Raw genomic sequence first — 576,716 nt, 5'->3', positions numbered from 1 at the left:
TATTCTTGAAGTATTTGGCCAGTTCTGTGGCTTTGTGAGAAGCTAGGTCGTCCGGGATGATGGTTTGGTGAGAGCTGAGACGTAAGAAAACAGAGCTTTGACGTAATAAAACAGAGCTTTGGAATCAAACATGAAATGATGGATTTTTTTTTAGAAAAAATCTTTCTTTATTCTGTGGATGGTGTTCCTATAGGTATTTAGGAGGGATTTGTAGGCCAATAGAGTCAAAGTGGAAGGGTTTTTTCACCATCTATGTTTCTTACTTCTTAGGTCTTGCTTGAGGGACTTCAGTTCAGGTGTGAACCAAGGTTTCCTGTTGTCCAGTGAAGGATGTAGTACTTTGGTGATTATAGGGCAGGTTTGTTCTGCAACTTTGTTGGTGATGCTGATCCAGGAAGAGGTCGCTGCGGTTGCATCTGAGAGGTCGAGTTGGGCTAATTTCTTAGAAAGCTGAGTGCTGAGGTGGTATGTGGAGCAGGGTTTCCTGAATTGGACTGTAGTTTTGGGAAGTGAATGGGGTGGGTGTTCTTTAATCTCCAGAACAGTGGATATGATTTGATGGTCTGACCAAGGAACTGGTGAGCATGTAGGGTCGGTGGATAGAGAGATGCCTTCATTTATGAAGATAAGGTCCAATGTGTGGCCCGCTTTGTGAGTCGGGCTGTTGACAATTTGTCTAAAACCCATGTGGCTGAGTGAGGAGAGTAAAATTTCGCAGTTGTGGGATTGTGGTGAGACGTCCACATGCAGGTTAAAGTCTCCCATCATTATGGCTGGCTTGTCGGCGTTGAAGTGTTTAGCGATGAATTCAATGATGGGTGAAGGGTCAGATTCTAATCTTTCTGGAGGAACGTAGATTAATCCGATTTGAAGATAATCTGAATTGAAGAAAGCTAATTCAAGGTTGGAAGTAGAATTTGATAGTTTCAGAGTTAGTCCTAGACTTTTCTTTGCAGCTAAAAGAAGCCCTCCTCCTCTTTTTTTTGAGTCTGGGAATAGAGAGGAAGTCATATAATTGAGTGGGGAGCTGGTTAATTAGTACAGTATCTGTGGGTTTCAGCCAGGTTTCAGTGATTGCACATATGTTTGGCATAACGTCTACCAGATAGTCATTAAGGATGTGCATTTTTTTGGAGAGAGATTGGGCATTAAAGAGAGTTAATGAGAATAGTGAAAGGCTGAGTATTTGAGTGATCGGTGAAATCATGATTGGAATTAGCCTCTGTTGTCGGAGAAAGGGGAGAGTAGAGGGTTTAGGCCGACTTGCGAAATGTGTGTGGATTGTGGGAATAGCAAAGGTGCGCATCGTGAGGTATTGAGATGTAAGGGAGAGTTGAGAAAGGGGTAGAAAAATTGAGGTGTTGGAAGGAGTGAGTTGCCAATGGGGGCCTATGGGTTAGAGCCGGAAGTTGACAGAGAAACCATACTATAATTGAAAGGCAGGAGTTCTGGGTAGCACTAAGGGGCAGCACGAAGGGGCGCACAAAGGGGCAGGTTCCTTTGTCGCGCGCCAAAGGCGCACGACACCCGAGGACAGCGATGGATTTAAATCCCCTGTTGGTCACGGGCCTGCTGAGGTCACCGGCGCGACTAGCTGGTGATTGGGTGAGGTCGCGTGTTGGTGGCTATCGGGCGGGCCGGGATGCAATCGGCGAGGCCTCGTGGTCGGCGGGGGGGGGCCTCGATGGTAGGGGTGAGAAATTTAGGGGGCCTTACCCCGATGGGCTCCTGCGCTGGCCGCACGGCCCTTTTCTCCCAGCTCCTACTTGGACGACGATGAAGGGGGACGACCGTCGATTTCGGCGAATCCCGCTTGAAGAGGGCGCCTGAGGACAGCGATGGATTTAAATCCCCTGTTGGTCGTGGGCCTGCTGAGGTCACTGGTGCGACTAGCTGGTGATTGGGTGAGGTCGCATGTTGATGGCTATCGGGCGGGCCGGGATGCGATCGGTGAGGCCTCGCGGTCGGCCCTTGTTGGTAGGAGCGAGAAATGGCGCCGATCGCCTTTCCCCTCACTATGACGGCGATCGCCGCCATTTTGAGTATTGCGATCGGACGGACGGCGTGAAAGGAGGTCGCTCCCGCACCCCCGCTGGACTTTTGGTAAGTCTTGTGGGGGTCAGGGGGCCCCCCCAAGCTGGCCAAAAGTTCCGGTTGGGTCCAACGAGGGTCCCGGAGCGACCTCCTGCCACATGACCTACCTGTCACGTGGTAGGAGCACAAGATGGCACCGGTGACCATGTGACAGGGGCTGACCAATGGCACCGGCAGCCCCTGTGACACAGGCTATCGGCGCCGTGAGGAAACCGCAAACGAGTGCAGGGATGGCTTCCTGACTCCCCGCTGGACCACCAGGGAGTTTTGGTAAGTCTTGGGGGGGTCAGGAGGGTGGGGGGTTTAAATGTTTATTTAGGAGGCCGAAAACAACGGATATCTGTTGAATACGTGGGGAGTCACGATGCGTTTCACCTCCCCACGTATTTTTCAGATTGCAAAAAATAAGTTGCGGATTACAAATACGTGGAAAACGGATGCACACCCCTACCGAAGACTGACAAACTTAACACCTGCAATTTCCCTGCCAATGGCATCCTCTCCTAAGCCTTCAGGCAGCCAAGGGGTGGAGCCCATGCAGTTGGGCGAGGTCCCCTTTCCCAGGAGGAAAGAAGACGCTGATGTTCTCTAGGCCTCTGTTTATATTTGCGGCAACAAGGGGCACTTCTTGGCTCAATGTGGGGAACAGCCAGGAAACGCCAGGTCCTAGGTCTCATCGGGGAGCTGACCCTAGGAAATGCGAATATCACTCCCCAATGCACTGTACCGGTGACTTTAGAATATCCTGGCGGTTCCTTCGCTACATTTATTTTTATTTATTTTTATTTAACAGCTTTTCTATACCGACATTAAAATACACATCATATCGGTTTACATAATAACAATAGGTAGAAAATACAAATAACAGGGGGAGGGGAGGGGGAGAACTAAGAACAGGGGGTCGGATTCCATACATTGGCATTTGTTGACTCCGGAGCCGGAGGGAACTTTATTCTCTATGACCTTGTCCAGCAATTACAGCTTGCCGTGCAGCCTCTTCACCCTCCGCTCAGAGTTTCTTATTTATTTATTTTATTTATTTATTTCAGATTTTTATATACCGGCATTCGAGACAGCAGTCACATCGTGCTGGTTCACATAAAACAGGGGTGCATAGTAAACATAACTATAACAATGGTGTTGAAAAGGCAGTTACATATAACAGGGTGATAAGAACTTGGCTGAGAAGGAAGAGAAAGGAAAAGTTATTAAATTCACACAGGTACAACGATAGAAGATAAGGATCTTCTTCTATCCAGGGAACCCCCCTCCCGGGGAGTATTGCTACCACCACTAAGCCCTTAACCCTCCACACCGGCCTCCTGCACACCGAAGAAATATCATTTCTTATATTGGAGAGGGCCATTCATCCGATAGTCTTGGGCCTACCCTGGCTCCAGAAGCATTCCCCAGTTATCCACTGGGATACTCTTCAATCGCATCTTGGAGTTCCTCCTGTTTTGACTCCTGCCTGGCTACAGTCTCACAGCCCTGTGTTCCGCTCTTGACCGCCTCGGTGTCTATACCCCAAGCCTACCGGGACTACATGGACGTTTTCTCTAAAGAAAAAGCCGAACTCCTCCCAGAGCACTGGCCCTTCGATTGTGCCATAGACTTGTTGCCAGGTACCTCCCAGAGGGTGCATATACTCTTTATCACTTCCGGAAACCCGGGCTATGTCTAGCTATATTCAAGAAAACTTAGATCATGGCTTCATCCTACCCTCCAAATCTCCGGCCAGAGCCGGATTCTTTTTTGTGGCGAAGAAGGATGGATCCCTTAGGCCCTGTATCGACTATCGCGGTCTCAACGCCATTACGAGACGAGACGAGACAGGTACCTCTTGCCGCTGATTCCGGAACTCCTAGACCGACTGCAAGGAGCCCAGATTTTCTCCAAATTGGACCTTCGGGGCGTGTACAACCTAGTAAGGATACGACCAGGTGATGAGTGGAAAACCACCTTCAACACGAGACACGGCCATTACGAGTATCTGGTCATGCCGCTTGGCTTATGTAATGCCCCAGCAGTTTTTCAAAACCTAATGAATGAGGTGTTAAGGGATATGTTGCACACTTCCGTTATAGTATATCTAGATGATGTACTGATTTATTCTAAGGATCTGGCCACTCACCGCTTGCACGTTCGACAAGTGCACAAAACTTCGAGACAACCGTCTTTTTGCCAAATTGGAGAAGTGCCAGTTCGAACACGAATCCCTGCCATTTCTTGGATACATTGTATCCTCCACGGGCTTCCACATGGATCCAGATAAAGTAGCAGCTATTAAGGATTGGCTTCGCCCAATGGGGGTTAAGGCTCTTCAACGCTTCCTTGGGTTTGCTAACTTTTACAGCCAGTTTATACCGCATTACTCCCAGATTGTGGCTCCGCTCACTGCCCTTACCAAAAAAGGAGCAGATAACAGAAATTGGTCTCAGGCGGCGCAAGATGCCTTTCAGGAGCTGAAGAGAGCCTTTCTTTGGGACATATGTCTCCATCACCCAGACCCACAAAGTTAGTTTGTTGTGGAGGTGGACGCATCCGACCATGCAGTAGAAGCGGTCCTAAGCCAAATATCCAGTAGAGGTAAATCGTTACCATGCTCCTATTTCTCTCGGAAGTTCTCACTCACTGAAAAGAATTACGGTATCGGGGACAAGGAGCTGTTTGCCATTAAGCTGGCATTTGAAGAATGGTGTCAGTGGTTGGAAGGGTCCCAACATCCTGTTCTTGTTTATACTGGCCACAAGAAACTAGAGTTTCTGTGTCGGGCTCAATGCCTCAACCCACGGCAAGCTCGTTGGTCCCTGTTTTTCAGCTGGTTCAAACTTCTCCTCCGCTACAGATCAGCATTTAAGAATGTTCGGGCCGATGCCCTCTCCCGCACTGCAGAGACTGAAGATACCTCCAATCCGCCCCCAATACATCTTAGACCCTGCCAAGGTCCTCCTTGCAGCTTCAGAGGTAGCCCCCATAGGCAAGATGGTAGTGCCTGCTCACCTGTGCAAGAAAGTATTGTCGTGGGCCCACAACTCTCTCACTCACCGCTGGACATTCTGGAGTCACCTGGACCTTGGAACTATTGACTGAATACTATTGGTGGCCTCAAGTAAAGAAAGACGTGCATCTATATGTCAATTCCTGTCCTACTTGTGCTCAGGAAAAACCCCTGCCCGGTCATCCCTGGGGGCTCCTCCAGCCATTACCCATCCCAACAGAGCCATGGACTCATCTCTCCACGGATTTCATAGTGGACTTGCCGCCGTCAGAAGAGAAAACCGTGATATGGGTCACAGTTGACAGATTTTCGAAAATGGCTCACTTTGTGCCTCTTATCAAATTGCCGACCGCGCCTGAACTTGTGCAACTCGTGAAGAGTTGCACAAGTTCAGGCGCGGTCGGCACATCTTTCATCTACACGGACTCCCCTTCCATGTCACCTCGGTCAGAGGTTCGCAGTTCATGGTCAAATACTGGAGAGCACTCTGCAAGAAGTTTGGGGTCCAACTAGACTTCACCAAGGCCTTTCACCCACAAGGCAATGGCCAAGCAGAACGCATGAACTGAACCTTGAAAGCATTCCTTCGAGCCTTTGTAGGGGACCAACAAAACGACTGGGTGGCTTTACTGCCGTGGGCAGAATTTTCCTATAACCACCATCGACACTCTGCCACCAATAGGTCCCTTTTCCAGTTGGTCTATGGGAAACAACTCAGACCTCCCTTGCCCTTGCCTCTGATTGTTCCATCTCCTGCCGCGCAACTCACAGCCCAACAGTTACGTGAGCTTTGGAAGTCCACTCAGGAGAAATTACGGCAGACTGCTGCTACCTCAAAGAAACATGTGGACAGACTGCGACGTCCTGCTCCTGTATTTCACCCTGGAGATAAGGTGTGGCTGAGCACCATGAACATTCGACTATGGACCCCCTCCATGCGCTTGGTTCCTAGGTGTATCGGCCCATTTGCCGTAGCGGAGCGAGTGGGCGCTGTCTCCTACCGTCTACACCTCCCATCCACACTAAAGATTCACAATGTCTTCCATGTGTCTTTACTCAAGCCTTTGATCCTATCAGTCTTCCACGACAAACCCCCGGACCCTGCCAAACCGGCAGCTGAACAAGACATCATCTATCAAGTGAAGGAAGTCTTGGATGTCCAGTTCCTTCATAGAAGATGGGAGTATGTTCTCTCCTGGGAGGGGTATGGCCCCAAGGAGAATACTTGGGAGCCAGCCTCCAACATCCTGGATAGAACCCTTCTTTGCCAGTTCCACTTAGACCATCCTGCAAAACCAAGGCCCCCAGGAAGGGGGCGTAAGAGGGGGGTACTGTTATGATTCCCAGCCGCGGGACTCCACGGCTGGGTTCTTACCTCCCTCCAGTCCAGCTCCGGGGTGTTCCCCGACGGCCCTCCGCTCGTTACAGGCCTCAATCAGGCCTCTCCGCGGCGGCGTCTCCACAAGGGAGACACCACCGAGCTCCTGCACGTCTTCCTTGCTCCTAGCCCTTCCCACTAGATGCGCGTGCACGCTGGGGCTGATCTTTTTAAGGGGACCAGCGCAGGAAAACCCATCTCACTGATGTGATTTTATTTTATTTATTTTATTTAAAAGTTTTTTATATACCGCACATGGGATCACTTACATGTCCGTCTAAGTGGTTTACAAATTTACATACACAATAAAACAAGGTTTACATACTTGATATACTCAAAATTTACATACATGATAGAGCAGAGTAATACCTAATAATAGCGGAAACCGGGATATGAGAGAGTTTAAAGGGTTGATTTAGGTGCTGGTACTGTAATTGTATGCATTGTATGCATCGTCAGATACCTCCCAGGTATTTAAACCCTGCTTAAACTCCCTTTCCTTGCCTTGCAACGAGGTTCCCTCTCTGAGGTTGGCTAGTTGCTGTCTTCATCTTGTTCCTGTGTCTTCCTGGCTCCTGACACCGGCTTGTCTTCTGGCTTTGACTTCGAATTGTCTTCCTGGTTCCTGATCCCGGCTTGTCTTCCGGCTTTGACTTCGGATCTTCCTCCTGGCTCCTGACCCCTGCTTGTCTTCTGACTTTGACTTCGGATTGTCTTCCTGGTTCCTGACCCCGGCTTGTCTTCTGGCTTTGACTTTGGATCGTCTTCCTGGTTCCTGACCCCAGCTTGTCTTCTGGCTTTGACTTCAGATTGTCTTCCTGGCTCCTGACCCCTGCTTGTCTTCTGGCTTTGACTTCGGATCATCTTCTTGGTTCCTGACTTTGGCTCTTCCTTGGCTTCCGCTGTCCGCCGCCTGCCCTGACCCTTGGCTTGATTCTACTTCTGGCATCTCTGCAGCCCGCCCTGATCTGGAGTTCTTCTTGACCTTCGTCCTCTGGAGACCGCTGCTAAGTCCAAGCGGCTCGGGTCCTCATGGGTTCCTCCCAGGGGGACCGCGGGCTTCCAGTGGTGAAGACTCTCTCAGATATCAGCTTCAAGTCCGCCTCCCGGCTATGACTCCGCTGTGGGGATTCCTCCAGGGTTGCATCACCACCCTCTAGCCGGCCCAAGTGTCCACGAACGTTACAACATTGATATTTGTGTTATTATGTGATTGGATCTGATGTTTCTCATAGGGCTTCTGCCAAGGAGGGAAGGGTCAGGTCAGCCATCATAGTTGGTGATTCATTTATTAGGAATGTAGATAGCAGGGTGGCTGGTGGTCATGAGGATCACTTGGTAACATGCCTACCTGGTGCAAAGGTGGAGGCCCTCATGCGTCACCTAGATACAATTTTAGACAGTGCTGGGGAGGAGCCGGCTGAGTGGTACAAGTGGGCACCAGCGATATAGGAAAATGTGAGAGGGAGGTTCTGGAAGCCAAATTTAGGCTTTTAGGTAGAAAGCTTAAATCCAGAACCTCCAGAGTAGCATTCTCTGAAATGCTTCCTGTTCCATGCGCAGGTCCCCAGAGACAGGCAGAGCTCCGGAGTCTCAATGTGTGGATGAGACAATGGTGCAAGGAAGAGGATTTCAGTTTTGTAAGGAACTGGGGAACCTTTTTCGGGAAGGGGGAGTCTCTTCCGAAGGGATGGGCACCACCTTAACCAGGGTGGAACCAGGCTGCTGTCGCTAACCTTTAAAAAGGAGATAGAGCAGCTTTTAAACTAGAACAAAGGGGAAAGCTGACAGTTGCTCAGCAGCGCATGGTTCGGAGAGAGGTATCTCCAAAGGATAGTAATGAAGCATTAGAGTTAGGGCATCCCAACAGTGAGGTTCCAATAATAACAAAAGTAGTCCAAGTGCCTGTAATTAAAAATTCACCTGAGCTAAAAGGTTCCAATTTATCCCTATCAATTAAAAAGCAGAATGAAAATAAAAACAAAAAACACACTTTGAAATGTTTGTATGCTAATGCCAGAAGTCTAAGAAGTAAGATGAGAGAATTAGAGTGTACAGCAGTGAATGATGACATAGACTTAATTGGCATATCAGAGGCATGGTGGAAGGAGGATTTCTAATGGGACAGTGCTATACCGGGGTATAAATTATATCGCAATGACAGAGAGGAGCACCCGGGAGGCGGTGTAGCACTTTATGTCTGGGATGGCATAGAGACCAACAGGATTGTGTATGAGTCTAAATGCACAATCAAATCTTTATGGGTAGAAATCCCTTGTGTGTTGGGGAAGAGAATAGTATACTACTACCCACCTTACCAAAATGGTGAGATGGACAGTGAAATGCTAAGAGAAATTAGGGAAGCTAACCAAACTGGTAGTGCAGTAATAATAGGAGATTTCAATTACCCCAATGTTGACTGGGTAAGTGAAACATCAGGGAGATGGAATAAAAGAAAGTTTTATGGAGCAATTGGTTCAGGAACCGAAGAGAGAGGGAGCAATTTTAGATCTAATTCTCAGAGGAGCACAGGATTTGGTGAGAGTGGTAATGGTGGTGGGGCTGCTTGGCAATAGTGGCCATAATATGATCAAATTTGAATTAATGACTAGGAGGACAGTATGTAAATCCACGGCTCTAGCGCTAAACTTTCAAAACGAAAACTTTGAGAAAATGAGAAAAATAGAAAAAAACTGAAAGGTGTAGCTACTAAAGTAAAAAGTATGCAACAGGTGTGGACACATCCAAAAGCACAGACCAGATGTATTCTATGCATTAAGAAAGGTGGAAGGAAGGCAAAATGATTACCGGCACGGTTAAAAGGTGAGGTGGAAGAAGGATCCTTCAGAAGAAAATAAGATAAAGCATAAGCATCGACAAGTTAAATGTAAGACATTTATAAGACAGGCTAAGAGAAAATTTGAGAAGAGTTTGGCCTTAGAGGCAAAAACTCACAATAAAACTTTTAAAAATATATCCGAAGCAGATAGCCTGCAAGGGAGTTGGCTGGACTGTTGGATTATCAAGGGGTTAAAGGGACACAAAGAGAAGATAAAGCCATCGCAGAAAGATTAAACAATTTCTTTGCTTCAGTGTTTACTGAAGAGGATGTTGGAGAGATATCCATTCCGGAGAAGGTTTTCATGGGTGATGATTCTGATCAACAGAACCAAATTACAGTAAACCTGGAAGATGTGGTAGGCTTGATTGACAAACTGAAGAGTAGTAAATCACCTGGACCGGTTGGGCTCCTATGGGCTCCTCCCGGGGGAGTACCAGCTTCCAGGGTGAAGAGCACCTCTACGTCCTGCCTGAACATCTGCCTCCCGGCCTGCCACATACTAGAGACATTGACCACCTTTCCCAGTTTCCTGCAGGTCGGCCCAAGGGTCCACTAAACTGAGACTCCATAACAATACATATAAAATAAATTAATACAGATCGATAAGCTATTTTTAATTCTGGTAAGTGCTTGAAACAATTGAATTAAAATATTTTAAAGTGTCACTCATGATGCATATTGGCTGTTACAGTCATAAGAACATAAGAAAATGCCATACTGGGTCAGACCAAGGGTCCATCAAGCACAGCATCCTGTTTCCAACAGTGGCCAATCCAGGCCATAAGAACCTGGCAAGTACCCAAAAGCTAAGTCTATTCCATGTTACCATTGCTAATGGCAGTGGCTATTCTCTAAGTGACCTTAATAGCAGGTAATGGACTTCTCCTCCAAGAACTTATCCAATCCTTTTTTAAACACAGCTGTACTAACTGCACTAACCACATCCTCTGGCAACAAATTCCAGAGTTTAATTGTGCGTTGAGTTAAAAAAACTTTCTCCGATTAGTTTTAAATGTGCCCCATGCTAACTTCATGGAGTGCCCCCTAGTCTTTCTATTATCCGAAAGAGTAAATAACCGATTCACATCTACCCATTTTAGACCTCCCATAATTTTAAACATCTCTATCATATCCCCCCTCAGCCGTCTCTTCTCCAAGCTGAAAAGTCCTAACCTGTTTAGTCTTTCCTCATAGGGGAGCTGTTCCATTCCCCTTATCATTTTGGTAGCCCTTCTCTTTACCGTCTCCATCGCAATTATATCTTTTTTGAGATGCGGCGACCAGAATTGTACACATTATTCAAGGTGTGGTCTCACCATGGAGCGATACAGAGGCATTATGACATTTTCGGTTTTATTCATCATTCCCTTTCTAATAATTCCCAACATTCTGTTTGCTTTTTCGACTGCCGCAGCACACTGAACCGACGATTTCAATGTGTTATCCACTATGACGCCTAGATCTCCTTCTTGGGTTGTAGCACCTAATATGGAACCCAACATTGTGTAATTATAGCATGGGTTATTTTTCCCTATATGCATCACCTTGCATTTATCCACATTAAATTTCATCTGCCATTTGGATGCCCAATTTTCCAGTCTCACAAGGTCTTCCTGCAATTTATCACAATCTGCTTGTGATTTAACTTCTCTGAACAATTTTGTGTCATCTGCAAATTTGATTATCTCACTCGTCGTATTTCTTTCCAGATCATTTATAAATATATTGAAAAGTAAGGGTCCCAATACAGATCCCTGAGTCACTCCACTGCCAACTCCCTTCCACTGAGAAAATTGTCCATTTAATCCTACTCTCTGTTTCCTGTCTTTTTACCAGTTTGCAATCCACGAAAGGACATCACCACCTATCCCATGACTTTTTACTTTTCCTAGAAGCCTCTCATGAGGAACTTTGTCAAACGCCTTCTGAAAATCCAAGTATACTACATCTACCGGTTCACCTTTATCCACATGTTTATTAACTCCTTCAAAAAAGTGAAGCAGATTTGTGAGGCAAGACTTGCCTTGGGTAAAGCCATGCTGACTTTGTTCCATTAAACCATGTCTTTCTATATGTTCTGTGATTTTGATGTTTAGAACACTTTCCACTATTTTCCCTGGCACTGAAGTCAGGCTAACCGGTCTGTAGTTTCCTGGATCGCCCCTGGAGCCCTTGGAGTCTTCTTAGAAATTCATTGTCAGGTGCATTATTTATCAATAAGAGTACAACTAGTAAGGCTCAAACCTATATGACGTCTGCCCACCCATGTTAACCTTGGGCTCCCCTAAAAATTCAGTTCTGCTTACACCTCCCTACACTTGAAGGTCCCGTGGTGGGAAACACATCTGCTGGTGCCCAGTGATGATGTCATGCAGCTGGGTATTTAAATCCCGGCTGAGCTACAAGCTTTGCCTCAGCAACAGGTCCTCCTGCTCTTGCAATGTGTGTTGCTTGCTGTCTCCATCCATTGCCTTGTCTTGCCTCCTGTAGCTTTCCTCATTTTGCCTTGTTGTTGCCTTGACTTGCTGTTTCCTTGCCTAACCTCTTCGTGCCTTGCTCTTCCCTGCTTGTTCCTGTCGTGTCTTGGTCCCCAGTGCCTTGCCCCTTGTCTCATCTGTCCATCTCTGTATGACTTTTGGTTCTGAGCCTGGTTCCAGACTGACTACTCTTCTGGACTGCCTCCTCCCTGATCTCAGCTTGGACTTTGGCACTGACTGATCTCTGCTTGCCCTGACCTTGGCCTGGACCTTGACACCACTTGCTCGCTGCCTGCCTTGACCTCAGGTTACTACTTGACTTTGTCTGACTGCTCCTTACAGGACCCTCACCTAAGCTCTGCCGGCCCCTGAGGAGCAAGTCTAGAGATCTCAGGTTTTAGGGCTTTCAGCATAGCGTGAAGGTTCGGGGTCAAGTGGGAGGCTTAAAGGATGAAGAAATAGAGGGATCTTGAAGACCTCAATTTCAACTGGACAAACTGGTGGACTAATTTGAAAAACTGGTTTAGCGCTCACGCAAGCATGTTTCAAAATCCGCCTGCATACGCGCATAGAAACCGCTAAAGTCCTAGCGGAAATACGCTCAGGACATTTACTTGAGCAGCCTCTTAAGATTTCACCGATATGCGTGTTCCTTTTAAAACTAGCCAGTCAGTGAGTGCCCTCCACCTCAGCATTGCCACATCATTATATAAAGCTCTTGCTTGCTGCCAGCCCTTCCCCAGCATGCAACAGACCCTGCCATTCCCCAATCCCATTCTCCAGGAGACTCATAGGTTCCATATCCATCTGCCCCTCTCAGAGTTCAGTCCAGTCACTTCAGACAAAAGCCTCACTAACACTGCACAAGCACTTCCTCCTGGCTCACTCCCTACCTTTCTGCGACTCTAGCTTGCCTCAACTTCTCCAGCCACTCTAGCACATTCCCATTGACTGTGTGTTAAACAGAGTCTGCTGCTTTTATGGTTCTCCAGCTCTGCTCTTCCTATCTATTGTAGGGGAGGGGGGTACAAGAAGTGATCTATGCTATCAGTTTTCTCTGGGGCCAGATTGACAAACTAAAGAGTGGCAAATCACCTTGACTGGATGGTATGCATCCTAGGGTACTGAAGGAACTAAAAAATGAAATTTCAGACCTGTTAGTAAAAATTTGTAACCTATCATTAAAATCATCCATTGTACCTGAAGACTGGAGTGTGGCCAATGTAACCCCAATATTTAGAAAAGGCACCAGGGGCAATCCGGGTAACTATAGACCACCAGTGAGCCTGACCTCAGTGCCGGGAAAAATAGTGGAAACTATTCTCAAGATCAAAATCGTAGAACGTATAGAAAGACATGGTTTAATGGAACACAGTCAACATGGATTTACCCAAGGGAAGTCTTGCCTAACAAATCTGCTTCATTTTTTTGAAGGGGTTAATAAACATGTGGATAAAGGTGAACTGGTAGATGTAGTGTATTTGGATTTTCAGAAGGCGTTTGACAATGTCCCTCATGAGAGGCTTCTAAGAAAACTAAAAAGTCATGGGATAGGAGGCGATGTCCTTTTGTGGATTACAAACTGGTTAAAAGACAGGAAACAGAGAGTAGGATTAAATGGTCAATTTTTTCAGTGAAAAAGGGTAAACAGTGGAGTGCCTCAGGGATCTGTACTTGGATCGGTGATTTTAAATATATATATAAATGATCTGGAAAGGAATACGACGAGTGAGGTTATCAAATTTGCAGATGATACAAAATTATTCAGAGTAGTTAAATCACAAGCGGATTGTGATGCATTACAAGGAGGACCTTGTAAGCCTGGAAGATTGGGCATCCAAATGGCAGATGAAATTTAATGTGGACAAGTGCAAGGTATTGCATAAGGGAAAAATAACCCTTGCTGTAGTTACAAGATGTTAGGTTCCATATTAGGAACTACCACCCAGGAAAAAGATCTAGGCATCATAGTGGATAATACTTTAAAATCATCGGCTCAGTGTGCTGCAGCAGTCAAAAAAGCAAACAGAATGTTAGGAATTATTAGGAAGGGAATGGTTAATAAAACGGAAAATGTCATAATGTCTCTATATCGCTCCATGGTGAGACCGCACCTTGAATACTGTGTACAATTCTGGTCGCCGCATCTCAAAAAAGATATAGTTGAGATGGAGAAGGTACAGAGAAGGGCAACCAAAATGATAAAGTGGATGGAACAGCTTCCCTATGAGGAAAGGCTGAAGAGGTTAGGGCTGTTCAGCTTGGAGAAGAGATGGCTGAGGGGGGATATGATAGAAGTCTTTAAGATCATGAGAGGTCTTGAACAAGTAGATGTGACTCGGTTATTTACACTTTCGAATAATAGAAGGACTAGGGGGCATTCCATGAAATTATCAAGTAACACATTTAAGACTAATCGGAGAAAATTCTTTTTCACTCAACGCACAATAAAGTTCTGGAATTTGTTGCCAGAGCATGTGGTTAGTGCAGTTAGTGTAGCTGGGTTCAAAAAAGGTTTGGATAAGTTCTTGGAGGAGAAGTCCATTAACATCCATTAATCAAGTTTACTTAGGGAATAGCCACTGCTATTAATTGCATCAGTAGCATGGGATCTTCTTAGTGTTTGGGTAATTGCCAGGTTCTTGTGGCCTGGTTTGGCCTCTGTTGGAAACAGGATGCTGGGCTTGATGGACCCTTGGTCTGACCCAGCATGGCAATTTCTTATGTTCTTATGTTTAAAAAAAGAAAAGATTAAGCCCTTGTTGAGATTGCAAGTATAACCGCTAGGCAGGGATGGCTCCAATAGACTGAACCCAGGGGCATACAGAAAGAGAGATGGACCCTATCTGCTCTCATTTTCTCCATGGATAGCATTACACATCGGAGTTCCAGGGCTCTCTGTGAGGGGAAGCGTAGCTTCAAAGCCCTTTTACATTGATCCCACTACAAGCCCCTTTTTCTTCTCTGTAAACAGCACTGATAATAACCATAGTCTTTTGCATCCAAAAATTACACTGAGGAGCAATGTGATTTCCAACTTCTTTTCTGATAGTTGATTAGATGACTGAAGGATATTTACAGCACTCAGATCAGGTTTCAAATAAAGTCAAGGAACAAACAGGCTGAAGAAAGTTTAATAAATTTGTGACCTCACTTCTATAGTAAAATCTCTAATTCTCTCTGGAAGCAAATCTCCTTAACACTCAATGTCCTCCTATTTCCCTCATTGAAGATAGTTCAAGCCTCCTTCCACTCCCAAATGTATTACACATACGCTGCTCTCCTTCCACCCACATTGAGTGAGGATGTGCTGTTCATGGAAAATGATAGGGGAATAATATATATTTTTTCTATGTTGTTTCCATTCAAAATAACACAAAAACAATGAATCCTAGTTTAATTTTGCTTCTCGCATTTTAGCATGCACTAAATCATGCTAAATTGAATTAGAGTGTACAAAAAAATACAGAAAAAGGAAAAAAGAAAATAGAAAAGAAAGCAACAAAAAAAAAGATTTTTCTATGCAAACTCATACTCTGGAGCCCTCCTTTCTCTCAAATATCTCTATTTTCCCCTGAGAATTACAGGCTCAGACTGCCCAGACTCCCAGTGGCAGTCTTCTCCAAATGGGACTATTTTGCTCATACCTTGACAGGAATGAACCCCATTCATAAGCCTGTCGGGGATGATCCCAGTCTCTCAAATTTACTGCTAATGCCCTTTTTAGTACTTGCAGTGTACACCCTCCAGATGACAGGCAGAATATGGCTCACACTCACTCTTTCTTGTCACCTACCACCAAGAAGTAATATTTCTGCAGTGGAGAATTTCCAGCAAGTTAATGCATGCAGGGACTGGGGGTAGGGAGAGAAGAACCCTAGCAGCATCAACAGCCCCTCTCATCCTGCCTGCAACTGAGAAAATCTTTGGGCTGGATTAAAACATTGGGCACCCTTAGGGAAAAATAATTTTGAAATAGTGTAGCGTTTGCCCAGGGCTTTAATTTCCAACAATTCTGCAACAAAGAACAAGGCAATGTGTGAACATTTCATGTCTCATTTCCTACTTTGGTAGAAAAATCTGCACATGGCTATGACAACGTTCATTATATGAATTCCTCTGTAATAAGTCCTTCATTAAATATTAGAGATGTTTGTACCCTTTAAGAATTTAATCAAGAAATGGAGCCAGCTGGTGACCACAGGCATTAACCAAAAAGCAAGGCAGTTTTAAAAATACTTGATGGCATCACAATATTCTCTGCCTTCCCTGAGAAATACTAAACATACAGGGTTATGCATTTAGGTTACAAAAGCTGCTTTGAGTTTTGGAAAGGCAGTGTATTAAGTCTGATTGAACTTAAATTTAAGGGAGCAGTACAGTATAAGGGGTGAAGTTATTCTGTGCACAAAGCAAGAGCAGGATCTGGTGATGATAATATCCAATGGTCTGGCAAAATCCAGAAGGATGCTTGGGTGTACAGTAGGAAAAAGTAGCCATAAAAGCCTCTGGTGAGACCTCATTTAGAGTATTGTGTACACCTCCAAAAGGATATAAACTGAATAGAGTCAGTCCAGATGGCAGTTACTAAAATGGTCAACCGTCTTCAGCATAAAGCATATGGGGACAGATTAAGATCCAAATATGTGTACCCTAGAAGAAAGGGGAGCTATGATAGAGACATTTAAATAACTCCATGAAATAAATGCACAGGTGAAGAATCTTTTTCAACAAAACAGAGGCTCTGGAATAAGAGGTCATGGGATGAGGAGTATTGGGTAGGAAAGGACTATAAGGCTGAAGAGGAAATGTGATGAGCTGTATGGTCTTTATCTGCTGTAAATGTTCTATGTTTAACTGTGATCACTTCAAGATTGATTATTGCAACTCACTATACACAAGCCTACAAAGATGACAAATGTCTCAGCGATAGGTTGTCCAAAACACAGCAGCATGCATACTGATAGGATTGAAACTGTCTGATCATGTTAGCTGGCCTTAGATACCCCCAGATAAATCTCTCTGATCATCCCATCTATAACTCAGGCTAAACTGTCCAAAACTAACAACAGGGCCTTCTGCCTGGGTCCAAAACTGTAGACTGCCATCTCATAGCACATAAGCGCCATCACAGACTACCTAGATTTCAGGAAATATTGCAAGGCCTGACTATTTAGATCTGCCTTTCCAGACACCTTCTTATAAACCAGCAGTCTCCCCTATCATGCTGACCTCTGCCTCCACACTGATCCCACCTCAAAAGTGGGATCAGTGTCTCAAGCAGTAACTCTATGTTGATTTATATTGTATACCGACTCATACTACACCTACTTATTTATACTGTATTGTTCTATTTTGTATACCTATAGCATTTCATGTACCTTGTAAACTGCAGTGAACCCCAGTTTGATGTGGCAGTATATAAAAACAATTAATAAATAAACAAGGATCAAGACAGAGGGGCCTGCTAGATGTTCCCTCTGTCAAATTTGCCCATTTGATTGAGACAAGGGAAAGAGCCTTCTCGGTGGCAGCACCCATCCATTGCAACTCCCTTCCAATGGAGATGCAAAGACTTTTAACTCACTTTTTAAACCATTCTTATTCAGACAAACATATTCCTAATATTCTTGTTGCCCTTCTGAGTTACCTTTTGAGATCGCTATATCATGTACTACGTTTTATATTTTATATCTGATTTTTATGTCTGTTATTTATTACAGATATTTTAATGCTTATTGTAATTTATCATGAATGTTTTTACGTCCACCACCTGGGGCCTTTGGTACAGGTGATATCTAAGCACTTTAAATAAATCAATCAATGATACAGCTGTGGAGCAGTGAAATCTGATGCAGGATGGGAGAGGTGCTAGAGCATTATTGTTTGTAGGGAAAGGAAGCAGAGTGGAAGGGCAGATGCCTAGATGGGGGTATACAGGACTAGACCCTGGGTAAAGACCAGCAGCCTATGGAGCACTGGAGGTGGTGGTAGTGGGAAATGGAAAAACAAGAGGACTGTGCCCTATCCATATGATTTTTAAAACTGACCCTTACCTCTTACTTTGTCCACCAGTGCCTCATATATACACCTTCGCACACCCAGGACAGACTTGGGTTTGGTTCTCACATAGCAGCAGATGCTGCTGTAGTTGCCACTGCCCCTTCTCCTTGAGGAAAAGGTCTCTCTCAGGTAGTATCCAAGCTTCTGTTGGGCCTGCTCTTCCTCTTCTTTTGGAGCCTTCTCCTCACAGTATACAATGCCCACCACGACTGGGGCAGCCTCCTTTGACCTTAGCTGCACATCCTTGAGGATCTCCCTGATTGATGCCTTGTTTCTCACCTCATTTACAAACCAGATATTGAAAACCAAGAGGATGGCTGAGAAAGACAAAGCTCGGGAGCTTGGAGCTGGCTGATATGCCACATGTGATGCCTCCTCCATGGATGGGTACCCATTAGGCTCTGGAACAGGTGTTCTAACCACATGTAATGTCCCTTCTGTGACTGGGAAGGATCCAGACTCTGGAACAGATGAACAAGTCACAACTGATTCCTCCTCTGTGGTTGGGAAGGGTCCCAGCTCTGAAAAACATGTGTGAGTCAAATGTGATAGGTTTGCTGTGGCTGGGAAGGGTCCAGATTCTTGAAGAGATGAATGAGCTATGTGTGATTTTTCATCCATGGCTGGGAAGACTGCAGACTCTGGAATAAGGGAATGATCCATAGGTAATACCCCCACCTTGCTAGTAGTTGCGTCTTCCTCCTCTAAGTTCCTCTCATTCTTTGAAGTAGGCTCAGACCTTCCTGCAGAATATCCTTCTGCATCCCCAAACAGCCTGTTGGAGAGCTCAGAGAAACATTCTGCCTGGGACCTCTGAGCCATGGCCTCTCCGATGAAGAGGAATCTCTCTCTCCCTCCGATGTTCGCCACCCACTCATGGAATTCCTTTTCCAAGCTGCCCGTGGTGCTTTCCGTCTCCCCTCCCACCTCTCTCTCATTCTCTTCCATGCCTATGGGCCATGCACCTCTCAGCACTACCCGGGATTCTGCAGAGACCGCTTTTAGTGAGTGACTTTTATGCAGGAGGTTAACCTGGGACTCTCTTCTCCAGGAGAAATTCAGTGGCAGCCAATCGGTCAGACCCATGGCTAAGGGCCTGTCGTACGCTTTCTAAATGATTTCTCTGTCTTTTTCCCTCGCCATCTTTTCCTCTTTACCTCCTCTCTCCTTTTTTTTTTCCTACTCTGTGTGTGTTTCCTTCCCCTCTGTCTCCCCCAGCTCTCTCTCTCCAGTTCCCTCACTTTCTGCTGCCTCAGGCTGGGGAGAAATCCCTTCTTTTTCTCAAGCCTTGCCTCAAGACATTCTGCTCCTGCTAATGAGGAAAGACATTATGCAAATTGCTGTTTTACCTTTTGTTCTTTCCCCTGGTGCTGCTAGAGTGTGAGACTGACCACCCTGGTATTTATTAACAGGGTGAAGTAATCTTGCTGGAGCTCCAGCCCCTGGTAAACTTACTTAGCACAAACACAGCTGCTGATAGCCTTCTCTTATCAGCAGATGTTGCTCTGTAACTAGAGTTTAGTGCTGGAGGAGCATTGATGCTTGGACCTGTGCAGTACTGAACAAGCATTCAAAACCTGGGCTCCACAGTAGGAGTCAACATCCAGGATAAAGATCTTAGTCATTATGGACAATAGATTGAAATCCTCAGCTCAATGTATGGCAACTAGAATGTTAGCAATTATTCAGTCTTTTTATTAAGGTTTTAATGATTTTAATGATTCCCATTGAAGGTTTTAATGATTCCCATTGAGACACTTCTATGTCTTATTCTCTGCTTTTAATGTTCTTAAGATCCATTTCATTTTATTTTGAAATTATACTCATTTCACTAACTACTGTTCTTCCTCGCTTTTAGGCTCTCAAGTATAATCTTATTGTATTTTATATTTATTGTACTGATATTAAGTTATGTTATTTTATCTTAATAATTTTAATTTTAATATTTTATTTTATTTTGTATAAATGGGATTTGAGTTATTTCATTGTAATTTTATTGCTGTTGTAAACCGTTGTGATGGCTGCACCAAATGACGGTATATAAAATCAGTAAATAAATAAAGGAGTGACAGGAGAATAAAATGGAAAATGTCATAGTGCCCCTGTATAGAACTATGATGTGACCACACCTTGAGTACTGTGTGCAGTTCTTGTGCCACATCTCATGAAAGATATAGTGTAATTAGAACAGGTACAGGAAAGGGCAACAAAAATGATAAAGGGGATGGAATAGCTCCCTGATTTAAAAAAGGCTAAATAGGTTAGGGCTCTTCAGCTTAAAGAGAAGAATGAGAGGGGATATAATAGAGCTTTATAAAATCTTGATGCAGTACTGGGAATGGTTATTTATCCTTTCAAATAGTACTAGCACTAGGCAATACTCCATGAAACTAACAGTCAATGCACAATCAAGCTGTGGAGTTTGTTTCTTTTATTTATATTCCACTTTTTCATATTTTGGCTGGAGGATAAGGTTGAACATAATAGCATAGTTGGGTTTAAAAAAGATTTGGACAAGTTTCTGGAGATTAGGTCCATTAATACTTATTAATGGAACCCACGAGAGAAGGAGCTATACTCGACTTAGTGCTCAGCTCACTAACAGAGATAATGTCTCTGATGTCCAGGTGGGTGCCCACCTCAGCAGCAGTGATCATCAAACGGTATGGTTTAATATCACAAAAAGGATACGGAAAAGAAGCACAAAGACCCAAGTTTTGCAGTTCAAAAACACGGACTTTGATGAAATGGGGAAGTACCTGGAGGAAGAACTAAAAGGCTGGGAGAACGAGAGAGATGTGGATCAACAGTGGACCAAACTAAAAGGAGCAATTATCAAGGCAACTAATCTATATGTTAGAAAAGTAAAGAAAAGCAAAAGAAAAATGAAACCTATCTGGTTCCCAAAGGAGGTGGCTGACAAAATAAAGGCTAAAAGAACAGCGTTCAAGAAATATAAAAGATCCCAAAGGGAGGAGCACAAGGAAGAATATCTGGTAGAACTGAGGGAGACAAAGAAAGTAATCAAGACGGCAAATAGTCAAGCGGAAGAAAGGATTGCCAAAGAGGTAAAGAGGTGACAAAACATTTTTCAGATACATCAGTGAAAGGAGATAAGTCCAAAGAGAGAGACGAAGAAATGGCAGAAATATTAAACAAATACTTCAGTTCGGTGTTCACTAAAGAGAACCCTGGAGAAGGACCGTCGCTAGTTAACAAAAAACTGGAGGGGAATGGAGTAGATGTAACTTCATTTACAGTAGAGAATGTATGGGAAGAGCTGGGGAAACTGAAAGTGGACAAAACCATGGGGCCTGATGAGGTTCATCCCAGGATACTGAGGTTCAGAGATGTGCTGGCGGGTCCGCTGTGTGACCTGTTCAATAGATCCCTAGAAAAGGGAGTGATGCCGAGTGATTGGAGAAGAGCGGTGGTGATCCCGCTTCACAAGAGTGGGAACAGAGAGGAGGCTGGTAACTACAGACCGGTTAGCCTCACCTCGGTGGTGGGAAAAGTAATGGAATCACTGTTGAAAGAAAGAAAAGTGGTGGGGGGTGCTCTAACCCATCGATGCTGACGGACGCATAGCTGCAGAGCTCCGCTCTCCCCGAGCCTAAAACAGCAGCGATTTCGCTCAGAAACCCTGTTCTTTCTTCTGCAAATAGCCTGCAAGAGCAAGGGAAGCGTTTCCTCCGCCGTGAAAATGGCATCGAAGCGCAAACCGACTGATCTCCGTCAGTTCTCCTACGGGAAGGGAACGGAGGAAGCAGGACAAGATGGTGCCGACCGCGAGGGCCCGGCACAGGAGGTAATCGCGGCTGCAGTGGAAGGCGAAGGAGCAGTTTGCCTCACAGAAAAGGGGACAGCTGCAGCGCTTCTAACAAGAGACAAGGCGAGGCAGTGGTTCCTGGAGATACGTGCTGACATGAGGCAGAATAAGATGGACATTATGGCGTCAGTAGCAGACCTCAGGGAGGATCTGGCAGCGCTTGGGAACCGGGTAGATGAGATGGAAACCCGCACAAATAGCCATGGGGACGCCATTAACCGCTTACATACTGCACACGCAGCTACAACTTCGGAGTTGCAGGCATTACAAGACAAAATGGAGGATCTTGAAAATCGGAGCCGGAGGAACAATCTACGGATAAGGGGGGTACCGGACACCCCAGATTACGAGAATGCCAGGGAGGTGGCATTACAAATATGTCAGCACTTGCTTTCACAGGACACAGCACACTCAGCGGATCCAGTGCCAGAGACTGCGTTGCCGGAGATCAGCTTTGAAAGGGCACACAGAGCTCTAGGGCCCCGAAGGGAACAGAGGCCCAGAGATATCGTTCTGTGCTTTACTAGCTTCCCCGTGAAAGAAAAGATATACAATATAGCGAGGCGCCTGAAAGATATTAAATGGAATAATATTACACTGTCCATTTATCAGGATTTATCTCCGGCTACTCTCAAAAAGCGTTATGAACTCCGCGACGTCACGGCGGGCCTGCGAGCTAATGAACTTAGATACCAATGGACTTTTCCTTTTGGAATTGTTTTTCAACATCAAGGCATATCCTATAAAATTACCACGCTGGAAGAGGCGGCGGAGGCATTTACGAAGGCACAACTTAAAATTCCACTACCAGTATCCAAAATGGCGGCGGCTCAACCACCGATAGATTCAGCTCCTCGATGGCAACGGGCAGAAAAAGGCGGCAAGAGGCTTCGTAGACAACCTGACTCCAGGCGTTCCCTACTTGCTGATCAGGGCTGATCAGGGACGGCCTGAGTCTTAAACTTTGGGTTTTCCCTTGGTTCACCAGAGGGGCACTAAGCTGTGGCAGGGGAGTCCGCTCCCTAACTATAGGGAAGCTGATGTGCCAGGTTTCATATGTTTATAATGCAAACAGGTTACATGGGGGTTCATTTTTTCAATTGCTAGTTGCAATGCTGGTTTACAGTTACTGAACGGTTTTTGTTTATTCTTTAGAGGCTCGGTGGGGTGGATGTGATGGGAGTGGTCCGTTATGTGTAGAGGGCTACTACCCCTCCAGAGGCTGGTATCCTGTCAGATGGAAAGGGGATACCCTAGGACCAAAGGGGAACACTCCGGATATAATGGGTATAGTCTCACTATAAGGTCAAGACTGGGAAGGCGGGAAAGTAGCTTGCTTTCACACGGCAGTGCTCTGGGCAGATCTGTGCACGCTTTATACTGCTCCCCGCCTGGGCGGGGGTTCCGGTCACAAAATACTACTGCCATTTCATATCAGATGAATGGCGATTAAAGTTAGCTCACTTAATGTAAAAGGCCTTAACACGCCCAGAAAACGCATACTCCTCAGAAGGGAACTCCAAAGGCAAAATGCGGAAATTGTGTTTGTTCAAGAAACACATGTTCGCAAACACCATCAACGTTTATTAGTATTTCCACAATACCCTACAACACACTGGGCAGCTAGTACAAAATGTCAAAAATATGCAGGGGTAGGCATTCTTCTTTCTTCGACTCTAGTGGCGGATGAGCCACTAGAGTCGAATTGACCCTCAGGGTAGATATGTCCTGCTTAAACTTAAAATGGGTAAACAGGTGTTCACGCTCCTCAATGTGTACTTTCCGAATACTAGGCAACAGTCTTTCATACAGGAGCTAGATGATGTACTGCAGAAGCATGCTGAGGGGGTACTCATTATTGGGGGAGATTTTAATTTTGTAATTAATCCAGCTATGGATTCCTCCTCGGGCAAACAGACCATCACAGCTGTTGGGCAAAAGTGGGAAACCTTTATGGCTAAATGGAGTGTAGTAGACATTTGGCGAAGTCGATACCCACACTCCCGTTCCTATACTTTCTACTCCAACCCGCACTGTACATATTCCAGAATTGATTATTTCTTTATCTCGACACATTTCCAGAATCGGGTTAAGCGGGTGGACATTGACAATATTACATGGTCCGACCATGCACCGATTTGGGTGGAGTGTCTCTTCCAAGATATTGATCAGGGATTTCGTCCCTGGAGACTTAATGATGCTCTTCTTAAAGATCCGTCTTTTGTATCTAGGCTTGAGGACTCCATTGCCACATATTTTAGAGAAAATCAGACTGATGACTTATCGCCTTTAACAGTTTGGGAATGTTCCAAAGCAGTTATACGTGGCCAATGTATAGCCCGTGCAGCCCATTGCAACAAGCAGAGGGAGGCGCAGCGGGTACTGTTGCTCAGGGAGCTGACACAATTGACACAACGCCACAGCATTAGCAATTCGCCTGCGCTCTACCAGAAAATCTTGAGGGTTAAGGACAGGTTGAGGGCCATAGAAGATACGGCTATAAGCCACCATCTCATGCTTTTAAAACAACAATATTTTGAGGGGGGCAATAAAGCTGGAAAATATTTGGCAAACCAGTTGCGTTCTGCGCGGGCGCATACTATAGTGGCCAAATTATTGTCCAGCTCAGGTCAGATCGTAACCACCTCCGCCGAAATACGGCAAACCTTTACAGATTTTTATGCCCAACTATACTCGCCTGATGCTGCAATACAGCCTGGTAGCATCGCCTCTTATCTGCAATCGGTGTCCTTGCCATCACTTACAGAAGCCCAACAGGCATTCCTAGATAAACCCATTGAGATTACGGAAGTCCTCGCAGCTATTAAAACGCTGAAACCTGGCAAGGCACCAGGATTGGATGGATATTCGGGTACTTACTATCGTAAATTTGCTAAATTGTTAGCAGACCCCTTAACTGAAGCTTTTAACTCGCTTCTAGAGGGAGCTTCCTTCACAAAGGATGCCAACACAGCTGGTATTACGGTGTTAGCTAAGCCAGGCAGAGATCCAATCAAGTGTAGCTCTTATAGACCAATCTCCCTAATTAATATCGACCTCAAAATCCTGGCCAAAGTATTGGCTGCAAGGCTTAATGGGGTACTCCCGGGATTGGTCCATAACGATCAAGTAGGATTTGTGCCAGGACGATTAGCAGCAGACAATGTACGTAGAATAGTGGACATTATAGATCTTGTTCATCATGATCATACTCCGGTGATTCTGCTTGCACTGGATGCCGAAAAGGCTTTTGATCTTGTCCATTGGCAGTTTTTATTTCAAACCTTAAGAACCATGGCATTTGGTTCTTCTTTTCTCACATGGTTGCTTAAGCTATATGAACACCCTTTGGCACGGGTCAAGGCCAATGGAAGCTATGGACAGCCCTTTGACATTCAACGGGGAACCAGGCAGGGATGACCGCTGTCCCCCTTGCTGTTTGCTCTCGTCCTTGAACCTTTTACCACCAGAATAAGGGGGGCGGCGGACATTCAAGGGATATACAAGAATGGGTATCATTTTAAGATATCTCTTTTTGCGGATGACGTAAGGCTCACACTCACTGACCCAGAGCGTTCGCTTCAGGGGGTGATGACTGAACTGCAAAAATTCACAGCAGTCTCGGGTATGAAAGTGAACTATGAAAAATCTGAAATCTTGAATTTAACCTTGCCCCCACAGGTTGTGCAATCACTTAGAACAAGGTTTCCTTTTGTATGGGCTGAAACTTCGCTTAAGTATTTAGGAGTCCACATAGGCCAACACACTAAACAGCTATACACCTTGAATTACACACCACTTCTTACCTCAGTCACCAAAAATCTATCATCATGGCTACAACACACTCACTCATGGTTAGGAAGGATGGCCATCATTAAGATGAATATCCTACCTCGATTTTTGTATTTTTTTACAACCATTCCAATCCTTATACCAGCTGTGGTATTGAAAAAATGGCAACAAATTCTATGTGGGTTTATTTGGCGCAAACGTCCACCTCGAGTGGCTAGAACTATCTTATATCAGCCCAAGGTCCGGGGAGGCCTGCAGGTTTCCAATATCCTGTGGTACTATGGTGCAGCACAATTAAGGGCTCTAGCACAGCACAATTAAGGGCTCTAGCACAGCACTTCTGACATCCCACAGTGGGTAAAATTGGAACAGGTTATGCTGGGGACCTTTCCGATATGTGCTTTGCCTTGGCAACCACCCTTGACGTGGGGATCTATTTCTTATATGCCGTTTGCCTTAAATACTACACTGATGGTGTGGCGCCGGTGGAAGACTATTCTGACTGGACCGGAGTCATATTCTCCTATGACATACCTGTTCACCAACACGGTGACACCCATCTCGGCCTATTATCTTACCCAACATAGATGGGCCCAGTCAGGAATTACAAGAGTAGAGCATGTACATCGTCAGGGGGAATTGTTAACTAGAGTACAGTTGGATGACCTCTTCCCTGCAGCTAGGGGGGATTTCTTACTATATGCGAAGGTCTACCACTTTATACACAAAAGTCTGCGGAATGGGTCGTTGAGAGTGATAGGCACTCTTTTTGAAAATTTTTGCAAACACGCCTCTTCTATGCGGGGAATAATCTCCAAAATATATGATCTTCTAAATAGTAAACTTGTTAAGGAACACATATATCGATCACGTTGGGAAGTTGACTTCCAGCAGCCCCTTGCTGATAAGGATTGGGATATTATCTATGTGAATGCTTATAAATGCTCTATGTCGGCTGGGCTTCAGGAGAATTGTTATAAATTATTATATCGCTGGCACTATACTCCAATGTCATTACATAGAATTAATTCTTCAATTTCCGAGCAGTGTTGGAGGGGATGTGGGGAGGCTGGAACATACTACCATATCTGGTGGAAGTGCCCCAAAGTAATTGCAAATTGGGATACGGTGAAGCGCTGGATATCCCAAGTTTTGAACACTGAAATAGACATACAAGCATGGCACGCATTGCTGGGATTACCAGTTCTCGGACACAATCAAGAGACACAACGTTTTATGCTGCAGATCTTTATTGCGGCAAGGGCAGAAGTAGCAAAGCAATGGAAACATATACATACTCCCAGATTGGTTAACATACAACATAGATTACATGATTATTATCAATTAGGCAGACTAACAGCAGTACATCACGATCGTTTAGTTCCTTTTACTAAAATTTGGGCACCCTATTGTAAATGGTTACAGGCACAATTGACAGAGGAGTCAACAGATCAGACATAGTGTGAAGTCCTACGCAGGTTAATTCCTAACAACCTTCCTTACTTGTCCTTTCAGTACTTTAATAGTCTATATAAGTGATCTTTTTATCCTAATTTGTTTCACCATTGTGTATCCGGTGAGGGTGGGGGAAGGGGAGGTATACATTGCTCGAATAGAGCTTTCTGAAACAATGCTTTATTGGTATTGTTAGGTAATTTAATAATTATCGTACTTTCCGCATCATAGTGTTAACGTGTTCAAGTTCCAATGTATCTATTTCGTATTTCTAATATGATTACGGATGTGAATGTTATTTTTGAAAGTGACAATAAAAAAAAAAAGGTTAAAAACAAAAAAAAAAGAAAGAAAGAAAAGTGAACTATCTACAGTCGCGAGAATTTCTGGACCAGAGGCAGCATGGATTCACCAGGGGAAGATCCTGTCAGACAAATCTGATTGACTTTTTTGACTGGGTAACTAAGGAATTGGATCAAGGAAGAGCGCTCGATGTCATCTACTTAGATTTCAGCAAGGCTTTTGATACAGTCCCGCACAGGAGACTGGTGAATAAAATAAGAAGCTTAGGAGTGAGTGCCGAGGTGGTGACCTGGATTGCAAACTGGTTGACGGACAGAAAACAATGTGTGATGGTAAATGGAACTTACTCTGAAGAGAGAGTGCCGCAGGGATCGGCGTTGGGACCGGTCCTGTTCAATATCTTTGTGAGCGACATTGCGGACGGGATAGAAGGTAAGGTTTGTCTTTTTGCGGATGACACTAAGATCTGCAACAGAGTGGACACGCCGGAAGGAGTGGAGAGAATGAGACGGGATTTAAGGAAGCTGGAAGAATGGTCGAAGATATGGCAACTGAGATTCAATGCCAAGAAGTGCAGAGTCATGCACATGGGGAGTGGAAATCCGAAAGAACTGTATTCGATGGGGGGAGTAGGGCTGATATGTACGGAGCAGGAGAGAGCAGGAGAGAGACCTTGGGGTGATAGTCTCTAATGATCTGAAGTCGGCAAAACAATGTGACAAGGCGATAGCTAAAGCCAGAAGAATGCTGGGCTGCATAGAGAGAGGAATATCGAGTAAGAAAAGGGAAGTGATAATACCCTTGTTCAGGTCCTTGGTGAGGCCTCACCTGGAGTACTCTGTTCAGTTCTGGAGACCGTATCTCCGAAGGGACAGAGACAGGATGGAGGCGGTCCAGAGAAGGGTGACCAAAAAGGTGGAAGGTCTTCATAGAATGACTTATGAGGAGAGATTGAAGAATCTAAATATGTACACCCTGGAGGAAAGGAGGAGCAGGAGTGATATGATTCAAACTTTCAGATACTTGAAAGGTTTTAATGATCCAAAGACAATGACAAACCTTTTCCGTTGCAAAAAAATCAGCAGAACCAGGGGTCATGATTTAAAACTCCAGGGAGGAAGACTCAGAACCAATGTCAGGAAGTATTTCTTCACGGAGAGGGTGGTGGATGTGAAGGATTTCAAAGGGGCGTGGGATAAACATTGTGGATCCATAAAGTCTAGAGGATGTGAATGAAGAGAAGAGGCAAGGGGTGGCTTGCTTGCGGGAATGACGGCTACTACCTGAAGATTAATATCCTTATTTAATAAACATACACACATTTAATGCGACTCCAATATTGTTCTATGCTTCAACGGCAAGAGGAAATGTGGAAAAAAGGATTTGCATCTACAAAAAAGCAGGGGAGTAGCTTGCTTGTTACGGCAGTTACTACCCCAAATCAAATAAGCCTGATACTTCACTTTCAATGCACATCCAGCATAGCTCTCTCCTTCAACGGCAGGGAAAATGAAGAAAAGATTATTTATATTCAGCATTAACCAACAAGGAATGAATTACATAGTCTGGGTAAAGAAATAAGCATGGGTGTAGCCTGCTTGTTATGGTGGCTACTACCCCGAATCAATTAAGCATGATACTTGACTTGGAATAAGTATCCAGCGCAGCTCACTGCTTCAGCAACAGAGGGAATTAAATATAGATGATTTTTATTCAGACAACCAACAATGGCTGAATTGCACATGCAGGGTAAACAAACGGGAGTAGCTTGCTTATTACGGCGGTTACTACCCCAAACCAATTAGCTAGATGCTTCACTTAGATGCAGCTCCAGCACTGCTGTCTGCATCGATGGTGGGGGTGGAAGGGAACTGGAACCAAAAAGTTACCAATAAGGGCCCTGACCTCAGCGGTCAGAGTAATAGATTATGAAAACAAATAGGTGTGAAAGCTTGCTGGGCAGACTGGATGGGCCGTTTGGTCTTCTTCTGCCATCACTTCTATGTTTCTATGTTAGCTAGACAAGCACAAGGATTTCTACTTCTTACTTTTGGGAAGGGATTTTTCGGGTACTTCCAAGAGGCTCAGATTGACCTATGTCAGAGACAGGATGCAGATCTCGATCAACCAGTGATATAACCCAGCATGGCAATTCTTTACCAGCTTTGGGCCAGCAAAGGGCCTTGGGCTTGAACCTTTGTTACAGTGGCTTGGGCCTACAATTTTTTTTATTTTTTTGCAAGAGGTTTAATCCTCCTGCTCTGTACTGGTCATTACATTATGTCCCCTAATGAATCTTAATGGCAGGTCATCAACCATACCTGGGAACTTTTCAGTTGAGGTCATCCTGAGATTATATGTGGATTGTTGTGGACAGGGGAGGGTATGCAGTTCTGGTCGCTGTATCTCAAAAAAAAAAAAATTGCACTGGAGAAAGTACAGAGAAGGGCGACCAAAATGATAAAGGGGATGGAACGACTCCCCTATGAGGAAAGGCTAAAGAGGTTAGGACTGTTCAGCTTGGAGAAGAGACGGCTGAGGGGGGATATGATAGAGTTCTACAAAATCATGAAAGGATTTGAACAGTTAAATATGAATCGGTTATTTACGCTTTCAGATAATACAAGGATTAGGAGGCACTCCATGAAGTTAGCAATTAGCTCATTTAAAACAAATCGGAGAAAAATATTTTTCTCTCAGGCTATGGAATTCATTGCCAGAGATGTGGTTATGGCAGTCAGTGTAACTGGGTTTAAAAAAGGTTTGGATAAATTCCTAGAGCAGAAGTTCATAAACTGTTATTAATCGATAAGGATTAGTTGATTGAGATCTATTCATTTAATGTTTGGGTACTTGCCAGGTACTTATGACTTGGATTGGCCTCTGTTGGAGACAGGATACTGGGCTAGATGGACCCTTGGTCTGACCCAGTATGGTAAGTTCTTATGTTCTTATATACTTTCCCTCTTCCATTTCCCTCCCCCTATGTTGCGCTGGAGGTGGACTCTTGGGCTGAGGTGGGGTTCACGCAACCCGTAGGTGAGAACCTGCAGGTCCCCACCGTCAGCAGGTGGAGTGGGCTAAGCTAGAGGCCACTGGAGCTTCACCTATACCATCCCACGTTCCCCTTGGGTTGAGCCTTTGGGTGCCAGGGCCAGCAGGTCTTAGGCAGGCCTCGAGGTTAACTAATGGTAGAAAGCAGTTTAGCCCAGAGACAGCAGCCAGTAGATGGCGTAGTTCTATCCCAGATGGGATTCAGTACGGAAACTCAGGCACCAAGGAATGAGGAGAGACTGAAGGTGCCCAAGCAAGGTAAGGCCAGGGCCTTAGTTGTCCACGTCCAGAGGATAAGGACAGAGGCGTCACTGTCAGGCTAGAATCAAGGCTGGCAGCTGGTAGAAGTTGTAGTAAGCAACGAAGAACTCTGGACTCAGGAAAGTCTATAGCATAGTCATTCGTAGCAATGGTCAGGGCACGGAGAAGGCAGGCATGGTCAGGCATAGCAGTGGTCAGGCTTGGAGAAGACAGGCAAGGTCAGGCATAACAGTAGTCAGGCTTGGAGAAGGCCGGCAAGGTCAGGCATAGCAGTGGTCAGGCTTGGAGAAGGCAGGCGAAGTCAGGCGTAGCAGTGGTCAAAAACAGGAAGTCAATCCAACATACAGACGAGACAAACGAAGGACGCAGGAACCAGGAATCAGACAGGAATAGGTAATCCACGGAGGCAACGAGTACTCAGATTACGAGGAGACCTGTTGCAAAGGCAACACTATAGAGCAAGGCCTAAGCTTTTATACACTGAAGGTTCTGACGTCAGCATCCAGGTCCGCGGCCAGGTTCCCACTGCGGGCCCTTTAAAAGAATTACTGATGCACACGCGCGCCTAGGGAGGAGCGTGGCGCTGGTAGCAGCATCTCTCCACGGACCGTGTGGAGAGGCCCGATGAACGGAGATATCCTGGCTGGAGGTCCCAGGCAAGGCGGCAGGGCCAGAGGTGATGGTGGGAACCCGAGGTCGGGGCTGGCGGCCCACCGCCACCAGCAACGGGGAGCTAGAGGCAGGGCTGCTGCGGGCGGTGCGTGTAACAATACCCCGCCTTTATGCCCCCCTCCTGAAGGTCAGGGTTTGCCCAGATGGGCACGATGGAAGTTGAAGAGGAGGGTCTTGTCCAGGATGTTACGAGCAGGCTCCCATGAATTTTGCTCGGGTCCGTAACCCTCCCAAAAAAGGAGGTACTCTCATTGGTGGCCCCTACGTCGGACATCTAGGACTTCATGGACTTTGTGCATTGTGTTGGTTTCTGCCACCAATGGAGGTGGCTCAGGAACCTTCACAGTAGTCCAAGATAATACTACAAGCTTTATTAATGATACATGGAATGTATTATGTATGCCCAAAGAAGGAGGCAGCTGAAGCTGGTATGTAACAGGTCCGATGCGTCAGGTGATCAGGAATGGTCCAATAAACCTTGGAACAAATCTCTGTGAAGGAATTCAGAGTCTAATATACTTGGTACTTAACCAGACTTTCTGGCCAGAAAGGAATTCAGGGGCTGAGCGGCTCTGACTGTCAGCAGTTTTCTTGGCCCGGGAAGTGGTCTGGCGCAAGTGAAGATTTGTCTGTTCCCATAGTGTCTTAAGGGTGTTCACAGTAGCCTGTGCCGCAGAAGACGGCATGGAGAGAGGTATGGGTAATAGTGGTCGAGGTTGTTTCTCATAGACAATGGAGAATGGAGATGTTCCAGTAGCTGTGGTGATGTGAGAGTTGTGGGAAAGAGGACCGACCAGTTATCTTGTCGGTCATTGATGTAAGCACGCAGGAATGCCTTCAAGGAGCAGTTCATCTGTTCAGCTTGCCCGTTGGCTTGGGGATGATAGGTGGTCGTAAGGCTGATTTTAATTTTGAATTTTCGGCAGAGAGAGTGCCAATACCTGGTGACGAATTGAGGACCTTGATCTGAAACAGTATCCACGGGTAAGCTATACAGTCTAAACACATGATGAAAAAATAGTCGTGCTAGCTCTGGTGTAGACGGTAGGCCCGGAAGAGTTACAAAATGGGCCATTTTTGAAAAACGGTCTATGGTGATTTTTAAATATATTCAAAGCAAGAAACCTGTGAGGGAGTCGGTTGGACCATTAGATGACCGAGGGGTTAAAGGGGCTCTTATGGAAGATAAGGCCATTGCAGAAAGACTAAATGAATTCTTTGCCTCCGTGTTTACTAATGAGGATGTTGGGGAGATACCAGTTACGGAGATGGTTTTCAGGGGTGATGAGTTCAGATGAACTGAACGAAATCACTGTGAACCTGGAAGATGTAGTAGGCCAGATTGACAAACTAAAGAGTAGCAAATCACCTGGACCAGATGGTTTGCATCCTAGGGTACTGAAGGAACTAAAAAATGAAATTTCTGATCTATTAGTTAAAATTTGTAAGCTATATATTTGCTGATGATGTCCAGATACTTCTCCCAATCAAAGATTTGTTAAATAATACATTGAAATTGTGGGATATTTATTCCAGTTCCATTAAACAACTACTCACTCACATGTCACTTTCCCTCAATGACACAAAAACAGAGATTCTATATATTTGTAATAAGGTTACTGAAAAAATTTCATTAGAAATTAGCTAAAATCCATCTTCTTTAAATATTAGACATGAAGTCAAGAGTCTTGGTGCTATATTAGATAGCGAACTTCACCTAAAGGCATTTATAAAGACCATAATTAAAGACAGCTTTCATAAATTACAAATCTTAAGGAAATTAAAAGCTTTGTTAAATTATAATGATTTTCGAACAGTGCTCCAAGCTCTGTTATTATCAAAGTTGGATTATTGTAATGCCCTTTTTTGGGGCTTACCGCTAATATCTATTCGCCCTTTGCAACTCTTGCAGAATGCTGCCGCGCGTCTGTTAACCAATTCCAAAAAATGTGATCATATCACCCCAATCTTGATGAGCCTTCACTGGCTCCCTATCCATTCTCGAATCGAATACAAATGTTTGACCCTTATTCATAAAACCATCTATGGCAATAATAACGAATGGCTAAATGCAACTCTTCACATCCTCGTAATTTGAGGTCCCTAGGTAAAGCACTTCTCCCAGTTCCATCTCCCAAATCAGCACATCTTAATGCAGTCAGAGGAAGGGTCCTCTCTATAGCTGGCCCAAAACTGTGGAACTCTCTTCCACTGGATATACATTTAGAGGCGAGCATACAACCTTTTAAGAAACAGCTAAAAACATGGTTGTTCGCACAGGCGTTCAACAAAGTAGTATGACTTCTCTTGAGACTCCCCCTGTGAATCTAGACTATTACAAAGAATGTCTATTATAAACCCTATTTTACAACCAATTTGATATTGAATGAATTTTATGTATTTTATTATTTTGTAAAAATTAAATTTAGAAGAATTTTAGATGTTTTTACTATTTATAGGGTTATTTATTTGTTTTAATGCTTTTTAGGACACGTCATTAAAGACGGTCCACAGATACAATGTAAACCGACATGAAGTGTACACAATATGTTTCGGTATATAAAAATGCCTAAATAAATAAAATAAATAAATAAATGTCATTAAAATCATCCATTGTACCTGAAGACTGGAGGGTGGCCAATGTAACCCCAATATTTAAAAAAGGCTCCAGGGCGATTCAGGTAACTATAGACCAGTGAGCCTGACATCAGTGCCGGGAAAAATAGTGGAAACTATTCTCAAGACCAAAATCGTAGAGCATGATTTAATGGAACACAGTCAACATGGATTTACCCAAGGTAAGACTTGCCTAACAAATCTGCTTCATTTTTTTGAAGGGGTTAATAAACATGTGGATAAAGGTGAACCGGTAGATGTAGTGTATTTGGATTTTCAGAAGGCATTTGACAAAGTCCCTCATGAGAGGCTTCTACGAAAACTAAAAAGTCATGGGATAGGAGGCGATGTTCTTTCGTGGATTACAAACTGGTTAAAAGACAGGAAACAGAGAGTAGGATTAAATGGTCAATTTTCTCAGTGGAAAAGGGTAAACAGTGGAGTGCTTCAGGGATCTGTACTTGGACCAGTGCTTTTCAATATATATATATATATATATATATATATATATATATATATATATATATATATAAATGATCTGGAAAGGAATATGACGAGTGAGGTTATCAAATTTGCGGATGATACAAAATTATTCAGAGTAGTTAAATCACAAGCAGACTGTGATACATTACAGGAGAACCTTGCAAGACTGGAAGATTGGGCAGCCAAATGGCAGATGAAATTTAATGAGGACAAGTGCAAGGTGTTGCATATAGGGAAAAATAACCCTTGCTGTAGTTACACGATGGTAGATTCCGTATTAGGAGGTACCACCCAGGAAAAAGATCTAGGCATCATAGTGGATAATACTTTAAAATCGTTGGCTCAGTGTGCTGCAGCAGTCAAAAAAGCAAACAGAATGTTAGGAATTATTAGGAAGGGAATGGTTAATAAAACGGAAAATGTCATAATGCCTCTATATCGCTCCTTGGTGAGACCGCACCTTGAATACTGTGTACAATTCTGGTCGCCGCATCTCAAAAAAGATATAGTTGTGATGGAGAAGGTACAGAGAAGGGCAACCAAAATGATAAAGGGGATGGAACAGCTCCCCTATGAGGAAAGGCTGAAGAGGTTAGGGCTGTTCAGCTTGGAGAAGAGACGGCTGAGGGGGGATATGATAGAGGTCTTTAAGATCATGAGAGGTCTTGAACGAGTAGATGTAACTCGATTATTTACACTTTTGAATAATAGAAGGACTAGGGGTCATTCCATGAAGTTAGCAAGTAGCACATTGAAGACTAATCGGAGAAAATTCTTTTTCACTCAACGCACAATAAAGCTCTGGAATTTGTTGCTAGAGGATGTGGTTAGTGCAGTTAGTGTAGCTGGGTTCAAAAAAGGTTTGGATAAGTTCTTGGAGGAGAAGTCCATTAACGGCTATTAATCAAGTTTACTTAGGGAATAGCCTCTGCTATTAATTGCGTCAGTAGCATGGGATCTTCTTAGTGTTTGGGTAATTGCCAGGTTCTTGTGGCCTGGTTTGGCCTCTGTTGGAAACAGGGTGCTGGGCTTGATGGACCCTTGGTCTGACCCAGCATGGCAATTTCTTATGTTCTTATGTTCTTATATTACGGTATTACCCTTAGAGGGAGGCAGATCCATGATGAAATCCATAGACAAATGAGTCCACGGTTCTTCGGGTGCTGGAAGCAGTTGTAGAAGCCCCCAAGTTTGCCCGTCAGGGGGTTTTTGCTGTGCATAAACATAGGATTCGACATACGTCTTTGTGTTGGAGACTAAAGTAGGCCATCAGAAGAACCACTGAAGCAGTGCCACGGTTCACACTTGTCCTGGATGACTGGCAAACTTGGAATTGGGTGCCCAACGGAAACTCTTTCTTGGAGTCGTCGGAGCACTACTGTTTTCCCAGTAGGAACTGGATGAGTGGCAGACAAAGAGATACAAGCTGGGTTGATGATATGAGAAGGCTCTTCAGAAATGCTTCAGGTTCAAAAGACAGGGATATGGCGTCTGCCTGTAGATTCTTTTCAGCAGGGTGATATCGGAGCTCAAAATCAAATCTTGAGAAAAATAAGGCCCATCAGGCTTGACGGGCGTTGAGATGCTGTGCTTGGCTTAGATGTTCCAAGTTTTTATGATCAGTGAACACCGTAAATTTATGTTTGCACCCTCAAGCCACGGACGCCACTCTTCGAGAGCCAGCTTTATGGTGAGCAGCTCGCGGCTCTCGATACTGTAGTTTTGCTCTGCCGATGAAAATTTTCGGGAATAAAAGGAACACGGAACTGTGGTACCAGAAGTGGTGTGTTGACTTAGGACAGCCCCAGCCCCAGTGGCGGAGGCGTCCACCTTGACTAGGAACGGACGAGTTGGATTGGGATGACGTAAACAGGATCCCCTGTTTCAAACAGTGGAAGGCGGCTATGGCCTCGGGCAACCAGTTCCATGTGTTTTGGCCTTTCTGGGTTAAGGCCGTCAGAGGAGCAGCCAGTGTTGAGTAATATGGGATGAAGTGGCGATAGTAATTGAGAAATCCCAGAGAGCACTGGAGTGCTTTAAGGCCCACTGGCTGCGGCCAATCCTGGATTGCCCTCAGTTTATCAGGGTCCATAGAGAAGCCTTGTGGAGAGATTATGTAGCCAAGGAATGGCAGACTGGACTTCTCGAATAGACACTTGTCCAATTTTGCAAACAAATGATGTTCACGGAGGCTTTGTAGTACCATTCGTACATCGGCACGATGGGTGCCAAGATCTTTTGAAAAAATAAGAATATCATCTAAATAAATCATGACTTTGGTGTACAATAAATCCCTAAAGATTTTCTTCATCATTCGCTGGAATTCAGCAGGTGTGTTAGAAAGGCCAAAAGGCATCACCAAGTATTCGTAGTGACTGTCTCTAGTAGTAAAGGCGGTTTTCCAAATGTCCTCGGGGCGAATTCTCACCAAGTTATATGCCCTGCATAGATCCAGCTTCGTGAAGATGGAGGCAACTTGGAGATGGTCGAACAATTCAGAAATCAGTGGTAAGGGATATTTATCCGTAAGGGTGATGGCATTTAGACTGCGGTAGACAATACATGGCCTAAGTGTCAAGTCTTTCTTGGTCACGAAAAAAGAATCCCGCTCCAGTGGGTGATGTAGATGGATGAATAAATCCTTTTGCTAAATTCTCCCAAATGTATTCAGTCATAGCCTTTGTCTCAGGCAATGACAAAGGATAGGTGCATCTGCGAGGAAGTGTGGTTCCAGGAAGGAGATCAATTGGATAGGTGGGAGAAGATCAGCCTTCTGTTTAGAAAATACATCCTCCTAGGCGGCGTATAGAGCAGGTATGCCAGAGGAGGTGATAGAGTCATTTTCTGGAGACAGGACTGATGACAGGCTGGACTCCACTCTACCAATTGTAGTGAGGCCAAGCTGAATTGAGGAGAATGCTTCTGTAGCCAGGGAAGACCAAGCACTATGGGATGGATAGACTTATCCAATACTAGTAATTCAAGTTCCTCAAGATGTAAGGCCCCTGTACATAACTGGACAGGTTCCATGGTCAAAGAGATACGGCTGGGAAGCAGCTCTCCGTATATAGAAGCGATACACAAGGAAGGGTCAAGCGAATGGGTTTTTATACCCAAGAGTTGCACAAGATCTTTAAGAATGAAATTACCTCCTGCTCTGGAAGCCACCAGAGCAAGAACCGGGAAGGCCCGGGAATCCCAAATTAGTGTGACTGGAACTGAAAGTTGAGGGGCCGGAGAAGTTGCACCCAAGTTCAGGACCCCTACTGAACTCGGGCCCAGGAGTTTCCCCAGGCAGATGGGACAATTTTGTTGATGGTGGCCTGGTGCTCCGCAATACAGACACAAGCCGATTTGTCTTAACTGGAGGCGCTCTTCCGGTGTCAGTCACCCTCAACCCAACTGTATAGGGTGGTGAGGGTGGTGAGTGAGAGCGAACCCACGAGGGTCTCTTGGGTATCCCATTCTCCCAGTGACGCTCTTGAAGACAGTGGTCAATTCGGCCTGTCAAATCTATAAGGTCCTCCAAAGAGGAAGGGAGCTCCCGTGCTGCCAGCTCATCTTTTAATTGTGAGAAGAGACCATCCAGGTAGATAGCTCGAAGGCAACCTTCTTGCCAAGCAAGCTCAGTAGCCAAAGTCTGAAACTCAATAGTGTAATCAAAGAGGCTTTGTTGTCCTTGACGAAGGTGGAGTAAATTGGTGCTTGCTACAGCATGCCGCCCTGGGTCATCAAAAGTCCATCTGAAGACAGCCACAAATTGAGCCAGTTCCTTTAACAAGGAGTCTGAGCGTTCCCAGAGGGGGGAAGCCCAGGCCAGGGCTTTCCCTTCAAGACGAGATAGGATAAATGTGACTTTCGTTAAGTCATCTTGGAAGAAAGAGGGCTGCAGAGCAAATTGCATTTAGCATTGGTTTATAAACCCTCTGCAGAGCTTCCAACACTTCCAACAGGGCTGTTGGAAGTGCCAACAGCCCTGTTGGCACTTCCAATAGGGCTGTTGGCACTTCCACGAGCCCTGTTGGAAGTGCCAACAGGGCTCGTGGCGATGATGTCGGTGGCTATGAAGAAGGAGGTGCCAAGTCATTGAAGAAAGCATCGACCCGGGCATGAAGACGGTCCATGGAGGAGGCCTGTTCCTCAAGGAACTGCTGCTGTTCTTGCACCTTGTTTGCCAGGCCTGGGATGGCCTGGAGGGCAGGTGAGAACCTGTGGATCCCCACCATCAGCAGGTGGAGTTGGCTGAAGCTAGAGGCCACTGGAACTTCACCTATACTAGCCCACGTTCCCCTCGGGGTGAGCCTTTTGGTGCTGGGGCTGGCAGGACTTAGGCTTGCTTTCTAATGGTAGAAAGCAGTTCAGCCCAGAGACAGCAGCTGGAAGATGGCATAGTTCTATCCCGGATGGGATTCGGTATGGAAACTCAGGCATCAAGGAATGAGGAGAGACTGAAGGTGCCCAGGCAAGGAAAGGCCAGGGTCTTAGTAGTCCACGTCCAGAGGATAGGGACAGAGGTGTCACTGTCAGGCTAGAATCAAGGCTGGCGGCTGGTAGGAGTTGTAGTAAGCAGGGAGAGCTTTCAAAATAGCGTCCTGAACAGACGCGTTTGCGAGAAGCTCCCAATTTTTTCTCTCTAACTATTTCCAGTATGCCACATACCAAATGGAAAGCCCGGGACCGGTGTGGAGAAAGTTCCTCCACACCAATGGAAGCATCTTAACCTCGGATAGGTAGCTTCTTCGCAACGCTTCCCCCACTAACACCGGGAGATCGGGTCGCAGAGGGGTTAGCCGAGGAGCGAGGGCTCTCCCCTCAGACCGAAATATCTTTGAGCCCCGGATCACCAAGGAGACCGACACCGCCAGGCCGTGGCGAAGGACAGAGGCAGCAGGACTTTGTTAGCCCCTTGGGGGATTTCCGAGGTGAGGCAGAAGCGGCGGTGCAAATGAAAATACCTTGTGGACTTACCATCTCGGAGCAAGCGAATACAGACCCCAGTGGAGGAAATGAAGGAGCAGGGCTGGAGTTTGCTGTAATGCTTGGGTTGTCAGGAGCTGGCAATGGCATCGGTGAAGCAGCAAGTGGGGGAAGGGAGGCTGAGAACCAAGAAATTTGCAAGCAAGTCTCTTTGCTCCCTAAAGAGGAAATAACCCTTTCTACAATTTGGTTAGCCCTTCAATCCCTTGAGAAGGCTATACTGGGGTTAACAAGAGAGGTGTGAGATGTTAAAAGCCAAGTGAAATAAAATGCAACTGAACTGGTTCTCCAAAAAGCTAAATTGGGAAAAATAGAAGATCGGATTACTGAAGTGGAAAAAATTCAGTCAAATTTGGTTCAGAGTGAATGCGAGACGACTAAGAGACTGGAAAAGATAGAAAATAGCCTAAGGGCACACAATTTAAGATTTATAAATTTTCCAGTGCTTAGAAATATTCCACTTGTGGATTTGTTTAAGTTGTATATCTCTCAGGTTTTAAAGATACCTGAAGAAATTAAGCCTGTTATTACAAAGGTGTACTATCTGTACCCCAGTGAAGCAAATCAAGAAAACATGGAAGATCAGGTATTGCCAGATTTAACCACCTTACTTCAGTCCTCTCAGGAGATGGTAGTCTCCCAACGGAGACCGCTATTAGTCTGGTTTGCCTTCTTAATGGACAAGAACAATGTCTTTAAGCAATATTTCCGAAATAACCAAGTTTTATTTTTCGGTCAGAAAATATGGTGTTACCTGGACTTAGTAAAACAAACACAATGAGAAGAAAATAATTTCTAAATATGAGGGAGGAAGTCCTTCAAAAAGGAGCAATTTTTTAATTACAATTTTCTTTTAAATGTTGTGTCTCTCTTGGGGAGCAGAGATATGTGTTTTTTGATCCATTACAATTAAGATCATTTTTGGATACTCACTCCAACCCCAGTTAATCTTGCTGCTCCGGTGTGTATGTAGAAATATAAGGTGGGGGATAAATTCAGGACGTTTTAAAGAAATCCGTAAATATTTCTGACAAGATTTATCGCTCCTTATTTCCATAGCTCTCCCATTTTTCTTTTATTGTTATTAAGTACAGATTATTTTATAGTTATATAGAAATGCTAATGTATAAGTATATTATTCTTTACTGTACTTAAGAGATTTCTTAAACAAGTGGATGCTTGTATTATGTTTAAAAACAAAAAATTAAAAAAAAAAAGGAGTTGTAGTAAGCAACGAACAACTCTGGACTCAGGAAAGTCTATAGCGTAGTAATTCGTAGCAATGGTCAGGGCACGGAGAAGGCAGGCGTGGTCAGATGAAGCAATGGTCAAGGCACAGGGAAGGCAGGCTTGGACCGGTGAAACAATGGTCAAGGCACGGAGAAGACAGGCGAGGTCCGGTGTAGCAGTGGTCAGGCTTGGAGAAGGTAGGCGAGGTCAGGCGAAGCAGTGGTCAAAACCAGGAAGTCAGTCCAAGATACAGACGAGACAAATGAAGGACGCAGGAACCAGGAATCAGACAGGAACTCAGGACTAGGTAATCCACGGAGGCAACAAGTACCCAGAGTACAAGGAGACCTGTTGCAAAGGCAACGCTATAGAGGGAGGCCTAAGCTCTTATACGCTGAAGGATTTGACGTCAGCATCCGGGTCTGAGGCCAGGTTCCCGCCGTGGGACCTTTAAAAGAATTACTGATGTGGGTGTGTCTAGGGAGGAGCGTGGCACTGGTGGCGGCGTCTCTCTGCGGACCGTGTGGAGAGGCCCGACGAATGGAGGTATCCTGGCTGGAGGTCCCAGGCAAGGCGGCAGGGCCAGAGGCGCTGGCGGGAGCCCGAGGTCGGGGCTGGCGGCCCACCACTGCCAGCGACGGGAAGCTAGAGGCTGGAATCAGTTTAGAAAGATGATAGAGCTACACCGCAGGGCTGCCGCGGGCAGCGCGCGTAACATCCGACACACATTTTCTTTTCTTATATCTCTTTCTCTAAGTAGGGAATCCTAGGATTCCTAACCAGAAGGAGTGAACCAAAATCATGGGCAGGTACACAGAGATTAGGCGGTAGGGGTTGGAGTTTGGGCTTCCCCACTCTTCCTTTCTCTCATTTGGTTTCCCTTTTGAGTAAGATGTTTTTGTCTGTGTTTACAGACTAAGAACCTTAGGGCCTAGGGACTCGGATTTTTGGATATTCAGAGAAAGAGGTGTCTTTCACCTAGAAAGGACCTGAGGAGAAGCCGTGTCATCGCAGAGGAATGGATTCGCAACCATTAAGAGAAGGAGTTAAGAAGGTATCATTTAAGAGTATTTTTACTGCTGACCCAAGTGTCTACACTTGGGAAGAGCGTGCCAGTTTGGTACTGCAGAAGGCAATTTTGCTCTTTGCCACATGGGTCATGCCAGCTTTTAGAAGAAATTGTAATGCAAGGGAGATGGGAGGAGGTGCAGAGAAGAAAAGCAAGATACAGTGTGCACAACACGCCATCCTCACGCATCTTCCTCCCCAACTTACAGGAGGTTAGAAGGGTAAACCACTACCACCATCAGAATTTTAAAAATACACATAATATAATAAAACACTTTCCAAAGTCACATAATCGGCTATTTCAATTGAAATATTGAAACATTTTTACCTTTTTTTCTCCACTTTGTAGTGTTCTCTGCTTTAATCTTCTGGCTTCTCCTGAAAACTTGCCATTCTTCTTTTCACTACTTTTCTTTCTACTTTCCATATCACTTCTCCCTATCTCTTCCATCCCTCACCACTTCACACTTCTCATTCTTTTGCATCTCCTCTATTTTTTACCTCTCACTCCTTACCCCATCTTCTTCATCCATCATGCCATGCCAACTTTCCACTTCTGGCATCTCACTCCCACGTCCATCTCCAATGACCCCTCTGGCTCTCTCCCTTCCCTCCTCATCCCTCATCCCTCTCCTTTCTACTCAATTTTTCATTCCCAATCCCACTTCCATACTTGTGAAATAATTCTCAGTCTTTCTCCCCGTCTGTCTTGCTCCCTTTTCTCCCCGTGCCCCCTCCCTTTCTTTGCCCTCCTTCCCTTGTAGCCATTTTCTGCCCCTTTCTTCCCTCCCCTGTATTTCCTTACCTTTTCCTATGGCTCCCCTCTGACCCTCCATGACTCCAAGCCCTCCTCTGTGCCCTCTCTCAGCAGCAACAAGCAATGTAGTTGTTTTACAAGGCCACTGTAATAAAAACCAGAAGGAGAAGGACTCTCTTAAATGCACCAAATCTCTTGTTGAGAAGCCTCTCAAGGTGTTGCAGTTAGGAAGTGTTGTAAAATATACGGTTACTAGCCGTTAAGCCCGTAACAATGGGCTACATTTAAAAAAAAATTTTCGGTCCATTTCCTTCCCACTTCCTCCCCCCTCTAGTCTCCCTCCCCCCCTCCACCTCACTCTCTCCTCCCCCCACTCTCTCCTCCCTCCCCCACCTCACTCTCACCTCCCTCCCTCTCCTCACCTCACTCTCACCCCCTCCCCCACTCTCTCCTCCCTCCTCTCAGCTCACTCTCTCCTTCCTCCCCTCCTCCCCCCACTCTCTCCTCCCTCCCACCTCACTCTCACCTCCCTCCCTCCCCCCACCTCACTCTCATCTCCCTCCCTGTCCTCACCTCACTCTCACCCCCCTCCCCCACTCTCTCCTCCCTCCTCTCAGCTCACTCTCTCCTTCCTCCCCTCACTCACTCCCCCTCTCTCAATCCCCTCCCCTTTCAGTCATCCACACCCAGCAGACAGGGGGGTGTCCCTCCCTCGCGTGCGCGCCGCCGCCGCTACTGCTCCTCCCTCCCTCGCATGCATCGCCGCCGCCGCTCCTCCCGCTCCTGCTTGTTGTCGTCGTCATTGTCGTCGTCATTGTCGCCGTGGCTACTGCTCCTCCCGCTCCTGCTCGTCGCCACCGCTCCTGCTCCTAAGGAGCAGGCGCCTTTTTTTTTTCGGGCACGCTCCGCTCTGGCCGACGTGCTGCCCGCGCATGCGCGGTAGAGTTGCTCTCTACTGCGCATTTGCGGCACGTCAGTCAGGGCTCCCTTATCTTATTTATTTATTTATTTATTTATAGATTCTTATATACCGCGGTACATATAATCATACATCGGTTCACAGTGAAACAATAAATTAGCAACAGGCTTTACATATAACAGGTTAAACAGTAGAACATAAAACGGCTACAGGCTTTACAAATATAACGGGTTTCCAGTGTAACATGCTAACTTCGTTGAGTATAATAACCATAATATATTAATATTCAAAAATTACGCAGGCGCATTTAACTGTCAAAGAAAATCCAAAGTCCCATTATAGTCAATAAGCGGCAATTAAATAATCTAGGGGGTAGTGATACACAGAAGGAGAAAAAACATATGGGGAGAAGCGACACATGGAGAACAAAATGTAGACACATGGATAACATATGGGAAGAAGAGACACATGGAGCAGATAAGTAATAATAATAATACAGGATGGTTAAAATTTATAATAAGTAATGGAGCAGATAAGTAATATTAATAATACAGGATGGTTGAATTTCAGTTAAGATGTTGATCATTGTGAGAAGGCTTGTTCAAACAACCATGTTTTGAGGTTTTGTTTGAAAGTTTTGTGGCAGGATTCCAGACGCAGGTCCAAAGGCATATTGTTCCAGATATTGATACCAGCTATGGAGAATGATCTGTCTCTAGTGGATACGTGTTTAATGTGTTTTAGAGGATGAGCGGCTAATTTAGCTTGGTGAATATTTCTAGGAGTTAGGAGCAGGAAGAATGACTTTACCATGTCTATTTGCACTTTCCACAGCCCCTAGCATATAACTCACCAAGGAGATAAATTTTTGAATTGTACTTCCATATTACCATTTTTTTTAGGATACTTGATATAATCATATATACATATTTTCATGTTGACAAACATATTACCAGGCTATTTATTAACTCGCATGTTTATGAGCTGCTTAGTAAGATACTCTAATTTGTCACTTTCGTTTAACCTCTCAATGTAAATCGCTATATGAAGCGATAGTTTTCTGTTTTCATGTTTAAGTATTTGTTACTTCGTTTTTAACATGTTCAATGTAAACCGCTAAATGAAGCGATAGTTACCGTTCCTTGTAAACCGGGGTGATATGTATATTATACAGGAACCTCCGGTATATAAAACCTTTAAATAAATAAATAAATAAATAAATAAATAAATAAATAAATAATTGGTCTGTTGGATGTGCAAAATATAAACTGATCAGAAAACCATTGCATCTCTTGGTTGTGGATTGATTTGTGGATGAGTGAGAGTACTTTAAAAGTTATTCTGTGGGATACAGGAAGCCAATGAAGGAACATGAGCGCTGGTGTGATGTGTTCATGTCGTCGAGTGTTAGTAATTAATCGAGCAGCCGCATTCTGCAACATCTGTAATGGTTGAATTTTGTTTTTTTGGGAGACCCAGGAGTAGTGCGTTACAGTAATCAATTTTTGGTAGAATTGTGGCTTGTAACACAGTCCGGAAGTCCTGTGAATGTAATAGCGGTTTAATTCTTTTCAGTGTTTGTAACTTAAAGAAGCCACTCTTAATTGTAGTCGAGATGAAGTTTTTCAAGGAAAAGTGATTGTCGATCATGACCCCAAGGCTGCGGACAAGCCGGACATGCTTCAAATTAGAATGGTCTGATGTTGAGTTAGATGAAGGTGAATTGTTAGAGGTGGTGTTCTTGTTTGGCGTTATGATGAGGAGTTCAGTCTTGTTTGTGTTGATTGCAAGAAAGTTTTCCATGAGTAGATTTTTTATTTCAGCAAGTGCTGAATCCCAGGTTTTCCTGGCATTAGAAAGTGAATCATTGATGGGGATGATGATCTGTACGTCATCGGCATATAGATATGGGCACTACATTTCTCATAATAAATGAAACACCCTATCTGTCCTGCTTGTCAGTCTTGAATAGATTATAAACTCTATTGAGAAGGGACTGCCTCATGTGAATTTGTACAGAGCTGCATACATTTATTTATTTATTTATCAAGTTGTATGTACCGTCATTCGGTTTTGCCATCATAACGGTTTACATCTAGTAGTGCTTTAGCCAAGCAGTTCTCAACCGATGTGTCACGACACACCACTGTATCGCCAAGCACATGCAGATGTGTCGCTGCACTTCCCAGTCCCCTGCTGAGCCAGCTGCTCCCCTGCCCCTGAGAAATAGGAACTCATCCTTCACCTGGGCTTAAAATGCTGATAGCCGGGCGGAACATGGCAGGAGAGCTGGAATCACCGGCACCAGCACGGTCTCTTCTTCCTGCTCTCAGCGGCATGGAAGAGAAAGTGGTGTGCAGCGACCGCGAGTGCGGAAAGAAGAGACCATGCTAGTGTATGCAGCATTGGCCCAAAGAAGAGAGGTGTGGTCTGAAGAAGAGCAGCGCAGCGCAGAGCAAAAGAGGAGGAGGTTTCGCCCCCTTGGCAGATGGGAGTCCTTTCTCGAGGCCGTGAGGGCTGGAAGTGAGGAGGCTGCTCCTGTCACTAGTTTGCAGGGGGAGAGAGTGAGTGAGTGAGCAAGCATATGTATTTGAGATCCTGTGTGTGTGTGTGTGTGTGTGTGAGACCGCAAGCATGTAAGTGGGTGACTGAGAGCCTGTATGTGTAAGTATGTGATTGAAAACCTGCTTGTGTGAAAGAGAGTATGTGTGGTGTGATTGAGAGTGTGTGAATGTGTGTGAATATGTGTGAATGAGAGTCTATGTGTGTGAGAGAGACAGCATGTATGTAAGTGTGTGATTGAAAGCTTCTGTGTGTGTAAGTAGTGTGAAAAGACAGACAGCATGTGTGTAAATATGTGATTAAGAGCCTATATAAGAGAGAGTGAAAAAGCATGTATATATGTTTGTGATTGAAAGCCTATGTAAGTGAGAGAGCATGTGTATATGTGTGTGATTGACAGAGAGAGGAGAAAGTTCCAAGCAAACCATCCCTCCTCCTGCCAATTCAAAACAATCTCAGGGCACCTGGAATGTTCCCTGGTCTGCAGAGCAAAGCATTTTTTTATCATTATTTTTCATTATTGGGTCTTTGTATCTGCTATTTTGAAATATTTTATTGGTATCTAGAAATTTTTGATATGAGTTTTTAATTATTGGATATTCCATTCATCAGCTGTTTTGAACAGTTCTTTTTGTTAGTATGGTTTTACTATTGATTTTATATTTCTTGATTTATATTTCTCTCCACTCCTAACTCTAGTTACCCCATTGCAATGTAAATTGTTATAAATTACAAAATACCTCCTTACGATGTAAGTCCGTATTTATATTAATACATTATAAATGTTACTTTGAATTGCTATTACTTTAATATCTTATAAATGTTAAAATATATACTCATCTCTTTAGTTCCTAGACAAGTTAACATGTTACAATGTAAAATAAGAATGGATCCACAAATATCAGGAAATAAATGACATCAACAATTTATAAATGATTCCTGAAATAGAAGAGCGGTGGGAAGCTCATGGAGACCTCATATATTAAATGCCCAAAAGTTAGGCTAATGAGAGCTTATAATGGCGTAAGCTTGTCTTTATTTATAATCATCGGTCTCGATGAGCACATTTGAGAGGGCGCCATATAAAGTATAGCTGCCCCAATTATGCACTTAGAGTCAATTGTACTATGATATTGTACTTAACTTGCGAATTTTAATCTCCGGCATCGAGGTCCAAATGCTACTGAAGTTGATGGTAAAAGTGGAAGAAACCGACTTTAATCCGACACGCCGTGTTTCGGAGGAAACCTCCTTCCTCAGGGGGTCGGGTGCCACTGTTACCTGCTTTTGTCACAGACCGGAGATGCTTGCCACTGTTAAGAATAAAATAGATACAAGAGAACAAGTGCATGATGAAAAACCCACCGCAAGGAGAAGATGGCAGTGACAATGGAAAGAACACTTACTATATGTGAAGCGTTGACTCAGTTTGTCGCGCCCGAAGGCGTCTCTATATGATTTTGCAGGTAAAACAATGCATAATCAAGTACTGAAACCTTACGTTAGGTGTTTTGAACCGGGAAACCTTGCACATATATATATTACCTCGTCGCGATGCTGGAGTCGCTCGCTGGACCGTGTGTATACTATCGGCAGCGAGAGACGTCTGAACGCTAACCTTTAAAGACAAAAAAGGCGCCAAAGGTATGGGTGTGTCCAAATAAGGGCACATACGTCACAGTCGAGGCCATTTTGGAACAAGGGCTGTCCATAAAAGGGAAGTGACGATATCGGCAGCCATTTTGAAAAAATTTAAATTAAGGGATTCCCCCTAACGCGACTATCCATGAAAGGGAATTGACGTAAAAAGAGGCCATCTTGAAAACAGTTGACCGAAAATATACCCCAACCTATCCTTGTATGGATGATGAAAGGGATTTGACGACATCGGCAGCCATATTAAAAGAATTTTTAAATGGGGGAATCCCCATAGCGCGACTGTCCATAAAAGGGAAATGACGTAGGAGGGAGCCATCTTGGAAACAGTTTGCCGGGGATATACCCAAACCTATCCTTATATGGATAATGTCGTCACTGTCCGCCATTTCTAAAGGGGGAGGGGGGGGGGAACACAAAGAAAGGCAATCAATATAGGCAAAGGCTAAATAAGAGTGTACCACTCTATTTTCTCGTTGAGGCCCTGCGGTTCCACAGATTGTAAACGATAGATCCATTGGTGTTCCTTCAAATTCAACGTGGAGAGTCTGTCTCCCCCCCTCCATGATTGTGTGATTTGTTCAATAATCAGCCACTGGAATTGTTCAAATTTATGTTGATGGGTGACACAATGTTGTACCATGGGGGCCTTGACGTCTAAGTTCTTGATGCGGCTACGGTGTTCAATTAGCCGGACTTTAATTTTACGTGTAGTTCTACCCACATAAATTTTTTGGCAAGGGCAAATGAGTCCATATACCACAAAATCAGAGTTGCAGTGGACGGCTTGTCGCCGTGTAATTCGAATCTGGGTATTAGGGTCTTGCCATTCAACACCAGTGATGGCTAGGGTACAAAAACTGCAATTTCCGCACTGTGTCTGACCCGGGGGGCCGGGAGTGATATCCAAATGTTGGGTGGCGCGTACCACTTGTTGTTTAATATTAACCCCTCTGCTGTAAGCAAACATGGGTGGAGAACGGAAGATGTGATGTGGACTCAGGACATGCCAATTACGCTGAATGGACTGCCGAATTTGTTGTGTAAGATCCGTATGTTCTAATACACATACTGTTTGTGACATCTGTTTACGACTCCTATATTGTAATAGGGAATCTCGAGGAGAAAACTTGGCTCTTTTGAAAGCCCTTTTGATTGTAGCTGTTGGGTATCCCCTCTCCATGAACCTATCACTAAGGATTGCACTTTGATATAGGAAATCTTGCTGATCGGAACAAATCCTGCGGATGCGGAAAAATTGACCCACGGGTAGGCCTTCCTTAAATCTCCGTATGTGCCCTTATTTGGACACACCCATACCTTTGGCGCCTTTTTTGTCTTTAAAGGTTAGCGTTCAGACGTCTTTCGCTGCCGATAGTATACACACGGTCCAGCGAGCGACTCCAGCATCGCGACGAGGTAATATATATATGTGCAAGGTTTCCCGGTTCAAAACACCTAACGTAAGGTTTCAGTACTTGATTATGCATTGTTTTACCTGCAGAATCATATAGAGACGCCTTCGGGCGTGACAAACTGAGTCAACGCTTCACATATAGTAAGTGTTCTTTCCATTGTCACTGCCATCTTCTCCTTGCGGTGGGTTTTTCATCATGCACTTGTTCTCTTGTATCTATTTTATTCTTAACAGTGGCAAGCATCTCCGGTCTGTGACAAAAGCAGGTAACAGTGGCACCCGACCCCCTGAGGAAGGAGGTTTCCTCCGAAACACGGCGTGTCGGATTAAAGTCGGTTTCTTCCACTTTTACCATCAACTTCAGTAGCATTTGGACCTCGATGCCGGAGATTAAAATTCGCAAGTTAAGTACAATATCATAGTACAATTGACTCTAAGTGCATAATTGGGGCAGCTATACTTTATATGGCGCCCTCTCAAATGTGCTCATCGAGACCGATGATTATAAATAAAGACAAGCTTACGCCATTATAAGCTCTCATTAGCCTAACTTTTGGGCATTTAATATATGAGGTCTCCATGAGCTTCCCACCGCTCTTCTATTTCAGGAATCATTTATAAATTGTTGATTGACAATGTAAAATAAGGCAGAACCTGCCCTATTCACTCAGTTATATGTAAACCAATGTGATATCTCGATCGAATGTCGGTATATAAAAGCAAATAAATAAATTAAATAAATAAATTTGTTTTGAGGACTGATGAAGTTTCTCTTTTTCCTTTGTTACACCGCATAAGTATCTCTGGCTAATTTTGGTTTCCAGTTCAGTTTTTGTCTGCATGTTTCTAGTTATGCTTTATGGTCTCTTAATTCTTTGTTAGGTGAGGGTCAGCACATGTGATTCAGGTGAGTTTTCTGCTGGCGTGTAGTTTCTGTGTAGGGCTCTATAGCAGCCTGACTTGGTCCGTTTTCCTAATAGGAGGTGTATTGGTGTCTAAAGGCCTGGTGTAATATTTTCAGTGTTGCCTTTTCTTAGGTAAGGTGGTTACTGTTAAGTGCTGGAAATTGGTGCTGTTTTGGTGTGGGATGTTTACTATTTATGCAATTTCTGTTCAGACAGAATATGTATCTTTTCCTTGTGTCATTCTTAACAATAAAAATAATTACCGGACCTTTATTTTTTATTTCCGTGAATTGTAATGAGCAGTATGTCACACATGTGAGCGTGGTCTGTCAGTGTGTCATTGAAGGGGTCTGAACGCTTCAACCTGACAAAGGACTTCATGTACCAGAATTCCCTGCTTCATGACGGGTTTACTTACAGTCTGCAATACAGCTGTAATTAGGACATTGAGAAACTCTCTGTCAGCACATTGCACATTTTCATTTTTTGGCTTCGCTGTTCTTATTCTCTGATAAGCTTTCACTGCTGTAACCTAGATTAGAACAATGGATGTATTATGTGATGGGCTGTATTACTGCAGACTCGCGAATTCCTTTCCAGAACTGCAAGTCCCAGCAGCCTCTCCTGCAGAACATGGGAGAAGTTTCACGAAAGTTCCAGGGTGTCTAGGGAGGGGGTCAGTAGCTCCTTCAGCCGGAATATGCTTGCTCAGCAATGCTTAGAACGCATGTGTAAAAGATAAGAACTGTAAAGTGCATAAGAGTCTGCTCCTGGAGGGGAGGGGCATGCAGTTGTACTGAGCCTTTGTCTTAGCTGCATCTTGCTGGCAATAAAAGTCTATCTTTACGGATCAGTTGTCTGGACCTCCTTACTGACTAAAAAGAGACGGTTACATTTGGCGAGCCTCAGCCAGGAGGTACCGGGGACGCTATTTTAGCCCCCCAGTTGGTCCAGGGGATTTTGTGGCGGAGTGATCCCCCAGACTTGCCTGGTGAGTGGCCACCGCTGAGTTCAGTGATCAGGTATCTGAGGGGGTCATTCCACGGAGATCCTCTGAGACCTTTGGGCTGGTGATCCGGGAAGAAGGCTTTCATGACGTTCGGAAGAACCCTGCAGGCGAGTATTATGGGAATGATGGGAAAAGTGAAGAATAGCTAAAAGAGTAGCAAATAACCGGTCCATCCGTGAGGGGACCGAGGGGGCTTTGATCACACCCCAAGCGGTGGTTTGGTAGGAATTGCATTCCGAAAGCCACGCGCATAAAAAGAGGAAAAAGAAGTAACGCATACGATAGTGGGAATAGGTTTCTTGTTGTGTGAAAGAGAGTGAATGGCCTCGCAGTTCTAGGCCGGGCTGACCGCGTCCTAGTCGGGGCGATTGTGACCCTTTTGTGTCTGACGGGTACGGACCCCTTACCTATCCGTCTTCCCTTCCCTCCTTTGTCTGTGATTCTATCCTAATGGGAGGGGGCTATTCAACTCCGCTAAAAGCCATGACGGAACACTATAGGGAAGTGTTCGATAGACATAAATGTACTAAACCCGGAATGATTCAACGATGCACCCATAGGTGGCCCAGTTTGTGTGTAAATTGGCCTCCGGTAGGAACTTTCGATTTCCAAACGGCCACGAGGGTCCAGAAAATAGTTAGTGAAGAAGGGAATCCGGGTTGCCCTGAGGATATACCGTACATAACTGCTTGGATTGCAGTTATTGAAAATCCTCCGTCGTGGGCAAAGAAGTTAGTGGAGGGAGCCGCCCTCGTAATGGTGGCTCAGGCGCACAAAATGGGGAACTGGAAGTCCCCATTATTAATTAAGGATTGTAATGTATGTAACTGCTATCTGTGAATTGCAAGCACATGTACCAGGGATTTTTTTAATTGTTTTAATTGTTTTAAACCCTAATAAGAAGAGATTTTGGTTTACAGATGCTGCACAAGACTACTATACAACAAATTAATGTACAGTGTTAAGTTAAAATACTGATTTGATTACTGGAGAATGCATTTACTGGTGTTGAAGTTTAGAACTTGATGGCAGTTAAGGGTTAACGGCAGAGATAATTACAGGAGAGAGGAGGGAATCGAGCCAGAGGAAAAAAAAAAAAAAAAAAAGACGTTGAGCCAGTGCGTAGTGCATTCAATATGGCTGTGCGTTTCAATGCTGACGTTAATCAGAAGCTTTCAGTTTTCTCATATCTTCTATCCCAGTGTCCTCCCTATGCTTATCTTTCTATTCTCTAATACCATGTTAATTATTGTTCTTACTTGTCTCCTATATATTATCTGTTATTTAAAAGTTACATTGGAACGCATGATAAAGTATGAACTCCCTTTTGCTGACACAGTTTATTTTGAAGCTGTCTCTGGGAAATTTAGAGAAATGATTAAGAATGGGTTCTTTGTTAAAGTTTTTCTTGTTGCTTCTTTGGCTAGCAGTAGTTAAATATGCAGAGCTACTCCCTGTTTTAAGGAACTGGCAAGATAAGACAGCCAAGCATGTGCAGCGCTGACTGTGAGAATTACAGGATGCCGTTTGTAAAAAAAAAAAAAAAAAAACCCGGAGAAAACAAAGAATATTAAAAATTTTGATTCAGTGGCAGGCGCAAGATAAGGATTATTGGAAGTTGTGGGCAAGAGAAGGGGCCACTATGCAAGATTAGGAACAAGAGCAAATATGAGTCGGCCCAAATGATAAAGTAGTGGCCCACACACACACACACACATATATATATATATATATATTGCAATTATGTTCTTTGACCACTGGTGGGGGCTGGGCTCTGGCTATTACCATATGTTCTTAGTGTTTGCAATGTAATTGATACAAGGCTTCCAAGGGTTTGATCATCACTCCTGCACACCTAAAGCGCCCCCCCCTGGATCCTTGCCTGCAGATCCAGGTTGACTTTATTGAATTAACCCAATGCCAAACTTACAAGTATGAAGGAAGCAATGTTTTGCAGCTTCTGGCCCTGCCACTTGGGCTGAAGATGGTTCTTATGGATATAGAACTCCAATCTATATGTTAAATCGTATTATCCGACTACAAGCAGTGTTGGAACTTCTCACTAATGACTCATCGTATTTTGAGATGTATGGGAACAGGGATCAGGAAGAGAAGAAAAGGGCCCGTCCCTGCAACCAGGAACTTAATAATAGAGACCCGACATCCGAAAGAAGCTGCAGAAGGCCGAAGGCTTTGAGGGCATGAGCCTCAGCCAGTTAAAAGCTATAGCAGACCAGGTATGTGGAAATAGAGAAGTGGAAGAGAAAAGAGAGAAGCAAGTAGAGACATGAAGGAGAAAGTGACTGTTAGCCGCCGCTCTCAAGGACACGCGGACGGGAAGGAGCCAAGACAATGGCAGACCGCGAAGAGGAGGGGGAACAAGACCCCCTTTGGGAAAGAATCAGTGTGCGTACTGCAAAAATGAAGGCCATTGGAAGAGAGACTGTGAAGAATGGCAAAAGAAATACGGGAGCCCTGCAGTGAATACTAACGACAAAAATGGACCTGCACCGACACAAAGGGGCCGAGGAGGAAGGAGATCGGACAACCCCCACTGGCAGATGGCGGGGGAGGCGACAAGGAGCATACAGCCTGAAGAGACCGGGAGGGAAGAATCCCCACTGACCCTCTGGTGGAGATCCACGAGGTAACACAACAAAAATCAGGGGCCTGTTGGACTCAGAGGCCAACGATCTGTCATGACTGCACCAATCGGCCCCCCTGACGAAAGAGACTGTTTCTATAGTGGGTGCCTCAGGTCAGGTACTCACTGCCCCTCTGCAGAAAGAATGAACTATACAAGTAGGCGGGACCATGGTATCCCTTATCGGATGGAACCTGCTGTGTAAGCCTCAGACCACATTGAGATTTCAACCAAGAGGGGAAGTTAAAGCCTCCTTCGGGGACCATCCAGTGATACTCATCTGTCCCCTCCAAGAAGAATGGAGACTACATCTTCCCATAGTCGAACGAACCATCGAACATCGATATGAAAACAACACCCCCCTCAACAAAAATGAAGACAACTGATGGATAGCGTGCCTAAAGTATGGTCCGAGCAGAATCCAGGGGGAATAGCCATCGATGCTACCCCTGTTTGGATCAAAATGAAACAGAATGCACAGGTGATCAATCAACCTCAATACCCCATTCCATATATGGCCAGACAAGGAATTGAGATACATCTGCAGAGACTGTACGACTTGGGCATTCTCCAACGAATCCGATCTGCTTGGAACACTCCTTTGTTGCCCGTAAAGAAACCTGGTTCTAATGACTATCGACCAGTACAAGACTTAAGAAAAGTGAATAGTCAAGTAGCAGATCTAGTAGCCCTCGTCCCAAATCCGTATTCAATCTTGGCTCAAGTTTCCCCTGCATCAAAGTGGTACAGTGTCATTGATCTCAAAGATGCCTTCTTCTCCGTCCCGGTGGCGGAGGAATGTCAAAAGATTTTTGCTTTCACATGGGAAAATGCAGATACTGGAGTAAAGCAGCAGTACACATGGACTCGGTTGCCTCAAGGGTTTAGGCACTCACCTACGCTGTTCGGTGAGCAACTGGCAAAAGACTTAAAGATGTATCAAGTAAAGTATGGGCCAGTCATACAATACGTGGATGACCTTCTGTTGTTTCGAGAGACGTACCTCGAATGTGCGGTATCCACTCTTCAGCTGCTAAAGACGTTGTACTCAAAAGGGTATCGTGCAAGTAAAAAGAAAGCGCAAATCTGTGAATTGGAAGTAGAGTATTTAGGCTTCCAAATACGTGGAGGAACCCGTTGTCTGGGAGTTTCTCGCACCAGTTCTATAAGAGATCAACCTGTACCCACTTGCAAGAAAGAGCTCCGAGCGTTCCTTGGAGCTGCAGGATACTGTAGGCTGTGGATTGCTAACTATGCAGTTATTGCCCAACCCCTGTACGACAAGCTGCGGGGTAAAGAGGCAGAATCTCAACCCTTCCAATGGGAAGGAAACGAACTGGCAAGCTTACGTCAACTAAAAGAAGCCTTAATTGAACCACCTGCCTTAGGATTGCCAGATGTGATGAAACCATTCCATCTATTCGTCGACGAGAAAAAAGGCATGGCCATAGGGGTATTGACTCAAACCTTAGGCTCATGGGAACGACCTGTTGCATATCTGTCAAAAGGAATGGACAATGTTGCAAAAGGATGGCCTGGTTGCCTTCAAAGCATTGCTGCTGCATGTCTACTGATACCCGAAGCTGTTAAGCTAACTTTTGGTCAAACTCTGAACGTAACAACTCCCCACACCATTCAAGGACTGCTAGAGACCCATGGACCAAAATGGATGACTAATTCACGTCTCGTCAAGTATTAAGCCTTACTGTGTGAAACACCTGAAATTCAAATACAAGACAGCAAAAACTTGAACCCGGCCACTCTTATGCCGGCACCTGAACCAGTTGCCCATGATTGTGAAGAAGTCATGACTACAATACATTCCAGTAGACCAGACCTGAGGGATCAACCCTGGCAAGGAGCTTGGACTTTATTCACTGATGGGAGCAGCCAAATCATTCATGAGATACGTTCTGCTGGATATGCTGTTGTATCCGAAGATGAAATCGTTGAGGCTCAACCTCTTCCCCCAGGAACGTCTGCACAAAAAGCTGAACTAATTGCCCTTACTCGAGCTCTGCAGTTGGCAGAAGGACAAACTGTAAATATCTATACAGACTCTAAATAAGCCTTCCTTACAATTCAAGTGCATGGAGCATTATAGAGGGAAAACAATTGAACAATGCATCAGAAGTACGTGAATTACTAGACGCAGTTTGGCTACCTCGCAAGGTGGCTGTAATGCATTGCAAAGCACACACCAGGAAATCAAACCCTATTGTCAAGGAAATCAGAGAGCAGATGAAGCAGCAAAAAGGGGCAACTCGGGAACCCTTCCAAGCAGTATTAATTGCATCGAATCATCAGGCTTCAGGCAGTCCTGGAGCTCATCACCAACGACTGCTTTCGCTCTTAAACTCTGGGCAAAACAAAATACCAAAATTATGACTGCAGTGTACCAGAATAGATTGGTTTTAGATTATCCTCTGGCCCAGGAAGGAGGGTTTGTGGAACATTTAACCTCTCCAATTGTTGTTTACAGGTAGATGACCAAAACAAGGTTATCCAAGACATCACTGATCGCATGGTCAAGATGGCACACGTCCCTGTCCAGCAGTGGAATAGTGCTTGGGACTGGACCAATGGATTCCGTGGTTGGTTTTCCATGATCGGTGGATTTAAGAGCTTGTTTGTTATCCCAGCCAGTTTAATTCTGTTTTGTCTTTTAGGACCCTGAATTATTCCTTTCTTGCTCAAACCGCCTTCGTCAGGTGATGAAGGACATTGCTGAACGCAAAACAGCCACGCAGCTTCTGTCACTGTACATGTATTCCTCTGAGCCTATAGAACCTGTTTAACCATCCTCATGTTTTATCCTGGGCCATCTTCCCATACATGACAAGTTCGGGCTACAAAGGGGGGTGGAGCCAATAGGGCCCATCCGTCTCAAACCCGTGAAGAAACCATCGGACTGTTTGGGAAATTAGGGCCCCCTGAGAACTCAAATTGCTAATTTTTCTTGTTTCTGTTTCTTTCAGCTCCACAGTTGCGTTGTAATGGTGTGATACTTTTCATAAAGAATGATAAGTATCAAAGGGGGGAATGAAGGGGTCTGAACGCTTCAACCTGACAAAGGACTTCATGTACCAGAATTCCCTGCTTCATGACGGGTTTACTTACAGTCTGCAATACAGCTGTAATTAGGACATTGAGAAACTCTCTGTCAGCACATTTTCATTTTTTGGCTTCGCTGTTCTTATTCTCTGATAAGCTTTCACTGCTGTAACCTAGATTAGAACAATGGATGTATTATGTGATGGGCTGTATTACTGCAGACTCGCGAATTCCTTTCCAGAACTGCAAGTCCCAGCAGCCTCTCCTGCAGAACATGGGAGAAGTTTCACGAAAGTTCCAGGGTGTCTAGGGAGGGGGTCAGTAGCCCCTTCAGCCGGAATATGCTTGCTCAGCAATGCTTAGAACGCATGTGTAAAAGATAAGAACTGTAAAGTGCATAAGAGTCTGCTCCTGGAGGGGAGGGGCATGCAGTTGTACTGAGCCTTTGTCTTAGCTGCATCTTGCTGGCAATAAAAGTCTATCTTTACGGATCAGTTGTCTGGACCTCCTTACTGACTAAAAAGAGACGGTTACATCATGATGGGAAAAAGGTTGAGCACCACTGCTTTAGACATAAGTACTGGTAATACCATTAAAGTAGAAAGGAGAAGCTTCATAAGACAAACACTACAGTTTATTAAACATTTTCATTTCCAGCGACTATGGCTGGCAGAGGGAAGAGGAGAAAAAGAGTCCATGAATTCGCAGTTGTAACTTTTCTTCACTCTCCAGCTCCCAGGAAAACCCTAACCTTCCCCCCCGCCATAGTTCAGAACTGAGTGACTAATGCAGGGTCCTGTCACAGTCATAATTTCACAGCGAGTCAAACACCTTCAAAAAATCAAAAGCCTATAAATACAAAAATAAAGTACAATTTCTTACAAAATTCCTCTTCCTCTGCCTTCTTTCCACCCGAGGGGTGCCTCTGTTTTAGCATTGTTTTGCGCCATTTTGTGTCTTAACAGAGGCCATGCTAGGGACTGCGCATACTTTAGATTTGTACAGGGCAGGGGCATCAGAGGGGCAACAATTAAAGAGGAGCTCATAGCAAACAACACAGTGTCAGTGCTTTCAATAACTTTGTTTCACATCTATCTGTGCACAATTTTACAGCCATACTATTTCCTACAACTATCAATGCTGTGTCCTTCTTAAACAAAAACAGGGCATGTGCTTTCAGGCCGATACAATAAAGATGCGCGGAAAATGAGCGCTCAGTGTTAAATGCCCGTTCAGCCCACGATACAATATTTAAATGAGGGGCATTTCCTACCTATACCCACTGAGGAGGGGTGGGGGCGGGGGGAGAGAGCCTCTGGGAGTGGCACCATAGCAAGCAGCTATTTATGCTACTGTAGGAGGCCCACTTAGTAACTTGAGGTGAGGTTTAGGTAGTAATGTAGGGGTTAGGGGCCACTTTGACATTCAAAGTGAGACGTACGAACAGAATAGTGCACTCTTGTGAAGATTTGATGTCCTTCAGAGTGAGGAAACTCACACAAAGATGAAATTTGTGTCAGTTAAGCTAGGTTGTTCTCACAACCTAGCTTAATGTATGCGAAAACATCATAACACAAGTTGGAAAATAACTCCCTAAGATATTACAAAGAGGGACACAAATGGTGTAAGGCATCATCATTCCCCTATTCCTGCTTCCCTCACACTCATCCTTCCTTATGCTCTTTCTCCCCCACCCTTGTGTTTTTTTACAGATTCTTCTCCCCTTATTACAGTGGCAAGGTAAGGAGGATTTTATTTTATCAGGTTATTATCACAGTGGATCCCTTTATCACAGTGTTGCGTCAGGAGGATTTTATTTTATGATTATTATTTTCCATTGATTACTCCACTTCTCTATTACTCCAAATACAATTAAAAGTTTATTCCACAGGAGGGTAGAAAGATTGGAGCAAGGTAAATTCTTAATATGAACATTACAGGTAAAGAAAATCCATTTCCTTGATCTCAAATTTGTTTTCCTGCTACACATTTTACAGCTTTTATGGTCTATAAGGATAATTTTTTAAGAATTGTATTTGTTCCTTTTTCTTTTTCGGTTTTCTTGTTAATTCCATTTAAGCAAATTGGAAGGATGGGCAGGATGGAGTGCCTGGCTGCCCAAAATAATGTTGGTACTAGGCTCGTCCTCAGGTGACTCAGGGACGGAGGGGGCCATTGGAGGGGATGTCTTGTCAGCACAGACTGACAAGACAGGTTAGAGAAATGGCGGGAAAATAAAAAATAAGCAAGGCAGTCTGAACAGGCTGATTGAGAGCTAAGAATCAAGGAAAAAAGGGAGGAGTTTGGGGGCAAGTGAGGCAGGAGGTGAAAAAAGGCCACTTGCCTGTTTTAATTCCTGCGGCGAGCTGCATCTGGGATCACTGTTACGTGTCAAGATGGTGCGGTGGTCGGTGAGAGCTAGCGGAACTCCGTCCAGTCAGGGAGAATATGAGGACCTTGAGTTGGAATCGGAGGAGGTGGTGATGATCAGCGATGGTGATTCTGGAGAGGAGAAAGGCCAGAATCGGGCTGTGGTGGTAGGACTGTTGGTGGCTGCGTGCATGCAGTCTTGTTTGCAGATATCGGCTGTCCAGGAGATGGTGAACGGCTTCAGTGAGGAGGTTTCATTTGGGGAACTGGGGTTGAACGACTTTGTATTGGCATTGTGGGGCAGGTCAAGGGCTTAGGTTTCGGCAGGGGTGGGGCCTTAGCGCAGATCGGGATGAGCGCTTACCTGTTCCCTGTTCCCAGGGAGTGCCTGTGTGGGTGGGGCTGCTATCATCAGACATTGTCTTGGGGAGGAGCTGCTGTGGCAGGGAGTAGGCTGCCTGGGTAGATGGAGTTTTGTCACATCAGGGAGGCAGTGTGCTTTTTGGAGGGGTGCAGGGAGCTAGATTGGATGGTGTAGGGGTATTTGCTGGACTGGGGACTGCTGGAGAGATGTTATTTCGTGGGCGTGAGTCAGGACAGGCTGGGCAAGGGGACTGGCGTATGTGAATTTTGTGAACCGCTTTGAACATTCATTGTAGTTAGCGCTATATAAGAAATTTTAAATAAATAAATCAAATAAAAAGACTGACCTTCCTATCTCTAATGGCCGTATTACCATTTCAGTTGGGGTAGAGCGGTTCTCAAAAATGGCTCATTTTATACCTCTCCCTGGACTCCCTTTGTCTCCAGAACTGGCTTGTCTCTTTTTTCAGCATGTCTTTCAAATCCATAGCTTATCTGAACACATTCTCTCTGACTAAGGAGTGCCTATTATGACAAGGTTCTGGAGACCTGTGCAAGAAATTTGGAATTTCATTGGATTTCTCCTAGCATACCATCCAAAAAGTAATAGGCAGAAGGAAAGAATGAATCAAATCCTCAAGGGGGTTCCTAAGGACTTGTGTGAATGAACAACAGGATGATTTGGCATCTCTCCTTCTTTGCACAGAATTTTGCCATAACAATTTATTTATCTATTTATTTATTTATTTATTTAAAATCTTTTAATATACCGATACTCAAGATAAATATCTTATCATACCGGTTTATAGCAAAACAAGGGAAACCAACGATATAGGAGAAAAAAGTTACATAAAACAAAGTGATGAATTCAGGACAACTGTAAGAAATGGAAATAGCTTAACATAGCGCTACTATAGAGAAGAAAACTAGCAAAGTAAAATAATGACTAGGTGAACGACTTGGTAGGTGATCAACAAACAAGGGACGAACGAACAAGCAGTTTTTCAATCAATTAGTAGGTGATCAAACCAAAGCAGTGTTTTAAGGGGTGGTACTGTCTGTACAGGGCAACTGATTAATAGAGATGGGGTTGGTGCTAAAAGGGAGGGGGTGGTCAAGGGGCTAGAGGTTTGGAGGGGGGGGCAGGGGATCAGAGGGGCGGAGAGATCGAAGAGTGGGAGGGGGGGAAAGGTGGGTTGAGAATCATATCGGAGACTCCATGGGGGTAATCGCCCTTACAGATCCTATGTGGCAGACTATACTGGTAATACTCCCATGTCCCGCAGCTGACATTCAGGTCGATACTCTAAGGCCGCGGTAAAAAGAGTGCGGCAGTGCCTGGCGCACCCTCGTTCCCCGCACGCACAGTTCTCTTCACCTACCGCTCGATACTCTCTTCTAATTGCATGCAAATGCATGCCGCGGCTGCGAAGCGTTAGGGAAGCGTTAGGCCCGCGCAACCCATTTTACTGTATAGAGCGCCTATACAGTAACCTGGGTGCTCGGGCCTAACGCTTCACGGCCACACTGGTATCTGTCATTTCAAATGTCATTTGAAATGACAGATACCAGGAAGTCGGGATTGCCGTCCCCTCTCCCCTCCTCCCGAAGCAAAAAAAAAGTGAAAAAAAAAGTTGCGAGAGAGAGAGGGGAGAGGACGGCAATCCTACGCTCGGCGACTTACTTTTGCAGCCCCCCTCCGGACATCGTGGCTTCCCCCGTGCCAGTTCCCCTTCCCCTCCTCCCGAAGCAGGGCACGAAAAGCGCGAAGCGACTTACTTTTGCAGCCCCCTCCGGACATCGGACGACCTCTCCTGCCTCCAGCTGCTCGCAAAGATGGACGCCTGCACGGCCGCTGAAGACGTGACGTCACGACGTTTGGCGTCAGGCATGTGACGTCACGTCTTCAGCGGCCGTGCAGGAGTCCATCTTCGCGAGCAGCAGGAGAGGTCGTCCGATGTCCGGAAGGTGCTGCAAAAGGTGAGTCGCTTCGTCGCTTTACACTGCCAGTCCCTTCTTCCCTCCTCCCGAAGCAGGGCGCGAAAAGCAGCCTTGCTCCGGGAGGAGGGAAGAAGGGACTGGCAGTGTAAAGCGGCGAAGCGACTTACTTTTTGCACCCCCCTCCGGACATCGGACGACCTCTCCTGCCTCCAGCTGCTCGCGAAGATGGACGCCTGCACGGCCGCTGAAGACGTGACGTCACATGCCTGACGCCAAACGTCGAGACGTCACGTCTTCAGCGGCCATGCAGGCGTCCATCTTTGCGAGCAGCTGGAGGCAGGAGAGGTCGTCCGATGTCCGGAAGGGGCTGCAAAAAGTAAGTCGCTTCGCCGCTTTACACTGCCAGTCCCTTCTTCCTTCCTCCAGGAGCAAGGCTGCTTTTCGCGCCCTGCTTCGGGAGGAGGGGAGGGGGAACTGGCACGGGGGAAACCACGATGTCCGGAGGAGGGGGGCTGCAAAAGTAAGTCGCTGAGCGTAGGATTTCCGTCCTCTCCCCTCTCTCTCTCTCTCTCGCAACTTTTTTTTTCGCTTTTTTTTTTCTTCGGGAGGAGGGGGAGGACTGGGGCTGCCCCGGAGGCCAGCATCCATGGACGCGGCCAGGGCAGGTGAGAGGGGGCTGGGGGAAAGCTTGCCGCCTACCCTTACCCCTGCCTCTAACGCAGGGGTAGGGGTAGGCGGTAAGTTAGCAGGTTAAACGCGGGGCAAAATGGCAGCGATAGTCGGGGCGCACGTTACAGTATCGGAGGGGAATAGCTAATTCCTTCATTATACAGCTAATTCGTTCATTTACATATCATATACATGCTGCGTGCGGAAAAGGTTATGCGTCTGTTTTAAGAAGCGCTAAGGACGCGTGAAACTGGAGACTGTATCGCTGGATCGCCTTACGCGTCCGAATTGTGCGCTCCCAGCACGTTACAGATGGGAAATCTTCAACCGCACGTTACAGTATCGACCTGATTGTGAGCCAAGATCTTGAAAAGTTGTGGCAAAAACCCCAATTTCTCACCTCGGCTGCTGAAAAATACAAAAAGCAAGCTAACAAAAGGTGCCAGCCAGCACCTCAGCTTAAACCCAGAGATTTGCTATGGCTAAATAACCGCAATCTGTGGCTACAGAATCTATCTATGAAGTTTTCACCCAATTTCGTTGGCCCATTTCCAGTCACTCGACAGATTGGACTAGTGGCAGATCAATTGAAACTGCCACCTACCCTCAAGGTCCACAGTAGTTTCCACGTATCTCTCCTCAAGCCTCTACTTTTGACTTGGCTCACACATTATCTTCCTAAACCAATGGAGTTGACCTTGGAGGAGGACACAGAGTGTTGCGATCCCGGGTCGGCCCCGGGACCGCCGCCTACCTCCGACCCGGTCCCAGCCCTCCTCGAGCTTCGTTCGGGCCGTGCAGGCCCCGGGCACGGCGCTTCCGCGCCGAAGTAGCAGCCAGCGTCCTCCCGCGGCTGGCCCCGCCCCCTAGCCGCGCGCGCGCACTAGGGCTCTGCATTTAAAGGGGCCAGCGCGGGAGATTCTGATACCCGGCTGATGACGTCAGACGCTGCAGGGCTATTTAAGCCCTGCAGTTACAACATTCCCTGCCTTGCAACGAGGTTCACAGGGTTCCTGTCTTCAGTTGCTGCGTTCCTGTTTCTTCAGCCTAGCTCCGACCCGGTTTGCCTACTGACCGCTCTCCTTCCTGACCTGCTTCCGTCCCCGACTCTGCTTCTGGATTGTCCACTTGGCTCTGGTTCGACCTCTGACCTTTGGCTTGACCCGGTTCGCCCCTGACTCTGCTCCTGGATTGCCCCTTGGCTCTGGTATGACTTCTGACCTCTGGCTTGACCCGGCTCCGTCCTCGACTCCGACTTGGTTCTTCGACTTGTTCCATTCCTGGACTCCGTCTTGGATCTTCACCGCCCCATGGTTCCTGTGTCCGCTGGCCCGAAGATTCTCCTAAGTCCCAGCGGCTGGGTCCCTACGGGCTCCTCCTGGGGGGGCTCCGGCTTCCAGGGCGAATTTCCAAAAGTCCCAGCGGCCGGGCTCCTACGAGCTCCTCTCGGGGGAGCGCCGGTCTCCAGGGTGAAGTGTCCTCTCACTACAGGGCCCAACGCTGTCCAGCTTCCTGGCCATCGACGAGTCCTTGGTCGCATAGGACTCCATCTTGTTCCGGCAATCAAGCATACCCAGGTCCGTCAAGCCGCCTCCCGGTCGGGACCTTTTGCTGGGGTCCTCCGCAGCATTCCATCACTCGTTCCGACCGGCCCAAGGGTCCACGAGTTCCAACAAGTTGCAAGGCCATGGACCCGGCGGATCTCGCAGGTTTGAAAGCCATCCCGGGCATTGCCCAGAAGCTACAGCAGCAACAGGCCTGTCTCGACACCCTGATGTCAACTGTACAACGCCTAGCAGACCGTGTCGAAGAAGCCTCCGCTGCCAGTTCTTCGGCGTCCACGTCGCAGCCTGATTCCGGACCACTCGTACCTGTACAGATGCCTGCTCCATCACGGTATTCTGGGGACGCCAAGTCATGTCAGGGTTTCCTCAACCAGTGTTACATTCGCTTCAATCTGTTGCCCGCGCAGTTTCCCGCAGACCATGTCAAGACAAACTACATCATTTCCCTCCTGGATGGGAGACCCTTAGCCTGGGCTTCGTCTCTCTGGGAACGCCAGGATCCTCGTCTGAATAATCTGGTGCAGTTTGTCCAATCTTTCCGCAGAGTCTTCGACGAGCCGTCCCATGCCTCCACGGCCGCCTCTGAACTCCTTCAGTTACGGCAGGGAAATCGCCCCCTGGAAGAGTACGCCATGGAGTTCCAGACCCTGGCCACCGAATTGGGTTGGCGAGCGGATAGTCTGCATGGGATATTCCTAGAGGGGCTCTCTCCATGTCTCCAAGACGAATTGGCGGCTCGAGACCTTCCGGACGATCTCAACGAGCTGATTGATTTGGCAGGTCGTGTGGACCGGCGTATTCAACGTCGTTTTCGGGAACGAAGAACCACGCAGGGACAGACCAGCTCTCGGTCCACACCACCCCGTGTCAGGCCGCCTCCTCCTGCTCCGTCTAGTGCTCGGGGTGAAGAGCCCATGCAGTTGGGCCGAGGACCTCTTTCACTAGAGGAGCGGCGTCGGCGTCGCTCCCAGGGCCTGTGCCTCTACTGTGGGGGCAAGGGTCACTTCCTGGCCCGTTGCACTGAGCGCCCGGGAAACGCCCGAACCTAGAGTCTAGCGGGGAGTTGATTCTAGGCAGTTCCTCCTCTAACTCCCCATGTACCGTTCCGGTAAGGTTGTGTCTCCCGGAGGGGGGTTTTGACACTTTAGCCCTGCTCGACTCCGGGTCCAGGGGGAACTTTATTCTCCAAGATCTGGTGCAGGAGCTCCAACTGGAGATCCAGCCGCAGGAGCCACCTGTACGGGTATCCTCCATTCAGGAGACCCCGCTTCCAGGGATTATTTCCACCCGGACTCGCTCCTTCACACTCCAGGTCGGAGCTCTCCATACTGAGGAGATTTCCTTCCTCGTCTTAGAAAAATCTATTCATCCGGTCATCCTAGGCCTGCCCTGGCTGAGAAAACATTCACCCGTGATAGATTGGGAGTCCCTTCAGATCACCTCTTGGGGAATTACTTGCTTCCATCAGTGTCTTCCGGCTCGCTCCCAACTCACGCTTCCGCTCCTGACGACCCACTTAACAGTGCCGCCTCAGTACCATGCCTTCCGAGATGTCTTCTCCAGGGAGAAGGCCGAGTTACTCCCTGAACACCGGCCCTTCGACTGCGCGATTAACTTACTGCCGGGCACCACGCCACCTCGCGGTCGAGTGTACCCGCTGTCCCTTCCAGAGACCCAGGCCATGTCCACATATATCAAGGAGAACCTAGAGCGGGGGTTCATCAGGCCCTCGAATTCCCCGGCTGGGGCCGGGTTCTTCTTCGTGGGGAAGAAGGACGGATCTCTTCGGCCCTGCATCGATTACAGGGGCCTGAATCGTATCACCCGACGGGATCGTTATCCTCTGCCCCTGATTCCCGAACTCCTGGACCGTCTTCAAGGAGCCAAAATATTTACTAAGCTGGACCTTAGAGGGGCCTACAATCTGGTAAGGACCGTCCGGGGGACGAGTGGAAGACCGCCTTCAACACCCGGGACAGCCATTATGAGTACCTCGTCATGCCGTTCGGCCTTTGTAATGCCCCAGCTGTATTCCAGAACCTCATGAATGAGGTACTTCGAGACTTACTGCATACCTCAGTAATAGTTTACCTCGACGACGTCCTGATATACTCCTGAGACCTGAAAACGCATCGTCGACATGTTTGCCAAGTGCTCCAGAAATTGAGGGAAAACCGGCTATACGCCAAATTGGAAAAAAGCCAGTTTGAGCAGGAGTCTTTACCCTTCCTAGGGTACATCGTCTCGTCCACAGGCTTCCATATGGATCCGGGTAAGGTCACTGCCATCAGTAATTGGCCGCAACCGGTGGGGGTCAAGGCCCTACAACGCTTCTTGGGCTTCGCGAACTTCTACCGGCAGTTCATCCCGCATTATTCCAGTCTGGTAGCCCCGTTAACGGCCCTTACCCGGAGGGGCGCTGACGCCCGGAGATGGTCACCTGCCGCTGTACAGGCCTTCCAAGACCTTAAGAAAGCATTCCTGCATGATACTTGCCTCCGACACCCGGACCCCCGGAATCAATTCGTTGTGGAGGTCGACGCCTCCGATGTGGCGGTAGGGGCCGTGCTTGCCCAATCTTCCAAAAACGGCAAACTCCTACCCTGCTCATACTTCTCGCGTAAATTTTCCCCCGCAGAAAAGAATTACGGTATCGGGGACAAAGAATTGCTCGCCATCAAACTGGCTTTTGAGGAGTGGCGCCAATGGCTGGAGGGAGATCAGCACCCTATAATAGTCTATACGGACCACAAGAATTTGGAGTATCTGTGCCGTGCCCAGCGTCTCAATCCCCGGCAGGCGCGCTGGTCCCTCTTCGTTAGCCGGTTTAATTTCTCGCTCCACTACAGGCCGGTAGCCAAGAACATCAGGGCAGACGCCCTCTCCGGTAACACCGAGACGGACGACACCATTGAACCTCCCCAATACATTCTGGACCCAGCCAAGGTTCTCGTGGCCGCATCCGAAGTGGCACCCGCAGGGAAGACGGTGGTTCCAGCTCGCTCGAGAAGGAAGGTGCTAGCATGGGCCCACAATTCGTTAACCGCCGGCCATCCAGGGATGGCCCAGACTCTGGAGCTCTTAACCGAATTCTACTGGTGGCCACGGGTCAAGGAGGATGTTCGACTCTACGTCCGGTCTTGCGCCACATGCGCCCGACAGAAACCGCTGCCAGGCCGCCCCTGGGGCCTCCTCCAGCCGCTTCCCATTCCTATGGAACCATGGACCCACGTATCCACAGATTTTATAGTGGAATTACCTCCGTCAGAGGGAAAGACCGTGGTCTGGATCACCGTCGACCGGTTCTCAAAAATGGCACGCTTCGTGCCCCTTGCGAAACTACCCACAGCTCCTGAACTGGCCGATCTATTCATCCAACATATCTTTCGACTCCATGGATTACCTCTGCACATTACTTCGGACAGGGGCCCTCAATTTACGGCAAAATACTGGCGGACTCTTTGCAAGAAATTTGGTGTACAATTGAACTTGACCACCGCTTTTCACCCCCAGAGCAATGGCCAGGTCGAACGCACCAACTGAACTCTGAAGACCTTCCTCCGAGCCTTCGTCAGTGACTTGCAGGATAACTGGGTCACTCTCTTACCCTGGGCGGAGTTTTCGTACAATCGCCACAAACACTCCGCTACTCTACAGTCCCCATTCCAGATGGTGTATGGGAGGACTCCCAAACCCCCTCTGCCGTTGCCTTTGACGGACTCGTCTCCGGCAGCGCAACTTACGGCTAACCAGCTACATCACCTCTGGCGCTCCACTCAGGAGAAACTTCGGCAGACGGCCGCTCGATCCAAGGAATATGCAGATAGAACCCGGCGACCTGCTCCAGTTTTCCTACCAGGGACCAAGGTATGGCTGAGTACCAAAAACATTCGGCTGCGCACACCTTCCATGAGGCTAGCACCCCGCTATATTGGTCCCTTCATCGTGGCCGAACGTATTGGGGCGGTGTCCTACAGGCTACGCTTACCCTCCACTCTTAAGATACATGATGTCTTCCACGTTTCCTTACTCAAACTGGTGGTCCTTTCCCGATTCCAGGCTCGGCCTCCGGAGCCCAGTACCACCGCTGCTGACCCTGAGGACACGTATACGGTAAAAGAGGTCCTGGACGTTCGGGTCCGCCGCCGTCGCTGGGAATACCTGCTCTCCTGGGAGGGTTACGGGCCCGAGGAGAACTCCTGGGAGCCCGCCTCACATATCCTGGATAAGGACCTCCTCCGCCAGTTCCATCTGGGTCACCCAGATAGGCCGAAACCCCCGGGGAGGGGGCGCAGGAGAGGGGGTACTGTTGCGATCCCGGGTCGGCCCCGGGACCGCCGCCTACCTCCGACCCGGTCCCAGCCCTCCTCGAGCTTCATTCAGGCCGTGCAGGCCCCGGGCACGGCGCTTCCACGCCGAAGTAGCAGCCGGCATCCTCCCGCGGCTGGCCCTGCCCCCTAGCCGCGCGCGCGCGCACTAGGGCTCTGCATTTAAAGGGGCCAGCGCGGGAGATTCTGATACCCGGCTGATGACGTCAGACGCTGCAGGGCTATTTAAGCCCTGCAGTTACAACGTTCCCTGCCTTGCAACGAGGTTCACAGGGTTCCTGTCTTCAGTTGCTGCGTTCCTGTTTCTTCAGCCTCGCTCTGACCCGGTTTGCCTACTGACCGCTCTCCTTCCTGACCTGCTTCCGTCCCCGACTCTGCTTCTGGATTGTCCACTTGGCTCTGGTACGACCTCTGACCTTTGGCTTGACCCGGTTCGCCCCCGACTCTGCTCCTGGATTGCCCCTTGGCTCTGGTACGACTTCTGACCTCTGGCTTGACCCGGCTCTGTCCTCGACTCCGACTTGGTTCTTCGACTTGTTCCATTCCTGGACTCCGTCTTGGATCTTCACCGCCCCGTGGTTCCTGTGTCCGCTGGCCCAAAGATTCTCCTAAGTCCCAGCGGCTGGGTCCCTACGGGCTCCTCCTGGGGGGGCTCCGGCTTCCAGGGCGAATCTCCAAAAGTCCCAGCGGCCGGGCTCCTACGAGCTCCTCTCGGGGGAGCGCCGGTCTCCAGGGTGAAGTGTCCTCTCACTACAGGGCCCAACGCTGTCCAGCTTCCTGGCCATCGACGAGTCCTTGGTCGCATAGGACTCCATCTTGTTCCGGCAATCAAGCATACCCAGGTCCGTCGAGCCGCCTCCCGGTCGGGACCTTTTGCTGGGGTCCTCCGCAGCATTCCATCACTCGTTCCGACCGGCCCAAGGGTCCACGAGTTCCAACACAGAGTACAATTTCAGGAGATCCTCGACTCCAAATGCATCCAAAGCAAGCTCTACTATCTCATCTCCTGGAAGGGATTTGGCCCTGACATAACTCTTGGGTACCAGCTTCTGATGTCCAAGCTCCCCGTCTCACTCAAGTATTCCATTGCCTCTTATCACATAAGCCTAAGCCTAGGGTTTTGGGGAGGGGGCTTAGGAGGGGGGCTCTGTAATATTTTGGCCGGTATGGGATATCCCATGACCAGCTGCACTTAGCTCAAAATGCTGCCAACGTGACCGAGATGCCACCATTCCCCTGGGCTTCCCTATGTGTGCGCACATGCAAGTGCCAACACTTGAAGTTCCTGCGGCCAGAAACATGTCTGCTGGTGCCCAGTGATAATGTCACAGGGCTGGGTATTTAAACTCCAGCCACACTACAAACCTTTCCTCAGCAACAGGTCCTTGTTGCTTGCTGTCTCCGTGCTTTGTCTTGTCTTGCCTCGTGTTACCTTGCCACCTTGCCTTGTCCTGCCTTGCTGTTGTCTTGTCTGACCACTTCTGTTTCCTTATCTAACCTCTTAGTACCTTGCCCTGCTTGTTTCTGCTGTGTCTTAGTCTCTACTAGACCTTGTCTCGTCTGTACATTTCTACTTGACTTCTGGTTCTGACCCTGACCTCGGATTCTGACTAATCTTCTGGACTGCTGACTGCCCTGACCTCAGCTTGGACCTTGACCCTGCCTGATCTCTGTCTGCCCCGACCTTGTCCTGGACCTCGGCACTACCTGATTTCCACCTGCCCCGACCTAGGCCTGGACCTTGACACACTTGCTCTCTACCTGTCCTGACCTCAACTTTGTCTGACTGCTCCTTACAGGACCCTCATCTAAACTCTATCGTCCCTTGGAACCCAACCTGCAGGGAACGAGCCTGGTATAGGTGAACAGTATGTCCACCAGCTGTTGGCGTGGGCTTAGTGGGCTCACCTATTAAGATGCGTCAACCATGCCACAGCACAGGAGCTCACAACCATGACCCTTTAAATAGTGCTGTTAGATAAACATAACACTATAATATAACATTTTTTACTATTGAATAAAACTTTTATTTCTTAAAATGATTTGTCTTTATAATTTTTCCAGGAACTCCGATTTTTATCCATGTCTATATATGCATTCCTCAATTTTCCTCTGTGCACTATGGTCTGTTGTGTTAGGGGATGATCAGTTAGGACACGGGTTATTGGGATACAAGGTGGATAAGTCTTGGTTTTCTTCCCAGTGACTCCTTTAGACTTTTATTTTCAGTGCATATTAAAAAAAAGCAGGAAATGCAAGTCTGTAGACTTGCATTTCCTGCTTTTTTGGCAGGCACCTATTTAGATGGCAGGCACCTAACAGACAGGCCTAGCTCAGCCTGTCTGTTAGGTGCCTGCCATCTAAATAAGAAGTGATTGCTTTCTCTATCAGCTGCACAGTTCTAATTTGCTTGGATGCATTTAGAAATATCCATAAAGACCCTCGATGCTGCATTACACTGACATCTAGTGTCCTGCCTTTCAAGGGACATTAATAAAATACTGTGGCTGCCATTTTAGTTCATTTGAATATGTATAACTAAAGGTCATTCTCATGCCAGCTGACTGTACCACCTCTACTACTAACCATTTATATAGTGCTATTAAAGGTATATGCAGGGCTGAATGGACATAGAAAAGAAGACGGTCCCTGCTCCGTGGAGTTCACAGTCTGATGACAGACATTGAGGCCATGGTCACTTTAGTGGGGCAGGGATCTTTGCCTTCTGAAATCTAAAGGGAGAGAACAGTCAGAGGGATGAGATCCAGGAAGGAAATGAATATAGGACAATTTACTTCTATTAGTTGGGGTGAGTTGCCTGCAAACATAGCTCCTAGAGCAACATTTCCCAACCGGTGTGCGGTAGCCCTGGTGTGCTGTGACAGCCTTCTGTTTCTCTTTTCCCAACAACTGGCCTGCAGAGCAGAATATCCTCCTGCCAGCAAGGAGAGTCAAAGAGCAGCGCTTATCTGCTGCTGCTGCTTCTGTTTTCCCCTCTGCTAGTTCTTCTCCGCAGTTAAAATGGCATGGGCAACCCTGTAGTCTTACAAGTTCTGCTGGCCCCATGTAGTCCTGATTACAGAGGGAAACAGGCACAGAAGAAAGAAGCAATACCAGATAAGTGAATTTGCTAGGAAGCTGGGGGTGTGGGGGGAGAGGGGAGAGGGAAGGAAAGAGAAAGTACTGATGCCAAGGAGGGGAGAGGTTAGGAGAGAGTGACTGTGATAATATAGCTGACACTCCTTTGGGACCCCTGACTCCTGCTCCCCACACTTCCCCAGCATTAGAAATCACCAAACAGGCCAGACTCCAAGGGAGACCCTCCCCCATGCCCTGGCCCCCTTGGTAATTTCACCTGCCCCGCACCATGTGACACTCAGTGCAAAAGATTGGTGTGTGTCCCCCCCCCCCCCCTTCCCTTGCTGCTGGACTACTGAATGCTGTTAAACTAATCTAAAACACCTTTAGGCTATTGGCTTATTTTCAATTTGTCTGTAAGTGACCCTCAAAACACTACATGTAACCTACTAGAAATACCTGGCTACACATTTTATTGACTCTTGTTTTGAAATAATTCCCTGATAGTGTATCAAATCTATTGTTGAAAATATATAGTAAAGGGTGATGTGCGGGGTCTGTGGATGCAGGGGCTATGGAGCTTAAGCCTGGATGGCCTGCGCCAGGGTTGCTAGGAGAAAAATAATAGAAATCTGTCCTTGCCTAGGAAGAAGAGAAATTTAGAATGGTTGTTGGCAGAATTCAAGCCTGTGCAGGGAGACCTCAATGGATTTCTAGCCCAGTGTCTTAATCCCTCAGCCACAAATCCAACATCCTGACTACACTACAGGACAGTGGTTCCCAACCTTGTGTCATGGCACACCTGGCATTGAGCTTCACTTCATCACAGCACACCAGCATCTTCCCTATCCCCCACCCCCCTGGCATCATCATTCTCTTTTCTTCCTCCCCCCTAACCCCTGGCATCATCACCTTCGCTTCACTCACCCTCCACCCTCCCCAGCCGCCCATAACTTCCAAACCTCTTGCTTAATCCTTGCACAGAATGTTCACTCAGTTACAAATGTACTTACCCTCACTTTTCCTATTGTACATACTGCCATTTAATGAATGTACATAACGTCCTTTAGCATTTAATGATTGTACATAATATCCAATTATTAATTCTAACTCTACCCCTACCTTATTTCCCCACCCCCTCTCCCCAGTTTTATCATCAGTTTCACTGTAAAGCCATGTCGGCTGCTTTATTGTTTTATGGAAACCGATGTGATGTTTCTAACGAATGTCGGTATATAAAAATCGTCAAATAAATACATAAATAAATAAATGTCATCACCTTTTCTCTTCCCTCTCCCTTCACTACTGCAAGCCTCATCTTCTCTCCATCACTCTTGGGAACATCACCTTCTCTTCCCTTCCATTTCCTTCCTCACCACTTCTGGAATCATCACCTTCTCCTCCCATCCCTCTCCCCCTGCATCATCACCCTCTCTTCCCTTTTCTCTCCCTTCTACCACATGCATCATCACCCTCTCTTCCCTTTTCTCTCCCTTCTACCACATGCATCATCACCTTCTCTTTCCTTTTCTTTCCCCTATACCCCGTGCAGCATCACTTTCTCTTTCCTTTTCTCTCCCTCACCCCCTGGTATTATCAACTTCACGATGCTAAAGCTGAAGACTTGAGAAGGCAAAAGCCGAGGCTGACAACTTTAGCATAGGCAGAAGACCGGAATAGGCTGAATTCTGAAGCGGAGCTGACAACTGGAACAGGACTGAAGGTTTCAGTAAGACTTGATACTGGAACCAGGACAAGACAGGAACCAGGAGACCTTGCTGAGGCAAGGTTGAAGAGTCTGAAGAGCCTTTTTATAGGGCAGCCTAATTGGTTTAGGGTAGTAATCACCGCAATAAGCAAGCTACCCCCATGCTTATTTGTTTACCCAGACTGTGTGTTGGTTCTTGTCTGAATGCAAATCCTCTTTTCCACATTTCCCCTTGTCATTGAAGTGGAGAGCAATGTTGGAGTTGCATTAACCGTGTGAAGGTTTATTGAGTAAGGGTAGTAATCACCAGGTAGTAGCCACCATTCCAGCTTCATTCTTCATTCCCATCCTATAGCCTTTATGGATCCACAGTGTTTATCCCATGCCCCTTTGAAAACCTTCACAGTTTTAGTCTTCACCACTTCCTCTGGAAGGGCATTCTAGGCATCCACAACCCTCTCCGTGAAGAAATACTTCCTGACATTGGTTTTGAATCTTCCTCCCTGGAGTTTCAAATCATAACCCCTAGTTCTACTGAATTTTTCCAATGGAAAAAGTTTTACAAACTGAAGAGTAGTAAATCACCTGGACCAGATGGTATACACCCAAGAGTTCTGAAGGAACTAAAAAATGAAATTTCAGACCTATTAGTAAAATTTGTAACCTATCATTAAAATCATCCATTGTACCTGAAGACTGGAGGATAGCAAATGTAAACGCAATATTTAAAAAGGGCTCCAGGGGCGATCCGGGAAACTACAGACCGGTAGCCTGACTTCAGTGCCAGGAAAAATAGTAGAAAGTGTTCTAAACATCAAAATCACAGAACATATAGAAAGACATGGCTTAATGGAACAAAGTCAGCATGGCTTTACCCAAGGCAAGTCTTGCCTCACAAATCTGCTTCACTTTTTTGAAGGAGTTAATAAACATGTGGATAAAGGTGAACCGGTAGATGTAGTGTACTTGGATTTTCAGAAGGCGTTTGACAAAGTTCCTCATGAGAGGCTTCTAGGAAAAGTAAAAAGTCATGGGATAGGTGGCGATGTCCTTTCGTGGATTGCAAACTGGCTAAAAGACAGGAAACAGAGAGTAGGATTAAATGGACAATTTTCTCAGTGGAAGGGAGTGGACAGTGGAGTGCCTCAGGGATCTGTATTGGGACCCTTACTTTTCAATATATTTATAAATGATCTGGAAAGAAATACAACGAGTGAGATAATCAAATTTGCAGATGACACAAAATTGTTCAGAGTAGTTAAATCACAAGCAGATTGTAATACATTTATTTATTTATTTATTTCGGATTTTTATATACCGACATTCTCAATACAAGTATCGAATCAGGTCGGTTTACATATAACAAAACTTTCGCAAAAAAGGCGTTACATTGAACAGCGTTTCTTAACATATAGCGTATAACATATAGCATATAGCATATAGGTATAAATAATAGAATTAAATATTACATAGATAATAATAATAATAACTCGTCAACAGGACGTGGGTAAATGTTCGGCATGTTTAAAGCGAGAATAAATATCTAGAAAAATTAAAGGGGTAGACTAAATTGAGATATGAGGGAACATAGACCATGTAGATGTGCAAAAAATGCGAGATATGCATGAGTTAAGGAAGACTGATGAATCAGAGAAGAAGTCTTAAATTGCAGGAAGACCTTGTGAGACTGGAAAATTGGGCATCCAATTGGCAGATGAAATTTAATGTGGATAAGTGCAAGGTGATGCATATAGGGAAAAATAACCCATGCTATAATTACACAATGTTGGGTTCCAAATTAGGTGCTACAACCCAAGAAAGAGATCTAGGCATCATAGTGGATAACACATTGAAGTCTTCGGTTCAGTGTGCTGCGGCAGTCAAAAAAGCAAACAGAATGTTGGGAATTATTAGAAAGGGAATGGTGAATAAAACAGAAAATGTCATAATACCTCTGTATCGCTCCATGATGAGACTACACCTTGAATACTGTGTACAATTCTGGTCGCCGCATCTCAAAAAAGATATAATTGCGATGGAGAAGGTACAGAGAAGGGCTACCAAAATAAGGGGAATGGAACAGCTCCCCTATGAGGAAATACTAAAGAGGTTAGGACTTTTCATCTTGGAGAAGAGACGGCTGAGGGGGGATATGATAGAGATGTTTAAAATTATGAGAGGTCTAAAGTGGGTAGATGTGAATCGGTTATTTACTCTTTCGGATAATAGAAAGACTAGGGGGCACTCCATGAAGTTAGCATGGGGCACATTTAAAACTAATCGGAGAAAGTTCTTTTTTACTCAATGCACAATTAAACTCTGGAATTTGTTGCCAGAGGATGTGGTTAGTGCAGTTAGTACAGCGGTGTTTAAAAATGGATTGGATGAGTTCTTGGAGGAGAAGTCCATTACCTCTATTAAGTTCACTTAGAGAATAGCCACTGCCATTAGCAATGGTAACATGGAATAGACTTAGTTTTTGGGTACTTGCCAGGTTCTTATGGCCTGGATTGGCCACTGTTGGAAACAGGATGCTGGGCTTGATGGACCCCTGGTCTGACCCAGTATGGCATTTTCTTATGTTCTTATGTAAAATCGAATATCGGTATATAAAAACAAATAAATAAATAAATGTATTTGTGAGTCATTGCTTGTTTTAATGGTCTAATGTTTTGTTTTTATATAATTTTTTTCTTTAATGTTCATGCACTAGTTTGACATATATGTGTGTTTTAATTTAAATTGTAGTAGCACCTGAGGCAGCTCTTCAAATAAGAGCGAAACTCGGCCAGAGTCGGGCAAGTTCCAATAAAGGTTTTTCTCATACATACCGATCTCCACCCTTTCTTTACTGCTACACAATATTCAAGGTGCAGTCTCACCATGGAGCGATACAGAGGCATTATGACATTTTCCGTTTTAGTAACCATTCCCTTCCTAATAATTCCTAACATTCTGTTTGCTTTTTTGACTGCTGCAACACACTGAGCTGATGATTTTAAAGTATTAAGCACTATGATGCCTAGATCTTTTTCCTGGGTGGTAGCTCCTAATATGGAACCTAACATCGTGTAACTACAGCAAGGGTTATTTTTCCCTATATGCAACACCTTGCACTTATCCACATTAAATTTCACCTGCCATTTGAATGCCCAGTCTTCCAATCTTGCAAGGTCCTTCTGTAATGTATCACAATCCACTTGTGATTTAACCACTCTGAATAATTTTGTATCGTCCGCAAATTTGATAACCTCACTTGTCGTACTCTTTTCGAGATCATTTATATATATATATATATATATATTGAAAAGCACCAGTCCAAGTACAGATCCCTGAGGTACTCCACTGCTTACCCTTTTCCACTGAGAAAATTGACCATTTAATCCAATTCTCTGTTTCCTGTCTTTTAACCAGTGTGTAATCCACGAAAGGACATCGCCTCCTATCCCATGAATTTGTCAAATGCCTTCTGAAAATCCAAATATACTACATCTGCTGGTTCACCTTTATCCACATGTTTATTAACCCCTTCAAAAAACTGAAGCAGATTTGTTAGGCAAGATTTCCCTTGGGTAAATCCATGTGTTCCATTAAACCATCTCTTTCTATATGCTCTACGATTTTGATCTTTAGAATAGTTTCCACTATTTTAACCAGCACTGAAGTCACTATACCCTTCCCAATTCACAAGGGATTTGTTACGCTCGCCGCCCGCAACAACCCCATGGTGCGTCCCTCGTACCTTGCTGCACAGTCTGCAGGACCCAGCTCTTCGTCACTGGCAGTGGTGGGCCTCCAGCCCCGACCTCGGGCGTCCACCAGCGCCTCCGGCCTTGCAATGCATCCTGGGGCGTCCGGCCAGGATTAAAGACCGATACCCCTTACCTCTGATCTCAGAGCTGTTTGATCGACTTCAAGGAGCCAAGATATTCTTGAAACCTGACCTAAAGGGAGCCTATAACTTGGTTCGCATCCACGATGGCGATGAGTGGAAAACAGCCTTCAACACTCAAGATGGCCATTTTGAATATTTGGTGATGCCCTTCGGCCTGTGCAACGCTCCTGCTGTGTTTCAGAACATGATGAACGACATTCTGCGGGACCTGTTGTATAAAAGTGTTGTTGTTTACCTAGATGATATCCTGATATTCTCACAGGATATGCCAACTCATCTAGCAGATGTCAAGCAAGTATTACTGAGACTTCGAGAACACTGCCTCTACGCCAAGCTGTCAAAGTACGAATTTCATAAAGATTCAGTGGCTTTCCTTGGCTATATCGTATCAAAACAAGGCTTCTGGATGGACCCCCAAAAATTAGAGAGTATCAAGAATTGGTCTCAACCAACCAGTCTGAAGGCCCTGAGACGATTTTTGGGGTTCACAAATTACTATAGAAGCTTTATAACTGTGCCCTTAACTGCAATGACACAGAAAGGGGCCAATGCTTCTAAATGGTCTGCAGAGGCCATTTCCGCATTCGAGGAATTAAAGACTGCCTTTTCCACTGAGCCATGTCTACGTCACCCGGACTCCAATATACCCTTCATCGTGGAGGTTGATGCTTCAGATGTTGGAGTAGGGGCCGTGTTAAGCCAAACCGGAGATTCTAAGGCCTTACATCCCTGCTCTTTCTTCTTGTGACGTTTTTCTCCTGCAGAAAAGAACTATGGGATCGGAGATAAAGAGCTCCTGGCTATTAAACTGGCATTCGAGGAATGGCAGCCTTGGCTTGAAGGCGCCCAACATCAAATTACCGTATTCACGGACCACAAGAATCTAGAGTATCTCCGTCATGTGCAACGTCTTAACCACAGACAAGCCAGATGGTCCTTGTTTTTTAATCGCTTTGACTTCGTGCTCAAATACCGACCCGGAGACAAGAATACCAGAGCTGATGCCCTGTCACCAAAGCAGAACCAGCAGCAGTTTGTTGGGCAGGATCATCAAAACGGATTTGAACAAATCCATAATTCTGTCAATTGAAACAATAACTCAAGAATTTAGTAATTAATTTATCATATCCCAATTATGAACAGAAAGCCTTTAATTCTGAATGGTCTGAGTTTCAGGCAATTTCTTCTGACATTATACAAAAAATTGTTACTAAACAAAAAATTTCAAATTCACCTTTTAATTCTTGCCCAGGTTCGTTGTTTAAGAGCATCATTGAGAATTATCCTGATTTTATATGCCAAACTCTTAACCAATCATTGAAGTTGGGAAAATTCCCTGATAAGCTAAAACAAACCTCAGTATTGCCTATATTAAAGAATAACTCTCAATCATTCTTAGAGTTTTCAAGTCTGAGACCTATAACCTCTTTATCATCTTTAGCAAAAACTTTGGAATCCGTTGTTTTATTCCAGCTAAAAGATTATCTGAATGAACACAGTATTTTAAACCCAAATCAACACGGATTTCGTAAGGGCTATTCCACGGAAACTCTTCTTTCATCATTCGATACGTTTTTAAGAGGTTTTGACCCCTACACAGACTATTTGGTGATTTTTTTGGATATCTCAGCAGCATTTGACACTTTGGATCATAAAATTTTACTATCCATTTTACAATATATAGGAATTCGTTCCACTGTATTGAACTGGTTTAAAAGTTTTCTTGCAAATCGTCACTGTCAAATTAACATAGGTTCTCACTTCTCTTATCATTACTCCCAATCTACTGGTGTACCTCAAGGTTCTTCTTTATCACCTATATTATTCAATATCTATCTGCTTCCTTTGTGTCATATTCTTTCATCATTAAATGTACAGTACAAAATCTATGCTGATGATATCCAACTCTTTGTACCATATAAATCTTCCTGGTCAGAAACATTGTCCATGGTGCAGTTATACATAAGTACCATAGAAAAATGGATGGCTCATAACCGTTTAAAACTTAACAAAAAGAAAACAGAAATTTTGCTACTGAGCTTTATATCGAATTCTAATAATGCTCCTCCTGCAAATATTAATTTGGGTAAAGACATTATCCAAATCACCAAAATTGCCCAGAACCTGGGAGTCTGGATCGATTCAAATTTATCACTTTCACAACACATCTCTAAGGTTATGAAAAATTCATTTTTCAAATTACATGTGTTAAAAAGACTAAGACCTTTATTATTCTTCAATGTCTTTAGATCAGTCTTGCAAGCTTTAATTCTTTCCGGCATAGACTATTATAATGGTTTATATTTAGGCTTACCCGAATCCTCTATTTAGCCACTTCAATTTATTCAAAATTCCGCTGCTAGATTACTTACAGCAACACCCATGAGACAACATATTTCTCCAGTTTTACAGAAGTTACATTGGTTGCCAGTAAAATATCGAATAAAATATAAAATTCTTACCCTTATTCACTCATTATTAAATAACTTTGACTCTATTTGGCTCTGTTCTGAACTTAGAATATATAAACCCTCTAGGGATCTTAGATCGACAGGAAAAAAACCTTCTGGAAGTCCCCTCAGTAAAAAAGGCCGTCCTAAATGTCACCAGGCAAAGAGCTTTTTCTGTTGCGGGACCTATAATGTGGAATGCCCTACCTGATCCCTTAAGACAAATTCACAATAAAAAAGAATTTAAAAAAGCTCTAAAAACCCACTTCTTCAAAGAAGCTTTTGGAAATTTAGATACTGCTTAGACTATTCTTATAACCAATTAGGTTAGACTGTTCTTATAACCAATTAGGTTTCTGTAAATTGCTATGTTCTACTTTTCTATTTTTATAAATTAATTGTTAAAGTTACTTCTATTTTTATTTCTGTTGATATTGATCATGATGTTTTAATGTAATTTTATTCTTTTGATTCTTAATTTTTATTTTGAAAAATATTGTAAACCGCGTCGGTCATTTCATGCATTTGGTGAAACGGTATATAAATGTATTAAATTAAATAAATAAATAAATAAATAAATAAATAAATAAATAAATATCCTGGAGTATAGGATCTTGTGTTCCCAGAGGGGCGGATTTTCAGAGCCCTGCTCGCGTAAATCCGCCCAAAACCGGGCGGATTTACGCGAGCAGGGCCCTGCGCACCGGAAAGCCTATTTTACATAGGCCTCCCGGCGCGCGCAGAGCCCCGGGACTCGCGTAAGTCCCGGGGTTCTCCGAGGGGGGCGTGTCGGGGGCGTGTTGGGGGGTGGGCCCGGCCGTCGCGGCGTTTCGGGGGCATGTCGGCAGCGTTTTGGGGGCGGGTACGGGGGCGTGGCTACGGCCCGGGGCGGTCCGGGGGCGTGGCCGCGCCCTCCGTACCCGCCCCCAGGTCGCGGCCCGGCGCGCAGGAGGCCCGCTCGCGCGCGGGGATTTACGCCTCCCTCCGGGAGGCGTAAATCCCCCGACAAAGGTAAGGGGGGGTTTTAGACAGGGCCGGGTGGGTGGGTTAGGTAGGGGAAGGGAGGGGAAGGTGAGGGGAGGGCAAAGGAAAGTTCCCTCCGAGGCCGCTCCGATTTCGGAGCGGCCTTGGAGGGAACGGGGGTAGGCTGCGCGGCTCGGCGCGCGCCGGCTATACAAAATCGATAGCCTTGCGCGCGCCGATCCAGGTTTTTAGCGGATACGCGCGGCTCCGCGCGTATCTACTAAAATCCAGCGTACTTTTGTTTGCGCCTGGAGCGCAAACAAAAGTAGGCTATTCGCGCGCCTTTTAAAATCCGCCCCATAGTGCGGAAGCCCAAGACAAGGCCCTTCCATCAAGATAAGATAGAATGTAAGTAGTCTTGGTGTAGGCTGTAGGGAAGTGAGAGGGTTGTAATGCAAAAAGCCTCTAGTTCTTTGAATCTCTCCAGAGAAATGAACTGGAGCGGCAAGAGGCACAGTAGTCTTTACAGTTACTTCAGGTAACTGAGCTTCATTACTGGAAATAGAGCCTTGATTCTTCTGTGCGTGCAGCTGATGAAACGCAGTAGTGAGTTTCTCCAATGTGTCTTGTTGTTCAGCAATGCGCAGGGCCAGGCCTGGAATGGCCTGCAAGGCATTGAGCTGAGCCAGATCCATGGAGTTAGCAAACTGTTATGGTTATAGATGTTTGGGTGGATCCTTGGACATTGTGGCAGCTGACCATGCCCACGAGGGGCAGTCCCATGAGGGACCACGTTGTCAGGCTAGACTCTGGACACACAAACACAAATTGAATCTTTATTTAAACAGTTTTGAAAACCACCAGAGGTGGCAGTAGTGAGTAGTATATGTTGAGCCCGGCTGGGCAGGTATCCCACAGGACGCTGGAACAGCGAATCTTCTACTTGACTGTGCTGTAGTGGAAAGAGACTGAGTTATGAGTACACAGTGAGAAACATACAGAGTCTCAGGTAGAATAGGAGAAGCTCCGAGACAGGGAGAGCAGGCCCTCGAGGAGCGAGTACCTGATCCCTTTAGAGCAGGGAGACTCAGTGGTATTGTACTCACACAGCGATTCCACTAGACGAGAGGTCTGGCACTGGAACAGAGGGCAGGCCCTCGAGGAGCGAGTACCTGGTTCCAGGGAAGCAGTACTGTGGAATAGATGGTAGTTGTACTCACAGATGGAAACTGTTAGTGAAGTCTTCCAAGTAGAAATGGTTGTAGATGCAGGCAGCGACTCAGGGAACATGGGCCCTCGAGGAGCGAGTACCGGTTTCCTGATAGCACCTGAAAGAAGCAGAAGAGGCCCCCGAGGAGCGGGTACCCCGTTAGCGATAAGAGTTCCAGATAAACGCTGGAGTGGCAGAGTAGCTTCGGTACGGAGAGCGAATCCCATCCGTAATAATCCGGGAAGGTTGCTAACTCGATTAGCTAGCAAAAGTGGTAGGCTTAGAGGAAGTGACATCACCGAGCTGATCGCGGTGTGAAGTCTGAGCTCAGATCCCCACCGAGTGAAAAAAAACCCCAAATCAGCAGCTAAACCACTCGATTCGGGCTCTCAGAATAGCGATTGAGCACAGGAACAGAGAAAGCATGTCGGTTCGCAAAATAATTGTGGATCTGAAACAGTTCTCCTTCACAGCGGCTCCGGAGGAATTTCGGGCAGGCCGCACAGTCCACGAGGCAGCAGCAGAGCAGAGGCCGGATTCTCCAGGGGGTCTGATGCGGGCAGAATCGCCAGGAGTCGCGATCGATTCGGCGATTTCTAAAGCCGATTTTCAAAACTGGTTCAGTGAAATTAAGGAGGGGATGGGCACCCTCTGAGAAGAGATACAAACCTTAGCGGCAGATATGCGGCGAGAATATGCTGACCTGGGAGCCCGGGTGGACATTTTGGAGACCCAGATGGGAGAACAGGAACAGGCTTCAATGGAGACACAACAGGAGCTAACAAAAATCCAGCAAAAGGCTGAGGAACAACAAGCATGGCTAGAGGATTTGGAGAATAGATCCTGGAGAGGGAACTTAAGGTTTAGGGGGATTCCTGAAGGAGAGCCCTATGTTGACTGTGAAAAAACCATAATGGAAATTTGCAGCCTTCTTCTTGGTGATGACAAACAACTCCGGATAAATCACTACCGCAGATTATATTGGACAGAGCACATAGAGCACTAGCCAAACCCAAAGGAAATGTACCACGAGATGTGGTGGTGTGCTTCCATAATTATAAACTCAAAGAAAGAGTATTGCGGCAGGCTAGGAATTCACCTGATTTTCAATGGCATGGGAAGAAAATTGAAATTTTTCAGGATTTATCTCCTATCACTATCCGCAGGCAAAGAGAATTTCGTGAAGTGCTGCAGGTACTGCGAGAAAACAACTACAAATATAGATGGCTTTTTCCATTTGGACTACTGATCACTATTCAGGGAGTGCATACCAGAGTCCAGAAAGTAGAAGAAGCAATATCTCTACTTTGTGCAGCCGGCATGATGAACCAGCCAGATGGAATACCAAAGCCGATGTCTCAACAACATCCAAACGATAGAACTCAAAGATGGCAACGAGTGCAGTCTGGTGGCAAGCGGCTCCGTAGACAGTCAGGGGAAGTTACTGCACATACAACCAACCAGGACTGAGCGGGGCATTACGAGAGACATAGTAACATGTTGCACGGTGTGTGCTCTTTCTAACATGCAAGGGTAAACAGGTACCGGGTAACCTGACCCAGGCTGTTAGAGTTTAACTGGGAAAAATAAGCAGCCCGGCAAGGCTTCTACTTTGATAGATATTAAAAAGAAGGGGTAAATATTCAATTAACCGCAAGGTAAAATTCAAGAGTGGGGAGAAAGGTTTCACACTGGTGGTCAGGTATGGGAGGTGACGTTAGTCCTCACATCCAGCAATGGAATCAAGGAGAAAGGGGAGGGAAGGGGGGGATGGGACTGGGGGGGCTTTGCAAGTCTAGGAGCTTGAGAGGGATATGGCATTGTACCACTTTGGGAATATTTGGCTGTACTATGGAATATGATGTCATTGCAGGAAATATAGATTGCGCCTGTGAACGATGTGGCTATTTAAGGGGTGGCAGTCCTATAAATTACATACTGTATTAAGATGAGTGATCTAAACGTTTTATTCTGGAATGTAAAAGGGCTGAATTCTTACTATAAGAGGAAAAATCTATTTCAGGACCTTGGTAGGGCAAAGGTTGATATACTATTATGTCAGGAAACGCATCTAAAAAAGAGATATGAGAAGCTCATGGCCTCCCCACAATACCCTACGCAATACTTTGCGGCTGCCACAAAGGATAATAAATATGGGGGAGTTGGGGTGCTCTTTGCTAAGGATATGATAATTGATGTGTTATCTGTAATCAGGGATCCCGAAGGTCGTTATATTCTAATTAAGTTTAAAATGGGGTCCGCCTGTTACACTTTAATGAATATTTATGCACCTAATCAGGGTCAGGGGCCTTTCTTACACAAAGTTTCTGGGGTGCTCCAGCAATGGGCAGATGGCTACCTCATACTAGGGGGCGATTTTAACCTCACCAGATAAGCCATTCCTGGACTCTAGCAGTAGCAAGGGGGCCGCTGGTAGTGCACATAGGAAGAGCTTCAAAGGATTGTTGAAGAATTGGAATTTGATTGATGCATGGAGGTTGTTTCATACAGGGGAGAAAAACTACACCTTCTATTCTAAGGTACATCAATCATACTCCAGGATCGACTACCTACTGGTGGATAAAGCATTAATCAATTATGTACAAAATACAGGAATTGAGCCTATCACATGGTCAGATCATGCGGCTACGTGGCTAAAGGTAAAGGGGTTAGGGGTTCCTTCAGGGGATCGTTTTTGGAAACTTAATGAAAGCATACTTGATGATGTCTCCTTTTGTAAGGAATTGGAGTCGGAGATTGTCCTGTACTTAAGTGAAAACACCACAGATGATGTGGCTGCTACCACGGTTTGGGAGTGTCTTAAGGCTGTAGTCCGAGGAAAATTGATAGCTCGCGCGTCACACTTGCACAGGGCAGAAAATAAACAAAGGGTGGAATTATTGCAGCAGATTGGTAGGCTGGAGATACGGCACAAAAGGTGTCCTGACACATTAATAGGCAAACAATTGGAAACTCTGAGGGCTGCATTGAAGGATCTTTCCCATAAAGAAACAATTTTCCATTTAGATCAGGTGAAACAGAAATTTTTTGAAGGGGGCAATAAGGCGAGCCGTCTCCTTGCCAGGAAATTGAAAGCCAGAGCCACCCAAAATCAAATTTTAAAGATCCAGGGTGCCCAGGGGGAAGTGTTAACAGAGAATGAAAGAATTAGAGAAAGATTTATGCAATTTTATCAACAACTTTACTCCAAGCGGGAAGATATCTCTGCCAATGAGATAGAGTCTTATTTGGCAGATATAAACCTGCCTCAGCTAGACACTCTCCAACAGGCTCGTTTGAATAAGGATATCTCTATAGTGGAAGTTCAGGAGGCCCTTAAGGAACTGAAAGTGGGTAAATCCCCAGGAATAGATGGATTTTCTGCAGGTTTCTATAGGAGATTCAGCGCGCAGATCGCAGCCCCTTTACAAGCTGCTTTCAACCACTTGTTGGGAGATGGTCAATTTACCACAGCAGCTAATAGGGCGGGCATTACTATCCTGGCTAAACCCGGGAGGGATGCGACGATTTGTGGTTCATATAGACCCATCTCCCTCATTAATCTAGATCTAAAAATACTAGCTAAAATCTTGGCAAAATGTTTGGGCTCAGTCGCCACACATTTGATTCATTCAGACCAAACAGGCTGGCTTTATACCGGGCAGGTTGGCAGCAGATAACGTACGAAGGGTAGTGAACTTAATATGGCAGGCCCAGGTATCGGCAACACCATTAGTGTTGTTGACTGTAGATGCAGAGAAAGCCTTCGACCTTGTACACTGGGACTACTTATTTATTTATTTTTTATTTATTTATTTATTTAACGGTTTTATATACCGACATTCATCAATGATATCACATCGGTTCACAGCGAAACAAGAAACTAGTGCCTGTGGCGGCGCTTTACATCGAACAAGTTTAACAAGTTTAACTTGCAGTGCTGTACAAGGTGGGGCTGGGGGGGCAGTTCACATCTTGGATTCGTAAACTTTATCACAAACCTAGTGCATGCATCAAGGTAAATGGGGGATACACTAAGCCATTTGAGATAGCACGCGGCACTAGGCAGGGATGCCCTTTATCCCCTTTGTTGTTTGCGCTATATTTGGAACCTCTAGCGGCCAAAATTAGATCTACCCCAGAGATTCAAGGTATGAAAGTTGGAACCCAGGAGTATAAGCTTTCTATGTTTGCAGACGATGTCTTGTTTACTGTAGCACAACCAGATAGCTCATTACCGCCCTTGGTACAGGAATTTCAAAAATTCAGTGCAGTATCTGGTTACCAGTTAAATGTTGATAAATCTGAACTACTAAATGTGACACATACGGATGAACACTTCCACAGCGTGAACAAGAAACACCCATTTAAATTTAAATTGGTTCACTCTACTTTGAAATATTTAGGTGTACGACTTGGCCCAGAATTTGATAAATTGTACCAACACAATTATGAGGGTATTTGGGGGGAAATTATGGCAGACCTGCAGAACTGGGAAAGGGGGAACTTGTCATGGCTAGGTAGAGTGGCCATGGTTAAAATGAACATCTTACCCAGATTGGGATATTTATTCCAGACTCTACCTATCACTGTATCACCCGGGGTGATTCGGGGATGGCAAAAAAAGCTTTTTCAGTTTATTTGGAAAAGGAGACCCCCAAGAGTGAGTAGAAGGGTTTTGTTCCTACCTAAGAGCAGAGGAGGTCTTGGACTGCCATGTCTTCAGTGGTATTATGTGGCATCACAGTTGCGGTCACTGTTGGATTGGCACCGTCAGAGTTCAGATAAGAGGTGGGTCAAGTTGGAAACAGATCTTGTGTCGGGAAATCGTTTAGACACACTTGCCTGGTTACCGAGACAGCATAGGAAATTGCCAGCAATCTGCCCTCCGACCATATTACATACATTACACATGTGGGACAAGTGGAAAACATCTCTGACGGGAAACAGAGAGGTATACATGAGAACTCCTATTTCAGGTAACCAAGGGCTCCCTCCGGGTATGGAGTGTGCTGCGGCTAAGAGTTGGGAGAAGCAAGGGTGTACACGCTTAGAACATGTCTGGAATCAGGGACGTCTGTGGACTTTTCCAGTTGAAGTTGAAATATGATCTGCCCAATAATACATATTTCTTTTATTGCCAACTGCATCATTATATATCCCAAAAGGCAAGGATCACAGATCTTCGGAAAGGTAAAACCCTATTTGAGGGTTTTTGTGACGCAGCGGGCACACTTACAAAGGTGATCTCTCGGATTTACACCCTTTTAAATGAAGAATTAACTACTCAGCCGGCCCATATCCAGGACTGGGAAAAAGACTTAGGGTGTACCCTAACGGCCACCCAATGGGCAAGCATCTTGGGGGCTATAAATAGGTGCTCAATTGCTTCCTCGATAGTAGAACATGGGTATAAAATGTTGTATAGATGGTATCTTACACCCTCGAAGCTACATCGCTTTTACCCTCAAGTTTCTGAGCAGTGCTGGCGGCGATGTGGTGAGATAGGTACCTTTTTACATATATGGTGGACATGCCCTACAGTGAGGAAATTTTGGGATACTGTGACACAATTGATCTCAGGTATAATGGGCTGTACAGTAACTAAGGACCCGGCGGTTTTTATGCTCCATGCACCCAGGGATACACACTCTAGTACAGAAGAGTACTTTTTACAACAAGCACTCTTAGCGGCACGTATGGAACTAGCATGCTATTGGAAATCAGAATAGATTCCCACCTTAGATAGGGTTACACAGCGCTTGAAAACTGTATGTTATCTGAATAAACTCACCGCTATTAGGCGGAAACAATTAGCCAAATTTGAGTTGCGATGGTGATGCTGGCTGCTATGGAAGGGAGAGACACATATTCAATAAGGTGCATAAGTATGTCTAGTACATGGAGACACCAATACAGACAGGGGTATTATGTGAATATAAAATTGGATAGTAGCTCAGATTTGCAAGGGGGAAAAAGGGTGGGGACGGGTGGGAAGATTTAAAAAACTCAGACACTTGTAACAAAGGTTTCAATTTTGATGGTTTATTAAGTGAGTTGTCATTATAATTTTCTGCCTTTTGTTGAAGCACTGTCGCTCTCTTTTTGCGACCAAGAGTATACAGCATTGTATGTTTTGCAAGCTTCCCATTGAAGTGACTGGGAGTCTTGAACAGAGATCTCCAGGATGGGGGGGGGGGGGGGGGGGGTGTCTGCAAGATAAGAAAGACAGTTGATACGGCCTGATATAACACTTTTTTCTCATCCAATGTGGATAACTAACGTTCTATATGTATTGTTACAATTCTATTGTCGACATGCTGGCTTTGTATACGCCATAGTTGTAACCAATCTGATTGTTTATGTTTTATATTTCTGATTAAAATCATAAATTAAAAAAAAAAAAAGTGGTAGGCTTAAATATCCGGGCAGCGTGACGTCATCTCAGGGGGACGCCTCTGAGGTTCGCGCCAACGAGGAAATAAAGATGAGGGCGGCGTGCGCACACACTCCCTATGGTACCTTGCAGGAACATGGCGGGAAACAGCACCACAGCTGGTCCGGGGACGCTGGAGAAGACGGCAGACAGACGCCGTGGCAGCCAGTATTCCGAGGTGAGCGGGAGGAGCCGCAAGAAGAGTAAGGTAGGCGGGGCAAAGCCGTTGCAGACCGACAGTCGCAACACTTAGCTACTCTACAGAGGTGTTACTGGTGGCTCTCCATGAAAAAGAATGTTCAGGCCTACATGGATTCATGTCCTACCTGTGCTAGACAGAAACCACCACCGGGTTGCGCCCTTGGGGACTTCTTCAACCACTACCCGCTCCAACTGAACAGTGGACACATATTGCCATGGACTTCATAGTTTACCTGCCTAAGTCCGATGGCAATAACACCATCTGGGTCACAATTGACCGTTTTTCCAATATGGCTCATTTTGTGGAGCTACCCGGATTACCGTCAGCTCCAGAATTGGCAAAACTTTTTATACGCCATGTCTTCTGTCTCCATGGCCTACCAAGACACATTCTCTCCGACAGTGGGGATCCAATTCACAGCTACTTTTTGGAAGGCTCTATGCAGGAAATTTGACATTTCTCTGGATTTCACAAGCGCTTACCACCACAGGCAAACGGACAAACTGAAAGGACAAATCAAACATTAAAACAATTCCTCCGAGCCTATGTGAATTCCAGGCAAAGCGATTGGTCCGAGCTGCTTCCGTGGGCCGAATTTGCATTAAATTCCAATCCATCAGCATCCACAGGGTCATCACCCTTTCAACTTGTCTATGGGCGACAACCGTTACCTCCTCTACTGGTTCCACTGTCGGTACCATCTCCAGCAGCCTAGGTGTCGGCACAAGAACTTCACCAACTCTGGCAGCACACCAATGAACTTCTGCAGAAGGCTGGACAGAAAGCCAAAAGATTCTACGACGCTCCTCACCGAGCCACTCCACAACTTCAACCTGGAGACAAGGTATGGCTCAGTACCCGCTTCATCCGCCTAAAGCTACCTTCTGTCCGATTTGCACCTAGGTACATTGGGCCTTACGCAGTACTTTGCCGCTTGGGTCCCGTCACCTACAGTCTACAGTTATCTGCCTCTCTGCGCATCCACAACGTCTTCCACATCCCCCTTCTCAAGCCTCTCGTATTATCAGAATTCTCAAAGAAGACACCTGAACTACAGCCTCTTACTGCTGAGGATTGGATTTTCAGAAGGCATTTGACAAAGTTCCTCATGAGAAGCTTCTAGGAAAAGTAAAAGGTCATGGGATAGGTGGCGATGTCCTTTCATGGATCCACAATGTTGGGTTCCATATTAGGTGCTACAACCCAAGAGATCTAGGTGTCATAGTGGATAACACATTGAAATTGTCGGTTCAGTGTGCTGCAGCAGTCAAAAAAGCAAACAGAATGTTGGGAATTATTAGAAAGGGAATGGTGAATAAAACAGAAAATGTTATAATGCCTCTGTATCGCTCCATGGTGAGACCGCACCTTGAATACAGTGTACAATTCTGGTCGCCGCATCTCAAAAAAGATATAATTGCGATGGAGAAGGTACAGAGAAGGGCTACCAAAATGATAAGGGGAATGGAACAACTCCCCTATGAGGAAAGACTAAAGAGGTTAGGACTTTTCAGCTTGGAGAAGAGACGACTGAGGGGGGATATGATAGAGATGTTTAAAATCATGAGAGGTCTAGAACAGGTAGATGTGAATCAGTTATTTACTCTTTCGGATAGTAGAAAGACTAGGGGGCACTCCATGAAGTTAGCATGGGGCACATTTAAAACTAATCGGAGAAAGTTCTTTTTTACTCAACGCACAATTAAACTCTGGAATTTGTTGCTAGAGGATGTGGTTAGTGCAGTTAGTATAGCTGTGTTCAAAAAAGGATTGGATAAGTTCTTGGAGGAGAAGTCCATTACCTGCTATTAAGTTCACTTAGTGGCGGATTTTCAGAGCCCTGCTCGCCTAAATCCGCCCAAAACAGGGCGGATTTAGGCGAGCAGGGCCCTGCGCGCCGGTAAGCCTATTTTACATAGGCCTACCGGCGCGCACAGAGCCCCGGGACTCGCGTAAGTCCCGGGGTTTTCGGAGGGGGCGTGTCGGGGGGGGCCCGAACCACGCGGCGTTTTTGGGGCGTGTCGGGAGCGTTCCGGGGGCGGGTCCGGGGGCGTGGCTACGGCCCGGGGCGGCCCGGGGGCGTGGCCGCGCCCTCCGGACCCGCCCCCAGGTCGCGTCCCGGCGCGCAGGAAGCCCGCTGACGCGCGGGGATTTAGGCGCGCACCGGCTATACAAAATCGATAGCCTTGCGCGCGCCGATCCAGGTTTTTAGCAGATACGCGCGGCTCCGCGCGTATCTACTAAAATCCAGCGTACTTTTGTTTGCGCCTGGAGCGCAAACAAAAGTAGGCCTATTCGCGGAGTATGAAAATCCGCCCCTTAGAGAATAGCCACTGCCATTAGCAATGGTAACATGGAATAGACTTAGTTTTTGGGTACTTGCCAGGTTCTTATGGCCTGGATTGGCCACTGTTGGAAACAGGATGCTGGGCTTGATGGACCCTTGGTCTGACCCAGTATGGCATTTTCTTATGTTCTTAACATCACCTATCAGGTCGAGGATATACTAGATGTGAGAAAACACGGAAAGCGCTGGAAGTACCTTATATCCAGGGAAGGATTTGGTCCCAAGGAGAATAGTTGGGAGCTTACAAGCAACATCCTCGACAAGGGGTTGATCCAGCAATTCCACGTTTCCCATCGTAGGAAACCGATACCCCCGAGGAGGGGCCCTTAGAAGCGGGGTACTGTTGTGCCTGTCGGTTGCAGACTGTGACCTCTCATGCTTACCTCTTTTTTTGCTACACCATGTAAACTGGGACAAGTGGCGGCTTCCGCTAGTCACCGCCGACCTCCCTGGCGTTGCTGGGACAGCATGGGTGCCGCCGACAGCGATCTTGCTTCGGAGTCACATAGGCACGCGCGCGCATGGGCCAGCTATGTACACGTCATGGCGGGAACCTCGGAGGCATCCCCTCCGGATGACATAGTCTCGCCTGCTGTACTTAGGCAGACCAGCCCGATACACTGACAAGTTAGCAAGGAGTTTCCTCGTTGCTGAATCCACCCTATTTGGACTATCGGTTCCAGTTCCTGGCTTGTTGAGGGAAACGTTCTGAGTGCCCGCTCCTCGGGGGCTCTTCCACGTTCCCAGGCTGTCCGCTCCTCAGAGGGCCTTCCTGCCTTTGAACTCTGGTTTGTTCTACTTCTCAGGACTTCCTTTGGAACCACATCTCGTGAGTACTTCTACTCTACCAAGTCTTGCTGGGATTTCCTGCGGTGTACCCTGTACCTCGGGCCACTATTGTCTCTCTCTCAGCGGGATTCACTTTACCATTCTCTGCGCTGCAGATTGCTGCCTCTACTTCTTCAGGTCCTCTCTGAGCCACTGTACCTCTAACTATCTCAGTATCACCACCTCGTACAGTCATCCTCGGCATACCCCGCGCTGCCGGTCACTGTTACGACTGCAGAAATCCGGAAGTGGATCCTTGGGCCGACTGGCGTGAGTCAGTCGGGAGGCAGAATACCGCTGGACGAGCTGGAGTTTCACCTGGAAACCCGTGACCCCTCCAGAGGAGCTGTGGGAGCCCGGGTCGCTAGGACTTAGGAATCTTCGCCCTGGAAGCCTGAGGTCCCCTCAGGAGAAGCCCGTAGGGACCCGGACCGCTGGGACTTAGGCGAAAGGAGCGACGAGGCCAGACCGCGAAAGCATGGACTGGAATCCTGGCAGGTGGCAGGCGGGCTGAAGAGAAGAAACGAACCGGAGTCTGGGCAGGCAGCAGGCAAGCAGAAACGAAGTCACGAACCAGGGTCAGGGCAGGCAGCAGGCAAGCAGAAACGAAGTCACGGACCAGAGTCAGGGCAGGCAGCAGGCAAGCAGAAACGAAGTCACGAACCAGGATCAGGGCAGGCAGCAGGCAGGCAGAAACAAGACAGGAACCGGGGTCAAGGCAACCAGAGATCAGGAAGCAAGCAGGACGAGTCCAGAAGTCAGGCAGGCAGGCAAGGTCCAGGAACGAGCAGCAAGGATCAGGAACCAGACGAGCAGGAACAGCAACTAAGGCTCCGAAGAGTGACCGCGTTGCAAGGCGATTTGGGGAACTCCAGCGCTTGTTTAAATGCCCCACCGGTGAGTGACGTCACTCAGGGGCGTCCCAGCACATCCGGGTGCTGGACGCTCAAAACGGGGTTCCTCACGCGCGCGCGTTCCCCTGCTGAGGGGCGGAGTCTTCGGCGGCGTCTCCCTCGTGGAGACGCCGCTGCCACGCGGCTTTGGAGGCCCGGAACCCGGGACCATGCAGCGCCCGCGCCGAAGGTAAGAGCCCGGTCACTGCGCTAGTGACCGGGATCGTAACAGTACCCCCCCCCTTACGCCCCCTCCTCAGAGGACCGGGCTTACCGGGGTTGTCCTGATGATACTGAGACAGTAGAGACTTATCCAATATGTTCCGTGCAGGCTCCCATGAATCCTCTTCAGGACCACATCCCTCCCAGGCCAGTAAGTACTCCCAGCGGCGGTTGCGAAACCGCACATCTCTTATCTCCCGTACCTGGTACACAGGATCTTCTGAAGATGCGGCTGAGAGTGTGTCAGGAGCAATCCGATGGAAACGAGAGAACACCACTGGCTTCAGCAACGACACATGGAACACGTTGTGAATGCGCAAAGATGAAGGGAGACGGAGTCTATAGGACACCAAACCTATACGTTCTGCCACAGCAAAAGGTCCACAGAACCAGGGAGCCAATTTTCGGGAACGACCCGGAAAGTGAAGATTCTTAGTGCTCAACCATACCTTAGTACCAGGCAACAAGTTAGGCGCGGCGCTTCGATGACGATCTGCTTTCCTTCGTGCCTTCTGTGCGGCCCCAGAGAGTCGATGCTGCAGGATCTTCCATAATCGTTGGAGTTGCTGGGCTACTGTCTGGACCGAAGGAGAAGGAACCTCCACCTGAACTGTAACCGGTGGTCTGAGATGAGAACCGAAGACAGTCTGGAACGGTGACTGTCCTGTCACGGAGTGAGTGTGATTATTGTAGGCGAATTCTGCCCAGGGCAGAAGAGAAACCCAATTGTCTCTCCTTTCAGAAATGAAACTGCGCAGGTAAGCCTTGAGAGAACGATTCATTCGTTCCGTCTGCCCATTGCTCTGGGGATGAAACGCGGTGGAAAGATTTAATTGTACTCCAAATTTTTTACAAAGGGCGCGCCAGTAGCGGGCTGTAAACTGGGGACCTCGATCGGAGACAATACTTTGTGGAAGTCCATGAGCGCGAAAGATATGCTGTATAAAGAGCAATGCCAGTTCAGGTGCAGATGGGAGTTTAGGCAGGGGTACCAGATGAACCATCTTGGAGAACCGATCCACCGTGACCCAGATCACAGTGTTCCCTTCAGACGGTGGCAGGTCCACCACGAAGTCCGTGGCAATGTGAGTCCATGGCTGGGTGGGTATCGGTAAGGTTTGCAAAAGTCCCCATGGCTTCCCTATGCGCGGTTTCTGCCTGGCACATACTGGACAGGATGTAACATATTCCCGCACATCTTGGCGTACTCGAGGCCACCAGTAGTATCGATTTATTAAAGTTAATGTCCTATCCAGACCGGCGTGACCCCCCGTGAGGGAGTCATGAGCCCAGACTAGTACTTTTCTTCGGTCACGTCGAGGAACTACCACTTTACCCTGGGAGGTCACCGTGGTACTTGCTAGGCAAACTCTTGCTGGATCAATGATATACTGAGGAGCGTCCTCTCTCTCCTCGAAGATGGTGTTTCGAGATAGAGCGTCGGCTCGTACATTTTTAGAAGCAGGGCGGTATTTAAGAATAAAATCAAATCGACTAAAGAACAATGACCACCGAGCTTGGCTGGGGTTAAGGCGTTGTGCCTGTGAGAGAAACTCCAGATTCTTATGGTCGGTATACACAATGACCTGATGTTGAGCCCCCTCAAGCCACTGCCTCCATTCTTCGAAAGCCAGCTTGATGGCCAAGAGTTCCTTATCGCCGATTCCGTAATTGTTTTCTGCAGGAGTAAATTTCTTGGACAAATAGGAACACGGAAGCAGTCTCCCGGTGTTAGAGTACTGAGAAAGTACAGCTCCTACGGCCACACTAGAAGCATCCACTTCTACAATGAAGGGCCGAGACGGGTCCGGGTGATGCAAACAGGTCTTCAGCAGGAAAGCCTCTTTCAGATCCAGAAACGCTTTACAGGCCTCGGAAGGCCAGTGTCGAGTATCAGCTCCCTTTCTTGTTAATGCCGTCAGTGGCGCCACCAGTCGCGAGTAACCAGGTATGAAGTGCCTGTAAAAGTTTGCGAACCCCAGGAAGTGTTGCAGAGCCTTTAGCCCGACCGGCTGAGGCCACTTTTTGATAGCGGACACCTTCTCGGGGTCCATGTTGAATCCGGTGGCTGAAATAATGTAACCCAAAAAGGGCAAAGAGTCCTGATCGAATAAACATTTTTCGAGTTTCGCGTACAAATGTTGCTCCCGAAGAATCTGAAGTACCTGGCGAACCTGGAGACGATGCGTATCCAAATCTCGAGAGAAGATAAGAACATCGTCCAGATACACTATGACACAAGAATTTAGTAGTTCGCGGAGAATCTCATTCATGAGATGCTGGAACACAGCAGGGGCATTACACAAGCCGAACGGCATGACCAGGTATTCATAGTGACCGTCCCGGGTGTTGAACGCGGTTTTCCATTCATCCCCGGGACGGATCCGAACCAGATTATAGGCCCCACGTAAGTCCAGTTTAGTGAACACACGAGCCCCTTGAAGTCTATCCAGTAGCTCCGGAATCAAGGGCAACGGGTAGCGGTTCTTTCTGGTAATTGTGTTCAGGCCTCTATAATCAATGCAGGGCCTCAGCGACCCGTCCTTTTTCGCTACAAAAAAGAACCCGGCCCCAGCAGGTGACTTGGACGGCCGTATGAATCCTTTGGCGAGGTTTTCCTTGATGTACTCGGACATGGCCTTAGTTTCGGGCTGAGATAACGGATACACTCTGCCTCGAGGTGGCACCTTACCAGGAAGGAGTTCGATGGCGCAATCGAAAGGGCGGTGTTGAGGTAGTAGTTCCGTTCTTTCCTTGGAAAAGACATCGGTGTAATCCCTGTAAGGGCTTGGAAGAACGGGCCCAAAGTGTGCCAATGAAATAGGTTGGACCACTTCAGTCTTGATACAAGAGTGGAAACAACGCGAACTCCATTGTGTAATTTGTAATTCATCCCATCGAATTACTGGAGAGTGTAATTGCAGCCAAGGCAGGCCGAGAACTACTGGGTATACTGACTTCTCCAGGACCAGGAAGGAAATAGTCTCGTGATGCAACAACCCGGTCTGAAGGGTGAGAGGAATCGTGGAAACAGAAATACTCCCAGGCAAAGGTGTTCCTTGAATGGACGTAACCCGTAATGGTGGGTCACGTGGTTGCGTGGCTAACTGAAGTTTCTGGACAAGTTCAAGAGTGATAAAGTTCCCTCCGGCCCCGGAGTCAATGAGAGCCCACGTCTCAAAGGTCCCTCCAGGGAATTTCAGAGTTATCGGTACCGTACATTGAGGAGCAGCATTAAAACAGCCCAGGAGACACTCCTCAAATACCCCTAGGCGTGCGCGTTTCCTGGCCGCTCTTTACATTGTGAAAGGAAGTGCCCCTTTCCACCGCAGTATAGGCAGAGACCTTGGGTGCAGCGGTGGCGTCTCTCTTCCTCAGACAGGGACGTTCTTCCCAGTTGCATGGGTTCCTCAGTGGACGCTTCGGAGGAAGCCCCGGTAGATCGGGAACTTGGTGCCAATGGCTTCGAGAAAACCGGAGCTAGAGATGCTAGACGCCGTTGAGGACGCACCTCCTTTGCTCTCTGTTGAAGGCGTCGGTCAATGCGCCCTGCGAGTTCTATGACCGTGTTAAGATCCTCTGGAAGATCCCTTGCGGCCAATTCGTCTTTGATTCGGCCTGCGAGACCTTCCAGGAAAATGCCACGCAGTGCGTCATCCCGCCATCCTACCTCCAATGCCAGCATGCGAAATTCCAATGCGTACTCAGACAAGGTACGTGTTCCCTGTCAAAGTTATAGCAACTCGGAAGTCGCCGAGGTCTGGCAGGCGGGCTCGTCGAAGGCTGCTTTAAAATTGCTACGAAGTTATCAAGGCTAGTAAGTGTGGCGTCATTCTTCTCCCACATTGGTGATGCCCAATTGAGTGCCTTCCCATCCAACAGAGAAAAGATGTAGGCCACTTTGACGGAGTCAGTAGGGAATTGATTCGGTAACAAGGCAAAACGCACGAAGCACTGATTTAGAAATCCGCGACACACCTTGGAATCCCCCGCGTATCTGGAGGAAGCCGGAAGTTGCGTAGGCGTCTGAAGCGTAACGACCGGAGCAACCACCGGTACCGGTGCTGGCGCGGGAGGTTCGGCATCCATACGAGTAGCCATACGCTCCACCGTGGCTACCAACGAATCTAGAACCTGCTGCTGTTGTACCAATCGCTGAGCGAGGCCCGGAATGGCCTGGAGACCAGCGAGGTCCGCCGGATCCATGGCCTTGCAAACTGTTACAACTGCAGATATCCGGAAGTGGATCCTTGGGCCGACCGGCGTGAGTCAGTCGGGAGGCAGAATACCGCTGGACGAGCTGGAGTTTCACCTGGAAACCCGTGACCCCTCCAGAGGAGCTGTGGGAGCCCGGGTCGCTAGGACTTAGGAGTCTTCGCCCTGGAAGCCCGAGGTCCCCCCAGGAGAAGCCCGTAGGGACCCGGACCGCTGGGACTTAGGCGAAAGGAGCGACGAGGCCAGACTGCGAAAGCATGGACTGGAATCCTGGCAGGTGGCAGGCGGGCTGAAGAGAAGAAACGAACCAGAGTCAGGGCAGGCAGCAGGCAAGCAGAAACGAAGTCACGAACCAGGATCAGGGCAGGCAGCAGGCAGGCAGAAACAAGACAGGAACCGGGGTCAAGGCAACCAGAGATCAGGAAGCAAGCAGGACGAGTCCAGAAGTCAGGCAGGCAGGCAAGGTCCAGGAACGAGCAGCAAGGATCAGGAACCAGACGAGCAGGAACAGCAACTAAGGCTCCGAAGAGTGACCGCGTTGTAAGGCGATTTGGGGAACTCCGGCACTTGTTTAAATGCCCCGCCGGTGAGTGACGTCACTCAGGGGCATCCCAGCACATCCGGGTGCTGGACGCTCAAAACGGGGTTCCTCACGCGCGCGCGTTCCCCTGCTGAGGGGCGGAGTCTTCGGCGGCGTCTCCCTTGTGGAGACGCCGCTTCCACGCGGCTTTGGAGGCCCGGAACCTGGGACCATGCGGCGCCCGCGCCGAAGGTAAGAGCCCGGTCACTGTGCTAGTGACCGGGATCGTAACAGTCACTACCGGATCTGCTCATCAGAGGTAATTGCTCCACTACAGAGAATCTACACTCTAACCACAGTACCCCGTTCCTCGGGTTCTGCTCTCTCTCTTCTTTAATAAAGTCTCAGCTGCATGCAAGCAACTTACAAGAGAAACCAGCAACACCCCCCCCCCCCCCAATTCGCTTCCTTACTTGGCAACAATAATGCATAAGAACACATTAGAAACCACAATCTGCTGAGAGTAGCACATATAGTACAGACAGGGGAGGGATCATGTGAACAAGGGATCGTCAGACAGAGGAATGTTACTTCTTTAGCAGTTGGAAAGAGGCAAACAGAGATAAGACTGTATCCCTCCCCATACCTGGCTTTAGCAAGGACTTTGGCATAGAAAACCCTAAACTGCACGAAGACAAAGGCATCATGAACAGTATTTTATTGGGCAAGGGAATTTGCACATACACAAGGGAAAAGGGAGGGGGAAAAATGGGGCTTGCAAAAGCAAGAATAAGTGTATAAAATGTACTGCTTGAGCACGTGGGGGTGTGAGAAACCCGTACTTACAAGTTCGTGAATAAAAACTTATACTTTCACTAAATTTGTGTTCACTCTCCATGATTTGTTTGTTTGTTTCTATTATTATCTAAAAATATTGTACATGAGCTTTTGAAAGCACAGAGGTCCTGTCACAGGCTTGGAAGAGTGGACCCTGGGACAGACAGGATCAAGGCCCACTACAGAATTGTGAGGCAGAGATGTGGTCAGGCAGACAAGATCGAGGCAGGCGGAGCATGTTCAGAAACAGGAGACAAGCAAGGAGCAGGGCAGGCAGCAGGCTGGGTCTCAAAACAGTATTTATTTATTTATTTGTTTTTATATACCGATGTTCAAGAAATATATCACATCGGTTTACAGAACAACATAAAATAAATAGTAGGAATGAAACTAAAACAGATAAAACAATAAAATACTTAAAAATTATCATGTCATAGAATACACATCTATCTTGTCATAAAATACAAATCAAATATTATAAAATACAGTAAAAGTGCATAAAATTCTTAAATTCAACAATATAGCTAAAATTGTATGAGAAAGGTGACTGAAAGACATGGAGGATGAGTTAATGCTCATAATCAGAACTACCAAGAACCAGACACAGAGGATTGAAGAAAGAGGCACTGCCCAGAGAAGTGAACTTCAGTGCTGCTAATTCCTACTTGAAGAAAGTCACTAGATCCACAGTGAAAATTCTCCGGATTGGGTAAAAAGTAGCTAAAACCATGTTGTTGTGTAGTGGTATGAGCATCAATCTTTGTTTGTTTGTTAAGCTATAACTGAATGTCACATTGTAAACCGTTGTGATCATTACATGGAAAGATAGTACATAAAATTTCTAAATAAATAGCTGCTGAGCCTAAGATTGGTAGGGAAAGAGGGGTGGATCACACTCTTATGCATTCTCTTGTTTTCTCAGAAATGATACACACATATTCACATTCTCTCCATCACACACACTTTCTTAGACATGCTCAGACACAGATGCATTCTCTCAGACACATGCTTACACACACTTCTACTACTACTGCTCATGTGTTCAGTTAGCGAGTGCCCCCTTCACCTGGACTGACTACACAAGGGCACTACATGTACAGTTCTGCACTTGCTGCTAGCCCATACCCAGCCTGCAGCAGCCACCTTTACACTTCCTCCTCCTTCTTCAGGGCACTCACTGTGTCCATGGCCCACTGCATTGCCCATTTCTGAGATCTGCCCTGTCAGCTCACACAGAGGCCTTACAAGCATGGCAAAGAACTTCCCCTGACTACCAGCAGCACAGCAAAAAAAAAAAAAAAAAAAGAATGAAGATAAAACACCCTCTCCTTGTCTTCTGTTTTTCTGTTGCTGACAGTCTGTCATAAAATGATTATTAGCTGCAGTTCTAGCTTTTGATTTTGTTTTGCTGTGATTTGTTCTTTCCCTTCTAGCAGAGAGAGCTTGGCTGTGATATCATCAGATTACCAGAGGGAAGTGGGGGCGGGGAACAGGGGTGGACTGAACCAGCTGAGCTTGTTCTGAGGAGTGAGGGTTTGAAGCAAAGGGAGAGAGGGCAGGACCAGCCAGCATGGCACTCTAGCCAAAGGAGGTTTCAAGCTCTTGTATTTTCCTGCCCCATTCCTGCCAGAGGAAGTCTCACTCTCTTGCATATCTGCTTCCAGATACGGTATGCTCTGTAAGAAGGGAGCCCAATGAATTTTTAGAGCTGTGAAAAAGTCACTAGATTTCTAGCTAAATTAGCTGTCTCATTCACAGTTCTAAAATCTCAATTTGGTTCCTTATATGTTAGAGAGGTACTGATTCTTCTGTCTGTGCCACAGGAAATCCTGGGCACTGGCCCTAAAAAGCTGGAGAGTTACCATGGGCCCTTACTCAGATCAGTAGGATGCAGCAGAGGAGCAGGATGCTGGGAGACAGGGTTAGAACAGAAGCATGAGTACAGGATGCTGATCGTGGTCAGTGGCATGTTACAGGTCCTTTCTTGAGATGTCACCTCACACACCTTCTTCACCTCTGTGGTCTCCATAACTCATGTATAACATTTTTGTATAATACTTACATTGATCAAATAAAAACCATGACAGTCTGCAGGAATCCAGTTTGTTCCAGGAGCCATTCAGCTACTAAATCACTGTTCTACATATTGCAGTCAATAGACTGAAAATAAAATCCTTTATTTTTCTACCTTTGTTATCTGAATGGAGTTTATTTTGCATTGGTCTGTCTCTTTTTCCCAATTTCCTACTCTGTCTTCTAACTCCTTTACTGGGCTGTCCTTCTCATTTTACTTTTCTCTCTCTCTCCTGTCTTTATCACTTCCTTTCCTCTCTTGACATCTCTTTTTCCCTTTCATGTAATTTTCCTTCATTTCTCTCTCCTCTACTTCTTAATCTCTCCCTTACAATTAGCATCACTTCACACTTTCTGTCCTTCACACCTGGATCTTATCCCTCATTTTCATTCACTCCTATCTCTCATCCTCCATTTTTAACTGTCCCAATATGTCACTTCCCCAAGTTGCCTCTCTATTGCTCCTCTCCCCCTCCATCTCCTTGTCACTGGATTGCTCCCCCCATCATTTTCCTGCTATGTGGCTCCCTTCTCTCCCAACTCCGCGCATCACCCTCTATCCATTATCTGCATATTAACTGTCTCACTCTCTCTCAATTATTTCATTATAAATCGTCTCCTCTTATATTCTCTCATCCCTATTAGCACTAGCTAATAGATTCAGGGGATGAGCCCTGTGTGCCTCCGGCTAACAACAGTGGTGGGGGGTGGGGAGGAGGGTTTCCCATGTACTTTTAGATGCATTGAATGGTGATTTTCTGCTAGGTCATGGCAAGTCCCTGACCAGAGACCTTTTAAAATTTGCTTCCTTTTCCCCATTGGAGCTAGAGTGGATGGTGAAGACCACCACTGCCTACAAACCGGTACCTTTTTTTTTTTTTTTTTTTTTAAATAGAAAATTACTACTCTGCATTAAAAGGCATATTCTGGGGGTCATGTTTAGGTTAGAGGAGTAGAGTACACTTGAAGAATGTAGTTTTCAAATCTGAATGCATACTTGCTCTCCCTTTCTTCCGCCTATAGAAAAATCTGCAAGTACACTTGCCACCGGTATTCCTGTAAGGGAATTATCCAAAAGAAAAGCTATGTGTTTAATTTTCTTTCAGAATTGCCTACCAGATCCCCAGGTCCCCGTTTCTCATGGTAAAGGAGTGCAGAAATCCACAAAATCATACCAGGGTTCAAATGAGGAGTTGTCCCTGATATGGGGGTCAGGATTGGCAGGGAATGCTGCAGACTTGTGAGGCATGTGTATGTGCGTCTGTCACTATGTGAGTGCGCATGTATCTGTGTATATACGAGTGTGCGCATCTATGTGTAAATGAGTATCTATGCGGGCATATATGCATAATTATGTGTGCGAGTAGCTGTGTTTTTCTTTGTCTGAATGTGTTTCCACGTATCCTAGCTATAAACTATTCTTTTCAACTCCCCCCTATCTCTAAAGCTGCTAGGATCCCAAATTTGTATCAATTTGCGCAGGACTAAAAATCCCAGCATACCTCTGGTCAGGGTCATTTAAAGTCTTGCCCCTCCCCCCCCCCGTCCCCCGGGATTGGCTGGCAGGTGTGCAAACGGCTACGTCTCTGAGGGGCGGATCCCCTCCTGGAAGTGAGTGTGGTGTGAAGGCCCCCCGCTCGCGCAGGGGTAGTGAGAAAAATCTGCACGATCTCAAATTCCCGCCCCGCAAAAAACCCAAACCAAAACAAAACACAACAACCCTGGATCTAAATCGAGCCTTTTTTTTTCTGCGGGGGTTAGGAGGCAGGGCGGAGCTGCACGGAGCCTTCTGCCCCACCTCCGCTGCCATGGGCGGCCGGTACGTCCTCGTGACGCACGGACCCACCCACCCTGAGAACGGCAGCCAAAGTTTTGCTTGCTTGCTTGCTGAAGTGTGGCTGACTGTGGCACGGATGCTTTCTGTGTTATCTGCTCCCTGATAACTGGATGTTATCCTCAACCTGATCAAGTGGCTATGTGCCAAGTTTGCTGCTGAAGGAGGGTATGATTGTCGCCCTCTCATCTGTTCCGTGAGTACACTCATCAAGACTTTTTTTTTTCTCACTTGCATGGTCTGTATTTAGTACAAAACTTTTTTTTTATTGAAAAGGAACAGTTTGTCAGAAATAAACAGAACCTGAGGTGCCTGTTTTCTTTTGCAGCCCCAGGTAACAAGCGATAATACATAGGCAGAATTTTAAACATAGACCTTTCCTCCCACCCACTCCCCCCTCTCATGCCCCTTTCCTGCCGCCCCCCCCCCCCTTTTCCCCTCTTACACCCTCCTGTTTATCTCCCCCCCCCCCACCCTTTTTGTGTGGCAGAAACTGTGTGTCCTGGTAAATCTGTTAAAGTCTCGTATATACGTCCGTGGTAGTACCAATCGCTGATCATGCTTCCGACTCGGATAATTCAATTATTAAGAACCAGACTCCGGGAACGGTGTGGTAAGGCTTGCAGGTAAGAGTCCCATATCAACAAGACGTTGTAGTGAAGCTCTCGAAGCCAAATTGGCCATCTGCATCATTCGCCAGACCCAAAAAGAAGGGGGGGGGGCATCTCCCTCCCCCTCCCCCTCCAATACAGTAAAATTACTTTTTTCCCCAACCACATACACCTTTTTGAAAAACAGGAGGCCTCACACCATGTAAAGGCAGCGGAGGAAGACTGTCAAATAACATCAAGTGTGGGAATAATGGAACTTGAATATTTAAAAGGGACCCCCACATAACCCACAATCTTTCCCCAAAACTTATGAATAGAGGAGCAGGCCCAAAAGGCATGGGACAGCATGATAAGCAATTAGGGGGGCGATATAAGCCCTTTGAAGGAATTTATATTGCATGTCCCTAAAATACATATTGCCAGTAGTGTGTGCAATATGTTTCATGCAAGTGGAAAAAGCCTCTACAGTCACCAGGAAGTCCGTCCTGATTCCAACGTTCCACTATGGTGCGATATATGTCTAGTAACAGTGGGACAACCCTTTGTAATAAGCCGATAAGGATAGGGACCGCTGCCTTTTAAATTGAAAAAAGTATCTAAGGCATGAAAATTCGACGGTGGTCGAGCAGTTTCCGGCAGAGAATGTACATAATGCTGTATTTGCAGATATGCAAACAAGTGTACATCTGTTAAACCATAGAGCGTTTTCAAGTTAGCGAAGGGGAGTAGTTTCCCGTCGGGTGAAGGCCAGGTTTTCCACAATTGGCATGAGGTAAGAACAAATTCTAGGCAATTGCAGTTGCTTAGTTAGAATGTCCATGCCCTCCGAATCGGCATGATCAATGGATTATGTATTAATGACGGGGGTAAGGCCGTCAGGGGAGCTTGAAGGACAAAGCGCAGGTCCAGCGAGGCCACCAGTGTGTTCTCAGCCAAAATATTCACACAGGTGGATTCTCCCAGTATCCAGTCCCTCACCAAGCGAAGATTTGCCGCCACATTGTACCTGGCCATATCCGGGACCCTCATACCTCCCGCTCCCCATTTCTTTTTCAACCAAAGGAGTGACACTCAAGCCTTTTTTTTCCCTGCCACAAAAGGAGGCGAAGTAGTTTATCTAAGCGCACAATATCATGGTTTCTGAGTAAAAGCGGGACATTTTGTAAGACCCCTAGAGATAAAGGTAAGCCCTGCCACGTCCGGATCTTGTCCTGAGTAAGACTGAGCCAGTATATTAAGACCACAGATGCCTGCCAGATCCGTGGACAGATGTATGCCTAAGTATTTAATGGAGCCGGCAGCTCAGCGCAGTGGGAAAACCCCCTCCCACCTCTCCTTAAGGGCCTCCGGGAAAACCAAAGCTTCTGATTTGTCCTAATTGAGCCGCAAGCCCGAAAAGGCCCCAAAGGAGTTAAACAAAGCCAGCAATGCAGCAAGCGAACGCTGAGGGTCCGTAAGAAAGACTAAAATATCATCTGCAAATGCGTATTTGAAGATCTGGGTGCGGGAATGCAATTGTATGCCTCGTAATCTCTCTCTTCTTGAATAGCCAACAACATGTGCTCTAATTTAAGGAGAAAGAGGAGAGGTGACAGCGGGTGTCCTTGACGAGTGCCTCTGGAAACTGGAAAGGGGTCCGACTGGGAGCCGTTAACTAAGATGGAGGCAGTCTGGTTCTGGTAAAGTAACTGGATCACCTTGTAAAAGGAGCCATCCAGTCCCATAAGACTGAGCACATGAAACATATAACCCCACTCCACCCTATTGAAGGCTTTTTCGGCGTTGAAACTAACCACTAAATATGGGATGTCCATCTGAGTGCAGAGTGCCATAGCTGTGGTCACTAGGTGAGTGTTAGTGAGAGCATAACGTTTCCGAACAAAGCCTACTTGCCCTGGTTTGATCAAGGATGGCAAAATGCTCGCTAGTCTATCTGCCAGGATCTTGGCCAAGAGCTTATGATCCACGTTCAGCAGAGATATGGGGCGATAAGAGGCGGGTTGTAGAGGATATTTACCCGGATTAGGGATTAGGGTAACATGAGCCACATTTCCATGTTGTGGGAATGCCCCCGTCTGAATCAATGCATTAAACACTTGTGGGAGAAACTGTGCAAGAGGATCTAAGAGGCATTTATAAAATTCTGAACTGTAGCCATCCGGCCCGGGAGCCTTTAGTCTGTGTGATTGTCTGATGACCCAGCGCACCTCATCTTCCGAAATCGGCTCATTTAAACGCCGAACTTGGTCAACCGTAAAATGAGGGAGAGTGAGGCGGTCGCAGAATTGGTCCCACTTTTCTTGGCTCCAGCCTTCAGAAGTGTACAGCCCAGCGTAGTATTTATGAAAGGATTTCAAAATAGAGGGGGTGTCATTAACAATTTGGCCCCCCAGGTGCCCTGAGAGCGGGGATATAGCGGGATCCCCGTGATGCTTTGATCAAATTGGCCATCATTTTCCCTGCTTTATTCCCAAACCGGTAGAGTTTGAACTGGTAAAATTGAAGGCTTTTCTTAGCGTGCAGGTGCAGGAGGGAATTAATCGCCGTTTGTAGGGAAAGGTAAGATTCTCTATGTTCCCGGGTGTTACTACTAATCAGAACATGCTTCGCTCTCTGGAGCTGGGTGCTAAGGGATAGTAAACGCTTATCAAGCGTTTTCTTACGGTGAGCCAAAAAGGAAAGGTCAACCCAGAGCACTGCCTTAGACGTATTCCAGAACAAGATTGGATCCTCACTGTGCTGGGCATTCAATTTGGAAAAAACCACCCACTTTTCCCGGATATGTTCCTGAAACTTGACATCCTCCGTTAGAAAATAGGGATAACACCAGTTATGTGTTGCAGACATCTGAGGAGCCCTCGTGAGCTCGAGCCAGATCAGTGCGTGATCTGAAATGATGATGTCCCCAATCCCAGCCTCTGAAATTTTGGAAAAATAATGGGCACTTACCAATAAATAGTCCAGCCTAGAATGTGTGGCTGGAGAGGTGTGTGTACTCTCTGTCTAAAGGATGCAACATTCTCCAGGCATCCATCAAATGTAACGAGTTTTCCAGTAACCGGATCCCTCTACTGTAAGTACCCTCCCTGGAGGTGACAGAGGACTTATCCCACAGTGGGTCCCGTGCCGCATTGAAATCTCCAATTACTACCGCCTGATCAACATATGAGAGAAGCAATCTGTGAATAGTCTGAAAAAAGGGCGCACTGTAAATATTCGGGGCATATATATTGCACAAAATTAGTGTAGTATGATTAAATTCTACCACCAAAATCCAATAGCGTCCTTGGGGGTCTTTAATTTCCTCTTTAACTGTAATAAATGTTTCTGATTTAAAATGGCCACCCCCGCTGACCTAGAATTGCCTGAGGCATAATGCACGGATCCCACCCACTCTCGATACAACTTGGCATGTTCTAGATCTGTCAGATGGGTTTCTTGCAGAAAAGCCAAATCTACTGACTTCTTTTTTAAAGCATGAAGTATCTTGGACCGCTTGATGGAAGAATTAATACCACAGACGTTCCAGGAGAAAATATGGGGTCCACGGCTAACCATCCGGCATAACCCCTGGGCTACAGAAGTGATGTTTCATACTCAGAACAAAAGGGAATGGTCCTCCCAGCCTAGACCACCCCCCAAGGCCGAGCCTGCCAACAGCAGCCAATGGTATACTGCTTAAAAAACATGGACACAGCATAATCCAAATCTTCCCCCCCCTTGAATCCAACCTCCCCTCCTTACTAAACCCCATTAACTGAGAACACTCTAGACACTATCGGCTCCCTCCCCCCCCCCCCCCCCCCCCAACCCAGTCCACAGTTAACAAATATCTGTAAAGAGAACAACAACATCCAAACCACAAACTGTCCCTCCAAGCCAGTTCCAGGGTATATCATAGAGACCCAAAAGAGAAAAAATTACAACTGAGGAGGTCTCTGTAGGTTATGTCCAAAAAACAGAACAAAGTCCAGGTTAATACTCCGGGTCAGTACTGAAACTTGGAGGGACGGAGATTTCAGGCACAAAAAATTAAACTGAAAGACACATGAATCTCACTTTCTTCCCCCTCCACAAGTAATCGCGGGTATCATGGCTCACTCAGCCATTGCTTGCACCTGATCCCCCTCATGGGCTAGATGAGGGTCCAGCCAGTGTGTGATAAAGTTCTGGAGCTCTCCCACATTCGTAAACCAGTGCGGGCCTCCTGGTTTACGAATAGACCTCCTGGTTTACGGGCCTCCTGGTTTACGGATAGACAATCATGGCATGTAGATCCAGCGTGTGCAGTTTAGCACAAAATGGGGAGAGCTCGCGTCGCTGAGCAGAGAGGGCCATGGATAAGTCCTGAAATACTAATATTTTCTTGTTGTTGTACAGGAGATTCTTCCCTGCACGTACTGCTTGCAAAATTTCGGATTTATAGGAAAAATTAAGGATTTTTGCGATTACCCGTGGGCGTTCTTGCTGACTGTGTTTCTGGCCTAATCTTTGGGCGCGCTCGATCCGCAAGGGTCCTCGCGCTTGGGAAATGTTCAGCACTTGTGTGAGCCATTTTTCAAGCAGCGTGGGTAACTCACGTTTGTCCAGCAACTCTGGCAGTTTGACCTCCGGGACCGGTTCTCAAGATCTTCCAGCCGGTCTGTGTGCAGGGCAATAGCTTTTTTTAGTGCCACCAGTTTGGTTTGTGAAGTAGTGAGGCCATCGTGAACATCGGACACTCTCTGTTCAATGTCGGTAAATCTCCTTTCATTCCCAACAATAGAGGTAGTAAGGTCTGTGAGTTGGCTTGAAATATTTTTGAATTTCGGGCTCCAAAGCCTCCACGACAGCAATCTCGATGTCTGCCCATTTCGCGGGGACAGGGACCTCTGTTGGTCCGGTGTCATCATCCGACGGTGCTTCGGTAGGCCACAGCCTATCCCTCTCTCTGTCTTTTTTCCCGGTACGGGTCGATATGACCCCTTGAAAAAGATACCGCTGTAATGACGTAGTCAAACACTATCACTGTGGTGGATGGGGCAGGATGGCCAAATCGGGAGCTGAGAAGGCAAGGCTATATCTGTCCCTTACCGAGCGTCACATGATCGCATGGTCTGTATTTAAAGTCCTGTTAACAGTTGGAGGGAAAGAGAAGAGGGTTATCTTGTGTCTCAGCAACCAAGGCATCTGAGAATCTGATAAAAATTGGGCTGGAAGGGATCTAAAAATATCAATGAAAATTATGGAAAGACAGTGCGGGAAGAGATCTCAAGGTCATCTAGATTTACAAAGAAGGCTGGAAGGGACCTCAGAAAGCCCTCAAGAATCATGGAAAATTGGCTGGAAGGAATCTCAAGAGGGTACCATGCAAGGGTGTGCTCTTTCAACCTTTTGCTATTTGAGGCGTGAACCTGCACGCCTCAAACGATACCTGGCAGTAAACATTATAAGGTAAAACAGTGACTACAGCAGGCTGAAAAACTGCCTGCTCTCGTCGGGGTCTATGTTCAAAAATTCAAAATTCAAAAATATATTCAAAAAAATTCAAAAATATTTCAAGCCAACTCACAGACCTTACTACCTCTATTGTTGGGTATGAAAGGAGATTTACCAACATTGAATGTTCTGAAACAGTTGACATCAATGTCAATAAGTTCTCCTTATTCTCTTTGTATGCTTTTGATGTACTATTATATCCTGATCAAGGGCAAGTCATCCACCCCTCCTTGCATTACCTGGGTTTTTGAAATGCTTATAATAGAAAGTGGAGAAATATCTTGCCATAAAATTAAGCCAGATAAAATATCTCAACTTCTAGGAGCCACAACAAGCTAGGCTAGGCCAGACCAAGCCCCTTCAGGTGTAAAACCAAGGGGGAAAAATTTATATACCTATGATTCGCAGGATCAGTTACATAGGGACATATATAAAAACAATTACCAGTTGCTAAATACTCAGATCAAGGAGGTCACGTGATGCGGTGATCCGAGAGAGATGTGTCTCGCGGAGCTCCGGGAGCTGCCCTGCACTAAACCCTAAATATCGGTGCTAAACAACAGCGATTTGGACAAAAATTGCTCAATACCGCAGGCTGATCAGGCTTGGAACGTGGTGTTAAGCGGGTGGCTTACAGAGGTGGAGAAATCTCTGTAGGTGGCAGAGAGTAAAATGGAAGACCTCGAGAATTGTGCCCGCCGTAATAATCTCAAGTTTCTCGGCCTACCGGAGGCCATCCCGGAGGCTGAATTAAAATCTATTCTGGCGGAATGGCTACCGAGCGAATTGCATCTCCCAGAACTGCAAGGGAAACTAACAATAGAGCGGGCACAAAGGCTGGGCCCGAGGAGAGACACGGATCGTAGGCCCAGGCTGGTAATCGCCCGATTCATGGATTGGGCCCAGTGCTCTGTGGGGCGGATTTTAAAAGGCCCGCGCGCGCCTATTTTGCATAGGCCGCCGGCGCACGTAAAGCCCCGGGACGCGCGTAAGTCCCGGGGCTTTCGAAAAGGGGCGGGAGGGGGCGTGCCGCAGCGTTTCGGGGGTGGGCCCGGGGGCGTGGCGCTGGCCCGGGGGCGTGGTCGAGGCCTCCGGACCAGCCCTCGGAACTGGAGGACGGAGCGGGGCTGCCATTCGCCGCGTGCAAAGTTAGGGGGGGGGGGTTAGATAGGGCCGGGGGGGTGGGTTAGGGAGGGGAAGGTGGGGGGAGGGCGAAGGAAAGTTCCCTCTGAGGCCGCTCTGAAATTGGAGCGGCCTCGGAGGGAACACGCAGCTCGCGCTGGGCTCGGCGCGCGCAGGTTGCACAAATGTGCACCCCCTTGTGCACGCCAAATCCAGCGTACTTTTGTTCGCGCCTGGTGTGCGAACAAAAGTACGCGATCGCGTATTTTTGAAGATTTACCCCTGTGATTTTATCTCCATTTCGTAAGTCCAAGGACTTTAAGTATCAGAATCACAAAATTGTGATTTTTTTCAAGATTTCTCTGTGTCCGTGGCGGCCAAAAGAAAGCAGTTCTCTCCTGCCTGCAACGAACTGTTCAATAAAAACATTAGATTCGTCCTTCAGTTCCCAGCAACATTAAAAATCTGGAAGGAAGGAAAAGTATTCACTTTTTTTTTTTTTTTATAACCTTTCTTTATTAAGTTTTGCAGTAGAACATTTCACAACATCAACCGAAACATGTACAGTTTCACAACACCCTCCTTCTCCCCCCCCCCCTTTGACTCTTCCTCATCTCAAGCAGTAACTGCCCTCCTCCATCTTCAGGTGAGCAGCAATTAGGAGTGCGTGTTCCTCGTCTGTTCATTTGAATCCCGATAAGTATAGGTAGTAGCTCTGGTAATGAGGTCCCTTTTAGGTGCAGAAAGTGACCACCAAAAACAGTTCCATATTGCTTGGCAAGTCGTTTGCATTCCCAGTTTTTGCGTGTTAGCCGTTAACAGCTCATGTGTCAACAACTTTTCCAAGCGCGCCTTCCATTGATCTCTCGTATGTCTTTGTTTGGAAATCCATTGGTGCATAAGCGTTTGGGCTGCAATGAGTAACGCTTTCTGTAAAAATATATGCTCTGGATCTGACAGATGTACAAGGTTATCCTTGACTAAACGCAAGATGCATACTTGTGGGGTTCTAGGTACTAGTACATTCAAGATCTGGTCCCGCTCATCCAGAACCTCCCCCCAGAATATAGCAACTTGAGGACATTCCCATAAGGAATGAAAATATGTGCCCTTAGCTGCTTGACATTTTATACATACATCCGATTCACACATTCGCGCCGCAAATAGTCTATCTTGAGAAATATATAAATAGTGTATGATTTTATACCCCAGCTCCCGCAATATTACATTTTCTGTCACTTTAGTATAGTTAACCAACAACTGGGCTATATCTTCTTGTGACAAGTAAATATTAGCATGCATTACCCATTTATTTTGTATAGCTAGATATGCTGAAACATCAGGTAACTCTCGTAGTGCTCTAGAGAAATGAGCACACGAATGTGCTCTACCTCTTTGGTGTGGTATCACGAATATATCCTGAAAACCCTTCCAATGCTCCTCCATCCTATGTTGCCCATGCATCGTTTGTATATAGTGTCGTACCTGCAAGTACGCATAAAAATCATGTTTTGGGAGCCTATATTGGTCTTGTAGTTCTTGAAAGCTCAGGATATGTCCCCCCACTGGCATAAGGAACTGGTGGACCCTTTGTAACCCTTTCCTCTGCCATTGCCGGAAGATCTCACTGTCTAACCCCGCAGGGAATTGTGGATTACCTCTCAGGGTTTTATATATAAGGGGACACCTTTTTCCATGCGCAGTTTTGAGAGACAAAGATAGCGCCATGCTTTCCAGCTAGACATAATTATCAAATGGTGACGAAAGCGAGCTGGTATCTGAGGGCTCTCAATTTGCATGAGAGCGTCTGGCCTATAAGGAGCCATCCATTCCAATAAAAAGGAAAGCGGGGAGTATTTCTCCAGGCCCGTCAGCCAGTCTTGAATATGCCGTAGCAAACAAGCTAAGTTGTAGTCCCTCCAACTTGGGCATGTCAGACCACCCTGTTTCTTGCTCAGTTTTAAAATACCAAGAGACAATCTGGCTTTCCGGCCCCCCCATAAGTATTTTCTTAACCGCCTTTCTATGCATGTAATATCGGTTGGCTTAATCCACAGTGGTAGTTGTTGCAGGACATACAACCACCTAGGCAACTCCAAAATTTTAAGAAGACTTAGACGACCTGTGATAGACAAAGGTAAGGTTTCCCATAGATTTAGTTTACTCATCATACGGGTCAGTAAGGGCCGAATATTAGCCTCATATAACTTAGTTGGAACTCTCGTCAGTTGAATCCCTAGATACCTCATATTGTGTCCCACCCAACGTAAGGGAAACACACCCATCCAGTCTCTTTTTACTACTGGGCTGAGGTCTAGGGCCTCCGACTTTTCTACATTGATTTTTAAACCTGCAAAAGACCCAAATAAGGTCTGATGCTACAGTACTCTCTCTAACGAGCCCTGCGGGGATGTCAGAAAAACTAGCACGTCATCTGCGAAAGCCGATACCTTGAACTCTTGTGCACCCCAAGTGAAGCCCTGTATGTGTGGATCCTCAACCATTTTACGTAATAGGGGATCAATAGATAGAACATACAAAAGTGGCGAGAGCGGACATCCCTGTCTGGTCCCTCTATGTAAGCTAAAGTCCATTGAGATTTGACCATTCGCCATTATCGCAGTTTGGGGGTTATGGTATAACATTTTTATATTGGCTAGTATCTCTCCTTTAAAACCATACCTCATGAGCACTGAGAACAAGTACTCCCAAGAAACCCTATCAAAGGCTTTCTCAGAGTCGAAGCCTACCAACATCGCCGCCTCGTTTCGTTTTTGACATTCCTCCATAGCCACAACTAGCTTAGTCATATTCCTACTGATAGCACGTCCCTTGACAAATCTTACTTGGTTATCAGTGATGATACTAGGGAATACCATACTTAACCTATCAGCTATAATTTTAGCAAACAATTTGGCCTCCACATTTAACAATGAAATTGGCCTGTATGTGGCCGGAGAGGAGAGGTCCTTTCCGGGTTTCTCTAGTACCGTTATGTATGCCTTAGTAGTGTCTGCTGGGAATTGGCCCCGCCTCTGAGCATCCTGATAAAAATTAAGGAGGTCCCCAGTGGCGTGATTTATCAGGAGCTTATAATATTCCGCACTCATGCCGTCAGGGCCAGGTGCCTTATCATTCTTACTAGTCAGAATGGCCCCCCTCAGTTCCAGAATGCTAATGGGGCTATTCAAAACGGTCAGTTGGTCCTCTGTAATTTGAGGGATGTGCAGACCTTTAAAGAAGTCTTCCTCCTGAGGCGCCCCCCCTTGCCTATCCTCTGTATATAGAGATTCATATAATCTTCGGAATTCAGCACATATTTCCTTCCCATCTACCAGGGGCTGTCCAGTATTCCCTTTCAGTTTATCTATGACAGTACGACCCTGGGTCATACGCACCATGTTGGCCAATAGCCGTCCTGCCTTATTCCCATAGTGAAAGAACCTATGAGCTCCCATCTGCAACATCCTCTGAGCCCTCTCATGTAACAGAGCATTTAAAGTACGAAGGATATCATTGTACTCCCTTTGGTATTGTGGCGTTTTCCGTTGGGCTAGCTGGGTTTTGGCAGCTTGTAATTTGCCTTCCAACAGCAGTATGGTTTTAACCATTGCCTTAGATTTCGCTATTAAATAGGATTTCACCCCGCATTACCGCTTTACTGATAGCCCAGTATAGCCCGGGATCATTTTTATGTCCGCTATTATGATGTTCATATTCCTTCCATTTCCCGTATAGAAACTCCTGAAAATTCTTATCCGCACTTAGGTGACTAGGAAACCGCCACATTTTAGCCCCCCCCCGTCTGCCAACCCATCTCCTAGATCCAACCATATTTGAGCATGGTCGGATATTTCTATCGGTCCTATATGCACCTGCTGCGCTTTATAGAATAGCCCATTTGAAATCAACAGATAGTCAATACGGGACAGAGTAGCATGTGCTCTCGAAACGTGGGTATAGTCCCTCGCTGTCGGGTTCAGTGTTCTCCAAATATCTTTCAGACCTAGCTCCGTACATAGGTACGAGATACCTTTAGCCAAAAAATCGTGAGATACCGTTTGGGGGCGTGATTTATCCAACTGGGGATTGTGAACACAGTTAAAGTCCCCCATCAAAACCAATGAGCCTTTCATGATAGGAAGGAGCTGCCCAACCACTTCCTGAAAAAAGGAATGCGTGTACGCATTGGGAGCGTAAATATTGCATACCGTAATTTCTTTGCCTTGTATTTTGCCCACTAAAATAATATATCTGCCCTGCTTATCTGCAACCTGCTGGACTAGCTCAAATGGAACAGTTTTGTGTATCAATATAGCTACTCCTGCCTTATGCCCTACCACTGGAGTGAAATAGCACTGGTGAACCCACTGTCTCTTCAATTTTTAGCTTTCCGTTGCCGTCAGATGCGTTTCTTGAATTCCCGCTATCCCCACCTTACGTCTTTGGAGTGCACTAAGCACCTTCTGCCTCTTAATAGGCGTACCCAAGCCTCCCACATTCCAGGAAATATAACGGACTTTACCTATCCTGTAATTAAATAGGTTGCATAATATTCAAGATACATTGAGTTCTGTCGGGCCCATGATTCCCGAGCTTGAATCATTTGCCCTTCGCCTTTAGGAAAATGCAGTTCCATCCCCTCCGTCCCTGCTTGAGATCTACCTTCCCACCCACTCAAACCAACATACCCACCCAAGCAACCAGCCCCCCCCTTACCCATCCCCCTCCCAATAAACTTTCTCCCCCTCGACACATTGCCCGTTAGAACTCGGGCTGGAGATCCGTATAAAATGCATTCGGGTGCTGGCCCTCCCCTACAAGTAAATCCGGTTAGGAACAGCATGTAAACCATCAATAAGAATTAACAACATTCATATAATGCGCATAATTCTGCCCCCCTAGGCCCAAGTGTCCTCTTTACATCTCGGGGGGATGGTAATCGTTGGAAAGCACTCTGTATCACCTGCCACTATAGCATGGATAACCATCTGTCCCATGGCAGCTAGACAGCATCCTTCACCTATCTCGCACATCGCTATCACTCACACTTATCAGCGATGACCCAAGTGTTCGTTCATCCATTCCGTTGCTTTGTCCGGTGTCTCAAAAGAGAGCACTTTACCATCTCGCCAGACCTTCAACAGAGCAGGGAATTGTAGAACGAAGGGGACATTTTGGTTATATAAATCATTACACACCACTGAAAATCGCCGCCTCTTGGCTGCCACCGCCACTGAAAAGTCCTGGAAAATGACAACTTTGTGATCCTTGTATGGTAGATCCCTCTGTTTCTGAAATGCGGTGAGAATTGTTGCTCTCTGTGCCCAATTCAGAAACCTGGCAGTGACCAGCCTCAGGCGTTTTTCCGTCTCCCTTCGCGGTCCCAGTCGATACGCCCGCTCCACTTCTAATTTCCCCTCCAATGTAGGCAAAGTTAGCGCACCTGGTAGCCAGTTGGCCAAAAAGGTTGAGAGCTCACCGTCCTGCACGTCTTCTGGGATCCCCAGAAATTTTAAGTTATTCCGGCGTGCTCTGTTTTCCAGGTCCTCCAGTTTCTCCTCCACCATCTTGGCTGAGGATTCCAGGGCTAGTACTCGTGCAGTCAGGTTCTGGTGATCTTCTTCTACCGCCGATATTCTGCCTTCAGCTATATCAATTCTTTTGCCGATGTCCCCCAGCGTTTCTTTAACAACACTAAAATTTTCATTTATGTTGTCAAACTTATTTTCAAGCGCCGCCACGACAGCTGCAGTCAGGCGCGTTACCGCGTCTTCATCCAGACTCGCACCTTCCAAGAGCCGCCTGCTGTCCGCCATTTTAGGGTCCGCTCCGGGCAGCTTCGCTTTTTCTTTTCGCGGCGGTTTTGATGTCATGGCCAGCCAACACAAAGTGTGAATCGCGTTCCTCTGTTCTTCAGCTCCCCGAGGATCCCGCTGTTTTTTTAAAATTTGGTGCGATTTCAGGTCAATTTATCGGCGTTGGTGGGCCAGCACCCGGAGCTGCGAGAGAGAACGTCTCGCTAGGCTCACTGCATCACGTGATCTCCCAAGGTATTCACTTTTGATGCACCAGATAAAGTGGCAGACTGGATCGCTAGCCTGGAGGCGCAAAGATGAAAGCTGCATGGGATAATCTGTAGCTGGTTGGTTTTGGCTACCGGGACAAGTTAGACCCCGACGAGAGCAGGTAGCTTTTCAGCCTGCTGTAGTCACTGTTTTACCTTATAATGTTTACTGCCAGGTATTGTTTGAGGCGTGCAGATTCACATATATAATAATGTTATGATACGCTTACTGTTTTCATGGGTCAGCTAGATTATCAGACTGTGGGGGGCAGCTCCCGAACGCATCTATTACTGATCTTCTAACAGTTCTATTACCTTGTTTAAATGTAACTGCAACCCTTATGCACCAGTTAAAGTTTTATCGTTCTATGCACCCCCTGTTCTAATGTAAACCGGCATGATGTGATCTGCTCATGAATGCTGGTATAGAAGAAACCTAAATAAATAAATAAAAATAAAATATTACCCCATTTCTAGGGGCAATTTGAAGATTTGGGATCATAGGGATATTTGGGGTGGTATGGCAGATTGGGGATATCATACCACGGGGGGGGATTATTCAAGAGGGTTGGGAAGGGAGGGAGGCTGAAGGAATCAGGGGAAAGATAAAGGGTGTTTCTCTCTATTACAGTGATCTTGATGTAGCCACAGTCCTACTTGCTAATGTTTTCCATCAGGAAGGTTGGGGATTTCAGCGGCTGCGAGTCCAGGCTGGGGGGCTCCGCAGCTACTGTGAAAATGAGAATCTAAAGCTTTATATGTGTATGCCATCAGTAAAATAGGTCATCTACGATACTGTTCCTGGAATGTAAGGGGATTGGGGTCGCCAATCAAGCCACAAAAGATCCTAAGTGCTTTACAAAGGCACCATGCTGATGTGGTTGGGATGCAAGAAACACATTTATCAGAAGGGGAAAGTAAGAAACTTAACAGAAGTTGGGTGGGACAATGCTTTTATAACCCGGTGGTAGGAAGAAAGGCGGGTATTGCGATTCTCATTCATAAGAGACTCCGTTTTTATCTGAAACAACTCTCAGATTCTGAGGGGTGGATTCTCATCATTATTGGTAGTCTACAAGGCCGGGAGGTTACTTTATGTTCAGGGTATGCTCCCAATGCATACACACACTCATTCTTTCAAATGCTAGTTAATATCATACTACTGGTTCTGAGTGGGCCTCTCATACTACTAGGTGACTTTAATTTTGTACATAAGCCGAGCCTTGATAAATCACAGTCATTAACTCCGACAGGAGGCCCTCAGGATCGTGATATTGCGTTCCTATATAGGAAACTTCATCTGGTTGATATTTGGCGGCGTCTTCACCCTACCGAACGTGATTACACACATGTCTCACGGGCACATGCAACGATGTCTCAGATTACATTTTGGTGGCGGATAGATTATTTCCTAGGGTAAAGCGTGCAGAAATTGGGACTATCCAAATTTCAGACCATGCGCTGATTTGGGTAGATGACAGGTCAGAGTCTGATGCACCCTTGGCCACATTATGGAAATTCCCGGTCCACCTTGCAGAGGACAAACAATTTATATTGTACCTCCAAGATAGATGGCGGGAATTTGAAAGTCATAACTACAAACATAAAGTAGACCCACAGTTGTACTGGGAAACAAGTAAAGTAGTCATGAGGCGGGAAATTACTTCCTATTTGATTGCAAAGTCCAAGGCCATGCATAAGAATATTATTGAATTGGAAACACAGTTGGGCCAAGCGAAAATACATCTAGCCCAATGTAACTCTAGCCAGAATCAAAGGACATACAGGGAACTGCTACAGACTTTAAACTCCCTTTTGCACACACGGGCCCAGCAGTCTTTGCAGAGGGGAGCACACTGGTTATTCCGCTTTGGAAATAAGGCGGGGCGACTACTGGCTAACATGGTTAAGTTGCAAAGAGGGAAAACGTATATAGATAAACTGAAGGATGCCCAGGGCAAGCCCATCACTAACAGTAAGGATATCTGTGCCGAGTTCAGGAGATTCTACCAATCCCTTTACACGGAAGATAGGCTTGGGGGGGGGGGGGGGGGGCGAAGCAGGAAGAAGAATTCTTTAAAGGTCTTCACATTTCCCACTATCTCAGGCGAACAGTTGGAGAGGCTAAACTCGCCGCTTATGCTTACCGAGCTCCTCTCTGTCATTAAAAGTAGTAAGCGAAACAAAGTGCCAGGGCCAGATGGCATGAGCGCAGAATATTACAAAATCTTGATTAACCATGCCTCAGAGGATCTTCTCCAGTTCTTCCAGGGGGCACAACAAAAGCGTCTGTTCCCAGAAGCGGTAACCAGGGCTTTCATTACTGTCCTCGAGAAACCTGGTAAGGGTTTATCATCCCCAGCAGCCTACAGACCAATATCGCTTCTCAATTTTGAGACAAAATTGTTCGCAAAAGTTTTGTCAGACCGTCTGGGTAGGGTGTTTCCTGCCATCATTACAGGCAATCAAGTCGGTTTTGTTAAAGGGAGGGCTATCAGTTCTAACATAACAAAACTGATTATTTCAATGGAGGAATGCCAACAGAACGGTGTGGAGGCTATGGTAGTGGGCTTCGATTCCGAAAAGGCATTCGATAGCGTATTCTGGCCGTACTTATTTTTGGTCCTAGAAAGATATGGCTTCCCTGGAGAAATACTTCAGAATATTTCCATGCTCTACCATAGCCCAAAATCGGCGATACTGGCGAATGGTCAGGTATCAGAGGACTTTTCATAGTTCCATGGGACTAGACAGGGCTGCCCTCTTTCCCCGCTGTTGTATATACTCTCTATAGCAGTGGTTCTCAACCTTTTTTCTGTCGGGACACACCTGACAGATGGTTCTCACATGCGTGACACACTGACCCATGATCGTCACGGGGCTAGATGTAAAAGTACAGTTTGCATCCACGGGAACCCCCCTGACCCACAATAATGGATGTAAAGCAGAATTATGACATTCCCCATACAACTCACCCTACAAAAAAGATATTCTGGTTCTGGTGTCATCTCAGTAACAGCAACTCAAACTCCTTCTACTTCCAGGCTCAATAGCCCTACTTATGAAAAGACAGCAGTTTACCACCAATGCATGTCCTCTTGAGAAAACACAACTAAGAAGACTGATAAAACTCTTACATGCTAGTAAAATATTTCATCTCGGTAACAGACACAGAACCGACCTAACATACTCCCAGGATCTGTAGTAATGCACATAAACTAATCCGCACACATTTACACCTGTATTATGGAATACACTCAAATAGGAGCAACCCTATCTATGAAAAGGCAACACTATAAATATTAAATCAGGCCCTAAAAACCAATACACCTCTTATTAGGAAAACAGAACTAGCAAGCAGCTATAGATCCCCACACAGAAATAATTGTAAAACTATACTAATAAGCAGAATAAATGTTTCTAAACAGCTATGAACAGAATAACATCCAACAATTAAAAACTCATAAAAACTATTAAAAAATTCTCCAAACACCAATAAAATATTTCAAAAAAAGCAGACACATCACATAATATTAAATAATTAAAATGGCAGTCAATCAAGAAAAATAAACTTAAAAAGCCACCTTTACTTACCCCCTCCAGCAGCTCTCCTACTCCTCTTCCATGCAGGCTGTAACACACAGCAGAAGCAGCAGTAGAGGCTAAGCTCTATACTCATGGTCCTCTTCCTTAATGCCCATGTCTCTCACACACACACACACCATACCAGTCATGCCCCCATGACCAGTTTCTGTCTCTCACACACTAATCATCTCCCAGTCTTTGACACACACATCAGTCACCTTCCTGAACAGTTTCTCTCATGCCATACACACACACAGGCTTCCCACTCCTGTGTTCTACTTACATATACGGGCTTCTCACTCTCATAATCATTTTCTCTGTCTCACACACACTCACCAGTCTCTCACTCCCATGCTTGTTCTCTCCACATGCACAGGCTTCTCATTCCCATAATCACTTTCTTTCTCTCTCATACACACGCACACACACACACACCAGTCACCTGATCTCTCTCATGCATACACACACACAGGCTTCCCACTCCCATGTTCTTTCAGTTATACAGGCTTCTCACTCCCATGCTGTGTCTCACACACACCCAGGTTTCTCACTCCCATTCTCACTCTCTTCACATGCACAGGCTTCTCATTCCCATAATCACTTTCTCTCTGTTACATACACATACATACACACACACCAGTCTCTCTCTCATTTCCATGCTCGCTCTCCACTGCACAGGCTTCTCATTCCCTGAATCACATTCAGGTCTATCCAGTACCGAGCGGTAGGAAGAGCTGCGTTAGTGCCCGGCGCACCCCCGGTTGCTGCACGCACAGTGCAGCTCACCTACCGCTCGATCCTGAACAATAATTTTATGCAAATGTAAACCACGTCTAAGAAGGGCCCGTGAAGTGTTAGGCCCGCGCAACCCATTTTACTGGATAGAGCGCCTATACAGTATCCTGGGTGCGCGGGCCTAACGCTTCACGCCACGCTGGTATCTGTCATTTCAAATGTCATTTGAAATGACAGATACCAGTCGTCCCCCCCCCCCCCCCCGAAGCAGGGCGCGAAAAGCAGCCTTGCTCCGGGAGGAGGGGAGAAGGGACTGGCAGTACGAAGCGGCGAAGCGACTTACTTTTTGCACCCCCCTCCGGACATCGGCGGACCTCTCCTGCCTCCAGCTGCTCGCGAAGATGGACGCCTGCAAAAAGTAAGTCGCTTCGCCGCTTCACACTGTCAGTCTCTTCTTCCCTCCTCCCGGAGCAAGGCTGCTTTTCGCGCCCTGCTTCGGGAGGAGGGAAGAGACTGACAGTGTGAAGCGGCGAAGCCCCGATCGGACCTCTCCTGCCTCCCGCTGCACGACTTGGACGGCTGGAAAAAAAAGTAAGTCGTGCAGCTGGAGGCAGGAGAGGTCCGATCGGGGCTTCGCCGCTTCACACTGTCAGTCTCTTCCCTCCTCCCGAAGCAGGGCGCGAAAAGCAGCCTTGCTCCGGGAGGAGGGAAGAAGAGACTGACAGTGTGAAGCGGCGAAGCGACTTACTTTTTGCTTTTACGTTTTTTTCGCTTTTTTTTTTTTTTTGCTTCGGGAGGAGGGGAGAGGACTGGGGCTGCCCCGGAGACCGGCACCCCTGAGCGGGGGCTGGGGGAAAGCTTACCTCCTACCCTTACCCTTGCCTCTACCGCAGGGGTAAGGGTAGGCGGTAAGTTAGCAGGTTAAACGTGCGACAAAACGGCAGGGAAAGATAGTGATAGTCGGGGCGCGGGTTACGGGATGCTAGGGAATAGCTAATTCGCTCGTTTGCATGCAATATACATGCCGCGTGCGGAAGGGGTTGGCTGGGGATTTTAGGACGCGGTAGGGGTAGGTTAAAGGGGATTCGGGATCGCAGGAAGGGATAACGCGGCTGGAAAGTGAGTAGAACGCGGCTTAGGAGCAGGGTAAACGCGGCCGCACTTTTCAGGATAGACCTGATTCTTTCTCTCATATTCACACACACCAGTCTCTTTCTCTCACACATCCCTTCACCTTACCAACCAGTCTCTCGCTCTCATGCATGCACACACACACAGGCTTCCCACTCCCATGCTCTTTCTCTCACATACAGGTCTATCCTGTAAAGTGCGGCCGCGTTTACCCTGCTCCTAAGCCGCGTTCTACTCACTTTCCGGCCGCGTTATCCCTTCCTGCGATCCCGAATCCCCTTTAACCTTCTCCTACCGCGTCCTAAAATCCCCGGGCAACCCCTTCTGCACGCGGCATGTATATTGCATGCAAACGAGCGAATTAGCTATTCCCTAGCATCCCGTAACCCGCGCCCCGACTATCGCTATCTTTCCCTGCCGTTTTGTCGCGCGTTTAACCTGCTAACTTACCGCCTACCCTTACCCCTGCTGTAGAGGCAGGGGTAAGGGTAAGTGGCAAGCTTTCCCCCAGCCCCCGCTCACCTGCCCCGGCCGCGATCATGGGTGCCGGTCTCCGGGGCAGCCCCAGTCCTCTCCCCTCCTCCCGAAGCAAAAAAAAAAAAAGTGTCTCTTCTTCCCTCCTCCCGGAGCAAGGCTGCTTTTCGCGCCCTGCTTCGGGAGGAGGGAAGAAGAGACACTGACGGTGTGAAGCGGCGAAGCAACTTACTTTTTGCAGCCCCGATCGGGCCTCTCCTGCCTCCCGCTGCGCGACTTACTTTTTTTTCCAGCCATCCGGCCATCAGGAAGAACGGATCTGTTAGGTCACAAAGCCGCTGCCGAGTCCCGAGACGGAGCAGCGGTGCGCGTGCATGCAGGGAATGACCACGAGCGCATCCCGCCAACTCCAGTTCTCTCCCTCCCACCCCCCCCCCCCACAAGAGTTGTCTTAAGTAAAGTTAGCAGAGCCTCGGCGAAGAATTCCATCGACCGCGGGAGGCTCCTGCTGCTCTCTCCTTTCTCGATTACCGGCTGCTTCGATTGCCCGGGGGCGATGATGCTGCTGCTGCCGCTGCTACTTTATCACGCGGCACGGGCCGGCTCTTTCTCCTTCCCGCGCACCGTGTATCACTTCCTGTTCCGGGTCACCGGGGGGGGGGGGGGGCGCGGGAAGAAGAAAAGGCCCAGCCACAAGTACCACAGCTTCTTTTAGCGCCGCTGCCGTTCCCGCTGGGCTTGAACGTGCTGATAGCCCAGCGGCAACGGCAGCAGGGAAGAAAGAGCAGCAGGAGAGACCAGGAACACGCGACACAGCAGCCGGTGCTTGGCGACACACTAGGGTGTCGCGACACACCGGTTGAGAACCGCTGCTCTATAGACTCCTTACTTCGTAAATTAGAGGAGGATCCATCGATTTCATGGGTTCACGTGAGGTAGACAATGCTTCAAAGTCTCAGCGTTCGCTGATGATGTGCTAGTATTCCTCTTAGACCCTCAACAATCCTTGCATAAAGTCCTCCTCCGTCAAACTCAATTTGGGGCATTTGCAGGATTGAAGATTAATACTGAGAAATTGGAAGCATTAGCGTTGGGCCCCTCCGTACAAAGGGAATGGAAGAGAAGTTTTCCATTAAGATGGGTAGCCAAGGAAATGCGCTATTTAGGGGTACGTATCCCCAGGGACATATCTACTTTATACAGAACTAACATAGACTATTTACTCAAAACTATGGAGCATAAATTAGTCTTGGGCATCTTTACCTTTATCACTAACCGGTAGAATATTTCTACTCAAAATGATGGAGCTACCCTGCTGGCTTTGTTTTGCAGTAGTTCCCAATTTGGTTGACAAACTATGATCTTACAAGGATAAGTCGCTCATTCCCGAACCTTGATATGGGGCAAACATAAAGCCAGATTACCTCTCTCATCGCTGATGGTGGATCGCATACACGGGGGGCTCTCCTGTCCAAACTGGCGAGACTATAACCTTGCATGTGTCCTTAGACACATATATGATTGGGTTAATGGTACACATTATTGTATCCCCCTTCAATTTACTCTGGACTGGATGCACCTGTACAAACCAGAAAACCTGATACAAATCCCAGGAGGTGAAATCCCACACCGGTTTAAACATAGCCTGCTTATAAACTCAGGGAGACGAGCATGGACATTCCTGTGTAATGGGAAATTATGTATGAGGGGACTTCTTACCCCGGTCCTTTCCTTGGGGGGGTAATCCCCAATTCACAGCGGGCTTGGACTCGCCAGTCTTTTCCAAGTGGGCCCTTATGGGGCTAAGATGCATACACCATCTCCTTGAGGAGGGCTTTACTACTGTAAAAGGATTTACTGACCTTCAAACGACGTACGGGATACCATCAAAAGACTTTTATGCCTATCTGCAAGCTAGACATTTATGCTCAATCAATATTGGTATATGACCAGGATTTCCCTAAATATAATAGTATACAGGGGTTATTTAAACCCAGGGGAAGTAAGTCCAACTCATGTTCTAGATTCTCAGCAGCGTAATACTTGCCATACAGAATAAGTGGATAAAGCAGACAGGTATCACACTAACTTGTGCAAAGATCTCCCAAGTTATTAAACGATGCGCAACAGTTTCAGAAAATGTAACCTTGAAAGATGTTGGGTTTAAAATGCTTCATTGTACGTATATACCACGAGTATGGATAAATGCAGCCAAATTGTGTGACTCTGATCTTTGTTTGAAATGCCACACTGCAAGAGGAACCTTTTTCCACGTGTATGGGAATGTACCTTGATAAGACAATACTGGGAAGAAGTTCTGACGGACTTAGGATTTTGCACAAGCAGATACCCAGGGACTCTAAGCTTTGTCTATTTCGGATTTTTGGACCTAGCTTGGTGACTCTCATAGAACCGAATTGAGACTTCCTGGAAAAGGCTTTGACAATATCGCTTCAAACGATAACACACAATGGATTTCATCCAAACGGCCGATGACAGAACACTGGAAGGCTTGTCTATATACACTGTTCCTATATGAACATATGTCGGCTAAACCTAAGTCACCAAAGGTTCAGCAGACGAGTGCCTCCATTTGGAGTAGTTACTGGGCAGAACTCCCAAATTCCAGGAGGACCTTTTTAATAAATGCCTGAACCTAGAGTATGTGGAATCATCTCGACCTACAACGACTGGATCAATAGGACACAGTTGACTTAAATTTGTTGGCAGGAGACACTGGAGATGGGGGGGGGATGGGATGTACTTGTGTCTGTATTTGTATCCGCTTTTCTAAAAGGAGATAGTCTGTTCCATGATCTAGTTGTTGGATATGTTGTTCATGTTATTTATGAAAATACCAATAAAGAAATATGAAAAAAAAATACTCAGATTAATGCAGTTCTTCCTAGGTGGAGTGTATTCTCACTGACTACAGAAGGTGGGATTGAGTTTATTAGGATGAATATTTTTCCTCATGATTTATATCTTTGCCGATGTTTACACATTCCCAAAAATTAAAAAAAAACAAAACATAGGAAAATTGTCCAGTTCATATAGGAATGTGAGAAAACAGTGTTAAATTCAAGACTTTTCAGCTTTCAAAGGACAGAATAGGCTGAGCAGACTAGTTGAGCTTGGATGGTGATCCTGGTGTCCTAGGTGATGGCTGGTCAAGAAGTAGCATGGTCAACAATGGAACGGGATTTATACAGACCAGCAAATGCCTGGGGTCCTCCCCTTTTGACTGAATACGGACCCAGTGAACAGCACCCAGTATAATCCCTGTATTAAAAGTTTTGATGGCAGAATATAAAGTACCCATAAATTATGCAGTACCAAAACACAGACAAAGTATATTAAGAACAGCTGGGCCCAAGGCTAGAGACATTCCACAGATTACAAGAAGGCCCATGAAACAGACATACATACTTTGGAGACTTCATATATGTAGATTTCCTTATCTTCCTTCTAGACCAGCCCTTACATTTATTTATTTACTTATTTATTTAGGGCTCTTTTATATACCGATATTCTTGTAACAAGTTACAAATCATTTTAGTTTACATTATAACAAAAAACCTATGGGATTTCCCTCTTTCACAGCTGTCTGAGACAGAGAACACATCCTTTTCTCCCTTGTGACATCACATCTGGCTACAAGAGAACTGTGGTCTCAGGCAGTTGCAAGGAGTCTGTCTCCAGCAGTTTGAGACTAGTGAAGATGATCTATAGTCTGCTCCCAGGCTCCTAGTTAGGTCTTGTCCTTGGTTGAGCCTATTGGCTCCTGGGACAGCTGTCCTTAGAGACTACTTCCCCCAGTGGTAGCCTGGTCACAGAGAGAAGAAAAAAATCTCTCTCTAGGCTGAGCTCCTCGCTGGCTTCCTCCCTGTACCCCTAAGGGTTAAGGGTCCAGCACTGTGGTAGAGTAGGGCTAGACTCTTTTTCTCATTCTAGTTTTGCTCCCTGCCCTGCTCTTTCACCTTTCACCTTATCTTCCTTCTAGACTCTTGGGGGAAAAGCAAAGAGATTCTGGAGGGCCCTCGGGGGCAGCTAGGATGCTGGGGACTGGGGTGTCTCATTTGGATGGCTTCCTGTGTAGGCTTCATTCTGAGATTTCCTCATTTGGGAAGCAGAGGGTGAAGGTTAGGCCAGGAGGGGGCAAAGTGCTCCAAGGGTGTTCCGCTGGTAGGCACAGTGGAATTATTTTCCTCAGAGTTTGTATTACTTAATTACCAAGCCTTCTGCACTATGTAGAAGCCATATATGGGACCACTTCCTGCATTACCCACCCCGCCTTCCTATTGGCCCCGCGGAGGTCCAACTTATTGAAAATCTTTGCTCCCTGGAGGTGGTCCAGCAGTTCCAGGATGAGAGAAAAAGTGGGTTCCGGTCTCTGCGCCTGATGGCATTTAGGCCTCTCTAGTCAATGCAAGGTCTCAAAGTACTGTCCTTCTTCGCCACAAAGAAGAATCTGACGCCCGCTGGTGAGGTGGAAGGGCGGATGAAGCACCTCTCTCCAGGTTCTCGCGGATATACTGTGACATAGCCTGGGTCTCAGGAAGAGACAGTAGGTACACCCGGCCTCGAGGGGGGGGGGCATGGTGTCTGGCAGGAGGTCAATGGTGCAGTGAAACGGGCAGTGCTCAGGGAGTGCCTCTGCCTTCTTCTTAGAGAATACGTCCACGAAATCCGCATACTGGGCTGGCAGGGCTGGCGAGATCGTGGCAAGCAGGAGTCTAGGCCGGGGTAAGTCATGGAGACAGGTAGAATAGCAATTGGGTCCCCAGGAGGCGAGCTGCAGTGTCTCCCAGTCAATGCGGGGAAAGCCACGGGAGTCCCAGTACCACCGGGTGAATGTCCTTCTCCAAAGAACGAAATCTCTTCTTCGTGGAAAATCCCAGTGCGGAGCCTCACCGGGCAGTGACGTGGGTGACCCTACCTGGTAACGGGTTTCTACGAATAGAAGAAATCACCAGTGGTGGCATCCTGGGAACAGTGGGCATCGAAATGGCAGATGAAATTTAATGTGGATAAGTGCAAGGTGATGCATATAGGGAAAAATAACCCATGCTATACGTACACAATGTTAGGTTCCATATTAGGTGCTTCAACCCAAGAAAGAGATCTAGGCATCATAGTGGATAACACATTGAAATCATTGGTTCAGTGTGCTGCGGCAGTCAAAAAAGCAAACAGAATGTTGGGAATTATTAGAAAGGGAATGGTGAATAAAACGGAAAATGTCATAATGCCTCTGTATCGCTCCATGGTGAGACCATACCTTGAATACTGTGTACAATTCTGGTCGCCGCATCTCAAAAAAGATATAATTGCGATGGAGAAGGTACAGAGAAGGGCTACCAAAATAAGGGGAATGGAACAGCTCCCCTATGAGGAAAGACTAAAGAGGTTAGGACTTTTCAGCTTGGAGAAGAGACGGCTGAGGGGGGATATGATAGAGGTGTTTAAAATCATGAGAGGTCTAGAACGGGTAGATGTGTATCGGTTATTTACTCTTTCGGATAATAGAAAGACTAGGGGGCACTCCATGAAGTTAGCATGTGGCACATTTAAAACTAATCGGAGAAAGTTCTTTTTTACTCAATGCACAATTAAACTCTGGAATTTGTTGCCAGAAGATGTGGTTAGTGCAGTTAGTATAGCTGTGTTTTAAAAAAAGGATTGGATAAGTTCTTGGAGGAGAAGTCCATTACCTGCTATAAATTAAGTGGACTTAGAAAATAGCCACTGCTATTACTATCAATGGTAACATGGAATAGATATAGTTTTTGGGTACTTGCCAGGTTCTTATGACCTGGATTGGCCACTCTTGGAAACAGGATGCTGGGCTTGATGGACCCTTGGTCTGACCCAGTATGGCATGTTCTTATGTTCTGTGGTTGCTTGATGAGGTCCAACAGGATAAAATTCCCCCTGGCCCCGGAGTCAGTGAAGGCCAATGTAGGGAAGGAGCCGTTGGGGTAAACGAGAGTTACCGGAGCGGTGCATTAGGGAGAAGGATTTACTCAGCCTAGGGTCATCGCCCTCTTTACATCTAGGCTCTGGAGTTTCCCGGTCTCTCGGGACACTGGGCCAGCATTTGGCCCTTACTGGCACAATAGAGACAAATCCCTAAGGTCCTGCACCGCTGCCTTTCCTCCGGCATGAGATGTCTGTGGCCGACCTGAATGGGTTCGTCACCCTGAGAGGGTGCTGTATCAAGGGGTGATGGCGGAGCCAGGGGCTGAGAGAAGGATGGTGCCATGGATACGGTCCTGCACCTGGGCTTTAGTTCCCGGAAGCAGTGCTGTAGGCAGCGGGTCGATTAAGAACATAAGAAATTGCTATGCTGGGTCAGACCAAGGGTCCATCAAGCCCAGCATCCTGTTTCCAACAGAGGCCAAACCAGGCCACAAGAACCCAGGAGGATAGCTCATCTTTGATTCTGGAAGCTAATCCTAGGAAAATGCTATGAAGGCTATCAGTTCGCCAGCCTAGCTCCGACGCCAGGGTGCAGAACTCAACGGCTTAGTCCACCAAGGAGCGAGACCCCTGACGGAAGTGAAGGAGGTCCGAGGCGTCCGCAGACTGCCGGCCAGGCTCATCAAAGACCTGTTTAAAGGTCTGAACAAAGCGGGGGAGGTCCACAAGTAGGGAGTCTCTGCTTTCCCATGGGGGGAGGCCCATGCCAGAGCCTTGCTGTTGAGCAGCGACAGGTTGATGGTGGTCTTGACCTAGTCACTAGTAAACTGTGCTGGTTACAAGGAAAAGTGCATAAAACAGTGGTTCAAGAAGCCACGACACTGCTCGGGTCCCCAGCATAGCGGGAAGGTGTCGGAAAGTGGAAGGAAATGGCAGGAGCCGGTGCTGCTGCTGGTGGAGAGACACCGGGCATCGGTGCTGAGTCCAGTCTGTTGGCCAGAAGCTCTACTGTGGCTGCCAGGACGTCCAAGCACTGTTGCTGCTGCTGAAGTCACTGAACCAATCCTGGAATGGCTTGGAGGCTGCTCAAGTCCGCCGGGTCCTTGGCCTTGGCAACCTGTTGGTTGTGTGGACCCTTGAACCAGGACAAGACTTGGAACCACCACCAAGGGACAGCCCCCAGTGGTCCTCGTTGCCAGGAGGCAGTACTGGTGGAGAAGACCCAGCTGGAGCTTCACCTATACCAGCCCTCGTTCCCCTCAGGTTGAGCTCTTGGTTGTTGGGGCCAGCAAGACTTAGGTGCGGATCTTCTCACGTTGAGTCCAAGGAGAAGGCAAGGCAGCATCAGGAAGTCCGGGTTGAGGCAGGCGGAAGTCAGAGGAAGCCGTGAGCAGACCAGGAGTACGGACAGGCAGCGAACAAGCAGTACGGTGAAACAAGCCAAAGGTCAGGTGCAACAGGGGACTGTTCTTCACGAAGAACCAACTTGATTTTGTTTTATGGTATGGCCCTTGAGAGGGCTCGCTTGCTGAAGCGTGGATATTCTATTGCAGTGATTGCTATCTTACTGCAAGCAAGAAAGTTTTTCACTTCCTTGGCTTATGTGCGAGTTGGCGAGTGTTTGAAGCTTGGTGTGAAGATTAAGATCCCGCTCATTTTGGAATTTTTGCAGAATGGATTGAATAAAGGGTTGACCCTTAATTCCTTAAAGGTACAAGTAGCGGCTTTTGCCTGTTTCAGGGGTTGGGTGAATGATGGACCCTTGTTGGTTTCTTGAAAGGAGTGCAATATCTTCTTCGTCCTCCCTTGTGGTTGCCCGTGCCCTTGTGGAATCTTAATCTGGTTTTGGAATTCTTAGCGGGCCCTACTTTTTGATCGTTGTGTAAGCTTCCTTGTGGTTTCTGACCTTGAAAACTGTGTTTCTTGTGGCAATTTGTTCTGCATGTAGAGTTTCCAAGCTGCAGGTCTTGTCTTGCTGGGAGCCATTCCTTCAAGTGACTCCGGGGGAGATACAGCTGCATATACTGTTCCTTCCTTTTTGACAAAAGTAGTTTCAGATTTTCACTTGAATCAGTCCATTTCCTTTCTGTCGCGATCCTCGCCACGCTGCTCCTCCTTTCTGCCACGATTCTCGCCACGCTGCTTCTCCACAGAATCTGCTGCTAGGCCTGCACATCCGGCGCTGAAGCCCGTCGGGGCAAGGCCCAAATTAAATGCACAGCACTCGCCTCCGGGGCTCCAGCGCCGGCCACGCGACCGGTCCCTCCACTCCGCCTCCTCCCAGACGCAGCAGCAGCTGATTGGATATACTTACCTCCACGTCAGCGGTAAGCGGGGGATTTAAATCTGAGACGCCCCCATCGGCGTCCTTTCTGCCGCGATCCTCGCCACGCTGCTTCTCCACAGAATCTGCTGCTAGGCCTGCGCATCCGGCGCTGAAGCCCGTCGGGGCAAGGCCCAAATTAAACGCACAGCACTCGCCTCCGGGGCTCCAGCGCCGGCCATGCGACCGGTCCCTCCACTCCGCCTCCTCCCAGACGCAGCAGCAGCCGATTGGATATACTTACCTCCACGTCAGCGGTAAGCGGGGGATTTAAATCTGAGACGCCCCCATCGGTGTTGCGCGCCGAAGGTGCGCGACAAAGGGGCCCGCCCCTTTGTGCGCCCCTTCGTGCGCCTCCTTCAAGCCTCCCTTCTACCTCCCTACACCTGCCTGAGTACTCCGTCCGCTAATCCCGCCTGTCTTCCGAGGTCCCTACAGATCCACGAGGCCGGCATTTTCCCGTCGAGGTCAGGAGCCGTCGCACCCGCCACTCCTGAGACAAGAATCCGCCATAAGAGGACTGCGCCCACTAAAGGCAGGCCATAGACCGCCCTCTAATCTCTGCCCTCCTCCAGATAATTCCTTTCAACACACTGTACTATCACATCAATTGTATCTTACGTAAGTGTGTCTGTTTCTCATGACTTTCTCTGAAGAATTGTACTACGGTGCCTGCATCTCATAACTTACTCTATTCAATTGCATTACGGTGTCTACATCTCATAACTTACTCTGTTCAATTGCATTACGGTGTCTGCATCTCATAATTGTTTTTCGCCCCACTATATCTCTGCTAGCCCTCCACCCCACAATGCCTCCACACTCCTTCCTCTGTCCCCCCAACTATCTATTCAGACACCCCTCAAAACTATCCCCCCCCATTGCAGCCCGCACAACGCTCTAAAAAGGCATCTGACCCCCATCCCCTTATCTCCCACCACGCAAGCCCTCACCCTCTCCCTCATCTCTCTTCTACTCATTAACGCCCAATCCCTGAAACAAAAAACACACCTTCTTCATGATATCTTAACTGACACCAAACCAGAAATTTTTGCGGTAACTGAAACCTAGTTTAAACCCTGTGACACCCCTCTCATTAACCAACTACCTTCTGAAACCTATGACATTTTCTCTATCCCCCGCAAAAAGAAAAGAGGAGGAGGCTTACTCCTTATAGCTAAGAGAGAATTCAAGCTCACCCCACAAACCTGCAATATTCCCAAACAATACGAAGTAGGCCTCTTCAAATCGCAATCCCTAAAAATCTGCCTTATCTATACCCCTCCTGGTCTACTAGAAAAAGACCCCTCCCCCCTCATTGAATTCCTCACCATCTCCCTCTCTCCCGACATCCCCACGATACTCCTTGGCGATTTTAACCTTCATGTCGACTCCACACCACAATCCCCACCATGCGAAGCCTTCATCTCATCCTTAGACGCGATGGGATTCACACAAATTATTCACTCCCCAACCCACAAAGCCGGTCATACCCTTGACCTTATCTTCACTAACTCACTCATCAAAGTCATCCACTCCCCCGCATGCCTCCCTGTCCCCTGGTCTGACCACTCCATCATCAATACAACCCTCACTCTACAAACCCCATCCCCCTCCTCTCTTTCTCAGCCTAAATCCTTCCAATTCCGCAAAACCTGCCCCCTAGACGCCCTTGAAACGGCCTGCGCCAACATCCCAAATCACATTGACCTGGAGACAGCAGATAGTGCCATAATCTCCTGGGCAGAGACTACCCTAAATATTGCAAACAATCTATGTCCAATCATTCAAAAAACAATTACACAAACCAAATCATCCAAAAAACCCTGGTACACCCACACACTCAAAACCCAAAAAAATCCAACTCAGAGCAGCTGAAAGACACTGGCGCAAACACCCCACTCCTGCCACAAAAACCACCTACTACCAACTTATGCATGCATATAGAAACGCCATTCAAAAAACAAAAAAAGAATACTATGCCAAGAAAATTCACCACCTCCAGTTCAACCCCAAGGCCCTATTTACCTTGGTCTCAAATCTTACCAAACCCAACGTGTCTCCACCACAAGTTCCTTCCACACAGACCCGATGCAATGAAATTGCCCTTTTCTTTAAGAACAAAATTTCCAACATCACTGCCAAATTTACCCCTAATACCAAAAATATCCCCATTACCAACAGCATAACCCCCCCCCCCACCCCACACACACCCACCATCCTCTCATCGTTTGAACCCTCCTCAACCCTAGAAATAGAGAACATCTTAAAAAAGATGAGACCTTCCTCCCATCCCTCGGAAACTATTCCCACCAAACTTCTACTCGCTATTCCTAAAACCATAGCCACTTCACTTTCCAAAATAGTGAACTGTTCTCTTGAACACGGCTTGGTCCCAAACTCCCTGAAACAAGCTGTGGTCAAGCCCATCCTAAAAAAAACCCTCCCTTGATCCCTCCAATCTATCTAACCTCCGTCCCATCTCCAATCTCCCTTTTCTCTCCAAAGTCATTGAGAAACTAGTAAACTCCCGCCTCTCTGACCACCTTGAACAATCCAACATACTCCTACCAACACAATATGGTTTCCGAAAACATCTCAGCACGGAATCCCTACTCCTCTCCCTTACAGATACCATCATCAAAGGAATGGATGCTGGTAACTCCTACCTCATTGCCATGCTAGATATTTCCGCCACTTTCGATACCGTTAATCATAACATCCTCATCAACACCCTCATCAGTATAGGAATCTCAGGTACTGCTCTTTCCTGGATTAAGTCTTACCTCCAAAACCGTACTTACACAGTCCTCACCGACAACTTTACATCCCCCCCCCCTGTTAATCTCAACTGTGGCGTTCCCCAAGGATCCTCCCTCTCTTCCACGCTATTTAACATTTACATGCTCCCCCTTACAAACCTCCTCTCCAACCTTGGTGTTACACACTTCATCTATGCGGATGATGTGCAAATCCTCATCCCCTTCACAAACTCCTTCCTCACCGCACTCCAAAACTGGGATACTATGCTTGCCTCGATAAACCAGCTCCTCACTGACATGCACCTAGCCCTCAATCCTCAAAAAACTGAACTCCTTTTCATCTCCTCTAGACATGCATCAATACCCATTCCCTCTACCTTCCATTCCACCAACTTTCCCCCTGACACTAGAAACCCTGGGCGTTATACTTGATAACCAACTCACTTTCAAACCATATATCAAATCTATCCTTAGCAGCTGCTACTTCAAATTACAAACCCTCAAAAAAACTCAAACCCCTTCTCTATTTCTCTGATTTCCATACAGTTCTCCAATCTATAATTTTTTCGAAGATTGATTACTGCAATGCTCTCCTACTTGGACTCCCTGCTACCCACATCAAACCTTTACAACTCCTTCAAAACGCTACCGCACGCATCCTCACTAATGTTAATAAGAAAGACCACATCACTCCCACCCTCATTGATCTCCACTGGCTCCCTATTCACTCACGAATTATCTACAAGACCCTTACCCTCATTCACAAAAGTATTACTAATGAACATTACAACTGGTTAAACCCACCCTTCCTCCCTCGCACCTCCACAAGACCTACCCGTTCCTTACTCCGTGGAACTCTAATTTCTCCCTCCATTAAATCTACGAGACTCATCTCCACCACCAACAGAGCCCTTTCCCTCGCAGGCCCCACCCTTTGGAACTCTATGCCTCTTGACCTACGCACCGAAACCTCCACACCCACTTTCAAAAAGAAACTCAAAACCTGGCTCTTCCTCCAAGCATACCCCCAATCATCATCACTTACTAACACTCAAACCCTTTCATCACCACTTACCAACACCCCCCGCTCAGGACCTACATTCTAACACCTACCCCCTCTAACCCTCCCCCCCTGTTTTTCTCCCCCCCACCGAAAAAACCAATAAGGAACTACAAATGTTTCACTTAACCTCTTGTATATAAAGAATGTCATGTTGTATAACCTTGCATCTAACCTCACTTCAACGACTGTTGTTTTCGCACTTATACAATTTTGTATATAACCAATGTACATAACAAATACTCCTCTAAACCCTGTACATAACCTATCCCTCTGTGTCATTGTCTCACCCTCCCCCTGCCCCCTCCTTTGTCTCGCCTAACCTGCATCCCTCCCCCCCAATTTATCTAGTAGTTTGCTCTGTTACTGCGTTTATCTTGCACTGTTCTTTGTAAAGGCAATGCCAATATATATTTTGTTGTAAGTTACTTGTAAACCGACACGATGTGCAAACGGCTGTCGGTATATAAAATCATTTAAATAAATAAATAAATAAATAAATTTCCCTGCCAGCTCTGGATAGGGAGAGAAATGCAGAGGAATAATGCCTGTTGCGGCCCTTGGATGTCAAGAAACATATTGTGAGGTATCCGGAGGTTTCTAAACCTCTCAGGAAGATGGATCACCTGTTTATCCTCCACTTTGGAAGTGAACAGGGTGAGCCGGCTTCACGGGCTTCAATAACTTGCTGGATTAAGGAGGTAGTCATGACTGCGTGTGTGGTTGCGGAGTAGCTGTTGCCTAGTCAGGTTAGGGCTCATTCCACTAGGGCTCAGGCAGTGTCATGGGCGGAGGTTAGATTGTTGTCTCCCATCTACATTTGCGTGCTGCAGCGTGGTCCTCCTTACATACTCTTTCCAGGTATTATCGTCTGGATGTGCAGTTCTGGGAGGACGCAGCTTTTGTGCGTACAGTTTTGACTGGACCGCGGGCAGCCTCCTGCCCTGTTTGGGAGTAGCTTTGGTACATCCCACTTGTTCTGGATCCACCTGTCTAAACGCTAATAAATGAGAAATTACTACTTACCCAAAATTCCTAACACTGAAGAGATCAAGATGGCCGACGAATGAGGAACGCTGTAAGAGCTCTCCTTTCTGAATTACCTATTTTTGGACTTAATTTGTTTTATAATGCCTCATGCAAAGCTGAGGGAAAACATTACTAGTTCTCCATCGCTAGATTTACATCAGCCCCGGATTGAGGGGTTCTTTTCAGCAATGCCAGCTATGAGTCCGGTGGGAGCATCAGCCGCTGTGGGGTTAGCCGATGAGTGAACGCTGCCCCTGCTAGCTGAAGAGATCTCCCTTAGCCCTGGAGCACTGATCACATCATCTCCCCCTCACCGTGGCCTGTCTGCGATTTTGGACCTCTCATTGGCCTTTTTTGAGGTGAGTTGTGGAGCTCTGAATTTGGAGTGAGCAGCAGTGGATGTAGCTGGAAACCTTGTTTCATCGGCCGCAAAGGCGACTCTGGTTAATGCTGGAGAGGAGAGCCCTGTATCAGTGTCAATTGAAGCGGCAGGTTTCCCAGCCATGGCCCTGATATTGTCCCCACTGGGTGAGTCAGGCGAAGGCACTGCATTGAATGGAAGTGTTGCAGGGTTGAACATCCCAGTCTTAAAAAAAAAAAAAGAAAGGGGGCTTGTTAAACCTCCTGATCACCTTTGAAGTCGTATGGAATCCTTTGATATCTCTTGAAACTTCTATTTCTTCTTTAAGTAAAGCTACTCTCGATACTAATCATCTTGTTTTGACAAATGCAAATTTGATTTCTTCCTATGGGACTAAACTGGAGGCTATGGATACTCGGCTTGTTTCGGTTGAAAAAGTTCAACAAGCCCTGATTCAATCTGAACAGATCTATTCTAAGAAGCTTGAGAACATAGAAAACTCCCTGAGAAGCCTTAATTTAAGGATTTTAAATTTTCCTGTTATAAAATTGATTTCTCCTTTTCATTGTTAAAGAACTATATCTCTCGAGTTCTTAAAATTCCAGCAGCAGCGATGTCAGTAATAACAAAGGCATATTTATTTGCCACAAGCTGAAGAAGATCCTGATGGAAATCAGCCTCAAGAATCTACCCATGGTCTATTTTATTCAAGTACTTTGGATAGAAATGGAAGGTTGGAGATGGGACGGAAGTTGGAGAGGTCATTGGGGTCGAGGCTAGGCTTCTTAAGTAGGGGTCTGATGGTAGCTTGCTTGAGGGGATCGGGAATAATTCCCGAGGAGAGTGAAGAGTTGATGATATCGGCAATGGGTTTTGCTATGGTGCTGGGGATGGATAGCAGGGCTTTGGTAGGCAATGTGTCAGTGGGGTGTCAGGCTGGTCTCATTTTTTTGAGTATGTTTTCTATTTCTATTGATGAGGTCAGTTCGAAGGCATTAAATGGGGTCTGTGAGGTGGTAGCGGGAGAACTGGAAGGGGGGGGGTTGAAGGGGGAAAACGTACGAGTTTTGAGACTTTTTCATTGAAGTGGAGGGAAAGTTTATCACATTTTAGTTTGAGTGTCAGATTCGGTCGGACTAGTAATAGGTGGCTTGGTGAGCTCGGCAACGTAAGTGAAAAGGCCTTGGCATTAAATTGGAGATCGTGTATTCTATTTGCATAAAAGTGTTTTTTGGTTTTGAGGATAGCAGTCCGGTATTTATGTGGGGCATTTTTAAGTGTCTTGAGATCGGTAGTGTACCAGGGTTTTTCTTTTTCGAGTTTTTAGAAGTGTTAAGGGTTTTTGTGATGAGGGGGCATAAGGAGTTTGCAACGCTAGAGGTGATCCCATTCCAGGATGTGAGGGCCGTGTCCGTGTCGGTGCAGTCAAGTTTATTTAAGCTGTGGGAGAGGGCTGAGATAAGGTAGTCTCTGCTGCATGGTTTCCTGAAGTGAATAGTTTGGGGGGGGGGGAGGATTGGGGTGACTGTAGTTCATCAGGAGGGGGGTTGTGAGAAGTGTGTGGTCAGACCAGGGTATATGAGTGCAGGAAGGGGCAGCGTTGAGTTGGATGTGGTAATTGATGAAAATTAAATCAAGGGTGTGACCAGCTCTATGGGTGGGAGTGTTGACTGTTTGGGTGAAAGCCATGGCATAGAGGGAGGAGAGGAAGGCTTTGCAGGAGGATGTGCAGGTGGAGGCGTCCACGTGGAGGTTGAAATCCCCAAGGATGATGGCGGGGCTATCAAGATCAACGTTTTGCATTAGAAATTCAATGAGGGGTGAGGGATTGTTGTCAAGGACACCCGGGGGAGCGTATATGAGACAAATTTGAGAGAGGGAGGACTTGAATAAGCGATGAAAATTTGAGCTCTTTTTTTGCTGCTAGGAGGAGGCCACCTCCTCTTCTTTTTGGTCGAGGTGTTGAGAATATGTCATAGGTGTGTGTTTGGGTAGTTGATTCAGTAGGACAGTGTCTGTTTCCTTAAGCCAAGTTTCGGTGAGGGCGAATATGTCAGGATTAGAGTCGAGAAGGATGTCGTTGATAATGGGCATTTTTTTTTAGATGGCTTGAGAGTTGCAGAGTAGTAGGGTGAAGGTTGTTAGGCCAAGAAACTGAGTGAGTGGGGAGAGCATGATGGAGAGTAAATTTCGTTGGCATGGGGAGTGAGGGTTATCTAGAGGTTTCCTATGCTTGTGGTACAAGCGGTTGATGATAGGGATTGGGTGAGAGAGCATGATGGTGGTCACGGGGAAGGCTGGTGGATATTTGAGGTAGGCGGGTGTAGGTATAGGGTGGGGGGGGGGGGGGGGTGCGTGAGGGGGTAGGAGGTGAGAAAACTAAGTAAGGCAAGGGAAGTGTGTGAAGGAGGCAAATGGAATGTTTTGGAGGCCTGAGGGGGAAGGGGAACATAAGAACATAAGATATGCCATACTGGGTCAGACCAAGGGTCCATCAAGTCCAGTATCCTGTGTCCAACAGTGGCCAATCCAAGTCACAAGTACCTGGCAAGTACCCAAACATTAAATAAATCCCAAGCTACTATTGCTTATTAATTACCATAATAGTTTATGGATTTTTCCTCTAGGAATTTATCCAAACATTTTTAAATCCAGCTACACTAACTGCTGTAACCACATCCTCTGGCAATGAATTCCAGAGCTTAACTATGTGCTGAGCAAAAAATAATTTTCTTCAATTTGTTTTAAATGAGCTACTTGCTAACTTCATGGAGTGCCCCCTAGTCCTATTATCTGAGAGAGTAAATAACCAATTTACATTAACTTGTTTCAAGTCCTTTCATTATTTTGTAGACCTCTATCATATCCTCCCTCAGTCGTCTCTTCTTCAAAGTGAACAGCCTTAACATCTTTAGCTTTTCCTCATAGGGGAGCCATTCCATGTCCCTTATTTTGGTTGCCCTTCTCTGCACTTCTCCAGTACAACTATAATCTTTTTTGAGATGCAGCGACCAGAATTGCACACAGTTTTTAAAATTTGGTCTCACCATGGAGCGATACAGAGGTAGTATGACATCCATCGTTTTATTTGCCATTCCCTTCCTAATAATTCCTAACATTGTTTGCTTTTTTTGATCGCCACAGAACGAGATTTGTCCATAGAAACAAGTACCTTCCATATTGCATCTGTTATTATTTGAGGTTTAACCAAAGGCAGGTTGCAAATAATACGTACCCTCTTGGTTCAGCTTTCCCTGCTTCCATAGGGTCCCCATCTCTCCGAAGGAGACAATGTTCCCACATCCCTTTTCGGGGCTATAGCTCTTTGTGAGGCCGTTTGTTCCTCCAACCATTCAGCTGATACTTCTCCTGGGTTGTAGAAACTTCCTGACGGTGGTTCCGGGGTAGTCGGCGCACCGGGCCTGAGGGATGTTTCCTCTACCTGGGAGCTCAGCGTCTGCTCTGCGTCGAGGCCTCCCGCGGCTCCTCCCACCTGTATCTGGCGCATGGTTCCGCCAAACAACGACTCGATTTGCGACTGTCTAGCGTCGAAATTCGGCATTGAGGTAAGAGAAGATCTTACTTTTGCCTTCCTTTTTGTATGAGGCATTTCACAAGCAAAAAGTAATAGGAAATAAGGCAACTTCAAAAATACCACGGAACAAGGTTATATGCGTCCATTCTATACGGCAGCCATCTTGGAGGGACAGAGATTTCTAAAAGAGGAACTTTATTAGTATCTTTTGCCTTTTTGTCAGATAGAAATAATGTTCTCAGGTTTTTCTTTCATAATAGAATGCTTTTGTTCTATGGGCAGAAACTATGGATTTATCCTGATGTTAGAGTAACTCAACTTTTGAGTTCAAAAAGGTTCCAAGTTGGCAACCTGACATAAGCTGGCAGAAAATCACCACTGGCTGTGAGGCTGTTTGTAATGGCTCTTCCTTCTGGTCTCCTTCCTTGTCTAATTTCCATATCTTTTTCTCACATACACATCATTTAAAATACTACTGAAATCCAAAAATAAACAATATTAATTAACAGCCTTCATACACAGAGAGAAGAAATCCAAGGCACTTACAGTATATTCCCCCTCCTGCTGTGACCTGAATTTAATTCTGGAGGTGAAAGAAATGTTTGAAAGCTAAAAAGAGACCTTAGGGATGAGACGGCAACAACCTGAGACACTCCAAGCCTGTACACAGCAGACAGACAGCTGAAAGAAGGAAGGGACACCCAAAATATGAACATGGCATGAACTGCTAATGAGAGACTCTGAGAGAGGGCTAGCAGCATCGTGAGCAGGACTAGGTGAAGACACAACAGCATCCAGAGACTCTCAAAGTCCAAATGCAGCATGAACCTAAGAGGTAAATTTTAAAAGCGTTGCTTATGCAAAAAATGCCCAGGTATGCTGTATATGGGCTAAGCGTTAGCAATGCGTCTTTTAAAAACTGCAAAGTACATGCAAGTATGCACTTGTGTGAGCAATGCGTGTATGTAAGAAAGAAGTGTGGTTTGGGTATGACTATATTTACGCATGTAATGAGGTATTTTAAAACTGACCTATGTGCTGACGTGCACGCACGTAAGCACGCGAATTTGCTTCAGCAGGTTTACATGCAGTGCCACCAGAGGGATTTTTGATTAGCCACTTTGCATTTGCCAGGCCACCTTCTCCTGCCGAGTGGAAGCAGGAACTGTCAGTGGGTGAGAGGGAGGACCTTTAGTGCTGGCTGTGACTCATTGGGGGACACTGGGAAAACCTTACCCTTCATTGTGGGATCAGGGACAGCCAGGGTCACATGGTGAATGCTGTCCAGAGTACCAGGGATAGACCGAGCCAATCACGTTGCTACTTGCAACCTCCTGCATTCGACTGGCCTTAGAGGAACAAATTGCAGCAAATGGGGATCTTAAGGGCTGTAGGGTTTGGAGGGGGAGTAGCAGCCACACATTGAGGGGGTGTGAGACTCTGGGTCACACTTTCCTTTCAAAATGACTCTAATCACCATATGGGTACTCATGGCTTTAAGGTGGAGAGGAGAGAGAGGAAGAGGGCAAGGAGGTATCCCACACACAGGACAGACTCCGTTTTTAGATCTGTCAGGTTTAATAAGGAAACTATACAGTAACTTTACCAGCAGTTAGAACTGGACTTACAACCCAGCAGCCAGAAGGGCCATGCCTTTCCCACACATCTTAAGATCACCACTGCCTTATCCTCTTTTGCTACTGGCACGTTCCAAACTCCTCTTGGGGTCATGACTGGCATCAGCCATCTTCCACCTCCATGTGCATTAATCAGAGATTCTGGCTGCCTTGCTCAGGAGAATACGCCTGTATATGTCCTCATCTTAGAACAGACAGCAGCAAGAACAAATTGTGCAGGATTTCTATCAAGTGGCACACCTTGCCTCCATCCTGAGGGCTATCGATTGCACACTCATCCTTATAAGGGCACCAGGGGGAGATAACACCTACCACAACTGCAAGGGCTTACACTTCCTCAATATGCAAGTGGTCTGTGATGCTAAGGGCCTCATCCTGGATGTCATGTCCAAGTTTCCTGGATCCACTTGCGATGCCTACATCCTCTCCCATTCAGGAATTCATGACTACTTCCAGGAAGGATGCATCACCGGGGCCTGGCTACTAGGTAGCAATGCATCCATTGCTAACATCACATCACAACTTACCTCTTCTGACGGTCTCCTACATCTCTAGTTGGCCTGCCTGCCCAGGAGGACAGCTCTGACCCAGCCTAATCCCCTAATGTGCAGTCCAATCTCAAAGCCTGTCCTAACATTCTCCTCTGGCTTCTCCCTTACAGGTGATAGAGACGGTCTACTCAAAACCTGGCTCATGAACGCTCTGGCCATCACACAGAGCACCGCAGAAGTGCGATCCAATGGGACCCAATGGCTGACTAGAGCAGTCATCGAGAGAACCTTCGTCCTACTCAACACACTTCTGTCTGGACAGATCTGGGAGATGCCTCCTCTATGACTCACCTAAAGTCTGTGAGATCTTCCTGGCCTGCTATGTGCTACATAAGTTGGCCAAAACAGACACATGCCTCTTCAAGAGGGACAGGATGAGAATACAGATGAAGGGAAAGAGGAGGAGGATCAAGAGCTCAGGCAGGAGAAATTGCAAGAGATACATCACCACAAGGCAGGCTTTAGAGAAAAGGAACAGTCTGATATGAAGATATTTTTGGTGGTGAAAGTGCATTTATTTACATGTGATTATAGATGTGCTGAACATTAAAAAAAAGTATTGCTGCTTTGGGCCTCTTTTTGCCTTCGGTTTCCCTTGGTGATAGCTCCTCCACAGTGGAGGCCTTTTGCTCCTTATACTACCTTCAGAGGGTGCAGGATCTGGCTGCTCTGGAAGGTAGCTGAAGGAGGGTCTGGCAGGTGCTGAAGGTGCAGATGGTGGAGCTAGTGGTGGCTGTGACTGGCAAGGGGGCATGCGTTCAAATAGCTCCATCCAGACAGCAGTCTGGGCCTCCAGCAGCTGGTGATGGCCCTGTATTTCCTCTCTCATTGCCTGCCCTTCTTTGTGAATGGCCACTAAGGAGGTTGTGGAGCGCACCCACATCCTCCTGGCCCTAGGCATTCAGTTGTAACAGGAGCTACTCCTCTGGTCGAGCCTGTACCTGCGGTTCTTCAGCAGCTTCCTCCTTTTCATGTGGCCACCTGCCAGTTAATCTTGTGGTGAATCCAGACCAGGTCCCTGCTCTTGCTCCTCCTCCAGCCTGGCTGATGGCTGCTGCTGTTCTTCCCTGATGGGTGGCCTTTCCTTCGTCTCCTCCTCCTCCTCTGAATTGTCAGGCAACTGGCGAATGTGCCGGTGAGGCCTTTGGACACCAGTTGACCCCGCCCGTTTTCCATGCTGGCAGCAGTAAAAATGGTACATGTTTTAGGTTTACATAATAGGTGTGTGTGTACTCGGGAATTTCAATCACTTAAACACTAACCTCTTTACATGTGTGCTTTCACTGGGATAGTTACAAAGTGGACCCTTTCCTCTGTGTATGTGTATTTTATTTATTTATTTAACTTTTATATACCGATCTTCTTGCATGGGATACAAATCAAACCGGTTTACAATGAACAATAACCTCGCATGAGAGCGTTACATAGAACATGAAACACCAAGTAAACTATGAAAACATTAAATAACAATGAACAGTTAGGGCTTGATTGAGCCAAAAGGATGAACAGTTAGTAAATGAGATACATAAGACTTAATAAATGAGATACAATCACATTGGGCAAGATCTGAAGAGATATGAGACATTTAATCAAGAGGGTTAATGAATGCCTAGATAAAACTTAGTTACCATATACAATACTTGCTGGGTGCCCTAAGACAAGCTATGGTGAATTAGTTTGGCTAACATGACGGTGTTATGTGTACTCAGCATCAGGTCCTGGGCTATATCGTATCTCTCTCAGGGAGTGAGCAGATATGAAAAATCCCAATTGTTCTGAGGTATCCCTATGTGGGTGGGAAATCCCCTTTGTATCATAACCCCACCTGAAATCCACACAAGTCTCCTTCTGCCCTAGCCTGTCTCCTGTGTCCCAAAAGTGAAGATCCTAATGATGGTCTCCAAAGGTCTTGTCTCTTCTGCTCATCGGACAGCTCTTAGGGTGGCTTCTGTGGAGGAAAGGTCTGTACTCAAAACAAAAAAACCCAAAACAGGCTAATTTAGGAGGGGTGGCACAAAACCTCCTCACAAGCCAAAAAGAGCCCAACACTTTCAAAGTCCCAAACTCTCTTTAGATGATGAGTCACTGCTGCCCTTCCACTTCAGGGCAAATAACACATAGGTCTTCTTGCTGCTGGATGTGGGGCTTGTTACTCAGCAAAATGTGAGCAGCATATCACCCCAGCACCCTCTGAGAAAATGGCCCAAAATACAATCAAAGTCTCTCTTTACAAAAATTGCAGGCAGACCTTGACAGATAAGGGGTGCACTGCAGCAATCTCAGTAAAAAAAAACTACTCTGCTCCAAAACTGGTGCTTTACTCTCCAGAAGCCAACTCAAAATGGCTACACTCTGTAAGTGGATTAAGGAGATACCATTCACAGCCAACCTCAAGGGGGGAGGTGCTGTAAAGAAATGGTCTCTCCCTCTGAGCTGCAAAATGCCTATGGCAGGGATCTAGGCCATTTAGTGGAGACCTGGAGGTCTCTACAATAGGTATGGTTATTTATTTATTTATTTATTTATTTATTAGCTTTTCTATACCGATATTCAAGGGTACATCATATCGGTTTACATAAAACTGAAGAGAAAATACAATATAACAAGGGTAGGGGACGGGGAGCAGAGAGGAATCAAAATGCTCTGTGGAGAGAGGGTGAAAAAAAGGACAGGAAGTAACTAACAAGTGAACAGAAAATACAGAGCAAAGGTAGTGAACTAGTAATGTGCATAATACATATGCAAGGTAGCATTATGTACAAACTAGCAGAGGATGCAATAATAACATGGGGGGTGACAGGGGAGATGAAGGCAGGCATGTGAGGTTATTACTGTTTGAATTCTGGTAATTGGTGCTATTTTGGTATAGGAGGTTTACTATACTGTAACTGTAATTCAATTTACTCATGGCTTTGAGTGCCAAGCCCACACCCAATATATGTTACAACAGTTCTCCTAGGACAAGCAGGATGGTAGTCCTCACATGTGGGTCACGTCATCTGATGGAGCCTGGCACGGAAAAATTTCGTCAAAGTTTCTAGAAACTTTGGCCAGCAGACTGAGCATACCCAGCCTGCTACTATCTGCTCATTCATGAGAGGGCCCCCTTCAGTCTCTTCTTTTCCACGGTGCAGTTGCCTCGTGGTCTGTGGAGCTCCACTTTTTCTCAAATTTCTTCAAGCTTTTCTCTAATCCTTGTCGGGTCCCCCTTTGCGATCGGTGCCCTCCCGGTACAGAAGGTTCTTTTCAACTTTTGGTCAATCTTGCGGTCGATTCCCAACTCTCCTCCTCCCGGTGCCCGTTGGCCATCGACCGCATGGTGGGTTTTTTTCATGGCGTCCACTGGTTTTCATCGGTGCTTGGGGGCAATGCACGATGGGGGGTGGATGTCATCTGTGTGATCAGATGACACCCAAAGGGAGTTGTGCGCACCTCGACAAAATGGAGAAACTTATCCTCCATTCCTGCGTCTGTTGCTTCGATGCCCAAGAATCTGGGGGAGCCGTCACAGTCTCTGACACTCACGGTCCCTTTGATTTCCACCGCAAGGATCGGGGAGAGGAAAATCGATCCTCTGTGGTCTCTCCCCTCCCCAGACCTCGGGGTCATTGACCTCCTTGGTGCCGGGAAAGACTGGACCAAGCATCGGAAACTATCCCAGAAGCATTGGCACTGGTCACCATCCCGACACTGTTCTGGTTCAGGAGTGGCATTGGCAGCTGCCGAGCCGTAATCGAAGTGGCACCGGCCACTGGAGGCCCCATCCTTTGGTGCCCCCGGTAGCCTAAGGCGTTCCCCACTGATACTGGTGCAGGATGCCATGCCACCTCGGGGACCCGAGGATGAGCCGGTGACTCCTCGTCCCCCCTCCATCAGTCCTAACCATTCAGGACTTCCAGGAGGAGTTGGACCACAGGGTGCAGTCGGCGGTGCTCAAGCGGCTGCAAGGCATTGATACCGGCACCTCCAGCCCCCTTGCCGGTGACCAAGTCTCTTCCATCAATGTTGGCATCCTTGCTGGAGCTTCTGGCCGTCCTAGGTGCCCTACCAATGCAGCCGGTGCATGAGGGGCTGTCACCAATGCTGGCCACCAATGCCCTCCACTGGAGCGATCATGATTCCTGGGTTCTCTGAGGAGGATGGAGCCTCTGGGACCGGGTACCCTCGTCCACGGTTCCCTGAGCCCTTCCAACTTACCACAGCTGATGTGCCCCTCGATGCCAGGGGATCTATCGGTGCCCCTGCGCCCCTCGGAGCCCAGGCGTCCTCGCCCAAGTGAGGAAGAGGGTCCTTGTGATCCTTGGGGTGATGACTCCACAGATTTGTCCTCAGAGTACTCCTGGTGACCCTCTCTCAGAGCCATCACCCCCAAAGGAGCGGTGCCGGTCACCGCCTGAGAACCTGTTGTTTGTGGGTTTTGTTAAGGCTGTGGCTGAGGCCATACCCTTTCAGCTCCTTAGGGAAGAGGATGCGCGCCACAAGATGCTGGAGATGCTCAAGTTCATTGATGCTCCTAAAGAGATCGTGGCAGTTCCGATCCACGACATCTTTAAGGAACTTCTCTGCATGTGGGAGCACCCCATTTCCATCTCCCCAGTAAACAGAAAGGCCGATGCCACCTACCTGGTGCAACAGGCCCTGGGATTCGAAAGGAGGCAGCTCCCCCACCAGTCGGTGGTAGTGGAGTCCACTCTGAAAAAAGGCCCAGCGCTCCCACACCCATGACTCCACTCCTCCAGGACGTGAGCATAGGGAACTTGACGACATAGGGAGAAAGATCTTCCAAGGTGCCATGCTGGTCGCCCACATTGCGGCTTACCAACTTTACATGACTCAATATAACCTCAATCTCTGGAAGCGAGTCCAAGATTTTGCAGAATGCCTTCCCTAGTAGCAGCAGGAAGCGCTTGCCACCATTACCTCACTGGGTCTGGAAGCAGGGAAACATGAGGTGTTCTCCGCCTATGAGGTTTTTGAAACTGCAGCCCGCTTAGCGCCAGACGGATGGCTTGGCTCAGGTCCTCTGACCTCCGGATTGGAACTGCCCCGATCTCTTTAGGATAGGCTTGCCTGTCAGGGACAGGGTCCGGGATGCGATGGCACAGCTGAAGGACCATCATGACACCCTTCAGCAGCTATCCACTAGTCCCTCAGAAGGGCCATCCTCAGCCAGGAAATCCTCCAGGCAAGGCTCTTATAAGCCCTTCTACTAGTAGCAGAAATATTACCCTCCGGCCGCTCAGACTGCAAACCCCGGACCAGTTCTAGGGGTTGTCCCTGCCAACAGCGGGCCCCCAGACCCCAACCAGCACCCCAGCAAACCTCAGCCATGAGCCTTTCACTGGCGGCAAGGTAACTTGTGCCGTGTCCGCCTAGCCAGGTTGGACATGGCACAAGTGAAAGCTTTCTTGCCTAAGGATGAGCGGTTGCCCTTTCCTCACTGGCCACCCTCATCCACAACAGTGAAAGGGTGTAGGCCTGTCTCCTACTCTGCCTGCTGGGCCACATGGCAGCCTCTATCCATGTGACACCCCTAGTCCGCCTCCGCATGAGGACCCCCTCACTGGGCCTTGTTGTCTCAGTGGCAGCAGGCATCCCAGGATCTGGAGGCTCTGATCACGGTCACAGACCCTCTCAAGCTAGCCTTGACTTAGTGGAAGCCTTCCTCAATCTGGAACGTGGACTTCCCTTCCAACCTGTGCCACCCCAGGTCACTCTCACTTATGCTCCTCCTCAGGGGTGGGGAGCCCACATAGACAGCCTGCACACTCAGGGCCTCTGGACTGCCGCGGAAGCACGTTGCCAGATAAATTTTCTGGAGCTTCGGGCGATATGGTACGCCTTGTAGGTGTTTCGGGATCAGTTGTCGTCCAAAGAAGTTCTGATCAGGATGGACAACCAGTTCACGATGTGGTATATCAACAAACAGTGTGGCACAAGCTTGTTCCTCCTCTGCCAGGAGGCAGTGCGATTTTGAACTGGGCCCTCTGCCAAGGGATGTATCTGCGGGCAACCTATCTGCCAGGTCACCTCAACACAGTGGCAGACCGCCTCAGCCAGTCCTTCTAGCCATATGAGCGGTCCCTCAACCCTGCGGTGGTGGCTGAATTATTCCGCCGCTGGGGTGTGCCGGATGTGGACCTGTTTGCCTCCCCTCTCAATCACAAGGTGAACAGATTCTGCTCCCTCATAGCAGGGAACAGCCATCCGGCACGCGATGCCTTCTCCCTTCACTGGGGGCAGGGCCTCCTATATGCATGCCCACCTCTCCTGCTCCTCTCAAAGATTCTGTCGAAGCTTCAGGGGGTCCATGATTCTTGTGGCACTCTCCTGGCCTCAGCAGGTTTAGTTTCCACTCCTCCAGGACCTGTCCGTGCGTGCGCCCATCCTGTTTGGGATGGTGCCCGACCTCATCACAGGACCAGGGCACCCTGCGCCACCCAAACATCTGGGTGCTAGCTCTCACGGCTTGGATGTTGAGCGCATGATCCTCCAGCCATTACAACTTTCGGACTGTGTTTCTCGGGTCCTAATCAAATCTTGGAAACCTTCGACCAGGAAGTCTTACAGTTCAAAATGGAAACGCTTTTCCATCTGGTGCGGAGGGCATAGGTTGGAGTATCTGTGGCACCTGTCTGAGTCTGGGTTATAGACCAGTTCCATCAGAGTACACCTCAGCCTGTCAGTGCGTACCACCAAGGTGTCGCTGGCACACCTGTTTTGGTCCAGCCCCTAGTTGGCCATTTCATGCGAGCTCTTCGCCAATTGAAGCCCCCTCTTCGGCCTCTGGCAGAGTCCTGGAACCTCATCGTGGTCTTGATGAGACTGATGCGGCCTCTCTTTGAGCCCCTGTGGTCTGAGGTTCCTCACCTGGAATGTCATATTCCTGATGGCGATCGCTTCCGTTCGCAAGGTCAGCGACTTTAGGCCCTGGTTAGGTATGCACCATACACGAAGTTCTTCCACGACCATGTGGTCCTGCGTACACATCACCCAAGGTGGTGACTGATTTCCACATCAATCAGTTAATCATTCTACCCGCCTTCTTTCTGAGGCCACATTCCCACCCAGCGTAACATGCTCTCCATACCTGGACTGTAAATGGGCACTGGCTTTTTACCTAGACCACAGAGTGAGCCACAGACAGTCCACCCAGCTCTTTGTGTCTTTTGAATCCAACAGGCTGGGGCAGTGGTGGGTAAGCAAATCCTATCGAACTGGCTGGCGGATTGTATTGCCTTTTGCTATGCACAGGGAGGCCTCCAGCTGGCTGGCAGAGTGAAGGCTCACTCTGTGTGGGCCATGGCAGCGTCGATGGCCCATATGGGTACGTTTCCCATCGTGGAAATTTGCCGGGCTGCGACCTGGTGTTCCCTCCACACGCTCACAGCTTATTACTGCCTTGACAGGGATAACCATCAGGACAGTGCCTTCGGTCAGGCTGTCCTGCATAACCTGTTCCAGACTTGAACCCAGCTCTCTTTATTCATGCTCCTTGTAGGACCAGACCGCTTCCTGTTTCTTCCTACAGCGCCGCAGTTATGTTGTGTCCGTTGGCACCTTGTTCGGCCACTCTTGGTCTCTCTGCTTGAAAGGTGCGATCTGGAGCTCTGTACTCACCCACACATGAAGACTACCATCCTGCTTGTCCTAGGAGAAAGTGCAGTTGCTTACCTGTAACAGGTGTTCTCCTAGGACAGCAGGATCTTAGTCCTCAGAAATCCTGCCTGTCTCCCCACGATGTTGGGTTCAGCTTAGGTTTGTTATTTTATTTTTCGCTCGTCAGCATTGCTATGTTACGAGACTGAAGGGGGGACCTCACGTGGACATGTGGATTGTAGTTGGTTGGGCATGCTCAGTCTGCTGGCCAAAGTTTCTAGAAACTTTGACAATAGTTTTCTGTGCCAGGCTCCATCGGATGATGTTACCCACATGTGTTCTATTCCTTGTTGATTGTAACTTTGACTTATTCCTTTCTATTGTTATCTATTGTTTACCAGAATTGTTACCCCAGTTTTCCTTTGTTAAATGTAAACCGATCCGATATGGTTATTTACTATGAAGGTCGGTATAAAAAACTGTTAAATAAATAAATAAATAAAATCCTGCTGTCCTAGCAGAACACCTGTTACAGGTAAGCAACTGCGCTAATACCAGATGGGTTCCAAAGCTTCTTTTTGGGGTTTTTAAAATTTGTTTTTCTGCAGAGTTTTCTGATTGGGACCATAGCAGTGCATGTAAATATGATAGCATGTTGTTTTCTGTGATATTTTAATCACAGAAAACAGTGCTTTGGATATACCTTTTGATGTAAAGTGTATTATAAATGCATATTTTTTAACTGTGTGGGGAGGGTGGGCTGGAGGCACAAGGCTGTATGGTTTGCCTGGGTCGCCTCATGCCCTTGCACCAATCCTGGCCACATGTGAGGGTCCCACATCCCCTGGAGCTCTCTTCAGCACTACAGCTGCACGTGAAGGTTTCTGCCTGTAGTGTACTACAAGCACATGTGAGGGACAGAGTCTCACTCCCTGCAGTGTCCTTGCTCCCTACCTGCAGCACTTCCCAGTACTGTAGCGTGCCTCAGGACTACAGCTGCATGTGAAGGTTTCTGCCTGTAGTGTACTACAAGCACGTGTGAGGGACCGGGTCTCACTCCCTACTTGCAGCACTTCTCAAGACTACATCTGCCCTAGCCCTGCTGTTCTTGGATTTTCACGTCCCGCCCCCATCTCTCGTTGATGCTGCAGCCTTGGAGCGCAGCCAGGTGTGGGTTGGGTGGGACTTGCCATTCATCTCACACCTGGCTCTCTGCCCTGGGCTGAGTCAAGGAAGGGAGGGTGACTGGCTGTGCTGGAAACAATATCTCAGTGAGGGAAGCTCGGGGAATGCCTGAATGGAAGGGCCCTGCCAGCCGGAGATGAGGAACTGGAACAGGAAGCCTGTGGCACACCGCAGCGGAACAATGCCCTAACGTAGGAGATTTTCTGTGTCCCTATCTACACTTTAGTCTAATCTCCATGCTGGCTATCATTCTCTCGCTTCTCTGCTAATGTCCATCTGTGCATGCTCGCTGTCTGTTTCTCTCTTTCTGTGTCTCTTCGCATCCCTCTTCAGTCTCTGGTTCCTTCTTCCCCGTGCCTGTGTGGCAGAGTGGGATTCAAGAAACTTTCCCCAGCCTGAGACAATTTGTCCATGTGTTGCCAAAGCGATACACAAAGTAGTGAAAGGAAAGAATTACAAAGTAAAGAAGAAGAAGGATGATTCTCTCCTGCCCTCACGCCCTCCTTTTTCCTTCCTCCCTGTCAAGCTCTGAGACTCTTTCTTGCCTTTCCGTGGTGTCTTCCCAGGCGCCAGCAAAGCATTGTCTTTCAGCCCGAGGATGATTCTTGCTGACGTGTGTCGCTTTGTCTGCACCCCTCAGAAATAAGAACAGAGCCTGGGAACCTCGGCACTGCAGAGAGCAAAGAAGCTCCTGTCCCCACCCAGAGAGAGAGGAGGCGAAGGAGCCTCCATGACTTCATCTTTCTCTTTGAGCTGGCTGTGGCTCCATGGAGGGGGTTGTACCAGTAACTCCACAACACATCACTCGCTGCAGCAGCTGTACACTAGATATCTAATCCTGGGCTTTGCAATCTGAGTGCAGCTTATAAATAATACATATGGTGACACCTCACTCATTGCACAGAGGCCGAGACACAGCAGCACCTCTGCATAATCAAAGGGGGGGGGGGGGGCAATAGCTGGAGCCAGAGGACTTAAAACAGCATGTTTTAGCAGGCTGGCTTAAGCACTGCTTCAGCTGCATCCAAACTGGTTTAAAAATATCTTAAATGGAGCTGACTAGATTTGTTTTTTTCAAGTAGTGCATTCAGAATTGGTACAGAAAACTGCACTAGCTGGCTGAAGTCCTTCCCTGGCTGCGGGAAGACCTCTGGGGCTGTGCACTTGTTATGCACCTAAGTCTAGGTGGTTGGTAAAACTGGACAGTTAAATTTAGCCATTCTGCATGATGAAATTTTTTTCTTTGCTTGATCTAGTGGCTATCTTATAATAACATAAGAAGGTACCTTACTGGGTAAGCTGCACATTTTACTTTCAGAAATTAGCGCCTACCCAAAGGTAGGCATTAATTTCTCTCAGCACCGGGAAAGTGTACAGAAAAGCAGTAAAAACTGCTTTTCTGTACACCCTCCGACTTAATATCATGGCGACATTAAGTCGGAGTTCCCAAAAGTTTAAAATAAAAAAAAATAAATAAAAAATTGAAAATCGGCCCGCAGCTCGCAGGTTGAAAACCGGACGCTCGGTTTTGCCGGCGTCCGGTTTCCGAACCCGTGGCTGTCAGCAGGTTTGAGAACCGACGCCGGCAAAATTGAGCGTCGGCTGTCAGACCCGGTGACAGCTGCCGCTCCTGTCCAAAAAGAGGCGCTAGGGACGCGCTAGTGTCCCTAGCATCTCTTTTAACCGTGGGCCCTAATTTGAATAAATTTTTTTTCTGAATCGCACGCACAGGAGAGTGGCCTGTGTGCGCGCCCACTCTCCTGCAATTTTTACTGTATCGGTCTGACAGTCCCAGGATCTGCAATATGCAATAAGCTGCACAAAGTTACACCTGCATTATGGGACACACTCAAACAGTAACAACCCTATCTATGAAAAGGCAATACTACAAATATTTAACCAGGCCCTAAACACCTCCTATTAGGAAAACAGAACAAACCAATCTGCTATAGATCCCCCACACAGAAATAATTGTAAAGCTATATTAATAAATTTTACAAAATAGCTGATGAACAGAATAAGGTCAAACAATTAAAACTCATAAAAATTATTAAAAATTGTCCAAATATCAATAAAATATTTCAAAATAGCAGACACATCACATAATACTCAATAATTAAAATGGCAGTCAATCAAGAAAAATAAACTTAAAATGCCACCTTTACTTACCCTCTCCAGCAACTCTCCTACTCCTTTCCCTTGAGCGGCTGCTGAAGCTCTATCCTCACAGTCCTCTCCTTTAGGGCCCACAATAAGTAAGTCACTCATACACACGCGCGCGCACACACACACACACACACACACATCCCCACCCCAATTAAACCCTACGTCCAGTCTCTGTCTTTCACAAACACCCCAGTCACCTCCCTGCCCACTCTATCTCTCACACACACCCCAGTCAACTCCCTGCCCAGTCTCTATCTCTCAAACACACCCCAGTCAACTCCCTGCCCAGTCTCTGTCTCTCTCACACACACACACACACACCCCCCCTGTCAACTCCCTTCCCAGTATCTATCTCTCATACACACCCCAGTCACCTCCCTGCCTAGTCTCTGACTCTCACACATACCCCAGTCACCTCCTTGTCCAGTCTCTGTCTCTCACACGCACCCCAGTCACCTCCCTGCCCAGTCTCTGTCTCTCACACACACCCCAGTCACCTCCCTGCCCAGTCTCTGTCTCTCACACACACCCCAGTCAACTCCCTGCCCAGTCTCTATCTCTCATACACACCCCAGTCACCTCCCTGCCCAGTCTCTCTCTTCTCTCACACACACTTTGCTTAGAGCCCCAATGCTGTGTTCCCCTTTAATTTCACAGTGGCAGATTTCCCAGGGCTGCCGCTGCCTTCTCAGCCGCACCGAAGCAGCAAACATTTATTTTAGAAAAATATGCCATGGCAGTCAGGCCTTTCTTCTGGCTGTCAGGATATCCCTAGGCTCCCACGGCCTCCCATCTGCCTGCTTTTACGGCCGCTGGGAGCTCCAGTTGCCCCATCTGTAAGCAGCATGGCTGAGTGCCACTTTTACTTTAATCGCGGCTTTGCCATGCTCACTGTTGCATTGGGGGGAATCCCCGGAGCAACTGGCCTCTTCGTGCTTGCGACTCACTGCTGGTTTGGGGAATCCCTACTCTATCATGGTTCTCTGCCGCTTTGGAAGCGGTGAATCCTGGCGCGGCTGGCCTCTTTTCTTTGTGGTTCACCGCTGTGTTTAATTTCAGCACTTCCAGCCCATGGCGGCCTTGCTTCGACAGGGTCGGGCTTCTTCGCCGCCACGGGCCTAGACACTGCCACTCCTCCCAGCTCCCCTCAAATCACCCCACCCCGGGCTATGAGATGCCCCCTTCTTCCTGCCCCCGTGGGCCAATCGTAAGCCTCCTCCCTTCTTCCAGTTGGCTCGCGGGGGCAGGAAGAAGGGAGGAGGCTTCCAATTGGCCCGCGGGGGTAGGAAGAAGGGAGGAGGCTTCTCATTGGCCTGCGGGGGCAGGAAAAAGGTAAAGGGAAGTATAACTGGGTCTGTGGGACACCGGGAGCCGCGACACACCAGCTGGTGCTTGGCGACACATCTGTTGAGAATCGCTGGCCTAAAGTTCCATATTCAAAAGCCATTTAGACGGATAATGTAACAGTTATCCATCTAAATGGCCTACCCGGATATATTTAGCCAAATAAAAAAGGTGTGTTTTATGGGCTTTCTGGGGAAGGGCTGAGATATCCAGCTAACCTAGCTGAATATCGGGTACGTCTGGCTATGTTAGCCAGATAACTTCAGAGCAGGTCTAAAGTTATGAGACCTTGAAAAGATATGTAGCTAAGTAGTGCCCCATCTCCTCCCTCCCTCCCTTCCCAAAGCATAAGTCAATTCATACATTTTATCCTAACCCCCGCACCCCAAACCTTTTTAAATTGGAGAGATGGGAGAATCAAGATGGCTCCGTGAGGGCTGGATGTGGAGGCTGGAGCTCCCGAACAGCTCATCTTTGTAAATTATTTCTTCAATGCCACATACTAAGAGGAAAGGCCGGGTAATGGAGGGAGCCTCGGCCCCTCTTAGACCCACCTTGGTGCAGACAAGTATTGCGGGCTTCTGCTCAGCAGTGGATTCCATGACTCCGGAAGGCCCCACTGTAGAGCAAACTCTGTCGCTCTTGGGAGAAACTTCTTTAAGCCCCGGCGACTCCACCACCATTACACGCTGTAGCTGAGAGACTGAGTGTGCTCCCTGGATGGACGGCGTCTTCAGACGTAGCAGCTATCGAGGCGGGTCATACAGCTAATTCAGCGTTGCCTGTTACCAGCGGTAGAATTTGGACCTCTATCCCGTGGATGGAAGGAATATCTCCTGATTTAATGGTCTATAGAGCAAACCACCTTAGTTGGGAGAGAGATTATGGAAGCTGCCCAGAGCTGTGATGGGAATCCTCAATTAACCTCACTGGTAACTTTTACTTCAAAGTCTTTTCTGGTTGAACCCAATGTTGTATCCTTGGACTCTCTTTGGAACAGTATTTCCCTGCTAGAAAGCTGCATTATATCTCTCACTACAGTCTTAAAGGACACTCAAGTTCAATTTAACACCTTAAATCCTGTTATTGCTTTACATTCATCCAAAATAGAAGAATTGGATTCTAAAATTTCTCAAATACAATCTGTTCAGAGTGGCTTAATGCAGGGGGAACTTGCCATAACTAAGAGTGGAAAACATGGAGAATTTATCAAGATATTTAAACTTGAGGGTGTTAAATTTTCCAAAATGTAAATTGATCTCTCCAAGGGAACAATTTAGAAACTACCTACATGAGATGCATTACCACCTATACCTAAGGTTTATTTCCTCACAGAAACTAAGCGAGAAGGTGAAATTCCTACTTCTGTTACTTCTGTTTGACCTGCGCCCCCATCTTTAAATCTTTCTGAGTTTTTGGAAACATCTGCAGAGGCTGAGATAGAAAAAAGGGGAACTTTATTGATTAATTTTGTTTTGTCTTCTGATCGAGATAATATTCTCAGAATCTTTCTTCGAAATAGAAATTCCCAATATCTGGGCCAAAAAGTTTGGATATATCCGGATTTTTCTAGAGCAACAGAGCAGCATCGGAAAAAGTTTCTTGCTCTATGTCCTTGTGCTCAGATAGCTCTAAGATTTCCTTGTAAATGTGTAATGAAAATTAATAATACTAGATACATATTTTTTGAACCTTCTCAGTTAGGGTTTTTTTTGGATTCCTACCGGCCTTCTGGTGAAACTAGCCAAGTCTTAGCTACTGATTACATTAATCTGCAATCCCCCCTCTTTCCTTTTCTTTTATATGGAATATTGTATATTGCTCTGTTTGCTATGATTCTCCCCTTTATTTCATTGTAATTCAGGAAGTGGAGTTTCTGTTGCCTTTTTTTTTCTCTGTAACTATGACAATATTTCTAAATCTCCATATTATTCCTGTGTTTTCTGTGACATGCTATTGCTGTCTGTAAAATTTGAAATTTAATTAAAAAAAAAAAATAAAAAATTGGAGAGATTTGCCCCATTTTGGAAGCCGGGCCCCCATCCCGATATTTCCATTAAAAAGACCTCAGCATGCCTCTTCCCTTCCACTTCCCACTAGGAAAAATCATTGCTCCCGCACCCCATCCCCACCAATACCTTTTTCTTCATCGCTGGGAGCGAGGGACCGACTTTAGCTGGATAACTTCTCCATTAACCGACCTACTGAATATGGACCTCATAGATTCACTCCAACTCTGCCCCAACATAACCTGGTGCTGTAGACCAACTCCAGAGAGCAGTGCTGAGAGGAGAGTAACAGGATCATATTGGATGTTACGGAGGGTGCCTGACCTTGGGCTGCACTCAGACTCAAAGGAGCAGTGCTGAGGGGCACTAAGAGAGTAACAGGAGAGCATTGGCTGTTAAGGTGTTTATCTGACCTAATGCTCCTTGGATTCCTCTAGCATAGGCAGAGGATGAGGTGGACATGCCCACTACTGTAGCCTTAGTAATTTGAGTAATGCTCCCTGTTTATGTGATTAAATGGCTTGGGTGTGTCTCAACAGTATTTTGTTTCAATGCCACTGCTCCTGTGTGTCAGCATGTGATTATTATGCCAATGTTTGTTTCTAAAATAAGAAAATAAGTCAACAGTGTCTCAGGGAGTGAAAGGTTTAGTTTTATTAAGGCACATGCTGGACAATATGATGCCCAGGGTAAGGATTGCTTTCAGCCCTCTCCTTCCCTCTCAGGCTAGTGTGTTCACAGACTCGCCAATTGACTCAGAAGCGGTCGCCCTGCTTGTCCATCCCTTGCGATGGCCCTGATTTTTACCCTCTGCAGAGGGTAAGAGGACTCTTCTTATGGTAAGATTTTTTTTGTTTTCACAGATTAGTTTTGACATCGGAAGAGAAGGAATCCTTAAAAGGAAGCTGCAGGCCCTATGAGATGCGTAGTATTTGCTGAGTACATGTACAGCAGCACTTCCCAGAGCCCCTGGGAGCTTCTACATTTAGAATATTGCTACTGATGACCTCATGCTGAATGACAACTCATTGGTTCCTGCAGTATATAATGTCATAATGAGGGTAATTTCCAGTCAGCTGGTTGTGGGCCAGTGCCAGCAGGGAGTCTTTAGCCTGCATACATTGTAAGTGCAAAGGGGTAGAAAGCAGGCACACAGATTTCAAAGCAAAATCCTTGCACCAATCCCTTTCCTAGCATTGTTGGCAGCATGCACAGTTTAACCCATGGAGGGCTGGGACAATGTGCAAAGGGGCTTTCTCAGCCGATAAACAAGCATTTTATAAAGATAAAGAAAAGGAGAAAAATAGTTGAGCGATAAGGATGCACCAAGCTAGAAGTTTTTAGTAACCTACATAAGCATATTAATGTTAAAATCAAACTGCCTAATTTGTTCCTAACAATCAGGTTTAACTTACACACCTAGTTTATTATTTTAAATTGTTACCGTACTATGATGGCACACGAGTAATTTGTAATCTATACCACCCATATTTCTCTTTATCGTGCCCTTCTGTAAACCGTTGTGATGGTATTTAACTTAACGACGGTATAGAAAAATGTTTAAATAAATAAATAAATAAAATAAACAGCAGTTTACCTGGGGGCGAGGGGGGGGGGGAGGTAGGGGAAATCCCTTTGAAAATTGCTTCTGATATGTATCGGGATCCCTGCTCGGGAGCATGGGCCTCATCAGGAGGACATATTGCAATTGGCTGGAGTAGGTAGTGGGATGATACCATTCCTTGAGCATCCCCCAGGCTTTGGCATGAGGGGATCATGGGATAAGTGCGAAAGGGTGTAGGCTCAGGAGTAATAAGGAAATATTTCTTTCCAGAAAAGGCAGTGGAAGCATGAAACTGCCTCCCTGTGAAGGTAATGGATGAGGAGATTATCAGAATTAAAACATGGAACAAGCACAGAGTATCTAAGAGAGAGAGGAAGGGACTATAAAGCTGAGCATGCGACGAGGATGAGCAGAGTGAATGGCTCTGTGGTTGTTATCTGCCATCTTATTACATGTTCCTCTGTTTTAGATTCTGATCCAGAGATTTTTCAAGAGAGGAGTAAGAGCTTTGAGAAAGCATGCATGCAGCAAGGTGGTGGTGGGATGTGTGTTAGGGAGAGGCTGCAGACTAGAATTTGAGGCTTGTGTCCCTGGTCGGGAGGATAAGGAATTGGGAAGTAGGCTGAGGTGCAGAGTTCCTATTTTCTGTTTTACTTTTGGCTGGTATGAGTTTACATAGTAACATGGCGAATGATGACAGATAAAAACCAAAATGGTCTATCTAGTCTGCCCAGCAAGTTTATTAGGGTTAATAGTAACTGCCGCTCTTGTGCAGGTTACTCAGAAATGGAAAACTTTGTTACGTTTTGCTGCTCACAGGACGGTCCCACAAGCAGCTTCACTTACCACGATGCTGACTGCCGCCGTAGTGGCGAGGGACGCCTTGACCATGGCTTCCTTGTGGTGTGCACGCAACACTCAGGTTTAAAGGGCTCATGGTGAGAGAATCCCCGTGGCACCCACTGATAATGCCAGCAGGCCCTTTCCAGATAAGGATCCTTCGGACGCCTTACCAGTGCCTCAGCAACAGGTCCCTTGCCTAGCATTCCAGTCTTGCCTCATCCAGCCTGCTTTTCAGCTTTGCCCTATCTTTGTTTCCTTGTGTTGTCTGTTGTCTTACTCTTGACTTCAGAGTCTTGCCATGCCTTGTCTTATCTGACCTGTCCTGTCTGACCCTCTGTGTCCTGTCTGTCTTGGCCAGTCTTTTCGGTTCTGATCTCAGCCTTGGTCTTAGATCTACCTCTTGCTTGCCACCTGGACCTGACCTTAGCCTCGAACTTGGACCACGCCTTGTCTGCCACCAGCCTTGACTCTTGGACTGCCTCTGGTGTCTCTTCCTTGCCCCTTCAATCTCCTAAGTCCTGTGGCCGCCAGAACCCAAAGGCCCAACCTGCAGGTGGCTGATTTAGGTGAAGCCTTAGCCTGGCTCATGTCAAAGTGTGTTCTTCAGCTGTTGGAGCAGACCTCGTGGGCCTATTCGCAGGGCAGCATCAGCTGCACCATAGCACGAAGGGCTTTCGCTGTCCCTTACACTTTAGGTATAATAGAAAAAAAAAGCTACTCCATATCTTCATTTCAGTTCTCTAGCCAGCAGGGATCCTCTGTTTGTCTCATGTCCTTTTGGATTCCATTACTGTTCTTGTCTTCAATTATTATTCCAGAACAGGGTCTGGAAACCACATCTGACCTGTTGGAGAGAGAAGAGTGTTATGTGAAATAGGCCAGTTTTTGAATTAGATGCCAGAAACCTTCTTGGGAATTGGAAGAGATAGTGCCATTTAGAGATGTGTATCGTGTGATCGATCGTCTTAACGATCGATTTCGGCTGGGGGGGGAGGGAATCGAATCGTCGCGGTTTTGTTTCTTTAAATATCATGTAAATCAGGGAGGGCGGGAAAACCGGCACACTAAAACATCCCTAAAACCCACCCCGACCCTTTAAAATAAATCCCCCACCCTCCCGAACCCCCCCCCAAATGTCTTAAATTACCTGGGGTCCAGTGGGGGGGTCCCGTTGTGATCTTCCACTCTCGGGCCATGGGTGAGTTGATACAAATGCCACCGGCGCTACCTTTGCCCTGTCATATGACAGGGCAAAGGTAGCGCCGGCGCCATTTTGGTTCCTATCCCCCGACGTCACGAGCGTAGGAGATCGCTCCCGGACCCCCGCTGGACCCCCAGGGACTTTTGGCCAGCTTGGGGGGGCCTCCTGACCCCCACAAGACTTGCCAAAAGTCCAGCGGGGGTCCGGGAACGACCTCCTGCACTCGAATCGTGTTGCCGTAATGAAAAATGGCGCCGGCCATATGGCCGGCGCCATTTTGCCATACGGCAATATGGCCGGCGCCATTCCCCTTCCCCTCCCCCTTCCCCCGATTTACGATTTTTGACGATAAATCGGGGGAATTCCTATTAAATATCAACTCTAACGATTTTGACAATTTAAAATATATCGGACGATATTTTAAATCGTCAAAAAACGATTCACATCCCTAGTGCCATTCAGTACTTACCCATCCTTCAGGGACACCAAGGGATAGAGTAGAAGGCCATTTTTGGAATACAGGACCAAAGACTGGCCTAGAGCCCTTTCCTCACAGCAGTCATTGCAGCTGGAAGGGACTTTGCAGTGTTTAGGAACTGATCATAAGCTTCATTGTCCTGACTGGATTCATCTTCTAGGTGCCACGGTTTATATCAGCTTGGATAAAGTAGTGTGGCAGCCATGTTGCTTCACTTGAATGCATGGAAAGCTACATTTCTGTAATTTCCGATGCAAAAGGCTAATTGGAATAAATATGTTTAAAGCAGTTTCGTGAAAGTTTTATTACAAGATAGTAACCTCAATTGCTTTGGCAAGTTATGCCAATAAATCAGTCCAGAAACAGCAAAGAACATAAGAACATAAGAAATTGCCATGCTGGGTCAGACCAAGGGTCCATCAAGCCCAGCATCCTGTTTCCAACAGAGGCCAAACCAGGCCACAAGAACCTGGCAATTACCCAAACACCTAGAAGATCCCATGCTACTGATGCAATTAATAGCAGTGACTATTCCCTAAGTAAACTTGATTAATAGCAGTTAATGGACTTCTCTTCCAAGAACTTATCCAAACCTTTTTTGAACCCAGCTACACTAACTGCACTAACCACATCCTCTGGCAACAAATTCCAGAGATTTATTGTGCGTTGAGTGAAAAAGAATTTTCTCCGATTAGTCTTAAATGTGCTACTTGCTAACTTCATGGAATGCCCCCTAGTCCTTCTATTATTCGAAAGTGTAAATAACCGAGTCACATCTACTCGTTCAAGACCTCTCATGATCTTAAAGACCTCTATGATATCCCCCCTCAGCCGTCTCTTCTCCAAGCTGAACAGCCCTAACCTCTTCAGCCTTTCCTCATAGGGGAGCTGTTCCATCCCCTTTATCATTTTGGTTGCCCTTCTCTGTACCTTCTCCATTGCAACTATATCTTTTTTGAGATACGGCGACCAGAATTGTACACAGTATTCAAGGTGTGGTCTCACCATGGAGCGATATAGAGGGCATTATGACATTTTCCGTTTTATTAACCATTCCCTTCCTAATAATTCCTAACATTTTATTTGCTTTTTTGACTGCTGCAGCACACTGAGCTGACGATTTCAATGTATTATCTACTATGACGCCTAGATCTCTTTCTTGGGTGGTAGCTCCTAATATGGAACCTAACATCGTGTAACTACAGCTAGGGTTATTTTTCCCTATATGCATCACCTTGCACTTGTCCACATTAAATTTCATCTGCCATTTGGATGCCCAATCTTCCAGTCTTGCAAGGTCCTCCTGTAATGTATCACAGTCTGCTTGTGATTTAACTACTCTGAATAATTTTGTATCATCTGCAAATTTGATAACGTCACTCATTGTATTCCTTTCCAGATCATTGATATATATATTGAAAAGCACCGGTCCAAGTACAGATCCCTGAGGCACTCCACTGTTTACCCTTTTCCACTGAGAAAATTGACCATTTAGTCCTACTCTCTGTTTCCTGTCTTTTAACCTGGTCTCTGCTACCTTTAGAGAAGGAATATCAAGTAAGCAAGACTGTGATGACCTTAAGACATGAGCAGGATTGTAGATCGAGAGGATAGAGCTAATCCAGGGAGAATCAATATTCCCCAGTGATTTGTTTATTAGCATGCTGACTTTATATTTAATCCTCCAGACTACAGGAAGCAATGAAGTCTCCTGAGAATCAGAGTAATATGCTCTCTCATGTCTAAACCTGTCAAAATGTGAGCTGCTGCATTTTGGCTAATCTGGGGTGCTCGAAGATTAGAAACCCCAAGACACAGGGAATTCCAATAGAATAACCATGTTTGAAGTACTGCATGAAACTCTTGAAATGCTAGCAATGGTCTTAGTTGGCATAACATCCACAATTGAAAGAAATTTGCTTTTACAGCGGCATTAATGTGTGCCCGCATTGTCGGACACGAGTCTAAAATAACTCAGAGGCGTTTCACTTGTTTTCTAAGGTCTCATGGCCTTCAAAAATAAATTAACTGCATCTGCCTTGCTGGAATTTTTTTCAATGCATAACCTCTGTCTTCTTTACGTTTATGCTAGCTTATTAAAATAAAGCCATTTGATGGCTGAGAGGCATATTGACGCAAACTGAAAAGTTAACAAAGAGCAAAAATATATAAGGTGATCACTTTTCATTGAACTAAATACATTTCTTGACTACCTAGCACTCCCTTCCTCTTGTTAGAACAGAATGATCAAAAGATGACATTATCAGAGAATATAAACGAATCATAAAAGGTATTCTGCTGATAGTGGGAGGTGGGGAGGGTTAGGGGAGGTTTGATGGTTATATCAACTGGTCAGTATTGTAGCCTTGTGTTTACCATAAACTAATTTCTTTGTTGGAATGCAAATAACCATGTGAGGGTGATTCTTTAAGACTGGGGCCAAGTCCTGAACCCTGGGGCCTAGGATAAAGTCCCCACCACCAGTTTGGAATGAACCTGGGAGCTGCATTGGTTTTCAGGGGCGTGGGAGGGGGCTACATATGTGACATCATAGTCTTTATGTGCCAATCAGAATCAGTGAATGTGTGAGGTTACTTGTAATTTTCTTTCTAATAAGCTGCTCCTGGGGAGGCTTATGGGAGTTATGATCTGGGAACCAGATTCAAAAGATTAAAAAAACCAATTATAACTTATCAGTAAAATGTTCAAATGAGTGAATTTTTTTACAAATGTTATTTACTGCTTTGGTGGTACCCAGGATGCAGCCTCTGTTGTCTTGCCCACTCAGATTCCTGAGAAGTCTTTGTAGCTGATAACCAACATCCTGCTCCTTGTTTCTCTCTTTCCCTGGCAGGTAGGCACCGATAGTTCTGGCTGGCACCTGTCCTGGAAGGATGCAGGGCCCAGAAGGCCCAGAGGGCTCTGACAGCTCACTGCTCCCCAAGCAGCTAGATCCTGCCATCTTGGACATTGAGGATAGGGATGAACTGGACAACTTAAGATACGAGGATGATGAATGTAAAGAAACCTGGCTTTTATGAACTGATGTCACTAGCTGAACTAACATACACTTTTTTTATTCTATAGGATAGGCTGATCCAGTCCTGGTTGCAGGGACATTTGTGGTTCTGATTTCCATTAGAAAAATAAGAACTACAAGTCCCAGCATGCAATAAGGGGATAAAATAAGTACTGGGTCAGCCTGTAGCCCCCTTCCCCCACCCATTGTATTTACAGCATTACAGAAGTGCAGCTCATGTGCAGTGTGATGTCACCCTATAGTGGTGAGAGAGAAGAACTGTGCTTGAGTGGGAATAAAGATAGCATGGCCAGCAGGAAATAGCATGACTATTTCCAGACTAGAAGGTCACATGTTCCAGCCCTGGGGTGACCTCTTTTGTTTGCTGTGTTGTCCATAAACTATATGGGATTTATGAGGAATGACTTATCACAGAGTTGTCTCTCTTATTGGAAATTTCAAAGTTGTAAATATTAAAAATAACATCACCTTGAAAGGATAAATTACAATCTGTGGTATGGCCACAAAATGGTGCCGTTAGTAAGTAGCATGTTTTAAAACAAAGCAGGGAAAATTATTTTTCATTCATTGCACAATTAAGCTCTGATTTAATTGGCAGAGGATCTAATAAAGACATTTAGAGTAGTGGTTTAGACAAGTTCCTGGAGGAGATATCCATAAATTGTCGCTATCCATATAAACTTGGGGAAAGCCACTGCTTATCCCTGAGTGTTAGCAGCATGGGATCTAAGTACTATTTGGGATCCTGCCAGGTGCTTGTAATGTGGATTGGCCACTGGTGGAAACAGGATGCTGGGCTTGATAGATCTTTGTTCTGATCTAGTATAGCAACTTCTTATGTTCTTATGACATCAGATTTCTGACTAAATTGTATTTAAAGACACAGTAAAATAGCAAATGATGGTAGATAAAGACCAGAATGGCCCATCCAGTCCATCCAATGCTGTTTAGGGTGACATGTTATTTTCTGGTCAATTCTTATTCTTTAAATGATGTGACTATAGAATATGGTGACTCAATACCTCCAGACTTGGTGTTGCCCCATTGCAACTATGGACTTGTAGTTCTGTTTTCCTTAGATCAATGAATATGCAAGTTTTTATCTTGTGTATAGTCATTGTGGATAGCCTAAAACCCGACTGGGTGTGGGGACCTCAAATGTTTGGGAAACCTTGCCTTTGATGCAGTGATAAATAGGCAATTCTTCCAGCGACCAGAGCTGATCAGTAAGAAAAGGCTGAAGGCACTGTTTGATATCCACTGGAGAGAAGCATGTGGGAATTGGCAGAAGCTGTACAGTGGAACCCAGCAGCATGGAAAAGGGATTCCCATGTTGTGGCTGCAGGAAGAAATCTGTACAGTTGAACTGAGGTGAATGACAACCCTAAGGCATGATCTAGGAGAATGCATTCAACGCTAGTGGGAGGATGCAATAAGGTATACTAGAAAGCAGGCAAGCAGGGGTGATGGAGCGATGGAATGGGAAGAGCAGAGGATGGGGGTTAAGGTTGCCAACTAAATCCAGGTCAATTGAGCAGGCTGGTTCAGTTCTAGTTTTTGCCAGATTGCATGCATGTAGTTCTGCTTTTTGTAGGGGGAAAATCAGAACTATAAATCTATGCATGCACTAAAGCTAAATCTATGCATGCAGTCTGGCAAAAGCCAGCCTTTTTAGCTGATCTGTTGTGAGATGAGAACCATCCAGTTCTTCCACAGCAAGGGCCTACGTACAAGTCTGCAGCTGCCCTGTTATGCTACAGGCCCAGAACTGACATTTCCTGAATGCTCTGTCCTGCTTGCAGCATTGGACCCCTTTTTGCTAGAGAATTATAAATCCATACATGCAGTAGGGCAAAACCAAGACTTTATTCACCTATTTGTTGAAATGAGGTAGACGAAGTAGCCTATGAGAGAAAAAACATGGGTCCTAGACTAAGAAGGGAAAGATAAAGTGCCATTGAGCAGATTAGTGAGGAGAGGCTACAACCTGTAGACTGGCACAGACTAGCTAGAGGGAGGTGGCCCACTCAGGGTTTGTGGTAGACCAACCATGGCTGGATCCTACATGCATAGCTTGGCATGATTCACGAGCCATAGGAGGGGTCCTGCAACCTATCTGGGATTCATCCCAAGAGTTAGGGCTGCCAGCTCATCCAGATCAACTTAAAGAGGCTGGGTGCCTGGCACAGTCCTAGCTGTGCCCCACTGCATGCTGGGACTTGTGCAGCCTTTTCTTAGGGCAGTGATTATTTAAGGCTCTTGTAGCTAATTTGTGTCTATGGTGTGTGCAGATAGGAAAATAGGTTCTTACCTGCTAAATGTCATTCCTGGAGTACCAAGGATCAGTCCAAATGCATGGATTTTGTTGCCAGAGGATGTGGTTAGTGCAGTTAGTGTAGCTGGGTTCAAAAAAGGTTTGGATAAGTTCTTGGAGGAGAAAGCCATTAATGGCTATTAATCAAGTTTACTTAGGGAATAGCCACTGCTATTAATTGCATCAGTAGCATGGGATCTTCTTAGTGTTTGGGTAATTGCCAGGTTCTTGTGGCCTGGTTTGGCCTCTGTTGGAAACAGGATGTTGGGCTTGATGGACCCTTGGTCTGACCCAGCATGGCAATGTCTTATGTTCTTATGTTCTTACCAGCAGATTGAGACAGAGAAGAAAAGTTTTACTGATTCGTGGTAATTAAGCTAGTGTGCCACCTGCAGTATGTATTGTATCCAAGCACAAAAACTATAGAACCAGAACAATCTCCCACTTCCGACTGAGCAGGGGAACAAACAGTAAATTCCCAATTGGGGCCCAATAGTCTATAGAGGAAACCCGAAACCTAAGCAGACTTCTGCTTTATTTAAAACCAGAGTAGAGCAGTCTTTCTAAACAGGGTGATCTGTGGGACTCCAGGAACAAAAATTAGCAGATAAGAACCAATTTTCCTTCCCTGATTGTCCCCCAGATCAGTCCAGATGCATGGGATGTACCCAAGCTCTGTTATACTGGGTGTGAACCCGAAAGACTCGCTCTCAAAACTGGCTGAATCTGGGGCCCAAGCATCTAGCTTGTAATGCTTTGTTTCGGTGTGCAGTGAGGACCATGTTGCCACTTGACACTCCTGGGGCGACACTGACACTCCACCCAGGAAGCCACCTGGGCCCTGGTGGAATGAGTTTTCAGTCCCTTAGGAATCGAATGGTCTTTACAATAGGCAATAGCCTTTTTAGCCATCGAGCAGTGGTTTCTTTAGAAGCCTTGTGTCCCTTACTGAATCCACTGAGCAGTACAAACAAATGATCCTACCGCCGGAAACTGTTGGCACCCTTCAAATAGCTTAGAAGAATTCTACACACATTCAACAAGTGAAGCTTCCTAGCATGAGGAGAAGAAATCTCCAAGTCTCAAAAATCGGGCAACTCCACCATCTGACCTAAGAGAAACAAAGATACTACCTTTGGCAAAATTGAAGGAACTGTGTACAAAGACACCAGTTGCTCAGAAATCTGAAGGAAAGGGTCCTTACAGGATAATGCTTGAAGTTCCGAAATATGCCTAGCAGAACAAATTATCACCAGAAAAACTGCCTTCAGCATAACATCCTTCAAGGACGCCTTCCTCAAAGGTTCAAAAGGAGGCCTCAAAGTATCTTCAAAACCAAATTAAGATTCCACAGAGGAACAGTCGGTCACATCAGAGGATGCAAATGCTTAATACTTTTGAGAAATCTCACCACATCTAGATGTAAGGACAGGAATAACCCCTGAAGTTTACCACAGTAGCAGCTTAAGGCATCCACTTTTACTCATAAAGAATTAAATGCCAGCTCTTTCTGCAGCCCTTGCTGTAAAAAGGCAAGAATTTGAACTGATGCCCTAAAAGGGGAAATACCCTCTTCGAGACACCAAGCCTCAAACACCTTCCACACCTGGCCTGAAGAGGGTCTCCTGGCCTAAAGTAAGATTGCAATGTCCTTGTTGCGGTCTCCACCGCTTCCCCCTTACTAGCTGTAATCAGGGCTCACCTCCGAGGCCGGGAACGCCGCCTCCGCGGCTCTGCTGAGTATTCAGGGCGTCCGCCATTGCTGGGCCGTCTCGCTGCCGCCCCGCGCGCACGCGGGGACGCGCGTTATGGACGTACGCTCACCGGAAGCCTGACCCCGCCTGAGCTGGCCACACCACGCCCCAAGCCCGATATAACCGGCGTTCCTCAGTCCTCTCATTGCCTTGCAACGAGGGTCGCTACAGTGTGTAGTTCTTAGTTGCACTTCCGTTGTTCTGCTTCAGCTACCGACCTCTGCTCGTTCCTGACTCTGCTTCTGTCTGCCGCAGCTGCTGTGCTCCTGTCCTCCTGACAGCGTCCTTCGCAGGCCTGGGCTGGAACTGCTGCCAGACCGTCTTGGGCCTTGTTACCTTCTCGTTCCTGCCTGGCTCAGGCCTACTCGCTGCTGGCTTCCATTTTGCACCCTGCCAGTTCCATTCAAGACATTACTGACTCTGACCCTGCTCCCGCTTGCTCTGTGCTCCCTGGCCTATTGGCTCTTGCTGCTGGACTCTGTGCCTACTCCTTGCCCGGGCCTTCCTAGAGAGACTGACACTGTGCATAAGTCCCAAGGGACTGGGACCCTACGGGCTCCTCCTGGGGGGTTCCGGTTCCCGGGTGAAGAGCTTATCAGCACTCCCAAGTCCCAAGGTTCTGGGACCCTACGGGCTCCTCCTGGGGGGTTCCCAGTTCCCGGGTGAAGATCCCTACGTGTGTCTCCTAAGTCCCAAGGCTCCAGGACCCTACGGGCTCCTCCTGGGGGGTTCCTGGTTCCCGGGTGAAGATCTGTGCCTGTGGCTCCGCCTCCCGAGCTACTCTACCCAGGGTGGTTCGGCTCAAGGGTCCACTCTCGAACCGCAGCTCCCAGACTGCAACAGATTGCAAGGCCATGGACTCGGCAGAGTCTCCCAGCTTGCAGGCGATCCCTGGGATGGTGCAACGCCTGCAACAGCAGCAACTATGCATCGACACACTTGCTGCCACCGTGGAGCAACTAGCCTCCCGCCTAGAGGCTTCTACTCGCCCAAGGTCTTCTGTATCTGGCGCCGCATCCAATACCCAGTTGCCAGCTCCCAGCAGGTATGCGGGAGACAGTAAAACCTGCCGCGGGTTCCTGAACCAATACCAAATACGGTTCACCCTGTTACCCAACCAGTTTCCCACAGAGGCAAGTAAAGTGGTATATATTTTTTCTCTACTGGATGGCAAGGCCCTAGAATGGGCATCACCTTTGTGGGAACGCTCTGACCCTCTGTTACAGGATCTCCAGGAGTTCCTCCTCCAGTTCCGTCTGGCTTTTGATGACACCGTGCGGCGGTCTACAGCAGCCTCTGAGCTTCTGCATCTCCGACAGGGCACACGCCCTGTGGCTGAGTACATCATCCACTTCAGGACCTTGGCTATGGAGCTGGATTGGCAAGATGACTGTTTAAAAGGGATTTTTCTTGAAGGTCTGGCTGGCCGGATTAAAGATGAACTGGCGGGGTGAGAGATTCCTAAGGAGTTAAATGACCTAATGGATATTGCAGGCAAGGTTGACCGCCGGCTCCAACAGCGTGATAGAGAGATTCGGTCTAGTAGTAGGAGTCGGTCACGTGTCTCCTGCAGGCCTTCTCAGCAGAGGCATTCCCCTGCAGTTAACTCAACCTCCGAACCCATGCAGCTGGGCAGGTCACCACTTACTCCAGACGAGAGGAGCCGTCGGCGCTCGTTAGGCCTCTGCCTATACTGCGGTGGTAAAGGACATTACCTGTCGTCTTGCACCGAGCGTCCGGGAAACGGTCGTGCCTAGGTTATACCGAGGAGCTACACCTAGGCGCTACCGGATCCACTCCTCTCTGCACTCTGCCAGTAACCCTCAAGTACCCCGGTGGGGAGGTCCAGATTCGGGCCTTTATTGATTCAGGGCCGAGGGGAACTTCATTGTGGCAGAACTGGTGAACCAATTGGGTTTGCCCACCGAGCGTAAGAATCCCCCCTTACGCATTTCCTCGATACGAGGGACTTTGTTGCCTGGACATATCTCCTGCTCTACGAAGCCCGTTACCCTGCAGACGGGGCTATTTCACACTGAGGAGATTTCTCTACTCGTTCTGGAGAGAGCCGTGCATCCCTTAGTGTTGGGACTGCCCTGGCTTCGCCAACACTCACCCGTCATCAAATGGGATGACTTCCAGTTGGTTAGTTGGGGTCCTGCCTGCTTTGACCGGTGCCTGAAGCTTCCTCATCCTCCCAGCACTCTGCATCTCTGCTCCACGCCCCTTTTGCCCAAAGCTTATCAAGGATATCAGGACGTCTTTTCCAAAGAGTTGGCAGACATTCTTCCGGAACATAGGCCCTTCGACTGTCCCATTGATCTGGTTCCTGGCTCTACGCCACCTCGCGGCCGGGTGTATCCCCTCTCTCTCCCAGAGACCAAAGAGATGTCTCAATACATCTCTGAGAACTTAGCCAAAGGATTCATTCGTCCGTCCCGCTCCCCGGCAGGAGCGGGATTCTTTTTTGTGGGCAAGAAGGATGGGTCACTACGACCATGCATTGACTACCGTGGTCTCAACGCTATTACTAAGCGGAACCGCTACCCGCTGCCACTCATCCCTGAACTACTGGACCGTCTTCAGGGTGCCCGCATCTTTACCAAGTTGGACCTGAGAGGGGCTTATAACCTCGTACGCATCCGACCGGGAGACGAATGGAAGACGGCGTTCAACACACGTGATGGGCATTACGAATACCTCGTAATGCCCTTTGGGCTTTGTAACGCCCCCGCCGTCTTCCAGCACCTCATGAACGAGGTCCTCCGAGAGATGCTTCACTCCCATGTAATTGTCTATTTGGACGACGTCCTTATTTACTCTAAGGATTTGAACTCCCACCATCAACATGTCTGTCAGGTCCTTCAGGCTCTACGAGAGAATCACCTATATGCCAAGCTGGAGAAATGTGTGTTTGAGGCGGACTCTCTACCCTTCTTGGGATATATTATATCTGCTACCGGTTTTCGCATGGACCCGGAGAAGGTAGCCGCCATTACTAAATGGCCTCAACCCTCAGGTCTTAAAGCCCTCCAGCGCTTCCTGGGGTTTGCAAACTTTTACAGACATTTTATTCCCAGATACTCTCACCGTGTGGCTCCCCTTACCGCCTTGACCCGGAAAGGGGCTGACGTCAAGCATTGGCCTGAGACGGCCATCAATGCCTTCTCTGATCTCAAGGAAGCCTTCCTCTCAGAGGTCTGTCTCCGTCACCCAGATCCGGCGTGGCCATTCATCGTGGAGGTCGATGCGTCCAGCATCGCTGTAGGAGCTGTTCTCAGCCAGCACTCCGACTCTGGGCAACTCGTTCCGTGCTCTTATTACTCCCGGAAGTTCTCACCCGCAGGGATCAACTATTCCATAGGGGATAAGGAGCTGCTGGCAATCAAGCTCGCCCTCGAAGAATGGCGGCAGTGGCTTGAGGGCTCCTTACATACAACCACCGTTTACACGGATCATAAAAACCTAGAGTTTCTGACTCAGGCTCAACGACTGAACCCCTGTCAGGCACGATGGGCCCTGTTCTTCAGTCGATTTGATTTCATAGTGCAATATCGTCCGGCGGCTAAGAATATCCGGGCTGACGCCCTGTCTCGTGCCACCTGTGCCGAAGAGGAGGTTGACTCTCCGCAGTTCATACTGGATCCCTCCAAGATTCGGCTCTCTGCTCTGACTACTGTTTCGCAGGACCGCACGGCGCTCTCTCGCCGGGACCGGTTGACAGCACTACGATGGGCCCATGATTCCTTGGTTGGAGGACATGCCGGACGTGACAGGACGTTGGAACTGATTAACCGGTACTACGTGGCCTACCATTCGGCGTGATGTCGCCTCTTATGTGGCTTCTTGCCCCACCTGCGTTCGCCAGAAACCCAGCCCTGGTTCTCCTTTTGGCCTGTTACACCCGCTTCCGGTTCCGACCGAACCGTGGACCCATATAGCCACGGACTTTATCGTGGACCTGCCTCCCTCTCAAGGACACACGGTTGTATGGGTCACGGTTGACCGTTTTTCCAAGATGGTCCACATGGTTCCTCTACCCAAGCTTCCCACTGCACCAGAATTGGCCCTCCTGTTCACCCAACATGTGTTCAGGCTCCATGGCCTTCCACAGGACATTGTTTCTGACAGAGGTTCGCAATTTGTGGCTCGCTACTGGAGAGCTCTCTGCAAGTGTTTTCAAGTGAAGCTTAGCTTTTCTACGGCATTCCATCCACAAAGCAATGGACAGACTGAAAGAATGAACCGGACCCTTAAAGCTTACCTAAGGGCCTTCATTAATGAAAGACAGGATAACTGGGCCGAGCTTCTACCCTGGGCTGAATTTGCCTATAACAACCAGGTTCATGCTGCCATGGGCAAATCTCCATTCCATCTCGTATATGGAAAACCCCTACGACCACCACTTCCGCTAGAGGCTCCCAGTGCCTCTCCTGCTGCTCAAGTTACAGCCCAGCAACTCCAGACCTTGTGGCACGCAACCCGAAAACAGATCCTACAAGCCACTGCCAGGGCCAAACAGACGGTCGATCGCCATCGTCGACCTGCACCTGTATTCCAGCCAGGAGACAAAGTCTGGCTCAGCACCCGAAACCTGCACCTTCGTCTACCTTCACGGCGATTCGCACCGAAGTTCTGCGGTCCCTTCCGAGTGGCTGAGCGAATAGGACTGGTATCTTACCGACTTCGGTTACCCTCTTCGTTTAAGGTACACAACGTCTTCCATGCCTCCTTACTCAAACCAGTGGTTCTTTCCCGGTATCACCCCGCACCTCCGGATCCTGTTACCACCACCGTTGATGAGGACCCAAAGTACCAGGTACAGGACGTCCTGGACATTCGATTTCATAATCGCCGATGGGAGTACTTGCTGGCATGGGAAGGATGTGGTGACGAAGATAACACCTGGGAGCCCAGCCGGAATATCTTGGATAAGGATCTCCTGCGTCAGTTTCACCAAGCTCATCCTGAAAAACCCGGTCCCTCTCAAGAGGGGCTGTAAAGGGGGGGGATACTGTTGCGGTCTCTCCACCGCTTCCCCCTTACTAGCTGTATCAGGGCTCACCTCCGAGGCCGGGAACGCCGCCTCCGCGGCTCTGCTGAGTATTCAGGGCGTCCGCCATTGCTGGGCCGTTTCGCTGCCGCCCCGCGCGCACGCGGGGACGCGCGTTATGGACGTACGCTCACCGGAAGCCTGACCCCGCCTGAGCTGGCCACGCCACGCCACAAGCCAGATATAACCGGCGTTCCTCAGTCCTCTCATTGCCTTGCAACAGAGGGTCGCTACAGTGTGTAGTTCTAGTTGCACTTCCGTTGTTCTGCTTCAGCTACCGACCTCTGCTCGTTCCTGACTCTGCTTCTGCCTGCCGCCAGCCACCGACCTCTGCTCGTTCCTGACTCTGCTTCTGCCTGCCGCCAGCCACCGACCTCTGCTCGTTCCTGACTCTGCTTCTGCCTGCCGCCAGCCACCGACCTCTGCTCGTTCCTGACTCTGCTTCTGCCTGCCGCCAGCCACCGACCTCTGCTCGTTCCTGACTCTGCTTCTGTCTGCCGCAGCTGCTGCGCTCCTGTCCTCCTGACAGCGTCCTTCGCAGGCCTGGGCTGGAACTGCTGCCAGACTGTCTTGGGCCTTGTTACCTTCTCGTTCCTGCCTGGCTCAAGCCTACTTGCTGCTGGCTTCCATATTGCACCCGCCAGTTCCATTCAAGACATTTACTGACTCTGACCCTGCTCCTGCTTGCTCTGTGCTCCCTGGCCTATTGGCTCTTGCTGCTGGGCTCTGTGGCCTACTCCTTGCCCGGGCCTTCCTAGAGAGACTGACACTGTGCATAAGTCCCAAGGGACTGGGACCCTACGGGCTCCCTCCTGGGGGTTCCGGTTCCCGGGTGAAGAGCTTATCAGCACTCCCAAGTCCCAAGGTTCTGGAACCCTACGGGCTCCTCCTGGGGGGTTCCCAGTTCCCGGGTGAAGATCCCTACGTGTGTCTCCGAGTCCCAAGGCACCAGGACCCTACGGGCTCCTCCTGGGGGGTTCCTGGTTTCCGGGTGAAGATCTGTGCCTGTGGCTCCGCCTCCCGAGCTACTCTACCCAGGGTGGTTCGGCTCAAGGGTCCACTCTCGATCCGCAGCTCCCAGACTGCAAACAGTCCTCTTCTGAATATACTTTCAGTTGGTAACTGATTTCTCTCAAAAGCTAAGCGATGAGACATAAGCGATTTGCTTGATCCAAGAAAACGGATCTTGGTGCAGTGGCCCTGCAAAGATCCCTGAACCTGCTACCAGATTTATCAAGTTCAGATCCCTGAACCTGCTACCAGATTTATCAGGCATGCAGACCAAGCTTGTCTTGGCCACTCCAGTGCTCCCAGGATAACCTTCCCTGGATGAGCCTTGGTTCGCCTTAGAATCCTGTCGATCAGCAGCCAAGGGTGAAACATGTATTTCGGAATCCCACCTGGCCATGGCTGAATGAGAGTATAGAAACCATCTGCTCCCACTTTGGTGTTCCTCCTCAATGCCATCAAGTCTAGCTGAGGAAGGCTTACATTGATCACCTTGCTCGGCAACTCCCATTCTCTGGAGTCCAGCTTATGCCTGCTTAGGAAATCCGCTTGAACATTTTCCACTTTGGCCACATGGGATGCTGCCGGGGTTAACAGATGCAGTTCTGCCCATTGAAACAGATGCATTAGACTTTTGGTCCCACCTTTGCATATGATGTGTGCCACTGCCATCACATTGTCGGAGAAGATCCTTGTTTGCATGATTGTGTAGTCTTGAAAGAAAACAGAGCACCACATTCCTGATTACCCAAGTCTCCAAACGATTGATGGACCATGATGCCTTCTCCGTTGACCATTGCCTCTGCACTGTTTGACACTGACAGATGGCCCCCCAATCCCATCAAGCTGGCATTGGTAGTTACCACTACCCAATCTTGGACCTCCAGTTCCACATTCAGTTCTAATTTGTCCCGAGAAAGCTACAATGAGAGACTGGACCTGCATTGACAAGTGGAGTTGAAAATTCTCCAATTGAGGATTCTAGCATGATTGCAGAGTCCTCTGGAGAGGACGCATATGTGCAAACACCAGGATCTAGAGTAGATGCCATAGATCCCAGACCTGCAAATAATCCCAGACTGGGCATTTGAAAATGCAACAAACTGCAAACCTGCGCCTGCAGCTTCAGTATCCTTTCTGTCTTGAGACATACCTTGCCTATCTTTGTATCGAAATGCGCCCCTAGATATTTCAGAGACTGGGACAGAATCAAGACTTTTTTTGACAGATTGATCACCCAACTCACGGGCTGATACAGTAAAGTCCGCGGGAGAGTAGGCAAACGCCCGCTCTCCCGGCGCGCGCACAGGCCACTCTCCTGCGCGCGATTCAGTATTAAAATTAGGGCCGGCGGTAAAAAGAGGTAAAAAGAGGCGCTAGGGACACTAGCGCGTCCCTAGGGCCTCTTTTTGGACAGGAGCGGCAGCTGTCAGCAGGTTTGACAGCTGACGCTTAATTTTGCCGGCGTCGGTTCTCAAACCTGCTGACAGCCACGGGTTCGGAAACCGGACGCCAGCAAAATTGAGCGTCTGGTTTTCAACCCCGCGAGCCGTGGGCTGACTTAAATTTTTTTTTTTTTTAACTTTTTGTAACTTTCGGGACCTCTGACTTAATATCGCCATGATATTAAGTCGGAGGGTGCACAGAAAAGCAGTCTTTACTGCTTTTCTGTGCCCTTTCCCGGTGCCCTGAGAATTAGCGCCTATCTTTGGGTAGGCGCTAATTTCAGAAAGTAAAATGTGTGGCTTGGCTGCACATTTTCCTTTCTGAATTGCGAAAGATTACCTAATAGGGCCATCAATATGTATTTGCATGTTGCGGGCGCTGTTAGGTTCGGGGGGGGGGGGGGGGGTTGGACGCTCATTTTCAATCCCTTACTGAATAAGGGGTAAAGCTAGCGCGTCGAAAACGAGCGTCCAATCGTGGATTAACAGTGCACTCTGCCGGAGCGCACTGTACTGTATCGGCCTGTGAGATTGCAACCTCTGCATCACCAGTTGGACTGAACGATGACAACCTCTGATTTTGCTCGAATGAGCCAGTTGTCCAGATAAGGATGTACCAGAATGCCCTCTCATCAGATGGTCCCAAAAACAAGAAGGAAATCGGTCTAACAAAGCTGTGAGGAATGAAAACAAGGATTAGCCAAAGGCTAATCCTTGTTTTCATTCCTCTCATCAGATGGTGACAGCTTCCACCACCATCACCTTTGTGAATGTGTGAGGTACCATTGCAAGACCATATGGGAGTGCCCCAAACTGAAAATGCTCCCCCCCAGCACCGCAAAGTGAAGGAACTTTTGGTAATCTTCACGTATGGGAATGTGTAAATACGCTTCCGTGAGATCGAGGGAGGCCAGAAACTCTCCCTTCCTGACTGCCGCTATGACCGAGCGCAGTGTTTCTATTTGCAGGGCTGCATTCACCTTGTTCAGGTCTAGAATGGGCCGATATGTGCCTTCCTTTTTTGGGACTACAAAATAAATGGAATTCCTGCCCTGCCCTCACTCCCCTTGAGATATAGGAACTATCGCATCTAGCTTTAGAAGCTGATCTAGCATCACTCAGATCATGGCCTTCTTGCCGCTGGATATGCATGGGGAGGCCATGTAGGCTTTACATACTGGATGAGCAAATTCTAAGGCTCTCTTATCACTGTCAGGATTCACTGGCCTGTCGTTATGGTCCACTCATTGTAAAAGAGGTCCAACTGTCCTTCTATCACCTTTGGGGAAGAGTGGGCAAAGTTTGTTTCATTATGAGCTATTGATCCTCCAGAACCCAAACCGGAGTTTTCTCAGGTACCCCAAAAAGGCTGCGGCTTGCTATACTCCTGCCTCTGGGAGGTAGATCCCAGCTGCCCAGCTGGAATCATCTGGCCTCATGGAGGTAGATGTGTGGTCCAAATTGTCTTCCTGGCAAATTCTTCCTATTCCCCTTGGGCTTATCTTCCAGCAACCTATGTCCCTTAGATTCACCCAAGTGGTTTAGCAGCTCCTCAAGCCCTTCTCCAAAGAAAAGTTTGCTTTGAAAGGAAGGCTGCCCAGCTGCAACTTGGACCACACATCTGCTGCCCAGTTGCACAGCCATAAGAGCCTCCTGACTGAAACTGCTGACATATTTCTGGCCAAAATGTGCAAGTAGATCATACAAAACATTCGCAATATAGGCTACTGCAGACTCCAATCACTCTGCCTGCTTGGATGATAGTGTGGCCCTCTTCACCTGCAACTGCTGAACCTGTCACAAGCAGGACTGCACCAAGAAGTGACTGCACACAGCCACTTGCATGCCCAAGGCTGAGACCTTAAACATCCTCTTAAGATGAATCTCCATCTTATGGTCCTGAGCATCCTTTAGCACTGTGATTCCCACTACTGGAATAGTAGTCTTTTTGGTTACTCCAGAAACTAATGTGTCCACTTGGGGCAGCTTCAACAACTCCATGTCCTCCAGCATTAGATAAAGTTTCTCCTTTGCTCTGCTGACTTTTAAATGGTATCCCACTCCCTAAAAACCATGCGGTGGAAAGGGAAGACCCTAGCCAGTCCCTGAAGCCCTTCCATGATAGGATCCTTTTGTTATTATTTGTGATAATTGTGGGTGGATCCTTGGGCCGGTGGCAGATGACCACGCCCACGGGGGAAGATCCCGAGAGGGACCACCGGTCAGGCTCAGAGGTGGGAGACAGACACACACTAGTTCTTTTATTAAACTGTTTTAGAGAACCACCAGAGGTGGCAGTAGTGAGCTGGAAGAGCCCGGCTGAGTTGTAGTCCCTCAGGCACTGGAACAGCGATCCCAGGATGGCTGAGCTGTAGAGAAAATGAGATAGTGAGTAGGCAGAGTATGCAGAGTTCAGGAACAGAACCTGGATGGTAACACTCACACAATAGTCCCTTGGAACAGTCCAGGAGCTGGAATGAAGTAGGCCCTCGAGGAGCGAGTACCTGGCTCCAGGGAAAGCTCTGAGAGAGAGATGGTAACTCACTGGTGTTGTAGGCAGTGGTGACTTCCTGGCAGAAGTTATATTCAGTAGCAGGTCCGGGAACGTGGGCCCTTAAGGAGCGAGTACCGGTTCCAGACTGCGACCTGAAAAGCAAGAGAGAGCGCGAGGCCCCCGAGGAGCGGGTACCCCTGGTAAAGTCCGAGGAGGCAGAGTAGCAAGGTAAGCAGAAAGCGAATCCCATCCGCAGCGATACCTGGAGGCAGCTAGGTAGGAAACCCTGTAGTAACCTTTGCTAACTTGATTAGCTAGCAAAACAAGAGACCTTAAATATCTGGCGATAATGACATCATCTCAGGGGTACGCCCTTGAGGTTCGCGCCACAGCTGGTACTTGAGTTGGGGCTGCGCCGCGCACGCGCCCTTAGGCCTCAGGAGAACATGGCGGAAGGCAGCATCTAGCCGGTCCGGGGACACCGGAGGAGGTTGGCAAAATGACGCCGCGGCAGCCAAACTTCCAACAACCAAAGAGGGAGTCGCCAAAGAGGTAAGGTGGGCGGAGTGGAGACGTCGCAACACCTCTTCCTCATACTTGGATTCTTCCTGCACTTCCTTAATCCCAAGTTCTTTCAGAGTCTGGGAAATCATGGGAATTAACTACTCCTTGCAGAAGAGATGGGCTACCTTGGAGTCATTCCCTTTCACCACAGGAATTTCCACTTGTCCTCATCCCCTGACTCCAATCCCAGTTTAGGTAGCCATTTATTGCCTAAAGGACGGGAGGACCCCATATCCTTTCCAGGAGAAACTTCGTGAATTTTAGTCGGGCGAGGAAGGCTGGGAGAGCAGGAATGCTTTTCTGATTTCTTGCCAGAAAGGCTTTGTGCATTAAGAGCACACATTCAGTAGGAAAAGCCTCTTCCGAGTCTGAAGCTGTCCCTGGGGAATCCTCACCCTCATCAGAGCCCTCTTGGGAACTGTGAGGCCTGTACAATGATGGAGAAAAAGCATGCTCCTCCCCCAATTTTTCCTGCACTGTGTACAGCCTCTAAAATGACTTCAGATCTTGCACTACAGGGAAGTGTAGCGCCAGCAGTATCAGCAGCTCGGGCCAGCCCTCTTCTCTCCGAAACAATCTTTTGATGATGTCTAAAGGCCCTTCTCGCCATCCTGACACTCTCCGGACAGACCTGAAGACCTGAGGTGCACCTTCTTCTAGCCGCATGATTTATGTTTCCTGGGCTCAGCGGCAGCTGCCATCACAGGCTCCCTTGCACTTGGTCCTGGCAGGGAAATCAACCCCATGGTCATGGTCAGCTGATCCCTCTGCTTTCCCTGCACTAAACACAGCTGACTCCCCTCCAAGTGCTCGCGGCGGACAGGCCTATCTTGCCAGTTGACTTTTTTTTTTTAAACTTATATTGCCCACCACCAAAACTAAAAGCAAAAAAGAAAAAACTTAAAAGGGAATACTTACCTGTTGATGTCTTTGTGCACCCTTCAGCCAGGGAGAGAGAGCAGCATAAGGAAAATCAAGGAACCAGTCCCCTGGTTATCAGTTGCCTCTCAGCACTCGGGCCCAGACAAATAAGGGTCACTGACCCCTTGCTCACCATATTCCCCCAAGGGGGATGGCCTTTCCTAGAACCTAGTACCCCTGGGAGCAATTTGATGTTCTTTTTCATTTCTTTATTTCTCCATTTTCTCTGCTGCAGTTTTTACAGTTCTTCCATCTGCTGGAGACAGAGAAGGCATACTGAGGGTCTGCAGGTGGTACCACGAGTCAGTAAAGCTTTTCTTCTCTGTCTCCATCTGCTGATAAGGAAGAAAGCCCCATGCATCTGGACTGATCTGGAGGCAGATCAGGAGCTCTCTCATGACCTTTTTCCTCTTCCTTACCCCGGTAATCCTGCATCCCAGCCCCCAGCAGTGCTCAGTTCCCATCCATTCTTTGCCCTCCATTGCTAATCGAGCGAAGGATGGCTGAGGGTGGAGCACTGGAGATGTAGGATCACTGGAATAAGGAAGAGGAAGAGGGTAAAGAGAGTATGACAGTATGTGTCTGGGGGAGAGAATTCACACTCTGCCCTGCTTCCCCTCCTCTTCAGCTCCACAGCTGTACTTCCTTTTTGTCTACAAAGTAATCTTTGTGTATATTTATTGTGTTTATCTGGGAAACCAGACCAAGTGGGCCTTGAGGGCCAGGTTGGGATCTGGTCCTTAGGGAACTCAGAAGTACATCTCTCTACATGCAGTGGGGGGCATATCAGGACTACATCAGCTCCTTTGGCTTGACCTGGCTCGGTTGATGTCCATATGAAAAGCAGCTGCCATAGCACAGTCTACACTTACTCACATGTGCAACTCCAGCCCTGTTTACTGAACCTTACAGACAGGTGTTTTGAAGTATTCTCTTCATGTAATCCTGTGCATATGGTGCTTTTAGCTTAGGCATTCATGGTGTCATGTCACTAGGCCCATCTACTTGCACAACTGACACCTAACCCACCCTAAACATGGGGTGTCATGAGTGTGGGAGGGAACAGACATCTGGTGTGAGTCTTCTTTCATTTGGTCTAAACCTGTAATGGTTTGTATCCTCCACCTCTCTTACATCCTGCTGGGGGAATGGTCTACATGCAATATTATCCGATATGGGGCTTATGCTCCCAAGATATCTTTATACCATCCTCTCCCACACTGGAGGGGAATTCCTATATGATGATTGGATCTGGAAGAACCCCCCAAGGAAGAAAGTTTGACAGGCATGTACTGTGTGGGCTTATCTGATTTTCGATTATGTTGGCTGCCTTCCATCCAAGTCATTCTGATTGCTGTGCATCCAACTTCGGTAAGCAGTAGCCTTTGGTGTTATTTAAGGTTTTGGTTCTTTAATCTGGAGGCTGGGTGGTTTTTGGGTCTGTGCCTCATGTCTATTCCTGGGCTCGATTGCTCGTTCCATCTGTGACCTTGAGTGAATCACTTTATCTCCCTGTACCTCATTTCTAATCCCCGCTTTGCTGTTGACCCTCAGTGTTAGGGGGAAATATTTCCAAGCAGGAACTGGATCCAGTAACCTTTGCAAGAAGAGTGTCTGCCCTGGGGGGGGGGGGGGGGGAGGGGGGTAGGAGTTAGAGCCTTGCTGAGGGACACCCATCTTGAGATCCGTAACCTTTTTTGTCTTTTGCAGCCAACCAGCTGAGCCCATTCTTGGTGGTCTACAACCCAAAGCCCCTGAAGCAACAGGGTCAGGTCTTTCTCAAAGGGGTGCCCGTCACAGCCCACATGGAGGGAGCCGAACGCTACACTAGCGGGTCAAAGGTGAGGAGCAATGGCTCATACAGAAGAGGCAGGGTAGGACTCTGAGAGCAGGGCTGGATTTCCCAGATGACACTAGGCTTGTGCCTGGGGCAGCAAAAGTAGAGGGAAGGGGGGGGGGGGGGGCGGCAGACCTGCTGAAGATTTGCTGACTCGGTTGCACTGAACAGCCCCCTGCTTCCTGCACCAGCCCGAGAATGGAGGAGAGAAAGCAGTGTAAAGAAAAGCCACTCAGCTCTCTAACCCAGCCCCTTCTGTCTTGTAATTTAGGGACAGGAGGGGAGGGCGATAAACCTGGATTACGCAGAAAAAAGATAAATCATTTTTGGGAGGCTAAGATGGGTATATGTGTATGTATGTGAGAGAGAGAAGGAAAGGTCTGATAGAATGGATATGGGAATGCAAGGGGGTGCAGTAGGGTCACCTCCTGTCTTCCCTTCCCCACTACAGTTCCGATTCCGATTCTCCCTCCCTTGATCTATCCTCCAGATCCTAGAACCTCCCTTCATTCCTACCTCTCCCTTCTCAGATGCTGGAACCTCCCTCTCCCCCTCTCCCCTAATCCTTTCTCTTCTGATTTCTCTCTTGCTTTCTTCTGCCTTCTTCCCCATCCCAGATTCCTGATCCTTCCTTATAATCTCCCCCCATCCTCAATATCCTTGTTATTTTCTCCTCTTCTCTCTCCTCCCCTGTCACAGTCCTGATCCTCCTCCCTCTCCTCTGCCCATCCTTGGTCCTTTCACCCTCCCTTCCCCATTCCTGAGATCTCCTTCCTGTGCTGATACTTGAGATCTCTTTTCCTCACCCAGTTAAAATAAATTATACAGATGCAAGCAAGTTTGGGAAACTGTTTTATTTTTATAATATAAAAGATAGAAATGTTTGCTAATGTGCATCAGCATCTTCTAATTTTTGTTGCAGAATCTACCCCTGAGTTGCCACAAGAAACTGTGAGACTGGGCCTTAGACCATCTTTTCTTTGTTGCTTAGCTTACTGTATGGTGGGGAGTGGGGGGAAGGGAGGGGGAACGGCACCAGCATTGCCTAGGGATGATAGAAAACTTAAATTTGTCACTGATAGAGATGGGGCAGAAACTTGAAAGGCAGTTATTTCCCCTATGAGGATCCCCAGATGGCTTCAGGTCAGCAGGGACCAACTGAGTCCATCCTGGCTTTACACTCAAAACAGGGTGTCTGATCGAGTAATATTTTCTTTCATCATACCGAAAACTCCTGCTGCATGGAAACAGAAAGTCCAGATGCTGTCTGGATCTTCACACTCCTTTCTCAAGAGATGAAGAAAATGTTTGCCCTGATAGTTTAAATCTCTCTCTGTTTAAAAGTTGCAGGATGTAAAATCAGCAGTAAAGACAACTGATTTTAATTTAAAAAAAAAAAGGCTGGTAATCAAGTTTCCTTAGGGCCAACAGCATCATAAGAGAAAATCCAGAAATGCCTTTTCTCTACGGCAAATCCTTCAATCTCTTGCTTCTCCCAGAGGGCTCTTACCCTTCTCTAATGCAGACCTGTTATGACCGTTGGCCGTGGCCGACCCAACTCACATCATGTGCTGCCCTGCTCTCCTCTCCGGGTAAACTCATGGCTATGGCTAGCCGCTCCCGACGTATGCCATCTATCTCCCGGGACTGCTCATGGTGGCTGGGAAGCCGCTGACCTCCATGCCTCCTCTGGGCCTTCCTAGGCATGCGCACGTGCCTCTGAGTCTACCTTTAAGGATGCTATGGCAGGAACCTCAGGGGAGAGTCCTATTGATGACATCACCAGCCGGGATTCATAAGCACCGCCCTGGGCCTGCACTAATCGACTTGGCAACGAGTTCCTTCGCTACTGGTGCTTGTGCCTGTCTGCCCAGACGTCTGTTCCTGCTTGGATCTCTACCTCGGTTCCTGGTCTCTGGATCGGGTACCCACTCCTCGGGGGGCTTGTGTGCGCTTCACGGGAGACTTGTCTCCAGACCTCCCCGCTCCTCGGGGTGGTTCCTGCCTCTCCAGAGGTCCTGCCTGTTGGCTTCCCCGCTCCTGGAACTACCTTACAGAGACTCTTGCTCCACACTTCCCTGCTTCTCGGGGTGCCTACATCTCTACACCAGATACTCCACACTTCCCCGGTCCTCAGGGCAGTGCCTACGTCTCTACACCAGCAACTTGCCTTGCACTTCCCTGCTCCTTGGGGCAGTGCCTACGCCTCTACACCAGCAAATTGATTTGTACTTCCCGCTTCCTGGGGCAGTGCCTATGTCTCCACGTCAGCGACTTGCTCCACTCTTCCTCGCTCCTTGGGGTAGGGCCTATGTCGCTTCATCAGCAACCTGCTGCACGCCTCCCCGCTACTCAGGACAGTGCTACATCTTTTCTCGAGTGACTTTGCTTCTGCTTCCCCGCAGTCCATGGACCCGGCAGAGGTCTCAGCTATCCAGGTCATCCCTGGCCTGGCACAAAAAATCAGTGAGCAACAAATGTTCCTGGAAGCACTTGCAACAGCTATTGATAACTTGAGCACTCGTTTGGACGCTGCAGTGATTACTACTTTGACGTCTCCCAAACTCACCTCTTCCACCTCTATGCCGGTTCCTCCGCCTACCGTGCCACCTCCACATTTTTCTGGGAATCCTCTTATATGCAGAGGGTTCCTAAATCAGTGTAATATGCACTTCTGCCTACAACCAGCTTATTTCCCAGATGTGATTACCAAGACTACATACATCCTTTCCCTCCTGGATGGTAAGGCCTTGGCCTGTGTGTCACCCCTCTGGGAGCGTGCTGACCCGGTCCTACATGACCTGCCTCGGTTTTTGGCCCTATTCTGCTCCATCACCCGGACCAGATGGTATACACCCCAGAGTTCTGAAGGAACGAAAAAATGAAATTTCAGACCTATTAGTAAAAATTTGTAACTTATCATTAAAACCATCCATTGTACCTGAAGACTGGAGGATAGCAAATGTAACCCCAATATTTAAAAAGGGCTCCAGGGGCGATCCGGGAAACTACAGACCGGTTAGCCTGACTTCAGTGCCAGGAAAAATAGTGGAAAGTGTTCTAAACATCAAAATCACAGAACATATAGAAAGACATGGTTTAATGGAACAAAGTCAGCATGGCTTTACCCAGGGCAAGTCTTGCCTCACAAATCTGCTTCACTTTTTTGAAGGAGTTAATAAACATGTGGATAAAGGTGAACCGGTAGATATAGTATACTTGGATTTTCAGAAGGTGTTTGACAAAGTTCCTCATGAGAGGCTTCTAGGAAAAGTAAAAAGTCATGGGATAGATGGCGATGTCCTTTCATGGATTGCAAACTGGCTAAAAGACAGGAAACAGAGAGTAGGATTAAATGGACAATTTTCTCAGTGGAAGGGAGTGGACAGTGGAGTGCCTCAGGGATCTGTATTGGGACACTTACTTTTCAATATATTTATAAATGATCTGGAAAGAAATACGACGAGTGAGATAATCAAATTTGCAGATGGCACAAAATTGTTCAGAGTAGTTAAATCACAAGCAGATTGTGATAAATTGCAGGAAGACCTTGTGAGACTGGAAAATTGGGCATCCAAATGGCAGATGAAATGGCAAAACGGATGATGAGCCTATGCAGATGGGCCAGAGCAGACTCTCTCCCAAGGAACGATGCCGCTGCCAGTAATCGTTCCTTGGGAGATTGCTTATACTTATAGGGGTGGATTTTCAGAGCCCTGCTCGCGTAAATCCGCCCAAAACCGGGCGGATTTACGCGAGCAGGGCCCTGCGCGCCTGGAAGCCTATTTTACATAGGCCTCCCGGCGCGCGCAGAGCCCCGGGACTCGCGTAAGTCCCGGGGTTCTCCGAGGGAGGCGTGTCGGGGGCATGTCGGGGGCGGGCCCGGTCGTCGCGGCGTTTCGGGGTCGTGTCGGCAGTGTTTTGGGGGCGGGTACGGGGGCGTGGCTATGGCCCGGGGCGGTCCGGGGGCGTGGCTGCGCCCTCCGTACCCGCCCCCTGGTCGCGGCCCGGCGCGCAGGAGGCCCGCTGGCGCGCGGGGATTTACGCCTCCCTCCGGGAGGCGTAAATCCCCCGACAAAGGTAAGGGGGGGGGTTTAGACAGGGCCGGGCGGGTGGGTTAGGTAGGGGAAGGGAGGGGAAGGTGAGGGGAGGGCAAAGGAAAGTTTTATTCGCGCGCCTTTTAAAATCCGCCCCATTCTGCGGTCAACCTGGACATGCCATAGCCACATATCCAGTCTGTCCGGGAAACTCCCGGGCCTAGGTTCAGCAGGAGGACTGCTCCTAGGCCTGACTTCGCCTTCTCCTCCGTTGATGCTACCTGTCTCTATCAAATTAAATAACCAGGAGTTCCATACCCTGGCCTTAGTGGACTCGGGGGCTGGTGGCAACTTTATCTTAAACAATTGACTGAGCATTTCCAAATTCCCGCCATCCGCTCCCCAGTACGTTTTCTTCTCTCATCCATCCACGGAGAACCTGTACCTGGTGAGGTCACTCACACTACTGCTCTTATCCAGCTCCGCATGGCGCCACTGCACGTGGAATCCATTTCCTACACATTCTGGAGAAAGTCATATATCCAGTGGTGCTAGGACTACCGGGATTACAGCAGCATACCCCGCAGTTTGACTGGGCCACCTTAAAACTCTCCCGTTGGGGCTCTGCCTGCCACACCAACTGTCTGGAGTCTGTCTTGCCTCTGCCTTGCCTGACCTCTTCCTTTCACCTCCCGGTCTTCTTCCGCAACACATATCATTTGCTGACATGTTCTCTAAAAAGGCTGCAAATACCTTGCCCCCGAACTTACACTTACAGAGACTCAGGCCATGTCGGAATACATCTGCGAGAACCTGGCAAAAGGCTTCATTCGACCCTCCAAGTCTCCCACTGGAGCGGGATTTTTCTTTGTAGGGAAAAAAGCAGGGTCTCTCCGCCCCTGCATCGACAACTGGGGTCTGAATGAGATCACCCTAAAAGATCGCTACCCTCTGCCTTTGATTTCGGATCTCTTTGACAGACTTCAAGGAGCTAAGATCTTCTCCAAATTGGACCTCAGAGGTGCCTATAATTTGGTGCGTATCCGCAAAGGCGATGAATGGAAGACTGCGTTTAATACCCTAGCCAGTCACTTTGAATACCTTGTGATGCCATTTGGCCTTTGCAATGCCTCTGCGGTATTCCAGAATTTGATGAATAAGGTCTTCAGGGATATGTTGTACCAATGCGTGGTGGTGTACCTTGACGACATCTTGGTGTTCTCCAAGGACTTACAGAGGCTTTGCCATGACATCGCTTGCGTCCTCCAGCATCTACAAGATAATTAGCTCTATGCCAAGCTTGAAAAGTGTTCTTTCAAGCAGGAGACTGTTCCTTTCCTGGGCTACGTGGTTTACAGTCAAGGTTTCAGAATGGATCCCCAGAAGTTGAAAAGTATTCGCGACTGGCCTCAAACCACGGGCCTCAAGTCCTTACAGAGATTCCTTGGCTTTGCCAATTTCTATTGGTTGTTTGTTCACCATTATTCCACACTGACTGCACCACTTTCAGCCATGACTCGCAAGGGGGCCAACTCTTCTCTGTGGTCGCCTGAAGCCATGACCGCCTTCCAGGATCTCAAGACCGCCTTTCTCCGGATCCCAGGCGACCATTCATCATCAAGGTTGAGGCCTCCGATGTGGGAGTAGGAGTGGTTCTAAGTCTATACTCAACCACCCATACCTTACATCCGTGCTCCTTTTATTCCCAATGCTTTCCCCCAGCGGAATGGAACTATGCGATCAGGGATAAGGAATTGCTAGCTGTCAAGTTAGCCTTTGAAGAATGGCGCCCCTGGCTCGAAGGAGCCCAACACCAGATCACAGTGTATACTGACCACAAAAATCTCAAGTATTTACACCATGCTCAGTGCCTAAACCATCGCCAGGCCCGTTGGGCTCTCTTTTCTGCTTGCTTCAATTTCTTTCTGCTCTACTGACCAACCAACAAAAATTGCCGAGCCGATGCTCTCTCCAGGTCCTTCATTCCAGAGTATGTTTCCGACACTCCATGGCACATAATTGACCCCGCCAAGCTCCACCTTTCTGCCACCTTTCCGGTGCCATCTGGGAAGATGGTAGTCCCTCGTCAATTGTGCCAGAAGGTTCTCCGTTGGGCTCACGACTCCCTGACTTCTGGACACCCAGGGCAGTCTAGAACGCTCTCCACTCTCCAGCAGTTCTACTGGTGGCCTACCATGAAGAAAGACACACAGGCCTATGTCGAGTCCTGTCCCACCTGCATCCACCATAAGCCTCCGGTGGAGCATACGTGGGGATTCTTGAAACTGCTGCCCGTTCCGAGTGAGCCATGGACCCATATTGCGACAGATTTCATCGTGGATCTTCCTTCCTCCGGTGGTAACATCATCATTTGGGTCACTGTCGACCGTTTTTCAAAGATGGCCCGTTTTGTGGCTCTACCTGGACTTTCTTCGATACCGCAGCTGGCGAAATTGTTTATCTGCAATGTCTTCCATCTCCACAGGCTTCCTAAACATATCCTCTTGGACCATGGATTCTAATTTACTGCTCGGTTTTGGAGATCTCTCTGCAAAAAGTTTGACATCTCCTTGGATTTCACTTCCGCTTATCACCCCAAAGCCAATGAACAAACAGAGAGAACCAACAGGACCTTGAAACAATTTCTATGGGCATACATGAATCTACGATAGAATGATTGGGTTGACCTTCTTCCTTGGGCAGAAATTGCCCTAAATTCTCATCAGTCCGCATCCACTGGCTCATCCCCATTCCAAGTGGTTTACGGACGTCAGCCTCTGCCACCGCTTCCGCTTCCACTATCCATTCCTTCCCCAGCAGCCCAGTCGACCACCCAGTAACTGCATCAATTGTGAAATACCACGAAGCAGCTACTTCAACAAACAGCCCAAATGTCAAAGAAATTCTTTGATGCGCACTATCATGAAGCTCCCCAGTTTAAACCGGGCAACAAAGTGTGGCTCAGCTCCCGGTTTATCTGACTCAAACTGCCAAAAGAACATAAGAACATAAGAAATTGCCATGCTGGGTCAGACAAAGGGTCCATCATGCCCAGCATCCTGTTTCTAACAGAGGCCAAAACCAGGCCACAAGAACCTGGCAATTACCCAAACACTAAGAAGATCCCATGCTACTGATGCAATTAATAGCAGTGGCTATTCCCTAAGTAAAATTGATTAATAGCCATTAATGGACTTCTCCTCCAAGAACTTATCCAAACCTTTTTTGAACCCAGCTAGACTAACTGCACTAACCACATCCTCTGGCAACAAATTCCAGAGCTTTATTGTGCGTTGAGTGAAAAAGAATTTTCTCCGATTAGTCTTAAATGTGCTACTTGCTAACTTCATGGAATGCTTCCTAGTCCTTTTATTATTCGAAAGTGAAAATAACCGAGTTACATCTATTCGTTCAAGACCTCTCATGATCTTAAAGACCTCTATCATATCCCCCCTCAGCCGTCTCTTCTCCAAGCTGAACAGCCCTAACCTCTTCAGCCTTTCCTCATAGGGAAGCTGTTCCATCCACTTTATCATTTTGGTTGCCCTTCTCTGTACCTTCTCCAGTGGCTCACTTTGCTCCCAGATACATTGGCCCTTTCACTTTGCTCCCAGATACATTGGCCCTTTTACGGTGCTCTGTCGGTTGGGTCCGGTCACCTACAAACTCCAGTTGCCCTCCTCTCTCAAAATCCACAGCGCCTTCCACATTTCATTGTTGAAACCCTTGGTATTGTCCAACTTCTCTAAGAAACCGCCTGCTCCTCAACCAGTGTCATCAGAGGCAAACGTGACATACCAAGTTCAAGATGTCCTTGATGTGAGGAAATGTTGAAAAATGTGGGAGTACCTCCTGTCTTGGGAGGGTTTTGGTCCGGAAGAGAACAGCTGGGAGCCTGCCACCAATATCCTTGATAAGGATCTCATCAAGCAGTTCCATGCCACACATCCTCAAAAACCCAAACCCCGGGGGGGCCCTAGGAAGGGGGGTACTGTGATGACCGTGAACGTGGCTGACCCAACTCATGTCATGTGCTGCCCTGCTCTCCTCTCCGGGTGAACTCACGGTTGTGGCTAGCCGCTCCCGACGTATGCCGTCTATCTCCTGGGACTGCTCATGGCGGCTGGGAAGCCGCCGACCTCCATGCCTCCTCCGGGCCTTCCTAGGTGCGTGCATGTGCCACTGAGTTTACCTTTAAGGACGCTATGGCAGGAACCTCAGGGGTGTCTCCTATTGATGACATCACCAGCCGAGATTCATAAGCACCGCCCTGGGCCTGCACTAATCGACTTGGCAACGAGTTCCTTCACTACCGGTGCTTGTGCCTGTCTGCCCGGACGTCTGTTCCTGCTTGGATCTCTACCTCAGTTCCTGGGCTTTGGCTCAGGTACCCGCTCCTCAGAGGCCTGTGTGTGCTTCACGGGAGACTTGTCCCCAGACCTCCCCGCACCTCGGGGTGGTTCCTGCGCCTCTCCAGAGGTCCTGCCTGTTGGCTTCCCCACTCCTCAGGGACGCCCTGGAACTACCTTACAGAGACTCTTGCTCCATACTTCCCCGCTCCTTGAGGCCATGTCTACGCCTGTGCCTACGTCTCTACACCAGTTACTTACTCCACACTTCCCCGCTCCTTGGGGCTGTGCCTACGCCTCTACACCAGCAACTTCCCGCTCCTCAGGGCAGCCACGTCCATGTTGGATTCGTGGACCCTTGGGCCGGTCGGAGCCAGAGGATGGAGTGCTGAAGATGGTTGCAGCAGTGGCCCCGGTCGGGAGGCGGCAAGGACAGGCTGGTGGCTGGCCGAAGGTGGAACCCTGGGAGCCCTATGCGACCAAGGGCTTTGGCGAGGAAGCAGGAGATGGTGGCGGTGGCACTGTGGTGAGAAGATCTTCGCCCTGGAAGCTGATCCTCCCCTGAGAGGAGCTCGTAGGAGTTCGGCCGCTGGGACTTAGGAGATTCACCCTGGAAGCCGGAGTCCCCCCAGGAGGAGCCCGTAGGAACCCGGCCGCTGGGACTTAGGAGGGCCCGAGGGGGCCTGGTCAGAAGAAGTCCAAGGTTGAGTGCCGAAGAGTTGTCGCTCACCAGTCCAGAGTCGGGAACCAATGGATCACCGTAAGCCAGTCCAAGATCAGGAGCCAGAGAATCAACGTAAGCCGGTCCGGGGTCAGAAGCCAGAGAATCAACGTAAGCCGGTCCGGGGTCAGAAGCCAGAGAATTACCGTAAGCCAGTCCGGGGTCAGAAGCCAAGAATCAACGCAAGCCAATCCGGGGTCAGGAGCCAAGCAGGAGACAAAGAAGCAGGAACGCAGCAACTGGATACAGGAAAACCTGGGAACCTCGTTGCAAGGCAAGGAGAGGATCTCGGTGCAGGGTTTAAATACCCTGAGCGTCTGACGTCATCCAGGAGGCAGTGCTGTGAGTTCCCGCGCTGGGCCCTTTAAGACTCGGGGCCTAGCCGCGGAGAACGCCGGCAGCCAGCGCGGCGTGGGAGCGCCGTTCTCGGGGCCTGCATGGCCCGACCGCGGCTCGGGGGAGCCTGAAGATGCGGCGAAACTGGAGGGGAACTGCGATGGGGTAAGAGGCGGTCCCGGGGGCGGCCCGGGATCGCAACAGTCCACATCAGTGACTTGCTCCACTCTTCCCCGCTCCTTGGTAGGGCCTACGTCGCTACATCAGCAACCTGCTGCACGCCTCCCCACTCCTCGGGGCAGCGTCTACATCTTTACTCAAGTGACTTTGCTCCTGCTTCCTCGCTTCTCAGGGCAGTCTCCATTACTACTCTTTGCTCCTACTTCCCCGCTCCTCGGGGCAGCCTATGTCACTGCTGCTAGGACTGACTCTACTCCCCTTCTCCTAGGGGTAGCTCCTACGTCGTCATACCAGAGACTCTGTTACTACTCTATACTACAGTTGTGTCTCCTACTACTGCTGACCATGCCTCCCAACAGTGAGGACCTGTGGGTCTCCTCCCCTCAGGCTGTAACAACACTCACCTCGGGCCAAGGGTCCACTAAACCCATGAATCCTAACAAGACCCTTGTGCACATTCTCTCCTCCATCCTTTCCCACCCTATGTTCTTTAATACAGTGACCTATCATGGGATATGTTAACTCTTCTCCTTCTTACCACCCACGCACTTGAGTATACGCTTAGATTTTCCACTAATATAGGTGTCCGTAATACAAGTCTTTTTTATAGAAATAATCCATTTCTAAGAGCATACTTTTAGAGTGTGCTATAATGGGATATTAACTAGAGGGGATTTGTAGCCTTACTGGTGAATTTTCCAAATGTTATGCGTGTAAAAATTAGCCTTTATGTGCATAAGTAGCCGCTACTCGCATAATTGATATTTTAGAAAAGTAAAAAATATGTGTGTATTTTTACATTTGCATGCACATATTTGCCAACTTACTTGCCTACTTTTACACCTGCTAATTATCCTGTGTAATGATATTATTGTGTTTATTATGTATTATCCATCCACTCGCACAATTCCAATTGGTTGGATGAACCCTTTCGTCCTATACGCACTGAACGACCCACTCGCACTGTCAACAAAGGCACCCTCTCCATTCCCCCTTTGAAAAAAGCCCACCTCTCCTCTACTAGGGACCGTGCACTATCCATTGCAGGCCCTAAACAATGGAACGCCCTCCCTACCACTCTCAGGCTAGAGCCATGTTACGCCAAGTTCAGAAAAAAACTTAAAACATGGCTCTTCCGACAAGCCTACCCTGATTAAATACACTGACTTCCGCAAGTATCTTGCCTACGCCTTGTATATTCCTGTAAATAGTCCGTTGCAGTTTTATTTATTGCTTTAATTCCTCCTCCTCCTGCTCTTTGTATACTCCTCCTTGTTCGCCCTCCCTGTTCATTGTAATTTCTGCCTTTTAAGTTACATTGTAAACCGGTATGATGTATGCATACTAATACCGGTATATAAAAGTTTTTAAATAAATAAATAAATAAATAAATAAATTATCAGTTGAGTGGGAGGTCTGGGCCAACTGGGAGGGTAGTTGAGGCTGAAGAACTAGGAGGGTCTCGTTGACATAGAGAGAAGCTGGGTGTGTTGCGCTGGAGGTGAACCCTTGGGCCGAGGTGGGGTTGACGCATCCCGCAGGAAGGGTCCTACGGGTCCCCACCATCGGCAGGTGGAGTGGGTTGATGGACGAAGCCCGGCTGGCGCTTCACCAATACCAGCCCTCGTTCCCCGTGGGTTGAGCCTTTGGGTACTGGGGCCGGCTGGACTTAGGTGGGCCTCCGTACGTCGTCGTCGATGGAAGGATCGAGGTCAGCCCAGAGGCGGCAACAGAGGAGAGAAGGAGTTTGTACTGGACGAGGCGGAGTCCCAGAGACCCGGTCGCCAATGGAACCAAAGTCAGACAGGGGGCGCCCAAGCAAGAACAGGCCAAAGCCTGAATAGGCCAAGTCCAGGACGTAGACTGAAGAGGCGTTGTAAGGCAAGCTGGAGTCAGGGCCGGCGGCAATCTGGAAGCAGTGGCAAGCAAAACTGAGGTTTGGACAAGGAGAGAGTCAAGAACGTAGTCAGGCAATGCAGAGGTCCGGGTCTGGAGAGAGGCAACAGAGTAATCAGGCAATGCAGAGGTCCGGGTCTAAAGAAGGCAATCCGAGGATACGTTGAGGATCAGGAACACAGGAATGAGGAAACCAGGAACAGGAGTCAACAAAGATCAGGAACCAGGAATGAGGAGACTCTCTAAGAGGCAACGAGTACTCGACCAGCAAAGAGACCTGTTGCAAAGGCAATCCTAGGGAGTGGAGCCCGGGCTTAAATACCGGAACTCTGCTGACGTCATCATCCGGGGCCGCAGCTCGGTTCTCACCATGGGCCCTACTTAAAGCACAGTGATGCGCGCGTGTGCCTAGGGAGGGGCGCAGTGCTGAGTAGCGGCATCTCTCCGTGGGCCGCGTGGGAAGGCCTGACGTGGAGCACCAGGATCAGTAGCTGAACCGGAGGCACCAGGATCTGCAGCCGAGCCAGAGGCACCAGGGGTGGTCTGAGGACGGAGCCGGCGGCCCACTGCCACCAGACGAGGGACCAGGCACTGGATTTACTTGAGAGAGGTGAGGGGGCCGAGCCACGGGTCTGCCGCGGCTGGCACACGTAACAGTACCCCCCCTTTTCACACCCCCCCTTGGAGGTCTGGGTTTGCCCGGATGGGCACAATGAAATTGAAGGAGGAGGGTTTTATCCAGGATGTTACGAGCTGGCTCCCACGAATTTTCTTCGCGGCCGTAACCCTCCCAGGAAATGAGGTATTCCCACTGGTGGCCCCTATGGCGAACATCAAGGACTTCATGGAGGTGGTTCAGGAGCTTTTCGCGAAGGCCAGGATAGGACCACTGGCTTCAGGAGAGATACATGAAACGTATTGTGGATTCCCAATGTAGGTGGCAATCGGAGCTGGTATGTAACTGGTCCAATACGACGAATGATTGGAAAAGTCCAATATACCTTGGTGCAAACCTTTGGGAAGGTATCTTAAGCCGAATATACCGAGTGCTCAGCCAGACTTTTTGGCCAGGAAGGAACTCAGGAGCCGAGCGTCGATGGCTGTCCGCAGACTTCTTGGCCCGGGATGCGGCTTGACGTAAGTGGAGGTTCGTCTGATTCCAGAGTGCCTTGAGGGCATCAGCCGTAGCTTGCGCAGCAGAAGAGGGTACCGATAACGGTATGGGCAACGGTGGTCGTGGTTGCTTCCCATAGATGATGGAAAAGGGTGACATACCTGTAGCAATGGCAATATGGGAGTTGTGGGAAAACTGAGCCTAAGGAAGGAGTTTGGACCAATTGTCTTGACGGTCGTTTATATAGGCTCAGAGAAATGATTTTAAGAAGCGGTTCATACACTCAGCTTGTCCATTGGCTTGTGGATGGTACGCTGTTGTTAAACTGATGTTGATGCCAAGTTTACTACAAAGAGCGCACCAGTTTCGGGCAACAAATTGTGGAACCCTGTTGGAGACAATGTTCTTGGGCAAGCCATGTAGTCGAAATATGTGAAGAAAGAACAGGCAAGACAATTCGGGAGCAGATGGTAGGTCCGGTAGTGGAACAAAATGGGCCAATTTAGAAAATCGATCTATAGTTACCCATATGACCGTGTGACCCTTAGATGGAGGTAAGTCCACGATGAAATCCGTGGAGAGATGTGTCCACGGTTCTTCAGGAGCTGGAAGTGGTTGGAACAGACCCCAAGGTTGACCGACTGGGGGGTTTTGTTGAGCACAAGTGTTGCAGGAATCGACATATGCTTTAGCGTCAGAGACCATAGTGGGCCACCAAAAGAACCACTGGAGCAGCGCTAGAGTTCGCGCTTGCCCTGGGTGACCAGCAAACTTAGAGTCATGTGCCCACCGGAGGACTCTTTCACAGAGTCGACGGGGCACAACAGTCTTCCCAGTGGGAAATGGGCGAGGTGCTGACAGACAAATACAAACTGGGTCAATGATGTGACCGGGTTCTTCCGGGGTATCTTCAGGTTCGAAGGAACATGATAGGGCGTCTGCCCAGAGATTTTTCTCCGCTGGATGATAGCGAAGTTCAAAGTTAAACCTGGAAAAGAACAGGGCCCATCGAGCAGGCCACCCAGGACAAGCCCGTACCCTTGCTACCCTACAGCGATTTAATTGGTGGCCGTCTATGATAAAAAACATGCAAGCGTACGTGGAATCCTGCACCTCCTGCGCCAGGCAAAAGCCTCCGGCCGGTCATCCTTGGTGCCTGCTTCAACCTTTGCCCATTCCTGATGTACCTTGGATGCACATAGCAACCGACTTCATGGTCGATCTGCCTCCTTCTGATAGGAACAATACGATATGGGTTACCATGGACCAGTTCTCGAAAATGGCGCACTTCGTTGCTCTTCCGGGACTGCCATCTGCCTCAGAACTAGCCAAACTATTTGTGCAGCATATTTTTCGTTTACATGGGATGCCAAAACACATCGTATCAGACAGAGGTTTCCAGTTCACCGCCAAGTTCTGGAGGGCACTGTGTCGAAAATTGGATATCTCTTTGGATTTGACTTCTGCCTATCATCCCCAATCTAATGGACAAACGGAGAGAATGAACAGAACCCTTAATCAGTTCATCCGCGCCTATGTCAACTCTAGGCAGAATGATTGGGCAGAACTTCTACCCTGGGCTGAGTTTGCCTTGAATTCGCATCCGGGGTCCGCTACAGGATACACGCCATTTCAAATTGTGTATGGCCGTCAGCCTCTTCCATGACTTCCCTTACCATTGACTGGTACAACACCTGCTGCTCAAGCTACTGCTGATGAGATTCATCAACTCTGGACTCAGACCTTCTACAGAAGGCTGGGCAACGGGCTAAAAGATTCTATGATGCTCATCATCAAGCGGCTCCCCAGTTTAAGCTAGGAGATAAGGTAAGGCTCAATACCAAATATATCCGGCTCAAGCTACCTTCGGTTCGATTCGCTCCGCGATACATTGGACCCATCACTGTTCTCTGTTGTTTGGGACCTTTGACTTACAGCTTGAGGTTGCCACCCTCAATGAAAATACACAACGTCTTCCACGTTTCACTCCTGAAACCACTTATCCTTTCGGAGTTCTCTCAGAAGATTCCTGATCCACAACCCGTTGATGCTGAGGATGACATTGTATACAAGTTGGATGACATACTGGATGTCCGTAGAAGAGGAAAGCACTGGGAGTACCTCATTTCTTGGGAAGGATATGGACCGGAGGAAAACAGCTGGGAACCAGTTGCCAACATACTGGACAAAGAGATGCTACATCGCTTCCATCTTGCGCCGAAACCCCCTAGGAGGGTACTGTTCTCCCATCAGTCGCAGGCAGCTGCGACCTTTGCTGCTCACTTCCTTTTTATATGCAGCTCCGAGTTTGGGGAGAATGGCGGCCTCCGCTTCCACACTCCGACCCTCATGGCGTGCTCGGGACGGCGTGGGCACTCCTGGCAGCCATCTTACATACGGGTTCATCTAAGGCACGCATGTGCGCGCCTGCCCTCTTATTAACCACGTCACCCGCCTACCATACTTAAACTCAGCTGACCTCTTGCTATATGAGTTAGCAAGGATTCCTTCCTGCTATTTCCGCCATCCTGGGACTTCGTCCCTCTGTGTGTCCTTGGGGGCCTTGCCGCACTCATGCTATCCTCTCCTCGGAGAGCCATTTCTCTCTCTCTCATTCCAGTGAGTCCTTCATCATTCCTGAACGACCCTCGCTGTTCCTCTGCTGGACCTCCTCGGTGCCTGATCTTCCATCTACGTCTACAGTACTGGTGTGAGTACAGAACCTGCTCTACTAACTTTGTGGCACGGATTCTCAGGTTAACCCGCTTGCGGGCCACTTCCGGATCCCCTCTGTCTTGTGCACGCCATTGGCTTCCGGCCTACCCCGTGCTGCGGACCACTACTGGAATTGCCAGCACAAGTTACGCCTAGAGAAGGTATTCACCGGACCACTCTGCACTGCGGTCTACTATCTGGACTGACTCCATTGATCCGCTCCTTGGATCACCATCAGCTGTTTAATATAGTTATTCCTCTGTTGTCCTTTACTCCTTAGACCTTGCCTGTTGTGGTAAGGGCCCACATGGCTCCTCCCTGTGGGCAGAGTCTCCACTCTCCACAACCCAAGGGCCCACTTCTCGTTCAAAGAACATAACAAGCATTTATCCAGTTTTGCGAACAGGTGATTTTCACGGAGACTTGAAGAACTGTGCGAACATCAGTGCAGTGCATAGCCAGATCCTTGGATGCCACAGCCTTAATGTATAATAGGTCTCTGAAAATTTCGTTAATCATTGGTTGGAATACTGCAGGCGCATTACAGAGGCCGAAGGGCATCACCAAATATTCGTAATGCCCGTCTCTGGTGTTGAAAGCGGTCTTCCAGATGTTATCAGGGCAAATACGCACCAAGTTGTAAGCTCCGCGTAGATCCAACTTGGTGAATATAGAGGCTCCATGTATTCGGTCAAATAGTTCAGAGATTAGGGGCAAGGGATACTTGTCTTTGCAGGTAATCGCATTTAGGCCGCAGTAATCGATACACGGCCTTAGAGATCCATCTTTTTTCGTAACGAATAAGAATCCTGCACCGGCAGGTGATGTAAAGGGATGAATGAACCCCTTCGCACGGTTATGTACTCCATCATGGCCTTGGTCTCAGGAAGGGAAAGAGGATAAGTATGCCCTCGGGGAAGTGTAGTCTCAGGCAGAAATTCGATGGGACAATCAAACCTCCGAAAAGGTGGTAGAAGGTCCGCCTTTTGCTTTGAAAACACATCTTCAAAGTCTGCATAGGGAGCAGGTATGCCTGAGGAGGTGGTTGCCAAAGGAATCACGGGTAGTGGCACCACTTTGTGTAGATAAGTCTGATGGCAGGTGGAACCCCATTCCACCAGCTGGAGCGACCCACAATCGAATTGAGGGGAGTGATGTTGGAGCCAAGGTAGTCCTAAGACTACTGGGTGACTGGATTTCTCTAGTACCAATAGTTCAATTTCTTTAGTATGAAGGGCACCAGTATGGAGTTGAACTGGCTCTGTGGTCAAGGAAATACGACCAGGTAACGGTTCTCCATAAATGGAAGCAATGCACAAGGAGGTCTCAAGAGGATGGGTTTTTATACCCAGAGGTTGAACCAGATTCTTGAGGATAAAATTGCCTCCTGCTCCAGAATCCACCAGAGCAAGAACTGGAAAGGACCGGGAGTCCCAGATTAAAGTGACAGGCATGGATGACTGAGGGGCCGGTGATGTTGCGCCCAAGTTTAGAACCCCAACTGAACTTAGGCGGGAAGTTTCCCGGATGGACTGGGCAGACCTGTAGGTGATGGCCAGGGGCTCCACAGTACAGACACAGGCCTGTTTGTCTCCGCCGGAGGCGCTCTTCCATGGACAGCCGCCCACGGCCCAACAGCATGGGTTCTTCCATCTTGGCCACAATAGGGTCCCTACTGGAGGCAGAGCCGATGGCTGGTGGTGAACGGGAGCGAACCCGAGAGGGCTTTTTGGGCATCCGATTCTCCCGGTGACGCTCTTGGAGATGATGATCAATTTGGCCAGTTAGATCAATAAGATCATCAAGAGAGGAGGGGAGCTCCCAAGCTGCCAGTTCATCCTTCAGCTGCAGGGAGAGTCCATCCAGGTAGATAGCTCGCTTCCTGCCAAGCGAGTTCTGAAGCTAAGGTCCGGAATTTGATTGATTAATCAAATATGCTTCTTTGGCCTTGTCGGAAGTGTAGCAAGTTAGTGCTTGCCACGGCATGCCACCCAGGATCATCAAAGGTTCACCGGAACACGGCCACGAATCGAGATAGTTCCTGTTGGAGGGAGCAAACTGCATGTAACATTGGTTGCTAAATCCTCTGCAGAGCTTAGAATCACCATTGAAATGAAGTGGAGCTGGTAGGGCCAGCAAGGCTTTAGGAGTGGAAGGAGCCGGCTGTTGATGAGGAGAAGCCGGTACTGGATAGGGTATCAAGTCGGGCATGTAGACGCTCAAGAGAGGAAGCCAGTGCCTCGAGAAACTATTGCTGTTCTTGTACCTTTGAAGCCAGGCCAGGGATAGCCTGGAGAGCACGCGACTCCTCCAAGTCCATGGCCTCTGCAATGGGAGGTGGACCCTTGGACTGAGGTGGGGTTGTCACAACCCACAGGAAGGGTCCTACGGGTCCCCACCATTGGCAGGCGGAGTGGGCTGATGGACGGAGGCCGGCTGGCGCTTCACCAGTACCAGCCTTCGTTCCCCGCGGGTTGAGCTTTTGGATACAGGGGCCGGCTGAACTTAGGTGGGCCACGGCTCGGTTCCCGCCGCGGGCCCTACTTAAAGCACAGTGGGGCACGGTGCTGAGCAGCGGCATCTCTCCGTGGGCTGCGTGGGAAGGCCGGACGCGGAGCACCAGGTTCAGCTGAACTGGAGGCACCAGGATCTGCAACCGAGCCAGAGGCACCAGGGGTGGCCCGAGGACGGAGCCTGGTCGGAGGTGTAGCAAGTTAGTGCTTGCCACGGCATGCCACCCAGGATCCTCAAATGTCCACTGGGACATGGCCACGAATCGAGACAGTTCCTGTAGGAGGGAGTCCGATCTCTCCCAGAAGGGTGAAGCCCAAGCCAGCGCCTTCCCTTCGAGAAGAGACAAAATAAAGGTGGCTTTCGTTAGTTCATCTTGAAAGATGGAGGCCCACTACCACCAGAGACGAGGGACCAGGCACTGGATTTACTTGAGAGAGGTGAGGGGGCCGAGCCGCGGGTCTGCTGCGGCCGGCACGCATAACAGGGTGGTGGGCTAATTCGTGAACCAGTTAATTTCATTTATTTGTGCATGTTTTAAAAGACCCCAATTTAAGCTTGTAAATCAGGACTTGCGCAAATAAAATATACACACGTATATTTTTAAAATAGGTAGGAAAGGTCTGCATGTTCACTGCATCGAAATACGGGGTTTTAGCACATTTGTGCGTAAGCCTGCAAATGTGCGCATTTTCTGGGGCATGGATATGCGTATTTACAAAATGCACATATACATCACTACGTGCATTTGTTTGAAAGTTATCCTCTCTGTGAAGGGAGCAGCTGCAGACTCGGAGGCAAGAGTCTGGGAGCCTCCTCCAAGGGAGTCAGGGTGGGAAAGGAAGGCAGAAGCTTTCCATCCAAGCGTTTTCAGGCTGAGGATAAGAGGAACACTTTCAGGAAGGGGAAAGAAGTAGGGTTCCATTCAGTGTGGTCAGGAGAGAAGTGGAAACTTACAGCAATCTCCTGCAATTCTAAGAGAGGGAGAGAGAGAGGAAGAGGCTGATTTATCTAGTCAGTGTAAGCTGATTCCAGCCTGACGCTACAAACAAGAGAGGAGAGAAGTGCCAAGAAAATGCTTAGAGAGGAGAGGAGTATGTTCTGCAGAGGTGCAGCACACGGGATTTCCAGGTACAAGGTGTTCCTTTAACAAAGTCATTTGAGAACCAGCTACACAGATTAAAGAGATCCTGAGAGTACCGATTCTTCCCTACGTAAATGCCCAATTATCTCTTGAAGTTTTGTTATAGTAAAGACTTTATTTGTGTATGAAGAATGTCGAGGATATGCCACCCCCTCATCTCAGGCAAGAGAATGAAAGTGGGGGGTGAGGAGGAGGGAGGCTGCACAACACATTTAGTGTTCTGCTTATTGGAATCTGAATGCAGACCTTCTTTTTGGCTTTAATCTTCTAGTTCATAAGTGGGTTTCTCGTGTCTGTCCATATTAATATGCCATCAGAGATAAAAAAAAAAAAGTTATCCCTGTTTGTACACCAGATCAGTCCAGACAAATGGGTTTTGCATCCCTACCAGCAGATACAGGCAGAGAACAAAAAACCTTGAGGCACTGCTGCATAACCGAGTGTGCACCTGCAGTCCCTCAGCATTTCTCCAGCAAACCCTGTTTGAGGTGCAAACACTGCAGTCTGGAGTTACTAGGAAAGAAAAGGAAAGAAAAAAAAAGAAGATTCCCATGTGGACAGCTCCCCAAGGTGTTAGGTTCCTTCATGGGTCATTCCTCAGATGGAGCAGGGTGAGTAGGGGGGGGGGGGGTTGGTGGTCCCTGTGCTAGCTTGGCCCTTGTCTTCAGGGGGGTGATAGCCAGTGGTTCTGGTTCCCTCTCCCCTCTGGGTCCCTGCCACCATCAATGCACAGCCTTTCTACCAGAAGCAGTGAAGTATTTTATTTTATTTTCCCTTATTAGTTTTGGTGTGACTGTTCCTTTAAGTTAGTTAAAAAAAAATAAGAGGAACAAGCTGAGGCAGTGCTTGGGTGGCTGATAGCTGTTTTGCTGCCGGGAGGCAGTTGCAGGTGAGCAGGACCGAATTGGCGTGGTTAGTGGGGCCAGGTGCTTGGTCAGCATTGGACAGAGCTGCAGACATTTTTTTCAGGCAGGGGCTATTTTTAGGCCTGTTTTCGCTGGCATGGCACCTCCCGCACTGTGCGGTAAAGTTTGCAGCGGCTGTGGAGCCAAGAGGGTGCGCCTCAGCGTGACCGCATTTTGCCTCCATTGCATCTCGGGGGTGGGGGGGGGGGGGGGGGCTGGGATCTCTGGGGAGCTCACTGGGAACCGGTACCTTGAGGTCATTGGGACCAGTACAAGAGGTCTCGGGGAAGCCAGAAGGAACGGTGGCCATTTTAACTCCTCGTGGTAGGAGCCAGGCTCCACGTGGAGGGCCTTGGGACTCCCCTCCCCTGCTTTTTTCTGTGGATCAGGACCCTGTAAGAGGCAGGGAGGGTGAGGGGGCCTAGGGGGATGCTGTTCAGGATCAGGGTTGTCCTGATTCAGATGAATTATCCATGGATTTTGTCCCACTTCTCCACAGAGCCTATTTGGCCAAAAAGGAGGCGGGATCCAAGTGGCCACTTCTCAGGAAGGCTCATGGGAATAAGAAGCCTAGGGAGGAGGAGCAGACAGGATCAGGAGGGATCCTGTGGCCTCTTGATTTCGTACAGACCGCTGATGAAGGTGGGAACACGGATGTCGCGGATGAGCCTGATTAACTGCAGGGGGTCTGGTGCATCCGGGCAAGGACCCTGGGACCACCTTGGGAGATCCAGTGCAGGATTCCGATGGCATCCCAATTGTCGAAGGGGATGATTCTCGGGTGGTCAGGATGTTCCGTAAGGAGGAGCTGCGGCCACTAGATCCCCAGGTCCTGGAAGAATTGTGGATCAAGGTCACACAAGAGGACTCTGACAATGAGGGAGTGAACCCAGTCCTGGATAAGCTTCAGGATCCAATTAAGGCCTTTCCCTTACATAAGAAGGTGAAGAAGTTGGTGGATTGGGATTGGAAGCCTCCTGAAGCAGGCCTCAAAGTAGCCAGGGCAATGACTAAGTTATATCCTTTGCCGGAGCATGTGTTGGAGTTGTGGACGATTCTTAAGGTGGATGTGTCCGTGTCAGAAGTAACCAAGAAGACAATCATTCCTGTGGCAGGCTCGGACGCTCTGAAGGATATCCAGGATCGAAAACTGGAAATTGTGTTGAAGAGGCTGTTTGAGGTTTTGGCGTTAAGCCTTCAGGCAGCAGTCTGTGGAAGCTTGATTCAAAGGCCTGCTTGTGTTGGGTTCAGAAAGCCCATGAGAAGGTGATGGGGACATTGTGTGAGGCTGCTCAGGCTTCCCGCTTGGAAGTGGGAGTAACCTATGTGGTCGATGCCCTGTATGATTTGGTTCGAATCTCAGCCAGAAATATGGTTTCAGATGTTGCAGTGCGAAGGCTACTGTGGTTGCGAAACTGGTCCGTGGATATGTGGTTGACCTCTCCTTCAGAGGCAGGCTACTGTTCAGAGAGGATTTAGAGCAGCTGATGAAGCAGTTGGTGGAGTCAGGGAAGTCGAAAGGAAATAAATTGCCCAAGGACAAGAAGATCACTAAGAAGTCTTTTCCACCACGTGCTTGTTTTCAAGATTCAAGGAGATTTCGGTCTAGCAGAAGTTCTGTGCTTCCAACTCAGAAGCAGGGCTCGGGTAGGTAGCAGTCCTTTTGAGCACAAAGTTGGCCTCCCAGGGACGGAGGCTCCCAGTGAGGAGGTGGAGGTAAAATTGGCTCCTGAAGGCAAGCTGGTCCACTCCTCCCCAGCAGTTATCGGAGGGAGGCTGTCCCTTTTTTTTATGAGGAGTGGGCCAGAATCATGTTAGACCATTGGGTACTGGAGGTGGTGAGAGATGGCTATGCCTTAGAATTTTCTCGGCTGCTCAGGGACGCCTTTGTGATCTCCCACTGTGTCCCCAGCTCCAAGTGGGAAGCAGTGTGGGACGCTTTACAGAGGTTGCAGTTACTGTGCCCTCTCAGGAGAGGAGACAGGGAAAGTACTCAGTTTATTTCATGGTTCCCAAGAAAGAGGGGACTTTTTGGCCCATTCTCAATCTTCAGAAGGTCAATATTGCTCTCCGGGTGCCGCATTTTTGGATGGAAATCTTGCGAACTGTGAAAGCAGCGGTGCACAAAGGGGAGTTTCTGGTGTCATTAGATCTGACAGAAGCCTATCTCCACATTCCCATAAGGGTCAATCACCAGAGGTTCCTGAGGTTCATGGTTCTAGGGGAATATTTACAATTTTGGACGCTCCCCTTTGGATTAGTGACTGCTCCATGGACATTCACAAAGGTGATGGTAGTGGTGGCAGCTGCTCTCTGGAGAGAGGGAATTCTGGGCCATCCGTACCTGGACAATTGGTTCATCAGGGCAAAATCGGAAGTGGAGTGTCATCGTTTAGTTCGATGGGTTATGCAGCTCCTGGACTCATTGGGCTGGGCAACAAATCTGGCAAAGAGTCACTTGGAGCCGCCCTAGTCTTTGGAATATCTGGGATTTCGGTTTGATACCTGGATAGGGAAGGTTTTTCTGACCGCGGAAAGAGTGGTCAAGTTGCAGTCAGGTGCTTCGGCTTCTGCAACTTGCGGTTCCCAGAGTCTGGGACTATTTACAGGTCATGGGTTCTATGGCTTCTATGCTGGAGTTAGTTCCATGGGCCTTTGCTCACATGCAGCCCCTGTAGAAGGCTCTGTTTATCCCATTGGAATCCACTTTTAGAGGAATTTCAGCTTCCTTTACCGCTTCAGGGGGACACCAGGTTCAGTCTTTCCTGGTGGCTGTCTCAGACCAATCTGGAGAGAGTTATTGGACCTGGAGGTACCCGACTGGGTAGTCATGACTACAGACGCCAGCCTCAAAGGATGGGGACCAATTTGCCAAGGATGATCAGCCCAGGGTCAGTGGTCAACAGAAGAGGTATCATGGTCACTGTGCCACCTGGGAAAACTGTTGTTCCCCGACAACTTCGACGGAAGATGCTCCGCTGGGCTCCTGACTCCCTAACAGCAGGCTACCAAGACAGTCTAGAACCCTTTCCGCTCTCCAACAGTTTTATTGGTGGCGCACCATGAAGAAAGACACACAAGCCTACATTTAGTCTTGCCCTACATGCACCCGTTATAAGCCCCTGGTGGGTCGTCCTTGGGGTCTCCTACAACCACTTCCTGTGCCCAGTGATCCATGGATGCACATAGCCACGGATTTCATTGTGGACCTTCCTCCTTTAAGTGGCAATAACACAATTTGGGTCACCGTGGATGTTTTTCGAAAATTGCTCTCTTTGTGGCACTATCTGATCTTCCTTCAGCCCCGGAGCTAGCCAGTTTGTTCATCCGCCATATCTTCCGCCTCCAGACACATTCTCTCCAATTGGTGAGTACAATTCACCGCCCGGTTTTGGAAATCCCTCTGCAAAAGGTTTGACATCACACTGGATCTCACTTCGGCTTATCATCTCCAAGCCAATGGTCAGACGGAAAGAACAAACAGGACCTTAAAACAGTTCCTTCGAGCTTATGTAAATTCATGGCAGAATGACTGTCCAACCTTTTGCCGTGGGCGGAGTTTGCTCTGAATTCCCACCAGTGCGTGTCCACTGGGTCTTATTTATTTATTTCAAGATTCTTATATACCGCGGTACGTATAAAGATACATCACCTCAGTTTACAGACATTAATTTTAGCAACAGGCTTTACATAAAACAGTTTATACAAAATTAAACAGCATGAATATATTAATAACAGATTTTACAATTAACCGTTTTAAAGAATATGTAAACAATTCTTCACCCTTCCAGGTGGTTTATGGACGCCAACTGCTGCTTCCTCTGCCGCTCTCACTTTCAGTGCCATCCCCAGCGGCATAGGCCACCGCGCAGGAGTTGCATCGACTCTGGGTCAACACTAAGATCCAAAAAGTTCTATGACGCTCATCATCGGGAAGTTCTGTAATTTAATCCAGGAGACAAAGTGTGGCTCAGTACTCGGTTTATCCGTCTTATACTGCCTTCGGCCCGGTTCGCCCCCAGATACAGTGGGACTTTTCCTGTGCTTCGCCGGCTGGGTCCAGTTACCTACAGTCTTCATCTGCCTTCATCTCTCAAAATCCACAATGTTTTCCATGTTTCGCTAGTGCTCTCTGACTTCTCAAAAAAACCGCCTGAACCCCAACCTCTGTCAATTGAGGCAGATGTTACCTATCAAGTGCAAGATGTCTTGGATGTCAGGAAGCGTGGAAAGAAGTGGGAATATCTCCTGTCGTGGGAGGGCTTTGGGCCCCAAGAAAACAGCTGGGAACCTGTGGCGAACATCTTTGACAAGGATCTAATTAGGCAGTTCCATGCCTCACATCCGAGAAAACCCAAACCCTTGGGGGGGGGGGGGGAGCCATAAGAGGGGGGGGGGTACTGTTATGACCATCAGTTGCAGATGGCTGCGACCGCTATTACTCACTGCGTGTTCTGCCTTTCTTTCTCCCTTGGGGAAACTCGCGTCTGTGGCCAGCTGCTTCTGTCACTCATTTCTCCGTTCCAGGACTCCCCGGGGTGGCAAAGACGCCACCGACCGCCATGTCTCTTCCGGGCCTCCCTAGGCATGCGCTACATGGCCCCTCTTATGGACACCAGGGCGGGAACCTCAGGGGCGTCTCCCCTTGATGATATCACTAACCCTGGACTCTTAAGCTCCATCGGGGCCTGGCCGTAATTGACTTGGCAACGAGTTCCTTCCTTGCTGAATCCTGCTGATCTCTCTACGGACGTTGGTTCCTGGTTCCTGCTCTTTCTGGAGTTAGACACTCTCGGGTACCCACTCCTCGGAGGCCCTGCTCCTGTCTCCGGCTATCTGCTCCTCGGGGGGGGCCCTGCGCCTTGGATTCTGCCTACCAGCTCCCCTGCTCATCAGGGTTGCTCCCGGAACCACTCCGCCTTGTGAAGACTCTACGTAAGTGTAGCCCGCTCTGTGGGCCACTGCCTTCCTACTCTGCTTCGTGGAGACCTATGGAGGTGTGCCCCGCCCTGCGGGCCACTGCCTTCCTACTCTGGCTCGTGGAGAACATCGGAGGTGTACCCCATCCAGCGGGCCATTGCCTCACTACTCTGCTTCGTGGAGACCACTGGAGGTGTACCCCGTCCTATGGGCCATTGCTTCACTACTCTGCTTCATGGAGACCTACGGAGGTGTACCCTGCGCCGCGGGCCATTGCCTTTTATTTGTGACTGTGTCGCGCCCCCCGCTCCTCGGGGCACTCATAGTGTATCTTGTGATTGTGCCGCGCTTCCCCGCTCCTCGGGGTAGCGCCTTGAGTATCCCAGTGACTACACCTTGCTCCCCGCTCCTCGGGATAGCACCCTGCTGTATCTCAGAGACTGAACCGCATTCTCCCGCTCCTCAGGGTAGTTCTCTCTCTCTCATTGCCAGAGACCCCTGGGCTTCCCCGCTCCTCGGGTAAGCCTATGTCATACCTCCTGTGCTGATGCTCTCTGTGGCTCCACCCTGAGGATGCTTTCTCTCTGTACTCCTCCATACTCAGCCTGCATCCCCATGCCTCGGGGTCTGCCCAGCTCCTCACCACTAGGGGGACCTATTCTGGCAATTGTATCCACATCCCTCTCTCTGTAATCTCTGGGCTGTGTCATCTATTGCTGCTGACCTCGCCTCCCGACAGTGAGGCCCAGTGGGGCTCTTCCTGGTGAGTGGTACCATCTCTCACCTCGGGCCAAGGGTCCACTAACCCATGAGTTCTAACACATCTGGCCAGGGTTATTGTAGTGGCACCCGAGTGGCCGCCTCGCCGTGGTTTGTGGATCTGGTTTATCTAGCGGTAGATGGTCCTGTGCGCTTAGCACATCTGCCGGGGTTATTGCATCAGGGACCCATATTTTCAGACCAGGCGGATCACTTCTGTCTAGTGGCCTGGGTTTTGAAAGGCGGCGGCTCCCCATGAAGGGATTACCGGAACCTGTGACTGCCAGTTTGCTTCAGACAAGGAGGACGTCTACTTCTCTGGCATATGTCCAGGTGTGGAGAGTATTCAAATCCTAGTGTTTACAGAATAACTTGTAACCTTTGAAGGTAGTTATCCTGCATGTTTTATCCTTCTTACAGAGTGGTCTGTCTTAGCCTATAATTCCCTCCGGGTGCAAGTGGCAACCTTAGGGTGTCTTAGAGATAAGGTAAGGGGAAAGACGTTGGCGGCCCATCCAGATGTGGTGTGTTTTCTGAAAGGAGCTAAGCACTTGCGTCCTCCAGTCCATAAGGTGTGCCCGGCTTGGAGCCTTAACCTAGTTCTCAGAGTTCTGTGTGGCCCTCCATTTGAACCGATCAGGAGGGCATCTTTAAAGGACCTAATCTTGAAGTCTGTTTCTCTGGTTGCTATCTATTCCGATAGGAGGATTTCTGAGCTACATGCATTGTCGTGTAGAGATCTTTTTTAAGGTTTTCAGAGGATGGGGTGTCATTGCACACGGTACCTTCCTTTCTGCCAAAAGTGGTTTCATCCTTTCCATCTTAACCAGATGGTTGAGCTTCTGGCCTTTTCGAAGTTTTCTTGGGACACTTCTGTGGCAAAAGAGTTGCACTTATTGGATGTGTGGCGGATTCTGTTGTGGTACCTTAAGGTTACACATCCGTTTCAGAGATCAGATCATCATTTTGTTTTGTTTAGTGGAGCAAAGAATGGAAATAAAGCTTCCAAGTGCACAATTGCTAAATGGCTGAAAGAAGCGATAACTACAGCTTACATCTGTAAGGGTAAATCGGTGCCGGAAGGGTTGAGGGCACATTCCACAAGGGCGCAGGCAACCTCCTGGGTGGAGTGTCAGTTGATATCTCCACAAGAGATCTGTCGGGCAGCAACATGATCTTCTCTTCACACTTTTACCAAGCATTACCGCCTGGATGTGCAGGGGTCTTTTGGAGAAAATGTACTACGTGTTTCGGAGGTGAATTGTTGGCCCCAGGTGGAGTTGGCGCTGCCAGTGGGGGGAGACCCCAGGGGTCCCCACCATCGGGAGGCGGAGCTGAACGGGAAGCGGAGTCCAACTGGATCTTTGCCAATATCTTCCCTTGTTCCCCGCAGGTTGAGCCCTTGGGTACTGGGGCCAGCTGTTCTTAGGCGGGGCTCTGCATGGATGATCCCAAGGAGGGTGTCCAAGGCAGAGTCTGGGTAGGGTACAGTGGTCGAAGCCAGAAATCAGTCCTGAGCGTAGTCCAACGAAGCAAGGGTCAAAGCCAGTAATCAATGCTGAGTGTGGTCCAACGAAGCAAGGGTGAAAGCCAGTAATCAATGCTGAGCGTGGTCCAACGAAGCAAGGGTCAAAGCCAGTAGTCAGTCCAAGGCAAAGGCTAGGTAGGAAGCAGGAACGGATTCAGGAACAGGAACCAGGAATGAAGTCAGGAACAAGGACGAACAACGAAGCACACGACTAGCGTGGAGACCTGTTGCCAAAGTAAGCTCTGACTGTCAGAGCTTGCCTTAAATAGTCCCAGGCTGATAACAACAATGGAAAGGACCGGCAGCCCTAGCCTGCCGCAGGCCCTTTAAATGAACAAGAGAAGCACGCGCGCGCGCCTCGGGGACCAGATGCAAAGAGCAGATGGCTGCGGCGCCTCCACCGCGTTCCAAGGCCCACTGGCGGCGAGCAGGGCCACGAAGAAGAGCACAGTGCTGGAGGCACCCCGTCCGCATCATCGGAGAGCCGGGGCCCACCCCTGGCGAGGCAGCACAATGCCGGGTAAGGAAGGCCGGTTGCAGGCTCTGCGGCCAGCCGACGTAACACTATGTGTGAGTCTTTCGGGTTCCCGTCCAGTATAAGGGAGCTTGGGTACATCCCACTTATCTGGACTGATCTGGGGTACAAACAGGAATGGAAAATCAGTCCAGAGACCCACCCCCTTCTTTCGAAAGACTTCCTTGCTTCTGGATGTTGCTGAGACAATATGTAAACAGATGCAGAATGACTAAAAGTATATATAGGATAATATATTCTTTGTTAGAGACAAGGGTTCCTAGTTTTAGGGGGCTCCAACTTTAAGTCTCTGCTCGCCCAGAATTTATTGGGATTTGTTAGTTTGGACCTTCGGTCACCACAGTTCCAGTTTGATGTATCTACTGCACTCCTGTTTTATGTAAACCAGCAAGATATGTTTTTCATGATTGCCGGTATATAAAAACCTTAAATAAATAAATAAATAAATAAATAAATCTTGGCTTGGGTACAGGTCAATTCTGAGGAACTGCAGGAGGCACTCTTGGTTATGTAGCAGTGTCTGAAAAGATTTTGTTCTCTGCCTCCATCTGCTGGTAGGGATGCAAAACCCACTTCTCTGGACTGATCTGTGGTACAACAGGAATGAAAATTATCAGGTAAGAACAAATTTTCCTTTATGCTGACCTTTTGACATGAAGAGACATAGCATAGTGTGCTAGATGACAAATAAGAGAACAGCTGGCCCATCTAGTCTACCCTGTTATTCCTGTCCACATTGCTAAGGTTATATCCCAGCTGACAGCCAGAGCAGCTTTGACCACTTGTAGGATTTTGGTTGCCTCCCTCTTTGGTTCTCTAAATATAAGTTCCTTGAATGGAAATATCTTTCCAGTTCCTACTCGTTGAATAGGAAGTGCTCCCTCATGGCGAGTTCCTGCAGGTGGCACACTCTCTCATGGTGAGCCCTTGCTGGTAGTGTAAACTTGTGGTAGGTCCCTATGGGTGGCACTCGCTCACGGTGAATCCGTACCCTAACTCTGTTTTCTGTCTCATGCAGGTGAGAACCAGCGTACTGTATTGTGTGCGCTTTACTCATGGTGATTTCACTTGGACGGTTAAGAAGAAATTCAAAAACTTCCAGGAACTGCACCGGGACCTTCTGCGCCACAAAATCTTCATGAGCTTCCTGCCCCTCAACCCCCTTGCCCGGTAACACAGACTAACATTTACTCTTTTGCATGAGAGGGTAGGAGAATGAGGTGAGGAAGAGAGATTTAAAAGGGTGATGCCATTGAAGTCTTGGGGGGGGGGGTGGGGGGTGGGTGGGTGGCGGTGAATGACACAGGGAAGAGTTATTTAAGGAGGTGATGTCATTGTATCAGGAGGTGAATGACAACATACTCTCTCTCTGCTATACTAACCCCTTGTTCTTCCGGATTCTGTGGCACAGGTTTTCTGTTCATCGTTTGCAGACAGAGCCAACATCCTCAGAGATGCCATCTCTACCCCAGAGCACCAGTGATTCCACCAGACACACTGCTAGCAAACAGGTACAAAGCAGTCAGGCATTGCCGTTCTTTGCTCTCAGCACAGTGAGATTGGTGGTAGTGGTGAGATTTTAACCTGGATCTGCAGGTGTCACAGCTCTGTGATGTCACTAACAGAATCAGCCTCAGGGGCAGACAGGAACTGGGAGAGAGGCCACATCAGTAAACATTTATCTGTTTATCTTTTTCTTTTAATTTAATACTTTTTTTTTTTTGCAGAAATATTTGGAGGAATACCTCAACGTGCTGCTAACAAAGGCTTTCTACAGGAACTACCATGCGATGGTAAGATCTGCTTCCCTTCAGAGGCCTGAAGCAGCTGCCTTGGGCATGAAAGCTGGAATCTCAGCCCTTCACTGCCCTGAGAAGTGCTGCTGACTAGCTGAGCTTTGCTTAGCAGGGGACACAGCAAAGACATCTGCTCCTCACCCCATGCTCCCATGGTCTGTTCCTGCCACTGCTACTGTGAGATGAGTGCACAGTGTAGTGTTACAACTGCTAAATACTTCATTTTATTCCAGCATCGAGATTAGCAAGTGCTTAAATCTAGCAGAATTTTAAGGTTGTCTTCAAGCAAGGACAGAAACTTCTCCTTACGGTTTGCTCTGTGTTTCGGTCCAGTGCTTGTAAATTTAGGATCACAATTTGGCCTCATATCCACAGGGATAGGCTGAGCTAGACCTGGTTTTACCTCCAATTTATTTATGGACTTGTAGATGTCCGGTTTCAGCCATGCTGTGGCTTGGCTAGTTAGCCAGCTAGTTGCACCGCTAAAAATACCCGGCTAACTTTAGGACAGCCCTGCGGCCCGACCAGAGGTGAAATATTACAAAACACTTCTTTCCCTGTACGTACCCAGATCAGTCCAGACTCCTGGGTTTATTCATCTCTGCCAGCAGATGGAGACAGAGAAAGTTTCACTGACACTGTTTCATAATCCCTGGTGTCACCTGCCATTCCTGGCGGGTATGCAGGCTCCATTTTTTGCTTTCATTCACGTGTTTGTTCAGGGCTCGGCAGGGGAGTTTTCCTGCCAGTTTCAGCATGGTTTGCGGCTCTGTTTGCTGCACATGTGGTGCAGGATCATTGCAGCTCAGCCGCTTTAGTTTATGTGCAGCCTGCGTTTCGGGGAGAGAGGGTCCGTCAGAGGCTCTGATGACCGCGAGAGGCAGGAACTGTCGTTTGGGCTCTCCCCTGAGGGTTTCTGTGAAGCGCCGATGTGCGGACCGCGGCAAGCCTCCGATTTCCTCCGACGGAACAGTGGCCATTTTGGCTGCCCCGGCAGTGCGGTCTGTTTAGACGAACGATGGGGGAGATTTGCCTCCGCATCTTTCTCCGGCCTGCCCAATCACGGTAGAGGGTCTGGGGGTGGGTGGGCAGGCAGATGAGGCATTGCGCTTAGATCTGCCAGTGCCTGCATCCGTAGAGTCTGCTCCCTCACAGCTCTCTCAGGCTCCTCAGGCCTTTTCTGCTGATTTTGTTCTCCTGCTGCATGAAGCACATTTAGCTCAGCAGGCAGGTTTAGGTAGCCAGTCTCACCCTCTAGAAGATCAGAGAGTGCTCCGGGGCCTGAGCAATCCCGATGTTGGAACTCTCTGCTGGGACAGCGTTCGTGGCGTCCTGGGTTTGCTGAGACAGACTCAGATAACTCGGTTGGGTCTCAGGGGGACCTGGGACGCAGGAGGCCTTGTCGCAGGATCAGGTTATTGATCCTGATGACATTGGCGTACCTCAAGGAGATGATCTAGATTTATTTATTTATTTATTTATTTAAGGCTTTTCTTTACCGACATTCATCAGGGACATCATGCCGGTTTACATCAAACAAGGGAGAGGCTAAGATGTGAAGGCAGTTACAATAAACAAGGAGCAGAAAAACTGGGACTTGAGGAAGTAATATACAGAAAAGCAAAGCAAATAGGCATAAATAATAAGTTATCAAATTAAACAGAGCATATAACGAGAAGTAATATGAGAGAACTATTTACAAGTAATGCGACATTGTCTTACGAAATGAATATCTGCGGCACTTGCCTGAGTGAGAAGGGAGTTCGATAGTTTTGTGCAACTTAGCTGAGGTAGGAGGGCGGGAGAAAGGGTGGGCAGGAGGTGGTAACTGAAGATGGTCAAGGGGGAATGGGATGCACGGGAAGGGATGCGGCAGTTTAAGGGTAGGCTTCCTTGAATAGCCATGTTTTGAGTTTTTTTTTAAATTTCTGTGCGCATTGCTCAAGTCTGAGTTTGGGTGGCATGGAGTTCCAGGCGTAAGGACCAGCAATGGATATGGCTCAGTTTTTGGTGGAGAGGAGGTGCAGTTGTTTTGGAGAGGGGGTGTGGAGAGTGCCTTTATGTGATGACTAGTGGGTCTATTAGATGTGTGGAAGTATATGCGGTCTTTCATCCAGGGCAAGTTCTGATTGTGGAGTGTTTTATGTATGATGGTGAGTGCTTTGAATGTAAAAAAGCATATCCTTGCAAAAGTGAGAGAGGGTTATGCAAAATTATTGATGTTAAGAAGATTAAAGCCATTATTGGAGACAAACGATTTTCACACAATATTACAGACCCTTATCTTTGGAAGCCTGGATTATTGTAACTCCCTCTTGTTGGGACTGCCTGCATCCACTATTCGACCATTGCAGGTATTGCAGAATGCGGCAGCCAGAGTCTTGACGGGGGTAAGGAAGAATGAACACATTACACCTATACTGATTAGATTACACTGGCTGCCAATAGAGTACCGCATTAAATTCAAGGCCATGTATATTCTGCATAAATTAATTTTTGCAGAACAGGTAGATTGGCTGAACGCAGCCATTAAATTACATGTCCCCCAAAGGAATCTGCGTTCAGCAAATAAGGGCTTGCTTTCCCTACCAACAGTTCAGTCAGCACATCTTAATCAGGTCAGAGAAAGAGCGCTATCGATGGCTGGCCCAGGAATATGGAACTCACTCCCAGCTCCGCTGAGACTAGAACCAAACTTTAAAAAGTTTAAACGGAAACTTAAGACCTGGTTCTTTACTAAAGCTTATACAGAATAAGTCAATTTACTGTTGAAGATACTGAGATCAAATCAGTCTTAAGGAGGCTGAAGAGTATATTTAAAGTAGATAGTGGTTATTTAGTCTATACTGAGATTTTATTTTAATTATAGTAGGTGTCAATTTTAGACATGCTAGATGTATTAAAGCAGAAAGGGGGATGAGGTAGAATCTGAATCAAACTTTATTTTAGAATTTTATTAGGATTTTAGATATATTTTACACACTGAAGAAGAATCTGGAGTGTCGTAGGATAGGAGCTACATTTTATAACATTTTAATTAGTAATTTTAGCTGGAAAAGTTTAGTCGTAAGTTTTATATTGTATGTTAATTAATTTTATATATGATATGTTAATTGTTATTGTGAACCGTTCCGATAGATTCTGAGGGACGGTATATAAAAGATGTTAAATAAATAAATAAATAAAATAATACGGTGGTGGATGGGGAGCCAATGTAGTTCTTTCAGAATGGGTGTGATGTGGTCGAATTTGCGTGAGTTGGTAAGTATTCTGGCTGTTGCGTTTTGAAGGAGTTGTAGGGGTTTAATGGAGGCTTTGGGTAGACCAAGTAGGAGTGAATTACAATAGTCTATTTTGGAAAGAATAGTGGCTTGCAGTACTGTCCGGAAGTCACAAAGGTGGAGTAGAGGTATGAGATTTTTTAATGTCTTAAGTTTGAAGTAACAATCTTTCAGTTTTGGAGGGTGTTGACCCTAAAGTGATCCACTTGTTCTGGAAGGCCCTTTGATTCCTCAGGTTTTGGAGGAACTAGGGCTGAAACTCCCTCAGGAAGACTCCAATTTGGTAGGTGCAGATCCGGGTCTGGATGGGCTTCGAGCTCCCCCACGAGCTTTTCCCTATATAAGTCGGTGAAAAAGATGGTGGATGAAGAATGGGAAACGCCAGACTCTGGCTTGAAAGTGGGAAGGACGATGGCTAAGCTCTAACCCTTCCTGGAACAGATGTTGGATCTCTTTTCTCTTCCAAAGGTGGATGCTGTGGTTTCGGCGGTCACAAAGAAGATGAGTATCCCGGTTGCAGGTTCTCCAGCGTTGAAGGATGTCATCATTTAGCCACTATTTAGCAATCATTTAGCCACTAGAGAATGGGCCTTCTCTACAGCGGGACCAACCATATGGAATGCTATTCCCCCTGAGCTCAGACAGGAACCCTGCCTGTTGACATTTAGAAAAAGGCTTAAGTCTTGGTTATTTAAACAGGCCTTTCCCTAAGCACCGATCCGCCCTAGCTATCATTGCCGAACTTTCCGCACACTGTAAATAATTGTTATAATCATCGAGTTACATTTAGTCATAATTGTTATAGTTAACGAGTTATTTTTGCTCTGCTTCTTCTTCCCCCAGTTACATTACCCTTGTTTCATTGTAACTTTTGCCTTTCTTCACTATGTTAATGTTAAGGTTATAACCCTGGTTCCTTGTAAACCGACATGATATGATCTGTATCATGAATGCTGGTATAAAAAAGCACTAAATAAAAAATAAATGAATAAATGTTCAAGACCGGACATTGGAAATTCAGCTAAAAAGGATTTTTGAGGTATCGGCCCTAAGTCTGCGGGTGGCTATCTGCTCCAGCTTTGTGCAAAGGGCTTACCTGTGCTGGGTTCAACAGCTTCAGGATGGGCAGGCAAATTCGGGTGTCGAAGTGGATAAAGCAGAGAGCTTGGATGCGTCGTTTGCTTACATGGCAGATGCCTTGTATGACTTGGTCAGAACTTCCTCCCGTATTATGGGTTCCGCGGTTTCAGCCAGGCAGTTATTGTGGTTATGCAACTGGTCAGCGGATGTTTCGTCTAAGTCTCGTTTAGGCTCTCTGCCTTTTAAGGTGTGCCTCTTGTTTGGTGAGGATCTGGAGCATTTGATGAAGGACCTGGGTGAGAATAAGGTGCATAAATTGCCGGAGGATAAACCTAAGGGCAAGTGGCTTTTCAATCTCGGTTGCATCGGGATATTAGGTTGCATCAGGCAAGAGGAGCCCCAGCCTCGCAAAAGCAGTTCTCTTCTCGAGATCAGTCCTGGGGGCAGTCCTTTCGAGGTGGTTGATGGCCATTCAGAGCTTCCTCCAATAGTGGGGCCGCTGGAGCCAAATCCTCACAATGAGGCGAGGCTGGTCCACTCCGCTGTTCCTTTTATAGGGGTCGTCTAGCACGATTTTACGGAGAGTGGACCAAGATCACTCAGCGTTATAAGAGACGGTTACGCATTAGCATTTGCTCGGCCCGTATGCGACTTGTTTCTAGTTTCCCCCTGCGGGTCACTGGAAAAGCATTGGGTAGTCCGGGGGACTTTAGACAGGTTACAGGCCTTAGGAGTGGTCGTTCTGGTTCCACAGAGCGAACGAGGCAAAGGTCGATATTCCATCTACTTCGTAGTTCCAAAGAAAGAAGTCTCTTTTCTCCCCATTCCGGATTTAAAATGGGTAAATGTGGTGCTAAAGGTCCCAAGGTTTTGGATGGAAACTCTGAGGTCAGTAATCACAGTGGTGAGTAAGGACGAGTTCCTGGCTTCTTTGGATCTGATGGAGGCCTACCTACGTATCCCCATTCGTCCAGATCACCAGCGATTCCTGAGGTTCATTGTACTGGGTCAGCATTTCCAGTTTCAGGCTCTCCCCTTTGGGCTGCCCACGGCACCCCGCACATTCACCAAGGTAATGGTGATGGTGGTGGCGGGTTTGCGGTGCAAGCGGGTCCTGGTGCACCCTTATCTAGATGATTGGCTCATCAGAGCAAAGTTGGAAGTCACTTGTCATGCAGTGATGCAGGAGGTAATCACCACCCTAGAATCTCTAGGCTGGGTGGCAAATTTGGTGAAGAGCCAGCTGATCCCGTCTCAGACCCTAGACTATTTGGGGACTCGGTGTGACATGCTGAAGGGCAAGGTGTTCCTCTTGGAGGAGAGAGCTTGCAAGTTACAGATGCAAGTCCGGAATCTGTTGGCTTTGCAGGCTCCCAGAGGTTGGGATTTTTTGCAGATTCTCAGCTCGATGGCCTCAATGCTGGAATTGGTGCCGTGGGCTTTTGCGCAAATGAGACCGCTACAGAGAGCTGTTGGCACAGTGGAATCCGTTGTCAGAGGAGTTTCATATGCCCGTCTCGCTCAGTGATCATATGTGGGACAGTCTGGCTTGGTGGCTGCCGTCGTCCAGTCTGGCCCGTGGGGTTGATCTGGAGGTCCCGGATTTGGTAATTATTATTAAGAACATAAGAACATAAGAAAATGCCATACTGGGTCAGACCAAGGGTCCATCAAGCCCAGCATCCTGTTTCCAAAGTGGCCAATCCAGGCCATAAGACCTGGCAAGTACCCAAAAACTAAGTCTATTCCATGTAACCATTGCTAATGGCAGTGGCTATTCTCTAAGTGAACTTAATACCAGCTAATGGACTTCTCCTCCAAGAACTTATCCAATCCTTTTTTAAACACAGCTATACTAACTGCACTAACCACATCCTCTGGCAACAAATTCCAGAGTTTAATTGTGCGTTGAGTAAAAAAGAACTTTCTCCGATTAGTTTTAAATGTGCCCCATGCTAACTTCATGGAGTGCCCCCTAGTCTTTCTACTATCCGAAAGAGTAAATAACCGATTCACATCTACCTGTTCTAGACCTCTCATGATTTTAAACACCTCTATCATATCCCCCCTCAGTCATCTCTTCTCCAAGTTGAAAAGTCCTAACCTCTTTAGTCTTTCCTCATAGGGGAGTTGTTCCATTCCCCTTATCATTTTGGTAACCCTTCTCTGTACCTTCTCCATCGCAATTATATCTTTTTTGAGATGCGGCGACCAGAATTGTACACAGTATTCAAGGTGCGGTCTCACCATGGAGCGATACAGAGGCATTATGACATTTTCCGTTTTATTCACCATTCCCTTTCTAATAATTCCCAACATTCTGTTTGATTTTTTGACTGCCGCAGCACACTGTACCGATGATTTCAATGTGTTATCCACTATGACACCTAGATCTCTTTCTTGGGTTGTAGCACCTAATATGGAACCCAACATTGTGTAATTATAGCATGGGTTATTTTTCCCTATATGCATCACCTTGCACTTATCCACATTAAATTTCATCTGCCATTTGGATGCCCAATTTTCCAGTCTCACAAGGTCTTCCTGCAATTTATCACAATCTGCTTGTGATTTAACTACTCTGAACAATTTTGTGACATCTGCAGATTTGATTATCTCACTCATCGTATTTCTTTCCAGATCATTTATAAATATATTGAAAAGTAAGGGTCCCAATATAGATCCCTGAGGCACTCCACTGTCCACTCCCTTCCACTGAGAAAATTGCCCATTTAATCCTACTCTCTGTTTCCTGTCTTTTAGCCAGTTTGCAATCCACGAAAGGACATCGCCACCTATCCCATGACTTTTTACTTTTCCTAGAAGCCTCTCATAAGGAACTTTGTCAAACGCCTTCTGAAAAACCAAGTATACTATATCTACTGGTTCACCTTTATCCACATGTTTATTAACTCCTTCAAAAAAGTGAAGCAGATTTGTGAGGCAAGACTTGCCCTGGGTAAAGCCATGCTGACTTTGTTCCATTAAACCATGTCTTTCTATATGTTCTGTGATTTTGATGTTTAGAACACTTTCCACTATTTTTCCTGGCATTGAAGTCAGGCTAACCAGTCTGTAGTTTCCCGGATTGCCCCTGGAGCCCTTTTTAAATATTGGGGTTACATTTGCTATCCTCCAGTCTTCAGGTACAATGGATGATTTTAATGAAAGGTTACAAATTTTTACTAATAGGTCTGAAATTTCATTTTTTAGTTCCTTCAGAACTCTGGGCTGTATACCATCCGGTCCAGGTGATTTACTACTCTTCAGTTTGTCAATCAGGCCTACCACATCTTCTAGGTTCACCGTGATTTGATTCAGTCCATCTGAATCATTACCCATGAAAACCTTCTCCATTACGGGTACCTCCCCAACATCCTCTTCAGTAAACACCGAAGCAAAGAAATCATTTAATCTTTCCGCGATGGCCTTATCTTCTCTAAGAAATTGCCATGCTGGGTCAGACCAAGGGTCCATCAAGCCCAGCATCCTGTTTCCAACAGAGGCCAAACCAGTCCACAAGAACCTGGCAATTATCCAAACACTAAGAAGATCCCATGCTACTGATGCAATTAATAGCGATGGCTATTCCCTAAGGGGCGGATTTTAAGGGCCCTGCTCGCCTACATCCGCCCAAATCCGGGCGGATTTAGGCGAGCAGGGCCCTGCGCGCCAGTGAGACTTATGCGAGACCCGGGGTTCTCCGAGGTGGGCGTGGGGGGCGTGTCGGGGGCGGGCCCGGCCGTCGCGGCATTTAGGGGGCGTGTCGGCAGCGTTTTGGGGGCGGGTCCGGGGGCGTGGTTACGGCCCGGGGCGGTCCGGGGGCGTGGCCGCGCCCTCCGTACCCGCCCCCAGGTCACGTCCCGGCGTGCTAGCTGCCCACTGGCGCTCGGGGATTTACGCCTCCCTCTGGGAAGCGTAAATCCCCCGACAAAGGTAAGGATGGGGTTTAGACAGGGCCGGGCGTGTGGGTTAGGTAGGGGAAGGGAGGGGAAAGTGAGGGGAGGGCAAAAGAAAGTTCCCTCCGAGGCCGCTCCGATTTCGGAGCGGCCTCGGAGGGAACGGAGGTAGGCTGTGCGGCTTGGTGCGCGCCGGCTTTGCAGAATCCATAGCCTTGCGCGCGCCGATCCCGGATTTTAGCGGATATGTGCGGCTCCGCGCGTATCTACTAAAATCCAGCGTACTTTTGCTTGCGCCTGATGCGCCAGCAAAAGTAGGCCAAATCGCGCGGTTTGAAAATCTACCCCTAAGTAAACTTGATTAACAGCCGTTAATGGACTTCTCCAAGAACTTATCCAAACCTTTTTTGAACCCAGCTAGACTAACTGCACTAACCACATCCTCTGGCAACAAATTCCAGAGCTTTATTGTGCGCTGAGTGAAAAAGAATTTTCTCTGATTAGTCTTAAATGTGCTACTTGCTAACTTCATGGAATGCCCCCTAGTCCTTCTATTATTCGAAAGTGTAAATAACCGAGTCACATCTACTCGTTCAAGACCTCTCATGATCTTAAAGACCTCTGTCATATCCCCCCTCAGCCGTCTCTTCTCCAAGCTGAAAAGCCCTAACCTCTTCAGCCTTTCCTCATAGGGGAGCTGTTCCATCCCCTTTATCATTTTTGTTGCCCTTCTCTGTACCTTCTCCATCACAACTATATCTTTTTTGAGAAGTGGCGACCAGAATTGTACACAGTATTCAAGGTGCGGTCTCACCAAGGAGCGATATAGAGGCATTATGACATTTTCTGTTTTATTAACCATTCCCTTCCTAATAATTCCTAATATTCTGTTTGCTTTTTTGACTGCTGCAGCACACTGAGCCGACGATTTTAAAGTATTATCCACTATGATGCCTAGATCTTTTTTCTGGGTGGTAGCTCCTAATATAGAACCTAACATCTTGTAACTACAGCAAGGGTTATTTTTCCCTATATGCAACACCTTGCACTTGTCCACATTAAATTTCATCTGCCATTTGGATGCCCAATCTTCTAGTCTTGCAAAGTCCTCCTGTAATGTATCTCAGTCTGCTTGTGATTTAACTACTCTGAATAATTTTGTAGCATCCGCAAATTTGATAACCTCACTCATCGTATTCCTTTCCAGATCATTTATATATATATTGAAAAGCACCGGTCCAAGTACAGATCCCTGAGGCACTCCACTGTTTACCCTTTTCCACTGAGAAAATTGACCATTTAATCCTACTCTCTGTTTCCTGTCTTTTAACCAGTTTGTAATCCACGAAAGGACATCACCTCCTATCCCATGACTTTTTAGTTTTCGTAGAAGCCTCTCATGAGGGACTTTGTCAAACGCCTTCTGAAAATCCAAATATATTATATCTACCGGTTCACCTTTATCCACATGTTTATTAACCCCTTCAAAAAAATGAAGCAGATTTGTTAGGCAAGACTTGTCCCTCAGACGGTTTGTTAGGCAAGACTTGTCCCTCAGACGGTCAACCTACCGCATACTTTCGAAATTGGGTTCTTCAAATCTCCACAGCTTCAAGTCTGCCTCGTTTACACTCCACCCGATCTCCTTAACAGAAACGCTTCCCCCCTAATTGAGTTCATCGCAGAGAGTATAGACATGGATGTCCCTGCCATCATCTTAGGAGATTTCAATCTCCATGTTGACCACATTCCCCCCTCTCCTCCCTGTGAAGCCTTCCTATCAGCTATCACAGCATTGGGATTTACCCAACAAATAACCAACCCCACACATAAGGCTGGTCATACATTAGATTTATTATTCACTAACTCCCACATAAACACCACCGAATCCCCCTCCTGCACCCCAGTCCCATGGTCTGACCACTTGCTCATTTCTGCCAAGCTTACCTTCATTAAAGCCCCTCAGCCCAACAAAAAACAAAGCAACCTCATCCACTATAGGAAACCATGCTCTCAAGAAGATCTAGTCCTTGCCCTCACACCGGAACTTGAAAAACTGGACCTTACAAATATAGACAATGCCCACTGATCATGGAATAGAATTACCAAGGACTTCTTCTCCCCTGCTGTGGGGAAGAAAGCAGGGGTGGCTATCCTCTTACACAAAAGTATGTCCTTTCAATTAATATATGAACTTTCTGACCCAGAAGGCAGGTACATCATCATTATAGGCAAGCTAAATGGAAAAGAAGTTACCATATGTAATATTTACGGTTCAAATGCCCCGGACCCTAAATTTTTTATATCACTGGCCAATCTGCTGTTGGCTCATGGGAAGAGGGGGACGTTCATCATGGGGGATTTCAATTGTGTTCACGATTACTTAATGGACCGTACCTCCCCCATGAGGAATACTGTCAGGAAGTCTCCCAAATCGAGTATCAGTCAATTATGCCAGGACCTTCAACTTCTGGATTTTTGGAGAGTTCTCAATAGCGATGCCCGCGATTACACACATGTCTCCAAAGCTCATGGCACTCTCTCACGGATTGATTACATCTTAATTTCAAGAAATAAATGACCAACATAAGAATGACTCTACTTTATTTTGGGAAACTGGTAAGGTGGTCATGAGGGGAGAAATTATCTCTTATGTGAGAAGTAGGAATAAACAAATACATGCAAAGATCATTTCATTAGATGCTGATTTAAAAAAGGCTAAAGAAGTTTTGATCAGTCACCCGTCACCAGCCAATTTTGATCAATACCACGTAGTCCTCAGTTCTCTACAATCCTATTTACACCAAAAATCCCTGAAAGATTACCAGTTCAAAGAGCACACTTATTTTAAATATGGAAATAAGTCAGGGAAACTGTTGGCGAAACTTGTGAAACTGAGGCACAGTAAAACATATATAGAAAAGCTGAAAACACCACAAGGCACTTGGGCAGTCAAAGGGGATGATATTTGTGAAGTGCTAAAACAATTTTATGAAAACCTATATACTGAGGATAGAACTGGGGGGAGCAACGAAGAAGCTTCCTTCTTTGAGAAGCTTGACATTCCACAAATTTCCCCCTCACATTTGGATTTCCTGAATTCGCCCATTACTGAATCGGAAGTTCACACTGCAGTCAAAACTTGTAAATCGGGTAAAGCCCCGGGACCCGATGGGTTCACCTACGATTACTATAAGATTTTGGGTGATAACTCCACTGAGGCGTTGTGTTCTTTTTATCAAGGCGCCTTAGTAAAAAGGGAATTTCCAACACTGTTTAACCAGGCATACATAACTATACTGCCAAAACCGGGAAAGGACCATACTTTACCAGCTTCTTACCGACCAATTTCGTTATTAAATTGCGACCTAAAGCTACTAACCAATATACTAGCGAAAAGACTCAGTGTGGTACTGCCCTATTTGATTTCCCCACACCAAGTTGGGTTTGTTAAGGAGCGATCTGCTAGTTCGCACATAGCTAAACTGGTTACTGCCATTGCCTACTGTCAGAAATATAAAATTCCATCCATGGCAGTGAGCTTTGACTCCGAGAAAGCTTTCGATCGGGTTTCATGGGGTTATCTTTTCTCGGTTTTGGGGAGATATGGTCTTCATGGTAATCTCATTACTTATATTTCCCTTCTCTACCACGCACCAACATCCCACATATTAGCGAATGGACATACCTCTCAAGCCTTCATGCCACAAAGAGGGGTCCGGCAAGGATGTCCTCTATCACCTCTATTATACATTATGGCAATAGGCCCTCTATTACGCATTATCTTTGAGGACACTTCAATTACAGGTCTCACACAGGTGGGCCCCACGTTCAAGGTGGAAGCTTTTGCTGACGATATTCTCATTTATCTAACACGCCCACAACAATCGTTACCCTTAGTTTTGAACTATCAGAAATGGTATGGAACTTTCTCCGGCCTAAAAATTAATGCAGACAAATTGGAAGCATTGGAAATTTATGGGGATTTGCAGACCTCGTGGGGCTCAGCTTTCCCCCTTAAATGGGCCAATAAGCAAATTAAATATTTGTTCCTAGTTCTATCATGGCTATCTATGATGTAAATGTAAAACCAATGCTCCAAAAAATGGAAAAATGAGTCACTAGTTGGATTTCTCTCCCTCTTTCTCTAATAGGGAGAATACATTTATTTAAGATGGTGGAACTACCCCGGTGGTTATACCTTCTCCAAATGCTCCCAATATAGTTAAAAGATCGGGATCTGGGCTTAATAAATAAAAATTTACGGAGATTCATATGGCGGGGGAAAAAATCACGGCTTGCTTTGGGGTTCCTACAACTCCGACCAGCTAATGGAGGACTAGCGTGTCCTAATTTTCGTGACTATAACCTAGTTTGCATGATGAGACATATCAGAGATTGGACGCTAGGCACGGAATACTTCTCTCCTTCAGCTTCCATCCGAAGTTGGCTTAGCCATTATTCATTGCCGACACTCTTACAATTAAAATCACACCAAATACCTCAGACTTGTAAAGGATATTTAATCCTTCACTCAAGTAGACAGGCATGGTCGTATTTATGTGGCAAATTGGGTGCCCCAGGGAGTTCAACCATCTTAACAGAAATATGTGACAATCCACAATTTTTGCCAGGCAGAGGTCAATCAGTTTTTCAGACATGGGCTCAAAGAGGGTTAGTAAGGGTGTCACAACTCTTTCCCAGAGAATCAAACACGATGTATTGTTTTCAAGAGTTACAGGATCAATACGGCATTCCAAGGGAAGATTTTTATGCTTACCTCCAACTTAGACACTATATTGGGCACACTCACCCGAATACACTCTCTTCATGTCATCAGCCCTTCCTGGAAGTGCTGCTTTGCTCTCGACCTACAGTGAAATATTCCTGTTCGGTCTTTTCCAAACTTTAGCACTCCTATCTAAACACCACAGCGTACGAAGAAGTGTTGAGCAAGTGGTCTAAATACCCAGAGATTTCCTTAACAACAACAAAAATCAAACAATACCTACTTAAAAGTGGAAAAATAACCGAAAATGCCACTCTGAGGGAATTACAATTCAAATTTATCTGGCAATTATACTGTGCTAGCACTATGGCCTTTAAGATGGGGATTGTCACATCTCCTCTTTGCCTAAAATGTAACATTGAAGAAGGTGATTATTTACATTGTTTTTGGACCTGTATTAAGGTTAAGAAGTTTTGGATGGATGTTATAAGTAACTGCTCACAGGTGTGTAATTGTAGCCTTCCAATTGACCCTATGTTATGGTTGTTTGGTTTTAACCACGGTATACACCTTAATTTAACGCACTCGCAATTATTATTCATAGACAAGGCGGGCGTTACTGCTAAACACATAATTGTAAGCAATTGGATATCTACCGATCCTCCAAGTCTTCCTCATTGGAACAGGAAGCTTTTACAGATAGCTACGTTTGAGCATATGACCGCTAGATCTTTGAATGCCCAGAAAAGAAAGTCTACGAAAGAACTATGGTCTGCCTATCTGCAAAGTCAACCCACTGAAGTAGTTCATCATATTGATTGCCTGGAACCTGCGGAGGGTCAAGAATAATGCGTGAGACTTTACCTATCTCCATCCAAATCCCCAATTCTAATTTCTAAACGCTCGTAGTAACTATAAATTTCATACACAGTATTGATTTAGCTTTTGTACCTGTTTTGCTCCCTATTTGCTCTCTATCCGCTCTCAGCTTTATGGTTCTTCTCCGATATGGGCAAACCATCCCAGGCTGGGTATTTTCTTTGGGGATCTTGCCACACCCTAACAATATATTTTCGTCTATCTTACATTTTGGCATTTACTGGGTCAACTTGAGTTAACATAAGTTAATCCAATCATACTTGCTTCTATGTCAATATAGGTTGCTTCTCAACTTCAAGTGTTGTCTGTACGGAACACAAAGAGAGAATACTTGTACTTGTGCATGGAGATGTAATTGTAGATTGTAAAAGAAGATACAGCGGGGGGGGGGGGGGTGACTGGGGGGGAGAAAAAGGAGAGGATTCAAATGACTTAAATGACTTAATCGACTCAAAGGATCTAACTGGCGCCAAGGCTTCAACTGATGCTAATCATCCTCGCGGACTCATTTGTTTCTCAGTAATATTACATGTTGGACTTATTGCAGGTTTCTGTTAACAAGACACTCCTACAGGGTAGTAATGCTATCAATTGAGGTTTTGATATGTAAAATGTTGTTTACATTTGAATTTTTATAAAATCAATAAAACTATGTAAAAAATAAATAAATAAATAAATAAATAAATAAAGACTTCCCTTGGGTAAATCCGTGTTGACTGTGTTCCATTAAATCATGGCTTTCTATATGCTCTATGATTTTGATCTTATTTATTTATTTATTTATTTATTTATTTATTTTTATATACCGATGTTCCTGTATAAAATACATATCACACCGGTTTACAAGGAACTAAAACTGTCGCCTCGGGGGCGGAATACATTGAAACAAATAACAATAGCTAACTTAAAGAAAAATAAAAGACGTAATATAACTGATATATGGTAATACTCTGAAACATATGTACAGGGGAGAAAGGGGACCGGGGACTATAGTGTCATAGTATTCCTCAGGTCTTAGTTCTCCAGGAATGCTTGGGTGAAAAGCCAAGTCTTTAGCTTCTTTTTGAATGTGATAGAGCAGGGTTCTTGGCGCAGGTCCGGAGGGAGCGAATTCCAGAGTGGGGGACCTGCAGTGGAAAGAGCGCGTTTCCTCAGTGAGGTTTTTGCCGGCTGGGTGAGTAGCATGTTCTTGTATGCACTTCTAATCGGTCTCTTAGTGATGTGCTGCTGCAGTTGAAAAGTTAGGTTGAGAGGGGAGATGTTGTGCAGGGCCTTGTGTATCATCATAAGGGCTTTAAAGTGAATCCTGTATTTAATTGGCAGCCAGTGAAGGTGCTGTAGGATGGGGGTGATATGTTCCCTTTTGTTGGTGTTTGTGAGGATTCTGGCAGTCGCGTTCTGGGCCATCTGAAGTGGTTTGATGGTGTTAGCAGGAAGGCCCAGGAGGAGAGAGTTGCAATAATCCAGTTTCGGGAGGATGATGGATTGTAGTACCAGGCGGAAGTCTCGGAAGTGTAAAAGTGGTTTTAATCTTTTTAATACCTGCAATTTAAAGAAGCATTCTTTTGTAGTGTTGTTTATGAACTTGCTGAGGTTGAGTCGGTTTTCTAGTAGCACACCCAGGTCTCTTACTTGCGAGGTGAGGTCAATTGAGGTGGTAGAACGTTGGCTAGAGGTTGGAGGGATGAACGGGATGTAGTTTTCTGGAGCTATCAGGAGGATTTCAGTTTTGTTGGTGTTTAATACAAGGTTGAGGCTGGAGAGTAGGTTGTTGATTGCTGAAAGGCAGTTGGTCCAGTACGACCAAGTTTTGTGGAAAGATTCCGCTATAGGGATGAGTATTTGTATGTCATCCGCGTATAGGAAGTGTGTTAGCTTGAGGTTGGTTAGTAGTTGACAGAGTGGGAGAAGATAAATATTGAAAAGAGTGGGTGAGAGGGATGATCCTTGAGGTACCCCCAACTTTGAGCTGATAGGGTTAGACTCTTTGCTATTTATCTTGACCTTGTAGGACCTGTTTTCAAGGAAAGATTTGAACCAATCAAACGCCGAACCAGAGATGCCAATGTCAGCTAGACGCTGAAGGAGGCAAGAGTGATTCACGGTGTCAAACGCTGAGGAGAGATCCAGTAGTGCGAGTAGGAACGGTTGACCTTTTTCCAGATTAAGGAGGATGGTGTCTGATAGTGAGGCTAATAGAGATTCGGTGTTTCGGGACTTACGGAATCCGAATTGGTTTGCGGTAAGGATGTCATTTTCGTCTATGAATTCAGATAGTTGTCTGTTTACGACTTTCTCCATGATTTTGGCGATCATTGGTAAGTTAGCTATGGGTCTGAAGTTGGCTGGGTCTACGGGAGGAAGATTGGGTTTTTTGAGGAGGGGCTTGAGCATTGCCATCTTGAATTGGTCTGGGACTTAGCCTTGTGAGAGAGAGCGGTTTATGATGTCTGCTACAGGTTTGGCAGTGATGTTAGGGATGGAGAGCAGCAGATTGGATGGAATGTGGTCTAAAGGATGAGACGAGGGTTTCATCTTCTTGATGATGATCTCTATTTCTAAGGCGGACGTTGGCTCGAAGGTAGCAAGAGCAGCTGGGGTTGCGTTAAGTTGTTGGGTAGTTGAGTGCAAAAGTTGAGCACTGGAGGTGAATGAGTAATTCGGATGATGAGAGGATCCTTTGAGGGGGGGGGGCGACAAGTGTGGTGATTTTTCTCTCGAAATAGTCCGCCAGTTATTTGGCTTTGTTGGTAGCTTGTTCGTCTGGTATGATGGGCGTAGCTGGTTTTGTGAGGGCTGATACGTAGGAGAACAGAGCTCTTGAGTCAAGATGAAGTGGTGTATCTTTTTGGAGAAGAATTCTTTCTTGGTTCTGTTAATGTCATTACTGTATGAGTTTAGACAAGATTTATAGGCTAGGAGGGTTGTTGTGGAGGGGCTTTTCTGCCACTTATGCTCCTTACCTCTGAGCTCCTGTTTGAGTGATTTCAGCTTAGGGGTGAACCAAGGTTTCTTGTTGTCTTTGTCCGGATTGAGAGTTTTTGTGGTCATGGGGCACACTTGATCTGCCACCTTGTTGGTAATTTATGTATTTATTTATTTATTTAACACTTTTTTATACCAACCTTCATAGTAATAACCATATCGGATCGGTTTACATAGAACAAGGGTATAACTGAAGCAATAAATAAAGTAATTAACAATAGAGGTGGATAAGGCAAAGTTACATTTAACAAGGAGTAGAAACTTGGAAGCTTAAATAGCTGAAAGCAGGTAAAGGCAGGAAGTAATAGTAACATAATACAAAAGAATATGGGTTAAAGCATAAGGTGCTTTAACCTGGAAGTGCCAGAGTCCATCTTCGAGAGGAAAAAAGACCATTCGTCCAGGAGAGAGTGAACGGCAACTAGTGATTGTCTGGAGGATCGGAGAAGGCTTGGTGAAAGAGCCACGTCTTGAGTTTTTTCCTGAACATTAAGAGGCAGGGTTCTAATCTGAGGCTTGAAGGGATGTTATTCCAAATAGATGGTCCTGCTATTGAAAACGCTCGGTCTTTGGTCGAGGAAAGGCGTGTGGCTTTAGTTGGGGGGAAATTCAGAGTACCTTTGTGAATATCTCTAATTGGTCTGTTGGAGGAGTGTAGTTTGAAGGGGATTTCGAGGTCGAGTAGGAGTTGATGATGGATGGATTTGTGTATTAGGGTGATTGATTTGTAAAGGATTCTAAAATTCACTGGTAACCAATGTAAGTTTCTGAGGATGGGTGAAATGTGATCTCCACGGCTGGTGTTGGTCAGTAGTCTCGCTGCGGCATTTTGTATCATCTGCAGTGGTTTGGTGGTAGATTTGGGGAGGCCAAGGAAAAGGGCACTGCAGTAGTCTATCTTGGAAAATAGCAACGCTTGGAGGACTGTCCTGAAGTCTTGGAAAAATAGTAGTGGTTTGAGTCGTTTTAGAACCTGGAGTCTATAAAAGCAGTCTTTGGATGTGGTGTTGACCATTTTCTTTAGGTTTAGTCGATTATCTAGAAGTACCCCAAGGTCTCTCACATGCTTATGGGTGATGTAGGAGTTGTGTGGGGATGATGGGGGAATGTTTTCTTCGTTTGAGGAGATGAGGAGGAGCTCCGTCTTCGAGGCATTAAAGACCAAGTTTAATCTATTGAGGAGGCTGGTGATAGATAAAAGGCAGTTATTCCAGTGGGTGAGCGCTTTTGAGATAGATTCTGTAATAGGGATTAGTATCTGCACGTCGTCTGCGTACAGATAATGAATTAAATTAAGATCAGTTAGCAATTAGCAGAGGGGGAGGAGGTAGATATTAAAGAGGGTTGGAGATAGGGAGGATCCTTGTGGTACACCAAGAGTGGATTTTGTTAAGGGCGATTCTTTATTATTGATTTTAACTTTGAAGGTTCTATTGCAGAGGAAGGACTTGAACCAACTGTGGGCTGATCCGGAGATACCGATATCTGCTAATGTTGATCCACGATGTTGTGGCAGTGTTGATGTCCGAAAGGTCCAGGTGAGCTATTTCCTTGGATAGATGTGAGCTGAGGAGTTCTCCGGTGCAAGGTTTCCTGAAGATACTGAGATTGAGTGTGTTGCTTGCGGAGGGTGCTCCTTGATCTCTAGCACCGAAGAGATGATTCGGTGGTCTGTCCATGGTACCGGTAGGCATGTTGGGTTGGTGTGAGACGATATTCCTTCATTTATGAAGATAAGGTCTAACGTGTGACCTGCTTTATGGGTGGGTTTGTTAACAATTTGTCTAAAGCCCATATGGCTGAGGGAGGAGAGTAGGGTTTCGCAGTTGGTGAAGCGCGGTTGCACATCCACGTGGAGGTTGAAGTCTCCCATCAGGATAGCTGGTTTTCCGGAATTGAGGTGTTTTGCGGCTAGTTCAATGATCGGGGGTGGGCCTGCCTCTAGTATTCCAGGGGGGGCGTAAATTAAACCGATTAGCAGGTGTTTTGAGTTGAAGAGAGCAAATTCCAGGTTGGATAGGGTATTGGTGATCTGCAGGGTCAGGCCTAGCCCTTTTTTGGCTGCAAGGAGCAACCCTCCTCCTCTTTTTTTGCACCTGGGTATAGAGAGGAAGTCATAGGCCTGGGTGGGGAGTTGATTTATTAGGACTGAGTCAGTAGCTTTTAGCCAGGTCTCTGTGATGGCACAGATGTCTGAGAATCTTGCGAATAGTTTCCACTATTTTTCCCAGCACTGAAGTTAGGCTCACTGGTCTATAGTTACCCGGATCGCCCTTGGAGCCTTTTTTAAATATTGGGGTTACATTGGCCACCCTCCATTATTCAGGTACAATGGATGGTTTTAATGATAGGTTACAAATTACCTTGCCAACCTTTCTGGTTGGGGAGCAGTATGACAGCAACAATCAGCCCAGGGTGTTTTGTTGGTGGAAGAAGCCTCTCGGTCTATCATTCGATTAGAGACCAGAGCAGTGTGGTTATTTATTTTATTTTATTTTAATTTATTTATTTATTTATTTATTTATTTATTTAAATGCTTTTCTATACCGAAGTTTAGCTAGCTGCCTTCACTCCGGTTTACAGATACAACTTAATACATTTTGGAAGCAACTGAAATCAAACAGGTTAATGGTCAACAAGAATTGATTCAACTTATATAATTTATATCAACATTTTTTAAGTAACGTGGGGGTGGGTCATGGTACATAATCCGAATTATGTTATCACTGGAAAAAAGCGAATATCGACGCTAGATGAACCTATGAATACTAATTTTAAAAGCCTGTGAATATATATATAGTATCATCAGCCTGTGAATAAATAAATAAATAATTATTGTCCTTGTCGGTGAGTTACAGAGTTTAAACGATCTCTATAGTGGTCTTGAGATTGTAATTATATAACCGACAATGGTTATTTATTTATTTATTTATTTATTTATTTAAAGTCTTTTATATACCGAAATATAGCAATCTGCCTTCACTCCGGTTTACAGTATAACAACTTGATACAGACAGAGAACAATATAAATGGGTAACCATTTGATACAGCAACGAACAATATAAATGGGTATCATGATAACTAGCTGTAACGGAAACATCGAAGAAAATTTAGGCTAAACATGTCTAACTATGTATAATTATTGCCTAATCGGGGTGTAAACGAGTGCTGATGCATAAATTCTATGAAAAACAGGGTAACGTCAGTGAGTCTTTTGTGTGTGTGTTGATGTATGCTTAGCCAACATCATCTGTGAAGGTCTGTCTGAAAATCCATGTTTTGAGTTCCTTTTTGAAGGATTTTATGTCTCTGAGTGAACTTAGGTAGTCAGGTAGGGAATTCCATGCTTTTGGTCCCGCAATGGAGAAGGCTCTGTTCCTAGTGTTGGAGTGTTTAGCTGATGGAAGAGAGGGTATGGCTAGGAGCAGTTTGCTTGAGGTTCTTGTCGTGCGTTGCAGTTTGTGTGTTTGGAGCATGTTATCGAGGATTGTGTTATCTGGTCTGTAAATCGCGTTGTGTAGGATTGTTAAGGTTTTGAACTTTATTCTTTGTTCGACTGGTAGCCAGTGAAGGCTCTTCAGAACAGGGGTTATGTGTTCTGACTTTTTTTTGTGTTAGCTATGTTATGTGTGGTTAACCAATTCCGTTAGCGTTAGCGTTATGTTATGTATGGTTAACCAATTCCATTAGGAATTGGTTCACGCACAATTAAACTGCGTTAACCAATTCCATTAGGAATTGGTTAGCACACAATTAAACTGCGTTAAGCAATTCCATTAGGAATTGGTTAGCGCACAATTAAACTCTGGAATTTGTTGCCAGAGGATGTGGTTAGTGCAGTTAGTATAGCTGTGTTTAAAAAAGGATTGGATAAGCTCTTGGAGGAGAAGTCCATTACCTGCTATTAAGTTCACTTAGAGAATAGCCTCTGCCATTAGCAATGGTAACATGGAATAGTCTTAGGTTTTGGGTACTTGCCAGGTTCTTATGGCCTGGATTGGCCACTGTTGGAAACAGGATGCTGGGCTTGATGGACCCTTGGTCTGACCCAGTATGGCATTTTCTTATGTTCTTATGTTCTTAGGTTAGCGTTGCTTGTTTTTCTACCTTTGATTCAAGGTAGCTCGGTGAGGGTCTTGTCGGACAATGCGATGACCGTGGCATATATCAATCAGCAAGGAGGAACCAAGAGTCATGTGGTGGCCCAGGAGGCTCAGGAGTTAATTCTTTGGGCGGAGCAGCACTTGATTCAGATAGCGGCGTCTCATATTGCAGGGGTCGAAAACATCCAATTGGATTTTCTAAGTCGCACAACGCTCTATCTAGGACAACTCCCACTCTCCTAGATCCACATGGCTGTCTCCATGTGGATCTAATGACAACGCATCTCAATGCAAAGGCATCTATTTTTTTCAGTCGAAGAAAGAGTACAGGGCCAAAGGGGTCGATGCTCTGGTAATACCATGGCATTGGGGGGATTCTTCTTTACATATTTCCCCCTTGGCCTCTGATAGGCAAAGTGTTGCATCAGATAGAGAAACACCCGGGAAAAGTGGTGTTGGTAGCTCTGGAGTGGCCTCGTCGGCCGTAGTTCACGGATCTGGTCAATATGGCAGTGGACGGACTGTTATGCTTCAGTCATCTTCCTTGTCTTCTTCGGCAGGGCCCCATATTTTCAGTTAGATCGCTTTTGTCTAGTGGCCTGGCTTTTGAGAGGCTGCATTTGAGATGAAGAGGGTACCCAGAGGCGGTCATAACTACTCTTCTGCAAACTAGATGGATGTTGACATCATTGTCGTATATCCGAGTCTGGCAGGTCTTTGAGGCATGGTGTATAACTAACGGGGTACAGGCCTTATGGTCTTTGGTGTCTCAGGTTTTATCTTTCCTTCAAGAAGGTTTGATCAAAGGCTTAGCTTTCAACTCCCTCAGAGTACAGATAGCTGCCCCGATGAGGTTCGATTTCTTCGGGGGGTTAAGAATTTGCGCCCATCCTGGAATCTTCAACTTGTTCTCCGAGGTTTGTGTGAGCCACCTTTTGAATCTCTCCACAGAGTGACTCTTAAGGATTTGACCTTGAAGATTTTTTTCCTGGTAGCCATTTGTTCTGTGAGGAGAATCTCTGAGTTGCAGGTTTTATCGTGCCACGATCCATTCCTTCAGATCTCAGACTCAGAAACGTCCTTGCGGACAGTTCCCTCGTTTCTTCCTAAGGTGGTATCGGCTTTTCATGTTAATGAAATGGTGGAGCGCCTGGCTTTCCCAGAATTGGATGCTTCTGCACCTCATGTGTGGGAGCTTAGGCTGTTGAACGTCCGTGGGCCTTTGCTGAGGTATCTCAAGGTAACAAATGATTTTAGGAGATTTGATCATCTGTTCATTTTATGGAGTGGTGCGAAGAAAGGTACCCAGGCTTCCAAAGCTACCATTGTGAAGTGGCTTAAGGAGGCTATTGGGTTGGCATACATTCTCAAAGGCCGTCAGGTGCCTGAAGATTGAGGGCTCACTCTACACATTCTCAGGCTGCCTTGTGGGCAGAGGCCCAGTTGGTTTAACCACAGGAAATTTGTAGGGTGGTGACTTGGAAGTCGCTGCATACTTTTGCAAGGCACTACCATCTAGATGTAGGGAATCTGGAGTCTTGGTCTTTTGGCGAGAGTGTCTTGTGAGCAGGACTCTCTAGGTCCCACCCTAAGTAGGGAGCTTTGTACATCCCAGGAGTCTGGACTGATCCGGGTACATACAGGGAAAGGAAAATTGGTTCTTACCTGCTAATCTTCGTTCCTGTAGTACCACGGATCAGTCCAGAACCCGCCCGATCTTTGGAGGTGGAGAGTCGTCCACTCAGCTGTAACCTTATTGGTACAGATTTTTAAGGTTATGGAATAAAGGCTCATTGAAAGACTTTTTTCAAGGTTTTACAAGTTTTGCAAGTGTTTGTGCTTGGGTACAGATCAATACTAAGGAACTGCAGGTGGCACCAGGAATTATGAAACAGTGTCAGCGAAACTTTCTCCGTCTCCATCTGCTGGCAGGGATGAATAAACCCAGGAGTCTGGACTGATGCGTGGTACTACTGGAATGAAAATTAGCAGGTAAGAACCAATTTTCCTTTCTCTGAAGGGGAATTTAAAGAGAACAGAGAGATTTTTAAAAAGTAAGTTAATTTTTGGGCCAGAACTTACCAACAAGTATGTGAGAGGATGGCAATGGCTCTGAGCAGGCTCCCCTCCTTTCTCTTTTCAGATGGAGTTCCTGGATGTGAGCCAGCTCTCCTTCATCCCTGACCTTGGACCCAAGGGCATGTGAGTTCACTTGGCTTTCCTCTCATTTTATATTTTAATTGAGTGACCAGTTGGCTTCAGGTCCCCAGGGATCGGCTGAGCCAGGTGTGGCAACCTAACAGAACCATTACGTTGACAGTATAACAACTGGCAAACCGTCAACATCCGCAGGATCAATCTGTCACTTCCTCTCACTTCCTGCACCTTCAATCCACCACCCCAAATGCTTCCATACTTCAACTCCCCCATCTTCCCTTCTTGCCTCGCGCTTCCCTCCATTCTCGTGCTTCCACTCCACTTTTCTTTCTCGTACTTACACTTCTATGCCCCCCTCCTTCCTTGTGCTTCTACTGCCTTGGGCAGGCACAGAGGATTCTCAGCAGTGGAGGAGCCACGGGTTAAAGCCTAGAAGGGATACAGAGGATCTTGAGTAGTAAGCAGTGATGAATAAAGCCTGGAAGGGGCAAAATTAAGACAAATCAACTTAGGGTGAGATGGCAACCCTCCTGTCATGGGCATTGGCCATTTACTCACAGAAGAGGCTGGATGTGATTTAGTGAAACAGAAACTTTTATTGTTCATGCAAGCAAACACAATACCATAGCCAGAGGTGGTTCTATAATGAGGCAGGGTGAGGCGGTCGCTTCAGGGAATATAATTTTGAGGCAGCAAAAAATGCCTCTCTCAGAACGTCACTATGGCGTCTACCTCACCCTGCCTGCCCCTGCCACAAGGCTAAGAAGGCAGCATCTTTTGTGGGTTTTTTCCCTCTATTAAATTGTGATAGTTTTGGATTTCTAGAATCCTCCCCTGCAGTTCATTGTGCTTTTTTCTCTTTGAGTTTGGGGCAACTTTGGGCCTCCCAGAATCCTTTGCATTTTTTTGTTTTTCTCCTTTAATTGTGGGACAGATTTGGGCCTTCCAGAATCATTTGCTGTAGTTTACTTTGGTTTGGGGGCAGCTTTGGCCTCCCACAGTCTTTAACTGTGATTTATTTTGTTGATTTTCCTCCTTTACTTTGGGATGCTTTCTTTGGCCTCCCAGATTCCTCTGCTGAAGATTTTTTTTAAATTGTTTTTCATTTCTTCATCTTGTTTGGGGTAATGGAGGGCAGCTGGGGGTGGCTCTCTAGCTCCTTTGTCTTGGCCTCTGTAGCTGCTGCCAGGAATAACAGAACTCATGGAGGGCTCTGCCAATGCTGGGGGAGGGAGGGTAGAAGCCTGAACTTTAACCTCCAGGCCACAGAACACATTTCACGCATTATTGGGTAGAATTTAAAGTTGTAGTGATACTTTAGGCTGCTCCCTTCTGTTCTTATCCTTAGCTCTCCATTCCTTTTTATATTTTTTTGTGCACAGCTGTTTCCTTTCTTATATTTTCACAGATTCTCTGAGGACAAGCAGGATGGTAGTCCTCACACATGGGTGACATCATCAGATGGAGCCTGGCAAGGAACTTTGATCTCAAAGAATCTAGAACTTTCAAACATGCCCTACTAAGCATGTGCAGCTGTAGTCATCACCCTGCCCCTTAGGCAGAGTCCCTCAGTCTCTTTTTTTTTTTGTGGAGCCGTGTGTTCAGTTTTTCTCTCTTTCTCTACAGTTTTTGTAAGTGATTTTTTTCTAGAGCTGCAGCTGTTTTCTTTCCTTTACCTCACTGTAATTTCCTTTTCTTTCTCTATTTCCTCTTTCCTCTGTCTGCTAACTTTAGTCACTGTGCAGAATCTATTTCTTCCTTTAATAAAAAAAAAAATTAAAAAAAAATATATATATATGTAGACTCTGCACAGTGACTATTTCTTCCTTTAAAAAACAAACAAAAAAAAGTGTTCCCCGTATGTACCCAGATCAGTCCAGACTTCTGGGTTTTGCCTCCCTGCCAGCAGATGGAGACAGAGAAAGTTTCACTGACATTGTACAAACCCAGTGTGCCACCTGCAGTCCCTCGGTATTTCTCTGTCTCCAGTATGTGGTAGATGGTGTAAAACCTGCAGTCTGGAGAGAAAGAAAAAAAAAAGATTAAAAGACAAAATTTCTGGATCCTCCCAGGGGTTTGTGAGTTCCTGGTGGGGCCATCCCCCCCTGGTTTGAGGTGAATGAGCAGGGGGTTGGTGACCCTTCTAATAGCTTGGTCTGGACGTCTGTGGGATGGACATCTGGTGGTCCAGATCCCTCATCATCTGTGAGACAGCGGTTGAATCTGCTGACAGTTCTGCATTGCAAGCCCAGTGGAGCAGGGAAGTATCTCTTTTATACAGTTTGTCCTAGCCTGGGTTGCTAAAGTTTGGCGAAAGGAGACGGATCTTATATTCTTATGGATATACCCAGTGGTCTGGCTCTTTTCTTATCTGCCATGTGGCCTGCGCTCCTGGAACCTGAACCTCTGCACCAAAGGAAAGTATTGGTTTCTATGTATCTTTATTTGTTCTCAGAGAGAAAAAAAAAAGAAAACAAGGAACTAGACAGAGGAATCTGTACAGCAGCGCAGTTCCAGGGGGGAAGCACCTTAGCAGCTCAGGGAGCTCAGCGATGAGTTTTTTCAGCAGCTTCTCTGCGTGTGGAGGAGACCAGGTGTTGGCGCCGAGGACTGTTCTCCTGCTTGCCATTGAGGTGCTGGTGGTGCTGCAGGTGCGGTAAGGAACAGCGTGTGCATGCGGCATGGCGTTTGGGGATCTGCGTCGAGCATGACCGCACCGGTAGAACAAGCCTTGCAGGTGACGGGGTCTAGCGCTGAGGCTTCCCCCCTCAGCGTGGAAACAGCAGCCATTTTCAATTCCCTAGCAGCATCGGCGGGAGAGGCAGGGGAATCGCCTCCTTAACTATTGCCGGCAGTTCCTTGCCCCACAGAGGTGCAGAGAGGCACTTGCACTGAGGAGGAGTCTCTGATTCTGGTAGAGGTCTACTGCTGGTTTTAATATGCTTATGCGCAAAGTGTGTTTAGCGGGATGCTGGCTCTTGGCCCCAGTCTTCATGGATTCTTGACCAGTCAAGAGGCCTAAGCTGTTGAGAAGCTCTTCAGGCCGATGATTTTTGGTGCCGGATGTTAAACAGATCCGGGCCTAAATGTGCTGAAAGTGCAGGCAGGCTTTACTTAGCCATGTGGTAGTCCATGGCAGCGGTTCTTTTCCCGCGTGTGTAGGTGTGTGCGTGCATTCTCGCCGCATGGCGGTTGCATGCGCAGGGATCTGCGTGCATAAGGGCGCGGCCTAGATTTAAGCACGCACGCTTGTGACCTATACTTGAGCACATATTTGTGCAGGTACTTGAGCATGTATTTGCGCAGGTACTTGTGCATGTAAGGCCGCGACCTAGACTTAGCATATTTGCACACTTCCTGGAGGGGTATGTGTGTACACCCGGTTGGCACTGGGGTGCGCACAGGAGGTCACCTAGAGCTGAAGTTCAGGAGAGTTTGGCGTTGGGGACAACCAGGTCCGAGCGCCTTACTATCTGTGAGGATTGCCATCTGATAGCAATTCAGTCCTCTCTCTTCGTTTGTGTCAGCGCTGTTTAGAAGCTCAAAGCATTTTGACTACTATAGCTTTTGCCGATGTTGGGACATTTCCTCGGCCTCTAGTGCCTCTGGAGGGGAGTGGAGTCGGAGGCGAGGCAATGGTCAGTTCTCCTTCTGCCTTGTTCTCGAGGGCAGAAGCTTCCATGAGAGAGGGAGAGAGCAGTTTGGACCGATGGGCTCCGGTATATATCCATCCTCCTCCTCCTGCGTGGAATGTTTCCAGGGCCTGCAGACCTGTCTGCAGAGGTGCCCAGCAAAGCGAAGCAACCTACTGTTTAGGGATCACGTGCTCGGGCCTCCCATTTGTCAGTCACGGTGGGCAAATTCTGCAGGGAAGCTGTCCCTAGTAATGTTCAAGGGGGTGTGGAATATGAGACGTCGGAGGATTCCAATGGAGAATTGACATTCTCACCTCTAGAAGAGGGAGAAAATATTTATTTATTTATTTTATTTAGATTTTTATGTTCCACTTTTCACACTTTTTTCAGCACTTGAAAGCAGATTACATTCAGGCATGATTGAGAGCGGCTTCGGACTCCGCTCAGATTTTTTCTTTTTTCACAGAGATATCTTGCTGAGTTTGTGGTTGGAGGTCAATTTTAAGTTAAATGTCCTGTTTCTTTTCCTTCACTATCCAATTCAAGAAATATTGGATTTAAAGAAGGTAAACTCTGAGGTCCAACTTGTGAGGTCCGTCATAGCAGCAGTACACAAGGGACACTTCTTAGCATCTCTCGCCTTGATAGAGGCATTTTGAACATTGCCACCAGGCTGGAGCACCAGAGATTCCGGAGGTTCATGGTCCTAAGGGAACATTTTCAGTTTCTAGCCCTTCCCTTCGGCTGGCAATGGCTCCATGTACCTTCATCAAGGTAATGGTGCTGAGGTTGGCCGCATTGCTAAAGGAAGATGTGTTGGTGTATCCATTTCTGGATGACTGGCTCATTCATGTGAAATCAGATGACCTCTGTTGTCAATCAGTACAAAAGGTACCGATGCGCTTGAAGACTCTAGGATGGTTGGTGAACCTATCAACAAGCCATTTAGATCTCTTACAAACTCTGGCTGTTGTGTTTGGCGCATTGTGGACCCTTGGTCGCTGAGGAGATGACTCCTCCCACGGGGAGGGCCCTGTGGGGAACCACAGCGATAGGCTGATCTCAGAGAGCAGACACAGGAGATGGAAAGCATTTATTGTACTTCTCAAGATAGGTGAGAGGATGCAGGAAGATAAGGCACTGATGTCCGCAAGGTGCCTATACGTTCAACAGTCTCAGATGTAGAAATCTCACCCAGATGTCCTAGATAGCTAGCAACCCTCGGTGCAGGCAACGCCAAGCCCGGTGGGTGGAGTTGGAGCACCGGATCGTAGCGGTACTCACAGGAGCATAGTGCAGGCGTCTTCCTGGTGATGAGCATGGTGGGACCGAAGGTCCGAGGTGCAGGATACACAGACCGGTAGGCCCTCGAGGAGCGAGTACCTGATAGTCCAATCCTGTAAGGAGAAGAGAGAAAGACCCCTGAGGAGCGGTTGTCTTAGAAGAAAACCCCGAAGGGAAGTAAGAAGCGAGAGACCCCCGAGGAGCGGGTGTCTAGAGCTTCGTGAGGAGCGAGATCCCTGGAGGGTAGCGAAGCATCTAAGCGAGCAGCTTAGAGTGGTCAGAGAATCTTGAACCGAAGTCCTTGCTAACTCAAGGTGGTAGCATTTGTGGAGGCTTAAAATACCCGGAGGTATTGACGTCATGCAGTGGGAACACCCCCGAGGTTCCCGCCATGACGTGTATTTGAGCGTAGGCAACATGTGCGCATGCGCCCTAGGAGGCCACGGGAAGGAGAATGGCGTACTGGAACGCCCATGCTGAGTTGGAGACACCGAGGGTTTCGGCACTCGGCACCGGAGGCAGCCATCTTGCCCAAGGAGGAGGAAAAGGGAAGAAAAGAAGTAAGGCAGAGCAGTCGCAGCCGTCTGCGACCTACGAACGCAACAGTACCCCCCTTCAAAGGGCCCCTTCCAAGACCTCTTCCAGGTGGTGTGGGTTTCCGCGGGTGTGCCAGATGGAATTGACGTACCGTGTCTTTATCAGTGATGTTGGCCAGCGGTTCCCATGAGTTCTCCTCTGGTCCATAGTTCTCCCAGGAGATGAGATACTCCCATGTCTTACCTCTCTTACGGACGTCCAAGATGTCATCCACGGCATATTCGATGTTGTTGTCAGTGTCCAGACTGGTAGGTTCTGGTGTCTTTTTGGAGAACTCGGAGAGCATCAGTGGTTTTAACAGAGAGACATGGAATGATTTGTGGATCTTCAGTGAAGGAGGTAATTTCAAACTGTACGTCAGATTCCCTAATCGCCGAAGGATAACAAAGGGTCCAACATAGTGAGGAGCAAAACGTGCGGATGGAAGTTTTAGGTGAAGATACTTGGTACTTAACCAGACATTGTCTCCAGGCTGAAATTGAGGTGCCTTTCGATGATGGGCATCGTAGGTTCTTTTTGCCTTCTGTCCTGCTTTGAGTAGTAACTCCTTTGTTTTCTTCCATAGTTGATATTGCTCTGCTGCAGTGGTCTGTGCGGCAGGAGAAGCCACTGATAACGGAATTGGCAGAGGAGGCAGTGGTTGTTGTCCGTAAATGAACTGGAAGGGAGAAGACCCCGTAGAAGTAGCAGGATGTGAGTTGATGGCAAATTCTGCCCAAGGCAATAATTCAGTCCAATCGTTCTGTCGGGACTTGATGTAGGAATGTAGAAATTGTTTTAGTGTCCTATTCATTTTCTCAGTTTAACCATTAGACTGAGGATGGTAAGTGGAGGTTAAATCCAAGGCGATATCAAATTTTTGACATAGAGCTCTCCAAAACTTTGCCGTAAATTGTACTCTTCTGTCATATAGGATATGCTTAGGCATCCCATGAAGGTGAAAGATGTATTTAATGAAGAGTTTGCTAATTCTGTAGCAGAGGGTAATCCTGATAACGCTACAAAATGTGCCATTTTGGAGAAGCGGTCAACTGTGACCCAAATGGTGTTGTTTCCATTGGACTGTGGCAGGTCTACCACGAAGTCGGTTGCTATATGTGTCCAGGGTTCATCCGGCGATGGTAGAGGTTGTAACAAACCCCAATGACGCCTGGCTGGAGGTTTCTGCTTGGCACAGACAGCACAGGAACCCACATAAGCTTGTACAACCTTTTTCATGGTTGGCCACCAATAGTACCGTTGTAACATAGCCAGGGTACGACTCTGTCCTGGATGGCCTGCCAGACGGGAATCGTGTGCCCACTTGAACAGCTTTTTCCTTAGATTTCTGGCCACCACCGTCTTCCCGGCGGGTACCGTATGAGTGGCTGCAAGAACCACTCTACCGGGGTCAATGATGTGACGGGGTTCATCTGGCACATCCTGAGGGGAGAAGGATCGAGACAAGGCATCAGCAGGACAATATTTCAGCAGGAAATCGAATCTGTTAAAGAACAGGGACCATCTTGCTTGATGGTGATTGAGTCGTTAAGCATGTCTGAGGTACTCCAAATTTTTGTGATTGGTGTATACTACTATTTGGAGTTGTGCGCCTTCCAGGAAAGGACGCCATTCTTCGAAGGCCAGCTTGATTGCGAGAGCTCTTTGTCCCTGATTACATAATATCTTTCGGCAGGCGAGAACAGCCTTGAAAAGAAGAAGCAAGGATGGAGCACATTAGATTCACTATACTGGCTTAAAACCACTCCCACACCAACATCTGATGCATCGATCTTGACGATGAATGGACGATGTGGGTCAGGATGGCGGAGGCATGGCTTCTTTTGAAAAGCCTCTTTGAGCGTCAGAAAGGCTGATATGGCTTCTGGAGACCAATTGGCGGGATTGGCTCCCTTCTTGGTCATAGCAGTTAGAGGGACTGTCAATGAAGAGTAGTTTTTAATGAAGGATCGATAGTAATTGGTGAAGCCCAAAAAGCGGCACAGAACCTTCAGATCCGTAGGTTGGGGCCAGTCCCGGATACTTTCTGATTTCTTGGGGTCCATCTGAAACCCATTCTTAGAAACAATATACCCCAGGAAGGGTACAGACTCCTTGTGGAATTCGTACTTTTCAAGCTTTGCGTATAGGTGGTACTCATGCAGACATCGAGATATACCACTACACATTGATAAAGTAAGTCCCGTAAGATGTCGTTCATCATATTTTGAAAGACTGCAGGTGCGTTATTCAACCTGAAGGGCATGACGAGATATTCGAAGTGTCCATCATGGGTGTTAAAAGCAGTCTTCCATTCGTCTCCTTCACGAATACACACCAAGTTGTAAGCTCCTTTAAGATCCTGAAGTAGATCCTCCTACTCTGCAGGGTTTCGGAGTGTGCAACACTCCTTCTTCAGGGAGCTTCAGGATATCTTGAATGGACGGCTTAAGCTTTCATTGAAGCTGTCAAAAGCACGTAAGAGACTCTTAGCGAGTCCTCAGCAATCAGGCTAATGAAAGCTTAAGCCGTCCATTCAAGATATCCTGAAGCTCCCTGAAGAAGGAGTGCTGCACACTCCGACACCCTGCAGAGTAGGAGGATCTACTTCAGGACTCAGATAAGTGCACTTTATGATTTGATTTGTGCACTATCTTATATTCTATACAGCCAAGCGATCTTGAGCCTATATGAAAAATCTTGGGGTGAGGAATGACCGATGATTAAACTGGATATTGTGCTTTAAGGCTTCATTGAATATTCATAGCCTGTCGCACCACACATACCAGGTCTTAGTGTCACTATAGGCTTCAATTATGAGCCAGTGATAAGACACATATGATGGTCATCCATATCCTCCATATAATAAAAGATAATAATATTTGAGCCACAGGAGCAGAATTGTTAGATTGTGGATAGTTTTTATGGCATCATTTATTTATTTATTTATTTATTTATTTAAGGTTTTTATATACCGGCATTCATGATAAAATCACATCATGCTGGTTTACATTAAAACAGTGGTGCATAGAAAGAAAAAACAAACTGGAACTGTAGTGCGGAAGAAAGCAGTTACAAAAAACAGGGATGCTTAAACTGGGAGAGGAAGGAAAAAGAAAAGGTTAATAGCATTTTAAATATTTACAACGAACAGTTAAATGAGCTGGTTGTGTTATAGAACTTGAAGTTGAAGGACATTAGCTGGAGTCCGGGAAAGCTTGTTTGAAGAGCCAAGTCTTAAGTCTCTTCCTGAAGGTTGGGAGGCAGGGTTCCTGTCTTAGGTCTGGGGGGATGGAATTCCATAAAGGGGGACCGGCGGTAGAGAGGGCCCGATCTCTCAAGGTAATATGTCTAGTGGCTTTGGTTGGAGGAACCTGGAGTGAACCTCTATATGCGTCTCTGGTAGGTCTTGAAGAATTGTGTAAGAGGAGAGGAATTTGCAGGTCGATAGAAGTATGTTGATGAATGATTTTGTAGATAACGGAGATGGATTTGTAGAGAATTCTGAAGTGCACTGGCAGCCAATGAAGGCTTTTTAGGATAGGGGAGATGTGATCTCTTCTTCTGGTGTTTGTTAATATTCGTGCTGCCGCATTTTGTACCATCTGAAGCGGTTTGGTATAGGAGGAAGGGAGACCTAGTAGGATAGAATTGCAATAGTCTAACTTTGAGAAAACTAATGCCTGAAGGATTGTTCTAAAGTCCTGCAAGTGAAAGAGAGGTCTTATCCTTTTTAAGACTTGGAGTTTGTGAAAACAGTCTTTGGTAGTTTTGTTGATAGAAGCTTTCAAATTCATCCGATTGTCAATTAAAACTCCAAGGTCTCTCAGTTGCGTGGATTGTGGGATGCCAGGGTGAGTGGAAGTGATGTTACTGTTCTCGGGAGAGATGAGCAGGAGTTCGGTTTTGGAGGAATTTAATACTAAGTTTAGACTAGTGAGGAGGAGTTTGATTTGTTGGTGGCAGTTTTCCCAGTGATCTAGTGTTTTCAAGTATGTGTTTTTAACAGGGATTATTATCTGAATATCGTCCGCATATAGAAAATGTTTTAGATTGAGGCTGGAGAGGAGCTGGCATAGCGGTAAGAGATAGATGTTAAAGAGCGTAGGGGACAGAGAGGAACCCTGTGGGACTCCTACGGTTGAATTGTAACGTGATGATTCTTTGTTTTGGATTTTAACCTTGTAGCCTCTGTTGTTGAGAGAAGTTTTGAACCAATTAAGTGCGGCGCCAGTAATTCCTATTGCCGCCAACTGATTTATGAGGATGGAGTGATTGACAGTGTCAGACGCTGCCGAGAGGTCCAGTAGAATCAGTAGAAATGATTGTCCTTTGTCGAGGCCCAAGATGAGGTAGTCTGTCAGGGAAATGAGGAGTGATTCTGTGCTAAAGGCTTTGCGGAACCCATGTTGGGAGGGGAACAGGAGATTATTATCTTCTAAGTAGTCTGAAAGTTGAGTGTTCACTAATTTTTCCATGAGTTTTGCTATGAAGGGCAGGTTGGCGATCGGGCGGAAGTTATTTGGGTCTTTAGGATCCAGATTGGGTTTTTTTAGGAGTGGTTTGAGAGAAGCCAATTTAAGGTCCTCTGGGTAGAGTCCTTGGGAGAGAGAACAATTAATGATGTCCGCCAGAATTTTGGAAATGGAGTCTGGAATTGTCAAGAGGAGTTTCGTAGGAATGTGATCCATAGGATGAGAGGAAGGTTTCATTCTCCTTAGTGCTACTTGTATCTCAGTGGAGGAGATGGGATCGAAAGCTTCAAGACGGGTGCTTTTGAAGTAGAGATTAAAAGAAGTCGAGTATGAGGTGGTATTGGAGGGCAGCTGTGTTAGAAGGCTGGCAATTTTGTTTTGGAAAAATAGAGCTAGTTCTTCCGCTTTAGCTTGTGCTAGGTTGCTAGGAACTTCCAGGGGGTTGATTTGGGTAAGGCTAGATACGTAGGCAAAGAGTGCTTTGGCATCGAAGACCAGGTTATGGATCTTGGAGGCGTAAAAGTCTCTTTTTGATTTTAGAGTAGAGGACTTGTATTGGTGTAGTGTAGATTTGTAGGCGGAGAGTGTGCTGGCACATGGGGCTTTGCGCCATTTGCTCTCTTTCTGCCTTAAGCATTGTTTTAGCCTTCTAAGTTCATTGGTGAACCAAGATTGTCTTTTGGAAGCATTTGAGTGTGCCCTTTTTGTAGATAGTGGGCAGAGCTTGTTGGCTATATCTTCTGTAATTTTGTTCCAAGAGCAGAGAGCCGTGTTCGGGTCAGTGAGGTCTAAAGGGGAAGTTGAGCGGTCAGGAGGTTCTTAAGGTCTTCTGAGGAGCAAGATTTTCTGTAAAGAAATGTGGGTGAAGGAACGTGGGGGGTGCTGGATTCTTTCAGTGAGAATGAGGTCGAAATAAGAGTGTGCTCTGACCAAGGTACTTTCTTGCAATTGAGGAGCGATGCAGGATAGATGTCTTTGTTAACAAAGATAAGGTCCAGAGTGTGACCGGCTTTGTGTGTCGGTTTGTTCACTATCTGTTTGAATCCCAATCCTGAGAGGGCTGTGAGAAAGGCTTCACAGCTGGAAGTAAGAGTGGGATTCTCTACATGCAGGTTAAAATCACCTAGGATAGTTGAGACTATTTCCACCATAGGAGATGCAACTGTTTCCAGGAGGCCCGGGGGAGCGTAGACAAGTAGAATTTGAAGATGGTCTGAAGTCAAAAAGCCAATTTCTAGTTTGGAGTATGAGTTGACTGGGTGTTGAGAGAATCTTAAGTTTTTTTTAGTTGCTAAAAGAATTCCGCCTCCCCTTTTTTTCTGTCTGGTGAGTGAGAAGATGTCATATGTCAGCGTCGGTAGTTGGTTTATTATGGCTGTGTCTGAGTCTTTAAGCCATGTTTCAGTTATTGCGCATATATTGGGCTTAGCGTCGGAGAGATAGTCGGCGAGAATCAGTGATTTCTTGGTTAGAGATTGTGCGTTGAATAATTTATTTATTTATTTATTTATTTTTAGATTTTTATATACCGGTGTTCATATATGAAATAAAGATCACATCGGTTTACATTGAAACAGAACATGAAAATTGCCAAAAGGCATTACATAGAACAAGGTTATGAAACTTGGAACAGAGTACATAAGTTCAAAATTTAACAATAACGTTGTAACATTGATGACCAAAAGATAAAGGAAAGAAAAGAAAAAGACTTAAACAATTAAGTTGACAGGTCTTATTGAGCATAAAAATTATAACGTATAAGTGAGAAAGTCTCAAGTGTCCTGCAGCAAGAGATTAGATACCGAAGTAGGTAGTGGTATGGAAAATGGGGGTTTGTGAAGAAGATATGCTCTTGCTGGTTGGAGGGGAAAAAATGATGATCATGGTCCTGGAAAAGCTTGGCTAAAGAGCCAGGTTTTAAGTTTTTTTTTGAATGAAGAGTGGCAGAGCTCAAGCCGAATGTCTGGTGGGAGCGCATTCCATTGAATGGGGCCTGCTGTAGATATGGCACGTTTGTAATGCGAGGATTTTGTTGAAGGTACATAGAGTGTGCCTTTATATGCTCCTCTGATGGGTCTAGAGGAGGAGTGAGGGCGTAGTTGGTTACATAATTGAAGAGGAGAGATATTGTGAATGGATTTATGAATTACGGTGAGTACTTTATATAGGATCCTTTGCTTTATAGGCAGCCAGTGGAGGAGCTTGAGAATGGGGGTGATGTGATCTCTTTTATTCGTATTGGTAAGGATTCTGGCTGCAGAGTTCTGTAGCATTTGGAGGGGTTTGATGGATGAATATGGAAGGCCAAAGAGAAGCGAATTGCAATAGTCGACTTTTGATAGAATAATGGCTTGTAGGACCATCCGAAAATCATTGAAATAAAGAAGAGGCTTCAATTTTTTTAAGACTTGTAACTTATAAAAACAGTCTTTGGTGGTTGTGCTTATGAATTTTTTAAAATTGAGCTGATTGTCTAGCATGATACCTAGATCTCGAACATGTGGTGAGTGATTTAATATGGGAGTGGATGAGTTGAGTAGGTCAGCTGGGTTTAGAAGTTTGATGTTGATGTCTTGATTGATGATTAGGATCTCAGTTTTGTTATTGTTAAGAATGTTATTGTTAAGAATGTAATTGTTAAGAATCATTAAGAATAATGATAGCGAAAATAGGGTGAGGCCTAGAAGTTGGGTGATCGGTGTAATCAGCATTGGAGTGAGGGATTTTAGGTTGCGGTGTTGTGCTTGCCTTGTTGATTTTCCTATCAATGGTAGGCAGTGATGAAGAATCGGGATTGTAAAAACTGGATGCATTCTGGGAGGTCGGTTTGGCAAGAGTGGTAGACTGGAATGAGGGGGTAAAGAGGTGGCAGGTGGAGGATGTTAGAGAATTGGATAAGAATGGGAAGGGAGAAAGTCTTCCTGGGCTGCTGATGAAAGACCGTTGAAAAACTGTTGTATTGTTGTATTGTTGGCTGATTAGAGTTGGCCCCGTGTGGGTATGGTAGAAGAGGAGTGAAACGCCGCCAAGGTTTGCTTGCAGGGGTACGTGGAGCTGAAGTGATGGTTTGTAGCTGCCTGAGGGCCCTGCAGTGTCATAGGAGGAATGGGTTGAAGTGACTGTAAAGAGGAGTATAGTCTGCACGAAGGGGCACACTAAGGGGCAGGCCCCTTAGGTCGCGCTCCTTCGGGTGAGCGACGCCCTGGGGAGCGTCTGTAATTTAAGGGCCTGAAAACAGTGCTGGGCTAGACCGGCTGGGTTGGGGGTGGGAGCAGTATCACTCACCACGTGGTCCTGCTGCTTCTCTTTATTTTGCAGGTTTCTGAGCCCTCTTCTCCCTTTTTTTCTCTTAATTTCCCGGTTCACCGTTCACTGCTGGCTCACAGAAGGGAGGGGTGAGCGGGCTCTTGCCCCGACTGGGCTGTGCCGACCACACAAGCCCCTGCAGTGGAGGAGGAGAGAGATTGAGAAAGGATCGCGGCAGAAAGAGGGACGCCCAGGGAAGCGTCTGTAATTTAAATGCCTGAAAACAGTGCTGGGCTAGACCGGCTGGGTTGGGGGTGGGAGCAGTATCACTCACCACGTGGTCCTGCTGCTTCTCTTTATTTTGCAGGTTTCTGAGCCCTCTTCTCCCTTTTTTTCTCTTAATTTCCCGGTTCACCGTTCACTGCTGGCTCACAGAAGGGAGGGGTGAGCGGGCTCTTGCCCCGACTGGGCTGTGCCGACCGCACAAGCCCCTGCAGTGGAGGAGGAGAGAGATTGAGAAAGGATTGCGGCAGAAAGAGGGACGCCCAGGGAAGCGTCTGTAATTTAAATGCCTGAAAACAGTGCTGGGCTAGACCGGCTGGGTTGGGGGTGGGAGCAGTATCACTCACCACGTGGTCCTGCTGCTTCTCTTTATTTTGCAGGTTTCTGAGCCCTCTTCTCCCTTTTTTTCTCTTAATTTCCCGGTTCACTGTTCACTGCTGGCTCACAGAAGGGAGGGGTGAGCAGGCTCTTGCCCCAACTGGGCTGTGCCGACCGCACAAGCCCCTGCAGTGGAGGAGGAGAGAGATTGAGAAAGGATCGCGGCAGAAAGAGGGACGCCCAGGGAAGCATCTGTAATCATCCGGTTTTTGCCGTTGCCCCAGTGCCCACGGACCATGTGCATCAAGGATCCGCATTAGGTCTGTATCCTCTGCCTGGGGTCCTCGCATGACATCCGGGGGTGTCACTTGTGTGATCAGATGACCCCCAAGGGCAGTCGTGTGCATCTTGATAAGATGGAGAAGCTTTTTGGTTCTTCCAAGTCTGCTCCATTCACTTCAGTGTCGCAGTCATCGACACCCAGAGATCGCGGGGAGCCCCTTGATACGCCTCCCTCGCTACTCCTCTCTCCACTTCCTTGAAGGATCACAGGGTTCGTGATCAACTACCCAAAGTCTCACCTTTGCCCGTCTCCTCAGCTGGACTTCATAGGTGCCAGACTGAACACAGTGCGAGTGAAGGCATTCTTGCCATGCGATTGGGCTCTTTTCCTTTCCTCACTGGCAGCCACCGTCCACAGCAGCCAGCAGGTGACTGCCCATCTTTTGCTCTGTTTGCTGGACTACATAGTGGCTTCCATCTATGTTACCCCTCTTGCCCATTTGTGCATACGGAGGGCTCAATGGACCTTGCGGTCACAGTTGCAACAGGCCTCTCAGGACCTCGAGACTTACATTGCAGTAACAGAACCTCTGTGAAGAAAACAGAAAAGCAAGACCGATGCCTTGGAAAGAAGATTATTCAATAGAACAGAACCCGCCCGACTCTGGCCGAGTTTTGCCCTTACGGCTGCATCAGGGGCTCTACAAAATACAATATAGACTTTAATAGTAATAAAATCAACCCAATAAAATAAAGGAAAATGAATTACATAATATTGAGGAATAGTCAATGAGAAACTCTGTATCTCAAAGTAAATGAGCATAGGAGACGACAAGTTGAATGTTAAAATAAAGAACAGAGAAGAAAAAATGTTAAAAGAAAATTTCCCATCTCTATTTTTAGTGGATACCTCCAGAAATTACACATTGTGCCTGAGTACATACTCTAGATATTATTCAAATTGAAGGTAATGCTTACTCATATGGGGCCAGATTTTAAAAAGCATTTACATGCGTAAATCTGGGTTTTACGCATGTAAATGCACTTTACTCGAGTAAGTGGGCTTTTGAAAATTGCTACAATATATGCCATTGAATCGTCCATAGGATTTATTCGCATAAGTGCACTTTACGTGAGTAAATAGCTTTTGAAAATTGCTACAATAGTAGTTACATTTATGCGCGTAACTCCTTTGAAAATTACCCCCATATTGTTTTTTCTTCTCTGTTCTTTATTTTAACATTCAACTTGTCGTCTCCTTTGTTCATTTACTTTGAGATACAGAGTTTCTCATTGACTATTCCTCAATATTATGTAATTCATTTAACTTTATTTATTTTATTGGGTTGATTTTATTACTATTAAAGTCTATATTTATTGTATTTTGTAGAGCCCCTGATGCAGCCGTAAGGGCGAAACTCGGCCAGAGTCGGGAGGGTTCCGTTCTATTGAATAAATCTTCTTTCCAAGGCATCGGTCTTGCTTTTCTGTTTTCTTCACATTCATGGCTACCCTAGACCGACTACCGCTTTGCTTTGTGGGTCCTTCCTTATCATAGAACCTCTGTGGACGTCTCTATCCTGGTGGGAACACCTCTCCAACCTGAAGCTGGGGATTCCTTTTCAATCTGCTCCTCCTCAAGTGATCCTCACTACCGATGTTTCTCCTCAGGGCTGGGGTGCCCATGTGGATGGTCTTCATACACAGGGCTTCTGGACTGCTCACAAAGCCCGCTGTCAAATAAACTTTCTGTAGCTTCGGGCGATCTGTTATGCCCTATGGGCGTTCAAAGACCGATTGTCGCAGAGAGCAATCCTGATCCAGATGGACAACCAGGTGGCAATGTGGCATATCAACAAACAGGGCAGCACGGGCTCATTCCTCCTCTGTCATGAGGAGATACAGGTCTGGACCTGGGCCCTGTTGTAGGGGATGTCATTGCGAGCAACACACCTGCCAGAGACTCAGAACATGCTGGCAGTCTGACTGAGTCGCTCCTTCCAGCTGCATGAATGGTCCCTCAGCCCAGAGGTAGTGGGCACACTGTTTTGTCGATGGGGGACACCAGATGTGGACCTCTTCGCCTCCCCACACAATAACAAGGTGAGCAGGTTCTGCTCCCTATTGTTGGGGGGTGGGCATCTTGCCTACAATGCCTTCTTCCTCCACTGGGGGAAAGATCTGCTGTATGCGTACCCTCCTCTCCCGTTCCTCCTGAATACCCTGCTGAAACTTCAACAGGACAGAGGGACCATGATTCTCATGGCGCCTTTTGGCCTCGACAGGGCTTGTTCCCTCTACTGCGGGACCTGTCGATCAGGCCCCCTCATCCGGCTGGAGACTGTGCCTGATCTGATCACTCAGAACCAGGGCACCCTGCATCATCAGAACCTCCGGGTGCTGGCCCTGATGGCTTGGATGTTGAGCACCTAGACCTTCAGCCCATGGCCCTCTTGGACAGTGTCTCTCAGGTGCTGCTGGCTTCTAGGAAACCTTCCACCAGAAAGGTCCAACAGCTTGAGATGGAGGAGATTCTCCATCTGGTGTGCAGGGCAGGGCTTGGTTCCATTCTCATGCCCCCTTCCCCAGCTGTTGGACTACTTATGGCACCTTTTTGAGTCTTATTTATTTATTTATTTATTTATTTAGGGATTTTATATACCGATTTTCTTGATACAGATCAAATCAACTCGGTTTACATAGAACGATAGTACATTAACAGTAACTAGTCAAACCTCAAAAGAGGAGACAGATTGTGAGCAGAAGGTAAAAAGTTATATTATAACAAGGGTGAGTAACTAGGAATTGGAAATGAAGAGACAGATAATCAAAGTAGAGAGATATAACAGAGAGAAGGGGCTTGAAGCCAACCTCAGGAGAATAATTCTAGCATTATAACATGATTATATGACATTCTGCTAGTTATTGAAGTACAGCTGATTGAAAAATATCTTAGTAGGATATAGTCTAGGAGACAGGAAAGGCTCTACTGAAAAGCCAAGTCTTCAGTTTCTTTTTAAAATTTATGAGGCAGGTTTCCTGTCGGAGGTCTGGGGGTAGTGTATTCCAAATAGTGGGGCCTGCTGTTGAAAAGGCCCGGTCCCTGATAGATAATCTTTGTACCAATTTGATTGGGGGAACATGAAGGGATCCCTTATAGGCATCTCTCAAAGGTCTAGCTGAAGAGTGTAATTTGAGAGGGTGTAGTAGGTCTAGTGGAGTCTGGTGGTGGATGTTTTTATGAATAATGGTGAGGAATTTGTGAACAATTCTAAAATTAACTGGAAGCCAATGTAGGACTTTTAAAATGGGCGTGATGTGATCTCTGCGCTTAGTGTTGGTCAAAATCCTTGCAGCTGCGTTTTGGAGTAGTTGCAGAGGTTTTAATGTAACAGCTGGTAGACCTTGTAGGATCGAGTTACAATAATCGACCTTAGAGAACAGGATTGCTTGGAGTACAGTCCTGAAGTCATGGTGATATAGGAGAGGCTTGAGTTTTTTAAGCACCTGTAACTTGTAGAAGCATTCTTTTATAGTATAATTTATAAATTTCTTTAAGCTCAGATGGTTGTCAATAATAACTCCAAGATCTCTAGCATGAGTGATGTGGGAGATAGTGTGCAATTGTTGTAAGTGTAGACTATTTTCAGGGGTGATAAGCAGGATTTCAGTCTTAGCAGTATTTAACACCAGGTTGAGGCTAGTAAGGAGATGGTTAATAGTTTGAAGGTGAGATTCCCATAATTTGATTGCTGAGTCCAAAGAGCCTGTTATAGGAATCAAAACTTGGACATCGTCTGCGTATACGTAGAATTTCAAATTTAGCGACGAGAGGAAATGACAAAGAGGGAGGAGATAAATATTAAATAGAGTGGGAGATAGAGAGGAGCCCTGGGGGACTCCATGTGGGGAATTGGTATAAGGAGATTCCATATTATTGATTTTAACCTTATAACCTCGATTACTGAGGAATGAGTCGAACCATCTGAAGACAGATCCTGAGATTCCTATGTCGGATAGCCGGTTTAATAATATAGCATGGTTGACTGTATCGAAAGCTGCGGAGATATCAAGGAGTGCAAGCAGGAAGGAGCATCCTTTGTCAAATCCCAGGTATACTTGATCAAGGAGTGATATGAGGAGTGATTCCGTACTATGTTCTTTCCGAAATCCATATTGTGAAGGATGAAGGATATTATTTTCCTCCAAGTAATTTGATAGTTGATTATTTACTACTTTCTCCATGATTTTGGCTATAAAAGGCAAATTAGATATTGGTCGATAATTTTTTAGATCATCTGGGTCCAAGTTTGGTTTTTTGAGGATAGGTTTGAGAGTTGCTAGTTTGAGAGTGTCTGGGAAGATACCTTGTGAAAATGAGCAGTTAATAATGTCTGCTAGGTATTTGGAGATGGAGTCTGGTATTAGAAGCAGTAATTTAGATGGGATATAATCTTGTGGATGTGAGGAGGGTTTCATTCTTTTGAGGATAGTTTCCACCTCTGTAGAATAGGTGGGTTAGAATGTTTCCAATGTTGTGAATGAGTTAGGGCGGTAGAGGGGATCTAAAGAAGGTGTGATAGGATTGGAGGGTAATTTAGCCAAGGTATTAGCAATTTTACTCTGGAAGAAGATGGCCAGTTCATTGGCCTTTGATTGGGCTATATCATCAGAAATTGGTGCTGAAGTAATCTTAGTGAGGTCTGAAACATAAGCGAAAAGGGCCTTTGCATCGAAGAACATATCATGGATACGGTGGGCGTAAAAGTCTTTTTTGGTTCGCAGTGTCATGGTTCTGTAATGATGGAGAGCTGCTTTGTAGATGGCTAGAGATTGAGGATTGGGGGAGTTCCGCCATTTCTTTTCCTTCTGTCTTAGGCTTTGTTTTAATGTGCGAAGCTCCAAAGAGAACCATGGTTGTTTATGTTTCTGAGATGGATTGAAATTCTTTGATGATAGAGGGCATAGATTATTTGCTATGGTTTCAGTGATATTTTGCCAAGAAAGTATAGCTGCATTAGGGTTCGAAAGATCCAAGTTGGGTAGTTCTTTGCATAGAGAATTGTCAAGGGCTTCTGAAGGACAAGATTTCCTATAGTGCAGTGTTGTTGGTGGCAGGGGTGCAAGAGATCCTGTCGTCATTTTAAAAGTGGAGGTGATCATAAAGTGGTCTGACCATGGTACTGGAAGGTAGGAAGGGGATGAGAGTTGTATGAGGTAATTATTTGTGAAGATAAGATCAAGGGTGTGACCCCCTTTATGAGTGGGTTGGGTGATAATTTGGGTAAAGCCCATAGCTGAGAGTGAGGAAAGGAGAGCTTCACAATTAGATGATTGAGGCCTGACGTCAATGTGTAGATTAAAGTCCCCAAGGATGATGGAAGGAGTATCCAAGGTCAAGTATTTAGCTATAATTTCCACTAAAGGCGATACATCAAGGTTTAACAACCCAGGGGGGGCGTAAATGAGGAGGATCTGGAGAGTTTTTGATTTGAACAGGCCTGCCTCCAGTTTAGATGATGAATTGATGGGTTGTTGGGTGAGATTAAGATCTTTTTGGCTGCTAAGAGAAGTCCTCCTCCTTTTTTCTTTTGTCGAGGTATTGAAAAGACGTCATATATCTGGGTGGGAAGTTGATTTATTAAGACTGTGTCTGTCGGCTTCAGCCACGTCTCTGTGATCGCACATTTGGAGTCTTGGCTCCAAACCAGCTCAGACAAGGTCCATCTCATCGCTGGCACACCCATATCGGTGCAGCCTTTAGTAAGTCATTTTATGAGGGGCCTGCTCTAGCTGCAGCCCCCTCTTCAACCTCCTGTTGCGTTCTGGGACTTCAACATTGTCCTGGCATGGCTCATGTGTCCTCCCTTTGAACCGCTACGTTCCTGCGACATGAAGTTCCTCACCTGGAAAGTTATATTCCTGGTGGCGATTACTTCGGCTTGTAGTGTCAGTGAGCTTCAGGCCTTGGTCATGTACCCACCATAAACGAGGTTCTTTCATGATTGTGTGGTCTTGCATATACACCCTAAGTTTCTGTCTAAGGTGGTAACTGATTTCCACCTCAATCAGTCTATTGTTTTACCCACCTTCTTTCCCAGAACTCATTCCCACTCAGGGAATGGGCTCTTCACATTCTGGACTGCAAGAGGGCCTTGGCTTTCTATTTAGATCGCACAGCCAGTCCCAGGTAGTCCACTCAGCTCTTTGTGTCATTTAATATAAACAGGCTGAGAGTGGCGGTGGGTAAACAGACCTTATCCAACTGGCTGGCGGATTGCATCACGTTCTGCTATGTGCAGGCTGGCCATCCGCTGGCTGGCAGAGTTAAAGCTCACTCTGTGTGGGCCATGGCGATATCTGTGGCTCATTTGCGAGCAGTCCCCATCGTCAAAATTTGCCAGGCTGCCATGTGGTGTTCTCTTCACACATTTGCAGCCCACTACTGCTTGGACAAGGATGGGCGTCAGGACAGTGCCTTTGGTCAATCCATTCTGTGCAATCTCTTCCAGACCTGAACCCAACTCTTCCGGCCTTGTGCCGCTGGTGGGAGCTAGACAGTCCCCTACCAACCAACAACACTGCAGTTATTGTGCCCGTTGGCACCTTTTTCAGTAACATAGCCTGGAGCTTGGTACTCACCCACTTGTGAGGACTACCATCCTGCTTGTCCTTGGAGAAAGCGCAGTTGCTTACTTGTAACAGGTGTTCTCCTAGGACAGCAGGATGTTAGTCCTCAGAATTCCTGCCCACCACCTCACAGAGTTGGATTCTCCTTCTGGTTTGTTGTTTTATTTTTTCACTCATATTTTTTCTCTGTTATGAGACCAAAGGGGGACCTCGCGTGGATGCTGGGCAAGCTCAGTGTGCAAGCTCAGTGTGCTGGTCAAAGTTTCTAGAAACTTTGACAAACGTTTTCCATGCCAGGCTCCCTCAAATTATGTCACACACTTGTAAGGACTAACATCCTGCTGTCCTAGGAGAACACCTGTTACAGGTACGCAACTGCGCTTTACAGCCACTGAACAGTACATGGTACAAAGGAATCGGAGCTCTGGTGTTGCCAAAGGCTTGAGGGATTCTTCTTTGTCTTCTCTTCTATGGCCTCTGGTGGACAAGGGAATACAGCGGATAGAGAAACATCCAGGTAATGTGATCGTGGTAGCTCCAGAATGGCCACATCGACCATACTTCGCAGATCTGATCAACATGGCCATAAATGGGCCCCTGAGGTTCAGACATTGGTCAACTGTTTTCCACCAGGGCCCAATATTTTTGGGTCAGGTGGTTCACTTCTCTCTCGAGGCTTCACTTCTGAGAGGAGACATCTGAGATGAAGGAGATATTCCAAAGTGGTTATTTCCACCTTATGGCAGGCTAGGCGATCTTCTACATCCTTGACGTATGTGCAAATTTGACAGGATCTTTGAGTCCTGGTCTGCTATTGACGGAGTGCAGCCTCAGTCTGTTCAGGCTATGGTTTAGCATATTTTAGCTTTTCTACAGAAAGGTTCTGGTCAAGAGCTTGCCTTTAACTGAGAGTCCAGGTAGTGAACTGGGTTGTCTCCAAAGTAAGGTGCAAGGGTATCTGCACATTCAGATATTATATGGTTCCTTCAGGGAGCTAAGAACTTGCGTCCTCAGGTGCGGAAGATTTGTCCATCTTGGAATCTGAATCTGTTTATTTATTTATTTATTTTTATATACCAACATTCGATTTGGCATAACACATCGGTTTACAGACAACGTGGATGGTGCTGGAAACTTAAATGTTTTCCTATTGTTTCATACAGTAGAACTTAGAATTAACTTTAGTTGAACAAAGGTAAAACTTTAACTGAACAAAACAAGTTAACAGGAAATTAAAAGGCGATAGTGGGACATTAAATGAAATTAACATAGGTTAAGGAACTTTTGTCGTTAAAGGATTAATCATAAGATATCAGAAGGGAGATAACATTGCTATTTTACAGGAAAGGACTATATTCATTTTCAGTGTTTGTGACTGTTGGGTGGTTTTGATTGGCGTCAACTTATTGATGCAAAGGCTTTTTGGAAGAGCCATGTCTTTAGGCTTTTCTTGAAAGTTTGGGACGTTGGTTCTGTTCTTAGAGGATTGTGTGAGGCTCGGTTTGAACAACTTCCTCTTGCACTGCGGCCTCCGTCCCGTTCCGAGTCCGACCGGCTTGACGGGGTCCGAGCCCAGCCCAGCCCGAGCCAAGCCCGTAGCCTACCTTCACCCGACCCAACCTGCACACGACGAGCGGAACGCCCCCCCCCCCGGCGCACATCACATCGGTCCAGGAGGACCTTTAAAAGTAGGAAGCAGGCCTCCGGCGTCTCGCGCCAGGCATCTCGCCACTAAGGGGCCTGCCCCTTAGTGTGCCCCTTTCTGCTGCTTCTTTAATGCTGTTCCTGTCCTGACCCTAACACACCAAAGAAGAGCCAAGAGGCAGAGGACAGCAAAATCATCTCAAACTGGTTCACTCTACAAGTAAGTACCTCTTCCCTCAAGGCACCTCTCACCTCAGACTTGCTTCCTCCTCCCTTCTTCCAGCCTTCATTTCCTCTCAACAATCTCCTCCTAAAACAACAAACCTCATTGCTCCACTGACAATCAATACCCTCCACTTCCTTAAACATGCTGTTCCACCAAATACCCATCCTCAAATACTACAATCCTAAGCATAACACTTCCCACCTTACCCACCCATGCTTACAACCCTGATCATTATTACCTATCACTCTTATCCCATTTACTCAACTCATTGGCCTCACAGCATTCACCCTCATGCTTTTCAACTCGCAATCAATAATCAAAAAAACACCCATACTTGCTGACATCCTTCTGGATGTAAAACCTGATATATGTGCCATAACTGAGACATGGCTCAAAGATACGGACTCAGTCCTATTAAACCAACTCCCAAACAAGACATACGATATCTTCTCTATACCAAAACACAAAAAAAAAAGGTGGAAGCCTCCTACTCGCTGCAAAAACTGAACTTAAACTACTACCTCAATCTGCCAACACCCATCCCAAACTTGAAATTGGGCTATTCAAATCTCCTAAACTGCAAATTTGCCTAGTATACTCCCCCTCAGGCCTGCTGGAAAAAAAATGTATCCCCCCTTATTGAATTTATAACCAAAAACATAAACATAGACTCCCCCACCATAATCCTTGGAGACTTCAATCTCCACGTAGATGCAGCACCACTTTCTACCAGCTGTGACTCTCTCCTGGCTGTCTTCAACGCAATGGGCCTCAAACAGATCATAACCAAACCTACCCTGCACCCTTTGCAGTAGAGGAGGACCAGAAGGCTCATCTGCATACTGCTCCCAGCATCCCCCGGGAGAGGAGTCCAGAGGTCACCGCAAGCGATCCAGGGATTGAATTCCACAGCCCCAGCTTTCAGAGGCCTCGCACCCTTTGCAGTAGAGAAGGACGGAAGGCTCATCTGCATACTGCTCCCAGCATCCCCCGGGAGAGGAGGCCAGAGGTCACAGCAAGCGATCCAGGGATTGACGTCCACAGCCCCAGCTTCCAGAGGCCCCGCACCCTTTGCAGTAGAGAAGGACGGAAGGCTCATCTGCATACTCCCAGCATCCCCCGGGAGAGGAGTCCAGAGGTCACCGCACGTGATCCAGGGATTGACGTCCACAGCCCCAGCTTCCAGAGGCCCCGCACCCTTTGCAGTAGAGGAGGACCGGAAGGCTCATCTGCATACTGCTCCCAGCATCCCCCGGGAGAGGAATCCAGAGGTCACCACAAGCGATCCAGGGATTGACGTCCACAGCTCCAGGCGCGCGAATCTCAAACCCTTCCATTAACTGAGTGTAGATTAATTTATAGGTGGTTAAAGAGGATCGGTAAGTATAGTTTTCAGAAATTTTTGAGCTTATAAAAGTTTGGTGAAAGCTGAAATTAAGGAATATGTTCTTTAGAGTTTGTGAGTGTCTGAGGTAATAAGCAAGCCAGAGATAGTTAATTCTAGTGTCTGTCTTTCCCACACACTCAATCCTTGAATTTTAGGAACAAGACACTTTCTGATTAAAAATCAACCAGGGTCTTATCTAAATCATACTATTGTACCAACCCTTATTGAAAGTTTAATCATCCCCTTGTAGGACACTAGCTGATTAATTAGTAAATTCACCTGTAAATTTAAAGTACTCTCATTCCAACTCCCTTAGTATCGTAAACTTAACTAGGAACTCAATAAAACTAAGATGAAGGCAGCAGTCCAGCAGCAAGAGGGGGGCTTTCCAGTCTTTTGCATTGAGTGTCACATGTATGATTTTTTTCCCGCCAGTGAGAGATTGTATGTGTGCACTCGGTGCAAAGAGCTCCTGGCTCTCAGGCAACTAGTCCGATCTCTGGAGGCTAGAGTAGCAGACTTGGAGGAGCTGAGGCAGACAGAGAGGTACATTGATGAGACCTTCAGGGACATAGCAGCCAAGTCCCAAATCCAGTCTGGCAGCCCCAGTGCTGCCTTGGATCAGAAAGGTCTCCCAGTAGGAGAACATCACCCTGGTGTAGCAAGAAGTGATCCTGTAGCAAGGACCTGCATTCCAGGTGATGTATTGTCCTCTTGCACTGAGAACAAGTCTCCCAGGGCTACTTTCCAGGAGGGAAGGGTTAGGCTGGCCATCATAGTTGGTGATTCGATTATTAGAAATGTAGGTAGCAGGGTGGCTGGTGGACGTGAGGACCCCCTGCTAACTTGCCTGCCTGGTGCGAAGGTGGCAGACCTCACGCGTCACCTAGATAGGATTATAGACAGTGCTGGGGAGGAGCCGGCTGTCATGGTACATGTGGGCACCAGCGACATAGGAAAATGTGGGAGAGATGTTCTGGAAGCCAAATTTAGGATTTTAGGTAGGAAGCTGAAATCCAGAACCTCTAGGGTGGCATTCTCTGAAACGCTTCCTGTTCCACGTGCAGGTCCCCAGAGGCAGGCAGAGCTCCAGAGTTTCAATGCGTGGATGAGATGATGGTGCAGGGAAGAGGGATTCAGCTTTAATAGGAACTGGGGAAACCTTTGGGGAAAGGGGAGACTTTTCCGAAAGGATGGGCTCCACCTTAACCAGAGTGGAACCAAGCTGCTGGCACTAACTTTCAAAAAGGAGATAGAGCAGCTTTTAAACTAGAAAAAGGGGGAAAGCCGACAGTCACTCAGCAGTGCATGGTTCGGAGAAATGTATCCTTGAAGGATACTAATGAAACAGGACAGTTAGGGCATCCCAACAGAGAGGTTCCATTAAAAGCAAACATAGTCCATGTGCCTATATGTAAAAAATCACCGAAGCTAATGATTTCCAAATTATCCCTAACAACTGAAAAGCAGGTTGTTAATACAAACAAAAAACACACTTTGAAATGTCTGTATGCCAGTGCCAGAAGTCTAAGAAATAAGATGGGAGAGTTGGAGTGTATAGCAGTAAATGATGAGATTGACATAATTGGCATCACGGAGACTTGGTGGAAGGAGCATAACCAATGGGACAGTGCTATATCAGGGTACAAATTATATCGCAATGATAGGGAGGATCAACTTGGTGGGGGTGTGGCACTTTATGTCCGGGAGGGTATAGAGTCCAACAGATAAAGATCATACAAGAGACTAAATGCTCAGTAGAATCTATATGGGTAGAAATCCTATGTGTGTTGGGTAAGAGTATAATGATAGGAGTATACTACCGTCCACCTGGACAAAGTGGTCAGACAGATGATGAAATGCTTAGAGAAATCAGGGAAGCTAACCAATTTGGCAGTGCAATAATAATGGGAGATTTCAATTACCCCAATATTGACCGGGTAAATGTAACATCAGGACTTGCTAGAGACATAAAGTTCCTGGATGTAATAAATGACTGCTTCATGGAACAATTGGTTCAGGAACCAACAAGAGAGGGAGCTATTTTAGATTTAATTCTTAGTGGAACACAGGATTTGGTGAGAGAGGTAATGGTGGTGGGGCCACTTGGCAACAGTGATCATAACATGATCAAATTTAAACTAATAACTGGAAGGGGGACAATACGTAAATCTGCAGCTCTAACACTAAACTTTCAAAAGGGAAACTTTGATCAAATGAGGAAAAAAGTTAGAAAAAAACTGAAAGCTGCAGCTGCAAAGGTTAAAAGTGTTCAAGAGGCATGGACATTGTTTAAAAATACAATCTTAGAGGCGCAGTCCATATGTATTCTACACATTAAGAAAGGTGGAAGGAAGGCAAAACGATTACCATCATGGTTAAAAGGTGAGGTGAAAGAGGCTATTTTAGCGAAAAAAACATCCTTCAAAAATTGGAAGAAGGATCCATCTGAAGAAAATAGGATAAAACATAAGCATTGTCAAGTTAAGTGTAAAACATTGATAAGACAGGCAAAGAGAGAATTTGAATTGAAGTTGGCCATAGAGGCAAAAGCTCATAATAAAAACTTTTTAAAATATATCCGAAGCAAGAAACCTGTGAGGGAGTCGGTTGGACCATTAGATGACAGAGGGGTTAAAGGGGCTCTTGGGGAAGATAAGGCCATTGCAGAAAGACTAAATTAATTCTTTGCTTCCGTGTTTACTAATGAGGATGTTGGGGAGATACCAGTTCCGGAGATGGTTTTCAGGGGTGACAATTCATACGAACTGAACAAAATCACTGTGAACCTGGAAGATATAGTAGGCCAGATCGACAAACTAAAGAGTAGCAAATCACCTGGACCGGATGGTATGCATCCTAGGGTACTGAAGGAACTAAAAAATGAAATTTCTGATCTATTAGTTAAAATTTGTAACCTATCATTAAAATCATCCATTGTACCTGAAGACTGGAGGGTGGCATATGTAACCCTAACATTTAAAAAAGGCTCCAGGGGCGATCCGGGTAACTATAGACCAGTGAGCCTGACTTTAGTGCCGGGAAAAATAGTGGAAACTATTCTCAAGATCAAAATTGTAGAGCATATAGAAAGACATGGTTTAATGGAACATAGTCAACATGGATTTACCCAAGGGAAGTCTTGCCTAACAAATCTGCTTCATTTTTTTGAAGGGGTTAATAAACATGTGGATAAAGGTGAACCAGTAGATATAGGGGCAGATTTTTAAAAAACACGCGAGCGCGTACTTTTGTTCGCGCACCAGGCGCGAACAAAAGTATGCTGGATTTTGTAAGATACGCGCTTAGCCGCGCGTATCTTATAAAATCCGGGGTCGGCGCGCGCAAGGGGGTGCACATTTGTGCAACCTGTGCGCGCCGAGCCCAGCGCGAGCTGCAAGTTCCCTCCGAGGCCGCTCCGAAATCGGAGCGGCCTCGGAGGGAACTTTTCTTCGCCCTCCCCCCACCTTCCCCTCCCTTCCCCTACCTAACCCACCCCCCCGGCCCTATCTAAACCCCCCCCTTAACTTTGCGCGCGTCGCCGGCAGCCCCGCTCCGTCCTCCGGTCCAGGGGGCTGGTCCGGAGGCCTCGACCACGCCCCCGGGCCGGCACCACACCCCCGGGCCCGCCCCCGAAACGCCGGGGCACGCCCCCGAAACGCCACGTCGTTTCGGGAATGCCCCCAGACACACCCCCTCCCACCCCTTTTCGAAAGCCCCGGGACTTACGCGCGTCCCGGGGCTTTACGCTCGCCGGCGGCCTATGCAAAATAGGCGCGCTGGCGCGCGGGGGCCTTTTAAAATCCGCCCCATAGTGTATTTGGATTTTCAGAAGGCGTTTGACAAAGTCCCTCATGAGAGGCTTCTAAGAAAACTAACAAGTCATGGGATAGGAGGCGATGTCCTTTCGTGGACTACAAACTGATTAAAAGACAGGAAACAGAGAGTAGGATTAAATGGTGAATTTTCTCAGTGGAAAAGGTTAAACAGTGGAGTGCCTCAGGGATCTGTACTTGGACTGGTGCTTTTCAATATATATATAAATGATCTGGAAAGGAATACGAAGAGTGAGGTTATCAAATTTGCGGATGATACAAAATTATTCATAGTAGTTAAATCACAAGCGATATATTATAGGAAGACCTTGCAAGACTGGAAGATTGGGCATCCAAATGGCAGATGAAATTTAATGTGGATAAGTGCAAGGTGTTGCATATAGGGAAAAAAAACCCTTGCTGTAGTTAGACGATGTTAGGTTCCATATTAGGAGCTACCACCCAGGAAAAAGATCTAGGCATCATAGTGGATAATACTTTAAAATCGTCGGCTCAGTGTGCTGCAGCAGTCAAAAAAGCAAACAGAATGTTAGGAATTATTAGGAAGGGAATGGTTAATGAAACGGAAAATGTCATAATGCCTCTATATCGCTCCATGGTGAGACCGCACCTGGAATACTGTGTACAAGTATGGTCGTCGCATCTAAAAAAGATATAGTTGCGATGGAGAAGGTACAAAGAAGGGCAACCAAAAATGATAAAGGGGATGGAACAGCTCCCCTATGAGGAAAGGCTGAAGAGGTTAGGGCTGTTCAGCTTGGAGAAGAAACGGCTGAGGGGGGATATGTTAGAGGTCTTTAAGGTCATGAGAGGTCTTGAAGAGTAGATGTGAATCGGTTATTTACACTTTCGAATAATAGAAGGAGTTGGGGGCATTCCATGAAGTTAGCAAGTAGCACATTTAAGACTAATTGGAGAAAATTGTTTTTCACTCAACGCACAATAAAGCTCTGGAATTTGTTGCCAGAGGATGTGGTTAGTGCAGTTAGTGTAGCTGGGTTCAAAAAAGGTTTGGATAAGTTCTTGGAGGAGAAGTCCATTAACGGCTATTAATCAAATTAACTTAGGGAATAGCCACTGCTATTAATTGCATCAGTGGCATGAGATCTTCTTAGTGTTTGGGTACTTGCCAGGTTCTTGTAGCCTGGTTTGGCCTCTGTTTGAAACAGGAAGCTGGGCTTGATGGACCCTTGGTCTGACCCAGCATGATAATTTCTTATGTTCTTATGTTTTTACCCACAAAGCAAGCCGCTCCCTAGATTTAATTTTTATAAATTTCCTAATCCTTCCTGAGCCTCCCTCTTTTACACCTGGCTCCTGGTCTGACCACTTTCTCATCAGAACAACCTGCTCCATAAACAACACTTCGTCACGCTCAAGAAACACTATCCAATTCAGAAAGCCATGCACCAAGGAAGACTTAATCTTAGCCCTATCCAAAGATGTCGACAAACTAGACCTCACCAAACCTGACTCCATCCTCTCATCGTAGAATCACCTCACCAGCGTCATTGCTAACAATCTGTGCCCGTTACAAACCAAAGAAATAAGCCCTTATCATAACAAAAAAACCCATGTTACACTCCAGAATTAAAAAAGATGAAACACAACCTGAGAAACCATGAAAGAAGATGGCGCAAAGAATCTTCTGCCACACATCTTGCAACATACAAATCCTCCCTATAAAGAAAACCAAACGAGACTATATATAAACAAAACCAAACGAGACTTCTATACCTTGAGAATTCATGTTACAATTTAATGCCCGTGCCCTTTTCGAATATTTCTCAGCGCTAACAAAAACATCACCTACTCTTTCATCTGACAAAAATACCGAAGCTAAATGTGAAGACTTAGCATCATACTTCCACGACAAAATCACCAAACTTATAACGCGCTTCCCTACCACACCCTCTTCCACCAGAACCCTTCCCAAACCACCTAATGCTGAACTAAATACTTTTGAGACCACAGCTTCCTCTGAAGTTGAATCCATTCTAAGGAAAATGAGACCATCCTCACACACATTAGATGCAATTCCCACGAAATCCTTACTCTCCATCTCTAATATAATATAAGAACCCATAGCCAACATTATCAACCGATCCATTATCCTCGGCTTAGTAGCAAAATCTCTCAAACTAGCCATAGTTAAACCCATACTTAAGAAACCAAAACTTGACCCTACTGAACTAGCTAACTATTGCCCAATCTCTAACCTACTCTTCATTGCTAAAATCCTCGAAAAAACAGTGAATTTGCAACTATTGGACTACCTAGATAAGCATCACATTCTTTTCCCATCCCAATGTTGATTCCGCAAATATCACAGTACTGAGACTCTCCTTATCTCACTAACAGATTACCTCCTCAAAGGCTTGGACAAAGGACATTCATACATCCTGGCACTACTAGATATATCCTCCGCTTTCGATACCATCAGCCACGACATCCTAATTGATAGACTCACAGAAATTGGCATCAGCGGAATCCCACGTCAATGGTTCAAATCCTACCTTAACGACAGGCAACAGCGAATCCAAGGCTATTGACCTATCACGAGGTGTACCATAAGGATCCTCTCTGTCTTCCACCCTATTCAACATATACCTACTACCTCTCTGCTACCTCCTCTCCGAACTCGATCTTCCGCACTTCATATATGCAGACGATGTTCAAATCCTCATACCCGTGACCGATACCATAGATAAAGCCCTTAACACATGGGAGGCAGCACTCACATCAATCAACAGCCTCCTTACTAACCTCAACCTTGCCCTCAACGCATCCAAAACAGAACTCATGATAATTTCCACATAGCACATCACTAGCAACCCCCCACCCCATCTCCTTTTCGCAACATGTACAAGACCTTGGAGTCATACTCGACAACCAAATCAACTTAAAAAAATGTATAAACTCCACAATAAAAGAAAGCTTTTTCAAATTACACATCCTAAAGAAACTCAAACCATTCCTACACCTTAACGACGTCCGTACAGTAATCCAGTCTACTATTTTATCAAAAATAGACTACTGCAACTCCATCCTCCTAGGCCTCCCAAAAAACGCAACCTACCCCCTCCAGCTACTCCAAAATGCCGCCGCCGGATTCTTACCAGCACCCGCAAAAATGAACACATTACCCCAATTTTAAAGGATCTTCACTGGCTCCCAGTATCATCCCGGATCCACTACAAGACCCTTGCCATCATCCACAAATCCCTACATAATCATGATATGCAATGGTTCAATGATTCCTTAAGACTTTGCACTCCCTCAAGACCCACCAGAACTCAATACATGGCAACACTACACACGCCATCACCAAACCTCACCCACCTCACCACCACTAAAGAACATGCCTTATCCATTGCCGGCCCAGCCCTATGGAACACCATGCCAACCGACCTTCGACAAGAACTCTGCCCAAAAAATTGAAACAGAAACTAAAGACATGGCTATTCAGACAGGCCTATACTTGACACCCCCTTCAAAATGTCAACATACCTTACCCTACTATAATTTTCTATAACTGAAATCCCCTCAATTATTCTCTTCCCTCTCCCCACCTGCTGATATCTCTACAACATAACACTCATTTAACACAATTCTCATATTTAAATGCCACCTTCCCTCACTGCAACACATTTGTTACCTGAAATCTTGGTTCACATCTCTGTTCACTTGTTTTAAGATAATCGCTACCTAATGGTACAGATAAGAACCACCAAATCTAACACCCTAACTCTAAATAACTTACTAATGTTAACATTCATCTTAGTTAATGCTCAATCAATCACTAAAAAATTCCCAATCATCTCCAACCTACTGTATGACAATAAACCCAACTTCGTTGCAATTACTGAATCATGGTTAAAAAAATCTGATGTAGTCTTAAAAAATCAAATAGCACACAAGAATTATGAGGTATTCTCAATCCCAAGGATAAATAAACGTGGAGGCAGCCTACTACTAATTATCGAAAAAGCTTTTAAATGTAAACTAATCCCAATAATACCTCCACCTAACCTTGAAATTGCCATCTTCAGCACTAACAATATACAAATATGCCTTATATACTGCCCTCCCAGTTTACTAGAGCTAAATATGTCACCACTAATCGAGTTTCTGACAACACATCTAAACACCTCTAAACCTACCATAGTGTTAGGTGACTTTAATCTACACATGGATATCCAACCCCTTTCTAACACATGCCAGACACTAATGGATGCCATGACAGCACTAGGGTTTTCACTAATAACCGATAAACCAACACACAGAGCCGGACACTCACTTGATCTAACATTCATAAATAGCAACTATCTAGAACACTTAGCAACAAGCTACACACAAATTCATTGGTCTGACCACCTCCTTATTCAGTCCAATATTAATATTCTCAATCCTCAAACCATACAAACTCATAATCCCATAGAATTTAAATATCGACCACCCTATAACAACGATGAACTAAAGGACAAATTAGAAGAAGAACTAAAAGACATAACACTTAATGATTGTAACTCAGCTACGGAACTCTGGTTAGACTCAACTAAAAAAATAGCCGATGAAATAAACCCCATCAAAACAATAACTATCAAAGAAACAAAACAAAATAACCACTGGCATAATGCAAAAATAAAAGATGCAAAAAGAAAGCTCAGAAAATTTGGAAAAAACTGGAGAAAACACAAAACAACTGAAAACCTAACCAAATTCAGGAAACATCTAGCTTTCTACAAACAACTGATCCTTAATACTAAAGAAGAATACTATTCCAATAAAATAGAAAAGTTTGCCAATAACCCAAGAACCTTATTCTCCATAGTAACGAATCTCACAAATGACAAACAAGAATCACCTCAAAGTCTTCCTGAATCAAAATGCAATGAATTAGCTAAATTTTTTAGTGACAAAATATTAAACCTAAGAAACAAACTCCCAAAAAACAGCAAACAAGCAATCGTAATGCAAAAAAGAGATGTTAACATATGGTCCTCATTTATAGAAATATCAGAACAAGAAGTTGAATCAATGATAAAAAAATATAAACCCTGCTCCACACAAAATCGATACAATACCAACAACTGAGATAAAAAAGATTACCAATGTAATAACCCCAACACTAACTAATATCATAAACCTATCCCTAACTGAAGGATTAATGCCAGATACACTAAAAGGGGCAATCATTAAGCCAATCATCAAAAAGAAAAACAGTGACCCATTAATCCTCATTAACTACCGCCCAGTCTCAAACCTCCCATACAGGTCGATACTGTAACGTGCGGTTGAAGATTTCCCGTCTGTAACGTGCTGGGAGCGCACAATTCGGACGCGTAAGGCGATTCAGCGATACAGTCTCCAGTTTCACGCGTCCTTAGCGCTTCTTAAAACAGACGCATAACCCTTTCCGCACGCAGCATGTATATGATATGTAAATGAACGAATTAGCTGTATAATGAAGGAATTAGCTATTCCCCTCCGATACTGTGACGCACGCTCAGATTATCTCCTTTGTAACCCGCTATTTTGCCGCGTCCTTAACCTGTTAGTTTACCGCTACCCTCTACTTGGTGTTAGTGTGGTGTTAGTGTGGTGTTCGAAAATGTAAACGGGAATAAAGTGTAAAAAATGGTGTAAAAAAAGTGTAAAAACATTGCTTACCTGCCCTGGCCCCGTCCGGTCTCCGGTGCAGCCCCAGTCCTGTCCCCTCCTCCCGAAGCAAAAAAAAAAAAAAACCCGAAAAAGTAGCAAGGCTCGGGCCTGCTACGGTATTCCCTTCTCCCTTCTCCTCTCCTCCCGATTTCGGCGCTCAAGGCGGCCGGGTGGGCGTGCATTCATCCAGGCAGAGGGAGCCGGCGGCGAAAGCGGCCTCCGGCTCCCTCTGCCTGGATGAATGCACGGCCCCCGCCGGCGGCGAATGAATGCCCGTGCGATTTCGGCGCTCAAGGCGTGACGTCACGTCATGTGACTGCCTTGAGCGCCAAAATCGCACGGGCATTCATTCGCTGCCGGCGGGGGCCGTGCATTCATCCAGGCAGAGGGAGCCGGAGGCCGCTTTCGCCGCCGGCTCCCTCTGCCTGGATGAATGCACGCCCACCCGGCCACCTTGAGCGCTGAAATCGGGAGGAGAGGAGAAGGGAGAAGGGACTATCGTAGCAGGCCCGAGCCTTGCTACTTTTTCAGTTTTGTTTTGTTTTTTTTGCTTCGGGAGGAGGAGACAGGACTGGGGCTGCACCAGAGACCGGACGGGGCCAGGGCAGGTGAGCGGGGGCTGGGGGATAGTTTGCCGAGCATCGGGGAACATAACTGTCCACTTCCTGGTACCTGTCATTTCAAATGTCATTTGAAATGACATTTGAAATGACAGATACCAGCGCGGCCGTGAAGCGTTAGGCCCGCGAACCCAGGATACTGTATAGGCGCTCTATACAGTAAAATGGGTTGCGCGGGCCTAACGCTTGCCTAAGGCTTCGCAGCCGCGGCATGCATTTGCATGCAATTAGAAGAGAGTATAGAGCGGTAGGTGAAGAGAACTGTGCGTGCGGGGAACGAGGGTGCGCCTGACACTGCCACATTGTTTCTACCGCGGCCTTAGAGTATCGACCCGATTATTAGCTAAATTAATAGAGAAAACAGTACAGAAACAGCTAGCTGAACACCTAGACAATAATAACATACTATACCCTTCACAACACGGCTTCCGAAAACACTACAGCACTGAGACATTACTTCTCTCACTAACAGACAACATACTAAGAGGTTTTGATAACAGTAAACATTATATCCTTATAATGCTCGACTTATCTGCAGCCTTTGATACAGTAAACCACAAAATAGTACTAAAAAGACTTGAAGAAATTGGATTATGTGACAAAACAATAAACTGGTTCAGATCCTACCTAAACAACAGGTTCTTTCAAGTCCAGATAAAAAACACATTATCAGAAAAATTTAAACTTGAAACAGGAGTACCTCAGGGTTCAGCACTGTCTGCTACCCTCTTTAACATATATATGCTACCCTTATGTCATCTGCTGGCAGGCCTAGGGATAATACATTACATTTACGCAGACGACATTCAATTAATTCTACCAATAGACGACACAATTGAAAAAACATTAAGTCTAGCTAACATGTACCTAGACATAATTAAACAACTACTAAACCAGATGGAACTGGTTATCAACATTGACAAAACTGAATTCCTTCACCTTGAGAGAAAACATACTAAAATCATTCAAACACCGATAACCCTAAGAAATAACCAAAAAATTGAGCTAGCCGAAAAAGTAAGGAATCTGGGAGTAATAATGGACCCAGAAATCAACCTGAAGCAATACATATCTATAAAAGTAAGAGAAGGCTACGCAAAACTTATGGTCCTCAGAAGATTGAAACCATTACTCACACCTGCCCACTTCAGAACAGTATTGCAAACACTTATCTTTTCTAGCACTGACTACTGCAACGCACTCTTACTAGGACTCCCAAGCACATCGATAAGACCACTCCAGATACTTCAAAATACTGCAGCCAGAATACTAACGGGAAAAAAGAGGAGGGACCATATAACCGAAACTCTAGCAGACTTACATTGGTTACCCATCGAATACAGGATAAAATACAAAGCCTTAACTAATATATGATAAAGAAGCAGACTGGCTAAACACAGCCTTACGAGTACACGTTCCACAAAGAAACCTCCGCTCAGCAAACAAAGCACTACTAACAATCCCTTCAGTAAAGTCAGCAAAATTAACCCAAGTGAGAGAAAGGGCTTTATCATTGGCTGGGCCCATACTATGGAACACGATGCCCCCCGAACTCAGATTACAGAATAATCTCAAAACGTTTAAGAAAAATCTAAAAACATGGCTCTTTAAAAAAGCCTTCACTAAAGAGTGTGGAGGGTAGAGAATGAAAGTACAGGGTAATGCAGATGAGAATGAATTTACTCAATCCTACATTTAAGAAGTAATATTTCAAAGCGATAGTAACTCAATAATACACCTGGACTTGACCAACATTACTCAAATAATGATTTTATTTATGAAATTGTAACCGAACTTTATTGGCACCTGTTAGAATGTACGATATCCTACATTTACTTCCCTTAGTCTATGTGCCTATTTGTAAACCGTTGTGATGGTATATAACTTAGCTACGGTATAGAAAAGTTTATAAATAAATAAATAAATAAATGTAAATATATGTTACCTAATGTAAATATATGTTTGTTCACTTGCTCTAAGATAATCGCTATACAGTTGTTCCATTGTAATTTTGTGCCTTTTTATACTCCTAGTCAATGTTATCTAAAGTTACAGTTTCTAAATTAGTTGTACTCTGGTTTGATTTCAGTTCCATGTAAAGCCTTCTGTTCGCTACATTGAGTTCCATGTAAACCGATGTGATGTTCCCAACGAATGTCGGTCTATAAAAACTTGAAATAAATAAATAAACTAAAGAGAGCTATGGTTAAAGATTTGATTCTTAAAGTGGTTTTCTTGGTGGCTATTTGTTCAGCCAGGAGAATTTTGGAGCTCCAAGCACTGTCATGTTGAGATCCCGTCCTACAGATGTCTGATTCGGGGGTATCTTTATGCATGGTGCCTTCTTTTCTGCCTGAGATAGTCTTGGTGTTCCATCTTAGTTAGACAGTAGAGCTTCCAGCTTTTATGGATTTGGATGCCTCTATGCCTCACACGGGGGAGCATAGGCTCTTAGATTGGAGGCATGCATTATTGAAGTATCTAAAGATCACTTATGATTTCCGTAGATCGCATAACCTTTTTGTTCTATGGAGTAATAAGGGAAATAAGTCGTCTAAGGCTACAAATGTGTGGTGGCTGAAGGAAGCAATCGAGTTGACTTACATTTTTAAAGGGCACCCGCTGCCGGGGAGTTTAGTGGCACACGTGATCTGTTCTCAGGTGACTTCCTGGGCTAAGTCACAACAGGCATCTCTGCATGATATTTGCTGGGCAGTTACTAGGAAGTCATTGCACATATCGCTTGGATATGGGGGATCCGGCTTCCTTGTGCCTTAGTTAGAATGTTCTACGAACGGAACTCTCCAGGTCCCACCCGAGTTAATGGGAGCTTAGGTACTTCCTAGGAGTCTGGACTGATCTAGGTACTTACAAGTAAAGGAAAATTGGTTCTTACTTGCTAATTTTTGTTCCTGTAGTACCACAGATGAGTCCAGAGACCCACCCATTTATTGCGGGGAGAGTCCACTGCTCGCACTGTTGCTTTGTATATAGTGCAAGATGATGGGGATTTTTCAATGCTGATCACTTATGTTAAATTTGGGAAACGAGTTTTCCATTGTCTTTTTGGGCAACTTCACCATCTCCCGGCTCATTGGAGGAGAGCGAGTTTGCTTAGAAATTTGCATAGTAATTTAAGGTTGCTGTCATCTTGGCTTGGGTACCGGTCAATCCTGAGGGACCGCACGTGACACAATAGGTTATGTACAGTGTCAGTGAAATTTTCTCTGTCTCCATCTGCTAGCAGGGAGGCAAAACCCAGGAGTTTGGACTGATTTGTGGTAAAACAGGAATGAAAATGAGGGGGGCGCTGTTCGCCGCGTTACGAGATGGCAGCCTGAATCCGGAGCTCCGTTTAGCTAACGACTTCTTTTGCAAATTCACCCCACAAAAACATCGCCTGAGTGGGGGACTAGCAGCAATTCTGGAGACAGCGTGCTGGGGGCAAGAAAACTGTTTAAAACGAACCGGAATCGAGGCGAAAAAGGTACCTTTTGCCCGCGAAGACAAACGGGACTGCCGGCTGCTGCACCCGCCATTTTGTTTAGAATAACATCGGGCGGGAGAAGGAGTGCCAGAAAACGCACCGGCGAAACTTCCATAGTATAAATAATAAACAGCACGAAGATGGAACACAAATAGAGGGTAACTTGTAGACTTCACATAACGCGACTTACATGGCCATTAAGTTCTGGTAACTCAGCGGGAACCTTAGAAAGCCAGGTGCTGGGTGAGCGTGCTGTGCCCCTCCCCCCTCCCTCCCCCTGGACTAGTAATAGACCACCAGCTGCCGACAAGCTAATTAAGCACGCAAAAGCACGAGGACAGTGGCGAGCGGATTCACAGGGCTGCAACAAAAGTGCACAACAGTTAAGAAACGGAGATAATGCCGAAACTTTCCTCACTGAGTCTGCCGTGCCTCCGACCGACAGCAAGCAGAGCCCAGAGAAGATCGATAAATTTAACATTCATAAAAAATCCCGCAGCCGGGCTAGTTTGATCTGGAGTGGAGGAGCCTATTCTGCATTGTAGTTGCGGGGCTTGGACAGCAGCGGGGGAACCATAAGGGCAGGAAAGTTTTTTGCGCTGTTTGTAGTCAGTGGCAGCCATTTTAGCAGCGTGATACCCAGCGTGGACATAGGGAAAGGGAAAGTAGCCACTTTTACCTGGCTGTTGACCAGTACATGGGAAGAGGGAGCCCTTGACCGGAGTTTTCAGATCTCCCTGCACAGACAGTATCACAGTGAGCTCACAAATCGAAGGGCAAGTAAGAGCAGCCACAGAAGCTGAGTGAGACTATAGCCCAGACCGCACCCTCTCTTTAGCAGCCGTTTATGGTGTAACTATTTGAGCGGGGAGTCGGGAACAAGGATTGGCAGGGGGCCTACAGAAACAACTTTGACACCGGCGCAAGCTCCTGTAGCGCAGAGCCCCCCAACCTGGGACAATATTTAGGATAAAGGGTTTATACCCGGCCGCCCCTGGCCTCCCCTGGCACTAGTCACCACATGGATTATATCGCAGTCTGACCAACGAGTGGCAGAGGTGAACGGCGTGGCACCAGCGCGCATCTGCATTAACAAACAGCTGTGGATAGTTTCTACACACATTTGCCATTGACCCAGCTTACCAAGGCCGGGGAGTCCCAGGAAGCGGCACTCTCATAAGTATACAAAGCTGTAATCACAATAACATCCCTCTTTCACAATTAGAGGATGTGTATGAAGGAACGGACCAGTCAGAGGATCAAGCAAGAAAGATCAGCTTTCTCATGAGTCTTTAAGACGCGATCCGTGAGGGGGGGGTGCTGATGGAAGCGGCTATGCTATAGCAGCCTGTGGGGCTGATTATGTCCCCTCATTAAATTGTTATTTAGGCTACTCCCGCTGGACCCCAGGAAATCTACTTCTTAAACAACTTCCAGTGAATTGCTTTTAAGTGAAATCCCTATTAAGCATCCTCGCCAGTATACTGATACTACTTAGAGCCAGCCTCAAGTCGTCAGTGGGCGAGATGGCGGCCCGTAGGAAAGCAGCAGATTTAAAACAATTTGCCTTTAGCAAGTTAGCAGAAGAGCCTATGGCAGAAAGCCTAGTGATTCCGACCACATCCCAAGGCCTTGGCAATGATGATGAGGAGGCAGCAGGAAGGAGCGCGGAGGCCCGGGAGACTCTACTTCCAATTTTCCTACGAGGGACGAAATGCAAGGCTGGTTTATTGAATTGCGGTCGGAAATGCGAAACCACAAAGCCGAAATATTAGCTTGCATGGAAAATATGAAAGAAGACATTGCCTCTTTGGGCTCCCGCGTGGACGAATTAGATGGAAGGGCGGACGGACATAGTGTGCAGATGGAGGCTATGTCCACTCAAGCAAAACAATTTGCCACAGAACTCGAAGCGCTGGGCGATAAAGTAGAAGATCTTGAAAATCGCTCCCGGAGGTCCAATATCCGCATTAGAGGAGTTCCAGAAGAAGAACAATATGCTGACAGTATGCAGATGGCGATAACTATTTGCCAAGATCTTTGGACCAGTTTCGGAACTCCAGTAGAGGATCCCGGAGGTGTTCTGAAGGTGGATCTGGAATGGGCGCACAGAGCGCTGGGGCCTAAACGAAACAATCAGCCCAGGGACATTATCATTAAGTTTTTTCATTTTCAACAAAAAGAGCAGATTGTGAAAATGGCGCGAGCTCACCCGCAATGGAAGTGGAATAACCAGGACATTACCATCTATAATGATTTGGCGCCTGCTACACTGCAAAAGAGATTCTTATTACGAGAGGCGACGACGGTACTTCATCGCGAAGAGATTCGCTACAGATGGGCTTTCCCCTTTGCGCTGATTTTCCAACATCAAGGTATCTCGTATAGGGTTAAAACCCTTGCAGAGGCGGCTGAATGCTTCACTCAAGCTGGTATCCGCTTTGATTTTGCCACAGCCTCCTGACCCGCGCCTCAGATGCAGGTCCGATGCAGACCTGCGGTGGAGACGACAGGGACTGGGACGCGGACATCTGCGTAGACATCCAATGGGTTCCAGGAATCTCGTTCCTGAGAATGGCTGAAGGAGTTCGACTTCTTCCATTGATGGAACACAGAACGACAGAGACTATACTGCAGAAAGGACTTCATATTTAGCTTAAACTTTAAAGGTTTCCTTGTAATAGGATGTTCACTACTGCTGAAAACAGTTTTATTCATAGGGTATTGGTAGATAAGTTATATAACAGGGAAGTGTTGTGTTAACTTTTGGTATGTTTGGGGCCAGTGGGGGTGGAAGAGGAGGGGAGGGGACGGAGTTGTGTGCCGCCAGCGAGGCACATCAGGTAACCCCCCCCCCAGGGGCTAGATTCGCGGAAAACGGTGAGCGAATCTTTTTTGGGGAAGGCGAGGGAGGTAGGGGAGCTCAAAATCATAGAAACATAATAGAAACATAGAAATGACGGCAGAAGAAGACCAAATGGCCCATCCAGTCTGCCCAGCAAGCTTCACACATTTTTTCTCTCATACTTATCTGTTTCTCTTAGCTCATTGGTTCTATTTCCCTTCCACCCCCAGTTTTAATGTAGAGAGCAGTGATGGAGCTGCATCCAAGTGAAATATCTAGCTTGATTAGTTCGGGGTAGTAGCCGCCGCAATAAGCAAGCTACACCCATGCTTATTTGTTTTACCCAGCCTATGTTATACAGCCCTTATTGGTTGTTTTTCTTCTTCCCTGCCGTTGAAGCAGGGAGCTATGCTGGATACGCGTGAAGTATCAGTCTTCTCCCAAGCTGTTGAAGCAGAGAGCCATGCTGGATGTGCATCGAAAGTGAAGTATCAGGCACATTTGGTTTGGGGTAGTAACTGCCGTAACAAGCCAGCTACTCCCCGTTTTGTGAGTGCGAACCCTCATTTTCTCCCCTGCCGTTGAAGCAGAGAGCTCTGCTGGATGTGTGAAGTATCGGTTTTTCTTCTCCCCTGCCGTTGAATCAGAGAACTATGCTGTATATGCATTGAAAGTGAAGTATCAGTAATCCTGTTCAACCCTTTTCTAGTTGCTAGATACCGTTTAATTTTTGTCTACAACTTTGATGTGATGATGCATTCTCATTACCCAGATAAAACCCAAGGTACATTTGACTTGCTACAGGACACCCCAAATGCACCCACAGCGATGGTTGTCCTTTTGATTGATAATGGTTAGATTAATCTCGCTTAATGTTAAAGGCCTAAACACTCCCAGAAAACGTTCTCTCCTCCGCAGCGAGTTATTACATCAAAAAGCAGACATTGCATTCATTCAAGAAACGCATCTGAAGCGCAAACATGAGCGGCTGCTGCAGTTTAGAGAATTCCCATATTCTTTTTTAGCCGCACGTGGGCCAGAAGCTAAATATACAGGAACAGGGATTTTGATTTCAAAACATTTGGTATTTGAGCACCTGTCCCATGTTGCTGACCCGCAGGGGCAGTATCTTATTTTAAATATCCAGATTGGTTCGAAGAAAATCACGCTGGTGGCGGTCTATGCTCCTACCAGAGATTCTGGGCCCTTTTGGAAGGAACTACATAGAGCGCTGGCCCTGCATGCGGATGGACCAATTATCTTGGGAGGTGACCTTAATGTCTCGATTAGGCCTGATATAGATACCTCTAAACCTCATTCTCAGTTGGCAGGGTCCAGTAGAAAGGCACTACGAAATCTTATCTCAGACTGGAATTTAGTAGACATCTGGCGGAGCCGATATCCCAGGTCTAGATCATACACTTTTTATTCTGCACCTCATGAAAGTTACTCACGCATAGATTATTTTTTGATTGATAAGCTAATGGGGAACCAGGTCGGGGGGTCAGCTATAGAGGCCATCACTTGGTCCGATCATGCTCCCATAACATTGGAGGTGGACCTGGTGGATGGAGACTCGGGAAGTCGGTTCTGGAGGCTGAACGAGTCCCTATTACAGGACACAGATTTTGCTCAGGGGCTGAACGTTCAGATGCAGGAATATTTTAACTTGAATTCCGGTGGGGAGGTATCCCCTAATACTACGTGGGAATGCTCCAAAGCTGTGGCCAGAGGGATTCTGATTGCTAGGGCTACTGCATGTAAACGCCAGGAGCAGGGGGTGCGTCTAGCTTTACTTGGCAAAATCTCAGCCCTATCCCAAGTCCATATGAAAACTCATTCTAAGCAATGCTATCAGAAGATACTTGCCCTCAAAGATGAATTAGCACAACTTGATAATAAGCAGATACTCTATGCTTTGGACTCTCTACGGCAAAAATACTATGAGGGTGGGAACAAGGCAGGCTGTTTTTTAGCTTGTCAACTTCGGGCGCGGACCTCCCAAACTAATATTCCCAAAATCAAAAATTCAGCAGGAGAGATCCTTACCGCCTCGGCGGGAATATGTAACATTTTTACAGAGTTCTTTCAGACCCTGTATCAGTCTGAGGGCTCCATACAATTGCCTGACATAACGGTGTATTTGCACGAGTTAGATTTGCCAAGACTGACCCATGAGCAACGACAGAGCCTGGACGCACCAATCCTGCCTACTGAGATTGAGATGGTGATTAAATCCCTGAAATCGGGCAAAGCACCCGGACTAGATGGGCTTTCAGGGGTATACTATAAAAAATGTGCATCCTCGGTGGTAGAACCTTTAGCCCAGTATTTTAATAATCTCCGGGAAGGAAAAGGCATAGGACCCCACAACAATACAGCTGGCATTACTGTTATTCCTAAACCTGGTCGAGATCCGGCCCAATGCGGCTCTTATAGGCCCATATCGCTAATCAATATGGATCTTAAAATCCTGGCACGCGTCCTTGCCCTGCGGCTTAATAGATTTCTTGCGCAGCTTGTACATAGCGATCAGGTAGGATTTATCCCACAGCGCATGGCGGCAGATAATATCAGGAAGGTCAGTGATTTCATATGGTGGGCTAGGAAAACTCAGACCCCTGCGGTATTATTATCACTAGACGCAGAAAAAGCCTTTGACTTAGTGCATTGGCTCTTTCTTTTTTCCACTTTAAAACACATGGATTTGGGGCCTTTCTTTTTGCAATGGTTACAACAGTTATATGACAACCCCACGGCCAGGGTTAAGGTGAATGGCGGATATGGTACTGCCTTCCCTATTAGAAGGTGTACCAGACAGGGGTGTCCTCTCTCCCCATTGCTATTTGCATTGTACCTTGAACCCTTAGTAACCTGGATCAGAAAAGCTAGGGATATACACGGAGTCAGATTGGGGCCTGAAGAGTACAAGGCATCTTTGTTTGCTGATGATATCCTTTTGACTTTAACTAATCCAATGCCATCCCTGGAGGGGGTCACACGGGAGCTACAACAATTTGGCAAAGTAGCAGGACTTAAAGTGAACTTTTCTAAGTCTGAGCTACTTGGCGTGACCTTGAGTCCGGTAGAAATGCAAACCATTCGCAGCACGTTTCCGTACAAATGGGCAAAATCCCACATAAAGTATCTGGGGGTTCATTTATCAGCTAGGCTAACTGATCTGTATCACTTAAATTATACACCACTGCTAGATAACTTAACGTTGGATATGAGTCGATGGAACAGGCGCACCTTCTCATGGTTGGGAAGAATAGCTATCACTAAAATGACAATCCTGCCCAAATTTCTTTATTTGTTTTCTGCCTTACCAGTGGAGATCTCTATGATTATGCTCCGCCGCTGGCAAAAAAGGATATTCGATTTTATTTGGCGCAGACGCCCTCCCCGAATTGCGCGTCAGGTTTTATATCTTCCAAAGTCGCAGGGGGGATTGGGAGTTCCTAATCTTTTATGGTACTATAGGGCAGCTCAATTGCGGGCTGTACTTGACATTCACCGCAATGTGGAAATTAAACAATGGGTGACGATTGAACAAGCTATTTTAGGTCTTATGGCCTTGCGGGCCATATTTTGGCAGCCCAGAGGCACATGGCGGACAGTTAAGGACATAACATGGTCATTACAGGTTACTCTGAATATTTGGAAGCAAAGCAGCAGGCAATTAGTCGGGGCCTATAACTACTTCTACCAAACTTCTCTTCTCTACAATAGACATATTTCACAGTTGGAAGTTTGGCGGAATGCGGGTATCACCACAGTGGGTCAACTGATGTCCCAAGGGTCGATCTTATCTTTGCAGGGTCTAATGGATATCTCCCCTTTTCGTTCAAAAGATTTCTTGGCGTATGCTCAAGTAGTTCACTTTATTCAGTCTATACAACGTACTAAAGAGTTACGACCCAGTCGCTCGCTGTTTGAGTCATTGGTGCAATATAGTGACAGACTGAAGGGTCCCATTTCTAAAATATATCAAGCCCTTTTTCCAGTTAGCCAGGAAACAAAGGCATTTGAGCGGCAGTGGGCATCGGACTTGGGGGAGCAATTGAGCCCGCAATTCTGGGAGGCCATATTATATTTTGCTAGGAAATGTTCAATTTCCGCAGGCCTACGTGAAAATTGTTATAAAATGATATACAGATGGTACTTCACCCCAGATAAAATCCATAGGATATACCCGACTGCTTCGGATTCCTGCTGGTGCAAATGTGGAAGTAGAGGTACTTATTTCCATATATGGTGGGCCTGTCCAGAAATTCAAACCTTTTGGGAACGTCTATTTGCCTGGCTGAGTGACCTGTTTCATGTGCCTCTTCAGGTGTCCGCCAAAATGGCCTTGCTACATGTGTTCCCAGATGCCCTTCACAAATCCCAGCAGCACTTCTGTTCTCATACCTTTATAGCTGCTCGCACATTGATAGCAGTAAAGTGGAAAACTGATCAGGTACCGAAGATGCCGGAGGTCATAGATAAATTACATTTATATTATCGGCTGGCCTCCCTAACAGCTGCTAAATATGGGAGAATGGCCTCCTTTCGTGCATCATGGAAATCGTTTGTGGAATATATCTCTCAAATGTAATCTGTTGTTAGATTAAGAGCTTCGCTGTTCTTGGACAACAGGGGTGGGAGTAGACATAGGGTATGAGATTATTCGGGTGTGTGAGTAAGAACTCATCTTTTATTCTGGGGGATTCTATAACAGAACGACTAGAGCTCCTCTACATAGAGGGGGCTTGGGGAAGTATTCTGTATTCATATTGCTATTGTAATAGTTTTGTTCTATTGAAAGTTAATAAAAGTATTAATTAAAAAAAAAAAAAACAGGAATGAAAATTAGCTGGTAAGAACCTATTTTCCTATTGAGGACCATACCGTTCCTGGGGGGGGGGGGGGAGAACTCATCCCCCCCATATGCAAAGGAAGTAGTCTCCATGGGCAGGAGCCCTGGATGAAGTAGCCTCCCCTCCTGCTTGTTGGTAATGGCAGTGCAATCTCCCTGGGAGAGAGGGCATGCAGGAGCCTGGGCAAGCAGCTTGCTGCTGCACCTTCGGTGCCATGCCCAGTAACAGTTGCCTGAGCACTCCTGTGACCAGCACACACTGTTAATCTGACGCATCGAAGTCAGGACCGCATCGGGGAAGAGGACTTCCATTGAGCGCCATGATCACCATTGACACTGTCGAGGTGCTAGGATGCCCTAGAAGCTATTGGAGTGTGTGATCGCTCTTGATGCTGTAAGGGCCTTCTGTGCTATACGCATTTGTGGACTCGAGGCACTGGTGTCACTGAGAGCCTGGGCAGACCCATCAATATCATGGATGCCTTGGCTCCATTCCATGCCATGGATCCCTCTGCTCCATTCCATGCCATAGATGCCTCGGTGCAATGGGTGTCCTTGATCCTATTGAGATGCATGAGTGGCCATCCCCAGTGCCATCGAGGTGCATGAGTGACCTCCTCCGATGCCGTTGACGGGCATAGCCTTGATGCCACGGCCGCCCTTGGGAACACATGGTGTGTGGCTTTGTTGCCATCTCGATGTGGAGCTGCCCCAATACCATCGATGCCCTCTATGCCATCAAGGTGCAGGGCCACCATGGAGGCTATCGGGCCCTAGTTGTCCCTGAGGCTGTCAACCACGGGGCTCTTGGGAGCCCTCAAGTGCCACTGAAGCCCTTGAGCAGCAGGGACTTCAGCCTTGAATGGATCAAGAACCAGGGTCGCCCGTTACTCAAGGCACCCTGGTATGCCGAGGCATACCAGCATAGTGGTCTGGTGTCCTCGAGGTGCCTTGGCAATGTCCCAATGGAGCACTGAGGGGCATTGTGCTGTCCCATCACTGGCCTCCTGTTCAGTTCGGAGTTAACAGTCTGCTTGGGATTAGCAATCTGTTGTTATTTAGGAGAGTTGTGGGTGGATCCTTGGACCGGTGGCAGATGACCACGCACCCGGGGGAAGATCCCGAGAGGGACCACCGGTCAGGCTCAGAGTATGGAGACAGACACACACTAGTTCTTTTATTAGACAGTATACTGAACCACCAGAGGTGGCAGTAGTGAGCTGGAATGCCCGGCTGGGCTGTAGTCCCTCAGATACTGGAACAGCGATCCCTGGAGGCTGAGCTGTAGAGAAACTGAAATATAGTGAGTAGGCAGGGTATGCAAAGTATATGTACTGAACCAGATGATAACACTCACACAATGTCTCATAGAAGCCCAGGAGCTGGAATGTATAGGCCCTCGAGGAGCGAGTACCTGGTTCCAGGGAAAGCTCTGAGAGAGCGATGGTAACTCACTGATGTAGTTGGCAGTGATGACTTCCAGGCAGAAGAGAGTACCGAGTAAGTCTGGGAACGAGGGCCCTCAAGGAGCAAGTACCGGTTCCAGACTGTCACCTGAAAAACAAAGGAGAGAGCGAGGCCCCCGAGGAGCGGGTACCCCTATTAAGTCCGAGGAGGCAGAGTAGCTTAGGTAGAGTAACCCTTGATAACTCAATCTGTTAGCAAATTCTAAGACCTTATATATCCGTCGCGGGTGACGTCATCTTCGGGGGACGCCCCCGAGGTTCGCGCCATCACCGGTACTTCAGTCGGGGCCGCGTGCGCGCCCCTAGGCCTCCAGGAAACATGGCGGTTTGCAGCTTCCAGCCGGTCCGGGGACACCGGAGGACTTCGGCAGAAGAACGCCGCGGCAGCCAATCTTCCCGCGGGCGAAGAGGGAGGCGCCAAAGAGGTAAAGAGGGCGGAGAGAGGGCATCGGGAACCGACGGACACAACACCTCTGGCTATCGGGCACCATGGATGCCAATGTTCTTGGGGGCCCTGAGCCACTGGGGTTGGGAGGCATCGGAGACTCCGCTTGGATTCATGCACCATTGGTATTAATGAGTTGCTAGTGAGGCTATCGTCAACCATAGCCGCTGGCGAAAGACACCATCAAGCTCACAGCATCTATGTCCTCAGATGGATAGGTGAGCTGAGGGGAACAGTCGATGGCGCTGGAATTCATTGGTTCCTCTGGGCACTGATAAGGCATGTGAGGCTGTGTCGGGGCTGCAGAGCTTCTGCCTGCAACTGCCGCTGGCATCCTTGGTACCGCCGGTCCATCAATGCCTTCAGGCACGGGGTCTCTATTGGTGGCGCCGGGCTGTTGATGTAGTCAAAGCCCTGGGTGCAGTGTCATCTTGTGCCCTGGATGTGATTCATCGTTAGTGAGTGTGAAAGCACTGTGGGCTCTACGGGCGCCGACGCCACTGGACTCAGTCACTTGCCGCATGAAAGACCGCAGAGCACCATGGGCACTGTCGGTTGCTATGGACTTCGCTGCTGTCATTCCATGAGGGAAATGGCGGTCAGCCATTCCTGATGCAGTTCCAAGGGCTGTTTTCAATCTCTTGGAGTGTTATCAGGTACTGGAGGGGGCGACTCCATAGAATGCCACCCACCACCATACCTTTTCCAGAGCCTCAGTGGTACTGGGGACTCAGTCGTCACACTGTTCCTATGCACTTCACTGGGACAGTGGAGCACAGGATACGTGGTCGGGTATGGCAAGGCATCTACTTCAAGCGCCTCAGAAGATGGCAGGCGGCATTCTTCCTGTCTGTGCAGTTCTCAGCCAAGCCAGGGTTCTGCTATCCTCATGTCATGGTCTCAGTCTCCTCGTCAGTTCTACACTGCAAAGTGCTGGGGAGCACTGGCAAGGGAATGTGTCATCACACACTATTATTTGCCTTTTGGCAGCACGTTGCCACCTACTCCAGCAAATGGATACCACTGGTCATCGTGTTTTTACAGCGGACGGCTCTTTTTTCCAGTTATCCTCTGCTGTATGGATGTATTTGTGTGTGTTTCCCTTGTGACGAACACAACAGATTGTGCACCACAGCCACAGGACTGTCCTAGGACTGCATTCCTGATCAAACCTTAAGGGAGTAGATACCGGGAGGGTAGCGTCAGGAGATTTCTCCTTCCTTGGAAGAGGAATATGTCTTTCGACCCCTCCCGTTACACAAACCTCTTTTATGGGAATGCCTCTGAGGTTTCGTCCCTGGCATGTTTATCTCTGAGCCAGAGCCTTGATTTTTTTGAATCGGTGCATCTCCTGGGAGGCCAGGGCCAGAGAACAGCAGCAGCAATCGTTAGACATGCTGAGGCTCCATTGATTACTGTGACCTACCCCATTTGAAGGTAGCTGCCTGGATTGGTCGCTTCTGAACCTCAGTGATCAGTGATTGTAACTCGACTCTCAACGGGAGAGGTGAAAGGTTTTTAGGATCAGGAGGCATCGATTCCCATTACTCCTCTTTCTTCAAGAAGGGGAGATTCGACTGGATTCCAGGGCAACCCTTATAGATTCCACTCTGGATACCCGATTGTCCACCCCCACAAGGGGTGTCCCTCATTCTTTTTTCCTGGGGAAGGGATGTCACCACTTCTGACTGACAATTCATCTCGGTTCCTCATAAGCTCCGAGAGCTGATCGAGTGGTAATGCTTTTCTTAGGTCATTTTAAGGCACAGCAGGTCCATTTTGCGAGGGAGCCTTTCCAGAGTAGCTCCCAGGTGAACCTTAAGGGTTTCTCCTGTCCGGGAATCACCTTGATACCTGCTGAGTTCAATGGGTCGTTCTGGCCAGTCATTCTCATCTGCAGAACTCTACCTCAGTGAGGAGGGTCCTAGTCTAATTGGCAAGTATACCCTTCGATCTATCACCATATCCATGGCAGAGGGAGTTGGGGGACAAGGGACTCTGCAACAGAGGTGCTGCTCTTGGTTGCTGAGACTTGCAAGCTATACATCCCCATTTTAGAGATAACTCTGTCTGCGGATGGGGGAGACCTGTTTCATGCAACGATTGTTCCATTACTGGACTGCGTGCTTCCTTGGGGGAAGTATTTGCAGTCATGGCTGGGGTATTAATACCTAAGCCAGATGCTTGGCAATCTGTTCTAAGATCATCCTGGCCCTGCCCTGGTACCTTTAGGTTTTCCGGGCCGGTGAAGAAATCCTGTTTGACAAGTGTTTTACTTGCTGCAACCCAGCTTCCTGTCTCTTAGTGGAGTATTTCTGTATTTCTTCTGTGGGGAATTCGCTCTCAGTCTCAGCTGTTCCAAGCAGGCTGAGGGCTCTATCTCGGTGGGTAACTCCCTACTGGAATCACCCAAATTATCCCACCTCGCCTCCACCAAACAACGCTCCATCTCCTTAGCTGGTCCCAAGCTATGGAACTCAATGCCCACCAGTCTACGCCTTGAGATCTGTCCAAAGAAATTTAGACAGAAACTTAAAACTTGGCTGTTCACGCACGCATACTCTTAATCTAACAGCCCAGTTCACTTCCCCCCCCCCCCTTCACCCCCTCTCCATTCCACCCAACATCACACCCAGACTCCTCCCCCCCACCCCCTCCCCCCAGCAACCCCCTCCCCTCCCATCCTTTCCTGGCTTAGCCCCCTACCTCTCCCTCGCCTTGTATATTGAATGTATATAATAGAATGCACATAGAATGTACTTAACTCCTGCCTCTTTGTAAATAATCCCCCTATTCCCCGCCACTTATCCCAGCTTACTCAAATAGTTCCAAGTTACTGCCCTACCCTTTCCCATCCCTTCCCTCCCCCCCAGTTATAATATCAGTTTACAATGTAAAGCCCTGTTGGCTGAATTTGCTGTTATCTGGAAACCGATGTGATGTCTCGTGCGAATGTCGGTATAGAAAAATGTTAAATAAATAAATAAATAAATAAAATAAATATACCATCTAGCGACTTGTACTTACCCTGGCAGTCCAGCGATCTGCCTCCTAGTGTTCCCACTCTCTCTGACTTCCAGTTGGGATATTGGGGGGAGGGGAGGAAAAGCTAAGACATTCATGGTATTTCTTAGTGTATACCTGCAGGGAAAGATACACCACATTTTCCCTATATTTTCACCAGGCTCTGACCTATACTGCCTTTAGCTTTTTTCTCTTCACTAGGTTGCCCAGAGTGCCTTTCTGTTCATCTGAGCAATCCTATAGACAGGATGGATAGCCCTGCCCTTGACACAGGGTACAGGGTGGGTGAGCTTCAGGCCTAATTTGTCTCCCTTCTAGGGAGTTGGTCTAGTAATCTATTCAGGGGTTGCTGTTCATCCCCTGAAACTCTTGACGCTGTCCTGCATGGTCAGCTAGGTCTGATGCTTCACCATCAGGGTCTGTCTTAAGCCCGGCAATTGTTGCTGATTATTCTCTAAGCATTACTTGGGTTTTCTGCCCATTGTGCCTATCAGTCACACATGGGCACACTTCTGCAGAGACATTTTGTCCTTCAGATGTCAGTGGACAGCAGTTTCTTTCTGGGGAGTTCTCAGGCCCCAGTTGGGCTTTCGGTTGTCTTTTAACACCAAAGGAAACTGTGCGGTCTTCGTTCAGGAGTCCTTCTCTTTTACATCTCTAGGCTTTTTCCTATACCCAGGAGGTTCTAGGCCTACTTCATTGTCAGGGTTACTGATCTGACACCCTGCTTGTAATTCCTCCGTGATGCAGAGTATGCCTATACTCGCACTCGCATCACTCCTCTGCCTTAGTCGCCCCTGCTACGCATGAGGATTTTGTGTCTCAGTCATCTCTATGTTTTTTCTTTGTGAAACCCAACTCTTCTCCAGCCTGGAGCCCTTGAGGGTCAGCTGCCACACAGGCAAAATGGATACGGGTAGTGCTTGTGCACTGTGCAGTTTCCCACTTTGTCCTGCTCGGACAGCTAGGGATTCACCCATGTGTGAGGACTACCATCCTGCTTGTCCTCGGAGAAAGCAGAGTTGTTTATCTGTAACAGGTGTTCTCTGAGGACAGCAGGATGTTAGTCCTCACAAAACCAGCCCACCTCCCCTGTGAGTTGGTTTCTCCATGTATTAGCTATATCATAGACTGAGGGACTCTGCCTAAGGGGCAGGGTGATGACTACAGCTGCATGTTTGAAAGTTCTACATTCTTTGAGATCAAAGTTTTGTGCCGGCTGCATCAGATTATGTCACACTAACATCCTGCTGTCCTCGGAGAACACCTGTTATAGGTAAGCAACTCTGATTTCTCTGCAGAAAAATGTGAAGCTTTTATTGTTGCCTTATAGCTTGTTTTGTAAAACATTCTCCCTTGAGATCCATCTTCAGCTGCTTGTGCTGTATTCAGACTCTTGGAAGTCTTAGGGGCTTCTGTTTCCTCTCCAGTATCTGCTGCCTTGATACTTTTGGGTCTCAGGACACTGTTTTTCCTCCCCTGATCTCCTGAAGTCTCTCTTCAGCTATTCATACTGCATTTATAATTTGGGTTGTCTGTGTGCTGCTCTCTCTTCCGCTGAGGTCTTTATTCAGTTATTCATCCAGTTCCATGCTGCAGTAATTGAGTAAAACATTTTTTTAAAACCAGTTTTCTGAGCAGATATGAGCTGGCATTTAGCCAGTTAACTCATAAGTTAGCTGGGTAAATAAATATTTTGGCACATATCTTGCTAAATCTAGCCATCTAATAAATTAGGCTGCTAGAATTTAGCTGGATAAGTTAATGGTGTTCCGGGGGCATAACAGAGAGGAGTTGAGTTAGCAGTTAACCAACTAACTCCAGTATTCAGAGTAGCTGGATGATTTAGCGACTAAACCTGGTCGGCCAAAAAGCTCTCTTAAAGGTAAGCGGATAAATTTATTCAGTTAATTTTGCTATCCGAATTATGTCTGAATTATGGACGTCGATATCCTTGTCAAATACTTTTTTTTAGGGATGCTTTGAGGTTGTGAAATTGTTTTTTGGTGACTGGGTTGTGTGAATGTGCTGCTGGGGTTGTGCTGCTTCCATGTCCTGTCGGTTTCATAACCTCCTTTTCCCCTGTTTGCAGGGAGGGGATGATCCTGAAGCGTTCTGGAGGTCACCGGATCCAAGGACTGAGCTGTGCTGGCCGGCACCAGATATGCTATCGATGGTCAAAAAGGTGTGTGGCACTTCAAGACCCTGCAGATGAATCCCTGCCATAAATACTTCCCATCCTATGCTTCTGCTATTAATATGCCCTTGTACTGTGCTACTGCAGTAAAACACCCCATCCTCTGTTACTGCTGTTTGTCAACTGAAAGTGGACAGAGCCATGGGGCCGGATGAGATGTATCCTAAGATATTAAAGGAGTTTGGAGATGTGCTGGCGAGACCACTGAAGGTTTTGTTCAGTAGATCTTTGGAACTGGCCATGGTCCCACAGGATTGGAGAAGGGTGGATGTGGTCTCTCTTCATAAAAGTGGTACAGGGAGGTGGTTGGAAACTACAGGCCCTTACCTTGGTGGTGGGAAGAATGATGGAGACTCTTCTGAAGTAAATGATAGTGGATTACAGTCCAGTGGATTGCAGGATCTGAGGCAGCACAGTTTTACCATAGGCAGGTTATGTCAAACAAATCTCATGGATTTCTTTTATTCAGTGAATAGAGAATTACTTAGAAACATAGAAGCACAACAGTAGAAAAAGACCGAATGGCCTATCTAGTCTGTCCAATGATACCAACTACTCATCTTTCCCTGTACGTACCCAGATCAGGCCAGACTCTTGGTTTTTGCCTCCCTTCCAGCAGATTGAGACAGATAAAGTTTTACTGACACTGCTACTTAATCACACGTGCTACCTGCAGTTCCTCAGTTTTTCTCTGTCTCCAGCAGATGGTAGATGGGTGCAAAACCTGCAGTTTTACAACTGAGACAGTTTTTTTTTCCTTTTGAGCCTTCCTCCCAGGTTTTTTTTTTTAAAATCCTAAGGGGTTCTTTCCTGTCCAGTTGAGGTGGGTAAGCCAGGGGTGGTGACCCTTGGGTGTGCTTGGCCCATGGGGTGTAAATCTGGTGGTCCAGATCCCTTCCCTTCACGAGGCCGCTTAGGCGGCTGCAGGCTCCAAGAAGGCTTTTGATCTGAGACAGCCGATTCTTTTTTATAGGCTTTTTTTCTCAGTTAGTGAATTTTCAGTAAAGTTAAAAAAAAAAAAAAAAGAAAGACAAGGAACTGAAGGCAGTTTCACAGTTCTGCTATGTGGGTGGCTTGCTCCTCAGTATTGAGCAGCTGAAGTAGGTTTGTTTTCTTTTTGTTTTGTTTTTTTTTTGCTTTGCGATTTTACTGCTGGTTGCTTGGGCAGTTTCTCTCCGTTTTCTGATGGGCTGTGGCTCTGCATGCCACTCGTGCAGCTCCACGTAGTCGCGGCTTAGTAGGCTAGGTCTTTGCGTTGGGTGTTCAGAAGGCAGGAAGGGCTCATCCAATCATCCACCAGCTGTAGAGCAACATCGGGGGTTCTCTGCTGCCATTCTGCCGTCGCTTGGGGATGCTGGCCAGGATGCTGATCCTTTCCTGATCAGCATGGGAATGGCGGCCATCTTGGATTCATATTCGGCCTTTCCAGTGCTGCTGCTGGGGTGGAGAGGGGGATGCTCCTCCATGTTTGTATTTCAGTTAGATACTCCTCATGTTTGTATTTCACTTAGATGCAGCTCCATCACTGCTCTCTACATTAATGGTGGGGATGGAAGGGAAATAGAATCAAAAGGTTACTAAGAGCCATGAGAAACAGATAAGTATGAGAGAAAAAAAAAAGTACAAAACTTGCTGGGCAGATTGGATGGGCCATTTGGTCTTCTTCTGCCGTCATTTCTATGTTTCTATGTTTGTCTCCGGCTGTGATTAGGGGGACTTTGTAGAGGAAGGGAGCCCCATGCTGTCAGCTTCTGGTTCTTTCCCTGTGGAGACTGGAGCTTTTAGGCCTTTTTCTGCAGACTTTGTGCTGCTGCTGCATGAGGCTTACCTGGCCAAGCAGCAGGTAGCTTATGCTGCCAGGGATTCGCGGTCCCTCCTGGCCCAGCCTACGGAGAGGCGCACGATTGACCCAAAACATTAATTCTGTGAGAAAACGGGTCGCTCCGGTCCAGAGGTTATTGGGTCCCCCCTCGGGTTCTGGCCCAGGGGGGAAGAGTCTGATGAGTCTGTCGAGGCTCCTGTGGGGGCAGAGGAGGCTCAGGACCAGGATATTCAAGTGGATCCGGTAGTTCTGATGGCTGGAGGTGCAAGTCAAGGGGATGATCTGGTAGTCCCGGTCCCCGAAGGGGATGACCCGAAAGTAGTATGCCTTTTTAGAAAGGAAGAACTTGATGCCTTGCTGCCTCTGGCTTTTCAGGTTCTTGGGGTTAAGATCCCACAGGAGGACTCTGACTTGGATGGGGCGGATCCAGTCCTAGTTGGGATGCGGGGCCCCCCATGGCCTTCCTGTATTATAAGTTGGTGCAGAAGCTGGTGGAAGCGGAATGAGGAGCTCCCGATTCTGGGTTAAAGGTGAGAAGGGCCAAGGGAGACGTCCGCCTTTCAATGGTCGACTCTTATTTGGGGAGGATCTTGAGCAGTTGATGCAGTCTCTTGAGGATAATAAAGTCCTTAGGTTGCCGGAGGATAAACCTAAGGGCAAGAGGTTTTTTTCTGGTGTGTTCCCATTATCGGCGAGATAGGAGGTCTTGGCCGTCAAGACCTGCGTCCGGGCCCCAAAGGCAGTTTTCTCTTCGGGGGCAGCCTGGGGGTCAATCCTTTCAATGCTCGAAGGCCATTCCGAGGTGCCGCTGGGGGGAGTGCTTCCAGTGTTGTCTTCGCAGTGAGGCGAGGCTGGTCCACTCCTTCGTTCCAATTATAGGTTTTATGTGGAGTGGACCAGTATTACTCAGGACCAGTGGGTTCTCAGCATGGTAAAGGAAGGTTATGTTTTAGAATTTGCTCGTCCTACCCACGATTTGTTTCTAATTTCCCCGTGCAGCTCCTTGGACAAACAAGTAGCAGTTCGAGAGACACTAGACCGTCTGTGTCTCCTGAGGGTGGCGATTCCAGTTCCTTGCAGAGAGCTTCATGTTGTGCCCGTCGGTCACAGACAGCTGCGACCTCTCATGCTCACCTTTTTTCTTGCTGCTTCGGCAATCATTGGAAGAATGGTGGCCTCTGCCAGCTAACGCCGACCTCCCTGGCGTCCCGGGATGGCATGGGCGATCCCGACCGCCATCTTGTCCTGGAGTTACCTAAGCGCGTGCACGCATGGGCTGTCTTTAGTACACGCCATGGTGGGAACCTCGGGGGCGTTCCCTCCGCATGATGTCACTGCCTCACTGTACTTAAGCCCTGGCCCTACTCACAGACGAGTTAGCAAGGAGTTCCTCTCATTGTTGAATCTGCTTCTCCTTGGACTTCCGGTTCCTGCTTCACTGTTTCACTTGCTCCTCGGGGGCTCTTCCGCGTTCCTGGGCTAACCGCTCCTTGGAGGGCCTTCCTGCCTTGTTCTCTGGAACCATTCATCGTGAGTACTACTTCGCTTCACATCCATCTCACCTTGCTGGATTCCCGCGGTGTACCCCGTGCCTCGGGCCACTACCGCGTTCTCACTAGCAGGAGTCACTACAACCTATCCTGCGCTGCAGGATCTTTTCGCTTCACTCTCAAGTACTAGCTGAGCTCCAAGACCCCAGACTACCTCAACACCATCAGCTTCATACCATCATCTTCGGTGTACCCTGCACTGCGGGCCACTACTGAGCTACACCTCTGAGGTATTTACTTCACTATTGAGAAGACTATCTGGCATACCCCGCTCCTCTGGCCACAACCAGATCCTTACAACAGAAGTATCACCCTGGGAATATCCTTTGCTCAAGAACAGTACTTGACTGCATTACCCACTCCACGGGTTCTGCTCACGAACTATACCTTTACTGCATTCCTCGCTCCTCGGGTTATGCTCTCTCTCTCTCTCCTTCCTAATAAAGTCTATCTACAGCTGTGTCCTAGCTTCTGAGACTGAGCCTAACCGACGGTGAGGCCCACAGGGCTCCTCCCTGAGGGCGGAGTCACCTCTCACCTCGGCCCAGGGTTCACATCCATACCAAAACATAACAGATTGCTAACTCCATGGACCCGGCTCAGCTCTCAGCTCTCAGCCCTCCATGCCATCCCTGGCCTGGCCCAACGACTCTCCGAGCAAGAGGACACTGGAGAATTTAGCCAACGCCTTCAACCATTTGAATTCTTGGCTGGACCCCGCCTCGATGCCTGACAAATCTTCCACTACTTCACAGGCGTTGTCTATACGGCACTCTACACCATTGCCTGCACCTACATGTTTTACAAAAGATCCCCTGTTATGTAGAGGCTTTCTGAATCAGTGCTGTATGCACTTTTCACTGCAACCTACTTACTTTTCGGATGTAGTGTCCAAAACTACGTATATACTGTCTCTATTAGACAGGAAACCCCTAGCCTGGGCATCACCTCTTTGGGAGCATAATGATCCAATACTTAAAGATTTGACTGGCTTCCTTGCTCTCTTTCGTTCAGTATTTGACAATCCCAATCACAAGATTGTTGCTGGATCTGCACTTCTGCATCTCCAACAAGGTACCATACCTTTGACTAAGTTATTGAGTTTAAAACCCTGTCTTCGGAACTCCATTGGGACCTGGGTTGCCTGCGGGCCATTTTCCTGGAAGGCCTTAACTTTCGCATCAAAGATGAATTGGCAGCATGTGAGCTTCCTGATAACCCGGACTCCCTCATTGACCTAGCCGGACGTATTGAGCGACGTCTACGCGAACGGTCACAGGAGCTTAAAGGGTCCAAGAAGATACTATCGGAGGTCTCTTGCTCTCGTCCTCCGTCAGTTGCCCAGACTGCGCCAGAACCGTGCATGGAGGAAGAAGAACCCATGCGGCTGGGCCGCAGTCACCTATCAGCTAAAGAAAGGCATTACCGGAGAAGACAAGGCTTCTGCATGTACTGTGGCCAACCTGGTCATGCTGTATCCACCTGTCCTATCTGTCCGGGAAACTTGCAGACCTAGGATCTGCTGGAGGACTCCTCCTAGGTCTTAACATCGCCATCTCCTCCACTGACCCTTCCAGTCTCTATTAACTCAGAGGCTCTCGAGTTTCACACATTAGCTCTAGTGGATTCCGGTGCCGGTGGGAATTTTATACTCAGACAACTCGTGGAGCACCTACGAATCCCCACAGTCCGGACACTGACACCGCTACTCTTGTCTTCTATCCATGGCGAGCCATTACCTGGTGAGGTCTCATTTTCCACGCAACCTAGCCGTCTCCACACAGGATCCCTCCACATGGAGACTATCTCATTTCTAGTCCTAGATAAAGCGATTCATCCGGTGGTACTTGGATTACCATGGCTACAATTACATACACCTCAATTTGACTGGAGCACTCTGCAACTATCCCACTGGGGAGAGTCATGCCATGGGAGATGTCTTGAGATGGTAATGCATATGCCATGCATGACCACTACTACCTCTCTTTCGGGTCTACCTCCACAGTATTCCGCTTATCAAGATGTATTCTCCAAGAAAGCAGCAGACACTTTGCCACCTCACCGATCCTTTGACTGTGCCATCAATCTAATACTGAGCCTCCCACAGGAAGGGTATACCCACTTTCTCTCTCAGAAACCAAGGCTATGTCTTCTTACATCCAAGATAATTTGGTGAAGGGTTTCATCAGACCTTCTAAGTCTCCTGCTGGGGCAAGGTTCTTTTTTGTGGGCAAGAAGGACGGCTCCCTTCACCTATGTATAGACTACCGTGGCCTGAACGAGATCAGTATGAAGGACCGTTATCCATTGCCATTGATCCAAACTTTTTGACAGGCTCCAAGGAGCCAAAATATTCACAATGTTGGACCTCAGAGGGGCATACAATTTGGTCCATATATGCTCGGGCGATGAATGGCAGACAGCATTTAATACCCGCGACGGCCATTTTGAATATTTAGTCATACCCTTTGGTCTTTGCAACGCCTCGGCCGTGTTTCAAAACATGATGAATGACATGTTTCAGACAACAACCAACAAGTACTGAACTTCACAATCTGGGTAAACAAATAAGCATGGGAGTAGCTGCTTATTATGGCAGTTACTACCCTAAACCAATTAAGTCTGATACATCACTTTGAAAGCATATACAGCGTTGCTTTCTGCTTCAACGGTAGGGGGAAATGTGGAAAACAGGATTTACATTCAGACAACATCCAACAAGGCATCAATCTGTGCAGTCTGGGTAAATAAGCATCGGGGTAACTTGCTTGATGCAGGGGTTACTGCCCTTAACCACAAGGCTTATGCTCACCTTTGATGCGGCTCCAACATTGCTTTCTGCATCAATGACAGGGGATGGCAGGAAATTTGAGTCAAACGATTACCAACGAGGGCCCTGATCTTGGTGGTTGGTGAAACAGATAAGTATGGGAAAATAAGTGTGGAAGCTTGCTGGGCAGACTGGATGGGCTGATTGGTCTTTTTCTGCCATCATTTCTATGTTTCTATGTTTAAATCTTCAGGGACATGCTTTACACCTGCGTAGTTGTTTATCTTGACGACATTCTGGTCTTTTCCCAGAACCTCCAGGACCACCAATTGGATGTAATTAAGGTTCTCCAGGGATTGAGAGACCATCACCTTTATGCCAAATTAGAGAAATGCTCGTTCCATCAAGATTCCGTTCCCTTTCTAGGCTACGTAGTGTCCAGGCAGGGGTTTCAAATGGACCCACACAAGACCCAGAGTATTCGAGACTAGCCTCAGCCTATTGGCCTTAAAGCCCTGAGAAGATTTCTCAGATTCACCAACTACTACCGATAATTCATTCATGACTACTCTACATTGACCGCACCTCTTACTGCCATGACGTGAAAAGGAGCTAACCCTTCGTAATGGTCATCAGAAGCCTTGAGCGCCTTTCAACAACTCAAAAAGGCATTCCTTAAAGAACCTCTTCTATGCAATCCAGACCCTCAGCGACCTTTCATTGTCGAAGTCGATGCCTCTGACGTCGGGGTTGGAGCAGTCCTTAGCCAACATGCTGATAGCCATACTCTATAGCCCTGTTCCTTCTTCTCACGGTGTTTCTCTCCAGCCAAGCGAAACTACGAAATAGGAGACAAGGAGCTCCTAGCAATTAAATTGGCGTTTGAGGAGTGGCGACCTTGGCTCAAAGGTGCTCAACATCAAATCATGGTTTACACCGACCACAAAAACCTCGAATACTTGCGCCAGGCGCAACGCCTGAATCATCGACAGGCCCAATGGTCATTGTTTTTTTAACCGATTTGACTTCCTCCTGAAGTATCGCCCTGCGGACAAGAACACTTGCGCAGATGCCTTATCCAGCTCCTTCTCCACAGAAGATGTGCCTGACACTCCGCACCATATCATAGACCATAAGAACATAAGAACATAAGAAAATGCCATACTGGGTCAGACCAAGGGTCCATCAAGCCCAGCATCCTGTTTCCAACAGTGGCCAATCCAGGCCATAAGAACCTGGCAAGTACCCAAAAACTAAGTCTATTCCATGTAACCATTGCTAATGGCAGTGGCTATTCTCTAAGTGAACTTAATAGCAGGTAATGGACTTCTCCTCCAAGAACTTATCCAATCCTTTTTTAAACACAGCTATACTAACTGCACGAATCACATTCTCTGGCAACAAATTCCAGAGTTTAATTGTGCGTTGAGTAAAAAAGAACTTTCTCCGATTAGTTTTAAATGTGCCCCATGCTAACTTCATGGAGTGTCCCCTAGTCTTTCTACTATCCGAAAGAGTAAATAACCGATTCACATCTACCCGTTCTAGACCTCTCATGATTTTAAACACCTCTATCATATCCCCCCTCAGTCGTCTCTTCTCCAAGCTGAAAAGTCCTAACCTCTTTAGTCTTTCCTCATAGGGGAGTTGTTCCATTCCCCTTATCATTTTGGTAGCCCTTCTCTGTACCTTCTCCATCGCAATTATATCTTTTTTGAGATGCGGCGACCAGAATTGTACACAGTATTCAAGGTGCGGTCTCACCATGGAGCGATACAGAGGCATTATGACATTTTCCGTTTTATTCATCATTCCTTTTCTAATAATTCCCAACATTCTGTTTGCTTTTTTGACTGCCGCAGCACACTGAACCGACGATTTCAATGTGTTATCCACTATGACACCTAGATCTCTTTCTTGGGTTGTAGCACCTAATATGGAACCCAACATCATGTAATTATAGCATGGGTTATTTTTCCCTATATGCATCACCTTGCACTTATCCACATTAAATTTCATCTGCCATTTGGATGCCCAATTTTCCAGTCTCACAAGGTCTTCCTGCAATTTATCACAATCTGCTTGTGATTTAACTACTCTGAACAATTTTGTGTCATCTGCAAATTTGACTATCTCACTCGTTGTATTTCTTTCCAGATCATTTATAAATATATTGAACAGTAAGGGTCCCAATACAGATCCCTGAGGCACTCCACTGTCCACTCCCTTCCACTGAGAAAATTGCCCATTTAATCCTACTCTCTGTTTCCTGTCTTTTAGCCAGTTTGCAATCCACGAAAGGACATCGCCACCTATCCCATGACTTTTTACTTTTAAGCCTCTCATGAGGAACTTTGTCAAACGCCTTCTGAAAATCCAAGTATACTATATCTACCGGTTCACCTTTATCCACATGTTTATTAACTCCTTCAAAAAAGTGAAGCAGATTTGTGAGGCAAGACTTGCCCTGGGTAAAGCCATGCTGACTTTGTTCCATTAAACCATGTCTTTCTATATGTTCTGTGATTTTGATGTTTAGAACACTTTCCACTATTTTTCCTGGCACTGAAGTCAGGCTAACCGGTCTGTAGTTTCCCGGATCGCCCCTGGAGCCCTTTTTAAATATTGGGGTTACATTTGCTATCCTCCAGTCTTCAGGTACAATGGATGATTTTAATGATAAGTTACAAATTTTTACTAATAGGTCTGAAATTTCATTTTTTAGTTCCTTCAGAACTCTGGGGTGTATACCATCCGGTCCAGGTGATTTACTACTCTTCAGTTTGTCAATCAGGCCTACCACATCTTCTAGGTTCACCGTGATTTGATTCAGTCCATCTGAATCATTACCCATGAAAACCTTCTCCATTACGGGTACCTCCCCAACATCCTCTTCAGTAAACACCGAAGCAAAGAAATCATTTAATCTTTCCGCGATGGCCTTATCTTCTCTAAGTGCCCCTTTAACCCCTCGATCATCTAACGGTCCAACTGACTCCCTCACAGGCTTTCTGCTTCAGATATATTTAAAAAAGTTTTTACTGTGAGTTTTTGCCTCTACAGCCAACTTCTTTTCAAATTCTCTCTTAGCCTGTCTTATCAATGTCTTACATTTAACTTGCCAATGTTTATGCTTTATCCTATTTTCTTCTGTTGGATCCTTCTTCCAATTTTTGAATGAAGATCTTTTGGCTAAAATAGCTTCTTTCACCTCCCCTTTTAACCATGCCGGTAATCGTTTTGCCTTCTTTCCACCTTTCTTAATGTGTGGAATACATCTGGACTGTGCTTCTAGAATGGTATTTTTTAACAATGACCACGCCTCTTGGACATTTTTTACTTTTGTAGCTGCTCCTTTCAGTTTTTTTCTAACAATTTTTCTCATTTTATCAAAGTTTCCCTTTTGAAAGTTTAGCACGAGAGCCTTGGATTTGCACACTGTTCCTTTTCCAGTCATTAAATCAAATTTGATCATATTATGATCACTATTGCCAAGCGGCCCCACCACCGTTACCTCTCTCACCAAGTCCTGTGCTCCACTGAGAATTAGATCTAAAATTGCTCCCTCTCTCGTCGGTTCCTGAACCAATTGCTCCATAAAGCTATCATTTATTCCATCCAGGAACGTTATCTCTCTAGCGTGACCCGATGATACATTTACCCAGTCTATATTGGGGTAATTGAAGTCTCCCATTATTACTGCACTACCAATTTGGTTAGCTTCCCTAATTTCTCTTAGCATTTCACTGTCCATCTCACCATCTTGACCAGGTGGACGGTAGTATACCCCTATCACTGTAGTCTTCCCTGATACACAAGGGATTTCTACCCATAAAGATTCAATTTTGTATTTAGTCTCATGCAGGATGTTTATCCTGTTGGACTCTATGCCATCCCGGACATAAAGCGTCACACCTCCTCCCGACTGCTCCTCTCTGTCATTGCGATATAATTTGTACCCCGGTATAGCACTGTCCCATTGGTTATCCTCTTTCCACCATGTCTCTGAGATGCCAATTAAGTCTATGTCATCATTTACTGCTATACATTCTAATTCTCCCATCTTACTTCTTAGACTTCTGGCATTAGCATACAAACATTTCAAACTTTGTTTTTTGTTTGTATTTTTATTCTGCTTTTTAATTGATAGGGATAAGTTAGAATTTTTTAGCTCAGGTGAGTTTTTAGTTACAGGCACTTGGACTACTTTTCTAATTATTGGAACCTCACTGTCGGGATGCCCTAATTCTAATGCATCATTAGTATCCTTTAAAGATACATCTCTCCGAACCATGCGCTGCTGAGCGACTGTCGGCTTTCCCCTTTGTTCTAGTTTAAAAGCTGCTCTATCTCCTTTTTAAAGGTTAGCGCCAGCAGTCTGGTTCCACCCTGGTTAAGGTGGAGCCCATCCCTTCGGAAGAGACTCCCCCTTCCCCAAAAGGTTCCCCAGTTCCTAACAAAACTGAATCCCTCTTCCTTGCACCATCGTCTCATCCACACATTGAGACTCCGGAGCTCTGCCTGCCTCTGGTGACCTGCGCGTGGAACAGGGAGCATTTCAGAGAATGCTACCCTGGAGGTTCTGGATTTAATCTTTCTACCTAAGAGCCTAAATTTGGCTTCCAGAACCTCCCTCCAACATTATCCTATGTCGTTGGTGCCCACGTGTACCACGACAGCCGGCTCCTCCCCAGCACTGTCTAAAATCCTATCTAGGTGACGCGTGAGGTCCGCCACCTTCGCACCAGGTAGGCATGTTACCAGGTGATCCTCACGCCCACCCGCCACCCAGCTATCTACATTCCTAATAATCGAATCACCAACTATGACGGCCGACCTAACCCTTCCCTCCTAGGGCAGTAGGCCTTGGGGAGATATCCTCAGTGCGAAAGGACAATGCATCACCTAGAGAGCAGGTCCTTGCTACAGGATCCTTTCCTGCTACATCTGGTTGGTGCTCTCCCATTATGAGACCTTCTTCCTCCAAGGCAGCACCAGGGCTGCCAGTCTGAAGTTGGGACTGGACTACTATGTCCCTGAAGGTCTCATCTATATACCTCTCTGTCTCCCTCAGCTCCTCCAGGTCTGCCACTCTAGCCTCCAGAGATCGGACTCGTTCTCTGAGAGCCAGGAGCTCTTTGCATCGCATGCACATGTACAACTTCTCACCGGTGGGTAAAAAATCATACATGTGACACTCGATGCAAAAGACTGGGAAGCCCCCCTCTTGCTGCTGGACTGCTGCCTTCATCTCAATTTTGATCAGTTCGTAGTTAAGTTTTAGGTTGCTATGGGAGTAGGAATGTGTCTAAGTTCCTTTAAATGTATTAGTGAATTCACTAATTCACTTCTCTCTGCTACGCACACTTCTCTCTGCTACGCACACGGACCCAGCCAGGAAGATGGTGGTTCCCCAGACACTCCGAAAGAAGCTACCCAGATGGGCCCATGACGTACTGCTCGAAGGACATCCTGGACAATCCCGCACCTTGGCCACTTTACAAAGATATTACTGGTGGCCCTCCATGAAAAAATATGTTCGGGCCTACGTGGAGTCGTGTCCTACTTGCGTGAGACAGAAACAACCACCTGGTCGTCCCTGGGGACTTCTTCAGTCTCTACCCACTCCCAAGTGAACCGTGGATGCACATAGCCACGGATTTCATTGTTGACCTGCCTAAATCCGATGGCAATAAAACCATCTGGATCACAATTGACCGTTTTTCTAAAATGGCCCATTTCGTGGCGCTTCCTGGATTACCTTCCGCTCCAGAACTGGCCAAGCTGTTTATCCGTCAAAGCTTCCGCCTCCATGGCTTACCGAGATATAACCCCTCTGACAGAGGGGTCCAATTCACCACAAAGTTTTGGAAGGCTCTCTGCAGAAAATTCGACATTTCACTGGATTTCACCAGCGCTTACCATCCACAGGCAAATGGGCAGATGGAAAGAACGAATCACACGCTTAAGCGGTTTCTCCGAGCCTACGTCAATTCCAGGCAAAGTGATTGGTCTGAACTGCTTCCATGGGTCGAATTCACTTTAAACTCTCATCCATCAGCTTCCACAGGGTCATCACCTTTTCAACTCGTCTATGGATGTCAACCTCTACCTCCTTTACCGGTGCCATTGTCTGTTTCATCTCCAGTAGCCGAGGCTTTGGCACAGGAATTGCATCAACTTTGGCAGCACACTAAGGATCTTCTTCGAAAGGTTGGACAAAAGGCCAATAGGTTCTATGATGCACACCACCAAGCAGCTCCACAGTTCCAACTAGGAGACAAGGTGTGTGTTGCGTTCGTGCCTCTTCTTGCCCCTCGCTCCACCCTCTCTACCTTGGGAGCAACTCCCTTCGGCTCTGACGGACAGATGCAGCCGCGGCTTCTCCCTGCCTCTTGGTCCCGGTGTCCCCGGGCTGACTTGACGCTACGGATCCGTCATGTTCCTGATGACGGAAGGGTGTGCACTCCAGACTTTGTACCAGCAAGGGCGCGAACCTTGGGGGCGTCCCCCCGTAGTGACGTCATCCATTTCCACTTTAAAAGGTCTTTGTTTGCTAACCTCTAACAAGTTAGCAAGGAACTCCAACAGGACTTGCTTCGGCAGTCCACGATACTTGCAACAACGATCCGAATCAGCGAGGGGAATCCTTCTCCACTGCTCGGCCTTTTCAAACTTATCAGGAGTACCCGCTCCACGGGGGCTCCGCTCTCTTCTTGATTTCAGATTGCCGGAATACTCAGAAGACTCCTCATTGCCTGGAAGCGATCGCAGACGTGAACACAGTGAGTTCTATTGTAGACAGGAATCGGTACTTGCTCCATAAGGGCCTACATTCCTATAGCTCTGAAGACTCCCTTCCGTCCAAGACGTTATCTCAGGTACGCAGATCGAGAGTTATATTGGCAAGATATTATATTGCCTTCAAAAAATTCAACTCCTCCTCACCAGCCTAAACCTGGTACTAAATTCCGGCAAAACTGAACTCCTGCTCATCACCTCTGAGAACAGCACCTTTTCACCAACACAAGACACACCAACAATCACACAAGTGAGAGACCTAGGAGTCCTAATTGACAATCGCCTGAATTTCAAAGCCACCATTAACAAAACAACCAAAGACTGCTTCTACCAACTACAGGTGCTGAAAAGAATTAGACCTCTTTTCCATGCCCAAGATTTCAGAACCATCCTGCAAGCAATCATTTTTTCAAAATTAGACTATTGTAACACCATCCTACTTGGTCTTCCCGCTTCTTATACTAAACCGCTTCAGATGGTACAAAATACAGCTGCACGAATACTGACAAACTCCAGGAGAAGGGATCACATAACCCCCATCCTAAAGAGCCTCCATTGGTTACCTATACACTTTAGAATTATTTACAAGGCCATCCTTACCACATACAAAAATATCCACCTACTGGCTCCCATCGACATACAGATCCCTCTCCAACTACATAATTCAACAAGACCAACAAGAGATGCATACAAAGGATCGCTACAGGTACCACCGTCCAAATCTACCAGACACATCACACTAAGAGATTGGGCAATCTCTACAGCCATTCCACCGTTATGGAACTCTATCCCTTCAAACCTCAGACTTGAAACATGCATCTCAACCTTCAAAAAAAGACTAAAGACATGGATATTCACACAAGCATTCCCGGACTCAAACTGATCTACCTTCCACGCCAATCCTTACCTTCACATACACCATGACAAACCTTCTTGTTTGAATTTTATATTATTTTACACTATCGTTACATGTTTGAATTAATAACCTGTCCTTTCTCTTCTCTCTCTGCCAAGTTCTAATCTCCCTGTTATTTGTAACTGCCTTTTTCCGCACCATTGTTTTAGTTTTGTTTACGATGCACACTTGTTTTAATGTGAACCAGCATGATGGGACTGCGTTCTCGAATGCCGGTATATAAAAACCCTAAATAAATAAATAAAAAAAATAAGATTGCAGATAGGAACCGGTACTCGCTCCACAAGGGCCCATGTTCCTAGAATCCTTTACAGACTCTTCTACTTTAGAAGCCATATCATATTCAGCTATTGTGAGTTCTTATCACAGACTGTTTAGAGAAACCAGTGCTCGCCTACGGCTCCTGTTCCTGAATGTACTGAAGACTCTCTGTGGCATAGAGACCATTGCAGACATCTACTATTGTGAGTGTACCATCTTGTATCCAGTATACCCTGTCTACTCACTACTTCTAGTCTCTCTCTACAGCTCAGCAACCCAGAGATTATATTCCAGTATCAGAAGGACTTCAGCCCTGCCGAACACATCGACTCACTACTGCCACCTCTGGTGGTCCAGCTTCCAGCCTAATAAAGAACTATTGTGTTTATTTCATATTCTAGCCTAGCCAGTGGTTCCTCTCAGGATCTCCTCCTGTGGGCGCTGTCATTTGCCATCAGCCCAGGGATTCACCATTTCCTCCAAGTGGTCATTTCTTACACTACTATCACTGTAGGAGCCAACCACTACCGACCACTAACACCGCTCACGGAAGTATTATATAGATAGCTACCTTCTCTTTCTATGGGACTTGCCAGCGGCCTATATATAACAGATTGCTACTCCGTAGCGGCGGCATGATAGATTGCTATCTCAGTAGTGAAGTACAATATACCTATTGTTAGCTCCTCTCCTCAGAAGAGTATCATTGAACAGATTGCCAACTCCTCTTCCCTGGGGAGTTGATCCATAACAGATTGCTACCTCCTTCCCTTACAGGAGCATCTAACAGCAGTTCGCTAACAGATTACTAACTTCGCCCTCCTGGTGGGGTAAGCTCTACAGATAGCTAGCTCCTTCCCTCTGGAGGAGCAGATCATGACAGATTGCTACTCCTCCCCCTTTCAGGAGAAAAGCAGAACAGATTGCTAACTCCGCCCTCCTGGTGGGATGAGTGACAACAGATTGCTAACTCCTCCCCTCTGGAGGAGGAGAGCATAACAGTATGGCTCAGTACCCGCTTCATCTGCTTCAAATTGCCCTCTGCTTGATTTGCGCCCAGATTTATAGGGCCGTTTTCAGTCCTTCGCCGCCTGGGTCCCGTGACTTACAGTCTAGAGCTACCTTCTTCTCTGCGCATCCATAATGCTTTCCACATTTCCCTCCTGAAGCTTCTTATCCTCTCGGAATTCTCAAAAAAGACACCTGAACCTCAGCCTGTTACTGCTGAAGAGGACATCACCTATCAGGTCGAGGATATACTGGATGTGAGAAAGCATGGTAGGTGATGGGAGTACCTCATATCCTGGGAAGGATTTGGACCAGAGGAGAACAGTTGGGAGCCAGCAAGCAACATCCTTGACAAGGAGTTGATCCGGCAATTCCACGTTTCCCATCCTCGGAAACCGAAACCCCCGGGGAGAGGCCCTAAGAAGGGGGGTACTGTTGCGCCCGTCGGTCACAGACAGCTGCGACCTCTCATGCTCACCTCTTTTCTTGCTGCTTCATCAATCATTGGAATAATGACAGCTCCGCCAGCGAACGCCAACCTCCCTGGCGTTCCCAGGACGGTGTGGGGGATCCCGACTGCCATCTTGTTCCTGGAGTTACCTAAGCGCGTGCGCGCACAGGCCGTCTTTAGTACACATCATGGCGGGAACCTCGGGGGCGTCCCCACCGCATGACGTCACTGCCTCGCTGTACTTAAGTCAACTGGCCCTACTCACAGACGAGTTAGCAAGGAGTTCCTCTCATTGCTGAATCCACTTCTCCTTGGACTTCTGGTTCCTGCCTCGCTGGCGAATGCTCTGAGTACCTCCTCGGAGGCTCTTCCACATTCCTGGGCTATCCGCTGCTCGGAGGGCCTTCCTGCCTTGTTCTCTGGAACCATTCCTCTTGAGTACTACTTCGCCTCACATCCATCTCACCTTGCTGGATTCCCACGGTGTACCCCAGCCTCGGGCCACTACCGCGTTCTCACCAGCAGGAGTCACTACAACCGATCCTGCACTGTAGGATCTTGTCGCTTCACTCTCACGTACCAGCTGAGCTCCAGGACCCCAGACTACCTCAACACCATCAGCATCGTTCCATCATCATAGGTGTACCCCACACTGCGGGCCACTACCGGAGCTGCACCTCTGAGGTATTTACTTCACTGTTGAGAAGACCGTCTTGCGTACCCTGCTCCGTGGGCCACTACCAGATCCTTACAACAGAAGTATCACCCTGGTAATATCCTTTGCTCAAGAACTCCACTGGTTATGCTCATGAATTATAGCTTTACTTCATTCCTTGCTCCTCGGGTTATGCTCTCTCTCTCTCTACTTCCTAATAAAGTCAATCTACAGCTGTGTCCTAGCTTCTGAGACTGAGCCTAACCGATGGTGAGGCCCACAGGGCTCCTCCCTGTGGGCGGAGTCACCTCTCACCTCAGCCCAGGGTTCACATCCATACCAAAACATAACACTTCGCAGAGGAAGATATTCCATTTACTTTGTGGTTCCAAAGAAAGAGGGGACTTTCCTCCTGATTTTAGATTTGAAGAAAGTAAATGCAGCACTCAAGGTTCCGCGTTTCAGAATGGAAACCCTAAGATCAGTGATTGCAGCGGTTCACAAAGGAGAGTTTCTGGCATATCTGGATCTAACAGAAACCTATCTGCACATCCCCATTCATCAAGCTTCGCAGCATTTCATAACACATGTACATACGAAAACATTACCCCCATCCTCAAAGACCTACACTGGCTCCCCATTCTCTCTCGCATTCACTACAAAACCCTGACCATAATACACAAATCCATCCACGCCCACAACTCCAATTGGCTTGACATCCCCTTCAATATCCCACAGTCCACTCGTCCCACCAGATCCACCAACATGGGCACACTACATGTTCCCTCACTGAAAACAGCCCACCTCTCCTCCACTCGCGATCATGCCCTCTCTATTGCAGGCCCCACTCTCTGGAACTCCCTCCCTGTACACATGCGCCTCGAACCATGTTTATTCAAATTTAAAAAGAAACTAAAAACGCTACTATTCAAACAAGCTTATCCAGAATAGATTGCCCCTCCAGAATAGATCACCCCTCCACCCCATCCCTGCACCGCCTCATGGTGATGGCAATTTCCTTATATTAAGGAGCTAATTATACGGTTAACTTATGCTTGTTCCTGTTTTGTTAATCTCTCTTTCCACGCTGCTCCTTGTTATCCCCGTCCCGGTTCACTCTCCCTGTTAACATGATTTTCAAGCCTTTTGTTCAAATGTATGATGTCCCCACTAATACCGGTATATAAAAGTTTCTAAATAAAATAAATTTCCTGTGATTCATGTGTTACTACAGCGAATTGGGCTTTCCCTGCAAAATACTGGAGCAGCACGAAGCAGCAGCGACGTCGGCCGACCCGTGTGGCACCTTGGCTCTGCCCCCCTCGGCACGTCGGCGCACATCCCGACGGTCCCCACACTAGCGCGGGAAACGGGTTATTTAAACCCGGCTTCCAGACACAGACTTTGCCTCGGCTACAGGCTTGCTTGTGCTGGTGTTGTCTTTCTGCTGGAGTTACCTTTGCCTACGACCTGGATTGCCTTGGATTCTTCTTGCCTGCTGCATACCTTTGACCCAGACTGGACTTTGGATTTCTTTTGCTTGTTGCCTGCCTACTGCCCGCATTGTCTTGGATTCTCTTGCTTTCTGCCTACCTACGACCCAGGCTGGATTGGCATCTTTACCCTTCTCTTCAGCATGCGACCTTGGCTGGGGCTCAGGTAAGACTGTCTTTCTATCATTGGTTTCACAGAAACATAACAGATAGCCAAGGTCATGGACCTGGTAGATTTGACAGCCTTGCAGACCATTCCAGGACTAGCTACATGGGTTCAACTGCAACAGGGAGTGTTGGATCAAGTAACATGAGTCTTAGAGAGGCTAGCGGCTTGGATGGATGCATTGGTGATAGCCGCCTCTCCGGTACCTTCCACTCCCACATCACCCAGCTCTGTGCTGCGATTACCTCCTCCTCCCCGCTTCAATGGATATCCAAAGCTCTGCCGTGGGTTCATAAATCAATGCAAAATGCACTTTTCATTACAAACCCCTCTGTTTCCCTCTGATAAAACCAAAATTACCTTCATCCTCTCTCTCTTAGAAGGATCAGCATTGGTATGGGCCTCCCCATTATGGGAGCGAGATGACTCACTATTGAATAATTTGGACCACTTCCTCAAGGACTTTCGTTTGGTGTTCGACGAACTAGGACGATCGGCCTCTGCGACCTATGACTTGCTTCAAATCCGCCAGGGACCCCGTTCCGTGGACGAATATGCAGTGCAATTCCACACCCTGGCTGCTGAACTATGTTTGGGAGAGGAGAGCCTTGTGCCATTTTCCGTCAAGGACTTTCAGACTCCATAAAGGATGACTTGGCTTCTAGAGACCCACCGGACTCCCTTGAGGATCTTATCCGCCTAGCCATTCGCCTAGACCTTCGGTTTCAGGAATATTCACGAGAAAGGATAGCTGCTCACTGTCCACCCCAATTGACACCATCATTTAAGCATCCCCTCATTCCTTCCAGAACTCAAGAGTTATCTACCTCCGTAGAAGAGCCCCTATAGATCGACAGTTTCAGGATCTCTCCCGAGGAACGACAAGGACGATGACAGCAAAATTTATGCCTCTACTTTGCAGGCACTGGTCATTATGCTAAGCATTGTCCTCAAAAGTCGGGAAACTCTCGGACCTAGGATTTGTGGGAGAGGCCTGCCTAGGTCACACGATTTCCTCTTTGCAGATACTGGTTCCCGTGACTGTCTCCATCTGCAAAGGCCCCGTTCACCTGCAGGCCTTTTTGGATACTGGGGCAGCCGGGAATTTCATTGAGGAGCGATTAATCCATTACTACCAAATTCCTGTGGAACCACTTAAAGCTCCCCTTACCATTTCCTCAGTTTCTGGGCAACCTCTTGTTACGACTGTCGCTGCCCTATGTCTCCACTCCGCCCACCTTACCTTTTTTTGCGACTCCTCTCGCGGTTAATGGACGTCTGGCTGCCGCGGCGTCTGCCTGCTGTCCTTTCCGGCGTCCTTGGTCCGGCTTGGGCGCTACATCCCGCCATGTTGTCCAGGTATCATAGGGCGCGTGCGCCGTGCAGCCCTGCTTCTTATTCTCTCTTTGGCGCGAACCTCAAGGGTGTCCCTCTGTGATGACGTCACGCATCCCCGATACAAAAGCCTACACTTTTTGATAGCTCTTCAAGTTAGCAAGGAATGGGATCTCCTTACGGATGGGATTCGCTCTCCGTACCTAGCTACTCTGCCACTCCAACTTTGGACTTTATTCTAACGGGTTACCCGCTCCTCGGGGGGCCTCTCTCATTTCTTTCAGGTCGCTATCAGGAACCGGTACTCGCTCCTCGAGGGCCCATGTTCCCTGACTTGCTCTTCTGCTTGGAAGAAACCGCTGCCTACATCATCAGTGAGTTACCAACTTTAATTCCTCAGAGCTGTTTCCTGGAACCAGGTACTTGCTCCTCGAGGGCCTGCCTCTATTCCAGCTTCTGTGTCACCTTCCGGGAGAAACTGCTGTATGAGTAACTTTACCAATGAGGCTCTATACCAGAACTCTGTGTATGCTCCACTGTACTCATTATCTCAGTTTTCTCCACTACAGCACAGCCATAGAGGGAATTGCTGTTCCAGTATCCTGAGGAACCCTAGCCCAGCCGGGCTTCATCTCTACTCACTACTGCCACCTCTGGTGGCTTCTCAAATCTGTCTAATAAAAGATATAACTCTGTGTTGTGTGTCCCAAAGCTGAGCCTGACCTGTGGCCCCTCACAGAACTTCCCACCCGTGGCGTGGTCAGCTGCCACAGTGTCCAAGGGTCCACCCAAAACCTTACAAACAATAACACCTTTACTGGACAGGATCTCACGTATCACTGGACCAGTCACCATGACCACGGGAATCCTGCATCAAGAAGCTATCTCCTTCTATGTTTTACCATCATCAGTAAACCAAGTCATCCTAGGTTTACCATGGTTAAGATTACATCAATCCCAAATAGACTGGGATACCCTGCAGCTGGCAAAATGGAGTTCCAAGTGTCACTGCAGCTGTTTACTCTCCATAAAACCCCTTCTTCGCAAAATCCCTGTGACGGAACCTATTCTGGCCGGACTACCAAGTAAATTTATGGATTTTGCAGATGTATTCAGCAAGCAATAAGCGGAGACACTCCCACCACATCGTGACTATGATTGCAGCATTGAATTGCTTCTGGGGAAAATTCCCCCTCGAGGCAGAGTATAAGAACTGTCGGAACCAGAAACACAAGCCATGAACCTATATATTCAAGAAAACCTGGATCAGGATTTTATCAGGCCCTCCTTCTCCAGCAGGGGCCAGGTTCTTATTTGTCAAAAAAAGAGCCGGCTCTCTACACCCCTGCATTGATTATCGTGGTCTGAATGCCATCACTCAGAAAAATTGTTATCCCATTCCACTCTTCACCGAGATGTTTGACAGACTCAAAGGAGCACAGATTTTTACTTAGTTGGACTTGTGAGGTGCCTATAACCTCATGCGGATTCGAGAAGGGGATGAGTGGAAAACGGACTTTACTTCTCGTGATGGACATTACGAATATTTAGTCATGCCTTTTGGCTTATGTAATGCACCTGCAGTTTTTCAGGCCATGGTTAATGATATTTTTCAGGACCTTCTTTATTCACACATTATCGTATATCTAGATGACATCCTCATCTTTTCTAAATCCATTGACCAACACCTTCTTCATGTATGACAGGTTCTTCAACGACTCTGGGAGAACAAGTTATTCGCCAAGTTAGAAAAATGTATGTTCTATAAGCAAGAACTTCCCTTTCTGGGCTACATTATTTCTCAGACTGGATTACAAATGGATCCAGAGAAGATCAAAGCAATCCTGGACTGGCCTCAACCAATAGCTCTCAAGGCCTTACAGCGATTCTTGGGGGTTTTCAAATTATTATCGACAAGTTATCTCTGGCTACTCAACCTTAGAAGTGCCCCCCAAGTGACCAAAAAAGGAGCCGATGTTCGTAACTGGGGCCCAGAGGCCATCCAAGCCTTTCAACACCTAAAAGAAGAATTTATTAAAGATCCCTGTCTACGACGGCCAGACCCAACAAAACCCTTTATTTTAGAGGTAGATGCATCCGCCTTGGGGTTGGCACTATCCTTCTACAACGACTGGAGGAGGGGAACCTTGCCACTTGTGCATATTTCTCTAAAAGATTTTCTTCGACAGAGAAGAATTATGCCACCGATGACCGGGAACTGTTGGTTATTAAGTTAGCCCTTGAGGAGTGGTGACATTTATTAGAGGGGGCGAAATATACGATCACCATTTATACAGATCACAAGAACTTAGCTTATCTCTCGCATGCTCAGCGCCTAAATCCTCGGCAAGCCGGATGGACTTTATTTTTTAGTCGATTTAACTTTTTTTTTTTTTTTTTAAATTTTCAAATTTCACAAATTTACATGTAATATTTACTCAAAAGAACGCGATATACATAGCCCAGTATATACTTTTTCAATAATCAATTACAACAAATAAATTATATATAATATTGGTTATATATACGTAAATTTAAGCAAAACAGGGGTAAAAGAACATATGAGCACTATACAATATTTATCTCAAAAATAAGTATCTGATAGGCGGACAACATATCTTCATTTAATCGATTCTTCTCTTGGGGTACTATGTGAGTGACCAATCAGAAAATCCCTGAGCTGTTCTGGTTTGAAAAAAACATAATTATTATTCAGGTATCTAACACAGCATTTACTTGGGTACTTCAGGTTTTTTATATACCGGCATTCGTGATACAATCACATCATGCTGGTTTACATCTGAACAGGGGTGTACAATAACTTCAAACTATAACTTAAGTGCAGAGAAAAACAGTTACATATAACAAGGCATATTGAACTGGACGAAGAGAGACATGAAAGGAAAGAATGACTTCAGAAAGGATGGTTATACATTCTTGGAGCTAGGAAGACTGAGTTAGATATGACGATAAAAGAGGGATTAGGTAGGGTCCGGGAATGCTTGCTTAAAGAGCCAGGTCTTAAGTCTTTTCCTGAAGGTAGGGAGGCAGGGCTCCTGTCTCAGATCGGGGGGAATGGAGTTCCATAAGTGGGAACCGGCTGTTGAGAGGGCTCGATCCCTTGAAGAGATGTGTTTGGTGGTTTTGTTGGGTGGGACCTGGAGTGTTCCTTTGTATGCTTCTCTTGTCGGTCTTGAGGAGTAATGTAATCGGAGCGGGATTTGTAGGTCAATTGGGGTGTGTTGGTGGATGATTTTGTATATAATGTAAATGGACTTGTAGATGATTCTAAAATGTATTGGCAGCCAATGGAGGTTTTTTAGGATTGGGGTGATGTGGTCTCTCCTCCTAGTGTTTGTTAGAATTCGTGCTGCTGCATTTTGTACCATCTGAAGCGGTTTGGTGTAAGAGGAAGGGAGCCCTAGAAAGATTGAATTACAATAATCTAACTTTGAGAAGATAATTGCTTGAAGAATTGATCTGAAATCTTGCGTGTGGAAGAGTGGTCTTATCCTTTTCAGCACTTGGAGTTTGTAGAAACAGTCTTTGGTAGTTCTGTTGATGGTAGCTTTCAAATTCATGTGATTGTCAATAATCACTCCTAAGTCTCTCACTTGTGTAGTTGGTGGAATGGTATGTTGAGTAGATGTAGTACAGCTGTTCTCAGGAGATATGAGTAGGAGTTCCGTTTTGGAGGAGTTTAACACTAGGTTTAGACTGGAGAGGAGGTGTTTGATTTCTTGTAAGCAGTTTTCCCAGTGATCCAGTGCTTTCGAATAGGTATCTTTAATGGGGATCAATATCTGAATATCATCTGCGTAGAGGAAATGTTTTAGATTAAGGTTGGTGAGAAGCTGGCAAAGCGGCAGAAGGTATATATTGAAGAGTGTAGGGGACAAAGAGGAACCTTGAGGGACTCCTACTGGCGAGTCATAGTGTGATGATTCTTTGTTCTGGACCTTAACCTTGTAGCCTCTATTACTGAGAAAAGTTTTAAACCAAGTGAGTGCAGTGCCCGTGATGCCAATGGAAGCAAGCATGTTTAGAAGGATAGAATGGTTGACCGTATCGAAAGCAGCTGAGAGGTCCAAAAGGATCAATAAGAAGGATTGACCTTTGTCAAGGCCCATGATGAGGTAGTCAGTTAGGGAGATGAGTAGAGATTCCGTGCTCAATGCTTTGCGGAACCCATATTGAGAGGGGAAAAGGAATTTTTTGTCTTCGATGTAATCTGAAATTTGAGTATTCACTAACTTCTCCATAATCTTGGCTATGAAGGGAAGGTTGGCGATCGGGCGGAAATTGTTGGGGTCTTTCGGGTCCAGATTTGGTTTCTTGAGGAGAGGTTTGAGGGAGGCCAATTTGAGTTCATCTGGGTAGGATCCTTGGGAGAGAGAGCAGTTTATTATGTCTGCCAGAGATTTGGAAATTAAGTCAGGGATGGTTAAGAGATGTTTAGAGGGAATATGATCCGCTGGGTGATAGGAAGGTTTCATTTTCCTTAGAACGACTTGAATCTCCGAGGTGGAAATGGGTTCGAATGCTTCAAAGCATGTATTTGTGGAGGGGGGATGATGTGGAACCGAGGTGGAAGCAGTGCTGGAGGGCAGCTGATTCAGAAGGTTGAGGATTTTGGTTTGGAAGTGGTGAGCGAGTTCATCTGCTTTGGATTGTGCCAAGTTACAGGGAATCTCCTGGGGGTTGATTTGTGTGAGATTCGATACATAGGCAAAAAGGGCTTTGGCGTCAAAGACCAGGTCATGCATCTTGGACGCGTAGAAGTCCCTTTTGGTTCTCGTCATGGAGGTCTTGTATTGATGTAGGGTGGATTTGTAGGAGGCCAAATTGCTGGCACACGGGGCTTTATGCCATTTGCTCTCTTTCTGTCTTAGATTTTGTTTAAGTTTCCTTAGTTTATTGGTGAACCATGGTTGTCTTTTGGATGGGTTAGGGAGAGATTTCTTAGTTACTAATGGACATAGCTTGTTGCAAATGTAATCAGCACAGGCTTTCTTTCTTTAATCTCTGAATCTATAGATAAATCCAAAAGTTCTGAAGTATCCAAAGGGGCGGATTTTAAAAGGGTTACGCGCGTAAGTTATGCGCATAACCCTTAAACCCCCCCCTATGCGCGCCGAGCCTATTTTGCATAGGCTCAGCGGCGCGCACAAGCCCCGGGACGCACTTATGTCCCGGGGCTTGCAAAAAGGGGCGGGGAATGGGCGGTCCGGGGTGGGGAGGGGTGTGGCCTGAGCCTCCAGGCACAGCGGCCATTTGCTGCTGTGCCTGGGATCGCGAGCCGGCCGTTGGCCGGCGCGCGTAACTTCAACAAAGGTAAGGTAGGGTTCTAGGTAGGGCTGGGGGGCGGGTTAGGGAGGGGAAGGTGCGGGGGGTGGAGGGAACGGAGGCAGGCTGCGCGGCTCGGCGCACGCAAGTCGCACAATTGTGCACCCTCTTGTGCGCGCCGACCCTGGATTTTATAACATGCGCGCGGCTGCGCATGCATGTTATAAAATCGGGCGTAGATTTATTCGCGCCAGGTTGAGCGAACAAATTTGTGCCCGCGCGCAGGTTTTAAAATCTGCCCCAAACTGTTCCTTCTCTCCTCTTTTCCGTCATTCTCTCTTTGAGGCAGATAATATACCTTTGTACAGCCTGGTAAAATAGATTCAGGTATTTTCAAGATCTCTTTCATGTATGTTTTAAATAATTCAGTCGGTGAGATCCTCCTGATAACCGGAAAGATAATCACCCTTAAGTTTAAAATTCTCAGGGTGTTTTCCATTTTCTCCATTCTTTTTTCTAAAGCCAATTCCGATTTAACAATATTTTGCTGCAGAGTTTCAACTTTAGATATTCTTTCTTCGTGGTTTTCAATCTTTGTATTAAATGTATCAATTAGCCTGTTAGTGACCACAGTTTGATTTTTTACTTCTGTAGTTATACTTGCTAAGGATTTCAATGATGTTTCTATTGCTTTTAAAGCAGACCAAACATTTCCCAATGTAATATTTTCAGGCTGGCCAAGATTAATACTTAAAGTCACCTGGTCTGATTGGCCTTCTCTCACCTCCCCAGAGGTCTCCGGTTGTTGTATAGCTGTTGATGTTTTTACAACCTTCATTAGATTCCCTTCTCCTGAGGAAATCTGCTTCTGCACAAGACTGTTGTCTCTGCTTCCCGGGGAGCTGCTTCCTTCTACCTCGGGGCCAATTACCAATCGTTCTTCTTTCCTGAGCCTCTGATGCAGTTCGCTCATAGCTTCTGTTGTTCCGGGAGACTCATTGGCTTGTACAGGGTGCACCGGTCTAATCGGCTCGCCGGGGCTCAGTGTAACATCGAGGGTCAGAGGGGATAGCGTTCACTCCTCTGTCGTCCCCCCAGCGACCAGCCCCTCCGGTGTTTGTGTTGCACCCGCGAAGAAGCCCTTGATGCGTCTTTGTGAAGGGTCTGTCTCGGGTAAGCCTGAAAATGCTCCCCGGACTTTTCCCTTCCTCTTTGTATGAGGCATTTTTCCTCCAAAAAATAGTTATTAGGTAAAGGACAACAGGAGCCTGCGTCCTCCGCGTCATATCTGGCGGTCATCTTGCCCCCAGAGTAATCAATTTGACTCTAAACTACTCTTTGGACCAGTGGAGAAGAATCAACAAGCGGATGCCCTGTTATGAAGCTTTCTCTTCGATGATATCCCAGAAGCACCTTGTCATATTATCGATCCAGTCCGGATTATGATTGCCGCCACCTTTACTGTCCCCATTGGTAAGATTGTTGTTCCCAAACTCCTGGGGGAGAGTTCTACGTTGGACTCATGATTCTCATGTGGCAGGCCACCCGGGACATCAACGTACCAGAGAACTCATCAGTCGTCACTATTGGTGGTGTTAAGACTGGGCAGTGGGCAAGCAAGAGGTGGACCCTTGGGCCGACCTGCAGCTACACACAGAGCAGGCCGGGAGGCGGAGTCAGAGCTTGGCAGGAACACCTGGAGCCTGGAATCCCCCCGGGAGGGGCCCGTAGGGACCCAGGCCCTTGGGACTAGCACAGTTCAAGATAGTCCAGAGAGGTCAGAAAGTTCAGGGATGGCTGCCAGTGGAAAGGGAGAGGGCTGGCTAGCAGGTGGGTCACTGAAGAAGGTGGGGTCTGAACCGGCTGCGGGTAGGCGGATTGGCCGCGAAGCAGGCCGGAGCCACAGCAGGCGGTGGGTAGTCGAGCTGGCCGCGAGACTACCCGGGAGCAGGAGTGACGGGTGACCGGCGCAGAAGTCCGTGGCGGACCGGGACCAAGGCAGGCGACTGGCTGGCAAAGAGGTCCGTAAGGTAACCGGGATCAGGGCAGTCAGCAGGCTAGCGAGAAGTCCGTGAGGCAAACCGGGATCAAGGCAGGCAGCAGGCTGGCGAGAAGTCCGTGAGGCAAACCGGGATCAAGGCAGGCAGCAGGCTAGCGAGAAGTCCGTGAAGCAAACCGGGGTCAAGGCAGGCAGCAGGCTGGCGAGAAGTCCGTGAAGCAAACCGGGATCAGGAACCAGGAGACAACGAGAGCAGCAAGTAAGAACAGGAACAGGAAGCAACTAGTCAGCAGGAAACCTCGTTGCAAGGCGTCTAGTGGGGGACTGGACGCCGGTTAAATCTGGAGCAGGGCGTGACGTCAGCAGGCGAGGCGGAGCCGGGCTTCCGGGTGCTGTGCGCTTAAGAGAACCCTTCTCGCGCGCGCGGGGCCAAGCAAGGGTAGGCCTGTAATGGCGTCTTCCTCGTGGGGACTCCTCGGGCGGCGGCCCTGTCGAGCCTGGATTCAAGTGGATTCCTGAAGGAGCTGAAGCGACGGTAAGCGGGCCTGAGCCCGAACATGAGAGGGGCGGTTGGGACCGCAACAGGTGGCCTCAATGGAGAGAAGACTCCAAAAGATTTGTAGAATCCTGTCCTACGTGCGCTTCACACAAAAGTCTCCGAACTCAACCCTGTGGTTTGTTACAACCCTTGCCCATACCTGACAAGCCATGGACTCACAATGCAACTGATTTTATTACAGATCTACCCCTATTTATTTATTTGTAGCTTTTATATACCGACATTCATTTAGTAACATCACATCGGTTTACAATTAACTTAACATATAGCAACGGTGCTTTACACATGAACAATTGAGCTGGTTAGAAATAATAACAATACTAGTTACATCTAAGGAACAGTTGAAGAAGATAAAGAAGTACAAACAAGATAAATCAGAGATTAAGAAGTTATCTGATGGAAATAACACTGTCTGGGTCGTGGTCGACCGATTTTCTAAAATATCCCCTTTCATTCCGCCTCCTAGCTTACCCATAGCCAGTAAGCCTCCTGGCTTACCTATAGCCTTACCTGGCTTACCCAACAGAAGCTATGAGCACCTGAATTAGCTCGTCTATTTCTCCAACACATCTTTCGGATTCACGGACTTCCCCAGCTTATTATATTGGATAGAGGAGTCCAATTCACTGCTAGCTTCTGGAGGAATCTGTGTAGCAAATTTGGAATACAACTTGACTTTTCTTCCACTTACCACTCGCAGACCAATGGACTGGCGGAACACACTAACCAGTCACTCAAGACTTTCCTGCGCAGTTACATCACCCAACGACAAGATGACTGGTCCTTGGGCAGAAATATCTCACAACAACCATGTCACTCAGGCTACGGGCTCGTCCCCCTTCTGTCTGGTCTTTGGATGGCATCCGCAGATACCGTTGCCTCTTGCCTCATCATTAACTTGCCCTGCGGTAGATCTGGCTACCCAAAACTTAAAGAAGCTATGGGAGGACATGCGGATCCTACTGCAACAAACAGCAGTCAAAGCCAAAAGGCAAGCTGTTAAAAAACAAAGACTGGCTCCTCAGTTGCACCCAGGAGAACTGGTCTGGCCGAGTACTGGTAACTTCAGATTACGCTTGCCTTCCCTTAAATTCGCCCCTCGTTTTATGGGACCATTCCCAGTGGAGAGACAGATTGGGGAGGTCACCTATAAGTTACAATTACCTCCAACCCTGCAAATTCATGATGTATTCCACATATCTTTTCTCAAACCAGCAGTCTTGTCTTGGCTGTCTAGGAAACCCAAGCAGCTGTCACCCACGATAGTGGAGAAGGATACGCAATATGAAGTTCAGGAGATTCTGGGCGCTAGATGCAAGGGACAGACACTTAAATATTTAATTGCATGGAAAAACTATGGGCCGGAAGAGAACTACTGGGAACCAGCCAGCAATATTCAGGCCCCCCAGCTAATCCGTGACTTTCATTTATGTTTCCCTCCTAACCCAGACCAAAAAGACAGGGGAGAGGGCCTTGCAGGGAGGTACTGTTACCACGGCGAATTGGGTTTACCCTGCAAAACACCGGAGCAGCACGAAGTAGCAGCGACATCATGGTCGACCCACACAGCACCTTGGCTCCGCTCCCCTCAGCACGTCGGCACGCCTCCTGACGGTCCCAGCGCTAGCTCGGGAAATGGGCTATTTAAACCTGGCTTCCAGACACAAACTTTGCCTCGGCTACAGGCTTGCTTGTGCTGGTGCTGTTTTTCTTCTGGAATTACCCTTGCCTGTGACCCGGATTGCCTTGGATTCCTCTTGCCTGCTGCCTGTTTTTGACCCGGATTGGACTTTGGATTTCTTTTGCTTGCTGCTTGCCTACGACCGGGACTGAATCAGCATCTTTACCCTTCTCTTCTGCATCCAACCTTGGCTGGGGCTCAGGTAAGGCTGGCTTTCTATCATTGGGTTCACAGAAACATAATATCATGATTCTGGGACAACATTTTCAGTTTAAGGCCATTTCTTTCAGATTGGCCATGGCACCACGCACCTTCACCAAGGTGATGGTGGTGGCAGCAGTAGTGCTCCAGAAGGAAGGGATTTTGGTGCATCCGTATCTGGATGACTGGCTTATCAGGGTGCTAGGTTGGGTAGTGAATGTAGCGTTGCCTGTTACCGATGCTGTCCCTAGAATATCTGGGGGTTCGGTTGGTTTTTGAGTCCTGGTGCTCCGCTAAAGGTGTTCGCCCTCTCAGGTCGTCAGTCTCTGACATTTTGTCCTTCCTGCAAGAAGGTTTCGCCAAAGGCTTGTCTCTTAGCTCCCTTAAAAGTTGAAGTGGAAGCTCTAGGTTGTCTTCGTGTCCTCTGTTTCTGCACATCCGGATGTTATTCGGTTCCTTAGGGAGACAAATAATTTGCGTCCTCCACTTCGACGGGTTTGTCCATCCTGGAATCTTAATCTTGTCCTCAGGGGGTTATGTGAGGCTCCTTTTGAACTACTCCAGAGAGCGACGCTGAAGGCCTTGACTCGTAAGGTTGTTTTTCTGGTAGCCATATGTTTGGCTAGGACGATTTCTGAGTTGCAGGAACTGTCATATCATGACCCATTCCTTCAGATTTTGAATTTGGGGGGGTCTCATTGAGGACAGTACCTTCTTTTTTGCTGAAAGTGGTTTCGGTGTTTCACGTGAATCAGACAGTGGAGCTCCCAGCCTTTCCTGTGGTGGACGCGTCCACTCCTCATGCGAGGGAGCTTAAATTGTTAGATGTAAGAAGAGCTTTATTGAGATATCTCAAGGTAACATGACTTCAGGAGGTCAGATCAACTTTTCGTTCTGTGGAGCAGTCCGAAGAGGGGCTTTCAGGCTTCTAAGGCTACTATTGCTATTGGTTCCACTTAAATTGTTCATGGTCATCCGGTTCTGGAGGGATTGCGTGTGCATTCTACACGTTCTCGGGCAGCCTCGTGGACGGAGGCACAGCTTGTTCTCCACAGGAGATTTGCAGAGCGGCAACTTGGAAGTCACTACATACGTTTGTAAGACACTGTCGTCTGATGTGGGAGGTACAGGTTCACCATCTTTTGGTGAAAGTGTTCTGTGAGCAGGACTGATCTGGGTACATACAGGGAAAGAAAAATTGGTTCTTACCCGCTAATTTTCATTCCTGTAGTACCACAGATCAGTCCAGAACCCGCCCTTTCTATTGAGGGGAGAGTTACCCACTCATTCTGTTTTTATAGCAGAGAATATTTTTCATATTTTGTAGGTTCTGGAAAGTTTGGACATTTTTGAAATTTGTTGTAATTTGCTTGGGTATAGATTAATACTGAGGAACTACAGGTAGCATGTGTGGTTAAGTAGCAGTGTCAGTAAAAGTTTCTCTGTCTCCATCTGCTGGAAGGGAAGCAAAACCCAGGAGTCTGGATTGATCTGTGGTACTACAGGAACGAAAATTAGCAGCTAAGAACCAATTTTCCTTTATAATCCTTACCGTTCCCAAAGAAATCATCTGTGTTTATCCCATGCTTTCTTGAATTCAGGTACTATCCTTTTCACTTCCATCTCCACGGGGAGACTGTTCCATGCATTCACTACCCTTTCTGTAAATAAATATGTAACCCTACTCCGGTGCACAGGTAGGGCCATAAAAGTATTTATTTTGCTCTTTGGGGCTGGAACCTTACCAGGCTAGCTTGAAACACAGTCTCTTACTTCCAGGGCCTGGATTCTTTGTTGAGTGGGGTGGGAAAGCTTACTTCCAAGACCTCGGGAGAGGGATATCTGTGCGTCCCAATGTGTGCTTAATGTGCCAAATAAAACCACTGGAGCCACTCTGCTAGTATCCAAAATAAAGTCTTTAATATTGCAAAGTTATGTAGAGTGGCACAACAACTTAATCCACAGCATCACAAAGTCTTTTACTTTTACAATCTCTTCTTCAGTCTGTGCAGGAATTTGTGGCACCAGAAAATATGGAAAATGCCCAAAGATATCTGAATCTGAGGGTATTGAACTTTCCTCATATAAAGTTGGTTCCTCTGAAAGATCAATTTAGAAAATATATTATTGAGATTCTTCAAATACCTCAAGAGGCCATTCCGCCAATTTCAAATATCTACTATGTGTCTAAGAACAAGGAAGAGTATACAGTGCTGGCTAACCCCCCTCAGGACAACGAATTAGACCTTACAGCATTTTTGGAAACGTCTATAGAAGAACAAATAAACTATCGTGGAACATTGTTGATCTCTTTTGTATTTCCAACAGATAGAGACCTTATACTGAAACTTTTTCTTCGTAATAGGGAAAAGTTATATATGGGACAAAAGATATGTATCTATCCAGACATCACAAAACCTATACAAATTCGTAGGAAACAGATGCTTGAATTATGTCAAGAGGCCAGGCAGCTAGGTGCTAGAATTACAATTCGATACCCATGCAAATGTGTTCTAAATATAGACAATGCTCGTTATATATTTTTTGAGGTTTCTCAGTTACGTTATTTCCTGGAAAATAATAGATCTGAGGCTAATGTACCCCAGCTAGTCCAGGGCAATAAGTAATGTTTCAAATCCTCCTTAATTTGCTTTTTCTCTTTTTCCTTAATGGTTTGTTCTTATGGATCATGGATCCCCTGAATTTGCCTGTTTAAAGAATTAAGGTTATGAGAGATTGAAATGTTTATTTTATGTTTACTACTTAATTCATATATTTTCTTGAAAAATTGAAGGATAAAGGATAAGTTTGTTAGGATTTCCTGTGTAAAACGTTAAATAACCATAAATAAAGAATTAAAAAAAAAGGAATTTCTGGCACCAGAGCCAGTTAAACTTCTACCCTCCAGGACTTGGAATAGAGTCCTCATGTGGGCAGGGTATCCCTTAGATCACCCCTTCCAAACTGGCAAAAATATAATGCTATTGTCTCTGCACAGAGAGCTAAATTATTTCTCTCCCCAGGGTAGTAGAAACACTGGGTGGTGTCCTCAGTGCTATCATGTTGTTACTCACAGTTCGTTGTTCTCTTAGATTCTCTTGTTGTTTGGATTCCTTGTGGGAGGAATCCCACTGGAACAGAAGCTCTGATATCCTTCGGACGGGCAAGAAAAAGGGCAGCCAAACACTTTCTCCCAGATATTTTACAAATAATATTTTTTTCCAATAATGAAGTAACACCGGAATGTCCTGCACCAGCTCACCTCAGGTCTTCTCTCACCTGTGCAGCCCCAAAAGCAGGGTTCCCTGTTCCCTGAGTCAGGTGGTACATAGGTCTTGCCAGGCTTCTTACAAAGTAAAGTCTTTTTAAGGCCAAAATACTCCCAGGATGCAAACCTTACCCACCAGGTAGTAGATAGGAAAGGCAGATCCCTGACCCGTTAGGACTATCAGCACAGTTTGAAGATTTCAGAGCAGGCCCAAACATCTAAATTAAGGCAAATGCTCCTCTCTGCTTCCACTAACTCCAAAAATCAACTCACACTGCCCCAGAGCTCTAGCCAGAGCACTGCTATAAAACCTTTCCCAGGGGGATGGCCACTCCAGACCCCTCAAAGGGAGGGGCTATATTTGAATGGTGCCTCCCCTTTAAACTATCCTGCATTGATCTAAGTGACACAGGAGAACCCAGGACTTACTGGTAGCGTGATCCGTGACCGTATAGTTCGCTACATATATTTCCTTAGATTACTTTTGAGTCTATCCTCTTTCACCTTTATCCCAGATCCCTTGTTCTAGAGCCTCCTTTCCTTTGAAAAAGGCTCGCCTCCTCTGCATGGAAAATTAGAGGAATTTAAATGTCTCTTTCATAATTCCCCCATCCTGTTTTTCCTTTAGGGTATCTTTAAGTCTGTCCCCATATGCTTTAGAACAAAGGCCACTGACCATTTTAGTAGCAACCATTGGACAGACTCCAAACAGTTTATATCCTTTTGAAAGTGTGGTCTCTAGAATTGTACACAGTATTCCAGGTGAGGTCTCACCAGGGACTGTACAGAGACAATATCACCTCCCTTTTTTGCTGACCATTCCTCTCTGTGTGCAGCCAAGCATCTTTCTGGCTTTTGCTGTTGCCTTACCTATCTGTTTGGCCATCTTAAGATTATTGGGTACGATCACCCCCAGATTTCACCGTTGTGCTTAGAAGAATTTCACCTCTATATCTCTCCTTTTGGGTTTTTGCAACCCAAATGCATAACTCTGCAATTTTTAGCATTAAATCTTAGCTATCAGACCCTAGACCATTCCTTGAGCTTTGCTAGATCCTTCCTCATATTTTCCTGGCTATCTACCCTGTTACAAATTTTGGTATGAATGGCAAAAAGACAAACCTTTTCTGACAATCCTTCTGCAGTGTTACTCGCAGAAATGTCCAAGGACTGATCCCAGTGGCTTACCGCTAATCATGTCCCTCTCCTTGCAGTGAATGTCATTTACCACTAACCTTTCTCACCTACCACTCCACCAATTTCTAACCCAGGGCCCATATCAAGAACGCTCAATGTATTTATAAGTCGCCTATGCAGAACTGTGTCACAGACCTTACTGAAATCCAAGTGCACTACATTTACTCTGACCCAACTCTGTAGTCACTCAGTGAAAAAAATTAAATCAGATTTGTCTAAGACCTACCTCTGGTAAAACCATGCGGCCTCATTAGATTCCAGAAACTGCATTATCCTCTGTTTTGGCAGCAATTTAATTTATTTACTCACCACGAAGATCAGACTAACCGGCCTGTAGTTCTCAGCCTCTCCTTACTTCTACTTTTGTGAATAGGAACCACATTTGCTTGTCTCCAGTCATCTGGAACCATGCCTGACTCTAAAGAAGCATTGAAAAGGTCACCAGCAGAGCTGCCAGAACTTCTCTGTGTTCCCTTAGGGGTAAATTTTAAGAGTCGCTTGTGTTAAAAGGCCGAGTGTGAACAACTCGTATTTTAAAACCGACAAATTATGTGCACGTGCAACGGAACGCGTGATAAAAAGGGGCAGATTAGGGGTGGTCAGAGGTGTTCCAGGGTGGGGCCAACATCAGGCGTAAATCCTGATTTCCTAGTGTGTAGCCAAATGGACTCAGGACCAATGGATTGTGCTCCCCTGCCAGCAGATGGAGGCTCCATGTGGCTGTTACCTGCACATATTTTACTTCTGCTCTTGTTTGTCAGGAGCATTTCAGGACGGGGCCAACATTTACAGGCATAAATCCCGATTTTAAACCCATCAGGTTGTTACCTGCACATATTTACTTCTGCTCTTGTTTGTCGGGGCCAACATTTACATGCGTAAATCCTGATTTTAAATCAGTCAGGCTGTTACCTATGCATATTTACTTCTGCTCTTGTTTAGGTGTAAGTCTGAAAAAAACTCATTATAGCCAAATACTGACTGGGCGAAGGGTGTGCGTAAACTGCAGGGAGTGCAGGCTAAAGAATCAGAGGGGTCTTGATGACCTAGAGATAGACTGGGCAAACTGGTAGATTAAGTGATCAAACTGGTTATTTCCTTCACATGCAAGACAGTGTGAAACCCAATGGAAACTACAAAATATACTAAAAGAAAACACTTTCCCAGATACCAATATATGTTCAATTATGCCATCATAATAGACGCTACCAGGACTGAGACCTTCATTGTCTTATAAATAATCATCTGGCACATTGTATAATTTTTTCAAAGTCTTTTGGTTGCATATAAAAACTTATATTTTTGCTCAAAGAGTACACGTCCCATCCCAACACTGCTTAAAGATGTAATTCATCATAATGAAGTCACCCTCCAATGCAGAAACATTTGTTTTGAAACGCGGACCGTGTCGGGATGGGACATGTACTCTTTGAGCAAAAAGATAGCTTGAGGAGTGGCAGTTAAGATACAATGCTGCAGAGTCATGCCTGTGGGATATAGAAATCAATGGGAGCCAGCCATATGCAGTAGATGGTGAAGAGCTGATTGTACTGACCAGGAGAAGGATCTAGGCGTGATAGTGTCAGATGATTTCAAGATAGTGCAGTGTGATAAGGTGGTGGCCAGAGCCAGGAGGATACTTAGGGAGAAGCATAACCAGTAGAAAAGAGAGGTATTCCCTGTACGTACCTGGATCAGTCCAGACCGTGGTTATGTCCCCAGTCCAGCAGATGGAGTCAGCACAAGCTTCGAGGGGGCGTTACCCTATATACCACTACCCCCTCTGCAGGAGTTCAGTATCTTCTGACTCCAGCAGATGCGAGGAGGGGAATCGGAGTTTCCCCAATCTGGCAGGGATTCTTTTCTTCTGCCTTCTTTTCTTCTGATTTCTGTCTGATTTCTAGCAATTTGGATCAAGTTTTAAACAAAAAAAAAAAGAAAGCTGTCAATTTTTGGGGAGGCGTGGCTTTGACTCTCTTCTGCTTCTGTGCTGTCTCCTGCGTGCTTGGTTCTTGGTCCGGGGGGTAAGTTTTGTTTTGGGTATTTTGTACAGTTTCCTTTTCAGCCTCCTCAGTGTGGTGCCTCGCGGAAGCCGGTGGGGCCGGCCTCTCCGCGGTGTTCCCTCTTCCCCGGGCAGTTGCGAACCACGTGGGCTGCTGGAACTGGCAGGGAGGGACTAATCGAATGGGCAGCGCGGCCGAGCAGGCCCCCCCGCAGCACCTACTTGCGCTCTGGGACAGCGGGCAGCGCAGGCCGACCGGGCCCCCCCGTGACTATTCCCCGTGCTCTTGGCCCCCCCCGAGGCTCTTAATTTTTATTTTTGCCGGGAGACCCGATGCCGCGGCCGTCGCACTGTTCGGCCTGCGGCGAGCCGGGGTCCCGGATTTCCCGCGAGGGCATCTGCGCACGGTACCTTCCCGGGGGGGGGAAGGCACCTCGCAGTCCCTCCGCGAATTTTCATTTTTTTCGGCGTTGCCCGGGCGGCGGGGGCCGGCCACTCCACCAGTTATGGCGGGAACGGCGGCCATTTTAAATTCTCAGCGCGCTGAGGAAACGCAGGCAGCGCAGGGGGACAATGATCTTGCAGACATTTTTCCCCCAATTTTGTTGCCACAGCAAGGCTCTCAGGCCCAGGGAACATCAGAACCTCCTTCCTCCGAGGCCCCCCCGGGCAGGCCGGGGTTTTCCCCGGAGTTTATTTTGCTTATGCACACTGCCTACCTACAAGGATTGGAAACTCCCGCGGGGCCTCCCCCGGCAAAGATGCCCAGGATTGCACCTCCAACACCGAATCCCCCTGACCCGGTGGTGACGGGGGCCCCTCCGGTCCCCCCCCCCGGGTCCGTCTGACCCCCGCTGCTGCGGGGGTGGCTGCGGTCCTGGCCGCACACGGCCCTGTGATTCCTGATTTGGGGCAAGGGGACGGAACGACTGAGGGGGATGACCCGCGTACCCTACGCCTCTTTCAGAGGGAAGAGCTAGACGATCTCATTCCACAGATCATACAGGAATTGGACCTGGATCCGCCCCCGGACCCGCCCGCTCCAGTGACTCCCGCTGTCGTAACATCTTCAAAGAAGGGTGATCCGGTCTTGGCGGCCCTTCGACCGAGGGCTCGGGCTTTTCCCATTCACGAGTCGTTCCTACAACTTCTCACTAGGGAATGGGATACACCGGAGGCTTCCCTGAAGGTCAGCCGTGCCATGGAGAAGCTGTATCCACTGCCTGAGGATTTCCTGGAACTCATCAAGGCTCCAAAAGTGGACTCCGCAGTGTCGGCAGTCACGAAGAGGACGACTATACCTGTGACGGGAGGAGCGGCCTTGCGGGACACGCAGGATCGCAAGTTGGAAGTCTTTCTCAAAAGGGTCTTCGAGGTCTCCGCCCTGGGTATGCGGGCGGTGATGTGCAGTTCGCTTGCTCAGCGAGCTAGTCTTCTCTGGGTACAACAGCTTCTCACGTCGCAGGACCTGCCTGCCGATGAGGCCGCCCAGGCGGATAGGCTAGAAGCGGCGGTGGCGTACGGGGCGGATGCCTCGTACGACCTGTTTCGGGTCCTGGCAAGATCCATGGTGTCGGTAGTGGCGGCACGGCGCCTGCTGTGGCTTCGCAACTGGGCAGCGGATACGTCCTCCAAGTCGAGTCTGGGCTCCCTTCCATTCAGAGGTAAGTTCCTCTTCGGGGAGGATCTGGATCAGATCATCAAGTCTCTGGGGGAAAACGCTGTTCATCGTCTGCCGGAGGATAGATATCGTCCTTCTAGAGCGTATGCCTCTTCCCGGACCAGAGCCAGGGCGCAGCGGCGCTACAGGAGCTACAGGCCATCGGGCTCTAGACCCGCCGCCTCCAGGTCACAGACCTGGTCGCGGTCCTTTCGCGGACGGAGGCCCGCGCGCACCGCCCCCGGAGCAGGTAACCCCTCTCCTAAGGCCTCACAATGATGTCAGGCTCGCCCACTCCGCCGTTCCCAGAAATGGGGGTCGGCTGGCGTTTTTCTACAAGGAGTGGGCGCAGATCACCTCGGACCAGTGGGTCTTGGACACCATAGAACACGGCTACGCATTGGAAGTTGTCCGTCCCCTGCAGACAAGGTTCATTTTCTCCCCCTGTGGCTCGGCGCTCAAGAGAAGGGCGGTGCAGTCGACACTGGACAGACTTCAGGAGATAGGCGCTATCGCACCCGTGCCCTTCGGAGAGGTGGGCTCGGGCCACTATTCCATCTACTTCGTAGTGCCAAAGAAGGACGGTTCCTTCCGGCCCATCCTGGACCTAAAGGAAGTCAACAAGTCCCTCCGAGTGGTCCGGTTTCGCATGGAAACGCTGCGGTCTGTGATTGCGGCGGTACATCGGGGGGAGTTCCTCGCCTCCCTGGATCTCACGGAGGCCTACCTGCACATTCCCATCCGCCCGGATCATCACCGTCTCCTCCGGTTCAAGATCCTGGACCAGCACTTCCAGTTCATAGCTCTCCCGTTCGGATTGGCGACGGCACCGCGTACCTTTACCAAGATCATGGTAGTTGTGGCGGGATGGGTAGTGAACTTCTCCAAGAGCTCCCTCGTACCCTCGCAGCGCTTGGATATTTTGGGGGCGACCTTCGACACCCGGCTGGGCAAAGTCTTTCTGCGTCAGGACAAGGCGCACTCTTTGCGGGATCATGTACAGCGGTTCTCTGCGTTACAAGATCCCACTTCCTGGGACTACCTCCAGCTCCTGGGGGTGATGGGCTCCACCATCGACATGGTCCCTTGGGCGTTTGCGCATCTCAGGCCCTTGCAGTGGGCGCTCCTCTCCCGTTGGAAACCGATTTCGCAGGACTACCAGATGATCCTCCCGCTTCCGCAGAAGGCCAGGGACAGTCTGGGCTGGTGGTTGGATCCGTCAAACCTGGCCCACGGCGTGTCTCTCGATCTGCCAAATTGGGTGGTGGTAACCACCGATGCCAGTCTAGTGGGTTGGGGAGCAGTCTGCGATCGAAGCGCTACGCAGGGGACGTGGTCCGCGCTGGAGGCGAAGTGGTCCATCAACCGTCTGGAAACCAGGGCGGTCAGGCTAGCTCTGCGACATTTCCTGCCGCTTCTTCGGAACCGGGAGGTCAGAATCCTATCGGACAACGCTACCACCGTGGCCTACATCAAACGCCAAGGCGGCACGCGCAGCCGGCAGGTCGCGCTAGAGGCGGCGCTGCTGATGCAATGGGCAGAGCGTCATCTCGTCCGGCTAGCGGCCTCGCACATCGCCGGAGTGGACAACGTTCAGGCGGACTTCCTCAGTCGCCAACTGCTGGACCCCGGAGAGTGGTCTCTGTCCGAGGACGCGATGCAACTACTCGTCCATCGGTGGGGAGCCCCCCACTTGGATCTGATGGCCTCTGCTCTCAACGCCAAGGCTCCACGCTTCTTCAGTCGCCGGAGAGAGCACGGCGCGGAGGGAGTGGATGCTCTGGCTCTTCCGTGGCCGCCACATCTTCTACTCTACGCATTTCCGCCGTGGCCCCTGGTGGGCAGGATGCTCCGCAGAATAGAAAGCCATCAGGGAACCGTGATTTTCGTCGCCCCGGAATGGCCCAAGAGGCCCTGGTTCGCGGACCTGCTACAGCTGGTGATCGACGGGCCAATCAGACTGGGGCACCTCCCTCGTCTCTTACGTCAGGGTCCGGTATTTTTCGATCAGGCAGAACTCTTCTGTCTTGCGGCCTGGCTTTTGAGAGGCGCCGCCTCCGGCGCCGGGGCTACCCGGAGGCGGTAGTATCCACGCTGCTACGGGCACATAAGACATCGACGTCAGTGGCCTATGTTAGAGTCTGGAAGGTGTTCGAGCTGTGGTGTGCCAGCCAGGACACGAGACCCACTAAGGCTTCTGTTCCTCAGATCCTTCAGTTCTTAAAGGCGGTGGTGGACAAAGGGCTCACCTATAATTCCCTACGGGTGCAGGTGGCCGCCTTGGGTTCGCTGTTGCGCGACGGGGGCTCTCTGCTACAGCACCCGGACATTGCTCGTTTCCTCAAGGGTGTCAAGCATTTACGGCCTCCGTTACGGGACCCTTGTCCCTCCTGGAGTCTCAACCTTGTGCTTCGCTCCCTGTCGGGACCACCGTTCGAGCCACTGCGCAGTGCAACGATCAAAGATCTCACCCTCAAGACGGTATTCCTGGTGGCCATCTGTTCCGCTCGCCGCATTTCGGAGCTGCAGGCTCTGTCGTGTAGAGAGCCTTATCTGCGTTTCTCCGACTCTGGAGTGTCGCTTCGCACCGTTCCCTCTTTCCTTCCGAAAGTGGTCTCTGCATTCCATGTGAACCAGACGGTGGAACTGCCGTCCTTCTCTTCCTCCGAGCCGAAGGCTCTCCGACTCTTGGATGTCAGGCGTACTCTGCGTCTCTATCTGGAGGCTACCAATGAGTTTCGGATTTCTGACCATCTCTTCGTGCTTTGGTCCGGTCCCAAGAAGGGGTCTCAGGCCTCGAAGGCGACCATTGCAAGATGGCTGAAGGCGGGCATTGCCGCTTCCTACATTGGGGCGGGGCGGACTCCCCCACCCGGCATTGTAGCTCATTCTACACGTTCTCAGGCGGCTTCCTGGGCGGAGGCTCGCTCGGTCTCTACTCAGGAAATCTGTAGAGCAGCTACCTGGAAATCGTTACACATGTTCTCGAGGCACTATCGCCTGCACCTCGCCTCTTCAGTCTCGGGACATTTTGGCAAGCAGGTTCTCCGAGCAGGCCTCGCAGGACCCCACCCGATTTAGGGAAGCTTGGGTACATCCCACAGTCTGGACTGATCCAGGTACGTACAGGGAAAAGAAAATTATTCCTTACCTGCTAATTTTCGTTCCTGTAGTACCATGGATCAGTCCAGACGCCCACCGCGTTTGGGACCTTTTTCCTGCTCGACTCTACTCTACGTCCCTTATCACAATGTTCTGTGCTTCACAGTTTTTACTTTTCAATGTTTTCACAGCTCCCTACAAGTTGGTAGGATGTCTACCGTTAATTGTTGAGTTTTGCAATTGTTATGCATTGACTGTTCATACAAACTTGATCCAGAGGGGGTTTTCTACTCGGGCTTTGATATACTCGATACTGAACTCCTGCAGAGGGGGTAGTGGTATATAGGGTAACGCCCCCTCGAAGCTTGTGCTGACTCCATCTGCTGGACTGGGGACATAACCCACGGTCTGGACTGATCCATGGTACTACAGGAACGAAAATTAGCAGGTAAGGAATAATTTTCTTATAATGCTTCTTTACAGGTGACTGGTGAGGCCTCATGTGTACATTTCTGGAGGCCATATCTCAGAAAGGATATAGAGAGACTAGAGACAGTCCAGAGAAGGGCAATTGAAATGGTGCAGGGTTTGTACCAGAACCCTATGAGATGAGACTGAAGGAACTTCTTAATGTTTAAAAAAGAGATGAAATAGCCCAAAACGAATCCTTCGTGTTGCATATATGACTTCTCTGAAATAAGATTCCTTAATTCTCAAAAATAGAGTATGATAGTTCAAACGTTGTGAGGCAAAAAATATTTATGGAAGGAGAGGAACGTTTCATATACAATGATCATAAATCCCCAACAGGGTGATATTGACTCTCAATTTAATCATCAACGAACCTCCTCCAACCAAAGTATGTAGTGAATGTGCAAACGTTTTTTCAAAAATGAAATTTTCTGTGTATATCTTTTAAAACATTAATCATTTCACTTATTTATGAAGGTGAAGTAAATCACTCCAAAATTCCAAATATTTTTTTTTAAAAAATGTTTTTTAATAAACACTCCTCGCAGCTTGATGACTGATCCCAATAAAGGGTATAAAGCAATGCTTTCAAGACAACCTAGATCGGTATGCTAGATGGACTCTGAAGGCTTAAAAAAGCTTTTTTAAGCCTTCAGAGTCCATCTAGCATGCCGATCTAGGTTGTCTTGAAAGCATTGCTTTATACCCTTTATTGGGATCAGTCATCAAGCTGCGAGGAGTGTTTATTCAAAAAAAATTTTAAAAAAAAAATATTTGGAATTTTGGAGTGATTTACTTCACCTTCATAAATAAGTGAAATGATTAATGTTTTAAAAGATATACACAGAAAATTTCATTTTTGAAAAAACGTTTGCACATTCACTACATACTTTGGTTGGAGGAGGTTCGTTGATGATTAAATTGAGAGTCAGTATCACCCTGTTGGGGATTTATGATCATTGTATATGAAACGTTCCTCTCCTTCCATAAATATTTTTTGCCTCACAACGTTTGAACTATCATACTCTATTTTTGAGAATTAAGGAATCTTATTTCAGAGAAGTCATATATGCAACACGAAGGATTCGTTTTGGGCTATTTCACGATTATTGTAATAATCCTTCCTAAATTGATTTGGTGCTCATCGATTGACATTTTGGTATCCCATAAAAAAGAGATGAGACATTTAAATACCTGAAAGGTATTAATGCACAGGATGCTCAGGTTTTTTTTTAATGGAAAGGAAGTTGTAGAACTAGGAGTCACAATATAAAGCTCCAAGGGATAGATTCAGGAAGAATGTGAGGAGGCATTTTTCACAGATGCCTAGAATATCCTCCTGAAGGAGGTGATGATGACAAGGACAGTGTCAGACTTCAAAAAAGCATGGCATAAACACAGAGGATCCCTAGCACAAGAGAATGGTAATGAAGCACTGGGCAACATTCATTGTTACTGCTGTTAAATCTTCTCTGTAACTACAGGTAATACTCCTTTGTCCTTTGTTACTGCAATTAATTCTTCCTGTCCAGTACCTCCTGCTGTGTGTACCTGCTGTTATTGATCCTTTTTGTCCTGTACATTGTCGTTAATATGCCTGTGTTATTGCTGTTAATGCCCCTTGTCCCATGATATTACTACTGGTGCTCCCGTATTCTGTGTAAAGAATGTGCTTCCTCATGCTCCCATCATCTTGTTACCACTGCACATGTGCTTCCCATCCAATGTTACTATCACGTGTGTGCTCCTTGTCCCATGTCACTGACATATGTGTTCCCTTCCCTCACCCCTCCCGCTCCTCCCCTGTAGGTGGTTAGTAGTAAAGGATTCCTTCCTGCTCTACCTGAAGCCTGAGACTGGGATCATCTCTTTTGTTCTCCTATTTGACCCGGGATTCAACATCCAGATGGGCAAGAAGGCAACTGAGGCCAAGTACGGGGTCCGTATTGAGAACTTCTCCAGGTACTGCCTGCCAGGATCCCCTGAGCCAGGGGCCTGATTTTCTTCCCATTCTATGTTAGTGATTTATGTTTTGCTGTACCCCCTCCCCCAAAGACATCACCACCAAAGAACTGACCTTGTCGTTTCCCTTGCCACTTAGCTGGTGGGCATTCCTCCCCCACTTTGAGCAGCCAGTAGACCCCATCGGTTGTCAGACCACATTCCCTCCTCAATAGCAGGAAGAAAGAGGCACTTTGTTGCGCCTGTTGGTTGCAGACGGCTGCGACCTTTGCTCCTCACCTCATTTTGCCCTATAGCTCCGATTCTGGCAAAGATGGCCACCTCTGCTTCTGCATGCCGACCTCCCTGACGATCCCGGGACAGCGTGGGCGATCCCGGTCGCCATCTTGAATCTGGTGTAACTTAGGGCATGCGCGCGCCTACCCTCGTCTTATCCACGTCATGGCGGGAACCTTGGGGGCGTCACCTCTGCATGATGTCACTGCCTACGTGTACTTAAGCTGTTGCGATCCCGGGACGGCCCCGGGATCGGCACTCACCCCGCCGCGGTACCGGGTCCGTTTCCCGTTCCCCGGGGCAGCAGGGATCTCGGCTGCGGCGTCCCCGGTGCGTGGTCACCTCTCCCGGGCCTGCAGGGCCCTCAGGCACCGCGCTTCAGCCTCCCTCGCTCTGCCGGCGTTCCCCGCGGCTGGCTCCGCCCCCCTAGGCGCGCGCGCGCGCGCGTTCCTGCCCTGTTCTTAAAGGGCCCAGCGCGGGAAAAGCCAGTTCCTCCCTGGGGATGACGTCAGATGCTGCAGGGCTATTTAAGCCCTGCAGTCCAGAAGCACTTTGCCTTGCAACGAGGTTCCCAGGTTTTCCTGTCTCCAGTTGCTGCGTTCCAGTGTCGTCTCGGTCTCCTGTGGTTCCTGATCCCGGACTGGCTTACAGTGTTTCCTTGGCTTCTGACCCCGGACTGGCTTACGACGACTCTCTGGCTTCTGACCCCGGTGCGGCTTACGGTGATTCCTCTGGCTTCTGACCCTGGACTGGCTTACGACGACTCTGGCCTCTGACCCTGGTTTGGCTTACAGCGATCCATTGGCTTCTGATCCTGGACTGGCAAGCGACGATTCTCTGGTACACGACTCTGGACTGGTGAGCGACGACCTTGGACTCCGTCCGACTCAGCCCCCGCGGGCCCTCCTAAGTCCCAGCGGCCGGGTCCCTACGGGCTCCTCCTGGGGGGACTCCGGCTTCCAGGGTGAATCTCCTAAGTCCCAGCGGCCGAACTCCTACGAGCTCCTCTCGGGGGAGGATCGGCTTCCAGGGCGAAGATCTTCTCACCACTGTGCCAGCTCCACCGTTTCATCCTTCCTTGCCAAGGCCCTTGGTCACATAGGGCTTCCTAGGTTCTTCCTCCGGCCACCCACAACTCCGTCCTTGCCGCCTCCTGGTCGGGACCACCGCTGCCACCTCACTCAGCGGCTCACCCTCTGGTTCCGATCGGCCCAAGGGTCCACGAATCCAACAGATTGCAAGGCCATGGACCCGCGGACCTTGCCGGCCTCAAGGCTATTCCGGGCATAGCCCAGAAACTGCAACAACAACAGACTTGCCTCGATACCTTGATGTCAACCGTTCAACGCCTGGCGGATCGGGTTGAGGGGCCCTCCGCAGCCCGCTCCGCAGCATCCTCGTCTCAGGCCAGTACGGGCTCCTCTGCCCCGGTACAGATGCCACCACCGCCCCGGTATTCTGGAGATCCGAAGGCGTGTCGGGGTTTCCTCAACCAATGCTATATCCGCTTTGATCTTCTGCCTGCGCAATTCTCCACCGACCGGGTCAAGATGACCTACATTATTTCTCTCCTGGATGGCAGACCCCTGGCTTGGGCCTCCTCTCTTTGGGAGCACCAGGATTCCCGATTGAATAACCTCGTACAGTTCGTCAAGGCTTTCCGGAGAATTTTCGACGAACCGTCTCACGCCTCCACGGCTGCCTCAGAACTACTCCAGCTGAGACAAGGCAATCGCCCCCTAGAGGAATACGCTATGGAGTTCCAGACCCTTGGATCTGAACTGGCCTGGGGGGAGGATAGCTTACATGGAATATTCCTGGAGGGCCTTTCCCCACGGCTCCAGGACGAACTCGCGGCCCGGGACCTTCCGGATGACCTCCAAGAGCTCATATAGCTGGCCGGACGAGTGGACCGACGCATCCAGCGCCGCTTCCGGGAACGAAGGCCCGTCCAGGCACTGGCCGCTCGTCGAACCACGCCACCTCGGGTCCGAGCCTCTCCACCTACGGCAGCTGCCCTCCCGCCTGAAGAACCCATGCAATTGGGCCGAGGTCCTCTCTCCGCCGAAGAACGGAGGCGTCGACGCTCACAGGGGTTATGTCTCTACTGCGGTGGTAAGGGGCACTTTCTGGCTCGCTGCACAGAGCGTCCGGGAAACGCCCGAACCTAGAGTCTAGTGGGGAGTTGATTCTAGGCAGTGCCTCTCCGAACTCCCCATGTACCGTCCCGGCGAAACTCTGTCTTCCTGGAGGAGGATTCGATACCCTGGCACTGCTCGACTCCGGGTCTGGGGGGAATTTTATCCTCCGAGATCTGGTACAACAACTACAGCTCGAGGTCTTGCCTCAGGAACCACCTTTGCGGGTATCGTCCATCCAGGGGGTTCCTCTCCCAGGGACCATTACCACTCGTACGCACCTTCTCCAGCTTCAGGTCGGGCTCCTTCATAAGGAAGAGATCTCTTTTCTCATCCTCGAGAAATCCATTCACCCGCTCATCCTGGGACTGCCCTGGCTACGGCAACATTCCCCAGTGATAGACTGGGACTCGCTTCAGATCACGTCATGGGGGTCAGCCTGCTTCCATCGCTGCCTTCCTGCTCAGCCGCTACAGACGCTTCCGCTTCTGGCAGCCCCGCTGATGGTGCCACCACAGTACCAGGCCTTCCGGGATGTCTTCTCTAAAGAGAAGGCTGAATTACTACCTGAACATCGCCCCTTCGATTGTGCGATTGACTTGCTGCCGGATACCACGCCACCTCGCGGAAGAGTTTACCCTCTGTCCCTGCCAGAAACTAAGGCCATGTCTGCCTACATTAAGGAGAATCTAGACCGAGGGTTTATAAGACCATCCAATTCCCCGGCAGGAGCCGGCTTCTTTTTTGTGGCCAAAAAGGATGGGTCTCTTCGGCCCTGTATCGATTACCGGGGCCTGAACCAGATCACCCGACGAGATCGCTATCCGTTGCCCCTGATTCCGGAACTCCTGGATCGTCTGCAAGGGGCCCGCATCTTCACCAAGCTAGATCTTAGAGGGGCGTACAACCTTGTACGGATCCGACCGGGAGACGAGTGGAAGACCGCCTTTAATACCAGGGACGGTCATTACGAGTACCTCGTCATGCCATTCAGTCTCTGTAACGCCCCAGCCGTGTTCCAAAATCTAATGAACGAGGTACTTCGCGACCTCCTGTACACTTCAGTCATTGTCTACCTGGACGATGTGTTAATATACTCCCGGGACCTTGAGGAACACCGTCAACATGTGCGCCAGGTTTTGCTAAGGCTAAGGGAGAACCGGCTGTATGCCAAGCTGGAGAAATGCCAGTTCGAGGAGGAATCTTTGCCCTTCCTGGGGTACATCGTCTCCTCCACCGGCTTCCGCATGGATCCTGAAAAGGTCGCCGCTATCCGGAACTGGCCACAACCGATGGGAGTAAAAGCGCTCCAGCGTTTCTTAGGCTTCGCCAACTTTTACCGCCACTTTATCCCGCAGTACTCCACCCTGGTGGCGCCCCTAACGGCCCTTACACGCAAGGGCGCCGATGCCCGGAACTGGACTCCAACCGCCGTGCAGGCCTTCCAGGATCTTAAGGAGGCCTTCCTTCAGGACACCTGTCTCCGACACCCGGATCCCGTATGCCTGTTTATAGTGGAGGTGGATGCCTCCAATGTGGCCGTTGGGGCCGTCCTGTCCCAGACCTCCAAGGACGGTAAAGCTCGGCCATGTTCCTACTTCTCCCGGAAGTTTTCACCCGCCGAGAAGAACTACGGTATCGGGGACAAGGAACTACTTGCCATCAAACTAGCCTTTGAGGAATGGCGCCAGTGGCTGGAGGGGGCTCAACATCCAATCATAGTTTACACGGACCACAAAAATTTGGAGTATTTATCCCATGCGCAAAGGCTCAATCCCCGGCAGGCACGCTGGTCCCTCTTTTTCAGCCGGTTCAATTTCTCCCTTCGGTACCGACCGGCGGCCAAGAATATTAGGGCAGACGCCCTGTCACGCACCACTGAAAGTGAGGACACCTCTGAAACCCCTCAATACATTCTGGATCCGGCGAAGGTCCAATTGTCTGCCACCGAACTTGCACCCGCGGGGAAGACAGTAGTTCCCGTACGCTCGAGAAAGAAGGTCCTAGCTTGGGCACACGACTCCCTGACGGCGGGCCATCCCGGGATTGCCCGGACTCTTGAGCTACTAACCGAATTCTATTGGTGGCCACGGGTGAAGGAGGATGTTCGCCTATACGTCCAGTCCCACGTGTGCACAGCAGAAGCCATTACCAGGCAGCCCCTGGGGTCTCCTCCAGCCACTCCCTGTACCCACGGAACCATGGACTCACATCTCCACAGATTTCGTGGTAGACTTGCCTCCGTCCCAGGGTAAGACTGTGGTTTGGGTCACTGTTGACCGCTTCTCGAAAATGGCCCATTTTGTGCCACTTGCCAAGTTACCCACGGCTCCGGAATTGGCTGAACTGTTTATCCAGCATGTCTTCCGACTGCATGGTTTGCCTCTACATATTGCCTCGGACCGAGGGCCCCAATTCACGGCAAAATATTGGCGAGCGCTCTGCAAGAAATTTGGGGTTCAGCTGGACTTAACCACGGCATTTCAACCCCAGGGCAACGGTCAAGTTGAACGCACGAATAGAACTCTGAAAACATTCCTCCGAGCCTTTGTAGGGGAGCAGCAGGACAACTGGGTCACTCTTCTTCCGTGGGCCGAGTTCTCTTACAATCGCCATCGACACTTGGCCACGCTACAGTCTCCCTTCCAGTTGGTTTATGGGAAGGTTCCCAAACCTCCCCTACCGTTACCAGTGTCTACCTCCTCACCAGCGGCGCAACTGACGGCCAGCCAGATTCATCAGCTTTGGCACGCCACACAAGAGAAACTTCACCGCACCGCCGCACGGTTCAAGGCTTACGCGGATAGGTCTCGGTGACCCGCTCCAGTGTTCCTGCCTGGATCTAAGGTATGGCTGAGTACCAAGAACATTCAGCTTCAGACTCCTTCCATGAGGCTAGCGCCCCGATACATTGGACCCTTCCGGGTGGCCGAACGAGTTGGAGCGGTTTCCTACCGCTTACGTCTTCCATCTACTCTTCGGATACATGATGTCTTCCATGTTTCCCTCCTCAAGCCGGTGGTCCTCTCTCGCTTTCGACCCCTGCCTCCGGAGCCCTCCGATGTCGCTTCTGATCCCGGGGCCACGTACACGGTTAAGGAGGTGTTAGATGTTCGGCTCCGTCGTCATCGCTGGGAATATCTTCTCTCCTGGGAAGGATACGGTCCTGAGGAGAACTCGTGGGAACCCTCCGCCCACATTCTGGATAAAGATCTCCTTCGCCAATTTCATGTGGCACATCCAGATAAGCCGCGACCCCCCGGGAGGGGGCGTAGGAGGGGGGTACTGTTGCGATCCCGGGATGGCCCCGGGATCGGCACTCACCCCGCCGCGGTCCCGGGACCGTTTCCCGTTCCCCGGGGCAGCAGGGATCTCGGCCGCGGCGTCCCCGGCACGTGGTCACCTCTCCCGGGCCTGCAGGGCTCTCAGGCACCGCGCTTCAGCCTCCCTCGCTCTGCCGGTGTTCCCCGCGGCTGGCTCCGCCCCCCTAGGCACGCGCGCGCGTTCCTGCCCTGTTCTTAAAGGGCCCAGAGCGGGAAAAGCCAGTTCCTCCCTGGGGATGACGTCAGACGCTGCAGGGCTATTTAAGCCCTGCAGTCCAGAAGCACTTTGCCTTGCAACGAGGTTCCCAGGTTTTCCTGTCTCCAGTTGCTGCGTTCCAGTGTCGTCTCGGTCTCCTGTGGTTCCTGATCCTGGACTGGCTTACGGTGTTTCCTTGGCTTCTGACCCAGGACTGGCTTACGACGACTCTCTGGCTTCTGACCCCGGTGCGGCTTACGGTGATTCCTCTGGCTTCTGACCCTGGACTGGCTTACGACGACTCTCTGGCCTCTGACCCCGGTTTGGCTTACAGCGATCCATTGGCTTCTGATCCTGGACTGGCAAGCGACGATTCTCTGGTACGCGACTCTGGACTGGTGAGCGACGACCTTGGACTCCGTCCGACTCAGCCCCCGCGGGCCCTCCTAAGTCCCAGCGGCCGGGTCCCTACGGGCTCCTCCTGGGGGGACTCCGGCTTCCAGGGTGAATCTCCTAAGTCCCAGCGGCCGAACTCCTACGAGCTCCTCTCGGGGGAGGATCGGCTTCCAGGGCGAAGATCTTCTCACCACTGTGCCAGCTCCACAGTTTCATCCTTCCTTGCCAAGGCCCTTGGTCGCATAGGGCTTCCTAGGATCTTCCTCCGGCCACCCACAACTCCGTCCTTGCCGCCTCCTGGTCGGGACCACCGCTGTCACCTCACTCAGCGGCTCACCCTCTGGTTCCGATCGGCCCAAGGGTCCACGAATCCAACATAAGCCTACCGGACTTTCCTACCTACGAGTTAGCAAGGATTCAATCTTGCTCAATTCCTTTCCTCAGAGACGATTCGCCTCACTGTTCCAGACTGAGTTACTAAGGTACCCGCTCCTCAGGGGCCTTGCTGCACTCAGGGCTATCCGCTCCTCGGAGAGCCTTCTCTGTGAGTCCTGAAGACGTCTGGAAAACAGCATTCAATACCAAAGACGGACACTACGAATATCTCGTAATGCCATTTGGACTCTGTAATGCCCCTGCGGTATTCCAACGCATGATAAATGAAATCTTCCGCGACCTTCTGTACACTAAGGTCGTCGCGTACTTAGACGACATCCTCATCTTCTCAAAAGATCTGACCACTCACCGTGCCAATGTCCGCATGGTACTCCAGTACCTACGGGAGAACCACTTGTTCGCCAAGCTTGATAAATGTCTTTTTGAAAGATCAAGCTTGCCTTTCCTAGGCTATATCATCTGCCAACGAAGCTTCACGATGTATCCCAGCAAGTTAAAGGGCATCCAAGACTGGCCCTGGCCTATGGGCCTCCGGGCACTCCAAAGATTCTTAGGATTCACTAACTACTATTGCCACTTCATAGCAAACTACTCCCTGTTGGCAGAATCCCTCATGGCCATGACCCGTAAAGGCAGCGATACCAAGAACTGGTCTCCCGAAGCCATCGCTACCTTCCAGAGCCTAAAGGACGCCTTCCTTTCAGGTCCTTGCCTGTGCCACCCGGATCCAAACCACCCCTGCCATAGGGGCCGGGGCAGTTCTGAGTCAGCACTCGACCCAAGGAGTCCTCCATCCTTGCTCATTCTACTCCTGCAAGTTCTCCCCCGCTGAGCAGAATTACAGCATAGGGGACAGGGAACTGCTCGCTATCAAGCTCGCCCTCGAAGAGTGGCGCCCCTGGTTGAAGGGCACTCAGTTCAAATTCACGATATTTACCTATCATAAAAATCTTGAGCATCTCCGACATGCCCAGTGTCTCAACGCTCGCCAGGCTCGCTGGGCATTATTCTTCTCCCGATTTAACTTTGAGCTACACTATCATGCGGCGGAGAAGAACCTCCAAACGGACGCCTTATCCCACTCCTTTGAGCCTGAAGACACCCAAAACGAGCCGTGCTATGTTATAGATCCTGCTCACATCTGTCTGTTTGCCGTCACTGTTCCAGCCGGAAAGACCGTGATACCTCACTGGCTCCGAGAGAAGGTCTTGTGCTGGGCGCACAATTCTAAATTCGCTGGTCACCCGGAACGTGCCCGAACTCTGTCACTCCTCCAGCATTATTACTGGTGGCTCACCATATCTGCCGATACTCGTGCCTACGTGGACTCTTGCCTAACATATGCCCAACAGAAGCCACCAGTAGGTCAACCTTGGGGACTCCTCCAGCCACTGCCTGCATCCAAAGAGCCATGGATCCACTTGACCACAGACTTTGTGGTGGACCTTCCAGCTTCCAAGGGGAATATGGTCATCTGGGACATCGTGGACTGATTCTCCAAAATGGCCCATTTTGTTCTTTTGCCTGCTTTACCATCAGCCCCGGAGCTAACATGTCTCTTCTTCGTACACGTCTTTCACCTGCATGGTCTGCCCATGGATATTGCCTCTGATAGGGGCCCTCAGTTCATCGCCCGCTATTGGCACTCCCTATGCAAGACATGTGGGATCACCATCAGCCTGACTTCAGCGTACCATCTTCAGGCCAATGGCCAGGCTGAGCGGACGAACCGCTCACTCAAGCGCTTCCTCCGCGCCTATTCCAATGACCAACAGGACAACTGGGCGGAATTACTTCCCTGGGTGGAATTCTCCCATAATTCCCACATTGCAGCAGCTACCGGAGTTTCTCCATTTTCACTCGTGTATGGCAGACAACCCCGGTTCCCTCTACTGATTCCTCTCTCGGTACCTTCACCTGCAGCCCAGGCCATGGTGGACGCTCTCCAGGCACTTTGGACCCAGACTAACCTCCGTCTGCACCAGGCTGTGGCACGAGCTAAGAAATCCACGGACACCCAGCATCGACCAGCACCAGAGTTCCAGCCAGGCCAAAAGGTTTGGCTAAGTACCCGATACATCCGATTTAAGCTTCCTTCACAGAGGTTTGCACCTTGATTTATTCGACCATTTCCGGTTACCTGACGTATTGGGCCAGCATGTACACAATGCATTCCACGTCTCCCTGCTTAAAGCGCTGGTACTCTCCTGGCCATCTCGTAAGTCCCCTGAACCTACCCAAATTGCTTCCGAGACTGATACGGTCTATCGAGTCTGTGACGTACTAGATGCCCGCAGAAGTCTGGAGTACCTTTTATCCTGGGAGGGCTATGGCCCCTAAGAGAACTCATGGGAGCCAGCAAATAATATTCTGACAAGGGACTCCTCCTCCGGTTTCATCGTGCCCATCTGGGCAAACCCAGGCTTCCCAGAGTGGGGTGTAAAAGGGGGGGTACTGTTGCTTGTCCCCATTGCAGCAGGCCCTCGACTGGGCCTACTCACCTCCGGTGCCTGCTCCCGGACCCGGCCTGTCCTCCTTGGTGGCGGTGACTAGCCGCTTGCGCTCCCGCACCCATGCTGCCTCCTCGGCCTCTCTCTGTCCCTCTGCGGGCTCCTCTGGCTCTTCCTGTTCTTCCACGGACTCCTCCAGTTCCCGGTGGGTCTCCCCACGTGGGCTGCGGGGAGACGCCGCCATCCAGCAGCCTGCTTCCTCCTAGGCACGCGCACGCGCTTCTTCCACCTTTAAAGGTGCCGCGGTGGGAATCCCACCCGCGGTTCCGAATGATGACATCATCGGGCCCTGTTACTTAAGGCAGGGCCCGCCACTCATTCCTTGCCTTGGCAACAGGTCTCCAAGTTTGTTGTGTGCTCATTGCTCGTCCTAGTTCATGACTTCGTTCTTGGTTCCAGTTCTTGAGTCCATTCCTGGTTCCTCCCTAGCCTTGCTTGGACTGTCTGCTGGCTTTGACCTCTGCTACGTTTGGACCACGCTCAGGACTGATAACTGGCTTTGACCCTCGCTTCGTTGGAACTATGCTCAGGACTGATTACTGACTTTGACCCTTGCATTGTTGGACTTCGCTCAGGACTGATTTCTGTCCTTGGCTCTCGCTCCACTGTACTCGACTAGCTTTGCCACCTGCCCTGACTCCAGCCTGTTCCCGACTTCATCTCTGGTATCTCCTTGGACTTGGCCTTGTCCTTTTCAGGCTCCGGCCTTCTGCTGCCCAGGCGTCACTTGTTCTTGTCTCTGGCCCATCCTTGGCGCCTGGGCCTCTGGATCCCTGCCTCGTCCAGGCCTGCTTTGGTCCCTCCGATACCTCTGCTGGTCCCTGGCTACCTGCTACAACATTCACTGGGAGTCATCTTACGGAGGCCCGCCTAAGACCAGCCGGCCCCAGCACACAAGGGCTCAACCTGCGGGGAATGTGGGCTGGTATTGGCGAAGCTCCAGTTGGCCTCCGTCTCCTAGTCTGCTCCACCTGCCGACAGTGGGGACCCGTGGGGCTTGCTGTACGGGTAGCGTCAACCCCACCTCAGGCCAAGGGTCCACCACCAGTGCAACAGAACTACCTTTTCCACACACTTAGCTAACAATAACCCTTGCTGTAGTCACACGATGTTAGGTTCCATATTAGGAGCTACCACCCAGGAAAAAGATCTAGGCATCATAGTGGATAATACATTGAAATCGTCGGCTCAGTGTGCTGCAGCAGTCAAAAAGCAAACAGAATGTTAGGAATTATTAGGAAGGGAATCGTTTATAAAACGGAAAATGTCATAATGCCTCTGTATCACTCCATGGTGAGACCTCACCTTGAGTACTGTGTACAGTTCTGGTCATCTCATCTCAAAAAAGATATAGTTGCACTGGAGAAGGTACAGAGAAGGGTGACCAAAATGATAAAGGAGATGGAACAGCTCCCCTATGAGGAAAGACTAAAGAGGTTAGGACTGTTCAGCTTGGAGAAGAGATGGCTGAGGGGGGATATTATAGAGGTCGTTAAAATCTTGAGAGGTCTTGTACGAGTAGATGTGAATCAATTATTTACACTTTTGGATAATAGGACTAGGGAACATTCCTTGAAGTTAGCAAGTAGCACATTTAAGACTAATCGGAGACTTTTTTTTCACTCAACGCACAATTAAGCTCTGGAATTTGTTGCCAGAGATTGTGGTTAGTGCAGTTAGTGTAGCTGGGTTTAAAAAAGGTTTGGATAAGTTCTTGGAGGAGAAGTCCATTAACTGCTTTTAATCAAGTTGACTTAGGGAATGGCCTCTGCTATTACTGGCATCAGTAGCATGGAATCTTCTTAGTGTTTGGGTAATTGCCAGGTACTTGTAGCCTGGTTTGGCCTCTGTTGGAAACAGGAAGCTGGGCTTGATGGACCTGTGGTCTGACCCAGCATGGCAATTTCTTATGTACTTATGTTCTTAAAGGCGGGCCTCAAAGTGGCTAGAGCTATAGCAAAGTTGTATCCTCTCACTGAGGATATCCTGCAGCTGCAGGTATTGCTGAAGGTGGATGCTTCGGTCTCGGTGGTCACTAAGAAGACGATCATTCGGATTGGGGGTTTGGCAGCATTAAAGGATGCGCAGGACCGTAAGTTAGAGATTCATCTGGAGAGAATTTTTTAAATCTCGGCGCTGAGCCTACGAGTGGCGATCTGTGGAAGTCTGATGCAGGGGGCCTATTTATGCTGGGTTCAGAAGTCTCAGGATTGTCTTCAGCAGATGCTGGTGTTAATAGCCAGGCAGCTCAGGTGGAGGCCGGGATCGCATATGTGGCTAATGTGTTTTTATTTATTTATTTATTTATTTATTTAAGGTTTTTTTATACCGGCATTCATGAAGCATTCACATCATGTCGGTTTACATAAAAACAGGGGTGCAATGAATACAACAATGAACATAAATAAATGTGATGAAGAGATGCAGTTTTTGACTTGATCTGGACTTTGGCCAGGAATATGGTTGCAGCAGTCATGGCGAGAAGTCTGCTATGGTTGTGAAATTGGTCAGCTGATATGCAGTCCAAGTCTCGGCTCTGAAATCTTCCCTTTAAAGGAAAATTGTTGTTGGGGGAGGACCTGAAACAATTGATGAAGGTTTTGGGGGACTCTAAAGGGAATAAGCTGCTGGAGGATAAGAAGACAGTCAGGAAATCTTTTCAGCCTCACTCTAGGTTTCAGGAGAAGCGGCGGTTTCATCCCAATAAGGGTTCTGCTCTGTCTTTGGGGTCCAGTAGGCAGCAATAGTTTTGAGACGCCCATAGACTTCCCAGAGAGAGCTCCGGCCAGGGGGCTGGCAGTGGTAAGGCTTCATAATAAAGCAAGGCTGGTCCACTCTCTCGAGATGATGATGGAAAGCTGTCTATCAAGTTTTACGAAGAGTGGACCAGGATTACCTCAGACCAATGGGTCCTAGAGGTAATAAGGGACGGCTCGCTTTTGAATTTTCTCTCCCCATCACGGAAGGTTTCGTGGTGTCTCATTGCGGTGCCTGAGGCAAGCAAGCAGCGATTCAGGACACGTTGTGTTACTTTTAGTTGCTGGCATAATGGTACTGGTGGCGGCCAGGGAGCGCGGTCGCGGGAGATACTCAATTTACTTTGTGGTGCCAAAAAAGGAAGGAACCTTTATTTTTTACTGTTTTATGTATTAACATTCCCATTTTATTGTTTTAGGTTTTAGGTATTTTAGAGTTACACAGTGGCTTATTTCAGATGAAAGGAGATGAAGTGAACAGGAGTTTTGATGTATTTTTAGGATTATGAAACATGGTTACTTGCTGCAATTTTTTAAGTTTTATATGTATTTTATTTGATTGTTTTTATTGTTTATAATGTATTTATTGCTGTGAACCGTTGTGATGGGATCCGAGTGATGGTATATAAGACCCAATAAATAAAAATAAAAATAAAATCCCATCCTCGATCTGCAAAGTTGAATGTGACACTGTGAGTTCCCCGTTTTCCATATGGAAATGTTGCAGACGGTGATAGTGGCAGTTCGTTGAGTGGAGTTTTTTTGTCCTCGCTGGACTTGACAGAAGCCTAGTTGCACATACCCATTCAGAAAGAACATCAAAAGTTTCTTTGTTTATGGTTCTGGGGCAACATTACCAGTTTCAGGCCCTTCCACTCGGTTTGGTGACTGTACCTTGCACATTCACAAAGGTGATGGTGGTGGTGACAGCGGTTCTCTGGAGGGAGGTGATCCTAGTTCATACATATCTGGTCAACTAGCTTTTCTGAGGGAAATAAGAGGAGTTATGCTGGCAGTCTGTGCGCACTGTGATGGATATGTTGCGGTCCTTGAGCTGGCTGGTGAATTTGGCGAAGAGTCATCTGAGCTCTATCCAGATGCTGGAATACTTGGGTGCAAACTTCGCTTCTCAGCTCAGCAGAGTGTTTCTCATCTCGGAGAGGATTCAGAAGTTACAATCCCAGGTGGTATGGATTTTGTGGATGCCACTGTTCAGGGCTTGGGATTATCTTTAGGTCCTGGGTTCAATGGCATCTATGTTGAATTTGGTGCCATGGACCTTTGCCCACATGCGCCCTCTACAGGGGGCATTGCTGTCACGTTAGAATCCATTGTCAGAGGAGTTTCATTGGCCTTTACTACTGCAAGGTACTTCCAGGTCCAGTCTCACATCATGGCTGTGTCGGTCCAATTTGGAGAAAGGGATGGGCCTGGAAGTTCTGGACTGGGTTTTAGGGACCACAGATGCCAACCTCAAGAGTTGAGGAGGGGGGGCGGGGGGTCTGGCAAGAACTGATGGTCGCCAGTAGATGTATCCTGGTCTATCAGTCTTTTGAGAGTGAGAGAGGTGTGCAGGGCGTTGGTGGAATTGATAAGAACATAAGAAAATGCCATACTGGATCAAACCAAGTGTCCATCAAGCCCAGCATCCTGTTTCCAACAGTGGCCAATCCAGGCCATAAGAACCTGGCAAGTGCCCAAAAACTAAGTCTATTCCATGTTACCGTTGCTAGTAATAGCAGTGGTTATTATCTAAGTCAACTTAATTAATAGCAGGTAATGGACTTCTTCTCCAAGAACTTATCCAATCCTTTTTTAAACACAGCTATACTAACTGCACTAACCACATCTTCTGGCAACAAATTCCAGAGTTTAATTGTGCGTTGAGTGAAAAAGAACTTTCTCCGATTAGTTTTAAATGTGCCACATGCTAACTTCATGGAGTGTCCCCTAGTCTTTCTATTATCCGAAAGAGTAAAAAACCGATTCACATCTACCCGTTCTAGACCTCTCATGATTTTAAACACCTCTATCATATTCCCCCCTCAGCCGTCTCTTCTCCAAGCTGAAAAGTCCTAACCTCTTTAGTCTTTCCTCATAGGGGAGCTGTTCCATTCCCTTTATCATTTTGGTCGCCCTTCTCTCAAGTTCGAGGTCAAATGGTCAGAGTGCTTTCAGACAATGAAACAACGGTGGCTTATATCAATCGGGAAGGGGAAACGAAGAGTTGTGCTATTGCCCAAGAAGACCAGGACCTTTTTGCCTGGGTGGAGTGACATTTGCAGGAGATAGCCGCTTCACATGTTGCGGGAATGGACAATGTGCAAGCGGAGTATCTCAGCAGGCAACAGTTGGACCTGGGATAATGGGAGCTGTCAAAGGAGACCTTTGGCCTTATCCAGTCTTGTTGGGGCAGTCTCCATCTGGATTTGATGGCATCAAGGAGCAATGCCAAGGCTGCCTTGGCATTGACGCTCTGGTTCTTCCATGGTTGACAGGGATCCTGCTGTTCATGTTCCCTCCGTGGCCATTAATATTGAGTGTTAAGGTGCATCGAGAGGCATCTGGGTCAGGTGGTACTGGTGGCGCTGGAATGACTATGTTGTCCGTGATTCACAGATCTATTTCAGCTCACAAACATGGGTCCCTGAGATTGGATCATTTGCAGGGGCTGTTAAGGCAAAGCCATATTTTCTCGATTGGGCGGATCACTTTTGTCTCGAGGCTTGGCTTTTGAGAGCAGGTGTTTGCAAGAAAAAGGATACTCTGAGCCCGTGATTTCCAAGGCCTTAGTTTACAATTCCTTGCAGGTTCAGGTGGCAGCCTTGGGGTAGACTCCAGGAAAAAGGTCGTTGGCCTCTCATTCAGATGTTGTGAGATTTTTGAAGGGGGGTCAAGCATTTGTGGCTGCTGATGTGCAGAATGTGTCCGGAGTGGAATTTAAGCTTGGTCTTGCGGGTATTTTGTGGGCCTCTGTTTGAGCCATTGAGGATGGCGTCGTTAAAGGATCTCATGCTGAAGATGGTATTTTTGGTGGCAATTTGTTTATTCAGAAGGTGGAAATTTGTTCGTCCAGAAAGATCTCAGAGCTGCAGACTTTGTCCTGTAGGGAACCGTTTCTGAAGATTTTGGATGAGGGGGTGTCTTTGCACATGGAACCCTCGTTCCTACCTAAGGTGGTATCTTCGTTTCACCTGAATTATACGGTGGAGCTCCTGCCTTTCCGAATTGATCTGCTGAGTCACCGGAGGCAAAAGAGCTCCATTTCTTGGATGTGCATTGGGTACTGTTGTGTTATCTAAGGGTCACCAACAGCTTTTGGTGGTCGGATCATTTCTTTGTATTGTTTAGAGGTGCCAGAAAAGGATGCAAGGCCTCCAAGGGCACAATAGTGCGTTGGCTGAAGGAAGCTATTGATTCGGCCTACCTTTGTAAGAGGAGAAGAATTCCAGAGGGGTTGTGTGCACACTCTACTAGAGTGCAGACAGCATCATGGGCTGAGAGTCAGTGTCGCCGCAGGAGATTTGTAGAGAGGTGATGTTGTCTTCTCTTCACACTTTATCTCTCCATTACTGTTTAGATGTTCAGGATCCAGGAGAGCCGACCTTTGGCGAAAGCTGTTGAGAAGAGGTCGTTCACGGGCCCGCCCAGTGTAGGGGTGCTTTGGTACATCCCACTTGTCTGGACTAATCTGGGATACGAACAGGAAAGAAAAATTGGTTCTTATCTGCTAATTTTCATTCTTGAAGTACCACAGATCAGTCCAGAGACCCAGCCTCTTAATTTTCTCAAGACCATTACGGCAAGTCTGTGTTTTGGCATGCTTGCTGGGAAGAACTGTCAGGATGTATGTATATAGAACCTAAAGAAGTTAGCCAGATTGTGGTTAGCCCTTTGGGTTGATTTCTGGTTTTTCTGTTTGGGGGACTCCAACCCTTGGGTTTGGTGTTCACCCTCATTTAGGGAGTTGTTGTGTTGTTGTTACTCTCTAGTTGGTTTGGGTACAGGTGAATTCTGAGGGACTGCAGATGGCACTCTCGGTTATGTAGCATTGCCTCAAAGTTTTAGTTCTTTCCCTCCATCTGCTGGTAGGGATGCAAAACCCCACTTGTCTGGACTGATCTATGGTACTTCAGGAATGAAAGTTAGCAGGTAAGAACCAATTTTCCTATTTTTCTTAGGGAATTAGGAACTCCCCACTAATGTTTGCCCGTCCCGGGTTTTATCCCTCACTCTACAGTGAACATAAGAACATAAGAACATGCCATACAGGGTCAGACCAAGGGTCCATCAAGCCCAGCATCCTGTTTCCAACAGTGGCCAATCCAGGCCATAAGAACCTGGCAAGTACCCAAAAACTAAGTCTATTCCATGTTACCGTTGCTAATGTTTTTGTTCCATGGAAACCGATGTGATGTATCTCCCAACGAATGTCGGTATACAAAAACTTTAAATAAATAAATAAATAAATAAATAATGGCAGTGGCTATTCTCTAAGTGAACTTAATGGCAGGTAATGGACTTTTCTTCCAAGAACTTATCCAATCCTTTTTTAAACACAACTATACTAACTGCACTAACCACATCCTCTGGCAACAAATTCCAGAGTTTAATTGTGTGTTGAGTAAAAAAGGGTATGACCCTAACATCCTCCTCAGTAAAGTCAGAAGCAAAGAATTCATTTAATTTTTCTGCTTTTTCCTTGTTTCCCATTATAATCACATAAAAACCCAATCGACTCCCTCACAGACTTTTTGTTTCAAATGTACTTGAAAATTGTTTTTACCTTTTTTATTGCACAGAATATATTTTGTCTGGGTCTCAGGGATGGTAATTCTATACAGCATGCACACCTCCTGCAAGTTTTTAACTGCTCGCATGCTTAGTTTGGCACACACCTTGCGGCGCTTCCTTCTGCAGCACTTACTCTTTGTGCACATAGCCCTTTTGAGTGCGAGCCATTCAGACGCACGCCTACCGCCGCAATGGCACCAGCAAACAGCCGTAAGAGTCTTCCCATTTGTATTGCATAGAGGATCCAGTGCTGAGGAGCCTCTATGCCCTGTCCCAGGTTTTACTTCTCGTGCCTCCACTGTTGAGTATCTGATATGCCCATTTCAAGCTTTACTGCTTGCTCTCCGACCATTAAGGCTTCCCTGTCACAGGTCTTCTGTTTTTGCCCTTGCTTCTGCTATGGGAGGTGGTTTCATGCAGCCACTACTCTCACCATGAGGAAATATTTCCAGAGTCTGTCCTTCCAGGAGGTTGATATTCAAAAGCTTTGTGTGGGTAATCTTTGGAGTTTCCCACATAAAAACCAAGATTTGAATATCTCCCCCCCCCCCCAACCCATTGACAGCATACATTTTGGGCACACACATTTATCTGGATAAAAGGAGGCATTCAGAGGCCAGCGAGTGCCTACTCTGAGCACTCTTCTGCTAAAGTTACGCATATAAGTCTGGTTGGAAAAATAGCAGTCCTAAAGTTATCTGAGTAAAGTTCTGCATGCAACTTTATCTGGGTATATTCAGCAGCAGACTTGCACGTGTCTGTCCCACTGAATATGTAAGAAAAGTTACGTGCATAACTTTACTCATTTGCCTGCACTCTGAATATCAATCTCCAGGGTTTTATCCCATCCCCATGTTCTAGAACTTCCTTTTTACTAAACAATTTTGATTTTTTGAAGTTCTGTTATCTCAGCTCCTGTTGCTCTTCTGCTCTGGGGTTGCATATAGCTAGGTCCATAGATTTGTGAAGCAGACTGCGTGCAGTAAGGAGGAATGGGGCAGGGTCTCTAAAGATTTTCTTGTCCTATGCTCCCTTCAATTCCAGGACGCTGGTCCTGAAGTTCAGCAGTTACCGTCAGGCTCGCTGGTGTGGTCAGCAGATTAGTGACCTGGCATACAAAGAGGGCAGTGACTTCATGAAGATGCATCGCAACGAGTCCTTTGCTCCTATAAGAGAGGAAACCCTTGCAAAATGGTGAGACCCTTGCAGTCCTGAATGCTTGCAGGTATTGAGGGACTGTGCTCATCCACAGCTCTGCCAATGTATCTCACTCCTTCCTTGCATATCCCCTCAATCGACTATTCCAATAGAGCCCTGTATGTGCATATGGCACGTGCACACAGCTCTGCCAATGTACCTCACTCCTGCCATGCACATCCCGCCAACCCACTATTCCAGTGCTGAGCCCTAAATGTGCACATGGTGCATGCATACACATTAACACACAGCTCTGCCAATGTACCTCACTCCTGCCATGCACATCCCGCCAACCCACTACTCCAGTGCTGAGCCCTAAATGTGCACATGGTGCATGCACACACATTAACACACAGCTCTGCCAATGTACCTCACTCCTGCCATGCACATCCCGCCAACCCACTATTCCAGTGCTGAGCCCTAAATGTGCACATGGTGCATGCACACACATTAACACACAGCTCTGCCAATGTACCTCAGTCCTGCCATGCACATCCCGCCAACCCACTACTCCAGTGCTGAGCCCTAAATGTGCACATGGTGCATGCACACACATTAACACACAGCTCTGCCAATGTACCTCACTCCTGCCATGCACATCCCGCCAACCCACTACTCCAGTGCTGAGCCCTAAATGTGCACATGGTGCATGCACACACATTAACACACAGCTCTGCCAATGTACCTCACTCCTGCCATGCACATCCCGCCAACCCACTACTCTAGTGCTGAGCCCTAAATGTGCACATGGTGCATGCACACACATTAACACACAGCTCTGCCAATGTACCTCACTCCTGCCATGCACATCCCGCCAACCCACTACTCCAGTGCTGAGCCCTAAATGTGCACATGGTGCATGCACACACATTAACACACAGCTCTGCCAATGTACCTCACTCCTGCCATGCACATCCCGCCAACCCACTACTCCAGTGCTGAGCCCTAAATGTGCACATGGTGCATGCACACACATTAACACACAGCTCTGCCAATGTACCTCACTCCTGCCATGCACATCCCGCCAACCCACTACTCCAGTGCTGAGCCCTAAATGTGCACATGGCGAGTGCACACAGCTCTGCCAGTATACCTCACTTTTGCTCTGCAGCCCGGGGGGAGGGGGGGGGGGGCCTGCATTCCAGGACTGAGACCTCCTACCCACATATCTCTGCCAACACAACTCACTCCTGTTTGCAGTACCCTCTGCTAATATAGCACTGAGTGAAGTACTCAAAGTCATGCACAGTGCACTTCAGTCTTGCTCTCTTTGCTAGTTTGTGATGGGAAAGTGTGTGTGCACTGCCTATGCTGTCTTTGGTCTGTGTGGGGCAATGTGTGTCTGTGGCTGTTTCCTAAGTGTATGTATGTATGTGCACTGTTGCTGCCTATACTATACCTATCCTCTTAAGTGTAAGGAGCTCTCTTTCTCCCCCTTAGGTTTGTGAATGGCTCTGGATATTTTGCCGCAGTGGCTGAAGCCCTGGTCCAAGCGAAAGAAGAGATTTTTATCACAGACTGGTGGTTAGTGTTGTCTCAGGTTTCAGTTTGCTGCTTCCCTGTATGAATCTTTACAGTTAAGTAGAATTTGCCCAAACCTCCTCTGATCCTTCAACCAAGCTGAGTCCAAGGCATCAGGCATACATTGAGCCAGTCCTGGTTTTACCCCCTTGGAGCTGCTGCTCAGGGACCCCTAGGACCAGAAGACTCGCAGAAGCACTGGGGTTAAACCCAGGACTGGCTCAGCCCGTCTCTGATGACCACCCCCCACCCCATCACTAAAATCTTTCACTGGGCTGCAGAATTGGCCCAAGGCGCACAGATCTTGATGCCAAGTGGCTCTCTGGGGATTTCCAGCTGTCAGGAATTCCAATGGAGGTTGGAATTGAGGAACCTCTGGTGTTCTCTAAAACCGTGGTTCCCAAACCTGTCCTGGAGGACCACCAGCCAGTTGGTTTTTCAGGATATCCACCATGAATATGCATGAAATAAATTTGCATGCACTGCCTCCATAGCACGCACGTTTTATCTCACGCGTATTCATTGTCAATATCCTGAAAACCTGACTGGAGGTTTGGAAATCTCTGCTCTAAAGCTGCCTTCTCGTGTAGCTGTGTAACCTCCACTTACTCTTTAACTTTCAGTTAACTTTCCCCAGACCTTTCATACTTGTTTAATGTGCCATAAACTTGTGTTTTTCCTTTTTTATTTCCCTGCTAAACCAGGCTGAGTCCAGAGGTTCATATGATTCGCCCAGCAAAGAGCGATGACTGGAGACTGGACATCCTACTGAAGAGAAAGGCTGTAAGTAACATCTGAGGAAAAATACCAGGACATGTAGGGGCCAATTTTGATGCAAACTCTGTGGATACTTTTATCTGTGGGTTTTGCACCAATTTTCAAAGGAAAAGTAACTCGCCCAAGGATGCATGGGTGAGGTACTTTTTTTTTTTTGACCAAAACGCAACTCGTGTAGGTTTAAAAATGCAAAATTATGAGTGGTGTTGCCTCCCTTTGTCTGACTTAATCCCAGGATGCCTCCACAAAAATGCAGATAAAGATATGCCCATTGTGGCAGAAGGCGCAGACTCGCACACAGGGTGATGCAGTTCCTATAATTCCAGGGTTATTTTACCCCTGATCCGTGGGGCGAACATGCACTGTAATGCACAGCAGATTAGCACAGGACAGAACATAAACACTGAACCCCTGAATCTGTGGCAAAGTCCTGATCTCCCTGCCAGCTGATAGGTCTATCCAGTACCGAGTGGTAGGAAGAGCTGCGTTAGTGCCCGGCGCACCCGCGGTTGCCGCACGCACAGTGCAGCTCACCTACCGCTCGATCCTGAACTATAATTTCATGCAAATGTAAACCGCGTCTAAGAAGGGTCCGTGAAGCGTTAGGCCCGCGCAACCCATTTTAATGGATAGAGCGCCTATACAGTATCCTGGGTGCACGGGCCTAACGCTTCACGCCACGCTGGTATCTGTCATTTCAAATGTCATTTGAAATGACAGATACCAGGAAGTCGGGACTGCCAGTCCCCCCTCCCCTCCTCCCGAAGCAGGGCGCGAAAAGCAGCCTTGCTCCGGGAGGAGGGGAGAAGGGACTGGCAGTACGAAGCGGCGAAGCGACTTACTTTTTGCACCCCCCTCCGGACATCAGACGACCTCTCCTGCCTCCAGCTGCTCACGAAGATGGACGCCTGCAAAAAGTAAGTCGCTTCGCCGCTTCACACTGTCAGTGTCTCTTCTTCCCTCCTCCCGGAGCAAGGCTGCTTTTCGCGCCCTGCTTCGGGAGGAGGGAAGAAGAGACACTGACAGTGTGAAGCGGCGAAGCAACTTACTTTTTGCAGCCCCCATCGGACCTCTCCTGCCTCCCGCTGCGCGACTTACTTTTTTTGCAGCCCTCCGGCCATCAGCAGGAACGGATCGTGGCTCCCCTGCCTCCCGGGGGAAGATGGACGCCTGCACGGGGGAAAGCGGCCCCTGTGCGTGCAATTGGCCGCTCAAGACGTGACGTCACAACGTTTGGCGTCACGGCATGTGACGTCACGTCTTGAGCGGCCAATTGCACGCACAGGGGCCGCTTTCCCCCGTGCAGGCGTCCATCTTCGCCGGGAGGCAGGGGAGCCACGATCCGTTCCTGCTGATGGCCGGAGGGCTGCAAAAAAAGTAAGTCGCGCAGCGGGAGGCAGGAGAGGTCTGATGGGGGCTGCAAAAAGTAAGTTGCTTCGCCGCTTCACACTGTCAGTGTCTCTTCTTCCCTCCTCCCGAAGCAGGGTGCGAAAAGCAGCCTTGCTCCGGGAGGAGGGAAGAAGGGGCTGGCAGTACGAAGCGGCGAAGCGACTTACTTTTTGCAGTGCAATTTAGAACGTTTTTTTCGCTTTTTTTTTTTGCTTCGGGAGGAGGGGAGAGGACTGGGGCTGCCCCGGAGACCGGCACCCATGATCGCGGCCGGGGCAGGTGAGCGGGGGCTGGGGGAAAGCTTGCCGCCTACCCTTACCCCTGCCTCTACCGCAGGGGTAAGGGTAGGCGGTAAGTTAGCAGGTTAAACGCGCGACAAAACAGCAGGGAAAGATAGCGATAGTCGGGGCGCGGGTTACGGGATGCTAGGGAATAGCTAATTCCCTGTACGTACAAGGATCAGTCCAGACTGTGGGTTATGCTCCCAGTCCAGCAGGTGGAGTCAGAAGCAAAAATTAGAGGGGGTTCTATATGACGTGTCCCCCTGTGCCTCAATCCTCAGTATCTTCTGACTCCAGCAGGTGTGAGCAGGGGACTGTACAGTCCCCAGCACAGGTTCTTTAGGTTTTAGGCCTTTTTCCTGTTTCTTTTGAGAGATTAAGAATATAAAAAAAAAAAAAAAAATTTAAGTAGTTATAGACTTTATTTCAGACTCTTGTCTGGTACTTGACAGGACTTTGTTTGACTTACTGTTTCTGTTCACTTTACCTTTTTTATTCTTCTCTCTTATTTGGGGTAAGTGTTTAAATTTTTATTTCAGAAACAGTGGTTTCCACCTCTTGCCCCTTCTGGTGGCACTGGAGGGCGGCGTTTTTAATGAAATTTTCCTGTCAGTTTTCGCCACCTCCCTCCCGGGTCCGTCGTGTTTCCTACCTGCAGCTCCGCGACGCGCCATTCCGCGGGGCTGCCGCCTTCTGGGAGGTCCTTTCCCCGGCAGTGCTTTGGTCGGTAGGAGGAGGGAGGGTGATTTAGCGTTTTTTCGCTAATCCCTAGTACCTTTTACAGGTCTCTGCCGCGCTGTCTGGTTCCTGCCTCCCCAAAGGAAGTGACTCCTCCCTCATGTCTCGGTCGTCGTCTTGTGCTTCCTGCGGGCGTTTAGTGAGCCGCCTCTCTGCCGAGGGGCTGTGCTCTAGCTGCAAACCTTCTGAAAAAGTTGGCACACCATCGGGGGAAGGCACAGGACTCCAAGTTGAAGACGGCACTTCTTGTCAGCGGCAAGCCCCGTTCCCGCTGAGCGCGGGAACGGCGGCCATTTTATTCTCTGAAGAGGAAACGGGCGCTTCTGATTGTGAGGAACGGGGGGACCCAGTTTCTCGACAAGCAGCCGTTTTGACACCCACGGTAAGCTCAGGTAATCAATCTTCGTTAGTGGAACCCCTGGGGGGACTGGCTCCAGGACTGCCAGGTTTTTCTCCGGAATTTGTTGTTTTAATGCATCGTGCTTTCTTACAGAGCTGCGGTCAGCCCTTGGGTGCGCCCTGGGGTCCTCCCCCTGTCAAGATTCCACGTTTGGATCCCTCATCAGGGGGACCTTCGGCACAGGGCGGGGACCACCTCATAGATTCTACTCCGATACCTCCCAAGCCTCCCGCGGGTCCACCACGGATCTCTCCTGTTATTCCACAGGGAGATGTGATTCAGGACCAATTGGGAGATGATCCTACTCTTTCAGTACAGGTTGAAGGTGATGATCCACGGGTACTTCGCATCTTCCAACTAGAGGAATTGGAGGGTCTTATTCCGCATATTCTCCAGGAAATGGACATTGACCCTCCCCCGGATCCAACACCTTCAGACCCTAAAATTAAGAAGGGAGACCCCCTCCTTGCGGGGCTTCGACCTATGGCAAAAGCTTTCCCTACACACCCCAGTTTTTTACAACTGATTTCTAGGGAATGGGATACTCCAGAGGCCTCCCTCAGGGTCAGCAGAGCTATGGAAAAATTATATCCTCTTCCGGGGGATTTTCTGGACCTCCTAAAAGTACCGGCAGTGGATTCTGCGGTCTCTGCGGTCACTAAAAGCACCACCATCCCTGTAACGGGCGGAACAGCCCTGAGGGATCTACAGGATAGGAAGTTGGAGGTTTTTCTGAAGAGAATTTTTGAGGTCTCGGCTCTCAGAGTGCGTGCGGCTATCTGCACTGCTCTTGCGCAGAGGGCTGGCTTACGTTGGATTCAACAACTACTCACCTCGCAGGATCTCCCTACTTCTGAAGCTCAACAGGCAGATAGGTTAGAGTCTGTGATAGCCTATGGTGCGGATGCACTTTATGACCTTCTTAGAGTTCTCTCTCGGTCAATGGTTGCAGCAGTTTCGGCCCGCCGTCTTCTCTGGCTCCGCAACTGGTCGGCGGATTCCTCCTCCAAGACACGTCTGGGTTCTTTGCCTTTTAAGGGAAAGTTCCTTTTTGGAGAGGATTTGGACCAGATAATCAAGTCCCTGAATGAGAATGCGGTGCATAAGCTTCCAGAGGACAGACCTCGTTCAGCTAGATCTTTTAGTTTTTCCAGAAACCGATCTCGGAATCAGCGTCGCGCTCGAACAAACAGACAACAACCAGCTTCAAGGACTCCTTCTTATCGCTCTCAAGGCTGGAATCGGTCCTTTCGAGGTCGACGAACGGGCAAAGAGGCTACAGCCTCTCGCTCAGCCCCTAAACAATTGCAATGATGCCAAATTAGCCCATGAGCTGACCCCGCGGGTGGGGGGCCGGCTCTCCCTCTTTTACAGGGAGTGGGCTCACATCACGTCGGACCAGTGGGTTCTGGACATCCTAAGTCAAGGTTACGCGTTGGATTTTGTCTACGCCCCCAGAGACAGATTTCTCTTCTCGCCTTGCGGTTCTCTCCACAAGCAGCAAGCCATCCGTCAGACTCTTCAGCGTCTGCGGGCTTTAGGAGCGATAAGACCAGTGTCCGTCACCGAGCTGGGTCGAGGTCATTACTCCATTTATTTTGTGGTTCCCAAAAAGGAGGGATCTTTCCGACCCATTCTAGACCTCAAGACCGTCAACAGGGCACTCAGGGTACCTCGTTTCCGCATGGAAACGCTCAGGTCGGTGTTAGCAGCGGTCCATCGAGGAGAATTTCTTGCTTCTCTGGATTTAACGGAGGCGTACCTCCATATTCCGATCCATCCGGACTTTCAACGCTATCTCCGCTTCAAAATCCTGGGGCAGCATTTCCAATTCAAGGCGCTACCTTTTGGTCTAGCCACAGCTCCTCGAGTTTTTACAAAAATTATGGTTGTAGTCGCAGCGGCCCTTCGTCGGGAAGGAATTCTGGTTCACCCATATCTCGACGACTGGCTTATTCGGGCAAAGTCCCGAAGACAGGGGATCCTTGCAGTAGAAAGAGTAGTGTCACTGCTTCAGTCCCTGGGCTGGATAATCAACTACGACAAAAGCCGTCTTACTCCATCTCATTCGTTGGATTTTCTGGGCGCTCACTTCAACACGAAAGAGGGGAAAGTGTTCTTACGTCCAGAGCGAGCGCAGACATTGAGAGAACAGGTCTCTTGTTTCTTGACTCTTCAAGTTCCAACAGCCTGGGATTATCTACAAGTACTGGGGACTATGGCCTCCACGATCGATCTAGTTCCATGGGCCTTTGCGCATCTTCGGCCTCTACAGAAGGCTCTGCTATCCCGTTGGAAGCCGACATCTCAACAGTACAGTGCGGTTCTTCCAATTCCACCGGCAGCTCGACTCAGTCTCCTTTGGTGGTTGGATCCTCACAATCTGGCCCAGGGAGTATCCTTGGAGACACCGGATTGGTTAGTAGTCACTACGGATGCCAGCCTCACGGGTTGGGGGGCGGTATGCCAGTCGAGCTCCATTCAAGGAATTTGGACACACGAGCAAAGTCAGTGGTCCATCAACCAGTTGGAGACAAGGGCCGTTCGCCTTGCCTTACAGGGTTTCCTTCCTCTTGTTCGTCAAAGAGCAGTCAGGATTCTCTCGGACAATGCAACCACGGTATCTTACATCAACCGTCAGGGAGGTACGAGGAGTCACCTGGTTGCGTGGGAAGTGGAAAGGCTAATGCAGTGGGCGGAACAACACTTGTCTCGAATAGCTGTCTCTCACATCGCAGGCATAGACAATGTTCAGGCGGATTTTCTCAGCCGACAACGTCTGGATCCGGGAGAGTGGGAGCTCTCCAGAGAAGCGATGATTCTCATAGAAGATCGTTGGGGTCCCCCCCACGTAGATCTCATGGCCACAGCCAAGAACACAAAGGCCACTCGTTTCTTCAGCCGCAGACGAGAGCACGGGGCAGAAGGGGTAGATGCTCTGGTCCTCCCGTGGCCCAGGCAGATTCTTCTGTATGTCTTTCCCCCGTGGCCCCTAGTGGGACGGGTGCTTCGTCGCATAGAAGTTCACCCAGGACCGGTAATTCTGGTAGCCCCGGAATGGCCAAGGAGACCATGGTTCGCGGATCTACTTCTTCTAGTTCGCGAAGGGCCGATACGTCTCAGTCATCTTCCTCGTCTTCTCAAACAGGGTCCCATATTTTTAGAAGAGGCAGATCGCTTCTGTCTTGCGGCCTGGCTTTTGAGAGGCGCAAATTGAGACATCAAGGATATCCGGAGGCGGTTATTTCCACTCTGTTGCGATCTAGAAAGACTTTCACCTCGGTCACTTATATCAGAGTTTGGAAAGTTTTTGAGGATTGGTGTGTTGGTCGTGACATTGTACCGACTAATGCCTCGGTAGTTCAAGTCTTAGCTTTCCTTCAAGCTGGCCTTGACATGGGTCTTGCATATAACTCCCTTAGGGTACAGGTAGCAGCGTTGGGAGCGTTGTTGCAGACGGGAATGATTTCTTCACTCTCTTCTCATCCAAATATACTCCGTTTTCTTAGGGGTGTACGACAATTGAATCCTCCTTCCAGATCGCCATGTCCCTCTTGGAGTCTCAATTTGGTTCTCGAGGCTCTTGTAGGACCTCCGTTCGAGCCTTTACGCGCAGCCACCATCAAAGACCTCACTCTCAAGTCTGTCTTTTTGGTAGCCATAAGTTCAGCTCGTCGTATTTCGGAACTCCAAGCTTTGTCTTGCCGAGAACCTTACCTCCGTTTTTCAGAGGACGGTATTTCCCTAAGGACTGTTCCCTCTTTTCTTCCAAAGGTGGTTTCTTCTTTCCACTTGAATCAGTCGGTAGAACTCCCTTCTTTCTCCGTGTCGGATTCCAGACAGCTGCGTAGTCTGGATGTTAAAAGATGTCTCATGCAGTACTTGGAATCTACCAATGATTTTCGTCTCACGGATCATCTTTTTGTTCTATGGTCAGGCCCCAGGAGGGGTCAGATGGCTTCTAAGACAACCATTGCTCGATGGTTGAAAGGTGCGATTGCTGCTGCATATATAGGGAAAGGGCGCCAACCACCTCTGGGTGTTAAGGCACATTCCCTCCGGGCGCAGGCTGCGTCCTGGGCAGAAAGTTCTTTGGTGTCTGCTCAAGAAATTTGTAGAGCGGCCACCTGGAAATCTCTACATACTTTCTCTAGACACTATCGTTTAGATGTTCGGGCTCCGGGTTTCGGTTCCTTTGGAGATAGTGTCTTGAGAGCAGGGCTGGTATCGGCCCACCCGGAGTAGGGAAGCTTTGGTACATCCCACAGTCTGGACTGATCCTTGTACGTACAGGGAAAAGAAAATTATTTCTTACCTGCTAATTTTCGTTCCTGTAGTACTAAGGATCAGTCCAGACGCCCTCCCTAGCATTTAAGGGTTGTTTTTGGGATAAGCCTCTGCTCGTCACTCCTATTCTTTCTGCTTCTTATAAACTCCCCCTGGGGCTCCAGGGGTTTTTCTGTTTACACAGTTCAGTTGAACAAGTTCCTTTTGTAGGTTGTTTGTTATTAGTTTTAATCTTCGTTCATTATGGTTGAACAATTGTTATTCTTGATCCCTCCGTCTCTTCTCTTTGGCTTTTTAAGTCTAGTTACTGAGGATTGAGGCACAGGGGGACACATCATATAGAACCCCTTCTAATTTTTGCTTCTGACTCCACCTGCTGGACTGGGAGCATAACCCACAGTCTGGACTGATCCTTAGTACTACAGGAACGAAAATTAGCAGGTAAGAAATAATTTTCTTTTCGCTCGTTTGCATGCAATATACATGCTGTGTGCGGAAGGGGTTGCCCGGGGATTTTAGGACGCGGTAAGGGTAGGTTAAAGGGGATTCGGGATCGCAGGAAGGGCTAACGCGGCCGGAAAGTGAGTAGAATGCGGGTTAGGAGCGGGGTAAACGCGGCCGCACTTTACTGGATAGACCTGTGAGAAAGGGTGGCAGTCATGCGTTCCTTCCTGTTGACTTAGAGCTGGCATATGAGTCAATGTTTCTTTGCCAAGCTGTGTAGGAGCTTGCAGGAAGGACTCTTTTATGTCTCCTGAGAGCATTTGTGCTGGGAAAGAAATTAGATGAGTGGCTGCATTCTGCAGCAGTCGAAGAGCCCCCAACATCTACTGTGGCAAGCCAATGTATAGAGAATTACAATAATCTAAAGTAAACAGGGTGAACACCTGGACTACAATTCTGAAATCAGAAGCAAGCAAGAGAAATTCCCTGTACATACCAGGATCAGTCCAGACTGCTGGGTTGTGTCTCCCTTCCAGCAGATGGAGTCAGAGAAAAAAACTGAAAAGCACCCCCTTTTACATTGGTGTGCCACCTGCGATCCTTCAGTATTTTCTCTGACTCTAGCAGATGAGGGTGACAGAACATGTGGTCCTGATCCTATAAAAAAAAAAAAAAGAAGAAGAAAGGGTTTTTTTGACTTAAATTTACCAGAAAGCCTGTTCTTTCTGAAGGATTCCTTGGCTACATCAAGCTAATTAAAAAAAAAAAAGAAGATTAAAGTTAGTTACTTCTGTTCTTTGCTGAAGTTGGATACGCCTCCCAAGTCACCTTGGTAGAGGCTAGGCTGGGGTGGGACGCCCCGCCGACTGGTAAGTGAGGAGATTCACCGGTGGGCCGGTCCTCTCCTGCCTTCACCCTGAGAAGTACGTATTCCTCGGGTGTGCCCTGCAGTGTTAGTGGTCCCAGGGTTGCCGGTTTTCCCCTGGTTGACAGCCTTTCAAAAAAAAGAGAAACCTTAGAGGTTTAAATTATTGCCGTACAGGTTCCAGGGGCTCCGGAGTGGCATTTTTGGCGCCGGATTGCTGACCTTACCTTCTGCATGCCGCGGGGTGCCTCATGCTCCGCTTGCGGAGAGCCGGTCCGTTGGCTGTCCTGCGATGGCCTCTGTGCTAGATATCTCCTCGGTGGTGAAGGACTATCGGGGAGTGCCAGGGGAAGCCTGTCAGCATGTTCGTGGGGGCGGATGCAGGGTTGCACTCCCGCCGTTCTCGGGACGGGCCATCCCTGTCTAACGCGGGAATGGCGACCATTTTGCCTTCCCCACAAGGGGAGGAAGAGGAGCTGGCTGCAGCGGGAGGGGAGATCCCTCCTACACTGTCACCTCCTAATTTGAGCCCTGTGCGGCCTGCCGACCTAGAACCTGCCTCTCCCGATACGGCCCCTCTCCTGGGGCCTTAAAGAGACAGCAGTCCTTTTCTTCTAAGTTTGTGTTTCTAATGCACAAAGCTTTTTTAGAAGCGGAAGCTGAGTTGCAGGAGCCGGTACCTCCTCCACCCAGGGTTCCTAGGCCATCAGGGGGTTTGGATACCTCTAGGGGGCAGTCTGGCTGGAATGCCATTAATCCCTCGGGGTTTTCAGCTCCAAATCCACTGGGTCCTGGGGCGCAGGACCTTCTCCTTGGGAATGGAGACGGGGACATTGATGAGGCCGCCCCAGTGGAGGGGGATGATCCCAGGGTTCTTAGGCAGTTTCATAAAGAAGAGCTGGAGCATCTGATTCCCAAAGTGCTGGAGGAGCTGGATATTGAGGCACCGCAACCTAGCGCTGAGGTCTCCAAAGAGGATCCGGTTCTCTCAGGACTTAAAGCTCCTCCGAAGGCCTTTCCGTTTCATCTGATGTTGATGCAGCTGGTGACACGGGAATGGGAGACTCCCAAGGCCAGCATCCGGGTGGGACGTGCTATGGAAAAGCTTTACCCTTTACCGGGCAACACCTTAGCAGTCCTTAAGGTACCCAAAGTGGACACGGCAGTCTCGGCTGTCACCAAGCGTACAACCATCCTGGTGGCAGGGGCAACCGCCCTTAAGGATCTTCAGGATTGGAAATTGGAGGTCCTTCTCAAGCGCATCTTTGAGGTCTCGGCCTTATGCATTCGGGCATTGGTGTGCAGTAGCCTCATGCAAAGGGCAACCCTGAGATGGGTACGGCAGATGCTTACCACGCAACAGTTGCCTCCGGCGGAAGCTGAGCAAGCTGATAGTATGGAGGCAGCGGTGGCTTATATAGCAGATGCCTTGTATGATCTTCTGCGGGCGTCGTCGCGCAATATGGCGTCTGCGGTTTTGGCCAGAAGGCTCCTGTGGCTACGCAACTGGTCGGCCGATGTTTCCTCCAAGACTCAGTTGGGCAATTTTCCATTTAAGGGGAAATTCTTGTTCGGAGAGGACCTAGAGGCCCTAGGCGAAAACAAAGTGTACAAGTTACCAGAGGACAAGCCTAGAACTCCTAGGACCTTTGGTTCGGCTCGCCACCAGGGCAGGGCCTTCTCTTCTTCATTTACGTCCCGGCAACTGTTTCAGAGATCGCAGGCTTGGCCTTCTTCCTTTCAAGGCCGCAGGCCTCCCCGAGATCGGGGTCCTCAGGGATCTTCCGGGGGTACATCCTCCCAATGAAGGTGTGCTGGCCCACTCCTCGGTCCCTGTGATAGGCGGCCACCTCTCTCTCTCTTTCTCGAGGAATGGATCAAGATTACGTCGGACCAGTAGATGCTAGGCATCATCAAACACGGTTACGCTTTGGATTTTGCTTACCCGTTGCAGAACCTGTTTTTGATGTCACTCTGCGGGTCTCATGCTAAGCGAGTGGCGGTAACTCAGACTCTGCATCGGCTGGAAGCCCTGTGGGCCATAGTTCCGGTCCCTCAGGGGGAGATCGGAACCTGCAGATATTCCATATATTTCGTGGTCCCCAAGAAGGAGAGCTCCTTTCGCCCAATTTTGGATCTCAAGAAAGTGAACAAGGCATTCTGGGTGCCTTGTTTTCACATGGAGACCCTCCGCTCGGTCATTGCGGCCATCCACTCGGGCGAATTTTTGGTTTCTTTAGACTTGACAAGGCCTACCTTCATGAAGGGATCAACGAGCGGTATCGCCGGTACCTCAGGTTCATGACTTTAGGCAAGAATTACCAGTTCCTGTGGCCCTTCCATTCGGATTGGCCACAGCTCCCCACGTATTCACCAAGGTGATGGTGGTTGTAGCGGCGGTGCTACGGAAGGAGGGGATTTTGGTACATCCCTACCTGGATGATTGGCTGATCCGGGTGAAGTCGGAGGAACTATGCAAAGCGGCTGTTCAGTCAGTGCTCCGCCGGCTACAATCTCTTGGGTGGATTCCGTCCCAGGTTCTGAATTTCCTTGGGGCTCGGTTCGATACGGCAATAGGCAAGGTCTTCCTCACAGAGGAGCGGGCCACCAAGCTGGTGGCACAGGTTCGTCGGCTATTGTTCCTACCGTTTTCCCTAGTGTGGGATTACTTGCAGGTAATCCCTTTCCTTTCCAAAATTTTAGAAAAATTAGTCAACTCTCGCCTATCTGACTACCTTGAACAACACAACATTCTTCCTCCCTCCCAATACGGCTTCCGAAAATATTTGAGCACCGAAAAGCTACTCCTCTCCCTAACTGACACCATCATCAATGGTTGCGATACAGGATGCTCATTTCTCCTTGCCATGCTAGACATCTCTGCTGCCCTTGATACCGTGAATCACACTATACTAATCAACATCCTCAGCAACATTGGAATCTCCGATACCGCTCTATCCTGGATCAAATCGTACCTACAAAATCGTCACTACACAGTTTCCTCTGATAACAAGGAATCTGACCCTATCAGCCTCAACCAAGGTGTCCCCCAGGGCTCATCCCTCTCGTCCACCCTTTTCAACATTTACATGCTGCCCCTCACAACCCTCCTCACTAATCTTGGCTTCAAACATTTCATATACGCAGACGATGTTCAAATTCTTTTCCCTTTTACTGACTCACTCGAAACTGCTCTTCAAAACTGGGAATCATGCCTTACTGCTATCAACCAACTCCTTACAGACATGCACCTTGCCCTTAACCCCCAAAAAACTGAACTCCTCATCATCTCTACCAAACGTCCTCTACCCCCCATACCCCCCGCTTACACTAGCACTACCTTCCCCGCCCATACCCGTAATCTGGGTGTCCTTATAGACAATCAGCTCTCTTTCAAACCCTTCATTAAATCTATAATAAGTGACTGCTACTTCAAAATTCAAACCATCAAAAAACTCAGACCTCTACTTTACTTTACTGACTTTCATACAGTACTGCAATCTATCATCTTCTCCAAGATTGACTACTGTAATGCTCTCTTCCTTGGCCTCCCTGCATCATATACCAAACCTTTACAACTCCTACAGAATGCTTCAGCACGCATCCTCACCAACTCCAAAAAACATGACCACATTTTTATTTATTTATTAAGGCTTTTATATACCGAATTTCTTGATACAAATCAAATCAATTCGGTTTACAATGAACTAAGTAGAATATACAATTAACCAATCAACAAGAGATACAGAGCATACAGTTACATTATAACAAGGAAGCCTTAACTTGGAGTAGGAAAATAAAGAAGGGGTGAACGGAGCAATAAATATATAAAGTGCAATAAAATAGAATAAATACTATATACAGTGGAGGGGGCTAGGAGCCAACCTCTCTTTAATGGATATTAGGCATGAGAAATTTGGAAAAGTTTTGTTTACAGAGATGTGTGGTGAACAATTCTAGATCAGGCAATGGAGTTTGTGGTGGGGAAGGCTTGGCTGAACAGCCATGTCTTTAGTTTCTTTTTAAAAGTTGTTAGACAAGTCTCCAGTCTGAGGTCCGGAGGCATGGCGTTCCACATGGAAGGGCCTGCTGTAGAGAATGACCGGTCTCTGATGTTTGCGTGGTGCACTAATTTGATTGTAGGAACGTGTAAAGATCCCTTGTAAGCATCCCTTAAAGGCCTGGCTGTCGAGTGCAGTCTGAGAGGATGAGACAGATCAAGCGGGGTTTGATGGTGGATATTTTTATGAATGATTGTGAGAGATTTATGGAGGATCCGGAAGTTTACTGGGAGCCAGTGGAGATCTTTTAGAATAGGAGAAATATGCTCTCTCCGATTGGTATTTGTCAAAATCCTTGCCGCTGCATTTTGTAGCAGCTGGAGCGGTTTAATGGTAGAGGCTGGAAGACCATGCAGGATGGAGTTGCAATAGTCGATCTTAGAGAACAGAATGGCTTGGAGGACGGATCTGAAATCGTAGTGGAATAGGAGCGGTTTGAGTTTTTTGAGTACTTGTAACTTGTAAAAGCACTCCTTAGTAGTGTGTTTTATAAAATGCTTTAGGTTAAGGTGACTGTCGATTAAGACTCCAAGATCTCTGGCGTGTGATATATGTGGAATATTTTGTGATTGGAGAAGTATGGGACTACCTTCTGGAGTAATTAGTAAGAGTTCGGTTTTAGAAGTGTTGAGCACAAGGTTGAGGCTGGATAAGTAGTGGTTTATAGTTTGTAGATGAGCGTTCCATAACTTGAGTGTTGAGTCCAATGATTTGGATATAGGGATTAAAATTTGAAGGTCATCTGCGTAAATATAAAATTTGAGTTTGAGGTTTGAAAGTAGGTGGCAGAGGGGGAGAATGTAGATATTAAACAGGGTGGGTGATAGGGAGGAGCCCTGGGGGACGCCAAAAGGAGCATTAGTATGAGGTGATTCCATGTTTTTAATTTTTACCTTATAGCCTCTATTACTGAGGAAAGATTCGAACCATCTGAGGGCTGAGCCTGTAATTCCTATGTCTGAGAGTCGGTTTAGGAGGATGTTGTGATCACACCCACCCTGATCGAACTCCACTGGCTGCCTATACAATCCCGTATCCTTTTCAAGACTCTCTCACTCATCCACAAAAGCATCAATAATGAAAACTCTGACTGGCTCAACCCTCCCTTACTTCTACGCACATCCACTCGACCATCTCGTTCCGTACACCAAGGAACACTCCGTACCCCCTCTATCAAATCGACAAAACTCACCTCCACAATAAACAGAGCCTTTTCCCTAGCCGGTCCCACCCTTTGGAACTCCATGCCACCAGACCTTCGTACTGAATCCTCTACCCCTAAATTTAAAAAAAAAACTAAAAACTTGGTTGTTCCTACAAGCCTATCCTTCCTACATGAACCTCTCTCCGAATGTTATCTGATCCTTCCTCCCTCGTCCCCCTCCGCCCATCTCTCACCCTATCTTCCTTTCGTGCTTACTCTTCTCTACTTCCCCCCCTTTCCTTCTGCTCCCAATGTAATTCCACTTATTATTTGTCAAATAGCATTATATTATGCCATTCTCAATCTCTATTAAACTTTGTGTAAATATCCTTTTCCCTCCCATTCACCTAAGCAGTACCCCCTCCAGAGGTGCCTGCTCCTTGTAAATTATAGCCATATTTATTTAGTTGTTTTTGTTTCCTAATACCACAGTTACTGTTCAATGTAAAGGCTTCGCCTAAAGTTATTAAGTTACTTGTAAACCGATGCGATGTGCAAACGGATGTCGGTATATAAAAGGTTTTAAATAAATAAATAAATAAATACTTGGTTCTATGGCATCTACTCTGGAACTAGTCCCTTGGGCCTTTGCCCAAATGAGGCCTTTGCAAAGAGTGTTGCTTTCTCGTTGGGATCCAAAGTCGGAAGAGTTCCAGATCCGATTGCCGCTCTTGGAACCTGCCCGATCCAGTCTTCAGTAGTGGTTGATTCCGGCCCACCTGCAGCACGGTATGGACCTGGAGGAACCTCAATGGGTGATAGTGATGACGGATGCCAGCCTCTCCGGTTGGGGAGCGGTTTGTCAATCCCAGGGCAGTTGGACGGGGCAACAGGCGAAATGGTCCATCAATCGCTTGGAAACCAGGGTGGTGCTTCTGGCGTTGCGCCATTTTCTTCCTTTGGTTCGCCGTCGGTCCGTGCTGGTGTTGTTGGACGGTGCAACAGCAGTGGCTTACATCAGTCGTCTGGGGGGTACCAAGAGTCATCCCGTAGCTGCAGAGGCCGACCGACTGATGGTTTGGGTGGAGCACCATTTAGTCCGTCTGGCGGCTTCTCACATAGCCGGAGTCGACAACGTTCAGGCGGATTTTCTCAGTTGTCAGCGACTGGATCCTGGAGAGTGGGAGTTGTCCGAGGAAGCCATGGGCCTCCTGGCTCGTCGGTGGGGCATGCCTCGCCTGGACTTGATGGTGACCCAGAGAAATGCAAAGGCGGCACGGTTTTTCAGTCGCCGAAGGGAGCACAGGTCGGAAGGGGTCGATTCCCTCATCCTCCTGTGGCCTCGCGACATCCTGCTTTATGTGTTTCCTCCCTGGCCCTTGGTGGGCAAGGTTCTAAGGTGCATAGAGATGCACACGGGGCCAGTGATTCTCGTAGCGCCGGAATGGCTGCGGCACCCGTGGTTCGCGGATCTGGTCAATCTGATGGTTGACGGCCTGCTTCAACTCCATCATCTATCGAATCTTCTTCGACAAGGTCCAGTATTTTCAATCGATCGCTTTTGTCTAGCAGCCTGGCTTATGAGAGGTGACAGTCGAGGAAAAGAGGCTACCCTGATACAGTTATTTTAACCCTCCTGCAGGCACGCAAGAAATCCACTTCTCTTGCTTATGTTCAGGTCTGGAAGATGTTTGACCCCTGGTGTGGCGGGGTGAATGTGTCCTGGTGATGTGCTTCCATTGTACAGATTCTATTGTTCTTGCAGGAGTGACTGAAGAAAGGGTTAGCATGCAGTTCTCTTCGGGTGCAGGTGGCGGCCCTTGAATGTTTGCGGGGGAAAGATTTATGGCGTCTCTCGCAACTCATCCGGATGTGTCACGCTTTTTGAAGGGCGCGAAGCATCTGCATCCTCCGGTTAGACAGGTCTGTCTTTCGTGGAGTTTGAACCTGGTTCTCCGAGGCTTGTGTGGTCTTACCTTCGAGCCTATAAAGCGGGCTACCTTGAAAGACCTGATTCTCAAGGCGATTTTCTTGGTGGCTATCACGTCGGCTAGATGCATATCGGAGCTTCAAGCGTTGTCCTGTCGGGAGCCCTTTCTCCGGATTTCGGATTCAGGAATTTCCCTTTAAACAGTACCCTCCTTTCTGCTGAAGGTAGTCTCGGGGTTTCATTTGAATTAGACAGTGGAGTTACCTGTGTTTACTTATTTGGATCGTGATTCGCCTCAGGCTTGCGAATTACATAAGTTACCAATGCCTTTCGATTGTCTGATCACCTGTTTGTCTTATGGTGGGCCCTAAGAAAGGACAGAAAGCTTCTAAGTCTACCATTGCCAGGTGGCTGAAGGATGCCATATCCTCGACTTACATCGGGTTTGGGCGTTCAGTACTGGAGGGTCTAAGGGCGCATTCAATCAGGTCTCAGGCGGCGTCTTGGGCAGAAAGTCAATTTGTCTCGCCACAGGAGATTTGCAGGGCAGCCACCTGGAAATCTTTACATGCGAGGCATTACCGTTTGGACATCTGGGACCCGGATGTCGACTGCTTTGGCAGCAATGTTCTCCGAGCGGGATTCTCCAGGTCCCACTCCATTGATCCTGGTACGTACAAGGAAAGGAAAATTGGTTCTTACCTGCTAATTTTCATTCCTGTAATACCAAGGATCAGTCCAGACACCCGCCCTTGGAGTCTGGAGAGTCCACTTGGTATCATTTTCCTTTTGCAGAATATTCTCAACGAGGTAGCATTCAAGTTGCTTACAGACATGCTCCCTCCATGTACATAAGTTCCACATTATGCAGTTCACTTTTTTCTCAAGTGGTTTGATATAGCCATTGGTTCTTATGTTAAAGGTTATGATATTTTTCATTCTGCTATGGTATGGATTATACTGAAGGATCGCAAGTGGCACACCAGTGTGCCACTTGCGACTCCATCTGCTGGAAGGGAGATACAACCCAGCGGTCTGGACTGATCCTTGGTACTACAAGAACGAAAATTAGCAGGTAAGAACCAATTTTCCTTTTCAGAAGGTGAAGGGGGGTAGCTTGAAAAAAGCCACCTGGACTACTGGTCTCAGGTGGGGGCTTAAGGATTAGGGCAGGATGTAAAAGAACACCCAAGTCATGAATAGTAATAGCAAAGGCAAGTGCAAGACCATCCACAGTGATGTTAGGTAAATCACAAGGAGGAGATTGTCTGCTTAACCACAGGTCAACCTTTGTAAGGTTGAGAGTTAGGCCATCATATTTCACAGCAGAAATACAATTTGTTATATATTCACATATTGTTACGAGCACGTCCACCATGCCGCTGATGGGCCGAGGGTTTGGAGACCTTCGGGCTCTGTTGCAGGCGCGAGGAGCGCGGTCGCCTCTAGAGCAGGTAGAGTGAGCCCTTGAGCCACGGCAAGACCCAGGGAGGAGCCCCAAGCCACACCGTGGGAGGTGAGCCAATGCCAGCATGGAGAGCCAGGCAGGTACTGAAGCAGGAATAAGGAACAGAGTCTGGCCCTCAGCCGGACCTGCACGCCCATGGCAACCAACAACGCAGTGTTGATTGATGAACAGTCCTCCGACTGTTCCAAGCCCTTTCGGACCTGCCGCTGGATAACGGCATTGGGCGGCAGGCCGGACAGAGGACGAGGGCAGACAGAGTCCTTAGAACACTGAAGACGTCATAGACGAGGGCTGAAGCAAAGACATCATAGACGAGGGCTGAAGCAAGACATCATAGACGAGAGCTGAAGCAAGACATCATAGATGAGGGCTGAAGCAAGGACATCATAGACAAGGGCTGAAGCAAGGACATCATAGACGAGGGCTGACAGAGTCCTTAGAACACTGAAGACGTCATAGACGAGGGCTGAAGCAAAGACATCATAGACGAGGGCTGAAGCAAGACATTGGCACTGTCCCTCAGGGCGCCCTACTCAGCCCACCGACACGGGCGGACCCCTTGGGCTGGTCGCGGACCACCCTGTCCCATTACACGCCCTACTCAGCCCAGGGAGGCTGGTCGCGGACCATGCTGAGAATGGGAGAGCGCAGGGAAGAAGCAGGGTACTGCACTCCTGGCAGTCGAGGCGGGATACTGCACTCCTGGCAGTCGAGGTGGGATACTGCACTCCTGGCAGTCGAGGCGGGATACTGCACTCCTGGCAGTCTGAAGCAAGCAGGAACATCAGGAACCGGATTAGGAACAAATATTAAGGCAACATCGGGAGCCAACATCAGGGAAACAGGCAGAGACATCAGAGAAGAGGGCTGGTAAGGAAGACGATGGCACTGTCCCTCAGGGCGCCCTACTCAGCCCACCGACACGGGCGAATCCAATGGGCGCCCAGCCAGGCGCTCAAGGCAGCGGGAGGTCGCGGCTCACCTCGCTGGTTCAAGGAGACACTCTAGCTTCATCTCTTTTCTTCCGCTGCCATGAGCGCCTGGCTGGGCGCCCAAGCTGCTTGGGCGCCCAGCCAGGCGCTCAAGGCAGCGGGAGGTCGCAGCTCATCTTGCTGGTTCAAGGAGACACTCTAGCTTCGTCTCGTTTCTCCTGCTGCCTTGAGCGCCTGGCTGGCCCAGCCAGGCGCTCAAGACAGCAGGAGCTCGCGGCTTATCTCGCTGGTTCAAGGAAACACTCTAGCTTCATGAAGGGACGCCGCAACCTCCCGCTGCCTTAAGCCTTGAGCAGCAACAACTAGGAATCCCTGTGGCCCTCCAAAGAACTAGAGGGTGAGTAGCATAAATACTTTAAATATAGTAAATAATAGGGTTTCCTGTATGGACCCGGCCAGGCACTTAGGACAGGGTTTAAGTATTTTCACATGAACGGATGCCGCGACTTCCCTGCTAAACTGCTCTGCCACGCTTGGGGAGGAGAAGGGAAGGCTTTCGGGTTCTCCAGCTCCCCTCTCCTTGCAGTGGGGGTTTGTCGCCTGCAGAGAAGGTTGAAGGAGGGATCCAGAGGGGGCGAAGATTCGGCTCAAGGCAGCGGGAAGCTGACTGAAGACCACACTAACGCCAGGGTAAGGGTAGGCGGTAAATTAGAAGGTTAAAGACGCGGCAAAATAGCTGGTTTAAAAAGGAGATAATCGGGGCGCACGTTACTGTATCAGAGGGAATAGCTAATCCGATCATTAACATATCATATACATGCCGCCGGCAGAAAGGGATACGCGTCGATTTCAAGAAGCGGTAAAGACGCGTAAAACCGGATACTGAATCGCGGGTTCGCCTTACGTGTCCAAATTGTGCGTCCAAAGCGGGTTAGAAACGGGGTAACTGCGGCCGCGCTTTACTGTATCGGCCTGTTAGTTAGGGGTAGTAACCGCCAAAATAAGCAAGCTACACCCATGCTTATTTGTTTACCCAGTCTATGTAATTCAGTCCTTGTTGGTTGTTGTCTGTATATAGATCCACTTTTCTTCATTCCCCCTGCCATTGAATCAGAAAGCTATGCTGGATATGCATTGAAAGTGAAGTATCAGACTTTCTCCCCTGCCGTTGAAGCAGAGAGCTATGCTGGATATGCGTGAAAGCTATGCTGGATATGCGTGAATTTATTTATTTATTTATTTATTTTATTTAACAGTTTTTTATACCGACCTTCATAGTAAAAGTGAATCTATGCTGGATATGAATAACAGAGCTTCTATTAATCAGCCAACTTTGAATTTAACAGAATTTCTGGAGACTTCCATCAATGCAGTGTTTTTTTGCCATAGAACATCTGTATTCTTTGGCAGTCTGTACGGATGCGACAAGAGGCAATTTTTCTTGGGGAAAAATTTCTTCTGCGCTATCCTTGTAAATGTATTTTCACACATTTGAATTCTAGATTTATATTCTTTGATTCCGCACAGTTAAGATTATATCTTGATGTTCACCTTGTCTCCCGTTGATATTTGTTTGATTGGCTTTTGTATGCATTGAGCCAGTTAATCTCTGCTTTTTTTCCTGTTTGTTTAATTTCTTTTCTTTTTTGAGTACCGCTCCATTGATCTTGTCTCCCTTCTTTTCCTTTTAATTTTATTGAGACTCATAGATTAATATTGTTATGAATATTTATTTTCCTTTTTCTTTTTTGTATCTTGTAGTCTCAATTTTCTTTCACAAATGTATTCTTGTGTATTTTTTTGAAAATGCATAAAAAAAAAAGCAATTACAGGCAGTGCAAAACTGGAGAAATGGAAAGAGAAATACAGCACCTAACAAAGTCCCAGGATCTGCAATAATCCGCACAAAATTACACCTGCCTTATGATGCGCCCTCAAACAGTATCAACCCTACCTTTGAAAAGGCAACACTACAAATATTAAACCAGGCCCTAAACACCAGTTCATCTCCTATTAGAACAATTGCAAAACTATACTAATAAACAGAATACATATTTCAAAACATCTGATGGTTTGCATAACCTCCAATAATTAAAAAGTAATAAACATTAACAAGTCTCCAAACACCAATATTTCAAAACAGCAGATACATCATATAATAATAAGTATAATTGAAACGGCAGTCAATCACCTTCACTTACCCTCTCCAGCAGCTCTTCTAATCCTTTACCTTGCAGGCCAGCAACACACACCAGAAGCAGGAGTGGCTGCTGAAGCCCTGCACTCATGATCCTCTTCCTTAGGGCCCATAACCAATCTCTGTCTCTCATACCCTAGTCACACTCCAAGTCTAGTCTCTCTCTCTCACATACCAGTCACCTCCCTGACCAGTCTCTCTCTATCATGACACACAGAGACACGCTTTCCACTCCCATGCGCTGTCTCTCTTACATGCACACACAAAACTTCCCATTCCCATGCCCTCTGTAAAGGTGCAACGCCCTGCCTTGCAGTATTATGATGGAGTCTGATGGCGAGTTCCCTATATGTACCCAGATCAGTCCAGACTCCTGGATTTATGCATCCTTGCCAGCATATGGAGACAGAGAAAGTTTAACTGACACTGATGCCTCCTGCAGTTCTTCAGTATTTCTCTGTCTCCAGCAGATAGTGGCTGGTGCAAAAACTTGCAGTTTTACAGTCGGTTAAGTTCTTTTATTTCTTCTTTTTTCTTGTGAGCATTACTCCCAGGGATTAGGATCCCAAAGGGATCCTTTCCCTGTTTGATCGAGGTGGACGAGCAGGAGGTCGGTGACCTTTTTGTTCCCTCGCTCCTTTTTGGGTCCGTGGGGTATAAATCTTGTGGTCCAGATCCCTCCCCTTCCTGAGGCTGTTTAGGCGGATTTTGGCTCAGGTTTGTGGGGTTTTGTTCCCTCGCTGCTCCTTTCCTTTGGGTGTCTCTACTTTGTTATTTTTCGCTGAGCTGAGCTGGACATCTCTGTTTCAGCTTTAGGAGAAGGGAGCCTTTTGCTGTTGTGATTAAAGTTTATAAAAAAAAAAAGTTGAACAAAGGAGCAGCTTAAGCGGTAAGGCTCCAGGGCGAAGGCTTGCCTCCCTCTGCACGGGATGGGCTTGTGTCTGTTTCCCAGGTTTCAGTGGCATTTAAGTTCAGTGGCATTTAGGCTCGGCAGAGGCTGTTTCTTGTCCCACTGGTAGGGTTACGGTTCACGGCTTGGTGTACCATGCATGCTGTGTGGTCCCAGTGCGTTTAAGCCACGTCCGATTTTGTTCTGCCTGCATTTCGGGGGGTGAAGGGTCCTCTCAGTCCCCGGTACCCACAAAACACCGGAAACCCGCAAAACACTGGAAATCTTGCCTAACAAATCTTCATTTTTTTGAAGGGGTTAATAAACATGGGATAAAGGTGAACCAGTAGATGTAGTGTATTTGGATTTTCAGAAGGCGTTTGACAAAGTCCCTCATGAGAGGCTTCTAAGAAAACTGAAAGGTCATGGGATAGGAGGCAATGTCCTTTCGTGGATTACAAACTGGTTAAAAGAGAGGAAACAGAGACTAGGATTAAATGGTCAATTTTCTCAGTGGAAAAGGGTAAACAGTGGAGTGCCTCAGGGATCTGTACTTGGACCGGTGCTTTTCAATATATATATGAATGATCTGGAAAGGAATAAGACGAGTGAGGTTATCAAATTTGTGGACGATACAAAATTATTCAGAGTGGTTAAATCACAAGCAGATTGTGATACATTACAGGAGGACCTTGCAAGACTGGAAGATTGGGCATCCAAATGGCAGATGAAATTTAATGTGGATAAGTGCAAGGTGTTGCATATAGGGAAAAATAACTCTTGCTGTAGTTACATGATGTTAGGTTCCATATTAGGTGCTACCACCCAGGAAAAAGATCTAGGCATCATAGTGGATAATACTTTAAAATCATCGGCTCAGTGTGCTGCAGCAGTCAAAAAAGCAAACAGAGTGTTGGAGTTATTAGGAAGGGAATGGTTAATAAAATGGAAAATATCATAATGCCTGTGTATCTCTCTATGTTGCAGACCGCACCTTGAATACTGTGTACAATTCTGGTCGCCTCATCTCAAGAAAGATATAGTTGCGATGGAGAAGGTACAGAGAAGGGCAGCCAAAATGATAAAGGGGATGAAACAGCTCCCTTATGAGGAAAGGCTGAAGAGGTTAGGGCTTTTCAGCTTGGAGAAGAGACGGCTGAGAGGGGATATGATAGAGGGCTTTAAGATAATGAGAGGTTTTGAACGAGTAGATGTGAATCGGTTATTTATACTTTCAAATAATAGAAGGACTAGGGGGTATTCCATGAAGCTAGCAAGTAGCACATTTAAGACTAATCAGAGAAAATTCTTTTTCACTCAACGCACAATTAAGTTCTGAAATTTGCAGTTAGGGGCAGATTTTTAAAAAAATACGCACTCGCGTACTTTTGTTCGCGCACCCGGCGCAAACAAGAGTACGCCGGATTTGAATAGATTTGTGCGTAGCCGCGCGTTATCTTTTAAAATCCGGGGCGGCATGCGCAACGCTGCGCAAAATCGGTAGCCTGCGTGCGCCGAGCTGATTTCGGAGCGGCCTCGGAGGGAACTTTCCTTCCGCCTCCCCCCACCTTCCCCTCCCTTCCCCTACTTAACCCACCCCCCAGCCCTATCTAAACCCCCCCACCACCTTTATTATAAAAGTTATACCTGCGCCGATCGGTTGCCGGCGCGCGATTCCCCGGCTTGGGAGCAGTTTTGGAGGCCTCGGCCACGCCCCCGAAATGCCCCCAGGCCAGAACCACGCCCGCGGCCCCGCCCCGGAACACCCCCAGATGACGCACCGGCCGTGACACGCCCCTGGCACGCCCCCAGGAAACCCCCGGGACTTACGCGCGTCCCGGGGCTTGCGTGCGCCGCCGAACCTATGCAACATAGGCTCGGCGCGCGCAGGGGGTGGAAGGGGCAGCTTTTCGGGGGTTACGTGCGTATCCCTTTGAAAATCTGCCCCTTGGTGTAGCTGGGTTCAAAAAAGGTTTGGATAAGTTCTTGGAGGAGAAGTCCATTAACGGCTATTAATCAAGTTTACTTAGGGAATAGCCACTGCTATTAATTGCATCGGTAGCATGGGATCTTCTTGGTGTTTGAGTAATTGCCAGGTTCTTGTGGCCTGGTTTGACCTCTGTTGGAAACAGGATGCTGGGCTTGATGGATCCTTGGTCTGACCCAGCATGGCAATTTCTTATCTTCTTATGTTCCCCCATGAGGAAAGGCTTAAGATGTTAGGGCTGTTCAGCTTTGAGAGGAGACGGCTGAGGGGGGATATGATAGAGGTCTTTAAGGTCATGAGAGGTCTTGAACGAGTAGATGTGAATCGGTTATTTACACTTTTGGATAATAGAAGCACCAGGGGGCTTTCCATGAAGTTAGCAAGTAGCACATTTAAGACTAATCGGAGAAAATGTTTCACTCAATGCACAATTAAACTCTGAAATTTGTTGCCAGAGGATGTGGTTAGTGCAGTTAGTGTAGCTGGGTTCAAAAAAGGTTTGGATAAGTTCTTGGAGAAGTCCACTGCTATTAATTGCATCAGTAACATGGGATCTTTTTGGTGTTTGGGTAATTGACAGGTTCTTGTGGCCTGGTTTGGCCTCTGTTGGAAACAGGATGCTGGGCTTGATGGACACTTGGTCTGACCCAGCATGGCAATTTCTTATGTTCTTAAACTGCCCACAAAGTGAGTGATGCCACTATCATCATGGGCCTTTCAGTAGTTCTCAGTCAGAAAGTACATGCCTACGTTTCCTTTCAAATTGCTCTGGGGAAAATTACCCACAGACTCTTGCACCTGCTTACTTGGCTGGTAATTGTTACAAAACAAGAACACATATTTCTTTGATAAATGCAGTCTATATGTGTTATTTTGCTCCCTTGACCTACATGTCCCCAGGAATGCCTTGTTAACCATGTCGGGAGGGGATTTTCAGACAGTACTTTTACCTGGGTATATAACTTCTGAAAATTGTTCTTGTAATTAATTAAAAAAAAAAAAAAGAACTGAAAATAAAGATACAGAGGTCAATATCCAAAAGGATTTGTCCGGCTAAGGTTGAGACGTAGCTGCACAAACCCTGATGTTTAAATTTCCCTCCCTGCCGAGCAGCAGTTTTAGTCGTGCACATCATTACATGGTTAAAACAACTGGATAAAAAAGCGGGAGGGCGTGGGTGATCCTGGGCATGGTTTAAATTTACCCAGCTAATACTGAATATCAGCTTTAGCCGGGTAATGTTATCTGGCTAATTCAGGTCAGGAAAATACTTGCCCCTAGTTAGCTGCAAAAGTATCTAAAACAACCTTGGTATTCATTTATTCACTTCAGTGTGCACTAATTGATCCCTTCATTGTCAGGGACTCCTAGAAATTTGTATTAGATATAGTGGAGGATATAGTCTCCTACACTTGAGATCCTGCTGGGACGCCCAGAAATTTGCATTAGATGTAGAGGAGAACATGGTCTCCTGCTCTTTGATATCCTGTTGGAGAGGAGATTCAGAGTTCAGAAGTTCTCTTTTGAATTGCATATGGCTGAGCGAGATCCTTGTTGCATTCTGCTCCCATTCTTCTTCTGTTCTTATCTCTTCCATAGGAGCAGGGAGTGCGCATCTGTGTCCTCCTCTTCAAGGAGGTGGAGCTAGCCCTGGGCATCAACAGTGGGTACAGCAAACGGGCGCTGATACTTCTGCACCCCAATATCAAGGTGAGCAGGAAACTGAAAATGCAGTAGCATATTTGGTAACCCTATTTGGGTGTCTGTGATCTGCCTGATGGTTGTCGTGTTTCCATGGCTGCAGGTAATGCGGCACCCAGACCATGTATCCTCCAATGTCTTCCTCTGGGCCCACCATGAGAAGATGGTGGTCATTGACCAGTCAGTGGCCTTTCTGGGTGGCCTGGACCTGGCCTATGGTCGCTGGGATAATCATGACTACCAGCTCACTGACCTGGGAGCCAGTAATCCCAAGAATCCGTCAATGAAGATGGAGGTAAGAGAGAGGAGTGGTCATTTCAAGGGTCTGGGGGAAAAGAGTTGTACCATAAGAACTGCCATACTGGGTCAGACCAAGGATCCATCAAGGCCAATATCCTGTTTCCAACAGTGGCCAAACCAGATCACAGGATCATATATAATAGATAAATTCCATGCTGCTTATGTCCAGGGATAAGCAGTTGTTTCCCCATCACTACCTGATTAATAACTTTTTATGTACTTTTCCTCCATGATCTTGTTCATACCCTTTTAAACTCAGCTGTATTAACTGCCTTTTCTCCAAGGACAAGCAGGATGGCAGCCTTCAGATATGGGTGGCATCCTTTGATGAAGCCTGCCATGAAAAAACTATGTACACGTTTCCAGAATTTTAAGTGAGCCTACTGAGTGTGCCCATAGCATTCCATTATATCACGCATCCATTTGGGATCCCTTTAGTCTCTCTTTTTTCTGTCATAGTTGGTGAACCTTTCTCACTTATTTTTTTTCTCAAGTTTTGGGCAAGTTTTTGTGCATTTTGCTTGCTTGTCTTAACTTCTGTCAGTGAGCCCGAGGTTTCAATCCTCTTAGTTCTCTAGGTAAGGTTTTTCAGCATTTTGCTTAAGTTTTCATTCCTGCACATACCCAGATCAGTTCTGACAAATGGGTTTTGCCTCCCTACCAACAGATGGAGTCAGAGAAACAAAACTTTGAGGCACTGCTACATAACCGAGAGTGCCACCTGCAGTCCCCTCAGTATTTCTCTAACTCCAGCAGATGGTAGAGGTGCAACCCTGGAATCTGAGATTAGGAAAGAGAAAGAGAGAAATTGAAGTAGGAGAATTTCGGAGGAAGCTCCCTGAGGTGTTAGTCTCCTTGGTGGACCATCCCTCAGGTTGAGCCAGGTGTCCGGGGGGTTGGGAACCCCTTCTTGTGCTCGCCCACATTGTGCCGGGAGTCCTGAAAGCCAGGGGATTGGTTCCCTCAGGACCTGCAAGGCTCTGGAATCAGGGTAGTACCCCTGTGTGTGTCTTTTGCCTTTGTATCTGTGATTTTAAAGCTAAAAAAAAATGACAAAGAAAGAAAGGAGCAGAAAGGCAAACAGCTGGTTACTGGGGGGCAGAAGTTACGGCATTGAGGGCTGCAGATCTTGGCAGACAGAAGGTAACTACTGCGTTGGTCCACATGTGTCTGGGGTGGGGAACAGCACGGCGGTGCCTGGCTGATTTTTCCCGCTGCGGGAAATGGCGGAGTGGCTAAAAAAAATTGCATGCACTAGAGTGGCAACTGAGGCCGGCGGTGTTTGCAGGCCATGGGTGCAGGAGCACATGGTAGGGTGCCTGAACCGGGCAGAGAAGTGTGCCGCACGTGTGGGCTGGAATCTGCATGCTCAAATTCTTGCTCCCTCTGTCCTGGTTGTGCTTCGGGAGAGGAGGGTTCATCGGCGGGGGCACACCAGGGGAAGTGGATTTCCCGCCCTTTGGGGTGGACGTCAGTGTTGGCAGCCGAGGGTCCGCGGAGGGCCACTGGCAGGAGTCATTTTTAACTAGGGAACCCAGAGATTCCCCTCCCCCGTTTTCTCCTGTGGTTCACGGGGACTCTGATGGCGGGGGGGGGGGGGGGGGGGGGGACAATGACGACAGCCTGAAGCAGGGGATGGATGGCCTTGAGGAATTTTTGCCAAAATTTATCCTCTTGATGCATAAAGCCTTCCTGGCAAGGAAGGGGGCAAAGGGAAAACAGGTGAGAGTCAGGCCTCTCCTGTCTGCGCCGAAGAAGCCTAAGAGGGCCACAGGTGGGTCTGGGGACCTACTGCATCACCTGGGATTGCGTCGGGTGGAGTTGGAGGTGGACCCCAGGGATGGGGTGGACTTCATGGATGATCCGCAAGATGTCCATTTGGACCAACAGAGGGTGGTTCCAGACGCTGACGAGGGGGATGATCCTCGAGTTGTCTGTTTATTTAAGAAGGTGGAATTATGCCCTTTTATTCCCCTGGTCTTGTTATAGTTTTGAGGTGTTTGGGTGGATTCTTGGGTGCTACAGTGATGGCCACTCCCACAGGGAGGAGCCCCGTGAGGAACTTTAGTACCAGGCTAGACTCAGAATGCAGAAACACAGAGATAAGATTTATTATCCCAGGACAAGCAGGATGATAGTCCTCACATATGGGTGACATCATCAGATGGAGCCCTGGTACGGAAAACGTCTGTCAAGAGTTTCTAGAAACTTTTGGCTGGCACTGTGGGCCTACTGAGCATGCCCAGCATGCCATGATATTCTCAGCCATAGGGGTCTCCCTTCAGTCTCTTTTTTTCCGCCTTGCTGTAGCAAAGCAGTTCAGGAGCTCTGGAAAAAGAATTTCCTCACATTTTCTCAGAGAAGAAAATCTTTTCTTTTCACATTCTCAGTCACAATTTTCTCATAATTGGGTCTCCCTTCGACATAGTCTCGGTGAGTACATTTTTCAGATAGTTTTTTGATCGATTCCGATCATCCTACTGTCAATTCCCGCCGGTCATCGACCGTTATTAGGCCATAACTTTATCATGGCATCGGGGTTTAAAAAATGTCTGGATTGCAACCGGACTATGCCCATAACAGACCCACATTATGTATGTGTTCTCTGCCTGGGATCAGGCCACGATGTCCGGACTTGCTCAACCTGTGCCCAGATGACACCGAAGGACAGGCGTGCCCGTTTGGATAAGATGAAAGAATTATTCAAAAAGATTCCATCGTCATCGTCGACGTTGTCCCCAAGAATAACTCCTCCCTCGGTAACCAAACATCGAGGTGAAACATGGACCAACGACCATCCGTCACCGGCACCGTCGATATCATCGATAGCATCGTCTTCAACATCGAAAAGTCATCGGGAGAAAAAGCGGCATCGCCATCGACCCAGCGGATGGTAAACCATCGATGTCAGGATCGAAATCCATTGAGCCGATGCCCAAGAAAGTCCGTGTACTAGAGCCAACTCCACCGACCGTACACGAAGAATCGCGGCGCTCTCCACTGGGCTCAGTGTCAGAGGAAGTGCCACCACGAATTATCGTGGAAGTGCCAATAGCGCCAGCGATGCCTTCCCCAGTGGCAGTGGAGACTGCCCCGATTTCAAGGGAAGAAGTGACTACTTTAGTCCAACAGGCCGTCGTTGAGGCTCTGAAGAACCTACAGCCTCTGACAGTGCCATCGGTGCCAGCACAGACACCAACATCGGCATTGGAGCAGTCGATTTTTCAGCCTTTGCTGAATAGACTCGATGCCTTATTACAAGTTTTTCCGCCAACACCGACGGCACCGACTCCATCGACGCAGCCATCGATGCCATCGATGCCGATACCCCCACCGATGACTCCAGCCATTCCGGCTCCCAGATCATCGGAGGATGACGGCAGAGACTCCGATTCTGCCCCAGAACCATCGGGGTTCCATCGACATCGAGTCCCGAAGACACTCTCAATGCCTTTCAAGGACACATCGATGCCAATCCATCCAGGTCCATCGGGGGATACAAGGCATCGATTTCCATTGATGCCATCGAGGCCCATCGATTCCCCATCAATGCCCTCACTTCCAACGATGCCACAACACATCCCAACAAAGGCTGTGTTTAAATCAAAGCATCATGTCCTGCCAGAAGACATTGACTCCCCTTATCATCCTCAATATACACCTTGGAAGGATGTTGACACGGGCACTGAGTCAGAGGAACTGTCATCAGAGCCCTCTCCACCAGAGGAGAGAAAGAAATCCCTTCCAGAAGATTTGTCATTTACAAATTTTATCAAAGAAATGGCAGATACAATTCCATTTGAATTAGTCACAGAGGAGGATACTAGACATAAGGCTCTAGAAGTACTGCAGTTTGTGGATGCACCGAAGGAAATCATGGCTATCCCAATCCATCAAGTCCTCTTGGAATTGCAACAACGAATGTGGGAACACCCCTGCTCAGTCCCTGCAGTGACTCTGAGAACAGATGCCACTTATCTATTTATTTATTTATTTATTTATTGTTTTTGTTATACCGAGTTTCATGATAGGCATCACATCAACCCGGTTTACAAATAACAAGGAGTGTAAAGCATAACGTAACGTAAAAAACAATATTTTCAATAAGAACCTTGAACTTTAAATACAGTGAATCAGAAAAGGGAGAGGGAAAGTTACAAAAAACAAGGAAAATAAACTTGGGATGGAAGGGGAGAAATTGAACAGCACAATATTTACATTTCAGCCTATTGATACATTAGAATTTACATTTCAGCCTATTGATACATCTAGTGCAACATGCTCCAGGATACCAGAAGCCCCAACTACCTCACCATTCGATAGTGGTAGAATCCGCTCAGAAGAAGGCTCAGAAACACAAACCTCATTCTTCTGTCTCACCAGGAAAGGAGCAATGATTCTTGGGCACCTTAGGGAAGAAGGTCTATCAAGGGTCCATGCTGGTAGCACGTATTGCGGCATACCAGCTATACATGACACAGTACCAACAGAACATATGGAAACAAGTACAGGGTATTGTGGACAACCTCCCACAGCAGCATCAACTACCTTTAGCTACATTAGTTGACAAGGGATTAGAATCTGGCAAACATGAGGTGAGAGCAGCCTATGATGTCTTCGAAACATCAACTCGTTTGTCTGCCTCTGCAATAAGTGCGAGAAGATGGGCCTGGCTTAAGGCTTCTGACCTTAGGCAGGAAGTTCAAGAACTGCTTGCAGATCTCCCTTGTGTTGGAGACAATATTTTTGGAGAAAAGTTACAAGCTACGGTATCTCAGCTGAAAGACCATCATGAGACTCTCCGTCAGCTATCAAAATTGCCAGCAGATCAGACATCTTCCCTAAGACGTCCATCACGCAGAGACTCGAGCAGACCCTTCTACAGACCAAGAAGGTATTACCCTCCTACCTCTTCAGCACGTCCATACCGTCCCTCACAGAGAGGATGTCCACGTCAACCGAAGCCACAAAAGACCCAGTCATCACCCCAAACTGGACCAGCGGAGGGTTTTTGAACCATGCCAAGAGAACAGCAGCCTCTTTCTCAACCCTATGCCCTCCCTACCAGTCGGAGGTTGACTTCATTACTTCCAACACCAATGGAGTCTCATCACAAAAGATCAATGGGTATTAGCCATACTACATCGGGGATATCGCCTAAAATTCAATACGATACCCCCACATTCTCCTCCCATTCCACTTTGGTCAAACATTCTCTTCACATCTCAACTTCAAGTAGAACTCTCTACTTTGCTGACTGCCAGGGCCATCGAACCAGTTCCCCGGTCTCAACAAGGCAAGGGGTTCTACTCCTGCTAGTTCCTCATTCCAAAGAAAACAGGCGGCCTTTGCCCTATCTTAGACCTCCGAAATCTCAACAAATTTCTACACAAAGAAAAATTTTGGATGGTATCTCTGGGAACCATCCTTCCATTACTTCAAAAGGGAGATTGGCTCTGTTCTCTGGACCTTCAAGACGCTTATGCGCACATACCAATTTCCACACAACATCCCAAATATCTACGATTCATAGTGGGAAAGAATCATTACTAGTACCGAGACCTGCCATTCGGATTGGCCTCTGCTCCTCGAGTGTTTACGAAATGCCTAGCAGTAGTGGCTGCACATTTAAGAAAAAACAGCATTCATGTTTTTTCCATACCTAGACGATTGGCTAATCAGAAGTACATCCAGGCAGGGAGCTCTCTCTGCCTTGAAAACCATAATAACACTCTTGCACCTTCTGGGATTCCTCATCAATTATCCAAAATCCCACGTCGAGCTGTCTCAACTCCTCACATTCATTGGAGCAGACCTCAACACCACAGTGGCGAAAGCTTCCCTTCCAAGCGACCGTGCAGACAATTTGGCACGACTGGCAAACATTATGATTCATCACCATTTCGCATCCGCCCATCAAATTCTAGTACTACTAGGACATATGGCCTCGACAGTACATGTCCCTCCTATGGCGAAGTTAGCCATGAGAAGAACTCAATGGACTTTGAAATCTCAATGGCTACAAGCTTTCCAACCACTGTTGTACACAATTCAAATCACCGACCAGTTACGTCTGTCGCTCCACTGGTGGACAAATCAAACAGCGTTGAAAGTTGGTCTCCCATTCCAACAGGCAAATCCACAAGTCATCCTAATTACAGATTTATTTTATTTATTTTTTGTTTTTTTATACCGATCTTCCTACATTAGATGCAAATCAAACCGGTTTACAAAGAACAAAAACTTGCCTGACGGCATTACATGGAACAATAAACATTTAAGCAACTTTAAGTAACAGTCAAAGAGAAGAAAAACTAAGTATACAATTTAAATTACATAGTAATCAAGGTAAATAAGAATTGGATTACATAGTAATGAAGGTCATAAGTAATAAAAGTCTAACAAATGAATAATTCAAAATGTGTTGTGCTTGTACTAGGCTTAGTTAGGGAGAAGGAACTAAGAAGATATGTAGAAAAAGGAGTGGAGAATAGCGGAAGAAAAAAAAAAGGAATGAAATAAAAATAAAAATAAATAAAATAAAAATAAAAATAAATAAATAAAATAAAAGGAAAAGTCAAAAGAGTGACTGAGGGATTCTTCAGAGGGACTGAATAAATAAACCTGAATAAATGAGAGAGACTAATAACAGATCAAACCATATGAGAGAGAGAAATAAACAGAGAAGTGTAGTGAGAGATGTAGAGAAGGCTTTAAGCTAACAAGAGGGTTCTGGAAAAGCAAGCTTGAATAACCAAGTTTTAAGTTTTTTCTTAAAGGAGATTGGGCAAGTCTCTTGTCGGAGGTCAGGAGGGAGAGTGTTCCAGTTAGAGGGACCAGTGGTAGAAAAGGCCCTTTTTCTTAGAGATGTTTTAGCTTGAGGGACGAAGAGGGTACCTAGGTATTCTCTTCTCAAAGGTCTGGTGGAATATTTAGGGCGAACCTGGAAAGTGAGATCGAGTGGGGCAAGATTGTGTAGGTTTTTGTGCATGATGGTTAGCACTTTGTAGATAATTCTATATTTGATGGGGAGCCAGTGGAGGTGGTAAAGGATTGGAGTAATGTGATCCCTCTTTTTTGTGTTTGTCAAAATCCTGGCAGCTGAGTTCTGTAACATCTGTAGTGGCTTTATAGTTACAGCAGGGAATCCGAGCAACAAAGAGTTACAGTAATCGATTTTAGTGAGTAAGATTGATTGAAGAACCAAACGGAAATCATAGAAGTGTAGAAGGAGTTTAAGTTTTTTAAGGACTTGTAATTTGAAAAAGCATTCTTTAGTTGTATTGTTAACAAATCTTTTAAAGTTGAACTGGTTGTCCAAGAGGGTGCCTAAATCTCTTATGTACGAAGAATTTTTGAAGTTATCAGGTATTGTTGAAGGGAAGGTAGGAAGAGAGTGGTTATCAACCTGAGGTTGAGCATTGGGTGAAAGGTTGTTTCTCTAATAAAGAGATTTGCATCATGAGAGATGATTAGGAATTCCGTCTTGTCTTTGTTGATGACTAGGTTAATCTTAAAGAGGAGAGAGCTGATTTCCTGGAAGCAACTGTCCCAAAAGATGATGGTTTTTCGTAAAGACTCCTTGATGGGGATGATAATTTGGATATCATCTGCGTATATGTAATGCTTGATTTTCATCTTGGTGAGGAGGAGGCAGAGAGGAAGTAGATAAATGTTGAAGAGGGTTGGTGAAAGGGCAGAGCCTTGTGGAACACCCAATTTGGAACTGATTGAATGTGATTGATTATTATTGATTTTCACCTTGAATGATCTATTATGAAGGAAGGAACGGAACCAGTCCAAGGCAGAGCCCGATATGCCAATATCCATGAGTCTGTCAAGCAGAATTGAATGGTTGACTGTATCAAAGGCAGCCGAAAGATCAAGTAGAATCAGGAGGTGCGATTGTTTTTTGTCCATGTTCACAATGATGGAGTCGGTGAGCGAGATCAGAAGTGATTCCGTGTTTAGAGATTTACGAAAACCATATTGTGATGGTGATAGAATCTTGTGATCCTCCAGGAATTCTGTGAGTTGTTTATTAACTATTTTCTCCATGATCTTGGCGATGAAAGGCAGGTTGGCAATGGGGCGGAAATTTGCTGGGTCAGTAGTTGATAGGTTGGGTTTTTTTAGGAGAGGTTTCAAAATGGCTTGTTTTAGAGAATCGGAAACTAGTCCTTGGGTTAACGAACAGTTGATGATTTTTGCTATGGGCTTGGCAATGGTTTTTGGAATAGAAATGAGGAGGTTTGATGGGATGGAATCTAGAGGATGAGATGAGGGTTTAAGTTTTTTCAAAATATTTTTCACTTCAAGAGAGGAGGTGGTTTCAAAGGAGTCTAACCTGGCAGTCGTCTGTGGTAATGGTGTCGTATGATGAGGGTTAGGAGGGTTGGTTGTAGTAAACTGTTTGGTGAGATTAGTAATTTTGTTTTCGAAGAAGTTGGCCAATTCATTAGCTTTGATGAGAGCGTGGTCATCAGGAATAGATGGTGGCAATGGTTTTGTGAGGGCCGAGATGTATGAAAAAAGAGCTTTAGAATCGAAAATGAAGTGGTGAAATTTTTTTGCAAAAAATTCTCTCTTAGTTTTGAAAATGGAGTTCCTGTAGGTATTGAGGGTGGACTTGTAGCTTGCTAAAGTTGAGGGAGACAGATTTCTACGCCAAATATGTTCTTTATTTCTGAGGTGTAGTTTGATAGCTTTCAGTTCAGGCGTGAACCAAGGTTTTCTGTTGTCTTGGGCCTTGTGAATCACCTTAGTGGTAAGGGGGCAGGTTTGGTCTGCGACTTTGTTGATAATAGAATGCCAAGAATTGATGGCAGAGTTCGCATTTGAGAGGTCTAGCTGAGGTAGTTCCTTTTCAAGATGATTAGTTAGGACTTCTGTGGAACATGGTTTTCTGAAATGAACCGTGGTTTTAGGGAAGGATGGGGGAAGAGTGTTTGCTATCTCAAGGGCTGTGGTAATAATTTGGTGGTCCGACCAGGGAACTGGATTACATGTCGGAGAAGATGCGAGAGAGATACCTTCATTAATGAAAATCAAGTCCAAGGTGTGGCCTGCTTTATGAGTTGGGTTGTTAATGATCTGTATGAAACCCATGTTCTGAAGCGAAGATAAGAAAATTTCACAGTTGTGAGAGCGTATAGCCGAGTCTACGTGAAGATTGAAGTCACCCATTATTAAAGCAGGAGAGACATAGTTGATGTGTTTGGCAATGTATTCAATGATGGGAGATGGCTCAGCATCAAGAATTCTGGGTGGAGCGTAGATTAGGCATATTTGTAGTTCTTTTGATTTGAAGTATGCACATTCTATATTAGCAATTAGGCTTGAGTGTTGTAAGGTTATTTTTAGGCCTTTCATAGCTGCAAGTAACAGGCCACCACCTCTTTTCTTCGGTCTGGGAATCGAGAAGAGGTCATATGATTGTGTGGGGAGTTGGTTAATGATTACTGAGTCTGTGGATTTTTTTTTTTTTTTTAATTTATAATTTTTATTTGCCGTAATACACAGAATAAACATAAACAAGCAGTGGTGCAAGAACAACAGCAAACTTTGCATACATGTCCCAGTCCCCCCACCCCCCAACATGCCATGAAAAGTCCAAAGAATCATCTATAAACGTGAGTAGACTAGCATCACTCCAGTCAACAACAACTCAGGAGCTGAACGTAGGGTAGATAAATGATGAATAAATAGAGGCAAAATGAATGATGAATAAGTAGAGGCAAAAGAAAACAGTGCTTGATGTCACTTTTAAACAACCGTGAAAGATAAGGATCTCCATGAAATATAGGGGTCCCAGATTTGAAGAAATTTAGAAAGTCGGTGGTGTTTCAGTGCCGTGAGTCTATAAAGAAGGCATACGTTATCTAGACGTTTGAGCAATTCGTCTGACGTGGGCGGATGTGGCCTTTTCCATCGGTAAGCAATTTCCATTTTAGTCGCCGTGCACAACTGTTGCACAAGAGTCTGAGCGTGCAAAGGTAAAGAGTCGCAGGGAGCAAAGAGCAATGCCTGCTCCATGGTGAGCAAACAGGGAGACTGAAGCAGGTCTGATAGAAGCCGTGATACATAGGTCCAAAGAGGACGAATAAAAGCACACGTCCACCACATGTGTAGAAATGTGCCCTCTTGGTGACAGTTCCGCCAACAGTAACGGTCCATTTGCGGGTAGCAGCGATGTAGCTTCATCGGCGTCAGGTGCCAGCGATATAAAGTCTTGTAGTTGGCTTCTACAATGCGGGTGGACACATTGCCACGGGATATGTTGGAAAAGATAGATTCCCAAGCCTCCTCCGATAGAGGCCGCTGGAGGTCAGCTTCCCAAGCTGTCATGTGAGTGTGTTTAGTGAACGGGCGCTGTAGTAGTTGCTGGTAAATTTTGGAGATAAGGCCACCAATTGCAGTAGGCGAAACACAGTATCCCTCAAAAAGAGAGCGTGAGGGAGCCAGGAGCCCCCTAGATTGAACATGGGAGATAAAATGGCGGAGTTGCATGTAGGCAAGAAATTCCGTAGCTGGTAGGTGGAATCGCTCTCGAAGGATGTCGAAGGAGGCCAGTCGACCCTGGTGCATGACATGATACAGGCAGAGAAGTCCTCCCGCTTGCCAAAGTCCATAGGCCTTGGTAGGTAGACCTGCCGGAAACTGGGTGTTGTGGAATAAATAAGTAAGAGGGAAATATTCATACCGGCCCACCAGTCGGGTTCTCCACTGCTTCCAGATGTTATACGTGTGCCTGGTGCAGGGTGGAAGCTGTATCATCGGTCGCCAGGACGAGATAGGTTGCCAGAGAAGGGAGGCCAAGGGGACCGGCGCAATCCACGATTGTTCCAAAGCGACCCACGGCTTTGTGGCACGAGCACAGTGCCAGTCAATGAGGGGCCTGAGCTGGGCAGCTGCATAATACCATCTCAGATTGGGAAGGCCCAGACCACCTTGTAGTTTCGGCTGGTAGAGGACAGACTGCGCCACACGAGGAGGGCGGCGGCGCCACAAGAAACGGAGCAGCTTCCGTTGCCATTGAAGTAGCGTGATTCGACTCAGTGGAATTGGTAGTGTCTGAAAAAGGTACAGGAACCGGGGCAGCAAGTTCATCTTGATGGTAGCAAGTCGTCCGAGCCACGTGAGCGGAAGAGAGCCCCAGTTCTCCAAGTCAACATCTATTTTCTTAATAAGAGGAGCATAATTAAGATTATACAAGTCACATACATTATTACTCAGATACACCCCTAAATACTTAAGTTTGGAGGGCGCCCATCTAAATGCATGAGCTTGCTGCAATTGACCTACTATATCTTGGGGGCAGGAGAGATTTAGAATCTCGGACTTCTCCCAGTTGATCTTGAATCCTGAAAGGGCACTAAAACGGGCTAGCTCAGACTCGAGGGCAGGCAGGGAACCCACGGGATTACCAATAGTGAAGAGAATGTCGTCAGCAAAAAGTGACAACTTGGGCTCGCAGGTAGATGTAATGAATCCCTGCACCTGTGGGTTGCGGCGGATGGAAATGTCTAGGGGTTCGAGAAAAATTGCAAAAAGGAGGGGTGACAATGGGCAGCCTTGTCTAGTCCCTCTCTGCACCGGAAACGGGGCGGTGTAGCTACCATTGATTTTTATGCGTGCCAGAGGGTTGTGATAAAGGGCTTGGATCCAGTTGCGGAAAAAGGAGCCAAATCCCATCTCCTGTAATGCTTGAAAGAGAAAAGGCCAATGAACCATGTCAAAGGCCTTCTCTGCATCTATGGCCAGGAGGAGATGATGTACATCCCGTCTTTGCAGAGCCCCCCAAATAATGTTGATAATTTTGCGAACATTGTCGCTGGCCATTCTGCCTGGGATAAAGCCGGCCTGGTCTGGGTGTATAATATGTGGAATGAAAGTATTAATCCTATCGGCCAGAATCTTTGCCAAGATTTTTAAATCCAAATTAATTAAGGAAATCGGGCGATAGGAAGCGCACAAGGAGGGATCCCTTCCAGGTTTAGCAATAATAGTAATGCCTGCGGTGTTAGAAGTTGAATGTAACGTTCCCCCATTACGCAAGTGATTGAAATGACTTTGGAGATGTGGGGCCAGAACTGACCTAAAGGATTTATAAAAAGTAGCTGTAAGGCCATCGGGTCCCGGAGCCTTGCCGACCTTGAGAGTTTTAATAACCTCAAGAATCTCAGGAGTTGTGATTTCCGCGTTGAGTCTGTCATGCATATCCTGATGAAGTCTAGGAAGGGGGAGATCTCGCAGATACTGGCCAATATTTACCGACTGAATGTGGGATTCAGCCGAATACAACTGCCGATAGAAGTGTAAAAATTGTCGCGCAATGGCCGAGGCAGACGTTTCGATCTGACCCTGGTCATTCTTTATTTTAAGAATGTGATTTTGGAATGATTGTTTTTTAAGCTGGTGGGCCAGAATCCTACCTGCCTTGTTACCGCCCTCAAAGTGATGTTGCCTGGTGAGATTTAATGCGTGCGTAATATGATCTAGCTCGAGTCTGTGTAATTCCTCCCGGGTGTGAGTAAGCTGAGAACGCAGTCGTGGAGACCCAGACTTGCTGTGCTGCGCAGTTAGATCCGCAAGTCTGGCTTTTAATCGTGAGCAAGCCTGCTCTTTCCGCTTTTTAACATAGGAGGAGCGAGAAATAAAGTGCCCCCTAATGAAAGATTTAAAGGAATCCCAAACAGTGACCGGAGAGGGGACAGACCCGACATTATCAAGAAAAAAGTCTCGGATCACCTGCGTGGTAGCTTGTGTGAACTGGGCCTCAAGAGTCTGTGGATTTTAACCAAGTCTCTGTGATGGCACAGATGTCAGGATTGGTCTCTAAGAGAAAATCATTGAGTATATGAGATTTTTTTGAGAGAGATTGTGCATTGAAAAGGGATAGGGTAAAAAGGGAGAGCCCAAGGAATTGTGTGATAGGAGAAATAATGATAGGGATTAGCCTTTTCTGCTGGTAGGTGTGAAATTGAAGTATTTTCTCTTTAATTCTCTGGTGATTGTAAATAATGGGGATGTTGAAAGCGTGCATTTTGAGCGTAGGTAAGAGGAGGTGAGAGAAACCGAGTAGTGGAGTTCTAAAGGAGTCTGGAGTAGAGAGAAAGCAAGAAAGGCCAAGATAAATTAGAGTAGTGATTGCCCTCAGTGACTGCATGAAGGGGCGCACAAAGGGGCAGGCCCCTTTGTTGCGATCCTTTGGTGCGCGACGCTGGCGCGCGGCGCCAGAGGGGATTAAAATTTAAAAGTCCCTCTCCTTTCCTTATTGGCTGAAGATACTGTGGGGCGTGTTTTCAGGCTGAACGACCGATGGTAGGTGGTGTTTGCTGTGCGATCGCGTTCCAGGCTCGCCGGGGGGAAGAGATTAAAAGGCCTTACCCCGACGGGTCTGGGCGCCGATCGTGCAGGCCTCCCTCCAACGTGCAGCAGCAGCAGCGGTAGAAGTGTCAGCGGCAGCCCCGAGCAAAGATGGGATGGGGAGCTCACGTCAACAACCTTCAAATACAAGGGACGTGGACTACGCTCGAAAAACAGTATCAGATAAACTTCTTGGAACTTCGAGTGATGAGATATGCCCTTTATGCCTTTAAAGACTGCCTCTCAAACAAGATGGTGCTGTTACAAACAGACAACACAGTAGCAATGTGGTATATAAACAAACAGGGAGGCACAGGCTCTTATCTGCTCTGCCAGGAAGCAGTGCAGATTTGGGCTTGGGCTCTGGAGCATTCCATACATCTCCGAGCATCTTACCTGGCGGGCATCAAGAACATCCTAGCAGACGATCTCAGTCGACATGTCAATCCCCACAAAAGGTCGCTGGACCCACGTGTAGCGAGCAAAATCTTTCAACGCTGGGGTCGCCCACCTATAGATCTCTTTGCGTCCAAACTGAACCACAAAGTGGAAAAGTTCTGCTCCCTCCACAGTCGTCGACAAACAGTCCCCAAGGACGCATTTTCTCGTCCCTGGAACACAGGTCTTCTATATGCGTATCCTCCGATCCCGCTCATATCCAAAACTCTCGTGAAGCTACAACAGGACAAACGGACAATGATCCTCATAGCCCCGAACTGGCCTCGACAAGTATGGTTTTCCATACTCCTCGACCTCTCGATCTCACCACCAATCCGCCTGGGCTCAGAGCCCACTCTCATCACTCAGAATCAGGGCAAGTTGCGTCATCCCAACCTGACAACTCTTGCCCTAACAGCTTGGATGTTGAAAGCTTAATTCTGCAACCACTTAATCTTTCAACACAAGTCGCTCAAGTTCTAGTAGCTTCACGAAAGCCTTCCACACGTAAATCCTACCACTTTAAGTGGACTAGATTTACAAAATAGTGCACACAAAAGGGTATAGAACCCTTCTCCTGCCCCACTTCTTCTTTACTAGATTACTTATACCACCTGTCGGATTCTGGTCTCCAGACATCCTCTGTAAGGGTACACCTAAGCGCCATAGCGGCATACCACAAGGGAATAGGGGATGCACCAATAACAGCACAACCCCTAGTAAGTAGGTTCATGAGGGGCTTACTTCTTCTTAAGCCTCCCATTCGACCACCGGTCACTGAATGGGACCTGAATTTAGTACTAACAAGGCTCATGCGCTCACCGTTTGAGCCTCTACACTCTTGTGAAGAAAAATTCCTTACATGGAAAGTGCTTTTCTTGGTGGCTATTACATCGGCTAGAAGGGTCAGTGAGTTGCAAGCTCTCGTCACATACGCACCCTACACAAGGCTCCTGCATGACAGAGTAGTCCTTCGCACTCACCCCAAATTCCTACCAAAAGTGGTAACAGACTTTCATATAAATCAGAAAATAGTCTTGCCTACTTTCTTTCCAAGACCTCACTCTCACCAGGGAGAGAGAGTTTTACATACATTGGACTGTAAACGTGCACTAGCTTTTTAACTGAATCGCACAGCGGTCCATAGGAAATCCACCCAACTCTTTGTTTCTTTCGATAAAAATAAACCAGGAGATGCGGTAGGATAACAGAATCTCTACAGCTGGCTAGCAGATTGTATTGAATTCTGTTATGAAAAAGCAAACATTCCTCTCCAGGGGCGAGTAAAAGCACATTCAGTGAGGGCTATGTCCACATCAGTAGCACACTATCGTTCAGTGCCCATTCTGGACATATGTAAAGCTGCAACATGGAGTTCCCTTCACACCTTTGCAGCTCTTTATTGTCTGGACAAAGAAGGATGACAAGATTCAGCCTTTGGACAATCTGTCTTAAAGAACTTATTTCCAGTATAATTCTAACTCCTTCGACATCCGTCCTGCTGTGATTTTCAGGCTGCCTCATTTTTTCCAGCAGTACACCAGTTGTTGTGCTTGTTGCACAAGTTATATGCTGTTGGTATAATATAAGAATGACTCAGCCTGTAGCTTGCTAATCACCCATATGTGAGGACTATCATCCTGCTTGTCCTGGGATAAAGCAAAATTGCTTACCTTGTAATAGGTGTTATCCCAGGACAGCAGGATGTAGTCCTCACAGAACCCACCCACCTCCCCGCGGAGTTGGGTCCGATACGTTTTTATTATTTTATTTTTTTAGCTCACGCATATTGCTACAAACGAGACTGAAGGGAGACCCCTGTGGCTGAGAATATCATGGCATGCTGGGCATGCTCAGTAGACCCACAGTGCCAGCCAAACGTTTCTAGAAACTCTTGACAGATGTTTTCTGTACCAGGACTCCATCTGATGATGTCACCCATATTTGAGGACTACATCCTGCTGTCCTGGGATAACACCTATTACAAGGTAAGCAATTTTGCTTTATGCAGCTTGAAGTAGTCGCCAGAGGTGGCAGTAGTGAGTAGATTCTTGCAGCAACAGTCTGGGGTCCTCGGTTGAGGAGACCCGTCCCACAATGGTGGTGTAGGGCTCCGATGCTGGTTTCCAATGAGGAGCTGTAGGCAAGACAGATTGATAGATATAGATTACTCACAACTCTTGCAGCTGCGATAATAGAGTTCCCAGCAGGTAGAAAGAAATATCAGGCACCAGGGTAGACAACACAGGCCCTTGAGGAGCGAGTACCTGGATACTGGATAGGCACCTGGAGATAAGCATAGGACCCCGAGGAGTGGTTCCCTATGCGGAGCTGTAGGTGACAGACTAGTAGATACTAGATTACTCACAACTCTTGTAGCTGCAATAGTAGAGTTTCCAGCGGATAGGAGCGAGTGGTAAGCAGGCACTAAGGTAGATGACACAGGCCCTCGAGGAGCGAGTACCTGGATACTGGATAGGTACCTAGAAAGAAGCATAGGGCCCCCGAGGAGCGGGTACCCAAGTTAGCAGAACCCCGAAGAGTAGAGAGAGCTTCCAGCGGCAGCAGGAAGCGGCAGAGCAGCTTAGACCGGACGAATCCAATCCTTTGCTAACTCAAAGTCAGTCGTGACGTCAGGCGTGACGTCAGTTGAGGGGAACGCCCCCGAGTGTTGCTCCAATGTTGGAATAAAGACGTGGGTAGCGTGCATGCGTGCACCCTAGGAGGCCCTCAGGTGCATCATGGCGGAATGCCCCGCCATAGCAGTTCCAGGGACGCCGGAGGGTGCGGCTAGCAGACGTGGCGGTCGCCATCTTCTCGAGGCTAGTGGAGAAAGTGAATAAAGAGGTGAGGCAAGTAGGACGAAGCCGTCTGAGACCGATGGACGCAACAGTACCCTCCTTGAAAGGGCATCCTCCAGACCCCCTACCTGGTCTTGGTTTCCGAGGATGTGAACAATGATACTGGTTCAGCATCTCCTTGTCCATGATATTAGCCATAGGTTCCCATGAGTTATTTTCTGGTCCATAGCCCTCCCATGACAGGAGATATTCCCAAATTCTGCCTCTCTTCCTTACATCAAGTATTGCATCTACTTTGTACTCAATGTCCTCTTCTGCGTCAACAGGAGGGAGATCCGGTGTCCTGGTGCTGAATTTGTTAAGGTTGAGCGGTTTCAGTAAAGAGACATGAAACGCGTTATGAATCTTCATTGCTGGGGGAAGTCGGAGACTGTAGGAGAAGTTGCCCAGACGTCGGAGGATGGGAAAAGGTCCGACATAACGTGGAGCGAAGTGAGCTGAAGGTAGCTTGAGTCTGAGGTGCTTAGTAGATAGCCAGACTTTATCACCAGGCTTGAAGTCATGAGCCTTGTTGTGATGAGCATCATAGCCCTTTTTAACTCGAAGTCCAGCTTTAGGGAGCATCTCCTTGGTCTTCTTCCAAAGATGTTGAATCTTGTTGGCAGTAGATTGAGCTGCCGGGGACGACACAGATAGCGGAAGTGGCAAAAGTGGTGAATGTAGTCGCCCATATACCACTTCGAAAGGTGTTGATCCAGTTGATGTAGCTGGATGGGAGTTGATGGTGAACTCGGCCCACGGTAACAGTTCAGCCCAGTCATTCTGACGTGAACCAACGTAGGCATGGAGGAACTGTTTGAGGTTACGGTTCATCCTCTCAGTTCGACCATTTGACTGAGGATGGTATGATGAGGTGAAGTCGAGAGAAATATCGAAGTTCTTGCACAAAGCCTTCCAGAATTTGGCTGTGAATTGTACACCTCTATCTGAGACGATGTGTTTAGGCATGCCGTGCAGGCAGAAAATGTGGCTGATGAAAAGTTTCGCAAGTTCACTGGTAGTTGGTAAACCAGGAAGAGCCACAAAGTGAGCCATCTTTGAGAAACGATCCACTGTTACCCAGATGGTATTGTTTCCTCCAGAGGGTGGTTAAGTTCATCACGAAGTCCCTGACGATGTGAGTCCAGGGCTCATCTGGTACTGGCAAGGGTTGAAGCAGGCCCCAAGGATGTCCGGGCGGAGGTTTCTGTCTGGCACAATTAGCACAGGCCGCTACATAGGCAAAGGTATATTCTTTCATGGATGGCCACCAGTAGTATTTCTATAGCTTCGCCAGTAATTCTTTATCTCCAATGCCGTAATTCCTTTCTGCCAGCGTGAAGCGTCTGGAGAAAAAGGAACAGGGATGCAGGATCTTGGAGTCTCTGGTTTGACTTAGCACAGCCCCTACGCCAACATCTGAGGCATCAACCTCCTCAATGAAGGGGTGTGCGGGATCCGGATGCTGGAGGCATGGCTTGCTAGAGAAAGTGTTCTTCAGCTTTTGAAAAGTGGTGACAGCATCCATAGACCAATTGGCAACATTGGCACCTTTCTTTGTTAGAGCTGTTAATGGCACAGTCAGTGAGGAGTAATTCTTAAGGTTCTGTAGTAGTTAGTAAATCTCAGAAATCATCTAAGAGCCTTTAGACCAGTGGGTTGAGTCCATTTCTGAATGCTCTCAAGCTTTTGAGGATCCATCTGGAACCCTTGATTTGACACTATGTACCCCAAGAAAGGTACAGATTCCTTGTGGAATTCACATTTGGACAGCTTAGTGTATAGATGATTCTCCCGCAGTCTCTGTAGAACCCTCTTGACATCCTCCTTGTGAGTAGTCAGGTCTTGAGAGAAAATCAAGATATCGTCTAGGTATATAACTGTTGCAACCGTCCCTTCCCGACGGCTTCACTCAGCCTACCTTTCTTTCTTTGCACCTTCTCTCGCTATAGAAGGACACCTGGCTGCCGCGGCGTCTGCCTGCCGTCCTCTCCGGCGTCCCCGGACCGGCTTGGGCGCTGCCTCCCGCCATGCTCCGCTGGTACCTTAGGGCGTGCGTGCCCCACGGCCCTCACTTATTTCCTACTTGGCGTGAACCTCAGCGGCGTCCCCCTGTGATGACATCACGCTGCCCGGATATTTAAAGCCTACGATGTTTGCAGCCTTTGAATCTTACGGATTCGCTCTCTGTACCCAGCTACTCTGCCTCTCCAATCTCCATTGGACTCTTAATGCTAACGGGGTACTCGCTCCTCGAGGGCCCATGTTCCCTGACTCGCTGCCTGCTCCTACCTTCTCTTCTGCCTGGAAGGATTCGCTATCTTCAACACCAGTGAGCACTACCATCTTCATCTCAGAGCTGTTCCCTGGACCCAGGTACTCGCTCTTCGAGGGCCTGCCTCTGTTCCAGCCCTAGTGCCATCTCCTACGTGGACCCGCTGTGTGAGTACATTACCTTCAAGCCTCTCAGCTCTCAGGGATCAGGTACTCGCTCCTCGAGGGCCTGCTCTTCCTATCCTGGGGTTCTTCATACTGGGGCTTTGTGCCTATTCCACTGTACTCATTATTCGCAGTTCTTTCCACTACAGCAATGCTACCGGAGGAGTCGCTGTTCCAGCGCCTGAGGAATACTAGCCCAGCCGGGCTACTTCTGCTGCTCACCACTGCCACCTCTGGTGGCTTCACCACATTGTCTAATAAAAGATCAATCTCTGTGTTTGTGTGTCCTAAGCTGAGCCTGACCTGTGGCCCCTCACGGGACTTCCCCCCGTGGGCATGGTCAGCTGCCACAGTGTCCAAGGGTCCACCCAAACTTCACTAATCACAACAGATTGCTAACTCCATGGATCCGGCACAGCTCAATGCCTTGCAGGCCATTCCAGGCCTGGCCCTACGCACTGCTGAACTACAAGATGCATTGGAGAAACTCACTTCAGCGTTTCATCAGCTACAAGCACAGAAGATGCAAGGCGCTACTTCCAGTAATGAAGGTCAGTTACCTGAAGTGACTATAAAGACTATAGTACTGGCAGATCCAAGATGGCGACACAGTAGGAGCAGGCTCCGAGTAGCTCTTTATTTTCCTGTTGAAGATATTGCTGCATTACATTTATTATGCCACCGAAGAGGAAGGGGAAAGTCAGGGTATATCCCTCGACTCCCCCATTAACCTCGGTAGCTTATCAAGAGATTACTCGCTTCCTTACCTCCTCCACCACATTATCTCCAGGAGTTGAGGAGACCTTGGAGCGGATCCGGCAGAGAGAGGAATCCGCTCCGGAGGAGACTAGCCTGAGTCCCGAGCTGAGGGCAGCACCGAAGCAGGAAGCTGGTCGGTTGTTTCAACTTGATGCGCCGAAAGGAGAATCTTCTTCCGGGTTACAAGCAGAGACGCCATCGTCAGCGTCGACTGCAGTGCCTACAGCACCGGTAACCAGCTCAGTCATCCCGGGAGAAGGGAACCTCACCTTCGGAACAGCAGAAATCGGCCAGGGTGAAGGGGCAGCTGGGGTAAGTCCTGCGGATATCTTCCTGCCACTACCTCGGGTAACTTCCCCAGCTGTTATACCCCTAAAAATCCCAGAACGTCCAGAGACTGTGACAAATGCTGCGTTGTGGGATTTGATGGTGGGGGTAGCGTCTGTAATAAATCAAGTTAATGAGAAAGTGGAATTGCTGGCTTCTCAAGGGACCCAAAAATCGCTGGAAATTCAACAGAAGTTTGATTTGGTCTCAAAGAGAATTGATAAATTAGAAGAAAAGGAGCAGGACAATCTCAGGTTTAAGGCCGCAGTTGTTAAGGATAATCAATTTACTGCAAGAAGGATAGAAGCACTAGAAAATGCCTCCAGACACTTAAATATAAGGATACTAAATTTTCCCCGTGTCTTAGGAGAAAACCCTTATATATCTCTAAAGAGGTTTCTGAAGGAAGTTTTGGGTTTTCAAGAAGAAAAATTGCCAAATGTAAATAAATGCTTCTTTCTACCAAATGTATCCTCTACACCAAACAGAGTAAATTTACAAGAAAATTTAACTGACTTTTTGGAAAACACTGCAGCAGAAGTAATGGATCTACGTTATTAGTTTCATTGATATCATTATCAGATGTTCAACTAATTATGAAAAATTATTTCATGAAATTTCCTACTCCTTTTCTTGGGGAAAATGTAAAGATCTTTCCCGATCTGTCTCCTATTACTCAGGGAAGGCGAAGGGAATTTTTAACCCTTCGCCAACAGGCAATTGCTTTGGGTTATTCCTTTAAACTAAAATTTCCTTGTAAATGTATTTTAAAGAAAGGAGTAGAAGTTAACATATTCTTCACTTTCCAGCAGTTAAATGATTTTCTTATGTCTAAAACCCCCCCTTACATCTTCCCCAATCGATATGTAAAAATAGTGGTGGATAGATGTCGCTTTTTTTCTTTAAGGGAATAAATTTATTTACTATTGCACTCTCTGTAATATCGGATCCTATTAGTGTGTGGTACACATTGTATATTGATTTATACTTTAAGACTTATGGAATATTAATATTATTTCCTTTATATTAGAGTTGTATAACTCAAGTATTTTTCTTCATTGCATTCTATTTGTCATTTTTCTTATTTGCAAAATTTATGGTTTTGTAAGTTTAAAACTAATAAATAAAGAATTAAAAAAAAAAGACTATAGTACCTCTGGCTGCTCCAGTTCGTTTCTCTGGAGAGATTCAAAGAACTAGAGGTTTCCTAAACCAATGCTGCATGCATTTTGCATTGCAGCCTGCACACTTCCCCACAGCCTACGCCAAGACTACTTATATTCTATCTTATCTTGATGGAAGGGCCTTGTCTTGGGCTTCAACGCTGTGGGAACGTAAGGATCCAATCCTGCAGGATATTGATGGATTTCTAGAATTATTTAAATCTGTTTTTGATGATCCTGCTCGGGTGACTGTTGCTGGTTCTGACCTGGTAGACCTGAAGCAAGGCAACCAACCACTGGCTGGTTTTGCAATAGAGTTGAAGACTCTTGCTATAGAATTATGCTGGGAACCTAGATGCCTGAAAACTCTCTTCTTCAGAGGTCTGAATACCTGCTTGAAAGACAAGCTTGCCGCTCGTAAGCCACCTGGCTCGCTGGATGAACTAGTGGCTTTGGCTACTAGAATTGACCACCGGCTTCATGATAAGGTGAAAGAACTCAAGCCTACTAAAGGGCCGGTTCAGAAGGAGACTCGTGCTAAACTTGCACTTCGGATGGTTCCAGCAATACCTGTTGCCAGCGGAGAAGAACCGATGCAACTTGCTCGCAGTCATTTGACTTCTAAAGAGAGAAGACTTCGGAAGAGGCATGGCCTATGTATGTACTGTGGACAAGCTGGTCACGATGTCCCAACATGCCCTATTCATCCGGAAAATGGACTGTTCTTAGGCCTTACCACGCCTTCTCCTCAGCTCTCTCTACCAGTCTCCCTGACTTGTGGACCATCTACAATCCAAACTCTTGCCCTTGTGGATTCAGGGGCAGGAGGCACCTTTATACTTCAATGCCTAGTGGAACATTTGAGGATTCCCCTCGTTACTTTAGAAGCTCCACTACTCTTGTCATCCATCCATGGAGAGCCTTTGCCCGGTGATGTGATTTGTTGCACCGAACCAGTGACTCTTCGCACCGGAGCCCTCCATACGGAGACAATTCCCTTCTTTGTGTTAGAAAAGGCCATGCACCCTATCGTTCTGGGGTTACCCTGGTTGCAGTTGCATCAGCCTCAATTCAACTGGTCCTCCTTGGAGCTCTCCTGCTGGGGCCCAGGTTGTCATGGCAGTTGCCTCAAGGAAGTTTCTCCTGTTCTATTCATGCCTACAACTCCAGTGATGGCAGGACTGCCGCCTCAATACGCATCATTCAGTGATGTGTTTTCCAAAGAAGCTGCTGACATCCTTCCTCCACACAGATCTTATGACTGTGCCATTCGGCTGAAACCAACACTGAACCTCTTAAAGGACATGTCTATCCACTCTCTGCAATAGAGAATAAGGCTATGTCCGAGTACATCGAGGAGAATTTACAGAAAGGTTTCATTAGACCTTCAAAGTCGCCAGCCGGCGCAGGATTCTTCTTTGTGGGGAAGAAGGACGAAACCTTACGTCCTTGTATCGACTATCGAGGTCTGAACGAGATTATGATTAAAGACCGTTACCCCCTGCCTTTAATCTCACAGCTGTTTGACCGGCTTCAGGGGGCCAAGATATTTTCGAAACTTGACTTGAAGGGGGCCTACAACTTAGTTCGGATTCGCAGTGGTGACGAGTGGAGAACGGCTTTCAACACTCGAGACGGTCATTTTGAGTACTTAGTAATGCCCTTCGGCCTGTGCAACGCACCTGCTGTGTTCCAGAACATGATGAATGTCATTCTGTGGGATTTGTTGTACATAAGAACATAAGAAAATGCCATACTGGGTCAGACCAAGGGTCCATCAAGCCCAGCATCCTGTTTCCAACAGTGGCCAATCCAGGCCATAAGAACCTGGCAAGTACCCAAAAACTAAGTCTATTCTATGTTACCATTGCTAATGGCAGTGGCTATTCTCTAAGTGAACTTAATAGCAGGTAATGGACTTCTCCTCCAAGAACTTATCCAATCCTTTTTTAAACACAGCTATACTAACTGCACGAACCACATTCTCTGGCAACAAATTCCAGAGTTTAATTGTGCGTTGAGTAAAAAAGAACTTTCTCCGATTAGTTTTAAATGTGCCCCATGCTAACTTCATGGAGTGCCCCCTAGTCTTTCTACTATGCGAAAGAGTAAATAACCGATTCACATCTACCCGTTCTAGACCTTTCATGATTTTAAACACCTCTATCATATCCCCCCTCAGTCGTCTCTTCTACAAGCTGAAAAGTCCTAACCTCTTTAGTCTTTCCTCATAGGGGAGTTGTTCCATTCCCCTTATCATTTTGGTAGCCCTTCTCTGTACCTTCTCCATCGCAATTATATCTTTTTTGAGATGCGGCGACCAGAATTGTACACAGTATTCAAGGTGCGGTCTCATCATGGAGCGATACAGAGGCATTATGACATTTTCCGTTTTATTCATCATTCCTTTTCTAATAATTCCCAACATTCTGTTTGCTTTTTTGACTGCCGCAGCACACTGCACCGACGATTTCAATGTGTTATCCACTATGACACCTAGATCTCTTTCTTGGGTTGTAGCACCTAATATGGAACCCAACATTGTGTAATTATAGCATGGGTTATTTTTCCCTATATGCATCACCTTGCACTTATCCACATTAAATGTCATCTGCCATTTGGATGCCCAATTTTCCAGTCTCACAAGGTCTTCCTGCAATTTATCACAATCTGCTTGTGATTTAACTACTCTGAACAATTTTGTGTCATCTGCAAATTTGATTATCTCACTCGTCGTATTTCTTTCCAGATCATTTATAAATATATTGAACAGTAAGGGTCCCAATACAGATCCCTGAGGCACTCCACTGTCCACTCCCTTCCACTGAGAAAATTGCCCATTTAATCCTACTCTCTGTTTCCTGTCTTTTAGCCAGTTTGCAATCCACGAAAGGACATCGCCACCTATCCCATGACTTTTTACTTTTCCTAGAAGCCTCTCATGAGGAACTTTGTCAAACGCCTTCTGAAAATCCAAGTATACTATATCTACCGGTTCACCTTTATCCACATGTTTATTAACTCCTTCAAAAAAGTGAAGCAGATTTGTGAGGCAAGACTTGCCCTGGGTAAAGCCATGCTGACTTTGTTCCATTAAACCATGTCTTTCTATATGTTCTGTGATTTTGATGTTTAGAACACTTTCCACTATTTTTCCTGGCACTGAAGTCAGGCTAACCGGTCTGTAGTTTCCCGGATCGCCCCTGGAGCCCTTTTTAAATATTGGGGTTACATTTGCTATCCTTCAGTCTTCAGGTACAATGGATGATTTTAATGATAAGTTACAAATTTTTACTAATAGGTCTGAAATTTCATTTTTTAGTTCCTTCAGTACTCTGGGGTGTATACCATCCAGTCCAGGTGATTTACTACTCTTCAGTTTGTCAATCAGGCCTACCACATCTTCTAGGTTCACCGTGATTTGATTCAGTCCATCTGAATCATTACCCATGAAAACCTTCTCCATTACGGGTACCTCCCCAACATCCTCTTCAGTAAACACCGAAGCAAAGAAATCATTTAATCTTTCCGCGATGGCCTTATCTTCTCTAAGTGCCCCTTTAACCCCTCGATCATCTAACGGTCCAACTGACTCCTTCACAGGCTTTCTGCTTCGGATATATTTTAAAACGTTTTTACTGTGAGTTTTTGCCTCTACAGCCAACTTCTTTTCAAATTCTCTCTTAGCCTGTCTTATCAATGTCTTACATTTAACTTGCCAATGTTTATGCTTTATCCTATTTTCTTCTGTTGGATCCTTCTTCCAATTTTTGAATGAAGATCTTTTGGCTAAAATAGCTTCTTTCACCTCCCCTTTTAACCATGCCGGTAATCGTTTTGCCTTCTTTCCACCTTTCTTAATGTGTGGAATACATCTGGACTGTGCTTCTAGAATGGTATTTTTTAACAATGACCATGCCTCTTGGACATTTTTTACTTTTGTAGCTGCTCCTTTCAGTTTTTTTCTAACAATTTTTCTCATTTTATCAAAGTTTCCCTTTTGAAAGTTTAGCACGAGAGCCTTGGATTTGCACACTGTTCCTTTTCCAGTCATTAAATCAAATTTGATCATATTATGATCACTATTGCCAAACGGCCCCACCACCGTTACCTCTCTCACCAAGTCCTGTGCTCCACTGAGAATTAGATCTAAAATTGCTCCCTCTCTCGTCGGTTCCTGAACCAATTGCTCCATAAAGCTATCATTTATTCCATCCAGGAACGTTATCTCTCTAGCGTGACCCGATGATACATTTACCCAGTCTATATTGGGGTAATTGAAGTCTCCCATTATTACTGCACTACCAATTTGGTTAGCTTCCCTAATTTCTCTTAGCATTTCACTGTCCATCTCACCATCTTGACCAAGTGGACGGTAGTATACCCCTATCACTGTAGTCTTCCCTGACACACAAGGGATTTCTACCCATAAAGATTCAATTTTGTATTTAGTCTCATGCAGGATGTTTATCCTGTTAGACTCTATGCCATCCCGGACATAAAGCGCCACACCTCCTCCCGACTGCTCCTCTCTGTCATTGCGATATAATTTGTACCCCGGTATAGCACTGTCCCATTGGTTATCCTCTTTCCACCATGTCTCTGAGATGCCAATTAAGTCTATGTCATCATTTACTGCTATACATTCTAATTCTCCCATCTTACTTCTTAGACTTCTGGCATTAGCATACAAACATTTCAAACTTTGTTTTTTGTTTGTATTTTTATTCTGCTTTTTAATTGATAGGGATAAGTTAGAATTTTTTAGCTCAGGTGAGTTTTTAGTTACAGGCACTTGGACTACTTTTCTAATTATTGGAACCTCACTGTCGGGATGCACTAATTCTAATGCATCATTAGTATCCTTTAAAGATACCTCTCTTCGAACCATGCGCTGCTGAGCGACTGTCGGCTTTCCCCTTTGTTCTAGTTTAAAAGCTGCTCTATCTCCTTTTTAAAGGTTAGCGCCAGCAGTCTGGTTCCACCCTGGTTAAGGTGGAGCCCATCCCTTCAGAAGAGACTCCCCCTTCCCCAAAAGGTTCCCCAGTTCCTAACAAAACTGAATCCCTCTTCCTTGCACCATCGTCTCATCCACGCATTGAGACTCCGGAGCTCTGCCTGCCTCTGGTGAATGTCATCTAGGTACACTACGACACTACAAGAGTGTTGTACTGTACCTAGATGATATTCTGATATTTTCTCAGAATCTATCCACTCATCTAGAAGACGTCAAGCAAGTTCTACTAAGACTCTGAGAATACCGAATCTACGCCAAGCTATCCAAGTGCGAATTCCATAAAGACTCCGTGCCTTTTCTTTTGTACATTGTGTCTAAAGATGGCTTCCAGATGGATCCCCCAAAATTAGAAAGTATCAAGAATTGGTCCCAACCTACCAGCCTGAAGGCCCTGAGACAATTTTTGGGGTTCATCAATTACTATAGAAGCTTTATTCTTTAACGGTGCCCTTGACTGCTATGACCCGGAAAGGGGCCAATGCTTCTAAATGGTCTGCGGAGGCCATTTCCACGTTCGAAGATTTAAAGACTGCCTTTTCCACAGAACCATGCCTATGTCATCCAGACCCTAACAAGCCATTCATCGTAGAGGTTGACGCCTCTGACGTCAGTGTGGGGGCTGTTCTGAGCCAGTCTGGAGATTCCAAGTCCTTACGTCCCTGCCCTTTCTTCTCACAACGTTTCTCTCCGGCAGAGAAGAATTATGGGATTGGTGACAAAGAGCTCCTGGCTATTAAGTTGGCATTCGAGGAATGGCGGCCTTGGCTCGAAGGTGCTCAACATCAAATTACCGTGTTTACAGACCATAAGAATCTAGAGAATCTCCGCCATGCGCAACGTCTTAACCATAGACAAGCTAGATGGTTCTTATTTTTCAACCACTTTGACTTCGTGCTCAAATATCGCCTCGGAGACAAGAATACCAGAGCTGATGCCCTATCACACTCCTTTCTCTTGGAGGATATTCCGGAAGAGCCGCAGCACATAACCGACCCGAAGAGAATCGTCTTAGCGGCTACTCATTCTGTGCCTGCTGGTAAAACCATCGTGCCAAAGCATCTCAGAAAGAAAGTGCTCAGTTGGGCGCACAATTCCAAGCTGGCTGGCCATCCTGGTCAACGCCGTACCCTGCTGAAGCGCCAGAAGTATTATTGGTGGCCAACTATCAAGGAAGATACACTCTCCTATGTGGCATCTTGTGCCAACTGTGCCAAGCACAAACCTACTTCTGGCCAACCGTGGGGATTGCTGCAACTGCTTCTAACTCCGGAACAGCCCTGGATGCATATCACTACTGATTTTGTAGTTGATCTACCTCTTTCTGAAGGTATGAATACCATCTGGGTCACAGTCGACCGCTTCAGCAAGATGGCCTACTTCGTGGCACTACCTGGCTTACCCTCAGCCTCGGAACTTGCGAAGCTCTTCATAGTCCATATCTTTCGCCTCCACAGCCTACCGAAGCACGTAGTCTCGGATCGAGGATCACAGTTCACGGCAAGATTCTGGAAGGCCCTATGCAAACTCTTTGACATCTCTGTAGATTATACATCTGCCTATCATCCTCAATCTAATGGCCAAACAGAACGAATGAATAGGACCCTGAAACAGTTCATTCAGGCCTACGTGAATTGCCATCAGAATAACTGGGCCGAACTGTTACCATGGGCTGAATTCGCCATTAATTCTCATCCAGCAACATCAACTGGATCAACACCATTTGAAGTGGTATATGGACGTTCACCATCACCGCCACTTCCACTGAAGCTCTCAGTGACGTCCCCAGCAGTTCAATCCACTGCTGAAGAAATCCATCAATTATGGACTCAGACGAAAACAATGCTACTTAAAGCGAGTGATCGAGCCAAAAGGTTTTATGATGCTCATCATTCCAAAGCGCCTGTCTTTCAACCTGGTGACAAAGTCTGGCTATCCACTAAGCACCTTAGACTGAAGTTACCCTCCTCTTGATTTGCTCCTCGCTATGTTGGACCATTTCCAATTCTCCGACGTCTTGGCAATGTTACCTACAGTCTGAAGTTACCACCTGGATTGAACATCCATAACGCTTTTCATGTTTCACTTCTGAACCCACTCATCATCAGTGAATTCTCTTCCAAATCTCAGAAACCATCTCCTATCAATGCAGAAGATGACCTAGAATACAAGGTCGAAGCCATTCTTGATGTCCGCAAACAAGGCAAAACCTGGGAATACCTTCTCTCATGGGAAGGTTTTGGCCCCGAAGAAAATTCTTGGGAGCCTCTGGCTAATATCCTTGACAAAGAGATGCTCCATCAGTTTCATCTCTCGCATCCTTGGAAACCAAAACCTAGTACCCACAGAGGAGATCACCCTTTGAAGGGGGGTACTGTTGCAACTGTCCCTTCCCGACGGCTTCACTCCGCCTACCTTTCTTTCTTTGCACCTCCTCTCACTATGGATGGACGCCTGGCTGCCGTGGCGTCTGCCTGCCGTCCTCTCTGGCGTCCCCGGACCGGCTTGGGTGCTGCCTCCCGCCAAGCTCCGCTGGTACCTTAGGGTGCACATGCCGCGCGGCCCTCACTCTTCTTTCCTACTTGGCGAGAACCTCAGCGGCGTCCCCCTGTGATGACATCACGCTGCCCGGATATTTAAAGCCTACGATGTTTGCTAGCCTTTGAGTTAGCAAGGGGAATCTTATGGATGGGATTCGCTTTCGGTACCCAGCTACTCTGCCTCTCCAATCTCCATTGGACTCTTAATGCTAACGGGGTCCCCGCTCCTCGGGGCCTCACGTGCTTTTCAGGTCGCTATCAGGAAACTGGTACTCGCTCCTCGAGGGCCCATGTTCCCTGACTCACTGCCTGCTCCTACCTTCTCTTCTGCCTGGAAGGATTCACTATCTTCAACACCAGTGAGTACTACCATCTTCACCTCAGAGCTGTTCCCTGGACCCAGGTATTCGCTCCTCGAGGGCCTGCCTCCGTTCCAGCCCTAGTGCCATCTCCTACGTGGAACCACTGTGTGAGTACATTACCTTCAAGCCTCTCAGCTCTCAGGGATCAGGTACTCGCTCCTCGAGGGCCTGCTCTCCCTGTCCTGGGGTTCTCCATACTGGGGCTTTGTGCGTATTCCACTGTACTCATTATTCTCAGTTCTTTCCACTACAGCAATGCTACCGGAGGAGTCGCTGTTCTAGCGCCTGAGGGATACTAGCCCAGCCAGGCTACTTCTGCTGCTCACCACTGCCACCTCTGGTGGCTTCACCACATTGTCTAATAAAAGATCAATCTCTGTATTTGTGTGTCCTAAGCTGAGCCTGACCTGTGGCCCCTCACGGGACTTCCCCCCGTGGGCGTGGTCAGCTGCCACAGTGTCCAAGGGTCCACCCAAACCTCACTAATTACAACAACAACTACACATTGGTAGAGTAGATCATGCAGGATGTTGTTCATCATGTTTTGGAAGACAGCCGGGGCGTTGCACAGGCCGAAGGGCATCACCAGGTTTTCAAAGTGTCCATCCCGTGTGTTAAAAGCTGTCTCCCATTCGTCGCCTGAGCAAATGTGAACAAGGTTATATGCTCCTTTAAGATCAAGCTTGGAGAATATCTTGGCTCCCTGTAGTCTGTCGAATAGCTCTGAGATGAGTGGTAAGGGATAGCGGTCTTTGACCGTGATCTCGTTTAGACCATGATAATCAATACATGGACGAAAGATTCTGTCCTTCTTCCCCACAAAGAAAAAGCCTGCACCTGCAAAAGACTTGGATGGTCTTATGAAACCTTTTTGAAGATTTTCTTGGATGTATTCAGACATCGCTTTATTTTCTACCACAGAGAGGGGGTAGACCCTTCCTTTAGGTGGTTCAGTGTTCAGTTTCAAATTGATTACGCAGTCATATGATCTATGTGGAGGCAATACATCAGCAGCTTCTTTAGAAAATACATCTTGAAAAGATGCGTATTGAGGCGGCAACCCAGGCAACAACGGGGTTGTTGGCATGCAAGGTATTGGAGAAACTTCCATGAGGCACTTCCCATGGCAATCTGGACACCAGCATGAAAGCTCCAGAGTAGCCCAGTTAAATTGAGGCATATGCTTCTGCAGCTACGGTAACCCAAGCACTAGGGGGTGCATAGCCTTCTCTAGTAGAGAGAAGGAAATAGTCTCTGTATGAAGAGCGCCTGTCCTTAAACTTACTGGATCAGTAAGTAGGGTTACTTCACCCGGTAAAGGCTCTCCATGGATAGAGGATAACAATAGCGGAGAAGTCATGGTAGTGGTGGGGATCCGCAGATGTTCCACTAGACGTTTTAATATAAAGTTTCCTCCTGCCCCAGAGTCCACTAAGGCAAGAGTCTGGTATTCAAGCGGTCCGCATATCAAGGAGACTGGAAGAGAGAGTGGAGGAGAGGGTGCAGTTAGACCTAAGAAGAGTCCTCCCACAGACTTAGGTCTGCCCGTTTCCCGGACAGATAGGGCATGTTTGTACAGCATGGCCAGCTTGTCCACAATACATACAGAGGCCCAATCTTTTTTGTGTTCTTCTCTCTTTGGGAGTCAGGTGAGTGCGGCCTAGTTGCATTGGTTCTTCTTCGCCAGCAGCAGGTTTAGGCTAAATAGGCTTAGATACTGATTTGACTCGAGTTTCTCCCAGGCTAGGACTCCTGGGGCTCTTGACCTCTTGAACCTTAGCCCGAAGTCAGTGATCAATCCTTGTAGCCAACTTCATCAGGTCCTCCAAGGTCTCAGGCATCTCGCGAGCCACCAGTTCGTCTTTTAGCCGGGAGTTCAGGCCTTCAAAGAAGAGCGTCTTCAGGCATCTCACGTCCCAATGTAGCTCTGAAGTCAAAGTCTTGAATTCTATGGCGAAGTCAGTAAAGGTTTATTACTTTGTTTCAGATGAACCAATGTAGATCCTGTAGTTGTGTACCGGGCAGGGTCATCAAATACAGATTTGAACAGTTCCAAGAACCCGATGAGGTCCCTCAGGATGGGATCATCATGCTCCCACAGCGGCGAGGCCCAAGCCAGTGCTCTTTCGTCCAGATAAGACAGGATATACATGGTCTTGGTATAGGCTGTGGGAAAATGATTAGGTTGCAGGGCAAAATGCACACAGCATTGGTTGTTAATCCTCTACATCTCCAAACTTCCCCTGAGAAGCGAGTAGGAGCGGAGAGAGGTACAACAGTCTTAACTGTCACTTCTAGCGGTGTTACTTCTTTACCTGTGGTGGTAGAAGCGTTCTTCTGTGAGTGCAGTAGATTAAAGGCCACAGTCAAGCTATCCAGTGAGTTCTGCTGTTCGGAGATTGTCTGGGCCAGGCCTGGAATGGCCTGCAATGTGGTGAGCTGAGCCGAATCCATGGAGTTAGCAATCTGTTATGGTTTTGAGGTTTTCTTTCATTCTGGCACTTATCCCACTTCTCAAGAGTTTCTCCCCTGCAATTCCCTCTCCATTTACTCACCCGCCCCAGCTATATCAAAGTTCTGCTCTTCTCTATTGTTGATATGCATTTATTTTCATTTCCTTGTTACTGTTTAGACTTAAGTATTAATATGAAGCTCCTATTAATTTATGGATTTTTGTTATGCCTGTTACCTTCTGTTGCCTGTTGCCTTCTGTTATCTGTTCAGTGTTATATGTAAAGCCTGTTGCTGTATTATGTTTTACTGTAAACCGAGGTGATGTTGCAAATGTGCCGCGGTATATAAAAATCCATTATAAATAAAATGTTAGGGTGGATTCTTGGGTGCTACAGTGATGGCCACTCCCACGGGGAGGAGCCCCGTGAGGAACTATAGTACCAGGCTAGACTCAGAATGCACAAACACAGAGATAAGTTTTATTATGCAGCTTGAAGTAGTCACCAGAGGTGGCAGTAGTGAGTAGATTCTTGCAGCAGCAGTCTGGGGTCCTCGGCTGAAGAGACCTGTCCCACAATGGTGGTGTAGGGCTCTGATGTTGGTTTCCAATGAGGAGCTATAGGCAAGACAGACTGATAGATATAGATTACTCACAACATTTGTAGCTACAATAATAGAGTTCCCAGCAGGTAGAAAGAAATAGTTAGCAGGCACCAGGGTAGACATCACAGGCCCTCGAGGAGCCAGTACCTGGATACTGGACAGGCACCTGGAGATAAGCATAGGACCCCGAGGAGCGGTTCCCTATGTAGAGCTGTAGGTGACACAGACTGGTAGATATTAGATTACTCACAACTCTTGTAGCTGCAATAGTAGCGTTTCCAGTGGATAGGAGTGAGTAGTAAGCAGGCACCAAGGTAAATGACACAGGCCCTCGAGGAGCGAGTACCTGGATACTGGATAGGTACCTAGAAAGAAGCATAGGGCCCCCGAGGAGCAGGTACCCAAGTTGGCAGAACCCCGAAGGGTAGAGAGAGCTTCCAGCGCAGCAGAAAGCGGCAGAGCAGCTTAGACTGGACGAATCCAATCCTTTGCTAACTCAGTCAGCAATTAGGGCAGGTTAAATACCCGAATGGCGTGATGTCAGTCGAGGGGAGCGCCCCCGAGGGTCGCGCCATTGCCGGAATAAAGACATGGGTAGCACGTACGCATGCACCCTAGGAGGCCCTCAGGTGCATCATGGCGAAATGCCCCGCTATAGCTGTTCTGGGGACACCGGAGGGTGCGGCTAGCAAACGCGGCGGTCACCATCTTCCCGAGGCTGGTGGAGAAAACGAATAAAGAGGTGAGGTAAGTAGGATGAAGCCGTCTGAGACCGACGGACGCAGCAGGTCTTGGAGGAATTGGGGGTGAAAGTGACTCAGGAGAAGTCGGATAGTGAGGGGGTGAGTCCATTCCTGGATGGGCTGAGGGACTCCCTCCTGAGTGCCTTTCCTTTACCTAAGAAGATCAGGAAGTTGGGAAACTATAGCCCCTGATGGAGGAGACTTTGGAGATACTGCGGGTACCGAAGGTGGATGCTGCAGTGTCAGCAGTCACTTAAAAGACAACCATCCTGGTGGCAGGGGCTGCTGTTTTGAAGGATGTGCAGGACCGCAAGTTGGAGATTCACCTAAAGCAGATGTTTGAGGTCTCCACGCTGAGTCTTTGGACCACCATTTGTTCCAGTTTGATGCAGAGGGCCTGTCTGTGTGAAGTGCAGAAAGCACAGGATCCGGCTTTGACAGGAGATGATGCCCTGCAGTCAGCTCATTTGGAGGCTGGGATTGCTTATGTAGCCGATGCGTTCTATGGTTTGGTTTGCATGTCAGCCAGAGTATGTTCTTGGCAGTGATGGCCCACAGGCTTTTGTGGCTGCGCAATTGGTCAGCAGACATATGGTCGAAGTCTCATTTGTGTAATCTCCCTTTCAAATGGAAGCTTCTCTTTGGGGACGATTTGGGGAAATCTAAGGGGAATGGGATGCCTGAGGATAAGCGCACCGACATCGATGCAGGGCACTGCGCCACCTTGGTGACCCGAGGTAGAGCCAGTGACGCCTCATCCCCCTCCATCAGTCCTGGCCACTCTGGTCTTCTAAGAGGAGTTGGACTGCACGGTGCAGTCCGCGGTAGGGATGTGAATCGTTTTTTGACGATTTAAAAAAATCGTCAGATATTTTTTAAATCGTCAAAAATCGTTAGCGTGCGTGAAACAATAGAAATTCCCCTGATTTATCGTTAAAAATCGTTAATGGGGTTAGTGTCCACTAACGGGAGTTATTTGGGGGGAGGGCGGGAAAACCGGCACACCAAAACTCCTCCTAAACCCACCCCGACCCTTTAAAACTAATCCCTTACCTTCCCCCACCCTCCCGAACCCCCCCAAAACCTTTTAGAAATACCTGGTGATCTACTGGGAGTCCCGGGAGCGATCTCCCGCTTTCGGGCCATCGGCTGCCATTAATAAAAATGGCGCCGATGGCCCGATAAAAAAAACCCACCCCGACCCTTTACAAATGACCCCTTTGCTTCCCCCACCCCCCAAAACCTTTTACATGTACCTGGTGGTCTAGCGGGGGGTCCAGGATCCATCCCCTGCACTCATACCCTCGGTGCTGGACTGGTTTCAAAATGGCGTCGATTGCCTTTGCCCTCACTATGTCACAGGGACCGACGGTCGGCCCCTGTGACATAGTAAGGGCAAAGGCTAACGGCGCCATTTTGCTTACTGGCAGCCGACGGCCCGAGTGAAGGAGATCGCTCCCGGACCCCCGCTGGACCCCCAGGGACTTTTGGCAAGTCTTGGGGGACCCTCCTGACCCCCACAAGACTTGCCAAAAGTCCAGCGGGGGTCCGGGAGCGACCTCCTGCTCTCCGGCTGTCGGATGCCAGTACTCAAAATGGCGCCGATCGTGTTTGCCCTCACTATGTCACAGGGACCGACGGAGAATAACCACTGCTAATACTGGCAACAGTAGCATGGGATCTACTTAGTGTTTGGGTACTTGACAAGTACTTTTAGCTTGGATTGGCCACTGTTAGAAGGATGCTGGGCTTGATGGACCCTTGGTCTGACCCAGTATGGGACCCAGTATGGTAATTTCTTATGTTCTTATGTTCTCATCTCCTCTGAGTTACTATATAGAGAGAGCTATTAGGCAGAAGAAGTTCATATCTGATGGACTTCTGGTCTTGAGCAAACCAATTGTTAGTTCCATGAACCGCTAAAACTGAGGCATAGGGAGATAGTGATTCACCAGAGGTTACACAGAGAGCCAGTGCAGAGCCAGGGATTAGAGCTGGCCACAGTGAGATTAAGTATTAGTGAAAGGATTAAAACTTAATCTGGCTTTGCTGTCCCTTGCTAAGTCTGTAATGGCCCCCTCCTCCTCCTCCCTCCTCCTGCAGTTCACTAGACTTCAACAGAATGTAGTCCTTACTTTGCTTCTTATCTCTTTTGCCTGCGACCTGCTCCTGGTTCATCCCCTGTTCTTCTGTCTGTGTCCGTCTATCTCCATTCTCCATCTTTCTCTTTTTCTCTCTCTCTCTCCCCTTTGCTTCTGCAGAGCCTGAAGTGACAGTACCTGCATTGGTTTGTATTTCACCAGCCTGGCAGTCGCAGTGAGGACCACAGTACCCTCTCAGGCCTGGAGCAGAACCAGCAGCTCTGGCTGGGGAAGGATTACAGTAATCTCATCTTTAAAGACTGGGTGCAACTGGACAAGCCTTTTGAGGGTGAGTATGTCAGCCTCCCTTTTTTCCTCTGAGTGATTCTGCTTCTTAAAATGTGTGCCCAAACTATTCAAAAGATTTGATGGTGATGTTGAAAGATTGGTTTGTCTTTGAGTCATAGAATTTGTAGAAGGTTAGAGCTTGAAGGTACCTCAGGAAGTTATCTGAAATAGAGAAAGTTAGGGCTGGAAGAGATCTTTTATTTATTTATTGTTTTTATATACCGACATTCGATCTGAGATATCACATCGGTTTACATTCAGGTACTGGAGGTATTTCCCTATCCCCAGAGGGCTTACAATCTAAGTTTTGTACCTGAGGCAATGGAGGGTAAAGTGACTTGCCCAAGGTCACAAGGAGCGACAGCGGGACTCGAACCCTGATCTCCTGGTTCCCTGTACGTACCAGGATCAGTCCAGACGGTGGGTTATGTCCCCCGTCCAGCAGATGGAGTCAGAACAGACTTCGAGGGCGTAACCACATAAACCAGTACACCCTCTGCTGGAGCCCAGTATCTTTCTGACTCCAGCAGATGAGAGTTGGGGAACCAGCGGCTTCCCCAGGGTGACAGGGCCTTAGGTTCTTCTATTTCTCTTTTCTCTCCTGTCACTCCCTCACATTTTGGATCAAGTTTTAAAAGTAAAAAAAAAAAGTAAGTTCAATTTTTGGGGAGGTGTGGCTGAGGTCTGTTCTGCCTCCTTCTCTGTCGATTCCTCCTCCTTCCCTGGCCGGGGTAAGTGATGGTTTTCTTCCTTTGCAGGATTCTTTATATTTTCTTGCAGGTTTCTTGAGCGCAGGTGCCTCGTGGAAGCCGGTGGTGCCGGCCTCTCCGCGTTAGCGGCTTCGTCCCACGGTCCCGAGGCAAGTTTTCTTCGGAGTCGCTGCGGTTGGGAGGGTAATTCCACCGCGTTCAGGGACCTCTTTGGCGGGCAGCGCAGGCCGTTCCGGCCCCCCCGTGGCACTCGTTTCGCGCTCTGGGCCCCCCTCCGTGGTTTTTTCTTCCTCTTCCCCGGCGTTCTCCATGCCGCGGCTGTCCCAGTGTGCGGCCTGCGGCGAGCCGGGTTCTAGGATCTCGCGGGAGGGGATTTGTGCTCGGTGCCTCCCCGGTGGGGAAGGCACCTCGCAGCCACTCAGCACCTTCTCTTTCCTCCCCTCCCCGCAGCCCGGGCGGCGCGGGCTGGCCACTTCGCCTCCATTGGCGGGAACAGCGGCCATTTTGCATTTGCAGCACAATGCTGCCTCAGACTCGGCACAGGAGCAGAGGGATTTTCGGGAGGTTTCGCCTCCGAATTTATCCCCGGAGGGGGGACTGACCGACCAGGGGTCCTCAGAGGTTCCCCCTCCCAGCATGCTGCGGTTCTCGCCGGAGTTTATTCTCCTGATGCATGGCGCGTATCTGCCCCCGGGCCCCCCGCCGTCCAAGACGCCTAGGGTCTCTACGGCTCTTCATGTTTCGCCCCCTGACCTGGTGGGTTCGGTGTCGGGGGCCCCTGGATTGCTGCCTCGGATACGGACTACCCTGGGGGGTACGGGAGCAGCTGCACCATCGGGGGGTGTCTCCCTGGACCCACCGGATCCTGCGCAGCCGGACGCTCAGTCCAAGGGTGACGACCCACGAGCGCTCAGGATTTTCCAAAGAGAGGAGCTGGATGACCTTATTCCTCAGATCCTCTTGGAGCTGGATCTTGATCCTCCGCCAGATCTGCCAGATCCGCCAGCCCCAGTTACTCCCGCCGTCACCACTTCATCCAAGAAGGGGGATCCGGTCCTCGCCGCCCTCCGTCCTAGAGCTCGGGCCTTCCCCATCCATGATTCCTTTCTGCAGCTCCTCACCAGGGAGTGGGACGCTCCTGAAGCATCTCTGAAGGTCACACGTGCCATGGAAAAATTGTATCCCCTGCCTGAGGATTTCCTGGAACTCATTAAGGTTCCCAAGGTGGACTCGTCAGTATCGGCTGTTACCAAGAGGACGACGATTCCGGTCACGGGCGGCGCGGCCCTGCGGGATACACAGGACCGTAAGCTGGAAATCTTCCTCAAAAGGGTTTTTGAAGTTTCCACCCTGGGTATGCGGGCTGTCATGTGTAGCTCGCTTGTGCAAAGGGCCAGTCTTCGTTGGGGTCAGCAACTCCTCACTTCCCAGGATCTGCCGCCTGAAGAGACCGCCCAGGCGGATCGCCTGGAATCCGCCATAGCCTATGGGGCTGATGCTCTGTACGACCTCTTCCGAGTGCTGGCACGGTCCATGGTATCGGTAGTAGCGGCTCGGCGGCTACTGTGGCTGCGCAACTGGGCGGCGGATGCCTCCTCCAAGTCGAGCCTGGGCTCTCTTCCTTTCCGGGGCAAGTTTCTTTTTGGAGAGGATTTGGATCAAATCATCAAGTCCCTGGGGGAGAACGCAGTCCACTGGCTTCCCGAGGATAGACAACGTCCTTCACGGTCCTTTGCCTCTGCCAGAACCAGGGCCAGAGCGCAGCGGCTCTACAGGTCTTACAGGCAGTCTGGGTCTCGGACAGCCTCCTCCAGATCCCAGTCCTGGCCGCGGTCCTTTCGTGGGCGTAGATCCACGTTTGATGGATCGGGGCAGGGAAACCCTCCACCAAAGTCTACCCAATGATGCCAGAGTCGCCCACTCCCCCACTTCCAGGATCGGGGGTCGGCTGGCGGATTTCTACTAGGAGTGAGTGCTTATCTCCGCAGACCAGTGAGTCTTGGACACTATAAAGAACGGCTACGCCTTGGAGTTTGTCCGCCCTCCGAGGGACCGGTTTCTCTTCTCCCCCTGCGGCTCGGACCTCAAGAGAGCGGCAGTGCAACAAACCCTGGATCGGTTGCAGAGCATAGGAGCCATTTCTCCCGTCCCCTTCGGCGAGGTGGGCTTGGGCCACTATTCCATCTACTTCGTCGTGCCCAAGAAGGATGGTTCCTTTCGGCCCATCCTGGATCTGAAGGAGGTCAACAAGTCACTGCGAGTCAGTCGGTTCCGCATGGAGACGCTTCGCTCAGTGATTGCGGTGGTACACCAGGGAGAGTTTCTTGCCTCCCTAGATTTGCCGGAAGCCTACCTGCACATTCCCATCCTTCCGGCTCACCGCCGATTTCTCCGCTTCAAGGTCTTGGGTCAGCACTTCCAATTCAAGGCACTCCCGTTCGGCTTGGCGACCGCACCTCGTACATTCACCAAGATCATGGTTGTAGTGGCGGCGGCCCTAAGGAAGGAGGGCATCCTTGTACATCCCTATCTGGATGACTGGCTGATTCGTGCGAAGTCCTTCAGCCATGGGCAGTCCTCGGTATCCAGGGTCGTCCAGGTTCTCCGCTCCCTGGGCTGGGTGGTGAACTTCTCCAAGAGCTCCCTCGTGCCCTCGCAACGCTTGGACTTCTTGGGGGCCAGCTTCGACACGCATCAGGGCAAGGTGTTCTTACGCCCGGACAAGGCTCAATCATTGCGGGAACATGTACGTCGGTTTTCTGCGTTGCCGGAACCCACCTCCTGGGATTATCTTCAGCTGTTGGGCGTGATGGCTTCCACCATCGACATGGTGCCCTGGGCATTTGCGCATCTGCATCCCCTGCAGGCGGCTCTCCTCTCCCGATGGAAACCAGTATCTCAGGATTATCAAACTATCCTACCACTTCCACCAACCGCCAGGGACAGTCTGGATTGGTGGTTGGCTCCGTCGAACCTGGCTCGCGGCTTCTCCCTCGAGGTGCCCAATTGGGTGGTAGTCACCACCGATGCCAGCCTCGTGGGATAGGGCGCCGTCTGCGATCGAAGCACCACGCAGGGGACGTGGTCACCAGTAGAAGCCACGTGGCCAATCAACCGCCTGGAAACCAGGGCAGTACGTCTGGCGCTCCACTGTTTCCTTCCTTTGGTGCGGAACAGAGAGGTACGGATTCTCTCAGACAACGCCACCACCGTGGCCTACATCAATCGACAAGGAGGGACAAGGAGCAAGCATGTCTCGCTCGAGTCGACGCTCCTGATGGAGTGGGCGGAGTTCCATCTCGTCCGGATTGCGGCCTCACACATCGCTGGGGTGGACAACATTCAGGCGGACTACCTGAGTCGTCAACAACTGGATCCCGGAGAATGGTCTCTCTCAGACGAAGCGATGCGTCTTCTGGTCTGCCGATGGGGTGCGCCGCACTTGGATCTGATGGCGACGTCCCTCAACACCAAGGTCCCCCGCTTCTTCAGTCGCAGGAGAGAGTGCGGCGCGGAAGGAGTAGATGCCCTAGTCCTTCCGTGGCCGGCACACCGTCTGCTCTACGTCTTTCCTCCCTGGCCCTTGGTGGGCAAGATTCTTCGCAGAATAGAAAGTCATCAGGGAGCCGTGATTCTCGTCACCCCAGAGTGGCCACGTCGGCCTTGGTTTGCAGACCTTCTACAGTTGGCGGTAGACGGTCCAGTCTGACTGGGACATCTTCCTCGTCTGTTACACCAGGGCCCGGTATATTTTGAGCAGGCAGAACTCTTCTGTCTTGCGGCATGGCTTTTGAACGGCGCCGCCTCCGACGCAGAGGCTACCCGGAGGCGGTAGTCTCGACTATGCTGCGGGCCCGCAAATCCTCCACTTCGGTTGCTTACGTCCGAGTCTGGAGGGTCTTCGAGATCTGGTGTTCTAATCAAGGGGCTCGGTCCACGGAGGCGTCGGTGCCATTGATCCTCCAGTTCCTTCAAGATGTCCTGGATAAGGGGCTCGCATATAATTCCCTTCGGGTCCAGGTGGCGGCCCTGAATTCCCTTGTACAAAGGGACGGATCTCTCCTTCTTCAACCGGACATCGCACGTTTCCTCAAGGGTGTCAAGCACATACGACCCCCGGTAAGGGATCCCTGTCCCTCCTGGAGTCTCAACCTTGTGCTTCGTGCCTTGTCAGGTTCGCCCTTCGAACCGATCCGCGGAGCGACTCTTAAGGATCTCACCCTCAAGACGGTTTTCCTCGTAGCCATCTGTTCAGCACGGCGCATCTCGGAGCTTCAAGCATTGTCCTGCAGGGAGCCTTATCTCCGATTCACGGATTCGGGAGTCTCCCTTCGTGCGAAGGGAGACTCCCGAAGGTGGTCTCGTCTTTCCATTTGAATCAGACGGTGGAACTTCCGGCCTTTGGTCCCGACGAACCAAGGTCCCTTCGTCATTTGGACGTGAAGTGCGCGTTGCTCCGCTACCTGGAGGTTACTAATGATTTCCGGGTCTCCGATCATCTGTTCGTGCTCTGTTCGGGTCCGAAGAAGGGGTCACAGGCCTCGAAGACGACGATCGTTCGATGGTTAAAGGACGCCATTTCCGCCTCTTACATTGGAGCAGGACGGATTCCGCCCCGCGGCGTCATGGCTCACTCGACTCGCTTGCAGGCTGCGTCCTGGGCGGAAGTTTGCTCCGTCTCCTCTCAGGAAATTTGCCGGGCAGCAACATGGAAGTCGCTGCACACTTTCTCGAGACATTATCGACTACACCTGGCGACGTCAGCCACTGGGCACTTTGGCGCCCAGGTTCTGTGAGCAGGGTTTTCAGGGGCCCACCCGGTTTAGGGAAGCTTGGGTACATCCCACTGTCTGGACTGATCCTGGTACGTACAGGGAAAAGAAAATTATTCCTTACCTGCTAATTTTCGTTCCTGTAGTACCATGGATCAGTCCAGACGCCCACCACTCTGGGATCTCTGCTCCTGCTCGGGTTTGCTTACTGTAGATGTCTCCTGTATTTCTCAATTTTCTTATCTATGTTCACAGCTCCCTACAAGTTGGCCGTTTTGCCGCTAGTTGGCTGTTTATTGTTATCTCCGTTTAATTCATGGTTAAGTAACTTGATCCAGACTGTTCTTGGTCTAATCGGGCTTTGCTATACGTTATACTGAGCTCCAGCAGAGGGTGTACTGGTTTATGTGGTTACGCCCTCGAAGTCTGTTCTGACTCCATCTGCTGGACGGGGGACATAACCCACCGTCTGGACTGATCCATGGCACTACAGAACGAAAATTAGCAGGTAAGGAATAATTTTCTTTTCGTAGCTCACTGCTCTAACCACTAGGCTATTCTTCTTGGGTGTTCTTCTAGAATCATGGAAAAATAGGACTGGAAGGAACCTTGAGAGGCCATCCAACCCTTCCCTCTTTATTCAGCTAAAATCCACAGTACCTGACCTATCATGGACAGCTTGTTATCTAATGTACCTGAAGATCTAGATCCTTTAAAAAGAGGAGGGCATTCCTGAGGACGATGACCAGGTTTCTGACTGGTAGATCACTTTCCTCCATCACTGAAACTTTCAGTACTGCAGGGATGGCTCTGATGCTCACCCCATGTCAAATCAAAGCTCTCCCCCTCCCTGGAGCCCGAATGCATTGCCACAGTTATGTGCTTGCTGAGCATGTGAAGATTTTGAGGGAATTGTGAAACAAAACCATTTTTTTTCCATAGCTACCCCCACACACTCACCCTTTTGTTCTTCCAGTGCTATTGACATTTTCAATTTGGTGTCAGATTTCATTGACAGATTCAAAAATCCTCGAATGCCATGGAGGGATATAGGGGTGGTGATTCATGGCAAGGGAGCTCGAGATGTGGCGAGGCACTTCGTCCAGCGTTGGAACATCACCAAGGTCAGTGCCTGCACAGTGGAACTGCTGAGAAAGTTTTCTGAGGTTTCAGTAGTTAGGTGAGAGTGGAACCCCTTATATAGGAGTACTGGTGCAATATTTCAGGGGAAAGGCATTCCCACAATCACCAGAAGTATTAGGATAATATTTTAGGAGGAGAGTGTAACCCCTTAACATGAGAAATTTGGAAAATCTTCTGTCATGACTCCATTGGAAATCATTTTATGAGGGAGGGACTGAAGCCCTATCATTGGGAATTTTAGGATAGTGCTGAAACAGTACTTTATCAGGGGATGAGGAGGGGAAATGTAACTTCCATACCATGGGAATGTTGGGACAGTGCTTCAGCAGGAGGATGTAACCTTTACATCATTGGGAATACTGGGGACAGTATTCAGGGTTAGTGTGTAACCTCCTGTCATTGGGAGTGATGGGACAGTGTTTCTCCAAGGACAAGCAGGATGGCAGTCCTCACACATGGGTGACATTGTCCAGTGGAGCCCAGCAAGGAAAACGTTTGTCAAAGTTTCTAGAACTTTGACTGAGCCTCACTGAGCATGCCTATGGCATGCATTAAACCATGCGGAGTCCTTTCAGTCTCTCTTTTTCTGTGGAGCACAGTGGTCATAGTAGGAGTTTCTTCTTTCTCTTTTTCTTCATAGATTTTTTGCTCTTTTGCAATTTTTTCTCATGTACTTTATTATTATTATTTATTTATAGGATTTATATACCGGAAGTTCCTGTATAATATACATAACACCCCGGTTTACAAGGAACAAGAACTATCGCTTCATTTAGCGGTTTACATAGAACAGAGAACTATCTGTTTACAAGGAACAAGAACTATCGCTTCATTTAGAGGTTTACATAGAACAGATTAATCAAATTAACTTATTAGTGGACAATTGCTGAATAGTAAATAAGTAACTTGTGCTCACTGTTCGACCCGTGGTCCTGCGGTCTTCCCAAGAGTGTTCCTAGGTAGTTTTTTTGACGTTTTTCTAAGTTTTCTTTCTCGCTCATTCCCTGTTAAGATGGAATTTCAACACCACCTTAGGCAGGAGCTTAGTGTAAATATGCAAGACCACACTAGTGGAGAAGATTTGCTATGTGGTGTGAGCACAAGGCCTAGTTCCCTGTACATACCCGGATCAGTCCAGGACAGCTGGGTTTTGCCTCCCCACCAGCAGATGGAGACAGAACAAGACTTTGCGGTCTCTGTCCTATACCTCTGAGGTATAGGACAGTACTCTTCTGTCTCCAGCAGATGGTGGAGGTGCAAAGCTTAGTGTCTCTTAGAGGTGCTAAGTTAGGGGTAGTTTCTGCTTCTCGTAGCTTAGCGGTGGTGTTTTTTTGTCAGGGGAACTTTGTTAGGGTTACTTTAAATTTTGAAAAAAAAAAAAAAAGTAAGGAAGAAGAAGGAAAGTCAGCGAAAGCAGCGTCTAGCCTCCCAGGGGTTGTCAGGTCCTGGTGGGACCATCCCCCCTGGTACTCGAGGCTGTAGAGCAGAGGGTTGGGGACCCTACAACTGCCGTGGCAAAGGGTGATGCCGGGGGTCTCGGCTCTCTCACCCTCAGCCAGCCTGACTTCGTCAAGGTAAAAAAAAAATTTAAAAAATGAAATTTAAAAAGGTTTAGGAAACTTGCCTTGGGGTGTGAGGATCATCTGGCCTGGTGCTCGCTCCATTTTTGCTGCTTTTGGATGCGTTTTCGTCGCTTTTTCGGCCCGTTGTTCGACCGGGAAATTGGTCCGATCACCGCGGTTCTTTTTTCGGGGAGCCTAAAAATTGAGCCCGGGGATATGCTGCATGGTGTGGCCTGCTCTGCCTGTGGCAGTGCGCGTGCGCGGATTTCCCGCGCTGGAGTCTGTACGTCCTGTCTCTCTGGTGGGGGGGGCCCATCGCAGGATTTTCATAACAGGGCTCCTAAGGAAAGCTCCAGGCTGCGTCGGGAGCCTAGGAGACTGGATCGTGGGGGGAAGAACTCTGATCCTTTCCAGCTGAGTGCTGGATTGGAGGCTTTATTAAAAACTTTCCAGTTCCAGGAAAGAGCAGCACTGGAGGTTCTGGGAGAGGGGTCCTCTCCTCCTCCACTTTCCCCGAGGCTGGCTGCTCTTGGTGGGGGCGCAGTTCCGGATGTCCATGAGGGGGATTTTTCGGAAGAGGGCCAAGATCCAGAGTCTGAGGATTTGTCTTCTTCATTCTCCTCACAATTTGTCAAGATGCTGCACAAGTTCTTCAAGGCTCGCAAGTCGGAGAAGAGGTCGCGCTCCAAGTTGCCGCGGGAGTCTTCTTCACGAAAACGCTCCAGGCTGTCTGTGGGCGGGGATGCCCCCAAAGCGAAGCGCCCTCTCCGGTCTCAGTCCCAGCTGATGGAGTCTTCTCAGACAGACTCGTCGGATGACGATCCAGCACCTCCATCGGCTCCAGGGGCCGGGCAGGAGGAGGATCCGGATCTACACCCTCAGCCATCCAAACCGGGGGGGGTGTCCTGGCGGTGGAGGGTGATGATCCCAAAGTGGTGCGCCTGTTTCTAAGAGATGAGCTGGGACTGCTGATACCCCTCATTCTGGGGGAGCTCGCTATTGAAGTCCCACCTGAGGATTCCAGGTTTGGTGCTATGGACCCTGTCATGGTGGGTCTGCGAGGTCCGGCTCATTCTTTTCCCTTTCATTTGTCGGTCACGGATTTGTTATTCAAAGAGTGGGACAATCCAGATCTTGGCTTGAAGGTCGGACGGGCGATGGACAAATTGTATCCGCTCCCGGAGGACACTTTGGAACTCCTCAGACTTCCCAAGATTGATTCCGCGGTTGCCACAGTCACCAAAAGGACCACCATTCCGGTGACAGGGGGCACTGCATTGAAGGACCTGCAGGATCGTAAACTGGAACTGCAGCTGAAGAAGATCTTTGAGGTGTCGGCCCTCGGGGTCCGGGCAGCGATGTGTAGCAGCTTTGTCCATAGAGCTTGTCTCCGCTGGGTTCAGGATTGGCAGGCTGAGTCAGACCTGTCCGGCGCGGCAGCGGTTCGAGCTAGTCGGCTGGAAGCGGCAGTGGCATACTGCGCAGATGCCCTATATGATCTCCTGAGGACGTCTGCTCGGACGATGGTTTCAGCGGTGTCCGCCCGCAGGCTCCTATAGCTAAGGCACTGGGCGGCAGATACGTCTTCTAAAGCGCAGCTGAGTTCCTTGCCATTCAAGGGGAAGCTCCTTTTTGGGCAATAGCTGGAGGACATGATCAAGTCTCTGGGTGAGAATAAGGTCCACAGGTTGCCGGAGGATAGACCTCAGTCCAAAAGTTCCTTTCTTCAGCGAACTCGATTCCGGGGGAATCATCGTTTCCGGTCTTCCCGGTCCACTGGGTCGTCATATCGTCAGAGCGTGCCCCGCCATGCTTCTTGGAACCAGTCCTTTCGGGGCCGTCGCCCAGCCAGGGACGGTGCTCCCCAGTCCCATGGGGGCTCCAAGACTGCGCAATGAAGTGAGGCCGGCCCACCCTTCCGTTCCAAGCATCGGGGGAAGATTAATTCGTTTCCGGGAGGCGTGGGCCCAACTGACCTCCGATCAATGGGTCATCGACATAATAGAGCAAGGCTACTCCTTAGATTTTGCTCAGCCAGTCAAGGACCATTACATAGTGTCCCCTTGCATGTACAACCTGAAGCGCCAAGAGCTGCAAGTCACCCTGCAGCGCCTGCAAGATCTAGGGGCCATAGTTCCAGTGCCCGCAAAGCAGTTAAGACATGGGCGCTACTCTATCTACTTTGTGGTACCAAAAAAGGACGGGACATTTTGTCCCATCCTCGATTTGAAGCGGGTAAATCACGCTCTGAGGGTACCCCGTTTTCGGATGGAAACGCTTCGATCTGTCAGCGTCAGTGCACAAGGGGGAGTTCTTGGCATCGCTGGACCTGATGGAGGCGTACTTCCACATCCCCATACGTCCAGATCATCAGAGGTACCTGCAGTTTGCGGTCCTGGGGCACCATTTTCAGTTCTGCGCCCTCCCATTCGGTCTTGCGACGGCGCCCAAGGTATTCACCAAGGGTGATGGTGGTGGTTGCGGCCGCCTTGCGACAGGAGGGGGTTCTGGTCCATCCCTACCTGGACGATTGGCTAATTCGAGCAAAGTCGGAAAGCCTCTGCAGAGCTGCGGTGACGCGTGTTCTCTGGATGTTGGATTCCTTAGGATGGGTGGTCAACCCCGAGAAGAGTCATCTGGCCCCCTCTCAGACCTTGGAGTTCCTGGGGGCTCGCTTCGATACTGCCTTAGGAAAGGTATTTCTGACGGAAGAAAGGATCTTGAAGCTCACGGCACAAGTGGCGGATTTCCAATCTCTTGGTCAACCCACAGCCTGGGATTATTTGCAGTTCCTGGGCTCCATGGTCTCGACCATCGACCTCGTGCCGTGGGCGTTTGCACAAATGCGTCCTCTTCAGTCAGCTTTGTTGTCCCGCTGGAATCCTCGCTCGCAGCTTTTCCACATTGTCCTGCCCCTTTCGGGGGAGGTGAGTTCCAATCTTCAATGGTGGCTTTCACCGCACAACTTGATTCAGGGGATGGACTTGGAGACTCCCTGTTGGATTGTAGTGACCTCGGATGCCAGCCTCTCCGGGTGGGGAGCGGTATGTCGAGATACTGCGGTCCAGGGTCAATGGACCAGGCAGGAAGCCTCCTGGTCGATCAATCGATTGGAGACCAGAGCGGTTCGCTTAGCACTCCAAGCCCTCCTCCCGCTGGTGGAGGGCAGATCGGTGAGGGTGCTCTCTGACGATGCGACGACGGTAGCCTACATCAATTGTCAGGGCGGCACCAGGAGCCGTCCAGTGGCAGCAGAAGCCCAGTTCTTGTTCCTCTGGGTGGAGCAGCATCTTTACCGGATAGCGGCGTCTCACATTGCTGGCGTGGACAATGCCCAAGCGGATTTCCTCAGTCTTCACCAACTGGATCCCAGGGAGTGGGAACTCTCCGACGACACCTTTTGTCTTCTGTGTGACCGGTGGTCCAGACCGGCCATGGATCTGATGGCAATGCCAAGGCTCCTCGGTTCTTCAGCCGGCGACGAGAACTAGGGGCGGAAGGGGTCGACGCCCTGGTCCTCCCCTGGCCCAAAGGCATTCTGTTGTATGTGTTTCCCCCATGGCCATTGGTGGGGAAAGGTCCTACGCCGCATCGAGGGGCACACCGGAAGAGTGATTCTCGTGGCCCCGGTGTGGCCGAGGCGCCCGTGGTTTACAGACCTCTTGAATCTGACAGTGGACGGTTCACTAAGGTTTCATCCGTCTCCAACGCGGCAGGGGCCCGTCTGTTTCACAGAGGCAGATCGCTTTTGTCTAGCGGCATGGCTTATGAAAGGCGCCGGTTGAGGAGTAAGGGTTACTCGGATGCGGTGGTGACCATGCTCTTACATTCCCGTAAAACTTCTTTGGCGTATGTTCGAGTTTGGGGAGTGTTTGAGTCCTGGTGTATCGACCACCATGTACAGCCCGCCAGGGCGTCTATTCCGGAAGTCCTGGATTTCTTACAGGCAGGCCTAGCCAAGGGTTTGGCATTCAGTTCGCTGTGGGTGCAGGTGGCAGCTCTGGGCAGTTTTCGAGGGAAGGTGCAGGGGATTGCGCTAGCCTCTCACCCGGATGTGGTTCATTTCTTACGAGGCACTAAGCATCTTCGTCCTCTGGTCCGGAGTCCTTACCCATCATGGAGGTTGAACTTGGTGCTGAGAGCGCTTTGTTCTGCCCCTTCCGAGCCCTTGCGACATGCGACCTTGAAGGATCTTACTTTGAAGGTGGTTTTTCTGGTGGCTGTTTCTTCCGCAAGACGGGTATCCGAGCTACAGACTTTATCGTGCAGGGAGCCTTTCTTGAGGATTTCCGAGGCAGGGGTCTCCTTGAGAACCGTTTCTTCCTTTCTCCCGAAGGTGGTATCCTTTCATTTGAACCAGTCCGTGGAGCTCCCTTCCTTTGCGGGGGTGGACTCTTCTTCTCCAGAGACTAGAGATTTGCAGAAGTTGGACGTGAAGAGGGTTCTATTGCGCTACTTGGAAGTGTCGAACAGTTTTCGGCTCTCGGATCACCTTTTCATACTGTGGAGTGGGCCCAGAAAAGGGCAGAAGGCTTCTAAGTCCACGATTGCACGTTGGTTGAAGGAGGCGATAGCCTCGGCTTACCTGGTACAGGGTCGGCCGATTCCGTCTGGTCTTAAGGCTCATTCCACTCAGTCGCAGTCGACTTCTTGGGCGGAGTGTCAGCAGGTGTCGCCAAAGGAAATTTGTAGGGCGGCTACCTGGCAGTCTCCGCATACCTTTGCAAGGCATTATCGCTTGATGTCAGGGCTCCAGAGCCCGGTTCTTTTGGGGCCAGTGTGCTCCGAGTAGGACTCTCTCAGTCCCACCCTGGTTGAGAAAGCTTTGGTACATCCCAGCTGTCCTGGACTGACCCGGGTACGTACAGGGAAAGGAAAATTGGTTCTTACGTGCTAATTTTCGTTCCTGCAGTACCACGGATCAGTCTAGACGCCCGCCCAGGGAGAAGATGGAGCGTCCACTCGGCTGGTGGCTGGTCAACCTCTCTGCAAGTTTTATTGACTGTCCCTCTTTAGGGCTCCGTTTCGGCATGTTTTCTTTGATTCATGCGGTTTTTGCAGTGTTTCATATCCTCTGCTCTTCGGGGGGAGGTAGCTTTTCTAGTTGGCAGTTCTGGTTTTTATATCTTTATTTCTGCTTGGGTACAGTATAATACTGGCAGACACTAGGTGGCACCTCAGGGGTATAGGACAGAGTCCGCGAAGTCTTGTTCTGTCTCCATCTGCTGGTGGGGAGGCAAAACCCAGCTGTCCTGGATTGATCCGTGGTACTACAGGAACGAAAATTAGCAATTTTCCTATTCTTTCTCCTGCTCCACACAAAAATTGCTTGACTACCTTTTATACCTCTTAGAAGCTGGCCTTCAAACCAACTAGGTCGGTTACACCTTAGTGTGATTGACGCATACCATTACCAGGTAGAAGGTAAGCCCATCTCTGAACAGCCTTCAGTTGTACGTTTCATGCAGGGTCTGCTTCATTTGCCTCCCATCAGACTTGCTGCTGTACCATGGGATCTGAACGTAGTTTTGTCCCAGCTGATGAAAGCTCCCTTTGAGCCTCTGCACTCCTGTGTCCTGAAGTACCTGATCTTGAAGGTCAGATTTTTGTTGGCGGTTACTTCAGTGCACAGGGTCAGTGAGCTTCAGGCCTTAGTGACTTATCCATCTTACACAACTTTTTTTCATGATAGGATGGTCTTGCGTATATGCACCCTAAGTTCCCGCCTGTGGAGGTGTTGGTAAATTGTCCTTCCAATATTTTTCCCCAGGCTACATGCTTGCCAAGGTGAACAAGCCCTGCACAGTTTGATCTGAGGAGAGCCTTGGCCTTTTATCTAGAGCAAACAGAAGCCCATAAAGATCCACCCAACCTTTTGTTTACTTTGATCAGAATAAGCTGGGGCTGCCATTGACAAACAGATGCTATCCATTTGGCTAGTGGATGGGCTTGACTCTGGTGGGCCATGTGAAAGTGCACTTGGTCTGGCCATGGCAGCATCGTTGGTTCACTTGCGATCAGTCCGCTTAGAGGGTGAGACTGCACCTTGAATACTGTGTACAATTCTGGTCGCTGCATCTCAAGAAAGATATAGTTGCAATGGAGAAGGTACAGAGAAGGGCGACCAGATTGATAAAGGGGATGGAACTGCTCCCCTATGAGGAAAGACTAAAGGGATAGGGCTGTTCAGTTTTGAGAAGAGATGGCTGAGGGGGGATATCATAGAGGTCTTTAAAATCATGAGAGGTCTAGAACGGGTAAATGTGAATCGGTTATTTACTTTTTCGGATAATAGAAGAACTAGGGGGCACTCCATGAAGTTAGCATATAGCACATTTAAAACTAATCTGAGAAAATTCTTTTTCACTCAACACACAATTAAACTCTGAATTTGTTGCTAGGGGATGTGGTTAGTGCAGTTAGTGTAGCTGGGTTTAAAAAAGGTTTTGGGGGTCACGTGTGGTGATGAGCTAGGGAAGACGCGCTCACCCGTAGCTCCGGGTGCCACAGCCATACCGCTACCGAAATAGGCTCAAAAAGCCGGCGAAAAAGTAAGTTGGACAAAGGCCAGTGGTTGGCGAATGTCGATTGTCCATTTTATGCACAAATCCCCACAATCTATGGCCTCCAGAGGCGGAAAACGAGATAAAGACAAGGAGAAGGGAAAAACCGCGGATTCCAAGATGGCGACCGGCGCGGGAGAACCAGGTCCGTCACAACCTACCCCGTTAACAGTGGAAGTTCTGCAGGCCACCCTGGAGACCACGCTGTACATTAAATTAGCAGGGATACAACAGCAACTGGCAGAGGTAAAAGCCACGATCTCTGAATTTGGTCCGAGGCTAGACACGTTAGAGGGAAGAATCGTCAGGGTGGAGGAGGGGCTGAGTGAGCAGGGCGTGAAAATGTGGGCTAGCGCCGGGGACCTATTTCCATGTATTTTGGGACTGCCCTGTCATACAAGCCTTTTGGTCTGACATACAGGGCTTTTGCATGTCCATTTGGCAGGGACCCATACCGCTGGAACCGCACTTATGGCTGTTTGGGGTAAGGTCAGAAGGCTTGGCAAAGGGCCCAACGTTTAAATGGCTAAGAGTATTCTTGGTAAAAGCCGCGGTGTTGGGAAAGAAGGCGATTTTAGCGTGCTGGATGGAAACCAAAGGCCCGGTGTGGGATTATTGGTTTAAACATATGCTTCGGCTGTGTTCCCATGAACTCTATTTACATCGCCAACAACCTTCCACGAAGGTGGAAGTTGAACAAGTGTGGGCTCCATTCTTAACATTTCTCCAACCAGCCCTTCTAAACCCTAGTGAGTGTTCATGAGAAGACAAAGTTCAGGTCGCAAGCCGGAACTCAGATTGACCTTAGTGTCGGCAATGTGTATCCTGGAAGTGTACTGTTTTTGGATTGGAGCTTCAGGAAAACGGAAATTAAACGTTTGCCACTCTTTCTACTTACCATTTCCACACACAACAACATGTTGACTGTTTGATTCAGCTGTCATTTCTTACCTCTTTTCAGTACCATACCAAAATATATACTGTGCCCCAGGGTGGGGGGGGGGGGGGGGGGTTGGGATGGAAGAGTAAGAGATTTGGGGATTTGGGGATGATAAGGAAAACATATGTATTTGGACATAACAGGCTAAGGGACCCAATACGTTAACAATAAGGCCACATACATATGTGTTTGCATGGGTATTTTCTTCATGTTTTAGTAAATGGAAAAGGAAGTTTTATGTTTTATTAGACAGTATTGTATGGTATATATTCTCTAGGCCTTACCAGGTGCATGGAAGATGGGGTCCACCACGTCGGACTCTTCTAGGTCTGCTTTTTCTAGTATATGGATTCCTTCAAACCTTCCTCATACATATATGTTGATTTTTGTTCATATACTGTTAGATTTTATCAACGGTTATGTTAAAATGTTTACTCTGTTTATATGTCCGAGTATAATAAACATTGAAGAAAAAAAAAAAAGGTTTTAAAAAAAGGTGCTTTTCAATATATATATAAATGATCTGGAAAGGAATACGACGAGTGAGCTTATCAAATTTGCGGATGATACAAAATTATTCAGAGTAGTTAAATCACAAGCAGACTGTGATACATTACAGGAGGACCTTGCAAGACTGGAAGATTGGGCATCCAAATGGCAGATGAAATTTATTGTGGACAAGTGTAAGGTGTTGCATATTTTATTTATTTATTTAATATATATTTCTATACCGGACTTCACGAATAGAATTCACATCAGGCCGGTTTACATGGAACTTAGGGGATAAACAAGAGTAACCAAAAACAAGAAGGCTGAATCAAGCAAAGTTACATAAAACAAGGGCATTGAACTTGGGGGCTAGAGAAGCCAGGAAGAAAGGTAGAGCGGAAATTAGCAACAAATAAATAATATATAACTGGTTATGAGATTGGTAATTATCTCATTCCTTAGGCTGAGTCCGAAGTGACATTTTGACTAGGGGAAGGCTTGGAGGAAAAGCCACGTCTTCAGTTGTCTTCCAAAGGTATGAAGGCAAGGTTCCAGTCTTAGGTCAGTCGGAAGTCTGTTCCAGAGGACAGGGCCTGCTGTGGAGAAGGAACGTTCTTTGGTGGTTTTTAGACGGGTGTGTTTTGAAGGTGGGACTTGAAGGGTCCCTTTATAAGCTTCTCTGATGGGTCTTTCGGACGAGTGGTGTTTGAGAGGGTTCTGAAGGTCTAGTGTGAGCTGTTGGTGAATAGATTTGTGGATTATAGTGAGAGCTTTATATAGAATTCTATATTTTATTGGCAGCCAATGCAGGTTTCGAAGGATGGGGGTAATGTGAGCACGGCGGTTGGTATTGGTTAGGATTCTAGCTGCTGCGTTCTGGAGCATTTGTATAGGTTTTGTGGCTGAAATGGGGAGCCCCAGGAGTAAGGCATTGCAGTAGTCTGTTTTCGAAAATAACGTGGATTGAAGGATGGTTCTAAAGTCCTGAAAGTGGAAAAGGGGTTTGATTCTTTGATTCTTTTTAAAACTTGAAGCTTATAGAAACAGTCCTTGGTGATATTATTAATTGATTTCTTTAGATTCAGATGATTGTCTAGTATAATTCCTAAATCTCTAGTTTGAGAGTCCAGAGCTGTAATGTCGGTGTTGGTGGAGTGTTCAGGGGAGATAAGAAGGATTTCCGTCTTGGATGCGTTTAGAACCAGGTTCAGGCTAGAGAGGAGGCTTTTTATGGACTTCAGGCAATTTTCCCAGTAGTCGAGTGTTTTTGGCAGAGAATCTTTTATAGGGATCAATATCTGCACATCATCTGCATAGAGGTAATGTGTTAGTTTAAGGTTTGTGAGCAGATGGCAGAGGGGCAGTAAGCAGATATTGAAGAGGGTAGGGGATAGAGAAGAGCCTTGTGGGACGCCTAGTGTTGCTTTATAAGTTGGTGATTCTCTGTTGTTGACTCTAACCTTGTAGCTTCTATTTTTGAGGAAAGAGTTGAACCATCTGAGGGCGAGTCCAGCGATTCCAATGTCAGATAAACGGTTTAGAAGAATGGCATGGTTTACCGTATCGAAAGCTGCTGAGATATCTAGGAGGACCAGTAGGTATGAAAGCCCTTTGTCAAGACCCAGAAGGATGTGGTCTGATAGGAAGATGAGGAGGGTTTCTGTGCTGGAGGATTTCCGGAAACCGTACTGTGAGGGGTATAGTATGTTATGTTCCTCGAGGTAGTCAGAGAGTTGTGTGTTCACAATTTTCTCTGTGAGCTTTGCTAGAAACGGAAGGTTGGATATAGGTCTGTAATTGGAGAGTTCTTTTGTATCCAAGTTATGTTTCTTCAAGAGGGGTTTGAGAGATGCAGATTTTAGCTCATCTGGGTAGTTTCCTTGAGTTAGGGAACAGTTTATGAAGTTGGTCAGTGCTCTCGAGATGGTGCTGGGTATGAGGAGCAGAAGTTTAGTAGGGATGTGGTCCATCGGATGGCTGGATGGTTTCATTTTTTTAAGGGTTGATTCTATCTCCAAGGTGGTTGTAGGTTCGAAGGAGTCGAAGGTGGCTCTGGGATGATGGGTGGGATTGGAGTCTAGAGCTGGGTTCATTGGGTTGGTGGGAAGAAGTGCCAGTGTGTTTGTGATTTTATCTTGGAAGAAGCGTGCTAGTTCATTGGCTTTTGATTGAGCCTGTTCATCTGGGATAGTAGGGGCAGAAGGTTTTGTGAGTTGGGATACGAAGGAAAACAGGGCCCTGGCATCGTATTGTATGTCGTGGATTCTGCTAGCATAGAATTTTTTTTTTATCTGTAGAATAGAGATCTTGTAGAAATGAAGGGTACGTTTGTAATCAGATAGAGTTGTGGTGTTGGGGTTATTACGCCATAAGCCTTCTTTGTGTCTGAGGTCTAGCTTCATCAGTTTCAGTTCTGGGGAGAACCAAGGTTGTTTCTTTTTTTGTGACCAATTGATGGTCATATAAGGAAAAATAACCCTTGCTGTAGTTACACGGTTAGGTTCCATATTAGGAGCTACCACCCAGGAAAAAGATCTAGGCATCATAGTGGATAATACTTTAAAATCATCGGCTCAGTGTGCTGCAGCAGTCAAAAAAGCAAACAGAATGTTAGGAATTATTAGGAAAGGAATGGTTAATAGAACGGAAAATGTCATAATGCCTCTATATCGCTCCATGAGACCGCACCTTGAATACTGTGTACAATTCTGGTCGCCACATCTCAAAAAAGATATAATTGCGATGGAGAAGTTACAGAGAAGGGCAACCAAAATGATAAAGGGGATGGAACAGCTCCCCTATGAGGAAAGGCTGAAGAGTTAGGGCTGTTCAGCTTGGAGAAGAGACAGCTGAGGGGGGATATGATAGAGGTCTTTAAGATCATGAGAGGTCTTGAACGAGAGGATGTGACTCGCTTATTTACACTTTCAAATAATAGAAGGACTAGGGGGCACTCCATGAAGTTAGCATATAGCACATTTAAAAATAATTGGAGAAAATTCTTTTTCACTCAACGCACAATAAAGCTCTGGAATTTGTTGCCAGAGGATGTGGTTAGTGCAGTTAGTATAGCTGTGTTTAAAAAAGGATTGGATAAGTTCTTGGAGAAGTCCATTTCCTGCTATTAAGTTCACTTAGAGAATAGCCACTGCCATTAGCAATGGTAACATGGAATAGACTTTGTTTTTGGGTACTTGCCAGGTTCTTATGGCCTGGATTGGCCACTGTTGGAAACAGGATCCTGGGCTTGATGGACCTTTGGTCTGACCCAGTATGGCATTTTCTTATGTTCTTAGTTTCTAGAAACTTTGACTGGCATACTGAGCATACCCAGCATGCCACTATCCATGTGGCCATGCGGGGTCCCTCTTCAGTCTCGTATCCTAGCGAAAAAAGATGAACAAAAAATAAAATAACAGACAGAGAACCCAATTCCACAGGGTGGTGGGCGGGTTTCCTGAGGACTAATATCCTACTGCCCTAGGAGAACACCTGTTACAGGTAAGCAACTCTGCTTTCTCCTAGGACAAGCAGGTGGTAGTCCTCACAGATGGGAGAATACCAAGTTACAGGCTGCCCCTGGCAATAACAGGACCAACAGCCCTTAACCACATGCCAACGTGCACAACAGAATTGCTGAGGGTGAGAATGGGAGGCAGCATTGGAACAGATTATGAAGGACAGACTGGCCAAAGGTACTGTCATGTCAACCATCCTTGTCCAAACAGTAATGAGCAGAGAACGTGTGCAGGCAGCTCCACATCGCAGCCTTGCAAATCTCAGCAATGGAGACTGCACGAAAGTGCGCCACCGATGCTGCCATGGCCCTAACTGAGTGCGCCTTGACACGGCCTACAAGCAGAAGGAACTAAAAAATGAAATTTCAGACCTATTAGTAAAAATTTGTAACCTATCATTAAAATCATCCATTGTACCTGAAGACTGGAGGATAGCTAATGTAACCCCCATATTTAAAAAGGGCTCCAGGAGAGATCCGGGAAATTGCAGACCGGTTAGCCTGACTTCAGTGCCAGGAAAAATAGTGGAAAGTGTTCTAAACATCAAAATCACAGAACATATAGAAAGACATGGTTTAATGGAACAAAGTCAGCATGGCTTTACCCAAGTCAAGTCTTGCCTCACAAATCTGCTTCACTTTTTTGAAGGAGTTAATAAACATGTGGATAAAGGTGAACCTGTAGATGTAGTATACTTGGATTTTCAGAAGGCATTTGACAATATGGAACCTAACATTGTGTAATTATAGCATGGGTTATTTTTCCCTATATGCATCACCTGGCACTTATCCACTTTGACAAACGTTTTCTGTGCCGGACTCAATCTGATGATGTCACTCATGTGTAAGGACTAACATCTTGCTGTCCTAGGAGAACACCTGTTACAGGTAAGCAACTCTGCTTTCTGTGACAGTGCTTCAAGGATGGATGAAACCTTCTAGTTACTGGGAGGTTATTCTTTTGTCTCAAAACCTTTTTTTTTTGTTTTTGTCTGTCTGTCTGTCTTGACTAGATTGTAAGCTGTAAGGAGCAGGGACCCTCTCTTATATGTCTCTGTAAAATGCCTTGTAGCACTATACAAATAATAACTTGTCAGTGTTTCACATTTCTTTCATAGACTGTAAAGGCTAAATATTATGGACCAGCATATCCTTATCTGCTCCCCAAGTCCCACACCACTGCTGATCAACTGCCTTTTTCAATCCCCGGGGCACAGACAACTAATGTGCAGGTAAGTGCAAGAAATTTATTTTGATTATTACAAATATTCCATTTGTGCAGCATGGCAGAATTGTTTGAGTGGAGCAAGGAGGCGGGGCTCCTCATGGGCAGGATGCATTAAGATGGTCGATAGTTTCTGATATCTTTAGTCTGTGAATTCTTAGGCTTTCTCCCCCTCTCTTGCACAGGTGTTGCGGTCTGTGGATCGCTGGTCCGCAGGTTCATGTGAGTGCTCCATCTACAATGCTTACATCCACTGCATCGCAGAAAGCCAGCACTACATCTACATTGAGGTAATTTTTTCTGCACATGCTCTTCCTTAACCAAGAATGAGGCTGGAACTTGAGGGCACTGCTTCACACTTGAGGGCACTGCTCTCCTTTAGCCAGAAGAGTAAGTCAAGCACTAGAGGGCACAAGTGTAATGCTCAGACACACTCAGTAAAGTGCAGCTGACACTAGAGGGCACTAGGGCTTGGCATGTAAAGCGAAGTTGCACACCCATAACAAGTGTTTTTTGTGGACAGCTGGACAGTCGGTAACACTGATGGATTATGTCATCCGGCGGTGTTAAATCAGGTCTGATCTGTAGCTGAATCTTCATGAAGCTTCCCGCACATGCGCAGTAAGTCGGCATCAATAGCCATTGCACGTTCTCTCCTCTTCCCAATTCAGTCACTAGAATAGCTGAGAACAAGAACAGAAACATCAACCAAACCAAACAGCCAAAAGCCTAACTAAGAACAGCATGCTGTAGGGGAAGAGGGCAGGAACGTGTGATTGATTGTTCTGCTCTCTATGGAAAACACTTGTTACAGGTGAGAAACTTCTCTTTTGATGTGGACAAGTGGGACATCAGTCACACTGATGGGACTCCGTAGCTGAGGAACAAGTCGAAAGGGAGAAGAAAACACTGCTGAAATGACAGACTCATGAGAGAATATGAAGGACAGCAGTGCCAAAGTGGGAATCAGAAGTAGAGTCCCTGTCAAGTCAGTAGTGGCAGGCAAAGGTGTGGACAGAGGACCATGTAGCCACTGTACAAATGTCAAAAAGAGGAGCAGAGTTCAGGAAAGCAGTAGCAGTAGCCCAAGCAAGGATTTGGTGTATCGTGACACAGCCTAGAGAAGAGGCAGTAAAAGAGGAGTAGCAGAAGCATATACAAGAAGTAAGCCAACGAGAAATTGTTTGCTTGAGGACTGGCAGCCTAGTTAGAGCAGGAACACAGTTCAGTGTATGCAGTCTCTCAGGCTCTAGCGTCACATGAGGAGGCGGCAAGAAGGTGGGCAATGTGATGGACTGTTGGAGGTGAAATTGAGAAACCACTTTAGGAAGGAACTTGGGATGAGTCTGAAGGACCACCTTGTCTGGAAAAAACTGAATGTATTTATTTATTTATTTATTTAAGTTTTTTTATATACCAACATTCAAGACGATAGTCCCATCATGCAGGTTCACAAGAAACAGGGGTGCAATTAAAATAAACTTTACAATTTGAACAATAGTGCAGAAAAGCAGTTACATGTAACAGGGAAACAATAACTTGGAGTAAGAAGGAAAATGAAGATCAGATAATTATATATATATATAATAACATTATAAGGGGTGGCTATTAATGCTATTACTAGCGAAGTATGTTGATTGAAGGGAGTTAAGTAATGTTGGAGTTAGGAAAGGCCTGCGTGAACAGCCAAGTCTTGAGTCTTTTCTTGAATGTTGAGATGCTGGGTTCCATTCTAAGATCCGGGGGAATGGAGTTCCATAAAGTTGGACCAGCTGTGGAGAAGGCCCGATCTCTAAGCGTGATGTGTCTGGTAGTTTTGGCTGGAGGTACTTGAAGTGATCCTTTGTAAGCATGGTAAGCATGTAAGAATTAGATGGTTAAACATCAGCTTTTCAAACTTTTTCTCTACTGCCCGGCCAAATATAGCTGGGCAAAATAAGGGAGTAGCTCCAGGAGCATTCCCGTGGCAGGCCTTATTTGGTTTGTGCTGATTTTCAGCGTTATGTTTAGGTGTGTACAACCTCAGCTACACAAATAGCAATTCTAAATTTAACCAATAATATGTTTGCTGTCTAGATTTATGTGAATTTTCGGCCAAAAACCTAACCAGTTAGTTTCAGCTGAAAATTTGGCTAAAGATAACTGGGTTTTTTCTTCTCATCTCAAAGGTCATTCCAACCGAGATTTAGAAAGTAGAATCTGACCTTATCTAGCAACAAGCAAAGCTCCTGCCCAGACGAGTCCCATTCAGCACGTTTGTTTGTTGAAAATGTTAGGGAAACTTGGATGATCTCTACTCAGGACAGGGGGGTACTAGACATGTTCCAGCATGGACACACAGTTGGATTTTGGTCACTCCCAGTTTCCTCACATTCAGTCTTCAGGATTCCAGAAAGCTGCAACCCTTAGTGGACTGGTCATCACCATCTGCACCAACACAACAAAGTGTTCAAGGCACATATCCAGAACACATCATTGTGTCAGCGGTGTTTAGACTTAAATAATTTAAATTTATTTGTCCAAAACAAACATTCCAAGGTGGGGTTTTTATCAGTCCATTTGAAGGAAGTGAAGGCTAGGAGACCATCACTATTCACTGGGTTTGCAAGACACATACGTGCATGTCCCAATAATGGAGTAACACCAGATGTTCCTACGCTTTGCCTTACAAGAAGACCTCCACCAAGATCAGAGCACTTCTGTTTGGACTGGTCTGTGCTCAGAGACCAGGGAGATATTTCCTTTCTATGCCTGGAAGACTGACTTACATAGAAACATAGAAATAACGGCAGAAGAAGACCAAACGGCCCATCCAGTCTGCCCAGCAAGCTTTTGCACTTTTTTTTTCTCTCACATACTTATGTTTCTCTTGGCTCTTAGTAACCTTTTTTATTCTATTTCCCTTCCACCCCCACCATTAATGTAGAGAGCAGTGTTGGAACTGCATCTAAGTGAAATAGCTTAATTAGTTAGGGGTATTAACCATCGCAATAAGCAAGCTACACCCATGCTTATCTGTTTATCCAGACTATGTAATTCAGTCCTTGTTGATTGTTGCCTGAATATAGATCCACATTTCTTCATTCCCCCCTGCCATTGAAGCAGAGAGCTATGCTGGCTTTGCATTGAAAGTGAAGTATCAGTCTTGCTCCCCTGCCGTTGAAGCAGAGGGCTATGCTGGATATGCGTGAAGTGTCAAACTTCTTCCCTTGCCGTTGAAGCAAAGAGCTATGCTGGATATGTGTGAAATGTCAGACTTTCTCCCCTGCCATTGAAGCAGAGAGCTATGCTGGATATGCATAGAAAGTGAAGTATCATGCATTGAAAGTGAAGTATTAGCTTATTTGGTTTGGGGTAGCAACCACCGTAACAAGCAAGCTACTCCCCACTTTTTTGTGAATGCAAATCCTTTTTTCCACATTTCCTCATTGCCGCTGAAGCTTAGAGCAATGTTGGAGTCGTATTAACCGTGTGTATGTTTATTGAATAAGGGTATTATCACCAGGTAGTAGCCATCGTTCCCGTGAGCCACCCACTCTTCATTCACATCCTCTAGACTTTATGGATCCACAGAGTTTATCCTACGCCCCTTTGAAGTCCTTTACAGTTTTGGTCTTCACCACTTCCTCCAGAAGGTCATTCCAGGCATCCACCACCCTCTCCGTGAAGAAATACTTCCTGACATTGGTTCTGAGTCTTCCTCCCTGCTGATATTTTTCCAGTGGAAAAGGTTTGTCGTTATCTTTGGATCATTAAAACCTTTCAAGTATCTGAAAGTCTGTATCATATCACCTCTGCTCCTCCTTTCCTCCAGGGTGTACATATTTAGATTTTTCAATCTCTCCTCATAAGTCATTCGATGAAGCCCCTCCACCTTTTTTGTCGCCCTTCTCTGGACCACCTCCATCCTGTCTATGTCTCTTCAGAGATACGGTCTCCAGAACTGAGCGCATTCCTCCAGGTGAGGCCTCACCAAGGACCTGTACAAGGGGATCATCACTTCCCTTTTCTTACTAGATATTCCTCTCTCTATGCAGCCCAGCATTCTTCTGGCTTTAGCTATCGCCTTGTCACATTGTTTCGCCGAATTCAGATCATTTCATTAGACACTATCACCCCAAGGTCTCTCTCCTGCTCCAGGCACATCAGCCCTTCACCCCCCATCGAATACAGTTCTTCCGGATTTCCACACCCCATATGCATGACTCTGCACTTCTTGGCATTGAATCTCAGCTGCCATATCTTTGACCACTCTTCCAGCTTCTTTAAATCCCGTCTCATTCTCTCCACTCCTTCCGGCGTGTCCACTCTGTTGCAGATCTTAGTGTCATCCGCAAACAGACAAACCTTACCTTCTATCCCGTCCGCTATGTCGCTCACATAGATATTGAACAGGACCGGTCCCAACACCGATCCTTGCGGCACTCCACTTAACACCGCTCTCTCTTCAGAGAGAGTTCCATTTATCATCACACATTGTCTTCTGTCTGTCAATCAGTTTGCAATCCAGGCCACCACCTCATTACTCACTCCTAAGCTTTTCATTTTATTCACCAGCCTCCTGTGTGGGACCATATCAAAAGCCTTGCTGAAATCTAAGTAGATGAGGTTGAGTGCTCTTCTTTGATCCAACTTCCTAGTCACCCAGTCGAAAAAGTCAATCAGATTTGTCTGACAGGATCTTCCCCTGGTGAATCCATGCTGCCTCTGGTCCAGCAATTCTCCCAACTGTAGATAGTTCACTATTCTCTCTTTCAGCAGCGTCTCCATTAATTTTCCCACCAGCGAGGTGAGGCTAACCGACCTATAGTCCAGCCTCCTCTCTGCTCCCACTCTTGTAAGCGGGACCACCACCACTCTTCTTCAATCACTCGGCACCACTCCTGTTTCTAGGGATCTAGCGGTCCCGCCAGCATGTCTCTGAGCTCCCTCAGTATCCTGGGATGAATCTCATCGGATACTGAGGGAGCTCATATGACTGACTGACTGACTTATTTATTTATTTATTTATTTATTTATTTATTTATTTATTAAACGCTTATAGCAATAAGGAAAGTATTTTAAAAAAGGGTTACAAACAGGCCGATACAGTAAAGCATGGCCGTGGTTACCCTGCTTCTAACCCGCTTTGTACCCACAATTTGGCTGCGTAAGTCCAACCCGCGATTCACTGTCCCTTTTAACCCATCCTTACCGGTTCTTTAAATCAACGGGTAACCCTTTCCGCCTGCGGCATGTATATGATATGTAAACGATCGGATTATTATTATTATTATTATTATTTTTCATTTTTATATACCGAAGTTCTTGCATCGGATACAAATCACTCCGGTTTACATAAAACAGTGAGATGCCCAAACGGAAGGGATTAGCTATTCCCTCCCATACAGTAACGTGCGGCCCGATTATCGCCTTTTTAACCAACTGTTTTGCTGTGTCTTTAACCCGCTAATTTACCACCTACCCTGACCCTGGTGTTAGAGGGATGTGACAGCAATAGGCAGGCTCCGGTCAAATAAGTGGGTGGGTTGAAGCAAGCGAGTAACATGGTGTGGCCTGGTTCTCCTACGCTCGGGCCTGGTTCTCCTATGCTCGGGCATCGGGGATTGCCAGTCCTCTCTCCCCCCCCCCCCTCCCGAAGCAAGGCGCAGGGCGAAAATCGACTCAACATGTTATTAAAGCAAATAGAAATTGTAACAAAAGTAAACTTACTGCATGCTTTCAGCAGCCCCAGTCCTCTCTCCCCTACTCCAGCGGGGCGCTCAGGTCACGGCGTGCATTCATGCACCCTCGCCGGCGGGGGCTACTGGAAGCCGCCTCGCATGGGGAGCGCCTGATCCGCCCCGGGCTGCTGAAGCCACTCTCGCTCTCGCCGCTGGCTGCCCCAGGGAGGAGGGGAGAGAGGACTGGGGCTGCTCCGGAGACCGGCACCCATGGATGCGGCCAGGGCAGGTGAGCAGGGGCTGGGGGAAAGTTTGCCCGAACCTGGCTCCTCTAAAGGTCCAGTGGTTGCTACCCCTAATTGAGCTGGATGTCACTTGGATGCAGATACGGAGCTGCTCTCTAAATTGGTGGTAGGGTGGAGGGGAATTAGGGCTGGAGGGTACTGGAAGCCAATAGTAACAGGTGGGAGAGAGAAAAAGGAAAAAAAAATGGATAAAGTGCGTAGCTTGCTGGGCAGACTTGATGGCCGTTTGGTCTTCTTCTGCCGCGCTTTACTGTATTGGCCTGATAATGGTTTGTGTAACCTCACAGGGGCTAATTGGTCTATCTACATACTGTTGTTGTTCATTAGAGAGAGAGGGCAAGGAAACTGTGTCAAGATATTGAACAATGTTGCTATCTGTGATATTGCCTGCAGAACTATACAATGCAGCATAAAACTTGGAAAAACAATCCCTAATATCTGCTGTCCTATTAACCATTTCCCCACTTACAATCTTAACTTTAGCTATAGAGCTCTGAGCTTGCAGCACTCTTAATTTCCTAGCCTGATAATGTCCAGCTTTATTTCCTCCCTCGAAAAATGCTTGCTTAGTAAGCTCCAGCTGATGGATTAGATGGGCTTCATCCAATGATTGTAACTCCGAACGAGCTATCAATAATTTCCTAAATATAGATTTGGATTGTGACTGCTTATGAGTTTGGGGCAACTGCTCTAATTTAGCCATCAATTGGGATCTCTTAAGTTCCCGTTCCTTCTTACTATAGGGAGCAAAGGAAATCAGCATACCTCTCGCGACTGCCTTTGAACAATCCCATATTACCCCTTGGAAAATAGAGGAAGAAGCATGCAATAAGAAATATTCTTTTATCTTTTCCCCTATAGACTTAGAATATTGCTCATTTTTTAAAAGACTTTAATTCAGCTGCCAAAAGTGTTGATTGCCATTCAAATCCTGAAAACTAATATCCAACTAGATAGGTGCATGTTCAGACCACGTAATTTTGCTGTTATACCTGTCGGTTGCAGACGGCTGCAACCGTGAGTACTCATGTCTTACACTGCTCTCCTGCTCTCCCAGGGTCTGCTCGCTGCGTGGGCCAGTTTACACTGCTGCGTTCATCTGGACTCCACATGATGGCATGGACGCCGCTGCCTCCCACTATGATGTCGGGCCTTCCTAGGCTTGCACATCACTGGCCCCGCCTTTGTTAAAAAAATACCATTCTAGAAGCACAGTCCAGATGTATTCCACACATTAAGAAAGGTGGAAAGAAGACAAAACGATCACCGGCATGGTTAAAAGGGGAGGTGAAAGAAGCTATTTTAGCCAAAAGATCTTCATTCAAAAATTGGAAGAAGGATTCAACAGAAAATAGGATAATGCATAAGCGTTGGCAAGTTAAATGTAAAACATTGATTAGACAGGCTAAGAGAGAATTTGAAAAGAAGTTGGCCGTAGAGGCAAAAACTCACAGTAAAAACTTTAAAAAATATATCCAAAGCAGAAAGCCTGTGATGGAGTCAGTTGGACTGTTAGATGATTGAGGGGTTAAAGGGGTTAGCAGTCTGTTATGGCTTACCCCGCCAGGAGGCGGAATGATCAATCTGTTAGAATGTCTGCTAGGAGTTAACAGTCTGTTATAGGTTAGGACTGCTGCATAGCAATCTGTAATAGGAGCTGCTATGGAATTGCTCCCCAGAGAGGAGAGGTCAGCAACCATCAAGATCTGTTCTTCCAGACAGGAGGAAATAGTATCTGTTATGAATCTCTGTATAGAGTGGCAACCTGATATACGAGAGTCTCCCTCGAGGGAGGTGTAGGCCTTCTGTATGGTTCCTGCTAAGAAGTAGCAAATGGTTATGATACAGTTCCTGAGGAAGAAGATATTAGCAACAGCTGAGGGTAGACTGTATTTATTTATTTATTTATTTAAATTTCTTATATACCGGCATTCGCGATGGGAGTCGCATCATGCCGGTTTACAAATAACAAGGTGTGACAACAGAATAAATACTTAATAACTTAAAAACATTAACATGTGATAGAAGAATAAGGTAGCAGTTACAATAAAACAGGGATAAAATGCAACTTGGAATGTAGAGGAGGCAAAAGAGAGATTAACAATGAGATAACAAAAAAAGGCTGTAAGGTAGCAGCTTGTTGTATTCAGCTCTTGAAGTGTGAGAGATGAGCACTCTTAATGTAGAATGGTGAATCCTTGGGTCGATGGCAGATGACAGCGCCCTCAAGAGGATATCAAGAGAGGGACCACCGACTAGGCTGGAGTATGGAGACAAGACACAGACAGGTAGTAGAACCACCAGAGGTGGCAGTAGTGAGCTGATGTGCTCAGCAGGACTGAAGTCCCTCAGATCCTGGAACTGCAATCTCCCGGTTAGCTGAGCTGTAGAGAGAGACTCATAGATAGTGAGTAGACAGGGTATGCTGGATACATAACCAGATGTGATACACTCACATAGATTATAATAAAGCTCAGTAGCTGGAGAGAGTAAGGCCCTCAAGGAGCGAGTACCTGGTTCCAGGAACAGTTCTGAGAGAGTGATGGTAACTTACAGTTAATTATCTCTGGAATGGTCTCTAGGCAGACTGTAATACGAACTCACAATATCTGTATATGAAATAGCTTCTGAAATAGAAGTGAGTCTTCATAAGGTTTTAGGAATATAGACCCTCGAGGAGCGAGTACCGGTTCCTATTTGCAATCTGTAATAACTCACGATCTCCATACCTGCGATAGCGTCATAGACAGAAGAGAGTCTTCAGTTCTAGGAGCATGGGCCCTCGAGGAGCGAGTACTGGTTCCTATATGCGACTGGAAAGGAACCTCACAATGTTCACGTCTGCGATCGCTTCTAGGCAGTAGGGAGTCTTCTGAGCGTTCAGGGACGTAGCCCCTCGAGGAGCGAGTACCAGATCCCATCTTAGCAATCTGAAAACAAGAGGAGAGAGCAGGGCCCCAAGGAGCAGGTACCCCTGGTAAGTTCGAAGAGGCAGAGCAGCGGAGGATGAAGCGGGTCGGAATGATCCCAGCAATCAAACCCCTTCCTAACTCAATCCGCAAGCGTAAGCAAAGACCTTTTATGTTGGAAGTAGATGATGTCACTACGGGGGGACGCCCCCGAGGTTCGCGCCCTTGCTGGTACAAACTTCGGAGCGCGCACATGCGCCCTACGTCATCTGGACCATGGCGGATCCGCAGCTTCAGGCTAGCCCAGGGACGCCAGGAAGAAACGGCGAGGAGAAGCCTCGGCAGCATCTGTCTATCAGACCTAAAGAGAGTCACCTCAGAGGTAGAGAGGGTGGAGCGAGAGCAAGAACAGGCACGAACACAACATTACACCCCAGGTTTCTGAAGGAACTCAAAAATGAAATTTCAGACCTATTAGTAAAAATTTGTAACCTATCATTAAAATCATCCATTGTACATGATGACTGGAGGGTGGCTAATATAACCCCAATATTTAAAAAGGGCTTCAGGGGCGATCCGGGAAACTACAGACCTGTATGCCTGACTTCAATGCCAGGAAAAATAGTGGAACAAAGTCAGCATGGCTTTACTCAAGGCAAGTCTTGCTTCACAAATTTGCTTCACTTTTTTGAAGGAGTTAATAATCATGTAGATAAAGGTGAACTGGTAGATGTAGTATATTTGGATTTTCAGAAGGCGTTCAACAAAGTTCTCCATGAGAGGCTTCTAGGAAAAGTAAAAAGTCATGGGATAGGTGGCAATGTCCTTTCATGGATTACAAACTGGCTAAAAGACAGGAAACAGAGAGTAGGATTAAATGGACAATTTTCTCAGTGGAAGGGAGTGGGCAGTGGAGTGCCTCAGGGATCTGTATTGGGGCCCGTACTTTTCAATATATTTATAAATGATCTGGAAAGAAATACGACAAGTGAGGTAATCAAATTTGCAGATGATACAAAATTGTTAAGAGTAGTTAAATCACAAGGAGATTGTGATAAATTGCAGGAAGACCTTCTGAGACTGGAAAATTGGGCATCCAAATGGCAGACGAAATTTAATGTGGATAAGTGCAAGTTGATGCATATAGAGAAAAATAACCCATGCTATAGTTATACAATGTTAGGTTCCATATTAGGAGTTACCACCCAAGAAAGAGATCTAGGCATCATAGTGGATAGCACATTGAAATCATCGGTTCAGTGAGTTGCAGCAGTCCAAAAAGCAAACAGAATGTTGGGAATTATTAGAAAGAGAATGGTGAGTAAAACAGAAAATGTCATAATGCCTCTGTATCACTCCATGGTGAGACCGCACCTTGAATACTATGTACAATTCTGGTCACTGCATCTTAAAAAAGATATAGTTGCGATGGAGAAGATACAGAGAAGGGTGACCAAAATGATAAAGGGAATGTAACAGCTCCCCTATGAGTAAAGACTAAAGAGGTTAGGACTTTTCAGCTTGGAGAAGAGACTGCTGAGGGTGGATATGATAGAGGTGTTTAAAATCATGAGAGATCTAGAACAGGTTAATGTGAAGCAGTTATTTACTCTTTCACATAATACAAAGACAAGGGGGCACTCCATGAAGTTAGCATGTGGCACATTTAAAACTAATCGGAGAAAGTTCTTTTTCACTCAACGCACAATTAAACTCTGGAATTTGTTGCCAGAGGATATGGTTAGTGCAGTTAATGTAGCTGTGTTTAAAAAAGGATTGGATAAGTTCTTGGAGGAGAGGTCCATTATCTGCTATTAATTAAGTTGACTTAGAAAATAGCTGCTGCCATTACTGGCAACAGTAGCATGGAATAGACTTAGGGCCAGATTTTTAAACCTACGCGAGGGCGTAGATTTGTGCGCGCAACCCAGTGCTTCAGGTCTGCAGTTTAGCATTTTGTTGTCATCGGGACTTGTGGAGGACCAACAGGCTGAGAAATGACCAAAAGATAGCACTGTAGCAAGTGAAAAAGTGATGTTTAGTTATTTATTTATATATTTACTGATTTTATATGCCATCATTCGGTGAAGCCATCACAATGGTTTACAAGATGTTAAAAGAAATATACAATATATAAGAACATAAATAAAATGCGTGATAAAAAAACCAATAATAAAATAGGAAAAAGCAAATATTAATAACAATCATTAAGAACTAATTAAAGTAATAAAACATAATAAAAGGGTAATAGTTATTAAGAGCATTTTATAATAAAGATAGGGGCGGATTTTAAGAGCCCTGCTTGCGTAAATCCGCCCAAAACCGGGCGGATTTAGGCGAGCAGGGCCCTGCGCGCCGGGAAGCCTATTTTACATAGGCCTACCGGCGCGCGCAGAGCCCCGGGACTCGCGTAAGTCCCGGGGTTCTCCGAGGGGGGCGTGTCGGGGGCGGGCCCGGTCGTCGCGGCGTTTCGGGGGCGTGTTGGCAGCGTTTTGGGGGCGGGTACGGGGGCGTGGCTACGGCCCGGGGCGGTCCGGGGGCGTGGCCGCGCCCTCCGTACCCGCCCCCAGGTCGTGGCCCGGCGCGCAAGAGGCCCGCTGGCGCGCGGGGATTTACGCCTCCCTCTGGGAGGCGTAAATCCCCCGACAAAGGTAAGGGGGGGGTTTAGACAGGGCCGGGCGGGTGGGTTAGGTAGGGGAAGGGAGGGGAAGGTGAGGGGAGGGCAAAGGAAAGTTCCCTCCGAGGCCGCTCCGATTTCGGAGCGGCCTTGGAGGGAACGGGGGTAGGCTGCGCGGCTCGGCGCGCGCCGGCTATACAAAATCCATAGCCTTGCGCGCGCCGATCCAGGTTTTTAGCAGATACGCGCGGCTCCGCGCGTATCTACTAAAATCCAGCGTACTTTTGTTTGCGCCTGGAGCGCAAACAAAAGTAGGCTATTCGCGCTCCTTTTAAAATCCGCCCCATAGTGTGTGAGGTCTAAGTAGGAGGGTAAGTGAATTATTTGGGATCTTGGTGTGCCTTCATAAATAGCCAGGTCTTAACACCCTTTTTGAATATCTTTAGACTTGGTAGTAGCCGTATTTCGACGGGAAGTGAATTCCATATCTTTGGGCTCACTAATGAAATCACACGTTCTCTTACTTGGGAGAGCTGTGCAGATCGTACAGATGGAATAGTTAATAAATCTTTGTTTTCTTATCGTAGGTTTCGTTGGGGTGTGTGGAGTTTGATAACTGCGTTTAGCCAGTCAGTCTGAGCCTCATGAATGATCTTATGTAGAATGGATAAAACTCTGTACTCGATTCTAAACTTTATGGGCAGCCAATGTAGGGATATTAAAATTGGAGTGATTGTTAATGTTTCTTGGTACCGGTTAGAATTCTGGCTGCTGAATTCTGTAGAATTTGTAGGGGATGAATTGTAGATAGAGGTAAGCCAAGGAAGAACGAGTTACAATAGTCAATGTTAGCAAATATAAGAAGTTGCAGTACTGTTCTAAAATCGGAAGGGTTTAGAAAAGGCTTTAGTCATCTCAGGGTTAAAAGTTTATGATAACCCTCTTTAATTTTAGCTGAGATATGAGTTTTAAGGTTTAATTCGCTATCTATGATTACTCCAAGGTCATGTGCGTATGGTACTGGGGAAATTTCGGATTGTTGATCTTCAAGTTTCAATGGTGGCAAGGGAGTAAGGTTCATTTTTCTATCGAGCATTATGATTTCTGTTTTATCAATGTTTAATATGAGTCTCATATGTGTCAGGAGCTGTTTGATGATGGATAAGTACATGGCATTTTTTTTTATAGGTCATATCAAGAGAGTTTTGAATTGGAATTAATATCTGTATATCATTGGCATATATGTAGTGTGTAAGACCAAGACCAGCAAGTAAATGACAGAGGGGTGTAAAGCATGTAAATGTTAAATAATGTAGAAGAACGTAAGGAGTCTTGTGGAACACCGGTTTTAAGATGGACTTTTTCTACCTGCAAGTTACGATTTGAGAGATATTTATTTATTTATTTATTTAATATACCGGTGTTCAATTTTACATATCACATCGGTTTACATTCCACAAAAAATGCAGGAAATCAAGCTTTTCCTTTATCAAAACATTGAACAATAATAAACATGGAAATTGTTAACAAGTGAGATAGGATGAGAACCATTGAAGTGTGTTATTTGCAAGTCCGATTTCTATTAAGTGGTTGAGAAGAATGGAATGGTTTACTGTGTTGAAGGCGGCGGATAGTTCTAACAAGACCAGTAGATAGTTTTCTCCATTGTCAAAGCCCCTTAGGACAGTATCAGTTAATGTGAGAAGAAGGGTTTCAGTACTGAAGTGTTTTCTGAATCTGATGGATATAGTATATTGTTTTTGTCAAGATGTTCGGTCAGTTGCTTTTGTACAACTTTCTCTAGATGTTTTGCTAGGAACGATAAATTGGAGCTAGGTCGGTAATTTATGAGAATATCTGGGTCAAGGATGTATTTTTTTTAAGATAGGTTTGATTACAGCAAATTTCAGAATATTGGGAAAATGGCCTTCAGAGAGGGATAAATTAATTATTTCCACAATGGGGCTGATAATTACTGATTTAATTGATTTTAACATTTGAATAGGAATGCTGTCTAGTGGGTGATTTGCAGGATTCATGTTGTTGATCATGGATTGTATTTCTAACTATGAGGCTAGCTCAAAATTGGACCAGGAAGAAATTTCTTTCTTGCCTATGTTGATAGATTCAACATCCACATTTTGCTTTCCAGGAGTTAAGTTAGTGATTTTATCACTAAAAAATTGTACACTTTCTTTACATCTTTTTTCAGGTAAAGGGGATTTGTCATCACTTGTCTTTTTGGCGAGTTTCTGGACTATATAGAATAAGGCCCTAGGGATATGACTGAATTCATTAATTTTGTTTGCGTAAAAATCCGTTTTTGTATTATTGATGAGTCTTTTGTAATATGTTAGATAGGACCTATATGCTGTAAGAGAAGGGATGGTTTTGTGTTTTCTCCATAATTTTTCTTTTTTCTAAGTTCGCTTTTGGCACTTCTGATTTTGGTATTGTACCACGGATTGTAACGATGGGGATCTTTTAACGTTTTTGTAACTATGGGATTTATGTTTTCTGCAACAGAGTTAGTTATGTTGAACCAAGAGTTTGTGGTGTGTTCACTAACTGAAAAATCAATGTTTTGTATATCGGTTTGAATCTTATCTTGAAGGTCACTGAGGTTAAACGAAGGACGATAAGAAAAGGTTATGGAATTAGTGTCTATTAAGGTTGGGCTAGTTTTGAGTTTAATAGAGGATTGAATCAAAAAGTGGTCAGACCATGGACCAGTGTTTGGTTCGTGGCTGATACCGTTCAGGTATTGGTGTTGATAACTATGAGGTCCAAAGTGTGCCCTGCTTTATGAGTTGGTCCAGTAATAATCTATTTTAAACCTAAGGCAGTAAATGAATCAATCACAGTTTCAAAGGTATAGAATCCATATGAATATTGAAATCTCCTAAGACAATAGAAGGTTTGTTTAATTTTACATTGGCAGTGAGAAACTCTATTATGGGGGAGCAATTATGGTCCAACAGTCCTGGAGGACAGTAGAGCAAGCAAGTTTGTAGATTAACAGATTCAAATAATGCAATTTCATATGGTGGAGAAATATTTGTAGACATCAGTTTTAAATGCAAATCTTTCTTTGCGATAAGCATTAGTCCTCCTCCCTTTTCTTTCAGCCTAGGTACTGAAAAGTTTATATAGTTTGTGTTGCCTATATGATTAATTAAAACTGTATCAGAGTTCTTCATCCAGATTTCCGTTATAGCAGTGAAATCTGGTTTTGAGTCCTCAAGGAGGTCAGTAATTGTCAGAATCGTTTTTGCAACAGATTGAGCATTAAACAATAAGAAAGTCAATAGAATGCAGTTACTGTAAAAAGTAGTATTATTATGAGGAATGTTGATGAAAGAGCGCTCACGGCCATTTCTTACTTTGTATCTTGAGGACTTGCAAGTCTTGTGAATGCTACTTTATGTCTTGTAAATGCTGTTACCGAAGCAGACTAGAATCAAACTGGCAGGCATGTTCGGAAACCCTGGAGATTAAAGAGTATAAAAATTACAGTTTGAGCACTGGGGTTCGCACAAAGGGGCATGCCCCTTTGTCACACTCCTTTGGCACGCGGCGCCTACGGCTCGATGCTCGTGCTTATGACACCCTCGGTGCCCTTGATGACGTCAGGCTGGAGGTGGGGTCAGCAGCTGAGGGGGGAAGCGGCACGGCAACTAGTCCAGGGCCGGGATGGCTGAAGGCAGGCAACAAGGAAATCCTCTTTGGGGTCTGAGGCAGTCAGCAGAGGGAGAGGCAATCAGTGTTGAGGCAGAGAATCTTGTCCCGGCCTGATGCTTGTGCTTATGACTCCCTCAGCGCCCTTGATGACGTCAGGCTGGAGGCGGGGTCAGCAGCCGAAGGGGGGAAGCGGCATGGCAGATAGTCCAGGGCCGGGATGGCTGAAAGCAGGCAACAAGGAAAGCCTCTTTGGGGTCCGAGTGTTAAGGTTTTGATGAAGTTGTGAACCCCAGGCCGAGGTGAGAGATGTCTCCGCCCACAGGGAGGAGCCCCGTGGGCCTCACCGTCGGTAGGCATGGTCTCAGCGACATAGGACACAGCTGTGAAAGAGACTTTATTAGGGAGAAGAATAGGACATCACCCGAGGAGCAGGAAATGTAATAAACACAGTCTTTGAGCAAATACAGTAGCCAAGATGAGAATGTAGATACAAGCTCCGGTAGTGGCCCGCAGCGTGGGGTACACCAGGAGATTCATGCAGGCTGATGGAATTACCTCTGAGTGCAGATCCGGTAGTGGCCCGCAGCAGGGGGTATGCTGAGGAAACTGTACTTTAGATGCCAAGGAAGCAGAAGTCAGTGATACAGGAACCAGGCTGTAGGCTGTGTATAGATGAAGCAATATCCTGAGGCACGGGATGAGCAATGTAGACAGGCTGAAGAATGGTAGTGGCCCGGAGGATGGAGTACACCGTGATTCTTCAGTGAGGTTGATAAAAGTTGGAGAATGTACTCACACAAGGAATTCCCAGTAGATAAACCCGAGGAGCGGGTCCGGAAGTCCTAGGCAGGAGGGCCCTCCAAGGAGCGGATAGCCAAGACGCGGAAGAGCCCCCAAGGAGCAGGTACTCAGAGCGTCCGAATGCCAGGAGTAGTCTGGAACAGAAGATCCAAATTAGAGTGGATTTAACAAGCGAGAGAACTCCTTGCTAACTCGTCTTAGCAATGGGCCAGTCAGTATAAATACACTAGCGGTGCTGACGTAATCGGGAGATTCCCGCCATGACATATACATAAGGAGGCCCTGCGCACGCTCCTAAGTGATGCTGGAAGTAAGATGGCAGTCGGCAGTGCCCACACTGTCCCGGGGACGCCGGGGAAGTCGGCATTGGTTAGTGGAGGCTGCCATTCTCCCAATGATTAACGGTGCAGGGAAAAGAGAGGTGAGCATGAGAGATCGCAGCCGTCTGCGACCGACGGGCGCAACACCGAGGCAGTTAGCAGAGGGAGAGGCAAGCAGTGCTAACACGAATCAGGGGGAAGAAGCTCAACTTTCACACGTCCATCACGGTCGACCACTGTAGAGCACCTGACTCGAGTTTTTTAAGATCATGTGCTGAAGAAAAATGGTGATGATCTGATCCAACAACTTTGTACTTGTAATGCATTTAAATATATGAAGAGGCATGAGGAGTTGGGGGATACTAGAAGAGATCAGCAGACTGTTACTGTGGGCAGAAACCTTATTATATAAAATCTCATTCATGCACAACAGGAAAGGATAATATTCCAACCAACTGAGCAGAATTCTCGACTCAGGGTTAAAGGGAACTGGATGAATGTTGTTTTTCTCTTTTGTGGGCAGAAAAATTATTGTATAGAATCTTATTCATGCACATCAGGGAAGGATAATATTCCAACTGACTGAGCAGAAGGGAACTGGATGAACATTGTTTTCCTCTGGGCATTCCTAAAATGGGCTTAATAGCTTCTCGGCAGAAGAACAAAAGATATACCATACTGGGTCAAACCAAGGGTCCATCAAGCCAAGTATTCTGTTTCCAACAGTGGCCAATCCAAGTCCCAAGTACCTTGCAAGTACCTAAACTTATAGAAACATAGAAATGGCGGCAGAAGAAGACCAAACAGCCCATCCAGTCTGCCCAGCAAGTTTCACACTCTTTTTTTTCATACTTATCTGTTTCTCTTGGCTCTTAGTAACCTTTTGGTTCTATTACCCTTCCACCCTCACCATTAATGTAGAGAGCAGTGTTGGAGCTGCATCTAAATGAAATATCTAGCTTAATTAGTTAGGGGTAGTAACCGCTGCAATAAGCAAGCTACACCGATGCTTGTTTACCCCGACTATGTAATTCAATCCTTGTTGGTTGTCTGTATATAGATCCACTTTTCTTCATTCCCCCTGCCGTTGAAGCAGAGAGCTATGCTGGATATGCATTGAAAGTGAAGTGACAGTCTTTCTCCCCTGCCGTTGAAGCAGAGAGAATGCTGGAAATGCTTGAAGTGACAGTCTGTTACGAATGGGCTCCGGTCAGGAGTCGTGAACACCACTAACAGGGGTGTCTCAGGGTGGAGAAAGGCAGGACTGCAGAAGAGTCTAGATGCTGACTGGTGCAGGCAGGCATGAGTAAACCCTATGGGCAAGTGGGAAGGTGGAATAGGCAGACTGAGTCTAATACTGGCTGGAGATACCTGATACCAGATGCATGAAGGTAAGGGTGAACTTGAATACTGGAACAGCATGGAGGTATGTGTGAGCGTGAATGTAGGTAAAGGTGTACAGGAAACTGGAACTGGGTGCTGGTAAGGATGAATTCAGGCAGCGTGTAGGTAAGAGTGATAATGGCTGGAGGTATAAGTGACTGGTTTGAGGAAACAAGACTAACAGAGAACTGAACAGACAAACCAGGACAGCACTAACATTGAACATGAAACACATAAGCCCGAAGGCAGCAGAGCAGAGAAAGCCCGTAGGCCACAGACAGCAGGCAGAGAGCCCGAAGGCCACACACACACAATAGGCAGAGGTCCATAGGCCGCACACACACAGTAGGCAGAGGGCCCGTAGGCCGCACACACACAGTAGGCAGAGGGCCCGTAGGCCACACACACACAGTAGGCAGAGGGCCCGTAGGCCACACACACACAGTAGGCAGGGGCCCGTAGGCCAGACACACAATAGCAAGGCAAGGCAGATCAGAAGGCCCGTAGGCCACACACACACAGAAGGCCCGAAGGCCAGATACACAATAGCAAGGCAAGGCAGGTCAGAAGGCCCGTAGGCCACACACACACAGAAGGCCCATAGGCCAGATACACAATAGCAAGGCAAGGCAGGTCAGAAGGCCCGTAGGCCACACACACACAGAAGACCCGTAGGCCAGATACACAATAGCAAGGCAAGGCAGGTCAGAAGGCCCGTAGGCCACACACACACAGAAGGCCCGTAGGCCAGATACACAATAGCAAGGCAAGGCAGGTCAGAAGGCCCGTAGGCCACACACACACACAGAAGGCCCGTAGGCCAGATACACAATAGCAAGGCAAGGCAGGTCAGAAGGCCCGTAGGCCACACACACACAGAAGGCCCGTAGGCCAGATACACAAGCACGGAAGGCTAGAGCAGGGAGCCCAGGCGAGCTCGATGCCGAAGCACCGATGGAACTACTAGACAGGAGAGTCTGGGACATAGAGTAGACAGGAAGGAAGGAGTGGGCCAGCCAGAAGAGCATGCTCGTGGGGGACCTCTGGTGGTGAGGCGGCTGCATAGCAGCCATGGTCGTAACACAGTCTTTCTCCCCTGCCGTTGAAGCAGAGAGCTATGCTGGAAATGCTTGAAGTGTCAGTCTTTCTCCCCTGCCGTTGAAGCAGAGAGCTATGTTGGAAATGCTTGAAGTGTCAGTCTTTCTCCCCTGCCGTTGAAGCAGAGAGCTATGCTGGAAATGCTTGAAGTGTCAGTCTTTCTCCCCTGCCGTTGAAGCAGAGAGCTATGCTGGAAATGCTTGAAGTGTCAGACTTTCTCCCCTGCCGTTGAAGCAGAGAGCTATGCTGGATATGCTTGAAGACTTTCTCCCCTGCCGTTGAAGCAGAGAGCTATGCTGGATATGCTTGAAGACTTTCTCCCCTGCCCTTGAAGCAGAGAGCTATGCTGGATATGCTTGAAGACTTTCTCCCCTGCCGTTGAAGCAGAGAGCTATGCTGGATATGCTTGAAGACTTTCTCCCCTGCCGTTGAAGCAGAGAGCTATGCTGGATATGCTTGAAGACTTTCTCCCCTGCCTTTGAAGCAGAGAGCTATGCTGGATATGCTTGAGGAATTTCTCCCCTGCCGTTGAAGCAGAGAGCTATGCTGGATATGCTTGAAGACTTCCTCCCCTGCCGTTGAAGCAGAGAGCTATGCTGGATATGCTTGAAGACTTCCTCCCCTGCTGTTGAAGCAGAGAGCTATGCTGGATATGCTTGAAGACTTCCTCCCCTGCAGTTGAAGCAGAGAGCTATGCTGGATATGCTTGAAGACTTCCTCCCCTGCCGTTGAAGCAGAGAGCTATGCTGGATATGCATTGAAAGTGAAGTATCAGGCTTATCTGATTTGGGGTAGTAACTGCCATAAAAAGCAAGCTACTCCCTGAATGCAAATCTTTTTTTTCCCCACATTCATTTACGTCCTCTAGACTTTATGGATCCACAGTGTTTATCCCACGCCCCTTTGAAGTCTTTCACACTTCTGGTCTTTACCACTTCCTCCGGAAGGGCATTCCAGGCATCCACCACCCTCTCCGTGAAGAAATACTTCCTGACATTGGTTCTTAGTCTTCCTCCCTGGAGCTTCAAATCGTGACCCCTGGTTCTGCTGATTTGTTTCCGACAGAATAGGTTTGTCGTTGTCTTTGGATCATTAAAACCTTTCAAGTATCTGAAAGTCTGTATCATATCACCTCTGCTCCTCCTTTCCTCCAGGGTGTACATATTTAGATTCTTCAATCTCTCCTCATAAGTCATTCGATGAAGACCCTCCACCTTTTTGGTCACCCTTCTCTGGACCGCCTCCATCTTGTCTCTGTCTCTTCGGAGATATGGTCTCCAGAACTGAACACAGTATTCCAGGTGAGGCCTCACCAAGGACCTGTACAAGGGGATAATCACTTCCCTTTTCTTACTCGATATTCCTCTCTCTATGCAGCCCAGCATTCTTCTGGCTTTAGCTATCGCTAAAGCCAGAAGAATGCTAAAGCCAGATCCCTTGCTCCTATAGCCGGCAACAAGCAGTGGCTATTCACTATTGATTATTAGTGGTTTATGGACTTTTTCTCCAGGAACTTAACAAACCTTTTTTAAACCCAGCTACATTTCCTAGCGTGTAGCCAGATGGACTCAGACCAGTGGGTTATATACTCCTCTGCTAGCAGATGGGAGACAGAGTCAGATTTCAAAGCTGACATCACCCTAGATATACCCTTGCACTGACCTCACTTCCTCAGTATCTCTCCATCTCCTAGCAGATGCGGACACTATCCCACACACTAGCACAGTGTTAGGAAAACTTCAACAAGAAGATAAATTTACCTTAAGAAGACCAAGCCCCGCTCTCCTGTGGTGATACCTAAGGGTCCCTCCCCCAGTTGAGAATTCCTGAGGTGATCTCCGATATCCCTCAGAGGAGTGCCTTGGTCTGGCAGCCGGTTCCCGGCGTGGACTTAGCCCCCAGAGTGTCTGAAAGGCAGCGGGTGCACATCCGAGCGTGGCAGTGAAGGTAAAATCCTCTCCTCCAGCAGCTGTAGACCATCCAACACACAAGGGGTAAGCACCAAGACCAGGTAAGAAGGAAACTTTAAAATCAGGTCTCTGGTCTCCAGAGCTCGAATCGCCATACCGATTCTTCTTCTAGCGAGTTAAGAGGAAGCACCGATCAGGTTGAGCAGCCTTAGCTTGGCTAGGCCCCGATCCGGTGCAAGGGTCCACACACGTGGAGATCCCCGGGGGGGGGCGTCATCTTGCACACGAGGGTCGTTGGCGCCTTCTTTCCTTCTCGGTGGTACGTGCAGGGCAATCCAGCGGCTGATGCGCATAACTTGTGTGCATCCCATACAGTCGTGCGCATAGCTGCGTGCACAGCGGTGCGCACAACTCGGAGCCGTGCGTACAACTGGGCCGTGCACACAACTGAGCTGTGTGCACAAGTTAGCCGCGCGCACACCAGAACGCACTCCATGTGCATAACTATGGCCGCGCACAATTCTCACGCGCAGTAAAGCTAATTACTTGTGCACCCAAACCTAGATTCAATGGCACCGGCGTCCAAAAAGGCCAGAAGGCATTTTCTTTGTACAGCCTGCCACATAAGAGACACACAGCCTGAACTGGAGTCCTGCCTGTGTCAGCTCTGTGAAGAAGCCCAGGCCTGTCTGAGGACGGGTCTGGAACCACTACATACGATAGCTCCACGGACCTATGCAACTCCGAGATGATTTCTCCACAGGAGGGCACCTCAGGGGCCCCTACTCCGACTCCCCCTGGGATTAACATAGACCCAGGGACCTTCTCCTGGTTAGAAGTTTTCCAGGGGCTGCAAGCCTTTGTACAGGCACAATCAGCCCCGGCTGCAACACATCCTCAACCCTTGCTGGAAGCACAAAATCCTCCCGGCCTTACTCGAATGCCTTGCCTAACTAAGAGTCTCCCTGACAGGGACCCGGATACCTCAGATGATGATGACGGCTCCCTGGAAGAAGGAGAAATCCCTTCAGGCCTGGAACCATATCGAACCATGCTTCATTTCTTCCACAAGGATGAATTACCAGCCCTTGTTTCCCAGACTCTGAAGACTCTGGGTATTTCAGGCACGGACCCTATGGCGGAACCAAAGAAGAACCCCATTCATGATGATGGAAGCCATCCATTCACGATGATGGAAGCCATCCAGGAACTGATTGACCTGGAGTGGGATGCCCCAGAGGCCAGCTTTAAAGGAGGTCGAGCCTTGGAAGCCTTATACCCTCTGGAACCAGCGGCCAAGGAACGCCTGCGCTTTCCAAAAGTGGACGCCATGGTCTGCACTGTCTCAAAGCAAACAACCATTCCCATTGAGGGAGGGGCTGCTTTGAAGGACACTCAGGACAGAAGATTGAAGTCCATCCTTAAGCAGGCCTTCGGTGCAACAGCAATGACACTGCAGATTGCTTCCTGCTGTGCACTGGTGGCATGTTCGTGCTTGCTCCTCTCGAGAGAGAGGCAAATATCTCTGGAACATATACTGGCGAGACAATGGAACCTGCAGCAGCCTACCTGACGGACGCAAGCTCAGACCTAGTGCGTACCTCAGCCAGAGGAGTAGCCTCGGTAGTGGCAGCCAGAAGACAGTTATGTTGCATAACTGTCGTTGGTCTCAGACGGCTTCGACCTCTGTGCCTCACCTTTCTTCCTTCTCTCTCCTCAACCCTTGGGAAGATGGCTGCTGCCGCGTCTTCATGCCGCTCTCTCTGGCGTCCCCGTATCGGCAATGGCGACGGTGTTCGCCATGATTTTCCTGAGGGCCTCCTAGGGTGCGCACGCCACCCACATCTATATCCACGTCATGGCGGGAACCTCGGGGGCGTCCCCTCCGAGTGACGTCATCACATCCTGGTATTTAGCCTGCCCTTCGTTTGCTAACAAACTGAGTTAGCAAGGATTGGACTGCCTCCGGTCTAAGCTGCTCTGCCACTTCCAGCTGCTACAGGAAGCTCTCTCTGCCCTTCGGGGTATTCTTTCTAACCTGGGTAACCACTCCTTGGGGGCCCTTCTGCTCTATTTCAGGTACCTATCCTGGGCCTGCTCTCCCTAATCTGGTGCCTGCTACTGAGCAACTTCTGCCTGACTGGACCTTCAACTACAGCTTCTGCTCCAGTGAGTACTAACCCTCCCAGTCTGTCTTCAGCTTCAGCGCTCCGCTCTACATCCGGGACCTGTCCCTGCTACACCACGCTGCCTACCATCTACTCAAGTGTGAGACTGGTCTCCCCTGCTGAGGATCCCTAGACTGCTTCTCTGGGTTACCTCTACTGCTACTCGCTCCCCGGGCAGTGCCATCAAGCTGTACAATAAATACAACTTCTCTGTGTCTGCGTGTATAGAGTCTAGCCTAGTACTGCGGTTCCTCACGGGGCTCCTCCCCGTGGGAGTGGCCATCACCGCAGTACCCAAGAATCCACTCCAACACCTCAAATCCACAAGTTATGGCTGAAAAATTGGTCTGCTGACGCGACCTCTAAAGCAAATCTCATGAGAATGCCCTTTAAAGGATTTATCCTATTCGGAAGCGAGTTGGAAAAGTTAGCCAGCGAATCTCAATTGTCTCGGCTACCGGAAGACAGGGGTAAAAGATCCCAGCGCCCCCTCGCCTAGAAGAGCCAGGGGCAGAGGCTCTCAACGCTTTAGACCCTACAGAAACTCACAGTTCCTTAGATATAATAAACAAAAGGACAACTTTGTTTGTCTCTTTTGTTCAGGAAAGGGATAAGGAGTTAATTTTTGAGAAGTCTCTAAAAAATCGAGAAATGTTATTTTGTGGCCAAAAAGTATATACTTTTCCTGATGTTTCCAAGGCTACACAAGCCCGTAGGAAACAGTTCTTAATGATGAAAACTAAAACATTAGAGTTAGGGGCAACTTTTTATTTAAAGTTCCCCTGCCGATGTTTTGTTAATTACCAAGGAAACAAGTTCATTTTTTCGTTGCCTGAACATATGGAGAAATTTATAAGAGATAAAGAGTTTGAAAAATTGAATCAAGCCTCAGCAACTACAGTAGGTTAGAAAAAGTAATGTGTCCTCCTAATCTCCATATTTAAAATATTTCCTAAATGTTTATGGTCATAAGGCTCCCATTATATTTTAAATAGTGCAATAATTGTATAATTTTGTGGAAATTTATTTGTGAGTATATGTATTGCACATTTATTTACTTTGATTTGTTAAGGAAAATTATTAATCATGTAAGAGTGATTGAAAACCTAATAAAGATTAAATTAAAAAAAAAAAAAAGAAACTCACAGTTCCAAGCATCTCGTCCTTCCGGAAGGCCTCTGTCCTTTCAGAACTGACAGACCAAGAGAGGAACAGGCCCAGGGGCAGGCTCCAGCTATTCTTCCCAATGAGAAGGGGCCAATCCATCCATGGGAAGAGGAAATAGGAGGTCGACTTTCCCTCTTTTACCAAAGATGGTTCGAGATCATGTCAGACAAATGGGTGCTAAACATTATTCAAGAAGGTTACTCTCTGGAGTTCCGCAACATTCCTCAGGACAAGCTTATGATGTCACCCTGCCACTTCCATACCAAGAGACTGGCAGTGGCAGCCACTCTGACAAGATTACTCAGTCTGAAGGCAATAACTCCGGTTCCTGTGCCTCAACAAAATACGGGGGGCTATTCCATCTATTTTATCGTTCCCAAGAAGGAAGGATCATTCTGGCCCATCTTGGACCTCAAGAACTTCAACTGTCATCTGCGGATACTACACTTCCACATGGAGACCCTTCGCTCCGTAATAATAACAGTACAACCAGGGGGAGTTCCTGACCTCCCGGGACATCTCTGAAGCCTACCTTTGTTGCAGTCTGGGAAGCTGCGGTTCGAGAGTGGACCCTTGAGCCGAACCACCCTGGGTAGAGTAGCTCGGGAGGCGGAGCCACAGGCACAGATCTTCACCTGGGAACCAGGAACCCCCCAGGAGGAGCCCGTAGGGTCCCAGAACCTTGGGACTTGGGAGTGCTGATAAGCTCTTCACCCGGGAACCGGAACCCCCCAGGAGGAGCCCGTAGGGTCCCAGTCCCTTGGGACTTAGGCACAGTGTCAGTCTCTCTAGGAAGGCCCGGGCAAGGAGTAAGCACAGAGTCCAGTAGCAAGAGCCAATAGGCCAGGGAGCACAGAGCAAGCGGGAGCAGGGTCAGAGTCAGTAATGTCTTGAATGGAACTTGCAGGGTGCAATAGGAGAGCCAGCAGCGAGTAGGCCAGAGCCTGGCAGGAAGTAGAAGGTATCAGGACCCAAGACAGTCTGGCAGTAGTTCCAGCCCAGGCCTGCGTAGGGCGCTGTCCGGAGGACAGGGGCGCTGTAGCTGCGGCTGGAGAGCCGTGGACTGAAGCAGGCGGCAGGCAGCGGCAGAGTCAGGAACGAGCAGAGGTCGGTGGCTGGTGGCAGGCAGAAGCAGAGTCAGGAACGAGCAGAGGTCGGTGGCTGGCGGCAGGCAGAAGCAGAGTCAGGAACGAGCAGAGGTCGGTGGCTGGTGGCAGGCAGAAGCAGAGTCAGGAACGAGCAGAGGTCGGTGGCTGAAGCAGTACAACGGAAGTGCAACTAAGAACTACACACTGTAGCGACCCTCGTTGCAAGGCAATGAGAGGACTGAGGAACGCCGGTTATATCGGGCTTGGGGCGTGGCGTGGCCAGCTCAGGCGGGGTCAGGCTTCCGGTGAGCGTACGTCCATAACGCGCATGCGCGCGGGGCGGCAGCGAGACGGCCCAGCAATGGCGGACGCCCTGAATACTCAGCAGAGCCGCGGAGGCGGCGTTCCCGGCCTCGGAGGTGAGCCCTGATTACAGCTAGTAAGGGGGAAGCGGTGGAGACCGCAACAACCTTCACATTCCAGTCCATTAAGAGCATCAACGTTTTCTACGCTTTGCGATACTGGGTCACCATTACCAGTTCTGAGCGCTACCCATCGGCCTAGCAACTGCCCCCAGAACATTCTCCAAAATTATGGTGGCTGTGGCTGTCTCTCAACTCCCTTAAGGTCCAAGTAACCGCCCTGTCCTGCTTCAGAACCAAAGTGAATGGTATCTGTCTAGCAGCTCATCTGGATTTGACCTGTTTCCTAAAAGGGGTTAAGCAACTTCGGCCACCCCTAAAGTGGCCGGTGCCCCTATGGAACCTCAATCTGGCATTAGACTTCCTAGCGGGGACATCTTTCAGACCACACGCAGTCTGTCACTATGCCTCTTATCATTAAAGACAGTATTCCTGGTGGCAATATGTTCAGCTCGTCGTATCTCCGAACTACAGGCACTATCCTGCCGGGAACCCTTTCTTAGGTTCACTCCTGGAACCATACAGCTGCGCACCATTCCCTCCTTCCTACCGAAAGTGGTTTCCGAGTTTCATTCAAACCATGCCATCTCCCTACCATCTCCTGATAAACATAAGGACTCTGAAGACTCATGCCTTCTTCACCACCTAAATGTCGGTAGACTCCTGGAGCCATACCTAGAAAGATCGGAACCGATGCGCAAAACAGATCGCTTGTTCATCCTTCACAGCGGGAAGAAACAAGGAGAAGCGGCCTCGCGGGCAACCATAGCCCGCTGGATCAAAGAAGTAATCAAGGCAGCCTACATAGAGGCAGGGAAGCCCTTACCACTGCAGGTTAAGGCCCATTCTACTAGGGCCCAAGCAGTATCGTGGGCAGAAACCAAACTGCTATCGCCTGCCGAGATCTGTTGAGCGGCGAAGTGGTCCTCCCTACACACCTTCTCCAGGTTCTACCACCTGGATGTTTAGGCCCGAGAAGACGCAATCTTCGCAAGGGCAGTACTAAGTGGGCCACGGGCAGCCTCCCACCCGGTCTGGGAGTAGCTTTTGTTTGTCCCACTGGTCTGAGTCCATCTGGCTACACACTAGGAAATGGAGAAATTACTTACCTGATAATTTCGTTTTCCTTAATGTAGACAGATGGACTCAGCATCCCGCCCACAGCTGCCCCCAGAGAAGGTGGACCTGGGAAAGCGAACCTCGAGACTAAACAAATACGGGTAAGCCGTTGCCTACCTTTAAGAACATAAGAAAATGCCATACTGGGTCAGACCTAGGGTCCATCAAGCCCAGCATCCTGTTTCCAACAGTGGCCAATCCAGGCCATAAGAACCTGGCAAGTACCCAAAAACTAAGTCTATTCCATGTTACCATTGCTAATGGCAGTGGCTATTCTCTAAGTGAACTTAATAGCAGGTAATGGACTTCTCCTCCAAGAACTTATTCAATCCTTTTTTAAACACAGCTATACTAACTGCACTAACCACATCCTCTGGCAACAAATTCCAGAGTTTAATTGTGCGTTGAGTAAAAAAGAACTTTCTCCGATTAGTTTTAAATGTGTCCCATGTTAACTTCATGGAGTGCCCCCTAGTCTTTCTATTATCCGAAAGAGTAAATAACCGATTCACATCTACCCGTTCAAGACACCCACAGTTAGTCTGGTGTCGGCGTTGACTTAGTTGAATGCACTGGCGGTCTCCAGATTTTGAAATCAGTTGAATCAGTTAACGAAGTTTAATAAATATAACCAAGTTATGCCAAATATATATCCACAATGGCTTTTCGAGGAGGATACTGAGGAAGTGAGGTCAGTGCAGGGGTATATCTAGGGTGACGTCAGCTTTGAAATCTGACTCCGTCTCCCATCTGCTAGCAGAGGAGCACATAACCCACCGGTCTGAGTCCATTTGTCTACACTAAGGAAAATGAAATTATCAGGTATATAATTTCTCCAATAACTTCCTTAACCACATTCTCTGGCAATGAATTCCAGAGCGTAGTTGTGCATTGAGTGAACAAGAATTATCTCTGATTTGTTTTAAATGTACTACTTGCTATCTTCATGGAGTGTTCCCTCATCCTTGTATAGTTATGATGGCAGAAAAAGACCAAATGATCCATCCAGTCTGCCCAGCAAGCCTCCCATAGTAGTAAATGCTGCCCGTGCAGGTTACTCCATGTTTCCATTAAGGGTAGCAACTGCCGCTCTGTACAGGTTACCCCCAGGCCCACTACCCCCATGCGTTTTTTCATTCAGTCCCATCCTCTAGCCTTTATTGATCCACAGTGTTTATCCCATGCCCACTTGAAATCCTTCATGGTTTTAGTCTTTAGCTCTACCTCCGGAAGGTCATTCCAGGCATCCACCACCCTCTCCATGAAGAAATATTTTCTGACATTGGTTCTAAATCTTCCTCACTGGAGTTTCAAATCATGACCCCTAGTTCTACTAAATTGTTTCCAATGGAAAAGGTCTGTTGTTGATCATGGATCATTAAAATTTTTCAAGTATCTGAAGGTCTGTATCATATCACCCCTGCTCCTCCTCTCCTCCAGGGTACACATATTCAAGTTCTTCAACCTCTCCTCATAAGGCATTTGATGGATACCACCCACCATTTTGGTCACCCTTTTCTGGACCGCCTCCATCCTGTCTCTGTCCCTTTTGAGAATAGGTCTCCAGAACTGAACACAGTGCTCCAGGTGAGGCTTCACCAAGGACCTGTACAAGGGAATTATCACTTCCCTTTTCTTACTAGATATTCCTCTCTCTATAGGAGTGGAGGAGTAGCCTAGTGGTAAGAACAGAGGGCTAGGACCCTGGAAACCAGGGTTTAAATCCCGCTGTCACTCTTTGGGACCTTGGGCAAGTCCCTTTATCCTCCGTTGTCTCAGGTACAAAATTGGATTGTAAGGGAAATACCTATAGTACTTGAATGTAATCCAATGTACACAGTGAATGCTGAAAAGCAAAATATAAAAATATAAATAAATAAAAATATACAGCCTAGCATTCTTCTGACTTTGGCTATCGCTTTGCCCTACCAGCAGATGGAGGCAGAGAATACTGAGGTGTCTGCATTGAATCTCCGGGCAGCGGTCTGTTTATGCTGGGTGCAGAAGGCTCAAGAGCAGGGTTCCACAAAAAACTAGCAGCTCCATGCAGTCAGCGCTCTTGGATGCCTGAGTGGCTTTCGTGGCGGATGTGCTGTATAAATTGGTTCGTACATCAGCCTGAAGCATGGTTTTGGCTTGCAGGCTTTTGTGGTTATGAAACTGGTCAGCAAACATGTGGTCCATGTCCCAGCTGTGTAATCTCCCTTTTAAAGGAAAACTACTATTGGGGGAGGATCTGGACTAGCAAATGAAAAGCTTTGGTGGAGTGAAAAGGGAATAGGTTGCCTGAGGATAAAAAGAGTGGCAAGAAGAGAACATAAGAAATTGCCATGCTGAGTCAGACCAAGGGTCCATCAAGCCCAGCATCCTGTTTCCAACAGAGGCCAAACCAGGCCACAAGAACCTGGCAATTATCCAAACACTAAGAAGATCCCATGCTAATGATGCAATTAATAGCAGTGGCTAATATCTAAGTAAACTTGATTAATAGCCGTTAATGGACTTCTCCTCCAAGAACTTATCCAAACCTTTTTTGAACCCAGCTACACTAACTGCACTAACCACATCCTCTGGCAACAAATTCCAGAGCTTTATTGTGCGTTGAGTGAAAAAGAATTTTCTCAGATTAGTCTTAAATGTGCTACTTGCTAACTTTATGGAATGCCCCCTAGTCCTTCTATTATTCGAAAGTGTAAATAACCGAGTCACATCTACTCGTTCAAGACCTCTCATGATCTTAAAGACCTCTATCATATCCCCCCTCAGCCGTCTCTTCTCCAAGTTGAACAGCCCTAACCTTTTCAGCCTTTCCTCATAGGGGAGCTGTTCCATCCCCTTTATCAATGAACTGCCGCACATTGACCTTTCAGATCCCAACGCTGCCCTACTTTCCTGGAGCAACATCACAGAGACAGTAGCAAATAAATTATGTCCACTTTCATCAAAAAAACGTAACCCTAACTCCCCAAAAGACAACCGTGGTTCACCAACGAACTCCGAGAACTCAAACAATCCCTCAGAAAGAAAGAAAGCGAATGGCGCAAAACACCTTGCCCAAGCACACTATCCGTATACAAATTTGCTCTCCACCACCACTACAGGAACTCTACCTTAAGATCAAAAAGGGATTACTACGCTCACAAGATCCACGACATTATCTTCGACGCTAAAGCATTATTCTCATACGTATCCGAACTAACACAAACCAACGCCCCAACGATCCCCTACAATCAGGCACAATCCAAAGCCGATGAGCTGTCGCTTTTCTTCCAAAACAAAATATCCAACCTTTTAACTCAGCTGCCCCCTAGCCCCTCTTCTACTACCAGCCCATATCTTCTAACAAACAAAAAAATATCTCTTGAATCGTTTGAACCCACCACTGCTTCAGAGATCCAATCTCTATTGAAGAAATTGAAACGGTCCTCCCATCCATTCGACCAAATCCCTACAAAACTTCTCCTGCTAATACCGGACACCATCTCCAAAACCCTGGCTGATATCATAAACTGCTCTTTAGTTCAGGGAATCTTCCCAGACGCCCTAAAACTGGCATCTCTTAAACTTCTTCTAAAGAAACCAAATTTGGATCCAAACGACCCCAACAACTTCCGCCCTATTTCCAATCTTCCTTTTATAGCCAAGATAATGGAAAAATTAGTCAACTCGCAACTTTCCGATTAACTTGAAAATCATAAAATACTGCACCCCACCCAATACGGGTTTCGTAAGGCATTAAGTACCGAATCCCTCCTCATTTCGCTGACAGACCATATGATCATGGGCCTGGACAAAGGACAATCCTTCTTACTAATTCTCCTGGACCTGTCTGCGGCTTTCGACACCGTCAACCACTCCATCCTCCTTAACCGACTGACGGACATCAGAATAACAGGAACTGCATTTACTTGGATCAAAACCTTCCTTAGTAACAGAGGGTACAAGGTCAAAATAAACAATAAAGAATCCCCTCGCTGCAATTCCTCACTAGGAGTTCCGCAAGGTTCCTCTCTTTCCCCCACCCTCTTCAACATCTATCTACTTCCTCTTTCCCAGCTGTTAACCAACCTTCAACTAAAACACTTCCTTTATGCTGATGACGTGCAAATATTGATCCCCATCAAAGAATCAATTACAAAAACACTCGAGTACTGGGAATCCTGCCGACAAGAGATCAACTTCCTCCACTCCAGTTTAAACCTGATTTTAAATTCAGCAAAGACTGAACTCCTCCTCATTTCACCGGAAAACAGTTATACTACACAAAGTACAACATCCAACATCTTTGTCTCTCAAGCAAGAGACCTAGGAGTCTTAATCGACAACCACTTAAGTTTAAAAACATTCATCAACCGTACTACCAAGGACGGCTTCTACAAACTACAGGTACTGAAAAGAATTAAACCACTCCTTCACTTTCAAGACTTCAGAACTGTCCTACAAGCTAAAATATTCTCCAAGGTAGACTACTGCAACTCTATCTTGCTAGGTCTTCTTCCATTAAACCTCTTCAGATGCTACAAAACGCAGCCGCCAGAATTCTGTCAAACACCAGAAGAAGAGATCACATCTCCCCCATTCTCAAAAATTTACACTGGCTCCCAATACACTTCAGAATCCTCCACAGGTCCATCAACATCATCCATAAAACCATCTATTCTCAAGCCCCCCTTAGCCTTCAAATCCCGCTCAGACTACACTCCTCATCCAGACCAATCAGAGAAGCATACAGAGGATCCCTACACGTCCCCCAAACAAAAGTTACAAACCATCAATCATTCAGAGAATGGGCCTTTTCCACAGCGGGACCATCTATATGGAATACCATTCCCCCTAACCTCAGACAGGAACCATGCTTACTAACATTCAGAAAAAGGCTAAAGACATGGTTATTTAGACAAGCCTTTCCCGATCCTAACCGACTCTCCTAACTTTCTCACTATACAGACTACAACCACCTATAAGTTACCTGTCAGCACTATTTAAATAATTTATTCCTCTCATTGTTATTGGTTAAATTATTCCTTCTTCTCTTCTTCCTCCCCTAGTTCCAACTTCCCCTGTTTTATTGTAACTTTTTTACTTCTTTGCTTCTCATCACCTGTTGATTGTTCTAAGTTATCATTCCCCCTGTTTCCTGTAAACCAGCATGATGTGATTGTATCATGAATGCCGGTATAAAAAAGCACTAAATAAATAAATATCATTTTGGTTGCCCTTCTCTGTACCTTTTCCATCGCAACTATATCTTTTTTGAGATGTGGCAACCAGAATTGTACACAGTATTCAAGGTGTGGTCTCATCATGGATCAATATAGAGGCATTATGACATTTTCCATTTTATTAATAATAATAATAATTCCTAACATTCTGTTTGCTTTTTTGACTGCTGCAGCACACTGAGCCAACGATTTTAAAGTATTATCCACTATGATGCCTAGATCTTTTTCCTGGGTGGTAGCTCCTAATATAGAACCTAACATTGTGTAACTACAGCAAGGGTTATTTTTCCCTATATGCAACACCTTGCACTTGTCCACATTAAATTTCATCTGCATTTGGATGCCCAATCTTCCAGTCTTGCAAGGTCCTCCTGTAATGTATCACAGTCTGCTTGTGATTTAACTACTCTGAATAATTTTGTATCATACAGTCCTTAGGACTATACAGTAGATTAGTCTATGAACTCTACACCACAATAAACCATAATTATAATACTATGTGTAATAAAACTACCGATGTAAGTACCTTGGTACAATTGGTCATGAACTACATCGCTAAATGACTATGTCTAATGATATATTGTAACCGAACCTTTGACGGCACCTGTTAGAATGTACTATAGTACACTTTTACCTACATTAAATATGTGCCTACATGTAAACCGTTGCGACGGTATTTAACTTAGCAACGGTATAGAAAAGTTTTTAAATAAAAAAATAAAATAAAATCATCCACAAATTTGATAACCTCACTCGTCGTATTCCTTTCCAGATCATTTATATATATATTGAAAAGCACCGTTCCAAGTACAGATCCCTGAGGCATTCCACTGTTTACCCTTTTCCACTGAGAAAATTGACCATTTAATCCTACTCTCTGTTTCCTGTCTTTTAACCAGTTTGTAATCCACGAAAGGACATCACCTCCTATCCCATGACTTTTTAGTTTTCGTAGAAGCCTCTCATGAGGGACTTTGTCAAACGGCCTTCTGAAAATCCAAATACACTACATCTACCAGTTCACCTTTATCCACATGTTTATTAACCCCTTCAAAAAAATGAAGCAGATTTGTTAGGCAAGACTTCCCTTGGATAAATCCGTTTTGAATGTGTTCCATTAAATCATGTCTTTCTATATGCTCTACGATTTTGATCTTGAGAATAGTTCCCACTATTTTTCCCGGCACTGAAGTTAGGCTCACTGGTCTATAGTTACCTGGATCACCCCTGGATCCTTTTTTAAATTTTGGGGTTACATTGGCCACCCTCCAGTCTTCAGGTACAATGGATGATTTTAATGATAGGTTACAAATTTTAACGAATAGATCAGAAATTTAATTTTTGAGTTCCTTCAGTACCCTAGGATGAATACCATCCGGTACAGGTGATTTGCTACTCTTTAGTTTGTCAATCTGGCCTATGAATCTTCCAGGTTCACAGTGATTTCGTTCAGTTCATCTGACTCATCACCCCTGAAAACCATCTCCGGAACTGGTATCTCCCCAACATCCTCATTAGTAAACACGGAAGCAAAGAATTCATTTAGTTTTTCTTCAATGGCCTTATCTTCCCAAAGAGCCCCTTTAACCCCTCAATCATCTAATGGTCCAACCGACTCCCTCACAGGTTTCTTGCTTTGGATATATTTTAAAAAGTTTTTATTATGAGTTTTTGCCTCTATGGCCAACTTCGTTTCAAATTCTCTCTTCGCCTGTCTTATCACTGTTTTACACTTAACTTGACAATGCTTATGCTTTATCCTATTTTCTTCAGATGGGTCCTTCTTCCAATTTTTGAAGGATGTTTTTTTTGGCTAAAATAGCCTCTTTCACCTCATCTTTTAACCATGACGAAAATCGTTTTGCCTTCCTTCCACCTTTCTTAATGCGTGGAATACATATGGACTGCGCCTCTAGGATTGTATTTTTAAACAATGTCCAAGCCTGTTGAACATTTTAACCTTTGCCGCTGCACCTTTCAGTTTTTTTCTAACTATTTTCCTCATTTTATCAAAGTTTCCCATTAAAAGTTTAGTGTTAGAGCTGCAGATTTACTTATTGTCCCCCTTCCAGTTATTCGTTTAAATTTGATCATGTTATGATCACTGTTGCCAAGTGGCCCCACCACCATTACCTCTCTCACCAAATCCTGTGTTCCACTAAGAATTAAATCTAAAATAGCTCCCTCTCTTGTTGGTTCCTGAACCAATTGCTCCATGAAGCAATCATTTATTACATCCAGGAACATTATGTCTCTAGCAAGTCCTGATATTACATTTACCCAGTCAATATTGGGGTAATTGAAATCTCCCCTTATTATTGCACTGCCAAATTGGTTTGCTTCCCTGATTTCTCTTAGCATTTCATCATCTGTCTGACTATTTTGTCCACGTGGACGGTAGTATACTCCTATCACTATACTCTTACCCAACACACATGGGATTTCTACCCATATAGATTCCACTGAGCATTTAGTCTCTTGTAAGATCTTTATCCTGTTGGACTCTATACCCTCCTGGACATAAAGTGCCACACCCCTGCCAAGTTGATCCTCCCTATCATTGCGATATAGTTTTTACCCTGATAAAGCACTGTCCCATTGGTTATCCTGCTTCCACCAAGTTTCTGTGATGCCAATTATGTCAATCTCATCATTTGCTGCTATACACACTAACTCTCCATCTTACTTCTTAGACTTCTGGCATTGGCATACAGACATTTCAAAGTGTGTTTTTTGTTTTAACAACCTGCTTTTCAGTTGTTTGGGATAATTCGGAAATCATTAGCTTTGGTGATTTTTTACATATAGGCATATGGACTATGTTTGCTTTTAATGGAACCTCTCTGTTGGGATGCCCTAACTCTCCTGTTTCATTAGTATCCTTCAAGGATACATTTCTCCGAACCATGTACTGCTGAGTGACTGTCGGCTTTCCCCCTTGTTCTAGTTTAAAAGCTGCTCTATCTCCTTTTTGAAAATTAGTGCCAGCAGCTTGGTTCCACTCTGGTTAAGGTGGAGCCCATCCTTTCGGAAAAGTCTCCCCTTTCCCCAAAGGTTTCCCCAGTTCCTTACAAAGCTGAATCCCTCTTCCCTGCACCATCGTCTCATCCACGCATTGAAACTCTGGAGCTCTGCCTGCCTCTGGGGCCCTGTACGTGGAACAGGAAGCATTTCAGAGAATGCCACCCTGGAGGCTCTGGATTTTAGCTTCCCACCTAAAATCCTAAATTTGGCTTCCAGAACCTCTCTCCCACATTTTCCTATGTCATTGGTGCCCACATGTACCACGACAGCCGGCTCCTCCCCAGCACTGTCTATAATCCTGTCTAGGTGACGCGTGAGGTCTGCCACCTTTGCACCCGGCAGACAAGTTACCAGGCGGTCCTCACGTCCACCAGCCACCCTGCTATCCACATTTCTAATAATTGAATCACCAACTATGATGGCTGGCCTAACCCTTCCCTCCTGGGCAGTAGCCCTGGGCGACTTGTCCTCAGTGCGAGAGGACAATACATCACCTGGAGAGCAGGTCCTGCTACAGGATCACTTCCTGCTACACCAGGGTGATGTTCTCCTACTGGGAGGCGTTTCTGATCCAAGGCAGCCCTAGGGCTGCCAGACTGGATTTGGGACATGGCTACTATGTCCCTGAAGGTCTCATCAATGTACCTCTCTGTCTCCCTCTGCTCCTCCAAGTCTGCTACTCTAGCCTCCAGAGATCGGACGCATTCCCTGAGAGCCAGGAGCTCTTTGCACTGAGTGCACACATACAATCTCTCACCGGCGGGTAAAAAATCATTCATGTGACACTCAATGCAAAAGACTGGAAAGCCCCCCTCTTGCTGCTGGACTGCTGCCTTCATCTTATTTTTATTGAGTTCCTAGTTAAGTTTAGGATACTAATGGAGTTGGAATGAGAGTAGTTTAAATTTACAGGTGAATTTACTAATTAATCAGCTAGTGAACTACAAGGGGATGATTAAAGTTTCAATAAGGGCTGGTACAATAGTATGATTTAGATAAGATCCTGAATGAGAAAGTGTCTCGTGCCTAAAAATCAAGGGTTGAGTGGGTGGGAAAGACAGACACTAGAATTAACTATCTCTGGCTTGCTTATTACCTCAGACACAAACAAACTCTAAAGAATATTCAAGTTCTATAATACTATATTATATATAATATAATATATTCAAGTTCTATAATACAACCAGCTCATTTAACTGTTCATTGTAAATATTTAAAATGCTATTAACCTTTTCTTTTTCCTTCCTCTCCCAGTCTAAGCATCCCTGTTTTTTGTAACTAATTTCTTCCGCACTACAGTTCCAGTTTGTTTTTTCTTTCTATGCACCACTGTTTTAATGTAAACCAGCATGATATGATTTTATCATGAATGCCGGTATATAAAAACCTTAAATAAATAAAAAATAAATATATCCCTTAATTTCACCTTTCACCAAACTTTTATAAGCCCAAAATTTTCTGAAAACTATACTTACCAATCCTCTTTAACCACCATTAAATTAATCTTCACTCAGTTAATGGTAGGGTTTGTAACCGTGCGCGCTTCCGGTCCTCCTCTACCACAAAGGGGGCGCAGCCTCTGGAAGCTGGGGCTATGGATGTCAATCCCTGGATCGCTTGCTGTGACTTCTGACTCCTCTCCCGGGGGATGCTGTGAGCAGTATGCAGATGAGCCTTCCGGTCCTCCTCTACTGCAAAGGTGGCAGGGCCTCTGGAAGCTGAGGCTATGGACGTCAATCTCTGGATCACTTGCGGTGACTTCTGACTCCTCTCCCAGAGGATGCTGGGAGCAGTATGCAGATGAGCCTTCCGGTCCTCCTCTACTGCAAAGGGGGCAGGGCCTCTGGATGCTGGGGCTATGGACGTCAATCCCTGGATCGCTTGCGGTGACTTCTGACTCCTCTCCCGGGGGATTCTGGGAGCAGTATGCAGATGAGCCTTCCGGTCCCTCCCCATTCCTATTTTCAGGATACAAGATGTTTTCATTCAGGCAAGAATTCCTCTTCATCAGGACAGAAGCAATCTTCAGAAAGACAACTGTTCTTTCAGGGTGCCCACAGACCCTTCTCCTCACCTGGAGAAGGAAAGTCAGCACAATGAAGCCAGGGTGGTCCATTCCTCTGTGGAGGCTATGGGGGATTAGCCCGCTTCTACGGAGAATGGGCCAAGGTTACCTCGGACCAATGGGTCCTGGAGGTGGTAACAGATGGTCACATCTTAGAATTTTCACGCCCCATTAGGGAGGCCTTTCTAGAGTTCCATTGTTTATCTCAAAGCAAGCTAGAAGCAGCGCGGGATACTCTGCAGAGGGTTGCCTAAGGTTGGACGCAATTGTTCCAGTGCCTCTGTCCGAGCAAGGATGGAGAAGGTACTCAATTTATTTCATGGTTCCCAAAAAAGCAGGGCACATCTTGACCCAGTTTAGATCTGCAGAAGGTCAACATGGCCTTGCGGGTTCTGCTTTTTTGCATGGAAACATTGCACCAAGTGATAGTGGTGGTCCATAGAGGTTAGCTAAATCTAATGGAGGCCTACCTTAATATTCCCATTTGGGTGGATCATCAGACATTTCTGAGGTTCATGGTCCTGGAGCAGCACTTCCAGTTCCAGGCTCTCCCATTAGGGCTGGCCATGGCACTATGAACATTCATGAAGGTGTCGGTTGTGGTGGTGGAACCCTAAGACAAGAGGGAATTCTGGTTCACCCATATCTGAATGACTAGATAGAAGAGTATTGGCGGTCGGCATTTCAGCAGTTTATGGGCAAATTGTGATCGCTGGGTTGGGTGATAAACCTGACAAAAAAGTCATCTGGTTCCAACCCAATCACTAGAATATCTGGGAGCGTGGTTCGATACTCAGAAAGGTAAGTGACATGTCTATTATGACTGCCACTGCCTAAAGTCTGGGATTATTTGCAGGCTCTGGGTTTCATGGCGACCACATTGGATGTGGTGCCATGGGCTTTTGCTCACATGCGGACCTTGCAGAAGGTGCTCTTGTCCAGGTGGAATCTGTTGTCAGAAGAGTATCAGCTGCCTTTGCCACTTTGGGGGGGACTCCAGGTCCAGTCTCTCGTGGTGCCTCTTGTTCCACAACTTGGAAAAGGTGGTGGATCTGGAGACTCCGGACTGGGTGGTGGTGACTATAGACCACCAGCCTCAAGGGTTGGGGGGTGGTTTGTTAGGGGCCGATGGCCCAAGGTCTTTAGATGCCAGCAGAGGCATCCTTGTCTATCAACTGCCTAGAAACAAGGGTGAGCCGAAGAGAATTGGAGGCAATCCTGCCTTGGATCAAGAGTCAGATGATGAGAATATTCTCCAACAATGCGACAACTGTGGTGTACATCAATTGTCAAGGAGGAATGAAGAGTCACATTGTGGCTCTGGAGGCCCAACAGCTCTTTTCTTGGGTGGTGTGGAGTGATTCCTTGAGGGAATAACAGTATCTCATGTTGTAGGAGTGGATAATGTGCAAGCAGGTTTCCTCAACAGGCAGCAGTTAGAACTGGGAGAACGGGAGTTGTCCTCAGAGGCCTGGGATCTCATTTGCAACAGGTGGGGCGATCCCCCAATTTAGACCTTTTAGCGACGTGCTGCAATGCCAAAGTGGCCCGATTCTTCAGTCGCAGATGGGGAGTTGGGCCAGAGGTGTGCCCGTGGTAGATGGGAATCTACCACTGGTGTGCCCGTGGTAGATGGGAATCTTGCTGTATGTGTTTCCTCCCTGGCCCCTCATCGGACACGTCTTTGTGACTCATAGAGACTCACCCAGGGAGGATGCTGCTAGTGGCACTGGAGTGGCCTCTCAAGTTGGCTCGGATGAGGCTGTTAATAAATACATTGTTCTTCGTACAACGTACAAGTGAGTTTTACGAGCGAACGCATCTCCGGAGTTTCGTGAGTTTTTTGAGTCTTGCCTACAGGTCTTAGGTTTATTTGTTTAAGTTCTTGATGGTAGCTTATCACCCTGATCCCTCCCACTTCCCCTCCTCTCCCCTCCTGTCCCTTCCCTCCTCTTCCTTCCTCTTCCCTCCTCCCCTTTCCCCCCCTTCCCCTCCCTTGCCCCCCACCCATCCCCTCCCTCCCCATATAGCTTTACTGATTTTCCATACCTTATACCTTCAATTTGTCCCACCCTACCTGCTTTGTAGTTTCAGTTCACAATTTCTTGTGTTCTGGTTCTCCTCTTTAATTGGTGTTAACATTAAGATATACATTTTCAATTTTGTGGTCACTGACCTGCACAGTAACTGTATAATATTTTTATTTATTTTATAGATTTGAGAAATTTCTGGTCCCCCTGATGCAGCTTGATGTGAAACACAGCCGTGTCGTGGCCCTTCGCATTTACATAAATGTTTACTGTGAATTTAATTTCGTGCACATGTAATATAAAAGTAATCCTTTGGTAATGAACTGTTATTGTCCAGTATAGTTTATGCCACATGTTTGTCTCTTGTGATGTTTATGTATGAGCCAGAGTCTCAATTCTTGAATTGGAGCATCGCCTGGGTGGCCAGGGCCAGGGAAACACAGCGGCAATCGATGGACTGTTTTTTTGGGGCTCCTCTTTGATTACTGTGCCCTCCCTTTTGAGGGTAGTTGCCAGTGGTGGATTGGTCACTTCTGAACCTCAGTGATTGAACCTCAACTCTCTTCAGAAGAATTGAAGGTTTTCGGGATCGGGAGGGCCCAATTCCCATTGCTCCTCTTCCTTCAAGGCGGGGAGACTCGACCAGGTTCCCTTATGGGAACCCTTCTGGATGCTCGATTGTCCATCCCTACGAGGAGGGTCCCTCGTTCTCTGTTTTCCTGGAGAAGAGATTTCATGGCTTCTACTGGCGGTTGCTCTCGGTTCCTCACAAGCTCTGAGAGCCGGTCGAGTGGTAGCACTCTTCTTAGGTCATTCTAAGGCTCAGCAAGTCTATTTCATGAGGGAGCCTCTCCAGAGTAGCTCCCAGGTGAACCTTAAGGGTCTCTCCCATCCAGGTGTCACCTTGATGCCTGCTGAGCTCAAAGGGCTGTTGTGGCCAGTCATTCTCGCCTGCAGGACCCTGCTTCAGTGAGGAGGGTTCTAGTCCCTCTAATGGGAGAATATGCCTTTCAACCTCTCGCCATATCCATGGCTAAGGGAGTTGGGGGATGAGGGACCCCGCAACACAGGTGCTGCTCTTGGTTGCAGTGGCTTGGTTGCAGTGGCTTGTAAGCTGTACTTCCCTATTTTGGAGATAACCCTGTTTGCGGACAGGGGAGTCCTGATTCATGCAACGATTGTTTTATTACTGAACCGTGTGCTTCCTTGGGAAGTATTTGCACTCATGGCTGGGGTATTAAATACCTTTGCCAGATGCTTGGTAATCTGTTCCGAGATTGCCCTGGCCCAGCCCTAGTGCCCTTCAGGTTTTCAGGACAGTATAGAAATCCTGTTCGACGGGTTGCACTAGTGATAACCTGGCTTTCCTGTGTCTTAGTGGATTGTCTCTGGATTTCTTCCCTGGGGAATTCATTCTCAGTTTAGCTGTTCCAAGCAGCCTGAGGGCTCTGTCTCAGTGGATAACTCCCTACTGGACTTGGCAGTGAGTTATTCACTTTGAGTTTGGATATACCATTTAGTGACTTGGACTTACCCCGGCAGTCCAGCGGTCTGTCTCCTTGTCTTCTCATTCCCTCTGATTTCTAGCTGGAATGTCATGGGAAAGAGAGGACCCCTTGAGAGTCAGCTGCCTGACAGGCAAAAGGGAGATGGATAGTGCAGAAGCACTGAGGGGTTTCCCACTTTGTCCTCGGACAGCCTACAGCTAGGGCTTCACCCATGTATGAGGACTACCATCCTGCTTGTCTTTGGAGAAAGCAGAGTTGCTTACCAGTAACAGGTGTTCTACTAGGACAGCAGGATGTTAATCCTCACAAAACCTGCCCATCTCCCCTGGTAGTTGGTTTCTCCATGGGTTAGCTATATTATGGATTGAGGGACTCTGCCTAGGGGGCAGGGTGATGACTACAGTTCAGTAGGGCATTTTGAAAACTCTAGATTCTTTGAGATTAAAGTTCCGTGTTGGGCTCCATCCGATGATGTCACTTATGTGTAAGGACTAACATCTTGCTGTCCTAGGAGAACACCTGTTACAGGTAAGCAACTCTGCTTTCTCTCCAGATAGCATGGGCAATAGCTTGGAAAAAGGGGGAGTTGGGGGGCGGATCCAAGATGGCCACCGGATGAGTAGTTGTGTTCAGAGCGTCCTCGTGTGATTCTAAAATAATTTGTTTTCTTGCGAAACTTTTACCATGGTTATGGGAAGGAAGCGCAAGCCGAGGACTCCTTACCCCGCTGAGCCTTCGACGAGTGCTCCGACCGGCCCGATGGACGCCCATGTCACACGCAGCGTCAGAACAGTGGGAGACCAGCCGTTGCAGAGCGGGGGAGGGGAATCTGAGCTCCCCTCTCTGCTTGGCTCCATATCATCTTTGAGTCCCGCAGAGAGGACCCCACCGCTTAACCCAGCTGCCGGGAGAGAAGCGCCATATCCAGGAGAAGATACCCCGGACCGAAGTGTGCAGGGATTTCTCTCAGCGAGGTCTGGAGTGACGCCAATGGCAGCATCTAGCCCCATAGAAGACCTGGGGCAAAGCAGTGATGGAAGAGGATCCTCAGGAGGAGAAACTTCAGTCGCTGCTGTCTCTTTCCCCATGATAGAAATACCATCTATGGTAAGACCTGAGTCTTTTCTTTTGAGACTTTGTGGGAAGCCATAAACGAGATGAGAACTAACATATTACAGCAGTTAACACCAGTAACGGAACAATTGAGAAGGCATGAAAAGAAACTGGAAGTGTATGAGAAGTCAAATGTGGAATTAGAACAACAAACTGCTACTATTCGGACTGAGATAAAAATGATTCAGCAAACGCAATCAATGCTTATAAGAGATAACAAGACTGTTGTTCAAAAGATAGAAAATTTAGAGAACTATGCAAAGAGTCGAAAATTAAGATATATAAACTTTCCTCAATTACCAATGAGATCATCAAGGGAAGTTTTTAATAAATATATGTCTGAAATATTGAAAATTTCAGCAGATCAAAGTCCAATGATACTGAAATCATTTTATTTATCGAAGCCTAGAGTAGAGGCAGTAAACCAAGGAGGTGAATCAGAGACCGTGGCACCTGTGATTGATCAACCTCTCAATATAACAGCACTTTTGGAGACATCAGATACAGAAATGGCTGTTCCGCCAACATTAATAGTGACTTTTGCCTCAGAGTCAGACAGGGATAGGCTGTTAAGATTGAGTATAAAACACAGGAATGAAAGATTTCTTGGTCTTTTGGTCAGAGCCTTTCCTGACCTGACCCGTGAGACACAGAAGAGGAGGAAAACATTTTTATTTTTGAGACCTCAGGTGTTACTAATTGGGGCAAGATATTTCCTTAAATTTCCATGCAAATGTGTGGTAAAATATTTGCAAAATACTTATGTCTTTTTTGATCCACCCCAGTTAACTCAATTCTTAGTGAGTAAGATTCCAGTAGCAACAAATGAAGTACCTCGTGAAGAGGCTCCCAGTCTCTCATAAGTAATTAGAGTCTCTGTAATCCGAATATTTCTTGAATTATTAAGTATTATCTTTTCTTTAGGTTTGGTAAAGATCCGCCCCCTTTTTATGGATCTCAAGAAGAGAAACAATAAAAGGTTCTTTCTTTGCTTAAGTTTCAGGATGATAAGAAACATAAGAAAATGCCATACTGGGTCAGACCAAGGGTCCATCAAGCCCAGCATCCTGTTTCCAACAGTGGCCAATCCAGGCCATAAGAACCTGGCAAGTACCCAAGAGCTAAGTCTATTCCATGTTACCATTGCTAATGGCAGTGGCTATTCTCTAAGGGGCGGATTTTAAATGCCCTGCGCGCGCCGGCGCGCCTATTTTGCATAGGCCGCCGGCGCGCACAAGTCCCGGGGCTTCGTAAAAGGGGCGGGGAGGGGGCATTCCCGAAATGATGCGCGTGGTCGAGGCCTCCGGACCAGCCCCCGGGTCGGGTGATGGCGCGCCAGCAGCCCGCTGGCGCGCGCAGATTTACGTCTGCTTTTAGCAGGCGTAAATCGTGCAACAGAAGTAAAGGGGGGGGTTTAGATAGGGCCGGGGGGGTGGGTTAGGTAGCGGAAGAGAGGGGAAGGTGGGGGGAGGGCGAAGGAAAGTTCCCTCCGAGGCCGCTCCAAAATCGGAGCGGCCTCGGAGGGAACAGGCAGCGCGCGCTGGGCTCGGCGCGCGCAGGTTGCACAAATGTGCACCCCCTTGTGCACGCCGACCCCGGATTTTATAAGATACGCGTGGCTACGCGCGTATCTTATAAAATCCAGCGTACTTTTGTTCGCACCTGGTGCGCAAACAAAAGTACGCGATCGCGCAAATTTTTTAAATCTACCCCTAAGTGAACTTAATAGCAGGTAATGGAGTTCTCCTCCAAGAACTTATCCAATCCTTTTTTAAACACAGCTATACTAACTGTACTAACCACATCCTCTGCAACAAATTCCAGAGTTTAATTGTGCGTTGAGTAAAAAGAACTTTCTCCGATTAGTTTTAAATGTGCCCCAAGCTAACTTCATGGAGTGCCCCCTAGTCTTTCTATTATCCGAAAGAGTAAATAACTGATTCACATCTACCTGTTCTAGACCTCTCATGATTTTAAACACCTCTATCATATCCCCCCTCAGTCGTCTCTTCTCCAAGCTGAAAAGTCCTAACCTCTTTAGTCTTTCCTCATAGGGGAGCTGTTCCATTCCCCTTATCATTTTGGTAGCCCTTCTCTGTACCTTCTCCATCGCAATTATATCTTTTTTGAGATGCGGCGACCAGAATTGTACACAGTATTCAAGGTGCGGTCTCACCATGGAGCGATACAGAGGCATTATGACATTTTCCATTTTATTTACTATTCCCTTTCTAATAATTCCCAACATTCTGTTTACTTTTTTGACTGCCGCAGCACACTGAACCGATGATTTCAATGTGTTATCCACTATGACGCCTAGATCTCTTTCTTGGGTTGTAGCACCTAATATAGAACCCAACATTGTGTAATTATAGCATGGGTTATTTTTCCCTACATGCATCACCTTGCACTTATCCACATTAAATTTCATCTGCCATTTGGATGCCCAATTTTCCAGTCTCACAAGGTCTTCCTGCAATTTATCACAATCTGCTTGTGATTTAACTACTCTGAACAATTTTGTGTCATCTGCAAATTTGATTATCTCACTCGTCGTATTTCTTTCCAGATCATTTATAAATATATTGAACAGTAAGGGTCCCAATACAGATCCCTGAGGCACTCCACTGTCCACTCCCTTCCACTGAGAAAATTGCCCATTTAATCCTACTCTCTGTTTCCTGTCTTTTAGCCATGATATTGTGTATAAAACAGTATCTGTTTTGTTTTTAAGGTATTCTCTTTTTTCTGTACAAGATTTGTTCTTGAAATAATTTTAAAATTGCATTAATATAAAATTAAAAAAAAGAAAAAGGGGGAGTTACCTCTGAAGGAAAGGACCATATGTCTATTCTAGGGACCAGATGGTATACATCCCAGGGTTCTGAAGGAACTCAAAAATGAAATTTCAGATCTAATAGTAAAAATTTATAACCTATCATTTAAAACATCCATTGTACCTGAAGACTGGAGGGTGGCTAATGTAATCCCAATATTTAAAAAGGACTCCAGGGGCAATCTGGGAAACTACAGACCAGTTAGCCTGACTTCAGTGCCAGGAAAAATAGTGAAAAGTGTTCTAAAGATCAAAATCACAGAACATATAGAAAGACATGGTTTAATGGAACAAATTCAGCATGGCTTTACCCAAGGCAAGACTTGCCTTATAAATCTGCTTCACTTTTTTGAAGAGATTAATAAACATGTAGTGTATTTGGATTTTCAGAAGGTGTTTGACAAAGTTCCTCATGAGAGGCTTCTAGAAAAGTAAAATGTCATGGGATAGGTGGAGATGTCCTTTCATGGATTACAAACTGGTTAAAAGACAGGAAACAGAGAGTAAGATTAAATGGATAATTTTCTCAGTGGAGGAGGGTGGGCAGTGGAGTGCCTCAGTGATCTGTACTGGGACCCTTGCTTTTCAATCTACCATATAAATGGGCTTGGACCGACGTGCTGCAAATGCGCAGTAGAGAGCAGCTCTACTGCGCATGCGTGAGAACACGTCAGTCAGAGGGGAGCCCAGCGGACGGCTGTCTTGGAAGCGGCGGCGGCGGCAGCACAGAAGGTCTCCGGGGGGGTCTCTCTCTCTCGCGCACGGGGAGAAGCAGCGGCGGCACAGATACAGAAATGGGAGGTCGCCGGGAGTCTCTGTCTCGCGCGCGCCTCATCACCGAGCCCGGTGGAGCGGTGCGCGCGCGCGAAAGAGATCCCCGGAGACCTCCCATTTCTGTGTCTGTGCCGCCGCCACTGCTTCTCCCCACGCGAGAGAGAGAGACCCCCCCGGAGACCTCCAATGGAGGAGCAGCGGCGGCGGTTAAGTGTCAGACGGGCCAGAGAGAAGAAGACGGAGTGGAGGAGGGCTGAGGGAGAGGGACAGGGTTGTGGAGGAAGTGGGAGGGGAAGGAAGAGGATGTAAGTGGGGAGAGTAAAGTTGAGGAGTACAGAAAAAGGGAGTGGAGGAGGGCTGAGGGAGAGGGAAGGGGTTGAGGTGGGAGGGGAAGGAAAGGGAAGATGAGAAGGGATGGAAGGAAGAGGATGTGAGTAAGTGGGAAGGGTAAAGTGGAGTAGAGAAAAAGAGGGAGTGGAGGGGGGCTGAGGGAGAGGGGAGAAGGGGAAGAAAAGGGAAGAGTATATGACTGAACAAGTGGGAAGGGTAAGAAGTTCTGAAGAAGAGAAAAAAGAGTGGAGGAGGGCTGGGAGAGGGAAGGAGATGTGGAGGGGGTGGGAGGGGAAGGAAGAGGATGTAAGTGGGGAGGGTAAAGTTGGGGAGTACAGAAAAAGGGAGTGGAGGAGGGCTGAGGGGAGAGGGAAGGGGTTGTGGAGGAGGTGGGAGGGGAAGGAAGAGGATGTAAGTGGGGAGGGTAAAGTTGTGGAGTACAGAAAAAGGGAGTGGAGGAGGGCTGAGGGAGAGGGAAGAAGGGGAAGGAAAGGGAAGGTGAGAGGGGAAGGAAAAGGGAAGAGGATTTGACTGAACAAGTGGGAAGGGTAAAAAGTTCTGGAGAAGAGAAAAAAGAGTGGTGGAGGAGGGCTGGGAGAAGGAAGGGGTTGTGGAGGAGGTGGGAGGGGATGGAAGGAAAAGGGAAGTTGTGGAGAACAGAGCGGCTCTAACCGTGCCGGTCTGAAGGATGGAATCTCGCCCGTTTTAACGGGCTTAACGGCTAGTATATATATAAATGATCTGGAAAGGAATACGATGAGTGAGGTAATCAAATTTGCAGATGATACAAAATTGTTCAGAGTAGTTAAATCACAAGCAGATTGTGATAAATTGCAGGTGGACTTTGTGAGATTGGAAAATTGGGCATCGAAATGGCAGATAAAATTTAATGTGGATAAGTGCAAGGTGGTGCATATAGGGAAAAATAACCCATGCTATAGTTACACAATGTTAGGTTCCATATTAGGAGCTACCACCCAGGAAAGAGATCTAGGTGTCATAGTGGATAACACATTGAAATCGTCGGTTCAGTGTGCTGCGGCAGTCAAAAAAAACAAACAGAATGTTGGGAATTATTAGAAAGGGAATTTTGAATAAAATGGAAAATGTCATAATGCCTCTGTATCGCTCCATGGTGAGACCGCACCTTGAATACTGTGTACAATTCTGGTCGCCACATCTCAAAAAACATATAGTTGCGATGGAGAAGGTACAGAGAAGGGCTACCAAAATAAGGGGAATGGAACAGCTCCCCTATGAGGAAAGACTAAAGAGGTTAGGGCTGTTCACTTTGGAGAAGAGACGGCTGAGGGGGGATATGATAGAGGTGTTTAAAATCATGAGAGGTCTGGAACGGATAAATGTGAATCGGTTATTTACTCTTTCAGATAATAGAAGGACTAGGGGGCACTCCATGAAGTTAGCATGTGGCACATTTAAAACTAATCGGAGAAAGTTATTTTTCACTTAGCGCACAATTAAACTCTGGAATTTGTTGCCAGAGGATGTGGTTAGTGCAGTTAGTATAGCTGTGTTTAAAAAAGGATTGGATAAGTTCTTGGAGGAGAAGTCCATTACCTGCTATTAATTAAGTTGACTTAGAAAATAGCCACTGCTATTACTAGCATCAGTAGCATGGGATAGACTTAGTGTTTGGGTACTTGCCAGGTACTTGTAGCCTGGATTGGCCGCTGTTGGAAACAGAATGCTGGGCTGACCCAGTATAGCATGTTCTTATGTTCTTAGTTCATAGAGATGAATTGATATTCCTGATTTGTCAGAGCCTGCACACATTATAGATTGCGGACGACAAAAGGGACGACTCTGCCATCCCAAGAAGGACCCCATCATAGTCAGTTTGTGGAAAAAGTCGCATTTCTTCCTGCTGCCTCAGCTGGTGCAGGATTTGATTGATTTGGAATGGGGGGCCCCATTCTAAAAGGAGTCATTCCCTTGCCAAAATGTATTTGCTGGTGTCTTAGGTAACTGAAATATTTCATTTTCCCTATGCTCAGTGACTAAGAGAACCATCATTCAGGTTAAAGGTGATAACGCTTGCAAGGATGCCAGGATCGGAAGGTAGAGACAGTATTTAAACAAACTTCTGAGTCTGTCTGCATGACTGCAGATATCTGCCTGCTGTTGTGCACAGGAAGCAAAAGAGGCGTTGGGGAAGGATTCACAGTCACTGAAGCCAGGGGCTATGTTTCTGGCGGACGCTGGATATGACTTGGTCCGTTCCTCCACCAGAGGGATAGCCTCCATAATGGCATCTTGCCGGTTTCTCTGGATGCGCCATTGGTCGGCAGATCCTATTTTTAAGACCAACTTGACAAAGTTGCACTTTAAGGGGCAGCTTTTATTTAACCAAATATTCATTTAGCTGTCTAACTTCTTTTGAATATGGACCTCGGAGCTTAATAAACACTGCACTGCAGACAGTCAAGTGGCCATTGTCTGATGCATCATTAATAAGAAATATGTCCCAAGCTGCTCTGTTTTTCAGGCAGTAAGGTGAGAATTTGGACTAACCTTGGTCAGTTTCTGTTGTGTGTACCAGTCTGCACTATTCCTCCTTGTTTGATATAGGAAGTTCAGTGTTTATCAGGATTATTGTGTGTCATGTGGCATATTGATCTTTGTGATTGGGGATTCAGTTTTTGTGCCTGTGGAAGTTCCTTGACTGGTAAAAAGGCAGTGCTTTGGTGTATGATGTGAAAGAGAGGCAGATCTTAGAGAACTAATATAACAAGAATTAACAGAGAACAGATCTTTTAGATCCCCAATAATTTCTTCTTAGAGTAGAGAGGACTGGAATCTATAAGGTCTAAATTCAAAAGGTTTGTCCAGGTATGTTTTTGGATCTTAGTCAGCCAAACTGTGGAATTAAAAAATTCCACTGCAACAACCGCTTCAAGTTTATCTGAATAAGACTTGCTGGATGAATTGGGGGTATTCTGGGATGGGAATATCTTACCCAGATAGTTTTGATATTCAGTTATCTGGCTAATTAAGTCTGGTTGTGCTAGAGAGTACTTGGATTATATCTGGGCATATTTGGTAGAACACATAACTTGCTGCATTCGCTGAACATTTAATTAAATTTTTTTTTTTAAAATCTTTTCTATACCGTCGCTAAGTTAAATTCCATCGCAACGGTTTACATGTAGGCACATATTTAATGTAGGTAAAAGTGTACTATAGTACATTCTAACAGGTGCCGTCAAAGGTTCGGTTACAATATATCATTAGACATAGTCATTTAGCGAAGTAGTTCATGACCAATTGTACCAAGGTACTTACACCGGTAGTTTTATCACACATAGTATTATAGTTATGCTTATTGTGGTGTAAAGTTCATAGATTAATCTACTGTACAGTCCTAAGTACTGTGTGTCGGTGCTCCCCTGCCTTTTCCTGAATAATTTCTATTCTCCCGTTTCTTTGTAAAATGCTTGTTTAAAGAGCCATATTTTTACACTTTTCTTAAATGCCTTGAGATCACTTTGTAGTCTGATCTCTGGAGGCATTGTGTTCCAGATTATGGGTTCTGTTAGTGATAGGGCTCTTTCTCTCACTTGGGTCAGTCTTGCTGTTTTTACTGAAGGGATGGTTAGGAGTGCTTTATTTGCTGATTGGAGGTTCCTGTGAGGGACGTGTACCCGTAATGCTGTGTTTAACCAGTCTGATTTATCATCTTAAATTAGTTTGTGAATGGTACATAGGGTTTTGTATTTAATTCTGTGTTCAATTGGTAACCAATGTAATTCTGCTAGGGTTTCAGTTATATGGTCCCTCCTTCTTTTTCCAGTTAGTAAAGTTATCTGGAGAATTTAGCTGCTTCCTATGCTACTTAATATGGACCATTAATCCAGAGCAAAAAATACCAGGAATAATCTACCCTAATACAAGTCGAAATAACCCGGACCAGTTACCCTCTCCACGGGAATAAGTATCAGAATATTCTAAGGGCTCTTAAGAATAATCTGCAGGCTCTTGCCCGCAATGGGCTTCAACCAGCTTTCATACCACTGAGCACATGGTTCTCCGTCATTTACTCATTCCCTTTCTATACTACCCCAAACTACTTGACATTCATTTTTATTTATGTTAATAACAAAATTAACTCAATATTTAAAAAGCTACTTGCAACTTATCTTTTTAAACTGCCTTCCACTTTGGCTCAGTAGTGTCCCTACTGAGCCAAAGTGGAAGGCAGTTTAAATAAAATAAATGAAAATGAATGTCAATTAGTTTGGGGTAGTATAGAAAGGGAATGAGTAAATGACGTGAGAACCATGTGCTCAGTGGTATGAAAGCTGGTTGAAGCCCATTGCGGGCAAGAGCCTGCAGATTATTCTGATACTTATTCCCATGGAGAGGGTAACTGGTCCGAGTTATTTCAACTAAATATGGACCACCATGTTCTCAATAGGCTGTGCCTGCAGACCTCTAAGCTTAAACTGATGTAGGCTTTGCTGCTGACACACCAGGTGGAGAGGGTGGGGAGAAAACACAAACATGACAGTGGTTTCATTTTTTTTTAATCTTTTTATTTAGCAAAAGTGAAAATTAACAATTGTCCAATAATAATACCCTTGGCTAAAACAGCACTTTAATTTAAATGTATCATAGACGCTTAACAGCATGTATAACCATACATAAGTACAGTTTATCACACTATTTGGATACAGCTGAATAAGTTACCACATGCATCCCTTGCTATTTTTCTTTAACATGAACCTGAACTCTGTTCCTTTTACACCCTGAACTTCTCCAATAACAGTCCCAGCACATCTCTATTCGAGCACACCCATATCCTATACATGCTGTATATTCACCCTCTAGCTCATCCCCATGCCTGGAAGGATGACACCACTAATTAGAGAACATTTAGTAAGGTCCCAAATCAATCGTCTCTGCTCGCACCACTCTGCACACTTGGCATATATGTAGTTAACATTTCCAGTCATCTTGCTAACCCAACTCCTTTAGATTGTTTGCCATGTTTTGGGGCAGCATTTTAATAAAATGTTTCCATAGGTTCACATAAGCATCAGGAACTTTATGTGTCGACAGTGCAACATCTAATCATTCCAGGTGCATAAGAGCAATCATTCTGTTTTGCCACATATTTAAGATGGGGAAGGTTTCTTTGACCCACTGTAGTTCAGGATAAATGAAATGTGCTCCTCCTTCTATTCTGGACAGATCTTCCAGCAATAGCGTTTCTCCATTTGTTGGGAGCGTAAGCCCCGTGCAGCCTTGAATAAAGCCTAATATTTTGTTCCAGAAGCACCGTACCATTCTATGCGCTAAAGTACCATTCTGTCCCTGCCATTTGATACACTGAGGAGAGCTTGCCTGCTGTCCGGTTCATTGCCCAGAGAAGCTAGAAATTGGTTCGCCTCTTTTTTGCTTGTGAAGAAATACATTACCATTATAATGCACCTGAAGTTTTTCCGGAATGAGCAAACTTCAGGCCTCTGCGGTGCAGTTCCAAATATACCGGCGCCATCTCCTTTCTCAGACCAACCACAGGTGCCGAGTACATGATAAAGCAAGATCTTATGGCCCTCATACTGCAGCACTGGCAACTTTTGGTAAACATGGAAGATTTTTATTGTATGAGACCAGTTCAATATGCATGCTAAAACTGGGCAAGGATGGTCACCTTTTTCCTACCTTCCCCCAAGCTGAAGCATGCACTCACAGTATGGACGATCCTGTTCATTTGTTAGGCCCATTTCATGTGGAAGCCAGTTTTCAACTATCTCATACAGATCAGCATCTCTCACAGTTTCAGGCAAACCGACTATGTGAAGGTCGTTTCTCTGGCTATGATTTTCCTGTTCGTCCAGCCTATCTTGCAACCATGCATTTTGAGTTTGCAAATCAGCAAGTTGGGCTTGGGCCTGACTAATACGATCATCTTGTGTCGCTATCCAACTTTAAGCCATTTAAAATCTTTTGACTGTAAGCTTTTTTGAATAGCTTTCCATTGATGCCTACAGCTTTACCAGCTGTTCGTCCAGTGTCAAGATTAGCTGCAATTAGCTGCACTGCTTCATTGGTCAGTTTGATTGCAGCCTTATCAGTGGGATAAAGTGCAGTCCCATCATTTCGCACTCACTGCACTTTATCTTAGCTCTAGTGTTTCAGCTTGTGCAAATGATCATACCCTTGCCTCCTTACAGGGTGCTGCCTCCGCAGTGCTCCCTTACAGTTTATTTATGGTTGCAGTAGATTTTAATGTTGATGATGCATTGGAAAACTTTGCAGAGGACTGTTCTGGAGGGGATTTTGCAGGAGCTCCATCACCCTATGTTCGTTCAGCAATGCACCATACCGGAAGTCCATGACAGTGGTTTCAGGGAATGGAAGAAGAAAAGAGAGAGAGAGATCAATAGATGTAATAAGCTTGCCCCAGATCTGGAGCTTAACCAAGCTCCAGATCTGGGGCCAGGAAGAACATTTTTCTCACTATGTTGTGAAATTGACTGCGGATGTGTGGTGTGTATTTGTCTTCCTTTGGGTTACCATGGAGAGATGGATCTTAGGAAGACAGAAGAAGGTTGGATAGGATGGACCATTGGGCTTTTTTCTACCAAACTGTGACTGTTTTCCCTCCAATCCTGAGTCCTCTTGGGAGATCACCCATGTTTCTATTGTGGCCTCTTGCCACTCATGCCAGTAAATAATTGCTGGGGCAAAGAAGAGACCAGGGTTAGAAGAATGTGTTTGAATACATGAGTTTCTTTTATGCCTAGGCTAGCACAACCTTGCAAAACAGATGTATGGCATTGTCCAAAGCAGTAATGAATTTACTTGTATATAAGGTTATCCTATGACTGACTGGGAAGAGTGTTAGTATGATTGAGTGAGTGGTTGAGGTAGAAATGTGAGTTTTTATAAAAAATAATTAAAAAATTTGGGTATCTGGTTATTTAATTCATTGTATAATTTATGGGAATTATTATACATATAAACCACATATAACCTAGTATCTTTGTGTAAAGCATTTTATAAGTTTTTGAATATTAGAAAACATAAATTATAGTTTGTATGTACATTCCTGTTCATTCCCCAGATCAGTCCAGACAAGTGGATTTATGCATCCCTACCAGCAGATGGAGACAGAGAACAAACCTTTGAGGCCCTGCTACATAACCAAGAGTGCCACCTGCAGTCCCTCAGTATTTCTCTGTCTCCAGCAGATGGTAGAGGTGCAAACCTGCAGTCTGGAGTTTAAAAAAAAAGAGAATTATAATGAGATTTCAGCTCCCCGAGGTGTTAGGTTCCTTCATGGGCCATCACTGGGGTAGAACAGGGTGAGCAGGGTGTTGGAGATCCCTGTTCTGGCTCAGCCCTTGTCATCGGGGGCGGGGGGGGGGGTGTGGGAAAGCCAGGAGACCTGGTTCCCTCACCCCCTATGGGTCCCTGGCACCCTCAGCGCTCAACCTTCTTCGGAAGCAAGGAAGTATTTGAGTTTTCTTCCCTTCCTTGGCCCTGTGTGTGTGTGTCTTTATGTTTTAAATTTATGAAAAAGAAAAGGCTGGACTTGGGAAGAAAAAGGAGCAGGGCTGAGGCAGTTTGAGTGGCTGCCAAGTGGCAGGTAAGGGTGCGTTGGGGGGGGGGGGGGGAGAGGGAGTGCTGAATTCGTTCCTTGGTCGGGCCAGGGGCTGTTTCAGCTGGACAGCGCCATTTTCTTCTCACGTCGGCAGGGGCTATATTTAGGCCTGATCATGCTGGCATGCCGCCTGCTGCGTAGCGCAGCAAAGTTTGTTGCGGCTGCAGTTTAAGATGGGCTCACCTCCATTCAATCATGTTTTGCTGGGAATGCGTCTCAGGAGGGGTTGGGACATCCACGGGACCTCCGGGGGACTACAGGAGTTTGAGCTTGGCTGGGCCGCTTCTGGAGGTCCTGGGGAGGTCGGAGGAGCCGGTGGCCATTTTGTCTGTATGCGCTGGGAATCGGGCTGCTGTTGCAGAGCCTTGAAACTCCCCTCCCACACTGTTTCCTGTGGAACAAGACTCTGCTGGTAACAGGGGAAAGGAGGAAGCGCAGGAGGAAGCAGACCCGGAACCTTCTTCATTGGAACCGGAAGCTTTTCAGCGGATTTTGTCCTTCTGCTCCATAAGGCCCATTTGGCCAGGAACCAAGAGGCCTTTGCCCAGGAAGTCCCAGATAGCTAAGAAGCCGAGGCATCAGAAGCATGCAGAGTCTGAAGGGATCCTGAGGTCTTTGGGTCTCATTCAGTCCGTGGTAGAAGAAGACACATCAGATGAGGCGGATGATCTGGATCAGATGCAGGGAAGGCCAGTGGATCTGGACATGGACCCTGTTAGCGCCTTGGTGGACCCCTTGCAGGATCCGGATCTGGATCCGGTTAGTGCATTGGAGGATCCAATGCAGGATCCGGACAAGGTTCCGATCACGAATGGTGACAATCCTCGGGTGGTCTGTCTGTTTCGTAGGGATGAGCTGGGCCTGCTAATTTCCCAGGTGCTGGATGACCTGGGGATTAAGGTCACTCAGGAGGATTTGGATAATGAAGGTGTAAACCCGGTCCTAGAAAGATTATGGGGACCCTCTAAGGCCTTTCCATTGCCTAAGAAGGTGAAGAAGTTGGTGGATCAGGAGCAAGAACCTCCCAAAGTGGGCTTGAAGATGGCCAGGGCTATGGCTAAAATATATCCCTTGCTGGAACCAGACGTTGGAATCGTGGAAGATTCCCAAGTTGGATGCAGCGGTTTCCATGGTAAGCAAGAAGACAATCATCCCAATGGCAGGTTTGACCGCTCTGAAGGATATCCAGAATTGGAAACTGTGAATTTTAATTAAAAGGCTGTTTTACGTTTCAGCTTTGAGTCTTTGTGGGTGGTGTGCATAAGCTTGTTCCAGAGGGCCTGTTTATGCTGGGTACAGAAGGTGCATGATAAGCGGTCAGGAATGGCAACTAAGGCAGCTTAAGCTACCCGATTGGAAGCAGGAGTGGCCTATGTGGCGGATGACTGTATGACATAATCCGGACTTCTGCCAGGAGTATGGTCCTTGTGGTGGTGACGTGGAGACTCCTGTGGCTTCGAAATTGGTTGGTGGATGTGTGGTCTAAAACCCAACTGTCTAACCTTCCCTTCAGGGGCAAGCTGCTGTTTGGGGAAGAACTGGAGAAGTTCATGAAGAAGTTGGGGGAGTCGATAATAAGTTGCCTGAGGACAGGAAGACCCCCAAGAAGGGTTTTCTTCCACGAGCTTGATTCCGAGAGGCAGGGAGGTTTCTCACTGGCAGAAGCCCTGGGCCGGCAGCACAAAAACAGAATTCGGGCAGGCAGCAGTCCTTTTAAGCCCAACACAGATCTCCAAGGTATGGTGATCCCCAGGGAGGAGGCAGAAGTAAGATTGGTCAATGAAGGCAGGCTGGTCCACTCTTCTCCAGTGATTACCGAGGGAAGCTGTCCCTCTTTTATGAGGAGTGGAACAGGATCACATCAGACCACTGGGTTCTGGAAATGGTAAGAGATGGCTACGCCTTAGAATTTTCTTCTGCTGAGTCTCCCGATCCAAGCGAGCGGCGGTGCAGGATACTTTGCAACGGCTACAGCTCCTGTGCACCATTGTTCCAGTGTCCCCTCAGGAGAGGGGACAGAATCGGTACGCCGTGTACTTCATGCTGCCCAAAAAGGAGGGGATTTTTCAATCCATTCTCGATCTGCAGAAGGTCATTGCTGCCCTCCGGGTGCCACGATTCCCGATGGAGACATTATACACAGTGATAGCGGCAGTGCGCAAAGGGGAGTTTCTGGCATTGTTGGATTTGATGGAAGCTTATTTTCATATCCCCATTTGGTCCGAGCCCCAGAGGTTCCTGATGTTCATGGTCCTGGAGTAGCATTTCCAATTTTGGGCCCTTCCCTTTGGGTTGGTAACAACACTGCGTACGTTCACAAAAGTGATCATGGTAGTGGCGGCAGCACAAAGGAAGGAAGGTGTCCTGGTGCACCCTTACCTGGATGATTGGCTAGTACAGGCAAAGTCAGAAGTGGAGTGTTGTTGCTCAGTCCAGCGAGTCCTGCAGCTCCTGGAGTTGGAATATCTGGGGGCTCGCTTTGATACCCATTGGAATCCGCTTTCAGAGGAATTTCAGCTTCCTTTGCCATTGCCGGAGGATGCTAGGTCCAGTCTCTCGTGGGGGCTGTCTCGGCACAATCTGGAGAAAGGGATGGATCTGGAAGTGCCCGACTAGGTGATGGTGACCATGGATGCCAGCCTTTCTGGTTGGGGGGCAATTTGTCAAGGCAAATCATCCCAGGGTCAGTGATCGTCAGAGGAAGCAACATGGTCCATCAATCAACTGGAGACCATGGTAGTGCGCAGAGCCTTACTGATGTTTCTACCACTCATTCAAGACGGGGTGGTTCAAGTGTTCTCGGACAATGCGACGACAGTGGCGTACATGAACCGGCAGAGCGGAACAAAGAGTCATCTAGTAGTGCTGGAGGCACAAGAACTATTTGTTTGGGTGGAGAAACATCTGGTTAGAATAGCTGCTTCCCATGTGGCTGGAGTGGACAATGTGCAGGCGGACTTCCTTAGCAGACAGCGACTGGATCCAGGGGAGTGGGAGTTGTTGGCAGAGGCCTTCGCCATAATTCAGGCCAGTTGGGGCAGACCAGCGATGGACCTCATGGTGACTCTGGGAAATGCAAAGATGGCTCAATTTTTCAGTAGCAGAAGGGAATTTGGATCGGAGAGCATCGACACTCTTGTTTAGCCATGGCCAACACATCTGCTGTTGTATGTTTTCCACCGTGACCTCTCATAGGTCGTGTGCTGTAGCACAACAAGCTTCATCCGGGCAGGGTGATTCTGGTTGCATCCGAATGGCTGCGCTGGCCATGGTTTGTGGACCTTCTTCATCTAATGGTGGATAGTCCCGTTCGCTTGGCCCATCTGTCAGAGTTGTTACGGCAGAGACCCATATTTTCAGACCAGGAGGATCGCTTTTGTCTAGCGGCTTGGCTTTTGAGAGGCGGCAGCTCCACTTGAAGGATTATTCAGAGCCTGTAATTGTGACTTTGTTTCAGGCAGGGAAGCTTTCCATGTCATTGGCTTATGTCCGAGTGTGGAGAGAGTTTGAATCGAGGTGTTTACAGAACAAGGTGCAGCCTTTGAGGGTGGATGCTCTGCAGATTCTGGGCTTTTTGCAAAGCGGCTTGGCTAAGGGTTTGGCCTATAATTCTGTTTGGCTCCAGGTGGCAGCTTTAGGGTCCCTTCGAGGTAGGATTCAGGGAAGACTATTGGCGTTTCATCCAGATGTGGTTCGTTTTATCAAGAGGACAAAACATCTGCGCCTCTGGTCTGGAAGATTTGTTCAGTATGGAATCTGAATTTAGTTCTTCGGGTGGTGTGTGGTCCTCCCTTTGAACCGGTTAGAAGGGCTTCTTTAAAGGATTTAACCTTGAAAGCTGTTTTCCTGGTGGCTGTCTGTTCAGCTAGAAGGATTTCTGAGCTGCAAGCATTGTCATGTAGGGACCTTTTCTTGCGTTTTTTGGAGGATGGGGTTTCTTTGCTTATGGTTCCTTTTTGAGCTACCAGCCTTTTCAAATTTGTCAGCAGATGCTCCTATGACGAGGGAGCTTCACTTATTGGATGCACAACAAATTCTTTTGCGATATCTTAAGATGACAAATGCCTTTTGGAGATCTGATCATCTGTTTGTTCTGTTCAGTGGAGCAAAGAGGGGAAATAAAGCTGCCAAGGGCACTATTTCATGATGGTTAAAAGAGACAATAGTTCTGGCTTATATCTGCAAGGGCCGGTTGTTGCCGAAGGGGTTGAGAGCGCATTCCACTAGGGCGCAGGCAAACTCGTGGATGGAGTGTCAATTGTTATCTCGGAAGGAAATTTGTCAGGCGGCATCATGGCTTTTTCCAGACTTTACTGCTTGGATGTGCAGGCGCTGGAGGAGGCGTCTTTTGGGAAAAGTGTGTTGTGCGTGGGCCTTTCGAGTTCCCGCCCAGAGTAGAGGGGCTTGAGTACATCCCAATTGTCTGGACTGATCTGGGATACGAACAGGAAAGGAAAATTGATTCTTACCTGCTAATTTTTATTCCTGAAGTACCCCAGATCAGTCCAAAGACCAGTCCCCATCTTTCGAAAGGCTTCCTCGCTTCTGGATGTTGTTGAGCTGGTATGTGATATTGTCTGATTAATGAGAAGTATACATAGTTTGGTAAGAACATAAGAAATTGCCATACTGGGTCAGACCAAGGGTCCATCAAGCCTGGCTTCCTGTTTCCAACAGTTGCCCATCCAGGCTACAAGTACCTGGCAAGTACCCAAACACTAAGCAGATCCCATGCTACTGATGCTAGTAATATCAGTGGCTGTTCCCTAAGTCAACTTGATTAACAGCAGTTAATGGACTTCTCCTCCAAGAACTTATCCAAACCTTTTTTAAACTCAGCTACACTAACTGCACTAACCATATCCTCTGGCAACAAATTCCAGAGCTTAATTGTGTGTTGAGTGAAAAAGAATTTTCTCCGATTAGTTTTAAAGTGCTACTTGCTATCTTCAAGGAGTGCCCCTAATCCTTCTATTATCCGAAAGAGTAAATAAATGATTCACATCTTCCTGTTCTAGACCTCTCATGATTTTAAAGACCTCTATCATATCCCCCCTCAGTCATCTCTTCTCCAAGCTGAAAGGCCCTAATCTCTTTAGTCTTTCCTCATAAGAAAGCTGTTCCACCCCTTTTATCATTTTGGTCTCTCTTCTATGTGCTTTGTGTTAAGTTAAGGGGGCCTAGTTTTCAGAGGTTCCAACTTTGTCTCTGTTCACCCAATATTTATTGGAGTTTGTTAAGGTATACATCTTGGCTTGGGTATAGGTCAATGCTGAGGGATTGCAAGTGGCACTCTCGGTTATATAGCAGTGCCTCAAAGTTTTGTTCTCTGCCTCCATCTGCTGGTAGGGATGCATAAGTTGGATGGATAAGTTCTTGGAGGAGAAGTCCATTAATGGCTATTAATCAATTATACTTAGGGAATAGCCACTGCTATTAATTGCATCAGTAGCATGGGTTCTTCTTAGTGTTTGGGTAATTGCCAGGTTCTTGTGGCCTGGTTTTTGGCCTCTGTTGGAAACAGGATGCTGGGCTTGATGGACCCTTGGTCTGTCCCAGCATGGCAATTTCTTATGTTCTTATGTTCTTATAAACCCACTTGCCGGACTGATCTGTGGTACTTCAGAAACGAAAATTAGCAGGTAAGAAACAATTTTCCTTTTTCTCTCTATATGTAACTTTGTACTTCGGTGTCCCTTCACATAGTAATTTGCTTGACTGACTGGGAGTCATTCAGTGATTTCTAAACCAAGTGCTTCCTGAGAATTCCATGGAAACCTTTTGAAAGGAACTGGGACAGGAGAAGACCATCCTACCTGAGCCTCCATGTGCTGAGGGTTTCGGAGCTGTCTCATGGGTAACTTTTTTTTGCTTTCAGAACCAGTTTTTCATCAGTTGTGCAGATGGGAGAACTGTGCATAACAGAATTGGAGACACCATTGTGGATAGGGTCCTTCGAGCACACAGGTAAGGGCACTGCTAAGGCTAGGACTTTCAGCGTGAGAGAGCAGGGGCAGGGAATCTGTGTGAAAGAGTAGGGGTAGGGAACTGGAGGTAAGATTCATGATGGAGGAGCAGGTATGGGCAGAGGAATGATTAGGATCCACAGGATGATGGAGTTAGAAATGGGAGGACAGGTACAGGAAGAATTGGGAATGGGACTTGCAGGCTATGGTGTGGATGCAGGGGAGTTACCACCCAGGAAAGAGATCCAGGCATCATAGTAGATAATACATTGAAATCGTCGGCCCAGTGCGCTGTGGTAATCAAAAAAGCAAACAGAATATTAGGAATTATTAAGAAGGGAATGGAAAATAAAACAGAGGATGTCATAATGCCTCTGTATCGCTCCATGGGAGACCACATTTTGAATACTGTGTGCAATTCTGGTCACTGCATCTCAAAAAGGATATAGCTGCACTGGAGAAAGTGCAGAGAAGGGCGACCAAAATGATAAGGGGCATGGAATGGCTGCCCTATGAGGAAAGGCTAAAGAAGTTAGGGCTGTTCAGTTTGGAGAAGAGATAGAAGTCTACAAAATCATGAAAGGACTTGAACAAGTTAATGTAAATCAGTTATTTAATTTCTCAGATAAAAGAAGGACCAGGGGGCACTCCATGAAATTACAAGTAGCTCATTTAAAACAAATCGAAGAAAATTCTTTTTAACTCAGCACATAGTTAAATTCTGGAATTCATTGCCAGAGGATGTGGTTACAGCAGTTAGTGTAATTGGGTTTAAAAAAGGTTTGGATAAGTTCCTAGAAGATAAATCCATAAACTGCTATGATGGTAATTAATACGCAATAGCAGCTTGTGATCTCTCTAATGTTTGAGTACTTGCCAGGTACTTGTGACTTGGATTGGCCACTGTTGGAAACAGGATGTTGGGCTTAATGGACCCTTGGTCTGACCCAGTATGGCATGTTCTTATGTTCTTATGGAGCAAAGTGTGGATGCAGACCTGCTAACCCTGTTTCACTCTTCATTTGACAGAGAGGGTAAGACTTTTCGGGTGTTTGTGGTGATCCCACTCCTGCCAGGCTTTGAGGGAAATATTTCCATGGGTGGAGGAAATGCAATCCAGGCTATTTTGCACTTCACGTACAGGTGATTACCACCCATCTGACATGTACTATATATGTCTAATATACTTGCCTGCTCTTTTTTCCTCTTTGCACCTCCCATCTAACTGCTTATTGCCCCTGTTTTTTCCCTCCTGCCCCCTCTCTCTCCTCTCAGCAGTTCCTGCATCTCCCCCATACTGCCTGTTGCATTACACCCTGGGCTGAAAAGCAGAGTGTGTGTGTGTGGGGGGGGGTGCTAGCACCCATTTCTCCCATTTCCACTTGAGCATCATGTGACATTTTGTTGTTTCAGGACCATCTGCCGTGGGGATTGCTCTATTCTGTCTCGTTTGAAAGCTGCAAGTAAGTCTCTGTTTTACCATTCATGCAGGCCCTTTCAATGATTTTAAGACATTGTCAACCCTGCCTCCTACCCTTTCTCTGGGGTGAGTGGGAGATGGGGGTTGGAGGTTGTGTGAGGCACTCTCTGCAGTTCACAGTCTCTCTCCCCTCCCATACAGTCTTGCGTCATCTCTTTTCTCTCTTCTTCCTCATTTGCCTCCCTCTGCCCTCCCTTCTCCTCTCCCCCTCCTTTGCCATGTCAGTATTTTAGTGCCCAGGACCAGCAGTAGTGCCCTTCCCCAGTTCTCAATCTCTTGCCTTCCAGGCCCCCACACCAGTTCTCCATTCCTAACTAGCTCTCCCATTCTTTGTAGCCTCAGTTGCTCTTAGGTTATATATCCATGGGAGGTGATGCTCTCCAAAGTCATAGTCAGGCCCTCCTGGAACTTACTTTGAAGTTTTTTTATATTTATATATATTCCGCCTTTGAGACACTTCAAAGTGGATTACGTTCAGGTACCGTGGGTTATTTCCCTGTCCATAGAGGGCTCACAATCAAAGTTTCTACCTGAGGCAATGGAGGGTAAAATGACTTGCCTAAGGTCACAAGGAGAGGCAGTGGGACTCGATCCCTGGCTTTCCTGCCCACTGCTCTAACCACTAAGCTACTCCTCCACTCAACTTTGACAGACATAGGCAGAGTAAAACTTGCTTACTCTGCTTACTGAGAGTCACTCCCATCTATACCCCTCCTTTCTGCTAATTTCACCCTTGATCTCTCTCTCTCCCCCCCCACAAGCCCCTTCTGCCCACTGCCTAAGCTCAACCCCTAGGGTACTTCCATTCTCGCTACCTGTTCTTCTCTCCCACTATAGTCCTTGAACCCCCTTCCCTCATCAGGGAATAAGTCTCAGGCTCTCTCCACTCCCCTTCTCCCCTGAATGTTCTCTATCTACACTCCCCATACGAGCTCTCAGTGGTCCTCGAGGCCCTCCCAGATCCCCAGAGTTCCATCACTAGAGCCCCTCCAATCCACAGAGGGTTAGCAAGCCACACTAACCCAGAGGAAGAAGTTAACCTTACCTTGCTCCTCCTTCTCCTCTCCCAAGCCATTAATGCTGGGCATAAGCAGTCCTCTTCACAACCACGGTCACCAATTCTCCTCAAGCCAACTCTCCTCTTGGATGACGGGGATAGAATCAGCTCATAGAGCGTGCAGACTTCTCCAGAAGTGGAGGAAAGGGGGCCTGTATCAAGCTTATGGGAAGAGAAAGGGGAGAATCCTCATTGGCCTGCGTGTCTTGATCTCTGCAGGGGAAAGTGGGGCAGATCAACCAATGAACATGATCTCCTGGGGAGGGCTAGAGGATCCAGATTGATCTACATGGCAAGCTGTCCTGTGGCAGGATGGAGAGACGGAATTGACGTGCCATCTCCTCTCTGTGCGCCATGTGAAGTGCACTGTTTTGGATGGGGCCTGGTACCAGTAGTAGCATCTGTGTGTTCTCGGCAGCTGCCTTGTTTGCCCCACCTTGCTTCAACTGTGCCCAGCTTACCTAAGAGTTGGTCGTCTTCCTCACGATAGCAGGTGCTGCCGCATTCTGTCACACGTAGACAAAAAAATGTAAACTTTGTTCCATGGGCTGATCCAGCGACAGGCAAGGAACAATGTGCTTTGTGGGCCAGATTTGAGGACCCCTGATGTGTGCAACAGTAAAAGAATCTGCCTAACATGCTTAGTCTAACTTTACTCCTTCTGTTATTCCATGCTTATACCATTTTACTCCATTCTAACTCCATGCTCATGCCATGTTTGTCATGCTAATAGCATGACAAGCTATCCTTGAGAGAAACATGGAGGTATCCTGCACAGAGCAGCAGATGGGCAGACTGGATGGGCCATCTGGTCCTTTTCTGCCATTATTACTATGTTCCTATGTAACTTCCATCTCTGGGCTCTCCTATTAATCTCTGGCTCTGCTGCAGAAGCTGAGGTTCTAATCTCTGAACTCTGATTTCTGGGTTCAAATGGACCTTCATCTGTAATCTCCAAGCTTTGATGTTTAGTTCTGAACATGCCAGTCTGCCATTTATCTGCAGTTGGCGACGAGTGGAAGAATTACATCTCTTTCTGTGGATTGCGCACACACGGGCACCTGCCAGATGGATCCCTCATCTCGGAGCTTGTCTATATCCACAGCAAGATGCTGATTGTGGATGACAGGAAAGTCATCATCGGTGAGTCTCGCACATGCTGTGAGGTCTGAGGGAGAATCGGGGGAAGCGGGAAGCTCGTACCAGTGAGTCTCACACACATTGTCAGGATTGAAGGAATCTTGCTAATCCCTGGGGATCAGTGCAGGCTTGCTCATGGAAGCGTTAGGATGGGAAAGTACGACTGGTATAAGAATGCCGCTTATGCTGTGAGGAACATGAGGGTCTTGCTTGTGGCATCACACGGATTGGGACTGTCTCACAGGAGTCTTGCTGTAATCATGGGAATCTTGCCCATGGCACTGTTGGGATTGGGAGAAGTCTTGCTTGTGACCATGCCCTGGGGCCAGTGACAGCACCTTTTTTCTCGCTCTCCTTCACCCTTGTCCTTGTCCCTGTCCCTGTTTCTTTCTCACTTCAGGTTCTGCAAACATCAATGACCGGAGTATGCTGGGAAAACGGGACAGTGAGCTTGCCGTGCTAGTAGAGGACATGGAGACCCTGACATCAGTGATGGATGGACAGCCATACCAGGCTGGGAGATTCGCTCACAGCCTGCGCCTGGACTGTTTCAGGTGTTGTGGGTATATCCTGTGGGTTATGAATGCTCTTGTAAGATCAGCTTCTCATAGCTCTCTGGTTTTTGCAGGCTGCTTCTCCAGGCTGATGCAGAACCCAACATTAATATCATGGACCCCATCTGTGACTCTTTTTTCCACCAGACATGGAATGGCACTGCTGTAGCAAATGCCACAGTGTATGACCAGGTATGTACTGCCATGCTTCAGACCTTGAGACATTTGCAAAGACAGGTTCCAATCACATCATAAGAACACCCTGGAAAAAGATCTAGGCATCATAGTGGATAATACTTTAAAATCATCGGCTCAGTGTGCTGCAGCAGTCAACAAAGCAAACAGAATGTTGGGAATTATTAGAAAGGGAATGGTGAATAAAACGGAAAATGTCCTAATGCCTCTGTATCGCTCCATGGTGAGATCGTACCTGGAATACTGTGTACAATTCTGGTCGCCGCATCTAAAAAAAGATATAGTTGCGATGGAGAAGGTACAGAGAAGGGCAACCAAAATGATAAAGGGGATGGAACAGCTCCCCTATGAGGAAAGGCTGAAGAGGTTAGGGCTGTTCAGCTTGGAGAATAGACGGCTGAGGGGGGATATGATAGAGGTCTTTAAGATCATGAGAGGTCTTGAACGAGTAGATGTAAATCGGTTATTTACACTTTCGAATAATAGAAGGACTAGGGGGCATTCCATGAAGTTAGCAAGTAGCACATTTAAGACTAATCGGAGAAAATTCTTTTTCACTCAGCGCACAATAAAGCTCTGGAATTTGTTGCCAGAGGATGTGGATAGTGCAGTTAGTGTAGCTGGATTCAAAAAAGGTTTGGATAAATTCTTGGAGGAGAAGTCCATTAACGGCTAGTAATCAAATTTACTTCGGGAATAGCCACTGCTATTAATTGCATCAGTAGCATGGGATCTTCTTAGTGTTTGGGTAATTGCCAGGTTCTTGTGGCCTGGTTTGGCCTCTGTTGGAAACAGGATGCTGGGCTTGATGGACCCTTGGTCTGACCCAGCATTTTCTTATGTTCTTATGTAACACAAGAAATGCCATACTGGCTCAGACCAAGGGTCCATCAAGCCCAGTATCCTGTTTCCAACATTAAGATAGATCACAATCTACTATTGCTTATTAATTACCATAATAGCAGTTTATGGATTTAACCTCTAGGAACTTATCCAAACCTTTTTTAAACCCAGTAACACTAACTGTTGAAACCATCTCCCCTGGCAATGAATTCCAGAGTTTAACTATATGCTGAGTGAAAAAGAATTTTCTTCAATTTCTTTTACATGAGCTACTTGCTAACTTCATATAGTGCCCCCTGGTCCTTCTGTTATCTGACAGAAGAAATAACCAATTTATATTAACTTGTTCAAGTCCTTTCATGATTTTGTACACTTTTATCATATCCCCCCTCAGTCGTCTCTTCTCCAAACTGAACAGCCCTAACTTTTTTAGCCTTTTTTCATAGGGCAGCTGTTCCATGCCCCATATCATTTTGTTCGCCCTTCTCTGCACTTTCTCCAGTGCAGCTATATCCTTGTTCCCTGTACGTACCAGGATCAGTCCAAACGGTGGGTTATGTTCCCCGTCCAGCAGATGGAGTCAGAATAAAAACTCGAGAGGGGGCACTATATAAGCCCCTCCCCTTTCCTCAATCTTCAGTATTCTTCTGACTCCAGCAGATGTGAGCAGGGGACTCTGCGGTCCCCAGTGCAGGAGATTAGGTTTTCTAGTTTTCTGTTTTCTTTTGCTTTTTTCTCATAAAGGGATCAAGTAAATAAGTAAAAGGTATAATTTTGAAACAATTTAGTTTTCTGAGGTGACTCAGCAGGTTTCTGCCTTTTGAGTCATGAGGTGCTTGCAGCCAGGTCTGTACGTCATTTCTTTCATTTCCCCCCCTCCCCCCCCTCCGTTTTTTCAGGGCACCCTTCTTTGGGTATTGGGGGAGTGTTGGGGAATTTTCTTGTGTTAAAAAAAAAAAAAAAGAAATTTTTTCCTCAGGCTTTCTTGTTGTACTCGCAGTATTCGGGCCGGACCCGGGGTGCATACTAGTGGTGCTAGTCACTTCCCCTCCCTCCCCCGTTATTTTAAATTAGTTTCAGCCGCTACCGACCCACGGTTCGCGAATCCTTCTCCAGGGACCGTCGGACGCCGGGAGGTTTAGTCCTTCGGCGCTCTCTCTGGGTCGATGGGGGAGGGGTGATCTGTGTGCCTGCGTCGTTTCTGCAGTGCGAATCGCGTGCTCTTTTTCCTGTCAGTCCTTTCAAAAAAAAAAAAAAAAGCCGAACAGACCATGCCACGCTCCTCTTGAGTGTTCTGCCTGCGGCAGGCAGGCTGGTCGGCTCTCACGGGAGGGCCTCTGTGACTCCTGCATTTTTGAGGGTGAAGTCACCGAAGGACAGGAGGACGAGTCCACGGGTCCTCGCTGTGAGGACCGCGCGTCTTGAAAGCGGCAGGCCCCGTTCCCTCTGAGCACGGGAACGGCGGCCATTTTGTTTTCAGAAGGGGAGGAAGATACTGAAGGCCCGACTCCGGTATTGCCCTCTGGCTCTGCGCCACTCCCTGGCCCGGAACCTGGCGGTCGTGGAGGGGAGCACCAGTATCGTTTTCCTCAGGGACCTCTGGAGTTTTCACCCGAGTTCGTGCTTCTTATGCACCGGGCTTTCTTACAGTGCAAGTCTCAGCCCTTGGAGACTCCTGGGGGACTCCCTCCTCCCAAACGGGCGTGTCTGGGATCGTCCCTGGAGGGGTCTTCTTCCCAGGATAGGGCGTTACCTCACGCAGGAGACCCAGGACCCTCCCGGGTCCCGCAGGCCCCAGTGGGTGGCCCCAGCAACCCCCCGACAGGGGACCCGCTCCCGGATGCAGAGGATGACCCCACGTTCACTTCTCAGGTGGAAGGGGATGACCCAAGGGTCCTACGAATTTTTCAGTATGATGAGCTGGATGATCTAATTCCCTGTACGTACCAGGATCAGTCCAGGACACCTGGGTTGTGACTCCGCACCAGTAGATGGAGACAGACTAAAACTTGTGGGCGGAGCCATATATGCCCCTGTGCAAGTCACAGCCCCTCAGTCTTACTCTGTCTCCAGTAGATGGTGCAGGTCCAGTCACAGCCCTGCCTGATCTGATTTTGGTGGTTTTTTGGGGCTATTTTGTTAGGCCTGATTGTTTTTGTCGACGGTATTCTTGGCAAATTGGGTTTTGTTGTTAATTTTAGTCACGGGTGCCCTGCCTCCCGGGGGGGTTGAGAGGTCCTGAGGGGACTACCCTCCCCCGGTTGAGGCCGCTGCCAGGGTTGAGGACCCGGCTGAGCTAGTGGCAGCGTCAGGGGTGACACCGGGGAGCCCGGTTCACTCACCCCTGCAGGAAAAGGGCTCCAGAACCAAGGACAGCGGTAAGCTTTGTTTAAAGAAAAAAAAAAAAAAAGGGTTTTTGTTTTCGTTGTGCGGCTCTCCGTTTTCCTCGCGTCTTCGCTCCGTTTTAAGGGGGGGGGCGCTGGTAGCAGGAGGGAGGTCGCCGATTTTGAATCCTTCATTTAGTTGGCGTTTTCGCCGCGTTTCCCGCCTGTTTTTTTTTTTTTTTTCGTCGCGTACGCCGGCAGCCCACTCGCGGCCTGCCGGGCCTGCGGCTCGGCTCGCACACGTTTTTCGTGGCAGGGCCTCTGCAGCTACGGTCGCACGGGCAGAGAAGGAGTGTCCGGAGCGCCTCGGGGGGCCCAGTCCAGAACCGCGCGATCGCCGCCGCGCGGGGGGGGCTCGACTGCTAGGCCCCAAGCTGTTTTTTTCCAGCTCTGTGAGCGCGTGGCGGCCATTTTAATTTTCGGCCGCGAAATCGCTCGGTTCACACCAGGGGATACAGCCCAGCCCCCCGCGCTTTCCCCACAGCGGGATCCGGCGGGGGGGGGGGGGGCCCCACGGAGGGGCCTCGTTCCCCGTTGGCTCCCGCGGATGGTTCTTCAGATTTTTATCTGATTTTGCGCTTCTGGTGCGCGGGGTTTTTCAAATCTTAGCGTACTTAGCGCTGCCGGATGGGCGTCGCGGGGGGGGCCACCCGCAGGTCTGTTCCGAAGGCTAGAAGACTATGGATGTTGCGGGGGGCTCTCGGGACCCCCGCGGTGGAAGCGTCCGCCACGTGGTGTACCTCAGGAGTCTGGAACGGATTCTTCATCGGCAGCTGACTCAGAGTCTCCAGAGGAGTCCCTGATGGGGGCTGAGGAGGCGGCTGCGGACGGTCCCGCCCAGCCCAGCGCAGTCAAAGGGGCACTAGCCGTGGAAGGGGATGGCCCCAGGTGGTACGGCTAGTTTCGCAGTGAGGAACTGTGCCCGCTAACTCCAGCAATTCTTCAGGAACTGGCAATGGAGGCTCCGCTGGGGGGGGGGGGCCCGTCGAGAGGCAAACATGGATCCGCCAAGAGGCAATCATGGATCTGGTGCTCTTAGGTCTCTCGGGGCCGACAGTAGGCTTTTCTTTTCAATTTTCATCGACAGATTTCTGTTCAGTGCATGGGATACGCCGGAGTTGAGATTGAAGGTCAGTAAGGCCTTGGACAGGATTTACCCGCTCCCGGAGGATGTGCTGGCACTCCTTCGCCTACCGAAGGTGGATTTCGCAGTCTCTGCGGTGACGAGGAGGTCGGTCATTCCGGTTACGGGAGCCACGGCTCTCCGAGATATACAGGATAGGAAGCTGGACGTGTAACTCAAGAAGATTTTGAGGTGTCTGCCCTGGGTGTGCGGGCTACTTTCTGTACCAACTTCGCTATGTGAGCGAGTCTGCGCTGGGCCCAAATTCTTCAGGCGAATGCAGAAGAGGCATCACAGGCAGATAGGTTGGAGGCAGCAATAGCGTATGGGGCAGATATTCTCCACGATTTGCTGCGTACGTCCGCTAGGTCCGGGGTGGCGGCTGTTTCGGCGCGTCGCCTGCTGTGGCTGCGCAACCTGGCTGCAGATGGTTCGTTCAAAGCAGCTGCCCGGGGACAGATTCAGGGCGCGCTCCGTCTGTTCGGCCAGATCCCGGTTCCGAGGGCCCAGGAATTCACGTCATCAAAGGTCTACCGGTCCTTCTTATAGGTTGGCTTCCTCCCGTAACCTTCAATGGCAGCAGTCCTTTCGGGGTACACGCTCCGGTAGACAGGGTGGAGCCCCGTCAGCAAGGGGGCCAGGATACCATCGGACCAGTGGGTCCGCAACGTGATGACACACGGTTACGCATTAGAGTTTGGTCGTTCCCCAGCACACTGTTCTCGTCGTGCAAGGCTCCCGAAACGAAGGCAGCAGTGCTAATCACCATCCGGCGCATGGAACTTTTGGGGAGCCATTTTTTTTTTCCCCGTTCCGATCAGTCCGCACGGCGAAGGATGTCACTCTTTTTGCTTCATTGTTCCAACGAACGACGGCACTTCAAGACCACTCCTGGATCTAAAAGGGGTGAACAGATACCTGCGTGTGCCTCACTTCCCAACGGAGACTATTGCGGTCGGTGATCGCCTTGGTGCGTCCAGGAAGGTTCCTGGCCTCACTAGGTTCCACGGAGGCGTACTTTCACGTAGGCATTCCACCGTCTCTTCCACGATGCCTAAGGTTCTGCTTCCTAGGACGGCATTATCAATTCACGGCTCTCCTGGTTGGGGCTCGCAACGGCGCCTCGTACTTTCACGACGGTGATGGTCGTGGTGGTGCCGCAACTTCGCCGGGAGGGTTTTCTGGTTCATCCTTACCTGGGCGATTGGTTGATTCGGGCGAAGTACAAGGATCAGTGTCGGCTGTCAGTGGCCAGGGGCCTACAACTCTTGCAGTCTTTCGGCCGGCTAGTCGAGTTCAACAAGAAGTCCATTGGTACCCGCGCCGGTATCCACGCAGACCCTGGAATGCCTTCAAGCCGTGTTCGACGAAACGGGCCAGGGTGTTCCTATCGCAGGAATGAAGGTGCTAACTACTGGCTCACGTGAAGCGCTTGCTGTCGCTCCGGCTACCGCGGTCGGCGATTACTTCATGGTCCTGGGTACTATGGCCTCCACTCTCGTGTTGGTCCACTGGGCGTTTGCTCATCTACGGCCATTGCGGGCGTCCTTACCATCCCGCTGGCAGCCGGTTTCGGAAGCATTCTACCGTCCACTTCCACTCGTCGGCCGGGTGAGATCCGGTCGGTCCTGGTGGCTCGCTTCCAGTCATTTGACCTCTCCAGGGTCTCTCTTAGTGCCCAACCGGACGGTGGTGCCCACGGATGCCAGTCTCTTCGGATGGGGAGCAGTCTGACTAGGGACGTCGGTTCAAGGCCTACGGTCAGCGTCTCAAGCCCGAGGGGCTACCAAACGACTGGAGACCAGAGCGGTCCGTCTGGCGCTGCAATCGTTCCTACCTCTGCTGAGGGGACGGTCAGTCTGTGTTTTTGTCGGACGACGCAACCGCAGTGGCCTACATCACTCGCCAAGGAGGGACGAGAAGTCCACAGGTGGCAGACAAGGCGCGAATCTTGATGGCTTGGTCGGAGCAAAATCTCGACACCATTGCAGCCTTTCACGTCCATTGCAGCTTCACATACATTGCAGCCTCTCACATCGTCGGGGTCGACAACGTCCAGGCTGATTTTTCTGCCGTCGGCATGGGAGCTGGCGGTCGAAGTTTTTCGCCTCATTTGCAAGACGTGGGGTATTCCCCACATGGACTGGAGGGCCACTGGCCACGTGGGCTGGTTGGCCACAGGCCACAATACGCAGGCTCCGCGATTCTTCAGTTGGCGTCGAGGAGGACGAGCAGAAGGCGTCGCCGCCTTGGTGCTTCCCTGGCCGGATGTCCGGCCGTACGTCTTTCCTCCGTGGCCAATGTTCGGCACGATTATGCGCCGCATAGATTTGCACCCATTCAACGTGTTCAACGTGATCATGGGGGCTCCGGCATGGTCGCGCCGTCCGTGGTTCGCGGACCTTCGGTGGCGGCTCCCATGCGTTCCCTCCGTCTCCAGGGATTCGTGGGGCTCTTCCGTCAGGGCCCCGTCTGTTAGGAGGATGCGGGTCCCTTCTGTCTCGCAGCCTGGCGTTTGAGAGGAATCGGCTAAACGGGGAAAGTTATCCTGACGCGCTGTTGGCTATGCTGCTGAGGTTCCAGGAAGCAGTCTCCATCCTTGGCGTACGTACGTCCGGGCCTGGGTGGTCTTTGCAGTAAAGTGCTTGCAGCGGGGTGTGGATTCCACTGCCGCTTCAGTATCTGATGTTCTGGCTTCTCCAGGCTGGTCTGGCCAAAGGATTGGCATGCAGTTCCCGGCGGGTCCGCGCTTGGTGGCTTGCGGGTCTGGATGTTTCCCGTTTTCTCTGGGGGGCTAAGCATCTCCGTCCCCCCATTGCGTTTCCCCTGCACGTCCTGGACCCTTAATTCGGTTCTTTCCACCTGGTGCTCGGCACCGTTTGCACCCTTGAAGCGCACAACTCTTACGGATCTCTTTGACGACGGGATTCTTGATGACGCTTGCCTCTGCGCGGCGCTTTTCTGAGTTGCAGGCTCTCTCCTGTAGAGAACCGTTTTGTGTCTTTCCGATTCGGGGGTATTCTTGCGGCCGATCCCTACCTTTCTCCTTCCGGTCGTTTCCTCTTTTCATCGGAATCCGTCAGTGGGGCTGCTCGCTTTGCGGACGGGAGCTCCTCTGATCCTCCAGCGGGGGACGTCAAGGGACTTATTGTGCGGAGTTCCCTTCTACGCTACCGGGAGGTCACTAATTCCTTTCGGTTAACAGCTCCTTTCTTTTCCTTTTCGGGTCCACAGAGCGGGGCCGCGGCATCCCGCATAACGATTGTCCGTTGGCTAGAAAGAACCATGGGTTCGGCATACCTCGTGCACTGGGAAAACCGATTCCTGGGGGCCTCAGGGCTCACTCGACACGGTCTCAAGCGGTGTCTTGGGTGGAATTTTCACAGGTGTTGCCTCAAGCGGTTTGCAGGGCTGCTACCTGGAAGTCGTTACATACCTTCATTGCACATTGCCGATTGGATGGTCGAGCTACTGATTTCGGGGGTTTTGTAGAGTAGGTTCTCCGAGCGGGACTCTCTGCTTCCCACCCTCGATAATTTAGCTCTGGTACATCCCAGGTGTCCTGGACTGATCCTGGTACGTACAGGGAAAGGAAAATTAGTTTCTTACCTGATAATTTTCGTTCCTGTAGTACCAAGGATCAGTCCAGGATCCCGCCCGCAGTGCTGCGCTGTTGTAACGGAGAGTCCGCTCATTGTTGTCTTCGGTACGCTGACCCCTTGTTATTTGCTCTCCCGGTTTGGAGAGTCTGGTTCCTGTGGGGGTGTTGGAGTTGTTTTCGTTTACCTCACAAGTTTGTATGGTTAGCTATGTTGTATTATGGATTTTCTATGTTGTATTATGGATTTTCTACTTTGACATTCGTATGACTGAGGGGCTGTGACTTGCACAGGGGCATATATGGCTCCGCCCACAAGTTTTAGTCTGTCTCCATCTACTGGTGCGGAGTCACAACCCAGGTGTCCTGGACTGATCCTTGGTATTACAGGAACGAAAATTATCAGGTAAGAAACTAATTTTCCTTTCCTCATATTCTCCAGGAAATGGATATTGATGCTCCCCCAGAACCGGTAGCAGCCTCTTGTCAGGGCAGAAAGGGGGACCCTTTGCTGGCAGGCCTTCGTCCTCTGTCGAAAGCGTTTCCAACTCATCCCACCTTTTTGCAACTGATCTCTAGAGAATGGGATTCACCGGAGGCCTCTCTCAAGGTCAGTAGAGCAATGAACAAACTTTATCCTCTGCCAGAAGACTTTTTGGAGCTCCTCAAAGTTCCTGCGGTGGATTCCGCAGTTTCGGCCGTAACTAAGAGCACTATCATCCCGGTCACGGGCGGTACAACGCTCAAGGATCTCCAGGACAGGAAGTTGGAGGTTTATCTCAAAAGAATCTTTGAGGTTTCAGCATTGGGCCTCCGAGCGACCATCTGCAGTTCTCTTGCACAAAGAGCGGGACTCCGATGGGTTCAACAATTGCTCACCTCCCAGGTTCTTCCAGATGCTGAAGCTCAGCAGGCGGATCGTTTAGAATCCGTGCTCGCCTATGGAGCAGATGCCTTCTATGACCTCCTTCGGGTCCAGGCCCGATCGATGGTCGCTGCGGTCTCGGCCCGTCGGCTTCTGTGGTTGCGAAACTGGTCAGCGGATGCCTCTTCCAAAACACGCTTAGGCTCGCTTCCTTTTAAAGGTAAGTTTCTCTTTGGAGAGGACTTGGACCAGATCATCAAGTCCCTCAACGAGAATGCGATTTACAAGCTTCCGGAGGACAGGCCGCGGACATCTAGTTCCCTGTACGTACCAGGATCAGTCCAGACTGCTGGGTTATGCCTCCCCTCCAGCAGATGGAGTCAGACAGAAAACTGAAAGCACCCCCTAGATATACTGGTGTGCCACATGCGATCCCTCAGTATTTTCTCTGACTCCAGCAAATCGAGAGGATTACCTGCGGACCTGGTCTTATCCAAATTTTTCTGGTTTCCAGGTTTTTTTCCTTGGTTACTCTTTCCCTGACTAGATCAATTAGTTTTATCTCATTTCTTTTGTTTACAAAAAAAAAAAAAAAAAGTCTTCTAATTGTATTCTGTCATCTGCGCAGCGTGGCAACAGGCTTAGAGGCAGGCCTTGAGGGCAAAGTTTCTTCCCGGTTTACAGTTGTCCCATTAGGCGCAGGGGAAGAGCTTACCGGTGGGCCGGTCACCCTTCCCCCCCATGAGGTCGTTGATTTCCAGGGGCTTGCCTCTGAAGGGGGCGGATTGCTTGCAGATACACAATTTTAAAGGCCACGTCAGTCCTGCTGGGGGCAGGCGGTGAGCTTCTGGTCTCTGCCCCGGCCTGCCGCGCTTTTGCCTTGGGACCCCGGAGGGGGTGGCTGGTTCGCCCGGCGACTTGTGCTGCCTCGTGGCAGCTGCTTACCTTTGGCGTGCTTTGCAGTTTCCCTTGCCCGGTTTCGGATGCCGCGTTCTTCGGCCTGCACGGCCTGTGGGAGGGCGGGGGCGCGACTCTCCCGAGAGGGTCTCTGCTCCCGATGCCTTCCCGGGGGCGAGGGACCCTCTCGGGGGCCGAGCGCTGCCCACAGCGTTTCTTCCTGAGTGTCTCCGGCGCAGCAGCGGCGAGTTCTGGGCTCCGGGGTTTTGAGCACGCCCCCGTCGGGAAAGGAGCCGGCGGCCATTTTGACCAAGGAGCCGGCAGCCATTTTGACCGTGCGGCTCTCACAGGATGAGGACGAAACGCTGTCGGAGGAGGAGGTTTCCCCTCCTGATTCGCTGCCGGCCCTTAGTCCCCAAAGCACGACCGATTCGGGAGTCCTTCGGCCCCCCCCACCCGCCCGACCCAATTTGGGAGTCCCTCGACCCCCCCTCCCGCCCGACCCGGAGAGGATGCTCTTAAAGGGCCAGTTCCCTTTTCATCTAAGTTTGTGCTGCTGATGCATAGAGCTTTTTTGGAGGCGGAAGCAGGGTGGGTGCCGGAGGGTCCCAGTCCTTCGAAGATCCCCAGGACAGAACTGACAGCCCCGGATCACGGGTCAGCAGGGGCTCGTTGCCCCCGCCCACAAGGGTCAATAGATCAGGGGGGCTTGCTTCCAGCTCCGGTTATCCCGGAGGTGCCAGGTGCGGGGGAAGCTGACAGCCAGGAGGCTCTTGAGGGGGATGACCTCAGGTCCTTCGGTTGTTTGGAAAAGACGAGTTGAGCTATTTAATTTCGCACGTTTTAAAGGAGTTGGAATTGTCGGGCCCGCACCAGGAGGCTGACACGTCTACGGGGGACGTGGCAATGGCGGGACTGCGAGCTCCTCCGCAAGCCTTTCCATTCCATCACAAGGTTTTGCAGCTTGTCTCTAAGGAGTGGGAAGTGCCAGAAGCTTCCTTGCGGGTTAGCCGGGCCATGGACATGTTGTACCCACTGCCGGCGGAGTCGTTGGACCTTCTCAAATCTCCTTCGGTAGATTCGGCGGTAGCTGCCGTAGTCAAGCACACTACCATCTCTGTGACGGGGGGCATAGCTTTGAAGGATCCCCAGGACCAAAAGCTGGAGATCGTGCTGAAGCGCATTTTTGAGGTGGCAGCCTTAGGAGTACGGGCAACGGCTTGTAGCAGTCTAGTGCAGAGAGCCACTCTTCGTTGGGTGCAACAGTTGCTGACCGCGCAAGATCTCCCGCCCGACGAAGCGGAACAGGCCAACTGTATAGAGGCTGCGGTAGCCTACACAGCGAATGCCTTATATGATTTATTAAGGACGTCGGCGCGAACGATGGCTTCGGCGGTTTCTGCCAGGCGGCTGCTGTGGCTCCGTCGCTGGGCGGCGGATACTTCTTCTAAGGCGCGCTTAGGCGCTTTTCCCTTTAAGGGCAAGTTGTTGTTCGGAGCCGAGCTGGATCAGCTCATCAAGGACTTGGGAGACAACAAGGTATATAAATTGCCGGAGGATAAGCCCCGACAACTGCGGTCCTTCGGGAGTGCCAGGGGACGTTTGCGGGGTCAGCGACGGTTCCGGATGGGAAGAGGTGTTTCCTTTCCCCAGCGGCAGCAAGCGTCGTGGGCTCAATCTTGGTCTCCTTCCTTTCGGGGCCGTCGGACTCAGCGGTCGGGATCCTCGCAGGGGTTTGCCCCTACCAAGGCTACTCAATGAAGGCGCGCAGGCCCATTCCTCCATCCCGCACGTCGGGGGTCGCTTGTCCCTGTATTGGGAGGAATGGGTCAAGATCACCTCGGACCAGTGGGTCCTCGACATTGTCCGTTACGGTTACGAATTGGATTTTGCGCAACCGCTCCGAGATCTTTTCCTGACGTCTCCTTGCGGTCCTCCGGAAAAACAGATGGTTATCGCCCAAACTTTGGACCGGTTGAGAGCCCTGGGGGCGGTGATTCCCATGCCCCCGGCCGAGCACAGGACGGGGCGGTATTCCATATACTTCGTGGTTCCAAAGAAGGAGGGAACGTTCAGACCAATTTTGGATTTGAAGCGGGTAAACAAGTTCTTACACGTTCCTCGTTTCCGTATGGAGACCTTGCGGTCTCTTATTGCGGCCGTCCACAAGGGAGAATTTTTGGCTTCTTTGGATCTCACCGAGGCGTATCTCCACATTGGAATCCGGAGGCATCATCAGAGGTACCTGAGGTTCATGGTGCTAGGGGACCATTTTCAGTTTTGTGCCCTCCCTTTCGGGTAGCAACAGCCCCCAGGGTATTCACCAAGTTCCTGGTGGTTGTAGCAGCTTTACTGAGAAAGCAAGGAATACTGGTTCATCCCTATCTCGACGATTGGCTCATCCGGGCAAAGTCGGAGGCTTTGTGCAAGCGAGCGGTTCGGTTGGTGGTGGACCAACTGCAGGCACTGGGTTGGGTAGTCAACTTCGCGAAGAGCAGACTGGAACCGACCCAGCACTTGGAGTTCTTGGGAGCTCGATTCGATACTCAGATGGGGAAAGTATTTCTGCCCCATCAGCGGATGGTCAACTTGATGTCACAGGTGCAGAACCTTATGGATCTTCCGTTACCCACGGCCTGGGATTATTTGCAAGTCATTGGGCATATGGCTTCTACTCTAGAGATAGTGCCATGGGCGTTTGCGCATATGCAGCCTTTACAAAGAGCGCTTCTGTCTTGCTGGGATCACAGGTCGGAGTTTTACGACATGGAGTTGCCCTTGCTCGAACCAGCCCGGTCCAACCTCGATTGGTGGCTGAATCCGGTCCACCTGCTCCATGGGGGTGGACTTAGAACCGCCATCTTGGATAACAGTGAAGATGAATGCCAGTCTTTCCGGATGGGGGGCTGTGGGTCAGTCCCGAGCGCTCCAAGGGACGTGGTCTCCACGTCAAGCCTCTTGGTCCTTCAATCGGCTGGAAACCAGAGCGGTTCATCTGGCGTTACGTCAGCTCCTTCCGTTGGTCCGCGACAGGGCGGTGCGAGTTCTGTCGGACAACGCGACCACGGTGGCATATATAAATCGCCAAGGAGGAACAAGAAGTCAGCCAGTCGCGGCAGAAGCGTCGATGTTGATGGCCTGGGCGGAGCATCATTTGTTCCGCATCACGGCCACTCATATTGCAGGAGTGGACAACATTCAAGCGGATTATCTCAGTCGGCAGCACCTCGATCCCGGAGAGTGGGAACTGTTGGCCGCAGCGATGGGTCTCATAACCCAGTGCTGAGGGTTGCCGCATCTGGACTTGATGGCGACTCGTCTAAATGCAAAGGCGGCGCATTTCTTCAGCTGGCGGCGAGACCACGGGTCGGAAGGAGTGGATGCTCTAGTGCTCCCGTGGCCGCGCGTTCTCCTCTACGTGTTCCCACCATGGCCGCTGGTGGGAAAGGTGTTAAGACGCATAGAGTCCCATCGAGGTCTGGTGATTCTGGTGGCCCCGGAGTGGCCAAGACGCCCATGGTTTGCGGATCTCGTCAATCTGGTGGTGGACGGGCCTTTGCGTCTCGGTCATCTCCCGAATCTGCTTCGCCAGGATCCAGTATTTTTCGAACAGGCGGATCGCTTTTGTCTGGCGGCCTGGCTTTTGAGCGGCGGCAGTTGAGGAGGAAAGGTTACCCAGAGGCGGTCATTTCTACTCTCCTTAGGGCGCGCAGATCCTCGACTACCCTGGCTTATGCTAGAGTATGGAAGGTTCTTGACTCGTGGTGCTCTGGCTTACGGTTTCACCTCGGCGGACTTCGGTTGGTCATATTCTTTCCTTTTTGCAGGATGGTTTGAAGAAAGGCTTGGCCTACAACTCTCTCAGGGTTCAAGTGGCGGCTCTGGGTTGACTGCGAGGTACGGTTGAAGGTTATTCGCTGGCATGTCATCCGGATGTCGCGCGTTTCTTGCGTGGGGTTCGGAACTTGAAACCTCCTCTTCGGACCCCATGTCCTTCCTGGAATCTGAACTTGGTTCTCCGGGGGCTCTGTTTGGCCCCTTTTGAGCCTCTTAAGAGGGCCTCCTTGAAGGATTTAACCCTTAAGGCGGTCTTCTTAGTGGCCATTTCGTCTGCGCGTTGTGTTTCTGAACTCCAGGCGCTGTCATGTAGGGAACCGTTTTTGCGCATATCTGACTCGGGTGTGTCTTTACGCACCGTTCCTTCCTTTTTGCCTAAGGTGGTATCAGTCTTTCATGTTAATCATACGGTGGAATTACCTTCCTTTTCGGAGGAGGAACTCAGGTCGTCTCAAGGTCGGGACTTGAGGCGTCTGGATGTCCGTCGAGTGCTTCTACAGTATCTGAAGGTTACTAATGAATTTCAGAGATCGGATCATCTATTCGTCTTGTGGCATGGACCCAAGAAGGGTCTTCAGGCATCTAAGACAACTATTGCTCGATGGTTGAAGAGCGCAATCGCATCCACGTACATTGGGTGCGGTAAGGCGGTTCCGGATGGCCTTAAGGCTCACTCCCTGCGTTCTCAAGCGACGTCATGGGCCAAAAGCCAGTGTGTGTCTAGCCAGGAGATTTGTAGGGCGGCCACTTGGAAGTCCTTGCATACCTTTGCTAGACATTATCGCTTAGATGTGCGTGGTTCGGCGGAAGACTCCTTCGGGAGCAGTGTGATTCGAGTGGGACTTTCCGGGTCCCACCCCAGTTAAGGCGGCTTGGGTACATCCCAGCAGTCTGGACTGATCCTGGTACGGACAGGGAAAGGAAAATTAGGTCTTACCTTTGCTAATTTTCGTTCCTGTAGTACCAAGGATCAGTCCATACGCCCACCCATCGCTGAAGAGTCCGCTCGTCCTTCTGTGTGTGTTTGTTCCTAACAGGGACATTTATCTGTTGGCTGTTTTTATGCAGTAAGTTGGTTTCAATTTCAATTTTCTTGCATTAGCGGTTAAGTTTGTACGTTTTCATGGAGGTGTTTCTACTTGATCTGGTCAGTGGTTGACAAATTGAGATATTTCTCGGTAGAGGGGTGTTTCCTTCTGCTTTGTTATCAATTATACTGAGGGATCGCAGGTGGCACACCAGTATATCTAGGGGGTGCTTTCAGTTTTCTCTCTGACTCCATCTGCTGGAGGGGAGACATAACCCAGCAGTCTGGACTGATCCTTGGTACTACAGGAACAAAAATTAGCAAAGGTAAGACCTACTTTTCCTGTCCTTCAGCTACACCAGGTATCGCTCCCGTACTCAACGACGATACCGTCCTCCCAGACAGCAGCATCAACAGTCTCGGACTTCTCCTTTTCGTTCGCAGACCTGGAACCGGTCCTTTCGGGGCCGCAGGCCCGGCAAGGGAGGACAGCCCCAGAGTTCTTCCTCAAAACCCCAATGATGCCAGGCTGACCTGCGATCCGATTCCCAGACTGGGGGGTCACATTGCCCACTTCTACGGGGAATGGGCCCGAATCACGTCGGATCAGTGGGTCCTGGATATCTTAAGACACGGCTACGCCTTGGATTTTGTCTGCCCGCCCAGAGACAGGTTTCTTTTCTCCCCCTGCGGCTCTTTTCTCAAGAGACAAGCAGTCCGGCAAACTCTCGACCGTCTTCTCTCTTTGGGGGCAATTACCCCAGTATCTGCTGCCGAACTGGGTCGGGGTCATTATTCCATTTATTTTGTGGTGCCCAAGAAAGAGGGCAATTTTCGGCCCATCTTGGACCTAAAGACTATCAACCAGTACCTCCGGGTCCCACGTTTCCGCATGGAAACTCTACGCTCAGTGCTGGCGGCGGTCAACCCAGGGGAATTCCTCGCATCCTTGGATATAACGGAAGCTTACCTGCATATCCCGATTCACAGGGCGCACCACCGCTATCTTCGTTTCAAAATTCTAGGACAGCATTTTCAGTTTCAAGCACTCCCGTTCGGTTTGGCGACAGCTCCACGGGATTTTACAAAGATTATGGTGGTTGTGGCTGCAGCCCTGCGCCGAGATGGGGTTCTGGTGCACCCTTACCTGGACGACTGGCTTATCCGGGCAAAATCTCGCACCGAGGGGGTCCAAGCGGTCAGCAAGGTGGTGCGATTACTTTGGTCCCTAGGGTGGATCATCAACTTTCCCAAGAGCAGTCTCTCTCCATCCCAGTCGTTGAATTTTCTGGGTGCGCGCTTCGATACCAATCTGGGACAAGCGAGGACCGGGCACATGCCTTGCGTGAACAGATCCTCCAGTTCCAATCTCTCCAGGCACCCACAGCATGGAACTACCTACAGGTACTGGGGTCCATGGCCTCCACCATAGACCTAGTCCCGTGGGCGTTTGCGCATCTGCGTCCTCTTCAGTGGGCCTTGTTATCCCGTTGGAAGCCAGTGTCGTGGGAATTTCAGGAGGTTCTCCCAATACCGACTGCTGCAAAGCTCAGTCTCCGCTGGTGGCTGATTCCTCGCCACCTAGCATGAGGGGTCTCCCTGGAGGTCCCAGACTGGGTGGTCGTCACCACGGACGCAAGTCTGACCGGCTGGGCGGATTCCATTCAGGGCACTTGGACAGCGGAACAGTCCCGGTGGCCCATCAACCGTCTGGAAACGAGAGCGGTGCGCCTGGCATTGCAGGAGTTTCTTCCCTTGGTCCGCCATCGGGGGTCAGGGTCCTATCAGACAACGCAACCACGGTATCGTACATCAACCGTCAGGGGGGCACAAGGAGCCGTCACGTCTCGCTGGAGGCGGACAGACTGATGCAGTGGGCGGAGGTCAACTTGAGTCGTCTGGCAGCCTCTCACATTGCGGGCATGGACAATATACAGGTGGACTTCTTAAGCCGACAGTGCTTAGATCCCGGAGAATGGGAGCTTTCCGAGGAAGCGATGAGTCTAATAACCTCCCGCTGGGGGACTCCGCACATGGACCTCATGGCCACGGCCGCAAACGCAAAGGCCCCTCGATTCTTCAGCCGACGAAGAGAATACGGGGCGGAAGGAGTCGATGCCCTGGTTCTACCGTGGCCTCGGAAGATCTTACTGTATGTCTTCCCTCCGTGGCCCCTGGTGGGGAAGGTTCTCCGTCGCATAGAGAGCCATCCGGGTCCAGTCATTCTAGTGGCACCGGAATGGCCCCGACGGCCCTGGTTTGCAGACCTTCTTCATCTAGCGGCGGAGGGACCCCTGCGGCTCAATCATCTCTTCCACCTACTGCGACAGGGTCCTATATTTTTCGAGCAGGCAGATCGCTTCTGTCTTGCAGCTTGGCTTTTGAGAGGCGCAAGTTGAGACGCCGTGGATACTCCGAGGTAGTGATTTCCACTCTCCTAAGGGCACGCAAGATGTCTACCTCTGTCACTTACGTGCGCGTCTGGAAAGTCTTTGAGGTATGGTGCCAGGAGCGTTCTATTCGTCCGGTCTCTGCTTCGGTGACGCAAGTCCTTTCCTTCTTGCAGGCCGGTCTGGATTTGGGGTTAGCCTATAATTCACTTAGGGTACAAGTTGCGGCGTTAGGGGCTTTCCTGCACAATGGGCAGGACTCAAGGCTGTCGGCTCACCCAGATATTGTACGTTTTCTGCAAGGTGCTAGACACCTGAAGCCACCCTTGAGGCCGCCTTGTCCATCTTGGAATCTTAACTTAGTACTTCATATACTGAGCGGGCCGCCTTTCGAGCCTCTTAGGTTGGCTTCTATCAAGGATCTCACCCTCAAGACAATATTTCTGGTGGCTATCTGTTCGGCCCGTCGTATTTCGGAGCTTCAGGCGTTGTCTTTTCGGGAGCCTTATCTTCGCTTTACTGACGAAGGAGTCTCTTTACGCACGGTCCCGTCGTTCTTACCAAAGGTAGTCTCAGCCTTCCATATTAACCAATCTGTCGATTTGCCTTCCTTCGCTTCGACGGAACCCAGGGAATTCCGCAAGCTTGATGTCAAAAGGTGTCTCCTTCAATATCTATCGGTCACTAACGAGTTTCGTCTCTCGGACCACTTATTCGTACTCTGGTCGGGTCCTCGGAAGGGTCATCTGGCCTCCAAAGCAACTGTTGCCCGTTGGCTCAAAGGGGCGATCTCAGCCGCATATCTTGGGGCCGGGAAAATCCCTCCAATTTCTGTTCGGGCACATTCACTTCGGTCCCAGGCGACTTCCTGGGCGGAAAGTTCTTCGGTATCTCCCTAGGAGATCTGCAGGGCGGCCACATGGACGTCTCTCCACACCTTCGCGCGCCACTATCGTTTAGATGTCCGGGCGCCAGGTTTGGATTCTTTTGGGGATAGAGTCCTTCGAGCGGGGCTGTCTGTGGCCCACCCATAGTAAGGGAAGCTTTGGTACATCCCACCATCTGGACTGATCCTGGTACGTACAGGGAAAAGAAAATTATTCCTCACCTGCTAATTTTCGTTCCTGTAGTACCATGGATCAGTCCAGACGCCCTCCCTGTATTTTACGGGGTTTTTCTCTTCTCAGTTGGGATTGTTGACTCCGCTCGAAGGTCAGTTTTTCTGTTATTTCTCTCTGTTTCCTGGGATTTTTTCCAGTGTTAGTTATGGTTCACGTTCTGTTGGCAAGTTCCCTCTGGGGTAATGTTTAGTCAAATTTCACTTTTTTGGCCTTGTTTTCGGGCTTCTCTTTACTTGATCCCTCTATCTCCTCTCTTGTTGGCTTTGCTAGTCTAGTTTACTGGATTGAGGAAAGGGGAGGGGCTTATATAGTGCCCCCTCTCGAGTTTTTATTCTGACTCCATCTGCTGGACGGGGAACATAACCCACCGTCTGGACTGATCCATGGTACTACAGGAACGAAAATTAGCAGGTGAGGAATAATTTTCTTTTGAGATGCAGTGACCAGAACTGCACACAGTATTCAAGGTGCGGTCTCGCCGTGGAGCGATACAGAGGCATTATGACATCCTCCATTTTATTTTCTATTCCTTCTTAATAATTCCTAACATTCTGTTTGCTTTTTTGACCACCACAGCACACTGAGCTGACGATTTCAATGTATTATCCTTTATGACACCTAGATCTCTTTCCTGGGTGATAACTCCTAAGGTAGAACCTAACTTTGTGTAACTACAGCAAGGGTTATTTTTCCCTATATGCATCACCTTGCACTTGTCCACTTTAAACTTCATCTGCCATTTGGTAGCCCAATCTTCCAGTCTCACAAGATCCTCCTACAATTCATCACAATCCGCTTGAGATTTAACTACTCTGCATAATTTTGTGTCGTCCGCAAATTTGATCACCTCACTCGTCGTACCCCATTCTAGATCATTTATAAATATATTAAAAAGCACCAAGTACAAATCCCTGAGGCACTTCACTATTTATTTATTTATTTATTTATTTTTCTATACCGATATTCGATTCGAAATATCACACCGGTTTACATACAACAGGATGTCAAAGGGCGAGCCTTATGGTGACATGATGCAGTATAACAAATTAACTGAGTAAATATAAAGAAAAACTTGCTTTACATAATAACTTTACTAACAGTAAATAAGTTCTGAGTTTAAACTTGCTATGTACAGAGGCAGAGTTGGGGGGGGGGGGAGGGGGGAGTTGGCAGTGCCCAGGAAGGGGGACAGGGAGCCAGGAGTTAGTTTTCTGTAGGGAATGCTTTTCTAAAGAGCCAAGTTTCGAGACTCTTTCTGAAGGAAAGCGTAGAGGGGTCAGTTCTGAGAGGAGCCGGGAGGTTGTTCCAGATGTGGGGGCCTGCTATTGATGCAGCGCGTTCTCTTGTGGAGACTCAATGAACTTCCTTAATGGAGGGAGTTGTAAGTAAACCTGTGTTCCCTGTACGTACCAGGATCAGTCCAGACTGCTGGGTTATGCCTCCCCTCCAGCAGATGGAGTCAGAAAGAAACTGAAAAGCACCCCCTAGATATACCGGTATGCCACCTGCGATCCCTCAGGATTTTCTCTGACTCCAGCAGATTGAGAGGCATAACCTGCAGTCCTGATCTTTCTGCATTTCTTCTGGGATTTTCCAGGTTTCTTTTGGTTGAAATTACACTGATTTGATCAACTAGTTTGTTTCCTCCCTTTTTTGTTTAGAGAAAAAAAAGTGTTAAGGATAGTTAGTTCTTTTGTGTTCCCTGCGCAGCTTGAAGGCAGGATTACAGGCAGGCCTAGCAGGACAATGCCCTCAGACCATTATCCCGGAGCTAGATTGTCCCAGTAGGTCCAGGGGGAGAGATTACCGGTGGGCCGGTCACCCTCCCCACACAGTTGTCATATTCCAGAGTTTTTCTCTGAAGGGGGCTTACAATTAGCAGTTATATTATTAAAAAAAAAAATAATAATAATAATAATAAGAAAGTTTCTCTGTTTTGGGGAGCCACTTGAGCCCTATTGGTGACAGGCAGTGAGCTTGTTCTTGCAGCCCCAGCCTGCCGTGCTTCAGACCTGGGACTCCGGAGGGGGGTGGCTGGTTCACCCGGCACGTTTCTATCTTGGGGCAGTTCCTTACCTTTGGCGCGCTTTTCTGCAGCTTGTCTTCTTGCCTCTTCATGCCGTGATCTTCGGCCTGCACGGCCTGCGGGGAGACGGGGGCGCGACTCTCCCAAGAGGGCCTCTGCTCCCCGGGGGCGAGGGACCCTCTCGGGGGCCGAGCGCTGCCCGCAGCGTTTCTTCTCCTCCCTCTTCGGTGAGGCAACGGAGAGTGCCTGGGTCCTGGTCGTCGGCCCCGCCTCCCATAGAGAGGGAGCCAGCGGCCATTTTGAACACGCAGCCGGCAGAGGACACAGCGTCGGAGGAGGAAGACTCCCCTCCTCCTTCACTGCCTGCCCTAAGCCCGCAGAGCACGCCCGATTCGAAGGCTCCTCAGCCCCCTCCCTCCCGGCCCGCGGGGGAAGTATTTAAGAGGCCAGTCTCGTTTTCCTCAAAGTTTGTGCTGTTGATGCACAAGGCATTTTTGGAGGCAGAGACGGGTTGGGAGGCGGATGGTCCCTCTCCACCTAAGATCCCTAAGACAGTTCCGGATCAGGGTAAAGTGGGGGCTCGTTGCCCTCGTCCGCAGGGGGGCGCAGAAGTTCCGGAGGCCCCGGATCCCACTCCGGACAGTCCGGATGCACCAGGTGCGGGCGATGCAGACGGTCAGGGGTCTGTTGAAGGGGATGACCCCCAAGTTCTCCGCTTGTTTGGTAAGGACGAGCTAAACTTTTTAATCCCTCATGTTTTGAAGGAGTTGGAAATCTCGGCACCGCACCAGGAAGCTGACACTTCCATGGGGGATGTAGCTCTGGCGGGCCTGCGGGCCCCCCCCCCCCCGCAAACCTTTCCCTTCCATCCCAAAGTGTTCCAGATTGTGTCTAAGGAATGGAATATTCCAGAAGCTTCTTTGCGGGTTAGCAGGGCTATGGACAAGTTGTATCCCCTGCCGTCTGAGTCCTTGGAACTTCTCAAGACTCCCTCAGTGGATTCAGCAGTCACGGCCGTGGTTAAGCATACTACCATCCCCGTGACAGGGGGGATAGCGTTGAAGGATCTCCAGGACCGGAAGTTGGAGATCTTATTGAAGCGCATCTTTGAGGTTGTGGCATTAGGGGTCCGGGCGGCGGCCTGTAGCAGCCTTATGCAGAGGGCCACTCTTCGTTGGATTCAACAACTGCTTACAGCACAGGATCTACCGCCGGACGAAGCGGAGCAGGCCAACTGCGTGGAGGCTGCGGTCTCCTACACAGCGGATGCTTTATATGATTTGCTGCGGACTTCGGCTCGCACTATGTCTTCTGCTGTGTCCGCCAGGTGGCTGCTTTGGCTCCGTCGCTGGTCGGCAGATGCCTCCTCTAAGTCATGTTTAGGTTCCTTTCCCTTCAGGGGAAAGTTGTTGTTTGGAGACGAACTGGATCAACTCAAGGACTTGGGAGACAACAAGGTTTATAAGTTGCCTGAGGATAAGCCCTGACAGTTTCGATCCTTCGGGAATTCCAGGGGTCGGTTTCGGGGTCAGCGCCAGTTCCATATGGGGAGGGGTGATTCCTTCCCCCAGAGACAGCAAGCGTCAAGATCTCAATCTTGGACTCCTTCCTTTCGGGACAAACGGCCTCAGCGAATGGGATCCTCGCAGGGCTTTACCCCCAAAAAAGCTACTCAATGAAGGCGCGTAGACCCATTCCTCCATTCCGCACATCGGGGGTCGGTTGTCCCTGTTTTGGGAGGAATGGGTCAAGATAACTTCGGACCAGTGGGTCCTCGACGTGGTACATCACGGTTACGAGTTGGATTTTGCTCATCTGCTCCGGGATCTTTTTATGACATCGCCATTCGGTCCTCCGGAAAAGCAGCTGGTTATTGCCCAAACCTTGGACCGGTTGCGGACACTGGGGGCGGTAATACCAGTTCCACCGGCCGAACGCAGGACTGGCCGGTATTCTATATACTTCGTGGTTCCAAAGAAGGAAGGCACGTTCAGGCCGATATTGGATTTAAAGTGGGTAAACAAGGCTTTACGCGTTCCTCATTTTTGCATGGAGACGCTGCGGTCTGTTATTGCGGCCGTCCACAAGGGAAAATTTTTGGCTTCTTTGGATCTAACCGAGGCGTATCTCCACATTGGAATCCGGGGGCATCATCAGAGATACCTGAGGTTCATAGTGTTAGGGAACCATTTCCAGTTTTGTGCCCTTCCGTTCGGGTTAGCGACTGCCCCAAGGGTGTTCACCAAGGTTCTCGTGGTCATCGCAGCCTTTCCAGGCCATCAAAGAATACTGGTACATCCCTATCTCGACGATTGGCTCATCCGGGCAAAGTCGGAAGCATTGTGCAAACGGGCAGTTCGGTTGGTGGTGGAGCAACTTCAGACGCTAGGTTGGGTAGTCAACTTCGCGAAGAGCCAGCTAACACCGACCCAACAATTGGAGTTCTTGGGATCCCGATTCGATACTTTGGTAGGCAAGGTGTTCCTGCCACATCAGCGAATGGTCAATCTGATGGCACAAGTGCAGAACCTGTTGGATCTCCCGTTACCTACGGCCTGGGATTATTTACAAGTCATTGGACATATGGCTTCTACTCTGGAGATGGTACCGTGGGCCTTTGCGCATATGCAGCTTTTATAAAGAGCGCTTCTTTCTCGTTGGGATCCCAGGTCCGAGGATTACGACATGGTGTTACCATTGCTGGAACCGGCCCGGTCCAGCCTTGCTTGGTGGTTGACCCCGGACCATCTTCTGCAAGGGGTGGACCTAGAACCTCCACCTTGGATAGTCGTGACGACGGATGCCAGTCTATCCGGCTGGGGGGCTGTGGGTCAGTCCCGAGCGGTGCAGGGGACGTGGTCTCCTCGCCAGGTCACTTGGTCCATCAATCGTCTGGAGACCAGAGCGGTCTGTCTGGCTTTGCGTCACCTCCTCCCGCTGGTACACGGTCGGGCGGTGCGAGTTCTATCGGACAACGAGTCCACGGTGGCATATATAAACCGGCAAGGAGGCACAAGAAGTCGTCCGGTGGCGGCCGAAGCATTGTTGATGGCCTGGGCGGAACGTCATTTATCCCGCATCGCGGCCACCCATATTGTAGGAGTGGACACCTAGACCCAGGAGAGTGGGAGCTGTCGGCCGAGGCGATGTATCTTCTAACCCAGCGTTGGGGGTTGCCGCACCTGGAGTGGATGGGGTCTCGGCTAAATGCAAAGGTGGCACGTTTCTTCAGCCGAAGGCGGGAACACGGATCGGAAGGGGTGGATGCGCTTGTGCTTCCGTGGCCTCTTCATGTCCTTCTCTATGTGTTTCCTCCGTGGCCCCTAGTGGGAAAGGTGTTAAGGCGCATAGAATCCCATCGGGGTCTGGTGATTCTCGTGGCTCCGGAGTGGCCAAGGCGCCCGTGGTTCGCGGATCTCGTCAGTCTGGCGGTGGACGGGACATTGCGTCTATGCCATCTTCCGAATCTCCTTCGCCAGGGTCCGGTATTTTTCGATCTGGCGGATCGCTTTTGTCTGGCGGCTTGGCTTATGAGCGGAGACAGTTGAGGAAGAAAGGTTATGCAGAAGCAGTTATTTCTACCCTCCTTCGGGCGCGCAGATCCTCGACTACTCTTACTTATGCTAGAGTATGGAAGGTCTTTGACTCTTGGTGCGGTGACTTAAAGATTTCGCCACGACAGACTTCTGTAGGGCATATCCTTACGTTTTTGCAGGATGGTATGAAGAAGGGGTTGGCCTACGGTTCTCTTAGGGTTCAGGTGGCTGCTCTGGGTTGCATGAGGGGTAAGGTTGAAGGTTCCTCTCTTGCATGTCACCCAGATGTTTCTCGTTTTTTGCATGGAGTTAGGAACTTGCGTCCTCCTGAGAGGGTTCCCTGTCCTTCCTGGAACTTGAATTTGGTTCTCCGTGTTCTCTGCATGGCCCCTTTTGAGCCTATTAAGAGGGCCTCCTTGAAGGATTTAACTCTCAAGACGGTATTCCTAGTGGCCATTTCGTCAGCACGTCGTGTTTCGGAGCTGCAGGCTCTTTCGTGCAGGGAACCGTTCTTGCATATTTCTGAGTCTGGAGTGTCTTTGCGCACAGTACCTTCCTTCTTGCCAAAGGTGGTATCGGCCTTTCATGTTAATCAGACGGTGGAATTGCCTTCTTTTTCGGAGGAGGAGCTCCAGTCTTCTCAAGGTCGGGACTTGAGGCGTTTGGATGTCCGTCGGGTACTCTGTATTTAAGCGGTGGTGTAGGGTCAGTGGGGGGAGTTGAAGTTTTGCGGTATTTGGAGGTCACTAATGACTTTCGGAGGTCGGATCACCTGTTTGTGTTGTGGCATGGACCCAAGAAGGGTCTTCAGGCATCCAAGACAACTATTGCCTGATGGTTGAAGAGCACAATCGCATCCACATACATTGGTTGCGGTAAGTCTGTTCCTGATGGGCTTAAGGCTCACTCCCTGTGTTCTCAGGCGACTTCGTGGGCTGAAAGTCAGTTTGTTTCTTGCCAGGAGATTTGCAGGGCGGCCACTTGGAAATCTTTGCATACGTTGCTAGGCATTATTGCTTAGATGTTCGTGGTCCGTCGGATGAGCAGCGTGATTCGAGCGGGACTCTCTGGGTCCCACCCCATTTAAGGCGGCTCGGGTACATCCCAGCAGTCTGGACTGATCCTGGTACGTACAGGGAAAGGAAAATTAGTTTCTTACCTGATAATTTTCGTTCCTGTAGTACCAAGGATCAGTCCAGACGCCCACCCAAGTCGTTTTCCGGAGAGTCCGCTCGTAATTCTATCTGGGTTATTCGCTTCTTAACAGTGCTCTACATCTGCTCTACATCTTATATGGTAAGTTGTTCTCTACTTCGTTTCTGTTTTATTACATAGGGAGACAGGTTTGTTTATGTCCTTAGGGCAATGTTACTACTTGATCTGGTCAGTGGTTGAGTTAAATTGTTTGATTATTCAGCGGAGGGGTTGGTTTCGTTCCTTCTGCTTTGATATCGATTATACTGAGGGATCGCAGGTGGCACACCGGTATATCTAGGGGGTGCTTTTCAGTTTCTCTCTGACTCCATCTGCTGGAGGGGAGGCATAACCCAGCAGTCTGGACTGATCCTTGGTACTACAGGAACGAAAATTATCAGGTAAGAAACTAATTTTCCTTTGGATGAGCGGAGGTTCCTTGGGATGCAGGGGTGCAGTGGTTCTCGGAGCCATCTGGTCTTGTCATTGTGGATTGCTTTGTGGATGACCATGAGGATCTTATATTGAGATCTGAATGGGGCAGGTAGCCAGTGGAGTTGTTTGAGTAGGGGCATGATGTGATCTGTTTTTTTGCTATTAGTTAGTGATCTTGCGGCTGCATTCTGAAGGAGCTGGAGGGGCTCGAGGGTGGCAGCGGGAAGGCCTATTAGGAGGGAGTTGCAGTAATCTAACTTGGCAAAGAGGAGGGATTGTAGCACTCTCCGGTAATCTGGAGGATGTAGCAAGGGTTGGAGTTTTTTAAGGATTTGTAGTTTGTAGAATCCTTCTTTTATCAAAGTGTTGATATGATATTTAAAATTTAATTCCTTGTCCAAGGTGACTCCGAGATCTCTAACTGTTGTGAGCAGTTTGTATTTAAGCGGTGGTGTAGGGTCAGTGGGGGGAGTTGAAGTTTTGCTCGAAAGGTAAAGAATTTCCGTTTTGTTCTGGTTGAGCGTGAGTGCATTTGGGTGAGGATACGTTTTATATCAGTAAGGTATGTTTCCCATCAGCTTAGTGTGTTATTGATGCTATCTCTGATGGGAAGCAGAATCTGTACATCATCGGCATATAAGAAATAGGAAAGGCCTGCTTTGTCCAAATAGTTGCATAATGGCAGCATATAAACATTGAAAAGGGTGGGGGATAGGGATGAGCCTTGTGGGACTCCCTGTGATAGGGGTATTAAGACTGATGTTGCACTATTGTAGGTTACCTTAAAGGATCTGTTGGAAAGGAATGATTGAAACCATTGGAGAATGGTACCATTGAGACCAGTTTCTCGTAGTCTATGGATTAGGATCTTATGGTTGACCGTGTCAAATGCGGCAGAAATGTCAAGAAGTATTAGGAGGAAAGAAGTACCTTTGTCAAACTCTCGAAGTATTGTATCTGTGAGGGTGAGTAGTAGTGATTCGGTGCTGTGAAATTTCTTGAAACCGTGTTGGGCAGGAACAAGTATATTTTGGTTTTCCAGAAATTCTGAGAGTTGGTGGGTAACTGTTTTCTCGATGACCTTGGCCAGGAAAGGCAGGTTAGAGATGGGTCGGTAGTTGGACAGGATGGTCGGATCCAGTTGAGGCTTCTTTGGAATAGGTTTTACCACGGCACTTTTTAGGGAATCCGGGAGGAGAATGTGTTCGAGGGAAAGGTTGATGATGTCAGCAATGGGTCTTGCTAGGCAGTTGGGGATTAGTTTGGGAGTTTTCGTTGGAATGGGGTCGAGTGGGTGTGCCGCTGTGTTTATCTTCCGGATAATAGTTTCCACCTCGGTGGAGGCAATGGTCTCAAATTGTGACCACTTGGGTGTAGTAAGGGATGATGGTGTAGGGCAGAGCTTTCCAAACTTTTCATGTTGGTGACACACTTTTTAGACAAACATAATTTCGGGACACAGTAATTCAGTCTACTAGCAAACCAGATGTTAAAGGTTAAACGAACGAAATGTATTTCGACAATTTATATATGTTTCCTTAAATATATACATAATAAAATGTTTCACGACATAACCTACCTTGTGAAAACCTTTCATTTATATTAAAAATATATAATGTTCCAAGATTAATGTTATTGTTATAATTTATGAGTAACAATAATAAAACAAAGTTATTGTGTTATTCAATTTACCTCTTTAATGAGATATATGGGCTTGATGGGATGAACACAGCTTTTGAATATTTGGTGTTAATAAAAAAAAGTCCAAAGGGTCTTCTGCGTAATTTTAAAAAGCTGGCCAGTTTCACACTATAAAATTATTTGATAACCTCATTCAACTAATTCTATATGGCTATGAGAGTGAAGTCTGGAATTTATAGGAAGGGAAAGAATGTCAATATAAATCCTACACCTCCAGTTCTGTAACTCTGTGCATCCACTGAAATTCCCCCAAACAATGGAGCTTGGATGTTTCCCTTACAGCTCATCATACTAAAAGATATTTTCAAATTCTGGTGTCACCTCATAGTAACAGCAGCACAAACACCTTCCACTGCCAGGCACATTGTGAACTAACACAAAACCCCGCAAAAAGACACTCAAAATCTATACAGCAATCCCATTGTAACATAACAGTAATAACACAAAGGACTCAAACAACAATAACCCTACCTGTGAAAAAGCAAGGGTAAATATTACACTGGGTCCTAGAATACCAATACACCACCTACTGAGGAAACAAAACAAACCAGATTGCTATAGATCCCTATGCTAGCAGAATCTCTCATCATGGCACACACACAGAGCAGAGACGGACCCTCACCAAATACAAAATAAAGGAGCACAAATTAGACAAAAACTGAAATGGAAACCCCAAGAAGCCAGACTCTGTGTATTAACAATGGAAAAACAGAACCACCATTCCTCATAAAACAAATAAAATCAAGAAACATAAAGCATCAGTTATAATAGTAAAACCATACTAATAAAAGAATATTTTAAAACTACTGATAAATAGAATTTCTATTAATTAAAATCATATACTTTTTTACAATTTCCCAAACACCAATAAAATATTTCAAAACAGCACATATATCAAATAACACCCAATAATTAAAACTACGTGGGAGCTTTTGATTTCCAATCACCCTGATATTGTCAAGGATTAGGATGTTATCCTCTCTCTCTCTCACATACCACTCACATGTCCATTCTCTCTCACACATACACTGTCACATACATACACATTCATGCTCTTATACCCACCATAACCTCTCGCTCTCACAGACACTGACACACTCTCAGGCTCTAAGATACTCTCTCCCCCTCCACACACACCCCCCACACAAACTCTTACTCCCCTGGATTTTCTCATACACACTCATGCTCTCACTCTCTGTGGCTCCCTCACATACACACAAACACACACACCCAAGCAAGTTCCCAATCATTCTCACACAAACACACACACCCAGGCAAGCTCCCAGTCATTCTCACACACTGAAACTGACCCCCAGGCAGGCTCCCATTCATTTTCACACCACTCCCTCACCATCCCCCAGGCATACACACATTCATTCTCACACACACGGACCCCCAGGCAGGCACCAATTGATTCTCACACACGCACATACACCACACACAGGCAGGCACCTATTCTCACACATACAAACCCCAGGAAGACACCCATTCATTCTCATACACAGACACACCCTCAGGCAGGCACCCATGCATTCACACACATACACCCCCAGGCAGACTCCCATTCATACACATGCACACACTAAAGGCAGACACCATCCCTTTCTTTTGCCAGCAACCTCGGAGCCTCTCTCATTCCTCTGCTGCCACTTTCACTGATGCCGCATGGCTATTGGGGAGGCGCTGATTGCTGCTACTGGCACTGAAGCCCATTCTGCTGCCTCCTCTGTGCAGGCCCCATGGGTTTCCACTTCCTCCATGTTGATCTCTTACATTGTGAGATCCGCATAGAGAAAGAGCTACTCTTGCACAGTATCAAAGATTACATGTGCCAATCAGTAAAAAGTAATTTTTTTTTACCTTTGCTGTCTGATCTTAGTTTTCATATTGTCTTTTTTTCTATTTCTTTTCTCTCCATCTATCTTCTTCCCTCAAACACACAGTCAGGTTCTCATTCTCACATGCTTTCTCTCTCTCACACACACAGGCTCTCACTCTCACATGCTCTCTCTCATACAATCATTCATACACAGTCTCTCTCTTGCACATGCTGTCTGACTCTCACACACCCAGGCTCTCTCCCACATGCTGTCTTGCTCAAGCACAGGCTCTCACTGTCACATGCTCTCTCTCATACAATCATTCATAAACACAGGCTCTCACTGTCACATGCTGTGTCTCTCACACACACACAGGCTCTCACATGCTGTCTCTGCAAACATTCAGGTCCTCACTCCCACACACAGTCTCTCAACTCACTCTCACACACAGACACACAATCTCTCAACTCATCTCATACACGCACACAATCTCTCATCTCATATACATACACACACAATCTCTCAACTCATCTCATACACACACTCTACGGGCCCTCAGCCTCTCTCTTAACTCTGGGCCTCCTCTTCACGGGTCGCTGCAGGATGGGCTCTGCAGCGGCCCTGATCTTCTCGGGCCAATCCGCAGCGGCAGCGGCCCTGACCTTCTCGGGCCAATCCGCGGTGGGGGCCCTGCTACCGGGCCTCCTCTTCTTCTCAGCCCGCTGCAACAACACTGCTCCTCTTCTGCACTGGCAGCCGCCAGTGGGATGAGGTCCACCGGCAGCTGCATTGGCTCCCTCTGTCCTCTCCTCGGTATTCCACTTGCTCCGCCCCGTCACGTGCACCGGGCTTGCGTGACACACCGGCACACTGCAGGCGACACACACTTTGGAAAGCTCTGGTGTAGGGGGTTCAGGGTTGATAGGTGGGCTATTTGAACTTAGTTCGGATGTTTTGTCTTTAAGGTACTGGACGAAATTAAGACTTCATATTGTTGGGTTATCTGTTTGAGGTGCGTTGTTTGTGGGGCGAGTCAGTTGAGTGACATAATCAAATAGAACTCTCGGGTTGTATTGGTAGTCGTGAATTCTTTTGGAGTAGAAGTTCCGTTTGGCTTTGTTGATGTCTGTTGTATATATGTAGAGCAGTGTTCTGTATCGGTCACGTAGTTGGTTTATAGGGTTTCTTCTCCAGGCTTTTTCAGCTTGCCTTAACTGGCGTTTTATGTTTTTTAGATCCTGGTTATACCAGGGTGTTTTGTGTTTTGCTGAGTTACTTATTTCTTTTTTGATGGTTGGGCATATATTTTTTGCAATCTCTGTGTTGATTGTGGTCCATGAGTTAACTGCAGTAATGGTATTGGAGGTATCCATTTGTTTTAGGGCTTCCGGTAATGTTTTTTCTAGGACTTCACTGGAGCAAGTTTTGGTGAATTCAATGTTTTTTGTCTTTGTGGGCATGGAGATGGGTGTGGTCCACTTGGAGCTTGGTTTGTATTAACATATGGTCTGACCAGGGGACAGAGGTGGTGGAAGGGGGGGAATTGAGTGTTACTTGGTTGTTGATGAATATCAGGTCCAGGGTGTGGCCTGATTTTTGTGTGGGAGAGTTGATTATTTGTTTGAAGCCCATAGCAGTTAGAGCAGTGGTTCTCAACCCTGTCCTGGGGACCCCCCCCCCAGCCAGTCGGGTTTTCAGGATATCCACAATGAATATGCATGAGAGAAAATTTGCATACACTGCCTCCATAACATGCAAATTTTCTCTCATGCATATTCATTGTGGATATCCTGAAAACCTGACTGGCTGGGGGGGTCCCCAGGACAGGGTTGAGAACCACTGAGTTAGAGTGTTGAGGAGGAGCTCGCATGATGGGGAGTGGGGAGATTTATCAATGTGGAGGTTGAAATCTTCTAGGATGATGGTGGGATGATTGGTGTTGATGTAAGATGTTATGGTTTCGAGGAGGGGGCAGGGATCCTTGGTGAGAATGCCCGGAGGGGCATAAATCATCAGGATTTGTAGAGCTTTAGATTTGAAGAGGCTGATTTCGAGGAGTAGCGGGGGGCTGATGGGGAGAGTACTGAATTTAAGTTTTTTGGCTGCTAGAAACAGGAGGCCCCCTCCTTTCTTTCTGGGTCTTGGAATGGAGAAGATGTTGTAACTGCTTGTTGGTAATTGGTTGATAAGAGGGGTATCTGAGTTTTTGAGCCATGACTCTGTGATGTAGAGAAGGTCTGGATTTTGGTCTGTGAGGAGGTCATTGAGGTTGGGGATTTTCTTTGTTATAGACTGCGTGTTCAGAAAGAGGAGGGTAAGGATTGATAGGGCAGCCATGTGTGTGTCATGGAAAAGGGGAATGGTGATAAGTCTTCTGAGGTTGGCTCCAGTTGTTGTGTTAAACGGGTAGTACTTGTAGGGGGTGTGGGTGGCTTGTGTAGGGTGTGTGACTCGTATCCATATTGTAAGAGGATGCCGGGGGGGGAGAGGGAAGGTGTATAGGGGGACCTAGAATGGAGGCAGATACAGCAGGACTGTGAGTGGGCCTGAGCTGATTGTCAGCGATTTCAGCTGCGGTCTATGAGGCAGCTTTGAAGGGAGGTCAGGCATGTGATGGGAGGGAAGTATAAATGTATATGTTTACCTTTGTCCATTGTGATCATTTAATCCTACTCTCTGTTTCCTGTCTTTTAACCAGTTTGCAGTCCACAAAAGGACATCGCCACCTATCCCATGACATTTTAGTTTTCTTAGAAGCCTCTCAATTCGGGACTTTGTCGAATGCCTTCTGGAAATCCAAATATACCCACATCTACTGGTTCACCTTTGTCCACATTTATATTCACCCCTTCAAAAAAATGTAGGAGATTTGTGAGGCAAGACTTCCCTTTGTGTTATGCTCAGGCTTGTGAACCCTTGGACCGACGGGAGGATGGTATACCTGAGGAGGTGAGTCCGTAGGTTCTCCCATCGGGTGGCGAGGCAGAGCAGAAGATGCGACCAGCCGACCCTCGGCACTGGAGACTGAGGCGACAATGGAAGCAGGCGAGAGTCGTGATGTCAAGGAGAAGAACGGAGTCTTTGCCACTGGAAGCACGCGGTCCCCCCCGGGAGGAGCCTGTAGGGACCTGGGCCGCTGGGACTTAGGTGGACCTTTGAGAGGTCAAGGTCGGTGCAAGGACTAACTGGAGCTTCCGCGGCCCCCCCCCCCCCCCCGGGAGGAGCCCGTAGGGACCCATGCTGTTGGGACTTAGGTGGGCCCTTGGAGACGATGGTCCAGAGGAAGTCCAAGGTCAAGTGCCAGAGGGTTGTCGCTTACCAGTCTGAGGTCTTAAACCAAGGGATCGCCGCTTGCCAGTCCGAAGTCACACACCAGGAATCACCGCTAGCCAGTCCAAAGTCACACACCAGGAATCACCGCTAGCCGATCCGAAGTCAGGAACCAGGAGCACCAAGACGAACCAGGAACAAGGATTCAAAGCGCAAGAAGACTCACCGAAGCAAGCAGACTTAAACAGGCTACAAGAGACATTGCCAAGTCAAGGAATGAGCAGAGGAAGCCTCCCTTTATACTTCCTCTACTCAAGCTGATTGAAAACCGCTGTAAGTAGTTAAAGGGGCCTGGCCCCTTTAAAAATAGAGAGATGAGGCGCGGCCTCGCGCCTAAAGATGGCGGCGGCCATCTTGGATTTCCTCCGCGGAGGAAAGACTGCTGGACGCCGCGAGGGAGGAGCAGGAATGGCTCCCCACCTGGCGGCCATCCCGCGGACCCGTGCCAGAACAACGGGCACAGGCTCAGGGGTTTCATCAGAAGCTGCCACGGCGGGTCGCCACCGCAGGCAAGGTAGGGACCGCGGTCGTGGCTGTCCACAGCCGCGGAACACAACACTTGGGTAAATCCATGTTCCCTGTACGTACACGGATCAGTCCAGACAGCTGGGTTTTGCCTCCCTTACAGCAGATGGAGATAGAGAAAAACTTCGAGAGCACCCTCTCATAACTTGGTATGCCACCTGCTGCTCAGTATTTCTCTGTCTCCAGCAGATGGAGGTGGTGCAAAACCTGCGGTTCTGATCCCAAGCGTGAATTTGAGTAAAAAAAAGAAAGAGAAAGGAAAGAGATTTCAGACTTTGGAGCCTCCCAGGGAGTTGTTAGGTCCTGGTGGGACCATCCTCCCTGGTAGCAGGCAGTGGACGAGCAGGGGTTGGCTCCTGTCTTGTAGCCAGCAGGGTGATAGCTGGTAATCCAGCTTCCTCCTTCTTCCTCTTCAACCTTTTATAGCCTTCGCCAGCTCTTCAGGGAAGTATCCCTTTAATTTCTTTCTTCCTCTCTCGTTAAAAAAAAAAAGAAAGGGGTCACGTGGGGCGATGAGCTAGGGAGGACGTGCTCTCCCTTAGCTCTGGGTGCCTTGCCCCCATATCTACCGGCATCGCTCACCCTTGGATGTGAAACAGAGTATTAAGCTCTAAGACTAACCCAGCTCATGTCGATTGTTCATTTTATGAACAAAACTTTGCCATCAATGCCCTCTCGGGGAGAAAAAAAGGAAAAAGAGAAAGACAAGGGGAAGGCCGCAGACCCAAAAATGGTGGCAGGTGCCGGCGAGTTAGGGCTTTCACCGGGAGCGCCACTCACCATGGATGTTCTAAAAGAGACTTTAGATACAGCGTTGGATGCAAAGTTGGCTGGGATAGCCCAACAACTAAACGAGGTATTTATTTATTTATTTAGTGTTTTTCTATACCGGCATTCGCGAAAAGGTTTCACATCATGCCGGTTTACAATTAACAAAGGGGTGTAAGAAGAATAAACAATAACAACAATAACAGGTGCATAACAGAAAACCTTTCGGGTTACAATAAAACATTGCAGTTATAGTAAAACAGGGAAATACACAACTGGGAGCTGTGAAACGTCGATTGGAAGTTAACCGAAAGAACAAGTTAACAAATTTAAAGCATTTACTAAGTAATTAAATATCTCAATGATGATGTTTATCATGTTAAGGTAAGATCGGAGAGTCAGTTAGTGGTGAGTTAAAGGTTCAATTGGGGTCTGGGAAGGCTTTCTTAAATAACCACGTTTTGAGTCTTTTCCTGAATGTTGGAAGGCAGGGTTCCTGTCGCAGATCCGGTGGAATGGAGTTCCATAGAGGAGGTCCTGCAGTGGAGAAGGCCCTGTCTCTGAAGGTTATATGCTGAGAAGTTTTGGAGGGTGGCACCTGAAGAGATTCTCTATAGGATTCTCTGATGGGTCTGGAGGAGGTATGTTTTCTGAAGGGGATTTGTAGGTTAAGTGGAGAGTGTTGATGGATATTTTTGTAGATCAAGGTGATGGACTTATATATGATTCTATAGTGAATTGGAGAATTGGAGAATTGGAGATATGTGGTCTCTTCTTCTAGTGTTTGTCAATATTCTCGCCGCTGTATTTTGAACCATCTGAAGAGGTTTAGTGTGAGATGGGGGGAGACCTAATAGAATAGAGTTGCAATAATCTAGCTTAGAGAAGATTATTGCTTGAAGGATAGTTCTGTAGTCGTGCAAGTGGAAGAGTGGTTTTATTCTTTTTAAGACATGCAGTTTATGAAAGCAGTCCTTGGTGGTTTGGTTAATAAATGGTTTTAGGCTTAGCCGATTATCAAGGATAGCTCCTAGGTCTCTGACTTTAGGTGTTTGTAGGTTGGCTGGTGGATTTGTGAAGTTACTGTTTTCCGGAGATATGAGTAGGAATTCGCTTTTTGCAGAGTTTAGGATTAAGTTTAGACTGGAGAGGAGGCTGTTGATTTCTAGAAGGCACTTTTCCCAGAATTCTAGCGTTTTTGTAAGGGATAAGAACATAAGAAAATGCCATACTGGGTCAGCCCAGCATCCTGTTTCCAACAGTGGCCAATCCAGGCCATAAGAACCTGGCAAGTACCCAAAAACTAAGTCTATTCCATGTAACCATTACTAATGGCAGTGGCTATTCTCTAAGTGAACTTAATAGCAGGTAATGGACTTCTCCTCCAAGAACTTATCCAATCCTTTTTTAAACACAGCTATACTAACTGCACTAACCACATTCTCTGGCAACAAATTCCAGAGGATTCTTTAAGGGGGATGACAATCTGGACATCGTCGGCGTATAGAAAGTGTTTTAGGTTCAGTTTGGTTAACAATTAGCAGAGAGGGAGGAGGTAAATGTTAAAACGCGTGGGTGAGAGGGAGGAGCCCTGGGGAACTCCTAGAGGGGAAGGATAACGCTGTGATTCTTTGTTGTGTATTTTAACTTTGTAGCCTCTGTTGCTCAGGAAAGTTTTGAACCAGGCCAGTGCTGTGCCTGTTATGCCGATGTTAGCTAACTGATTTAGGAGGATGGTGTGGTTAACTGTGTCAAATGCTGCAGAGAGGTCCAAGAGGATCAGAAGGTAGGCATGACCTTTATCGAGACCCATGATGAGGTGGTCTGTCAGTGATATGAGTAGTGATTCAGTACTTAATGATTTTCGGAAGCCGTATTGAGTAGGGAACAGGATTTTGTGGTCTTCGAGGTAGTCTGATAATTTGGTGTTAACTAATTTTTCCATTACTTTGGCTAAGAAAGGTAAAACCTGCATTGGTAGAAATCGGCCCGAGGATTGAACAGTTGGAGGGGAGAGTGGCAGGGCTCGAAGATCGAGTGACCACGAATGAAGGAGCAGCTTTAAAGGACTGCCAAGATAAGCTGGACGATATCGAAAACCGGCTTCAGAGGGATAATTTACATTTCCTGGGCTTACTGGAGGTATTTGATGAGAAAGTCCTAGGGGCTTTCCTGGAAGAATAGCTCCCGGAGGCAGTCAGGCTGGCGGAGCTGAAGGGGGAAGTGCGTGTTGAAAGAGCACACTGCCTGGGGATATGCCATCCTTTAGACCCGAGGCCTAGAATCACGACTGCGAAAATTTTAAACTCAGCGGTCAAGCAGGGTATATGGCTTGCATACCGAAAATGTCTGGAGGTTCTATACCAAGGCCAAAAGATCCGTATCACACAGGACTATTCCATCCTTGTTTCTCAGCAGCGCAGAAAATTCTCCCCAGTGTACTTTAATCTGTTTGAGCGGAAGATCAAGTTTGCCCTTTAGTTCCCCGCCACACTGAAAATTTGGCAGGACGGCAAGCTCCATAGCTTCACAGATCCGGAGGAAGCCCAGACGTTTTTACAGACACCAGTCGCCTGAGAACCTAAGATTTACACAAGGACTCCAGATTATTGCAGCGGGGACTGCGGGAGTGACGATAGTGGCGTTGGTCCTGCTTCTTTTTCCTGCTGCTATCCACCTCCCGGAATGCCAATTAACTGACCTGGAGGGACACGGTTCTTAGTTTTTCTCTTTCTTTAAATGGCGAGACCTCAACTGCACAGCTGGCCCAACCGCACTGGGTTACAGCTATCCTGGAGAACTTCTGGGCTGGTACATTGGTTATTCAGGACAGCGAGGGTTAGACTGTGATTCCCTCCATGGGATGCCCTGGCCCATGCAGGGATTCAAAGCGGGATACCACGATGCTGGAGAGTGTTATCCTACACACCCAGGAACCTGAGTCACTGATTCGACCTGGACAGCCTGAAGAGCTGAGATCTTGAACATCAGCAACTTACGAACCATGATAGAAGTTTTGGCTGCCCGCGCTGTAAAGCATGACCTCTTGACTTGTTCCTCCACCTTCGGGGGAGGGACGGGACGTATATCATAAGTCACGATGGTTAAGGGGATAAAAGGGAAGGAGGGGAGGGAGTCAGGAAGGGATAAGGATAGGGTAGGGAGTGGGGTATGGTTGTGTATTCTATGGAGTATGCGGATGGTTGTGGAAGTGAGTGTGTGTTTGAGAGTGGTGGGTGTGGATCTGGCTAATAGTAAGAACCGATGAATGGCACAGTACAGGGAACCGATGGAGGGGGGAGACGCTGCGACCTTCCTCTTCTTGGAAACATTTTATTGGTTACAGGCTGTATAACATTTTTTCCCCACTCAGATGACGAAACTTGTGTCATGGAATGTCCATGGGTTGGGTTCATCTATCAAAAGAAATAAAGTTTTAACTTAAGGAGATTACATGGTGATATAGTATGCCTTCAAGAAACCCATCTAAATGATAAGGAAAACCTTAAGTTAAAGCGTGATTGGTTAGGGGAGTGTATTTTTGCAGAGGCCCAACACCGAAAGGCTGGGGTAGCGATCCTTATTAGTAAGACCACTGATTTTGTTTTGGAAAAGACTGTGTTGGACCCGGATGGCAGATATGTGATAGTGATAGGACGGTGGCGGGAAACATTGGTCACCATTTGTAAGATTTATACTCCTACCACAAACCCACAGCAATATGTAAAAGTGCTCATGAATGTGGTACTGACTCATAGAATGGGGATGCTCATAATACAGGGGACCTTAACTGTGTGGCGGATGGAACCTTGGATAGATCAGCAACGGGGGGACCCCGCCCAGGAAAACAAGGGGAGGGGGTAGAATTTATCAGCAAACAGTTAGGGCTCATTGATATATGGAGAACCCTCCACCCAATGGAGAATTTACCTTTTACTCCCACTCACACGGTTCTTTTTCAAGAATCGACGATATATTAATGGCTGGAGAGGCTTCCTAGAGCTCTTCGGGCGGACATAGAAACCCCGGTTATCTCAGATCACTCACCTGTTTCTATGTCTCTCAATTTGGGACCACAAAGATTGGGGAAGGCTCTCTGGAGGTTACCTCAAGACCTTAAAGGGGATAAGGATTTTCAACAATTCTTAATGGATAAATGGTTAGATTATAAAAAGCATAATACCCAACATGTCAATGATCTCCATTTGTTTTGGGAGGCTGGTAAGGATGTCCTTAGAGGCGAGATCATAGGCTACACTAGCGCAAGGTATAAACGTATAAACAGGGAAATTCTGCATCTGGATTCCCTTACCAAACAGGCACGTCGTAAAATGATACAATCCCCATCAGATAAGAACAAAAAGTCATATTTTAGTGTCCTCAATCAGCTAAACACTGTGCTTCATATTCGGGCGGGTACAGTGCTTCAAGTTGCCCAACATAACTATTTTAAATTTGGCAATAAGATAGGAAGACCACTAGCTAACTTGGTTAGAGCTGCTTGGCCCCGGACAATGATTTACAATATGCGTACCCATCAGGGGCAACAAGTGTCAAATACTATCGATGTTTGTGAGGTATTTCGTACCTTCTATGTTACCCTGTATAAAACTGATCCGGAGCCGCCCCCTGGTAATGAGCAGGAGTTCTTTTCGGATCTCCCATTGCCGAGAATTACCTCCTCTCAGAAAGAATTCTTAAATCGTCCTAGTCAATCATTTGAGGTGATACAAATCATTAACACGATGCCCTCTGGCAAATCCCCAGGACCCAATGGGTTCTCATATGACTTTTACAAGATGCTCAGAGTCCATGTAGCTGCTCCTTTAACAGATTTTTATACTGAAGGTCTGGCTAGGAATTCTTTTCCGAAGGAATCAGTGCTCATATTTTCGTGCTTCCCAAAGCCGGGAAAGATCCAGAAAAACCAGAATCTTACAGACCCATCTCCCTCTTAAACAGTGATCTTAAAATAATAACTAAAGTCTTAGCAGAACGACTTAACCTAGTTCTTCCACACTTAATCTTCGCACAACAAGTGGGATTTGTTAAGGGATGTACTGCCATGAGTCACATAATGAAACTGTTATTTATTTATATATACTGACATTCATTCTCAATTGAGATATCACACCAGTTTACATTCAGGTACTGTAGGTATTTCTCTATCCCCAGAGGGCTTACAATCTAAGTTTTTGTACCTGAGGCAATAGAGGATAAAGTGACTTGCCCAAGGTCAGACAGCAGGACTCAAACCCTGGTCTCCTGGTTCATAGTCCACTGCTCTAACCACTAGGCTATTTCTCTTCCCTGTTATTGGCAATGCAGTTCTGCCAACAGCAGGGAACTCCAGCAATAGCTATCGGATTCGACTCCAAGAAGGCTTTCGACAGGGTGTCACGGTCGTATATGTTTTTAGTGTTGCATAGGTATGGCTTTGAGGGTGAATTTACACAGTATATTCAGCTGCTATATGAGACACCCATTTCACAAATAATAGTGAATGTTGCCTGCTCTGATGTGGTTTCCATTCAGAGAGGGGTTCGTCAGGGATGCCCAATGTCTCCATTCCTGTATATCCTCACTATAGATCCGTTATTACGCAAGATTATGGCTTACAAGGATGTGCAGGGGTTTGAGAGAGCACAACAGATGTATAAAGTGGCGGCATTTGCCGATGATGTCCTCATGTTTTTGACAAATCCTACTACATCTCTGGACCGCTTGCTGTCCATGCAGGAGAGGGTTGGTTCATTTGCAGGGCTCAAAATTAATAGGGAAAAATCTGAAGCCATGGATATCATGAATAGTGTTCAATCAAATTGGAGGGGCGAGTTCCCGTTACGATGGGCCAACAAAGAAATTAAATATCTAGGGGTCAAGATCCCGGCTTTCCTTGATTCTCTTTACCAGATAAACATTTTGCCAAAAATTAAATACACCCAAGAAGTTCTGAGGCGGTGGCAAGGCCTGCCGTTGTCACTGAAAGGCCGTATCCACCTATATCAAATGGTAATTCTTCCTAAATGGCTATACATTGTACAAATGCTGCCCATCTTAATCCATACATGTGATCTTCAAACTGTTAATAAAGCCCTTTGGCAGTTCCTATGGGGGGGGGGGGGGTAAGAAGGCCCTTATTCCCCTCCGAATATTACAAAAGTCTATCAAAGCAGGGGGCCTGGGGTGCCCTAACTTGGCCCAATATAACATAGCGTGTAATTTATGTTTCATTCGGGATTGGATTTTGCTACATCTAACTATATACCCAATTACCTCTTAACAGTGTGGTATGGAGTACCCTCCTTAAATGCCCTCCTGCATATGGAACAGAGACACATCCCTTCCTATTTAAAAGGCCATCTCCTTGTCCCGACATGCAGAAAAACGTGGACGCAAGTATGCAGAAAGATCAAACAGCCACAAGGAGTGACACCTATGTTTCCCACTGTCGATAACCCTTTTGCCTCCAGGGGTGGGGGCATCAACTTTCTTGCGTTGGCAGAGGAAAGGCCTTCGGTACTTATACCAACTGATTCAACCCCTAACTGGGGCATTATATAGTTTCTCTGAACTCCAACTTCAATTTTCTATTCTCATACAGATTTTTATGCCTTCTTACAAATCCAACACTTCATGCAGACCTATTCCACACATTTGCAAATGATTAGTAGTACTGAAGCTTTATGGAAATTGTTCTCCTGGAAATCTCCAAAAGGTCCGTAGATCTCTACCTTTTACAGAGAGTTGGGGGCTTGTTGCTCCGCGGAGCATACCTTGCAGGCGCTCTTTACAAAATAGAGCACGTGGTCTACATTTACTCTGACCTACGAGGGTTTCATGCGGGTTTTTTCCCACGTCCAAACTATTACTACTAATGAGGACCTGTGGGAAACACAGTACAAATTCTTGTGGCAAGGGTTTATCTCCCCAGCACATGCTTTTAAGCTCAAGCTTTGTGATTCCCCTACATGTAAAAAATGTGGACAGTTCCCGGGTTCATACTATCATGTTTTTTGGGAATGCACCCACATACAGCAGTTCTGGCAGGACGTGCAAGAGTTCTGGAAATATGCTATCCCTCTGGACCCCAACTTGTGGTTGTTTGGGACCCTAGTCTCTTTGCATGAGACAAGAGTAGCTCACCTGTCCATGCTTATTGCTAAAGCGGCTGTGGTGGGAAAGAAGGCAATTTTAACTCATTGGCTTGACGATCATGTTCCAACTAAGGACCTTTGGTTCAGGCAGATGTTGCGGCTCTGTACGCATGAGATCTATATCCTATACCACCAACAGCCTTCCAAAGCGGCAGACAACGCAAAAGTTTGGGCCCCCTTCCTACAGTACATATGACCCAGGACTCAGATTCCATGAGAGGTGCTGAGAGGGTACAGTAGTACCAACCTTACTACGATGGTACTTTTCTATCAGAAGTGAGATGTACTTTCTCCAAGCTGTGCCAATATCATGCCTATCATTCCCATCTGTCATGCCCATCATTACCCTACATTACACTACATTGCACAACCATTGGAACATACCTCACTTCAAGCAGTTACCTGATACATAAACACTCCTAGCAGAAGGGAGGGGGGGAGATGAGGGATTCATCTCTTTGGACTCTAGCAGAAAAAAAAAAGGGGAGGGATTGTTGATACATAGGTTGATACATAGGTTGGCTATATTTCGTTGTTTTTACAGCATCCTACATAAGTACATAAGAACATAAGAAATTGCCATGCTGGGTCAGACCAAGGGTCCATCAAGCCCAGCATCCTGTTTCCAACAGAGGCCAAACCAGGCCACAAGAACCTGGCAATTATTCAAACACTAAGAAGATCCCATGCTACTGATGCAATTAATAGCAATGGCTATTCCCTAAGCAAACTTGATTAATAGCCGTCAATGGACTTCTCCTCGAAGAACTTATCCAAACCTTTTTTGAACCCAGCTACACTAACTGCACTAAACACATCCTCTGGCAACAAATTCCAGAGCTTTATTGTGCGTTGAATGAAAAAGAATTTTCTCCGATTAGTCTTAAATGTGCTACTTGCTAACTTCATGGAATGCCCCCTAGTCCTTCTATTATTCAAAAGTGTAAATAACCGATTTACATCTACTCGTTCAAGACCTCTCATGATCTTAAAAACCTCTATCATATCCCACCTCAGCCGTCTCTTCTCCAAGCTGAACAGCCCTAACCTCTTCAGCCTTTCCTCATAGGGGAGCTGTTCCATCCCCTTTATCATTTTGGTTGCCCTTCTCTGTACCTTCTCCATCGCAACTATATCTTTTTTGAGATGTGGCGGCCAGAATTGTACACAGTATTCAAGGTGTGGTCTCACCATGGAGCAATATAGAGGCATTATGACATTTTCCGTTTTATTAACCATTCCCTTCCTAAGAATTCCTAACATTCTGTTTGCTCTTTTGACTGCTGCAGCACACTGAGCCGACGATTTTAAAGTATTATCCACTATGATGCCTAGATCTTTTTCCTGGGTGGTAGCTCCTAATATAGAACCTAAGATCGTGTAATTACAGCAAGGGTAACTACAGCAAGGGTTATTTTTCCCTATATGCAACACCTTGCACTTGTCCACATTAAAGTTCATCTGCCATTTGGATGCCCAATCTTCCAGTCTTGCAAGGTCCTCCTGTAATGTATCACAGTCTGCTTGTGATTGAATAATTTTGTATCATCCGCAAATTTGATAACCTCACTCGTCGTATTCCTTTCCAGATCATTTATATTGAAAAGAACCGGTCCAAGTACAGATCCCTGAGGCACTCCACTGTTTACCCTTTTCCACTGAGAAAATTGACCATTTAATCCTACTCTCTGTTTCCTGTATTTTAACCAGTTTGTAATCTACGAAAGGACATCGCCTCCTATCCCATGACTTTTTAGTTTTCGTAGAAGCCTCTCATGAGGGACTTTGTCAAACGCCTTCTGAAAATCCAAATACACTATATCTACCGGTTCACCTTTATCCACATGTTTATTAACCCCTTCAAAAAAATGAAGCAGATTTGTTAGGCAAGATTTCCCTTGGGTAAATCCATGTTGACTGTGTTCCATTAAATCATGTCTTTCTATATGCTCTACGATTTTGATTTTGAGAATAGTTTCCACTATTTTTCCTGGCACTGAAGTTAGGCTCACTGGTCTATAGTTACCCGGATCGCCCCTGGAGCCTTTTTTAAATATTGGGGTTACATTGTCCACCCTCCATTCTTCAGGTACAATGAATGATTTTAATGATAGGTTACAAATTTTAACTAATAGATCAGAAATTTCATTTTTGAGTTCCTTCAGTACGCTAGGATGCATACCATCCGGTCCAGGTGATTTGCTACTCTTTAGTTTGTCAATCTGGCCTACTACATCTTCCAGGTTCACAGTGATTTCGTTCAGTTCGTCTGACTCATCACCTCTGAAAACCTTCTCCGGAACTGGTATCTCCCCAACATCCTGTCATATATGATTCAATGTAAAATAATTGGTTGTAAGTTTCCGACTCATACTGTGGATCGCATATTGTGTAATGCCATAATGTGTGTTTTTCTCTCTTTCTATTTAAGCTGTTTTAGATGAAAAACCCCAATAAAAATAATAATAAAAAAAGAAAAAAGCTGAACTTTCTGCAGCTGAGAGGAACTCATTGGAAGGGCTGATCGGCTGTACGGCAGTTTCCAGGCGATTCTGGTCAGTGGGGACGATGAGTTGGGGATTTCCTTTCCTCCTGATTCTTTTTTCCTCCCCCCTCCTGCAGCTGCCGGTGACTGTCCCAAACTTCCTGCACCAGACATGCTGTGCACGAGCCAGTGCTTGCGCTGCAGAGAACGGCTTTCGGGCCATGTCTCCTTGGGTTGCTGCGACCTGTGCCTCCCTGGCAGGGAGGACTCTTTGGGTGCCATTTTGGGTGCGATAGCACAGCAGGCAAGCACTGGGGAGGTTGCTTACTGCTCAGCAGCTCACCGCCGACCCGTTCCCCCTAAGCACGGAAATGGCGGCCATTTTGGGCGCATTTTGCACCATGGAGGAGAGAGCTGTGTGGGGTGGGGATCTTCCCCCAGCATTCTCTCCAGCCACTACCAGCCCTGTGGAGACCCAAGGGGGCTGTAGGGGAGCTTCATGAGGAGGACTCTTTTTCCCCGGAGGGGAATTCAGGGGGTCCTGCAGTTTTCTTGCCAAAATGTATTCTTTTGATGCACCAGGTCTATTTGGCCAGTAGTGCCCCTAGGAGAAGGAATCCCAAACCCCCTGGGGTCCGCGGGTCCATCGGCCACCGCAAAGTGCAGGCCCCCATGGTACCGGGGACCACACGGGATGCTTTTCCAGATGATTCGGACCTGGGGGAGGGGCCAGTGGACCCCACTCTGCCCCCTGATGCCCTGGACCTTGAGACCGGGCCTAAGGTGGTGCGATTATTTCAGAGTGACGAGTGGGCAACCCTCATTCCGCATGTCCTGGCAGAGCTCGGGATTGCGGAACCACCAGTGCAACCAGGCCCAGATAAGGTGGATACTGTTCTCGTGGGCTTGCGTGGACCCTCTAGGACCTTTCCTCTGCATGCCATGCTCCAACAGATGATGCTTCGGGAGTGGGATATTCCAGAGACAGGCCTCAAGGTCAGCAGAGCGATGGACAAACTATATCCCCTGCCGGAGGATATCTTGGACCTCCTGAGGCTCCCAAAGGTGGATGCATCCGTTACGATGGTCACCAAGTGCACGACTATTCCTGTAGCATGAGCAGTGGCTTTGAAGGATCTCCAGGATCGTAAACTGGAGGGTTATCTCAAGAGGATATTTGACGTCTCTGCCCTGGGCATTCATGCTGCAGTTTGTAGCAGTTACATGCTCCGAGCAGGCTTCCGCTGGGTGCAGCAATTGCAAAGTGCCAAGGATCTTGATCCCTCGGAGGCGAAGCAGGCCGAACGTTTGGAAGCTGTAGTGGCGTATTGTGCAGATGCCCTCTATGATCTGCTTTGCACTTCCTTGCGTATTATGGTCTCTACAGTGTCTGCACGCAGGCTGCTGTGGCTCCGGAATTGGTAGGCGGATATTTCCTCCAAAGCTCAGCTGGGGGCACTCCCCTTCAAAGGCAAACTCCTTTTCAGGGAGGACCTCGAGCAGCTGATCAAGAATTTGGGGGAGAACAAGGTCCATAAGCTCCCGTAAGATAGGCCTAGAGGACAGAGGCACTTTTCTTCCGCCCGCTCCCACTTTCGTGGCCAAAGGGGGTTTTGTCAGAGCAGGTCCCCCACCTCGGACCAGAGGCAAGCCTCGGGGAGGTTTCAGCCTTGGTCGCAGTCATATCGTGGACGCCGGATGGCCTGGGATGGTGCGGGACAAGGGCCCAGCGGGGCAAAGTCAGCACAATGAGTTGCAGCCGACCCACTCCGCGGACCTCATCATAGGGGCCCACCTTTCTCTTTTTCTCCAGGAGTGGATCAAGGTTACATCAGACCAGTGGGTTCTCAGTGTAATAGAACACGGCTACGCATTAGAATTTGCTCATCCGCTAAGGGACCTGTTTCTGGTGTCCCCTTGTGGGACTTCAGAAAAAGAATTCGTAGTTCGCCTAGACCCTCTGTCGACTCCATTCCCTGGGGGCCATCATTCCTGTCCCCCAGTCAAAGCACAGGAAGGGGCATTACTCCCTTTACTTTGTCATCCCAAAGAAGGAAGGGTCCTTCCGCCCCATCTTGAATTTGAGGGTCCTTCCGCCCCATCTTGAATTTGAAGAAGGTGAATGTGACTCTCAAGGTGCCCCGCTTCTGAATGGAGATGCTCCGTTCTGTCATTGCAGTGGTCTGAAAGGGCGAATATCTGGTATCCTTGGACCTGACGGAAGTCTATCTCCATATTGGGATCTGACAGGACCATCAGAGGCTCCTCAGGTTCATGATCGTGGGGCAATATTACCAGTTCTGTGCTCTACCTTTCGGCCTTGCCACAACACCTTGAACCTTCATCAAGATTATGGTGGTGGTAGTAGCAGCGGCCCTCAGGAAGAAGCGGATTCTGGTGCATCCCTACCTGGATGATTGACTTATCCAAGCGAAGTCAGAAGTTCTATACTCCCAGGCAGTGGATGTAGTTTTATGTTGCCTGAGATCCCTGGGCTGGGTGGTCAACCTCGCCAAGAGCCATTTAGTCTCTTCCCAAGTCCTGGAATTTTTGGGAGTGCGCTTCAATACCCGAGTGGGGAAGGCTTTTCTCTCCAGAGACAGGATTCGCAAGCTGCAGGGCCAAGTCCGGAATTTGCTGCGGGCCTTGGTGCCCAGAGTCTGGGATTATTTGCAGGTTCTTGGTTCCATGGCATCTATCTTGGAGCTAGTCCCATGGGCCTTTGCGCATATGAGACCTCTGCAAGCTGCATTGCTGGCCCGCTGGAATCCGCTGTCGGAACAATTACATCTTCCGCTACCGCTTACAGCCACCACCAGGTCCAGTCTGTCGTGGTGGCTTGCCCATGGCCATCTGGAGCGCGGGGTGAATCTGGAGATCCCCCAGTGGATGGTGGTGACAATCGATGCCAGCCTGTCTGGCTGGGGGGCAGTATGTCAGTCCCGAGCGGTTCATGGCCAGCGGTCACTGGTGGAGGCAACTTGGTCGATCAATCACCTAGAGACAAGGGCTGTTTGGGTGCTGGAGAGCTTCCTCCCTCTACTGCGCAATCAGGCGGTCAGGTTATTGTCAGACAATGTGACGACCGTGGCCTATATCAACAGACAAGGAGGAACCAAGAGTCGTCCTGTAGCTCTCAAAGTGGTGATGCTATTGTCCTGGGCAGGACAGAATTTGGAGATGTTGGCAGCTTCTCACATAGCGGGATCGACCAACGTACAAGCAGACTTCCTCAGCCAACAGCAGCTAGACCCAGGAGACCTGGAGCTGTCTGAAACAGCCATGCGTCTGATCTGTCGCAGATGGGGCGAACCTCATGTGGACCTGATGGTGACCCACGTAAATGCCAAAGCTCTGCGCTTCTTCAGTCGCAGAAAGGATTACGGTGCAGAGGGAGTCGACGCCCTGGTGGTCCCTTGGCCACTTGACGTTCTCCTCTACGTGTTTCTTCCTTGGCCACTAGTGGGCAAGATAATCCGGAGGATAGAGCTTCACCCGGGACCAGTGATTCTTGTGGCTCCCGAGTGGCCTCGAAGGCCTTGGTTTGCAGACCCGTGAATCTGGCTTTGGACGGGCCCCTGCGACTGGGCCATCTTCCCAATCTCCTGTGCCAGGGCCCTATATTTTCCGATCAGGCGGATCGCTTTTGTCTTGCGGTTTGGCTTTTGAGAGGAGACAGTTAAGGAAGAAGGTGGAATCTAGAGTCTCTACCGTTTGGAATAGGGGTACGTAGATTCACCTGGTTGCATGCCTCTGATCTCTATCCAGAAGTGCAGGAATGACTGGCTGAAGTACTGTGTATTGGAGAGAATATCTTTGGAGACAGTGTTAAGGATGTGGTAGAACAGATGCATACAGATGCATGATCACTGTGTGATGCTCCAGCAGCTCTCCACTCTATCTCTGGATCCACCTTTCTCTTTTAGGAGGTATCCAGGCAGAGGAAGCACTTCTGCTTGAGTAGGCATTATCCTCCGCTCCCTTGGTTCTGTGCTTAGCAGGCCCCTTGCAACTGTCCCAGGCAGCAGAAGGCATCTAAACCCCAGATGTCATTCCAGCAAACACCTGGGATGGGATTTTGATTGGACTGCAGAGAGCATAGCCAAGATCCCAGTATTCATGTTTAAAATCATGAGAGGTCTAGAATGGGTAGATGTGAATCGGTTATTTACTCTTTCGGATAATAGAAAGACTAGGGGCCACTCCATAAGGTTAGCATGTGGCACATTTAAAACTAATCGGAGAAAGTTCTTTTTTACTCAACGCACAATTAAACTCTGGAATTTGTTGCCAGAGGATGTGGTTAGTGCAGTTAGTATAGCTGTGTTTAAAAAAAGAATTGGATAAGTTCTTGGAGGAAAAGTCCATTAACTGCTATTAAGTTCACCTAGAGAATAGCCACTGCCATTAGCAATGGTAACATGCTAATGACTTAGTTTTTGGGTACTTGCCAGGTTCTTATGGCCTGGATTGGCCACTTTTGGAAACAGGATGCTGGGCTTGATGGACCCTTGGTCTGACCCAGTATGGCATGTTCTTATGTTCTTATGTCCTTAAAGGCTACCCAGAGGCGGTTATATCTACTCTGCTGCGGGCTTGGAAATCATCAATGTCACAAGCATATTCTTGTGTCTGGGAGGTCTTCTAGTCGTGGTGTCAATCTCATGGGGTACATCCTTGACGAGCGTCGGTGACCCTCGTTCTTTCCTTTCTGCAGGATGTTCTCGACAAAGGGCTGTCTTACAATTCCCTGAAGGTTCAGGTTTTGGTTCTGAGATGTTTGAGGTTCTTCCCTGGTGACTCATCCGGATGTGGTGCGCTTTCTCAGAGAAGTCAAACACTTGCACCCACCGACTCGCAGTCTCTGCCCCTCATGGAATCTAAACTTGGTGCTCCGGGCATTGTGCGAAGCCCCCTTCGAGCCACTGAAGAAAGTCACTTTGAAAGATCTCACGCTGAAGGTGTTTTTTTTGGTGGCTATTTGCTCCGCCAGGAGAGTGTCGGAGCTTCAGGCCTTATCCTGCAGGGATCCTTTTCTTCGCATCTCTGATTACAGAGTTTCGCTACGCACAGTTCCATCTTTTTTATCTAAGGTGGTCTCAGCCTTTCATCTGAACTAGTCCGTGGAGCTTCCAGCCTTTTTGGATGCACAATTGAAGGATCCTCAGGCGAAGGAGCTGAGGCAGCTGAATGTTCGCAGGGCCTTGTTGCTGTATCTGGAGGCTACCAATGGTTTCAGATTGTCAGATCACCTGTTTGTGCTGTGGCATGGTCCGAAGAGAGGCCAGAAGGCGTCCAAACCTATTATCGCTCATTGGCTGAAGAAGGCTATTTCATTGGCATATATATGCTGTGGTCAACCAGTCCTGGATGGGCTGAAAGCTCACTCCACCAGGGTGCAGGCGGCCTCATGGGCAGAATGTCAGCTGGTCTCCCAGCAGAAGATCTGCAGGGCAGCTACTTGGAAGTCTCTGCACACCTTTTCCAGACACTACCGTTTGGATATCCAGGATTCAGATGCTGTCAATTTTGGTGCCAGTGTCATTCGAGCGGGGCTCTCGCGGTCCCGCCCTACTTAGGAAAGCTTGGGTACATCCCAGCTGTCTGGACTGATCCGGGTACGTACAGGGAAAGGAAAATTGGTTCTTACCTGCTAATTTTCGTTCCTGTAGTACCACGGATCAGTTCAGACGCCCACCCAATGAAGGGTTTAAGGGTGTGTGTAGAGAGCCCGCTCAAACTATAATATTCTTTATAGCCCTTTTTTCTGAAGATTGGCATGGGCTATTATATGGTTTCCAAAACGTTCACATTTTGAAGTTTGGTTCTTCATCCTCCGCTCGTTCAAGGGGTAGAGGGAGGTTAATTGAGTTACATGGATATTTATTTATTTTATTTATTTAGGTTTTTTATATACCGGCATTCGAGACAACAGTCAGATCATGCTGGTTCACATAAAACAGGAGTGCGAAATAAACTTAAACTTGAACTATGGTGCAGAAAAGGCAGTTACATGTAACAGGGAGAATAGAACTTGGCGAAGAAGGAAAAGAAAGGACAAGATTAGTTAAATATGGCTAACGAATGTTGTTAGAGGTAAATAACAATGATGTTGATGGTGATGTGTGTTGATTGTGAGGAGTTAAATCACATTGGTGAAGAATACTATTGTTCTGCTTGGGTACATGTAAATACTGAGGAGCAGCAGGTGGCACACCAGGTTATGAGAGGGCACTCTTGAAGTTTTTCTCTGTCTCCATTTGCTGGAAGGGAGGCAAAACCCAGCTGTCTGGACTGATCCGTGGCACTACAGGAACGAAAATTAGCAGATATTTTCCTTTGGCTGTGTCCCATCAAACCATGTCTATCTAAATGTTTTGTGATTTTATTCTTTATAACAGTTTCCACGATTTTTCCTGGCACTGAAGTCAGGCTCACCAGTCTATAGTTTCCTGGATCACCTCGGATCCCTTTTTAAATATAGAGGTTACATTGGCCATCTTCCAATCTTCAGGTACAATGGATGATTTTAATGATAGGTTACAAATTTTTATTAATAGCTCTGGAATTTCATTTTTTAGTTCTTTCAGAACCCTGGGGTGTATACCATTCGGTCCAGGAGATTTATTACTCTTCAGTTTGTCAATCAGGCCTACCACATCTTCCAGGTTCACCCATGAAAGCCTTCTCTGGAATGGATATCTCTCCAATATCCCCTTCAGTAAACCCTGAAGCAAAGAAATCATTTAATCTTTCTGTGATGGCCTTATCTTCAATAAGTGCTCCTTTAACCCCTTGATCATCCAACAGACCAACCGACTCCCTTGCAGGTTTTCTGCTTCGGATATATTTTAAAACATTTTTATTTTGAGTTTTTGCTTCTATGGCCAACTTTTCAAATTTTCTCTTAGCCTCTTTTATCAATGTCTTACATTTAACTTGCCAGTGCTTATCTTTCTCCTATTTTCTTTTGAAAGATTCTTCTTCCAATTTTTGAATGAAGATCTTTTGGCTAAAATAGCCTCTTTTACCTCACCTTTTAACCATGCCAGTAATCGTTTTGTCTTCCTTCCACCTTTCTTATGCATGAATTACATCTGGACTGTGCTTCTAGGATGGTATTTTTTAACCAATGTCCACGCCTGCCACTAATATCACTAATATCAGGGCTCTTTAACTTGGAAAGAAATGACTGAGAAGGGATATGATTGAAATTTAAAAAATCAGGAAGGGGGGGGGGGATTGATAAATAGGGAATGGTTATTTACCCTTTCAAACTACACTAGGATTAGGGGAATCTGCATGAAACTAGCAACTGATAGATTTAAAACAAATTGTAGGAAGTATTTTTTCACTCAGCGCAGTCATGGAATCCTTTGCTGGAGGACATCGTCAAGGCAACTAAAATAGTGGGGTTCAAAAGAGGATTGGACAAGTTCTGAAGGAAAAGTCCATAAATGGTATTAGCCAGGTAGCCTTGGGAATGCCGGTGCTTACTCATGAAAGTGAGATAACTATTGGGGATCTGGACTGGGCATGGCCACTGCCAGAGACAGATTGCTGGGCTCGATGGACCTTAGTCTGACCCAGCACGGCACTTCTTATGTTCTTAGTGCTGAGGACACAGAGCAGTGATGCTGCAGACCCAGGTTCTAATTTGTGTTCCCCTCTGCCCTTGCAGGTCTTCCGTTGTCTCCCCTCCAACTCCATGCAGACACATCGAGCCCTGCGGGAGTACAGTGCTGTGGAGAATCTTGCCACAGTGAGCCCAGAGCTGGCTCAGGAGCTGCTGGAGCGAATCCGGGGCCTACTGGTAGAGTTTCCACTGCATTTTCTATCTGAGGAGCACCTGCTACCACCTCTGCGCAGCAAGGAGGGTGTGATCCCCATGGAGGTGTGGACATAGGTGGAGCCATTTCTGCATTCTTCCGTTACTGTGGCTCTTGGCTGTGTTCCTTAAAGGTGGGAAGATGAGCTGATGACATGCCGCTGTGAGGGGACAGGGTGCTGAGGTCAGCAGAGCCCCTCGGTGGGGGGGAAGGGGAGGCAAAAGAGGAGAGCAGTAATGGGATAGGGTGGGATTTCAGATCCACAACTGATCTTATCTGGAAGAATTCAAGAATCTACATGAACAGAACTCATTCTAAAACATTGTGCCACAGTTTCTGCCTCTGCCTGTGATGTTTCTGAGGTAACTCCTTGTGCTTTCTCTTCAATAACTCCCAGCACTGTCACTGTGGTCTCCCCATTTGCTATCTGTGTGTTCTTTCACTGAGCTATGTCCACAGTCTCTCCCTGTGCTTTCTCAATAATCTCCATGCCCTACCACCTCTCCCTACACTATACCTGCTGTTTCTCCCTCTCCCTCTATGGTTACAGTAACCTAAAACTTCTCATCTTATGACACCAATGACTGGGAGTTATAGATCCAGATAAAGGAACATCTCTGTAATCAAAGGACCTCAAAACATACATCCTAGAGGAGAAAAGAGAGAGGGAATATGATAGAGACATTCAAATACCATAGAGGTATATGTAATGTACAAGAGACAAAACTTTTCAATGGAAAAGAAGTTCTAGAACAAAGAATGGTGCCTCCCAAGTCTGCCTCCATGCAGCCTTATGCTACAATGCAAAATATTTCCTCATAGAAATGGTGCTGGATGCATGGAATGGGCCTCCCAGGGGAAATGGTGGAGGCAACAGAATTCAAGAAAACCCAGGACGGGCACAGAGCTGCAAAGGAAAAGCCAGCGATCAGCTGGGGTGTAAGGCAATGACTTTTTCTGCAGCCATAGATGTGCTCACTATAGGACCCACATTGATCATACTGTCTGATGCTCTGCCCACTTGACTCCCTTTCCAGCCACTGCAACTTCTATGATTCCAGGCAGTTTGGCAAATACGAAAATATTGGCATTGCCTGGGAGCCATAGAAAATGCAGCAGTCGGGTAGGGAGTTAACTGGTGTGGAGGATCAGACAGTGCAGACAGAAGGAGAAAGGCTAGCAGAGGAAGCTCGGTTCCTGACATACTCCCCTGCTTTTGACTCAGCTTGCAGAAGGTTCATATATTGCTCTATTTATTTCTGCTTTCCATGAGAGGTGGGCATGAAGGTTCAAGAGGTAGGGAGGATGCCTTAGGGAGGAGGACCTGGAGGGTGGGTGAGTGTGTCAGTAGACAAACCGTCAAAGTGGCTACCAGCACAGCTCACAAGAAAATTTCCTTCTGTGGAAAGTATATGGAGGGGCTAAAAACATTAGTTTGTGTCTTTCTGCCCATGGATCCTATGCTGCTCTGAAGGAAGAGGCACACTCCATGCTTGAATTATAGTGGGTAATTCTTTTGAAAGCGGGCATGGGTAGGTGCCACAAACATCCTGTCTCGCTAATAAATGTTTTCTTTCAAATCCTTGTTACTTGCATTATGTTAGACTACATGTCTGGGACCAGACTTCTAGAGATGATATTGCTATAATCTGCCTAGCACATTTTTTGTTATAGACAGAATAGAAACATTTTTAAATAAAATAAATGTCATGGATCCCTCCCCTGCATGAGCTTTGTCTAAAAGTTGTAGCCTTTCAGGTGGGCTCCATAGAGAGGACCTGAGTTTGATTCCTGGATTGGGCCTTGCACTATCTGGAACAGCTGGGGCCATGGATGCTGCAGAAGTAGCACCTTGGAGGTGGGGGTTGGAGGGAATCGGTTGTCATGTAACAGTGAGACCCCAGTGTCTGGATTTAGGGTCCATGAGTGAAGGGAAAACCAGAGATCAGTTGGGGTCTCTGGCACTGCACTAGGAGTCATATTGAGCACAGACTAGATGGGCCTTGTGGTCATTTTCTCTGTTTCTATGAATTGGGAGGGGATATACAATCTCTGGGTGGATTTGGGTGTGGGTTAATGGCGCATGATCCCAGTTTCAGTTCCAATTGAACTGGAAGCCCAAAAAAGCAGGAGGGAACTACCAGAACAAAAACTAAAATGTCACAGTCTTCCTGTCGCAGGTTTTCTAGTTAGACTTGTCTAACAGCGGCAACTTCTTCAATCATAGACCTCCAAATGTCAGAGGGGTAGTAATGGAATCAGTAAATCAAGAGTGATGGATATCAAGGATAAAGCTCTCCTCCCCCTCCCCAAGATTGCTTAGACTTTATCCCAGACCCTTTGCAAGTGCTCAAAAATTATAAACTGGACTGAATTTACTTGCTGGCACTTTTCAAGGGCAATACCACCATCTTGTGGCCATTTTGTGAATTGCATTACAGCATTTCCTGTGTGTAGAGGAGAGTTGAAGCCTTATTTAAAACTTTAAGTTCATGTTTCAAGGGACTAGTGATTGCAAGCCAGCTTTTTTACAGTTCAAAAAGAACAGCTTTCTGCCCCAGATGAGCTACCCTGATATTTTTGTGTTTTACTCCTTTATGGTTTACAAGAAAATGCACAGTTGGAGACGGTATTCTGTTAGTCTGGTTCATGGGAGCATCAGTGGCTTTAGAAGTTAGGCACAACTGTGGCAGCCTTCTAGTAAAGATCTTTGCCCCTCCCCACCCATTCAGGGTGCTGTAATAGTCTCTTATGGTGTGTCAGGAGAGGGGAAGACAGAGAAGCCACTCCACAGTCAGACACAGGGCAGAACTGCTAGAAAGATTATTATTTTCAACTAGATATGAAACTGTTACTAAGACTGAGATGCAGACTGATCTCAAGGAACATGTTTAATGGTCCCAGTGGTGCATCTGGAAATCATTAACACTAAGATGCTGCACTTTAAGCAATATATTGTTTACTTTCTATGCACTAAAATGTTAATCACATCTGACGCATGCCCAGAGTAGCATGTTTTCCATGTAATAGTGATATATGTAACCTTCTTTTGCAATAAACTTATTAACACATTCCACATGCGCTTATGTCATTCTTGAATTCCTGTTTGTACCCAGATCAGTCCAGACTCCTGGGTTTTGCCTCCCAGCCAGAAGATGGAGACAGAGAAAGTTTCACTGACACTGTATATAACCTAGTGTACTACCTGCAGTCCCTCTGTATGCCTCTGTCTCCAGCAGATAGTAGATGGTGTTAAACCTGCAGTCTGGAGAGAAAAATAAACAGTAAATTAGAAGACGACAATTTCTGGATCCTCCCAGGGAGTTGTGAAGTCCTGGTGGGGCCACCTCCCCTGGTTTGAAGCAGACGAGCAGGGAGTTGGTGACCTGTCTGATAGCTCAGTCCGGAAGTCCGTGGGGTGGCCATCTGGTGGTCCAGTTCCCTCATCCCCCATGAGACCGGTGGAACCTGCTGGCAGTTCTGCACTGCAAGCCCAGTGGAGCAGGGAAGTATCCCTTTTCATATGGTTTGTCCTGAGCTGGGTTGCTAAAGTTTGGCAAACGGAGTGGAGACTGATAAAGCCAGTGGTCTGGCTCTCTTCTGATCTGCCATGCGGCCTGTGCTCCGGGAACTGGAAGGTTTGCACCAAAGGAACGTATTGGCTTCTATGTATCTTTACTTGTTCTCAGAGAGTAAAAAAAAAAAAAAGAGAGAGAGAGAACAACGAGCTAGTTAGAGGAATCCGGGTTCTGGCGGGGCTGGGGGGTGGGGGGTGAGCTACTTAGCAGCTCGGGGAATCCTGCAATGGAGTTTTTCAGCAGCTTCTTTGCCTGCAGAGTAGACTGGGTATTGGCTCCGTGGTGCCAGCGGACTGTTCCCTTGCTTACCGTTGAGATGCTGGTGGTGACACGGATGTGAGGAGGATTAGCATATGCGTGCAGCAAAAGCAGCATGGCATTCAGGGTCCCGCGTTGAGCATTGTCGCACTGGTAGGAGAAGCATTGGGGATGTCTGCTGCTGGCCAATGGGGCAGGTACTTGTTAGGTGCCCAGACAGGGCCGCAGGGACCACGCCGAGAGAGAGAATTGAAAAACTTCAAAACTGTAAGGATCACGCAGAGAAAGATAATTAAAGAGCAACAACGGCTAGCAGGGCCTCCCCTGCAATTTGAGAACAGTGGCCATCTTAGATGCAGTTTCCACATTGCTGGAGGATGTGGGGGGAGGGCCCAGCTTCGCTATGTCCATTCAGCCCCACAGGTGGATTCCAGGAAAAAATGAGTCACCGGAAAGGGGCTCTGATCTTGGAAAGATGTTTTTCTGCAGAGTTTGCTAGTATTGCACAATGCCTTCTCTGGCATGAGGGATGCTGCTGGTAGGCAGACCTGATCTCACAGTTCTCAGAGGTGGGATAAATCCAGGATTTTCCCTAAATGGTAGGGCCATTGTAAGGATCTGATAGTTCAGAGGCTAATGGGAGAAAAATGGGGATGCCTTAGGGAGACCTAGCTCTTCTGGAAGGTAGACCTCCTTCCATTAATCCCCCAGTAAGCTGGATTTAGGGCAGTTGATTCACACGGAGAGTGCCCATGGCTAGAACATGTCCTTTCCACCAGCCAGTTGAAAGGGTCATTTGAGGAGAAAAGATTGGCGGAGCCATGGCTAAGCTTTATCTGCGACCAAGGATGCTGTAGAGCTGCTCAGCCTTCCTAAGGAGGATGCATCAGTTTCAGTGGTGACTATAAAGACCACCATTCCAGTGGAAGAGTCAATAGCACTGAAGAATACCCGGGAAACGTTGTGGGAATCCATCTTCTGAAGATGTTCAAGGTCCCAGCTGCGTCCGAGCTGCAGTTCAAGGTCCCAGCTGCATCCGAGCTGCAGTTGGCAGTGGATTCATGCTGGGCATCTGTTTGTGCTCCAGGGTTCACAGACAGCACTGTCCATGGATGCACAACATTTGGAAGGAGTGCAGGCCAGAATAGATAGTTTGGATGTTCAGCTACATATGTTGACAAGGACATGAGGTTTGCTGTTTTGAACAGAAGTCTTTTTGACTCCAAATTGCAATTTGGCAGTCTTCCCTTCATGAACAGGCCTTGGTTTGGTGAGAGTGAGGGGGAAACACTTGGGTGGGTCCAAGAATATCGATTAGAACTTCCATATCGGCCAAACAGAGGATCTTCCTCTCAGAGGCAAGCATCTGCTGTGCTTTCAGGATTCCTGTGGCAACCTGGAGTAAAGGCTCTCAAGGCAGCATAGAAACATAGAAATGACGGCAGAAGAAGACCAAACGGTCCATCCAGTCTGCCCAGCAAGCTTCGCATTTTTTTTTCTCTTGGCTCTTAGTAATCTTTTGGTTCTATTTCCCTTCCACCCCCACCATTAATGAGAGAGCAGTGTTGGAACTGCACCTAAGTGAAATATGTAGCCCAATTAAGTTAGGGGTAGCAACCGCCGCAATAAGCAAGCCACACCCACCTGCCCACCCAGACTAAATAATTCAGTCCTTGTTGGTTGTTGTCTGTATATAGATCCACCTTTCTTCATTCCCCTTGCCGTTGAAGCAGAGAGTTATGCTAGATATGCATTGAAAGTGAAGTATCAGACTTTCACCCCTGCCATTGAAGCAGAGAGCTATGCTGGATATGCATGAAGTATCAGTCTTTCTCCCCTGCTATTGAAGCAGAGAGCTATGCTGGATATGCATTGAAAGTGAAGTATCAGGCTTATTTGGTTTGGGGTAGTAGCCGCCGTAACAAGCAAGCTACTCCCCGCTTTTTTGGGAATGCAAATCCTTATTTCCACATTTCTTCTTGCCATTGAAGCTTAGAGCAATGTTGGAGTCACATTAACTGTGTGTATGTTTATTGAATAAGGTTATTATCTCCAGGTAGTAGCCATCATTCCCGCGAGCCACTCACTCTTCATTCACGTCCTCTAGACTTTATGGATCCACAGTGTTTATCCCACGCCCCTTTGAAGTCCTTCACAGTTCTCGTCTTCACTTCCTCCGGAAGGGCATTCCAGGCATCCACTACCCTCTCCGTGAAGCATGTCATAGAATTTTCTTAGGAGGTCCATGTGCTAGATGGACATGGGCAGCGCACGGAGAGCACATGTAGCACGGAGAGCTACATGTGCTCTCCGTGTGCTGTCCCTTCAAACTAGAGGTGATTCACTAAACTACCAGGAAGAGCGGGACAGGGGAAGGTATTACATCTAATTCGAGGCAAGATAGAAGACTTTCTATGTCTGAGGAGGTGCAGATGGCTCTGTGAATGCCACATTTCCAGATAGAATCTCTCTGCTTGGTGGTTAAAGCTGCTCGCAAAGGAGAGAGTTTCTGGCTATTCTGGTTCTCAGAGAAGCATATATAGTTATTCTCTTTAGGAAGGTGTGTCAGGGATTCCTTTGCTTCATGTAGCTATGAGAGTGTGTTCAGTTTCTCACACTTCTATATGAGTTAGGCCAGTACTGCAGACCTTCACCAAGATGATGGGGGGGGGGGGGGGGGGGTCATGGCCGCAGCACGATTAAAGAAAGGCCTTTTAGTGCATCCTTATATGGATGCTTGGCTAATTTAGGTGATGTCAAAGGTACTAGGTCAGCAGGCTGTTCCTCTTGTCATGCAGGAGTTATGGACCCTGGGTTGTGGGGAAAATCTGGCATGAGCAACTAGGGTCTGGTCCAGTCGCTAGTGTGCCTAGCAGCCCATTTCGGTACCAGGCTAGCAAAAGTGTTTCTCAGAAATCAGAGGACTGCTGTCAGCAGTTGGCTCAGAGAGTACTGATACAGTTGATGTTTCTGGGCTGGGTGGTGCATCGAGCAAAGAGCCATCTTGTTTCGTCTCAACCACTGGAATTTCTGGGAGCTCAGATCAACACATTGGAGGGGAGAGTGTTTCTCATGGATGTGAGGTTGCTGAAGTGGCAAGCAGAAGTTTGCCACTTGTTAAATTTTTGATACCCAAGGTCTGGGACAATTTACAGGAACTTGGTTCAATGGCATCGACATTGGAGCTAGTGCATTGGACATTCTCACATATGCTGCCTCTTCAGAGGGCTCTTCTCTCCCACTGGAATCCGTTAATAGAGGAGTTTCATATCTCCCTTCCTCTCAAGGGGGAAGGCAATGACAGTCTTTCGTGGAGGCTTATTCAGGCCAATTTGGAGCGTGGTGTAGAACTGGAGGTTCCGGATTGTATGATATTCACCATAGATGCCAGTTTTCCAGTTTGGGAGCAGTATGTCAGAATCAGTTGGCCAGGGCCATTGGTCAATATATAGAAACATAGAAGTGATGGCAGAAGAAGACCAAACGGCCCATCCAGTCTGCCCAGCAAGCTTTCACACCTATTTGTTTTCATACTTATCGGTTACTCTTGGCCCATATAAGTAACTTTTTGGTTCCAATTCCCTTCCACCCCCACCATCGATGCAGACAGCAGTGCTGGAGCTGCATCTAAGTGAAGTATCTAGCTAATTGGTTTGGGGTAGTAACCGCCGTAATAAGCAAGCTACTCCCATGCTTGTTTACCCTGCCTGTGCAATTCAGCCCTTGTTGGTTGTCTGAATATAAATCCTCTTTATTTCATTCTCCCCTGCCGTTGAAGCAGTGAGCTGTGCTGGATATGTATTCCAAGTGAAGTATCAGGCTTAATTGATTCGGGGTAATAACCGCCGTAACAAGCAAGCTACACCCATGCTTATTTTATTACCCAGACTATGTAATTCATTCCTTGTTGGTTGTTATCTGAATATAAATCATCTTTTCTTCATTCTCCCTACCGTTGAAGCAGAGAGCTATGCTGGATATGCATTGAAAGTGAAGTATCAGGCTTATTTGGTTTGAGGTAGTAACCGCCGTAACAAGCAAGCTACTCCCCTGCTTTTTTGTGGATGAAAATCCTTTTTTCCATATTTCCTCTTGCCGATGAAGTATAGAGCAATGTTGGAGTCGCATTAACTGTGTATATGTTTATTGAATGATATTAATCTCCAGGTAGTAGCCGTCATTCCCGCAAGCAAGCCACCCCCGAGGCTTCGTTGTCTACCAGTCAGTTAGAGACAAGAGCAGTGCATGATGCTTTACTTGCCTTTCTGCCTTGGTTACACGGCCATCCTGTATGGTTCCTATCAGAAAGTGCAAGGACTGTGGCCTATCTCAATGGGCAGGGAGTAAACAAGAGTTGGGCAGAGGCTCAAGAGGAGTTGATTCTTTGGATGGAACAGCACTTGGAGAAGATAGCGGTGTCTCACATCGCTGGGGTGGACAATGTTCAGGCGACTTTTCACAGTCAAAGAGAATTAGACCCCAGAGAGTGGATGCTGTCACAGGCGGTGATGCATCTCATCCTGAGAACATGGAGATATCCTCATATGGACTTGATGGTGACTAGGCAAAATGCCAAGACCAGGCAGAATGCCAAGGTGTCTCACTTTTACAGTCGTCGGAGAGGACATGGGGCCGAAGGTATCGATGCTCTAGTTCTGCCATGGCCTCGAGACATTCTTCTATATATAGAAATATCTAGGCAGGTCCAACCATTTCTCCTTTGAGTCCCATTCCATCTCTATCTCCCAACAACATCTGGAGTCACAATTGACCCCTCTCTTTCCATGCGCAACAATATAAGAACTGTTATCAACTCCTCCTACTACAAACTATGCCTGCTCTGTTACCTTAAGCCCCTTCTTGAACACTGACTTCAGGTCAGACCTTCAGTCTTTACTTTTCTCTGGGATACACTACTGTAACTCCCTCCTGACAGGCCTATCTTCCTACGCAACCCGCCCATTACAGATCATACAAAACTCAGCAGCAAGACTCCTTACTAGCATTCCCATGCCTGATCACATCTCTCCTGTACTCAAAGCTCTTCACTGGCTCCCTAACTCCTACCGAGTACAATACAAGCTTGCCATGATCCTACACTCCTCAGTTCACAATCTACACTCCCCATGGTTCTCCTCAACAATAGAAATCCACTCCTTTTCCCATCCACTCAGATTGTCCAACCTAATGCTACTAGATTCCCCTCCTCTAAAGCTCACCCACCTTGAGGAAACCAGAGAATGAGCATTTTTCTCTGCAGGACCACTCCTATGGAACAGCCTTCCTATGGAAGTAAGATGTCTCTGAAAAAGAACCTTCTTTAAAAAAGCCCTAAAAACGTTCCTAAACTGAAATGATAATGGAATATGCCCAACATGTCCCTTCTCAGATGGCTCAACATAGCAGACTACTGCCCCACTTCTGGCTCCTATCTCAAAAATAGATTCCCTTGGTGCCTATTTTTGTTTTTCCCCCTTCCTGATTAACTATGTTGTTCCCCTCTTTTAGTAGGAATGATGAATTGTTGTTCTCTCCTTTCATTTGACTGTGTATGTTCATATTGTACTCCACTCTGAACATAGGAAAGGCAGGTAATAAATGCCTACATAAATAAATAAAATAAAATAAATGATTTAGTGGCTCCGGAGTGGCCACATCATACATGTTTCATGGCTTTGGACAACATGGCCCTAGATGGACCTCTGGGTTCACCCATCTGTTGAATCTTTTTCATCAGCAAAAATAAAAGATGGATTTCACAAATGCTACGACAACTTAAGCCCTTCTTAAACCCAGATGATTTCAGGACAGTACTATAATTGCTCATATTCACCAATATCGACTACTGTAACTCTCTCCTACTCGGCCTACCCCTTTCCATCATCCGTTCATTACAAATTCTTCAAAACTAGGCAGCAAGGATCCTAACTGGCACTAATAAATATGTATGTATTTATGTATTTAAGTATTTGTTTGTTTGTTTTTATATACCGGTGTTCGATTTACATATCACATCGGTTTACAAATAAGTTATTAAAGGTACAGTAGATGATTAGAGAAATGTCATCAGAAGTTAGAGTTGCAACATGGGTAAAAAGACAGTGTCAGAATGATAGCATAAATAATTGTAGTATAGCAGTGCCATAAGATGGCATAAATAGTGAAGGTATGGCAAACGGAATATATTGCATAAATAGTAGCTAATGTCAGAGTAGCCGGGTGGCGATAATTATCATTAGGTATATTTTGTTACAGGGAGGGTAATAGGGATGGGTAGCATAGATAAATAGCATAAATAATAAACATCACACCAATTCTGATATCACTACATTGGTTAGCAATAACATTCTGAATAAAATATAAGGTACTTACCATATTAAACAAAATTATATATGAAGAACAGACAGACTGGTTGAACACGGCAATTAATCTTCACGTACCCAACGAAACCTAAGCTCAGCTAATAAAGGTCTACTAACAATCCCCTCAGTTCGATTTGTACACCTTTCGCAAGTGCGAGAACTTGCAATATCACTCGCTAGTCCTAAACCATGGAATGCACTTCTCTCTGAACTAAGACTACAAACTAATCTTAAATCTTTCAAAAAGGACCTAAAGACCTGGCTCTTCTCAATAGCATATCAAGAGTCCCAATAAGTCACTCACCCTCCACTAAATATTTTCTAGATTCTTTTTACAATTTTAAAATTCTTTTATTCTTGCTTTTATATATATTTATTTTCTTTTAATGCTTAAATTTAACTTGTCTTTTTTATGAATAATATTGTTCCTTTTATGATAAGAATGTACTGAACTCTCTTTTAATAAGCAATTTTCTGTTACTATTTTAGCTTATACTGTATTGACATGCGTGAGTATTTATCTATGCTTTACTTGTTAATGTTGTGATGGCTACACTGAACGACGGTATACAAAATCAATAAATAAAATAAAAATCAGAGCTCAATATTTTTGGATCAGGTGGCTTACTTCTGTTTCGCACCTTGGCTTTTGAGATGAGACTGCTGCGGTGGAAGGGATATTCTGAGGCAGTTATCACCACTTTATTGCAGGCCAGGTGACCTTCCATGTCCTTAGCGTATGTGAAGATTTAGGGGGTCTTCAAGGTTTACTGTGCAGTGAATGGAGTACATCCTACTTTGGCCTCAGTGTCGCATATTTTGGTCTTTCTTCAGGAGGATTTGGCCAAAGGTCTGGCCTTTAACTCACTAAGAGTCCAGGTATTGGCCTTGGGCTGTCTCCGGGAAGATGCAGGGATATCCTCTGTCTGTGCATCAGATATTATATGATTTCTTCGGGGGCCTACGAATTTGCATCCTCCGGTGCGAAAAATCAGTCCATCTGATTCAGTTTCATTATCCTCTGGGGTACCGCAAGGTTCTTCACTATCCGTGACACTTTTTAATATTTATATGTTGCCTTTTTGCAAGCTGCTAGTTGGTTTAGGATTAACATATTACATATATGCAGATAATGTTCATACTTCCAATATCTGGCTGTCTTAACAATTCAATTAAATTATTGGATATATATCTCTCCTCTATTCAACAGTTATTAGTCCATATGAAACTTTCACTAAATCAACAAAAAACTGAAATATTGCAAATATGTAATAAACTCGATTACAGGAAGATGAAGGAATACAATAATAATAAGAACATAAGAACATGCCATACTGGGTAAGACCAAGGGTCCATCAAGCCTAGCATCCTGTTTCCAACAGTGGCCAACCAGACTATAAGTACCTGGCAAGTACTCAAAAACGAAGTCCCATGCTACTGATGCTAGTAATAGCAGTGGCTAATTTCTAAGTCAACTTGATTAATAGCAGGTAATGGACTTCTCCTCCAAGAACTTATCCAAACCTTTTTTAAATCCAGCTATATTAACTGCACTAACCACATCCCCTGGCAACAAATTCCAGAGTTTAATTGTGTGTTGAGTGCAAAAGAACTTTCTCCGATTAGTTTTAAATGTGTTACATGCTAACTTCATGCAGTGCCCCCTAGTCCTTCTATTATCTGAAAGAGTAAGTAACCAATTCACATTTACCCCTTCTAGACCTCTCATGATTTTAAACACCTCTATCATATCACCCTTCAGCCTAAGTGTTCCATAGTTGATGAAGCCAAGGATTTAGGGTTTACTCTTGATAGTGAACTTGGGGCCTTATTTTCCAGACGGATCGCACGCGATAAGGGACGTTTCACATGCAAAAAGTCCCTTATCGCATGCAATACCAAGATGGGGGCGGAGTCGACTCCGGAAGAGGAAGAGTTGGGGCGTCACTGGGGCCGACTCCGCGAAGACGCCGCGGACGATGAAAAGGTAAGGCCCTTAGTTCACGTCCAATAGCTACACCTTCTATGGTGGCACTATTGGGTGCGAAACCGGCAGCGATCGCACCGCGGCGGTGCGATCACTGCCGGCTAGTGCAGGACCGCCCTCCGTTTTGGCCCTCCGCCCCTCATTACCTAAAGTATTGCAGGCCTGCGATACTTTAGAAAATGAGGCCCTTAATTTGAAGCAATTTATTAATAACCTGATTAAAGACAGTTTTTTCAAACTCCAAATTCTAAAGAAATTAAAGCCAAAGCTGCATTTCAATGATTTTAGAACAGTGTTACAAATTTTGATTTTCTCGAAATTGGATTACTGTAATGCCCTCCTGTTGGGTCTTCTGTTAACTGCCATCAGACCCTTACAGCTTCTTCAAAATGCAGCCATGAAAGTTTTAATTGGCACCAAGAAGTATGATCACATCACTCCTGTTTTAAAAAATTTGCACTGGCTGCCTATTTTTTTATAGAATCCAATTCAAAGTTTTATTATTAATCCATAAATCCTTATTTAATGATAACGTGGAGTGGTTTAGCGCCGCACTTCACTTCCATACCCCACAATGTAATTTGTGATTATCAACAATGTATTATTTAATTAAGATATAATTTTTAATTGCAATTGTTATTTTATGAGGATATATATTTTAATTTCTATTGTTATTTATGTATTTTTAAATTTTGTGAATCGGTATGATTTTTTTTGGTATTTCGGTATATAGAAATAAATAAATCTTGAATTCTTATTCTGGTACTTACAGGAATGTGTGTGGAGCCATTTGAACTCCTAATGGGGACAACTTTGAAGACCTTTGTTGCGCTGGAGGTGGACCCTTGGCCTGGTGCAGGATTGGTACAGCCCTCTGATCGGACCCAGAGAGCTCCTGCCACCAGGAGGCAGAGCACACGAGGAGACAGAGGCTAGCTGGAGCTTCACCAATAGCAATCCGGGGTTTCCGCAGGTTGAGCCCTTGGGAACCTGGACTGCCTGGACTTAGGTGGGCATCAGAGGGTCTCCCGGAGAGGTAGCAGAGAGGTGTGCCCACCACGAGAAAGGGTGTGCGGCTGATGCAGAGAGGATGTACCAGACCCAAATTGGAAGCTCCATAGACCTCAGGGAGGTAACAGTTCAGGAAGGTTCTCTGAGCCATGCAGGCAGCATCTGCGGGTCAAGTCAGGTGAAGGCCATGGTTTCCAAGCAGGTTGGTCTGGTAGCCACAGCAGGCCAGAAGAGAGTGTTCGAGTGAAGCGCATGTATCAGTCCAGAATGCTCAGCCAAAGCAAAGATCAAATACCAAAGTCAGTCCGAGCATAGTCAAGGCAAGCGAGGGTCAGTTCCAGGCAGCAGACGAAGAGAATGGTCAGGCAGGCAGTGATCAATTCCAGACAGCAGACGAAGAGAATGGTCAGGCAGGCAGAGGTCAGTTCCAGGCAGCAGGCGAAGAGAATGGTCAGGCAGGCAGTGGTCAGTTCCAGGCAGCAGACGAAGAGAATAGTCAGGCAGGCAGTGGTCAGTTCCAGGCAGCAGACAAGAGAATGGTCAGGCAGGCAGAGGTCAGTACCAGAGATCAGTCCGAGGAGGTACTATCTGAAAAAGGATACGGGAACACACGGACACTCAGGAACAAGGGAACCCTGGACCGAGGAGACGCTGGAACAAGGAGACACTGGAACAAGGAGACACTTGGAACACAGGATAGGCAAGCATACTACACCACGGTGTCGACCCAATTGCCAAGGTGATGTCCTGGGGATAGGACCTCGCTATTTAAGGGGCCTTCAGGTGCTTGGCCCTTTAAATCAGAGTACGTCGGCCACGCGCGTGCCTAAGGGTGGGGCCGAGGCAGCCGAATATGCAGAGCCGCGACGGGAGCTCCTCTGCGAGGCCTGCAGCATGGAGGAAGCCGGAGAGGGCCGTGGTGAGCGACGGGGACGGTGGGAGCTGGCTGCAGCAGCATGACCGGAGGTAGTCAAGGGTAGTGCGAGGTGAGCAGGCCCGGTCACGGCACCCATGTGGCCTGGATGCTCAACAGTACCCCCTTTGTAGGCTTCCCCCTTACCGGTCTGGGTTTTTCTGGATGATCTCGGTGGAAGTCCAAGAGCAGGTTTTTCTCAAAAATATGGTGAGAGGGCTCCCAAGAGCTTTCTTCTGGACCTAAGCCCTCCCATGACAGGAGGTATTCCCAGTGGCCTCGACATCATCGAACGTCCAGAACATCTTTGACCTGTAAAGTGTTTTCAGGTTCCGCTGTATGTTGCATAGATGGAGGAGGCCTTTGGGAAGGCCAAGATAAGACCAATGGTTTAAATGGAACGTGTTGTGAATTCCTATCGAGGGTGGAAGCATTAGCTGGTAGGTGACTGCTCCTATGCGTCGAAGGACGGGCAATGGACCAATAAATTTGGGAGATGATTGGAGACGATTTCTTGTGGTAGACCATGTAAACAAAATACGTAGTTTAGGAAGAGTTGAGCTGGCTCTGGAGCTGATGGGAGTCCAGGTAAGGGGACAAAATGTGCAATTTTTGAGAAACAGTCAATGATGACCCAGATTACCATATTTCCTTTTGAAGGAGGCAGATCCACGATGAAATCTGTGGAGAGACTTGACCAGGGTTTGGTGGGCGCAGGAAGTGGTTGAAGAAGTCCCCATGTGCAGCCAGTCAGGGGTTTTTGCTGTGCGCAAACCAGACAGGAGTCCACGTATTCTCGGGAGTCTTTTGTCATACCAGGCCACCAAAAGTGCCTTTGGAGCATTTCGAGAGTCTGGGCTTGGCCGAGGTGACTGGCCAGCTTGGAATTGTGGGCCCAACAGAGTACGCATTCACGAAGACGGCAGGGGACCACCGTCTTCCCGGCTGGTACCATGGTGGTGACTGCTATTGATATGCAAGCTGGATCAATGATGTGTCTGGGATTCTTGGGTGTGTCCTCTGGCTCAACGGAGCGAGAGAATGATTCTGCACGGAAGTTTTTCGCCGCTGGGCGATAACGGAGCTCGAAGTTGAAGCGCTCAAAGAACAGGGCCCAGCGGGCTTGTCTTGGGTTAAGTAATTGGGCCTCTTTTAGGTGTTCCAGATTTTTATGGTCAGTAAATATTGTGAATTTGTGCTGTGCCCCTTCAAGCCAGGGACGCCATTTCTGAAGGGCAAGTTTCACTTCTAGGAGTTTGCAGGCTGCTATGATATAATTCTGTTCTGGGGAGGAGAATTTATGTGAATAAAAAGAACATGGAACTAGGGTTCCCTTGGTGGAATATTGACTCAATACCGCTTCTGCTCCAATGGTGGATGTGTCGACTTCGACTATGAAGTGGCAGTTAGGATCCGGGTGACGTAGACACGGGCCGGTATAGAAGGCCTCTTTCAAGGCGTGGAAGGGAACACTGAGAGGAGAGGATCACTTTGCTGGTGGCTGAAAGGAATCAGTGTTTTTGCTTGGGACATTGTCTTTCTTAAAACTATTGGGGCAAAGTTACTATTTGGGAATATTATTTAGTGTGTTTGTGCTTTTAATAGTCAGTAAGACAGTGAATAAACAAGTTAGACTGTATTTTTAAATAGTCAGTCAATAAAACAGCTAGTAAGCAGTAGGTAGTGTGTTTATTTTTAAAAGTCTGTAAGGCAGCTAGTAAGCAGAACTGAGTGTTTGTATTTAAAAAAAACAAAATAAAAGTAGCCAGAAGCTAGAAATAAGCTAGGAGTAGTATATAACTAAGTAAAAAGGTTGAAAAGTTAAGTCCAGTTACTCACCTTGGAAAGGTGTTGAGGTAGTGTGACTTGGTTTGAATAGTTACCAACATTTGTTAATCAAGAGAGCAGTGAGTCACTCTAGCTGACTAACTGAAGTTAGACTGTTTTTATTTCCCAACCCTCCCACCCCTCGCCCACCCACCCCTAGCTCATCCTTTAAGCAGGTGCCACTTTCATTAAAAAAAAAAAAATAAACAACAACAAAACTTTATTGAGAATTTGATCAGACCCCTGTAGGCCACTACCAGACATATAGTGAATTCACTAATACATTTAAAGGACGTTAATTAGACACATTACTTAACTAGGTACTGATTAAAATTGAGATGAAGGCAGCAGTCCAGCAGCAAGAGGGGGGCTTCCCAGTCATTTGCATTGAGTGTCAAATGTATGAATTTTTACCCACCGGTGAGAAGTTGTACATGTGCATGCGATGCAAAGAGCTCCTGGCTCTCAGAAAACGAGTCCGATCTCTGGAGGCTAGAGTGGCAGACCTGGAGGAGCTGAGGCAGACAGAGAGGTATATAGATGAGACCTTCAGGAACATAGTAGCCAAGTCCCAACTTCAGGCTGGCAGCCCTGGTGCTGCCTTGGAGGAAGAAGGTCTCATGATTGGAGAGCATCAACCTGGTGTAGCAGGAAAGGATCCTGTAGCAAGGACCTGCTCTCCAGGTGATGCACTATCCTTTCGTACCGAGGATATCTCCCCAAGGCCTACTGCCCAGGAGGGAAGGGTTAGATCGGCCGTCATAGTAGGTGATTCGATTATTAGGAATGTAGACAGCTGGGTGGCTGGGTGGCTGGTGGGCGTGAGGATCGCCTGGTAACATGCCTACCTGGTGCGAAGGTGGCGGACCTCACGCGTCACCTAGATAGGATTTTAGACAGTGCTGGGGAGGAGCCGGCTGTCATACATGTGGGCACCAATGACATAGGAAAATGTGGGAAGGAGGTTCTGGAAGCAAATTTAGACTCTTAGGTAGAAAACTTAAATCCAGAACCTCCAGGGTAGCATTCTCTGAAATGCTCCCTGTTCCATGCGCAGGTCACCAGAGGCAGGCAGAGCTCCGGAGTCTCAATGCATGGATGAGACGATGGTGCAAGGAAGAGGGATTCAGTTTTGTTAGGAACTGGGGAACCTTTTGGGGAAGGGGGAGTCTCTTCCGAAGGGATGGGCTCCACCTTAACCAGGGTGGAACCAGACTGCTGGCACTAACCTTAAAAAAGGTTTAAACTAGAACAAAGGGGAAAGCCAACAGTCGCTCAGCAGCACATGGTTCGGAGAGAGGTATCGTCAAAGGATACTAATGATGCATTAGAATTAGGGCATCCCGACAGTGAGGTTCCAATAATAAGAAAGGTAGTCCAAGTGCCTGTAACTAAAAACTCACCTGAGCTAAAAAATTCTAACTTATCCCTATCAATTAAAAAGCAGAATGAAAATACAAACAAAAAACAAACTTTGAAATGTTTGTATGCTAATGCCAGACGTCTAAGAAGTAAGATGGGAGAATTAGAATGTATAGCAGTGAATGATGACATAGACTTAATTGGCATCTCAGAGACATGGTGGAAGGAGGACAACCAATGGGAACAGTGCTATAACGGGGTACAAATTATATCGCAATGACAGAGAGGAGCACCCGAGAGGCGGTGTGGCGCTTTATGTCCGGGATGGCATAGAGTCCAACAGGATAAACATCCTACATGAGACTAATTGCACAATTGAATCTTTATGGGTAGAAATCCCTTGTGTGTCGGGAAAGACTATAGTGATAGGAGTATACTACCATCCACCTGGTCAAGATGGTGAGACTGACAGTGAAATGCTAAGAGAAATCCTCTTAACCACCCCCAAATTTACGTTATATTTAAGTGAATACCATCGCTCAGATAATACTGCCAGTCTCTCAATACCTCCTTAGCTCTACATAATTTGATTGTAACTGTACATATTGTCAATTGTATATAGTTTCCTCTATTTTGTTTCTTACTTCTTCTCAGTTCTGCCTTTCCCATCCCCCTATCCCCTCCCTCTCCCACCCCTCCGTATCCTCCTTCCCCACTCTCCTCCCCTGTTTTATTGCTCTATTGTTTTATTGTTTTATTGTAATTTTCCTCCTTTGAGTTCATTGTAAACCGGCATGATGTGCTTCACAAATGTCGGTAAATAAAAGTTAATAAATAAATAAATAAATTAGGGAAACTAACCAAATTGGTAGTGCGGTAATAATGGGAGACTTCAATTACCCCTATATTGACTGGGTAAATGTATCATCGGGACATGTTACAGAGATAAAGTTCCTGGATGGAATAAATTATAGCTTTATGGAGCAATTGGTTCAGGAACCAACAAGAGAGGGAGAAATTTTAGATCTAATTCTCAGTGGAGCACAAGATTTGGTGAGAGAGGTAACGGTGGTGGGGCCACTTGGCAATAGTGATCATAATATGATTAAATTTGAATTAACGACTAGAAGGGGGACAGTAAGTAAATCCACGGCTCTCGTGCTAAACTTTCAAAAGGGAAACTTTGATAAAATGAGAAAAATAGTTAGAAAAAAACTGAAAGGCTCAGCTACAAAAGTAAAAAGTGTGCAAGAGGTGTGGTCATTGTTAAAAAATACCATCCAAGAAGCAAAATCCAAATGTATTCCACACATTAAGAAAGGTGGAAAGTAGGCAAAACGATTGCTGGCATGGTTAAAAGGGGAGGTGAAAGAAGCTATTTTAGCCAAAAGATCTTCATTCAAAAATTGGAAGAAGGATCCAACAGAGGAAAATAGGAAAATGCATAAACATTGGCAAGTTAAATGTAACGTATACAAAAAGAACTCAGACAATTTCCATCAATATCAATACCAATGTAAAAGGAAATGTCACAATATAATTCTCTGAATCGCCGTCTCCCCACAGAGATATATCTAATAATGTTATGTTTCTTTTAAGTTACATAGCCGCATCATCACGCCTGTCAGCGTGTTCTCTAAGTGTTTGACAGGAGAGCCGCCCGGACCTCTAATCATCTGCGGCAGTCTTTTTATAATTTTTCAATTTTGCATGTTTATAAAGTTTTTTTCTTTTTATCTTTTATCTTTTATCTTCACTGCAATACAGTAGCACTTGTTATCTTATATGATGTAAGTTTTAAATAGAGCTCAACATACGGCCGAAGTTTCGCAGCAACAGCTGCTTCATCAGGAGCTTGTAGTGAAAGTGCAGAATTCTTATCATAGGCAATCTTTCTCTGCTAAATCAATACCTGTATTGATATAGTTTTAAAAATTGTTATCCACTATACATCTTTCAATCAATATATTAGAAATTTACTTATCTCGGGTCGGCGTGCAGTCAGACCTTCAGAATGGACGAACATCGTCTCACAACTTCTTTCAACAAAGGGAACAGAGACCATCTTTTCGTCAGACGTGGGCTTAAATGCTAGTATAGTCGAGGGTAGTGCGAGGTGAGCAGGCCCGGTCGCGGCATCCATGCAGCCGGGACGTGCAACAACCTTGACTTTCAAGGTGTTTTTTCTGGTAGCTGGCTGATCAGTCAGGAGAATTTCGAAGCTCCAGGCTTTATGGTATCAAGATCTCTTTTTTTGCCAGATTTCGAATTTGAGGGTGTCATTATGCAAGGTGCCTTCCTTTCTACCAGAGATGATTTCGGCCTTCCTTTCTACCAGAGATGATTTCGGCATTCCATCTTAGACTGTGGAACTTCCAAACTTTCTGGATTTTGATACCTCCATGCCTCATGCAAGAGAATTTAAGTTCTTGGTTGTAAGGTGTGTTTTCTGTGGGTATCTGAAAATCACTATTGATTTTCTTAGATCCAATCACATTTTTATTCTGTGGAGTGGTCCAAAGAAGGAGTGTAAGGCTTCTAATGCTTCCATTGCATGGTGGCTTAAGGAGGTGATGGGGTTGGTTTATATATCTCAGAGTAGTCCTGTACCTGAGGTCTGAAGGGCTCACTCAACAAATTCTCAGGTAACCTCTTGGGCCGAATCACAACTAGTGTGTCCGCAGGAGATTTGCACGGTGGCTACTTGGAAGTCACTGCACACTTTGGCCAGACATTATCTCTTGGATGTCAGGGCTCTAGCTTCCATTAGCTTTGGGGAGAGTGTTTTGCAAGTAGGACTCTCCAGGTCCTAACCAGTTTAGGGGAGCTTGGGTACATTCCAGGAGTCTGGACTGATCTGGATACGAATAGGAAAGAAAAATTGGTTCTTACCTGCTAATCTAAAAGCTAAAAAGCTAAAATCTGAAAAGCTAAAATCTAAAAAGCTAAAATCTAAAAGCTAATCTAAACTAAAAGCCCTTTTTGCTGCGGCTCACCTTCTTTGCTGCCTGCCTCCTCGACCTTGTCGGCGCCGCCCCACCTAGGACCCAAGCCCCGCCGACCACCGAGCCTCAGCCTCAGCTCCCTGCGCTCCGATCTGCAGGCCACGTGGGACCTCTGCCTCCAATCAGCAGCCGGAGATAAGGAGCAGCAGCCCCGACCAGGAACTGACATCAAAAAATAAAAAAATAAAGGTAAAAGCCCTTTAAATTCAGGCGCTTTCTTCCGGCGTTCCCTTTTCGCTGCGGCTCACCTTCTTTGCTGCCTGCCTCCTCGACCTTGTCGGCGCCGCCCCGCCCGGGACCCAAGCCCCGCCGACCACTGAGCCTCAGCCCCAGCTCCCTGCACTCCGATCTGCAGGCCACGTGGGACCTCTGCCTCCAATCAGCAGCCGGAGATAAGGAGCAGCAGCCCCGACCAGGAACTGACGTCAAAAAATAAAAAAATAAAGGTAAAAGCCCTTTAAATTCAGGTGCATCCTTCCGGCGAACCGCGCCGGGCGTCGCGCGCCAAAGGGGCCCGCCCCTTTGTGTGCCCCTTAGTGCAGCCCCTATATAGGCAGCTCTCTGTGAAAACGTTTGTTTGTCTTCTTAACAAGAACACCAGTTCTCTCACACTAATCTCTTACGGTGTTTTGCTTGTTTAGCTCGCAGTCAACGCATACCTTCCTCACTCACCGTCTACTACTGCTGCGAACCATGATCTCTCTCACCATCCCAATCATCCACAAAAGCAGAAGCAACTTAGAAAAAATCCCCTACTCACCCTCAATCTTGCAAAACAGATTAATCCCAATTATGATCTCTCCTTTGAACCAACTTCTAGGTCTCACTCTATTCTCCCTAACGCTTTTAAATGCACAATCCCTCACAAAAAAAACTCACCTCCTCCATGACTACCTCTTGGAGACCCAACCAGACTTATGTGCCATCACTGAGACCTGGTTAAAAACAGAAGATATTGCCCTATTCAACCAACTTCCGCTTACCTCTTACTACTGCTTCTCTATTCCCAGACCTAAGAAAAGAGGTGGAGGTCTGCTTCTTGCCGCAAATAAAAAACTTAGACTGTCTCTTCAGTGGGCAAACGCCTCTCCCCCCCTAGAACTTGCCATCTTCAAATCTAACAACCTGCAAATTGCCCTCACCTATGCTCCTCCCGGCTACCTGGAGTCAGACCCATCGCCTTTAATTGAGCTCATAGCCAAACATATTAATTCAGACAAACCAGCCATTCTTTTGGAAGATTTCAACCTCCATGTGGATGAGACCCCTCGGTCTTCTAGCTGTGAAACATTTCTTAATTCATTGAACTTCATGGGCTTCAAACAAATTATCAACGAACCTACCCACAAAGCAGGACACACCTTGGATTTGATCTTCTTAAATGAGAGCCTCTCCCCCTCATCTTGCACAATCTGTACACCTATCCCATGGTCAGATCACAAGCTGATCTCCACCACTTTAAAAAATCTTCATCCTATCCCATCTCAGTCACAAAAGACCACAATCCATTACAGGAAGTTATGCAACTCAGACACACTCAGCAATCACCTAACCTCAGAGTTAGAACAGCTCGACCTCACTGATGCAGACTCGGCCACTGCCTCCTGGTCCAAAATCACTAAAAAAGTGGCAGACATCACCTGCCCACTAACTACAAAAATCCTTCAATCAAATATCGACAACAGGAAACCTTGGTACACACCAGAACTAAAAACCATCAAGAGAGAACTCAGAAGCAGAGAACACCTTTGGCGCAAAAACCCTTCCTCTTCAAGTAACCTGACGGCAAACAAATCAATTATGCACCATTACAGGATCGCCATCCTCCGCACAAAAAGAAACTTCTACTCTCAAAAAATCCATCATTTCATCTACGACCCAAATGCTTTATTTACTCTTGTGTCCTCGCTCACGAAGCCATCACCTACTGCGGTTCCAGATGATCAAGCCGCAAGCAAAGCTGCTGAACTAGCCACTTACTTCAAAAAGAAAATCTTAAACCTCATTGCTCCGCTCACGACTAACAATATTCCTCTCCCTCCACCCCCCATTACTACAACTGCACTGCCGATCACAAAACTTGAAACCTTCGAGCCTACATCTTCATTGGAGATAGAAATCATTCTCAAAAAGCTCAAACTTGCATCTCACCCTTTGGACACGATTCCATCTAACTTGCTTATCTCCATTCCTAGTACCATTTCCAAGCATATTGCAGAGATCATCAATTGTTCCCTCTCACAGGGCCATGTCCCTGACCCACTTAAACTTGCTATCCTAAAACTGCTGTTAAAAAACCCTAATCTTTCCCCGGACGATCCAGCCAATTTCCACCCTATTGCAAACCTTCCATTCATCGCCAAAATTTTGTAAAGAATAGTAAACCAGCAACTCACAGAATTCTTGAACAACAAAATCCTCTCCCCACATCAGTTCGGATTCAGGAAAGCCCGCAACACTGAAACACTCCTAATCACACTTACAGACACCATACTCATAAGTCTGGACAAAAAACAACAGTGTCTTCTCATTCTCCTCGAACTTTCTGCGGCTTTTGGTTAACCACGCCTATCTGTTAGATCGACTGTCGGACATCGGCATCAAAGGCACCGTCCTTAGCTGGTTCAGGTCGTTCCTTCAAAACAGGACCTACAAGGTCAAAATTAACAACGAAGAGTCACACCCTGTCTGCTCTACTTTGGGAGTTCCCCAAGGCTCCTCATTATCCCAAGCCCTCTTCAATATCTACCTGCTGCCTCTCTGCCAACTCCTCTCCAATCTTAATCTAATCTTTTATCTGTACGCAGACGACGTACAAATTCTCATACCGATCACGGAATCATTAAACAAAACCCTCGAGTTCTGGGACACCTGCTTCAAGTCCATAAACAACCTTCTATCAAGCCTCAACTTGATCCTGAACACAAAAAAGACGGAATATCTACTCATTTCACACGACGGCAATTTCACACTGCCCAACCCCCATCCTGCAACCCTTCCTACCTTCTCCTCCCAAGTCAGAAATTTGGGAGTCCTCATGGATAAACATATAGAAACATAGAAACATAGAAATGACGGCAGAAGAAGACCAAATGGCCCATCCAGTCTGCCCAGCAAGCTTCACACATTTTTTCTCTCATACTTATCTGTTTCTCTTAGCTCTTGGTTCTATTTCCCTTCCACCCCCAGTTTTAATGTAGAGAGCAGTGATGGAGCTGCATCCAAGTGAAATATCTAGCTTGATTAGTTAGGGGTAGTAGCCGCCGCAATAAGCAAGCTACACCCATGCTTATTTGTTTTACCCAGCCTATGTTATACAGCCCTTAATGGTTGTTTTTCTTCTCCCCTGCCGTTGAAGCAGGGAGCTATGCTGGATACGCGTGAAGTATCAGCCTTCTCCCATGCCGTTGAAGCAGAGAGCCATGCTGGATGTGCATCGAAAGTGAAGTATCAGGCACATTTGGTTTGGGGTAGTAACCGCCGTAACAAGCCAGCTACTCCCCGTTTTGTGAGTGCGAACCCTCATTTTCTCCCCTGCCGTTGAAGCAGAGAGCTCTGCTGGATGTGTGAAGTATTGGTTTTTCTTCTCCCCTGCCGTTGAATCAGAGAACTATGCTGTATATGCATTGAAAGTGAAGTATCAGACTTATTTGATTTGGGGTAGTAACCGCCGTAACAAGCCAGCTACTCCCCTCTTTGTGAGTGCGAACCTTTTTTTCACATTTCCTCTTGCTGTTGAAGCTTAGAGCGATGTTGGAGTCACAGTAAGCATGTGTATGTTTATTTAATAAGGGTATTGACTCCAGGCAGTAGCCCTCATTCTGGTGAGTCACCCACTCTTCATTGGCGGCCTCTTGACTTTATGGATCCACAGTGTTTATCCCACGCCCCTTTGAAGTCCTTCACAGTTCTGGTCTTCACCACATCCTCAGGAAGGGCATTCCAGGCATCCACCACCCTCTCCGTGAAGAAATACTTCCTGACATTGGTTCTGAATCTTCCTCCCTGGAGCTTCAAATCGTGACCCCTGGTTCTGGTGATTTTTTTCCTACGGAAAAGGTTTGTCGTTGTCTTTTGATCATTAACACCTTTCAAGTATCTGAAAGTCTGTATCATGTCACCTCTGCTCCTCCTTTCCTCCAGGGTGTACATATTTAGATTCTTCAATCTCTCCTCGTACGTCATCCGATGAAGATCCTCCACCTTCCTGGTCGCCCTTCTCTGTACCGCCTCCATCTTGTCTTTGTCTTTTTGAAGATACGGTCTCCAGAACTGAACACAGTACTCCAGGTGAGGCTTCACCAAGGACCTGTACAAGGGAATAATCACTTCCCTTTTCTTACTCGATATTCCTCTCTCTATGCAGCCCAGCATTCTTCTGGCTTTAGCTATCGCCTTGTCGCATTGTTTTGCCGATTTCAGATCATTAGACACCATCACCCCAAGGTCCCTCTCCTGCTCCGTGCACATCAGCCTTTCCCCGCCCATCGAATACAGTTCATTCGGATTTCCACTCCCCATATGCATGACTTTGCACTTCTTGGCATTGAATCTCAGCTGCCATATCTTCGACCAATCTTCCAGTTTCCTTAGATCTCGTCTCATTCTCTCCACTCCTTCCGGCGTGTCCACTCTGTTGCAGATCTTTGTGTCATCCGCAAAAAGACAAACCTTACCTTCTATCCTGTCCGCAATGTCGCTCACAAAGATATTGAACAGGACCGGTCCCAACACCGATCCTTGCGGTACACCACTTAAAACCGCTCTCTCTTCAGAGAAGGTTCCATTTACCATCACACATTGTCTTCTGTCCGTCAACCAATTTGCAATCCAGGTCACCACCTCGGCACTCACTCCCAAGCTTCTCGTTTTATTCACCAGTCTCCTGTGCGGAACCGTATCAAAAGCTTTGCTGAAATCCAAGTATATGATATCGAGCGCTCTTCCTCGATCCAATTCCTTGGTTACCCAGTCAAAAAAGTCAATCAGGTTTGTCTGACAGGATCTTCCTCTGGTGAATCCATGCTGCCTCTGGTCCATCAAATCTCCCGACTGTAGATAGTTCACTATTCTCTCTTTCAACAGTGACTCCATTACTTTTCCCACCACCGAAGTGAGGCTAACCGGTCTGTAGTTACCAGCCTCCTCTCTGTTCCCACTCTTGTGAAGCGGGACCACCACCGCTCTTCTCCAATCACTCGGCACCACTCCCGTTTCTAGGGATCTATTGAACAGGTTGCACAGCGGTCCCGCCAGCACATCTCTGAGCTCCCTCAGTATCCTTGGATGAATCCCATCAGGCCCCATGGCTTTGTCCACTTTCAGATTCTTTAGCTCTTCCCATACATTATCTACTGTAAATGGATTTTCCTCTGTTCCGCTTCCCTCCAGTTTCTTGTTGTGTAGAGATGGTCCTTCTCCAGGGTCTTCTTTAGTGAACACAGAGCTGAAGTATTCGTTTAATATTTCTGCCATTTCTTCGTCTCTCTCCACACATTGATCATTTCCACCTTTCAATTTCACTATACCACTTTGGACTTTTCTCTTTTCGCTGATGTATCTGAAAAATGTTTTGTCACCATATTTTATCTCCTTGGCAATCCTCTCTTCCGCTTGACTTTTTGCCAACTTGATTAATTTCTTAGTCTCCCTCAGTTGAATCAGATATTCTTCTTTGTGCTCCTCCCTTTGGGATCTTTTGTATTTCTTGTATGCAGTTCTTTTAGCTTTAATTTTGTCAGCCACCTCCTTTGAGAACCAGATAGGTTTCATTTTTCTTTTGCTTTTCTTTACATTTCTAACATATAGAGCAGTTGCCTTGGCGATTGCTCCTTTTAGATTGGTCCACTGCTGATCCACATCTCTCTCATTTTCCCATCCATTTAGTTCTTCCTCTAGGTACTTCCCCATTTCCTCAAAGTCTGTGTTTTTGAACTGTAAAACTCTGGTCTTTGTGCTTCTTTTCCATATTCTTTTAGTGATATTAAACCATACCGTTTGATGATCACTGGTGCTGAGGTGGGCGCCCACCTTGACATCAGAGACGATATCTCCATTATTGAGCACTAAGTCGAGAATAGTTCCTTCTCTCGTGGGTTTCAATACCATTTGTTTGAACAGAGATACTTGCATGGCATCCACTATTGCTCTACTGTTTTTAGATTCTGCAGATGGGATTTTCCAGTCTACATCTGGCATATTAAAGTCACCAACGATCACCACTTCCCCTTTCTTACCTATCTTATGGATGTCTTCAACCAGATCTCTGTCCAGCTCTTCCTTTTGGTTTGGAGGCCTGTAAACCACTCCAATATAAATGGATGCTCCATCATCTGTTTTTAGGTCGACCCATAGTGCTTCTTCCTTGCCCCAACTTCCTTAACTTAACTCCAACAACTTAACTTCAAAAGCTTCAACAACACAACCAAGGACTGCTTTTTCAAACTCCAAGTCTTAAAACGACTTAGACCTCTCCTCCACTTCCATGACTTCCGTACTGTGCTTCAGGCAATCATCTTCTCAAAAATAGACTATTGCAACTCTCTTCTGATCGGCCTACCTGCAAATACCATCAAACCTTTACAGTTGTTGCAAAATGCCGCAGCCAGAATTCTAACAAGATCCAAAAAATGGGACCACATCACTCCCATCCTGATGAACCTCCACTGGCTCCCAATCAAATACAGAATCCTGTACAAAGTTCTTATCATCACTCACAAAGCGATTTTCAACATCACCCCCCTGGAACTCAAGATCCCTCTTAGACTGCGATTACCATCCAGGCCAGTAAGAGCAGCAAATAAAGACACCCTCTAGGTTCCCTCTCTCAAAACAACTTCAAGAAAGAGAGTCCTCTCAGCGTCTGGTCCCACACACTGGAACTCTCTTCCTCCAGACCTCCGACTTGAACACTGCCCGGTCACATTTAAGAAAAGACTTAAAACCTGGTTGTTCAACCAGGCCTTTGCTTATTCAGATAATCTTCTGAATCAAAATCAGCCCAATCATTAGTTATCCTTTTTTTGACTCTCCACCATTATTTCTTTCGCTTGAGACTAAATCTACATGTCCAGCTTTAGCCCCTTTACTAAGATCTTTTGCCACCACTACGGTCTCAAACCTAATCATACCGCTTTAACCTCTTATTATTTTGTTGAGTTACCCTCTGAATATGTCCCGCAGCTCCATGATCTTAGTTTTATGCAATCCTTGTTGTCCGCAATCCCTGGTCCTCTTTTCTCAGTTCAAGATTTGAACTTATACTTTCCCGTGTTCAATATATATTTGCTCTCTCCGAGACACTGTTACTGTTACAAGGTTAACTGTTTTGTTTTATTTTATTTTATATTATTGTAATACCTAGTTCAATGAAATTGCTCTCTTCTGAAGCACTGTTTACTGTTTCAATGTAAACCGAACTGATTTGTAACTTTTTACAAGAATTTCGGTATATAAAACTGTTAAATAAATAAATAAATAAATAATCTTTGTTCCTGTAGTACCACAGATCAGTCCAGAACCCCACCTATAGGAGGAGTCCACTCATGCTGGTATGTAACCGAAAACCATGTAAGAAAACAGCTTTGAAAACCCCCAACAGCTCTGCATTATATGAGTTTCTTTTGGGCTGCAGCTCCATCTCTCACCCACTCCCCTGCTCATTGGAGGAATTTGTATTTAGGATTTTTAGTGTTAAGGTTATTATGGCTTGGGTACAGGTCAATACTGAGGGACTGCGGGTGGCACACTAGGTTATGTACAGTGTCGGTAAAACTGTCTCTGTCTCTATCTGTTGGCAGGGAGTGAAAACCCAGGAGTCTGGACTGATCTGGGGTACTATAGGAACAAAAATTAGCAGGTAAGAACCAATTTTCCCTCACTGTTTGTGCACCTCCATGCTCCAGACTATTCAGAGCTGTATTGAATCTCTGGTGGAAGTACGACTGGTGAAAATGTGGCGAGCGCAGGAGTTAAAAATACCAGAGCAGACCTTATCCAAGTGGAGAGACACCAGCAAAATTCAGAGTACAGGGGCTGAAAATACCAGTGGAGATTTTGTAACTTTCCTCCTCAATGGGTGCACACTTTGTTCCTGTCATGGTTTGTTACTTTGGTTCCAGAGTTGTTTAAATCTCAGTGATTAGATCATTTATTTAATTTTTCTCACCCACAAAAATCCAGGGCTGTGTGTGGAAGATAGCATGGTGCATTTATTATTTGTACCTACTTTTTTTTTTTTTTTGTGCGTCAGTTGTGCATCATTGGAGTTTGTGGTTCCTACGAGGAGCCTTTCATGGCTGATCCAGTGGCAGCGACTGGGTTTGGCTCCTGCCTGGTGTCTGCTCCTTTGGTTGGCTAGGACTGGAGATGCTGTGAAGGCAGCACTCACAGCTCCTAGGAGGGGGAGACTCTGCGATTGCACAACAGCAATATCTAGTTTCCCTGTACGTACCCGGATCAGTCCAGACAGTGGGTTGAGCCTCCTGTCCAGCAGATGGAGACAGAGAAAAACTGAAAGGGTATCCTATATCAGGACAGAGCCTACCCTGCGTCCCTTCAGATTCAGAAAGTAGAACCTATGGTTCCCTAGTTTTCTTTCTGCTCCTTCGGGATTCCTTTCTCTTCTTCTTCCCACTGGGTTGATTCTGGATCAAGCAAGTATTGTTATTTCGAATTTAATACAAAAAAAAAAAAAGGTAAAGTTGTAAAGTGAGACTTGTTTGTCTCCTTGCTCTTACTGGGTCCCAGGGGGGACTTGTCCCCTTGATTATTCAGCCTGGGACCCACTTTCCCGGTGACCTAGAGCCTGGCTGCAGGGGTGATACTGGTGGTCCAGTCACTCCCCCTTTTCTCTGCCTAGTCTGCACCCATCTGGGTCCCATTGCAAGGAGGTGTTTTGCTCTCCTCTGCCTGCCTAAAGTTCTACAGCTCAAAAAAAAAAAAGATTCAATTCTTTCAAGCAGACTCACAGGCGATCGGCAGCAATCGTCAGCATTTTAATCTCAGCTTCTGGGGAAGGAGCGAAACAGAGTTCGTTCCCTTGCTTCAGCTCATGGTCAGCCAGGCACTGCCATTTCTCCTCACGGCGCCAGCATGGTGGCCCCCCCCCCCCCCCCCCCACGGAGTCATGCCACGCTCGTCTGCCTGTCTTGCCTGCGGGGAGTCTGCCCTGCGGCTGTCCCGCGACGGGCTTTGCTCTGCATGTCTCCCCGGAGGGGAAGGACCCTCCGGGGCAGTAAATAATTCTCCAGCAAGGGGTCTGGCCATGAGACACGCTCCTAGGCCGGCTCCCATGTGAAAAACCACAGGAACGGCAGCCATTTTGTCGGCGGAGCTGCCTGCTAATACAAGCACTGCAGAGCCGATTTTTAACTCCTCGCTGCCCGATCTCAGTCCCGCGGGTTCTCCGGGCCCGGCTTTTGACCCCCCCCCCCCCCCCCCCCGATCCTTCCCCTCCCCCCGGGCCTAGCAAAATTCAGCACCATTTTTCCCCTGAATTTATTTTATTGTTGCATAAATCCTTTCTGGCTAGTTTGGAGGAAGACAATGATCCCTCCCAAGCCCCCCCCCCCTCCCCGGCTAAGATTCCTCAGGTGGGCATGGGACAGGGCCCTAGGGCCCCAGATTCTCAGGCCGCTACTAGGGTCAGGACCGTACCGGGCATTCCGGATCCCCCGGACCCCCCTCAGCCATCCCCCACGGCTGATGCAGATCCTGATGCTGACCTGGTTTCTCCAGGCCCGCCAGTCGATGGAGATGATCTGCGGGTCCTGCAGCTGTTCCAACAGGAGGAGCTGGAACCGCTCATTCCCTTTGTACTGGATGAACTGGGAATTGATGTTCCTCCAGAGGAGCCCCCCACTCCTTCGTCTTCTCACACTGTGACCCGGTCCTGGCAAGGCTTAGGGCTCCACCTCGCACTTTTCCATTTCACCCTATGCTTATGCAGTTCCTGCTATGAGAGTGGGAAACTCCTGAGTCAGGCCTCCGGGTGGGCAGGGCGATGGACAAACTTTACCCCCTGCCGGACCAGTGCCTGGAGATGCTGAAAGTCTCTAAGGTTGATGCTTCAGTGTCCGCAGTCACCAAGCGTACCACCATTCACGTGTTGGGGTCCACACCGTTGAAGGATTTTCAGGATCGGAAGCTGGAGCTCCACCTCAAGAGGATCTTCGAAGTTCTGGTGCTTGGAGTCCAGGTGACAGTCTGTAGCAGTCTCATGCAGCGGGCAAGCCTCAGGTAGGGTCAGCAATTAATCAGCACCCAAGACCTCCCGTCTACAGAGGCGGAACAGGCAGAATGACTGGAAGGCGTGATTGCGTATGGGGCTGATGCCCTTTACAATCTTCTCCGGGTGCAAGCCAGAGCCATGGTTTTTGTGGTATCTGCCAGACGCCTTCTCTGGCTGAGGAATTGGGCTGCAGACTCCTCTTCGAAAGCGCAGTTGGGCACTTCAAGGGTAAGTTGCTTTTTGGTGAGGACCTGGAACAGCTTATTATATCCTTGGGTGACAACAAGGTGCATAAGCTGCTGAGGACAACCCCAAACAGTCCAGGTCATTTGTTCCGTCACGCTCGCACTTCCGAGGCCAGGGCAGATACACCAGGCCCCGGGGTACTTTTCAGCGAAATACCTCCACTAGGGGTCAAGCATGGTCCCAGTCCTTTCGAGGCCAGCGACCCTTCTGTGACACCACCCACCAAGGGCCTGCTTCCAAGCCCTCACAATGAGATGAGGCCGGCCCATCCCTGCGTTCCAGACTTAGGTGGTCGGCTGTCCCTATTTCTCGAGGAATGGGCCAAGATAATTTTGGATCACTGGGTCCTCGAGGTGATCGAAAGAGGTTATGCTTTAGAATTTGCTTGGGATCTCCTGGACCTCTATTTAACCTCTCCCTGTGGACTGCGGATGTATCCGGCAGTGTGCCAGACGCTTGACAGACTTCTGTCCCTCGGTGCCATAGTCCCTGTTCCCCAAGACGAGCAGGGATCTGGCCAGTACTCTATCTACTTCGTCGTCCCCAAAAAGGACGGATCCTTCCAGCCAATCCTGGATCTCAAGAGGGTCAAGAGGGCCCTCAAGGTTCCCCACTTTCACATGGAGACCTTGAGGGCGGTCATAGTGGCAGTTCGCACGGGTGAATACCTCGCTTCTCTGGATCTCACGGAGGCCTACCTTCACATCCCAATCCGGCAAAAACACTAAAGGTTCCTTCGTTTTCACATTTTAGACAGACACTGTCAGTTTCAGGTGCTCCCGTTCAGTCTAGCCACTGCACCCCACATGTTCACCAAAGTGATGGTGGTGGTGGCAGCCTTCCTTCGGCGGGAGGGAGTCCTGGGCCATCCGTACCTGGATGACTGGCTGGTCCGAGCGAAGTCAGAGGAACTGTGCATGACAGTGGTCAACCGAGTTCTATCGGTTCTCTCCTCCCTCGGCTGGATAGTCAACTTCTCCAAGAGCTGCCTCAAGCCCTCCCAGGTTCTAGAATTCCTGGTGTTATGGTTTTGAGGTGTTTGGGTGGATTCTTGGGTGCTACAGTGATGGCCACTCCCACGGGGAGGAGCCCCTTGAGGAACTGTAGCACCAGGCTAGACTCAAATGCACAAACACAGAGATACGTTTTATTATCAGCTGTAGTAGCCACCAGAGGTGGCAGTAGTGAGTAGATTCTTGCAGCAGCAGTCTGGGGTCCTTGGCTGAGGAGACCCGTCCCACAATGGTGGTGTAGGGAGCTCCGATGCAGGTTTCCAATGAAGAGCTGTAGGTAAGACAGACTGATAGATTATTCACAACTCTTTGTAGCTGCAATAATAGAGTTCCCAGCAGGTAGGAGTAAATGGTTAGCAGGCACCAAGGTAGAGATGACACAAGCCCTCGAGGAGCGAGTACTTGGATACTGGATAGGCACCTGAAGATAAGCATAGGACCCCGAGGAGCGGGTTCCCAATGCGGAGCTGTGGGTGAGACAGACTGGTTAGATTACTCACAACTGGTTAGATTACTCACAACTCTTGTAGCTGCAATAGTAGAGTTCCCAGGAGGTAGAAGTAAATGGTAGCAGGCACCAAGGTAGATGACACAGGCCCTCGAGGAGCGAGTACCTGATACTGGATAGGCGCCTGGAAATAAGAGTAGGGCCCCCGAGGAGCGGGTACCCAAGTTAACAGAACCCTGGAGGATAGAGAGAGAGCTTCCAGCGGCAGCAGGAAGCAGCAGAGCAGCTTAGACTGGACGAATCCAATCCTTGCTAACTCAAAGTCAGTCAGCAAATAGGGCAGGCTAAATACCCGGATGGCGTGATGTCAGTCGAGGGTGTCGCCCCCGAGGTTCGCACCAGTGCAGGAATAAAGACGTGGGTAGCGCACGCGCACACACCCTAGGAGGCCCTCAGGTGCATCATGGCGGAATGCCTTGCCAAAGCCATTCCGGGGACGCCGGAGGGTGCGGCTAGCAGACGCGGCGGTCGCCATCTTCCCGAGACTGGTGAAGAAGGTGAATAAAGAGGTGAGGCAAGTAGGGCGAAGCCGTCTGAGACCGATGGATGCAACACCTGGGAGCCCGATTCGACACCTGTGTGGGCAAAGTGCTGTTACCCGAGGCTCGGACGCTCAAGCTCATGGACCAAGTACAACATCTGATGTCTCTTTCAGTTCCCACAGCCTGGGACTATCTCCAGGTACTGGGCTTTATGGCTTCAACTATAGACTTGGTTCCTTGGGCTTTTGCGCATATGCATCCTTTACAGAAAGCCTTGCTGTCCCGCTGGAAGCCAGTCTTGGAGGAGTTTCAAACGCCCCTGCCGCTCTCCGATACTACCATCGCCGACATACAGTGGTGGCTTTCTCCCATCCACCTCTTGAAGGGGATGCCCTTGGAAACTCCTCGGTGGATCATTGCGACAACGGACGCCAGCCTTTCCGACTGGGGAGCGGTGTGTCAAGCTCAATCTACGCAGTGTTGCTGGTCTCTGGTGCAATCCCGCTGGCACATCAATCATCTGGAGGCCCGGGCGGTTCATCTGGATCTCAAAGTCTTTCTGCCCCTGATTCGTCGCAAGGAGGTGCAAGTCCTCTCTGACAATGCCACCACGGTAGCATATCTCAAGCGGCAGGGGGGCACCAGGAGTCGTCCAGTGGCCCTGGAAGCCAGCAAGCTGCTAGCCAGGGCACAACGTCACCTGGATCATCTGGCAGCCTCCCACATAGCGGGGAAGGAGAATGTCCAAGCCGACTTTCTCAGCCAGCAGTGTCTAGAACTTGGAGAGTGGGAGTTGTCCGAAGGGGCAATGGATCTGATTGTGCACAGGTGGGGGGTCCCTCATCTAGATCTGATGGCCACTCTGAGCAACACGAAGGTTTCCAGATTCTTTAGTCGCCGAAGGGAGCACTGTTCCGAAGGGGTGGATGCCCTGGTTCTTCTTGGCCCCAGATGTTCTCGTCTACGGGTTCCCACCTTGGCCTCTGGTGGGAAAGGTTCTCAGAAGGATAGAACTCCACAGGGGGCCTATCATTCTCGTAGCACCGGAATGGCCTCGGCGGCCGTGGTTCACAGATCTGGTGAACCTCGCAACGGACTGTCCTCTCTGGTTCGGACACTTCCCAAATCTGATCCGGCAAAGTCCAGTATTTTTCGATCCGGCAGATCACTTTTGTCTAGCAGCCTGGCTTTTGAGTGGTGGCATCTGAGGAGGAAGGGCTACAAAGAAGAGGTTATTTCTACGCTGTTGCGGTCTCGTAAGCCTTCCACGTCTCTCGCATACATCCGAATCTGGAGAGTGTTCGAGTCGGTCTGTGCCGAGTCTGGAGTGTCGGCGAGTAAACCTCCGGTATTCTATGTTCTCTCTTTCTTACAGAATGGCCTTTCCAAGGGTTTGTCTTTCAATTCTTTGAGAGTACAGGTTTTGGACCTCGGGTCTCTTCTGGGTACTATCGATGGTTATGCTGTAGTGGCTCACCTGGATGTCGTCCGATTCCTCAAAG

General features: G+C 47.5%; 1 protein-coding gene across 3 annotated transcripts; it reads left to right on the top strand.

The window, feature by feature from the left end:
- The first annotated feature begins 101,229 nt into the window (after positions 1-101,229).
- Positions 101,230-545,507, top strand: PLD2 (phospholipase D2). 3 transcript variants are annotated; one of them, XM_029581768.1, is made up of 26 exons: positions 101,230-101,661; positions 161,092-161,255; positions 178,541-178,671; positions 207,336-207,487; positions 207,729-207,828; positions 208,045-208,110; positions 231,213-231,271; positions 283,552-283,644; positions 326,120-326,272; positions 344,102-344,251; positions 345,695-345,778; positions 346,480-346,558; positions 371,164-371,274; positions 371,369-371,560; positions 406,919-407,045; positions 413,532-413,650; positions 427,859-427,972; positions 428,151-428,255; positions 487,027-487,115; positions 488,144-488,257; positions 488,528-488,577; positions 490,657-490,794; positions 491,192-491,345; positions 491,420-491,537; positions 499,931-500,098; positions 542,284-545,507. In XM_029581768.1, the coding sequence occupies exons 2-26, from the start codon at positions 161,132-161,134 to the stop codon at positions 542,506-542,508; spliced, it is 3,015 nt and encodes a 1,004-aa protein (XP_029437628.1). In that variant the 5' UTR covers positions 101,230-101,661; positions 161,092-161,131; the 3' UTR covers positions 542,509-545,507. The 3 variants fall into 3 exon arrangements, with proteins under 3 accessions (XP_029437628.1, XP_029437631.1, XP_029437629.1); XM_029581769.1 differs by lacking the exon at positions 101,230-101,661 and adding an exon at positions 148,691-148,823; XM_029581771.1 differs by lacking the exon at positions 499,931-500,098.
- The last annotated feature ends 31,209 nt before the right edge of the window (positions 545,508-576,716 follow it).

Source organism: Rhinatrema bivittatum, chromosome 16 (genome assembly GCF_901001135.1).
Source record: "Rhinatrema bivittatum chromosome 16, aRhiBiv1.1, whole genome shotgun sequence".
Taxonomy (NCBI): domain Eukaryota; kingdom Metazoa; phylum Chordata; class Amphibia; order Gymnophiona; family Rhinatrematidae; genus Rhinatrema; species Rhinatrema bivittatum.
Note: the sequence above shows the minus strand (reverse complement) of the source record. Positions and strands in the feature narration are given on the sequence as shown.

Bases quoted from the DNA above. Each gene is read 5' to 3' on its own strand.
- PLD2 (XM_029581768.1), top strand. From the start codon at position 161,132: ATGCAGGGCCCAGAAGGCCCAGAGGGCTCTGACAGCTCACTGCTCCCC. The intron at 208,111-231,212 runs GTAAGATCTGCT...TTCTCTTTTCAG, and splicing joins ACAGGAACTACCATGCGATG to ATGGAGTTCCTGGATGTGAG. The intron at 413,651-427,858 runs GTCAGTGCCTGC...TTTCTTTCATAG, and splicing joins AGCGTTGGAACATCACCAAG to ACTGTAAAGGCTAAATATTA.